This window comes from Canis lupus, chromosome 3, assembly GCF_048164855.1.
Source record: "Canis lupus baileyi chromosome 3, mCanLup2.hap1, whole genome shotgun sequence".
Lineage (NCBI taxonomy): Eukaryota > Metazoa > Chordata > Mammalia > Carnivora > Canidae > Canis > Canis lupus.
The window spans coordinates 52108162-52678993 of NC_132840.1; the positions used below are offsets into that span (position 1 = coordinate 52108162).

The following is a 570832-nucleotide window of genomic DNA, read 5'->3' on the forward strand; positions in this document are numbered from 1 at the left end:
GGCTGCTTTCCAGCGGCCTCACGCGGGGGGAGCGGGGATGCACCTGCGGGCGCCGGCTGCCTTACCTGTAGACATGCTCTCCCCGGGGGCCATGCCGTCCAGCACCGGGTGCTCCGCGGACTGCGGGCTGGGGGCGGGCAGGCCGACGGTGGGGGGCTGCGGGGGCGGCAGGGTGGGTCTCTGTCGGGGCTTGGGGGTGGGCCGAGATTTGGCGGCGGCGCCCGCGAAGCCGGCGGGGGAGGCGAGGGGAGGCGCGGCGGCGGGGGACAGCTGGCCCGAGGCCAGGGCGTACCCCTGCGGGTAGCTCAGTCCGTAGGGCGACGGGGTGCTCGGTGGGGTGGGGGACAGGCTGAGCGGGGACGGCTGGCCGGCCGACTGGTCCGTCCCTGCCCCCGGCTGGCCGAAGGGGGCCTTGGGTGGAATCGGCGCCAGCTTCTTGGAAACTGGAAGAGAAAACACGGGGAGCACAGGGGCGTCGGCTGCGCCGGCTGTCCCCGGGCCCTGGCCCTGGCCGCACCTCCCACCCGCGCCCCCTCACCGCCCGCCAGCAGCCCAGGCTGTTTTCAAAAATTTCACCTACGACTGCGAGTTTTCATGTCTTCCCATCTGTTCACCAATCCCTCCTCCTCCCCTGGGCCCCCGCCACGGTCTGCACACGCTCCCCGGCACCGGCGGTGGCCGGCTGCCCAGTGTCCTCGCTTCACTGCACGGTGGCAAAAGGCATCAGAGGCACAGGCCCAGCAGGGGTGGAGGGTGGGGGTCAGTGGCTCGGAGGCTCAGGGAGCTCACCTGGCCACACCAGAGCGGGGGCCGTGGTGGGGAGCACGCCAGCACAGGGAACTCTGACTTTTGGCTGAACCTGCCCTCCTCGCTGGCTCCTGGATCCCTGAGAGCCACACATGACCAAGTCCCGCCTCGACTTCTCTCTCCTGCCCCGTCCTTTCCTCTGAATCCTGTGTACTTGCACCCTGCATGTTTTTCCTTCCAGACCCATACACCCCCCCAGTGTAGACTCTGCAGATGTACTGTGTGTTACTTTGCCCATCACTGCCCCGAGCCCCCCTGGCCCTGCCTTCATTCCCCTCCTTTTATTCACTTGGTCCTGCTGCAGGATGACACATACTCTACACCTTTAACTCAAAATGAGCTGGTAAGAATGACAAAATCGGATGCCCGGGAGATCCCACCGAGGCACAAACATTTTGAGAAAGCGGTCACGGGGCAGCCCGGGTGGCTCAGCGGTTTAGCACCACCTGCAGCCCAGGGCGTGATCCTGGAGACCCGGGATTGAGTCCCATGTTGGGCTCCCTGCATGGAGCCTGCTTCTCCCTCTGCCTGTGTCTCTGCCTCTCTCTCTGTGTCTCTCATGAATAAATAAATAAATCTTAAAAAAGAGAGAGAGAAAGCGGTCACTAACGTGTCAAAATTAAGTGAGGGCTGCTGTGGACAGCACTAAGGCCAGAAGAAAGTATCTGTTAGGTGTTCAAGAAGGCATCAGGGACTTGTCTCCCACCTCCCACAATAGGACAAAATCCATTCGAACAATGTTGCGTGAGCTCCCTGGGCTCCGTCAGTGTGCAGTGTGGACAAGGACATGGTCTCTCCAATGTGACCTCAGGTCCCCATCTCGCCTTAACCACTGGGTGCCCCAGCGGGTGATCTAAACCTCTTCTCTGCAGCAGGAAGGTAGGTCTCTTCTCCAAAGGGTTGTAGCAGTTAGCATCGTGCGTGGAAAGCACCACGGAATCATGACCCGCGATGAAAGCACTTCTCAACTCTACACCCCGAGGACTGGGCGGGCTTTCCCAGCTCCTGGAGCTCAGGACAGACAGTGGCTGATGCCGGGATCACTCACCGGGTGGGGGGAGGGGGGCAGCCAGCCAGCGGAGCCCCAAGCCACCAACACTCCAACATGTCTTCCCCAGCACAAGCCAGAGGAGGTGTGGGTGAGGGGGGCAGCACCACGTTAAAAACCTACAAAAAGTGAAGCGCCGGGCAGTGGTGGCAGCTGGAAAAGAGATGGTACCTCCCAAAGGAGGACTCGGAGCTGCTGCTGCACCTCTCGGAGGAGGAGGGACCTGGGTCATTCTCGGCTGTACTCCCTGCCTACGTCCACCGTGCCATGGAATGGCCTGGAACGGGAGGGTCAACCTCGTCGGACACCGTGGCTTGGGCATCACCTTGCCTCCCAGGGCTTGAGGGAGCCTTAAGGGCTTTGCACACAAAATGGCCAGAAAAGTGTGTCCGGGCCACAAAGGTGACCTGCTGGCTTTGGATGAGAGAACTGGAATGCTCAAGTTCCACTGCCACTGCTGTATCCCACCTCGTACGTCTGGAAGGGAGTCTCCGCGTCCCTGCCATGTTGTCCCGGGGCAGGGGGTGGCCCACAGCACCATCGTGTCCTGGTTCTACACCTCCTTCTCTGGAGAGGCTGCGCCCGTCGCTCTGTTATACTCTCGATGCCCAGCACAGGGCTCTGCACAGAGTAGGGCCTCAAAACTTATCTGTAGGCCATCCAAGGCATGACTGGGAATCAAGGGAGATATGAAAGGGCCTGGCACTGCCCCTGCAGCCCAGAGCCAGGGAGCCCAGCGGGGACCTGCTGCAGAGCACGTGGGGATAAGGCGAACCACTCTAATTCTGAAAATCCTGGGGCTGAAAGCTGGAAAGGCCTCAGCTGAGAACATACTCAACAACCTGCTCAGGATGCCTGGGTGGCTCAGCAGTTGAGTGCCTGCCTTTAGCTCAGGCCGTGACCCTGGAGTCCTGGGATCGAGTCCCATATTGGGTTCCCTGCAGGGAGCCTGCCTCTCTCTGTCTCTCATGAATAAATAAAATATTTAAAGAAAATAAAATCTCATAAAAAAAAAAAAACCCTGCTATTCCAAGTTCGAGACTTTGCTAAGAGATAATAGAACATGAAAACAAACAAGAAAGCCTAAGTACAGAGCCTAGACAGCTCCCCATTGATGAAATGTGCCCACAGAGCAGGTCTTTCACTTTTGGAGGGTCTCACTTCAGGGGGGATAAATAGGCCTCTTCGGGGGGGGGGGGGTGTTCCATGGCAGATTCGGGGTCGGGCGGCCCACGGGTCAGTGTCAAAATTCTCAGCCTTCCAAAACAGAAACATCGAAGGCAAGGACTCCTGTAGAAACAATCCCATTTCCCTCCTCTGTGTCACCCTTCTAGAAACGATCCCAGGAGGCAGCCACACCAGGCTGTGGCTCGGGGCAGGGGGCTCCCACACAGGACTCCACATAGCACCTTAAGTGGCAATGGTGAGGGCCTGGCGGGGTCCGTGGACGACACACATGTCATCCAGGGCAAGCACACTTGCACGGAGGTCTAGGGGTACGGGAGGCAGCGCCCCATGTACACCCCACCCCGACTGAGCCCGCTGTCCAAATGAGCGAGATGAGGAAGGAAGATGTGGTCCCTCTTGCAGCTGGCTAACTTCCTAAAGCTCTAACGCCCAGCCTAGGGATTTTTCACGAAGTCACACGGGCTCTCAATGTCCACGCTGATGGAGGGGAAGAAGCGTGCAGGCAGCGTGAAGAGCTCTCCCCCGGCCCAAGACCGGCGTGAGGGGCCACGGTGACGTACGCACCTTTCCGAAGAGTGTGAGGGCTCTGGTCTGGGGGCGGCTGGCTGGGGCTGGCGCCTGCTTGTGCCCCTGGCTGCGTCCCTGCACAGAGCGTCCCCTGGCTGGAGCCTGGACTCCCCTTCTGCCCAGATCCTGGAGAAAGCTCCTTGCTTTTAGCAGTGCTGGAACAGAAGCACACAAGACAAGAAAGCCCCTGAACTCAGGCAGGCACAGCACCAGCCCGTGGGTTGTTACCCCACGGGCTCCTCTGGGCCAGCTCTGGTCTGCCCCACGCCCATCAGAGATGCTCTGGGAGGTGACTGTCCCCTCGTGGGCCCCGGGGACCTGGGTTCTGCTCCCATCTCCATGCCCCTGGCACTCGCTCATGGCCAGCTCTCTCTGGCATACCAGAGCCAAGAGGACTTCCCAGGGTCACCGAGCTATGCGAGGGCTCACTGCCCGGTTTCGTGGCCGCAGCTCTCTGCTGACCTGTACCACAAGCAGGGGTGCACCTCTGGGACCCATCCTGGATGTCAGTCCCAGCAGGCAGGAGGATTAACCCAGTCCCCCATGGGGCTCCCAGATGTGACCCATTCAGGTCCCAGCCCTTCAGGCTTGGGGTGGGGGGAGGACATTGGTCAGGGCCAATGGCAAGGAGGGCCTCTGGTGTCCCTTGAATTGACAAAGGGACACCCTGGGTCACCGTGTCCCAAAGGGGATTCATCCTTCACTGCTGCCTCTCTGCCAGGAGTCCTAAGGACACGGTACATGTTAACAGACACCCTACCCCACTCCACAGAACAGGGACAGCAAATATACAGCCACGTCTTCACTCCCCAACATCCCTCCACAGCAGACATTGCTAATTGAGTCCCCCGGGCCCACCCCGAGCCCCCAGAAGTTGCTTGCTCTTCCTCCCACTTATGTTCTAGGCAGCCCCTGGCAAATTAGGATGAAAGCTACCTGCCGCCCCTGCTGGAAACCACCTGGATTCTGATGCCCTCTAGTAGGGCATGGGGGGGGGGGGGGTGGATAGGAACCTAAATCCTTTGCAATGGCTACTTCCTTCCCTATGAAAACATGCAGGGCCTATTTCTTCCCTAAATTTACCTAGAGGCCCCAGATATTAAAGAGCTAGAGATATGCCGCCCCTTCCCGGCAGGGTATGGGGTCTGGCAAAGGGGGGCGGGGGAGTAGGGACCAGGACTGGGGCAGCCAAAGCCAAAGTTCAATTAGTTTTCCCCTAAGTGAAGGAGTGAAGACAATGTCACGTTCAAGGCCGCAATAAACTCTCTCCTTAGGGTGAGCATCAAACCACACCTGGGCCACTGCCCCCTCTCTCCCCAAAAGCCATTTCATCCAGGGGGTCTGGAGAGCGACTCCTTTCTCTGTGCTGTTCATAAAAAGCAACCTGTAGGTCCAACACCTGTCTTTTATTCTTCCTTGGACCCAAAGTCACCAGGCACCCACATATTAAAGCTGAATATCTATCTACCCTTCCTTCCGCCTCTACCACCATTGAGAGGTAGTTAAAACAACAAAAAATACAAAACAGCCACCTGGGTGGCTCAGTGGCTGAGCATCACCTTTGGCTCAGGTCATGATCCTGGGGTCCTGGGATCGAGTCCCACATTGGGCTCCCCCACAGGGAGCCTGCTTCTCTCTCTGCCTCTCTGTGTCTCTCATGAATAAATACAATCTTAAAACACACACACACACACACACACACACGCCACAAAACAAGCAAACAGTAAAATTTGCTTCTTGTGGCCTACTAGATTCTTCTTCCTTCCTCAGGATTGACAAGACTAGGAACCAAGAGCTCATCCTTTTCCTGCCTACCTGATGCAAGCCCCCCACCAGAGAAACAAGTATTTCCTTATGGAGCCTTGCTGTCTCTCCAGCATCGGCACAGCTGACCCAGTGGGAGAGGTGGGGTATACAGGGCTTACCAAGGAGCACTCGATGGAGGAGGCTCAGGACATGCTTGAGGACAGGTCAGTTCTGGGGACGGGTGATTCAGTGAGCTGGGGTGCAAAGGGGCAGGAGGCAGAGTTCAGGGCAGAGTTAATGCCAAGCAGAGGAGTGGGATGCAGAGGTTGGGCTTGGCTGGAGAGGGCTGCCAGGCCTGGGTGAAGAATGGGGAGGCTGGAGCAAGCCAGAGGGAAGAGAGGACCTACCATTCTCGGGGGGCGGGGGGATGCATAACAGGCAGCCAGGAACTGGAAGAGACATCATCTGACTACAAATGTCCAGAAAACAGAAACAAAACCAAAAAAAAAAACCAATGGAACACCCATTTGTATTGGGAGGAAACCATATGGGCAGAGAAAAAGAGTGGTAGAGGAGAGACAAGAACGTGGCCACCCAAGGGAAAGCCTCAGAGCTGGTGAACCCAAGAAAAAGGGACAGTATGAGCAATGGGGATGACTCCTAATTACTCTGAGCTAGCAGGTGGTGCTCCCTGCCCATGAGCGACTCTCAAGGCCAACCACCCGGGAACACCTTTAGCAGCTGGGAAATCCATCTTTGAGGGCCATTTTCAGAAATAGCTTTTTTTTTTTTTTTTTTTTAACATCCAATCATGTTTAGCACCAAGTGTTGACTGTAAACCAGGACAAAGCCAGTAAGGGTGCAAAAGCAGAAGGGTCCCAGCAGGTCTCCTACTTGTTCACTTCCTCCTTGTCAGCCTCTCTGAGCCACAGAGATGATTCTCTGCTGAACTTGCTCTCCGAACCCTGCATCATCTCCCAAGTGGGAATGAAGCCTAGCGAACACCCAGCCAGGGCTGGCATCCTCTCGCCCTGAGCTGGAGCCATCAGCAATGACCCAAGCACATCCACTATCAGCTCCCACCTCCCGAACTCTGACTATCCATTTCCCTTTATCATTGACCCATTTCATGGGGAAAGTACCTTCTATTCATTAAAGGGGGAAAAAAACCCACAAATGCCCTACAATCCCTTCATTTAGGGAGTTGGTATTTGTGTGTGAGTGTGTACAAAGATTGGGCAAAGGGGCATCATTAAGTGTCTGAATCTTGGTTTTGGCTGAGATCGTGATTTCAGGGTCATGAGATGGAGCCCCATATTGGGCTCCACGCTCAGTGTTGAGTCGGCTGGAGATTCTCTCCCCCTCCCTCTGCCCCTCTCTCTTGAGCGCGTTCTCTCTCTCTAAAATAAATAAATCTTAAAAAAAATTAGATGAAAAGGTTCAGTTTCCCAAAGCCTCCAAAGTTTTTCCAGCAGGAGCCATGGTGGGGGGGGGGGGGCGCGGGGATGCGGTGTCGTCTAACAGAATGCACATCGGCATCTGATTTGAAGTAGCTTTTCCACTTCTCCAAACTGTTTTAGAGCAGATAGAAATACCCAGCAAAGTAGTGCCGGTCATCCCACGTCCAGGACGCCCGTTTGGAAGAAGGGCCAGACATGGCCCATGCGCCCTGTTATGTGTCAGCACGCATCTACACACTGGGACGGGCCCTCTGTCACACCTTTCATCTCTGGATGGACTCAGTCCTCCACAAACATTCACTGAACTAGTGACACCACGAGCTTAGCTTGCTAGCTTTCTTCTTCCCTGGAAAGAACGGAAACACAACCCCGGGGGCAGACTGCCCAGGTCCCCAGGCCACCCCATCCATGACCACATGACCACATGACCACCACTCCTTTCCTGATTTGCACCCATGCAAGCAGGGGAAACAGCTCCTATGAATCTAAAGGCAGAGCAGGGAAGGGGAGAAATTACGGCAATCCTGGGTTTTCCTGGATTTCAAAACGGGGAAGTCACTGCAGGCAGAGGAAGGGGCGCCGGGAGCTGGCAACTTCGCACACTCACGGCTTTAGCGAGTTTCCACCTTGCACGCGTGCTGGGGGATGCTATTCTGGGAAGCTGGGGCTCCATCTGACAATCGGGGGTGGGGTGGGGGCTGCAAGGGGAGGGGCTGGGAACCACTAGCTCCGTGCCAGCAGGATGCAGAAAGCCAAACACGACGCGTGGAAGGGGCGGGGGTGGTGACGGCATCCACGAGGCCCGGAGGGGGCGCAGCCAACCCCCCGGCCGGGCCCCGCTTACCTGGTGCGCTCGGCCCCGGGCTGGAGGCCCAGGCCCGACGGCGACAGCGAGGGCGCCGCGGGGCCGTCCAGGGGCTGCTCCGGGAGGGGCGATGGCAGAGGCGCGGCAAGCTCGGCGGGCGGCGGCGCGGGGGGCTGCATGGTGGGCGGGGCGCAGGACGCCTTCCTGCCGGCCGAGGAGCCTCTTCGAGCCACCCAGGACGTGTCCATGACCCTCACGCCCATGCTGGCGAGGGACACAAAGACATCCGCTTACCCACGCGTGACGAGGGGCAGGCGCCCTCCCCCGCGCAGCGGACACACTCAAGCACGGCCGCCGGGGAGCAGCAGCGCAGCCGCAGCCGCAGCCGCAGCCGCAGCCCCCTCCTGGGCCCCGGGAAGCGACGCTGCTCGGCCACCGCCGCGCACCAGCAGCCCCGGGCGTGCGCGGCTGGCGGCTCGCTTCCACCCTCTGCCCAAGCCAGCTGGCCTCGGGATCTGCGCGTGGAATCCAAGCTGTGCCCAGAGCAGGATGCAGCCCCTCTGGGAGCACTCCCTCCCTCCCCCAATGGGGGGTGGAGGAGGGCAGGACTGGGGGGGATGAGGAGGGGAGGGGGCCAGGGAGCAGCATCGCACTAGAACGAGGCACTGATCAGCGGGAGACAACTAAATATCCATCCTCTTTTTTTTTTTTTTTTTGGCACTTGGGGTCCAGAGCACAGGCCCCAGTCGGTCTCCTGGTCTCGCCCCAGGGCCCTGGCCAGAGCTACAGCCTCTGCAGGCCACACCCGCACATCTACCCGGCAGGTAGGGGGCTGACCAGCCCTAAGGTCACTCCGCGCTGCGATTGTTTTAACGATGGAGACACAGCTTCCGCTAAGTCGGCCAAGCAACCAAACACGGCACATTCACTCTCTGGCAGAGCTCACTAAGGCATGGCTTGCTTTGTTCTCAAGAGATTGAACATGGCCTCGTAGCTACCCGAGGATACTGTACCTTTGGATTTTCCTAAGGCTGCAGGGACAAGAAACATACAGATATTAGTGTCAAAAAAACTATGCCTTCCTTTGGACACACAGGTTTTCTCGTCAAGGTCAGGGTCTGGGCCTGGGGCTTTTCCTGGGCCATGAAATTGTTCCAGTGTAGCTGGCCTCTCTAGTTACAGGGACTTTTCTGTTGGGGCGAAGGGGGTGTCCTTTATTCCAAGGTGAATAAAGAGAGAAGCTGGAGCTTTGATATTGGGGTGTGTGGAGATGGGGGTTGAGGAGTAGAGGGTGTCATAGTGGACAATTGGTCGAAATAGCCACCTGCTGGCTTCCACGTTACATGATTTAGGAGGCTATTAAGTCTTTCCTCCGGCCTAGGAGATAATGGTACTGTGAAGTCAAGACCTTCACTAAGCCAAGACCTAACGTTTCCAGTCCTAGAGGTGACACAGAGAGTGAAACTTCTCAGCGTCGGCGTCTGTCGGGTAGAGGCACAGTGGGAGCGTGGGTATGAGGGCGATTGGGTGCTTACTTCGACCCACAACGGTCGGAGGCACAGAGCTAGACACTCTGAATTCTGTCCACCCTCACGGGCATTTATTTACCTTAGAGACAAGTGGCAAGATTCAACAAACAAAAAGCGTTCAAGTTTGGAGACTGGTTGGAGCAGCCAGGATTTGAGTCCTTTAAGGAAATAAGCAGTGGGATGCAGCCTGCAGCATGGTTCAGAGAGGTTTGCACTAAAAGCTCAGCATGCGCTAGGATGGGGACAGCCCAATGACACTCATGTCTAGTGTCATTGTCATTGCTATTTCTCACCTCCCTTGCATAGCTCGGAAGAGACACCTGGGGAGCTGGGGGGTTTCGAGGGCTGGGTCTCTCTTTCCAGGACCCACTAGCATTCAAGTCATCTTGCATCTGAGGACTCTCGGACCATAAATAAGCATCTTCTACAGTAGATCCAGAATCATTCTTGGAGGCCAGGCACAACTTGTGGACGAGATCCAGTTGCATCCCCTGACATTTGAAGGGACTATAAAACTATGGGCTTCAGAATTTATCAGGAGAAGAAGTGCAAGAAGCTTAATATTCCACGTGGGGTAGGGACCAGATAGGACTCAGGTGCAATGGTAGGCGAGGAAGACACGCATGCATAATGCCTGCCACAGCGTCCAACAGAAGGAGCCCTAGGGGAGGTGGGTATCACTCCATTTTCCTTACCCTATGCTCCTTCACTTAGACCTTTCCCATTTGGGGAGGGGGGTGCGGGGAGTGCGGGGCAGGCATGGGCTCCGGGATCAGGGCTCTTGGGGGATGGCATCTACTTCCAAGGGCATCTTCAAGCAGCAGCAACCTAAACACCAGGCTCCCCGGTGATCTGGTTTACCAAGCGAAGCGGCCAGCCAGGGCATGAGGCATGGACTGAGCAAGACCTGCTAAGTTATCAGTGGCCAGAATCAGCAGCCCAGAACTAAAAGCTGAGCATACACTTCAGCTTTCACAAAGAGACCGCTGTGCCCTGTGCAATCCCCACTCTCCCAGCTCGAATTCCTTTCTTAGGGGAGGCAGCACCTTGCGTTCACAGCACATGTGCATCAAACATTCGCTGATCTCTTCAAAAAGAAAATATAAACCTCTACACAGTGAATCAATCACAAAGGCAGGGCTCTTGGTGGAGCATTTTTGATTTAAGAAAAAAAATTGGTATAAATACATGGACGTGGCGATCCCTGGGTGGCTCAGCGGTTTAGCGCCTGCCTTCAGCCCAGGGCGTGATCCTGGAGTCCCGGGATCGAGACCTGCATGGGGCTCCCTCCACGGAGCCTGCTTCTCCCTCTGCCTGTGTCTCTGCCTCTCTCTCTGTGTCTCTCATGAATAAATAAATAAAATCTTTAAAATAAATAAATAAACAATGAGCACTGCCTTTATACTATATGTAGGCAAATCAAACTTCAATTTAAAAATATATTTAAAAAATACATGGACTATTTAAATGTTTGAACATCTCCATAAAACTCACCCAGAAGACAAAAGTTGTAAAACTGCTTGGCACCACTGCCAAAGAGGGGAAGCTCTCCGAAGATGGAATACAACCCAGAGGTTATATAAGTTTCTGCTGTTTTATCACATGAAGAAGCAACAACAGCCAGAATCAAGAAACTGTGCTTATCGAGAGAGGGCTGAAATGCAAGTGCAATTAATGAAGAACAATTCGCTCCATCGGAAGTCACTGCCCAGATACCTAGGGCCAGTTTGGATGTCAAAGATTTCCCGTGGCCCACTGCTTTCTAGAGAAAACTCAGAGGAATTGGTTTCAGACCCCTTTAGAGATGAATCCAGGGCACAGCAAGAAGCCAGAGGCCAGGATGCAGCTCTAAGGTGCGAAGGGTTTGGAAATTAAGAAGCAGGAGGCAGGAGCGTGTGCCAGAATCCTGGTGGGCACCTTGGGTGAGTCTCTCTTCTGGTTTCTTCTGGGTCCTGTGGGAGGTGGGAGCAAGGGGGCAGGAGAGGAGTGCCTGCATTTGGCCCTGAGATGCTTGTCTCCTACTCCTGTCTTTTAGGGTAAAGAGCCAAGAGGGCAGGGAATTCAGCCGCTCATCATTGGGATGCACACGGGGTAAACCCGGTGACAATTCTTCACCCTGGCAAGGTGGTCCTACTGAGGCATAATTTGCCCTGTTGAATTCCTTCTGGTCTACTGGGACCTTATCGTTGCATGGAACTTATCACAGGACATACTTTGTACCTTTCGTAACAGACTGTATCATAGGATAGGTTTTGGAATCATCCATGTCTCTAGAACCAGTTAAACCATTCATTGACTCAGTAGAGCTCTTCATCTACAGAAAGAGGCTAATACCTCCCAGTCCATTTCCAGCATTGCCATGAAGGTCATTTATCAGTGCCTGAGTGGTAAGACATGTATAGCACACTCTTGGACCTTTACTTGGGGGAGGAAGCTACGTGGCCACGTGATGGGCCATGGTGGTGTGTGAGGGATGGCAGACACAGGGTGTGCCCCCTAAGGACTCTGTCTAGCTATGCAAATGGCATTTATGGGTTGGCAAGCTGGGGACACAAAAGACATCTTCATGGAAGGAAGAAGATAAAAGCTTGGTAGGTGGATTGTGTGGAGTTGGAGTGGCAGCTGGGCAATGGGGTGACCCCACTCCCTGTCCAGCTCACCCCAAAGCTTCAGGGGAGTAGCACAGCCCAAGAGTACAGGCTTTGAAAGGAGGGATTTGAAGTCTGAATCCCAGATTTTCTCATTACTGTGTAATATGGATGAGTTCCTTAACATCTAGTTTCTTCTGATCATTTTCTATAAAATGGGAGTAATAGTGACCCCTTCTCCTTAGAGTTGTAGAAAACAAGCAGAACACTGTATACAATATACTGGGCACCTACTAAGAAGCCAACAAATGGTAGCCTTGACAACGATGATGCTCTGTCCTTGTAGGTGCCAGGTACAGATTTTTTTTTTTTTAATCCTCATGGAGAAAGAAATAGAGATAGCGAACCTAAGCCTAAAACAGGCTGACAAGAGGGGGACAGAAGCATAATGTGCCAGCGAATCAAGCCAGTAGGAGATGGAGATATTGGGAAGACCCCATCTGGGTCATGCTATCTGGATTTCCAGGGTTTGCCATAAGACTATCTTCCCTTCCCAACAAAACACCAAATATTGGGGGGAGGGTAGGTTCTCTGATAGAAGTATGGGGAATGAACAAGGAATAGAGTTCCTTCTTGGTAGGTTCCTGTGTCTTCCAGGAATTTGGTGAGATGGGCCAGCATGGGTTTCAGAGGAGGGGAAAGCCTACTTGGAAGACTCTAGGCTTAAGCATAGAAAAATAAAGAGGGGATCCTCTTCTTTCTTTAAGTCTTACTGCCCTTGCCCAGGTCACCTGGGTGAGAAAGAAGGGAAGAAACCAGAAAGGTAGTCTTGACTGGAAGGTTCTTTGGGAAATGAAACCTGCAACAGGGAGCAGGAGACTCAGGCAGAAAGGGTCACAACCCTTCACTCTCCAGACGGCCTTCTACATCACATTACAGGGAGTCTCCTGACACCTTCCAAGGTCCTCAGCCAGTCCATTTTGGCTTTTGTGTATTCTGTGTTTGCAGAATGAGCTCAATAACCCGTGGGTGGGTGGAGACAGACAGATATTCATGGTGTCTTTTAGTGGCACCATGGCAAAGAAAGGGACTGGTCGGTGTGCCTCATGGAGAAGTACACCCAGCCGTGTTGTGATCTGAAAAACGGACAGTGTCACTCAAAACCCTAGTCCATGTACTCAAAGCAGCTGATGTTTACCCCATGCGGGGCAATGTTCTAAACACTTCATAAGTAAAACTTTATTTACTGATCAAAACAACTCTCAAGTTGATGCTCACTCTTAGGTCTCTACTTTGCATAGAAAGAAATCGAGGCATTCAGAGGTTAAGTACCTTCCCAAGGTCACGTGGCCAGAATGTGAACTCGGAGAGCGCCTGACCCCAAAGTTCATACTCTGCAATGTTCATAGGGTTCTTTCGCATGAGGAGCTTCTTCTCCCACAGGGTACATAGAGAAGGGAGTAGAAAGGTCAGACCTATACTTGTCTCCTTGATGCAGAAAATGAAGTGATTTTCTTGTTTTAAAGTCTGTACTCTGGTAGGCCACACAGGGACACCATGAGATCCAGAACCTTAAAAGTTAAGAGAGACAAAGGGCTGCCCCAGTGGAAGGAGGGAGGGAAGAATAAAAGCCCAAAGCTGAAAGATGGAAGATCCAGCTGCAAGAAGAACAGGCATCTACAGAAAGAATGCATTTATCGTGGAGCAGAAGGCTGCCGTGAACCGTTCTAAGGAGTGGACCGCCAAGGGTTAGCAGGTGCTTTTTGCTTTTTCTCCCCCCTCTATAAGGGCAGACATCTGCCACGCCTGCTTTTGAATCCCGGTCAGGAACAATCTAGCCAGAGGTATTACCTAAGACATGGTTTTAAAGTACTCAAGTCTATGGAGATCTGGAAGGTTTTGATTTCTGTTCTGAAAAGCAGTTACATTTGGCAAAGGCCAGCCAAGAGAGAGGAGGCAAGAAATGCGTCTGCATCAGATGGCAGACCCTGGAGAATTTGGAAAGATCCCCAAGCATCTCCTGAAGACTTGTAAGTTCAGGGAATGTTTAGGATAAACTTAGGGGCCAGGCAGCAGTGGCAGGGGCTTGTGGGGTCACCAGATGGTGAGTGTCAGGAAACCTAAAAATCAAAAGGCTCATTTTTAGCCTTGCCTACACTCACCTGGGAAAGGCCAGAATCAGGTAATTTCCAGTTCTTCCAGGGATAGATAATTCCTTTCTTAAATATATAACAACAAAATTCCTTAACCTCCCCAGTACAAATAAAGGCTGGAGTCATCTGGCCGCATTCCGCAGACTCAGCATCCATAAATGCATAAATCTTGGCAACTTGGAAGCTGAGTGGGGGCCCGGGCCAAGAATATATCTCTAAAAAGGTCCACTTGGCCCAATGCAAACCCAAAATAGGAGTCAAATTTCCCACTGGTACCCAGGATGACTTTCTAGATAAGCTTGTCTCTGGACAGGTTCAGGTTCCACCTGAAATAAAATTATTGCACCAGCTACCTGAGACGACACGTCTTTTCGGGGTCACGGTCTCTGTGTGCTGCAAGATCTACAGAGCACCCTGCAGGATCTACATCCTCCCCTGCAGGATCTACAGAGCACCCTAGTATCTGCAATTACAGAAGTAAGGCCTTAAACCCCTAGTTCTGGCTGTCAGGTGGCCACAGGCTTTCTGATTTAATAAATTTGGGAAACGAAGCATGCCACGGCAACCTTATGAAGATCTGTGACACGTGACAATGTGTCATGGACTCCAAGAAATCATACACTCAATTACCTGATTTGGGTGCACTGAATCATGTGTTTTAGGAGCCGTTAGATCCCAGGTTTCTGTTCCCTCCCAACCCAATATGACCAGTTCCACTGGTATTCCATAGGGCACCATTCACATTGCTCCCAAGCCTTCCCAATTAAAGGCACCTATTCCAAATTACTGAACATCCAGATGAAGGTCCAGATGGGTGGGACAAGACCCATTACAGAGCTGGTGCCAAGCACTGGCGAAGGATGCATTGCACACCGAACTGAGCTCTAAGGGGGAACGCTGGCTCTGGTGTAAAGGTCCTCATGGATTTTTTGGGTGGCTGTCAACTGGCCCTAGTAGAGCACCTCTGAGGACCAGACCACTGTGGCACAAGGGAAATGGCGACAGGCAGGTCAGGTTTCAAGACTTGAGAGCTGTGTGTTGGTCTTCTGGGTATAAAGAGCCAAGGCCACTGGGATTTCTGTGGACAGACTGCCATCCTGCTGGGACTCAAGAGGGTAGGTCTGAGCAGGCATAGTGGGACTGATGTCAGCCAGTAGGGTAAGAATGGAGAGCAAGGGCCGGAGCCAGAAGGCAGCAAATGGGCAGCGTATGGAATGGTGGTGGCGGTACTGGTGAGGTCTCTGAAGTGTACAGCTGGCAGCAGGCAGGGAATAGAGGCAGAAAGGGGTTGAAAGGGGAAGACAATAGCCATTGGGTGGAGATGTGAATGAGGAATGAGACTCCATCACTGGCATAATTTCTTTTCTTGCCCTTGGGCTTGTCCACTGGCTTCTCAATCCCAACTGAGTTTGTTCACACTGCCAGGGACACAGCCAATGGAGGCATCAGACAAATGCTTAGGGCCCCTGGGTCCCTCCTGACCAACGGGCAAAAGAGTGTAGACATCTTGGCCAACTCTTTAGGAGGCAGTAGGGCTCACATAAAAAACTGTTGGATGGGACCAGGGATAACACTCTGCCATTGACAGAAAAGTAAAAAGGATCCGCAAGGTTATTTTCATGTATTATTTGGGACAAATGATCCATGAAACAGATACTGCTATTTTATAGAAAACAAAAAGCCAATACAAACAAAGCATTAAAAATACATAGTAACCTGTACCCTAAAATTTCTCAGCTGGAGCTTACACAGGGTACACTGGGTGACCTAATCAATACTTTGTGGCTTGGAGTGTTGGCAGTCAGGACAGCCCATATGTCACACCAACACTCAATGACTAGTGTAGGAAAGTTTTGAAAAATTTTTTAAAAATTATATCCCTGCCAAATTCCTTACTCAGAATGGCAAAATCTTTCTGCAATTCACTGCTTCTTGACCCGAGAAGAACCACTAGAACCAGCTAGGACACTTTTAAAAAGCACCAGTGCCTGAATCCCAGCCCAGAGCAATTAGAGCAGCCTCGGAGAACCGGGCTGGGGCCGCAGGACAGCAGCCTTCTTTCTTTAAAGCTTGTTCTCGCTTTTGTTGTGTAATGAGCCAGCCTGGAAACGAAGCAGCTTATTTATCTGGGTCGCAAATCCACACTTTTGGCAGAGTTGGCAGGCACAGCTCGTGTACTGTACCCAGCACTAGCTGAGGTGGTTCAGCTTGGCGAGAAGGATTCCAGGACCGTTCCCTCAGAAAGCTGGTAAGTGGGTGCTGGCTGTCAGCTCAGTGATCAGCTGGGGAGGAAGGCCAGGGGCTTTAACTTCTCTCTGAGCGGCTGCCTGGGCTCCCACATAGGGAGGAACTGGGTTCTAAGAGTGAGTATTCAAGAGACCCAGGCATAATCAACAAGGCATAATCTTTGTGATCCAGCACATTCCTTCTACCACATTCGGGTAGTTAAGTAAGTCACTGAGACCAACTCAGTCAAAGAGAGTGTGGTTAGATTTCAACCCTCAGTGTGGCAAGAACCAAGTACCTGCTGCCATATTCACCACGAAGCTTCTGGTGTGCGGCTGCGGTGGAGGGATGTATTAGGTCCCGGCAGCTGCTGTAACAAGTACTGCAAAATTGGTAAATGACAGAAATCCATTCCCTCGCCGTTCTGGAGGCTAGAAGGCCAAAGTCAGTAGCAATGGGCTACAATCAAGATGGCAGCTGGGTTGGGTGGTGGTGCGCCTGGGTGGCTCAGCTGGTGAAGCATCTGCCTTCGGCTCAGGTCTTGATCCTGGCGTCCTGGGATGGAGCCCAGCGTCCGGCTCCCTGCTCAGCTAGGACTCTGCTTCTCCCTCTTCCTCTGCCCCTCCCTCTACTCGTGCTCACTCTCTCTTGCTCTCTCTCTCAAATAAATAAATAAAATCTTAAAAAAAAAAAAAAAAAAAAAAAAAGAGGAAGGAGGGCTGTGCTCCCTCCAGAGGCTCCAGGAGAGAAGCTGGTCCTTGCCTCTTCCGGTCTCTGGTGGCTTATATTCCTTGGCATGCTGCCACATCTCTAAATCTCTCTCTGCTCCATCTTCACATTTTTCCTTCTCTGCATGCAAATGTCACATCTTCCTCTGCATTTTATGATACGTGTGTCTGTATTAGGGGCCACCCTGGTAATCCAGAGCGGTTCCCTGAGTTCACAGTCCTTATTTTAATATCTGCAAAGACGCTTTTCCCAAATAAGGTAATATTTACAGGTTCCAGGATTCGAGACCTGCTGCTATCTTTGTGTGTTGGGAGGTGGGGGGAGTCATTAATCTGCCTACCGCAGTAATGAGAAAGGTCGATGTGAGCTCCAAAATCTGCCTCCAAGTCTTGCTAAAGAAACTCCGTTTCCTGAGTCATCCTGAATCAAAGGCAGCAGTACCAAAGCCTGGAGCTGGGATGGGAGTGAACCATTTTGTACGATGAATGACGACGTAACAGCCATCAGCCAGGAAAATGTTGCTGGCACTGATGGGGAACCTACCATTTCTTCCAAATTTGAACCAGTTTTTCCTTTTTTTTCAGGTAAATCTATGGATATACAATTGTTTTGTTTTTTTAACTTGACCAAAGTGCTTTCAATAAGCGAGCTTTGTCAGTGTTTCAAGAGGGTAATTGGAAGACTTTAAAACGTGTCTCATAGATTTTAAAAGCTCAGAAATGGGATAAATGCAGAGAATTCCCCTACTGTTGCTAAAATAGCACAGGGACTTCAGCTGATGCAAATTGCTTTCTTCTCCCCACAGACACTTATAACTTCCGATTTCTGTTTCTGTGAAAGCTGGTTAGAAACTGATCATCATCCATCAGCTTACTGTACCTGAAAGCACCTGTGCCAGTAACCAGACAACTGAGCAAGGGTTACCCCACACCAGTAAGCCCTCCACATGTCTAATACAAATTTTAAAACACACAAACTATCCCCATTTAGTGTGCAAGAATAATTTATGTGGCACATCCCCTATACCCTTAAAGTAGATGGTGGCAGTTTCAGCTTTAAATCCAAACAGTATGCGGAATGAGCAAACCATTTACAAAGTTCTTGAATGACCCATCGTCATCAGAGAGAAGGCAGTTGCTTAAAATGTCATCATTCAAGAGGCATCTACTTTGGGGGCTCAGTCGGTTAATAAGCATCCAAGTCTTGATCTCAGCCCAGGTCTTAAACTCAGGATTCTGAGTTCAAGTCCCACACTGGGCTCCACACCCAGTATGGAGCCTACTTAAAAAAAAAAAAAATCATCTTTCAAGTTTTTGCATCTGCCTGTGTACTCTGCGGGCCGGTGAACTTTGCTCCAAGATTCCACAGCTGTAACATTCCCATAGATGGCATCTGGATCACTCTTCACAGGGTTCTGGGAATCCGATGGGGTCTGGCTGGAAGGACAGAGCAGCACACCTCAGATGCAGAAACACCAGGACCAACGGAGTTCTCCAGAACCCAGCCGGGACTGGAATTCATCCTCCAGGGTATCTCCTTGGCTAGACATACTTCTCAAAGGAACAGAGCTGCTTAAACGGAGATTAAAAACAAAATCCGAGGCACTTGCTAATATGTGTTCCTCTCTGTCTTTCTGTATTTCTCTCACAATGTAAAGATTGGATTCTAAGTATGCTCTTTTTAAAGATTTAAGGAGGGGCACCTGGGTGCCTCAGTTAGTTAAGCGGCCCACTCTTGATTTCAGCTCATGACCTCAGGGTCTTGGGATCAAGCCCAGCTTCAGGGTCTACACTCAGAGGGGAGTCTGCTTCAGGATTTTCTCTCCCAATGCCCTACCCTCCACTCACTCATTTTCAAATAATTTTTTTTTTTTTTTTTTAAGATTTAAGGAAATTTCCCCTTACTCTCCCTAACTTCTAGGAATTTCCGTTCTTCTTTCTGCATTAGTTAGGCAACAATAACCAACAGCTCAGAGCGGATAAACAACCCCTTGGGCTGCCTCACACAGCAAGTGTCTCCACTGGGTAAGGGGACAAGCAGGGATGCCAGCCCTTGTGAACATGCCTCCATTGTCCCAGGACATAGGTCCAGGTCCCCAGTGCCAGCTTCCACTCAGAAACCAAGAGCGGTGAACAAGTAAGACTCACGCACCTCTACAATTCTTCGTTTTCAACCTTCCCTCTGACCCTCTTCAGACCATAAACCTTTGGAGCAAGCAGATCTTTCTGGCTGCCTCGTGATGCTTCAGGGAGGCAGAAGGTGGTTGCCTGAATCTCCAAGATTTCCATTCAGTGCTTTCTGCTCCTGGCCCATTTTGAAAGACCAGCTGTTAAATTTTATGTTACAGCAACAATTTTTAATTATTTTTTTAAGCACTTTTTAATTTTTAACCAGAGTTTCCTCAACAAACTTGCTGGAGCACACAATGCAACCCATTCCTTTCGGAAGACACATTTGCTGATGCCTTCTGGTTGGGGGTGTTCACAATCCCTACACTGGTTGCCATGGCTGACGCTCACTGCGAATCAGCTGTGCTGTGTTTGTTATGAAACATGTTTATACCCATTTTATTTGTTTCAGGAATCACATCATGCAGTTACACGTTACGTAAACTGATTTGTATGGGAACTTCGAGAGGGTCGTTCTTGTGCAATATTAAGTTGAAGGCATTTATGAGTCCCCGGGGTGATCGCATACTAATAGGTGTAGGTGTCAATCAGAAAAGATGGGGGGAAAGTCTTAAAACCTTGGAAGGATTTTAAATTCAGATTGCTTCAAGTTTTAGGTTTGTTGTTTTAAAGAGACGAAACCTGGAGATGTTTGATTATGCATTCAAAGTGCTGCTTCTGCACAAATTTTGCTGAAGAATGCCAATGAGCAGAGCCATTGTCGGTGAAAAAACCCTTGGGGATTTGAGAACTGACATACATTTATAAATTTTGAGTGAAAATAGTGTTCACATATTTCTTTTAATTTCCCTTGCTGACCAACTTTTTTCTTCTTTTTTTGCTTTTGATGAAAAGTAATTAATATGGATCACAACCATTGGCTCAGTAGGCTGCACTTACCTCTGCCCCTAGAGCAAGGGAAGCAAGCCAAGGGACTCAATCAAAACAGCACAGAGGAAACAATTTAATTGCTACAAATCGCCTAAACCACTGCTAGAGAGTGCAATTTCCCTGGCAAATCCAGTTTGGTATTAACTCCCCACCCCTCCCTTCTTGACCCCCAATGCTGAGAAAGGGACAGTGGTTCATACCCATCCTTTTTGTAAAACTCCAGCATCATGTTATCCGTGGCGACACTGAGGGGCCGGCGGGCCTGCTCCGGCTGGCGCCGGTCAGCAGGGTCCATGTCTGGGGAGGGCATGGAGCTGTAGTTGGCGTTGTGGTTTACGTGCACGGGACTCCCGTAATTCCCTGTGATGTTGAACTCTATCTCTGCGGGGAAGAAAGAATGAGTGTATGTGATCTATTGGTCATGCCTTTCTTAGCCAGGAGAAAGCTGAGCAGACATGGCCTGTCCTCTCACTTCACCCCTAGAAAACTGTGTCTGGTGCTTCAACATTAGGTCACCTGTTGATACGAATTTATCTTAATATAATTCATCATGTTAGCAGATGAACACAAGTGCTCACCTATCACATTAATATGATGGGAATTAAATAAGGCATTTTCTATTTGTGATTAAAAAAACAACTTAAGGGATGCCTGGGTTGCTCAGCGGTTAAGCATCTGCTTTTAGGTCAGGTTGTGATCCTGGAGTCTCATGATCGAGTCCCACATCAGGCTCCCTTCATGGAGCCTGCTTCTCCCTCTGCCTATGCCTCTGCCTCTCTCTTGCTTTGTGTCTCTCATGAATAAATAAAACCTTAAAAAACAAACAAACAAACAGGAACAGATGGGTACTTTCTGAAAAAGACAAAATCATCTATCTTGAACCTCAAGGTTACAAGTGATAACACCAAAGCAGTCTTAATGAAGTCGGGGAAAGGGTCAATGCCCACACCCACGACTGTTATTTAACACTACTGGAGAAGCGCTGGCCAATGAAATAAGTCAAGAAAAGAAAATAGGAGGCAATATTATGATGATAGATGATGATGATATTTTTCTGGAAAACCAAAGAAAAAATTTAAAAGATTGGAAACTAGAGATTTCACTAAGGTCATTAGGGTTGTTGGCTATCAAGTGACACTCAGAAGTATCCCATCCTTTCCTAACCATAACCTGTCTATCTGCAATGAAAATGAAATCTGCTCATTCACAAACTTACAGATTGATGCCTTAAATTCCTATCTCATTTCTTTATTCTGATTTCACCCTCTCACCTGTCTCATCACAACTCTTAGGACATGAGCAGTTAAGAGCCTTCTTAGTCAAAACACATGAAATCAAGTAAAGACAATTAAATTTTTCGATGTTAGATCAGCACTCACAGATTACCTCTGATGGACAGGGCACAGAATTATTAATATTTTATCCTCCCATGAATGAAATGGTTTACTGTTGCACCGCCAAAAGCATATCCTTGATTTTTACTAAACATAAGGTAAGTACCATGTTTTTTTTTTTTAAAGCAAACATTGAATTTAGCATAACAACTACTGTCACCTGAAAGCTGTTACCTTTGAGAGTCATATCCTTATGCAATGATGCTCCCATGGCTAGAAACACTTACTAAGCACCATCTGAGGGAGCAGCCTTTACAGACTAATTTTGAACTGGATACAAAAAAGAATCTCATCACCTTTGAGCCCCACCTTTACATGCCAAGAGCAACTCAAAGGACACACAAAAGGAATAACAAAAGGATGGCACCCAAGGGATCCGTGAGCCCTGAATCAAAGTCCATCTAGGCCAATGCAGCATTTGTAAAAGCACGTGATCTTTCTTTTCTGTTCTAGCATTTCATGATTCATAGGCAGGAAGATACCACGGTGTGGATGTTAGACCAGTAAAATCCACTGACATGGTTAGTGCAGGCAGTGGACACCTATGGCCAGAATGTCACTCAGCCAGGGAATAGACAGTAAGAAACCACCATGACTCTATACCCTACCTGAATGGTGTGTGCATGTGTGAGAGTGTGTGTAGGAGGATTAATAACAAGCACCTTTGTTTTCAGAAGTTCTGAGCTCACCGTATCACTCTTATTCTTTCCCCAGCACCCCACTCCCACACCTCGAAGCCACCACGTACCCCCAGGGAAGAACCAATCTGCATGCTGGATGATGGGTTCGATGATCCCAACGATCTGCAGTGAAACTGTGGTCATCATCTCTGTGATATTCCTGTGAGCACAGAGCAAAGGGGGACAGGGCCAGGTTACCAGCCCAGGCAGCAGAGAGGCACACCTGACCCCACAGCCCCGAAAGGGTCCCTGGAGCAGACGCCTGCCAACCTAGGTCTGAGAGTAGGCTTTCTCTTTGGAAGGATACTTCACCTTTCTGAACCTCTCTTTCCCTTGTACAGAATCAGGTAACCATAGAAGCCCTCCTTATAGGAAGCATGTAAATGAGTAATATACATGAAATCACCAAGTATCGGACACCTTTCATTGTGAGGTGTGATTCTCACAACTCCCAGACTCATCTGCTTTCCATCTCTGTTCTTTCTTTTGAAACAGCCCTCCACCCCTGGATCCAGATGCTGGGACATATGCTCTTCACAGAGTGTCAGGAAAGCCAGGAGGAGCTCGCCTGACCACTGCTGACTTAAATTAGCTCAGAGAAGACCCTCGCTGCAGACTCATATCTGTGAGACCATCAATGAGAAAGATCTACAGAATTTTGGGTCTTCTCCTGAGCTTAAAAAATGAGGCCAAGAGAAATAGGACTTGACAAACAAAAGAGGCTGATGATTTATCTGGGACCCTGGCTGTCCTGCCCATGCGCTACCCATACACGCATTCCTCCCTCTACTCACCCTTCCGCTTGTGGCCACAGGAGGTTGGGTCCTAACACAATTGCCATGTTACTGGGAGTCATCTTGTTTACATCTTGATATTCTGATAACTTGGACAAAAATTTGATCAAGTATCTGAAAGGGAGTCAGAAGGGCCAGGTTTAACAAGGGCTCAACCCCAGCCATGTTCTCCTAGCACAGGGTAGAAGTTTCTCTCCTAGAGCCCATCTCACTGTCAAGATTCACGTACCCGGCATTATAAGGAAGATGCATCATGTGTTAAGCAATGAGAATGGTTTAAAAACAGACAGACTCAGATCTCACTTGGCTACCATCAACATCTGCTTCCATGAACTCTGGCCAGAGAAATTCCCCTTCTTTCCTTTTGACTCAGTATCTACTGATGGAAAGTTCCTCCTTCTTTTTAAATCCCAATCATTTGCCACTCTCCCTGTGTGCAGAGGTGAGAAGCAAAGTGTCCAGGTGTCATCAGCGGGGACCTCTACATGCTAGGTGTGGTATCCCCTGGGATTAACCTCAGTGGAGCTTTGAAAACTAATGGGAAAAAAAGTTAAACATAGATTCAGCACATGAGCCAAAAATTCACTCCTAGAGCCCTACCCAAGAGAAATATGCCCACACACAAACTTGTACACAGACGTTCACAGCAGTATTATGAAAGCCAGCCAGAAAGTGAAGACCACCCAAACGTCCACCAAGAAGGGAGGAACAGATAAATAAAATGTGGTCTGTCCATACAATGGAATAATATTCACTCAGAAAAGGAACGAAGTACAGACACTCGCTACACCATAGGGATGAAACTTGACATTATCCTAAGCGAAATGAGCCAGATACAAAAGATCACGTGTTGTAGGACTCTACCCAGGTGAGATGTCTAGCAGAGAAGGTAAATTAGTGTTTGCCAGGGGCCAGGCTGAGGGACTGGGGAGTGATTGTTGATGGGAACCGGGCTCCTTTAGAGGGTGATTAAAATGGTCTAAAGTTGGTGGTGATAGTTGTGCAACTCTACAAACGTACAAACAACCATGAAATTGCACACTTTGGAGGACACGATGGTATGTGAGTTATATCTCAAGGAACTAATGAGGAAACCATACATTAAATTGCTCTTGGGATTTTTTTTTCAGTTGTGCCAAATATACATGACTACTTTAACCTCTTAAGCATACAGTAGCATTCAAGTCAGCATCAAGCACTTTCCCATTGTAGAGCAGCCATGGCCACCATCCATCTCCAGCTCTTTGAGCTTCCAGAACAGAATCTCTCTATTCATTGGGGCACCTGGGTGGCTCAGTGGTGAAGCATCTACCTTTGGCATAGGGGGTGATCCCAGGGTCTTGGGATTGAGTCTCACATCGGGCTCCCTACGGGGAGCCTGCTTCTCCCTCTACCTCTGTGTGTCTCTCGTGAATAAGTAAATAAAATCTTTAAAAGATAAAAATAAAAAAGAATCTCTCTACTCATTAAACTCCCACCTCCCCTCTCATGCTCCCTTCCCCCAACCCCTGGCAACCACCTCTCTACTTCCTGTCTCTGTGAATGTGATGACTCTAGGGACCTCACACACGTGGAATCATACAGTATTCGTCCTTCTGTTTCTGGCTTCTCTCATTTAGCACAATGCCCTCCAGGTTCACCCATGTAGAAGCAGCATGTGTCAGAACCGCCTTCCTTTTAAAGGCTGAACATTGCATCATATGTATGTTTCGTTTATTTACCCAATTTTTGTTTATTACCCAACATTTGGGCTGTTTTTACCTCTTGGCTATTATGGATAATGCTGTCATGAACATTTGTGTTCACATATCAAGTCCCTGCTTTCACATCCTCTGGGTATATACATATTATATTTATATATTTATAAATTTGTATATTTGTATATACAAATATATACATAATATATTTGTATATACATATTATATATATTTGTATAATACATATATACCCAGAAGTGGCATTGCTGGATCATATGGTAATTCTATGTTTAATTTTTTAAGGGTCCGCCATACTGTCGGCTGTTAGAATTTTTAACAGGAAACCAGAAATACTCAGGCAGATGGCAACAGGAGCTGGAGCTGACAATCTGTATCTAGGGAAGCTCTGAGGAGAGGTGGCAGGGCCAGAAGCAGTGCTGGCAAGCGGAAAGGATGAGGAAGCAGAGAGTGTGAAGGAGCAGAAAAGATCTGTAGAGCAGCGGGAAGTAAAATCCCGGGTGGCAGCAAGGAGAGTGAGAGAGACAGACATGTGGAAAGGAGGTGGCGAACGGTAGAGCACTGGAGGATACTTTCCTGGCTCCTTCTCCCTGCAGACTAGCTCAAGGAGACCTCTGCCACCAGCTCCAAGTTTGGTCAGCTTCCCGGGTGCCCCTGAACACCTATCTTTACAATAAACCCACAATATTGAGGCATCAGAGTGGCTCAGTTGGTTGGCTCAGGCTGTGATCCTGGGGTCCTGAGATCAAGCCCCGTGTCACACAGGGCATCTGCTTCTCCCTCTCCCTCCGAGCCTCCCCCCTACTCGTGTTCTCGCTCTCTCTACTCTCTCAAATGAATAAAAAATCTTCAAAAAAAAATTAAACCCACAGTATCTTAAAAATAGCTTGCATTAATTTTTGCTTCTTGCAAATCCCAGAACTTTACTGAATTAGCCAGTGGCCTTCAAAATCATATAGAGCCTTTTGTTCTGTTTCTTCATTGGCAATGTAGTCATTAACAACCTCGCAGGGTCATCTGAGGTTGAAAGGAGACCATGCACATTAACCATGCTTGGCATGCCATAAAACACCATGCACACTAGTTACCATGACCTTTAGCCAGGAAACCGTGTGTCCGGGGCTTAAATAACCCTGACCCCATGTCTCCAGGATCCATCCACTTACCGGATGTTGTTGTGATTGGCCTTGGGCAATTTTTCACAAGCATTCCACAGAGCCTGAAGCCTCTTGTCTTGCTCCTGAATACTGGGGAATAAATAGGAAAGCCATTGGTTGAGGATGAATCAATGAGATCTCCCTGGCAATCACATTAACCAGCCATTGCATTTTGGAGAACGAGAAGCCAACTGTTGCAACTGACCGTACGAGTGTGCTATGATTATTATTCAAGTGCTGAGTTATTACTATTTCCCTGTTTTGTCCTGTAAACTTCCCCTGCACATGTTACATGTCTCAAGTGAACATAGGCCAGGGGAGCAGGTGGGGGCAGGAGGGCAGAAGCCAGACACCTGGTCTAGGGCAAGACAGGGCCGTGGTGCTGTCAGGGGGAGATTCTGGCACAGAAACCAGGATCCAACATACCAGTGGGAGTGCTCAATCCACTTTCACACCATGGGGCAGCCTACTGTCCAGTTCAACAGATGTTAAAGTTCCTTGGCTTCTGACACATAAGAGGTAGTCAGTAAATACCTTTCGAAAAGGCAAATAGGCATATGAGGAAATCTGACCTTCCAGATCTAATTTCGAGATGAATACTTTCCATGAACCAAAGATTCTCCACTCTACAAAATGTCTGCTCCAAGGGTTTTTATTTTTTAATAAAGCCCCTAAAAATTAAAAGAAGTTACTCAAAGGACTACATTTTATATATGCTTTTTATGAAAATCTATAAGGCATACATGGTTAGGAAGGCCTTTCTGCTCAAAGAATCTCTACCCCAGAAAAATTAATAGGGAATCATCAGTTGGATGAGGTCCCAGCTTTGATTCATTAACCTGGGGCCCAAGGCAAAGTGTGACCATCACCCACACTTCATTGCTGTGTACCCATAGGTCCTCCCACAGATCTTCACAAGGGGATAAAAATCTGTCTTTTCCCTCAATTCAGCCTTGAGGAAGAGGTAAGCATTCTCCAAAACACACTTTTACTAGGACTTTGTACAAACCAAATATGTCATTTAGAAATGGAAAGGTTAACAGATTTTATTTCCGAAGTGGCTGCAATTCGACCAAAGGTTGGACGGAAATGGTTTTGTGCAGGGAGGCCATGGAAGACCAGTTCCATCCTTCCCATGATCTCGTACCAACTACTGAATCTCTACGCAACCTCACTTCCCTCATCTGTAAAATGGGTTCATGGGAGTACTTCCTGCCTGGAGTCCGTGTGAGTGGTATAAAGGAGCAACAGTACAAACAGCTCAGTATTGGGGCCAGTTCATCTCAAGCTCTCAATCAGTGTCTTAGGGGAAAGGGCAGATGCTGCTAAGACCCAGCTAGATCCAGGATCCCTGGGTGGCGCAGCGGTTTGGCGCCTGCCTTTGGCCCAGGGCGCGATCCTGGAGACCCGGGATCGAATCCCACATCGGGCTCCTGGTGCATGGAGCCTGCTTCTCTCTCTGTCTGTGTCTCTGCCTCTCTCTCTCTCTCTCTCTCTCTGTGACTATCATAAATAAATAAATAATTAAAAAAAAAACTACTTAAAAAAAAAAAAAAAAAGACCCAGCTAGATCCTAAAGTCTGGGTTCCTATATCATCAAGATCACATATACAGTCCAGAGAGACAGTTTCTATCAGAGGATACGATCTCATTTATCTTCATCCCTAGGATCACAGGATGGCTCTAGAGAAGTATAAAGAGTTGTAGTTACACACATGGGTTCCTGAACCAGACCCCCTGGACTTGAATCCTCATTCTGTCATTTATTAGATGGCAGGTAACCTGCTGTCATGTCACACACCTGCTCTAGGACTCGACGTCCTCACCTGTAAGCTGGGAAAAACAGCACAGCCCATTTTCAAAGGTTTACTTACTGTGACAATTAAAAGAGTTAAAGGTGTATAATGAGATAAGAACAGTGACAAGCCTCTAATAGATAGGGCTCATGATATTGTGATGTCAATATCATCACAGAGGTCACACCCATGCTCCACAAGGAGATGTAAAGATGCCAGATAATCAGCCAGGCTTTTCCGATGCATAGTCTCTACTCCATCTTGGAAAAAAAAAAAAAAAAAAAAAAAAGCAACAACAACCCAGCACCATGTAACATGACTGGAGCTAGCTTTCTCTAACGCCACATGTAGAGCCTGGCTTCCCTAGTAGGTCAGCTGGGCTCTTCCAGGGTCCAAAGAAGCACATACATTTTCGAGCATTCCTTCCGACAGGTTAAGCTTGGCTGTGTTTTGAGACTAAGCCCACGACTAGAGATTTCTAGAAATCATGCCCCTCCTCCGGCACCCAGCTAAGGGCATCATGTTTTTATATTAGCTATTAATGAGTCATTATTAATATATTTGTAATGGTTACAAATAAGAGTCAAGACCCTATGATCACTATTCTATTCTTCTCTCTAAAAAGAATTACTACCTGCTTGTGTGAGCCTTTCCAGAACCTTCTATGCATTTATGCACACAGAGGCCCTCCTGAAATTGTATTGTGTTGTGCTTTTAAAAACAAAACAAAAAAATAGAATATCACATGTATCCTTTTTAACTTGCTTTATTTCACTGAAAAGTAAGGCTTTGTATCTTTTCGTGTTAGCAGGAATAGCTCGACTAGTGCTTTCAAGTGCTACAGAGCATGTCACAATATAGATACACCATGATTAATTTAATCACACACCACAACCCCCCCCCCCCCACCAATGAACCTTTAATAACCTCGAGGCTTTTGCTACTCAAAATAACACCATCATCAACATCTTCGGGTACACGCCTCTTGGGGTACACGTATGAGCAGAAATTTCTCTATGATATGTACCACGATGTGGAGTCATAAGATCATAGGTTCCACGCTTTCATAATTTCAATAAATACTTCCAAATAAACTCCGCCCAACAACGTGCTCCAAAACATGGTGTACTCACTTGGAAGCCTGAATCCACTCGTCATAGAGTTCAAAGGTCATAAGAGGTTCCGGCAACTCTCGGAGGTAAGATTTCAAAGCTCCTGGACATGAACACAATATTGGCCATGAGCCACCTTACGTTGGCACGGTCATGTTCTACCAGCCAGCATCACCCGTGGGGGTGCATCTGGGGATGGGTTCCTCAACCCGCACACCACAATCCAATGGTGGTGGTCTCCCACGTGAATGGATCAGAGGCTCTGGCATGGCAGTGGGACCCAGACGGCCGATCACATTGTTTTCTCTCGCTATTTCCCACCGTCACCTCCTCTTCTCTTGGTACATTGGGGAGATCTCCAAGGGGCCCTAGCAATCCAACTTGAAACTGAGCCTTGAGTGGACTCATCTGAAGTATGTTGGGAAGCCACTGGCTCAGGTGTCACGTGACCACACGCCCTTTGTGTGAGCCTCTACAGCACATGGTGGCACCTCGCTAAGGGGCCATGGGCACCCACCTGCAATTGCATGGGGATCTGCCGAGTATTCCTGCACATCAACCACGCAGCAGTCCAGGGCAGCTTTCAGCTTCTTCAACTTGGAAGCAGATGGTGCCACGCGGAAGAGTCCCTGCAACGGCACAGGGAGTCAGTGCCTGGCCCTGCAACTCAAAGGCACGAAAGCAGAACAAACACAAAGTCTCCCCACTCCCTCCCTCCGGTAACTCCTCGAGGCATGTTTCCCGATACTGTTTCCCAGGATCATAGCTGCCCGCTCTCTAAATGTCTCCACCTTTAGACGTAAGCAACTTTTGAGCAGGAACTGGGCCTCACCCACTGTTGCGTCCCAGAGCCTAGGATGGGATGACCTATCATTCTGTTTTGGTAAGTATCTGCTGAATAAATGAACCTTGGGCACTGCAACTTCTTGTGTATTTAAGATCTTTTTGCAGAAGAAGTTGGCCAACACCTGGTCAGACATGGGGTATCTACGAAGCTGGATCTGAAAAGGTCTAGAGGGTGAGCACATGTGTGTGTAATAGAAGACACAGGGCTCTACTTTCAGAGACAAAGTCTATGTCCTCAGAGGACAGGCAAGCTAGGGGTGGTCTGTAAGGGGGAGATGCCTCCTTCAGCCACTCCATGTTTCATTCTTTTTTTATTTTATTTATTCATGAGAGAGAGAGAGAGAGAGAGAGAGAGAGAGAGAGAGAGAAGGCAGAGACAGAGACAGAGGCAGAGGGAGAAGCAGGCTCCATGCAGGGAACCTGACGTGGGACTCGATCCCAGGTCTCCAGGATCACACCCTGGGCTGAAGGTGGCACTAAACTGTTGAGCCACCCAGGCTGCCCCCAGTGTTCCATTCTTAAGGCTCTCTCTGAATCACTGCCACCTCTTCTAAGCCAACCCCTGTACCTCATACAAAAGTGAGCTCTGAAGAGAAAGAGAAGAAGGAGACAGGGGTGTATTAAGGAGACGATTGCAGATACAAGTTAGAAGGGAACCCCCAAGTCACAGGTGAGTTAGACACAGTTGAAGAGCTACCGGCTGGTTTCATCTTCTTAGCTCCTGGTATTCTGTGCTGCAACCCACAGACTGAGAGACAGGCTCGCAGAACAGTCTTTGCTCTTTCAACCTGTTGTGGTTACCACTCGGATCTCCAAGTTTCTTCAGAAGAAAATGTTCCTGATCTGGAATACTGAGTGTCTGGCCTGCTAAGATCGCTCACTCCATTCTAAGTAGATAGATGTCCAAAGCTCTCTGGCACATATGTGAGGAAGTGCCATAAACACGTTTGGGCTAGTGTATAACTAAGGCTGCTATGACCAAGAGCAAGCTACAGCACATATCAAAGGAGTGGGCTGGATCCTCATAAAACCTTGTCACTGCCTTACAGGAAACCAAATGCAATGGCATTTGGTGATGGACAAGACCAAAGAGAAGAGAGTACACAAGTCATATAGAAACCTGTAGATTTTTTACTGTGTTACTGAGAAGGCTGTTTCACTGAGTGATGTATAAAAACCAAGAGGAGACAGAAAGGATTCGTATAACAGCTAGTGAGTCCAGTTTGGGGGTGTCCAAGGAACCTGTGCACATATTGAGGAAATGGTGGCACACGTGCGAGTGGAGACCAGAGGAAGGGGGAAGACCCCAGATACTCACTGAGGGCATGGATAGAGTGGTGGTGCTGATAATCCCAATGCCGCTGGCAGGGGCAAGAGGGGGATCAGGGAACCAAGGAAGGTGCTAGTTTCAAGAACAGCTATGCCACTAACTTCACAGGTGGTAGCATGGCCAAGACAGCTGCCCTGAGTCCTGGGATTTGGCAAGCTGGAGTCCCTGGGGACCGCAGAGACAGGTGTGGCCCAGGCGTGAGGGCAGAGCGGAGCTGCAGAAGAGTGAGAGGGGCTAAGGGTGCAGGGGAAGCACATGTGGAGGGTTCCTATAAGAAGCTGGATGACACCAAACACAAAATCAAAGGGCTAGGGAAGGAGTAGGAGGTTGTAGTTGGGTTGGAAAAAGATATATTTTTTTCCAGCCTAGGGACAACCTGTGTACTTGTTACTAAGAGGAAATGAGCTGGTGCAGAGTAGGGAAAAACAGGAAAAAGAGAGAAGAGAGAGACAGAGACAGAGAGAGGCCTAGCAAGAGGTGGAAAGAACCAGTTGACACTAATTAGATAGCTGAAGATATTAACAAATGACTTTTCCTTTTTGTATATAATGTTTTTATGTTCCATAGAGCATATAATTACAATTTATTCCCTATCTTTTAGAGAAACATACTGAAGTGATGCAGATGAAATGACACAATGTCTGGGACTGGCTTCCAATTATCCAAGGCAGGCGTCAGGGCGGGGGTGGGGAGGTGGGGACAGGAATGGAGGTAGAAGGGAAGCACAACTGTCCATAAGCTGGTTATTTTATCATTATTTTATCTTTTGTGTGCAGTTTTTCTGTAATTTTAAAGAGTGACATTGGGTGGATGGGTGGGGGTGTTGGTGAGGCCCAGTGCACTTCCGTCTACAAAGCTCTGACTCAGGGATTGTAAAGATCTCCTCATCTAGTCACTGACAACAGACACAAGAATGCCCGGCACTTAAAATGTGGTCCACAGGGACACCTGGCGAGCTCAGGGGTTGAGCATTTGCCTTCGGCTCAGATTGCTATCCCAGGGTCCTGGGATCGAGTCCTGCATTGGGCTCCCCGCATGGGGCCTGCTTCTCCCTCTGCCTGTGTCTCTGCCTCTCTCTCTCTCTCTGTTTCTCATGAATACATAAAATCTAAAAAAAATAAAAATGTGGTCCATAAAACCACATTTATCCCCACCCCTTGAGAACAGCCAGCACGTCAACATGCCTGGCATCAAAGCGGAAGCCAACATGCATCTGAACAATCCTGGCTTCCTTCTCAATTAGCTCTGCTTGTCGCACATGACCCAGGGCTCACTTAAAGACTTGTGGCTGTTTTGAATTAGTTGGGGACATTTGATAGATGCTAGACATGTATCCCCCCGCAAGTTCAGAAGCCACCATCTCCTCCATGAGTACTTGGCTCAGCGATACCGGTACATCCTAAGTAAATATCGACTGGCTGGCTGATCAGATCAAGGGAAGATGGAGCAGAGATTTTAAAATAGCTTAAAGAAGACAACAATCGCCAGGTCCACCTCCCAGGAAATGGTTTACACAGCAATAAAACCACAGTCGCCGACTTCCCAACAGACATCTTTACATATGGCTCTTAAAAAGGGCTTGCTAATGTCTCTATCAATCCTGTTTCCAGGATCTCTATAAAAGAGTTATGATCAAGAAGGTTAAAAGGTCTACTTGTCAAAGGAGGGGGCGTATCAAGCACAAAATGAAGAGGAGGAGGAAGGTGCAGAGGAAGAGGAGAAAGGGGATGAATGGCGATGGGAGCACCAGCAGCAGAATCAGCAGCAGCATGACCACATCTTGTTAAATAGGAAGACAGGCTGGCTGGAGGGTGTCTAGAAGCTCCTCAGGGCCAGTGGCATCAGCCTCCCACAATCCTTCCTCTTTCCCTTCCTGAAAAGTGAAGGCTCACAGAGAAAGCAGGACCGACATGTGTGCTATAGGATGGGGAGCTGTCCCACACCATGATGTGTCTGGGTCAGTGGGGAGCTGGGGACGGGAGGAGAATCTGGGGCCTGGAGCCAACATCTGCTGGGGACTGGGGTCAGCCGTCGCTGGACCTACCTCCTCCTGCATCCCACACTCGAGGAGCATCGTCACACAGGCCTCAATGGGGAAGGCGATCTCCCGGCCGCTGATCATGAGGTGCTCCTCCAGGGGCTTCCCGAAGGAAGGCTTCTCGACCCAGGCCTCTGAGTGGGGAAGCAAGAAAGGGGTCTGTCAGCGGTGAGAGAAGGGTGCTCGCTCGTGCTGGAGTATTTCTTTTCCTCTGGTCAGACCGATTTGCCTGACTATGGAAGACAGGGAGGCCCAGCTGAGTCTCCGTTCTTGTGGTTTGGGGATGAGGGAGGAGACTGGGTGGGGCAGAGGGCTGGCTAGCTGCATCCAGACCTGCTGGGCTTCGTGCTGCATATGCACCAACCACACACACCTGTGCCCACCCTCTGAACTCAGCCTCCCGAGGGGGACAGTGAGTGTGGGTGCGCTGTGCTGCCCTCCACCTGCATCAGGGGACCAGCCTGGGAAGTTCTAGAGGCTTGTTTACGTGGGGCCCTATTGGGAGAGTGTGAGGGTGGAGGAGATATAGGGAGCAGGGGTCTCATCCCAGCAGGCAAGCAGCTCACCCACTTCCCTACTCCAAGGAAGGTCTCTCACTTACCCTGCTGTGCTTTTATCTGAGGCAACACAGCCTGCAAGAGTGTCAGTGACTTCCTGTGGTACTCTGCTTGCACTTCTATGAGCTGAGGAGACACAAGGGTGAGCATTACCCTTTGCCAGAGGGTGGGGAGCCCGGCTCCTGTGCCCGGGGTGGGGGTGGGGGCTCTGCATGAAGGTGCTACCTGGCTCCTGGGGAAAGAGGGGGAGGCCCCTGCTCTCTCCCAGTCCACCGAAAATGATGCCTTGAGCATGCTTCCTCCTCAGCCTCTGGAGCAAAGCAGTCACCACAACTGGATGTTTGGGAGGCAGGAGAGCCACTAAGGATGAGGGGACCTCCCCTGGCTGGAGCCTGACACAGATGGCTTGCCTTCACTGCGAACCTACCTTGCCTCCCACCCCATCCTCAAAGCTATGCAGAGAAGTGCAACAGGAAAATATAAATGGGGAACACTCAGAAATCCGTTTGCCTAGGGGTACCTGGGTGGCTCAGTTGGTTAAGTGTCTAATTCTTGGTTTCAGCTTAGGTCATGATCTCAGGGCTGTGGGGTCGAGCCCCGTGATGGGCTCTGCACTTAGCGTGGAGTCTGCTTGGGATTCTCTCTCTTCCCCTCTCCGCCCAGCCCTGAGTGCACACATGTGCACTCTCTCTCTCAAGTAAATAAATAAATCTTAAAAAAGAAAAAAAACTGAGTTTGTCTAGAAGACAGAGCTAAATGCTAGGCTGTATATGATCTTCGTTTCTGCAAGTGTGTTGAATATATGTGATCAGAAAATGTGTGGCTTGATCCACAATCATCAAGTACTTTGGGAATTCAATTGTTCTGACTCTAGTGATGCAGCCTGAACACCCAATTCTCTCAATTAGTCTGTTTTGATCATCTCACTACTAAAATAGCTGCTGAGGGACGCCTGGGTGGCTCACTGGTTGAACGTCCGCCTTCAGCTCAGGGCATGACCCCGGGGTCCTGGGATCGTGTCCCACATCGGGCTCCCCACAGGGAGCTTGCTTCTCCCTCTGCCTGTGTCTCTGCCTCTCTGTGTCTCATGAGTAAATAAATAAAATCTTAAAAAAAAAAAAAAACAGCTGCTGAAATGTTAACAAGAGCAGATGAACCCCAGTAAGCAACAGGTCTGCCATTTCTGTTCAGAACCCCCCCCCCCCATAACTGGGTGCGTGTGAGGGAAAGGGGAGGAAATCGCTCTGTTTAAATGCTTGGCGTGGCTTGTTTACAGTTATATCTAAGTAAAATAACTAGAAACTATCAAGAATTAAACCAAAAAAAAAAAAAAATCGGAGCACTGAAATAAATGGTACATAAATGCCAAGCCGGCAGTCCAAGAGAAGACTTGGAATGTCAAAAATGTCATTAGTTCCAGAAATTCTAAAATATTATCTCTGTAAATATACCCAGTGGAATATACTTGAGAAAGTGCTATTATTTTAAAACAAACTTTCCGGGCTGGAAGGAATGCTTATCAGTTCTTTTTTAGGGTCAGAGGAACGTCTCTGAAGGTCTGGACCACTCACTGGTCACAGCACTGGGGGGACTATTACCAGGCCCAGGGCACTTCTGCCACAATTATAATTTTAAAAATTTTCAGGATTTCTCCTCCTTACTTTCCTTATCCCATCACTTCCCCAGTTCATGTAAGGTTTGAGTTTTGTCCCCAGCTTTAAAGGCAGGTGATCTTAACTGGATTTTTAATTTGTATTTTTTTCTCTCAAGTTATTTATTTATTAGTTTTTCAAATTATTGCTGGCTTGGTTTGGTTTGGTTTTTTACTTGCCTTGCACTTTCCCTGGTAAAGAGCCAGGGTCTTAATTATTTGGACCTGATTATTCAAGTATGGATGACTCAGATCCTGTTTCTCGACGGTCTAAATCTGCTCTCATCAAGGAGAGACAGGCATACAGGCTACATTAATCATCCTTTACTTACTTGTCCTTGTCTTTGGCCAAAATCGAAATGAGAGACAATTACGGACTGAGGGCGGGGTTGGCTTCTTCTCCCCAAGTTTCTTGTTTATGACAGACCCAGGTTTTTTAACCTCGGCCCAAATGACATTTGGGACTGAGTCATTCTTAGCTGTAGGGGACTGTTCTGTGAATTGTAGGATGGATACTTAACAGTGTCCCTGACCTATTCTCCCTAAATGCCCTTCCCCTAGTGGTGACAGCCCAAAGTGCCTGCAGACATGGCTGAAGATCCACTGGAAGAGAGGATAAAATCACCTCTGGTTGAGAACCACTGCCACAGACCACAGAGTGGCAATAATCCTCATGGATAGGTTGAGTTTTATTATTACGTTTGTAGAGAAATCCATACAAGGAGAAGTAGAAGACCAGATTTATTCAGACACAAAACAGTTAAAAACTGTACTCTATCCCATGGCGTGCTCCACCAAGGGCCATTCGGTTCCATGCCACATTCTTTCCCATCCACACCCTGGCTCTTGTGAACAGACAGTAAGTGCTCTTACCTTCCCGGACCCTTACCGTTTGAAAGTAGTTTGCATAGTCAATTTCTTTGGCCACAAAACTGTACATGTCTGCCGATAGCTGGTCCTGTGGAAGGTAAAATGCACAACCAAGGTAAAACACAGAACAATCGAGCCGCTAACACATGAGTCTAGACATCACAGAAGCAAGAGGCTTTGCTGCTGTTTAATCTCATTTTTAATAAGTCCCAACATGTCACAAGACTTTTCTCTTGGACATTCCCATGTTTCCCAACCATGACTCTGGGGAATGAGTAAGTGTGGAGAGAGCACCTATGCCAGCAGTTTCCCCTGGGGATTGTAACACATGAACCACGTCCAGAGTCAGGAAAGCTGGTGTGGGGGAGTGATGTGCAAATTACTTCCCTACGTCTCTGCATCCTATGCTACCACTCCTGAAATGGTCCACCATTTCCTCTCCTTGATGGCTGTACTGCTTTGCTGTCCTTCATCCCCAGTACTGAGTGGCCAATCACAACCATGTGGGAAATAGGTGGAAACACACCAATTTGGGGAAAATCAGATAAGAGATGGGCAGGTTCAAAGGAGGGCTGCTGATTCATAATTTGGGAAAACCAGGATTTAGTCAAGGTCATGGGCAAATTTCCTGGTGTTAACTGTCCTCCACCACCCAGCTCTCTCTGGGATCAGGGAGGCAATGACATAACATGGCATCTGAAACTATTCCTCCGAAAATAGTTTGGTTTCATGTCCATAGCGAGGTCCAATAAAAGTACATCCTGAGAAGGATGTAGACTCTGTCACTAACCATGTTTCTTGGCATGCCATGTCTTGGACCTTGTTGGCACAAGTTAGGTGATCCCTAAATGTCCTCCCTGTTTGGTAGCCTAGGGCAGGAGATCTTTATAAGGGATGCTTCGTTGAGAAGAATCTGTGATGTAAGAGTTGAGGAAGATGTGAGAACAGCACAAGAAAGCTGATCCAGATGTTGAATGAATTCAAGCAAGCAACTACACACTTCAGGAGGAGCCTGATTCACGGAACCCTCAAACATTCTGCACCAACCCCATAACCCTCAGCCCCTCCAGCTGCCAGTGTGAAGCTATTCTCAGAGCACTGCGATGTGAGCAGCAATCTGTTTACTTTTCTAGTATCCTTGACAGGTAAAGAGTGGGAAAGAGTTCTTGCACCCAAGGTATGGAGTTAAAAGGGAAATCTGTTCTCTGGAGAGCTTTAAGCACAGGTTAATCAATGCTACACTTGGTCCAGTTTCAAAGAGTGAAGAAAGAGGGGGGAAAATGAATTAACATTCGTTGGGAACAGTCTAGGTGCCAGGCACAATGTTACATGGAGTTCTCATCTAACTCTCTTAGCTTAAGTGCTGAATTCCCAATTAGCTACCAAGAGTTCGAGGATCTTATCAGGTCTGGCCTCCACCATCTTAAATGTGTTTCGCTGTTGTAAGAGATGAAGAAACACAGGCTCAGAAATGGTACCTTTCCCTAGGCATAAAATGTGTTCTAAGCCTCAACTCATCCTCACTAGAGCATCCCTGCAGTGAAAGCCTTTGTTGGGCTGCTAAATCTAGCAAAGGTTCTAGAGGAATCAACTTCGTCTGTCATCCCCACAGCCACTTCGGCCAGGAGATATCCATCACTAGCCATTGTGAGGGAGGTATGTCAAGTCAGGGAAAACACAAAGGGTCAGAATGGCTTGGTAGACGGAGAAAAGGGAGGGACTCCCCCCACCTCGAAAGACTAAATGTCACGCTAAATACACTGTCAATGACTCAGCATTTGAGCTTTGCCAAAAGATGATCTTAGAAAAGTCAGACAGATTGTCTTGTCTCTGAGTGCCCTCAGGAACACCAAAGGGTTTTTCAAAGGTATAATTAGATTACTGTCTTACTGAGTTAACAATATGGATCCCAAATAAGCTGCACTGCAAGTCAGAAATAAAAGTGGACACTAAATCCAATTTCCATGTCTCTAAATCATTAGTGAATTTTCTTTATAAAGAAAAAAAATGACATCAAGAATCACCAGAATTTAATGTTTCAAAAATCATCTGTTTTGTGATTTTGCAACTAACCTACACTCAGAAAAAGAGAGTAAATAATCAAGTTCACCTGCAACCCCATCACACAGAGATAAGCTGGAAACACCAGGATGTCTGTTCATTTTGTATCTATTTTAATCAGTCATATGTTTCATATGATTGCTTGGTTTACAAAAATCGAACCAGACTGTTTTGCAGCTCATTACCCCCCCAGATAAACACTCTTTCTAGTGGTCACATGATATTTAATATGTGGCTGGATCATGTGTCTATTGCTGGATATTGTGTTTCTAATTTTTCAGTATAACAACACTTGAAAAGCATTTGTTCACACAGGTGTGCATCCATCTCTTGATTATTTCCTTAGGACATATTCTGTAGTTTAAAATGAATTTTGGTCATGTATTTCCTTACAGTTAAATTTAAAAGTATTAGCAAGATAATAATGACTTGGGAAATTAGGGCTTCTGGTTAAAAAAGAAAAAAACATGACACCTGGGCATATCATATTCAAACTTCAGAAAATAAAAAATAAGGAATATTGAAAGAAGTCAGAGGTTAAAAACATTTACCAAGAGAAAAACAAAGATGAGAATTACATCTGACCTCACCTCAGAAACCATGTGAGCCAGAAGAGGGTGGAGTAAAATATTTAAAGTGTTGAGAAGAACAACAAAACAAGAACAAAACCCGCCAACCTAGAATTCTGTACCCTACAAAATTACCTTCTAAAGGGACTTGAAGAAACTTACAGAATTTGTTGTCCATAGAGCTGTCTGATGAGAAATGCTAAAAGAAAGTTCTTTAAGGTAGAATGCAAAAGATATAGGTCAGAAACTCTGACCCACACAAAGAGAGGCAGAGCATCAGAGAATGGGTAGTGAAACTAGGATAAAACTTTTTTCTTTTTTGTCTTTTAAAGATTTTATTTATTTACTCATGAGAGACACAGAGACAGAGGCAGAGCCACAGGCAGAGACAGAAACAGGCTCCCTGTGGGGAGCCCAATGTAGGACTTGATCCCAGGACCCCAGGATCATGACCTGAGCCAAAGGCAGATGCTCAACCACTGAGCCACCCAAGTGTCCCTAAAACTTTTATTTTTCTTATTCTTAATTGAAAAGATAAGTTTATTGAGAATGATAGCAATAATGTATTCACATATATGTCAATGTATCCATGTATTCAGATACACACACATGAATATATTGATACATTCATATAAACACACCTGTCCTTATGTCTGCTTATGTACAAGCCAGTGGAGGGAACCAGGGATATTTTGTTACTAAAAGATACTTGCACTATATATGAAATGGTATCTAGCTATTCCAAAGTCCACTTGGCTTAGTTGTAAATGTATACTACAAACTCTAAGGCAACCACTAAAACAAAACAAAACAACAACAACAAAAAAAAAGTATAAGTGATATGCTGAGAAAGAAAGAAAACCATATGAAATGCTAACATAAAACCTCAAAAGGTAGAAAACCTGAAGGCAGAAACAGTAAAGAATAAGGGCAACAAGTAGAAAACAGGAACAATTATGATAGATATTAATCCAACTACATTCAATAATTGTTTAAACAACAATAAAAATCCACCAATTAAAAGACTGAGATTGTCAGAGTGAATCAAATACCACAGCCTAACTATATAAGAGTGACAAGAAAACCACTTTCAGTGTAAAAATATGTACAGATTAAAAGTAAAAAGATGGAAAAAGAGGGACATTTGGGTGGCTCAGTGGTTGTGTGTCTTTGGTTCAGGTAGTGATCCCAAGGTCCTGGGATCGAGTCCTGCATCGGGCTCCCTACAGGGAGCCTGCTTCTCCCTCTGCCTATGTCTCTGCCTCTCTCTCTGTGTCTCTCATGCATAAATAAAATCTTTAAAAAAGATGGAAAAAGACAGTCTGTTAACACTAATGAAGAGAATGTGGGAGTGGCCTCTATGTCACAGCAACTGGAATACAGAGCAAGAGAAATTATCAGGAATAAAGAGGGACAACATCAATGCTAAAGGGATCATTCTACAAGATGTAATAATCCTTTGTGTGTATGCACCTGACAAGAGAGCATCAGAGTACATGGGGCAAAAGTGACAGAACTGGAAGGACGAATACAGGAATCCATTATCATCGTTGGAGACTTGAACACCATCCATCAGAAATGGACAGATCCAATAGACAGAACAGTGGTTGTGGACATAGCTGAACTCAACGGCGCCATCCATTACTAGACAGAGCTGACAACCACAGACTACGTCATCCAACAGCAGCAGAATACACGTTCTTCCCAAGCTCACGAGGAATGTCTACTAAGAGAGATCACATCATGGGCCATAAAACATATTTTAACAAATCTAAAAGAATCGAAATCATATGGTGTTGGCTCTCTGACCACCATACAATTGAGTCAGAAATAAAATCACAGAAATAGAGCTGGAAAACCCCCCAATACTTGGAGATTAAACACCCCAATGCTGAATAACAACCCACTTTAAAAGTGGGCAAAAGATCTGAACAGACATATCACCGAAGTATAAATACAGATGGCAAGTAACCATATGAAAAGATGTTCATCATCTTACAGCATAAGGGAAATACAAATTAGAATAATTTGCACCCCTGCTGGAACGTCCCATAGTCAAAACACAGACCACACCAAATGCTTTAACCTTAGTGGAAGATCCCTGGAACCATTTCCCATGCAAAGGAATACATGCATATAAACAAGTTTTTTAATGGCAGACATCAAAAAAGTGACAAATAGCAGACTCGAAAAAATGATCTGCAACACGAGAGACAGAAGAACGTGTAATACCCCAATGCAGAGAACTTATATAAATTGATATTTAAGAAAAACAGAAATGTCAGTCCAGTTACCAAGACAAATAGGCAATTTACCAACCTGGCAATGTCTATGCATATCTGAAGACTAGCCAATAAAGACACAAAGGTATACTCAGCACCACTAATATTCAGGGAAATTAAAATTACAGTAGCATAGAGATAAGATAGCTTTATCCCCTCCCCCCCAAAAAAGCAGACTGGCAAAAGCTGAAAACAGGTACAATATATGTCACAGAGAAAGATGTGGGGAAACGTGCAATTCTGTATATTGCTGGTGGGAATGTGAACTGGTACTTCCTTCTTAGGGAAGTGAACTGTCACTATCTATTAAACTTTAAAATGTAGAGTCTTTGATCTAAAAATATCACTTTGGAGCAGCTATCATATAAAAAAAATTACCAGTGCATAAGAATATAAAGATGTTGACTGTATTATATTACTTCTGGTGATGGCAAAAAACAAAACATACTAGTTTGAGTATCCATCAACAGGAAAAATGTTACACAAGTCGGGTGTATATATGTCCCCACGATGGAATAATATGGACTTTATTAAAAAGATTACATTAGATGTATAGCTACTAACCTGGAGAGATATCCAGGATGGATTGAGAAAAGCAACTGGTAAATTAATATGAACAAGAGAACTAACTATTCTATAAACACACATACAAACAAAACAAGTAACTGGGAAAACTCTCGACGAGTGTGTATGTTATGAAAAAAAGAGGTGGGAGTCTACAACTGGCCTCCTCATCTTTTATGGCCAATGGGCATGTAATAGAGTGGCACCATGAACAATAATTCTGAACCAATATTGGTGAGGAGGGGTATCTGGTCATCCTCTCTGGAAACAACCCCAGAGGGGTTGCTGGGCAGGAATGGGGGGCTATTACTGATATTTTTCTTGATATATTTTCATACTTTTTCACTGGTTATGGTGAAATGCATTACTTTTTTAATCTGTGAACATGTTTTTTGGTAAAGACAGCAGATGTAAAAAGCTGCAGAACAGTGTATTAAACTTCCGTTCTGACGCACTTGGAGAGTCATATCCCGTATCCCCTCTAGACCACTGTCTCTCGTCTGTTACAGCATAATTTTCTAAGAAATAGAATTCTTAACTAAAGAACACATGGGTAGACACCACATGGGTAGCATGGATAGACACCACACAGAGTAAAAGTGAAACTGGTGTGATTGTTACACTTGGTGAATGGCACCAGCTAGGTATTTGCCATTGACACCACAGCTCAAATGATAAATCAGCTGTACTCACGATGAATCTTGGATCTGATGAAGTGTTTCGAAGTCTTACTTTGCCTGATTCCCATAGTACCGTAGGCGGAGAGGTCATGAATTCTTTACCAACTTGTCAGTGTTTCTAATTCTGGAGAGCAATTCTATCAGCCCCTGAATGTCACCTGAATGCAAGGCTGAAGCCACTCATGCAGAGATAAGCCAGTGGGCAAGCTGACAAGATCAGAAAAAGCCACAAAGAACAGAGATGTGTGCACGCAAAGTGGCTCTGCTCTTTTAAAACCATATGAGATTAAGACAACAGGTGGGTACCCAGCCGACTTCCAGAAACAGGAATTGGATCTCCTCATTCCTTGGATCTAAACAGCAACAGACATATGGATGCACGTACACACGGGGTATCATGAATGCTATCTTGCTAGTTTTGCTCCATGCAACATCTGTGGCCAAGATGGAAAACATCTGAACAGGTGCAACAAAGGGCATCTGACATTCCTGAGTTCAGAGCCATGGATTTCTTAGAATGAGGCAGTTCTCTCTTGACAAGTGGGAACTCCTCTTTTCCCTATCTCCCTGGTCAGCATTTCAAGTTCACAGCTGAGGACGTCCCCAGAGGCAAGAGATTGGTTAAGGGACTCAGGGAATATTACGAGGTGAACAAAAAGATAAAACCATTTACCATCTACAGAGAGTCAAGGCTGGTCTACTGTCTAAATTCTCGACTGTTCTGACTCCATTCTGTGGGACTCAGATGCCTTACAAAAGCTTCACAGAGACACTGAGGCCATTTCTTCTGTGCCTGCCATGCAGGAACCCTGGTGCTAACCCACTGCTGCACTCCCTACTCATTGAGGCCGCCTCCAAGCCCCAATTCTTAAGGCTCATCCCAGCCTCTGGAGATGCTAGTGAGCAAGCTTGGTGACATTCAGCTCATCCAGAGCTCACGCTTAGGGTTTTAGTCCAACACCAGTGAAGAAAGAAGGACTCTTTCAGTGCCACCCCTCCCCATTTGTCCCGGTAAAGAGAAGCAAAGAGGTGGGGGGTACCCTGCAAATCTCCACTCTGTTGGCAGCCTCTTCCATTTCTTCCCTGAGGGCATCGGCTTTGGCACCCGCAGGTTGTAAGCCACTGGACAAACCTGAAGATTTGGAAGTCTGCTGCCACCTGATGGAAAACAGGAGGAAAAGAAGAGAGGCGTGAGACAGGTAGAGAGCCCCCGGAGCACCGTGGGAACAGGAACGGGGGTTACAAACATTGTCCAGGGGGAAGGAGGGCAGCTGTGGCTGGACGCAGGGGCTCAGCTGTCCCTTGGGATGGAGCAGGCATCCCCCCAGCTTGCCATCAACATTCCCTGACCGTCCCGTGGGCTCTGAGTCTAGAGACGCTCGCCAATCTGGCTGAATCCAACCATGGGTACCAGCTGAGAGGAGCAGAAGAGAATGTAAATTAATCTGAAAACTCCAAAAATAATCTCCACTGGCCAGCACAAAAAGCCTCCTATCAACATTCAGATACTGCATTTATCTTATTTCCTTCAACTCTGCATGGAGAACACCGGTCATTGGAAGATGCTGCTCTGGAAAGTTCCATGGAGAAGTACAAATGCAGGGATCCACAATAGGTTCTGGTTACATGGAGTCTGTAAATTCGACGGCTCATGGGGGCCGTGGAGTAAGAGCACTGAGTCAAATGGGTCATTATCTTAAAAACTAGTCTACCCAGGGTCCCTGGGTGGCTCAGTGGTTGAGCATCTGCCTTTGGCTCAGGTCATGATTCCCCCTAGGATCGAGTCCTACATTGGGCTCCCCACAGGGAGCCTGCTTCTCCCTCTGCCTGTGTCTCTGCCTCTCTCTGTGTCTCTCATGAATAAATAAATAAAATCTTTAAAAAAAAAACTAGTCAATCCTTTATTTCTTACTTGTAACTGGGATATGAGATGCACAAACACTTCATGGCCCTAAGAAAAACAATAGTGTCACCAGGGTGACAAAGGGCAGCTAAAGCTAACACCTGATTCCTGACTGCAGGCTCTGGAAGTCAGGAGGGACACTGAAGGGAAGTGGAAGGGGACCCTGGTGCAGGTGCTGCCCTACCTCAATTGATAAAAGAAGCTGCGAACTGTCATGTGAACCCTCCTGATGAGGGTTTGCTATTAGCAAAAAAAGAACAAAATAAAGGATTCTGTGTTACTTAAAAAATATATGTTCACAGTGGCAGAGGGTGGGCACCTGGGTGGTTCAGTCGGGTACACTTCAGACTCTTGATTTCGGCTCAGGTCATGATCTCGGGGTCATGAGACTGAACCCCCCAACCCCCTCGCCCCACCCACAGGATCAAGCTTTGCACTCAGCAGGAGTCTGCTTGAGATTCTCTCTTTCCCTCTGCTTCTACTTATACTCACTTTCTCAAAAAAATAAAATATTTTTAAAAAATGCATTCACAGGAAAATTGCTTAAAAAGGCTTTGGGATGTCATGCTGGCTTGAAGGTCCAGAGATGGACACACAAGTTTTGGGAACTATTCCTCATCCGAGAGAAGAATTCAGGGCAAATTAGCAAGGAACTATTCTATTCAAAGATGCTGGACACTCTAAACTCACAGATATGGATTAGCAAAAATTCCTGGGTAGTTCTTTCTCATAATGGTTTGCCAGTCAAAAATGATATACTTAATAAACCTCGCAGGTTTAGCCATTTGAAACAAAGTATTAAAGTGTTGTGAAGACTTTGTGTGTGTGTGTGTGTGTGTGTGTGTGTGTCAAATAAAACAGAAGATGCCATGGCTGTAATTTAGATTGCTGATAATGAACATGGTAGATTATGAGATTAAGCTCAGGGGCGCCTAGCTGGCTCAATTCATAGAGCATGGGGCTCTTGATCTCAGGGTCACGAGTTTAGGCCCCACGTTGGGCATGGAACCTACTTAAAAACAAATAACAAATTAAAAAAAAACATTTAAAGCTATAACCACCATGTAGCTCATACTACCTGAAGAAAAAACAAGGAACCAACATATATGTGAAAAAAATAAAGTGACCACAGATGCTGATTTTTATGGCTTCGAAGATCTGGGCTTGATTTAAAACAAAACAAAACAAAACAAAAAAAACCACGGATATACTTAAAATGTGTCTATTAAGACATCTTCCCAAGTTATTCTTTTCTTTCCTATTTCCCTCTATTTCCCCCCACCCCCTGAATTCTACTCCTTAGATAATACCTTGGTAGTTTAAAAACAGGTTTTTCCTCTCCCTTTAAAGGGAACTTTTTTTTGCAATAGAGAAGTAACCTACTTTGAGATTACAAAATAGTGATGAGATGCAAAATGAGATCATGGAAATCAAACAGTAAAATAGCAAGGAAAATATGGAAAAATGTGTATGGATAGTAATCTGCTGAGAAAAGAGACCTCCTTAATCATGAATTTCAAGGTATGGTGGCCTTGTCAGACATCTATTCTACAAATAAATGCAAGGATTTTCCTGTTCCGTCAAGAGAAGAAAGAGGGATTCCTCACTAAGATGTCTGAGCTTTAAAATTTGCAGAACAGAAACTTCTGGGCATGAAGGAGGGCATGGAATGTAAGGAGCACTGGGTACTTTGTGCAACTGATGAATAACTAAACTCTATCTTTGAAATTTGTAAATAGTCTATGTTAATTAATTGAATTCACATAAAACAAAATAGTACAATAAAATAAAACGAAGAAGAAAGTTCAGCTCTGATGTGACATCATCATTTGCAGGGAAAGTTGCCATTGCTACAGGACCTGGGGGACGTGGAGATGGAATACCACCTTTAATAAAGGAGAGAAAAGGGCCAGAAGTAAGGGTATGGAATTTTAGGGATCAGGAAAAGGGTCAAGAGGGCAAATGCAAGAGGAGTTCAGGGCAACAGGAAGTCGAAAAGAAGAATTTTTGGAAGGCAAACAGGAAGGTTCCTTTAGAGGGACATTTATTATTTCATCTGTCCAGTCTCCTTCCCTTTGTCATTGGCATCCTCTGATCTGTGAGGCCTTGCCCTACTCATACTCGGATGTGTGGGCAAAAGGGAGCTGCTCGGTTGGGTTTTTGTTGTTGTTGTCATCGTCATCATTGTTTAAGATTTATTTATTTGACAGAGACAGAGAGCAGAGTAAGGGCCAGAGGGAGGGAATATCTAAGCAGACTCCTGCTGAGTGCAGAGCCTGATGCGGGGGCTTGATCTCATGACCCATGAAAGATCAGGACCTGAGCTGAAAGCAAGAGTCAGACACTTCACCGACTGAGCCACCCAGGCGCCCTGGGAAGCTGACAGTTTTGCATAATCCTCACCTATGAGCAGATCAGGTGAGGGTCCCTGATGCAAACCAAGCCCATGCTCATCCTTCATCACCTTGACCAACGTACAGGCCAAGGAAGTGGCATGGAAGCAAAATCAAGGTACACGGACCCTCTCCTCTGTACTTTCAGAATCAGAACATAAGGAATAGGTGTTGTGCTGGGGAGCTATGAGCCCAAGGGACCATGAAGACACTGGATCTAAGATGTCTGTATGCAGAGAGGCAGGAGGTGGAGAACGGCTTGTGACCCAACAAGATTCTGCTGTCCGTCCCAGAGGTACTTAAATCTGCCACATTTCCAGAATTCACTCCTAATAAGCTACTTCTTTAATTCCACGAGCTGCCCAGTATCCATCCCCAAGTGCTCCCATTTTATTAAATCAGTTCACCTGCTTCCAAAGAAAGCAGGTGTCTTAATCTGCTCAGGCTGCCATCACAATATACCATAGACTGGGTGGCTTTAAGCAATAGAAATTCGTTTTCTCACAGTTCTGGAGGCTGGAAGCCCCAGATTGAGGTTCTGGCAGGGTTTGGGTCTGGTGGAGGCTCTCTTGCTGCCTCCTCACTTGTCCTCACATGGTCTTTCCTCCAAGCGACTATGCAAAGAGAAAGAAATCACTCTCTTCCTCTTATTCTAAGGCCACCAATCCAATTGGATCAAGGCCCTACCCTTATGACCTGACTTAACCTTGATTACTTCCTAAAGGCCCTACCTCCAAATATAGTCACATTAGGGGTGAGGGCTTCCACCTGTCAATTTGGGGAGAAAGGGCGAAATTTAGTTCACAGCTATTCAGCAGAAACGTGAAGTATCCTGGACCCAGAAGGGTTGATCTTGAGATATATGCTCAGAAAAAAAGAGAGGCAGACTTTGGGAAGGAAGGGGGCTCCTTCTGTAACCACTCCCAAACCAAACCTATCACAGAAAAGACATTTGTGCTATAACAGAAAGGAGGGAAACTGAGTGGAGGAAAAATTAGAGAGGAAGACAAACCATAAGAGACTCCTAACTCTGGGAAACAAAGGATTATGGAAGGGGGGAAGGTGAGGGGGTGGGGGTGGGTGATGGGCACTAAGGAGGGCACTTGATGGCATGAGCACTGGGTGTTATACTGTATGTTGGCAAATTGAATTTAAATAAAAAAATTTAAAAATAAAAGACTTTTGTGTATCATTCAGTTCAATTCAATTCAATTCACAATCTTTAATTCAGCATAAAGCTTGAGTTTTCCTTCAGCCTCCTTATCTATTATTTCTCAGCTTTTAAGCTTTGGTCTTGTCTGAGGATATTAAGGCTGGTATAATTGGCTTTTCAAGCAGGCAAGCCAGATTTACTCAAATAGAAGCAAATATTACACCTTGGATTCAGACCTAATTAAATATTGGATTAATGATCTGATTTGACAGCATCCACCCAAGTTGTAGTAGAATTCAAAGATCCAGTCATAATGATCAAAAGCATGTCTCCACCTGGGATACGCCATTTAGTTCTGGAGAGGGTGACTCGTGGAGGGCAAAAAAGGACGAAGGAAACATTTGGTGATCCCACAAAGAACACACACTAACGTGTGCTGACTGACCACAATGGGAAGTGGGGTGGCGGTGCTGGGTAGGGAGAGCTCAACTGTTCCAAAAGAGCAGCTGATGATCCTTGCTATTCAATAGCACAGCAGTTGGTCTTACAGTCTCTGCTGTATCTCGAGATACAGTCCTCATGTTAGCTGGAGGGGGAAGGGTTAGGGGAAAGGCAGGAAATTGGGGTGGGATGGCTTCTGAAAAGACAAAGGTTGTCAAGGGTCTCAGCTGAAGTTTAGGAGCATCAAAATCTGGGCAGAGATTTCCTTGCCAAATCCCAACATACAAGAGATGATAAGCTGAGAACGCAGAAGAATTCATTAAAATCATGGAAGACACGTTTGGAATGATGCTTCTCTATGGTTTGGAATCCATACGCCACTTAGTGTCACCATTAAAAATGCACCACATGACTAGATGGATCATGACTCCTGCCTACTTTCCCTCTCATAAGGAGACTGAACAGGGGCACCTGTGTGGCTCAGTGGTTGAGGTTCTGCCTTCAGCTCAAGTCGTGATCTCGGGGTCCTGGGATTGAGTCCCACATGGGGCTCTCCACAGGGAGCGTGCTTCTCCCTCTGCCTATGTCTCTGCCTCTCTGTGTCTCTCATGAACAAATAAATAAAATCTTTAAAAAAAAAAGGGGGGGGGGAGGAGACTGAACAAAAATAGGTACATAGAGGTGGCAACAACAAGCCCTGATGCTAGCATCTGGCCTTCTGACCAGAAGCTCTGTTGCTGGAAATTCAGGTTTCCCTTACAGAGGCAGAGCGATCTCAGAGCTAAGAACCAGGTCCCCATGGTGAAGGAAATCACTCTACAAACCCAAGAGCAAGGTGACCACCACCATCCTAACAGTGGGACAATCAGCAGGTCTTTACTCTTCATGTGACTCCGCAGATGTGGGCCTTGAATGCTGACATCATGGAAGGCAACTAGACGTGGTCCGAGGGTGCCACAGTCAGCGATACCAAATCCCCACGCCCCATGAAACCTGCTCTGTCTTCCTCCACAGGTGCTAAGGAGAGAGCTTCAGTCCTGAGTCAGAACTCTGACACGTTCCCTCCTCCTCTTCCTCCTTCACAGAAGGAGATGAGCTTCGGGATCACAGCCCTCCTTCCATAGGCAACAGGATGTAAAATCCATCCTGTTCACTTTGATGTGTACCTGGCATTTACAGCAAAGGGTAGTGCTTTTCACCTTAGAGTAGGGCTCTAAGATTCTTTAAATGGATTCATTTTGAGGAAGCGAATCAACTTTTTGTAAGAGGTGTGGGTTCAGATGTCCAAAAGTACTAGGGCAGATCGAATTTCCACAAAATTAACTAAAGAAATCTTTGTTTTTCTGTTGACCTAACCTGTTCTATTCCCGGTCTTGGGGGAAGTGCCCTATACTTCATATCAGTCCAGATGCAGAATTCCAGTTAGTTAAGGCCCAACTAGTTAAGGCAGCAGCTTCTTTTTGTAAAGCGCTTGGGAAGTACTGTGACGAATGTGATCTCAACTGACACTCAAGAAAACCTCCTCACGTCCACCCACCAATGGCGCTACTACTTGTGTGCAGGTGACTGAACTGAGACTCTCAGAGGTTGACTTGACAAAGCTCACAGGTCTAGGAAACAGGTGACCTGGATCTCACCACCTTTCCTTCTGACTCCCAGTTCAGGACTCTACCTTATATCTCTCAGCCCCAATACATCCCTATACTCTGACTTTATTACTTATCCTCAGGAAAATTAAAAAGCAGTAAGGAGAGGATTAAGATCGATGTGCAAAGAGCCTGTGGTAAAACCAAAATGTTCCTTCCATATTCTTATTCAGGAACCTGCATTCCTTCACTTTGCACACCCCGCTGCAGAATTTAGAAAGTTATATATGCACCATGAGGACATGTGGCGGTCAGAGTCAATGGCATCTCAGTGCCTCTGGCGACCCCCTTGCTGTAACAGGTACTTTCTGGAGGCTTCACAAAGAGAGCAGCATAGCTAGAATGCTGCTTCCCTCATAAAGGTCTCAGGCTCAGAGAGCGGCTACAGAAAGGGGAGAGATACATCACTGGCTTCAGGTAAAGGTGGGCAGACCCCAGAATCAGAAAATTGCCCCCTTCTTATAGACCCAACACCCCACCCACCATGTCTCTTTGATCTCAGCTCCTACCATGTCCCCTGTTGGTTCCTACCCTAGCCATGCTGCCTTGGTGCTGGACCCTGAATATAGCAGCCTGATCCCACCCCCGCCCCCCACACACACACACATGCCATGGGCCTTTGCATGTGCTGTTCCTGCTATCATGGAGAGTTCTGCACTTGAACTCTGCATGGCTGCCTCCTCGTCATTTAGGTCTCAGATCATGTGTCATCTCTAAGAAGCCTTCTCTGTTTTAACCTACCTAATATTGTTGCTTCCCTTTCTCCATGAATGTCTTCCAAAACTGCACCATGCTACCTTCTTTACAGGACTTACGGCTGCCTGAAATCGCCACGGGTTCACTTGGCCTAGGGTCTCCCATCTCCCGCACTGGGCTACATGTAGTCCCCTTGAGAACAGGGACCGCCCCCCCTCCCCCACCTCTGGCTCACGACTCTTACCTCCAGTGCCTGGTACTTTGGGGGTATTAAGAGAAACTTAGTGAATAAAAACACACTCAACAAATGCCCCTCCCCACGACCTGCATTTCCCCCCCCCCCCCCCACCAAATACGATCACTATTCCTTCCAAGAAGGCAAGAGGAAAGCAAAGAAACCCTTCTGTACCTTGTTCGTGAAGAATCCATGTCCAGCACCAACTTGGCTAAATGTTTCCTCTGCTTCTGAATGTTTGGGATTTCCACCTGTGGTTACAGGACAGAGTCAAATCCAGATAAATTCTTAAGGACTACTGACAGCCATCCAACAAGTATGCTGGAGGCTTCCGAGTCCTTATTTCCAGAGGAAACCCTCAAGTCTTTGGCCTGAACTAACCTCTGCTCTTTCTTCGCTGGATGCCTGCCAGGCCTCCCCCATCAGCCAGACCCTGTTTTGGGCTCTGCACTCCTCTGCTCCCTAATGCCTGGCCTCATTCTTGCTCCCACCTCAGCCAGCAAATACAAGCCCCATCCCAGCTCTGCCCACAACACTAGGGCCACAAGTGGGGAGAAAAGCAGAAAGGACTGACACACAGACCTAATTCAAAACATACAGCAGCGGGATGATGGGGCCTAGTCTCAGGAGACCTGAGACCCGATGGGGAATGCAATCAGGATGTATTTTTATCGAAATAAAGTAAGACTTTTTTTTCCAAAATAAATACCAAATAAACATTTCCATGGCTCTGCTCAGTTATGACAAGTTCTTCCACAGTGGCTGTATGTGGATGCTCTTTTTATATTTTTATTTCTAAAAATGACTTCCCTGAACATCCCAGTGTGGGATTTTTGTGTCCAGGCTCAGCCCAAGCAGGGCAGGAAGTGAGAACTTAAAAGGGAACACTGGCTGTATGCTAAAACCAAAATCATCTCAGGGCACGGCTTTTATATAGAAGGAAAAAGCATGAGGAAGATCTTCTGAGTGGGGGTGAATAATGTTGTAGAGGGTAACAATTTCTGACAAGGAAGAGAAAAAGTGGCTCCTCCAGTCATTGGAGAGCCCAGAAGCAAAGCTTGGAGGGTCACCCAGACATCTGGTTGGTAACCAGCAAGTCTCAGCACCCAAGTCAAACACATCCCTTGGGTTTGCGTCAGGCTTTGCCTGGGGCCCCAGACCACCTTTAGGAAGAGCAAAGGGGCTCTCATGCATGCTCTTGGCTGGGCAATGGCCAGGACGGCATCTGAGAAGTCTAGAACTGATCGCTGCCAAACCATCATAAATAGAATTTTCTCCTTGAACACCTTTAGGCACCTTGGTTAATTATTTGCCCATACATCTTATCATAGAAATTGCACCAGGGGATGTAGAAGTGCTGGGGGCAGTCTAGGAAGGAATCCAGACATGGTCTAGGGCCATGCTGTCCAATATGATAGCCTCTAGCTCCCTGTGGCTACCCCATTTTAAATTCGAATAAAAAACATTAAATAAAACTTAAAATTGGGTTCCTCAGTCACACTAACCACATTTCTAGAGCTTAACAACCACAGGTAGCTAGTGGCTAGCAAACTGTGCGGATGCTGAGCATCTTCATCACTGCAGGCTGTTCTACGGGACAGCACTGGAGAGGTCTTACATGATCGATTCAAGGCAACTGGCAGGAGGTCCAGGGTTCAAGGTAAATAAAATCCCCAAACCATTTCCATTCTTAACTTGACAAAATTTCACTTGGTTGAAGCTAGCCAGATCGTCACATCGACATCAAGGTGAATTTGTAATAACATAGTTTTATTCGGTATCCTTTAAGAATCAAAGGTGAGGGGGGATTAAGAGTACGCTTGTTGTGTCGTGTTGAGCACTGAGTAATGTACGGGGCTGCTGAATGACTATATTATACACATGAAACATAATGTGTTACACTGGATTCAACATAAAAAATTTTTTTAAATAAAAAAATAATACAGTAAAAAATAATAAAATTGAATTAAAATAAAGAGAAAGGATCCATGTACACATAAGCTGCAAGAGGCCCTACAGAGAGGCCCTTCTGAGGAGAGGCTACTGTTCATTTCACGGATGACCAGAAACAGGGGCAGGGCAGGGGTGGTATAGCATGCAGACCCTGGGGGAGAAGGAGGCACAGCAGCTTTGCATCGAACCGCCCCCCTTGCCAAGTGCCAACAGAAAAGAGTGTGGGTGACAGAAGGAGCTGGCAAGCAGTGAGGGGGGCTGCCCATCGGGGGATCCCAACCATGCACATCATTACTGCACATGGGCAGTAATGATTCCTAATGAGAAGCAGTGTCACAGGCCAGGGTTGTCTCATCCCTGCGGCTTACCTCAGCCAGCAAAAACAGGGGTTCAATCACGTCTCTCTCCACCTGCAACTCAAAGTGGATCAGCTCCTGGGCCAGCTTGTCCTCTGTCTCTCCGCAGAGCTTCAGCATCTTCCTGCAACAGGAGGGGAAAAGCCACGCTGAAAACCCCTCAGAGCAAGAGGTCACCGGCATCCACAGTCCCCGGCTGGGGAAGCTTTCAGGAGACAGTGTTCCTAAACTGGCCCATTGCCGTGGCATCCCATTACCCAACTTGTTTTGTTCATTCTGATTTCCGAAATTAAACATTTTTTAAATGATGTGAAGGACCTACTGGGAAGGGAATGTGTAAGGGATTATGAGAGGTGTGGGGAGAACAGACTCCTACTTGCTGAATCTACAAGCCCCTAAGACCCAATGCTTCGATTGCCTCCTGAGTGCTAGAAAATTAGCAATAACAGACACACAAACATCTCTCAACTCATCCCAAAAACTCAATCAGGAGGCTCTCACAGAAAAAAAGATAACTCCTCCTCCTGGGCCATGGCAACTTACCTTGTATAGAATGAACAATTATCCAGTGGAAAACTGGAGTGGAAAAACCATTACGAAAGTGTATTTGTAATAAGCAAATAACAGAAGACCTGAATGTGTAGAAAGCTCTGCCATATTCTGAGACGAGAGGATGCATCATTTCAAAGACGTTAAACCCCCAAGTGGGTACATGGGTATACAAGCAGCCCTCCTTTTGCATGGTACCAGGCTAACCGAAACTCATGTAAAAGGTTTTTACAAATCAATAAAAAGTAACTGTCACTGTAATTCCAAAGCCTTTCCTATTCTTGTGTGTACACTTTTACAATCTATATAAGTGTTCACATCCAACAGGTAATACCGATACTCAACGTTCACATCAGTGGATTTTCACTGAATCTATCCTACTGCTGGCTTTTTCCATGCATCATTATCTTTGGGGCTTATGCATCTCAATACACACAAGGTTAAACCATTTTGGTGTAGGGAAGTCCATTCCACCATTTATTAAGCCTTCTGCTCATCACCAAGGCCCTTACGTCCAGGGCCGTGGTCCATGTGTGTACGGTCTGTCTGCATGTGAGAATTTTTCTGTGCAAAGGAGATGAGATATGCATCCCCTGAACCTTACTACATACTTGTTCTCCAAAGCAAAACCCAGCTTTGCTCTCAGCAGCACAGACTAGAGTTTCTAATGCTCCATGCTCTTGCCAACCTCACTACTGGTAAGGTATTTAATTTCTGCCACACTGGCGGATGCAAAATATTACCTCATCCTGGATTTAATTTGCATGTCTTGGCTACTGGTGAGACTGAATGTCTTTTCGTGTTTCAGGCCATTTCACGATCCCTCCTCCATGATGTGCTTGGTCACATTTTTTTGACTCTTTTTGAACCAGGATCTCTCTATTTGAATTTACTTGTTGGGAGTTCTTTACATGTACTTAAAAATATGTGTGTACATGGAGACGGGATTCAAATTCTTTTTCCAATTTTCTACAAATGTCAACTTCCAGGTTGTGGGCTTATCTTTGTTCTTTTGAAATGGTGTCTTTTATCTGATTCATCTATTACTTACCTCCATGCTCCTGATGCTACTTGTTAATCTCTGCCTTTTTTTTTTAATTTTTAGCATTAGCTATTGACTACCAACTAAGGAAATAAGAATTTACCTATCTTTACACCTGCCCTCCCTGCATTTATTTATATCTTTAGTATTTGCACTACATTTTGACCCCATGTGCTATTCAGAGTTAGGCTGGTCAGATATTGTGATCACCTATCTTTCCCACACATTTGTCCTCTCTGGTTAATAACTGCCTTGCTTTGGTTAGCTTGTTTAATTATCTATAGACCTGACTGCACCCCAAATCCTCTGCCACTATTTTGTATTAAGGATACTGAACCACATTTGCTGTGAATGAATTCCATCCTGAATTCTTCTCTCCTGGATGCGTGTCGATCTGAACGACTTTTCCTTTGATCCCTTGGCACAGTCATCTTCCTGTACACTTCCTTCCCCATTTCCTGGGATTTTCTCTTCCTCTGTCCTATACTGGATAGATCTTATTTCCTATATCCTGTGTCTACCTCTTTCTTGGTCACTCCACTGTGAAGCACATCTTGCTTTAGCTGCCTGCATGATGCCAATTTTTGACACTCTGCATGTCATGACATTCCCCTCTACCCACACATTGATTGATAGCTAAGCAGGATATTTAATTCTACACTGATCACATTAGCCAGAGAAGGTGGGTCTTACTTTCCTATGGGGCGCAAGAGTGGAGGGGAGAGATGAAGAGTCTCAGCATCCAGTAGGCATTAGTCACGTTAATGCATGATACCCTTACACAGTGTCCAGAGTCTGGGGACGCTTTGCTTTATGCTCTCCAGAGAAAAAAAGCTCCAGACTTTTATGCTGGGTTGGGGTTGAGGGCATGAGGGTCTCCCAGAACTGGGAATAAGAGCTGGGTTTGAGGGGTGCCTGGGTGATGCAGTGGCTTAAATGTCTGCCTTCAGCTCACATCACAATCTCAGGGTCCTGAGATCAAGCCCCACATTGGGATCCCTGATCAGTGGAGAGCCTGCTTCTCTCTCTCCCTCTCCCTTTTTCTCTGTCAAATAAATAAATAAATAAATAAATAAATAAATAAATAAATAAATAAATAAATAAATAAAATCTTTAAAACAAAACAGAGCTGGATTTGAGCTATCCAAGTGGTTCTGGACTAGCTTGTGACACACATTCATAACTTCGATCACCTCACAGTCCCCAAAGACCCACTCGCTCTTCTAGAGATCCCTGATGCCACCAACCTTGGCCTGCAAGCATTTCCAGGATGTAAATGATGTTGGCTGTCTGCATATCCTACTTCTGGCTCCAGAGTCCCACTTTCTGAGACCAGCTATGTCAGTTACCTATCATAAGCTTCACAGCTCACAAAATTCTGCTTTCTCTCCTGTTTTCATGCCTTTCTGGGTTTACGTCTTTCAAGGGAAAAACATTCCCTTTATCATAGTGGATTTTGGAAGGGAACAAAATTATTTTTTTTAAGATTTTTATTTATTTGAGATAGAAACAGAGAAAGAGTACAAGCAGGAGGAGAGGAAGAGGGAGAAGCAGACTCCCCATGAGCAGGGAGCCCGTTGTGGGGCTTGATTCCATGATTCGGAGATTGTGATCTGAATGAAGGCAGATGCTCAACAGACTGAGCCACCCAGGTGCCCAGAAGGGAACAAAATTAGATACTTGTGCTCAGTCTGTCATCTTTACCTGGGTGTCCTTCATCCCTTCACCTTTAGCCTTCCTGTGTGTCACTATGTTTTAGGTGAGTCCCACAACCAGCGAGCATGTTTCTCTGCCCGTGATTATTTTATGAGCAGTCAAGTTTGCTCCATCCTTTACAACTGCAGACATAGAGCAGTAATTGTTCCTACCTTACACCTTCATTTTGTTTTCTCTTTGCTTGCTTTTTGCTCTTTCAGTCCCAAGGGTTTTTTTTTTTCCTATGTTATTTATTTCTCTTTTCATCCTTTTACTAGTTTCGAAGTGCTGCATTCTATCCCTTCTGTGGTTGCTCTTGCTTCTCTTCAACCCACACTTTTACACAAAAACACACCTTTATCTTTCTTTCCAAAAGCAAAGAACCTGAAACACCGATCCCCTTCCCAACACTATTATTTCCCAGTATTTGTTTTGCTTTGCTTTAAAGTCTTTCCAAATTCATGTTTTAATTCAATGCTTATTTATATTTCTTTACATCAATGGGTAGCAGACTATGCCATCCCCAAAGAGCCACTTTGGCATAAGGATTATTTTGAGCTGAAGGCAATCGAGAAGAAGCAGATACAGGAAGCAGATACTCCCCTCACCCTAAACGCAGGACCCAGGCTGTAAAGCTGGTCCTCGTGCCCTCTCTACCAGGAAGGACAGAAGTCAATCACCAGACAACCCTAGAGCCTCCTCCACCAGAGGGCATCACAGGAACCTACCTAATAAACTTGACGAATGAGCCTTCACTTCCATTTGCTCCCCCATATATCTACCTTCCCACAATCTGCCACCCTAGGAACTCGCATTTCTTCTCGTTTGCCTTGTCACTTCCCTCAAAATTATTGCTCTTTTGTACAAAGTGGTACATAAGCCCAAACTCCAAACAGCCTCTGAGTTACTCATCACCAAGTTCCATCTTGTGTATGCACTGCACCTGTTAATAAAATGTGTGTGCTTTCCTCTGTTGATCTGTTTTGTCAATTTAATTTGCAGGGCCCCACTCAAAGAACCTCAGATGGGTAGGGACAAAGAGAATTTTCACACCCAACACCGTGTTCACTTAACTTTTTTATGCTCCCTGGCTACTTGCATTTCATTCCTTCCTTCTGGACATAACCTGTTTCACACACCTTAACTAAAGTTCTTTCAGTGAGAATATGCAAGTAGTAACTTTACCTCTTTGCCTGCAATATCTTTATGTTTCCTTTATTCTTAAATCACGGCTTAGTTCATCGTAGAATCTAGGTTTCATATATTTTCACTCAATACTTAAAGAGATTGCTCCACTACTGCCTGCCATTGATTTTGGTTGATGAATGGTCTGCTCTCAATTGAACTGCTCTTTAAAAAAAATAAAAGAGTAAGATTTACTGGGATGCCTGGATGGTGCAGTGAGTTGAGTGTCTGACTCTTGGTTTGGGCTCAGGTCGTGATCTGGGGGTCATGAGATGGACCTACTGCCCCCCTCTGCTCCCCCCTGAAATAAACCATAAAAAAAATTAAAATAAACCTGAGAGTGGGAGCAAGAGGGACAGAGAGGGAGAGTCCTAAGCAGAGAGCCCAATGTGGGGCTCGATCTCATGACCCCGAGATCACAACCTGACCAGAAGTCATGAGCCAGATGCTCAACTCACTGCACCATCCAGCAGTCCCCCAAATTGCTCTTTTATATGTAATCTTTTCCTCTGCTTGATTTTAAATTTCTCTGTTTTTTTTTTTAAATAATCAATCTGTAGTCCTATTATTGTGTGTCCAGGCATAGATTTCTTTTTGCTCACCTCAATCAGCACTTTTTGTGCTTCTTCAATCTAAACGTTCATTTTTTTTTCAAGTCTCGACTGTAACTTCTCCTTTTCCTCATTCCCTTCTTTAGGAACAACCCCCGGGAATGATTTACATTCTATCATCCATGCTTCTCTGTCTCAGGATGCTACCTCCCTGTCTCTTACATGTCACTCTGCTCATCCTAGGTGGCAACATCATGTCTGTTTGCAAGCTCACAGATTCTTTATGCACAATTTCAATTTATCTGAAGTGTGTGTGTGTGTGTCTGTCTGTCTGTCTTTAATTTCCTATGCTGCATCTTCCATCGCCGTGACTTTTTTCCTAACTGAAAGCCTGGATGCCCCCTGCCCCTTCCTCTCCACCCCTCTGGCCACCATTAGTTTGTTCTCTGTATTCACAGATCTGTTTCTGCTTTTTTTGTTCATTTTTTTTTTTCAGAATCCACATATAAGTGAAATCATATGGTATTTGTCTTTCTCTGATTTGTTTCACTTAGCATAATACCCTGTGAGTCCATTTACTGTCCCAAGTGGCAAGATCTCATTCTTTTTATGGCTGAGTACTATTCCATTATATATAAAAACTCATATATACACAGACAGACACACATGTACCCCTTATCTTCTTTATCCATTCATTTATCAGTAAATGGACACTGAGGCTGTTTCCATAACTTTTGCTATAATAAATAATTTTTCAAGCATATATGCAGGAGTGCATATATGCTTTTGAATTAGTGTTTTCATTTTTTTTTGGGGGGGGGTAAATACCCAGTAATGCAATTGCTGGATCATATGGTAATTCTATTTTTAACTTTTTGAGGAACCTCTGTACTGTTTTCCACAGAGGCTGCACCTGCTTGCATTCCCACCAATGGTCCACGAGTATCCTTTTTCTCCACATTCTCACCAATTGCTTGTCTTATGGCTTTAAATTATAGTAAGTATGACTTGAATTTTAAAAAGTTCTATTTGGGGCAGCCCTGGTGGCTCAGTGGTTTAGTGCCGCCTTCAGCCTGGGGCGTGATCCTGGGGACTCGAGATCGAGTCCCACATCGGGCTCCCTGCATGGAGCCTGCTTCTGCCTCTGCCTGTGTCTCTGCCCCTCTCTCTCACCGTGTCTGTCATGAATAAATAAATAAAATCTTTAAAAAAAAAAAGTTCTATTTGGTTTTTCTTTGATTTCATTGTTTATTTTTTTCCCTATCATTTGATTCTTTTGTCAAGGATTATTTTGTTTTTACTCTTAAATTCAGGTCTGTAATTGACATATGACATTGTAGTAGTTTCAAGTGTACAACGTAATAATTCAAATTCATATATATTATGAAGTGAGCACCACGATATATGCCTAGTTAACATATGTCACCATATATAGTTACAACACGAATTTTTTTCCCTTAAAAATATGGAGTGTTGGGGCACCTGGGTGGCTCGGTGGTTGAGCATGCTCGGTGAGGGCGTGATCCCAAGGTCCTAGGATCGAGTCTTGCATCAGGCTCCCTGCAGAGAGCCTGCTTCTCCCTCTGCCTGTGTCTCTGGTTCCCTCTCTGTCTCTCTCATGAACAAATGAATAAAATCTTTAAAAAATATATATATATGGAGTGTTTCACACACTGGCCTGTCACCCACGTTCAGGGGCCAGGCTAATGCCTACTATTCCAATTTTAGCATATGTCCTGCTAAAGCCAGCACCGCTCTTACTTAATTTTTAAATTTCATTTAAGCATAGCTATTTCATACATATTGATATCTATTATTTCCTATTTTCTTTCATATTATGATATCATTTTTAGTTCCTAGGGTACTGCTTCTCCTGCTGATCCTGCCTGCTGATCCTCCCTCACGACGATTCTATTTTTAGTTTGTTTTTATTGTGAGCTAACGCTGGGCCAGGGTTGTTCTGGGAATCCTATAATTTTTGACATCTGACAGGAGAGGTTTCTCATTTGCTTCTGCTGGAGCCCTGGGGATTTCATTTGTCCTTGAACAGTTTATTGTGTTTATTATGCTAATTCTCCCCCCCCCCCCCCCCCCCCCCGCTGGGGGAGTTGCCTCCCTACACAGCCAGTAGGACTTTGGCACCTGGGGATTTTGATTTTTCTCACCAGCAAACCTTTTCTTCTTCCCACCCAAGCCCCAGCCAGACTTCAAATGTCCTTGGTGCATCCCTGAGAAGTTCTGGCCCCCTTCTCAGGGATGGGGGCTTACCTAGATTTGGCGCAAACCCACGCACGGTGTCACCTACCCAAGAAGTGTGTCATCTCCCAGGATAGCTGACCCCTCCATCAAACACTGAGCCAGTGTTGTCAAAGGCAACTTTTTCTGAAAAGGAAAAAAACAAAACAACATTGTCATGAAAACTATTTCGACAGCCACCTGCTACCCTAAAACAGCAAAAAAATCAAGTATCTGCCTAGATACTGTATTAGCTAAGACATAGACTGACCTTAAAGTATGTTCAAAACCTAAACATTCATAGCATACAAGGACAGATTAGACTCAAGAGAGGTCAAAATTCAGAAAATCCAAAACCAAATTATATGTGCCAATTTGGGAAATAAGGTTTACAGGCTGCATTTTAAAATAAAGTGGAATGGGGCATCTGGGCGGCTCAGTTGATTAAGCATCTGACTCTTAATCTCAGCTCAGGTCTGGATCTCGGGGTGGTAAGTTCAAGCCCCATGCAGGGCATGGAACCTACTTAAAAATAAAATAAAGTGGGACAGTAGCAAGGAAAAAATAAAAAAAGACAAGATTTCAAAATTACGTTAACAAAGAATTGAACAATGCTTTACTTTCCAAAAGTCAATCTTTCGGGAGAAATGCCTTAGCCTTATTTTTATAAACAATCCAGCTTATCATCGAGAGAGAAGAGATAGTGTTCACATACAATAACAATGCAAAGTAAGCATTAAAAAAAAAGGCATGCTCTAAAGGAAGATATAAAATGGCTGACAAGCACGGGAAAAGACACTTAACCTCATTAGTTATGATTTGGAAATCCAAGCCACAGTGAGATACCACCTCACACCCACTAGGATGGCAACAGGAATAATAATAATCAGAAAATAAGTATTGCCGAGTGCACGGACTATTGGTGGGCACGTGGAGAAACCAGGATCTTCATGTGGTGATGGTGGAAATGTTTAAAATAGGGCAGTGCTGTGTGCTACAGTTTGGCAGTATTTCAATAAATTAAACAAAATTACCATATGGCTCAGCAAGTCCACTCAATCCCACTCAAAATAATTGAAAACAGATGGCCAAACAAAAACATGTGCATGCACATGAACGGCAGCCAAAAGGTGCAAAGAGCTCAAGTGTCCATCACAACAGCCAAAACGTGCAAACAGCTCAAGTTTCCATCAACTGACGGAAATGGATCGATAACAAGAGGCATATGCATACAGTGGAATATTATTTGGCCATAAAAAGTAAGGGAGTGCTCACACAAACTACGACATGGATGAACCTTGAAAATACCATGTTAAGTGAAAGAAGCCAGGCACACAGGGCATGTACCATATGATTCTATTTATAGGAAATAACCAAAATAGGCAAATCCACAGTCTACATGTAGCAGGGCCCATTCCCTCCTTACTAAGTACTGACAAGCCTTCTCCCTACTGAGCCTAACTACAATACCATACACAGAGCTTTTCCACTGGACTACACATAGCCCAGAGCCTCCTGTGTTACCACACAAAGATCTTCTGCTACTCTCATGGGGCATATAGTCTACGTGCAGAGAAACAAATAATAAACAAGCAAATTATAATGGGGATCGTTTCAATTGGAAGTGGTATGGACAACAGAAAGCAGGACAATGGGGAGTAGGCTGCAGCAAGGTGTGGGGCCCCAGTGAGAGACTTCTAGAGGGGTAACATTTAGGATGCAACCCAAGTAGGAGAAAGAGTCAGCCATGGCTCAAAAAGATTTGAGAAAGAATAATCCAGGTAGAGGGAACTGCATGTGCAAAGGCCCTGAAGCAGAACTATCGTGGCTGGCCTAAGGTCCTCAAGGAGGTCAACGCAGCTGGAGCACAGTGACTGACAGGGAATGAGTGGAGCCTAAGGCAGAGGCCAGATGGTAGAAGGCCTTGTCTGCCAGAGGCAGGCACTAGGGTCTCATCCTCTGGGCATCTGGTGATCGCTGGAGGGCTTAGGATGAGCACGATCAGATGAAAATAACTCAGTCTGAGAAAGACACGACTAAATGGCCTGTCAACAGGATTAAAGGGGAAATCAAGTTTTTAGGGGCAAGGGGGAAAAAAAAAGACAAGATTTCAAGCTCATGTTAATCAAGATTTGAATAATGCTTTAATTTCCAAAAGTCAATCTTCCACTTCAAATTAGGAATCGGCTTTGAATACCTCCCAGAGATCTGCATGCTCTAAGGTATCTCCAGGGAAGACGTGGGAGGGAGGTTGGCCCCCAAGAGTGATTTGGAGGTTCCAGGAAGCTCATGTGGTTCCAGGGAAAGAGAGCCTGAGACACCTGTGGGGATAAGGCCCTTCACTGGGTCTAACATGTTTTCCCCTCCCTGCGCTTAGCCATGTCCCCTCCAGTGAAGTCAGATGCCTTTCCCTCAAGGGATCAACTCATTACTCATCACTTCAAATAAAGTGGGACAGTCTTCTTGGTAAAAACTACACCATGCAACTCAGTACTAATGCATCCAAATTTAAACGTCACGTTCTAGTTGTCCTACATAAGCCACCCTGTCCACATTTCTGGAGACTTCAAGGTGCAGTAGTAAACAGTATGTGATGAGAGTGGGTACTCCCACGTTGTCTTTTTTAAAAAGTTAAAAAGCTTTTTAAAGCACATTTTTTTTTAAAGTATCTAATGTGGTTAAAAAAGAAAAGAGTTTGGCAGGTATTAATGATATATGCTTGCAGAGGAACCATGCCTTAAGGTATGAGTTCTTAATCAGGAGTGATTCTGCCCTCTTGGGAACTTTGGCAATGTATGGAGGTATTTTTAACTTGTCACAACATGGGGAACATGACTGGTATCTAATGGAGAGAGGCCAGGGACACAGCTAAACATTCTGTTATGCACAGGACAGTCCTCTGAAATAATTACCAGTCCAAAACATCAAGAGTGCTGAGGTTGAGAGACCTGGTTTAAAGAGAAAGGTCTTCAATATGGAAACTTCTAAAATATCCCAATAATGAACTAGTGAAGATTCACTGCCTTAAATGTCAGATAGAACATGATACCATCACGGTATGGGTCAGCTCACACAAAGAGATCATTTTGGTTTGTGCTGGGCATCCCAAGTCCTGCGACTCCTGCCTTTAGGGCAGGGCCTCAGCTGTTCAGAATCCTTCTTTAAAATTTGACAAGGAAACAGAATTGGAAGGACCATACCTAGAACAGACTAAAGGGGACTTCCAATAGCCTAAGTTGACATCTTTTGGGTAAATATATCTACTGGTTGATGACTCGAGTTTTTCTAAATATGGTCAAAGATGAGCTCAAGTAGTCCTGTTAATAGGTGGAGCAGGGAAACTGTGCCTGTGGGTGGCTAAGGCCTGAGGGTCAAGATCAAGAGAACAAAAACAGCTGCTGAGGACTGCAAGGCTAGCCAGTGTTGGAGAAGGATGGTGGGGACAGCCAAATGTCTGTTCTGTAAACTTCACACTAGAAAAAGCAGCCCGAAGTGCAGGACTTTATTATTTTCCACTCATTATCTTCCACTCATCTAGTCACTTAACACTCTCACTAATGACTCTGAGATGCTTTCAGGTGGCAAAGAGGGTAACATTCAGTGGCAAAGTATCACAAAATGAGTTCTCCTGTTTCAATGCTCTTGTAAGTCTTATGATTTGAACACGGAGAATATCCTTTCTCTCACTTGTTCTGTGTCCTAGCTAGTTAGCTACCTGTTAGAGGACACCCTGAGAGCATGTGATCTTTAAGTGAGCTGGACTTAGGCAATCATTGGTTCCTTGCCCTCTTACCTTGTCCTTAGAACATTCATTCTACTTGCCTTGCCAAAGCTAGAAGCTGCCCTATGGACACCAGCCCTCGGAGAGTAAGGTGCTGGTGAGACCACCTGGACAGTATATGTGACCAAACCCAGTTAAGGACCCCCCAGTTTTTTTTTAAAGATTTTATTTATTTATTCATGAGATACAGAGAGAGAGAGAGAGAGAGAGAGAGAGAGAGAGGGGCAGAGACACAGGCAGAAGGAGAAGCAGGCTCCATGCAGGGAACCCGATGTGGGACTCAATCCTGGGTCTCCAGGATCATGCTCTGGGCTGAAGGCAGTGCTAAACTGCTGAGCCACCCAGGCTGCCCAGTTGAGGTCTCTTTATAAACTTCTAAGACTTGGCGAGTGGGTGTGATGACCTACCAATCTTGTGACCACCCAAGATGAACCTCATATATAAGCTCCTTTGCTTCTTAAACCTGCCACCTACCAAACCTGGAGTGGTCTGTCTCTTCTGGCGGTCTCTCCTTGCCCTGTGTACAAAGGCCAGTTTGGGAGACAACACTCTAATGGATTAATTTTTGACCAGGAAATACATGCATATGGCCCAAAACTCAAAAGTTACTAGAAAGTTTACAGCAACAAGTGTTCCTCCCACTCTTGACTTGTCTCTTGGATACCTAGACCAGACACCATGAGGGTGACTATCTTTTGTGTATCCTTCCATAAATACTCTAAGTGGATCCAATTATACATATGTGTACATCTGTTTTTAGTGGCTACTTTTCTCCCCACAAATGTTAGCATAGCACCACTCTGTGCCTTTCTTTCCTTTTTGTTTAGAGATACTGCTTTTATCATTTCCCATCATGACAGAGCTGTTCCATTCTTCTTTTTTTTTAATGGCTACATAGGTCACAGAACAAAGATGACAAAATTTATTTGAATAAGTCCTCAACTGATGGTGGAACTGTCACAACCCCGGGCCTGTGCTCGTAGCACAGGTGGCTCTCAAGAGGAAGAATCCCCTCTGGGACAGAGGCTGGGGGTGCATTTGTGTGCTGGGATTCCAAGGACAGGAGTGAAGGGGGTTAATTGGACAAAACCTTGGTGGAAATTAATGATTTGTTTTTATTTGTATAGATGCTTTTGAAATCAAAGAATGAGAAGGAAGTTGGCAAACAGAGGAAGGAAGAAATGAATCCAAAGTAGTATACCTTCATGTCAGAAAGGGAATAGTGACAGTCTGTAATCAAAGATGGCAGAAGAGGGGGCACCTGGGTGGCTCAGTGATTGAGCCTTTAACTCAGGTCATGATCCCAGCATCCTGGGATCGAGTCCACATTGGGCTCCCCGCAGGGAGCCTGCTTCTCCCTCTGCCTGTGTCTCTGCCTCTGCCTCTCATGAATAAATAAAATCGTTAGGAAAAAAAAAGATAGAAGTTAATGAACTGTAATCCTCAACAGACTACAAATTACTTCTATTTCTAAAGAGATTTCTCTGAGACTAAAGAAAAATTGAAGGCTCAGTAGATGGCAGGCACATGACTGCCTATACCCGAGGTGTTATCTGCTTTCTCCCCACCTTCATGGAAAAAGATATTGAGTCTCTTCATGTGAAGGATGTAAAGAAGGATTAAACTGCCCAAAGATCTACAAAAGGAGCTGAAATTGGTCTCCCTCCATGAACAAGGATCTAGGCTGAGAGCCACCCGATGTTTGGGGAGATAGTAATGCCTGGGTAAAAAGACCTAACTTAGCAAGCTTCAATCAGGCCAGCGATTTTTCAGATCAAAGAGAAGGTATTAAAAATAATCTTTCCCCTGATTCTAGAGTACTGAATTAAGGTTGGGGAAGACAGAATGTTCCAGGGTTTGGAAGTTGTCAATCTGACTTTTCTGAGATTGACTGTTCTCTCTAAAATATCTCGGGCACAAGTAACACAGTTTGTAGGATGACTCAGAGACAAAAAGTCTGATCCTAATATCCACTCTGTTTCCCCAACAGGCGCACACAGCTCCCATACCTTCTCATTCTGAAAACTGCTATCTACTCTCTTCTAATTCTGAACCCAGGCAAGTAGCTCTCTTGTGATTCACTCCCCAGAAGACACAGCCCAGACGTGCTGCTCAAGGCTCAGTAGTTCCCAATGGTCATCTCAGCTGAATGGTGGAGCCATAACAGGTTCTACTTCTTTAATATTTACTTACGTTAAGCAATGTGCTAGGCGTTTACATGGACTACCTCACCCAACTCTCAAACAACCTCACTGGGTAGGAATTCATTACTGTTATTACTGTTTCCCAAATGAAGACACAAGGGCCTACAGGACTAGCAGACTTGCCCAAGGTCAGGTATTATCAGGAAGCAGGGCAGCTGGGCTTCAATCTTAGGCAGTCAGCCTTCCAGAGCTTAAATGTGGAATCATCATGCTAAATTGCTTCTGTAGAGAACAGGAAAGATTCAAAGTGGCTTGCTGACACATTAGGCAGGTTCTGTGCCTAAAATACTCATGGGCCATCCATTCATGACACAAATGTATTTTTAGCACTGCCTACCCTGTGGCAGGCCCTGTTCTAGGCATTAAAAATACAGCCTTGATGGAGAGACAAGATCCCTGCTCCCATGGAACTCACTCAGCAGTGACGAGGAAAAGGTCACAATGATTTCAGTTCATGATACACACTCTGAAAAAATAAAAGGGAGTGATGTAATTGGGGGGAGGAATGGAACAGACACATTACATGGAAAAGGAAGCCATCTGGAGAAAAGGAAGCTGGTTATTGGAAGTGAAAAAGTTGCAGGCATGTCCATGTTCCGTGAGGTCAGTGCTTGGAGACAGTGATGACAGGGGGTGGGAGCAAGAGCTGAGCTCAGAGATGAAGGTGAAGGCACATTGTTAGGGTCTGAGGGTCAGAGTAAGGGGCTGAAATTTTACTCTACAATGGGAATCCTTTGGTGGGATTTAAGCAGGATGGTGGCAACATCTGATCTCTGGTGTAGAGAATGGATTATGAAAGGGACACGGTCATGGTAGAGTAGAAGACCTGCCAGGAATGGCCCTGTTTGGGCCAGAGATGATGCTTGTATAGACTAGGGTGAAATACTGAAGCCAATGGAAATTGGAGTAAGACATTCTCATTTGGGACATTCTCAAAGTCTGGGTGTGGAATAAAACAAATACAGGGTGATGTCTGGGAGTCAGAAGTAAGAAGGAAGTGGATTTCTGGTACGATCATGACTGTTCCATCTTCTTTGCTAGATCTTCCTCCCGCTTAAATGTTGCAGGTCGGGACGCCTGGGTGGCTCAGTGGTTGACTCTGCCTTTGGCTCAGGGTGTGATCCAGTGGTCCCCAGATCGAGTTCCACGTTCGGCTCCCTGCATGAAGCCTACTTCTCCCTCTGCCTCTCTCTGTATGTCTCTCATGAATAAATAAATGAAATTCTTAAAAAAAATAGATAAATAAAAAATAAAATAAAATGCTGTAGGTCCTGGGGTTCTTGATTCAAGGGCCATTTGTCTCCTTAGGTGATCTCATCAAATCTTATAGAGTCAAGATTCGTGCAACCCAGAGACCCTGAAAGCCCTCTCCACTCCTAAAACCCCCACATCCACTCAAGTCCAAGAGGCTCTACATCATGTATCTGCCGCTTCTGACGATTTCTCTCCATCTTCCCTGATCCCAGAACATCTTGCCTCTCACCTAGATCGCTTCCATATTTGTCTCTAATTTCCACCACAGCCTCTGCCCCCACTTATCCATTTTTCACACAATTGCCAATAAATCAGATCATGCCCCTCATGATTAAAACACTGGCTCCCATGGCTCTTAGGAATGAAGTCCAAATCTTTCCCATGCCCTTTAAGGTGTGATGAGGTCCCCACGCCGTCCATCTCCATCTTCAGCCCTCCTCATCACTGTCCATACTCCAGTCACTGGCCACCTTCGGGTTTCTCAAAGATGCCCCTGACTCCCTCCTGTCTCTGAAAATTCTGCCCATGTCACCCCATGTCCCAGAAACACCTGTTCACCCCTTCTGATGCCATTACTTCCTGCTGTCCTTAGAGGCCACTTCCTCACAGAAACCTTCTATTGTTTAATTCCCAGTGAGTGCTTCTTCTGAGTCCTGAAACCTTATCTGAGGAACTAATGACTCCATGGACCGGCTGCTTCCCTGTACGGACAACTGTGAGCTTCCAGAGGATGGGGATCCTTCTGGGTTTGTGGAGCACTTGGCAGGTACATGGGCTCACATGGCGGATATGGCACTTTCCAAGCATTTATCAAGGAGGTGGAGGAGGACTCCCGCTAACAGTGTATTTGCTGCATGTGACTCCCCAACAAGAAACGCCAAGGATGGTGAAACACCAAACATTTTCCTTATATGGACAGTCTTAAAACCGATGAATTAACCAGTGATTAGCCTGGACTACAGGAAGCAAAATGGAAACCTAGTTCATATCCTTTCTATTCTCCATCCCACGTAAGGAATCCAGTTTAACTCAGTGCTCACCAAATGATCCTGCTCTGGTCACTCAGGTAGTGGCAACAAAACTTAGAGTCTCTGTCGGCTCCCATGTGACAGTCAGCCCCAGCTTTTAGAGCCAAACTTTTAGAGGCATAGGATAAAAGCTTTGGTGTTGGAAACTGCACTAAACTGCTAATGAGCTTGTTTAAAAAGAAGTGACAAGGGGCACCTGGGTGGCTCAGTAAGTTAAGCATCTGCCTTCGGCTCAGGTCATGAGCTCAAGTCCCACACTAGGTTCCCTGCTCAGCGTGAAGCCTGCTTCTCCCTTGCCCTTTGCCCCTCCCCCTGCTTGTGCTCTCTTGCTCTCTCAAATAAATAAAATCTTTAAAACTACATAAATAATTTTTAAAAAAAGTGACAAATAGCAACAACCTGCCCTGCACTCCAATAAAATGCCGAACACTAGCTCTTAAATGTCTCTTCCCATTCTGAGACCCTAGGACTCCACTTGGTCACTTCAGTTGACCTCGCTCCCTTGGAGAATGACCATCTCTTCACCCTCTCTTGCTCGCTCTTTTTACTGAAGTACAGATGACACTCGATGTCACATTAGTTTCAGGTGTACAACACAGTGGTTTGACAACCCTGTGCATGAACGCTAGGCTTGCCATGAGGGTAGCTCCTATCTGTCACCATACAATGTCATTACAATACACCAACTATAGTCCCTGTGCTGTGCCTCTCATCCTCGAGACTTATTCAATCTGTAACTGGAAGCCTGGACCTCCCTACTCCCTTTCCCCAGCATTTCACCCATCCCCACATGCTCTGCCCTCTGGCCACCATCAGCTTACTCTCCATATTCACCCCTCAATCCTCTCTAAACACCCAACCACTCCTTTTAGTCTTTGTTCCTTACTTATCTCACTCCCACTTTTCTCATTCTATTTTTTTTTAAGTTTCTCATTTTTAATCTTTTTTTCTTTTCGCCTGTTCCTTGGATCTTGACACATCTCCATACCTAATAATCTCTAAGAACTGAGTACATATTTTAGGATTGAGGCAATTAGTAAGTGTCATGTCTCCTATTAAATCCCTTGATGTGTTACTTTAGAAAAAATGGAAAAATGTATTTGAGTTATGGCCTTAGAAACTTCCTCCTGCCGGTCTATGGCTGTTAAATATTTAAAAGAGCTCTCTGACTTTCTTTTTAGCCGGATCATATATTCAGTTCTATGAGGACACCAAAAGACTGATTGGCCCGAGAAATCATTGACCCCAACACTGAAGTCTGTGCAGTGAAATCACTGACCTTTACATACTTGAACACCTACATCCAGCACAGACTTCCTGCAGGTCAACCAGATGGGTGTCCAGTTTGCACTATGATCAATGGAGGAGTGTGGCTACAACCCTCAGGGCCTGACCACTGCCCCTGTGGTCTCCCTGTCAACAGAAGCCTGATCACATGTGTCCCAGCAGGTGCACCACAGCCAACCATGGCAAACCCTTTTCTCTTCGACACATATTCACCTCCTCAGCCTTCCTTGTAGTTAGGGAGACATAAGAGAAATGTTTCTGTGAAAGACTTCTTTTCTCCCTGATAAAAGCAACAACAACAAAAAAGCAGGCAAAGATAGTTCATCCTCTTACCACACTCATGCTTTCTGCCTCTGATGCAGTTATGTGAAGACGTGATGCCCGGAGCTGCAGCAGCCACATTACAACTACTGGGAGGAGCCAGAACACTGCAGAACTGCCGACCCAAAGCTGATGAATACACCTTGGGACCCGCTACTTCAGAATTTCAAGTGATATACTAAGTGCCCTTTTTGCTGAAGTCACAATTACTCCGTGCGTTCACGATGTCTTGGTATTCTGAGGCTTTGACATCTGGTGTCTTGCTGACCCAGGAAGGGATCGCCTCTGCCAGGGTTAGCCAATTCTTAGAGACAGTCAACAACTCACCCATGTGGGTGCCTTTCAAATGCAAACCAACCAATCCACAGCCTACACCTCAACTACCTCTTTTATGGGAGCTCTCATTCTCTGGGCCACCGTCCACCTGCCCTAACCACTTCAGGGCCAGGTACCAGACAACTAGAGATGGTCCTGTGTCCCAGGACCTACTGAGGTTGCTCAAAGCAAGCCAATCCTAAACCTCTCTACACTACCTCACCCACTCCTCCCAAGCGAAAGCACAATTGAGTCTCTTGCCCACATTTTCCTCCTTCTATCCTGAGTAATCCTGATGCTTCTCCATGTGGTCCTACACACAGTCTGCTCTGCCCTCCATCAAATTTATGTCAGTGATCATCTTATCTGTTGGCCTCACCATATCTTAAGTTTTCTATTAATATACTATATTTTAGAACATGTGCCTCCTAACTGATATAGCTTACAAGACCCTCAATTCAATTAAAACCCAACAAATCTAGGTGATTTTACCTCATCCCAGAAAAAACGATGCTAGTAGTAATCAACCTACCAACACCGAAGGCCAGTTTCAACCCTCTAGTGGTAACACTCAGTTGATACTGCTGATACTAAAATATTCTGTATTGTAGACCAGTCATTTTAAAAACATTACTTCTTAGAACAAATGAAAGGAAGTGGGTCACAGGCAGGCCTGGCAGCAGGCCCCTACCCAAATGTCTATCTCCTGGAGTCCCACCTTAGGTGTTTGTTTAATTAATGGGTTTCATGACTCTCCCTTTAGACTATTCAGGCTCCCCTGGCTGAAATTCCTGATACACACAGAATTACCTCCATAGATATTTTCCAAACCTGTGAATGTTTTATTTCTACCATACGAAAGAGATTCCTGCTGGGAATATTAATAAAGAAGAGACCAGGGCTGGGAAGAAGACAGGATGATTGACAGGGCAGGCAAAGCGGGTTCTTGTAGTGCAGCGTAAGACGGGGATGAAGTGTCAGGACACATCACGTGCCTGTCACTAGAAATAAGGCCACAGGAGCTGGGGGTGTCAGGCTCAGAGAGACCACTGGGAAGCAGAAGTCAACAGTAACTCCAGGTCAGAGACAATCAGACACCAAACATGTTGACTGTAAACTCAAGGAGGATTAAAACATCCTGAATGGCAGATCCCTTGTAATAAAGCCAAAGGAACATCTAAGACTATATTTTAATCTTTGGTGGAGCTGGGGGCAAAGGAGGAGGTCAGGAGGGAAGTGAGCCAGCAATGATTGTTTCCAGCCAGAACCATTCAACAGAATCACAATAAGCAACACCTGTTATTACTAATGTAGGTTACATAGAAGACGTTAGGATAACCTTCCTTCAGCAGGCTCCCTTTAACTGTTTTGTTACAGGGAAAATAATTTTCCAAGGGTCTTTACAGGTCACCTGTAACCTCCAAAACCATAGTATCATTTTTTCCATGAGATCTTAAGGTACTATGGAGGTACATGGAATTTATGAATGAGCTGGAGCAGAGAAGACAAAGGTTGAAGCTTCCCTAACAGTGGAGTCCAAGGAGAACAAAGAGAGGGACCATGTCCAGCCTGCTCAGGATGGGGGATGTTTCAGGCAGCATTAGAGGGCAGGACGAGGGAGGAAGGGGCTGCCACACCATGGAAACACACCACTTGTAAATTCTCAGACACAGAAATGGCTATGAGACACAGTTACACCAAACACAGCCCCAGGAGTGGGTCCCCTGTCCTCCGTAGGCAAGTTTGAAGCTGCCAGCGGGCATTGGGTAGGAAGGCACTTACAGAACGCTTGTCGGCCTCGGCCCCTTGCTGGCCCTGGAGACATGCAGTGAGCTTCTTGTGCGTGCTATGGGAAACTTGCTTCACCAGCTCCAGGCGCTTCTCCACCTGCAGACAGAGCAGTGGGTGGCATAAGCAGGTGAGGGCAAGGTCAGCAGAGGTGGGGCCATCGTCTGGATGACTGTGGGAAAACTGTCTGACCCACGCTCTACAGAGGCAAGCACTGCTGGGGGAGACAACACGCAATGCTGGAGAATAGGAGGAGGAGCGGTCGCTGACTGAGGGGCTCTCTGTTTTAACCCTGCAGTCAAATGACTGCCATGTCTCCCAAATACTCTTCCCTAAATCAGTATTTAAAAACCATAAAGGAGAAAAAGTTACGTCTACAGAGACTGCACAAGGAACAGTTTGAGCAGCCTGAACAGCATTGGGAACAGCATTGGGCTCAGTTTTAATGGGAAGACATATTTGGTTTCCATACACGAGTGGCCGGTGAAGACCTTACCTGAAGCAGGTCTTCACTCAGAACTTCAGTCTTTTCTGCCCTAAAGAGAAAAAGAGAGAAACGTATCAGAAAAAAAAAAAAAAAATTGGAACACAGTTTCATACTTATTCCCCACTTTCTCTATCCATGGCAAAACTAGAAAAACAGACATCAGTAGCAGAGATTTATATTAAAAGAAAATACAGACAATACTGGGATTTACTGGGAACCTTAATAACCTCTGGCAAACAAGATCTTCCAAAAAGCCTTCTGCTATACACTTGAACCTAGATGAAGGACAGCAAATATTTCTTTCTTTCCAGATATTCTTTAAGTAACAGGATGAAGCATGTTCCCCAACCTGAACCCCATGGCCTCTGCTAAACAAGCAAGTGAAAGTAACAGAAATCTGAGCAGGGATCAATAAACAGCAAAACAAGGGGGAAAACACTGAGTCCTGGTGACCAACGCAAATGTCACCATTGAGATGTGTCCCCACCAGAGAGTGGGGGGCTGGATTCTGAGATTAACACATTCAAAGGGTAGAACTTGGACGCTGGCTGAAATTGCCCCAACCCCTGTGTCACATCAGGGGAGAATGAGGATCTTCTTTGGGGCAAAGCATTCTCAATTTATTGTCTGGAGAATCTCAGAGATAGGGTTCAGTTAATGATTTCTCTCACATACCTGTGTTCTCTGTGTCTCTGAGAGTCTCTCTCTCTCTCTCTCCTTCTCATGCTCATACATACAAACTACAAATTCCCATGAAAACAAATTATCAAAACTAAAGATACAGAGAAGGGGTGCCTGGGTGGCTCAGTGGTTGAGCATCTGCCTTTGGCTCAGGTCATAATCCTGGGGTCCTGGGATCAACTCCCACACCCGGTTCCCCACAGGGACCCTGCTTCTCCCTCTGCCTGTGTCTCTGCTTCTTTCTCTTGTCTTTCATGAATAAAATCTTTAAAAAATAAATAAGTAAAAAATATAAAAATAAAGATACAGAGAAGAAGAAACAACTTATAGAGAGCCTGAAGGACTTCGATGACCAGAATCATCAAAGACTGACATATGTACAAAATGTTGAAGAACAAATGATACATTCAAACACTAGTATGAGGACCTGTGCTTCTGGGAGGACAGAGTGAATACATTTCACCTATTTCCCTCACTAAGTGAAAACAAAACCCTGGAACCTTCCATATAAAACAAAAAAGAAAACTCTTCAAGGTGGACAGAAGACAGACTGGCTAGCTACCACCAGGCCCGATGAATGGCATGGTGTGGTGGGGAGTTTTGCTTCATGTTATTCCACACATGGAGCTTTAGAAGTTATGAATCAAAACAGCAGTGAGAATAGACAAAACAAGCCCAACAAAAACCAGATCTCTGTAGCCAAAGAATCAGGAAAGAAGCAACCTGGCAAGATAGAAAATGTTCATAGACAGTAATTGCTCACTCTAGCCAAATGCTACAGAAAGTAACAAAAAAACAAAAAACACAACTGTTGTCCTACTCCATCCATATGAGCAAACACTGGGAAAGGAGCCTAGCCTTCCATACTTACCAGGCTGTATAACAAGGCACCAAATCCCACTCCCCCCCCCCCACCCCCATCTGCCTGGCTAGTGTAGCATCATAGGCATTTGGAGGTGGGACATTTATCACTGCTGGGCCATAACACTGGAAACCACATGAATGGTCCACACATCTATCCCTCACACTCCCTCAGGAAGTGATGTAGCAGGAGGCAGAAGAGAGAGTCAGGACTTTTGTCAACATCCAGTAATAACAAAACCATTCTCTGCCATGGCATCAATGCAAGTCACGTGGGGACCTATAATGAATCACTCTCACCCCTCTCAGCTGGGGAGGTATCAATGAAGGCCTAACAGGGAGCCAAAATTCCCACTCCCACCCAGCAGTAATGAGCAGCACCACCCTCTAGGGGGACTGGGAGCCAGTGAAGGCCAAGTGGCAAAACCTGGACTTCTATTTCCAGCTGGCAGAAACAAAGTAGAATTCTCCCTTCCCCTGCTGGAATGATAGGGGAAAAAAAATCAGCTAAAAGAGAAAGTTTCAATAAAACCTAGAATTTCGGGCAGCCCCTGTGGTGCAGCGGTTTAGCGCCGCCCGCAGCCTAGGGCGTGATCCTGGCGACCCTGGATCGAGTCCCACGTCAGGCTCTCTGTATGATGCCTGCTTCTCCCTCTGCCTGTGTCTCTGCCTCTCTGTCTCTATGAATAAATAAATAAAATTTATAAAAAAAAAACCCTAGAATTTCATAATATAAAACAATACTCAAATTTCAGGAAAAAATTGCTTATCATATCAAGAATCAGAAAGATCTCAAGTTGAATGAAGATCATCAATAAATGCCAACAGCAGAATAACAGAGATGTTTGAATTATCTGACAAAGACTTTAAAAGTATTTGCTGTGAAAATGCTTGGATGAGCATTTATGAACATGCTTGAAACAACAAACAAAAAAACCCAGTCTCAGAACAGAAGATGATTTTAAAAAGAACAAAATGAACATTTTAGAGTTGAAAAATGCAACGATAAATTTAAAAATCCCAGTGGACAGGTTCAACTCTAGAATGGAGGAAGCAGAGGAAAAATTGGTGAACTGGAAGAAAACACAAGAAAAATTTCCCAGTCTACACAACAGAGCAAAAGTAGACCAAACAAACAAACAAGAACAAGAGACCTGTGGAATTATAACAGAGGATTAAGTATTTATGGCATCAGAATCCCAGAAACAGGATAAGAAGGTAGGGCTGAAAAATAGTCAAAGAAATAATGGCTAAAAAGTTACCAAATTTGGCAAAAGATGTAATACTCAAGAAGCTGGGCAAACCCAAACGGGATAAACACAAAGAGGTCCTCACCAAGATTCATAGTCAAATTTCTGAAACTAAAGACAAAGATTTGACTGCAGAGAGACAAAAATGATACCTTACAAACAGAGAGGAAACAATTTGAATTACAGATTTCTGATGGGAAATTACAGAGGACAGCAGGAAGTGGCACACCATTTCTCAAGTACTGAAGGAAAAGAACTGCTAACCTACAATCCTACATTCAGTGAAAATATCCTTCAGGAATGAAAAAAGTCAAGATATTCTCAGATAAAGGAAGACTAACAAAATGTGCCATAAGCAGGCCTGCCTTAAAGAATAGCTAAAATTTCTAGACAAAAAACAATCAAAAAAGAAATGGTAAAAGAAATAACCTTGAAGTATCAGGAAGAAAAGAAAACACTATCATGAAAAATAGTAAATAGTTTTTTTTCTCCTCTGGAGTCTTCTAAGTTGATGGTTGAAGCAAAATTCATAACATTGGGTATGTGGCTCTAAATGTATACAGAGGAAATATTTAATACAATTATATTATAATTGGGAGAGGGTAAAGGGACATAAAGGGAAGTAAAGTTTCTAGATTTCACTCAAACTAGTAAAATAATGGTACCAGAAGACTGTGATAAACTTTGTATATGTAATACACCTTGATCCACCACTAAAACAGATACACAAGGAGATACACTCAAAAAAGCTTTAGAGAAGTCAAAATTTAACTCAGGAGAAAGAAAGAAAAGGAAAACAAAACAATGAAAAACAAAATAAAACAAAAAATGAAATGGTACACAAGTCTTAAGATAGATGGACTTATATTAAATATAAAAGGCCTAAATACACCAATTAAAAGACAGAGATTGGCAGAGTGGATTAAAAATACATTGTCTAGGAGCACCTCAGTGGCTCAGTCAGTTAAGCATCTGCCTTGGTCTCACGTCATGATCTCGGGGTCCTGGGATCGAGCCCCATGTCGAGCTCCCTGCTCAGTGGGGAGTCTGCTTCTCCCTCTCCCTCTGACCTTTTCCCCAATCATGCTTTTTCTCTCTTTCTTTCTCTCAGGTAAATTAATAAAATCTTTGAAAAATATATGTTGTCTAAAAGAATCTCACTTCAAATATAATTATATAAGTAGACTGAAAGTAAAATTGTAGAAAAATATACTATGTGAACATTAGTCAAAAACAAGCAGGAATGGCTATATTAACATATGAAGTAGATTTCAATATAGAGAAAATGACCAGAGACAGAAAGTAACCTAATGTGATGATAAAAAGTCAATCTACCATGAAGACACAGCAATCCTAAATGTAAATAAACTAAACAACAAAACTGCAAAATGTGAAGAACTTCTAAAATTAAAAGGAGACAAAGACAAATTCACATTTACAACTGGAGACTTCAATATCTCCTTTCTCAACAATTGACAGACCAATTAGATAAAAAAAAATTAGGGAGAATAAGAGCACAATAACTCCATTAATCAATACAATTGAATGACATTTATAGGAGACTCCATTTAACATCAGAATACACATTCTTTTCCAGCGCTCAAAGAACATATACCAAGACAGACAACATGTAGGGCCATAAGACAAACCTCGATTCATTTGAAATAACTGAAATAATATGTGATGTACTCTCTGACCACAGTAGATTCAAAATAGAAATCAGTAACAGAAAGATAAGACAGAAATACTTGTAAAATCCAAATACTTGGACACAAAATAAAAACACTTCAGGGCACCTGGGTGGCTCATCGGTTGAGCATCTGCTTTTGGCTCAGATTGTAATCTCAGGATCCTGGAATCAAGTCCCACAGCAGGCTCCCTACAGAGAGCCTGCTTCTCTCATTGCCTATGTCTCTGCCTCTCTATGTCTCTCATGAATAAACAAATAAAATCTTTTAAAAAATACTTCTAAATAATCCATGGGTCAAAGAGAAAGTCTCAAAAAAAATAAATAAAAAGTACTAGACTGAATAAAAATGAAAATACAATGTATCAAAATGTTGGATACAGCCAGAGCAGTGCTAAGAGGGAAACTGACAGCACCAAATCCATACATTTAGGAAAAGAAACATTCTCAAATTAAAATCTCAGTTTTTACTGGAACACCTATAAAAAGTTAACCAAAACATATCCAAAATAAGGTGAAAGAAGGATATCATAAGGGCAGAAATGAATTAATTTAAAACAAAAGATGCTAAAAGAGAAAAAATCAATGATAGAGTTGGTTCTTTGAAAAAAATAAGTAAAACTGAAAAACACTATAGCATGACTGAAGAGAAAGAGAAGACAAATTACCAATAATTGGAGTGAAACAGGACATATCACTACAGAACCCTATAAATTTCAAAATGTCTTCAAACAACCTTACATACATAAATTTGACAACTTATATGACATGGGCTAATTCTTCAAAAAACACAAACTATCATAATATACCCAAAAGGAATAGATGACTTGAATAGCCTTATAGCTAGTAGGAAACTGAACTTGTATTATTAAGTTCCCCCAAAAAAACCTTCAGATCCAAAAGGCTTCACAAAAGAATTCTACCAAATGTTTAAAGACATTAGTTTGACCTTGGGTTAAGCAATGAGTTCTCAGATATGATATCAAAAGCATGATCCATGAAAGAAAAAGAATTGGTGCATTAAATTTCATCAAAACTAACAGCTTTTGTTCTATGAAAGGCAGTGTTAAAAAATGGAAAGACAACCCACAGAAAGAGAAAATATTTGCAGACCAGATACATGAAAAGAATTACAGCCAGAATATATAAAGAACTTTCAAACTCAACAATAAGAAAAAAAATCCTATTAAAAAACAGGCAAAAATTGGAACAGAAACTTTATCAAGGAAGATACATGGATGGCAAATAAGCATAAGAAAAACCTCTCGACACAAAATGATAAAACCCCTATGGAAAACAGCTTGGTAGTTTCTTATGAATTTGAACATGCAGGGGGAGGAGCAAGATGGCGGAAGAGTAGGGTCTCCAAATCACCTGTCTCCACCAAACTACCTAGAAAACCTTCAAATTATCCTGAAAATCTATGAATTCGGCCTGAGATTTAAAGAGAGACCAGCTGGAATGCAACAGTGAGAAGAGTTCGCGCTTCTATCAAGGTAGGAAGACGGGGAAAAAGAAATAAAGGAACAAAGGCCTCCGAGGGGGAGGGGCCCCGCGAGGAGCCGGGCTGAGGCCGGGGCGAGTGTCCCCAGGACAGGAGAGCCCCGTCCCGGAGGAGCAGGAGCTGCACCGACCTTCCCGGGGGAAAGGGGCTCGTGGGGAGTTGGAGCAGGACCCAGGAGGGCGGGGGTGCCCTCGGGCTCCCCGGGACACTAACAGAGCAACTGCGCCCCGGGAGAGTGCGCCGAGCTCCCTAAGGGCTGCAGCGCGCACGGCGGGACCCGGCGGGACCCGGAGCAGCTCGGGGGGGCTCGGGGGCGGCTCCGCGGAGGGGGCTGCGCGGCCCCGGGAGCAGCTCGGAGGGGCTCGGGCAGAGGAAGAGGCTCCGTGCGGAGGGGGCTGCGCGGTTCCAGGAGCAGCTCGGAGGGGCTCGGGCGGCGGCTCCGCGGAGGGGGCTGCGGGGCGGGAGCGCGAATCCACCAGCGCAGGCTCCGGGGCACAGGGCGCCGGGACACAGCCCAGGATCCGGCCTCCCCCGGGACAGGCAGAGGCCGGGAGGGCCCAGGACAGCGAGGACGCTCCTGCCCCAGCTGAGCAGATCAGCGGCCCCGCCCCGGAGCCTCCAGGCCCTGCAGACGGAGTTCCTGCCGGAGCTGAATCCAGGTTTCCAGAGCTGCCCCGCCACTGGGGCTGTTCCTCCTGCGGCCTCACGGGGTAAACAACCCCCACCGAGCCCTGCACCAGGCAGGGGCACAGCAGCTCCCCCAACTGCTAACACCTGAAAATCAGCACAACAGGCCCCTCCCCCAGAACACCAGCTAGACGGACAACTTCCAGGAGAAGCCAAGGGACTTAAAGAACACAGAATCAGAAGATACTCCCCGGTGGTTCTTTTTTTGTTTGTTTGTTTTTGTTTTTGTTTTTGTTTTTGTTTTGTTTTGCTTTTTGATTGGTTTCCTTCCCCCACCCCCTTTTTTTTCTCCTTTCTTTTTCTTTCTCTTTTTCTTCTTTTTTTTTTTTTTTTCGTTTTTTTTTCTTTTTCTTCCCTTTTTTTTTCTCTTTCTCTTTTCTTTCCTTCTTTCTCTCCTCTCTTTTTCTCTTTTTCCCAATACAACTTGCTTTTGGCCACTCTGCACTGAGCAAAATGACTAGAAGGAAAACCTCACCTCAAAAGAAAGAATCAGAAACAGTCCTCTCTCCCACAGAGTTACAAAATCTGGATTACAATTCAATGTCAGAAAGCCAATTCAGAAGCACTATTATACAGCTACTGGTGGCTCTAGAAAAAAGTATAAAGGACTCAAGAGACTTCATGACTGCAGAATTTAGAGCTAATCAGGCAGAAATTAAAAATCAATTGAATGAGATGCAATCCAAACTAGAAGTCCTAACGACGAGGGTTAACGAGGTGGAAGAACGAGTGAGTGACCTAGAAGACAAGTTGATAGCAAAGAGGGAAACTGAGGAAAAAAGAGACAAACAATTAAAAGACCATGAAGATAGATTAAGGGAAATAAACGACAGCCTGAGGAAGAAAAACCTACGTTTAATTGGGGTTCCCGAGGGCGCCGAAAGGGACAGAGGGCCAGAATATGTATTTGAACAAATTCTAGCTGAAAACTTTCCTAATCTGGGAAGGGAAACAGGCATTCAGATCCAGGAAATAGAGAGATCCCCCCCTAAAATCAATAAAAACCGTTCAACACCTCGACATTTAATTGTGAAGCTTGCAAATTCCAAAGATAAGGAGAAGATCCTTAAAGCAGCAAGAGACAAGAAATCCCTGACTTTTATGGGGAGGAGTATTAGGGTAACAGCAGACCTCTCCACAGAGACCTGGCAGGCCAGAAAGGGCTGGCAGGATATATTCAGGGTCCTAAATGAGAAGAACATGCAACCAAGAATACTTTATCCAGCAAGGCTCTCATTCAAAATGGAAGGAGAGATAAAGAGCTTCCAAGACAGGCAGCAACTAAAAGAATATGTGACCTCCAAACCAGCTCTGCAAGAAATTTTAAGGGGGCCTCTTAAAATTCCCCTTTAAGAAGAAGTTCAGTGGAACAGTCCACAAAAACAAAGACTGAATAGATATCATGATGACACTAAACTCATATCTCTCAATAGTAACTCTGAATGTGAACGGGCTTAATGACCCCATCAAAAGGCGCAGGGTTTCAGACTGGATAAAAAAGCAGGACCCATCTATTTGCTGTCTACAAGAGACTCATTTTAGACAGAAGGACACCTACAGCCTGAAAATAAAAGGTTGGAGAACCATTTACCATTCGAATGGTCCTCAAAAGAAAGCAGGGGTAGCCATCCTTATATCAGATAAACTAAAATTTACCCCAAAGACTGTAGTGAGAGATGAAGAGGGACACTATATCATACTTAAAGGATCTATTCAACAAGAGGACTTAACAATCCTCAATATATATGCTCCGAATGTGGGAGCTGCCAAATATATAAATCAATTATTAACCAAAGTGAAGAAATACTTAGATAATAATACACTTATACTTGGTGACTTCAATCTAGCTCTTTCTATACTCGATAGGTCTTCTAAGCAAAACATCTCCAAAGAAACGAGAGCTTTAAATGATACACTGGACCAGATGGATTTCACAGATATCTACAGAACTTTACATCCAAACTCAACTGAATACACATTCTTCTCAAGCGCACATGGAACTTTCTCCAGAATAGACCACATATTGGGTCACAAATCGGGTCTGAACCGATACCAAAAGATTGGGATTGTCCCCTGCATATTCTCGGACCATAATGCCTTGAAATTAGAACTAAATCACAACAAGAAGTTTGGAAGGACCTCAAACACGTGGAGGTTAAGGACCATCCTGCTAAAAGATAAAAGGGTCAACCAGGAAATTAAGGAAGAATTAAAAAGATTCATGGAAACTAATGAGAATGAAGATACAACCGTTCAAAATCTTTGGGATGCAGCAAAAGCAGTCCTAAGGGGGAAATACATCGCAATACAAGCATCCATTCAAAAACTGGAAAGAACTCAAATACAAAAGCTAACCTTACACATAAAGGAGCTAGAGAAAAAACAGCAAATAGATCCTACACCCAAGAGAAGAAGGGAGTTAATAAAGATTCGAGCAGAACTCAACGAAATCGAGACCAGAAGAACTGTGGAACAGATCAACAGAACCAGGAGTTGGTTCTTTGAAAGAATTAATAAGATAGATAAACCATTAGCCAGCCTTATTAAAAAGAAGAGAGAGAAGACTCAAATTAATAAAATCATGAATGAGAAAGGAGAGATCACTACCAACACCAAGGAAATACAAACGATTTTGAATTTGAACATGCACTTGCCACACAACCTAGCAATGCTACCTCAGAGAAAATAAAATTTACATTCATACACACACTAATACAACATCTCATGAATGTTCACAGCAGCTTTATTTGCAATAACAAGAAGTTGGAAGCAACCCAAACCGTCAACAACTGAATGGATTAATAACAGAATACTACTCAACAATATAAACAGGATGGGAATACTGATGCATGCCACAAATGGACAGATCTCAGAAACATGCTCAGTGAAAACAGCACTCTCAGAAGGTTATACCCATACTGAATGACTCCATTTCACCTTTAGCTGGAAAGGTGAAATGATAGAGATGGAAAACAGTACTGAGTGACACCAAATGGGGTGGAGGAGGGTTTGCCTCCAAAGGGAATTTAAGGTAATGGACTGCTCCATATCCTGTTTGTGGGTGGTGGTTTAAACAAAATTGTATGTGTTAAAACTCCAAGAACTGTACTGAAAACATGAGGCTTACTTTGTGTAAGTTTTTAAAGTAAAAAGAAAAAATAATTTTCAAAGATTTTACTTATTTGAGATAGAGACAGCAAGAATGGGGTGAGGGGCGGCAAGGGAGAAGGAGAAGCAGACTCCTCCTTGAAAAGGGAGTTGGACACAGGGCTGGATCCCAGGACCCTGAGATCATGACCTGAGCTGAAGGCAGACAACTACCTGAGCCACTCAAGTACCCCTTAAAGTATATTTCTAAAATAACAGATAACAGACACTAGTCAAGTCAAGAAGGAAGTCTGACTGGAGTCAAGTATTCTAAGCTCCTAGTATTGATTGTTAGAGGTGGTAAAGTGATCATTTAGATTTTGTTAGGCTAAAAATTACATGATAGGGCAGCCCGGGTGGCTCAGCGGCTTAGCACTGCCTTCCGCCCAGGGCGTGATCCTGGAGTCCCAGGATCAAGTCCTACATCGGGCTCCCTGCAGGGAGCCTGCTTCTCCCTCTGCCTGTGTCTCTGCCTCTCTCTCTGTGTCTCTCATGAATAAATAAAATCTTTAAAAATAATAATAATAAAATAAAAATTACATGATAAACATTTGAAGGGCAGCACTAAAAGAGCAGAAATCAAGTATGTATCTTCCACACTAATAGAGGGGAAAATACCAAAACAGCATAACAATCCACAGTAAAAACTAGATGAATCAAAACAAGGGGAATAGACAGTAGCAGATGAAGCAGTATAGGAAAAAAAAAAAAAAAAGAAAAAGTAGCATGAAGTAAAATGGCAGCCACCAGTTCAAATATATTATTAATAAAAATGGATAAAATATGTCAGTTAAAAGCTAAAGATGTTCAGTTTAGAAATAATAATAAAATAATAAAAAATTTTAGCTCTATTCCAAATTCTGTTTAATTCCAAATTCTAGCTCTATGCTAATTCCAAAAAGTGAAACACAAAGAATTGGGAAGATTAAAAAAACAAACAAACAAACAAACATACCAGGCTATTTCCAATTAATATTACTGTTGGCCAAATAGACTTCAAAGCAAAAAACAAACCAAAAAACTACCCAAAACCAAAAACCAAAAGAAGATATTATAAAGGGAGAGGGGATCCCAATACAATGAAAAAGTCTACCTCATAAAGAGCCTGTAAGAATCTGAACTTGAATGTACCTGATTAGAATCACAAAATATATAAATCAAAACAGATAAAACTTGAAGGAAGCCCTACAAAAATATATCATAATAAAGTGTCATCATTCCTCTTTTAATTAATGAGAGGTAAACACAAAAAAGAAGTTAGTAAAGATAAAGAGGAAACATAAGTTCACAGATTTGACAGATATAAATGGAACCTTGAATCTAATCATTTCAGAATATAAATTCTTCTCATTAAGTGCACATTAAGTATTCATTTCCAAAACTTAACCACTTTATTAGTCTAAAAAGCACATCTTGGTAAACACCATACAATGTTCTCTTACCCCAATGCTATTTAGGTTGAAATAATTAACTAAAAAGTTAAAATTCAAAACAGCACACATACAAGATTTGGAAACCTTAAAACAATTCTAAATAGATTAAAAAGAAATGCTTAGAAATTTAAAATATTTAGAATTGAAAAACATTCAAAGTCTCAAACTTGCCAGCAAAGTGATACTTTCAAAAAAATACAAAAACTCAAATGCTTATTTTAGGAGAGGCTGAAAATATTGAGAAATATAAATACAATAAAATTAAAGAAATGAAAAGGAAGAAAATAACAAAGAGAAGACATTAGTAAAATAGAAAAAAACATAATAGAATCACAATAGTCAAAAGCTAATTCTTTGAAAAGGCTAACAAAATAGTAAATATTTATAGGATTTATCCAGAAAAAGACAAAAAAAAATGAGAAAAGGAATAGAAGAACAATAATAGGAAATAAAAGTGGAATATAATGAGTGATACTGCAGAGGTTAAAAAGATAAGTGAAAGTTATGAACAGCTTTATTTTGAAAACACACAAAATGGCCAAATAGCTAGAAAAATAAAGCAAGCCCAAACTGACTCAAGAATAAATAGGAAGGCCAAATACTCCTATAAACCTTTAAAACACACACACACACACACACACACACACATACATACACACACAGTAAAACAGTAATTAAATAACTTTCCACAAGGAAAAAAAGAAGACCAAGATATTTAATAGGAAAATTTTCAACAAATGTTTCTTTCTAAACTTGTACAAACTCTTCAAAAGAATAAAAAAGCAACACACACAGCTCATTCTAAGAGATAAGTATAACTTGTGACCAAAACTAGACAAGAATGCACAAAGAAAATTACAGATTGGTCCTACATTAGCAATCATAACAAATATTCTTAAAAAAATAATAAATTAGCACATTATGAACAAATTAGATTAATTGCTAGAACACAGAGTAGGTTTTTTTAAAGAGTTTTTTTAAAGACTTTATTTATTTATTCGTGAGAGACACACAGAGAGAGAAGCAGGCTCCAGGCAGAGAGCCTGATGCAGAACTCAGTCCCAGGACTCTAGGATCATGCTGTGAGCTGAAGACAGATGCTCAACCACTGAGCCACCCAGGCTTCCCAAAAAGATTTTAACTAATCTCTGCACCCAAAGTGGAACTCGAACTCAAATCCCTGAGACCAAGAATCACATGCTCCACCAACTGAGCTCCCAAGAGTAGTTTAACTTTATATATCTGCAAGTATAATCACATTGACTTCAAGGATAAACCATACTATCTCAAACAACACAGACAAAATATTTACTAAAGCACAATGCCTATTCATAAAAAAATCCTTACCTTTGTTTTTTTAAACATATCTATAAAACATTATTCTTAATGAGAACATGTTAAAAACATTCCCTTTAAGGTCAAGAATAAGACAACAATGCCTACTATCACTTTCCAGTCAGCTCAGTAAGACTTAAAAACTGAAGAGAAAGAACACAAACTGACATAATCTATAGAAGTTATTAAAAATAATGAAAGCTTAGAATGATAGCTGGATATAAAAGCAATATAACAAAATCAATATAACCAGGAAATACTTAGAAAATCTAATTTTAAAAATCATTTAACACAGAAAAAAGGTAGAATAAATTTGATAAAAGATGGGCAATATCTTACAGAGGAAAAAATTAGTAAAAGACATTTACAAAGACAAATTGAGAGATATACTGTAGTTATGGATAGAAAGAATTAACTTTATAAAGATAAAAGTTCTCTTTATATCAGTGCAACTTCAATAAAAAATCCAAATAAGGACTTTTAAAAACTAATTTAATGAGCTGAATCTAAAACTTATATGAAATTGCAAAGACATAAGAAAAAAAAATCATCCTTAGAAAGAATAGGCTAGAGGAGTTTCACTACCAGATACTGAAACTATTTAATAAAGTCAGAGCAATTAAGACAGTACTCTATCAGTGTTCACACTGAACATGAGAACTGAAGAGAGTGTCCAGAAATATACCTAAACACACAAAAAAATGATAGAGATATTATCCAAGGATTGCGGAAAAGGGGTGTGATTCAATATGTAGTGCTGGGTCAACTGCATATCAAAAAAAGGGAAGGGGAGGGGGAGGGAAAAGGGGAGGGAAAAGGGGAGGGAAAAGGGGAGGGAAAAGGGGAGGGAAAAGGGGAGGGAAAAGGGGAGGGAAAAGGGGAGGGAAAAGGGGAGGGAAAAGGGGAGGGAAAAGGGGAGGGAAAAGGGGAGGGAAAAGGGGAGGGAAAAGGGGAGGGAAAAGGGAAGGGAAAAGGGAAGGGAAAAGGGAAGGGAAAAGGGAAGGGAAGGGAAAAGGGAAGGGAAGGGAAGGGAAGGGAAGGGAAGGGAAGGGAAGGGAAGGGAAGGGAAGGGAAGGGAAGGGAAGGGAAGGGAAGGGAAGGGAAGAAAGAAAGAAAGAAAGAAAGAAAGAAAGAAAGAAAGAAAGAAAGAAAGAAAGAAAGAAAGAAAGAAAGAAAGAAAGAAAGAAAGAAAGAAAGAAAGAAAGAAAAGAAGAAAGAAAAGAAAAGAAAAGAAAAGAAAGAAAAAGGAAAAGAGAGTTTTACCCAAAACCATGCATAAAAACCAATCTCCAATGAATTAAAGACTTAAATTTAAATCATAAGACACTAAACTGGGAAAATACATATATAACGTCTTATATTTCTGACCATGGAATGAGACTTTGGAGAAACAAAAGATTAACTATAAAAGAAAGGAATAATAAATATATTTACATAAAAATTAACTTCTGTTACAATAGTTGAAAAAAAATATAAAGAATCAGGAAATGGAGGAAGACATATGTAAAAAAAAAAATGTTTAACTGCCAAAGGATTAACATCCATGTTGTATCAGAAACTTCCAAAAGTCAATGAAAAAAGAAAAAAAGGAATAACTCAATAGAAAAATAATCTGAAGACCAGCATTTCTTAAATGAGAAACTTCTAATCATTAACAAAAATATTAAAAAGTGGCCAACCTCATTAGTAACCAGGAATATACAAATTAAACCTGCACAGAGATACCATTCTCTACCAACCTGACAAAAATGTATGTCTGACAATTCCAAACAATGAAGATAGGGAGTAAGGGAAATCTCTACAAAGCACTACCACAAGTATAAATTGTTAAAAAGCACTGTGGATAACAATGTGTCATTATCTTGTACATCTGACACTGAAACTCAGTATCCAAACAAAACATCTTTTAACAGCACGGACGCAGAATATTTACTCTTATTATGTCTGATGTACTCTAACACTTCTATTACACTCACTAAATTGATTCCATTATCTCTAATGGGTTGGAACCTGTATTCAAAAAACACTATCCTAGAGAAACCCCCGCATATGTACCAGGAGACATTTACAAAACATTCCTACCAGGTTTTTTGTTTTTGTGAAGTTTTTTGTAAAATAAAGAAAAAAAATAGGGGAAAAAAGTCCTTCAAAAAGAGAATAAAGATGTACCAGAAATAATAAGATACTGAGGAATAAACCTAACAAAGAGGTCAAAGACCTGTTACTCTGAAAACTATAAAACAATGATGAAAGAAATTGAAGATAACAAAGAAATGGAAAACCATTCCAAGCTCGTGAAGCTCATGGATTGGAAGAACAAATGCTGTTCACATGTCTATAGTATGCAAAACAATCTACACATTTAATCCTATCAAAATACCAATAGCATTTTTCACAGAACTAGAACAATCCTAAAATTTGTATGGAACCACAACAGACCCCGAATAGCCAAAGCAATCCTGAAAAAGAAAAGGAAAGCTGGAGGCATCACAATTCCAGACTTCAAGTTATATTTCAAAGCTGTAGTCCTCAAAACAGTATGCTACTGGCACAAATACAAATACATGGATCAATGGAACAGAAAAGAATCCAGAAATAAACCCACAATTACATGGTCAATTAATTTTTGACAAAGCAGGAAGGAATACCCAACAGGAAAAAGTGTCTTGAACAAATCCGGTTGGGGAAACTGGACAGCTATATGCAAAAGAAGGAATACTCAACCACTTTCCAATACTATACACAAACATGAACTCAAAATGGATTAAAGACCTCAATGAGTGTGAGACCTGAAACGACAAAAATCCTAGAAGAGAAGACAGGTAGTAACTTGACATACCTTCTTTCAAGATACATCTCCTGAGGTAAGGGAAACAAAAGCAACAATAAACTATTGGGACTTCATCAAAATAAAAACCTCTGCCAAGTAAAGGAAAATAATAAAACTAAAAGGCAACCTATGGAATGGGAGAAGATATTTGCAAATGATAAAGGGTTAGCATCCAAAATATAGGAGGAATTTATAAAACTCAACATCCAAAAAACAAATAATCCAATTCAAAAATTGGCAGAACACATGAACAGACATTTCTCCAAAGACATACAGAGGGCCAAAAGACACATGAAAAGATGCTCATCATCACTTATTATCAGGGAAATGCAAATCAAAACTATAATGAGATATCACCTCACACCTGCTAGAATGGCTAAAATCAACAATACAAGAAACAACAGGTGTTGTGAGGATGTGGAGAAAAAGGAACCCTTGTGCACTGTTGGTGGGAATGCAAACTGGTGCAGCCACTGTAGAAACAGTGTGGAGGTTCCTCAGAATGTTAAAAATAGAATTATGTCATGATCCAGTAATCACAGGATTGGGTATTTACCCAAATACAAGAATACTAATTCAAAGGGATACATGTACCTCATGTTTATAGCAGCATTACTCGCAATAGCCATGACATGGAAGCAGCCCAAGTGTCCATCAACTGATGAATGGATAAAGAAGATGTAGTATATATACACAATAGAATATTAGTCAAAAAAAGAATGAAATCTCACCATTTGTAATGACATGGATGGAGCTACTGGGTATAAAGCTAAGTAAAACAAGTCAGTCAAATACCATGCGATTTCAGTCATAAGGAGAATTTAAGAAACAAAACAAATGAGCAAAGGGATAGAAAGTAGAGAAAGAGAAATCATATATAATATATATAAACATTTTTTTAAGATTTTATTTGAGAGAGAAAACGGGAGAGAGGGAGAAGTATACTCCCTGCTGAGCGAGGAGCCCAATGGTGATTCTTGAAAGCAGTGTCGAATAGGTGAAAAAATAACAGAAAGACTACTTAAATTATACCACTTCCATAAAATTCAAAGCTAAACAACATACTGTTAAGGGATAAAACAGATGTAGCAAAATGAAAAGAAAGCAAAATTACAATTGCAAAATTTCAAATAGTGGTTATCTCTGAAAAAAGATAGATTGGATTGGAGGGATATACAGGTGGCTTCCACATAATTGGTAGTGAGTTTGATTCTAAATTTGTATAGTAGGTTCATGGCATATAGGTAATCTGTGTATTAAACAATAGATAATATAACAAAATAACAAAAGTCAACCGTTAAGTATCTAGCATAAACTTTTATAAATGATTACCACAATCCCACAAAAACCAACCAAAAAATTACACCCATTGGATTCTCTATATTTTGGTTAAAAAAAAAACATACACACATATACCTCACATATACCTTATATATACACATAATGTATATATAATATAAACATATCATGTTATTAATTTTATATATAATTTTTAACACATACAAATTTTATATATGTAAACATCTTTAAAGTTTTTACTTTTTGCTTAAAAAAAAAAAAGAGTTGAGTTATAGGATCCAGACAGTTGTTAGCTACAGCAATTACAAACACATTAACTAGATGCAAACCAAAATAACCAATAAAAACATTGTAGCTACCCCCTGATAAGAAAACTACAAGTTCTGGTTCTCTGAAGGAAAGTCTCTTGTACTGGAGACAAATTCTGCTCAAGCTTGTTCTTAAAAATTTGGGGTCATAAACTTATTTGAAGAGCCAAAGGATTTAAGAAAGTTCAAGAACACCTTTTATTGAGGGAAAGACTCAACGATATTGAGTTGGGAGGAACAAGGAAGTCAACCCATTTTCCACTCCTCTGAGACGAATTCCTTCCATCACTCTTGAGGCATTTCAACAGAGCATGAGACTGACCAATGGACGGTTATCTTCAAGGAATAGAAGTGGGCTAACAGGTGACGCTATTTTTAGGAAGCCTAGTATTTTTGGCCTCATCTTTGTAAATGAAAGACAGAGCATCATCCATTATCAAGACAATGAACACTACCTACCATTTTCAGGGGATGAGTCATCATCCCATGAGATGACAAGCACTGGGTACATCTGGGTACAAGTCATGTCTTTTTTATTTTTCACATCAACAGACTAAAGCAAAACAGAACTCTAGCAAGCTGGTCTAAAAATTGTGCATTGTTCTACTTATGAGCTTCAGGAGAACAATCAACACCACCTACAAAAATCTTGATTGTCAGTAGCATTACCCATGAGCATGTTCAGTCATGGTGGCATTTCCCAAAATGTGTTCCGTGAAAAAAAGACACAGAAGAAAAAGGTCCTATGGACAACTAATTAAACACTGGATACTGTGTTCTCCATTAATGGAGTCTCATTAAAATGTTAGAGGTTCCAAGAAGTCCTACAGTAAATAAAATGTTTTAATGTGAGCTAGTCTATCATTCCCCGGCTGTATAAAAATAAGCAAATATATCTCTTATGACACCAAGTGCCAAATATACTCTAGGAATAATGTGAAGCAGAAGGAAATATTCACTACGCTACATCTTGATTCTGGAAATCTCCCCTGATATGCTACCTAGGAGTTATGGCCTCATCACAGAAGGACCTTTGGTGGGACCAAGAGCTAAAGCAATCAGGACTTTCCAGCTGCCATTACAGAAGTCACTGAGCAAGGCAGCGAGGCTGCTTTTCCAGCAGAGAGAGTCTCCTTACAAACCATTTCAGATATGAGGTCATCAACTTGCAACACCCAAAAAGTTGCCAAATCCCCTTATTTTCATATCACTAATATTTTTGCAGCCCCTGTGGGCTCTCTTTCTGTTTGGATGGTCCCAGGCTAGCCCAGTAAGGCTCAGCCATGAACTGCCATCAGATCCTCCCAGTTGAGGTCTGCATCTCCACCATCTTCACCCTCCCATTCATCATTCACACTGTCCTGAGACATCATGCAGAGGAAGCAACAGGACCAGACGGGGGGCAAGGAGGGTAAAGGCAAAATGTGGGTATCAGCCTCTACTGTGGCTTTCCCAGGAAGGAATGGGGGTCGCAAGCCACTGAGCAGGTTTAGGACTGGATCATTTGAGTAATTCTGGTGGGCTCTGGGCTATCACGAAGGTCTCTAGATGTCCAGGACCTGGCCCTGGGTGACTTAAGGCAGGGGACAGAGTCCAGACTGCAGAAGCCTGATGCAAGGTGGGTGCAGGTACGGATTTAGGATTGGTGGGTCTGTGTACCAAAGATGTGCTTGCAGGCCAGTTGTTTGCTATCTCTAGAAATTAGTTGGCCCTGGGAAGGGCAGTGTCTGCTGGGTCAGTGAGGTTGCAGATGCCAAAGAGCACCAACGATCCAGAAAATATAATTCAGTCACTCATTCCTTTAAAAACCTAGAAGGTATTATTCTACCCATTTAAAAAATGTTTTTTAATTTTTAAAAAGATTTATTTATTTGTTTGTTTGTTTGTTTGAGAGAGAGAGAGAGAAAGACTTGGGAGTGGGAGACGCAGAAGCAGATTCCCCACTGAGCAGGGAGCCCCATGCAGAGCTCAGTCCCAGGACCCGGGATTATGACCTGAGCCAAAGGCACATACTTAACTGACTGAGCACCCAGGTCCCCCTATACTCATTGTTTTGTTTTGTTTTTAATGAGAAAATGAGGTTACTGTGCATTATCACTGCCTCAGTACAACAGGCAAAGGGTAGTCCCTAGACTTACAGCATCAGCATCACTTCGAAATTTCTTAGAAACGAAATTCTCCAACACCAGCTCAGACCTACAGAGTCAGGAATTCTCTGGGAGTGAGGTCCAGCCATCTGCATTGTAAGTAGCCCTCCATTCTGAGTCTGAAGCACGCTAAGAAATACTGTTGTACGGAATAAAATCTAAAATCCCTGGTCTGGAAAATCCCATTCTGAGTCAACAGATTTAGCTCTTCAAAGTCCTCTATCCCCATCCTTCTACTCCCAGCCATCCTCCCACTGTTCATTCCATCTGGCCTGCCTGATAGACCCTACGCTCCAGGCACACCTAACTTTCACTGAACAAGGCCTACTGAGACTCAGTACCCCCTGTACTAACACAGTACTGAAACAAAGTGAGTGCAGGCTTTCCTTGTTATCCAAAACGACAGCATTCCTGAAGCCTCTCCTAAGATGAAATGAGGTAAAGGGAAGAAGCATGAATTTATACAGAGAGATGTTTGAGGCATTCCCAGACCGAAAACAACTTCTCTTAAATTTTTCTGATACCTTAGGACACATCTTGCCAACAGATGCACAAAACAATCAAGAGGAAGCACAGATGCCCATGGATGGGGTTCAAGGCTATAATAGCTTGATGCCAAAGTGCTTGCTAAGTGTAGTTTCTAGGAAGGAGGTGGCAGGGTCACACGCTGCTTGGGGCGTGCACTGCCTCTCTAATGGCTTGCTGCAAAACCAACGCTGAATGCTATTTTCTTTTTTCACCTTCTCCCATAAATGCAAAAATACTCTTTGGATTTCTTTCAGTTAGCAAAACAGGTACTAACGTAGGTCTCTTGTGAAAGCAAAGTGGAACAATGAGAACTTTCAAATGGTGGGGGATGCCCACATTCTGCACATGCCTATTAAAATGAACCTTGATACAAGTGGGCACAACGGTGTTTGCTCAGTCTTGCCCTGTCTTGCTTATTATGGCAGACTGTGCGACCTGGTTCACCCAAAGCCTCTATGCACCACTGTCTTCTTTGCTGCCTCCCATTATAGAAGGTAGAAGGCCAATACTGTTCCAGTGCCCCCTGAAATTAGGAGTACTCATTGGATATGGTCCCAGACCATGAAACAAAAGCAGAAGTGTGCTACAGGGTCATTGGGAAAAGCTCTGCTTTCCTACTAAAAACGAACAGGACACAGCTGTCCAGTATTATCACTTCTTCCTGTTTTGAATGCAGATATGATGGCAAGAGTGGTGGCAGCCATCCTGTAACCATGAAGGAGTGGCAAAGAGAAATGAAGAAGGGTGCCTGGGTGGCTCAGTTGGTTAGCTGTCTGCCTTCAGCTCAGGTCATGATCTCAGAGTCCTGGGATTGAGCCCTGCATGGGGCTCCCTGTTCAGCAGGGAGTCTGCTTGTCTCTCTGCTCCTCCCCCTGCTCATGCTCTCTCTCTAAATAAAATCTTTTTAAAAAGAGAGAGAGAAATGAAGAGATGATGGATCTGACTCAGTGATGTCAACCACTGACCCAACCACCATGTACACACGGATTTATTCCTCAGAGTAATAAACTCTATCCAATGCCATCCTCACTGAGAACATTGAGGGGGTAGCATTGGTAGGCACTGAGGGCTGGATACGATCTGCTGGGCAGAGACACAGCAGAAGGTCCAAAACGGTGGAGCAGCCACCACAAGCACTCCCTTAGTGCAACAAAAGACTATAAAAATAGAGTATTTGGTTAAAGAGAGGAAAATTTACTTTTGAGAATTCAGGGCCAAGAGAGAAGTGAGGAACAACAAGTGGCAAAGTCATTCTAAAGTTGGGACAAATCTCTATTTTCAAAGCAACACGATAGCTGCACTCTTTTGAGGCACAGAGAACGCTTACAGTAAGAATCTAAATAAATAATAAATATGAATATAAATAAATTAATTAAATATATATGTGTGTATACACACACACACAAATACATACATATTACTAAACTAGTTTCTTATGAGACTTTCAGGAAGAAAAAGATACCTATAAACCAAAAATAGGATGCTATGAAAAAGAACACTTAGAAGACAGGAAAAACTTGTTAAAGTAAATTATAATACAAGTCCTCAGGGGAAAAAGATAGAAAAAAAAAGGGGGGGGAATTTTTTTTTAAATTATATTTTTAAGTAATCTCTATAATCAGCATGGGTCTTGAATCCACAATCCCAAGATCAAGAGTCACATGCTCCAGTGACCAAGCCAGTCAGGCACACCCAAGAATGGGAAATTATTTTGAGACAGACAGAAATTTTCCTAGAACTGAAGAGGCACGCAAGTCCTCAAAGTGCAAGGATCTGAGCTGTCGGGCACAGACTGGAAATGAAGAAGAGATCCCAAAAGGCTGGAAGAGAGGAGGAGGGACCAAAGCTACAGCAATCAGATCAGAAGTAGAAATGATAAGAACTGATGCTAGAATAAAACAGAACAGTTCCAAAGTTCTCAGTGAGAACCTATTTGAATCTAAAAAAATTGTACTATGGTAACTTGTCAGTCAAGTAGAGAAGCAAAACAAGATGATTTGTAAAAAGAAGAGAAAAGAAAAGATCCTCTCCTTTTCTGAGAAATCTCTTCGAGGACACACTCCAGAAAAATCAGGGTAAAACTTGAACCCAGTAAGAAATGAGAGCACTAAGCAGGACGAAGCCCAGGATTCCAGCCCTGCAAGAGACTAAGAAAGCAGCAAATTCACATCAGATTTCAGTAACCTCTAAGGTGAAGAGCACAAACAAAATAATACATGGAATGAGTAAGTTGGAAGGTATGAAAGCACAGGATTCTCCCACTAGGAAAAAAGGAAAAAAGCGTAATTCATACAATTCCAGGGGGAAAATGCCCATAAAAGATAGGACTTGAATATGAATCGAAGTAAAGTGATTCATAACTGAAGAATTTGGTAGCCTGTAAGAAAAGAAAGTCCACGTAGACGTGGAACTATTCTCCTCTATGTGAACAGATCTTCAGAGCAAGAAATGTAATTGACATAGTCCTGGGCTCTGCAATCAACAACATTTAAATAGCCGTAGTAGAAGAAGCACTTGATTGACTTTTGCACTTTTAGAATCAACCTCAGGACGAAGCATGGGAGATATAATGATGATGATCCCACAAGAAAAGAAATATAAAAGAGAAAAAGAAGAAGGGATGAAGGTAAAGAAAAGAAAGGAAAGAGGGGTGCCTGGGTGGTTCAGTTGGTTGAAGCATCCAACTTTTTTTTTTTTAAGATTTTATTTATTCATTAGAGACACAGAGAGAGACAGGCAGAGACATAGGCAGAAGGAGAAGCAGGCTCCCTGCGGGGAACCCAATGCAGGACTCAATCTCAAGACCCCAGGATCACGCCCTGAGCCAAAGTCAGATGCTCAACCACTGAGCCACCCAGGCATCCCAAAGCATTTGACTCTTGACATTGGCTCTGATCACAATTTCAGCATCCTTGGTCAAGCCCTGCGTTGTCAGGTTCTGCACTCAGCAGGGAGCCTACTTGTCTCCCTCTCTCCCTCTGCCCTTCCTCTCCCCTGTTCTTTCTCTCCCTCTCTTAAATATTTTTTAAGGGGGGGGGGGTAAAAGGAAAGAAAGAAGAAGAGGAAAAGAAAACAGGTGAGAGAAGCCAAGATTGAAGAGGGAGAGGTGAATTAACACTCCTCACACACACCAGTCAAGAGAAACTGGACCGAGGCGCCTGGGTGGCTCAGTGGTTGAGTATCTGCCTTCGGCTCAGGGCCTGATCCCCGGGTCCTGGGATCAAGTCCCGCATCGGTCTCCCCGCAGGGAGCCTGCTTCTCCCTCTGCCTGTGTCTCTGCCTCTCTCTGTGCATCTCTCATGAATAAATAAAATATTTTTTTAAAAGAGAGAGAGAAACTGGACCATCTACAGCAGAGAGGCTTGAACATAATAATAAAATGGCATTACATTGACTTAAAAATTGGGTACGGAGGGGAATGTGGGTGCTAGAATCAAAGCCTCCTCTCCCCAACAGGAAGTCCATGGTGTGTAATGTGTGGATATGTGGGTATGAGCAAGAACTAGCAATATAAGCCTTTGTTTAGGGATGTGGGAGGCAAACCACCAGAGGTACTTAAAAGAGAAACCATTAAACACAATTGCCTCCAGAGAGCAGGGCTGGGAATGGCATCAGGGTGGGAGGGCTGATACCTTTTCATTCCAAGTCCTTCTCTACAACTTGATTTTTTAAAACCACATCCATCTATTATTATTTGTTTTTTAAGGAACAATACGCAGGATTACTGGAGATAGAAACCAGGCAGGCACATCCACAGCTGCTGGAGTCATTAAATGGGCAATTTGGCAACATGTATTAAAAGCCTAAAAATGTAGAAAACCTTCCTCTAAGTAACCAAAATGGAGGAACTCATCCTGGAGAAACAACTAAAGGTATAGACAGAGGATTAACTATAAGAAAAGGTCATGAGAGGGCCATTTATGGAGGTCTACATTTCTACGTAATCTTCAGTCCCCAGCTCTTTGCTATATGGACATATTGGGGGGGAAATCCAAAGATTTCCCCCAAAATCTAAAGGGGAATGTTTAAATAGACTTCCATGTGAATTTTAAAAATGAAGCATATATTGTCATGTAAAGTTATTGAAAATATACTAAGGGAGAGAGTGGGCTATAAGCCAAAATGCACAGTAAAAAGTTACATGTATGGATAGACAAGGGGAAAAAATACTTGTTAAGGTATGTATCAAAATGTTACTACTTATTTCTCTGTTTTTTCTTATTAAATCTTCTAATTCCTCTACAATGCACACAGTAAGTATTCTAAGTATCCCAAAGGTAGTTGCCAGGGGTAGAGAGAGGGGGTACGTTACTGTTTCATGGGGACAGTTTCAGTGTTTGCAAGATAAAGGGGTGGATGGATGGTGGTGAGGGTACCTTACCAATGTGTAGGAACTTAATGCTGCTGAGTTACATATTTAAAAATGGTTAAGATGTGGACACCTGGGTGGCTCAGGGGTTGAGTGTCTGCCTTTGGCTCAGGGAGTGTTCCTGAGGTCCCAGGATCGAGTCCCACATCGGGCTCCCTGAATGGAGCCTGCTTCTCCCTTTGCCTATATCTCTGCCTCTCTCTCTTTGTCTTTCATGAATAAATTAAAAATCTTTAAAAAAAAAAAAAAGGTTAAGATGGTAAATTTCATGCTGCATATAATTTACCACAATAAAAAAATTTGTAATATCTAAGGCAGTGAAAATACAGGACATTATAATGTTACATGATATTATATTGATGAATATGTATCATTACATATTTGTCCCAAACCATGGAATGTACAACACCAAGAGTGAGCTCTAAGGTAAACTGTGGATTTGGGGTGATTTTGACGTAGGTTCATCCTGGTTTAAAAAAAAAAAAAAAAGTGCCATTCTGGTAAGTCATGTTGAGAATCGGTTAGACTATGGGCAGCCCCGGTGGCTTAGCAGTTTAGCGCCGCCTTCAGCCCAGGGCGTGATCCTGGAGTCCTGGGATCGAGTTCCGTATCAGGCTCCCTGCGTGGAGCCTGCTTCTCCCTGCCTGTGTTATTGCCTCTCTCTCTCTCTCTCTCTCTCTCTCTCTCTCTCTTTCTGTGTGTGTGTGTGTCTAATAAATAAAATCTTTAGGAAAAAAAAAAGAGAATGGGTGAGACTATGCATGTGTGGGGGTAAGGGTACGGGAAATTCTATGCCTCTTTAGCTTTGTGGTAAGCTAAACTTGTCCAAAAAAAGGAAAAAAGAAAGAAAGAAAGAAAAAGCCTTTTAAAATTAACATAAATGTATTACAAAATAATGTAAACTGGATTATATGCCACATATGATAAATTTATGAACAAATTATGTTATAAAAATGTCTTAATATTGCTAAGGTTAACCAAATAAATACATTTGTTTTATTTGTAAGATTTTATTTATTTGAGAGAGCACAGGTAAGATGGGGGGGAGGCCAGAGACAAAGGGAGAAGCAGACTCCCCACTGAGCAGGGAGCCCAACATGGGGCTCAATCCCAGGACCCTGAGATCATGACCTGAGCCAAAGGCAGATGCCTAATTGACTGAGCCACCCAGGCACCTCCCCCAAATGAATACATTTGTAAGAGGAGTTTTAGAAGTACTGCATATATTTTACATTTTCTCCAAATTATATTTTCCCTAGTCCCAAAAAAAGGAATTTTTTTTCTGCTCCCAAAATATCCAGGCATTATTTTTTAATCTTGAATCCAAGCCCTACCAATTCTTCATTACTTCCTTTCAGTCCTTCCAAGAATATCAGTCCTTCCCAAGGGCATTTCTGAGTCCCAAGATTACTACTCTCTTCTAAAAAAAAAACAAGACTTTTAAACCTTGAATGCCTTAACATTCATTATAGTGAGATTTTAAATATTAATTTCTTATATCCCACAAATAATTTCATGCTCCATTAGGGTAAGAATATGTACACAATATATAATATTTATCTTATATTATTTGATAATGTTAACAATATCAAGTATTTATAAATACTTCTATTTTTATGCACATAAATGTGAGGTTTTTTAAAAGATTTATTTTATAGAGAGAAAGCATGAGCAGGATGAGCAGAGGGGGAGAGAGAGAATCTCAAGCAGACTCCATACTGAGTGAGGAGCCCGACACCGGGTTGATCTTACAACCTGAGATCGTGACCTGAGTTGAAACCAAGAGTCAGAGGCTCGCCTGAGTGCACTAGATGTGTTATTTTATTTGCTCTTAAGATTTATTTGAGAGAGAGTGAACAAACATGGGGAACATGAGCAGGGGGAGGGGTAAAGGGAGAGAGAGATGCAGACTCCCCACTAAGCAGGGAGCCAGACATGGGGCTCGATCTCAGGAACCCCAGGATCATGAGCTGAGCTGAAGGCAGACACTTAACTGACTAAACCACCCAGACACCCCTAAATGTATTATTTAAACTTTTTTTTTATTGATCTCTCACAATTCATCATACATGATGGACCAGTGTTGCACAGAATGGGTTCCCTCATGATTTCCAAAGTGGTTTTGGGATGTGGTCTTGATGCTATCTGATCTCTGAATTTCTAATGGGCTAAAATGTGCCCCCCACCCGCCAAATTCATATATTGAAGTCTACACCCCAGTACCTCCAGAATGTGGCAATATTTGGGGATGAGGTGATTCACTCAACATCATTAGTGGCCCTAATCCAACATGACTAGGGTCCTCCTAAGAAGAGTTTAGGACAAAGGCACAGAAAGAGGAAAGACCCCGTGAAGATAAAGGGAGAAGGTGGCCATCTGCAAACCATGGAGTGAGGCCTCAGAGGAAATCGGTCCTGCCCACACCTGTATCTTAGACTTCTAGTCTCCAGATTCATGAGGAAAGGAATGTCTAATTTTGAAGCTCCCCATCTGTGCTGCTTTGTTCTGACAACCCCAGCAGTCTATGCATCTTCCACCTGAAACCTCTCTTTGTCATTGTCAATTCCAAGAATTTGGGGACCTTTGTGGTTTTAAAGGTAGATCATAACATGATCTTGGAGATACAGAAGAGCGTAAAAAGTGTGGCATACACTAATCGCTTTACCCCTCTGTTTGTTAGAGACCACAGTGCTATTCTGGTCTGGTGACCGATGTGTAAATAGGAGAAGGGCTTCCTGAGGACAAATGGATTCCTTTAGAGCATTTTTCTTGATACCTGCCATTGCAGAGAGGTCCTCTGGGGTGGAGTTTAAGTGTGATTCTCCCTGAGGTTAAGGACAGACTCAATGTCTTGCCAAGGTCTTTTTCTGGTCTATGGTTCTGGGCACAGTTTTAAAAATAAACCCATAATCCAGTCCAACGGAAAGTGGCTTGCAAGTATAGGTCTCCAGCATCCAAGTCTGTGACACTGAAAATACCTCGTACACAGTTCCTGTGTGACATGCAGGTTTTACCCAGGTTTGGAGACAACACGCTACAGCCACAAATGTGGACTTACTCTTCACTAGCCTCCTGCCCTTGGCGTTTCTGCCAGACAGAAACGCTATGAGAAACGCTCATTTCATTGCTATGAGAGAGCAATGAAATATTATTTTGCTAAAAAGGGTGCTATTACCTGACTACCTCCATGAATAGGGAGAAGGACACCCCCCCATTAGGTAAAACATTGGTGTCCATGCTTGTAATGTCCTTTCTCATCCCTTAGAACCCCTTCCAGCAACTGCTCTGTTGTTCCTTCTTCTAACTGTTGCCTGGTCTTCTTTCCTAGTCGTGAGAGGTGCACATTCTAGATCTCCCACGTCCTATAATCCCACATTCTTCTCAAGTGTGACTCAATCTCCAAGCCACACTGGGAAGGCTCCTGGGTAGATGTGCAGTCAAACATGAAATTAGGCAGACCAGGATCTAGGCTGACGCTGTGGAGGGCAGAGCAAGGGTACGGATGACGCTCTCAAGGTGAGAGTTCACGGAGAAAACTTTTCCAGGCAAAGTAATCCAAACCTAAGTTTGTCTTGGGTCAAACATATCAAGGTAGACAATGAGTAGATCTGCAAGCTTTCTCCCTGACACAGGATAACTACCCAGGGAAGGAGAGGAGAACCCCAATTCAATTCATAAGGGAACTTCCTATCCCTAAAATCATAATTGAATCCATGTGTCTCTATTAACATATCAGAAGATATTTCACTTCCTCACTGCTCCCATGATCCATGAAAGGAATAATCTAGAAAATGTTTATTTTTCCAATCACCTTCTCCTACTCCCAAATCCCACTCCCTCATTCCTGAGTTTGGTTGAGACCTGACTTCAGGATACTGTTATGTTTTCCCTTTACAGTTTGTCTGTTTTGTTCCAAGAATCATGATTTAACATACACTATAGATTCCTGGTAAGAAATGATCTCATCTGTTTAGGCTCAACTATAAATTCATCACAAGATCCACTGCTCACCACTTGTCTGCACTCTTATCCTCTGGTTTTTGGAGATCTCCATCAGATTGGCTATTTTGTTGACGTTTTCCCCAGCTAAATGACATGGATAGTAAACTCTGAGGCTCCCATGCCCATGATAAGTAATGTAACATGAGTAATAAACACATAACACATGAGTATAAGCTCTAAGACTTCAATGTGCTAACCTTGTGAATAAGTGGTGATTGCATTTGATACAGAATTTCTCATCACAACCATTTTGTCCCAAAGTCACAGACATTGTCCTAACTCAATACCTGTAGCCTAACCTGGCATTGTTATTTTAAACAACTAGTTTGGGAGTGGTCTGTTAAACCACATTAGATAACCAGAATACCTACCATTTTGTTAACCAAGCTTTTCCAGACAAGAAACTAAGGACATGGGGATGCATGGGGGGCTCAGGCGATTAAGTGTCTGCCTTCAGCTCAGGCCATGGTCCTGGGGTCCTGGGATCGAGCCCCACATTGGGCTCCCTGCTCAGTGGGGAGTCTGCTTCTACCTCTCCCCCTGATTATGCTCTCTCTCTCAAATAAATAAATAAAATCTTAAAAAAAAAAAAATCAAGGACAGATACTCAGACCAACTCCTCCCCAGAACCCTCTAGAATTTAGACTTTGATGCAGAATTTTTGTAGTTCTTGAGGATTTGGCATTGTCTCCAGATCTCTGTTTGGTCTTAAGGATGGCTTTACAAAGACTCTAGAACCTCCATTCCTTTAGCACTACAATGACTGTCAGTGAGAGATAAAATGGGAGGAAACTAGGATAATACAATAACTTTATTTTATAAAAATATACTTAGCAAAAGAAGACATGCTAAATGTTATGTCAGTTCTCAGGTTGAGACTCAAATATCTGGAATTATCTCAGTGAATGACATTAGATTTTACAAATTTAGGGGAATTCATTTAACTAGGTCAAGGAATTATAGAAATGTGGTATAATGGGATTAGCGATCAGAAGTCCTTGTTTTCTCAGGGCTGTTTCAAAGCTGTTCATTCCCCCAGTGAAGCTTCTCAACTTTTCCGGCTCTCAGGTCTCTCATCATTTAAAAGTGAGGTACTTGGGCTCAATGACCTTTCAAAGAATCCTGCCAGCTCAGCCATTCTAGAGAAATGTAATGAACATTCATAACATAGATACCAAGAACGTACTTGTCCACCTAACCTCACCATTTCACAGGTGCAGGAATTAATGAGAACCTGAGATGTTAATAGGCAAGTGAGAGATTAGGATCCAGGGGATAGGAAGAAACAGAATTCTCACTCCTGAAACAACATGCTAACCATGAAACTCTGCTCATAGGGTATCAATCCAGATGTTCCCAATCTATAGCTGTACCTCATGTTCAGAAGAGCAATAGAAGAGGGACTCGCTCATGGTCCATTTTTGTGATCTTTGCTCCTCATCTCACAAGAGGAGATACATAATAACATCCCAAATCAATGACTAAAAATTCTCAATGGGCTTCAGTGGCCTTAAGGACACCATGAGGACATGGCCTGGCTCCTCTTACCATTCAGGTCTGCTCTGTTCAGCATGTGCTCCATTCTTTAGCAGCCTCTCCCCGCCCGGTTTCAAGACAGCTGACAGGGGCTCAGGTTTAAAGCCTATCTTCTCCCAAACGCCAATAGAAAAAGTTTGTCTTCCCAACAGACCCAGCAAATGTCGCAGAACTGAATCTCAGCCACTGTGGTAGGCGGATTCCTAACCCCCTAAAAATGTCCATAGCCTAATCCCCAGAACCTGTGAACATAGTCTCTTACATGGCAAACTTCTAGAACTTCACAGATGTATGAAGGATCTTGCAATGGGGAAATTATCCTGGATTATCCACGCGGCTTTAAAGTAAATCAAAGGTCCCTAAAAGTGGAGAAGGAGGCACAAGAGCAGGTCAGCAGAAGATGGGACTACAGGAGGGTCAGAGATGCAATGTGAGAAGATCCACTATTGCTGGCTTGGAGGTGGAGGAAGAAGCCACTTGCCACGGAACACAGGTGCACTCCAGAAGCCTGAACAGTCCAGGAAACTAACTCCTCCCCTACCCCAGAGCCTCCAGAGAGGAACAGTAACTGCCCTGGCTACACCTTGATTTTAGCCCAGTAAGACCTGTATTAGGGGTGCCTAGGTAGCACAGTCAGTTGAGCATCCGACTCTTGGTTTCAGGGTCATGTCAGGGCCATGAAATCAAGACCCACATTGGGTTCTGCACTCAGCATGGAGTCTGCCTGAGTCTCTCTCTGCCTCTCCCCGCTACTCCTCTATGTATTAAATAAATGAATAAATCTTTAAACACACCACACACACCTGTGTCAGACCTCTGACCTCCAGAACTGTAAGATGATAAATTTGTGCTGTTTTAAAGTCACCACATTTGTCATCATTTGTTATGATAACAACAGGAAACTAATAAACTAATATGCCTATGGACTGGTCCAATCTGGTTCCCCTGCTCTGCCTGAACCAATGATTTCAGCTGAACTGGAATCACATCTCACCTTAAATATGAGGGTGAGACCAACCCCACTGATAACACATGGACCCAGAGCAGGGAAGGAGGGTGTCCTGAAGAAAATCACGGCTTAGCACCAAAAGGACAGAGACAGAAAATAAACAGGAGGGGAAAAAGGGGGTGGTGGTGGTGGTAATCAGTCTATAAGAAGACATGGGACAGACAGAGGAAATCCTGAATGTATCTCTGAATGCTGGAAGTTCTACAAAGAAAACTGAGCCTCCTGGTGGCATTTCAACTTTGCTTTCCTGTCATAGCTTTCAAAGAAAGAAGAAACATAAATTAAACAACAGGATCCGTAAATGTCTGGTGTTAAATAACAAGGCTGGAGTTTTTGGACAGTCTTTTGACAAGAGACCGAGTATATCTTGCAAATGCTAGAGAGAATACATTTGTCAGGAGGCTTGTTAACTTATCAGGGATTCTTTAAAGTGTAAATTGGAGGGGGTGGAAAGAGCCATTAAAAAAAAAAACTGTATCACTGGATAATGCATTATGTTAACTACATTCTCTTTTTTTCTGTATTCTTGATGCTCTGACATTTGGGGTCTTGCAGACCATAACCACCATTCCCTGGGTTAACTAATTCCTAGAAATAACAAACCAGTCACCTACCAGCATGTCTTTAACAGGCAGATCAACCAATTTGGAGTCCATACTACCCTCCTCCTCTTTTTATTAGACTTCTGACTTCTGCAGTCAGGGACACTATACTTCAGCCCTGATCGCCCCAGGAGCAAGACCACCCCCATAACCCAGACCCCACCAACATTACCCAAACTATCCAGTCACATTTGTACTACTTGCTTACCTTTCTTGCCCATTTTTCCCCTCTTAAACTGAAATAAAGGCTCCTGCCCACAGTTCCCCTCTTTCTCTTTGCTCACCTTGCCTTGGTGCTTCCCTGTGTGGCCCTGAATGGTGTGCTAGGACTCCTGTCCCTAGGGAGCTCTGAATCTAACAAAATAACTTCTTCCTGCTTGACAATCATGTTCATATCTGCATGTTTTACTCCACCTGCTCAAAACAAGCTATGGCAGCACCAGATAGAACTCACAAGAACAAGTGGAACTCTCGGAAAGCATTAAGAAAGAATAATAGGAGTCGAGAGACAGTGTTTTGGTCCTGGGTGCTAACCCAAAATGTGGGCAGGAGAGCAATCTGGAAGTTTTAAGTGAGGATGGGAAGACAGTCCTCTAGGTCTGACCCAACCTGAGGAGGCAACAGGTTCATGCCAGGAGAAGAGGCAGATCCTCTTACTGGGACTTAGGACAAGATCCTGCATCATTTTCCTGGGACTTTCCCAACAAAGTATCACAAATGGGGTTGCCTCCAGAACAGCAAGGTATGGATTCCTGGTTCTGGAGGCTATAAATCTGAAGTTGAGGTGTTGGCAGGGTTGGTTCCTTCTGAGGACTGTGAATGAGACTCTCTCTTAGCTTCTGGTCACCTCAAGTGTTCCATGGCTGGTAGATGGCATTCTCCCCATGTCTGCGCACTATTTTCCCTCCACACATCCCGTGTGTGATTCTGTGTCCACATTTCCCACCTGTATGAGGACACATACACAAGGCTCACTGGATTAGGGCTCTCCCAAATGGCCTCATTTCAGCTTGAGCATGTGCAAAGACACTATTTCTAGGTAAGGTCACATGCTCAGGTACTAGGGTTAGAACTTCTTCTGAATGGGGACACACTATGACTCAACCTCTAGGAGTCCCTGTCTTTGGTGTTCTTTTTTTAGTTCCTCCCAATGCCCCCCTCTTTGCTTCTTCCAAAGTAAAACCCAACAGGCCAGGATCGGGGCCCTGGGAGGACTGTTTTAGTCTGATCTGACACCAGAGCCCTCGCACACCTGTAGGGTCCCAGCTAACATCATCACACACCTGGCCAGGAACTCCATTGGCTCTCCTAGTCTTCCCTCCTGGACACCTAAAGAATTGCTGAGTGGAAGACTCTGCTTGGGCATGGGGGATTCAGGAGTCCCATCACAACTAAAAGAGGAGGGCAGGAAAGGTAAAGGAAGGCAATGAGACATGGCAGCTGTACATACATTTCCTCTATACGGTTGACACGGGTGTTTTTAGAATAGCAGACTTGGTTGGAAGTTTCCATTCAGAAGATTCCTGTGCCCACACACTGTGGGCTAATACATAGCCAAAGGCTTACTACAGACTTGGCATAAGACTTACTCCCGTTCCTCCTTCCAAGCCGGAGTAAGTGCTGTCGTCTCAAAAATACATAGAAGGGAGAACCTGCAGGGTCCCACGCACACATAATAACAGCAATACAAGGACAGACAGGGTAAGTGGCAGAAAACCCCAACCTACTAGCAGTGGCTGGGTGCGTCGTGCTTATCAGTAACCCCAGTCCCAAGAGCAGATCCATCTGAAACTGGACACTGTCTTTGGCAACATCTGATGATATTTGCTGAATAAATGTGCAAGTCCCTTTTGGTGTAGGGCAGGATATAAACAAGTACGTAACATGAACAACCAATGCAAGTAAAGTTTAGCAGATAGGGCATCCTGTTATAGAAAAACACGGGGCACAAGTCATTTCCTAGAAAAGGCGGCTAGCTCCAAACTATTCTATCATTATAGAATATCCTCACCAGCACAGCTACATGAGAAAGTCATTTTTTTTTTTTTGTCCTCCACAGGAATATAAATCCACCCTTACTAATAGAGAAACCACTCGGAGAGCAGACACTCAATGGCAGGTCTCCATCCCCCCATCTATCTAAGTCCATTTGGGCCATCATAACCAAATACCAGAGCCTGGGCAGTTTATCAATTACAGAAATTCATTTCTCACAATTCTGGACGCTGGCAAGTCCAAGATCAAAGTGCCAGCAGATTTAGTGTTTGGTGAGGACCTGCTTTCTGGTTCACAGGCTGCCATCTTGGGGGGGGGGGTGCGTGGGAGCTCTGTGGGATCTCTTTTACTTAAGGGTACTAATCCCACTCATGAGGGCATTACCCTTATGTACTAATCACCTCCCAAAGGCTCCACCTCCAAATCCCATCACACTGGGGGGTTAGGATTGAACACATGAACTGGAGACACAGCATGGTACCATCTGTGTAAGAGGAGAGGGGACAACCTACTGTTTCTTATCTGGCCTTTGGCCAATTCCCACACCTCCTGGTCCCCAGTGTTCACAAGGAACTGTGGATTGAGCATTGGCCACACTTTGGCTGAATCACAGATGGCTGGGAGACTCCAGCGGCTAGAAGGAACACCAGGAGCTGGGGCCATTCACTCCATGGCATATATCTGGCTTTCTGACAAAATATTACTTTCCAACTCTCTAAGCTGAAATTCTAATAATAAATATCTAATCTGTCCTGAATTGTACATTTTCCAAATCTTTCCCTAACTCAGCAGTCAATGAACCCAAGTGGTCTATTTAGGGTCTCGCCAACGCAGGAACCAGAATAAGGATAAACTTTCCTTTTAGGATGGGGGCTGGATTTTCATTTAATTAAGCTCCTGAGTCCCATGTGAGGTGACTTTTGGTATTTCAAGGTAGTTCATTCCTGGCCTCTGCAAAATGCTGGGGACCAATGCCTAAAATACCACAATGAAATAGTCAATCCTTTGGTGGCTTAAGATGTTATCCTCTTAGACACTGTCAGCCACTCAGGGCTTGGCAGGAAGGATTTAACCAGGTCCTTGTAAGAACAAGCTTCCATGGGAAGTGGCAGGAAGTGGATTATTAGGGGCTTGGGAAAAAGAGGTCCGTTCTCAGATTCAGAAATGGCTTTGCTGCTAATTAGCAGCATGGCATTGAGGTTCAGAAAAGCAAGGTAACTTTTCTTTTTTATATAGAAAATCTGCCAAGAGGTGGGGAAAGGAGATTTTTCTTGAAAAAGGTATATTCATTATTCTGCTTCTAATGATATGTTATATTCAGAATACAATTACAGGAAGCAAATGTCAAAATCTGGGGAAAGCACAGGGATACACAGAAAATGCACAGGGAATGGATAATCATGGGCAGCGTCCTTACTCATTAAAAACCACCAAATGAAACCCTTATTAAGCCCTCATAAATACCCTGCGGTGTGCTAAGACTTGACCTTCATTTAACTTTCACAAAACCCCTGAGGTCAGGATTATTAATAACATCATTTTATTGATGGGGAAATTGAGGTTTAGTGAGTTTACATAACTCGCCCAAGTTCACAAAATTTAGAGAAGCAGATGATAACCCTACTCTGAGCTCAAAGCTCACAGGCAGAAGAACCTCTGCATCATCACAGCTTTTTAAGAAGTTTAGAAATCCTGGCAATCCCCGAAGTGGCTTCCAAAGAAACTTCTACTGTGGAAGACAGTGAGGGTGGAAATGCAAAAAATAAACCTCACCTACTTCACAATTGCTTAGGGCTAGCTTTTGGTATGTTTCTATATATAGCCTGGCTGCTTTTGAAAAAAAAAAAAAAAAAGGCAGAAAATCATAGCTCTCAGGAGACCTATAGGGAAGCAGAGAGGAAGGACCTTTATCTGCCATGCTAAATAGTCTTCTGGTCTCATCTGTCCTAAAATCTTGGGAAGCAGCCACCCCACAGACAATGTGACAACCTCATGCCTGCAGCCAGAATTGATGGGGGCGGTGATGGTGAAGATATCAGGACTAAGTCAATTTTCTTGGGATTTTTTTTTTAAAGATTTTATTTATTTATTCATGATAGACACAGAGAGAGAGAGGCAGAGACACAGGCAGAGGGAGAAGCAGGCTCCATGCACCGGGAGCCCGACGTGGGATTCGATCCCGGGTCTCCAGGATCGCGCCCTGGGTCAAAGGCAGGCGTCAAACCGCTGTGCCACCCAGGGATCCGTTTCTTGGGATTTTAAACAGGAGAGGACAGTTAGCTGGGGCTGGACCCATCAGGCCCGTGGCTCCAATGGCCCATCTGTAGAGAAACTTGCAGCAACAGAAATGGGGAGGGCAGAGAAAGGCAGGATAACATGGTGATGTAGCCTCTTGGCTCCCAATGGCAGCTTATCTCTTGCTGCCATAACATCTATCAAATCCCTAGGGGTCAGCATCACTGAGTGTGCCTGATGCTGGGAACTTAAACGAACTCCCCTTTCCTGAAGGTAATTTGGGGGCTTTTTTGGTCTTGCTTTGTTTTGCATTTTGCAATCTAGAGCTTTGCCCAGAGCATTCACAAAAGTAGGGCTTTCTTACCCACACACCTACCCCACGCATTTCAAAGTCTTATAGCCACACTTCCTTATATTTATTTATGGTTCTTTGCTATAGCTGCCTCTTCCATTTAGTGCCCAGACTACACTAGATAATTCATCACACAAGTATCTCTGCAGTCTTCAGCATCAATGGGCCCCTCTATCTGGCTTCTGTAGACACAAAGACCCCCAACTGTGGACAAATTTTAATAAGCCATCCAAATATTTTATCAAGAAAAAAAAAAGAAAACAACGTATATTCAAAGTAAGAAAGGCCTTCCCTGGCACGATTCCAAATTCAGAGATCCTACTGTGAGAAGGTTACATGATACAAATTTCTTAGAACTACTATAGGAAAAAAAGACATGACAATAAATGACAAATGACAGGCTCAAAGAAAACATTCACAATATACATAATAAAGGACTGATTCCTCTTTGCAAAGGTTGCCATGGCATTTATAAAGCACAGGGTGAAACACGAAAGATCTTTCTCCCCATCTACCATAGTCTGGACCTCTGCCCTGGAGGAACCCCTGAAACCTGCCCTTCCTGTTCTTTTTCTATGTATTATTATTTAAATTGCTTCCAGTGTTTCATATTATAAATGACATGCTCATAACAGCTTGTCCCTTCACTTTTGTGCATATGTCATAATACTGTCAAGTGGAGAAGAGGTTACATTATCTATATATGATATTACCCTAACTTGGTTTTAAAGACAACTACACACATAGATACAGAGAAAATCAATTAGAACAAATATGCCAAAATTATTACAAGGGGATACAACTTGGTAATTGAACCAAGTGACATGCTTCCTTTAGACTCCTGGGGTTTTTAATTTTTGCACAATGAACACTACAGATAAATCACCAGAAAAAAATAAGTTTTCATAGGAGTTAATAAATTCCAAATGGCAGCATAAAGGCATCATTCTTGGTTTGTAATAATGATTTCAATCAGACGCCTTTCCCACTTAACTTCTGGGTTCTCAGCTGTGTTCTTCTAGAGGGTAGATGTTACAGAAAGAACAATCTCTGGGTAAGAACAGATTCTTGTGTACATTTATGCATCTTGTAAGAGTTAAGAACCGAAGAGCTCTGATGGATCATCCAGTATTTAGTGCACCTGTTACCACAGGAAGTCAAACATAGGAAGAATGGCTGCTCTCTCAAGCAAGGATGAGGAGGCTGTGGTCTTTGGGCAAAGTAAAAGGTCAAAGCTGAGGATCCCCAAAGGACCAGAAGGGAGGTGCAAGCTTTAGCTTGCAATACCTGAAGAAGGTACCATAAGCCTTCTTGAAACTGGTCCCCTAGGAACGAACCACTGTCACTTACCCCAAAGGTGAGGGAAATGAGATTATCAGGAAGTAGTCCTATTAGGGCTGTGGAGGCCTTAAAGCTACTATGTTAATCATTTGGACACTATGTTCACTTCTGGGGTTGGTTTATTTGTTTAGTCAGAGTTTCCTTCCAACACCACTCTACTTCCGAACTCCTATCTTCCCCACCATCACTCCTGCTCCTCTAGAAATGTCTAGCCTCCTTGCCTCCTTGCTCCCTCCCAGGCTTTGTACATAACTGAGCATGCTCTCAGGCTGGGACAGCAGCAATGACAACATGTGATGATGCCCAGTCATCGTTTAACCTGTGGTCAACAAAGCAAGATGGCGGTCATGGCTTGGTAAAACACTGCTTAGCATCTGAATGACAGATTCAGGGCACGTGGCCTGCCAATGACAGTTTTCACAAAGGTCATTTTGCTGGAGACTAACGTGGCCAGAAAATGAAAGGCTGGGAAGCCCTACTTGGGGCATGCAGACAGGGCTTCCCCTGGACAAGGCAAAGACGACTCAGGAGCCTGAGATGCAAGGCTTACTGAACATTCCTCTGTGCATAATCCTGGGGGTGGGGGTTCCATTACCTTCAAATCCCTCTGCCGAAGCCTATCTCCCCTACTTCTAGATCATTAGCTCCTTGCCAGTCTCCCAGCCATTAGCTCCCTAAATTCCCATTCGGGGATGCCACACACAGTGGGGGAAGAGGACGCTGCAGGTCTGACCTCTGTAAACATATGCTGACTTTACCCCAGATCCCTGTCCAGGAGCAGCTAGCAGTGCTGTCTCCTTGCCTGCTGACACTGCACAAGCTGTTTAAAACCTCTGCCTCCTTCCTCCCCTTCCACTCTCCCTCTGGACTGAGGCCATCTGGTAAAGGCTCCTGCCTGCCTGCCCACCAGCACCATGGCACACTGCATTTGCTTCTAAATCTAGCCTCTTGCCCTTGCTGCACCCAGAGGACAGGGAAGGGGGTTGCCTCCTCTCTGCCCCACCCCTTGGTACGCCAGACCACGGGCAGCCTAAAGAGCAGCAAAGGATTGCATGGCCTGGGGAGACTGAGGCACGATTAGTACAGATCAGAGGGCATCAGCAGTGGTAAAAGAGGTCAGGGCTGGGGGATGGCATGAGTGGGGTCAGAACACAAAGGAAAATGGGAGATGAGGTGGATGAGAAGCCAGGCAGAGACAGAGGTCAAAGCCACCAGGAGAGGAGGGAGGCACGCAGGCAGGCAGCAGAATGTTGATCTCAGGAATCCGGAAATCTGGAGCGAGCAAAGGTGCCGAACACAGGAGATAGGCCTGCAGCCCTGTGATGAAGCTGCCTTGCTAACAGAGGACACAGAGGAAACTCTTTGCTCACCAGGGAGGAGTCTACATCCAGTGGATTTGGGTAATTAACACATGACGCTAGGGGTTGAAGGTGGAACGTAAAACAATTCCTGATGTGAAGTCCTTCTTTTGCCCTGCTGCCTTCAGCTCCAGGTTCCTCCCAGCCCTCCTCAACATTTGGACTTCTGTCCTGTTTCCTCCAAACTGTTCTCACAGATGGCTCACCTCTACTTTCTCAATGCTCATTCTGCTTCGTCTCCTCCAGTCTATATTTTATCCCTTCCTGCCCCCTTGTATAAGTGACAGGAGCCAGGCCCCAGGCAATTCATTATTCATTTTAGTTAGGCCCTCTAGCGCTTAATCCATGGCAACAAAGGCTCTCTTTCCTTTAAAAAACAGAACAAAACAAACTACCTGACCATTCAATCCTACCTATTTCTCTCTCAAAAACAAAACAAAAACAGCAGGATGAAATCAAGCAGAACAGAAAATAGAAATAAATATAAATGTATTACTTATGAATGGATATATAAACACATATAAATGTATTACTTATATTTATATAAACATAAAATAAAAAAAGAGAATATAAGCAATAAGAGAATTCACCAAAGCTAGCATGGGCTCTTAGAAAAAACATGAAATCAACAAGTCCCTGAGAAAACTATGAAAAACTGAGCAAGGGCACAAATGACAAGTATTATGAATGAAAAAAGAGTTTTTAAAACAAATTTCTAGAAACGGATAAATGACTCAAACAAAAGAAAATCTTCAAAAGCAAAGACTCAACAGTGAAATAAATTTAATCATAATTGAAAATTCATCCCCCTATATGATCACCACTCTGTAACACAAAACAAAACATTGCAGAAGCTTCAGATAGTCTTGCAGGCAAGCTGAACATCCAGTCAAGAAACAGGTAATTTCAATCTTACCTACTCAAACTACTCCAAAGAACAGGGGAAAGGGGGAGGGGACCCAACTCATTTCTACACGCTAGAAATCGCTAGAATCACATAAAGGATAGCATAGGAAATGGGATAGGACAAGCTCATTTCTAGAACCACTGATTTGTAGCAGGGCACACTGTCACCACGCTAAAAGATCATAGACCTCAACCTCCCTCAGACTTAGGTGTGGTCATGGTCCTTACATTAGGCCAAGGAGATGCAGACAAATGCATATACAACTTGATTTCTAGAAGTTTTCTCCAACAGACTTCATCTATTTAGTCATTCTCTTCTACTTAGAATTGTGAGAATGACCGTGTGGGTGGGGGAACAGTGAGGAGGAGAAGTCTGTAGTGAAATTTTAGGTTCTCAAGAGCAGGTGCAGCCTTCCTACCAGCCGGACTTCTCTGAACATGAAAAACAAGCTCCTGCCTTTGTCAAAGCCTCCATTTTGTTGAAAGCTCTACCATCTAGGATTTTTCTGTTATAGGCAACCCAAGCTAATTCCAATGGCTGGAGCTTGGGCCAACTGAGCAGGAAAGACCCAGAGAGAGATAAGAGTGAAGCTCCAGCCTTGCCCATGTGCAAAGAAGAGCCCTGCCAGGCAGGACCTGAGGAATTCAGGCTTGGCTACTCGTGGTGCTGATAAAGCTATTCAGAGTCACATTATGTAGATTCTTGAGCAAGACAGTGGAGAAGGACCCAGCAAGTCATCTCATCTAACCTTCTCAAATTCACTCATAAGCAGAGCAGAAATGACTCAAATTGATACATTGATATAATTCTGATTTCAATTCCAATGTATGGTTTTTCCCATAGCAAAAAGTACTTCTCCCCAACACCAGCTGAGGGTTTCAGAATTCACCTCAATTCTGGCCCTACCTGGAGAGAGAGTATCAGATCCCACAGATTAAGGGCTCAATCTTATAAGACTGCAGCCCTGCCCTGAACTTCAGACGCCAAGTGCAAGTCTATATTGTTACTTGTGCTTCCAACCAACATGCTATAGATCTAAGGTTCCCATGACTCCCTTCTCAAGTTCCATTAATTTGTTAGAGGGGCTCACAGAACTCAAACATTTTACTTACTAGATTACTGGTTCATTTTTTATTTTTTGAGAGACACAGAGAGAGAGGCAGACACACAGGCAGAGGGAGAAGCAGGCTCCATGCAGGGAGCCCAACGTGGGATTTGATCCCTGGACTCCAAGATCACACCCCGGGCGAAAGGCAGACGCTAAACCGCTGAGCCACCCAGGGATCCCCTAGATTACTGGCTTAAAGGATATAACTGAGGAATAGCCCCACAGAAGAGATGCATAGGGCAAGGTCTGGGGGGGGGTGGCGGGGAACTCAGAGCTTCCACAGTCTGAGTGGTATCTTCTCAGTCCCTCCAGAAGCTCTGTGAACCCAATCCTTTTGGGTTTTTATGGAGGCTTCAATACAGAAGCATGGCTGATTAAATCACTGGCTATTGGTGACTGATTCAACCTCCAACCCCTCCCCTTCCCAGAGGTCAAGGGAGTGAGATTGTCCAATCGCACAACTGGTTCCCCTGGCAACCAGCTCCCACCTTCTGGCACTTTCTAAATGTCACCTCATTAACATAGAGTCAGGTGTAACTGAAAGGGGTTTGTTATGAATATCAAGACACCTTTACTGCTCATCACTTGACAAATTCCAAGGATTTTAGGAGCTCTATGCCAAAAATGGGGATAAAAGCCAAATATAGATTTTTTATTACAAATCAAAATATTACAATTGTTTAAGGACTAGGTAGAAAACAAAATCCAGACCTTCTGATTTTCACCTAGGTTCCAGGCTGTCAGTTACATGCATGATTCTCAGTGGTTACAAGATGCTTCTACTTTGAGCCAAACATTCATTTATTAAATACTTACTGAGCACCTGCTATGTACCAGGAACTGACCTAGGCCCTAGGGACACAGTAGAGCCAGCTCTTTGGAGTCCTGGAACTCTGTAGTGACCCAGTTAGATGAAGTTCAGTGCTGATGTCCCTAGGCAGACACTAAGTGGCAGTAAGGCTGGGTATGCTGGGGAAGGAGGGTGAGACAATATGGAGCTCTTGAGCTCTCTTTCTCTACTTCTTCCCATTGGTAACATGCAAGCCAGCAGAGGGGTGAACTTCAGAGCACAAAAGGCCCCTAATGTTCTCCTGATCCTTGTCAATGGATGCACAGGTTCAGACAAAGACAGCCTGACCCTACTACATACAAGAAGGCAAAAGATCCTTTAGAGGTCAGTGAAACAGAGTAAGGCAACCATAATTTCTAAAAAAATTTTGCTCTAATCCATGTCCCTTTAGATTCCATTAATATGTAACATACACAGTGAAAAGCAACTAGCTACACACAATTGTGTCACTATGAAAGCCTGACTCAGTCCAGGCTCTTTATCAATCAGCTCTGGGTTGGGTCTTGGACAATTTACTTCATCTACCTTGGACTTTATGTCTTCAGCTGTAAAATGGAGCTGTTTGGAACATGCTCTTCTGAATTCTCGACTCTAAAATTTGATCCTTTTATATTTATATTTGATTTATCCCTCGACAAGTCTTTATATGTCAGTGACATTCAACTTTGACAATGCTTACCAACTTTTATCCTAGCAGGCAAAAGTGAATCTGGTGCCTTGAACTGAAGCATAAGGAAAATCTGAATGCTCTTTTATGGGCAATTTTTTTTCAGTCTTGGATAAAATGAACATTTCAATGACAGACAAACTGAATCATCACCAAATCAATCACTCAAACCAACACTTCCTGGACAGCCATATCATGCTCAGTCATGCACCATCAAATACTGCCTGAAAAAAGGCAAGCAAAATTATAAGTGAAAAAATGCTATATCTCTTTTATAATAAGCATCATACTATTTCTGGACCCGGCAGGGATTAATATTTGAGAAAGCCAATAACTAGCACATACTGTTGAGCTTTATCGTCAGAACCTTTTAGAGTCTACATTTGGGCAATGCTTACTGATTAGCAAAAGCAGGATTAATTGGGGTCAGACACATCCAAGGTGAGAACACTAGAGCCTAACAATAAAAAAGAACAAAAATCAGAAAGACTAGGTTACTTGACTAACGTCAGAAGAGATCAGGTTCCAGGCAGCAACCACAATTCAAACCAGAAACAGAACATCAGATTCAGGCTAATAATCCAAGCCAAGGTCACAAACATGTATAGAGAGTGTCAAGCACTGCAAGCCTCATGCACAGACTCACAGACTGGTATGGGGTCAGGCTGTAAAGGCAGCGATGAGCAAGAACAGAGAGAATGAAGGGCACAGGGGCAGATTCAACACTGGATTATATAGCCCTGTTCACTCAAATGCTTTCTTTCTTTCTTTTTTTCTTCCTTTTTAAAGATTTTATTTATTTACTCATGAGAGACACAAAGAGGCAGAGACATAGGCAGAGGGAGACGCAGGGTTCCCTGTGGGGAGCCCGATGTGGAACATGATTCCAGGACCCCGGGACCATGCCCTGAACCGAAGGCAGACACTCAACCACTAAGCCACCCAAGCATCCCTCACCCAAATGCTTTCAAACAGACTCTGAAAAGTACATTACACAGAATATGAGAAGTGTACACACACACACACACACACACACACACACACACACACACACAAATCTCAGGAAAGATCTCTGACATGTGGACCCTTGAAAGGATTCATTCTCAGACTTACATAAAAGATGCATTTTTAACGATCTCTGCACCTAAATTCCAAATATTCTTTTATGGGTTAGAATCCATATGCTAAGATCTAGTCGACATTTAATTTAATAAACAAACATGTGTCTTGTGTTCCTTTTAAGAACATATGATACTGACTAAAAGAAATGGTCTCTGCCCTCAAGGATCTTAGAAAGAATCTGCTAGAGATGGTGAAGTAAATCAGGGATTTCAGAGGCAAAGGAATGCCCCAGCACAGATTAATGAACATTTACACAGAACTTGGAAACCAGTGTCCAGAACTATTTTCTGACAGGATGGGGAAAAAAAGTGCTAGCTTTGGCATCAATTATAGGAAAAATGTATTAGCAGGAATACTTGAAGGATACTCATGTTTCATACCCAATCAACAAATTTAATAAAAAGTGAGAAATGAGTGGGCTGATACTGACAACGTGATCGAAGCAGCACACAGTGTTTCTATGCAGAAATAATAAATCACTTCAAAGGCTGGAAATCTACACCAAATATGGCAGGAAAGGAAGTCCAGGAGAGATGGCAAATTGAAGAGTGGCACTTCTACCCTTTGATTCATAGTTATTAATAATATCATGTTCAACAGAAAGGTATCTAGGCTACACGTCACAAAAGAACATGAAAAGAGTTTTCACATTTTCCATTCTATTCTTATATTCCACATATCCCATTTCACCCTATTCTTGTAAGTAGCAGATGACAAGAAACAGACTGAAAATTGTCTTTATTCGAGATCACATTTTAAGAGATACCTATATGGTTGTTTCATCCCTTCAACGTTATCCATAGCTATAGGACACAGATACTCCTGCTATCTGTGATATGTATTCTCCTGAAAACCAGTCCATATACAACATAGCACACTAAAAAGAAAAATATGGTTCTGGGTAAAACAGGGTTGGGCCAGCTTATGCTGTAACCAGAGCATTAACACAAGCAACAACAGCAACCTGAAAAAAGACACTAGCAGGATTGCAAAGTATTACTAAACCCAAACTATTCTTTTTCAAAAATATAGCCCAATTAGGTCTTTACCTTAAAAAAAAAAAAAAAAAAAAAGATGCCTGGGTGGCTCAGGAGTTGACTGTCTGCCTTCAGCTCAGGGTGCAATCCCAGAGTCCCAAGATGGAGTCCCACATCAGGCTCTCTGCATAGAGCCTGCTTCTCCCTCTGCCTATGTATCTGCCTCTCTCTCTCTGTCTCTCATTAATAAATAAAATCTTTAAAAAGAGAGAGAAAGATGAGGCGCATTGGGTAGCTCAGTTAGTTAACTGTCCAACTCCTGATTTTGGCGCAGGTCATAATCTCATGGTCATGAGATCAAGCCCCATGCTGGGCCCTATGCTTGGCAGGGATTCTGCTTGAAATTCTCTCTCCCTCTCCCTCTCCTCCTCCCCACTCTCCTGCATGCTCTCTAAGATAAATAAAATATTAAGAAATAATAACAACAACAACAACAAAAAAAACCAAGGTGAGGGAGCTTGAAGGAAGGGGTAGGTGATGACTTAGCTCACTAAGTTATGGAGAAAACAGTGAAATGCACAAAGATCAAGCAGGACATGCTCTCCTCTACAGTACTCCCACCCAAGCCCTTCCAAAAAGACAGTTTACTTGGTTCAGCTCAACCAAAAGAAAAGAATGGGCATCATGACTAATAGCTTATTCTTCCTAACCTAGGTATGTTCAGCTCCAGTTACTTGGTATAGGAAAATATTAACATGCTGGGGAAACCATCTTTGAAATAATGCCACTTACGCTTTGGACAGACATCTTCCTTCCATCTACCAATCACTTGTGATCCATTAGCATTTTTTTTTAGCATGTCCAAACAGACTTGGTAGCAAATCAGTTTGTAATGTTATCCCTAATTATTACATTATATAAAGATAAACAGATATAGAGATTAAGAAACTTATATATCAAATTAGGTCAAACTGTGCTGCATTAATGCCAAGCTAAAGACAGATTTTAAAAAACAAAATCAGAAAGGGCAGAGGCACCGTTAATAGTGTACCACTTCAACAACTTTGTCAGCACAGGTTGCCTGGTGGGTTAACCTGAAACAACCTAAAAATGCCATGAGAAACTCAACTCCACTCCAACACCATAAAGGTTTTCCCCTGAATGAGTGATCATTTAAAACTACTTTGTAGCACAAGTCAACATTATGACTGACATGCAGTCAAAAGGAATTTCAATTGCCTTGTTAAAGGAACAAAGGAAACAAGTAATAAAAGTGTTCCCCAGTTGAAATCACTGTAAGTACTCTATGATCTAGTCTTTTCATTAATTCCAATTTTGTCTCTTTTACTCATATATTCGACTCCAAAAGTGGCATTATGAGAGATGCCATGGATCTGAAGATGTCTCAGGTTGTCAAGGTAACCAGAAACACTGCAAAAATAATTTTCATTACTATTTCTTTGACAGATGTTTTTCTAGTCTCAAATCATTTTGTGTCAAAAGTATTCTTCTGTAGGGAAATGAATAAATGCATTGTTATATATCTGTATAATAAAATACTACACAATCAAAGAAGCACAACACTTCTATATGGGCTAATACATGTTAGTATGCATAAAGCTGTACAGCATGTATCCACATATTTTTCAAAAAGGAGGGTACACACGTGTACACACACACACACACACACACATATATGTAGAGCAAATGGAGTATCCTAGGTACTGTTAAGGGCGCTTGCCTCCAAGAAGGGGGACCTGGGAGTTACAGAGTTAGGGAAATGCTACATTTTTAATTTGCACTACTGTGAAGAGTTACCATGTTTGTGTGTTTGTTTCCCAATTTAAAAAGGTAATTAAGCAAAGCAAAGTTAATTAATTTCTAGGTAAGTAGATCTAAGTCTGCATTCTTCTGAGATTGATCTATTTACCAGCTAAACATTTTCCCTAGAAAACACTCTTCTAAAAAAAAAAAAAAAACAAAACACTCTTCTTCCTAGATCATATTCTTAAAAACAGAGTGAAAAAAGTAAGTTCAAAAGTTTTCACTACTCTATTTTTAAATATATTTTTATAAATAGATTTTTTAAAATCCAGGAACCTTGTCTTTGATTTGTTTTTGATGACCTCCTAAACCTTGGATTTTTCCCCCCAATATATAGGGATATAATAAGGACTAGCTCAATTACTTTTACAGAATAAGGATTCCATTGATATTTGCTGCATTGAAAGAGTTTCCATGAACTACTGAGTTAAGTTGTATGTGTGCTGCTGGGAGTAGGGAGCCTAAGTATCTGTAACTGCAGCTCTTAATAGTTACATTAGGAATTAAAATGTCACAAATGGAGGGATACTTAATCAATTCCAGCCTTTTCCAGGGATAGATAAATATCCTGCGACTCAGCAGGACGGTTCCATGAAGCATTAACAACTTAATAAACACTTATTGAGTCAACTGTATCTCAATAAACTGAAAAAAAAATTAATGAAAGCTTACTTTGTTTAGTGTTACAGAGCATAAAGTAAAGAACAAGACAATGTCCGTGTTTTCACAGGTTTCTATTCTAGCAAGGAAAGGCAGATTATAAAAAAAGCAAACAAATGCCCAAAAGAATGTCATAAAGTGATAAATGCTGTGAAGAAAAGAACACTTGGGTTAATAGGATAATCAGGAAAAGAGGGTGTCAAGGAGGACTTTATTTTTTTTAAGGTGGTAATCTTCAAAGCCCTCCAAGATTCAGAATTGAACAAAATCTCTCAATTCTGAGGACAGAGAAAAGTCGGAATGAACTGAATCTGAGCCCAGCTCTATGAAAAGGTGGCCATCAACTTCGTTTTATTCGATTCTTGGCAAATCTTATGAAAGTATATGTCAATTCTGCTTCTGGTAGACCCACCTTCCCACGGATAACTATAAGCTTTTGACAAAACAATCAATCAAAAGATGACCTGCAGGCACTGGAGAAGGAGTAAAAGCAAGCAGAAACAGAAAATTCAATACTTGAAAGAAGGAAATGGAACCAGATGAGTTTCTCATTTTATAGCTTTTTGCCTAAAGACAGGCCACAATCCACACCATGAAGAGGCAGCTAAAACTTGACAGAAATTGTCAGTGTTCCTGTCCTGAAGAACCACAGAACAGAGTTCAAAGCACCCCAGGAGCTGAAAAGAAAGGAGGGAAATGATAGAATCACAGCAGGGTATCCCCACTTCTGTATATAAACTATCCAAATTTCTGGCTGACTCCTGAACTATGTCAGGCCTACAGTAGACTCCAAAGAGCCCCACCCACTAAGACTAAACACTCTCAGTAGAAATTTCAACTACTACCCACTGAGGGAAGATAGAGTTTTGAGTTTGAATTCATTCACAAATGCCTAAAAAATAACTGACAATCAATGAGGCAATATTAATAGCATCCACAGTTGCTGGAATATGGCATTCACTATATCCAGGATAATAATCAAAATTACTAACAGAAGAAACAGGATGTAACTCAAAAGAAAAGTTAAATAACTGAGATTGACCAAGAGATTAACTCAATGCTAGAATAAGCAGATAAGAATTCTAAGGAACTCTTCTAGCCATGCCCAAAATATAAAAGAAAAAAATGTTCTACATGAATGAACAGAGAGCAAATCTCAACAGAAAACAAGAGCTATGGCAGATGCCCCAAGTCTGAAAAGAAAAATGGTGGGAAACTATGATACTGCAATTATAATACGAAATACATATTTAGTCTTCCTTCTAAAACCCTTCCTAGTCTCCTCCTCAGTGATGATACAGAGGAAGGTGTCTTTCGTCATATTAATCAGGTGGCTTGAGGACCCCATCTAAAAAAAGGAGGCTGGTTGCCAGGGGAACCAACTATGTGATTAGAGGATTGGAACTTTCAGTGTTGGGCTGGACCTCTGGGGAGAGCCAATGGCCAATGATTTAATGAGCCATGCCTATGTAATAAAGCCTCCATAAAAATCCAAAAGGATGGGGTTTGGAGACCTTCATGGTTGATGAAAACAAAAACATGGAAATTTGAGGAAGTGGTATACTCAGCACAGAAGCTCTGAGCCCTTTCCCACATATCCTCCCCTCTGCATCTCTCCCACCTGGCTGTTCCTGAGCTATTTCCCTTATATAATAAACTGGTAATCTAGTAGGTAAAATGTTTCTCTGAGTTCTGTGGGCTGCTCTAGCAAAGTGATGGAGCCTGAGGAGGGGGTCATGGGAATTTCCAATCTATAGCTCGTCTGAAGCACACGGGACAACCTGGACTTGTGACTGGTATCTGAAGTATGGGGGTGGGGTTGAGAGGGACAGGAGGCAGTCTTGTGGGGCTGAGCCCCTCACCTATGGGATCTGATGCACTCTTCAGGCAAACAGTGTCAGAATGCAGCTGAGTTGTAGGACACCCAGGTGGTGTCATACAAGTTGTGAATGTGACAGTAGTGTGAGTGTAAATGAGAAACATGCTGGAGAAGCCAAGGGAGCTCAATAAAGGCAGCAAGGAGTAGAAGGCAAGCCACCAGAAGACAGGAAGAAGGGTCAGAGTTAGGAAAAGCAGGAAATGTCAAGGCCAGCCAAGTCCCAACATACCATCCTGTACCCAACAGCCATGACTGGGCAGAGAGACATTCAGATGTTTTCTGCGACACACAGCATTTCTTCAAACAAACCTCTCACAATGGGCATTTGCTGAAAACAGGGCTGAGGTCAGAGAGGAGAGCTGTATGAATGGGATACATAGCAAATCCCCCCCTACCCCCTCATCCCACCTCCACATAGAACCACTGCTTTGGCAAAGTCTTGAAGTTGGAAGAAATTCTGCCTTTCTGCATCTAGGGGTGATGCAGTGATCAGATGCCTGGGTGGCCTGTAGCATGGTGTATGCTCCTCAGGGTGCTAAATCCACACACCACATCACCCTGTGCTGTCACACACTAAGGGTTTCATATACATTAATTCCTACCCACTGTTACATTTGTAACACTTATTTTTCTAAACTTGTTCTAAGGCCTTGCCGTGTCTTTGTTCTTAGGGATGGACATTTGGGGTTTGGTTGGTATCATGTGTGACCCACATCAGCTAGGCCAGTGGTTCTCCAAATGTGGTGCCAGCCCTCCTGCATCAGCAGCACCAGAACATGTCAGGAATGCAATTTTGGGGTTCTCTCCGTCTAGATCTACTGAATAGAAACTCTGGATATTGGAGTACCAATGAACACAGAACCAATCCATGGTCTCTCAACCTTGGCAGCATATTCAAATCACCTGGGGAAACTTTAAGAACTCCAGAAGACAGGCTGCACCTCCTATCAAGGACATCAGACACTGAGGGGTGAGATTTGGGCACTGGTACCAGCAGCTCCCCATATCCTTTTCATGTTCCATCAAAACTGAGCACCATGGCTGCACCACACCACCCTCTGTATCTCCTCACCCCAAGGTCCTTGCAAAATTATTTCTATCCCTCTGAAATCGTTAAGTGGTTTCAAACTTCCTTGGTTTGTTCGAACTATTCCCTTTACCTGGGATGCTCTTTCTCCAACATGTTCATGTAGCTGCATTTGGAAATTTGGCAGAACGAATTTTTAAACCTCATGTTTTTCAAGAAGCTTCCCAACCCCCTCCAAATCACATAAGTTTCACGCCTTTAAAAAAGTGAATCTGCCTCACTGGTCTTCATCTTAAAAATGAAAAGCTGCAGCTCAGAGAGGTTAAGCAGTATGCCCAGGATCACATGAGCTGGGTAGGAGACATGAGAAGAACCCAAGTGTGTTGCTGCAAAGACCACATTTTGAAGAAGAATCTAAAAGTCACTGGCAACCCCATTGCCTAGTTCTGGACCCTTACTCTCGAGGTCAATTTCTTGGTAATATGTTTGCACCAAGTTGTGCTTTCCTACGTACAAGCAAGACAGCAGTAGCTCAGGATATGCCTTTATGCAAAGTGGAAACGACACCCTTTCCCCCAAGTAATCTATTTTCAGGTTATTATAGAATAGCCTTGCACAGGGTGAAGAATTCTGCTGGGGCAGTGGGGAGAGGAGGGGGTGGGGAGGGAGGGAGGGACTTCCAGAATTCTGGTAATGACAAATGGAAGTGCCTTCTCTGACCTTGGCTCCCTAGGCCAACATCAAGAGGCCCTTCAAGAGGCCTGTGGGTCATTGGTCATGCAACGAATTTGCCACTCCTTTTACATTGAAGATGAGGGTAGAACCAAGACATGGGAAGGCCCATATGACAAAGCTAAGAACATAACCCTGGAGCCTTTGGGGCACAATAAACTGCTTACACAGCCTCACCGCATGCACACTTCTAGACTGAAACAGTGAGGGGCACCAACACTTGTGTTACGCAAAGCAACAGGTCATTAAAATAGAGATCATATTGGGATATAGAATAAAATATGTTTATTATTAAATTTTCTGAACACACACACACACAATCTTGATACCAAAAATCTAAATTATGAAAGAGTGATTAAGATACCACATTTTCAGGGATCCCTGGGTGGCTCAGCGGTTTAGTGCCTGCCTTCGGCCCAGGGCGTTATCCTGGAGTCCCGGGGTCAATTCCCACGTCAGGCTCCCTACACGGAGCCTGCTTCTCCCTCTGCCTGTGTCTCTGCCTCTCTCTCTCTCTCTGTGTCTCTCATGAATAAATAAATAAAATCTATTTAAAAAAATACCACATTTTCATTACTATACCTGCAACAAATGACAAGATAGGAAAATTCATGCTGGTGTTTCCATAAAAAACAGTGAACATGTTTTGCTAAAGTACAATGAAGAGCTGGAGTAGGGCAGATCTCAAATTTCTGCAATTGTTTGGGGAAAAAAATTTAAATAAAATAAAATTTTTGCAAGACAATAAATATGCAAGTGTAAATGGTGGTTAGGTCTTGCCCTTTGTAGGTGAGTTCTGATCTGGGTCACAGGATAAAGAAAATGATCATATTATTTACCTATACATGTGAGGGCTTGACCTATTTCATTTCTGGGTTAACATCTTAACTGTGTTTGGAAATGAACAGGACCTATGTGGAGATGAGGTCTAATCTGGAAACAGAAGAGGAGCCACAAAGAAAGCAAATAATAAAATCCTTTCCATATAAAGTACTAAATTCTAAATTCTTTAACAACAACAGCAACCAAAAGCTATTTTAAGCCTAAGGACATTGGTGAAATACCTCTACTCAATCTTTGCAGGTTTCTTCTGTTCACCTGGTTTGAAAGACTCAGAAGCAGAATATAACCCATCCAAGAATTCTACAAGTAATTCCCAGTACGGTCAGGCATGGCAAACAAAGATGTGTAATGGACTAAACCACTGTACCTCATTTTGTTAAGCAAACTGGATTCCACTGCTACTAATAAAGCTCACAGGATGTGGGAGAGAAAGACCCAGAAGGTAACTGAGGAGAAAACCAGTCCGGCTTAAAGAAACACCACTTGAGAGGGCCAGGAGCCACTTGAGGAGCACGTGACATAAAACAGCATGCCAACAGTCCTCAATTCTGAGATGGGAAGATTATCACCTTCATAAATGTAAGCCCCTGGGAAGGAATAAGGTGCTCTGGGCCAGATGGTAACAAATGGCCAATCTTTATCTAATGAGCTAGCTTGTAACTGCTGCATAGACAGCCAAGTAGTGGCCTTTCTGCAGCTGTCACTTCACTAGTAGAATTTTCATAGAACATGATTAAAGAAAGCTTGGTGGAGGAAACATAATAAGGAGCCTGGTACATAGTTTTAAAACTATGTAAAACTAGTTTTAAAAGTTGGAGCTGGGGACACCTGGGTGGCTCAGTGGTTGAGTAATCTGCCTTCGACTCAGGGTGTGATCCCAGGGTGCAGGATTGAGTCTTGCATCAGGCTCCTATGGGGAGCCTACTTCTCCCTCTGCCTATGTCTCTCATAAATAAATAATCTTTAAAAAAATAAAAGTTGGAGCTGGAACAAAATGGGAAGGGTTGGGGGGCTAAGTTTCCCAAATCCTTCCACATCTAAACCTCCAACTCAGAAGGAATCTTATTCATGAGACTAATCTACTTCCAATTCCTACACCCATGTGCCCATAAAAGGACTCATTCACTTTTATTTTTCTGATTTTGTCTGTCTTATTTTTCCCTTTTCCCCTATGATCTTGTTTTGTTTCTTAAATTCCACGAGTCAGATCATGATAATTATCTTTCTCTGATTGACTTCTTTCACTCAGTATAATACCCTCTAGTTTCATCCACATTGTTGCAAATGGCAAGATTTTAATTTTTGAGTAATATCCCATTTATATATATTATATATAATATATATATAATACACATACACACACATATATATATATATATATCTCACATCTTCTTTATCCATTCTTCTGTCGATGAACATGGCGGCTCTTTCCACAGTTTGGCTATTGTTGCAAATGGCAAGATTTTAATTTTTGAGTAATATTCCATTATATATATTATATATATATAATATATATATAATACACACACACACACACACACATATATATATATATATCTCACATCTTCTTTATCCATTCTTCTGTCGATGAACATGGCTGCTTTTTCCACAGTTTGGCTATTGTGGACATTCCTGCTATAAACACTGGGATGCAGGTGCCCCTTTGGATTACTACATTTGTATCTTTGGGGTAAATCCCTAGTAGTGTAATTGCTGGGTCATAAGGTAGCTCTGTTTTCAACTTTTTGAGGAACCTCCATACCGTTTTCCCGAGTGGCTGGAGCAGCTTGCATTCCCACCAATAATGTACAAGGGTTCCCCGTTATCCACAACTTTGCCAACACCTGTCATTTCCATCCAGCTAATTCACTTGAAAATAGAGACAGCTAGGGTACTTTCTAAAGTTGAAGACCACTGATCTCTGGTGCAGGAAGCACATGATAGTTAAAGATGAATCTATGCAAAAAAAAAAAAAAAAAAAAGTTGACACTTGGAAAACACAGGAAATAGTCAAAGGAAAAAACCAACATCTGAAAGAGTCACACTTTCTCTTAACTTCTGGAGGTATTTTCTTTCAGACTTTTGATACCTAACACATAGAATTTTGAAGACGACTATGAACATACCCACACCAACATAAATGTGTTTCCTACTTTTTCCTCTAACTTAATATTGTCTAGGGAAACATACCTCACCAGGTCTTGAGACAATTCTAGGCATTATTCTTAAATAAGATGTGCAAAAGGATGGTTTTCTTATAAAAATTTTCTAATACAATGTTTATTTTTTTTATAAAATGGTACTCAAAGTGTTTATTATGATGAGGGAATGAACAATAAAAAAAGAACTATCAAGCAGAGATGGAAAGACAGGAACAATGTGCCAAAAAGCAGGCAGCCGTAAGGTGACGGAGAAATGGGAAAATCTGTGATTAGGATGAGGATTCTGGAAGAGACAAAGGATGAGTTCTGAGTGGAACACATTAATCATCTTCAAATGAGATTATAAACCTGATTATTTACTCAAACCATCCATAAACAAGGCAGGGCCATAATAGCACCATACCCTGAACCACCCTACCCCTCACCTTCCAGAGAAGTCCTCCACATAAAATAAGGTATTTTTCCAGTTACCACCCATTCTAATGAGACCATCATCACATGCATCTCATACTGTCAACAGAGTCACGGTCAGCTCCTGTCAAAACCATCTACATTCATCAGCTCTACCATGTGCTCATGTCTATAGGCCTAGTGGCCTGATTTTTTTAAAAAAGAGATTAGCAACCCCTAACTTACGTTTACTCTTCACAGGCTAGCTCCTAATGACCACAGTTTCCTTTGCTAAATTTGTACAAGTCCACTCTTTCTTTCATTCATCTGAGTGTCTTGCTTGGGATTTGAGTTAGGCTTGTCAACCAACTACACATTTAAAAAAATCTACCCTCTTTTCTTTAGAAGGAAAAAAAAAAAAAAGCTAGCATGACTTTGTTCAAATCTGCTTCTTCGAGCATTTCTGTCCTTAACTACCAGTTCTTTATACCCCAGCATCTAGACCAGCACCTGGGGCACAATAAACATTTGCTCTATGGCTGGAAAAAAAAAAAAAAAAAACTGCCAGTCATTCTCGCTTCTGGGTATCTATCCAAAAGAATTTAAAACCAGGATCTCAAAGAGACTTCTGCACACCCATGTTCACAGCAGCATTGTGCATAACAGCCAAGAGGTGAAAGCAACCCAAATGTCCACCAACAGATGAACAGATACACAAAATAAACAATCAGCCTTTAAAAAAAAAAAGGAAATCCTGTCACATGCTCCAACATGGATGTACTTTGAGGGCATTATACTAAGTGAAACGCTAGGCCCAACACAGTAAGACAAATGTTGTTACTCAGAGCTATGCAGACAGTAAGTAAATGGTGGTTACCAAGGGTGGGCAGGAGCGGGAAATGAAAAGTTGTTTAATGGGAAGAGTTCCAGTTCTAAAGGATGAAAATATTCTACAGATCTCTTGCAGAAAAATGTCAGGATACTCAATATTCCTTAACAATAGACTTAAAAATGGTTAAATGGGGGCCCATGGCTGGCTCAGTCAGTACAGCATTCGACTCTTGATCTTAGGATCGTGAGTTCAAGCCCCACATTGGGTGTGAAGCCTACTTAAAAAAAAAAAAAAATTAAGATGGTCAATTACAGGTTTTACAATTCAAATTTTTAAAAATTATTTAAAGAAAAATTTCCCAGCCATTTTTTGGCAACTGGACCAGGCTAGTTGACAATGGTTAAAATGAGGTAAGTTTCTCTTTAAAAATCTGAGGCTTTCACTCCAAATCGCCAGAGCTCATTTTACCCCTTTAAGTCAGAATATCAGTCTTTTCAGGATAGAGTAGCAAAGAGTAATAGAGAAGTCTACTTGTCTCCTTTTTTTCTTTTTGAAGATTTTATTTTTATTTATTCATGAGAGACACACACAGAGAGAGAGAGAGAGAGAGAGAGAGAGAGAGAGAGAGAGAGGCAGAGACACAGGCAGAGGGAGAAGCAGGCTCCACACAGGGAGCCGGACATGGGACTCGATCCTAGGTCTCCAGGATCAGGCCCTAGGCTGGTGGTGGTGCTAAACTGATGAGCCACCCAGGCTGCCCTACTTGTCTCCTTTTTTATTCACCAACATATGTCATCATTCCCAACGAATTGGCCTAGCTTTTCTACTCTTCCTCATGAAGCTCAGAAACTGGTTATTTTTTCATCTTCCCCTTGAACACCACCAGAAAGATCCTACATGCAAACATATGCCTTTCTTATTCTTAAGGGCTTATGGGCTTTAAGTTTTCAACTACAATTCATACAGATTAACACCATTTGGTCATTTATTTACACACTAGGTGAAAATGTTTTCCCCTGGCTTGATAGGTCCTCTCTAAATCAAACTTGTCAAAAGACTAGATCCTAAAGCCACAAGGGTTACTTTGGAATGTTCTCCTTCCTCCACGTCACACTGAATCTTGATCTTATACACGATTATCTGGGAGGAGGGAAAATACATTTAGTTTTTCAGATCACTGATTAAAATCCATCCATACTACTTCACTTTGGTAAAAGTAAATAATTTGGAAATTTAAAAAAATCACTTGGAAATAATGGAAGACAGAATAACAAGAGGCAAGCAGGGAGCGAGGCTTGGGCTGCTGGGCTAGGTCACTGAGGAGCCGTAAAACTTCGAGATGTTATCCCAAATCTGTAAAAGGAGACACTACCCCCTAATTCACAAGAGGGGCTAAAGAATGAAAGGAAGTGAGAGAAAGCATGAATGTAGGATCGCATCTGGAATATAGTAAACAATAAATAATTCATAAGAAATCTAACAGGAATAAACCTCTAGGAGGGTTCACTGAAATAGGGCAGGTGAACAAAAAAAGAAAAAGCAGCAGCAGCAGCCAGGGGACTGTAACACATTTCAAGAAACAACTGCAAAGTTAGAAGATGTGTCTCCAAACAAAATCAGCTTGATCTGCACCTCTCTGCTCTGATATATGGGATAATATCCCTTTAAAATCACCTAACCAAACCACTTTCTGAAAGTGGGTAGTTGCTAAGTGTTGCCGAGGGATACAGGATAAAGCTTGTGCGTAAATTAATCACTGTGTGTAAATTAAGCAAAACACCAGATGAGAGCTGTCTGGAATAGCTCCCTATCAAAACAAAACAAAAAAAATTAACATATCTCCTAGATTTTTGTTTGCTTAGCTGAAGGAAAATAATTTACAGGGCACCTAATCTGACTCTCACATTTTACAGAGGCAAGTCTTAAACCTCCAGAGGTACAATGACTTGTGCAAGGTGTGACAAAGCAATGAGTGGCTAGACTAGACCCAGAAGCCAATCTGATCACATCTTCCTAATGCCTCATGGTAACCGCATAAAAGAAGACAACACAGGGGTGGGGAATACATGATGATGACACGGTGCATGAGGCATTAGATTGCAAGCAATCTGAAAAGTGAAGATTTTATAGTCTGAGAAATCAGTCCTCTCCCACTACCACCACTCTCCCCCAATGTATCTAAAAGGGACACAGTTGAGAGGCTGAGCCCAGACTTTCAGAGAACCAGGGATGAACACGCAGCAGCCCTCTTATCAATAGCACCAGACAGCATATAGGAGAATCTTATCAGCAAAACATCTAAAGACAAGAAATAAGTTCCTCAGCCTAAGAGACTTGCCAATCAGAGCAAAAAAGACTTACAGCTCTTTTAGCCAAAGAAGAAAAGCATTTGATTACATATTTAAGAAAAGACTTCACTCTCCTTGCAATCCCAAGCCCCCAGGGTTTCTATAGGCAGTATCTCTTTGCTTCCACACAGTGGTAAGAAGCCTAAATTGCAGGGCAAGTTCTTGAAAGCCGGTTTATTTATTCTGATATTGAGAGTCCCAACTATGTTACTAATTTTTTTCTAAAGATTTTTATTTAAGAGAAAAGGAGCAGGGGCAGAGGGAGAGGGAGAAGCAGATTCCCTGCTAAGCGGGGAGTCCCATGAGGGGCACAATTCCATGACCCCAAGATCATGATCTGAGCGGAAGGCAGATGCTTAACCAACTGAGCCACCCAGGTACCCGTATGTTATTCTCTTAGACACCAAGATACATCAATGAACAAAAGACTAAAATTTCTGTCTCTGAGGATCTTACATTACAGGGGTGGGGGGCAGAAAAAATAATATATATGTACAGTGAGTAGGTGGTAAGTGTCACAGGGGAAAATAAAGTAGGATATGTAGGGAGGATTGTGAATGCTGAGATAGAAACTGCAATTTTAAACAGGATGGTCAAGATAAGCTATACAAAGAAAGTAACATTTGAATAAAGATTTATCAAAGATAAGAAAATGTCTACAGATATGATGAAGAATATTCCATGGAGAGAAAAAAATAACAGTGCAAAAGCCTTAAGTAAGGTGAGAATACATTTGGTGTGATTATAACAATGAAAAGGCCAGTGTGACCAAAGATGAGTGATATAATCAAATGATCACCAACAATGAGAGCTTATAATAAACTCCAGGCATTATGTTTGAGGCTTAAAATCTAGGTTTGTGAGGAGTGGCCCATGGAGGGCTCCCCAACACTTAAATACACCTACACCTACATAAATATACAGTGTAGGTCATGCTAAGGATTAAAGAGTGAAACAGACAATAAATGCTATAGGAAGCCAAAAATAGGAGGGCTGCTAGAAGGGTGGTGATGTTCAAAGAGTGATTTGGGAAGTACTCTGGTCCTTGGAGGATGAGGGTGAGATAAATAAAGGAAAAGGGAGTCACTAGGTCAAGAAGAGCAAAAGATGCATTCTGAGACAGATACAGGAATGATGTGCCACCTTTATTAGAACATAGTTTAGACAGGTGGTTTGGACCTGTGAAAATGAATAAAGAAAACCTCATTTAAAGTGGATCAAGAAGCCCTGAAGGGAGAACTCTCACTATACCACTTGCTACCCTTTGCAGACCCCAGCAGGAGGAAGTGTTTCCTACACTGGAAGAAGCTTACCTTACCACCATGAAGGTGAAAGGAAAGTTCTTCCTCGCCCAGCAATAATTGAGCCATGAGAATAAACAGGACCAAGCCAATGAGAACCACTGCCACCCAGCCAATGAGACAATCGCCAGAGCCCCCAATTCCCCTTCTCCTCCAATGGACTTTTATTCCAACAGTCTCTCCTAACCTTCTTTCCTCTGTAAAAGAAGTCTCCTCTCCTTTGTTCTCTACACTTCGGGATGATTCTCCATAGTCTCTGCATGTCTCCAATTGTAATTCCTCTGCTATCACCAAATAAACTCATTTTGCTGGCATTATTTTTAAGGCTGACAGATTCCAAGACCCAATAGTTTTTAGGTGAGCTCCTCCCTTGAAGGAACAATTAATCCTTATCTTATACATATTGTTCCAGAAAATAGATATGAAAGATGCCAGACTCACTTGGTGAGACTACACTTTGCAAACTTGATTTCTATGCCACAAAAGGATTTTAAGAAAATATAGAGCTATCAACCAGTTTCCTTATGAATGTGATCTAAAAGCCCAAAATAAAATATGAACAAATCCAACTGCATATTTTGAAAATGTATCATTATCCCAGTAATGCCAGGATGATGCAACATAAAAATCATCTATCAATTTCATGGACTACATTTATATATAATAAAGGAGAAAAAGGATATGACTATCTCTATGGATACAGATAGACCATATGATATAATTCAACATCTATTTGAGATTTTTTTTAAATGAAAATATTTCACTGCAAACTAGGAAAAGGAACTTCTTAAACTTGATAAAGTACCCATGAACCAAAAACCTAGTACAAATATAGATAACAGAAAAGCTCTACAGTACTGATTAACAATGCTATTTGATATGGTCTAAAACCTCTAAAACATCTAGAGCAAGAACTATAAGGTATAAAACAAAAGGAAAAAATTACTATTATTTACAAATAATACAATCATTTTTTAATTTAAAAATAAAAATATTATCATTTTTAGACTGAACTCTTTGAAATTAGTTTTTGTAATGTTGTAGGCAGAAGTGGTCAAATATCAGTAATATCATACAGTTCAATGTAATATTAAGTAAAGTTCAGACACAGCCAACTACGAGAATGAGTAAGAGACTCCATTAAGGTTGCTGACATAGCATGACCTACATAGCATCAATCTCATTACTCTACAGCAGCAAAATCCAACTATAAAATATACCCTAATATTATGTCAATCACAAGAATGATATAAACCATGAAATATACAGAAATTAACCAATATATTAGAGCTCTACAGAGAGAAGTATTAAACTCTCTGTAGAGAGTTTAATTTAGTTTCATACTCTGTAGAATATTAAATTAACCAATATATTAGATCTCTACAGAGAGAAGTATTAAACTCAAATACAGAGAAAAATGCAAATAAAAGAAAAACAGCAATGAGAAGCACTGCAGAGCATGTTCACATGGTTAGATCTGAAAAGTGGTGAGATAGATAGATAGATAGATAGATAGATAGATAGATATTTCATGTAAATACCCAGAATATCCAAAATGACAATACACAGCTTATAAGGACATAGAGACTTTTTAGTTTTTACAATAATTCAAACTCTATGGAGAAAGAGCCAGAAGGGAATTAAATAATGATATATGCCATGATCTGAAAAGTTAGTTTAACTTAATCCTCTGCACTAAAGGTCCAATAAAGCAAATAAGGTTTGAATATCATCTGTAAGGAGGACCACCAAACTAGTTCCAAAGTAATGACTGAGTGTTGGGAGTTGGGGAGAAGAAACTGTACTCAAGCTAATACTTAGAAAGGTTCACCTGCCATTGCTGGCTACAGCAGACTGAAGCTGGGAGAGTAGAGTGGTAGTAACAACTAATAATAAATTTGTTGTTATGTGCACACCTATGAGGGCTTGTTGGAAGAAATGGAATAAAAGGATCAATTTTGAGGGACCAAATTTTCAAGAAAGAACCAAGAGAATCTTGTAATTCAATGCGAACAGTGGGGGTGGAAAAGTCAAGGATGACTCCAAGCATTCTTGTCTCAGTGTCTGGCACCAACGACAGAAATAGAAAACTCTGGAGATGAGGCCAGAGTAAGTTTGGTTTTAGAAACAGAAAATGCAGCATAATGTACTTCTGTAGCCAAAATGGCCAATAAAATTGAAGAGCATTGGGAAATAAAAATGCAATTATTTCCTCAAATAAAGTCATGGTCCAGTTACATGGGGACAAAGTTGGCTCTGGCTACTACACCCAAGAAAACAGGAAAAAGACACAAAGAGGAAGATCGGAGAAAAGCAAATCCAATGATAAAGTCAAATGGCTGATAAAGCTTCTTTAGGAGACTCCTTAAGAGAGTCTGTAAATAAACAAGCTAAGGAGGGTACCTGGGAGACTCAGTGGGTTAAGCATCCAACTCTTGATTTGGGCTCAAGCCAGGATCTCATGGGTTGTGTTGGATCAAGCCTCATGTCATGCTCAGCAGGGAGTCTGCTTGAGGATTCTCTCCCTCTGCATCTCCCCTCCCCCTGCACATACTCACTTGCTCGCTCTCAAATAAATAAATCTTTAAAAAAAAAAAGGGTTAAATGAATTATAAGGAAGCAAATTTGTCAAAAATCAGATATATTTCTTGTGTCAAAAAGTGTTTAGCAACAAAATATTTTAGAATTGGGCAGCCCGGGTTGCTCAGCGGTTTAGCGCTGCCTTCAGCCCAGGGCGTGATCCTGAAGACCTGGGATCAAGTCCCACGTCAGGCTCCCTGCATGGAACCTGCTTCTCCCTCTGCCTGTGTCTGTGCCTCTCTCTCTCTGTGTGTGTCTCTCACGAACAAATAAATAAAATCTTAAAAAATATATATTTTAGGATGAACCCAAAGAATGACTCTGAAAACCTGTGCATTCAAGTCACCAGTGTTGGCTGTAGGTAGAAAATCTAAAACTCCAACATTCTCAAATCCATACAATTAGTATTTACTGAGAGCCTTCTATTGATCATACAATGTTGAGCTAAGACAGACATAGTCCCTATAATGGTTAATTTTATGTGTCAATTGGCTAGGCTATGGTATTCAGTTTTGAGTCAAACATCAGTCAAGCTGTTGCTGTGAAGGTATTTTTTAGATGTGAATAACATTTAAATCAGTAGACTTTAAGTGAAGCAGATTACCATCTGTCTTGGTCCACATGGGCTGCTATAACAGAATACCATAGACGAGGTGGCCCTATAAACAAGAGAAATTTATTTCTCACAGTTCTGGAGACTAGAAGTCCAAGATCAAGGTGTCAGCAGATTCCATGTGTGGTGAGGGCCCACTTCCTGGTTCAAAACCGCTGTCTTTTCACTGTGTCCTTAAGTGCTAGAGAGGTGAGGAATCTTTCTGGGGTCTCTTTTATAAGAGCAATAATCCCATTCATGATGGGTCCACCCTCAAATCCAATCACTTCCCAATGGTTCCAACTCCAAATACCATCACACTGGGGAATAGGCTTCAACGCATGAATTCTGAGAGAACACAAACATTCTGCTGACACTACCCTCCATAATGTGGGTGGGCCTCCTCCAATCAGTTGAAGGTCCCTTAGAGAAAAGACTGAAGTCCATTGAGGAAGAATGAATTCTGCCTCCAGACTCAAGGCTGCAATATCAATTATTCCCTAGGTCTCCAGGCTACCAGCCTACCCTACAGACTTCAGACTTTCCAGATCCCACAATCACATGTGCCAACTTCTAAAATAATTTGCTGTCTTGTCTATATACATACACCCTATTGGTTGTTTCTTTGGAGAACTCTGATGAAAACAATCCTTCATATGATAAAAAGATAGTAATCAAATTACTCTATAAATGAGTATGTATTTGAGAACTAAGATATCTTATCTAGTCCACAAAAAGAAAGAAATCTGGTTCTATAAGAACAGATAATAGGAGAATCTGACCTAAACTGGGGTCAAGTGCTAAGGGCAATCTTCACCAAAAATGATACTTTAGGGGATCCCTGGGTGGCTCAGTGTTTTAGCGCCTGCCTTCGGCCCAGGGCATGATCCTGGGGTCCCGGGATCAAGTCCCACATCGGGCTCCCTGCATGGAGCCTGCTTCTCCCTCGGCCTGTGTCTCTGCCTCTCTCTCTCTCTCTCTCTGTGTCTCTCATGAATAAATAAATAAAACCTTTAAAAAAATGATACTTTAGCCAAGATTCTAGAACAATAGCAGATACATTGGCAATAGCCATCAGGGTGGCAGAAAGCAGTGCAAGCAGAAGGTAGAGTAGTACAGAAGCAAAAGGAGGGAGGTAGGAAAGGACGTTTCAGAGGTACATCAAAACCAGACTGTAAAGAATCTTATGGACATAAGGAAGAATGTAGTTTTAAAAAGCACTTAAAAAAAAAAAGTTAGCCTGGGGATGACACCAGATCTGCATTTTGAAGACTATTAAAGCTACTGTCTAAGAAACAGTGGAAGGAGACTAGAGTGCATGATGGTGAATTGGAAGGAAGAGGTAGTACAATGGTTTGAATGTCTATGTCCCTGCAAAATTCTTATGTTGAAATCTTAACTCTCAAAGAGGATTAGTGTTAGGAGGTGGAGCCTCTGGAAGGTGCTTTGGTCATGAAGGTAGAGCCTTCATGAATGAGATTAATCCTCTTTTAAAAAGGGGCTCCAAAGAGATCCGTAACCCCTTCCAGCAGATGTGGACATAGCAAGATGGTGCCGTCTATGAACCAGGAAGAGGGTTCTCACCAGAACCTAACCATGCTGGTACCTCGATCCTGGACTTACAGCCTCTAGAACTGTAAGAAACAAATTTCTGTGGTTTATACACCACTCAGTCAATGGCATTTTAATAGTAGCCCCAACTACTAAGACAGGTGGGGTCAAGGTATCAGACCAGTCCAACTCAACAGATGGTGATGGCAGACCCTGGAAAACCCAGGTAGAAGATAATGAAATATCTTCCACTGGAGATGTCTCCATGACTTCTTTTCTGGATATTAACCTTGTTAGAGGTTTCCCTGCTTCAACAACTGCCTATTGTTTATTCTGCACACAGCAAAAAAAAAAAAAAAAAAAAAGAGTGATCTTTTTAAAAAGACAGTTAAGTCCTACTACTTCTTTTCTCAAAAGTCAAATTCTTTTCCATGGTACAGAAAGTCCTGTGGATCTACTATTTGCAGCTCAAAGAGGACTAGGAGAAGTGTGAGTCATCTGCACAGAATGATCACTGAAGCCAAGGGCATGAAGGAAATTGCATAGGGAGAGATTATAGAACGATCCATGAGGAAATCCATTATTTCCTGCAATGGAGACAGATAAGGAATGGCCAGAAAAACAGGAAGAGCCCCAGCAGAATATGGTATCACTGAAGCCAAGGGGGATAAAAAAGCCTTTTGAGAAAGAGTGATCAACAATACCAAATGCTGCTGAAAAAATAATGAAGACTCAAAGATGTCCGTGAAATTTAGCAGTATGGAATATGCTGCCTTTTTTGTTATCTTATGGAGTTCAGCCAGAATGGTCCAGTATGTAAGGAATAAGGCCAGAAGCCAGATAAGGTGGGATACAGAGTGAATGTGATGCAAAGTAATGGAGACATTGAATACAAACAAGTCTTTCCAAAAAATCTGGAAAGGAGAGGTAAGGGGGTTGGAGAGTGTCAAGGGAGATTTGTTATTGATATGGAAGGGACCGAACACATTCAAATATAACAGAATCAACTACTTGAAAGAAGAGTTGAATATACAGGAGAGGGAAGGGATACTTGCTAGCATGAAAAGGTTCAGGAAAAGATATGACCCAGACAGAGATGGAAGGACAAGAAGACAAAAGAAAAAAGGATTCCTCCTCCATTAGGAAGAGAGAAATGCTTAGAAATTTAGGTGGTCTTTGACTTCAGAGTGGAAAATTAGATTATCCCATCCATCTAATAGAGCTTCAATTCCCTCTAGAAAGTAGATGAGGGTGGCCATGAGAGAAAGTACTGGAGGTGGAAGTTTGAGGAAATAGAAAAAAGAAAGAAATGCCACTGTTTTTAGAATGAGAGAATGAACGGATCTGGCAAATGGCAGGGTTCACAGGCACCAATGGGGGCCCATTTGAGTTGAGTGGTAAAGAACTCAGTGGTACCAACATGCCTTCCAGGACTTACCTCCTCAGGGTCAGGCAACCAAATCACAGGAAGTACTTCAAGAGCATCTGATGGTCAAGTTGATTAAAAGTATTAAGGGAACCTGGGACTGTGAAGATTCATTTCATCACAAAGATGATCATTGCCCTCCCAAGAAACAACCTGTTGGTGATTATCCATTGTCAAGAGCAATTGCCAGACAGAGCAGTGCTCTATGTTACAGAATCTACACCAAGTTGTAGATTTCACCAAGGCAGATTTCTGAGTCAAGAGATGGCGTGGATGAAAGAAGACAGAAAGCAAAATCTGTCTGTGTAGTGTAGCATATGTTGTTATGAATAAAGAGTGGTACGTTTGTTGCAGTTGATGAACCTACAATGACACATCATTAGCATTCAAAGTCCCCACAGTCCACGTTAAGATTCATTCTTGGTACCGTATATTCTGAGTTTGGACAAAGGCCCAACTCAATGACATGTATCCATCATTACAGTAACACACTGCATTCTTTTACTGTCCTAAAAATCCTCTGGGCTCTGTGTATTCATCCCTCCTCCTCCTCCAAATTCCTAGCAACCACTGATCTTTTTACTGCCTCCATAGTCTTGCCTTTTCCAGAACACCATATAGTTGCAATCATAATCTGTAGCCTTTCCAGACTGGCTTCTTTCACTTTTTGGCTATTCTAACAGGTATGTAGTGGTATCTCACTTGTTGTTTAATTTACATTTCCCTAATGACCTGCGATGAGAAGAATCTTCATATGCTTATTTGCCATCTATATATCTACTTTGGTGAAGTATATGTTAAGATCTTTGGTCCCATTATTTAGCTGGGTGGTTTGTTTTCTTTATTCTTGAATTTCACAAGTTCTTTCTGTATATTTTGGATAACAGTCCTTTATCGAATGTGTCTTTTGTAAATATTTTCTCCCAGCCTGCAGCTCATCTTCTTGTTCTCTTGACATTGTCAAGATAATAAAAATGGTAACTGGCATTTTGTCAAAATTAAATGCTTCTGTTCATCAAAAGGCTTTAAGAAGGTGGAAAAAGCAAACAACTGGCAGAATTCATTCTTAATAATGTAAACAAAGGACTTCTATCCAAAACATATAAAGAACACTTATAAATCAATAATGAGGAGACACAGAATCTAATTTAGGTATGCACAAAAGATTATACAGATATTTCACACTACCAAAAGAATTTCTGCACAGAAAACTTTAATTTTCATGAAGTCCATATTATCAATTATTTCTTTCATGGATCATGTCTTCAGTTTTATACCTACGTAGTCACAGGGTGCCTGGGTGGCTGTTGGTTAAGCATCTGACTCAATTTCAGCCCAGGTCATGATCTCAGGGTTGTGAGATCGAGCCTGGCATCAGGCTCTGTGCTCAGCACAGAATCTGCTTAAGAGTCTCTTTCTCCCTCTCCCTCTGCTCCTCCCCCCATTCACATGCATTTGTGCTTGCTCTCTCATAAATAAATATGTACATAAGTAAATGAAATATTTTTTAAATAAAAATAAAATAGCCATGCCACACCTAAGGCCATCTAGGTTTTCTGTTATCTTCTAGTAGTTTTATAGTTTTGCCACCTTACTCATTTTTGTGTTTTCATGATAGTGCCAGGCACACAGTATAGGATCAACAATAATTGAATAATCCATTCCCCGGGTCATAATGTGAAAGTAAGTCTTAAGGAAAGTCTCCACCTCCCATAACTAGTAACTTTCTTTTCTTTTTCTTAGTAAAAGTTTCTTAAATGTATTATGAAATACTGAGTAGTTACAAAAGAATTATTTAAAACATGTAAAAGATGGATAAAATACCACAGAAACACAGTCCAGAAACAGACCTGCATATACTGCCCTTGACCTGGGGCAGAGAGATTAGTGTAATACAATGGGGAAAGGATAGGCTGTTCAATAAATGGTGCTAGAGAAATTGGGCAGTCATCCGAAAAGAAGAGAAAATTGACCCTTTATGTTATAATACTCTTGGGTACTTGTTTAATGTAGATTATAGACCTAACTATGAAAGGTACAATAATTAGCCACGAGAAAATACCGAAGAATATTTTCTTCTATGGGATAGGCAATAATTTCTTCAACACAATACAAAAACTACTAATCATACAAGAAAAAAAAATGGTAACAAGTATTTTCTTAAAATCAAGAACTTCCATTCACCAAAAAACATTAAGGAAGTAGGAAAACCAAACAACTGGCAAAATGTTACTAATACAACCCACAAAAGATTTCTATCCAAAATATATAAAGAACACCTACAAATCAATAACAAAGAGACAAGGAATACAATTTAAGTATGGGCAAAAGATTATGCAGGCATTTCACAAAAGAAGGTATATGAATGCCCAATAGCTCATGAAAAAATTTTGACATTTTTTGTTAAGGAAATGCAAATCAAACCCAGAATGACATACCACTGCCCACCCAGTGACAAAAATCCAAAGGACTGGCAATACCAAGTATTGACATAGGTAGTAGAGCAACTGAATTCAGATATAACTAGTGGAGAAAAGGGATACAAACACTTTGGAAAAGTGTTTGACAGTTTTTTATAAAATTGACCAACATTTATACTTGTGGGTATGTATCCAAAGAAACAAAAGCTTATGTTCACAAAAAGACGTGTATAAGAATGTTCAGAGAGTATTTTTTCAGAAAAACCCCAAACTGGGAACAATCCAAATGTCCACCAGTAGGTGAATAATAAACAAATTATGGTTATATTTCAGCAACGGGAATACTAAAGAGGAAGATACATACAACACGGATGAATCTCAAAAATACATTGAGAGAAACCAGACACAAAAGAGGACACACTGCATAATTTATGTAAAGTCCAACTGTTCCAACACAATTTGCTAAAAAGACAATTATTTCTCCATCAAACTACCTCTGCATCTTTGCCCACAATTTACCAAATTTGTGAGTCTTTTTCTAGATTCTCTATTTTATTCAATTAATCTAAGTGTATGTATTCATCAATACCTCAGATGATGATTATAGTAGCTTTATAGTAATTATTAAAGTTGGTAGTATGATCCCTCCAATGATATTCTTCTTTTTCAAAATTATTTTCAATAGCTCCTTTGCCTTTCCATGAAAATTTTACATTTAGATTTTCTGTATCTACAAAAATATGTTGGTGAAATTTTTATTGAAATTGTATTAAACTTATAGATCGATACAGGAAGAACTGACATCATAACTAGATTGAGTCTTACAATCTCAAATACAATCTGTCCCCACCCCCATTTACTTAGATCTTTAATGTCATCATTGTTTTGTAGTTATACATATCCTGCACACATTTTATTATTTTGTTTGTTTTCTAAATTTCACTTCCAGTTGTTCACTGCAAGTATATAAAAATACAACCGACTTTTGTACGTTCATTTTGCAAATTGAGACTTTGATAAGTTTACTTACAAGTTCTAGAAGCTTTTTCATAGATTCCTCAGTATTTTATCCATAGGTAATTATGTCATCTACAAATGGGGCAGTTTTATTTATTCATTTCCAATCTATTTTTACCTTATTTATTTTTCTTATCACATTGACTAGGCTCACCAGTAGGAGACTGAAGTGAAAGAGAACATCCTGAAATAGTTCCAACCTTAAAGGAAAAGCATGCAGCCTTTCACAATTAAATATATTAATTGTAAGATATGTATGTGTATACATATATATATACACACACACATATATACACATACATCATATATACACATATACATATGTGATTTATGTATATCAGATTCAAGTTCCAATATTTCTAGTGTAAGAAGAATACTTAATCATTAATAGATTTTAAATTTTGTCTTTTTTTTTTTTTTTGGTCATATGCTTTTGTCTTACCAGTTGATATGAGTATTTGTTTTTTCTTCTTCAGCCACTCAATGTGGAAGGCTACGTTGATTTTTATTTTTAAAGATTTTATTTATTTATTCATGAGAGACACTGGGGTGGGGGGCAGTGGGAGAAGCAGGCTCCATGCAGGGACCCTGATATGGGATTCGATCCCAGGACTCCAGGATCACACCCTGGGCCGAAGGCAAGCCCTAAACCGCTGAGCTACCCAGGGATCCCAGTTACATTGATTTGTGAATGTTGGATCTATCATATATTCCTGACATAAACCCCACTTGGTCACAGTGTATTATTCTTTTTGGATATAATTCTTTTTAGATATTTCTACATTTGATTTACTGATATTTTGAGGATTTTTGCATCTACATTCATGAGGGCTGTGGTCTGTAGTTTTCTTGTAATGTCTATGTCTGTTTTTGTTATCAGGGTAATGCTGAATCCTTCACAAACTAGGTGGCAAGTGTTCTCTTCTATTTTCTGAACAAAATTGTGTAGAACTGATGTTATTTCTTTAAATGTTTTGTAGAATTCACCAGTGAAACCATCTGGACCTGCAGTTTTGTTTTTGGAAAGAATTCAATTTCTTTATACATGTAAGACTATTCCAGTTATCTGTCTCTTTGGTGAATTTTGGTGGCTTTCAAAGAACAAGTACAGTTTAAGTTGTCCAAATTATGTGCAGAGTTGTCTGTAGGATTGTTTAATCCTTTGACTTGTCGAGTCTATAGTGATATCTTCTTTTATCTGTGATAGTGGTCATCTCTGTCTTCTTTTTTTCCCTAGTCAGTTTTGTTAGATCAACTGTATTGATCTTTTCAGAACATCATCTTTTAGTTTCATTTATCCTTTCTACTGTTTTGCTATTTCATTGATTACCAATCATCTATTACTTCTTTCTGTTTAATTTGGTTTTATTTTGTACTTCTTTTTCTGTTTTCTTAAGGTAAAAGCTTAGATTACTGATTAGAGACTTTTTTTTTTTTTTCCTTTTTTGTATCCAAAATCTGTTTATTGGGATAGTTTCCCATTCATGTTGATTCATGGCACTGTTACTTCTACTTTCATCTGAAGGAGTAGCCTTCTGTAAGCCATGCTTTTCCTCCTAGGGGCTGGTAAAGGACAGTGGAGCAGCCAACACAAATCACCATTTGTGTGTGGCTAAAGATGGTGGTGACTTTGTAACATCCCAGGCACTTTACTTCCATGAAGTAGGAGTTGGGGCTCTTTCTCCACTAAGCATTTCTTGTGCTTCCTCTTCTCCTCCAGGATCAGATACAAGAGGTCCATGTTCTCATGGGGGAGGTCATCATTGCTGGAAAGTGACTGTTCTTTTCTAATGTAACCATGTAAGGCTATTAATGTCCCTCTAAGTTTAGCTACATCCCCAAAATTCTGATCTGTTGTATTTTCATATTCATTCAAAATATTTTTAAATTTCCCATGAAATCTCCTCTTTGGCTTACAGATTGTTTAGAAGTATATCGTTTAAAATCAGGATTTTCTAGTTATCTGTTACTGGTTTCTAGTTGAACTCAATTATGATGAAAGAACATATTTTGTATGATTTCAAATCTTTTAATCTAAGATTTACTTTATGACCCACATATGGTCAACTTTGGTGAGTGTTTCAGGGGCACTTGAAAAGAATATGCATTCTTGGAGCACCTGGGTGGCTCAGTTGGTTAACCAACTGACTCTTGATCTCAGCTCAGGTCTTAATCTCAGAGTGGTTAAGTTTAAGCCTTACATTGGGCTCCATGCTGGGCATGGAGCCTACCTTAAAATTAAAAAAAAAAAAAAAAAAGACTATACATTTCTCTGTCTCTCTCATGAATAAATAAATGAAACCTTAAAAAAAGATATATAAAAAAATACAGGCAGGATAACAATCTTAAAAATTAAAGAACCTACAGCAGAGTCCTTTATCCTCACTCTTCTGTAAAACTGGGAGATATGGAGTAAGGACAGGTGGGAGGGGTTTTTAACACTTATTGGGTGGAGTGTTCTACATATATCAATCAGTTCCAGTTCCTTTATAGTTGTTATTTGGTTCTTCTATATTCTTGTTAATTTCCTGTCTACTAATTCTATCAACAACTGAAAGAGTGTTGGAGTCCCCACGTAGAATTGTGGATTTGTCTACTTCTCTTTTCAACTCTCACTTCTTGCTACATGTATTTTGAACCTCTATTCTCAGGATGCATACACATTTAGGTTTATTAGGTCTTATTTGATGAATTGAACTTTTTATCATTATGTACTTTTTGTATCCCTGAAATTTTCCTTGATCTGAAGTCTACTACATCTAATATTAATATATTTACTCCTTTCTTTTGAATGGGGTGATCCTGATATAGTCTTATTATTATTTACTTTCAGGATTTGGGGGTTTTCTGCATAGACAATCATATCTGATAATAATTATACTTTAGAGCTTCTTTCAAATTTTCCTTGCTTATCATATTCAGGAACTTATTATGACTTATTTAGTCTCCTGAGAGTGACAGGGATAGATATGTGCCATTGCTACCCTAATACAATTTTTCATCACATTCTACTCAAGTTACAACTTGCTCCTCTTTTAGCCTAAATGCTTACACAGCAGTTTTAGCAAAGGGCTATAGGGTTACTTTTATACCTTATCAATTGGAGAAGGTTGTAGTCCTTGCTCAAATGCACAGCTTTGGGATAAATAAAAGAGATACGGTGACAAAGAAAACTATTACCTAGCTGCCCAAATAGGCCTAAAAATCCAGAGACTCAACCAGATTTGCGTTCCATTCTCTTTGTTGGCTCCTTCATTTTAGGCTGCCTCTTTTTAATCTACCCATACACAGCAGCTAACATGCTCTTCCCAAACATACCTATTAAGTTCACTCCTCCATTTTGAAGGCTGCAGTAACTCCTCATGGCATAAGGACCACATTCTCAGCCCCTGGGCTTCACTTCCATGGCTCCTTAACATCAGTCTCCCCCAGCACCTGACTTTCCACCAAGCTCCATCAGACACACTCCCTTCTACAAAGCCCTCCATTCCCACTCACTGTGCAAACAACATCTACTCCCATCTGCTATGCTTGGTCCCTTTCCTACGGACTGTCTGCTCCCCTGCCTATTTAACTCTGAACTACTCTCAAAGGTTTCCTTTCAAGTTCCACCTCCACGAAGCTTCTCAAGCAACAAAATGAAAGGAAAGAGAGTTTCAGAGCATTTGCTATGTTATTTGTATCTGGCCCATGGCCAGTTTGGGACTGGGCAGTGCCTGGATGAATTGGGTTCTAGTGTGCCAAACTTGGGGAAATCTCTTACCTTCTCTCGCCTGATTTGTGCTCCTATAAAATGGGAGTCGTGAGGGCTCAAAATGCACTGAGTTTACACATTTATCATTATGCTTGTAATCTTTCCACTCTCCTACTCGAAGTCTTTCTGACCATTTACTCAGCACCTCTTGGTTGCATACTACATTCTCTTGTTCACCCTTCTAGCCAATTCTACCCCACCAGGACTATTTCTGTATTCTTCTCAATATTGGACACAATAAACATTTTCTGAATAGAAGAGGAAACTGCTTATTTCTCTCACAGAATAGGTATGGGGTATGTTTGCAAGGAAATACAACAGGCATATTCTAAATGCCTCGGGGATAACCACAAAAGGACCACTGATTCTCCTCCCTCCTCTATTATATTCCACAGAATCCAAGGAGACTAGAGACAATCAAGACAGGCAGGACAGGGGCACCTGGGTGGCTCAGTGGTTAAGCATCTGCCTTTGGCTCAAGTCATGATCCCGGGGTCCTGGGATGGAATACCGCATCAGGCTCCCCGCAGGGAGCCGGCTTCTCCCTCAGCCTGTGTCTCTGCCTCTCTGTCTCTCTCATGAATAAATAAATGAAACCTTAAAAAAAAAAAGATATATAAAAAAATACAGGCAAGACAACAATCTTAAAAATTAAAGAACGACCCACAGCAGAGTCCTTTATCCTCGCTTTTCTGTAAAACCGGGAGATACGGAGTAAGTATCTCCGTAGGGGGAGGGGTTTTGCTGGAAACAGAACCAGATTTTCCCATGCAGTAGGGGTATGTGGGATGAGGAAGGAAATTGAATGGCTTTCTGACAACAATTTGACCCTATTGGTTAACCATGAGTTAGAATGTCTACCACTTTAAGATTTTAGAAAGTAAAGGAGGTCTTTAAAAAAAAAAAAAGGTAAAGAGAAAGAAGAAATCAAAAGTCAAAATAAGGAAAGAGTGGGACATAATAAAGGACTACAGAAAACAGGAGGGGTAACTAGCTGGAGGAGTGTACCAGATGAAAATGATTAATATGCACATGTCTATGCACATATTCATACTTATATATGAGCTTGTCTTTTACTCCAACCTCTGTATCTGTTCAAGGTACAGAAATGTTATTAAAAAAACCTTTTTATATGATTTTTAGACATTTTATATACCTTTTATCTATCATATTTTTATATGACTCAATCGGTTGAGTGTCTGACTTGTTCTCAGATTTTGATGTCAGGGTCATGAGTTCAAGCCCCATGCTGGGACACATTGTGGGCATGGAGCCTATTTAAAAAAAAAAAAAAAAAAGGCAAAATGCAATCAATCACTCTGATAGAGAAGAAAGTAACTGCTCTTCTGAATATTGTGGAGAAATCCCAGAACCTGACACCACAGAGCTGAGGTCTAGAGACTAGTGAGCCATGGGGAAGAGTGACATAAATGAGCAAGTCCCATCCCACACTGACAACCTCAGCTTACCTGTGCCAGGAGAAACGCCAGCTTTTCTGTGGCATTTTGGAACAAACTTGCCCACAGGAGGGTCCTGGTGGAGGAGGGCCCACCTTCCTGTGACCATGCTTTTGTGCACGTTAAACTATGAGTGATGGTCTCCATAGTGATGGCTTATAGCATGCAAAGCAAATCCATATCACAAGACACAGAGTGAGCAGAAAGGTGCACTGCAGCACAGAAACAGATGTGACCGCAGCATTGGTCAACAGCGAGAAACAAGGAAGCCTAATCATCCAGTGAGCCAAGGGCCCAGGTCTGTTTGCATGAAACTCTCCACTGTGTGATGAGTGGATTGAGAAAACCGATTCTCCAGATACACTGGGAATGTTCTAGAACACAGTCATGGCTGTGACTCTTGTCAAAGTCTGTGGCTTTTGTTAAAAAGAAATGAGGTATTTTAAAATGTAAAAGCAATGTCAATTAGAATAGTAACTTAAGTTGAGAAAGAGTTGAGACTGGCTCACACGTGCAGGGAGAAATGCAGTCTCCCTCTCTGTTCCCAAGAGGACTGCTGGGAAATTTTTAATATTCTTCTAGAGATGTTGTAGTATTTATGAGTATGGTATCTGGTTATATTTGGGAGCTTATTCATCTACCATACACTAAAAAATTAAGTTGAATACCACCCGCAGTGTTCTGTACCTCGTTCTTTGCCCTTGTCGGCGTATCATGGAGATGGTTGCATATTGGTGCATTTTAGATTTAATTCACAGTGTTCCATCTGTGCAAGTCTCTCAATCTAGTTAATGAGTTAATAATGTTGTGAAGAATACACTCTATATGTGCATCCAGATTAATATCTTAGATTTGCGTGTCCTCTTTGCTGCTGCGCACTTTACAACCTTCAAATTCATTTCTATTGTGAAATAGCTATACAGGCAGGACAACAATCCTCAGCTCCATCTGTCAGAATCTCATGCTTTCTTGCAGGGTCCAGCTTACATCACCTTGAATTCTGATTTATGACTAAAGCCATAGTGACTGTCCCATCATCCCAATCATTCTAACATTTATACAATCTTCAGGTATTCCTAACAACCAGCCTCGAGTATTTGCAATGTGTTCCTGTCTTACTTTCCCTACCAGAATATAGTAAGCCCCTTGAGGGCAAGATTATCTGGCTGACTTATCTCTATTGGCCTCAGGACTCCCACACCACTGTGCTTGGCAAAAAGCAGACAGGAAAAAAAAAATAGTGCTTGTAAGAGAAATGTGTGCTTCATGGATGTTATGGGTTGAATTGTGTCTGTCCCCTTCTTCCCTCAGAAGATATGATGAAGTCCTAACCACAGTAACTCCAGAAATGTGACCTTAGCTGGAAATAGGGCTGTTGCAGATATAGTTCCAATGAGTTTGTACTAGAGTAGGTGGACCTTAATCCCCTATGACTGGAGTCCTTACAAGTAAAGACAAGACATGCAGTGAGAAGGACATGTGGTGATAGAGGCAAAGACGGGAGGGACGTGACTATAAGCCCAAGAACACCAAAGATTGTTGGCAACACCAGAAGCTAAGAGAAAGTCCTGAGTCAATTCTCTGATACCAACTAGATGTCCTCCTGTTATTTCCATCCTGACACTTAACTACCCAGGGTTAGCCCAGACCCCGTGAGTTAAGGACAAAGTACTTCCCAACCTCAGATGCCAGCCACAAGTTTTGGGTGGCCTCAAACCATCCATGATCCTGCCCAGATGGCTGCAAATTCAGGGCTTCCCATAACCCTGTCAGGTCCCATAACTCATGAGAACGACTCACAGAATTCAAAAGCACTATATTTAGGAGTATAATTTGATGTACATGGATAAAGGTTACAGCTCAGAAACAACCAAATGAAAGATTTGATGCACAGGGCAAGGTCAAGGGTGGGCTGAGGAGATATGTCAAGCTTCCATGACCTCTCCTCGTAGAATCCAGGAGCCCTTCCAGCACCTCAGTGTGTTGCCCAACTAGGAAGCTCTACTAAGCTTCAACGCCCAGAGCTTGTATATATAGGGTCTCATGACGTAGGCATGATGGAGGAAGTCGCTGGCCGCCAGCACTGAACTTTGGCTCCCCCTGTCTCCCCCAGAGGCTGGGCTGGCCCAAAGTTCCAACCCTTTAATCATGTGGTTGGTGTTTCTGGGGACTAGTTCCCATCCCAAAGCTCTGTAGGGGCCCTGCCACAGAGTCACGTCATTAGCATAAAAAAGCACAACTATCACTCTAGAAATTCCAAGGATTTTTGAATCTTTGTGCCAGGACACAAAGATCTAAGGACAAAGAAGAGATAGTCTTTATTACATCACAGAAAAGAACAGGTTCTCCTGGAGAGTCTTCAGAGAGAGCAGCCCTGCCCCCACCTTGATTTTGGCCTTCTGGCCTCTAGAACAGTGAGAAGATCCTTTTGAGTTGTTTTAAGCCACTTGGTTTGTGCTGTTACTGAAACTATAGGAAACTAACACAGCAGGTGGAAAAAGTCTTTCCCTCTGGGTAACACTCTACCTTAAAATGGGAGCTACCAATGGACCATCTAGTATTTCCTCCACAACCACCACCACCCTTAATTCTTCAGCCCTGGGCTCTTCTCAGCACTCCCCCCATTCCCAAGCTTCAGTTCTGCCTACCCACTGACATCACATTCCCAGCTCCATCACCTCCCAGACCTCTCTCCCAAGCTCCAGCCCCTCATCCCATCCTTCTCAATGACTGGCATCCACATCTACATTGCCCAAACCCAAAGTTCAGCAGCTGCTTATCTCCTGCCACTCCCTCCAAGTCCTACTAAGGTCCCCTGACTCAAAGTCTTCGATATCTCTGGAACCTCTGCAGATCTGGCCTCCTCATGGCTACAGATCTGCTCCAGATACCCATCACCTCACGGGGACTACCAGCTAGTCTCCTAATCAACAGTATCATCTCCTGAATAGAGTCTGTGCACCAGGCTTGCCCCCTCGTTTGATTCTCCACTCTGCATCGCATTCCAAAACCCAAATCTGACCTTGCTAACTCCTCTGTTCAAAGTAACAACAGCAGTGTCTCACACCTTTGAGGATTCGCTCCTTCCCAGGAACTATTTTAAGGACTTTATTGTATTAGTTCATCTCAAACAATATCATAAGCCAGGAATGATTAAAATCCCAACTTCGCAAATAAGACAACTGAGGCTTCCCAAACCTAAGTGACTGGTCTACAGTTTTGCAACTCATATGTGATGGAGGCATGATATAAACCTATGGGAATCTGACATCAGGACCCAAGCTCATAATCCCAAAGACCATGGGGAAAGGTCACATGATCACTTAGCAATTTACCATTGGCCCTTGGATAAAATCCAAATCTACCGAATCATGTCTTAGAAGTAGGGTAACCATAAAGTTTGCTCAGATTTGTACCTGCTGCCCCAGCTCTACCAATTCTGTAAGGACTCTCAAAAGTATCCTTGTTTGGGAAAGACAGTCATTAAGCCTCATTCCTTTTCCCACTGACATGCTAAACAGAGAGAGAGAGCTCACTTCACCTCTTCCTTGAAGGAGCCACCCCATACATCCCTTGGCATTCGTACACATCATTTCTACTTTCCTTTTCCTAACAGCACCTCTCCCTTCAGATGTAAGCATGCAGGACTTCCTCCCAAACCCCACTCCAGCCAAACCTAGTTATAGTCTCCTGGTACTGCCAACAGCTCACCTCTGGTCCAAGCCACTGCTCCTTCTTGTAATGGCTTTACTTGCTCTCCTTCTCAAGCTCATGCTTCTAGTACAAGATCTGGCACATGGTTGGTACAACGGACACCAGGCTCCCCTTCAGGACTGAAGAACCAGTTCTCCAGTGGCAAGGGAAGCAGCCAGATGACCACCCTTGGCTGTCTACCCCTTTACACTGCTTTCAAGGGAAAGCCCAACTCCAATGACCAATCAATGCAGAAACAGAAGAGCTCTGTCTCTTCTCCCCAACTCAGGACAACTCTGAAGAGACACCCAAGCTCCAGCACCCCACATGGAACCAGCTGAGGCCTTTGTTGGGTCCATATCACTGCTTACCTTCTCCCTCTGCCCATTCCTTTCGTCTCTTTCATAAGTGCTGATGCTAATAGCACTTCCTAATAAACATTCCGCATGTTATTTTCAGTATCTGCTTCCCAAGGACCCAACCGGTGACAGTAGATGGTCAACAGGATTCCTGTTTCATGAATGCCACTTTTTCTTTTAAGATTTTATTTATTGGTTGATTGATGTGAGAAAGAGAAAAAGAAAGAGAAAAGGAGCAGGGGCAGAAGGAAAGGAAGCAGCAGACTCCCCACTGAGCAGGAAGCCTGACATGGGGCTCAATCCCAGGACCCTGGGATCATGACCTGAGCCAAAGACAGACATTTAATCGACTGAGCCACCCAGGTGCCCTGATGAATGCCTTCTTTACTCACTAGGTTGTCACGCCTTACACATTCCTCCTAGTATATGTCACTATGCAGGTATTGGGCACAGGTATAAAACCATTGGTCTTTGCTGCTCATATCTATGGCTAGAGAATCATACTTTCGAATTGAAGGCGATTTACACCAGGGACTAATCCTAAAGCCCAGTCCTATTTTTGCTAACATGATTCAATCTTAGGAGACCATCAAACCATCAAGGCATGATTACAAGCCCACAGCTAAACAATGAGCATGGGAAACATCAATTTTGTGGTGATAAAAAAAAAAAAATCCATTCTGACACCTGTTTGATTAGCACACACAGCCTCATTTCCATCACCCTGATGAGGACCAGCTCCTGCTATTTGCGAAGTATGGTGGACAACACAGGACACAGAAGAGTAAGCCCTGGCCCCTGTAAATACAGCTCCCAGTCCAGCGAGGAAAATGAAATCAACAACAACTAGAAGTCAAAGCAGGGTGAAAAAAGGATAAAAGAGGATAAGCACAGTGCCATGGAAGCACAGAAGAAGAACCAACAGTGGGAAGAGGCAAGACGGGCTGTCATCTAAGCCGAGCTATGAGCATGGATTTGACAGGCGATTCTTTTTTTTTTTTTTTAAGATTTATTTATTTATGATAGACAGAGAGAGAGGCAGAGACACAGGAGAAGGGAGAAACAGGCTCCATGCCGGAAGCCTGACGCAGGATCGATCCCGGGACTCCAGGATCCCAGGATCGCGTCCTGGGCCAAAGGCAGGCGCCAAACCGCTGAGCCACCCAGGGATCCCCTGACAGGCAATTCTTAAGTCCCTTCCATATTCCAGGCACTGTGCTGGGCATCTACAGGCTACCTGACTACAAGATTACAATACAAGGACTTATGCCAAACTGTAACTAGAATACAATGTACCAAGTTTTGTTTTGTTTTTATTTATTTGAGAAAGCGAGAGAGTGTGCATGAGCACACAGAGAGAGAGGGAGAAGCAGGCTCCCATTGATCAGGGAGCCCAACACAGGACTTGATCCCAGGACCCTGGAATCATGACCCATGCCAAAGGCAGACACTTCACTGACTGAGCCACTCAGGCACCCCCAATACACCAAGTTTTATAAAACAATATGAAGCAGTGCTGTGGAACACAAGAAAACAGTTCTGATAAACAGAAAGGACAGGCAACACTTGACCAAAGGTGAAGGAAGATGGTGCCTAGATAAGATTCAAACTTTATTGACTAAGATTCCCCGTAACATTCTACAAATTCCAGTTTAAGGACTGGATGTTCCACGCAAAACAGTTTTCATGCTCAAAATGTTGGGTGGAGTAAGCTACGGTGGACCCAGAATGCTTCGCTCCTCCCTTCTGAACAGAATCTGATTTTTTTTTTTTTAAAGATTTTGTTTATTTATTCATGAGAGACACAGAAAGAGAGGCAGAGACACAGGGAGAGGGAGAAGCAGGTTCCCTGCGGGGAGCCCAATGCGGGACTGGATCCCAGGACCCAGGATCACGATCTGAGTTGAAGGTAGACGCTCAAACACTGAGCCACCCAGGTGCCCCCAGAGTGAGATTTTTGTCCAGATATCAGTTCCATCCCCAGGAAGGTTTACTGACTTAAAAGAAGTTCCCCTCCCCACCCCAACTCTAAGAAGGTTCATAATGGCTCCAAGCCAGTCCTCATAATCCTACCTTCCCTGCCAGGGACTAGTTCAAAGACCCAGGCTGGAGGCCCAGCAGCATCCCTTCCCTCCCACCTGTGTTAATGGCCAATGGCAAACATGACAATGAATTGGCTTAGCTTGGAGGAAAGGACTCTTATCTTATCCCATGACTAGAACCTTGTGGATAACTCTTCTTGTCTCGATCCCTTTGAGCTGATCTAACAGAACATGGTGGACCAGATGGCTTATAAACAACAGGAATTTATTTCTCACATTTCTGGAGGCTGGAAGCCCAAGATCCAGATGCCAGCTGATCTGGTGAGGAGTTGTTTTTTGGATCTTCACAGTACCTTTGTGTTCTCATGGTGGAAGGGACAAAGGAGCTTTCCAGAGCCACTTGCATCAGGGCACTAATCCCATTCACAAGGCTCCACCTTCACGAGGTGGATACAAACATTCTAACATCAGCATCTCTCTTGCCTCCTGTTGGGTTTATAAGCATGGAAGCTCATGACGTCAGCTGCCACTAACAGCTGTATTCTGAGCAGGAAAAAAAAGCCAAGGCCACTACAAAGATAAAGGCAAAGCAAGGGAAAAAAGAACAGAAGACACCAGGTGCCCCAGCCACAAGGCAGCTGGACTCTCCCTACCTCTGGAAGCCCTGTCGTTTGAAATAAAGTTACCTTATATTTTAAACTGCTCTGAAATGACACCTGCTACTTTAATTCAAAGCATTCTAAGTGACACAAATGATGAAGAGTTTTCTTTTCTGTGGATCTTCTCAGAGCCTTAAACACAAATGCGGATTGTACAGTTCTAAGATGGATCAACAGTGTGTCACACTTCCCACAGTCCTAGCATTTCCCCTGTCCCCACCCCCACAGAGCAAAACCTGATGAAGAAGGAAAATGGCATTTGTCTGTCCATGGATTCAAAAATATAGCCTGGCCAGAGTTGCAGGAAGTCAGAGAGGAGAGATTCAAGGCAAGAACACAAATGAAGGGCACTGCAATAGTCAAGGGTGGAGACTATAATTAAGACTCAGAAATGAAAAAGAAGACATGGGTAAATATAATCTAGAGACAGATTCATAGTAACTGACCAGATATGTAAGGGTGGGAAATGACTTCTCTGAATACCAGGAGCCACATTCTCTAGATTACAGCTAAGTTTGGACATCTCTGGCAAACTGATGAAGTTAGGGTCTTCGAGTCATTGACTAGAGGATGGTCAACATCTTGGTGTGCTAGACAGCCACTCCCCTCTTTTCTTTTTTTGAGAAAAAGCCTTAGATTTTCCTTTTGGGGACAGCCTCTCCCCCACTGCTGTCTTTGGGGACAGGCAATCCAGAGAGCTGCCTACCCTACCATTGCCTGGAGGGCAAGGTCAGGTCACAGGCTCCAAACTAAACCAAGGGAACTCACTTCTGTGACTGAGATCACCTGAGTGATCCAATGACAAATAACAATGGGGAAGCAACCTTTCTGAAGGTGACCTCTGAAGAGCCTATCCTGTTGTCCTGCTCCAGGAACGCCACTTGGTCATTTCAATTCTGTGAACCACCCCCATCCTTTCCAATCTTCTCTTCTGGTTGGATTAGCCACAGTCCAGGGGCACCTGGGTGGCTCAGTGGTTGAGCGTCACCTTTGGCTCACGTCGTGATCCAAGGTCCGGGATGGAGTCCTGCATCGGGCTCCCTGAAGGGAGCCCGCTTCTCCCTCTGCCTGTGTCTCTGCGTCTGTCTTTCATGAATAAATAAATAAAATCTCAAAAAAAAAAAAAGAAATGAAATTAACCACAGTCCATTTCTGTGGCTGCAACCGAAGAACCCTGACCTGTCATGGGGAGCCACTGGTCCTCAGCCCCGGGTCAAGCAGGCAAAGTTTCAAAATGTTATGGGTCTTTAGAATTAGCAACCCTAAAAGGCTATAAGCATATCACTCCTAATGGCAGACTGTTTTATTCTATAAAATGAGATCTGACATCCTTTCCAGAGCATAAAGATAAGAAGTTTCCCATGTTTGAAAAACCAAGGCTCAAGAGAACTTCAAGCATATTTTTTTCAAGATTTTATTTATTCAGGAGAGACACAGAGACAGAGGCAGAGACAGAGGCAGAGGGAGAAGCAGACTCCCTATGGGGAGCTCGATGAGGGACTCGATCCCAGGACCCAGGGTCATGACCTGAGCCAAAGGCAAACACTCAATCCCTGAGCCACCCAGGCTCCCCAATCTTCAAGCATATTTACTTAGACCTTTCAGGGCCCTGAACTTAAAAAGAAATTCCAGCTACATTTTACTTTTGCCCCCTTTTGAGTCCCAGTAGGAATTTTTTTTTTAATAAGCATATAAAATACATGTTTAAAGAATCTGGAAATTTTTTTTAAACGTACAAGCAGCAAGAAATCAAACCACTCATAAGCCTGCCCAGAGATAAATACTGCATGCAAAGCCTTCCAGTCTTTCCAGATTTCCTTCCAGTCTTTTCTATGCAATTTTTTTTTAACACTGTGCAATCTCAACTCTGTATGCACTTCTGTATCCTGTTTTTTTCTCTCAAACATTTCTCTCAAGCCCTTAAACTTTTTAAGTGTTAGGAAAACACTGAGATTGTTACAAGTGTACAGATGTGCCACAGTTAATCATTCCACTAATACAAGATGTTTAAATTTTTCTTTCTCCCCTACTACAGTCATTAGAGCACAGTGCTAAAGAACATCGCCACTTGAGCTGGGGGGGTCTGGGAGCAAATGCCAACTTGCAATGGGGTAGACAGCAGCAACAATGCACATGCTTTGAGGCTGGGGCAGGAAGTAAAGAAATTTCACAACCTACTCAGTGAGTGTGTGAGGATTAAGCACCACCATCTATAAAGCACCCCATGAGTATCTGTCACAGGGCACACTCAGTAAAGAGCACTTAGGACAACGAGTGAGTATACACGTATGTCTGCCATCAGAGCAACATGCACCAGGAGACAGAGCTAACAGCCCTGTCTGCTTCACATATTCCTTATTTTTTAAGGTCTCTTTGCTTTACTATGTCATGCGGGAGGCTGTAAGGGCTTTGGCATTTACCCACAGTGCTTTCTTTCCACTGAGAGCACAGAGCTAAAATAATAATAATAATAATGATACTTTCAAAGGGCACTTCTCTTACCCTTTCTCTGAAACTGCAGTGAACACACAAAGTGAAGAATTTTCTATTGGCAGAAATTTCACTGCATGCTCTTTGTGGTTAAGGCTACATACAAGATACCCATTACCTTAAATGAATGTGACATTTTTATTTTTATTCAAGACAAGAGCAGTTAATTAGCATTTGCAAAACCACCTAAACTGAAGTAACTGGAGGGACCCCGAGGCTATCAAGATCCACTGTTAGGGAAAGCAGACCAGAGGAAGCTTCTGCCTGTGTATGACCTACTTAGGACCCTGCTGGAATCTGGCTCTGCCCCTTTCTTGGTCTGCCACTTCTAGCCTCCACTCCCTACCTATAAAATAAGGCTATAAATAGCACCCAATTCATACAGATGTTGCAATGAGTCCATAAAAATAATGCCTATGAAGTACCCAGCCCAATTCTTGGCTACAGGTGACATAACTGTGGCTTTTGTGGTTCTATTCTTTCCGGGTCCATGTGATTGTCTTTGCCTGCCCCTGTTTCAAGTGAGGTATGGCCAGGTGATCTACTTTGGCCAATGACATGTCACTTCCAGAAGAAAACACCAGGAGCCAATGCAAGACTGACCACATCTTCATTTACTGCCTCTGTCATCAGACAGGCAGGTGTGGAACAGAGCTATGGCAGCCTGGGTGCTGGGGAGACTACTTGCAGTCGCTGCCAGCGGGGACATACACTGCTATGACATGGAGGGCTTCTGTCATGGGGGCATAACCTAGACCACCCCAAGTAATACAATAACTATTAGTGAGTATCAAATGAATGGGGCCATGAGTATTATCTATACCTCCAGATTATTTCAAGTTTGTGACTAAACCCAGAAAAACTGGACTTGGTTTGGGAAAATAAGATAAATGGGTATGAATTTCAAGCTGTAATTTTCAGGTATTTAGGCCTAGAAATAAGATCAAAATGAATGCTTCATGTCAAAGAGACTTTCAGCACAGCAAGGAATAGTGAGAATACCTACCACTTATTGAGGGCTTATTATTTCTCAGGGACTATGCTAAGGATATTATATTTATTATCTTATTTAACCCTGGCAATAATCTCATAAAGTAGGTCATGTGACATTCCAGTACAGCAAGATGAGAGAGAATTTCTGTTCTCATTATTCTCCACACTGTAGGAAGCACTAAAAAAAAAAAAAAAAAAAAAAAAAAAACACTAATCGGTGTGCCTGGGTGGCTTAGTGGCTCAGCATTTGCCTTCAGCTCAGGTTGTGATCCCAGAGTCCTGGGATTGAGTCCTGCATCACGCTCTCTGCAGGGAGCCTGCTTCCCCCTTGGCCTCTCTACCTCTCCCTCTTTGTCTCTCATGAAGTGAAATAAATAAAATCTTTAAAAAAAAAAATAATCTTGGCATGAAAAATAGTGGACAACAGTAAGTTTGTTAGCCTAAAAATGTTCCTCTGAAGGATCTCACGGTTTCCTACAATGAATGATAAGAATCAACAACTGCAAACATCCATGGTGGAGAGAAACAATGACTGTCTCATAGGCACAAGTGTGGAGGGCAAAAGAAAGAAGAAAGAGAAAGAAATGCAAATTAGGAGCTACAACTCTATACTCAAAGAAGATTCTATTAAATTTTAAAATAATAATGAAATGAATGCCTTCCTACAAACTATGTTACTAAAAATGACTCAGGAAAAGACAGAAAATGTAAGTAGTCCAATGAATAAATTGGGAAAACTGTCAAAGAACTATGTCCAAAAAATGCCCTGGAAAAGTTGTTTCCAACCTTCAATGAACATGTTAATTCCTTAACTCACTGCACAGAAACAAAAGGAAGTGGGCAATTCATTTTACAAGGTTATCAAAATTTGGCAGGTTAGTAAAAGAAAAAAATTCAGATGCTCTCATTTATGAATACTGAATGCCAAAATCCTAAATAAAACAACCACAAATTAAATCTATGTGTATTTTTAAAAATTAACAAATCATAGTCATAAGATTCATTGCAGGAAGGCAAGGAGAGTTCAATATTAGAAATCTGTAGGAGGTCAAAGTCATAAAACATAAGTTTTATGGGTAGGAACTTTATCACTAGTGTATCTCCAATGAAAACAACATGCAAAATATAGTAAGTGCTCAATAAATATTTATAGTATAAATTACTCAGTGAATATATTAGTTAAAGAGAAAAGATATGATGAACTTTAAAGACCATGAGAATATAATTACATCAAATTTAACTCTGGCACCAAAGAAAAACCAAAGTAAAATAATAAAATTATATAATAGGTAACAAAATTTCTCAAGCCAATTATCATGCATTTCCATGGAGAGTAGTAAGAAAACATGGAAGCCTACCTATTGCCCCAATATCTTAACACTATTCTAGAAGTCCTAGACAATGCAATTAGACAAGAAAGTAAGTATAAATACTGGCAAGGAAGAAGCAAAATTATTATCTGCAGAAAATATGAAGGTCTACCTGGAAAAGTCAACAGCTTCAATTACTTTGTACAAAGTATTTAAAAGTAATGAGATTGTTTATGACAGTGGTTGTGAAGACAATTACACAAAAATCAGTAACTTTCTTACCACTTACTTATTCCACTAATAAAAAGTAATAAATAAATAAATAAATAAATAAATAAATAAATAAATAAATAAATAGTTTCCAATCACTAAGGCAAGAGTAGTGACAATGACAAATTACCTAAAAACAAAAGCAAAATTGTGTACGACTTAACCAGACAAACACTATCTTACAGGATCATAAACAAACTTGAATAAGTATGCCCTATTCCCACATGGGAAGAATTCTCAGCATACTCACTAGCATAAAATTGTCAATCTTCTCCATCTTAATACACTCACTTTTTAAAATGCTGAGGAAAAAATAAACACATAAGCAAAACCAAGGAAACACAAGCAATTCTAATTTATAAGGGAATAATTTGTAGATTAGCTGTGGTGAAGGCACAACAAGATCCTCAGGCAAAGCTGCTGAGTTCTAATTGCCAAGTCATGGAGTTGCCCTGGATGAAGCTGAGATTTGGGACTAGACCAACTCCACTGTTCCACCCACCCAAACCATGGGACATCAACCCACTGCTGCTCACCTGGGCAGGTGGGCCTAGCTCACATTCCTGCCAACTGACAGGTAAAGAGAATAAATTTGAAATCCTAGAAACAAGGGCACCTGAGTGGGTCAGTCAACCAGTTAAGTGTCTGCCTTCAGCTCAGATCATGATCCCTGGGTCCTGGGATCGATCCCCCCCATCTGGGGTCCCTGCTCCTCAAGGAGCCTGCTTCCCCTTCTCCCTGAAACTCTCTCTGCTTATGCTCTCTGTCTCTCATCAAGTAAACAAATAAAATCTTAAAAAAAAAAATCCTAGAAACAAATCCAAGTAGATGAATCTTTTAGTACATGATGATATTTCAATACAGTGGGATTGAACTCCATTATTCAATTTGATGGTAGAAAAAAAAAATTTGATAGTAGAGTAACTACTTGGGTTTTTTTAAAATTTTTATTTATTCATTTGGGGGGGAGGAGGAGGGACAGAAGGAGAGAGAGAATCCCAAGCAGACTCCCTGCTGAGCATAGAGCCCAATACGGGGCTCAATCTCACAACCCTGAGATCATGACCTGAGCCAAATCAAGAGTTGGACGCTCAATCAACTGAACCACCAAGGTACCTCTACTACTTTTTTGTTTTTAAAGAAAAGCTAAATGTGACACCCTAGTCATGCCATACATCAAAATTAATGACTGATGAATTTAAAATCAAATGGCAAAATTAAATGTATAAATGGTAATGAAAGCACATGAATATTTATGTAATTTCAGTCTGGGAAAAACATTTCTAAGCATAATATTTAAGCACAAACCATAAATTGATAGATTCAAGATCACAAATTTTAAAAGACATAAAACAAGACATATAGGCAAAAAAAAGTACAGGGAAATGGGTGGCATATGATAAAATACATATATGTTTAATATATTAAAAATTACCTAAAATCAATAGGCAAACAGTTATGACATGACTTTAGAAAAATGGGCAAGAAATATGCAGGCAATTCAGAAAAAGGTAAGAAATGTCCAGTCAACATAGAAAATGTTCTACCTCATTGGAAAATGAAAGAGAAGCACAGGGAGGTGTTTCATTTGTGCATTAACAAAGTTGTGATATCACTTCCTAAGAGGGTTCAGGGGAAGAATTTGGTAATTCTGCAGAGGATGTAAATATAATACGTGTGTATGTTTGTGTGTATAAAATATTCACTCACACGGTCTTAAAAACTCACAGGCTCTTTGGCTCTGAAATTCTACTTCTAAGGCTTCATGCTGGGAAAGCAAACCAACAAAAAGTATTTGCTACGTGATTAGCAAAAGGAAACTGGTTGATTGAAATGGAATACTATATACCCTTGAAAAATTATACTATAGGTACACAGTTGTTGTTATACAGTTGTTGACAGAGGTGAAATTCAAGATGTAGTACACAGAGGGGGAAAAGCAGATTGCAGAAGATTATATAGAATATGGTCTCTCTTTTTTAAGAATATATACCTATTAAAAACTTAGAAAATGATATCTATACTATTAAATGTGCTCCCCAGGTAGTGAGATTACTGGTCATGTTCTTCCTTCTTGCCCATCTATAAGTTTATAACTTCCCTATCATAAACAAATATCATTTATGTAACCAAAAAGAAAGTTAAAAAAAGTAAATTGAATTCTGTGGGAAAATAAACATTCACTCTAAAAATAAACTCTAAAGTTGGAAAATGAAAGCAAAAACATCTGCTTCCCGGACAGAAAGGATAGTTTTAAATTGCTAGATGGCCACACACTTCTCAGAGGCAGTGGGGTCCCAGGTGCCAAGCATACTCAGATGCCCAGCGCCCAATGGGAGAGCCCCTGGCTTGTCTGCCTCTCCCAGCGACCTTCTCTCTGGCCTACACCTGACTCGATGCAGAGCTGAAGCACAATTTTAGGACTTGCTGTCATTATCAACACAGCATTTGAAATCAATTTTTCATCATTATTAATAAGAGGGATGCCTACTAATCCCCTCGAAATGGGACAATCATAAATGACTGTTTGACTCACACGGCTACTGATTCACTTTCTGTGGAGATTAAAAAAAAAAAAAGTAGTCCTTATAACCTATTACGAAAAACATTAATGAATAGAGACATTTCTTTGAAAGAGGCTAAAGTGAGAGGGGATGTCGTTAATTGCTGGTGAAGCGAATGGGTCTCACAATGACTTGCAGGTCTGGGATAACAGATTTTCTGCAGGACGTCCAGGCAGTCAGCCTCACGCGGACTGCTGAGAGCAGCCCAGCAGACAGCTGAGAGCCGGCAGATCTGCATAGTAAGGAGCTCAGAAGACACAGGCAAAGAATATTCTTTCCAGATTTGCTAGCCTGCTCATCAATTGGTGAGTACATTCTGTTATCTCACAGATACGCACCCAGAGCAGGTGGCAAGACATTAGCTTTCATAAAACTCTAATGGAAAACTTCGCTCTGAAACCGAGTGAATGTGCACAGTGCTCCCTGGGGGATGAGTCTGGGTCTGCCCAGCCCTGCTTGGGCTGAAAGGAAGACGTGACATGGCCTGTGTTGGGCTGACAGGTCCAATTCACAAGGCATACATAATAGGTGGGGAATGAAGCAGTCTGAGGACTAATTTAGAACTGGTTCTGACTTTTTCCTGATGTCCTTATTGATTGGGTCACGGCTCTTAGGAGGTGGGCTGATGGGCAAAGCCGTGTCTCAGAGAAACCTTCAAGGAACGGATCCTCACTGGCTTGGCTGCTTTGACCTCGAGGCTCTGCACCTTCAGCCTCCAACTCCACACCACTGGCTGCTGCAGTTGCGTCCTGAGAGCTGCACAGCAGCAAAGATGCTCAGCCAAGCCATGCACCAGAAACCAAGCTCACTCGGGGCTGCATGCTTAGCAGTCTAGGAATGGAAAGTGGGGCTCTAGACAAAACTCTATCTTCTGCACCCAGCTCAGAGCCTCCAAAACCAACTAATCCAACCCAAATGCCCTGCTCTTGAATTTGCATGCTGCCCTCCCGAGCTTCCATTGCTCCTTGCCTACTCTCAGACACCGTGAACAGGACCCGTTGTCACACAGGGGCACAGGGCCCATTCATAGCCACCACTGGACAATGGCTGTCACAATCTAAGAAGCCTTTCGGAGATCAGGAGGACTGAGTGAGCAAGAGGAAGAGAGGGACTGTAAACTTCATCAACCATTTGCTTGGCATTTGATGTAAGCCAGCCTCCCTTCAACCTCATAATGGTCCTCTAACGTGGAGGCCAGTGGGACCCTCATTGTGCAGACTTGGTGGGGGGAAAAATAGCTTCCTCGCCAGATCAAGGTATCAGTCTTGCTTCTTGTCTCTTCCATGTAGCAGGTCTCTAAAATTCCATTCAGGGCTTTATTCCACTCAACACAAACCAATGCTACTTCGAAGAAAAACACTCAATGCCTTGCAGGATGCTTCTCACCCCAGACATTCTGGAAGGTACAAAATGGCATATAAATCATGTGTGAACTAATCCCCCCCCCCCCCATTAAATCTTGTCCTGTCTTTCCAAAGCCCAGCAGGGCAGCTGTGCCGACTTCTCTGGAAATCCATTCCATCACGACACTGAAAGGGGCATCGTGTCAGGACCTGCTTTGCCCGATTTCTATGATCCACAACACTTGGACCTTCTGCTCACTTGCTCATTCAGTTGTCAAAGAATTTCACAGAACCTACTCTATGCCAGGCATTAGGGCAGTTAGCTGTCCCTACCATCAGTGAACTTTAAGTCTAGAGGGCAAAACAAGTAAGATACAAATTGTAATATGGTGCAACTACAGCACATCTTTAGAATACAGATTCCAGGAGAAGAGGGATTTTTGTTTTACTCTGCGTTGTGATGGCTGTGATGTCTTCTGAAGCCCAGCAGTGCCTGGCACATGGCAGGCATTCAATAAATATTTACTGAATGAATAAAGAAACGGGTGAACATATGAATGCATGCCACAGCACACGTAACCTAGGATTGGTTATAATTTGTCCAAGGATGCCTACTGCAGCTACTCTTGGTTCAGCATTTCCTAGGGTGCAGCGCAGAATAAGGCACTTGGGGGTGGGGGGGTTGGCATGCTTCCCAGGGGATGGAGTGAAATGAAGACACTGAAAGTGGAAAATTCAAAGCAGTAGGAACCTGTGCAGGGATTGGAGAAGCACATCCAGAAGAAGAAGCTCTTCCCAGTTACGGGCAATGGGTTTTATAACCTCTCTTCCCAGCAGTGGATGCCCTTCTCTACTCAGATGCAAGCCCTTGGAGGGAAAAGGTTAGTGACTCTGGAGAGGACACTAAAGCACGGCAACAGCTACGTTGTTAAAGTGACTGGAGCCAGTCCCTAGCGGTTCTAGATTCAGAAGACTTCCAGGACCTAACAACTTATGGAAGGCGGGTGGGTAAAGAACCGTGGGGAGGAGCGATCCTCGTGCCCATTGCTTGTCACCCCTCAAAGACGGGAAAGAAAGTCATCACTTACCAGACACCCAAGGACAAGGATGCAGTGGCTTACCAAAGCAACTCCATAAAATGGTCTACCAATCCCAAACGTTCAATCCAAATGTTTCCATGGATTCAAGAAATTTAAAAGGACATTAGGACCCTGACTCACTGCAGTCTCAGTAAGTAAATACTACCCCTTTGATTTACCAGTGTGGGCCCTACAGTGAATGGTTTTAATCTCTTCAATAAGGGGCACCTGGGTGGCTCAGTGGTTGAGCATCTGCATTTGGCTCAGGGCGTGATCCTGGGATCCTGGGATCGAGTCCCACACCAGGTTCCCTACAGGGAGCCTGCTTCTCCCTCTGCTTGTGTCTCTGCCTCTCTCTCTCTGTGTCTCTCATGAATAAAACCTTTTAAAAAATCTCTTCAATAAGCATGAACTAAGCATCAGATGTCTATAAGGCATTGGGCTTCAAACATCGTACAGTGGTGATTAATACATTCTACTGGAGGCAGACAAGACAAGAGCCATGACTATTCCAGAGCGAGGGGCGCAGTGACAAACATGACCAGGACGAGGGGCTAGAAGGCAACTGGGGCAAGGCAGCCTCTCGAAGGCCTCTGAGCTAAAACCTGAATGATGAGGAAGAAGAATATGGGCAGTGCACAGCCCAAAAAGGAAAACAGCAAGAATAAAGCCCCCAGATGGAAATAAGCTTGGTGCATATGGGTCCAGGAAGGCCACTGAGGCCACATCACAGTGAATGAAGAGCAGGTGAAATAGAATGAGTACGGAGAGAGAAAGAGGAGTCAAGTGGGTAACATCCGATAGGCCACCGGAAAGATCTGGGATGCTAAGTGCAAGAATATGCCAATGGAAACCCTTAGGCAACAAAGTAACATGAACTGACTTTTGCTTTAAAAAGTTCCCACTATGGGATGCCTGGGTGGCTCAGCGGTTAAGCATCTGCCTTAGGCTCAGGGCATGATCCTGGAGTCTCGGGATCGAGTCCCACATCGGGCTCCCTGCATGGAGCCTGCTTCTCCTCCACCTGCTTCTCTTCTGCCTGTGTCTCTGCCTATCCCTCTGTGTCTCTCATGAATAAATACATAAAAATCTTAAAAAAAAAAAGTTCCTACTAAAGATCATCAAAATGGATACATGTCAGTGAGACGCAAGCAGGGGCCCCCAGGGAGGGGCCCCCACTTTCCCTGGCACATGACACAACAAATGCCACCTGACAAAGACAGCACTCATCACCAGAGTCCCAACAAACAAGTGGAAAGTACCTCTTGCTAACAAGTTGCTTGGACTTCCAAGAATGCGCTTTCAAATAAGTGCACTTACGGCACCTGGGTGACTCAGTCGGTTAAGTGTCTACCTTCAGCTCAGGTCATGATCCTGGGTCCTGGGATCAAGCCCCGCCTGAAGATGGATCCCCGCTTGGAGAGTCTGCTTCTCCCTCTCCCTCTCCCTCTGCCCCTGCTCATGCTGTCTCTCATCTCTCTCTCAAATAATAAAATCTTAACACACAAACACAAATAAGCACACATATTCTGAAACCCGATTTCCCCTCTTTGTCATTCCCTCTGTGGATGAGGGTTTAAAAAAAAAAAAAAAAAGGCTTTATGCCTAAGGCTCATAAATCTTCCCACCTTGAAACAAGTCCTGGAAAGAGAAAGAGTTGGTTGGTTTCAGGGGCGCCAGAGAGAAAGCCTGAACACCTTCCTCACATTTCCATTCGGGCACTGAACTGAACCCCAAAACCAAGCGAGAGGAGCAATCCAAGTGTATGGCCCTGATCGCTTAGTTGGTCTGCTGTGATGCCTGATGCCAGCCCAGAGAGTGGTGCAGAAATCAAGATCTTAAAGACAGGTCAGGTTGATGGTCATCTATCTGCTAAACGACCAATACAGGAAAACACTATTTTTCAGTGTCCAACATATCAAAAAGCAGCCCACGTGAGGCTATATCCGTGGCGACACCATGCCAGAAATCTGGGCTAATCTGACTCTGCTATTCATAAATTCTCCCTCATGTTAAAGCACATGTGTTTGGGAAAGGGAAATGAATCCAAGTCAATTTTAGATATTGTTACTTGGAAACCATCTGGAGTCCCCTGGAAGCGTAAGAAGCCACCGCATCCCCTGCCCTCAGATGCCCACTGTAATTAGGGCAGTATGCTTACCTGGGACCTCAGTGTCCCCTGTCTCCCAGGGATGTCCCCACCCCCACTCGACCAGAGGCCAGTTCGGGCTCCACTTGCCACCCAAGAAAGGTATTTGGTTTCCGCGTAAACCTAGCGGAGAGCCCTCCATGTGTGGAGCTCGCACTTGAACTGCACCCGAGGCTGGGCTCTCTGCTTTCCACTTTGCTTTAGCACCGCACACCTGAATTGCTCAGCCCCAGCAGCAAGGGAAATCCCTCCCCAGGAGCAGAAGTTTCGCGAAAAATCCCCTCTACCTAACAACAACCCTGAGTTCACGGCATGCCTAGCCTTGGAAGAGACCCACCAGAATCCTTATGTAACGTTAATAGATGTTGGCACCCTGCAGAGCGCGGCTCCCGGAGACACCAGCCCAGATGCAGCCCATTTTCACGGCGGCGATGACAGCAGGCTGGGTCCCGCAGCCTCCTAGGGCCCGGCTCTTCCTGGCCAGAGGGCCTCTCTGTTCCCCTCCCCTACCTGGCTGTGATCCTCTGCTTATCTCATCTTCCAGAGGAGTTGGACCTCCCTCTCTGCAGCCTCCCTCCCTCTACTGAAATCAGTCTCAGGACCAAAGCCGACAGCAGCGCCATTCCAGCAGCACCTTCCCTGCCCCCTCTCCCCCTCACCCCTTCCGATCCCCTCTCCGACACCTACGGCCTTAAGAAACCCGGCCAAGACAGGGGTCCGGCATCTCGTACAGTCACAGTCCCCGGAGAGCAAGCACGGCGGGAGGGGCAGGCTCCGCTCCGCCGAGCCGGCCAGGCCCAACACTTCCCTGCCCCCCCTCCCCACCCCACCGCACCCCACCCCGGACCCCCCAGCAGCCTGAACTCGGCGCAGGGGAGGGAATCGTCGGAGAGCGGCTGCGGGTCGGGAGCCTCTAGCACAATCGGAGCAAACACCTGTTTCCAGCAAGCCGGGCGGCCGCGGGGTGGGGGGCGGGTAGGGGGGCAAGGGGCAGTCCCGGGGAAAGGCAGGGAGGACGGGGCGGAGGGGCGGCCGGGGACGCAGGTGGAGGATGCGTCACACTTTGCGCTTGGCAGCCGGAGAAGGGCTCCCGGGGCGGGGAAGTTCGGGGAGGAGGGGGCGCGCCCGCGAGCGGCCCCGGAGGGGCGGGCTCCATCACCTGCGCGCCCCGGGGCACCTACCTGCCCACCGTCTGGTTGGCCAGCTGGCGCATGCGATTGAACTGCTTCTTCATCGTGGCCCCGCTGCCGCGCTGGCCCGGGAGCTGGGCGAGGACGGAGCAGCCCGGAGCCCGCCGCGGGTTACATGGCTCCCGCGCGGAGCCTCCCGGGCGACGGCGACGGCGGCGGCACTGCGGAGCCTCGGGGAGCCTCCGGGAGCCTCCGGGAGCCTCCGGGAGCCGTCTGGCCCGCGCGCGCGGCTCGCTCCCAGGGCACCGCCGCCTACTCCTCCGCCCGCCGCGGCGCCCGCTGCCGCATCCTCCTCACGCGCGCCGCCGCGCCTGCATGCCGACGCCCGCGGCCGCCCTCGGCGCCGGCCAGGTCCGCCCGGCCGCCCGCCCCCAGCCCCTCTCCGGCGCGGGGACCCGGGAGTCTCCGCAGGCTCCTGGCCGGCGGGCCGGGGTGGTCCCCGCTGCGCCTGTGCGGCGGGCGCCGTGCATTCTGGGACTCGTAGTCCCGCGCCCCCGCTGCCCACCTTTCCGCGTGCAAAGTTTGCGCGGACGGCGGCGTCGCCCGGGGGTGGGGGCGGGGGTGGGGGCGGGGGCGGGAGGGTGGCGGCCGGAGAGAGAGGGGCTTTGCGCTGTAGCACTCCGGGGAGGGAAAGGTTTCGCTGCCTTCGAAATAGCAAAGTGAAAGCAGGACTACGGCAGCGAGGAAGGAAAAGCGAGCATCTGTCTTTCATTGTATTTTAAGTGAATGTGAGGCACGCTGCTGCTTTGAATCCACAGGAAGGGAATGTATGCCTGCTGGATACGTGGCTCAAAAAATTGCACGAGGCCACCTGCTCGTTGTTGAGGGGACCAGTCAAGCTTGGGGCCCCGGGCTTGACCGCGCATGGCGTGCATCCCAGAAGTTTCACCCTTAATTTTTGCCAAACCCAGGAGGTAACCAGAAGACAAAATAGAAGAAGGGTGTACATAATAACAGTGGCATCGTGTCTACGGAACCAGGTTGACTGGGACAACTTTCGTGTATTAATTAGATTCCAGTCTCATAGCTGTTCCCATTTCCTTTCCACCTCCAGGGGATCGAGGGGCATCAGCTGCGGCAGGCCTGGAGCGTTCTACACAGCAGTTTCCCATTGGCATCAGTTGGCTCCTTGCAAAGGGGCCCTGACTTTCCTTGCGCAGCCTCTGTCCTTTGGAAGAGATAGGTGATTGCACTTAGGTTTCATCACCCCCTGTCAGGAACAGCATGGTGGGGTGGTAGGGGCTTTGGATCAGATAGGAGTTCGTATATTAGAATTCCAAATACCAATTATATAACCTTTGGAAAAAAATTACATAATCTCTCCGAGCCTGAGTTTCCCACCTCTAATAGAGAAATGATACTGCCCAGTAGGCAGCAAAGTTAGAGAACTATTGGCTAAATCACCACTAATTAAATAACATGCATTTATTCCTATGCAGTACATTGTCATATCCGTTTACTACAAATATGATTATGGTTAGCATAATAGAGCAAAATGCCATTCCTGCGACAGAATTACTAATCTGATAAATGAAAGAACTTTTTTTGAAATGGTATATTTTGCATATGTTGATTACAGTTGCAAGATGTCCTAAATATGGTTCTAAGTATCTTGCTGGCCAGCTGAACAAAAGATGGTTTGAGGCAAGTCTTGGCTGAATGAACATGAAATCTTTAATTAATTGTGAATTTAGCCTCTGCTTATTAGGTCAGGCAGCTCCAGCCAATTAATAAGTGAAGGCATGGTTTTCTCTTAACCAACTGTGCTATGCTTATAATGTCAATATAATCTTTAGACAAACTGAAATTATTTCCACTTTGAGATATTTTTAAAAACCAAGGCACAGCAGGGTTTTTAAATGTATAAATGAAAGAAAGATATCAGAAGTTGCTGTATGACTTGTAGCAACACTGTCTCTGCTAACATCTAGAGCTGCACTATACACTACAGTAGCCACAACTGCATGTGGCTATTGAAACTAAAATTAATTAAAATTAAATGAAATTAAAAGTTTAGTTTCTCCGTCATCCTAGCCACGTCATAAGTGCCTAATAGCTACACAGACTGTATTGGACAGTGCGGATATAGAACATTCCTATCCTCTCAGAACATTGTATTGGACAGCACTAGAACTAGAGAACTCTGGTAGACAATTCCAAAATCATGCCAGTCTCTGTCTTCAGTCTGGAGACATTTCAGTTCTTTTTCTTTTTTTTTTTCTTTTTCAGAGACATAGGTGGAGGGAGAAGCAGGCTCCCTGCGGGGAACCCGATGCGAGACTTGATCCCAGGACCCCAGGATCACACCCTGAGCCAAAGGCAGACGCTCAATCCCTGAGCCACCCTGATGCCCTGACATTTCAGTTCTAAAAGGGACCTACTTATCCACACACACAGCCAACCCTGCTAGAGTGTATGTTATTAATGGATGACTTCCTTATATATTTCCTGTTCTCCTCTAAGCTTTTTTCCTCTGTTCAGGAAGCAGCTCATATTTTTCTGCTTCCTTCCCAGGGACGGGATGACAGTGCAGAAAAAAAGAGAAAAGAGTGTCAGGTCTACTGATCCCATCTTTCAAGGCAGGCTTCAGAGACATCTGTGAGAATAGGCTCTTTAAAGAAAAGCGTTTTGGGTTTCAAGGATACAGGCTTTGGAACTTTAACAGTTTATACCAAAAATGGTTGAGTTTGAAAAATACACTATCCTGCCTTTTCTAGACAAAGAACTCCCAGGCTATGAGGTTTTGCAGATGATGATAGCAGAATGGAAGGGGAGAGAGGGAGAGGAAAAGTACATGATGCATGTACAGATTTGATTATTGTTTAAAATTTCACTACCTATACCTATGATAAGGATTATACTTCACCTTCCCAATGAGGTCAAGATTGAGCATGCGATTCTCTTTGGACATAGAATATGCACAGAGTGATTTGTGCTACTTCTGAACAGATGTTTAGGAGTCATTTGTAATTCCCCCCAACTCCTTCCTTTTCTTACTCTGCCTTATGGCTAGCAATGACCCAGTTAAGGGCTGCCATGGATCAGAGTCATAGCCATCCAGCTGGGGTGAAAAATAATACCTTTGTTGTTGTAAGTCAGAGGTTTGGGGATTGTTAGTTACAGCAGCATAATCAAGTCTGAGCTGACTACTACAGATCCTGTCTCCAGGGAAGATCACTTGCTCCTGGCTCCTTCCCATGGTCAAATAAATCTCCAGTTGGGTAGAGGTGTGCAGGTTGGAGGCAGCTCGACCACAGAACTGTAGCACAGGATCCGTGTACCAGTTCTTCTGTGAAGGCTAGCAGTGGCAAAGCTCACAGACATCCTGTGCCTTCTAAGGCACAGGGGTAGTAAAGAAGACTCCATGGAGGGACCAAAGTGCCTAAACCACAGTCCCTTGGTGGCTCCAGAGTTCCCTGCACCATGCCATGTGCAAGGGTTTGTATACCGTGAGGATCTACAAAATCACTTGAAGGAGCTGGGTGTTTTTGCTGCTGGAATAGAAGATGACAAGAGGGCAGAAATGGCCTGGGCCATGATGTGGAATAAAGAAGCCATGCATTACCTGAAATTAAATAAGAAGAGACTTCAAACTGAATGCATTTGAAGGAAAAGGAGGGGAGGTGTGGAGAAGGAAGATAGAAGAGGGGAAGGAGGAAGGAGGAGAGAAGAAGAGAGGGGAGGAGAAGGAAAAAGAATAAGATTTTATTATATACTCAACTTTGATCTATGGAAGGATTCCACTTCCAGCTCCATATTGGCCTTAAGTTTGGCCATGTGACATGCTTTCCCCAACCAAATATAGGCTTTTTATGTCGGATTCCTTTGGACAGCTTTGCTCTGTAGAGCAGAATTCAGAACACAGGATCCAGCAGAACAGAGAAAAGTAATAGCAAGTGACGAGCTCATTATAATCACGGCCAGTTAATTTATTTGATCTCTCCAGGCTACTCTCCTCACCTACTGCGTGGGAGGTGATAGTACAGAACCTCTAAGGCATAAATTTGGGGGAATCGATGAATTGACCAAACTCTTTGTTCAATAAATTACTTGTGACCTCAGTATGCCTAAGCCTTCCAGCCTTTACTACACCCAAAATAACATTCAGGGGCCCCTGGGGGGCTCAGTTGGTTAAGCATCTGCCTTCAGCTCAGGTCAGATTCTGGGGTCCTGGGATGGAGCCCCACATCTGGCTCTCTGCTCAGCGGGGAGCCTGCTTCTCCCTCTCCTCCTGCCTGCTTGTGTTCTCTTTCTCTCTCTGTTAAACAAACAAACAAAATCTTTAAAAAAAAAAATAACATCAATGCTACACTATAAATAAAAGATATTGTTTATCCTTGTCAAATCCCAATCATCTTTATACCTATGGGTATAAAATTTAGACCATTTAATGTATCTGCTAGTCTAAAGATTCTTTGAAACATGGTGATCAATGTTCTGATCTTTGGGCAGTATCAGCTCCAATTTTTCAGCTCTTCTTGGATCTGTAGCTTTATCAGAACCTTATCACGGCCAGAGCGTATTTCCCTACCTCGTAACGTCAGACTTTGACTATGACTGATTTGGCCAATGGCATGGGGGTGGAAGTGACATGTGCCACCTCCACTCTATGCATTAAAGAGGCTTTGTACCTTTTCCTCTTCTTCACTCTTTCCACCAATGTAAGAACTTTGCTCAGGTGTGTGCTGTCTCTCATGTCAGCTCCCTAACGAATACTTGTGGAGCAGGCTTTGTCCAGTGCCCCCCTGAAATTAAGGAAATAATTGATACATTCACTTTAGAAGAGGTTATTTGAAGAGATGGATAAAGTGAATGAATAGATCTAAAGAAAGAGAAAGAGAAGCAAAACAGACCCGTGACCTTAGGAACGAGAAAAAAGATTTAGTCACAGGTGCAGAAAATAAAAAAATACTAAAATTACGAGAGAATTTTCCTTTTTATGTTGACAGGTTTTAATACAAGCTCTGTTTTCACTAGAGAAATAGAAATCACTACAGGTGTTTCAAAAGTGAGTGGCAAGAATGAGTAGACCAGGAAAGCTGAAGAAATTGGAAACATCGTCACAGAATAACACTCCCCAAAGTAATCAGGCCCAGATAGTTTTATGGGGAGCTGTTTAAAAGATTCAAGGGACAGATTAATTCCTCTGCTATTTAAAGTGTTCCAGAACACAGAAATAGAATGAAAGCAACCCAATTCATTTTGTGAAATTGGCTTAACCCTGTTACCAAGCCTAATGAACCAAACACAAAAACAACATACCAGCATCACTAACAAAATAAAAATTGTGAATAAAACTAATTCACTAATAAAGTGTTAATGAATAAAATCAAACACTATATGTGTGTATAAGTGCGTTTTAATGGTATTTATTGAAGAATAAATGATTCAGATAAATTCAAAAATGAAAACCATAAAAAAAGAGAAAACCATGCATATTGTCGCTAACCAAGCTAACATTATGAATTTATAAATATATTTCAAAAATGGAATCACACTTGTTAGGTCAATATGTTCTTTCCTGTCTTCTGTTATTCTAAATATCTCTCTGATTAACACATTGGTGGATAAAACTGCACACATACTCATTTCCTTAAGATCAAAATTGAAGCATTAGTATTTTCTGTCCTGTGTTTTTCAAGCTTCTTATTGTATTGCCAAATTATTCCTCTAGATAAAAAATGTAAACATTTTGCAGGCCCACTTCTTGTGCATAAATTTTCGATTTTCCCCACACCCTGACCTACACTATTACACTTTATTTTTTTATTTTTTAATTTTTTATTTATGATAGGCACACAGTGAGAGAGAGAGAGGCAGAGACACAGGCAGAGGGAGAAGCAGGCTCCATGCACCGGGAGCCCGACGTGGGATTTGATCTCAGATCTCCAGGATCGCGCCCTGGGCCAAAGGCAGGCGTTAAACCGCTGCGCCACCCAGGGATCCCCACTATTACACTTTTAATAATCTTGCCAGATGAGTACATGAGACATAGCATGATAGTGCTGTTTTAATTTCCATTTAAAAAAAAATCACATTAAAACATTTTGCCCACATGTTTCATGGCTATTTGGTGTTTCTTCTTCAGTTAACTTCTGACTTATTCATGTCCTCAGCTCATTTTCCTGTGATGGGGTTCCATATTTTCTTATTGATTTTTTAAGGCTTATGAGTTACATTAATGATATGATTACTGTTGTGTCTTATGGTAAAGGCTTTCTCCAGTTTGGCCTCTCCTTTTTTTAAGGTTTCTGATGTTGTTTTTTGTCTTCCAGAAATTTCATATTTTTAATGTGATCAAATCCATCAATCTCTTCCTTTATGTATTAGGCCTTTGGTTTGATGCTTAGCAAGCCTGCCTTATTCCCAAACGATATAAATATTCAACTGTATTTTCACCAATACCTTTCATGTGTTAATTCTCTTTACTTAGACTAAATTTTAAATTCAACATTCGGGACCAAAATGTTAACTAAAGCCAATAGCTTTCGACTCCTTTCTCCCTCCAGTGTCATTTTGAAATAACTCATCACAGATAATAGAGAAATTATTTGTCACTCATAGAAATTAGAGAAAATTTCCACTCACAGTCTTGGCAGAGAATGGTATGGGTGATCTTTAAGGAGCACAGTACAAGCTGAATTTACTATTCTATGGTGGGAAATTAAATGAAGGCCTACCCCATCTCTGATAGACCACCTCCCCCACCAACCCAGCCACCAAAATCTGGACTAAGCAGACGCCTCTATGTGAGAAGGAACAAAGAGAAACAAAGACTCAGTAGTTGAATATTATAGTAAAGATGAGGATGGTGGAAATAAACCATACCCCTAAGTACTAGTCTAAGTACACTTACCCTTTGAACAACTTAAGGGATGAGCACCAACCACCTACGCAATCAAAAATGCAGGTGTAACTTTTGACTCTCCCCAAACTTAACTTCTAATAACCTGCTATTGACCAGAAGCCTTACCGATAACATAGTTGATTAGGACATATTTTGTATGTTATATATAGTATACACCATATTCTCACAATAATACCTAACTTTTTCTTTCTTTTTGATATTTCAAGGCTACACTGTTTTGCGAGTTTTTTCAAATTATCATAAATCCCCAAAAACTTTTCCAACATATTTACTGAAAAATAGTCACGTACAAGTGGATCTGCACAGTTCAAACCCATGTTGCTCAACATATATGATCTCATTTAATCCTTGAAAGAAATCTGGAATGAGGGTTTTATGATACCCATCAAGTCAAAACTCAAGAAGATTTAGGTGAATTCAAGTATCACAACTGTGATTCAAACCCAGGTTTGTCTAGTTCAAATGCCTGTGCTTTTACCGTGTGGGCTACTATTACCTCTTTGAAACAGAGAGGTTAATCTGAGAATTCAGAGAAATGTCCCCCAGTGAAAAAGTTAAGTGGGAAGTAGGGGAAATATAGTTTTAAAGTCTAATTTACATGCTTGATGAAAACTGAGAAAACGTTGCTTTGATATAACAAGAGCTGGCTGCCATGAAAAAAGAATCATATTAAACAAGAAAGAGTACTTGGATCCAGAAACACATGATTCCCAAATTCATAAAATGCAGTAGAGGCAGGAAATAGCAGACATGGTACTGCCCAATATGGAATGGATGCATTAGATGATGGGCTGGAAGAATGTTCCCAAAATCCAGAGGAAAAAGTAGGTAATTTAATAAAATGAAGGGGAAAAGGAAAAGAGACATGGAATCTTTTTCAGAACATTCAAAAAATATGTAATAGAATTTCCAGAGCAGATGATGAAGAAATAAATAAGCATAAAAAGGTAAAAAAAAAATTGCAGAGCTGAAGAAAGGCTCAAGTCAAAATTAAAATAATTCACCAGTTCCAAAATATATTACTACGAGGAGGGAAGGGAAGAATACACCTATCTTTGTAAAACTTCTGAATTTCAAAGATACATCCTGTGTTGTATATTTGAAAGTTGCTAGAGTAAATCTTAAAAGTTCTCATCACAAGAAAAAAATTATAACTACACATGGAATGAGTATAATCAGACTTACTGTGGTGATCATTTTCCAATATATAGGTATAGCAACTCATTATGTTGCACACCTGAAACTAACATAAGGTCATATGTCCATTACATGTCAATTTTTAAAAACAAAACCAGCAACAAAAAAGAAAGATACAAATGTATATAGGTACTACTCAGAGAACAGAAGTTCGTCCTGAAGAAAAGAGAAGCTGATTCTCTTGGTACCTGCAACACTCAACAGCAATAAAATTTGGAGCCACATTTCCAGAGCTCCAACAGAAATAGATTGTGGCTCAAGTGCAACTCAAAAAGTCTGTATCTGGTCCAACATTCACAAATACAGGCAAAAGAAAGTTATTTTTAAACCTGTAATGACTGGAAAGGTTTATTGGCCACTCATTCTCTAAACTGTATTACTAAAAAAATCATTCTTTCCAAAAGAAGTAAAAAAAAAAAAAAAATCAAAATAAAGAGCAAGACAGAACGTTTTCTACATGACCTCGAAGGAGACAATGATTCTTGAATATTACCCTAAAAACTCGCACCTTAAAGGAAATATTGGTAAGTGGGACTATTTCACAAATAAGGACTTTGGTTTATCAGATGATACCATTAGGAGAATGAAAATTTAAAAATCATCCTCGGAGTGCGAGAAGTTATTTGTAACATACAAAACAGTCAAAGGACTCAACTCCAGAATTTATAAAGGATCTTACAGTCCAATAGGAAAAAGGCAGAAAACCTAAAAGAAAAAATGGAGAAGACTTGAACAGCCGCTTTACTGCAAAGACAAATCCCAAATGGCTAAAGAATATATGAAAAGTTGCTCGGTGTCATTAGTCATCCAGGATATGCCAACTAATATTACAATGAAACACCACAACATGAATAGCTATGATTGAAAAATACTTGTAGAATGACATATGGTTGAGGATGCAGAGCAATTGGAATTCATATATTTTGGGCAGAGGAAAATTAGTACAAGCACTTCCGAAACCATTTTGCATTATCCATTAAGACTTAGCAGTATGCACACCCCCCACATCCCAATAACTTCACATGCTCTACAGAAATGGGTACATATTGGCAACAAAAGGCATGCTCTAGAATATCTGTATCAGCAAAATTTCTAATAGTCAAAAATTGGAAACAATTAAAATGTCCATCACCAATACAGCAGATGGGGCACCTGGCTGGCTCAGCAGTGTGTGGCTCTTGATCTTAGGGTGGTGAGGTCGAGCCCCACTTTGGGTACAGTGATTACTTAAATAAATAAACTTTAAAAAACAAAACAAAAAGGATGCCTGGATGGCTCAGTCCGTTAAACACCTGTCTTTGGGCTCAGGTCATAATCCCAGGTCTCCCTCTCCCTTTGCCCCTCCCACCTGCTCATGCTCTCTAGTAGATAAATAAAATCTTTAAAAACTAATATATTAAACAGCAAAACAGAAAGAACCAGTAAAGCAGATAAATAAAAGGTGGGGGATCCCTGGGTGGCGCAGCGGTTTAGCGCCTGCCTTTGGCCCAGGGCGCGATCCTGGAGACCCGGGATCGAATCCCACGTCGGGCTCCCGGTGCATGGAGCCTGCTTCTCCCTCTGCCTGTGTCTCTGCCTCTCTCTCTCTCTTTCTGTGTGTGTGTGTGTGTGTATGTGACTATCATAAATAAATTTAAAAAATAATAAAAGGTGATACATTCATACATTCATACAGTGGAATACTTTATGACTATGACAAGGAAAAAGGATACATTCACCCAACAGTGTGCAAAAACAGGCATGAACCTCACCCAAAAGGCTGAGCAGAAAAAGGCAGCTTCAGAAGAGTACTTTTTATTTGATTCCACTTTCAAAAACAGGCAAAAACAAATTGACGGTAATAGAAGTCAGGATAGTAGGTACCTCTGCAGGGGGAAAAAGTTATGCTAGAAAGATGTGAGACTGGCAGCCTGGTCCCTGCATCCTGTCAGGTGAACAATTGGGGATAAGTGAAAGTGAATGGGGGTTCTAGGTCTTTCAGGTGGCTAGGTTTAAGGTGACCATAGTCTTGATTTGCCGGGGACAATCTTCGATATGCCTGTTGTCTTGGCCTTCATTTGGATAGAGCACTTGTCCTGAACAGAAGTGTTCTGATCTAGATGATAAATTCCATGGTCACCCCCATGGGACCCTGTCTGCATGAGCTCTCAGCAATTTGACATGGAACAGAAACACAGAGGATTCAAATCCTGCCCTGGGCTTGGAAGAATCACAAGAATGCGGGATTTCAGCATGCCAACCTAGAGGGTCTTGTTACTCAAAGAACACCAGTTCTCCACCCTGGTGAAGACCAAGCCGGCTGTGGCCTGGAGGGCCCTTGGCTGAGCATGATAGCAAGAAAGTGAGACCACACTTTCTGAAGAGTCCCTCAGGCTGATAGCAGTATTAAGTGGAAAGTCCCTAGACTTCCCTCTCAGCAGCTGTGGCTCCAGTTCCTTGACCTGGAGGCTGGGAAGTGCATAGGCCCATCTCAAAACAACCCATCTTAGTTGATATAGGATCCTCCGGTCTCATAGAATATAGGTTTGTATTCCATTTTACAACAAATTCAGGAACGGTAGGTGCTTCTTTCCGTTATTGCATCAAGGGCATTTCTTGACTTTTGGAGGTGATATGGGCTTTAGAATGATGAAGCCCTATAATCTATGCATGTGGGGAATCAAGATTTCCACTTTCAGCCAGAACGGAAGATGATTATTCATCTCCCCTTAATGATAAATGTGGATATTCATTTATGATGCTGGTGATGACGACAACAATGTGATTTTATTATTATTAGTAGTATTTGGGATGGTTACTCTAATGTGCCAGTTTGGCTGGATGAAGGGATGCCCACATAGCTGGTGAAACATTATTTCTGGGTGTGTCTATGAGAGCGTGTCTGGAAAAGATTGCCTTTGAATCAGTAGACTGAGTAAAGGAGAGCCATATTCACCAATATGGTTGGGTGTCATCCAATTTGTTGAGGGCACAAACAGAACAAAAACGGGAGGAAAGGAAGGACATATTCTCTCTCTCTTCTTGAGCTGGGACATCCATCTTCTCGAGCCTTGGACTCTGGGATTTATACCACTGGCTACCCGGGTTCTCAGGCTTTCAGACCTAGTCTGAATTACATTATTGGCTTTCCAGACAGCAAATCATGGTATATCTCAACCTTCAAAATTGTGTGATTCCCAAAATAAATCTAGATAGATGCCATACATTTGTGTATGAATATCTATATAGGTTTCTATATAGAATATTTATAGATGTGTCTTTATAGTTTTATCTGTATTTTTATGGAGATACACATATCTAAAGATCTTTTAAAAAGTATTTTTTTTATTTAAATTCAGTTTGCCAACATATAGTAATACCCGGTGCTCATCACCTCATGTACCCCCCCTTAATGCCCATCACCCAGTTACCCCATCCCATCACCCACCTTCCCTTCTGCAACCCTTTGTTTCCCAGAGTTAGGAATCTCTTATGGTTTGTCTTCCTCTCTAATTTTTCTCCACTCACTCAGTTCCCCCCACTTCCCTTACAGTCCCTTTATTCCTCTATCTCTATCTCTATCTATCTCTATCTGCACGTATCCTATCAGTTCTCTTTCTCTGGAAAATCATGACTAATGCAGTATTGAAGCAATATTGTATTAGTCAACATCAATGGCCTGGGTCCACTTGTAGTTTCTGACCCACCTCTTTCTGCCTCTAATCTGTCAACCATACAGCTCACCATTTTACCTCTGTTTTAATCATACCCTCAATTACTCAGTTCTGTTTTCTTTCTTCCACGTCTATTCCTGCAGCATCCTTAACTTGGCTCAAGGCACCTCTCTGCCTTCTCTGCTTCTGCTGCTGGGCTGCCGATGTTGTTAATGGAAAGTCCCACCATTGTGCAGAGAAGGATCTCTGGCCTCTGGCTAAGTTTTCCAATTGTGCCCTACCCATCCTTCTAGATATCCTGATCACTTCTTGCTCTTTCTGCTGCTCTTACATCAGCTTCCTCCATTTTTATTAAAACTTGTACCCCACTTTTCTTCTCCCCAATCAATGCACGCTGTCTCTTCCTCTTGTTTTAAGTATGAAATAGAAGCCACCATATGACAACTCCCTTGGTGTCTTACCACCACACCTGTCAACACACCCACATCTCCACCCACCCTCTTTTTTCTTTCCTGCCACGATAGACATTTCTCCCCTCTTCAAAAGGCAACTCAACCTCAATACCATTCTCTACCACCTTCTCTCTTGGGTATACTACATATTTCATAATAGCTTTTAAGTTAGCTCAAAATCTCTCCTCTTGAAAATCAGTCCTTTAGGGATGCCTGGGTGGCTTAGTTGGTTAGATAGCTGCCTTTGGCTCAGGTCATGATCTCAGGGTCCTAGGATCGAGCCCTCTGTTGGGCTCTCCACTCAGTGGGGAGTCTCCCTCCCCCTCTCCCTCTGCCATTCTTCCTGCCTGTACTCTCTTGCTTTCTCTCAAATAACTAAATAAAATCTTTTTAAAAAATCAGTCCTTTGACTGATTTTGACTCTGCTATGGCCATCTTCTTCCCCACATCACCATACTTCTTGAAAGGCATGCCTGGATTCCTTGTGTCTACTTTCTTACCTCTATTTAATTCTTCAGTCTATGCCACCTCTCTTCACCACAGCCCCCAAGATGCTCTCAACTTGATTAACAATCACCTCCTTATCACTTTATCATGCAACAGCCTTCTACCCTTATCTACAGAACATGGCAGCATTCGATATGATTAAAGATTCCTTCTTCCTTGAAATTTTCTCCCACCTCAGTGTCTGGGGTATTGTCAGCTCCTGGTTTTTCTCCTGGTTTTATAGCAACTCTCTTTCCTCTTTCCTTTGCCAATATCTTACACATTGGGCTTCCTTGGCACTGCTTTTTTCTTCTCACTGCACACATTGTGTAGGTCAGAGCCATTCCCATGACTTCCACCATCTCCTGAATATGGGCTACTCCCATATCTAAATTTCAATGGAATGGCACTCTGAGGTCCAGACCTCTCTAGTGAAGACTTTTGACATGCGCATGTGCCCCAGACACTAGAAACTCAGAAATCAAATGCACAATTTTTCCTATCAAGTAGCTATTCCTCGCGCTGGCCTTTTGTCTATGTGAATGGAATTAATATACACTCAACATCCAACATCCAACTATCCCTCCCATTCCAAATCCTCTTCACTATCCACATCTGATGATCCATCCCATACTTCCATTTCATTAACAAGTTTCAAACAACCTTCATGTCTCTATTCTCACTACCATTTTCTGAGTAGAGTTACTATCTACCTGTTGGCTAGTTTATCACAACAGATTCTTTTTTTTTTTTTTTTTTCACAACAGATTCTTAAGTTGCCACTTTCACTCATACCCCACCCTCACCCCATCATTATTCTAAATCCAATATATTGGGTTACTCATCATTTCACTTTAAGTTCTCAGGGCACCAATGATTTATCAGACTTAATTCACACGATGACTGGGCTGCCTTTCCCTTATCCTACCATTCCAATTCATTTCCATGCTGTAGAATTCTCTTTCTAAAGTGTGTAAGGATTATTATAGCAATTCCTTGCTTAAAACTATTCATTGAGGCCCTATGGGTTTAAAATTCATTCATTCATTCATTTATTTATTTTAAATATTTTCATTGATTTATTTGAGAGAGAGTACGAGTGGGGGGAGGGGGAGGGACAGAGGGAGAGAGAGAAGCAGACTCGATCCCAGGACTTCATGACCTGAGGCAAAGGCAACCACTTCACAGACTGAGGCAACCAGACTTCCCTAAAGTTCATACTTTTAAAGCTTGTAAGTTCATGTTCTTCAACATTTGTTATCAGGCCCTTCATGGTTTGGCCCCTGTTGAATTGCACCAATCCCCTCTCCAAACTCATATGTTGAAGTCCTAATCCCTGCTACCTCAGAATGTGACCTTATCTGAAGAGAGGGTCTTTACAGAGGTGATCAAGTTAAAAATGAGGTCTTTAGGGTGGGGCCTAATCCAACATGACCAATGTCCTTATAAAAAGGGGAAATTTGCTTACAGAGACGCAGTATAACAGAAAGGAAAACAATGTGAAGATTCAGGGAGAATGCGATGTGAACACAAAGACAGCCATCTGTAAGCCAAGGTGGGAGGCATATAATGAATCCTTCCTTTGCAGCTCTCAGAAGAAACCAACCCTGCCAACACTTTGACTTTGGACTTCTAGTTTGAGATGATAAATTTTTGCCACTCAATTTGTGGCATTTTGTTTTGCAGTCCCAGCAAACGAATAGAGCTCCTCCCACATCTCCACCCTGAAACCTGCCTTCCCCACCTTCTTGCTTCAATAGCTAGCCAATCTGAACTTCTTATAGCCCCTGAATATGGTAAATTCTCATTTATTTTCAAGCCTTTGTATAGCCTGTTCCCTCTGCCTGGAATGCATGTAATGCTTTTGCTATGTCATTAGTGGTCTCCTCTGGAGAGTCCTCGACCATCCTGTCTACCTAAGATTTTACGAAATGCCTATAACACATTCTATATGGGAGTAGTATGCACTTACTCCCATGTAAGCACTTACCAAACTATGTTGTCATTCTTTATCACCTCCGCCAGATAACAAAATTCTTGAAGGTAGGGATTGTGTGTTGGAAATCTACAGTTTGTGCCTCTTCAGCACCTGTTCCTCCTTTTGCTAATAGCAACTCAATTTTCCCTTAGAAAAATCTCACTTTCTCTACTGCCAGCCCATGAGATTCAAATGATCCCACCCTACAGCTCAGGGATGAGTGGGAGATCCAGACCCTGTGAGTGAATGTGTACCTCATTCTCAGGGCTACAGAGATGGATTCCAGGATGGGCCCACTGAGAGAGAGCTGTGAGATTTCTGCTGTGACTCTTAGGAAAGAGAGAATCTTTTTACTAGAATTGCTAATCTGAAGGATGGACATCTAGGACTTCTGACAATCTGTGTGTCCTTCTTGCTTCTACATGGGGAGAACCCACCAGAAAGTAAGAGCAGAAAAAAAAGTAAGAGCGGAGCAGGGAAGCATGATCAAAGCATGGCATGAAGCAAGATCAAATACTCTAAATTAGGGCTTAGTATCCCCATTCCAGGGCTCTTTTCACAATATATCAGTTCCTGCACACAGTTTACATATTCACTGATGGGAAAAAAAAAAAAAAACAGGAATAAATTGAGGAAGGTAAATCAAATAAAAACTGAGCCTTACTTGGGGAGGGGGGTGGTCTATGTGTATCTTTGATGCCCCATTCATTATGCATTTGCTACACTGATGAAAACATCGAGTTGGCTAAGTTGTGTGTGCTCATGTATTTTTACAGCATGTTTGTGACAGGAGAGTCTCCTCCTTTCCACGAAAGTCTTCATCGTATTAGTGTCAGTAGTAAATACAAGTGAGACGTGTACTGTTTGAGATCAGGGGTTTTGGAGAGAAAAACATTTGGCTGCTGGCTCTATATTTCAAGTATAGAACCTTAAACAATTGGCTGAGCCACTCAGAGCCTCAGTTTCTTCATAGGTAAAATGGAAATAATAGTAGTTTCATGGTGCCATTGCACACACACACGATATAGGACCCGTGAAGGGTGTGGCATAGTGCCTGGTGTATCATACAGTCAGGGGGAGAAAAAAAAAATCTCATGTCTTTTTTCAAAATAAACATTTTATTTAAAAATATATTTATATATTTTTTAAAAGAACACATGCCAACTTTGATATCTTAGCCGTTGCTTCTTTTCCTGGCAATCCACATTTCTTTCTGGTATTGTATAGTTCGGTAAAGGAGACCAATGTGAGCACAATACAGAGGTCCCCACAGAGAATAAATGCTGGCTTTTTTTTTTTTTTTCTTTTCTTTGCAAAGCACCTCTTTGGGTTTCTCCAAGGGAGAGTTTCAAGCACCCTTTTTCCTCACTGCAGGACCACTGGAGGGGAACTCTAGGAGGCAGTGTGGGTTCCCTTCCTTTGGAAAACGCTAGAATAACATCCAGGATCCCCATCATTATACTTTCCTCTTCCGTAAACACTCTGGAGATGTTAAACCATTTATAAAGGAAACTCATGTGATCAGTGTCCATGATGGGAGGTGATGAAAGAAGCTCAAGAGATGTTCAGGAGTTTGTTGGTCCTAATCCATTGGGGGGAAATCACCAAATCCTAGAATCAGAAGGAAGCTTACTTGTATGTTATCAGCTCTAGTGATCTTATTCCAATTTCCCTGGTAAACAGAGGAGAGCGAAATTCCTCCCAGATCTCTCCCTATCTTGAAATCATCTTCTAGTGCCTAGTCTCAGCCTAGCCAGGGGTCCTCTGAAAATGTGGATTCTAGAATCAAAGCCAGCTCCTTAACACAACCGGAGCAGCTCTTGGAACCATAGGACCATCTTGTTCCAGAACCATCTAAGAAAGAACTAGAATTTCAGCAGCTGAACCACCCTGCTGGTTTAGACTGGATTTATAGGAAAACAAAGACCCCAGACTCTTTTCACTTTGAGTTCTCTCATCCCTGACAGCAAACTGGGTGCCAGCCCTTGTGGGCTTCCCCAGTGGCAAATGAAGGCCTGGGTGGGGGGCAGGGCAGCAAGTGCTTTCCTCCTAATGGCTCATGTGGGAACTCTTTCCCCCCCAAATGTCCCTTTTGCATAGAGACCTAGTTATAAAAGTCAAAGACAGGGGCTGGGAGCAATAATAATAATAATAATAATAATAATAATAATAATAATAATAAAAGCTTCCTTCATCTTTCCCTGATTTTCAAGGTGTTTCTGTATCTGGCAATGAGAACAAACCCTAAAGCTCTCACAGATGGTTTAAGTGGTGGGGGAAATGGAGAGAACTCCCAAGTGCTATGCTGCTGTTTGACCTCAGAGACAAGCAAAAAAAAAAAAAAAAAAAAAAAAGTTACTGTGGGTGATAACTTGTGGCAGAAAAAGGGCCTTCTACTCTCACTTCTGGAAAAATGAAGGATTTCACACACACACACACACACACACACACACCCTTTTGTTTTGTTTTGTTTTGTTTTGTTTTGTTTTAATTAGAGCTAAAGGTTTCTGGTTTGAGGACTGGGAGATTCCCAGTGTTCTTGCTTGTAGGAAGCACAGCTCCCCCATCACTGAATTTGAACCATGTGTATTTTGTCAGGTTAGTAGTGGATGTCTGGTGTGCCTGGCACAGGTCAGACATCAGGTTAGTTGTCCATTGGATGAGGAAACTGGATGCCGGAGCTTTCAGTGGGCCAGCATTTGTTTCTGGAAGAGCTAATGGAGTTTAAATATATTTTGAAAAGGACTGTCTTGAATGCTTGGGATAAGTTTTTTGAGTGTTTTTCCAGATTAGAAATAAATGTCTTTTAATCGTGAAAGCCACCAGTGCACAGACCCTTGACTATTCAGGTGGAAAGTCTCTTGGCTTCCCTCTCTTTCTTTCCTCCTTCCCTCCCTCTCTCCATCCCTTCCTTCTTTCCTTTCTCCCCTCCTTCCTTCCCTTCTTCCATCCTTCGCTTCCTTCCTTCCTCCTTCTCTCCCTCTCCTCATAACAGAATGAGTGTTGTCTTAATAATATTGTTAGAAGCAGGGCTACTGCTAATGAGCACCAGCTTAATGAGAGCATTTACACAAAGGCATTTTCTGACTCTGTTGGGTAAGTTTGAACCCATGGGGCTGCAGCCACATTGGGATTGGTACAAACTCTGTGTAGGTCTGCTTCACCACGGTGTGTGTGTGTGTGTGTGTGTGTGTGCACACACGCATGTGCACTAGGAGCCTAGAGAAAACAATGTGTGGTTATCTCCAGGCTCTGAGAGCATTAAGAAACTCGAACGTGGCCATCTTCAGAAGTCTCTGTGCATCTCCCAGTCATGCCCAAATGATCTCCAGAAAAGAGGATGCACTTAAGAGTTTAAAAGTACTTAAAATAAAAACGCCCAATAGGAGACAGATGAATTAGCATGGTCTAGCTGGTCCACTGGGTGCAGCCAACTTCTTCAATTTTCTCCCAGGTATCCCTGGTTTGATACAGTAAATCTCCCATCTGATCTATGGAGAGACAGAGTGAATATCATACGTGGAGCCTGTGGGTGGGTGGGGGCTGAGACCAAGAATCCAGGGGTCCGCTCTGTGCTAAGTGTGTCAGATGGCAGTAGCAATATCCTTTGTTGGCTGTGATGTGTGTGTGTCGGTGCTGGTAATTCCTACAAAGGTCTTAATGAAAATGCACAGTCTTAAAGTACAGCATCCTCCCTACCAAGTCTAGTCCTTCTGCTAGAAATACCTCAGGTAGGGACACTACAAGTTTGTTTTCCGAAGGCAGCAAGGTGAGGGGCGGGGGGAAGAGCATAAAAATTGCACAATGTGGCACATGAAAAATGTACTGACCAGCAAGCTTCATCAAGATCCAAGTAAAGCTTCAACATCAGAGGGACAAATGTGAGGAAAGCGTTAATAAGATTTTCTTCCCCGTAGCCTCACCTCCATGGAAAAGACTGGTAATTCTTCCCTCTTGATTTTTGGTTCTGATGAATGACATAAAGGCAAAATGAAAAATGTACCATGTGAATGTCTGAAAGCACAACGCAGGTCAAGGAGTGTAAAACCGGGTTTCGTGTCTCTTTGATGCTTTTCTACGAGAGACTGTATTTACCATTCCCAGCAACTCATGGTGAAGCTGTTCAGTCATTCCACATCCATATCCCTTGTCAAGATGAGCGTGTTCATGGGAAGCAAGTGGCTGTGAGTCATCAGGCTAGAGTCGTTAGTCATACACAGAGAGGCAACATGCAGTCTGTTGATGAATCAGGAACTCATAGTGAGAAAGGCCGAGTATCATTTCACAGCAAATTGGGGCTTGAGGGCTTTTGGTATAGAACTCTCCATAACACTGCATTTCAAGACACGTACAAATATACACACGTGTGCAGACCTACACATATGCACATATATATGCACACATATATACACACATACATATGCATATGTATATCTCTATACACACACGCATACCTGCCCCCACAAAAGACTGGGCAGCTTTCAGAGCAGCAGTCCCCCCCCCAAACACTCTGTGTTCACACATGTTTACAAGCTAACAACGGAATGACTTCTGAATCTTTGGTTTATCAAAAAGAGAACTTCTAAAATCACAACATTTTTGGTTATCTTCTCCATAAGTGCACAGTGAATATTATTATTATTTTTTTTTACAAAAGAAGAAAACAGTGCCTTAGTGATTTAAATTAAAAAAAACCAACAACAACAACAAACCAACCAACCAGCAATAGCTACTTTCTACAGCATGCAACACTATGAGACGGTGAGTTGGAGCCACAGTGAGCTTGAGAGAGACCGTCCTGCCATTTGAGTTTTTCAACTCCCAGCAAAAGCACGAGGTAATGAGGAATGCACACAAGACCATCGTCTTCCTTCTTTCCTTCGTGTTCCATGCGCAACCGTGTTTTCTTTTACTGACTCAGACCTGAAACACTCTCTCCTTGTAAATATAATTCAGATCTATCTTTACAATGTAATGGTTTCCAATTTCCCCAAAACCACCCAAATCAATGATTGCTATGAATCAAAATGGGAGCAGAATGAGCTTTGAGACTGATGGGCCACGTCACCAGTTTTTTTCCCCCAAGGACATTCTTTCGGCCTTTTTCTTTCTTTCTTTCTTTTTTTTTTTTTTCCAGCAAATGATGCATACGGAGAATGAGTTCTCTGGGAGAACCTGGTGTTTTAGCCTTTTAAAATATGGCTTTATTAGGGGTATGGCAGCTTGTTAGATCTGAGGAGTCCCTCTTGATATTGGGGCAGAAAGAGTTTCAAAAGAAGAGCAAGAAGAGATTGGTATCTTGAAAGAAAAGTGGGAGAAAGATAAACTGAAGTAGACCACCAACCCCCTCCCCCCCAAAAAAAAGTTGGATCTCCCTAAATAGTTATCCTGTTGTACTAATCAATGGTACTTATTCTCATGACACATGAAACAGTGATTTTTAGGCCTGTCTGAACGATTCCTGGTATGGCTTCCTGAAGCTAGAGATAGTCTTCTCTTCTGCTTATGGGGTCACTTCCAGTCTTTGAAACTAAAGGGGGTTGTGTTGGGGAACCTTCAATGGCAGGAGGCTTTGAGTTTTGTTGGAGTTTTGGTTCTTGACTGTTTCATGGTACTTATCACCACAGAGACAGTTGGAAGTGATCTAGCTACTGGCTGGCAAAGAAGGGAAATTCTGGGTAGGGTTCTTTGGACCAGATATAGGTTAGTTGTTATCTGGGATCACACAGAGTCCTGGGTTAAGGCCTGGAACCACCCCAAGGGGGCAGCTTTGCGGCCAGGGGACACTGAGTTGACTTCCTTTCCCTGGGAACGGACTGGTTCTGTCTCTCTACTTTACCTCAAAAACCTAACTGAAGTTGAGCCTGACTTCTGTTTTGAGAGACAAGGAGGGAAGTGATAGGAAGCAGCCTCCACCCCACCACGAGTATATCTTCCAGAAACAGTGATGGTCATGCTATAACCCCTAGACATCTTTCCATAGTATGTCTCATAAATTCACGAGAGAGGCTTACCATGTGAGATCTTGCCCGAACCATGCCCGCGAAAAATTATGGGCCACGAGAATATTGGTGTTTGAAAAGGCAGTGAAAGAATTTCTTTTTGGGGGTGGGGTGGGGGTGGGGGCATTCTTGATCTGAGAAAGCACATTCTGGAATGCATTGCTGAAATCATTAGCAGTCACTGACTGTTGGTGAATATTACATTATATATATAAAGACTCCTATTTGTTCTCGCTGATGGTCACAGAAGTCTCCACGGTTTCTTTGCAATTCCCTTGTCCTCTTCCTCTCCTCCTCCTGCTTTTGGATGGTATGAGTGTCTTTGGTTGTGTGCTGTCCCCCGCGGGACTCCCAGCGGTCTTCCTCAGCGCCCCGGCCTCGGGCGCCCTACCATTGCTGTAAGTGCAGGTCCATGGGGGAATTCAGGTTGAGATCCGTGACATCCAGGAAATCAATGTTAAAGATGCTGGGGCCGCCCGTGCCGAGGGAGCTAAAGCTCGGGGTGGAGCTGGGCGGAGTGAGGTCCAGCCACTCCATGGTCTCCCACGGGGATTCGGTAAAGCTGAGCTGCAGCCCGCTGCTGTCCACAGACGAGGGCGAGAATTGAGTCTGCATTGGGGACAGGGGGCCCGGCAAGATCTCGTGTGCGCTGAACAGCTCCTCTGCAGCCTTCCCGGACAATCCATCCACGATCCCATCGAAAGGAGGCTCCTCGCTCCCAATTTTGAGAAGGGCGACATCGCTCACCTTTCCTAAGGGGCTCTGGGAATTTAATAAGACTTCAAGGTGCTCGTCGCTGTCGGCGCCGTAGGGGTCGAAGGAGAGCTGGGCCCCCGAAGACGAGGGCTTGGCGAGGGCAGCAGTGGGGCTCCGGGAGGACCCGGCTATCTTGGGGACTTTCTGAAGACACGAATGATCCTCTCTAGCGTCGGCTGGCATTTCTGGTGGCAAAACACAACGGGAACTGTTAAATGGCTTCAAGTGGAACAGGCTACATAGGATGGATCTTGGTTGTGTGTGTGTGTGTGTTTTAAGATTGTATGTATTTATTCATGAGAGACCCAGAGAGAGAGGCAGAGACACAGGCAGAGGGAGAAGCAGGGTCCGTGCAGGGAGCCCAATGTGAGACTTGATCCCAGGACCCCAGGATCACACCCTGAGCCAAAGGCAGACGCTTAACCACTGAGCCACCCAGGCGTCCCTACATAGGATGGATCTTTGGAACAAAGGAGTCACATTTAGACATGAGAGATGGCCTTTCTGGTCACTGCTTCTTCACCCAGTCTCATCCTCGAAAGTGCTCCTTCTGTGCCCAGTTCTTCTCTCCCGTCCCTCCCCAAACACTTTCTATGTGGCAGTTCCGCTCTCATCAGCCACCTCTCCAAGAAGGTCCCTTGACCTGCTCCTTCACTGACACCTGGCTGTCCCCAAGGACACTGCATCCTCCTTACAGTCTCAGTGGGGGAGCCAGAGGTGAGTCATCAGGCGCCACACCACTGCCACCTTCTGATTGTCACCCTCGGCATCCTCCTGCCAGCTCCTCGGTGGTTTCGGTGGTTTTGAGGGTTGCGCCGCCATCCCCGCTGGTCATCTCCGGGTCCCCCTCCCACAGGCACTGAAAACCCCATTCCCCAGTTCACTGCCCTTCCCACTTCAGCTCTTGTCCTTCTCTGTGACTTCGGCATCCTGGGAAGGGGCTGAGTGTCCAGTGGCCTCCCAGTGCCTTGACACCCTACCGCCTCCACTCCAGTGCTCCCTCCATCCCCACTCTGTTGGACACCCTAGAGCCCCAAATACTGCATCCCCTGGAAGCTCAATCTCAAGCAAAATCTCCCCTCTCCACCCATCCCCTCCCATTCCTCTAGTTCATTTATTAAGCACCCTGTGATGACAGTTTCTCAGCCACTTGGGGTCACTGCAGTCTAGACTCTAGTACTTTCTCCATCCAGCAACCCCCTTGGCTCTCGCTTCTTTTCCTGCCTAGCCAGAATGCTCTGCTCCACCATCATAGCTCCATCTTATAAATATTCTCAATCCCTTTGCTCCTTTCTCCTTGCATCATATTCCTGTGGCAAAACCCCACACCTAGGGGCACCCGGGTGGCTCAGTCGGTTAAGCGTCTGCCTTCAGCTCAGGTCATGATCTCCGGGTCCTGGAATCAAGCCCTGCATGGGGCTCCCCACTCCATGGGGAGTCTGCCTCTTCTTCTCCACCTCTCCACCGCGCTCATGCTTGCTCAAATAAATAAAATCTTTAAAAAAAAAAAAAAAGCCACACCTGGATGAATCTTGGTTGCAAGAGAAAAATGACACAATGGAGCTGACTGGTCTCACTTTAGATTCATGATCACAATCCTATCAGTGGCACTTAATACAGCCTAGAACTCTACTGTGCTTCCCCAGAGAATTCATTCATGAGGGATTTATAACTGTCCTTGAATGGTTCTTCGGTCCTCCAATCTCCCATGCTCTCCTCCTGCACCCTTACCTTTGCTGATCTGGCCATAGATTTTATTAAAAATATAGGGTGTCTGACATCACCCTCTCCTCTGTCTGCTACAAAAACTTACAAAGATACACACACCCATGCCCATCTTTTTCTTCTTCCTCTTGTTACGATGTAGGAATTACCTGTTCACTTGCCTGTTGTCCATCTGCCTTCCCAGACTGCAAGCTCCACAAAGGTGGGGACTTGGTCTGGTGCGGCCCTGAACCTAGTACCATGTCTGGCCACTCCTTCCCCAAACCTTAAAGTTCTTATCGAAAGGCTTGGCCCTGCGGTGTGTTTGTTTGGTTTTTCCTATCTACATGTTCTCCTTATATGATTTTAATGCATCTGTGTGGTTTCAAATTCTGGGCATATGCCATGTAATTCTTTTAAAAATAAAGGAATGACCAAAAAGGAGGCAAAATGAACATGCTGATCTATCTTTCTTTCTTTCTTTCTTTCTTTCTTTCTTTCTTTCTTTCTTTCTTTCAAGCCTGGAATGACATCTGAGCATGAATGGACCATCCAGCAGGAGATTACTAATTGAATTTCATTTTGGGTAGGTAGCACAAAACTTGCTTTGTCTGCTCTCTTCTTCTTCTTAACAGGTTAGGGAGATTGGGATTGGAAAGGCAGAGAGAAATGGGAAGAACAAGAGGAAGCGCTCAGGGAAATAGTGATTGGGTTGGGAATGCAAACTGGCACAATGATTGGTGAGCAAGCTCCTAGAACAGAGGGACAAAAGTCGCTGAGGGAGTCAGCCGCTGTGCCTGAACGGCGAGCTCATGTGAAGTGACACTGTACCTGTTCACGGCTTTTGGCTCTGACCTCCAGTGCGCACCTGACCTTGGTCCCAAGGGTTTATGTGCCCCCAGAGCACATGCAGGTGCAAAGGATCCCAGGGGGCAACACATAGGCAGTCTTACCTCCACTTTCAATGAGGACATCGAGGAGCTCATCCATCTGCTGACTCCGAGTCATTTGCTGTTGCAAAGTAAGCAGAGGAGAACAGAGAAGTGAGAAGGTGGCCTACCTCTTCCGTGGGAGATCTTGAAGCAGGGCTACAGAATTTCGAACTAGGTTTGGTTAAGGAGGGTTTTCTTCTTAATTGTGGTAAAATACACACAGCATTAACATTTATCATCACAATCATTTTTAAGCATCCAGACATTCACATTATCCTGTGACCATCCCCATCATCTGTCTTCCAGAACTTTATCATCTTCCCAAGCTGGAACTCTGTCCCCATCAAACATGAACTCCCCATCCTCCTCCCGCCAACCCCCGACGACTACCATTCTGCTTCCTGTTCCCACGAATCTGACAAATCTGATACCTCCTAGAAGTGGATTCATACAGTGTATTTCCTTTGATTACTGGTTTGCTTCACTCAGTATAATATCCTCCAGCTTCCTCCATGTTGAGACATGTGTTAGAATCTCTTTTCTTGTTAAGACTGACTAGCATTGGGACACCTCAGTGGCTCAGTTGTTGAGTGGTGGCTCAGTGGTTAAGCATCTACCTTTGGCTCAGGGTGTGACCCCGGGGTCCTGGGATCGAGTCCCACATCGGGCTCTCCGCAGGGATCCTGCTTCTCCCTCTGCCTGTGTCTCTGCCTCTCTCTCTCTGTGTCTCTCATGGATAAATAAATAAAATCTCAAAAAAAAAAAAAAAGACTGACAGACTGACTAGTATTAATTCTGTATTTTTTTTTAAAGAATTTATTTATTTATTTGACACACACACACAGAGCAAGCACAAGTAGAGGAAGCCGCAGGCAGAGGGAGAGGGAGAAGCAGATTCCCCACTGAGCAGGGTCCCCCCAATTCGGGGGTCCATCCCAGGACCTTGAGATCATGACCTGAGCCAAAGGCAGACGCTTAACCGACGGAGCCACCAGGCACCCCTTAAATCTATGTATTCACCCCATTTTGGTTAATCATTCATCCATCGATGGCCACTTGGGTTGCTTCTCCCCGTTTGTGAATGATGCTGCTGTGAACATGACGATAATTGGCTGATCACACGAATAAAGCTCAGTGTTCATTTCAGACAGGAAAGCTCCTGAAACAACCTATAGCAAGAGAAGGGGAGAAGGACGCAGAGTGCTCCCCACAAGAGTCCTTCAGAGTGAGTTCGGCTGAGAGGCTTCTATCCCAGGAGCAGGGCTTCTTAATACACAGAGAGTATAGACGTCTTTCTCACTTTGAAGTGACAGATCTGCTTCCTGTTGGGGGGCTGTGACTCATGCTTTCCTGGTTCCTCGCTGCAAGGGCCTATGGAACCTGTAGACACTTGTAAGGTATATGCTCCTTCCCTCTGGCTCATCTGAGTTGTATGGTAGAGTCTTATTTATGGAAGTCCACTTTGCTTGATCTTTTCCTTTTCTTTTGAAACCATAAAGGATCTGTGGATGCTTCACAGATACCAGAGGCAGAAAATGGGGAGAAGAGGGGCACATACCGATCTCTTGCCCCTGAGAGCCCACTCCCGGTACACAAAGGCAACAATAATCGATACCACGGGAGCGCTGCTCAGAGAACGAGTCACCTGCCAGTCCAGAAGGCATTAGATGTCTACAGGGTCTGGCAGGTAATGGAAATGAGCCAAATATAGAACAGGATAGAGGGATAGAATGCACAACCAGTGCTGTGGTTCAAGGAGGCAGTGGATACTTTGTCCTCCCATAGAAATGTGGCTCTGCTGTTGCTAGATCCTCTCATTTTTTTCAGAAATGAGAAAGCCTACTTTTCGCCTAAAATCTCCTGACATTTAAAAATACTCTTTAAGCCAAGTGAAACCTAACTGCAAGCTGAATTTGATCTGTGGGACACCAGCATGCAGCAGCTGACGTAATCCTTCCTTGCGAGGTCAGGAGCATACAAAGGGCCATCTGATTTTTTTTTTCCAAGCCCAGACCATTTGAAACAGAAGATCATTAACTGCTTTCCTTTTTTTTTTTTTTTTTTTTTTTTACCTTTTATTTGGAAAATTTCCCAACATAAATGACAGTAGAGTCATGATGATGACGGTCATCAATACTTTGCCAGGATCACAGAATTCTGAAACTAAGAACGAACCTAACAAAAGTATCACACTGACACAACTGCTCCCCTCTACCTGAGTACCTACTTCCTGCCTGGACAATGGGGTAAAAGTGCTACACTCTCTAGAATCCTTACAAAGTAGATAGGGACCCTATTTTATATCACAGAAGTTGAGGACTTGTCCAACCTTATTGACAGTGGCAGCTGGTACAGCTGACGCCGAGTCCAGGGGCCTGGATGCCCAGCGGGACCTCTTCTCGGCCTGCCTTGCACACCTTCTGTGCACTGTGCACCCGCAACATCTTCCTGCAATTAGCCTTCCAGGCCCTTTGCCCATTTTCATCGAGGGATTCCTGACTCACTCAATGTCACCATCTACAAACTGCATGAAGCTCAATGATGAAAAACAATGTCTATTTAGGCCACCTGCTTCTCGACAGAGGACACATCTTGCAAAGTTACCTGCTTTACGGCATCTTCATAGGATGGAGGCTGGGTTATCTCTGGAACTGCTGAAGTTGACTTGGAAAAAGTTGGGGATGGAATTGAAAACTTTGGCCCTGTCTTATCGGAAGAAGAGTGTAAACCAGCCATCTGTGGGGGTACAAGGCAGAGAGAGAGTCAACTCATGTGTTGGAAATGGCACGGCTTCTGTTTTTATAAACTCCAGGCTCGATTTTTGGAAAAATTGATATGAGGGGAAAACAAAAGAGTTAGGGGTTAGAAAACAGCCCTGATATATTGACAGTAGTTCACATCATGGGCATATCATAGGTGGATCATAGTCCATATCTGAGGGCACGTTAGGATGGCAGATTCATTTCTCCCTCTAGGATGAACCCTCTTTGCCTAGGAGAAAAGGATATAAAGTAAGAGTCCAGTTCAACGCGAAGAAGCCCATAACCCCAGGAATTCCCAGAGTACTTTACTGCCTAGGGCATTTCATTCCTAACGGGGTGCATGCATCTGCAGAGAGGGGGAGGCATTGCTGGGGTATCTCTTTAGGAACCAGCCTTGTGTATTATGAGTGTTCTACGGTGTGCCTGGGGCATCTCAGGGTCTCTGTTCCCAAAGGACGCCTTGTGGCAGGTAGCGCTTCTGCATCATGGCCATCTTGCTTGTCTTCTTCTTATCACCTCCGCATTAGTCTGTGGAACTCCCATACCCTGGTTCTCTCCCATCCCTAATTTTCACCTGCTGGTATGTATCACCTTGTCTTTTTCCCCACTGAGACACAGCACTGTGACTCAAACTCTCTGCACTGTTCTAGACCTTTCCACAGATCCACATACCTTCTGCTTTCTCAGGCATTATTTTCCCATGTGCCGCTATCCCAATCTTCAACACCACAGAAACTGGTTGGTTTGCCGTGTTCTTTCACAAACAAACCACGCTAATTTTAGTGCTCGTGATTTCTAGGACAACCCCGGGAGATGGCTCCTTGGAACACCCTATCTGTACATCCATGTCAGCCTGTTCAAGTAGATTTGTTTTTTATCTAACATGTACTTGTTTCTGCTTTTGAACCTCCTCATTTGGAGGACAAAGCCGCAGAAGAGGGAAGAGGCAACATTTACATCTTTTCCCAGGTGCCTACCTTTGGCTGGACACCTGGGCTTTTGGGACGAGAGCTGCCACCAGCACCATGACTGCTGTCTGCCTGGGCTCCAGAGAAAGGCGGGTGGAGGCTGGAAGGCTGGGGAGAGAAGCTTGCAGGATGGCTCTCATGTGCCCCTGAGTTCTGAAAGGAAGAAACAACCAATGAAGTGGCCTCCAGCTGCATATTTGAGGGCTTTTGCTGAGAATCCTGTCCCTACCCTGGGTCTTATCTTTGCAAATCTCCCTAAATCTCATTATCAAAGTCTCAAATCTGGCTTTATACACACCCACCTATTGCTCAAAAACCTTCCATGGCTCTAGTCAGCCACAGCATTGGGTCTCCCCCTGTAACCACTGTTCAACATGCTTCAGGTCAGGTCCCACTCCCTTCAAAAGCTTATGTTCTACTAATTCCTCCCCAAACTTCCCTCAGCATGCCTTGCACATCATACTTCCCTGTCTTTCCCCACACAGAATGCTCTTTTACCAGGACACCTGGGTGGCTCAGTGCTTGAGTGTCTTTTTTCAACTTAGGGTATGATCCTGGGGTCCTGGGATCGAGTCCCACATCGGGCTCCCTGCATGGAGCCTGCTTCTCCCTCTGCCTGTGTCTCTGCCTCTCTCTGTGTGTCTCTCATGGATAAATAAATAAAGTTTAAAAAAAAGCTCTTTTCCCTACTCTTCCTTTCTTTCTTTTTTCTTTCTTTCTTTTTTTATTTTTTAGCTCTACCCTTCTCATTGAGTCCAACCCTTTTGTAAAACCTTCCTGAACAAACAAAAACCAAAAAACCAAAAAAAAAAAAATATCAAAACCCTCCTGGACCTTTCTAGTCCTTCATGACCAATCCACTTCCCCCACCCTCCCCAACACTTCATGCAGCGTTTGATGCCAGAAGCACACATCAGGCATGTTCTTCTGTATTGCTCTTTATCTTTTTACCATGTAACTTGTCCACGTTCTCAGAGAGTGCTTTGTAAACTATGAATCACTGCACAAATGTTAGTTCTTCTTGAGAGCATCCATAGCGTTAGAATGGTCTTAGGGTCCGGAGCTGTGTTTCCAGAACTATTTTTACCTTTGTTGCCTAGGACACTGTGCTCTCCGTAAACGTTGTCAACAGTGATGCTAATCCAGGCGAGGTCCCCACCCCTCCCAGAGTGCCCACTCAGGAGTGGACATAGTTTGCTTGAATGTGTTCCTCTGGCCAGTGCATAAAAGCATATTCCCATTATCTATGGCCACACCCCATATTACCAGAGTCCATAACATCCAGTGTGTGAAAGGCATGTCCTTTAGAATCAGCTAACCCTGGGTCCCTGTGATCCTGGACACCTGGTTTAACCTCCTTGAGCCTCATCTTCCTCAGTGGCAAATAAAGAATAAGGAATTGGAGCTCAGAAAGCTGTGACAATTAACGGGATCACTCAGAGGCATACCTCTTAACACTGGTCATGTGGCAGGATCCAGTGATGGGGGGTATGTTCCTATTTCCTTTCCCATAATGTAGATTTCAGAATTTCTGATGATATCACTTTTTAAAAAAGATTTATTTATTCATGAGAGACACACAGAGAGAGACACAGGCAGAGGGAGAAGCAGGCTCCCTGCGGGGAGCCCAACACGGGACACGATCCCAGGACCCCAGGATCACGACCTGAGCTGAAGGTAGATGCTCAACCGCTGAGTCACCCAGGCGTCCCTGATGATCTCATTTTCTTTCTCAGAGAGGCTTAAGTAGACTTTCCTAATGACTCCTGAGCTACGTGGATAAGGAAAGTGTCTCATGATCGCCTTGGTTGAGTCTTTGAACTAGTTACTCCCGTAAGCCGTCTCTACAACTGCCTCCCATTCTGCTCCAGCCACATAGGCCTTCCTTCTTCTTCTTTTCTTCTTCTTCTTCTTCTTCTTCTTCTTCTTCTTCTTCTTCAAGATTTTATGTATTTATTCATGAGACAGAGACAGAGAGAGAGAGAGAGAGAGAGAGGCAGAGACACAGGCAGAGGGAGAAGCAGGCTCCATGCAGGGATCCCAATGCAGGACTCGATCCCGGGTCTCCAGGATCACGCCCTGGGCCAAAGGCAGTGCTAAACCGCTGAGCCACCTGGGCTGCCCGGACCTTCCTTCTGATCTCTGAATATTCCACACACAACTCCCACCCTGGGGCCCCTGTGCTTAGGATTCTTCCTTTACCCCAAATATTCACCAGGCTCTCTCCCTTACCTCCTCAAATGGCCCTGGATTTAAAGTTTTTGATTTAAAGTTGCAAATCTGAAAATGTCCTGCCACCAGCCCTCTCTGCTTTCTCTCCATAAGATCTATCATCTCCTAATACATCATATATTTCACCTGTTTATTTTATTTGCTGTCTGTCTTCCCATGAGAATAGGGATTTCTGTTTGGCTAGTACAGCACTCATCCCCAGAGACGAGAGCAGGGCCTGGCACACAGGAGGTGCTCAGTAACTCTCTGCACTGTGCAGACCAATAGATGGAGAGAACAGGAGGGGCTGGTAACTTCCCCTTTGGCTCTCTTGAGGAACTGGTTTGGCCTGTGGTAAGGCTTTATACCAACGAGTCCTGAAAAGGGGGGTTGGCAATCCGGCCCACCACCTGTTTGGATAAATGAAGTTTTACTGGAGCACAGCCATTTGCATTCCTTTACAAGTTGTGCACATCTCTGTTCATGACACAAGAGTCCTGCTGAGTGGTTGTGACACAGGCCCACACGGCCCACGAAGGCACAATAGTCATCATGAGCCCTTTACAAGACAGTCTTGCCAACCTCAACCTCAGAGAGGGGAGTCTGGTCTACCACCAAGACCGGAAGTTGCTTTTGGGCTTCTGGTAAACCCTTTCCGTTAAAACTTCCAGTGTGGGCTCTGGAGGCCTCAGCAAGCCACGCCCCACATCCAGAAAGCAGGGGTGCATGGGGGGCATGGGCAGGAGTTCCTACCTGTGCAGTACACACCTGGCCGCTGACAGGTGAGGAGATCCTGTGCCCTTCTCCTTGGGCGCCTGAAGAGGAGGGCAGGAAGTAATGGTTGTTGGGTGATGGGGGCAAACTGATGTGCTGCGGGCTTTTGACAGCCCCCAGGGGCGAGTGCTGAGGGGAGCACTGGGGGCTGAGAAACGTGGAAGGCAGCGCGTCGCTGGGCCCCGAGGAGGCCTCGGCGCAGGGAGCAGGCCCCAGGGGCCGGCGCCCAGCCGCTTCGCAGGCCTGCGCTTGGCCCTCTGAGCCGTGGCCTTGTCTCTTCCCAGATCTCTGCTGGGGCGCGAAGGGACAGCTGGAGACGGCGTCCTCCTGCTTGATGGGGACGGCCAGGAAGGGCGGCGGTGGCGGCTTCTCGGGGCAGTGGCTCCTTTTCTGCTTCTGCAGCTGCAACCTCAGCTCCTCCACGTGGCGCTGCTCCTGCTGCAGCTTCCAGGTGAGCTCGTTGATCACCTTCTGCTTCTCCACGAGCATCTTGTCCTTCTCCGAGTCCAGCCCGTCCAGCTCGGGGGCGAGGGGGCCCCCGTTCAGGCTGCTCAGGAGGCTTTCCTCGGTGCACGCGTGGACCGGGGACGGGTGCAGGCAGAGGGACGGGGACGCGTCGTTGAAGGTGTCGGGCAGGGACCCGGCCCCCGACAGGTCGGACGAGGCGGGCGAGATCGGGGGGCTGGAGCTGGTGCTGCCAAAGTGGTAGAAGCCGTTGGATAAGGCGCTGGTGGTCGGGGAGGACTGGTAGCCGGGCAGCGAGCTGCTGGGCGTCACGGGGAAAGTGACCGTGGTTATGTCACCGAAGTTGGCCACGGGGTTCCCAGAACAGTCCTGGAAAGGCCGCAGCCGGTCCATGAGGGCCGTCTTGGTGCCGGACACCGGCAGCCCCCGGATTCGAAGCTGCTGTCTTAACTCAGAGACCTGCAGAAACCGGGAGTGGTGAGTGCACCGTTTTTAAGGACTGTCTTTAAAAACACAAAAAGTATTACATCAGCTTTAAAACATCACAGTGGGCTTTTACAACATCCGCTTTCCTATTACTTGGTGACCCCCATCCCTGCCCTGCCCTTGATAGCAATAGGTTTTGCACCGTGCTTTTTTTTTTTTTCCCCCACGATCCCAGAATCCTAGAAATGTATAGCCCACGTGAACCACAGAGGTCACCTACTCTACTACTTTCCCACCCCCATCCTGGTCCTCGCCCCATCTTACGGCTGGGAAGACTGATCTCTGCTTGGGTTTAGCCATCAGCAGGTCAGGCTGAGACTCCAGGTCTTCTGCTCCTAGGTCACCCCTTTCCCTGGCAGGTTCTTTCTGTCCTGAGTTCTCCAACTTGAACAGGTGAGGGAACCTCAAGCCCCCAAAATATAGCACAGACAACCCAGCCCAGCCCTGAATTTCTGCTTCAGTGGGGCTGGGGTGGAGACTGAGAGTGTACATTTTTAATGGGTTCCCAAGGGATCCTGATGCCACTGGTCCTAGGATCAGTTTTTGAGAACTATGGTTCTCCATTAACACCTATATCTTGTTTTTTTTTTTTCTTTTTTAAGATTTTACTTATTTATTCACGAGGGACAGAGAGAGAGAGAGAGAGAGAGAGAGAGAGAGGCAGAGACACAGGCAGAGGGAGAAGCAGGCTCCCTGCAGGGAGCCTTGCAGGACTCGGTCCCGGGACTCTGGGATCATGACCTGAGCCAAAGGGAGATGCTCAACCACGGAGCCACCCAGGAGGCCCTGTTTTTGTTTTTTAAGGATTTATTTATTTATCTTGAGCGAGAGAGCCTGATGCAGGGCTTGATCCCACCACCCGAGATCATGACCTGAGCTGAAATCAAGAGTTGGAGGTTCAACCAACTAATTCATCCAGACACCCCACTTATGTCCTAATTTTTTCCCTTTTTAAAAATTTAAATTCAATTTGCCAACAGGTAGTATGACACTCAGCTTACATCCATATTTTAATAACTGGTTAGATAATAGTCACATACTGAGAGAGAGCATGCCAGGATAAGACCATCGGTTCAAATCCTGACCTTGCCTCTTACTAGCTCAGTGATCACTGTGTGTCCATTTCCCTTCTGCAAAACAGAGACAATCATATTGACCTTATATGTTTTTGTGAGGATTAAAATGGCTTAACAATTGTAAAGTGCTCGGAATAGAGTCTCACAAATGGTTAGTGTGGTATAAGCGTTTGCCATGATTATGTTGATTCACATGGAATAATTTCATCCCTGCATTTTTTATAATTTTCATCAATGATAAGCTACAGATATCTAAAAGTATGGGAACTAAATTAATCATACCGTCTATGAATGATGGAATACTTAAATCCATTAAAACTGATGCTAAATACATTTATATATTTATTTATTTGTTGACATACCATAATGAATAACTGTTTATGGTATATTTTTAAGTGAAAAGTAGTTTGAATGGTTGATTCTATTTTTCTAAGAATTATATAAATTTGTGTGTATGTATATAGGTATTTAAACCTATGCTTGCAGATGAAAATATGTGGATAAACATAGGCTAAAGTGTTAACAATGCTTCTCTCTATCTCTGCATCCTAAACATTTCACATATTACTTTTGTAATTAAAACAGGAAACATTAAATATCTAAGAGTCAGTAATTCCATAAAACACCTAGAAGAGCATATAGGGAAATATTCTTCTGATATTCTGCAGGGAAAGTTCTTTTGAGCCTAAAAGCAAAGAAGGTGATCCTAAAAATACTGACGACAAAAATCAAAAACCCCTATAAGTCAAAAACACCAAAGGAAAATGCAAATGCTGATAGCAGCCTCAGACAAAAATAATTGCAGGACAAATAATAAAGTGTTAGTAAGCTCGATGTACCAAGTGTGCCTAACAAACCCCTGAAATAAATCAACACAAATGGGAAATGGGCGTGGTCACAGATGAAAGATACATTTTTTTTAAAACGGCCAATAATGTACATGTACCAGCAGTAGTAATCCAAATAAATAAGTATAGACATATTTCTGCACTCATCAGATTGACAAAGGAATTAATTACACTTTGCATTATTGAAACAGCAGCAAAAATGAGCAAATAAAAATTTGTTTTTTAAAAAAGTTTCTTAATACCTTGTTATTCCAGTGTGGTCCTTAGACCACCAGCTCTGACGGCATCTGAAGACGTGTTAGAAATGCTGACACTCAGGCCTCCTCCCCACATCTACTGAATCAGAACCTATATTTTACCCGGAGCCCCAGGTGGTTTAGTGTGTACATTCATGCTTGAAAAATGTTGCCTCAGCACTGTTTCTGGCGGTAGATTGGCACAAACATTCAGGACAGAAATTTTTACAATATGTAACTCTTTGGCAAGAATTTTAGTATTTTGGGGGGACATCTGGGTGGCTCAGCGGTTGAGCGTCTGCCTTTGGGCTCAGGGCGTGATCCCCGGTCCTGGGACCGAGTCCCTCGTCGGGCTCCCTGCACAGAGCCTGCTTCTCCCTCTGCCTGTGTCTCTGCCTCTCTCTCTGTGTCTCTCATGAATAAATATATAAAATCTTTAAAAAAATTAAAAAATTAAGTTTACAAGGAAATATATTCTGCAATGCTATCTGTGGGTCAATTATCTTTTAAAATACTCTTTGTTTCTCCCTATACTATCATGTTTCAATAGTAAATAATTACTTTATAATCACTTAGAAGTTATTTTAAAAGGATTATAACAACTCACTCTGCCGCAAGCGTAAGCATACCACCACCCCCTTCGTCTTTCTGGTATTGTTTTGTCATTTTCTCTCAGATTTGCTGGGTTGAAAAAGTGAAGAATGGCAACTCATTATTGTTTTAACTTTGAATTACTTAAAATTAATGAGTTCTATGTTTATTTTTAGAATATGTTCTGACACTGAATATTTTAAACTACATCATTAAATAATGAAGCTCATATTCCAAAATAACCTGAATAATTGTTGAATTTAGTTTACCTTACATTTCAGAGTATTATGCTGTGTGGGCTTGCTTGGGACAAAGGTTTGTGTACACTCACTGATGTTTTTTAATTGCCAATCACTCTTTCAACTGCATATTATGGAAAATGTCGAACATATATAAAAGTCGATAAAAAAGTATAACAAACCCACGTACCCATCAACCAGCTTCAACAACAATCCATCCATGCCCAGCCTTGATTCATTTAGACCTCAAACCACTTCCACTCCATTTCCTGAATTATTTTGAAGTACATCACACAATTTGATCTGTAAATATTTTGATATCTTTCCTTAAAAAATAAGTGCATTAAAAAAGCATGGATCAAAGGCCATTATCATAACTAAAAACCCACATGAACAATTATTTCTTAATATCCATCATATTTTTCCCAGTTTTTACATTTCCCATTATTTTCTTGTTTCTCCCTCATGCTATCATGCTCTCTGGCTCTCCAGTTTCTTAGATACATGAAAAAAAAAAAAAAAAAACCAACCACATACTACATTAGTAAAAAAGTACATATACTATGATGTTACCACGTATACATAAAAAAAAAAAAAAAGATTTATTTATTTATTTATTTGAGAGAGAGTGAGCAAGAGTTGGGGTCGGGGCAGAGGGAGAGGGAGAATCTTAAGCAGGCTCCCTGCTGAGTGCGGAGGCTCCATCTCATGATCCCAAGATCATGACCCTGAGCCAAAACCAAGAGTTGGATGCTAGGGACACCTGGGTGGCTCAGTGGTTGAGCGCCTGCCTTCAGCTCAGGGCATGACCCTGGGGTCCCGGGATCGAGTTCCACATTGGGCTCCCCACAGGGAGCCTGCTACTCCCTCTGCCTGTGTCTCTGCCTCTCTTTGTGTGTCTTTCATGAATAAATAAATAAAATCTTAAAAAAAAAAAAAGAGTCAGACGCTTAACTGCTCCACCCAGGTGCCCCCCACGTATAACTTTTAATGAGAAATCAAACTCTTTTTCTCAGTGCTTTTCCCCTTTTACTCTTTTTAAGTAAAACATAAGCATCTGGGGAGAACAACCACCTTTGATACCTTATCTTTCCGATTGCCTGTTGTAAGGGTCACCTTCATTAATTCCTCCTATTTCTTCCTTTTCCAAGGAAGGAGGTGGTTATATCACCTGCTTCCTTTATTCCCCTTCTCTCCTTCCACCCTTTCCACTCTTTCCAATTGCTCTCCTTCCATCTCTTTCAGTCTTGTGGCTTCAACGAACCACCCTACTTTCCAGACGATTCCAAAATTTCTGTGCCTAGCCTGACAACACAGTTGAGCTGACCTAGGTTGGTATGTTTCTAACTGCTTGGAAACTGGATAGACTTTCCCTCTTGGTTGTCCTGATGGTACTTATGACTCAATTTCCCCAAACTGAATGCACTTGCCAATACCCCTTCAGATCACTTCCCCATTCTATCCTCCTGTTTCCTGCCCCTGGTATCCCAATCCTGAGTGATACCTCTCCTCATTCACCCAGTGGCCAAGTCCAATTAAGGTTTCTCCATCTGTCCATCCCCTTTTCCATCCTCATCTTGAGTGACAAAAGAAAACCTTTGAGATCACTCAATTAAAAATGGAACTTGTCTCCAATCCAGTAATCATACGACCGGATATTTACTAAAAAAAAACAAAAACAAAAACAGGAATTTAAAGGCATACTTGGATCTCTATATTTAGAGCAACATTATTTAAAATAGCCAAATTATGGAAGAAGCCCAGTGTCCATTGATAGATGAATGGATACAGAAGATGTGGTATATGTATACCGTGGAATATTACTCAGTCATAAAAAATAAAAAATCTTGCCATTTGCTATAACATGGATGGAGTGAGAGAGTATAATGCTAAGTGAAATAGGTCAGTCAGAGAAAGACAAAATACCATGTGATTTCGCTCATATGTGAAATTTTAGAAACAGAGCAAAGGAAAAAAGAGAGAGAGAGAAAGAAATCAAGAACACGCTCTTAATTATAGAGAGCTAATGGTCACCAGAGGGGAAGTTTGTGGCAGGATGGGTGAAATACGTGATGAGGATCAAGGAACACACTTGTTGTGATGAGCTTTGGGTGTTGTACAGAATTGTCAAATCGCTATATTGTGTACCTGAAACTAATACAACCCTGTATTAGTTAACTCTACTGGAATTTAAAATTAAATAAAATAATTAAATTAAATTAAATTAAAACAAAACAAAACAAAATCACTCACTTAAGTTTAAACCCCAGCTTTGTCATCTATAACCTGGTTAATTTGCATAACCTCTTTCTGGCGGGGCGGGGGTGGGGGTAGGGGTAAGCAAGACATTTATACAGTTACCATATGACCTCAGTGAAACTTGTGCCTACAGTATAAATGGTAAACTCACAACTGATCACTAAAACTTTACAACATGCAACACATGTAGGGATGTTAAGTTGATATGATAAATGTCATATGTCTCCCAAATATAACTCCAGACTTCCTACTTTAATTTCTTAAAATACACAAATCAGTGTTACCAGAGAAACTAAAACTAAATCCTATGAATTTACCAAACTTATTCATAATTTAAAGGTTCTTAGGCTTCTACAGGATGAGATCTAAGTCTATTTTCAGATGTTAGCATCCTGGATTGACTTGTGGGTTCTGGAAACAAGACAAAGTTGTCAAATGATCAGATCAAGGTGAGATGGCTTCTACAGGTCTGAGGAGAAAATGTAGAGATAAAAGAATCTCTTTTACATGTTAACCTGTGTCCTCATAGAACTAACATATTTCCCTCACTTCTCTTACCTGTGCCATTAGGGTTGATGTTAGATTTATTAACAATATTTTTCTCCTAGGGGTACCTGGGCGGCTCAGTTGGTGAAGTGTCTGACTTTGGCTCAGGTTGTGATCTCAGGGTCCTGGGATCAAGCCCCGCATCGGGCTCTGTGCTCAGCCGGGAATTTCCGTCTCCCTCTGCTCCTCCCTCCACACATGCTTGCTCTCTCTCTCTCTCAAATAAATAAATCTTTAAAAACAATAAAACCTTTAAAAACAATTAAAAAATCTTTAAAAAAACAGTATCTTTGTTCTATATAGAAAATCATTTTATAGCATTCATGATAAAAGTAAGTATCAAAAATATTTGATATGGTTTATGCCTTACTCATTTGATAATGAGTTAGACCTTATTCATTTAGCCTCTTCGAGGTCCTGATTTTTATGTTCATATTTAAAACCTATTCTGCAGGGTGAAAATGGAAGCAAATCTATACAGCATGGTCAACTGATAGTTTACACTAAAAAAATGTCAGTTGCTGCTATCATCATTTCCCAGAACCTATGCTAATTCTAACTCTAGCCAGCCAATTGTTCTGAGCATGTGCCATCAAGGAAATCATCTTTGGTGGCTCTGCCAGATGGCACATCACCCATGACTATGGGTGGGACTATGTTGTCTGGGGTCAAGGAAGCTTCAGATGGACATGAACTGGGCTCCCATCCTAAGGTAGGCTGATTTTTTCAAAATCTTAAAAAAAACAAAAACTTTTTGAAAAAGATTTCTCACAATCCTGAGATCAAGACCTGAGCTAAAATCAAGAGTCAGATGCTTAATCAACTGAGCCACCCAGGAGCATCTAAAAAATCTTTTTTATTGTGGTTAAAGATGTACGGGCATCAAATACACTATTAGCACTTCTAAGTATGCAGTTCAGTGGAATTACTACACTCACACTGTTGTGCAAACATCACTATTATCTATCCCCAGAACATTTCCCACATTACAAGCAGAAACTGTGTACCCATTACACACCCACTTCTCTTTCCTCCTCTCCCCAACCCTGGCAGTCACCATTCTACTTTTTGTCTCTTTGAATTTCTCTAGGTATCTTATAGAAGTAGACTCATATGATAGTTGTCCTGTTGTGTCTGGCTTACTTCATTTAGCATATTGTTTTCTAGATGAGAGGACCTAATTTAATACCTCCATGGATTTATGACCTGGGGAGTGAAGGTGGGTGACTTGCTCTGGAGGGCATTATCACAGGCCTATGAGATCCTCTTCAGGTCTGTGGATGCTAAATTGGAACGAGCTCAATGAAAACCTAAGCATTTTTATTCCAAGTGGAAGGAACAGAGGAGCTTTTGATATCATAACCCAAGATACATTTTATTGACTGCAGTTGGCCATTGGCAGCCATAGAATTAATCTTCTTTCATTTGAAATAATCCCAATCTCACCATTCCCCCAAGGCAGACAATGACCAAAGACGGGGAATGGGAATAGAGAGTGACCAATAAAGGCTTGAGAAAGCCTGGCACGGTGAAGACCATGGGGATCTGTAGGAATTTGGCTTTTCAGGGACAAATGATAAGGTCCTTTGGGGAGGAGAGTAATAGGTGGGTGGAAACCAGATAAACAGTTGGAGTCAAAGACAATGGGGAGGCATTCAGGGGAGCAGGTGTGCTCACACATTAGAGAAGTCAAAGGCACCGCCACTGCCTCCTTCAGTTCTTTTGTAAATAGCGGATGGATGAACATGCCAATCATGAGCCCAGCTCTGGAATGTGTGAGGCTCAGCTCAAAGCCCAGGGTCATTTCAATGAACGGAAGTCCCTGAAGTCCGTGATTCATCCTAACTGCTCCCAGACGCAGGTAGCACTCGACACATTGTTGTCACATGTCAAGGCCGAAGTTCTCAGACTTGGGGATTTCACAGGACAGTATGTTGTTTCAAATTATGCAGCGGTCACAGGGTTACCAACATTTCATCTTGTTACACAAGACTAACATCCTTATTTAATGATAGCCCTACTTAATACGAAGAAAAAACTTAACTCTACCAGAAACATTCAACTTCCACCCACGACTATCATTGTTTCTACAGGATCTTTCTTTAGATTCAAAACATCGGGAGGAAATAAATACTTTAAATGAAGTGCAGTCAGGTATGCTGAACACACTTAGATTTATGAAAAGCCCTTTACGTGGTTCTTGTTTTTCACCAGAGATTGGTAAAAAGTTCATCACGGAACTGACTGCTGGTTTAGAGCATTCTGGAAGTCCACATCAATCTTATAGCACCCTCTATGCTAAGCTCTACCATGTATATGCCATTCCACTGGGTTCTCACAAAATATCACGTATGCAAATAAGCAATCTAAGATGCAGAAAAATTAAGAAACTAACCCAAGGTGGCACAACCAGTGAAAGAGCTGAGCTAGAAGCCCAGGGTCTTCTGCTGTATGGGAAGGGGCGGGGGCTAAAAATGTTAAAAATCTACTTACGTATTTGTTGGGGCACCTGGCTGGTTTAGTCAGTGGAGCATGCAACTTTTGATCATGCAATTGTGAGTTCGAGCCCCATGTTGGGTGTAGAGATTACTTAAAAGTAAAACCTTAAAAAAAACTACTGATGTATTTGTTGAAAGATGGGAAGGAAGGAAGGAAGGAAGGAAGGAAGGAAGGAAGGAAGGAAGGAAAGAAGGAAGGAAGGAAGGAAAGAAGGAAGGAAGGAAGGAAAGGAGGAAGGAAGGAAAGGGAAGAGAATCACACCAAATCCTATACCTTCAGGTCATCTAGGTTTGATGGCAGTGGGCCTGGTTTGAGAGAAGAGACACCAGTTTGTCCAGAAAAGTTGTTTTTGACAGGAGACAAAGGGGTATTGCTCAGTGGTGTTGAAGCAGAGTTTGGATTTCTGACCATCTGTTCATTCGGCTCCCTGAAAAACAAACAAAAAGGAGGCACTTAAAATATGGGCCATATATATATATGGGGGTGTAGTACTGTGATCTACGAGGAACTACATATTGGGTCCTTGTCCCTCTTGTTGGCACAGAACTCCTAAAATCCTTAGAATCTCCTTCAGTGATGAGAGCCACCGAGGTGTCACCTGTTATGTCAGTGAGGCGACTTTGTGAAAGCCCCTAGGTCACCTAAGGATGGGGGCTGATTGCCTGAGAACCAACCCTGTGGTTTGAGATTGGGGTTGTCAGCCCCACCCTCTGACCTCTGGGGAACCGGGCTGGAGGCTGAGTCATTCCTCAATGGCCACTGATTTAATCACTCTTGCCTGTAATGCAGCCTCCACAGCACCTAAAAGAATGGCGTTCAGTGAGCTTCCAGGTGGGTGAACACGTGGAGAACGAGGGGAGTGACCTGCTTGGAAGGGGCGTGGAAGCTCCTCACTTTCCCCCCTTACCTTGCCCTGTGCATCTCTTCCATCTGGCTGTTTCTGAGTTATATCCTTTTATAATAAACCAGTGATCTAGTAAGCAAAGTGTTTCTCTGATTTCTGCGAGCCACTCTAGCAAATTAATCAAACCCAAGGTGGAAATCGTGGGAACCTCTACTCTATAGCTGGGCTCAACCGAAAGCCCAGGTTACAACTTCTATGTAGGGCACCCAGCACCAGAGAATTGCTTGGTGCTGTGGGGAAAGGCCCCTACCCCCCACACATTAGATTTGGGTGGCCAGAACCCTTCATGGGTAGCTTGTGTTTAGATCAGGTCACAAGCTAATGGCCTGCAGGGATCAGGCAAGAAATAAATCAGCAGAAGAGGCAGGGTGAAGAAAACAACGGTGCGTGCTCAGTGGTAAGTGACAAGTGACACTCCAGCTGAGACCTGGGAGGACAGAGGGGAGCCATAGAGCCTTTGGCATAGGGGAGAGGGCATGGCCAGCTATGGCTGAGCAGATGCGCTGTCCTGTGGGCACACGAGCTCGCCTGGTTAAGCCCGTCTACACTCTGCACTCAACATCATTGCCAACCCGACCTGAGGCTGAACGGGGACAGGTAGCAGAACCCACATCCCAACTTTAGAGTTGAAGCGGATACCTAGTTAAAAGGTGACCCACAGTGAGGTCACATGCCTGGGTCCCGGAGTCAATTTTCGGGGCTGGTACCCAGTCACCCAGCTTTGTTGCTTCCTAAAGCATAGGGGCTGAGCAGATCCAAGAAATGGAATCATTCTTAGATGGGTTTTCTTTTCTGCTTCTACAATTCAATCTGAGAGTGCTAATCCTTTCTCTTTTCCCAAAGATACCTCTTACGAGGACATCGATTTATTTGCTACCCCCCAACCCTGGGCTTTCTGTTCCTGGAAAGGTGGGCATGGTTTCTAAATCCAGTCCCATTTGAAACCTATCAGATGAGGATGTGGTGCAATCGGGGACTCACTGGGCACCCAGGCGCTGGCCCCCTGAGCCTCAGACACAGAGGAGGCCTCCCCAACTGGTCTCTGCTCACCACTACCGCTGCCCTGGGCTCTCCCGACTTACTTGAGCTGAGCTTGGTGAATCCCGGGGTAGCTGAGCCGGTGCTGCTGTTGCTGCTGGCTGAGGATCTGGAGCTGCAGGAAGAGCTGCTGCTGCTGGAGCAGCCGGGCATAGGCCGAGTCCATGGGCGGAGGGGACTTCTCTGCCTTCTGGTCCGGGGGGATGTACTGGTGATATTTGAGCTTCTTCACCTTGGGCTTGGGGTCCTTGGGCTTTTTGTGGCGGTTCTTACTGTCGCTCAAAGATTTGGACTGCAAAGGGGATGAAGAAACAGCAGGTGCTTTAGGGGTGGGTAGGCATGGATGGATGTCATGGCTACATCACGAGGAGGTTCTGTTTAATGAGCTTTCTTGAATCCCAGAAATACAATTCAGCAAAGGCACAATGCACAAAGAGGTCCTGGGGCACTGAGGTATCTGTTGAACAGATCTATTGCAAGTGCCTCACCCTAGAAAGGGGGTTCATGAATCTTAGAAGTGGCTCCAGGAGCATTTCCTTCCCAGTGCAGAGTAAGATGTAAGCCTGCATTTCGCCTAGAATTCTTTCCTAAGCTAAAACCAACAGATGGCCTGATAAAGGACATGATCTGGTCTTGATATGGAGTCATAAGAAAGTTCCTTTCTATGGATACATGAAATCACCTTTGGTGATGCACTTAGAACAATGACTTATTAATGACATCATCTTGGATGAAATTAAGCTTGTCTTTAATGTGGCTTTTTGCTGCTTTGAGTGGAAAAGTAAGATAGCCCCCCCTCCCACCAATACCGCCAATACTGGTATAACCCCAGGAACTGACACCCTCTGAGATAATGATATTTGACTCACTATGAGAAGGGTCAGCCACCCACTGAGGTCCTTCTAGAAGCTTCCCATTGCAGAGCGTGACTTGGACACATTGAAAAAAGTCAAAGCTATAGGCCAGGAAGTTAAGACAAATTTCTGAACACGGTACAAATACTTTGCTACATCTCATCTGAAAATTGAGGAAAATATTCTTACTTTTTATCTCAGTGACCAATACAACGATGCTGAAAGATACCAGACAGATCTCACAGGACACTGTGGTTATACCTATGACCTGCTCCTGAAATCAAAAGGCCTCCATATTTTAGGAAACAGTAGTACGTACTGTCATCAGTTGAAAAAAATTAATTTTCAAGCCCTGACTTTAATTAGAGAAGCCTGAAATGAAGAACATGGATGTCATGACAAGTGTGTTGAGGATTTGCGGCAACCCTGCAAGGGGGGACGTGTGGTACCAGCAGTGTCCAGAAGAGGGGGCCCCTGAATAGCTGGTTGGCAGGGTCCCACTGGGCAGCTTCCCCATTTTAACCACAAAACACATCTGAAAGTGACCCATCCAAGCATACAACTTCCATTTCTCTGCCTCTGCACATCCCACCACTGGAGCCTCTTTTGTGTTTTCTCAAGGAGGCTTCTTCTCAGAAAGTAATAAATGATGAACACAAGAATTCCCTGTGTGCTTGGTGGATGGATTTCTCCTTGTTCCTTCATCGATTAGTGTTTGAGTTAATTAATCAGTCTTCTGCACTCATAAGAGCATTTCTGCAGGGCTCCTGCCATCAGCCTGGCCCTGCTTTGCTCCACCTCAGCTTCTGTTCCTGCCTCATCCTAGGACTTGCCTCCTCATCTGGGGGAGCTGCAGGCCCGGATTTAGCAGGTCAGTCGGGGTTGGGGAACTTTGCCTTCATGTTGCCTTGGTGCAGGGACTCTGAGCATTCCAGAAGTTACTCAAATTGGACTGTTTTCTCTGGAGAGTGGAAGGCAAAGGCTATTGAACCTGTGGAATTCTGATTCCACAGGACTGTAAAGTTTCAGACTCATTTTGAAACCAGGGGATACAAGGTTGTAAGTTTGTTTTTTTGCTTTTGTTTCTATTTCTGCCTAGAACTGCATGGCCCATGGGAGGGGAACACATTCGGCTCTCTAAAGCAGAGGTGGATACAACATCCAGTGGTTTAAGACCCAGGCGTGAATGTGTAAAGCAGGTTAGTATAATGCAAGAGGGCACGGCGCGGTCTGTGGGTCCATGATTGTTTTGCAAGAAGACATTCTATTCAAACCTGCTCACACCGTGGGCCTGCCCTGCAATGCACCACCCCAGCAGCCTACAATCAGTTTGCCTGTCCTGCCCTGCAAGACAAAATCCAAACCCCCTCTGCCAAACAAGACAGTTCACCCACCTGCATGACTCCCCCACCCCCACCCCCACCCAACAGCTTACCCCTCCAACCTCTTTTCTTTGTAATTTCCTGCTGTCTGCAACTCCTTCTGCACCTGTTACCCAACTTGGGCTCATCCTCTGAGTCCAGCTCACACTCCAGATCCCCTGGGAAGCCTTTCTCCACTCACAGCAAGAGGCCTCTCATCTGCAGGTCTCATATGGCATTTTGAGGCTGTCTGACAATGGTCACACCACTGCATACCCCGCTCAGGGGGTCGGGGAGACTGAAGTCCAGCCCCTGTTCTGCTTCCTACGCTACTGGCCTTGATGAAGGTGGTGCCCATCCCCTTCAGAAAGGGGACCCTCTTTCTTATTGTGGTAAAACACAAATAACAGAAAAATCACCCTGGTAACTATTTTATTTTATTTTAATTTTTTTTTAATTTTTTTAATTTTTTATTTATTTATGATAGTCAGAGAGAGAGAGAGAGAGAGAGGGAGAGGCAGAGACACAGGCAGAGGGAAAAGCAGGCTCCATGCACCGGGAGCCCGATGTGGGATTCGATCCCGGGTCTCCAGGATTGCGCCCTGGGCCAAAGGCAGGCGCTAAACTGCTGCGCCACCCAGGGTTCCCTGGTAACTATTTTAAAGTATACAATTCACAATGTTGTGCAAGCGTTATCACTATGTAGTTCCAGAATATTTTCACCAACCCAAAAGGAAACCCCATACCCATGAAGTAGTCCCTTCCCCTTCTCCATCTTGTGATTCCAAGAAAATACTCATCTGCTCTTCATCTCCATGGACTTACCTATTCAGGATATTTCATACAAATGGAGTCATACACTATGTGGCCTTTTGTGTCTGGCTTCCTTCAAGGCTCATTTCTGTGTCAGGCCTTCATTCCTCTTTATAACTGAATCATATTCCATTGTGTGGATATACCACATGCTTGCCCATCCCTCAGCTGATAGACATCTGAGTTAGTTCCAACTTTTGACTATTGTGAATAGTACTGTCATGAATATTCATGTCCAAGATCTTGTTAGAACACCTCATATGTACCTTACAAAGTCAATCGGGCAGAGATGTTTCCCTCGAGCTAGATTGCTTCCGTCTTTGAGAAGCCCTGTAGTATCCTCTTAATTTAGAGATGATGAATATCAAACAACTGAGAATTCATAGACATTGATCAGCAAGTATTTTCAATTCTTTGGTGGCATATACCTCAGGGGAGGAATTTCTGGGTCATATGGTAATTCTGTGTTTAATATTTTGAGGAACCACCAACCTGGTGTCTGTAGCAGATGTACCATGTGTGAGGGCTCTGAGCTCCAATCTCCACACCAATACTTGTGATTTTTCCATTATAGCCATTCTAGTAGGTGTGAAGTGGTATTTTGTTGTGATTTTTGAGTTTAATTTCTCTGAGGGCTAATGACACGGAATGCCTTTTCATGTGCTCATTGGCAATTTCTTTGGCAAAATGTCTATTCAGGTCCTTTGTCGCACATTTTTCTTACCTGGTCACAGCACTGTGTGGGTTAGTGGTAGCTGTGATACTTAATTAGACTATAGGCTCATTAGTGCAGGAGTCATATTTAAATTTTTTTTCTTTATTTTGAGAGAGAGAGAGAACACAAGTGAGGGGGAATGGTAAAGGGAGAAGAAGAAGTAGGCTCTCCACTGAGCAAGGAGCCCAATGGACGCGTGGCTCAATCCCAGGACCCCAGGATCATGCCTGAGTCAAAGGCAGATGCTCAACCGACTGAGCCTCCCAGATGCCCCAGGAATCATGTTTTATTCAGATATGATAATTTATCTTCTAGGAGCCTTCACTGAGAACAATTTTCCCTTCGTAGGATTTTATAGTTTTCAGGGTATTTATTCTTGTGCATTCTCTCAGTGGCCTCATATGTACCTTACAAAACCAATAGTGCAAAGATGTTTTCCCCAAGCTAGGTTGCTCCCTTCTTTGAGAAGCCCTATCATATCCTCTTAGCATAGAGATGATGAATATCAAACAACTGAGAATTCATAGACATTGACCGATCAACAGGGATGCTGGCTCTTCCACAAACAACCAGTCCTTCTGGATCAGCTGTGTGTCAACCTGCTCTTCATTGAAATTGACCTTCCTTTCCTCTGAGCAACTATCACATTTCCTTAGTGCAGTGAGGCTGAAGGCAGTGCTAATTTGACTTAAGCAAAATTTAAACACATTGGTAGAAATATTAACAAAATAAAATTTCTCTTGGTATACAATAGAAATAATATGAGCCATCTCCTTCCTCCACCTGCAGTGAACAAAGTTCATCAACAGTCATGTAATTCCAAAGCTGTTGAGCTGAGTAAATTGTAAAGCAAGGTTTAAGCTACTTAGGGAGTGAATTTTAAATGAGGTTTAGGGAGATTTACAGGGAGACTGAAATTTCTGCCATCCACTTAGAACTGCTTTTGTGTATATGCATGCAGTGGAAGGGACTCTGGGGCTGTTGCTTTAATACTGATGCTTAACTTATGATCTTTTGTTTCATTCATTCATTCATTCATTCATTCATGACAGACACACAGAGAGAGAGAGAGAGAGGCAGAGACACAGGCAGAGGGAGAAGCAGGCTCCATGCAGGGAGTCCAACGTGGGACTCGATCCCAGGTCTCCAGGATCACACCCCAGGCTGAAGATGGTGCTAAGCTGCTGGGCCACTGGCGCTGCCTCATTAACTTACGATCTTTTGAAAGATGTTTTATAAGAGATATCTCAGCTTTCATTAAGTGGTTGACCCTAGAGCTGAGATAACTTGCTCCCAAACTGATGAAAAGTTATTTGGGATAGGGGAACCTGGGTGGCTCAGTTGTTAAGTGTCCTACCCTTGATTTTGGCTCAGGTCAAGACCTCAGGGTTGTGAGATTGAGCCCCTCTTTGGGCTCCATGCTGAGTGTGGAGCCTGGTTAAGATTCTCTCTCTCCCTGTCCCTCTGCTCCTCCCCCGCCAAACAAAACAAAACAAGTCATTTGGGATAAAATAGTATGAAGAAGACCAAATGATTATTAGTAAGAGGCAGTTAATTGGTAAGAGGAGAGAGCCCTCTGTGAACTATTAAGTATAATGCAGAGAAAAGTTAACCAAGAATCTGCTATAATGCTTGTACTCAACTGGGAAGGCAACCCGTCCCTTTATCTCCAAAGGGAGACAGGCTTGAATGTTTGAGGTTTTATATTATGCAAGGCCTCGATCTGCTTCCTCTGCATAAAACCCAACTCCTCTCTACCTGTTTGTTGGTATTACCATCAGCTGTGCCTGTCTCTAGGCTGACCTTATGAAGTCTTTTAAGTCAGGAACATGCTGGCTGAGTTGTGATTGCAAAGAAATGCAAGCACATGGGTTTCTCCTCCATGGGGAAGATCCCTGCTGTGCCTACACAGATAACAGACTTGATCCGCACACACGGATGGCACCTTAATCCCCTCCTGACTTGCAATGCTCCCGGTGGATTGAGCCTACACATGGATCCATGTGACTCTCCTCATGTTGCCACACCTAACTCAGAGAGCTCTGCTCCCAGCTGGCTCTATGAGAAAGCACGCAGGCAGGTACTGGGAGGCTGGCCCGTCCCTACCTTTACGGCGGTGTGTACAGCGATCGGGTTGCCAAGAGGACCGAGCCCCTGCTTCCCTGTGTCTGACTGGTTGCTGGGCTGTGAGGCTGAGTCTTTTCTGTCATTTTCTGAGCCAGAAGAATGATCCTGAAAGCCAAATTTCAGCAGATTAGGATGCAGGAGGAAAAACTGTATGACAGAACCAAAGTAGAGGCCCTCCTCCTCTACCACATACATGGCTCTGCTTTTTCAATCTTAACTTCACATCCAAGTTCATATCACATTACCTCCCCAGGGAAAGGAGTCACATATGTAAGTTGTCAACCAACTGAGGTTACATTTGAGAGATAAAGGGGTCATCATTAATAATTATTCCAGAAGATAGGAATAGAAATGGCCTGTTGTAGGCCAACCCAGACAGCTGGTTACTCTGTATGAGGGTTCCACCTGTGACAATGTCTACTTGTTGGACTTGATAATGAGATTGATGAAAAAAGGAAGAGGGAGGAGTAGGTGTAGGAATTTAGTGGAACATAGGATCAAAAGACCTGATAAAAATGGTGTTAGCAGATAGAGGGAAAGTGCATGTATGTGTGTGTTTCTGGATATATATGTTTGTATGTATGCATATGTGTATATGTGCATGTACACATTTGCATGTGTGTGCATGTGTGTGAGTCTGCACATATGTGAATGTGTCTGTACATATGTGTGTATGTGCATACATGTATAGGTATGTACATGTGTGTATGTCCAGATATATGTGTGAATGTATATATGTGATGTTTGTGTGTATATGCATGTGTTTATGTATATTCATATGTGTATATGTGTACATATGTGGTGTGTGTCTGTGTACATATGTATATGTATGTGTGGTATGTGTATTTATGTATATTTACGTGTGTGTATATGTGTGCATATGTGGTGTGTGTCTGTTTATGTATATTTATGTGTACATGTGTATATATGTATGTGTCTGTGGTGTGTTTATGTACATTTACTTGTGTGTGTATATATGTAGGTGTACACGTGTGTATATGTAGGGGTGTGCATGGAGTGTCACAAACAACCTTTATGAGATACATGTTTCTTATGTGAAAGAAGTGGAAAAACAAGTAATTATCTTGTCCCTCTCCTGCAATCTGATGCTGTGACAAAAAGGGACAAGGTCTCCTCCTGGAGCATCTCAGCCCTTTCCTGAGCCTTGGCATCTGTAAAGGTCTGTAGAGCCCTTTCCTCTTGAGATTCAGTCTCCTTATCTCACTGGAGCTGCTAGGTGCAGGGACAAAATGATGCACTCAGCCTGGCATCATCCTGCGCTCGTTCCCTTCCACCCCTTCTTCTGGGTTAAGCAGACGAGAATTTGTCTTCTCCTGAAACCATTCTTAAATCAGAAGCCAAGGAACTTGCCATCAGAATCACAGATACAAAGGATCCAAAATTTCGTTTGCTGTTATCAGAGAAGCTCGGCTGTGACGACCAGCTGCGGCACACAGGGGAAGTGAACACGCTTTGATTCTAAAACCATGCACGATACACGTTTGGATGTTTCAGCTCTGCTTTAACAAGAGCTCTCATTTTCCTCCCATTCTACATTTTCTCCTTGCCAGTCCCAGCTTTGCTCACCTCGTGGTGTGAAGAAGGGCACGACAACGACAGGTAAGTAGCGGGGTTTCCGGAACAGGGCTCTGGATGATAATTAGCAAAGCTGTCCCTGATACCCATATGGCAATTTCCAGTGTAAACATGGTTTCAAATATAACATAATACCAAATTTCAACCCATCACATAATTCCCCTGAGGCCAGCAGGACCAAACTCTTCCTAAAAGGGAGGTTCTCTGCAAAGTCTGTGGGTGGAAGGCCCACGTCTTGCTGCCACACTGATGCATCTCTTTCCTTGTGTATGAATGTGTGCGTGTGCCCACACGCATCTTGGCCTAGGGGCTGCATGAATACCCTCGTGCTAGGCTGAAGGAAGCCCCCAGCAAGCCTCTGTGTGGTTTCTAGAGGTGGAAGCTCCAGGGGGTGGGGAACCTGCAGCGTCTGGAGACCATGCAGCTGCTCAGCCTCACAGAGCCTGGGTTCCTCCTCCATCAGAAGGGACACAAATGCTGCCTGCCTGGAGGGCACTGTGGCACCTCAAAGAAAAATGCTTGGAAAGTGCCTCGCACGGTTTCTGGGAGGGACTGAGCACTTAATGCATGCAGCAGCTATTGCTAATTATTTTTCTTACCAATGTGCTTTTGACAGTATTTGCAATGTATGTTCCTTACATTTCAGGAATTTGAGGATTTGTCCAGAAAGGGGTGAGTGCTGTTCTTGGGTTGGGCTGGATATGGACCTTGCAGGGGTTTGGCAGGGAGAAATCTGTAAGGATAGAACCATCTTGGGGCTCCCTGCTGTGTAGACAATCAGCACCTCTGCTCTGCACTCCCCCAGGGCCCTGTAGAGATTCCTCAGGGAGTGGGAAGTCTGTGGGCTTTGAAATTGGTCCTGTTCTGGCCCATTCTATCTGGGAGATCATTGGTGAGTCATCTGGTCTCAGGGAGTCTCTTTTCTATCTTGTCCATAAATTTGGCAGATAAAAGATACCCACTTGGAAGAGTAGATGCTTAAAGAGTAAGTCAAAGGGTATAGTCCTGAGGATTCTCTTTCTGGAGGTTTTGGCCACCACACACTGATCCCTGAACTGGATAGGGGGTGAAGAGACACGAGGTTGAAGTGCCATCAAGAGATATTTCCAGGGTCTCTAAGCAAAGGTGGCAATGTGCTTTTGAGCCCATGAAGACACGACAGACTGAGGTGTGATTTGTTTACCTGGACTGCCCCCAGAGGACCTGCCAAAGGGGTCTCTGAAGCTTTAGCGTCTGCAGGGGATCCCGCTGAGCCCTGGGGGTCTTCGCTTCGAGTCTGGTCTGGAGAAAGCCCATCACTGCTGCTGTCCTCTTCAAAGGCAAATGCATCTGCAGATTTGGAGAAACTCACCTGGTTACCTGATGGGGTAAAATCCAAGAACTGGATCAGTGGCTTGGGCACACCAAAGCACTTTCTGGAAATGCTTCACTGTGTTATCCCTATCAGGAGCACACATCTATCTCCTTCAATCTGTTTCTGGTGCCAGGTACAAGTGAAGACAGGTTTTAACTTACGGGGCGCCTCTTCTATTTACTCTAAATGGGAACTCATCTTTATAAAAATGGTACATCTGGCAGGGAAGAATGCAGGACCTAGTAATGGTCTCTCTTGGCTTGTAAAAGTCTACCTTCAGGTTTGTCTATTCCTGCACATTTTCTTTTTTTTAATATTATTTATTTATTCATTTATTCATGAGAGACACACAGAGAGAGGCAGAGACACAGGCAGAGGGAGAAGCAGGCTCCATGCAGGTAGCCTGATGTGGGACTCAATCCTGGAACCCCAGGATCACGCCCTGAGCAGAAGGCAGATGTTCAACCACTGAACCACGCAGGCATCCCTCCTGCACATTTTCTATGTGAGACTTGCATCTTTTTGAAACAAATCAGGGAAGATGAAGAAAAGAAAGAGGCCACTGGATACAGAATTAGGCCAAAGGAGAGCACAGATGGAGAATGCCCGTCTCCCTCAGGTTTTATGATGCGACACAGAACCGAGATGACAATTGCCCTTTGCATCGTACTCAAATAAAAAGCAGGGCACACAGCACAAAATGTTTAGGAAACTTTGCAAATCAGGCGAAGCCAGAGTGCTACTGAGTCTAAATTCCTAAAGGTCAGAATTAGCTAATGTCACCAGTATCACAAAAAGCCCCTTTCAACTAATGCACAGCTGTTTATAAAAGCCATAAATATGTTCCAAAAACTGCAGCGTGATCTTTTTTTTTTAAAATTATTATTACTTGGATTTTCTTTGTATTCCTCGTATCTCTGTGTCTATTTTGGAAACCTTCAACAGCTGGAAAAGCAAAAATTCTTCCTCGGCAGCCTGCATGGCCTTTGGAAGGGACCAGTTCATCAGCTTGGCGGGGAGGGACTAGCAAATAGGTGGCATGACAATGATATCCTTCCATGTCCTTTATGGATTTTGTTGTTGTTGTTGTTGTTGTTTTTCTTTTACAGTGCTGAATTGTATCTGGCTTATTATCCGGCTGCACGGTATAAAATGTGCTCAGGCCACATAGGCCCTCCTGACCCGATCCCAGGCTCGGCTCTTCTAAAGGCATTTAGGTATTATCAGGAAGTTTCCCAGCCCGGTATTCTGCAATCACACAGACAAGAACTTTTGACTCCTGCTTCGTGCAGATAAGAGAGGGGGAGCTTTCACGGTGGAGATTGGAAAAGCAGCAAGGAGCTGCAAGAAATGGAACGAGTATGGTTTGGGGCTTGTCATCACCACCACTGCTGGCATCTGTCACGGACCCTCACTCAGACATCCAAGTGTCAAATCAGGAAAGAGCCGGACAAAGACAGGGCAGGTGGAAATTCCAGCTGCCGCCGCCCTCCTCCTCCCGGGGCACCCCACTAACCTAGAAGGACTTAGGGACCAGCATGGCTGCTCCAGCGCTTCGAGGACTGTTTATAAACCTTTATAATATTAATCTATAATTTATCCCTAGGATTTTCTATCCTTAGGTCTAATTATTTCTTTAGAGGCAACCTCATGATGCCTTTTCTGACTGTAAATGTAAGAGTTACTTGCCAGAAACATTCATATCATGTGAAGAGGCCTAACCTATACATTCATCCCATTTTCTGTTCACGATTTTGTGTCTCTTCTAATTTTTTTTGTTTTTTGGTGCCTCTTCTAGATTTAGTTCTGTGCATATGACAAAACACACACACAGGCACAAAGTATTTCATTTGGATGGGACTGGTGAAATACATCTTCTGAAACTTGCTTTATTCACCCTACAATGTTACTTAGAGTCCTTTCCTTGGGAGCACGCAGAGATAGTATTCAATTAAAAACATTTTTTTTTTTTTTTTTTTGGCAATAGCTACACAGTACTCCATTGTATTACTGGAAACTTTTATTTTTCAACTTCTATTTGCAGAGGTGTCCTTTTTTTTTTTTTTAAACCAGAAAGAATTTGAAATAAAAAACACCTGTTTGGTTTTTTTAATGTAAAATAACACCTGTTTACCTATCACCGGAAATAAATAAGTTCTAGCCTTTTGGGATATTTATGTCAGCAACCCATTTGTTTTCTAAGAGAGAGGTTTTACTGGGGATTTGACAACTGCTGACTTATTTCTTTGCAATCTGGGGTGGCTCTTCCCCCTTCGGTGCTCTATTGTAAGAGTCCAGGGTTACACCCTTCCTTTCTCTTACAGGGAACCCTGAACTCTTCGAATAGACCTTTATTTGTCATTGAAATTTCAAGTCCTGCTTCTGTTGGTGGAATTGAAGGCACTGTCCCTGTTCGAAGGCTTACCTTCTGTGTTATTAAGGGCCAGGCAGATGTGGGAGGGTTGTGGGGAATGACAAGCCTTCCCCACCCAGGAAATCACAGCATTTTGTTGGATTTGCTCGACACATGCCCTGAGCCAACACCACTTCCATCCTCAGAGAGTCCTGCATGTGAGTGCATTAGGTCCTTGGGGTACCCAGTCTTGTCTGCCGGACAGGACCGTCCACCTGAAAGCTTTATGATATCCCCTCCCGAATGCCCTCAGTCTAACTGGGTATAGAGCTTTTCCACAAGATCTGATTCTCTACAGGGCAGAGACACCTGCACCCCACGGGCCCCCCACCATCTCACCCACACCCACACCCATGCTGAGTTTCACACCCCAAGTGCGCACACATCAGAGGAAGTTCATCACATCACAACGGTGTCTGAATAGTCTAACATGTGAGTAGAAATGTTACAAGAGGCAGACAGAGAAAAAGAGAGAGGATGGTTCCTTTTCTCATCTGCAACATCCCACTTGCTTTCAAATGGAGTGACAGCAAACGATAAAAAGTTTGTATCAGGAGTTTATGTAGTAGTAGCAGCAGTAAGAAAAAGCATCCACCTTTGTTGGGTCTCATAATGGTCCAGTAAGTCAGAGCAGGGGCACATTTTCTGGTTGCTGTTTTGTGTCTGAGGACATGCAAGCTCCGACACCCCGTCGCATAGGGACTGAGCCAAGACGGCAGTGTGACTTCAGGGCCACCAGCAGACGGGTGGGCAATGAACATCCATTACTCTCCCTGGAAGCCACCAGCTGGCGGCATGTCCTTTAGGGAACACCCACTGGGTAATGGAAGAGGACATAGTAGAGCAAGCACCTCTCCTTTTTCTACACATGTGCTTTAAGGCTCTCTCCATATTCCACAGCACCTTGTACTTGAGTTTTTGAGGTTTAGGGGACTGGTGATGACACTGCGATCATGAGGACGGAGAAGGCGGGACATTATGGGGAGGGCGGTTGTGATGAATTGCATGGGGGACTCATCTCAGAAAAGGGGATGGAAGGATTCCAGAAGCCTCGCTGTTGTCACCAGTTATTCAGCATGCCTTTCCTGCATTGACACCTGGCATTTGGTGACCTAGGAGCAGGGCAGGAGATGATGGGGAAAAGCCTCAAAGTAGAGTGTCTGGAATAAAGGAGTCAGAATCAGGGCCACTTTCCCCAGAGCTGGATAGGGTACTCTCTGGTTATGGTGTCCCCAGCCAGCCTGCACCCTTCAGGAGAAGTTAGAGACGCAGAAGGAAAATCAGATACAACTCGAGGAAGAGCTCATTTCCCTGGGACACAGTTGGAGACATTGGGCAAGGACTAGACTGCCTGGCGAGTGTGGAGATGGGCCAGGATACCGGGAGGAGGCAAGACTGGGTTGAGCCTGAAATGACCGCCAGCTGTGGACAAGACAGACAGACAGACAGGGCGCACCTGACATTCCCGGGGGTGGGGGGGGTAGCAAAAGGGAAGCTAACGGAGTGGCCAACAGCAGAATGGCTGTGGGAAGGGGAGGAAGAGCTTTCCCCCGGCCGGGGGACGGGACTATTTTGGAGCCAGTCCCTGGAGAGACACAGCTGCCAGGAGTCTACTGGATCAAGGGACGAGCAATCATTTAAAGAGGTTTGTCGGTCTAAGTCAATGAAGAAGCCATGTGCGTTCGCGCAGCCAGGTTCGGAGTGGTCTTTTACACCTGGAGGAGCCAACGGGGTGAGGGCGAAGGCCCCAAATAGGACTCCTATTTGTCTGATCTCTAAAAGGCACCATGTGCCAGGTCAGAACGTGCTATTGAGGCCACACAGTTACATAGAGACCCTGCTCTGGGTCGGGGAGGAGGGCTGCCCATCGCCACCGCCTCAGGGCTGCAGGTGGCTTGGCTCGGTGACCAAGTGGCCCCCACATGGCTGCACACTCAGTTCAGCCCCTGTCGGCAGGAGAAGCTAAACAGAGAGGCACTGGGAGCAAAAGGCAGTGGCTTCCTTTTGGGGATGATGGATGATGTGTTTGTTTAGCGCGGCCAGTAAGGGCTTAAAGTCTGGACTCGGGCGGTTTTGGTTTTGCTTCTTGGTCCTTTTACCACTTCAGCGCTAGTTCTTGTTGGCAAGTTACTGAACCACCCAGAGCCTCAGTGTCCCTGTCCCGAAAATGAAAGTAACAGTCCTCATCACCTCTCCAGGCTTTGAGGATTAAGACAGCGTCACCCGTGCCCAGCGCCCAGCCCAGTCCCTGAAGGGCAAGCGCTCAATCATTTCTAGCCCTGAGGATTGTCGTTGCTTTCGTTAGGAGTATCTGCTTGTGGCAAGTCTGCCTTTCTCAAAAAAAAAAAAAGAAAAAAAAAAAAAGACCACCCAAGAGGCAGTGGGTCCTGCAGTCAGTTTTGCAAAGATCAGCACAATTCCAGAGTCTTTTGCTTTGTTTTGTTTTGTTTTTTAAAAATGGTTTGTCCTGAGGGGGTCGTCCTAGGAAAGCCAGACAGACAGACCTTCCCCCAGGGCCAGTGAGTCACGGGAAAGGCTGCTTGTCACTGCCTCTCCCTCCTGGCTCAAGCCAGGCTCATGTGGAAAGGCACAAAGGTCATCTTATCGGCCTGCCTCTGGAACAACCAAGTCTGTGGGCTTTGTGCTGTGACCCTGGGCCTCCTCTCCAATCTCCCCCCATCCCCCGCACGGGGCGCCCTGGATGCTGCTGGAGTGCGGTGCGCTGGCTATTGTCCCTGTACACACGTCAGGTGGTGCGGTGACAAGGACCCGCTTTGGGAAGCCCTGACATCATCCCCCCCCAACCCCGCTATGCCCACGGGGCTGGCTCTGGGCACCGGCCCCTGGGGGATGTGGGCCTGGCGGCTCTGAGCTTTCCCTGTCCCTCTTGGAAGCAATTAGATGAATGAGTCAGTTGTACTTTCTTTGCATAAACATTTAAAAATCCAAGATTAAGTGAGATAGCTGGAGCCCTAGGTACCTTTCCGCTAGGACCCGCCCCAGGGGCAGGAGACCATGAAGTGGGACCGTAGGAGAGCTATTTTAATTCACAGACAGACCATCTCTTCTTAATGCCCTCTTGGAAGAGACTGAAGTAAAATCCATTTCCAAAGGGATGTGATCCCTGGGGAAGTAACTCTGGTTTAAATGTGGCTCTCGCCTAAAGATATTTTAATACACGGAAGATGCCACCGTCTGTAGAGGATGGACGGCATCTTCCAACAAAGGCAGAACCTGCTGCTCTTGAAAGGGATTAGATAGATGCCTTTTTTATGGAATTGGATGTCAGTGGATGTTTAGAGGAGCGACCACTCCTTTTCTTCAGATTCCTGGCAGTTTAGAAATTTGCCTTAAGTCTAAGGCATAACGCTGGTGCTAGGACCACATGAGTGGAGAACGACAGTTCACAGGACTCAACCTGTGTCAGAGCTTGAGGTTAATTCTCAAGGGACGAAGGAGACCAGAAAGTGTGTGAAGATACTTGAGCCTCGTTTCTTGCTTCCCTTCTACCGGCTGCCCCATCAGAGCTCTCTCAGGGGAGCAGCACCTGTCTCCAGCTACAGGCACTTCGTGATGCCAGTGACCGCTTCATGGGGCAGCAAAGGCCCCCAGCACAGAAAACTATTTTTCACATATGCCTCAAGCCCCCCTGCCCCCTTTCCTCAGGATCGGGTGCATTTTTGAAATTATTTCTCATTATGGAATGATAAATTCTGTCCACGAGAAAGTTTTGCCAAAACAAACCTATTCTTTCCTCCTCCTCCTCCTCCTCCTCCTCCTCCTCCTCCTCCTCCTCCTCCTCCTCCTCCTTCTTCTTCTTCTTCTTCTTCTTCTTCTTCTTCTTCTTCTTCTTCTTCTTCTTTCTCCTTCTCCTTCTCCTTCTTTCTTCTCCTTCTCCTTCTTCTTCTTCTTCCAAAGCAAACGACTCTACCATCTGGCTCAGGGCCATGATTATTGTCTATTTGCCTTGAAATAAATGATCAGAGCGTCAGGACTTCCAGACACTGAAGAATGACCGGATTGTTAGTAAATAGGAATTGTTTTCTTTGGTTATGAAGTCTGCAGCTTGGGGATGTGAGTGAGCAAAGACTAGCATCAGATCTTTTAGAAATGGAAGTGACAGCTGTAAATGGATGTCTTCCAGACCAGCCCTGGTGGACTAGAAATACTGCTCCTTATGTTAAAGGGTTATAGTGATGCAAAGAGCTAATTTATCTTTGACAACGGAGTCGCAGGTTCAAGTCTTTTTTTTTTTTTTTTAAAGTAGCTGAGTAGCTGACTTGGGCATTCAGGTGGCCACCTGGGCCAGACCAAGGGAAAGGTGAGGACACTTTAGGAGGAGGAGTTCGTCTGTTAGAACTGAAAACCAGCATCCTCCCACTGTTTGAAAAAAACCAGGAAAGGCAGCAGGGGTTCTGTTTCACTTAAGCAGAAGCCAGGCCTCTGGACAAGAAGCAGCTTCCTTGGAAGCTGAGGGATGTTTCTCCTGTCAAGTAAAGACTCAGATGGCCAGATAGAGAATTAACAATCTAGGAGTAGGCTCCCAGGGGTCTCAAAATGAAGGATCTTTAAGTAATAATGACCCACTAATCAGCTCAAGGAGGCCATGCTAAACTCCAGTATATAATTTCTGTTCTCATAAATCCTCACTCCCCTGTAACATCATATTTGGTGTTTTGTTTCAGGGTTCTGTCCTGAGAGACTCTGCCTGTTTGCATTTGTGATATGGTGATTTATAGTAAGAAATGTATACTTGGACTTCGACCCCCTTTCTGGCACAGAGCTCTGAAAAATCCTTGGAATCTTCTAAGTGATGAGAGCCACAAAAGTGTCATTTGTTATGTTAATGAGGTGGTTTCTGGACCTCACCTAAGGATGGGGGCTGGTGGCTAGGAGAACCAACCATGTGATCAGAAGGCCTGGAAATTTCAGTTCCAACCCCTGATACCCAGGGAGAGGAGAGGGGCTGGAGATTGAGTTCAGTCACCAGTAGTCGATGATCTAATCAATTGTGACTGTAATGAAACCTCCATTAAAAGCCCAAAGGGATAGGGTTTGGAGAGATTCTGGATTGATGACCATGTGGAGATTTGGGAAGAGTGGTATACCTGAAGAGCATGGAAGGCCCTCACCCTTTCCCTATACCTGACTCAGACTTTGCATCTCTTCTATTACTGGGCTATACCCTTTCATAGTAAACTGGTAATCCAGTAAGTAAATGGGTTTCCTGAGTTCTGTGAACTGCTTTAGCAAACTAACTGAACTCAAGGGGGGCAGTGTGGGAAACTCGGAGCTGTAGTTAGTTGATCAGAAGCATAGGTGACAGTGTTTGTGACTGGTGTCTGAAGAGGAGGGTGACCTTGCAGGACTGAACTCTTTACCTGTGAGATCTGATGCTATACCAGGTAGGTAGTGTCAGAATTGAGTTGAATTATAGGATGCCCAGATGGTGTTCTGCACATTGCTTGTTGGTATGGAGAATCCCTTCCCCCCATATGTTGGAAGTGGGTGCTCAGACCCCTTTAGTGACTTTCTAGGAAGAGGAAACAGGGAATCAGGTGCATACTCCTCTGAAATGTGGCCATGAGGAGGCCTAAGCTTCCTCCTGTGGAAGTCAAATCAGAAAGTCAAAGCAATCTTGAAAAAGAAGACAAAACTAGAGGTATCACAATCTCCAATTTCAAGATATACTACAAAGATGAGGTAATCAAAATGGTACTGATACAGTATGGTACTGATACAAAATAGACACATAGATCAATGGAGCTGAATAGAAATCGCAGAAATAAACCCACACTTATATGGTTCATTGATCTTCAACAAAGGAGGCAAGAATATGCAATGGGAAACAGATGGTCTCTACAACAAATGGAATTGGGACAATTGGACAGCTACATGCAAAGGAATGAAACTGGACCACTTTCTAACACCATACACAAAAATGAACTCAAAATGGATTAAAGGACCTAAATGAGAAATCTGAAATCAAAAGTCCCAGAAGAGAGCTCAACCAGTAATTTCTCTGACATTGGCCATTACAACATTTTTCTAGTTATGTCTCTCCTGAGACATAACTAGACAAAAATAAACTATTGGGATTTTATCAAAATAAAATGTAAGAAACAATCAACAAAAGTAAAAGATAACCTATTGAATGAGAGGAGACATTTGCAAATGACATATCTGATAAAGGTTAGTATCCAAAATATATAAATAACTTATATAACTCAACAACCAACCAAATAATCTAATAAAAAATGGCAGAAGACATGATAAACATTTCTCCAAAGAAGACATCTAGATAGCCAAGAGACACATGAAAAGATGCTCAATGTTACTCATCATCAGGGAAATACAAATCAAAACCGCAGTAAGATACCACCTCACACCTGTCAGAATGGCTAAAATCAACAACACAAGAAACAACAGGTGTTGGTAAGGATGCAGAGAAAGGGGAATCCTCATGCGCTATTGGTGGGAATGCGAACTGGTGCAGCCACTGTGGAAAACAGTATGGAGGGTCCTCAAAAACTTAAAACAGAATTACCATATGATCCAGTAATTCCGCTACTGAGTATTTACCCAAAGAATATGAAAACATTAACTCACGAAGATATATGCACCCCTATGTTCATAGCAGTAGTATTTACAATAGGCAAATTTCGGAAGCAATCCAAGTGTCCATCAATAGATGAATGCATAAAGATGTAGTGTATAAACAATGGAATATTACTTAGCCATAGAAAGAATGGAATCTTGCCACTTGCAACAACATGGATGGATCCAGAGGGTATAATACTAAGTGAAATAAGTCAGAACAAGATAAATACCATATGGCTTCACTCATATGTAGAATTTAAGAAATAAATAAATTAAGGGGAAAAAAAGAGACAAACCAAGAAACAGACTTTTACTATTGAGAATAAACTGATGGTTACCAGAGGGGAGGTGGGTGGGAAATGAGTGAAATAGATGAAGAAGATTAGGGGTACACTTATGATGAGCACTGAGTCATGTACAAATTGTTAAATCACTATATTGCACACTTGAAACTAACATAATACTGTATATTAACTCTGCTAGACTCAAAATTAAAAAGTAAAAATTTTTTAAAAATTAAAAAAAAATATTTTTCTGTGTTGGGAGAAGTTCTAGATTAGTCGGGGGTTAGAGAGTACTTGGTCTTTACTAAAACCGGGAGGAAGACAATGACCAAGTGTTCCACCCAGAGCTTGGTGGAAACATAGAAACCCAGCTGTAGACAGTGCTGGAGAATCTAAGTACATCTGGAAAACCACTGGAGACTGGGAGAAATACACAGACACCAGAAAACAACCCACAATGAACCATCGCCAAGTCACCATTTCACCATGGGGAGATGATCTGATCACAAGAAGTGATGGGCAGAAGAGGGGGCTGGGTGATCACCACCACTAGATGGGCCACTCCAAGTGCTAGATCTACAGCTGGTCTTTGAGTAACTCTTAGGTCTTTATGACATTTCGTATGATGCCATCAAAACTCTTAAGCACATCGAAAGATTATTGCTACAAGGCTAATGCTGGGATCAGTCTCCATTACTGGTGCTGGATTTTCCTTGGTTTGGTCAACCATATGCTCCATCTCTTTCTGTGGCCATTTGTCCCCTTCATTTTCATAGCCTCCCTACCTCTGTCTTAAAGATCACTGCCTGGGAGCCTCCTAGACCTCTTCCCCTTTTATACATTCTCCATTCCTCCCAACTACCCTCTAGCGGGCACCCTTGATTCCTTCAACCCTATACTACCTTCACTTTTACATCATTTATACCCTTTAATTATGATATATAATTATTCATTACCTGTTTGTATACTACCCACCTCTCCCGACTGCACTAGAAGCTCTGTTGAAGCAGAAATGTTCTATTCACTAACATACCTCAAGCATTTAGAATCATGTCTGACATAGAACATACTCCATAGATAGAAAGTGAAGAAATAGATGCATGAAAAGCCAACCTTATCTAGTCCATTAATTTATATACTCAAGTCTCCCAAATCTGTAATTCTAGGTCAATATTCTCCTGCATTCTAGTTCAATAGAGCACATTACTTAGTCCCTTGCCCTTGGGTTTTCTGTGGGCCCCTCAAATTCCACAGGTGAAACAAGAATCCATCATCTCACCCCAAATCTGCTCTTCTACTCATGGGCTCCATCTTGATAAATGGCTGCCATTTACCCAGTTACCTTAAAGAGAAACCTAAGTGTTATCTCTTGCCTTCCCTTTGTCTCAATTGATATATATATATTTTTTGCTAGCCCTCATGTTTATCCATTTCTGCTGACCATACTCCTGCTCATGCTCTCTGACTCCTCACCTAAATAGAGGCATGTTGTTTAACATTCCCTCTGCCTCCACCTGTCCCTACTGCACCCAAAACTGATGAATAGTCTTGACCCTCAGCTCTCCTCATGGAGGTTCTCCTTCTTGATGACCTTGATGCAAAGCAAAATTAAATGAATCCAAGTAAGAGACCAGAAACCAAAACCCACAAAACAAATTCACAAACTGCTTCCTTGTGATAATAACCGACTAAATAGAAAGACTTTTAGCAAGTGCGATGAAGGAGGGAAGAAGGGAGTAAATAAACGATTTAACAACACTGCATTGAAAAATACAACAGAACCCCTGGTTGAGAGCAGCTTAGAACAATTCTAAGCCAAGACTTTATACAACTTTAGGCTGATAACTTTGTAAGTCAGTGGAATAATGAGAATTTTTTGAAAAATGCAAATTTTAAGGGCACCTGGGTGGTTCAGTCGACTGAGAATCTGACTCTTTGATTTCGGCTTAGGTCATGGTCCTGGGATGATGAGATTGAGCCCCTCATTGGGCTCCTCATTGGGTATGAAGCCCACTTAGGATTCTCTCTCTCCCTCTCCCTCTGCCCCTTCCCCTTCTGTTTCTCCCCCTTCTGCAGTTGTACAAGTCTTCTTAAGGAGAAAATTTGAATACATGAGTAACTATGGACAAAACTAAAGGACAGCTATCACAGGACTACTGCTAAGGGAAGTACCAGAGCCTCCGCAAATTTAATAGGCAATCTTTTCAAACAGCTGATCATTGGGGTCATATTTAAACATTTTCCAAACATGGAAAAATATGGAAAGATAATTATAACTTATTTGTGAAGCATGTATAATCTTGACACTTTAAACCTGACAAGCATAAAACAACAACAAAGACGGTTATTTTTTGTGAACACTGTAGCAGAGAAGACTAGCTATCCATCAAAATTTATGTTCCACCTTTCATGGTAGAGAGACATTGCCAGAAAATCACTGTTCAGCCAGAAAACAAAAGGTTCCCCAGCCCTACCCACTATTTTCGCAGTGGAATAGGAGCAGAAGTGATGTGCTTATTTCTAGGTAGAGGCCTTTAAAATAGGTGAGTGGGTGTTTCCATTCCTTTTTTCCTCTCACTGGCTAGGTACAGAGGATGTGAGGGCTGTCGGGTACAGGTTGACAAATTATGGCCCGTGGGCCTGCTTTTGTAAATAAAGTTTTATTGGAACACACCCATGCCAACTTGTTGACTTATTGCTTAGGACTCTTTGCACTGCAGCAGCAGAGCTGAGTAGTTGTGACAGCTTAAATCGCTTCCTTACTGTCCAGCCCTTTAAGAAAAAGTTTGCTGTCCTGCTCTAGGGAACAGTGGAACAGCCAGGCTGAAGGGGCCTGGGTGCCTGAAAGATCTGCCATTATGGAAAATCCTCCCTGGACTGTTTATGAACAAGATATAAACTTCTATTGTTAAACTGCTGAAATGTTGTGGTTTGTTTAGCAGCAACTCTTACCCTAATAAAATAGATGCAAATCTCAAATAAAATATCAGATATTTCTAGAAAAAACATTCTACATAGGATTTTTCCAGAAATGCAAGGTGATTAGGAAAGAGGGCAATGCATATTCCTAGGTCAAAAAGAAAAGCCATGTGATCATCTTTCTGTGCATGTTGAAATTATTTAAGAATTCAGCATCTGTCTTATACCCTAGTCTTAATAGGATAGGATAGAGAAATGCTTCCTGGGATCCCTGGGTGGCTCAGCGGTTTGGCACCTGCCTTTGGCCCAGGGCGCGATCCTGGAGACCCAGGATCGAATCCCACGTCAGGCTCCCGGTGCATGGAGCCTGCTTCTCCCTCTGCCTGTGTCTCTGCCTCTCTCTCTCTCTCTCTGTGACTATCATAAATAAATGAAAAAAAAAATTAAAAAAAAAAAAAAGAAATGCTTCCTTAGCATACCTAAAAGCTAACATCATATACAGAGGTACGTGAATAAAGAAATCACCATTTATGATAGAAACAAAAAAATTGTTATCAACAAAACAAAACATAACATATATAAAATAATATAATACTGATTGAAGCACTGGCAATGTACAAATAATGATGATTTTCTACTATGTAATATATTTATAATTATTAAATTGCATTTTTCATTATAGAATATGAAATAACATAATGTGCTTTATATAATTCATATCTATAATTTTATATGATACATAACAACATATAGATATCTTATATGTAATAAAATATATATTAAGTTGATCTAATATAGTATATTGTACACTTTATATAAAATTCATATAATTCACAAATATGTAATGTAAACAAAACATGAAAATTCTATATAATTTATACTATGAATATACTATAATTTTTTAGATGATGCTAATTATATCATATACTAATAAAACCTTGATGTTGCTTTTCAAGTATCAGCCAGTGCACCAAGGCAGAAAAAAAATGAGGTGGGAGACAAATTTTCATTATTTGTAGGAGATACGATTATGTACCCAGGCAGTCTAAGATAAATTGAGAAACTCTTGGCCCTATTAAGAAATTCTTCAAAGTTACAAATCAATGTGCAAAATTAATAGATTTCCTATGTCAACCATAATTAACATGACTTTAAAAAAGCATGAAAGATCATTTGAATACGTGGAAAGAGAAACTCTATTCCTGTCTCCAAAGAATTAAAATATTTTAAACATATAAATTACCCATCAACTAATCTATAAATTCACTGCAACCCCAAACAAACAGGTGAAAGGATGAAGAGTGTCGCCCTCACTCCCAGGACCTCTGGGGATGGAGACTCTGGGACAGCGACACCCCACCACCAGGACTCCTGTGCAGTTAGAGGCCCCACCCCCAGGACCCCCAGAGGCCCCGCCCCCAGGGCCCTCAGCCTGTCAGAGCCTTGGCTGCCCTCAGATCCCAAAGCACAGAGGGAAGCCTACCATGGCTTCTAACTACCTTTTATGGCCTCCTTCACAGCAGAATCCACAGGGAGTATATTCTTCTCCACCAGCTCCAGGGGCCCTGGCCGGAGAGCGATCTTTTCATTAAGATCATCTGCGAGTCGGGCTCTTTTCAGCTTCATCTGAGCAGTTGGGATGGACCTCTCTGCAGTGGAGGCTAAGAGGTCGAAACAAGAAGAATCGGTTCTAGAGTTCTGACATCATTTTTGGCTTCGGTGCTGTTTTTTGCTTTTGTAAGCGAACCATTGTGTCGCACCCTAATGATTTTTCAGTGCGATCATGGTCATTTCACATGGATTAGCAGCAAAGACTAGACACTTCCAAATAAAGGCAAATCAAGACGCACGGAAGAGTTAGAGAAACGTGCTTTGCGCCGATTCCTGGGGAAAAAAAATGTGCATTTTGGCAATTCTGTGAGCAGGAAGTCCATGGGGCCTACATTGCTTGTTGACCCTAAACTACAGCATTTGGATGCACATCCTGCCTGTAGGTTGCTTGGCAAGGGCTGGGACTGCCGCAAATCCATCTATTATTATAATTATTTGCAGTATCACTTTCTTAAGGGGTTTAGGTTTGGTGACGTTGTGACACTAAATTATGCCAAAGTCAAGATCCGTTGTAAAAGAAAAAAAAAAATCCCTTTGAGACAATTACGTATTCAACAGGGGAAATTTAAAATTCAATTCATCCAAAGGGCAGTTTCTCATCATTTGGAGGGTGATAAAGGTTGCTAACAAGCCCCGAATCACCCGTGTATTCCTCTTTCTATTACTCCCAGAATCTGTGTAAGAAATTGGAGGAGAGTCTAGTCAACCAGTTGTTGCTCTAATCAGAGCCGTTAGGATTTCGTAAAACTTTGTAGCTTTAGGCTCAACGCTGTAGGTTTAAAAGGGGAGATATTCACACACCAGCCTCCCAGCCCTGTCATTCTATTATTAGCAACCCACTAACCCAGACCTGGTGTCTGGTGGCTGATCTAGAAATCTCCATACAGGAGCAGTCCAGCGATGTCGTATGGTTGCAACAGGTCAGATCTTATTGAGACAAAACATGCGTACTCTGAACCAAAGAACAGGTTCGAATCTCAGTTCTCCCTTGAACTTTCCCTAACGTCCCCTCAGGTCATGCCAAGGGCTTTCTGCTGGGTCCCCTGCCTCAGGGATCTTTTGGATTCATCCTGCACACCAACACAGAATTAATCTTCAAAAAATACTCCTCCCTCAAAACCCCCTGCATGATGCCACTCTGGCTGCACCATGAACGGAGATTCCATCCCCAAACAATCACTCCAGGGGCCCTGGTCCTTCCTTTTCTGTCTCTCATGTCCTACCAAGTTCACCTTTGTAGCTTTGCTTAGTTTCCCCACCCTCGTGTGCTTCCTATCTTCTCCCCACTACCAGCCCAGCAGCCTATTCTTCAGGTCCCAGCACGAAGTCTATCTTAACGTGCCCCTTTTGCTTGTCTGTCTCTAGTACAGAGAGCCATGTTCTCCCATCTTATACTGCTGCTTCCAAAACTAGACCATGAACCTTTGCAAAGAGGGGTCATTTAGTATCTGACAGATCTGTGGTGTCCTACGGTGCTAATTCCCAATATCTGTTGGGGAGAAGAGAGGATCCCACGGGAACCACCAGAGACATGCAACTGAACTGGGGGTTGTGGCAGTTCACAGCCTATTTCAATACAAGACTGTGATGATGTAACAAATAACATTTCTCATGCTTTTTTTTTTTTTTTTTTTTTTTTTTAAGTAGGCGCCATGCTTAGTGTAGAACCCACATGGGGCTCGAACTCATGACCCTGAGATCAAGACCTGAGCGGAGATCAAGAGTCAGATGCTTAAGTGACTAAGCCACCCAGGCGCCCCTTTCATGCATTTTTAATTGTGGTATTACTACATATTTGTCCATCCTAAGCATGGAAAATGCTAAAAAAGTATACAAAACATGAAAGAGTCAAGAAACTCCTCACTTTGAGTCAACTGTTTTTAATAGGTGGATGTCTTTCTTAACTATTTATATTTATTGTTAGGGTTAGGTTTTTGATTGATTGATTGATGCATTTATTTGTTTCAAGATTTGTTTTTAAGTAATCTCTATACCCAACATGGGGCCCGAACCCACAACCTGAGATCAAGAGTCGCACTCTCCAACTGGGCTGCTGAGGCACCCCTGGACTATGTTTATTTTTTTCTTTTCTTTTCTTTTTTTTTTTAAATCACAGAATTGGACTACAAATACTATTTATGTATATGTTTGTCCATCCCCGAATCAGACCATGAATATAGCTTTGTTTTCTGTTTTTTTTTTTCACTCAACGTCATCTTGCAAGCCTTTTCTCATTATATCTTTTTTGTTTTAAAGTCTCATTTGGAGACGCCTGGGTGGCTCAGTGGTTGAGTGTCTGCCTTTGGCTCAGGGTGTGATCTTGGAGTCCTGGGATCGAGTCCCACATCGGGCTCCCTGCATGGAGCCTGCTTCTCCCTCTGCCTGTGTTTCTGCCTCTCTCTGTGTCTCTAATGAATAAATAAAATCTTAAAATAAAATAAAGCAAAAATAAAGTCTCATTTGTAGTGGCTGCAAGGTATTCAATCATCCAGATGATGGATAATTAATTCAGCCAATCCTCTAGTGTTGAACATTTCACTGTTTTCAATGTTTCAACATCAAAAATAACTCCTCAATCAACACCGCTGTATATACATTTTTTGTATGTATGTATATACACTTTTGTATATACGTATATATATTTTTTGTATAAAAAATAAAATATTTTCTTCAGTTAACATACTAGAGGTTCATTACTGGCTAAAGGGTGGACACACTTCAGAGGCATCTGATACATGGCAGGGAGAGAGGCGTGCTCAGGGAGGTTCAGGAAGTAGCACAGCTGAGACTGGAGCCCAGCTCATATCTTCCTGATTTGACTGTCTCTAAGGCCCTAGAACAACTCAAATGACCACTCTGGAATGGCAGGGGACACTTTTTAACAGGACACACAGAGGGAAGAACTCTGGCATGTGGCCCAGTCTTCTGGCTTATGCCTGGGTGCAGACTCACCTTGGAGTATGTGCATATTAACCACGTCGGCGCGGTCGGGCCTGTTTCTGACCTTGTGCTTCAGACCGTCTTCAGCCTGCAAGCACAAACACAGGACATATTCCGCTGGTGACCTCACACAGTTGACCTGCCTCATTTTACCTTTTTAAAAGAGCCTCGGTTTCTCTCAAAGGGGAAAACAGTCCTTCTTTTGGCAAATAGGACCTGCGCGTTATCCCCGGCCTCCTACATTTTGATGCAGGAACACTTAACCAAAGCTTCTCTGGTAATTTTGGGATGGAAACATTCAGTAAAGAGGTAAGAACCCCTGCACCCTAAAAGGCCAGGCAGGTGCATGTTAGTAAAATATTAATAAACCTCCAATGATGCCACACTGTTTGTGTTGTAGTCTGTTCTAGTTCACGGACTCTTAAAACAGCCACGAAACTGACTATGGTTAGAGACAAAATGTACCCCAAGTCCATCTGGTAAAACATGACAATGTACGCTCCCTTCCAAATATTCACCTGCCTTCTCTCTTAGGACCTATGAAGATGTAAATTCAGGAGTATTGTGAACAAAAAGGGCACAGGGAGATTGTTGACCGAATCCCACTGTCCTCTCAACGGTGGAGCTGTCTGTGGGGACGATGTGGGCTCCAGCAGAGCCACATCTAGACCTTGGGCCCCAATTTCCAGGTCTGGGTTTTTAATCCCACTATACTGGATCTCCTATTTGACCCCTGAGAGGGGTCTGGAGATCCCTCCCATTCACTTGAAAGACAATTATTATCCAGGCAGCAGGGACCACAGCCTCACAGGGGCAACTTTGAAGAGGTACCGAGCTCTGCTCCTTTCTCCACCTGCTAAGTAGTTGCAAGGCCATATCTCATAGGCAGAGAGATCCCAGGAGAAAGGCATCCCCTTTGCATTTCCTTCTCATAGTTTTTATGAGTTTTTATTTATCCTCTAAATAGTTTTTATGATATTATTGGTCAGTCAGTTTGTGGAGATCTGCTAAGAAGGTAGAGAGTATATGCCAATCCCCCCTCTAACCTAAAATGCTAAACAAACAAACAGAGAGAGAGAGAGAGAAATAAACCCGCCTTTTGCCTTTAAGTAACTTCCAATCAGCTCTGCTTTCACAGACTCCTACCTTACTATTAAATTGGGTTTTTAAAAACCTGATTATAAGAAAGGGCTGTAAGGCTTTTCAAAGTCTCTCAGACTTCTGCGGCACCCTTGCAATGATCTTCCCAACATCACAAAGATTGGGGATGTGTTTTTCTTAAAAGCTAAAAAGTAGATTTAAAGCTAAATGTGTTCAAATGCATTTTCTAAAGTTTTTGGTTCATAGGAGAAAGATTCCCTATGGTGTGGGTGGGGTTGGCGGGTCGGGGGGTGGTGGTGAAGGGGGCATGTATCAAGTTTGTGGTAGAAATTTCACCTGCTTTAGCCAAAGCTGAGCACTCAGAGATCTATACCCTGGGGTCCAAGGTAAGAAAGGGGGCAGTTTGAAAAACAAAAATTACCTTGTCACTATCCAAATGTTTTCTTTGCTCATGGAATTCAGTTGGACTTTTCAGTGCTGCAAGGAAAAGACAGGGAGGTGAGCAGAGGCAGGCTCAGGGCATCGAGCAGCGAGATGGGATTTGCTGGTGCGCTTGCTGAGCGGTGCGCAGACAGGATGGACGTGAGCGCCTTTATTAGGCCACAAGCAATTGAAGACGAGAGGCCTGGAGGACACCAGCTTCCCTGAAGCCAGAGGGTCCAGAGGAAGGTGGAATCAAGGGTGAGCACAGGAGGAGAAGCAGAGGCAGACGTGCGACAGGGGGAGAGGTGGTGGAGACAGGGCATTCCGAGATCCTGAGAAGGCACGGGGACCCGTGGCAGACCGGATGCTGACCCAGAGTGAGGGACAGGGGCGGATGGGGTAGCTAACGCCCTCTTCCACTTTGCTCTGCCCCTGGGTGCAGAAATCCGGGAGGACGCTGCAGACCATGGGGGATGCGTCCCAACTGCAGGGAAGGGACTCGAGCTTTGGATGAGGTCCGTGACTGCTTGGACAGGAAGGCGCAAACTGAGGGTGCTGGGGTGAGAAGACAGAACCAGACTTCGAGGGCCAGAAGGGGCCCTGGAGATGGTGAAATGAGCTCCCGCCCTGGGGAAACTGAGTCCACAGCAATTGGCTGAACTTGCCCAGGGTCACAGTTTGGGCTCAGGGCCTAGGTCCTTTGACAACTTTGCTTCTTCCGGTGTGATGTTCAAAACATCAACACCCGGGAGACACAGGCATTGGTCAGCCAAAGCACACGCAGCCTGAACCGCCAGGACCTAGGGCCTCCTCCATCCTTCTCTCTTCCTCCTACTCTCCAGTGGGGAAACCTTTGACTCAGCAAAGCAGCAGAACGGTGCTGGGCAACATTCTGCATCTCTTATGAGCTTTCCTGAGCCCCCCTGAAACCATCAGTCAGGAGCTACAATCACTTCGCATCCTAAGCGATGAGGTCGGTCAGAGGGCACAGACCTGCACTGAATGCCTTTCTAAGCCTGGGCAAGCCCATGACCAACATGATCTGGGGTCCAAGTGTCACTCCAGGAGTTGTCCACTCTTAAGTGGCAGGCAATGAGATATTCTTCCAAGGTTTGGCCAGCTTAAAAATTGGGTTTCTGACCAGATGGGCCCTTGGAGGTGTGTGTATATGTGTATGTGAATGTGTGAGTCTCGTTCCGTCTTTATGGTAAATTCTAAATTCGAGCACAGATTTTCAGGAGGGCTTGTTAGACATCCAACAAATGGCATTGTAGTCCTGGCAGTTGGTCGACCACCTTATCATCCTCTAAGGCACGCTCCTTCCTCCTCAGCCTCCTTGCCCCCCTGGGATGGTCCCAGCGGGCTGCCTTGTGCCAAGTATGCTGGGCGAGTACCTGCCTCCTCACCCTGAGCAGACATTAAGGGGCTTCCTTTCTTATGGGAAGAATAATGGAATGTGTAGCTTGAATATTACATTTCCCATCAATCCAACATGTCTCTCTTTGTTGATTTCGCTCCTAAAAGGGGCTTCTGGGGAGCCTGGGTGGCTCTGTGGTTGAGCATCTGCCTTCCGCTCAGGGTGTGATCCTGGGGTCGTGGGATCGAGTCCTGCATCGGGCCTGCTTCTCTCTGCCTGTGTCTCTGTATCTCTCTGTGTGTCCCCCATAAATAAATAAAGTCTTTAAAAATGGGGGGTTCTTTGCAAAATCTTCCATTTCCAATGTTCCCCCTATACAACATCCCCCTACACACACACACACACACACACACACACACTTGTCCCCACTCAGTAGCTCTGGGAAATCATATGGAGAAATGTGCCATGCTTCTGCATTGCTTGTGCATTTTCTCTGATTTGGATCTGGTCGCCATTCCTTGTAAGGAGGCTTGTGTTTTCCTGTATTTGATCACAGCTGCAGTCTATACTGATGGAGCTCTGAAAGCAACTCCTGATCCCAAGGCAACCAGATCCTACAAGTCTGCTTGAAGTCCAGGGGAGCCCTGGTCAATCTGTACAATCTGACCCAATAGGTCTTCCCCTCCATCCCTTAGTCTGGTGGCCATCTAGTTCGGGATTACATATTGGTGTTGGCCAAATCACTTACATACTCTGGAAATGATCTTTGTGTGGCTGTCTTAAGTGGTTAAAAAGAATTAACACATCCTTTTCCTTAAGCAGCAGCCCTAAGGGAGCAGTATGAATCTCTCCTGATGTATCACTTAGATTCCAAACTCAATTGTTTTTTTTTTTTTAATTGTGCTTAGGAATTAGGAGGAATTTATCTAGTTCTCTTGCCCCTGAGACTCTTCAATTCCTATTAGCAGAGTTTATTAATTGTTCTAAGAAACAATGCATTCCCTGTATCTTAGCTTTGGAGAGCCATAATTCATCACTTCTTGGTGTTAATAACTTGTGAAATGATTTGTGCAGTCCAGGTCTCTGATGCCAGGAGCACAAAGGTTCTGGAACCTTCTATCACAGAGACAGAGTGGGAGACACTATGTCCATTTGGCAAGGACTTGGGAAGAAAGCCAAAGAGGTCCACACACTGTGTTTTACCACACGCTGTTCTCCTCAGGGCTTTAGGGATGTTATAAGGGGTATTGGCTTGGGGTCACACCACGGAAAACTATCCTGCCATGGCCCTGTGATTGACATTTGCTTTTTCCATGACTCCAGAGAATGTGGGGTTTTAGCCAGCTCCCCTGAGGGCCAGCGAAAGCCATTAATGCACCCCCCCAAGTTGACTTTTTGGAAAATACACAAAGGGCCTCTTGCCACCAGCCCTGGGAGTATCAGATGACAAAATTTTGTGTTTTTGGGGACGCTGACATTTAAGATTGAAAAGGAATTTGGATTTCTAATTTAAAAAAATAATAAGTCAACGGGATTTCAAATTAAAACATGGTTGTAAATTCAGTCAGCCACACATCTGACTTGCTCCCCCTGGAGGAAGATTAATCACTTCTCACAAGGGAATTCATGTTTTCACCTCAGAGTTTAGCTACGGCCTATTCCTATTTCGGTCCCGCAGCTCCAGCTAATTTGGGTCAGCTGTGTGTATAAACATTTGCTTACTAAAGCTCAGGAAAGAGCCCCAGGAAAGAACAGGCCTCCTGCGGTCTCCAGCTCTGGACTCTAACCTCATGTCTCCAATGGGAGCCCAGGGAAAAAAAGAATATAGGCCCTAGGGCCACTGAGACATCAGTGAAGGGGACAGGCTGACTCCTCAGTGCAGGGTGGAGGGAGCCTGTTGTTGGCAGCAGCTCTCACGGGGTCGCTCCCTCCAAGGCTTGTTGGACAGAACCCAGTTCCCTCGACATCACAGATAAGGAGGGTGATGCAGAATCATAGGGCTGGTGTCCCAGGGCGGCAACCAGGACAGTGGTTCTCAACCTCCTGGACTGGCATCTTCGGGATGCTAGCTTGTCAGAAATGCCAATTCACAGGCTCTACCACGGGACCCTTGGGGGGTGGGCCCTGGGGATCTGTGGTGGAAACACAGCCGTCCTTGCTGATCCTGATGCCCCAGTTTGCAACTCGCTGCTCTGGAGTTCACTAGGCCACTAGGTCCCACTCTAGGGTCCTCAGGAACCCAGGAGTTCCAAATAAGAGAAGTGAATTTCTAGGATTTTCAGCATTTCAAAGAACAAATGAAAAAGGGAATGTGTGCCTGGAGAAAGGCTGATTAGCCTAAGGGAATGGTCACTTTTCATTGTTGCTGCCTAGGATCCTAACGGAGTGCTTGGGGATGGCTGTTCTCACCAAAAAGCACAGGCTGGTCAGTTTTCAATGCCAATTAATTAATCAAAAACAGATATATGGATCCTTAATTCATCAATGTGGGCTTCTTTGGGTGGGTGGGGGGAGGACAAAACAATTTCAAACATAGTGTGGAGTATAATTAAAATCGTCTTCAGGCGCCTGGGCGGCTCAATGGTTGAGTGTCTGACTTTGGTCCTGGGATCGAGTCCCGCATCGAGATCCCTGCAGGGAACCTGCTTCTCCCTCTGCCTGTGTCTCTGCCTCTCTGTGTCACTCATAAATGAAAAAAAAAAAAAAAATATATATATATATATTTTTAAATCTTTAAAAAGAAATCTTGGGTGACTGAAAATTTGGGAACCACCCGTCTTGGCTCTTTGTCTCCTCAAACACATGTGAGTCTCCCACCTATAAAATGCTGGTCTATCTGTTCGCCTCACTTTTAAAGACCAACCAGATTGTGAATGGCTCTCTTCTGAGCAGGTGAGGTACATGCTCTGTGTAACTGTGAACGCTTTGGAAATCACATTCCTTCTTAGGTTGGCAATGAACTGTTTATTTGGCACCCAAAGAAGAATCCCAGGTATCCAAAAAGGTAGCTTTGTTATACTTAAGACCTGGCTGCATACTTGGGAGAGTTTAATGCAACATACGTGATACGTTGGCAGTTCTCGGAAGAAGAGTTCAAAGCATGCATGTCATCACTGGCTTACTAGTTTCTAAGGAAGAAGGAACCAGAAGGTAGAAGGAGGGAGAAGACAACATTTAGGATTCTAGACCCCCATATTGGCTCGGCATGGAAATTCAGAGTGCCTTTGCCTGTCCTGGAACTTGATATGTTAGAAAGGAAGGGGGTGCCTGGGTGGCTCAGTTGGGTAAGCCTCTGCCTTTGGTTTGAGTGATCTCAGGGTCCTGGGATTGAGCCCCACATCAGGCTCCCTGCTCAGCGGGGAGCCCTCTCCCTTTCCCTCTATGCTCTCTCTCTAATAATAAAATCTTTTTTAAGAAAAGAAAAGAAAGGGAGGAGGCAGACAGATTAAAACCCTCGCGCCGTGTGCTGCTCAAACAGCCAACAGTGTGTGTGCTAGGGTGCTGGAGGGAGAAGCCAAGTCAGATGGGTGCATGGAGAAGAGGAGGAAAGACTTTGCAGAGTCGACTTCTCAAAACTATCATGAAGCTGCATGTGGTGTGGGAACAGGAGTGTGCCCAGTCATTCTTGCTGCTATTCAGGAGAGGGACCACAGAGAATTCGGGGATTTACCAAGGCTTTGCTGTGGCTGGGATTAGTCTGCAAAACAAATAAGGTGGCACCGTTCATAGACAGCTCATCGTATTTTTCAATTCATTTACTCTGATCAGATCAAGGACCCAAGCTGCCCGGCACTACGTTCTGGCCAGAGGCAGCTTTCTGGAAGTTTCTGTGGAGACGCCGCAGGCTCTCTGGGGCTCCAGTCTACTGCAGTTGTCTTGTTCTCCGTATTTGAGGACAATAAGCTACCTGTTCCCTCCTCTCTCCCCTGGGTTCCAACATCACTATTTGGAACAACAGAGCAGGGGTGATCTGGGGCCCCTTCCAGACCATCTGTTTCAGATGAAACAGAACCCATGCCTGACCACTCTGTGTTCCCCAGGGTCCTCCTCACAGCAGTTGGTCAAAACACTACTGAATTGCTGTGATCATTCGTTGCACCTGCTCCATAGAGCTGATCATCCTTTCCAAGTGGTTGCAATAAAGTGGTGGTGTTTTAGTTTCCACCCAGGAGAATGATGCCCGAGGAAAAGAATTATAGTGGAGAAAATCCGCATGAGAAATGGTGAACAGATCCAAGCCCCACAGGTCAACAGGGGAGGCTCTGTCCTCAAGCCACGAGAAAACAGAGAATGGAGATGTCTTTTGTGGCCTTGACCCCAATAGGGAGGGGCAGTGATATGCTCCCTTTGAATACTGGCTGGTGGTGGCAAAGGAGGCAACTTGAAATCTTCATTTAGAGATTCAGAGGTGGGATTTTTGGAGACAAGTCCAAGTAATACATTCCTAAAGTAATATTTCTGAGCTAATTTCGAGAGGGTATTTCACTGAGATTTCATGGCTATTTTGACAATGTGAATTCTACAAATTCTACAACGGTATTATAAATGTGAAAGCAATCTTAGAATCTGGTTAGGCCCCAAGCTCCTGGTCTGAGAACCTCTCCCCACTATTGAAAGTTGTTCTAGGGGTTCCCTGCTGGCCTCAGCACTCTGCCCTTCTTGACTAAATTCAAGGAACAATGACTTTACATTCATTCAAAGCACCTGGTGGGGGAGAACCCCAGATCCATAATGGACAAAAGTGAGAAATGAGTAAATTCTTAAGAGAAGTGATTGAGGGGGATTATGAAAGAGAATTTGTGCCTGGTTGCTGTGGCCTTTTTGTTACTCATCAGGAACTTCAAAACCTGCAGGATACATGCCCAAGAAGAAGGAAGGAGTTAAATTCAATCCACTTGGACTAGTTTCATTAGTCAACTGAAATTACACATGGCTCGGTTCATTGGAGTCAGTAGGGAGAGAAACTTTCATGATCAATTTGATGTGCAAGTGAAGTAAGATCTGCATGGCTAATGCAGTGGAACTTTTTCTTCACTCTTGGTCATGGTGAGGTATAGATGATGGTGGAAAACCTGACACCATCTTGTTAAAGCCATTGGGTTCTCCTTGGCATTTCCACATACGTATATTTTTGACTTCCCTAAATTCCAACTGAATTTTTTGGCCACAAAAGGCTTGAGAGGAACTCAAGGAAGTGCTTTCAAAGTCCAAGCGATTCCTTTGGAAATTTTGAGGGAAGAACTCTACACAGGGACCAATCCCAACATAGGTTCTAGCCTCAGCTCTGCCACAAGAGGGGTGGCAATGCCTTTGAGGTTTAATCTGATGTAAAACCCACGAGGAATTCTGCCAAAGGATAGCAGGTGTTTTTGTGGACCTGTTAGGAATAGTGATGCTATGCAGTAATATCGGGACAATTAATAGTTCGCTTGGCGATTAGCTTTCAAAATAGCCATTTTATGACAGGCTTTAAAACCTGGTGGGGTGGGGGGAGGATTGCAGTTATTTCAAACTTTATGGGTAAAGTGAGATTGTATTAATAATTATGTAACAAATTCCACCTTGAATTTTACTACTGTGGGTTTCCTACCACCTCTTCCTCTAAAATCCTGAATCTGCTCAAGGAACATTCCTGCTCATTGTCCCTACAGGGCCGAGCACACACCCTGCATACAGTCTGGCTCATAACAAAATTTGGAATTTGACTGAATCGATAGGACCCCTGAGACTGCCTGTTCTCATTTCCTTCTCCTGATGGGTTGCCTTTACACACATCCCTAGCGGTACCCAAGCAAACACATGCTGCTCGGCACTGCATTGAGATGGCATGTTTAATCTCTAGTTGGGCTGATGAGGCTCATCATCTTCACCTCTCTTCCCCCCCCCCCCCCCAATCTCTCAGCATGTGAAAGATTTGTCCTGGATCTAACTTTCTGAGAAGAACTAAGTAGTCGAGGTCTGTCCAGGCTGGGCTTGCTGTGTGCACCTGCTGTGGCTTTGACATTTTTCCACAGCAGAATCTATACCCTCTGGAAGCCTAGCTAAGAGGTGCTGGCTGAAGACTAGGGAAAATGGATGACACTTAATTAATCTTTATCATTTTGCTGAATTAGAAAGGAAAAAAAAAATCATTTCGCTCTCATAGGACTTTTTTTTCCCCCCGGTAATTAATGTTCGACGGACTAAGGATGCAAAATTTCTGTCAAGCAGGACTTCGTTAATAGGTATGCTATTTGATTCTGGAAATCCTGGAGAACAAAATGTCATAGCCCCACTGGACCCCACTCTACAAATGGACATTGAATTGACAAAACGTACATAGAGGCGTTATTTTCAAGTGTTTTATAGGGTTCATTCCTATCTTCCCTAGGTGTTCTTATGGATTCTCAGAGATTTAACCTCATAAGCCTCAGAAAAGAAAGGGAAAAAAAGTTTATTTTCAACCAAATGCTGGCTGCAAGACCCCAGTTTAGCGTACTTAAGCACACAAGTCGAGTTTTAGATCAGCTGTGAACAGCTTGAGTGAATTGAGAGGGCCTGGGTCTCTACTCCATGTGCCCTTCCAGAATCAAAGAAAAGAAACATCAGTGGGGCAATAGATTATTTTAATACTACCCAACTAGATGTGCTCCTCATATATTTGAGGGCATGGGCACAGATTGTGGCCCACAGGAAGGATCCTGGTGGAACTACACACTTCCACTTAGTGAATAATTCTTCTAGATGATGCTTAACCAGGTCAGCTTCTACACATGTGTAACAGGATTCTGAAAAAGGCTGGTCTGGTCAGCTGTGAGTGAAAATGTACCTATCTGACCAGAAGTCTGTAGACCTTTCTTCTCACCTGTGTTTTTAGCACCTCCACTAGTGGGCTGAGATGAAACAGGCCATTCAGATGTGATCCTATGGTTTCTCATCACCTCTGTACAAATTGTGCAAGCAGCTTGTAAATTATGGGGTGAGCTGTTTCTTTTGTGCTTATTAGCAAACCTCTAAAAATGTTGCTCTACTATAAGGTCACCTGCTGTTTACTGTATGGAGGGCTTAGCCATTAACAAAGAGCTATTTTTGAATTATAATGGAAAAGGCTTTGAAACATTCTCAGTCCTGTTCTGGCTCTGGAGCATGGACTATATACTTAAAATTTTAGACCTTGGGTCATGGGGCTCTAATATTACTAACCGCAGGACATTATATCCAGGCCAAACTGCTTATTGCATGCTAAACTCCAAAGTAATAGGACAGATCTGGATTTCTGCAAGAATCATGGATTTTGACTTTTACATTTTATTGGGGAAGAAAATTTAAAAATATGACCTAAAGGAGCTTGAACTGTGACTTCATTCATTCGGGGCACCCCTTCTGTGTGTTTCTATAGGCAAGCAAGAGTTAGCTTTAATTACTAACTTGGTAGGAAATTTGAAATCTCTCTACTAAAAGATACAATCCTTCTTCTTTGACCCAAATTATGGCCAGTAACTCAACATTATACCATTTATACTAGAAAGCCATTGCTTCTCTGTTCCAGGAAGGAAGCACTTGGCAACATTAAATTAATTGTGGACTCAAGTACCCCAAACAGAATTGAAACCGAGGTGGTAAGAGGATGCATACGTGATTGATGCTTCTGGAAAGAACAGTGACAACATCCTAAAAGTAACAGAAGGGTGAGGGGTGCCCACAGTGAATTACGTTTACTCTAAAAACAAACCCACCAATTGGAATTTTAGCTACCACCTCTATCATTAAAGGGAAGCCCCTGCAGCTGAGTAGCATCTGGGGCAAAGCATTCATATGTGGAGTTTCTGTCGACATGGAGTCTATGAGGCTCTTGGGAGACTCATCCCCAGGCTTAGGCTCAATGACCCCTGAGGTACTTTTCATCTCCCACATCACATGGTCCCGAACAAGAGATACGGCTACTCACGTGGTGTTATGCCTTGGTTAGCCAGCTGTTCTTGGGTCCTTCTCTGTTGAAGTCGTAACTGCAAAACTTCGAAAAGAAAGTGTTAGTTTGTAAGTTGGGCTGCATGTGATTATAGTCATTTACATTTACATCAGAATTTTCACCCAGCTCTTCTCATTTTAATCTTATTTTTTAAAAGATCTTATTTATTTATTCAGAGAGACTGAGTGCTTGTGCAAGGGGAGGAGGGGCAGAATGAGAAGGAGAAAAAAATCTCAGGTAGGCTCCACACTCAACGTGGAGCCCGACATGGGGCTTGATCTCAAGACCCACGAGATCATGACCTGAACCCAAATCAAGAGTTGGACGCTTAAAGGATGGAGTCACCCAGAAGCTCCTCATTTTATTTTTAGAACAGTCTTGAACATTTGTGTGAGGTACATTTGTATTTCTGTTGCAGATGTGTAGAAAGAAAAGAGACCCTGAGGGGGTTGCAGGGATTTTCAGGAAATCTGTGACAAGTTGTAACTGTAACACTCCTCTCCTCTTTTAGAGTGAATGTTGTCCTCACAGCACTATGCTCCCTGTCTCACTATCATCCACTTTGGAGATAAACACCAGCCGATTCTGCTGGGAATTTGCCTGCATTTTCAAAAGGGCAAATGAAGAAAGCAATAAATAGACTTTGGAGTGGGTGGGTTAAAATCTTATCTCTAGCCTCTTCAAAAGATGGGAGTTGCTTAACCTTAACCTTTCTGATTCCTGATTCCCTCACCTGTAAATGGGAACAATGCCTACCTTGAGGTGTTGCTATGAAGTTTGATAAACAGTATATGCAAGTTGCTTAGCAGAGTGGCACAAAATAATTCATCAATAAGCAGGGGCATTCTGAGCATTTGGGATTCCTTTGGAATTTCAAAGATGGACTACTCCAGTCATGCTTTGCTTAGAAAAGTTTGAACTTTATAAAACTTTGTTGCTATCCATAGCACAAATATATTATATGTATCATATATATATATATACATATAAATAGTTCTAAAAACTATATTTAAAATTATGAGTGTAGCATTTGTGATTTTCTCCTACTCCCTCTCTACTTTCCCCCTAAAAATTCTATCTTTGGGCATTTAGCCTCTCCCTTATGGATATTCCATTTTCTCAGGGAGATTCTTCTTCTCCTTCTCCTTCTAAAGATTTACTTATTTATTTGAGAGAGAGAGAGAGAGAGAGCACACATGCACCCATGTGAACTAGGGGAGGGGCAGGGGGAGAAGGAAAGAATCTCAGGCAGATACCCCACAGAGCATGGAGCCTTACGTGGGGCTCTATCTCACAACCCTGAGACCATAACCTGGGCCAAAATCAAGAGTTGGATGCTTAACTGACTGAGCCACCCAGGAGCCCCGCTTAGTAAGATTCTAAGTTTACCCTCTTGGCCCTGGCATTTAAATTGCTCAGAATAAGGATAGAAAGAGCAGAAGTTTGCAAAAAGAGGGATTGGTCTAATCAACTTATAATGAAAAGAGAGAACAAGAGAACTGTTTTTAGGAAGAGAAAATTAGAATGGAGAGAAGAAGGGCAAAAATAGGAAGGTATGTGGGCTGACTTTCAAGTTTATTTAGTATCTTGGAGTAAAGCATCAGAGCAAATGCAGTCACGATACTGAAAGAGTAACAGGGAAAGATAATTTTTTAAAGTTCTGCTATGGTTTTGAAATGGATCCCCATCCATCTTCTTTGAGAGAGATCAATGCTGCTGAATTGCTTTTAATGACTTTTGGTTGCTAGACTGTGCTTCGCCATAGCCTCATTTCACTCTAAGGTAGGATTAGACAATAAAGACCAAAAAAGAGAAAATGATATGAGAGTTTGTTTTTTAAGACCTCCTTCAGAAAAAACCTCCCACTAAATAAAATCTGTAAACTCTGAACAAAATATGAGAAATAACAACCCAAGGATTCTGAACAGGAAACAAAGTCAGGTAGATTGCAGAGAGGAGTTGAAGCTTGGAGAAGTAACTTGCATGGGGTGAGTTTCCCATTTGGGGGAAAACTGAGGGTGACCTGCAGTCATGAAGTGGCAGGTCACAGGCAACTAAGTCTCTAATAGAAAATGTGCTCATCTTTCTGGCCAGAGGAATCAGAGAAAGGTACCTGGACAACCATGGCTGATGACCATACACTAATGAGGAGGACATCACATAGGGGAGAGAATTAGAGAGGGAAGGGATCCCCTAACTATGTGTAGAACCCTTGCAAGTTTCAGGTTGATCCCTTAATGATGTTTCCATGGGGCAGACTCAAAGCAGCAGGGCAAAGGTTTAAAATTAAACTGAAATGTGAACCTCTGTGCACATAGGCAAAAAAGGACCTACTGTTTGAATCTACCTGGGTTAATTGTGTGCTGAAACAAAATGAAACAAAACAAAGCAAAACAAAACCAGCATTCTCCAGAGGATTACAAAAGAACTAAAAATTTATGTAACACAAGGCAGAATGTCCAGGACACAATCCAAAATTACTCTACACACAAAGAACCAGGAAGAACCAGGAAAATATGATCCATTTTAAACAGAAAAGACAATTAACTGATGCTAGCCTTGAGATGATCTAGATGTTGGAATTATCACACTAAAGCCTTAAAGTAGTCCTCCTCCTCCTCCTCCTCCTTCTTCTTTCTTCTTCTTCTTCTTCTTCTTCTTCTTCTTCTTCTTCTTCTTCTTCTTCTTCTTCTTCTTCTTTTCTTCTTTCTTCTTTCTTCTTCTTCTTCTTCTTCTTCTTCATCTTTTTCTTCTTCTTCAAGATTGAGAGAGAGAGAGAGAGAAGGGATGGGCAGAGGGAGAGGGAGAATCCTACTATGCTAGGCACGGAGCCTGACTTGGGGCTTGATCTCACAACCCGGAAATCATGACTTGAGCTGAAATCAAGAGTCTCAGCTATCCAGGTGCCCCTAAAGTAGTTATTTTCAACTATGTTCAATGAAGTAAAAGAAAACAGGCTTGAAATAAGTGATAGGAAATCTCAGCAGCAAAATAGACACATAAGAAGAAACCATAAAAAATCAAAACTTAATGTTAGAGTATCTGTAATAATCCATGAATGAGCTGAATAAAAGAATAAACATCAAGGGCACTTGGGTAGCTCAGTTCATTGAGGGTCTGACTCTTGATGTTAGTTCAGGTCTTGATCTCACAGTTGTGAGTCTGAGCACCATGTTGGGCTCCACACTGGGCACGGAGCTTGCTTTTAAAAAATAGAATAAATATCAGAGGGAATGAATCAGTAAACTTGAAGATAGATCAAAATAGAGAGGAAATTAATGGGAAAAAATGGACACACGAATAGCCTCATGGACCTGTACCACAATATCAAAAACTCTAAAATCAGCTAATTAGAGTCCCAGAAAGAGGGCAGGGAGAAAAATAATAGCCCCAAACTCCCCAAATTCCATCAAAGACATGAATTCACAGATTCCAAAAGGTCGATAAAACCCAAACCAGACATATTCACAGACAACCACACTTAGGTACATCATAATCGAATGGCTGCACCAAAGACAAAGAGTAAATCCTAAAAGTATCCAGGGAAAAACAACACATTATATAAAGGGAAACACTGATTCTTATCCAGAAAGCATGGAAGCCAGATGGTAAAACAAAAACAAAATGCAAAACACAAAACACGAAACAAATGTCAACACCGAATAGGAAATGTCCTCTAGAAACGAAGATAAAGATGCGAAAAGGGAAAGTAAGATAATTTGTTGCCAGCAAATTTTACTACAAGAAATGCTTAAGGAAATCTTCAGGCTGAATTGAAATTAAAGCAGAAAGAAATCTGGATATTGAGGAATAACTAAAGAGTATCAGAAATAATAACTCTTTTGGTAAATATTAAATTTTTTCTTTTTCTTCTTAAGTTTTAACAGAATGTATGTAACTGTTTAAAGAAAAGTTATAATATTGTCTCGTGATGTTCCTAAGGCATGTAGACATACTACAGATTACAACAATAACATAGAAGGTCCTTTTTGACTGCAAGATTTCTACATTTTACATATTATGGTATAATATTAACCATAGGTAGCCTGCAAAAGATTAAGGAAGAACAACTAATGCAAATACAAAGAGGAGGTGAGCCTGGGTGGCTCAGTCAGTTAAGCACCTGACTCTTGATCTCAGGGTCATGAGTTCAAGCCCTGTGTTGGACATGGAGACTACTTAAAAAAAAAAAATACAAAGAATAGCTTAAGAAAAACCCAATAAATTAAATGAAATGCTAAAAAAATATTCAAACAATCCAAAAGAATGCAAAAAGTAGGGAATATAGAAACAAAAAACAGTGGATGAACAGAAGATAAATATGAAAATGGCAGAGATCCAAAAACATTAATAATTACACTAAATTTCAATGGTCTAAACCCTCAAATTGAAAGGCAAAGGTGAGCAGAATGAATAAAAATTCAATATGCAATAGTGTGCTGTCTACAAGAAACACACTTTGTATATAACAATTCAGATTGGTTGCAAGTAAATAGATGGGGGGAAATATACCTATAAACAAGAAGCATAAGTAAGCTAGACTAGTTATCCAATATAAGATAAAAGAGATTTCAAGCCAAAGGGTATTATTGGAGAGAAAGAAGGTCCATAGCACTTGCCAGATTCCCAAAGAGGTCCAAAGCCTCCAAAATTTAAATCCCACTAATCCAGAAATTTGAAATCCAGGGTTTTGAGAGCATGCACTAGAGTCAAGTTATAATGAGGTTGACAAAGAAGTCTCAGGAAAAAAGGATTAGTTTAATTTTAAACAATCTGAATTTTAGGAGTCCCAGTAAATTATAATATTTCTGATATGCAATTTGAGAAATAGGGCTGGAGAAAGGCTTAGGGGTCAGAGCTGATTTGGGATATTGTCTCCAAATAAGTGGCCACGAAAACTTTTAATCAGAATTCCTAAAAAAGACAGGTATGCGATCAGAGGAAAGATAAAATGAAAATAGGAATAAAAATTATCTGACAAATCAAGAAAGTATAACATTAAAAGGAGCTGGTAAAGGGCATAATTAGTGTTGGGTGTGTAATGTGGAGAAATTATTGCACTATTTGACATCAGTCATTCCATACTCATCACTTTTTAGCTAAGCATTTGCAGATTTTCATGTTCAAAAGATCAAAAGCATGATTCGTTATATTCCTTCAACCTTTCAGTAAGTATCTGATCGTTGGCTCTGTGAGAGACATGCTTGTTACCAGCCTAACTGCTGAATAGGATGGGCAGTTACCATTCTCAGTGTTTACTTCCCGGCTGGTGAGATCAACACAATTTTTCCTGAACACATAGTTTTTTTATTCCTTTTTGGTTTTTTTCCTATTTTATTTTGCCTTTTCTGGAATAATTTCTTTCCCCAAAGAAAGAAGAAGCTGGTCTTCAGGAGCTTTTTTTCATTCCCTGAACCTGTATACAATGTACATGCACATGCATATTTTTGTGGATTGGCCTGTGACTTCTGTCAGATTTTAAGAAGTCTCTGGGACCTCCAGAAGTTAAGTGCCCTCAATTCTGACCTAGACTAGATCATCTCACATCTATTCCAGGAGGCCCTCTCCTTATAGTGCACCTTACACGTGTAACCAAACTAATTTCCCTGAAACTCTATTTTCGGATGATTCCTTTGTGTAGTATCCTCGAGTGGCTCCTGATTCTGGGGTTTGAGGTCTTCTCCACAAGCACAATTCCCACACAAACTCTCTCCTCCAGTTTAGTTTGTTTCTACCTGAGTCCAACATCTACCAAATGTTTACACACCTTGCCTTGGATTATGATATACCCACCAGTGGAATCTGGTGTATGGTTTGAGGCTAGGCCATAATTTTAATTTATTCCAAAGACTTTGTGAACTATATATACCTGCCATTTATTTAAAAATTTCCCTTTGTCTACTGATTGGTAATGTCACCTCTGTCATTTACTAACGTGCTGATGTGAACTGCGAGCTAATTTATACTAACTTATACTTTTGGTCCTTCCCTCTTTTTGAGCAGCAAAAGTAGGAAATGGTTCCTGAGTCCTATAAATAACAGAAATGAGAGCTGTAAAAATCTATACTTGCCCTGAAAAGACAAAGGGGATTCTTCAGTGGATCGAAACTGCGAGTGATCTTTGGGAGATAAACAGAATATGGCATTGGATTGGAAAAGTACATCATAAGACATAGGCAAGTGAGTAATAGAAAGCCTTGCCAAGTGTCCACCTTGCCCAGAAGCACAAGTGAGTGTAAAGCTCCCTCTAACAGGGCTGTTAGATAGGGTCCCCAAGGAAAAGATCAGTCTCCACCATGTCCTGAATCCCTCTCCACATTGGACCAGGCATTGGTAATGGGAAGGGGCTGTCAGTGTCTAGGAATGAGCAGCAAATATGGTATCTGGGAGGCACAGGAGTGGACTCCAGATTGTTGGCAATACCCAAGAGGTTCAATAACCCTTTGTTGCCTGAAACTAGCTACTGAGCATCCTGTGCCTCTCTCCTAGTCCCTGAAATCAAATCAAAGCACACGTGTCAGCAATGTATCTTTTTCCCCCAGGCTGTGCTCACCTGTGCATCAGGTAGTCTAACAGGTTTCCAAAAAGACACAGTATGAGGGTGCAATTAGAATCACTTACCCTGGAAGGAATGTTGGTACCACAAAGGGAAGACCCTAAACATACAAAAAAAGAACATATACTCAAGGTGACAGTGTGAACAAATGAAAACATACTTTTCTCAGAGATAGACAAGAGAATGTTCATTAGTTAATAATAAACTGGGGAAGAGGCAGAAAAATAGAATAATCATCTCCTCACACCCATTAGGATAGCTACAATAAGAAGAAAGAAAGGAAGAAGGAAAGAAGAAAAGAAAAGAAAAAAGAAAAGAAAAGAAAAGAAAAGAACAATAGTTGACAAGGCTGTAGAGAACCTGGAACCCTTGTCTGCTGCTGGTAGGAATGTAAAATGATGCAACCATATGGAAAACAATATGGCGGCTCCTCAAAAACTCAAAGCTAGAATGACCATATGATCCAGCAATCCTGCTTCTGAGTACATATCCAAAAGAAGTAAAAGCAGAAACCTGAAGAGATACTTGTACCCTCATGTTCATAACAGCATGATTCATTATAACCAAAAGATGGAAGTAACCCAAGGGTCCATCAACAAATGAATGGACAAGCAACATGTTGTATACACTAGAGTCTTAGCCTTCAACAGGGAGGAACTTCTGGCACATGCTACAGCATGGATGAAACTTTGGGACATTACTCAGAATGAAATAAGCCAGTCACCCAAGGACAAATATGAGGTATGAGGTTCCTCAGGGTTGTCAAATCCACAAAGGCAGAAAACAGAATGGTGATTTCCAGGTGATGGGTTGGGGGAGGAAGACATTGGAAATTACTGTTTAATAGGTATGGAGTTTTAGTGTTGCAAGGTAAAAAGAGTTCTGGAGACAGATGGTGGTGATGGTTGTGTGATGATGTTAATGTGCCTAACGCCACTGAACTGCACACTTAAAAATGTTTGAGATGGTAAATTTTATGAGCGTTTTATAAGTAAAAATTAAATTATGGAAATAAAGCAAACATTGAGTAACGATTAAGATAAACTCAACGAGTGGCTGAGTATTGGAACGAATATTGGAACGAATGTATTTAAACATGAATTGCTAAGCAAGGAGATGAACTGAATGGTTCTCTTAGAACATAAGACAAAGGGCTAAAAGACTGGAAAGCATAATTGGTATGTACTCAATGTAGACACATTGCTAAATAGAGAGAAGCTTCCAGAAAAAAAAAAATCTTATTCCTGAACTAGAGCTAACTATTATTCATGTCTGATTCCTGTCCTTGAAGTCCCTTTTTCCTAGATATTTATGTGGGGTCACATTATACATTTTTCCTTCCTTAGCTGATTTTTATTAGTAACACATCACAGATATATTTCCAGATCATTTCATACCCTTCAAAAGACATTTTGGCAGCTGCATATTTAATTTTTTGGTTATTCTGTAGGTCATTGAACCGAATGCCTACTGTTAATTCTTTACTTTGTTTCTAGTATTTTTACTACAGTGGGCACTCTTTGTGGTTGATTTAGGGCCACACCCTCAATATGGTTTTAGGATATACTCCTAGAGGTGCAACTGTTTGGGTACAGAATGTGTCAAATTGAAAGCCAGAGGGCCAAGGCCAGGAGGATCCTGGGACTGCAACTCATCCCTGGGTGGCTTTTTGTCCGGGTCTGGCAGATTTCTGATGCTGGAGGTGGGAGCTGAGTGACCACCTCTATTTTTGTGGCTGTTTTCCTGCTGCATGTGGGGGAGTCCTGATGGGTTGGGCAGAAACCTTGCGATTTGGTGAAGCAGGCTTTCCCTGTGGGCACAGCTGCCCTTGGCCAGCACTGGCCTCTTTCCTGAACTGCCTCTGCGTGCTTCCCTGGGCAGTCCCTCCCTTCCTCCCCCTGCTTTCAGCTGGCTGGGGCCTTTCATGTCCCCAGAGCTCTTGGCAAACATCCATTGATCCACCGTAGCTAAAAATACTCTAAGCAGAGGGTTGCTTTTTGGCCCAAGCCTCCCCCCACCCCCAACGCCTACTTTGAACCACCTACAAGTTACAGGTATTCATAAAGTGCTCTCTCTTCACCTCCTTTGAGGCCACATGGTCATCTTTGACGGGTGAAGGAAGGGATGTTCTTAGTCTCTGTCACCTCAGTATGTTCTCTTACGGTTCTGGCATTTGGGTGTCAATCTTCCGTAGCTTTCACAACCAAAGCATTTGTTTTATTTTATTTTTTGCATTCTTTTGGCCCTTGTCAGAATTGGGAGTCATTTGTTTGCACTCAAATTGCTTCTTTCCTCAGAGGTCCTGAGCTCTCAAGTCTGATTTCCTCATCTGTCTGGCTATTCTTGTCCACAGTACCACACTATTTAAGTTATTGTAGACTTTCCATAGACTTTCATCTAATACAAAGAATCTTCTATTGTCCTTTTGAAACAAGTATTTTGTGACCATCCTAACCTGTCTTTTCCCCCTAAATAAACTTCAGGACCAGGGCAGCAAGTTCCACTCCCCCCACCCACCACATCCTCCCACCAAAGACTACCTCCCTCCAAAAAGAATATGTTCCTTTATTATTTTATAAAGTGTGAACACCATCCAGTCAGAGAAACAGCCCCCTGTTTAATGACGATTAAGGAATACATAGAAACTTCTGGATGAAGTATAGGTCAGGACTGGGAATAGTTGCCTTTATGCAGCTGGGACTGGATACTCGATTCAAGAATGGGAGCTAGAATATCTTTACACACCATGAAGCTGCAACCAGACCACGTCACTTGCCTGGGCCCAGGAGAGGAAGCAGTGCCACCCAAGAGACAAAGGACTAGATACAACTGCGAGGGTCTCTTGAGAGTTTCAGGTTGAAGAGGCAGGAGATACCAGAATGGATGGACATTATGACATTTTTCTTATCACCCAGGCAGCCACCTCTGCCACATGCCTAGCGCAGGAGGGCAGGCCCTTCTGGATGCAGAGGGAGGCAGCATGATGGAGTGAGGGGGTTGGGAATGGAAAATAGAAGACTCAACTTTGACTCCACCATGCTGTGTGACCTTAGATAAGACACTGTGTCCATGAGTCCTAGCCTTCTCACCTGTATACACAGCAATAGTCCTATGACTAATAAATCATAATAACCGGGGATCCCTGGGTGGCGCAGCGGTTTGGCGCCTGCCTTTGGCCCAGGGCACAATCCTGGAGACCCGGGATCGAATCCCACATCGGGCTCCCGGTGCATGGAGCCTGCTTCTCCCTCTGCCTATGTCTCTGCCTCTCTCTCTCTCTCTCTGTGACTATCATAAATAAATAAATAAATAAATAAATAAATAAATAAATATCATAATAACCAATTGCACAGCATTGTCGGGATGGAGGTAATGAGTTAACTACTTCCTAAACTAGACAAGGCTGTCAAATGTCTTTCTGTGTTAAATTGATAAGGGCAGCTTCAGGAGGAAGCCCACCTGTTTGGTTCTCGTTACAGACTCTGGATGAGAAAAGGGAATCATTTGCAGTGGGAATAATAATGTAGAACTTTAAAAAGTCATGCTGCCTTAAACACTGGCCAGGCCAAGGCTCCAGGCCCTGCAGTGAGAGGCAGTGCAAATCGGGAAGGAGGAATCTGAAGGAATCTTCTACAGAATCTACCGAAGAGACAAGGATTCCACCATTTGTTGAGTGAGGTGGGGGTGGCAGGAGTAGGACAGAAGAAACTGAGTTATTAACTCATCACAGAAGCTTTTATAGACATCATCTCATCAGAACCACCTTCTAAGCCTGTGGGACTAGAAATTATCATCCCATGTTGTAGCTCGTAAGACTCAGAGGGCACAAATAACTCCTCCAAAGCCATGAAGTTATGAAATGAGGGAAGCACATTTCAAACTGATGGTTTCAGACTCATGGGTACAAATTCCAACTGGATCCATGTTCTACCTTATGTTTTAATGAATTTCAAATGAAGGAGCAGGAACCACTCATAACATGAGGAATACATCTCACACTACCTGCCACCTATGTAACTCAACATAAGGACCCTCGGCTCAACAGCACTGCCTACAGTGTCTCCATAGCAACAGTCATGTAGGGTACCATTATCTTTCTGGAGCCAATAGGCAGTGGGGTGGCTCTTCTAACCAACACAGGTGATGGGCCCAGTTAAGTCTCTGATTAGGATGAGGCTCCTGAATGAGCCCGTGCTCTGACGGCATCACACAGAGTTGTTGCCATGGTTTTGGTGAGAAGTATTGCTTTTCTGAGGATTGCAAAACACTTCATGTTCCAACCCCATGCTCGTTCATTCCTGACAGAGTGGAAAATGTGTCTCCTTGGCTGAAATGTTCCTCTTGAGTCCAGCCCAAAGATGACATTTTTAGGAAAGTTTGAGAAGAATCCTGTGGCTGTTACTGAGTCACGATAGAGTGGAAATGGATCTTTTCTATTTAAAGAGTTTTGTGCTACTGTTTGAAAATGTCATATTGCTAGGGAACGGTGGAAATAGAAAACTTTCCACTTGCCATCAACAAAGAAATATCGTTACTGAATGAGAAACAATGGAGTGAGTTGAGGAGATGTTTTCTTACCTGTCTGACTGAAGTAATAGGTTGCTGGGAGTTTAATTTAAGAACATGAGTCTAAATAAGCTTGGTGTTCTAGAAAGGGATCATTCATCTGAAATCCAACACATGTGATTCTAGACCACATTCTGCTACTACACAGTCATTACTTCAAACAGGTCTCAGAAGCTTTCTGGATCTCAAGGTCAATATAAATCAAAAGAAAAGATCAGATTAGATTCCAATTTCCCCAATTTACCTGATCTTAAGAGTCATCTAGGGACTGAAAAAAACAACAACAACCACTTCTTTGGTCCCTTTCCTAAAGTTCAGCCGGTTCTGGGATCTATTGGAAATATATTTTAACAAACCTGCCTGGAAATTCTGAGGAAAAAGTAGGTTTGAGAAATAGAACTATGCAAATACAAAGTGCAAAACTATGTTTTTATGGGCCTTTGTACCTTGCTTTTTCACTGGAAATAGTAGGGTTACTTTTCATGTGGGTGTGTATGTATAGACTCTCATTTTTTAATGGCTATATAGTATATCGCCATGTTTCAATATCTGTTTACTCCCTTTTTATTGTCCATTTGTTGTTCTTTTCTTCAGAAATGATATACTACTTTGGATTCTTACTAGGACTATTGGAGGGCCCCCATCTCACTACCCCTTGTGAAAGAAAACTCCAAAGTGCAGCAAGCACTGCTAAGAGAGTCTTTTAGAACAGGATGAGGAAGACATTGAAGAAGGTGGCTTGTGTGCATCTTCTGTCTCAATTTTTGGAACACCCTGGACTTTTGACTCCTGTCAATTGCGACTTGTCACTCGCACCTCCACCATGTCCCGGAACACATCCTTCTACTTTAGACTGGAACAGAGATAATGTAGCATCTGGTCGCTGAATAGCCAATCATGCAGGAGATAGTTTAACTCTGTCAGCACCAATCATAATTCCTTCAAAACAAGTTATGTAACCTCGTGGTTTCTGCCTTTATAAGCTTACTCTCTGCTTACAATTCGGAGTACACTTTTGAGTTTGGTTCCTTGCAATCCCTAAGATCCCAAATAAGCACTTCCGGTTGCTTTATGGCCTCTTCTCCTTGGTCAACACCATTTATTAACAATGGATGCTATTATTTAGGAGGAAAGAAGCTTTGCTAATTTGATAAGTAATAATGGTATCCCATTACATTTCTTAATTAGTCGAACATGCATTCATAGATTTGTTGACTATTCATATCTTTTCTTATGTGAATTGCCTGGTAACATTCTTTGCACATGTTTTCTTTTTCTTTTTTTCTCTTATAGATTTGGGAGAGCTATTTATACCCCCTAAAGCACATTAAATATAGTCGTTTATGTTGTAAACCTCCCCTGGCTTTCGTTTGCCATTCAATCTTGTTTGTGATGATTTTGGCATTTAACATTTCTATATGCAATCTTTCTAAAAAACTCTTAAGAATTCTATCTTTGGTATACACTTAGAAAGATCTCCATATCCAGATTATATATTTGCTTAAATGTTCTTAACATTTTTATGGTTTTAGTTTTGCATTTGACTTTGCAATGCATCACATTTTAGTATACGGTATTAGAAAAGTCTCTAGTTATTTTTTTCAAACTGTTAACTAGTTTTTCTAACATAATTTCTTAATCAAAGAGATTTTAGATACTGTGATTGTCATACTATAGACTTGCATAACCTTGAATCTGTTTCTACTCGTTGTTTTCTGACCTCAATACTTTGTTTTGTTTGGTGGCAGGCTGGGTTTATCTGACTTATTAAATATCCACTTCATAGGGTATAGGAGTCTAATTTGGGGTAATTTGAATCCCCCAGTTACACAATCCTAATTTAGATCTTTCAAAACAAGACTTCAGAATGCAAACTTTTAAGGGACCAAGAAGTGGAAAGTAGTTTCTACCCACATCAGCAGCAGAGGCAACTTAACACAATAAGATAGTAGAGCTAGGTATTTATTTATTTATTTATTTATTTATTTATTTATTTATTGCTAGGTATTCATGTAAGTGTTTAACATGCAACAGGTAGGAGTTTAATCCAATGAAATTGGCATAGGAATCAATTCTGAATGCCCTGAGGTTTTTCGGGACAAAGAGAAGCAGACAAAAGGAGAGAAAACAAGAATGGAAGAATGGTATAGAAAGAGGTAGTAAAAAAGAAATGATGGTAGAAAACAGGTTTAATTTTTTTTTTTTACTTTGAGAGTATTTGTGTATAAATATCTATTCCAGTGAAGACTATTAATTCATGTGTATTTAATAGAAAATGAGAGAGGTGTTAAATCATCACACCAGGTTCTGCCCCAAGTGCGAAGTAAGAGGCCAACTATGCTGGCAGGACCCTGGGTATATAAAGCTATGCTTTTGGCCTTTTCATGGGATGTCTCCCTAGCTAGGCTCAACACAGAGGTGATTCTAAGGAAGGGAGAAAGAGGAAAGTAAAGGATAAAAAGCAAAGAAACAAAACCAATTTTAACATGAAAGATATGCTGTAAGAATTTCAAAATGATTCTATTTGCTCAACTGTTTAGATAATTTGGAAGCAGGAAACTAGGGGCCGGAGTGATGGAGCTATGCATCTTCCTCTAATAAACAGAGTTACCACCCATCCATGCTTCAGTTTGGCCTGCCCTGGCAAAGCTGGCAGGTCCACTGAAACCCAGAAATCTCTCTTGCTTTCATGCAATGTGCAAAACGGCTGTTCTTTCAACTCCATTGGGTAGAGGAGACTTTCCAGTGCTTCACTAGGTATATCTTGGTGTTTCTCAACTCTTTGGCAATTGTTACATCTTGTTTATATTACCTTCCATCTAGAAAACTCCGTGGGCCTAAGAAATTGTATCATCCAAAGAATCACAAAGGAGTTCCTGGGACCTGTGTGTTAACCTTGTATTTGGTCCATGTCAAGAAGCCATCATTGCTAAGAGCATCATCCTTACCCATTACTTGCCATAGATATGCTGCCTCCTTAAGACCATCATATTATTCATATTTGATTGAGTTTCTGTCCTACATGCCCTCCACTTAACTGTTCATTTCTCCCTACAAAACCCTCATTTTTTAAAGCCAATTCCCCATGGTCTCACTTGGCCCGTGGTCTCTGTGCACTCTACTCTCTAACCCCTTTGCAAGCCTCTGAGCACGGTCGTATTTTGTAAAGGAACAGAATGTGTAGTCTAACAAGATTCTTTTTCTGAATCATAAATTAATTTGTACTTAAATTTTACCAAAGTCATAAAATAACTTACGTTTACTCTATAGTTAGTAAGTCAAGTACTTTGGAGGGGAGAAATAATTCTAAAATTACCCCCAAAATGGCGCATGATAAATGAAAGATGTGTACTTACTGTACCAACCACATATTCATCATTCACAGAATCATCATCCTCTGTTTCTTCCAATGTGCCACGATCTTTAGTCCCTCTAGGAATGGCTCTGCCTTGACTATGCAGGAAGGTGAGAATAATGTTCCAAATTCTGAGTGAACCTAAGGACTACTTCCAACACTACTACAAAGTAATAACACAAAGGAACCCCTTTGGATTCCAGCCTCCTTACCCTGAAGAAAAGGATGGACTAGGGCCTCTCAAACTTAAAAACAACAACAACAACAACAAAACACTGGAAACATTTTTAAAACGGAATCTTACATGGAAGGAAAAAAATAGCCCAGGGGCAAATGATAAAAGCAGAACCTCACAAAATGTCACGGCTCCATGGAGCAGAGTTTGAAAAATCATTGGATTGGCTCATCCCTAAGTCCTTTCTAAATTAAATGTTATTTTTTTGTGATTTCTATCTAAAAAAGTCTCAAATCACCTAAGAGATGCTGCTTAGGAATAGATGGGAGTGATTCTATTTAGGAGGAAGAAGTGAGGGGTGGGTTATGGTGCCAACGCACGGAGGGAACCCTGTTCCCCCAAAACATCTTGGTCCTTTGAGCCTTCCCTGCAGGATGGTGAAGGCTCGCAGCACAGGAAGGCTCCCGATTCCAGACGAGGATCAATCCCAGATCCCTTAGCAACAGCACCAGAGCAAAGCTTTCTTTTACACCAGCAGGTGGTGGTGGGCCCTCGCGGCTTGGCAGCACCTTCTTACAACGGACTCCTGGTGACTATTAGAATCTTTTTTGACCCTGCCTGGCAACCAGCACCCCTTGGTAACATAGGAGCCTTCATTCCATCAGACTCTACGATTGCTTCTTGTCTCATCGTTCTATACCTTTTCCACATCCTGTATATATAATATGCTCTGCATCTAAATTCAAATCCTTTAAATATTTTGTATATTGGAGGACAGATGCCAAAGTCCAGAAATTTACAGAAAAGCAAAATGGATTATATTTCAAAAATAACCTGCCTCTGTATTTGACTTCTGCTGTGCATACAAGATACCTGTGGGTAGTGATTAGAAGGTCATCCAAAGCTCTGTCTGCTGCAATAAATCAATGTGATGTCCCCTGTAAGTCACACAAGAGTTCAGGAGACCAGGTCTTATTCTTCCCACTATATAACTATGTGACCTTGGTCTAGACACTTCACCCTCAAGCCGTAGTTTCTCTTCCTTCATAAAGCAAGAAAGATGAGCTGATGATCACAGAGGCTCCTCGGGGTGCTAACATTTCATGACCCTTGGCTTCATTTTTGACCAGGGACTTTGCATGTCTCCAAGGTCAAACCTCTGGGATTTTTACTTAATCCCTAGAGTTTCCCCTATGAGATCACAATATTCCTTGTGATAGTTCTTAGCATTGTGTTCAGAGTGCAGGGAAGGGCTGACAAAGACCACAAGGCAGTACGGGTTCTAAGAAGTCAGAAACACAGGGTCCCCACGTGACCCTTGTGGTCGGAAATGGGAACAAGAACAGCTAGAGAAATCTTCAGGATCACCAGGCCAGTCTGGTGATCATGCATCCATGCATCTAGCTGCCAATTTGGTCTCTCAAAAAGTATTTAACAGTTCCTTGCTATTTGCTGAAGCATTTGTAGAAGCGGGGGGGGGTGTAGGATACAAAGTAATAATAGGAATAATCTAGCGGGGGGAAGACAAGACACACACACTTACTTGAGTTAGATAAATAAAGCGTTAGCCACAGGTGACTGGAGAATAAATCTTCACAGGAGGCTACCAAGGGTAGAAGGGGACCTTTCCATTTGCAAGGGAGAATCCTGTGGGGATGATGGTTGACACAGGGCATTCTTGACCAAGGGAAGAACACATGTACAAACTTGAACATGGGATAAACATGGTGTGTCTTGACTGGGGCTTGCTCTGGGAGCATATGACCTGTGCAGCCAGAGTCCCAGGTTCAGCAGGACCCCGTGCTTGGCTCAACACAACGCTGTTGCCAGCTGACATTCTCACCATTTTTGAGTGAAGGGCGCCGTGCTATTTTGCATGGAGCTCCACAATTTATGTAGTGTCCCCTTGAATACTGGCTTGCTCCATCCTATCATGGACTGGTAGGAGATGAAACTGGAAGAGGAGGTGGGGATTCACACACTGAGGGCCTTACATGCTGTGATCAAGTGTTTGGATTCCATCCTGTTCAAGGAGGCAGTATGGGCATATGGGCATGCTTTGAGCAGTGGAGCAACACGGTAACATTGAGATTTCGGGATGACTAATTTCATGCTAACACAGAGAGGGGAGACAGGACTGGTTTGAAGACCCTTCCAGACCCATGGGTAAGGCAAGAAATTCCACTTCCATGTAGGGGGGATGGGGAAGAGAGGGAAGATTTGAGAAACAAGTGAATCACAAGGAAGAATTACTCTGTCTTGTTAATGAAATTAGGGAAAGATGGAGAGAGAGAAAGGAAGGAATCGGGGTATTAGTGCTACTAGGATTATTGGGACCAGATTGGTAGAGTCACCGGGAGCCTTTGGGGTCACACTTGCATCTGGGAACTTGGCAGTCAGGTGAACACTTTAACATCATTCATTCATGCACTTCATTTGTTCAACATTTATCGATCACCTACTACTATGTCCAGGCACTGTTCAGACACTAAAGATCCAGCTGGAAATAAAGCTGTCACGAGCTCTGCCTAGATAAACTTTGCAGTCTAGGGGAGGAGAAAGACAAAGAGGCTAAGCAAATGTTACAACTATGGGCATGCCATGAAAGGGAAGCTCTATGTTGTCTGGGAATCAGAGGAGGCTTTTCTGGTTCTTTCTCCCGAGAAATTTAAACAAACAAATAAATGAAACTGTTAAGCACAAAACCCTTAATTTGTTTCATGTGTGTGTTGGGGTTGTGGCGGTCATTCTCATTTCCTGAAGACTAGGCGTGCCTCCTGAGAGAGGGAGATATGGATAGCCAAGTTACGGGCTGTGTGAGGAATAAGAGAACAATCCAGAAGCCTCGCGATACCTTCCCTTTTGAATGGCTCTTCTGAATGGCTTTCCACGGGATTCTTACAAAGAAATGCCTTTTTGAAATCTGCTATGGAAGTGGCTTTTAATGCAGCTAAGATGTTCCCACTGAGCTGCCTCGCCCCCGGATCACAGCTTTTGTTTAAAGAACAGGTATCGACCCAGTCACACTGCACTTGTCCCTGGGAATTCTGGATATCGGACTGAGAGGGAGCAAACTCAGGAGCTTTTGGGGGGTGGCTGTTGTCAACCATGTGAACTGAGAAAATGGTGCAGGTGGCTGATGGAGAGGGCAAGATGCCGTATGGGCAGGAGCCAGGGTCAGTGGCCTGCAGGTGCCCCAGTCCCCAATTCTAGCTCTTTTTCCTCCAAGTATCAAACATATCCCTGTGGCTGAATTTCATGAGACACCCAGGCATCTTTCTAGTAAGTGCTTCTTTTTGCTCAAGCTTGTTCAAGATACTATTATCTGATTCTCTATTGTTTGCAAACAAGGAGGTTTCCCACTGATGACTGTTGGGGAAGAGCATCCAGGGGTGGGGATGCTATGAGCCCAACCAAAGAAAATGTTGAGATCTGTTTTTAAATCATGTTTTACCAGCCCAGACTCCTAGGTGTATGGACTCAGAGCTTGGAAGGTAGACTCAGAGCTTGGAAGGTGGCCAAAATATGCCAAGGTCATGCCCAGGAACCTGGGTGACACAGGTTACTCAAAGCATCTTGGGTGGCTATAATGCTGCAGTGTCCCCTCTGTACAGTGCCAGGTAAAGACCACAAGCCCTGGACACAGGAGAGCAGCAGCCAGCTGAAGGTCCTTCCCTCAGAAAGGGCAACAGTCTACGCCCATAACTTAACACTTGAGTTTAGCCAGATTGATCTTCATATATGACCCATGCCTTTGACATTTTTGTCTTTAGGGCCACTGTCAGGCAAAGGACATTGGGAGGCTGTTGGCCACTGTTGGCCACTGCTGGCCAAGCAAGACTACTCCAGGAAGTTCTGGATTGCGACCAAAGCAGGAAGTCGATACTGTGGGACACATTGTAGATACAACCTCTCCTTTTGCCCAGTGGGTGGCCCACCCACAAAATTCTTTCTTCCACCTGGCATTACCCAACTCTGGGACAAAGCTACCCTTCACATGCGCAGGTGAGTCACTTGCGGGTCTGACATGTTCTTCCTTGGGGGTACGTGCAGGCAATCGACCTGCCTGGGTCAAGAGGAGACTGTGGATCCACTGTGGATGGACAGCTGGGAGAACATGGCCTGATGTGCAGGTTGCCTATGCTGTTCCTGTCCGGGTCCTGGCCATGTTTCCCAAATAAGGCGCAGAGCCAGGACTTATTTTTGTGTGTAGTTCTGATGCCTGAGCACACTCTGCTCCTTGCCTTCTGACTCCAGGTACCAATAATAACTATTCCCTGGCCAAACACTGCCCTGCGTCCTGATGCATGGCCAAGTGACCCCAGTGACCAAGAATGACAAAGGCCCCATAGTCTACCCATTCACTGCTGGGAGCATCCAGAGAAGAGAAGGTATAAATGATGACCTGGTTTGTGGTCTGGGGCAGGGGGACAAGGCGAGCCTGGGGAGGGGGGTATTGGACTGGCCTCAGTGGCCCTCACAGACAAGCAGGCATGCATGCAAGAGTCTGGGACCAGGCACACACTGTTCTTTCTTAATCCTACGAGATATTCTGACTCCAGGTTCCTTTAAGGAGACCGAGAGACATTAATTCAGACCGGTTTCAAGCACAGGGCATTTGGAGGGTAAAAACCAAGAGGCTATTCAAACCCAGAGAGCCAAACTCGGCCTTGCCATACTGTTGTTTCAATGATCAAGCCTCATGGCTGGGTGTAAAGTGGTTTTAGAAAGAGGTCTGTTCACACAAACACCGTGAAGCTATTCTTTCCCAAGCACCACACTCAGTTTGTCAAAACATTTGAAGAAGACTAATTCATGCCTCAAAAGGAATTCTCGCTCACTCACCAAACTGCCAGGTCCATGAGCTGAAGGCTTTTTGTGTGTGTTACAACAGCTCAAGACACCACAAGGACTGGACCCTGGACCTAATGCCTTGGGTTTTTACCATGTCACTAAGAGGCAGAATCACGGTCTGCGCGGTCTCTGGGAGGATGGGTGAGAAGTCAGGTGGCTGAAGCCAGTCCTGGCCAGTGCTGTGTGGATGAGACGCAGAACAGGGGAGGAGTGAGCACATGGGCTCCGAAGGCTGGGGTGCAAGTGTTCAAGTCCCACCTGGTCTGTTTGGACCAGGAAACTTAAGAAATGGAAACTTATGAAATGGAAACTTAAATTTCCTTCAAGATGCTTGCATCTCTTCATGTGTGAGTTTGGAAGTAGGGAGGGGTGACACCTCCCAACTGGTTGTTGCGAGGATGAAAATTAGCATGTGTTCCATGCCTAGAGGAGCATCCAGCACCCAGTGAGCACCAGGTAATCCTGGGGGCACATGGAGTCTCCCCAAAGCCCACCTGTGTCAGGAGGACAGGTGAACAGCTCCCCACACCGTCCCCAGAGTCGTCCCTCAAGGGTCCCTGCTCAACGGCAGGGAATACTCTCCACCCCCCCATCACAAACAGGTCCCAGAAGCACAGAACAGAAACGCGGCGATTGACATAAACAATTTCAAACAATAATTTCAGAAGACAGATTGTTCCATTTGGGCATCCAGATTCCTCTCGGAGGCTTTCCCCACTTGTTTATGTATTCCGTGGCACAGAGCCATGAGTGAATTAAGCAGACAGCCTGCACGCTCCCGGGCCCAGGAGCGGTCTGCGGGGGGAAGCAGCTTGCGGTTTGACCTGCTTTCCTTGAAAGCGATTGCTGAGGGAGCTCCTGGTGTCCACCCACTGGCCGGAGCGGTCACCAGGTCCCAGGCCCGGGGTGGGGGTGGGGTTCCCGGTTTGAGCTCTGCTATTTCTCTACCTGCATGAATTAGAACAGGTGATCAACCCTTGATCTAACCCCTACAAGGAAGATACTATTATTCCCGCTTTATGTACCCAGAAGGAAGGCATCCTTGTACCCAAAGTATAGGGAATTGCAAGGATCCAACCCCGACTCCATGAGCAGTGGTAAATTACCACAGGGATATGAACAAGGTCAAGGGAGCTGTCCAGTGGCTTCCTGGAGGAGAACTGGTTAACCAGGGGGAAGTAGAGCCTGGAACAAAGGGGGTGTTTTAGGAGGCCGAGGTAAAGGACTGCTTCCCAGATTAAGAGAAAAAATTTCATTCCACGTTTGCTAGATTCTCTGAAGGTCTATTTTAGTTCTTTTGAGATCCCGAGTGATGCCAGTGGTGTACTATACTTAGAGCATGAACGACCTTTCTGGTCATAAAACAAAGGCATATTCATTAGGGAAAACTTGGAAAATGTACAAAAGTTCCAGGATGGAACACAAAATTAATGGTCATTCACGTCTTTAACACTTGCTGTGATACACCTGTCGATGTTTGGCCTTCTTTCTTCCAATTCATATGTATACGCATAGATACATTATTTCTATTCTACAGTTCTACCCATATTCTAAAATACCTATTCATATTCTAAAATATCTATATTCTAAAATATCTATTCATTTTCTAAAATATCTATTTTCTAAAATATCTATTCTACAGTTTCTCAGGAATTGGGATCACAGGATGTGTAGGACACTGAAACCTCTTTCTTGCCTTGTAGACAGCTTTCCTCCTCATTAGGTATACTTTGAAAACACCATATTTAATGGGCATGCTACAATCCCATTTTCAGTGTATTCAAACATTCTCCTTTGGTTGAACATTTCAGGCTTTTCTTTCAATTTTTCTGCAGCAGATAGAAGACTACAAATACAAAATCTCTGTCTTTCATATGATATGTATAGTGTACACATACATATGCAATAGACAGTATAAGACTATTCCTTACACATGCATGCTATTATGTTTATAAAGTGCTACATATTAAGATATATATGTAGGTATATATATGACTCTACATGAGTATATACATGTTATATATACCTTAGGCCTTTCATTAATATACTTGTACTGGTACCTATCAAGTTTGGAAAAATAGTAAATGTAGATATATTAACATTTAAAAAAATGTTAGAAAGTAATCTCAGCCCTGCCATTAGGCACAAGATTTTGAAGCAACCAGACATAACATTTAGAACATTTTCTGTGTCTGGGACATTCCATGGTGTCAGGCTCTAATCTATGTGTTAAGACCAGAACCCGTTGCAGAGGCTGGCATTCCACTGAGTCAGAGGTTCCTCTGCAAACCCTAAGACTCATCCTGTTCTCGACTCCCAGCCAATAGAGCATTTGGCGTGCTGAATCTTCCCGTCTCCTGATCTCCAGCCCTTCCATTCTGAGGCCAGTACAGATGGCTACTATATGTGAAGAAAGCTTTAAACAGGGGGATCATTTTGTTGAAAGAGCCACTGGTTTCCACACCAGGTACCTGCCTATCTGAACACTGTTTGTACTTCCCCTGCCAGCACATTCCTCTGTGGGATCACATGGTGAACTTGATGCTGGAGGCCCAGAGATGAAAGTTCTGGTTCTAAATCTACTGGGTGACCTTGGACACATTTCTTAAGGTCTTAATGTCTCCTCATCTGTACAACCAGCTTTGTGATCTCACAGAGTTGGTATGAAAATAAAAGCATATGGACTAATAGGATTTTTTTTGGGGGGTAGTTAATGGACCATAAAATACTATATGTATATAATACTGCATATATATATGAATATACATAATACTGCATATATATCATATATGTGAGTAATATATACAGTGTTCCACATACATAACATTGCATATATATGTAATATATAATACATATATTATATACACATATACATTATATATTATATAATTTTACATTATATGTAAATATATGTATTATGACATATAATGTATATTAATATATTATATGTAATACATATATAAATACATATAAATGTATGTATAAATCATATACATATGCATATATATACATATATAATATATACATATATTATAATATATAATGTAATATACACTATATATGGTATATAAAGCTGACTGTTCCACTAGCTCTGTGAGCCTCAAATTTTGCTCCCTGTGGAGAGTGCTTTTCTTCTTGGTTTTATTTTTAGACAGAACAGTATTTTTGATTCTAAGAGCATAGGATTTGGGTTCTCAGTACTGCCTGAAAAACAGCCATGAGCCTTTGCTAATCCTCATAGCCAGTGGTAACATTGTGGTCCCAGACAAGGCCTCGGGCTCTCTTGAGATAACACCAAAGGACCTAAGCTGGATACCAGCCACCCCTCTCTGGGAAGTGAATGTGACAAGAAAGCCTTCTATAAGAATTTTCTTGCAAGGGAGACAATAGGTGACACCGCGTATACAGAGCACTTTATAGAATACAGTGTACATTCTATAGTAATGATAATTATTGTCATCATTCTTAAACACAGCTTGGGGTATAAAAAAAAGAAATGAGAGAAGCTAGTGGCACACCTTAAGAGATGTTCACAAGCAGCTGGTGGTTGCGAATTTAGAAACAACATGTTTTATAATGCCATTTAAGGGGTTTTAAAGTATTGTAAATTAATACACCATATCTAATATATACATGTTAATCTAACAATAATATAGAATTGATACCCATCTGTGAATAAAACTGCTACAATTTATTGAATATGTGAGCACATCCCTGAACTATGTCAAACACTTCTTATATGGCTTTTCACTGAAGCCTCACAGAATCTCCAGGGGGAAGGCCTCTCTATTTGTAGATATGGCAACAAAGATAAGTGGAGATCTGAGAACTTAAAAGTACAGGCTTAACTTCCTATAACCATGAAGAGTGGAGCTAGGATTTGAACCCACACCAGCCAGGCCGTGGAGCCCATGCCTCAATACATCCATTTACAATTTCTGATGGGGTCAGGGGGTTTTTGGTCTTCACAGACGAGCAAAATTTTTAGGTTACTTTTTTTTTTTTTGTTTTGATTTTATTTCTTTGAGAGTGAGAGAGAGAACATGAGTAGAGGGAGCGGGAGAAGCAGACTCCCCACTGAGCAGGGAGCCCAACACCAGGCTCCATCCCAGAGATCATGACCTGAGCTGAAATCAAGAGTCAGACACTTAATAGAGCCACCCAGGCACCCCTAGGTTATAGTTTCAACATGAGCATGCTTTAGGACAGGTGGAGAATTTATTAAGAACTTGCCCCTGCTGGGTGCTCAGCCACTTCCAGATTTAGTTCCTCAGATAAGATCTCTGTAATCCCTGCTACTCCATAAACAAACAATGCTCACTGCTAGTTGATTTATTACCAAACTCATTCCTGATTATTGTAGAAGCTCAAGGAGATACTGAATAATCAAAATAAAGAATATGGGAGTATAAGAAAGAATATAGGGAAAATTAATCATTACTCCCAATCTTACCACCCAGAGGTAATCACTTCCTAGGCTTTTTTCTATGCATATGCTTCAACGCTTTTGGTAGGTTTGTGGTCTGTTTTGATTCCTAACTCATGGAGCTTAAAATATTTCAGCTTTTAAAAGTATTTTCTTTTAGGGACGCCTGGGTGGCTCAGCGGTTGAACATCTGCCTATGGCTCAAGTCGTGACCCCGGGGTCCTGGGATCCAGTCCCACATTGGCCTCCCTGCAGGGAGCCTGCTTCTCCCTCTGCCTCTCTCTGTGTCTCTCATGAATAAATAAATAAAATCTTTTAAAAAAGTAAATAAAAGTATTTTCTTTCAAAATTGCCTATGGTCAAGAAATGAGCTTGATATTTTAAATTTATTGACATTTCAGCATGTGTTGTGTTGGGGGTGGGCACTGAATTTAAAATAGTCTTCTAATATTCTAGGTCATGTCAGAGGTTTAAAATATATAGTCAACTTACCTTCAGTGCTCATATCCTACAAATGCCGATTTGAATTTTTGTCTATTCAATTAGGCTTACAGAAATGTGTTGTTTTCCACTTCTATCATGATGTTGCCAATTTCTCTTTATACATTGTCACATTTAAAATTTTCATAGAAAAAAAAAATAAATAAAATTTTCATAGATACCATTCTTGTTCTAAAAGATTCTAATGATATATATATGTATATCATTAGAATATATATCATATATATATATATATATATATGTATCTCTATCCCATTTTTATATATACACATATATATGATAACATTTGTCCTCCTCTTACCCCTGGGTATCACCGTGAACAGTTTGAACTTCTATTCTTAAGACTTTTTTCTATGTATTTATACCAATTTTTAAAAAACAAAACTGCAAATATACTGCCTGGTTGTTTCATAATGTGCTTTAAAAAAAATCTAAGTGTATGTCTTGGAGATCTTTCCATGTCAGTTCATACAGAATTTTATCTCCTTTTCCTTTGCATTTTATTGTCTTTCGTGAGTGTAGCGTAACTTAATTAACCTTGCCCTCTCTAATGGATGTTTACGTTCTTTCCACTCTTTTTGGCATTGTAGTTTATAATGTCCCATTATAAATTATAATGCCCTGAAAATCCCTGTACATACAAGTGTTTCTTTCAATTAAGATGCCTTAATGTATCTTGGTTGATGGTGAGCTCATTTAAAATGCAATAGAAATTGTCCAACTGTATCCCTTAAGCCTTTCAGATGTGCTCACTAAAGAGATTAGATGCCTATTTCTCCATGCTTGCTAATATTGATGTTATCAATATTTTACATTTTTGCAAATCTGATGTTTGAAAAAATAATGCTGTCTTTCAATCTGCATGTTCTTGAATGTTAGTGGGTTGAATACATTTCATCCCGGCTTATTGAAATTCCCTTGAATTATCTTGCTCTTTAGGTTGTGGGCTTTTAATCCCATTGTTTACACAAGTCCTTTTAATAACTTTGTCTGAATACACATTTCAAGTGTTTTCTTTCAATCTACTATTTGATTTTTAAATTTCTTTTTGCTGATTCCCACCCCCCCCTCCATGTAGCCTTTTAAACTTTTTAAGTGGCCAAATACATCAATTTTTATTTCTTCTCTGGCTTCGGTATTATGCATGGGAAGACAGTTCTTACTCCAAGATTATAAAACTGTTCTTCTTTCTTCTAATATTTTATAGATTTTCTTAGCTCTTTAATCCATATGAAATTTTTATTTTTAAAAAATTATTTATTTATTTATTCATGAGAAACACAGACGCAGAGACACAGGCAGAGGGAGAAGCAGACTCCCTGCGGGGAGCCTGATGTTGGACTCGATCCTAGGACCCCAGGATCACAATCTGAGCCAAAGGCAGGCGCTCAACCACTGAGCCACCCGGGTGCCCACATAAGGAGTTTTTAAGATGTTTTATAAAATAGCTGAATTAATTTACTTCCAAAAGGATGTCAATTTTCCCAACACTCTTTCATCACATATTTTATTGCTAATTTGAGTAGACACCGTTATTATTGGAATTTAATAGAGAGTAAATTCATACATACATGTATACGTTACACACACACACAACTGTGATCCACTGATAGTATGTTTTACTCCTAATACTAATTACTACATGGGTATGCGTTGCTTTTTTCTCCTTCATTTTATTGAGGTATAATCGATAAAATTATAAGAGTGCACAACATGATGGTTTGCTATTAGACGTTGTGGAAGGAAACCCACCACTGAATTAATTAACAGGGCTTTTATCTCAGATATTTACATTTGTTTGTTTCTTTGGTGACAACACTTAAGTTCTAGGCTCTTAGCAAATTTCAGTTATACATACAATGTTATCAACTGCAGTCACCATATTATACATTAGATCCATAGACTTTATTCATCTTATAACTGAAAGTTATAAGCCTCCCTATGTCTCCCACCCTCCAGCCCCTGGCAACCAACATACTCTCTGGTACTGGATATTTCTTTTTTAAGCTATATTTAGTGTCTTAGGGCAAGCCTATTCTTGTTACTATTGGTTTTCAAAAATTTCTTGAACTTTTATTCTCAAACTGAGATTTAAATAGCTTTCATCGAAAGTCCTAAAATTCCAGGAGAATGATGTGTATAATTTATAGATTAATTCATACTAGAAACAGGTCTCTTGATAAATCACTGTTTAGGAAATCAAGGATAAGAATGGTAATTGGGTATATGTCTGGTGTTGTCATCCAGAATGAAGTATTTTTTTTTAATTTTTATTTATTTATGATAGTCACACAGAGAGAGAGAGAGAGAGGCAGAGACACAGGCAGAGGGAGAAGCAGGCTCCATGCACCGGGAGCCCGACGTGGGACTCGATCCCGGGTCTCCAGGATCGCGCCCTGGGCTAAAGGCAGGCGATAAACCGCTGCACCACCCAGGGATCCCCAGAATGAAGTATTTTAAATCCACTTGGCCAGTGGACATATATGTTGGAGTCGGGGGTGGGGGGTTGGAGTAGAAGGAGGGAGCTTTTAGGTCGTAATAGCTATGGTCATCCTGGCACCAACCTGATCAGATGTAGCCTCAACAGCTTATTGGTTACAGTACTCTGAACCAGTTGCTTAACATCTTTGAGCCTCCACTTCTCCATCTATAGGTGTCTGACAACATTCCCTAAGGATTAAATGAGATCATAAAAGTGCTCCATTAACCCCTAGCCCTCTGTGCTTCTCCCTGATGAAACATCAGTCCTATCTGGTAACAGGTGATCCCCAAAGAGCAGGTCACACAGACATTTCCAAAGGTATCAGGTAACTGTGGCTCCTTATCCTTTTTATTCTTGACTGAAAAGGTATGAAAAGCTTCCAGAACATCAGTCGCCAAGCTGACTCTGAGCCAGTTCTATTACAGGGGCAAGCATTCACTGGCATATGGCAATTAGACTAGGGTTAAGCTTGGTACATCGTGGGTGCTCCAGAAATATTAGCTACCAAAGTGGATCTTAGAGATTCATAACCATTATTCCCACACTTGGATATTTACTCTAAACAATGAGTATCCTAGAAAACAATCCTGGGGAATAAAAGACTATGTGCATTAAGATTTTTATAATGTTGTTTGTAATATAAAAATAATGAGGCTTCATTTTCCAACCGAAAAGGAAAAGGTTTAGCAGATTACTATGTACTCACTTGATAGACTTTGATACAGTCTTCTAAATAAGAATGTGCTACGAGCACAGCAGCTCAGAAAACGATTTAGGATAATAGGCTCATGGGCAAAAACACTATCAACCTATGTATACACCCTGTAACTTTATAAAAATCTTTACACATCTGGACAAGGACAGGAAGGAAACCCAAAATAGTAAAAACTTTTAAAGTATTGACATGATCGTTCAATTAATGTTGAGTAACATTTTCTGGATCTGGCCTGGTTTGGAGCCTTCCTGCCCCTTCTGGAGCTTGAGTACCAATAAAGTCCCATGTGGAACCTCGGACAGAGGAACCAGCCCAGCCAGTCCTGAGGAGAACAAACCCGAATGACTTCCAGAAGGAAGAGTGTTCCCAGACACAGGGAGGGCAGAAAGCTATGGGAGATATTCCAGTCATTTCTCTGCATCTGGGACTATTTGACTTTGTTTCTCAAGAAAGAATTGATGACTTTGTACCACTTAAGGGGCTGAGAAGAAAGAGATGTAGACTGAGGACAGAAATCTCACTTAGATGGTAGATCAATTGGGCAACCAGACCAGGGGCGCTAGGCAAGATGTCCTAAGTATCTGAAAGGTTGTAGATCTCCTCTTTATTGCTACACATATGGAGTGATGGCTAAGTTTCCACACAGGAGGGAAGCCATTATATACATTTTACAATGTCACAGTAGCGCAAATCAGTATTTCTACTGCTAGCATTCTACTGCTTCTTTAATCTCAGGGGGCTCATCTAAGATGGCTGAATACAACAATTGTCAATTAGGGTGACTGACATGATTAAACTACATGCTTCAATAGCATCTATGGGGAAATGAAAAAATTTATCTTCCCTTGACTAAGAGGAGAAAAGAAAGAAATTATTCTGTTTTCAGTGGCTCCAGAGGGCATTGACCTAGGCCCAGTAAAATAGATAAATAAAGCCAGGCACCTGGGTGGCTCAGTGGTTGAGCATCTGCCTTCAGGTCAGGTCATGATCCTGGGGTCCTGGGATCGAGTCCTGCATCGGGCTTCCTGCAGGGATCCTGCTTCTCTCTCTGCCTGTGTCTCTGCCTCTCTCTCTCTCTGTGTCTCTCATGAGTAAATGAATAAAATTTAAAATAAATACAGTCAGGAATTGCCTTATCTATTCTAGATTTCTGGGAATAAAGGGCACATTTTAAAAAGATTTTTAAAAAGGATTTTATGTATTTATTCATGAGAGAGAGAGAGAGAGAGAGATCGAGAGGCAGAGACACAGGCAGAGGGAAAAGCAGGCTTCATGCAGGGAGCCCAACGTGGGACTCGATCCCGGGACTCCAGGATCATGCCCTGGGCTGAATGCAGGTGCTCAACTGCTGAGCCACCCAGGCATCCCCCTAAAAGGCACATTTTAACAGCACTTGGAGATCCTCAGTTTATCTAGGAATAAAATCTAAAACTGGGTAAGTTTGACTTACTACTTATTCTAGGTGACATCAGAATATAAATTAGTGCACATTACTCATTAAAAACAAATGCTACCTAATGATAAAGTTGAAAATCTAAGTCCTAGAACAGCACTGCTGTAAAACTATTACTTGGCTAATTGCTTTTGTTGTTTTTTAAGTCCTATTTATGTCCATCAAAGGCTTTGAACTACTCCATGTTTCTCTCTTGTGCAATTCGCACGCCACTGCGTCAAGCTGTCCCTTCCCATATGGGGATGGGGACTTCTTTCCATAAAAAGAAACCGTCAATGATTCTACAAAGGTCTTTCCCTTACAAATGGCATGAATCATTTTATCAGGATGGAAACAAAAGCCAAGTGAGCAGGGCTGACTTTCCCAAGGTCATCGGCGGGAATGTGACGGGCTCCGCCCATGGCCCTGCCCATGGGAGAGCATGAGTGAGCCCAGGAAGGCAGACCCCTGTGAAATGCACCTGCTGGCTCCTCCTTCCGGATCTGGGCAGAGATGCATGATAGTGGGTCACCATCTGCTAGATGGCCAGTGAGTTCTTGCTAATAACATGGAAAAAAGGCGATGAGAGACCACTTTGTGCTCTAGCATCTTCTATTCATGTCTGGCTTTTCTGAAGTATATAAAAGTCGAACCCTGAAGCTGAGCACCTCTAGGTCTGGCCTGTCCATCTGTTACTCTCCGACTGGATTCAACTAGATTAGAATCCATTCAATCTGGTTCAATCCAACCTGACAAAGTCTTCCTGATTGTGCCTGACACATACTATAGCAGAGAAAAGATGAACGCTACTCTTTCTGGTCTTGAAAAACTTAATTTCTTTAAAGCCCTCCAGGCACACGAAACTGGACTCATTATAATCCTCGATTCATGTTGCATTGCCACATATCATTGAGCCCTGAGTGAACACTGTTCAATTAATTTGCTTAATAAACACGCAGACACCCACTGCCTAACCTGATTAAAAACACCAGCAATGGTTTCCCTAGCCTAGGCTACACCCTTACCTACCTCCTTACCTACCTCCTTCCCTAGCCTAGGCTACATCCTACCTCCTGACCTCCTTAACTACTGTTTCCTTGCTCCAGAGGAACTACTTTTCTGAATTTTGTATTTATAGTCTTTTCTACCCTTGCTGTTCTAGTTTTAATACACAACATCTATGCCTAAAAATACATAAAACCAGATTATTGGGGCACCTAGGCGGCTCAGTCAGATAAGCATCTGCCTTTGACTCAGGTCATGATCCTGGGGTCTTGGGACTGAGGCCCAGATTGGGCTCCCTGCTCATCAGCGAGGAGTCTGCTTCTCCCTCTGCCCTTCCCCTTGATTGTGCTCTCCCTTTCTCTCTTAAATAAATAAAATCTTCTTAAAAAACCCACACAGATTGTTTACTTTTATTGCTTCTGAGTAGTCTTCAGGGAAAGAATAAAATATGTTTGCAACACATATTTAATGGTGTCTTTTTTATGCCAATTATGATTTGACATGCTAGGGAATAAAGCAGGGAAAACAAACTAATCAACAAAAATCCTGGCCTGCGTGAAGGACAAAAAACAAACAAGTAACTAAGTCAAATGTTTAATATAACTGATCACTGATAAGAGCTATGGATAAAAAGAAGGCAGGTGGGTGGTAGGGGGCTCTTGCCCCAGTAATGAAGATGGTAAGGGAAGGGCATCTGGGACAGGAGTAAACCCCACACACCTAGACAGGAGGGAACAATGATGGTCTCAAGCAGGTGGCCTGAGCCAGACCCTGAATGTTCCTTTTGCTTTGAAAAAAAAAGAAAAAAGAAAAAAGATTTTAAATTCCCATTTAGGAATGAAAATGCATTCGCCCTTTAAGGTCCAGCTAATTGTGTTCTCATGTGGACTTCAGAAGGCACAGTTTTGCTGGAACCATGCACAGAACATTAGCAGGTCTGCTCTAAGGTTCCATGTGAGGATGGGGAAGGTTTCTTTCTTACTCCCCAACTGTATACTCAGCCCCCTAGCTTCTCGTAACATCTACTGCAAGGGAAACCTGTTTGGACATAGCTGTCGAATGAATGAATGAATGAATGAATGAATGAATATGTAACTCACATACAGTATTTTCCAGGTCAGCTTCTTGAGGACAGGGTTCCAATCCTACAGAGATTATCCCTGGGGTGGGGAGCACTCATGCCTGATACCAATTAACAACACGGACGCCTGGGTGGCTCAGCAGTTAAGCGTCTGCCTTCCGCTCAGGGCGTGATCCCCGGGTCCTGGGATTGAGTCCTGCATCGGGCTCCTTGCAGGGAGCCTGCTTCTCCCTCTGCCGGTGTCTCTGCCCCTCTCTCTGTGTCTCTCATGAGTAAATAAATAAAATATGAAAACAAAAACAAAACAGATTGAAAGAGTGAAAGGGTGAGCTGGCACCTAAGCAAGCAGCCAGGAAGGAGAACCATCAAAGTAAGTGCTTACCTGGGGTGGGGAAGGGTCTGCCAGGAACCTACATACAGAAATTCACCCCATTAAAGCATTCACAGTTGGAAACTGTGAGCTTCTCTGTCCAGAGCAGAATTTTCCATAACACATTTATCCAGCTAAACCTGCCCCATGAGATGCTGTGTGAATAAAGGTGAAACATATTGGAGAATCACTACTTTTTAAAAGTCCACAACCTACATCAGAACTAGTAAAGTGTTCCAGAAATCCTGAGGCTAAAGATCTGGTGTGGCTTTTCAGCATCCTCCGCCTCACTGTTAAAAATGTCCTGCCATGTAAACGTCGATGTCGTGTAGCATCAGTCTTCTGTGGACCATCGTGGTGGTGGTGGTTGGGGGGCATTAGGATTATGGCCATGTAATCCAGATTAAGGGAAAAATTCTGCAGAACAAAGTCTGCACAACAGAGGGATTGTGGGGTTAAGGAGGTGGGAATAACATATTAGAACGCCCCCGCCCCCCAAGATGTCCATGTCCTCATCTCTGGGAACTATGAGAAGGTTACCTCCCATGGTCTTATAGACTGAATTGTGTCCTGCTCCTCCCTTTCCAAATCCATATGTTGAAGCCCTAAACCCCAATGCCATGGTATTTCCTTTGGGAAATATTAGGTTTATATGAGGTCATGAGGGTGGGCCTCCCCTAAAGGGATGAGCACCCTTGTGAACAAGAGAACCAGAGAGTTCACCCTCCCTATGTCTCCCCTCTTTCTTTTCCTCTCTGTGCCATGTGAGGACACAGAGAGGAGGTGGTCATCTGCAAGCTGGGAGGAGAGCAACTCGGACTTCCAGCTTCCAGAACTGTGAGGAAATAAATTCCTGTTGCCTCGGCCCCCTAGTCTAGGATATGTTGTAGCAGGCCATTCGGACTAGTAAGACACATGACACTGGGGATATAATTCGGGTTGCTAATCAGCTGACCTTAAAATAAGGAGGTTATCCTAAATGAGCCTAATGGAATCACAAGATTCCTTACATGTGCAAGTTAGAGATTTGAAGATGCTCCACCGTTGTCTCTTGAAGGGATCATGAACCAAGGAATGCCAGTGCCTCTAGCATCTAAAAACCAAGATAACTGATTCTTTTGTAGGGTCTGCAAAAGGAACACAGGCCTGATACCACCAGGATTTTAGCCCAGGGAGACCCTTCTCAGACTTCTGACCTCCATAACCACAAGACAATAAAGGTGCATCGCTTCAGGCCGCTAACTTTGTGGTAATTTGCTACAGCAGCCACAGGAGGTGGATGCCACTGCTGCTGAGTAAGGAATTAGTGGCAAAGAAAGAATTAGTTCAGCTAGGAGAAGTTTTCACAGACACCCAGAGTGAGAATTAGCCCTTAGCTTCCTTTCATTCCGCTTCAACCAGTAGAAATTCCTGAAAGTTCCCGATAGGATAAGTTTTCCCCAAATTTTAAAAATAAACCAACTGGTCATTTCAATAGCAAGGTGGAATCGAGGAATGGGTAAGATATTTGTGCTCCAGTAGGCTTCATCTGGAAAAGTGGCCTTGAGTGAAATACTGAGGCAGCATGTGAGCACATGAACAATTATCTTAGAACATCGTGTTAATTATGAAGATGACAGGTGCGGATTATTCATTTATCCATTCGAGAAATACGTATTGAACACCTACTGTATGCCCAGATCCCTGAGAATGCAACAGTCTGAAAATATCGTGGTAATGATTTCACGAAGCTAACAGTCTTCAACTTTTCGGCCATTCATTTTGGGGGAAAAACCAACACCTCAAGTCTTAGAGATGGAAACGATTGCAGATTCAACCAAACAGAGTCAGCCACTACTTCTCTAGCACCTGCTTTGCATGTGCCTTGGCTTCTTTCAGCTGCAGCCCCCAGTCTGGGAGCCCCTGCACCTGAGCACCAGCCAGCTGGTCTGCTGAGCTTCTCGCCCTCTGCCTCCCCAGAAAGCCCAAAGAGATGCTCCCATGTTTTTCCTCAACCTACATGCTGGCTCTACCCCAGGTGACGCAGCATTCATACTCCTGACACCTCTCATTTCATTTCAAGTCTCCTCTTTCATGCCTAAAATGCAAGTTTTGCATTTTGAGGAGCCTTTGGGCACCCAGAGTCTCGAGAGCTTGATGGGATATTGGAGGGGGTGGCAGAGAGTGCTGGTCAAGGTGGCTTGGGTTGAAGGCAGGGTTTGCCGGAAAAAACACAGAAGGACTAGTTCGGTTTGGATTTCAGGTAACAGTATGCCCCTAATTTTGCAATAGGTTAAAAAATTAATCCTTGTTTACCTGAAATTCAAATTTAACTGGGCATCCTGTTTTTTTTTTTTTTTTTTTTTTTTTTTTTACTTATTAAATCTGATGGCCCTAAATTTGTGCAGGGGAAGGAGGCAGGATCACGGTGGATACCAGAGTCTGCCTTTGCGTGGAGTGTTTGAATCAGAAGAGGAGACAAAAAGCAAAAGAAATAAGCAGTTCTTTTGAAGGGAAATCTATGAATGGCCCTCGCCCTCTCCTTTTGATCCTTGGTGCATGGTGTGTGTTTGCATGTGTGTCTATATCCATATATTAGAGTCGGAGTTTTGTTGCCACGAGGATTATGGTATTGAGGGAAACCACTGACAGTGATACTGGTTAGAGATCTTGACAAAACAAGCGAGAATTTTTTAAGAAGGTAAAAATATGATCAGTCTCAAAGGAATATTACTTATTGCACTTGTATGAAAAGTCTACCACCATTTATGTCCAACAGCTACATAGCCCCATCACAATTTTGTTTGTTCCCAGTCTTTGTGTGCTTTCATAAAACCACAAAATGTTATGAAAGGGTCTGCGAGATCACCTAGTCCAAACCTGACACAATGTTAAGGAACCAAGACTCAGAGGGAGGAAGTGACCCCCCTAGGGTCACACTGTCAGAACAATATTTTTCGAGGGCTTACCAAGTACCAGGCATTTTTAAAATGCCCTGCTTGTGGTATCACAGTCAACCGTCACAACAACCCTATCACCGTTATTTGGGTGAAGTAAACCACGGCAGAGGGAATTATGAAATCTATCCAAGGTCAAGTTTATACAGCTCGAAAGTAGAGGCACCTGCAAAAAAAAAAAAAAAAAAAATCCAATCCTGAGCTTGGCTCAGGATTCACACACTCAACCATGAAACTCCACAACAGCCTCTCAAATAAGAGGAGTTTATAACGTTAAATATATTAACACATGTAAAATTTCCCACTTTGCTGCTCCTGTAGCAGGATTTTATCCTTAATACCAAGGTCACTCGAGCACGGTTTACAGAAAGCCGGTTGGACGTCGCTGCCATACACACCAATTTCAGAATCAAAATGGTCATCTGCTCACTTTTAAAAAGGCCCTACAGTATGGGGTGCCTTGCTGAGATCAGAGAACAACTTACTTGCATTTATTTTTGAAATAATTTGCCTTGCTGTGGCTTAGTCCCATTTATTTTTTGAAATAATTTTAATTAAATAAGTAACACCAGGGTTTATCATCAAAGCAAACACTGGCAGGAGAGTTTAGTGAATTTACATTATGAGTAGCTCACGAAAGAAAAGAAAAAAGCCAGGAACACAAATCAAAACAGAAGAGGCTTCCCTGCCCACGGTTAGCCACAAAATAAATGGAGTTTGCTTGGGAAGAGGCAGGCCCTCTTGCTAGCAAGCAGGCCGTCTAGCCAAGGTCTGAGGTGGTGCAGCTAGACTTGCAATTATATCCAGGAAGAATCATCGAGGTCTGCAACACTGCATTACTTAGCCGCACATGCTGCTCGCTTTTCTGCTTGTGCAGATTATCAACCCCTTGCATCTCCAATGACCAAAGCACTTTGTCCACCTCCAGACCCCAGTTTGGCCGATTATCAAAAGGTGGAGGGTTAAGCATGTTCCTATCTGCATGGATATCTCATGTTTTCCTGAAGCTACTCTTCCTGTGACACAAAAGCCTGTCCAAGCTCAGGAAAAAAAAAAAAAGAAAAAGAAAAAAGAGAAAGCAAGTTGGCAACTGGACTTCTCTGAAGCTCCAGGGTGTCTACCTAGGAGACACCAGGACTCCACTGACCCACAGACAGGAATTAGGAACAGGGAAAACACGGTCTTCCTTTTCCTCTGCACTTTCCCCCCCAAGGCAGGATGCCTTGATTAGTTCCAGAAGTCGGTTTTGCGATTTTACTATCAAGTACTTCAAATCCTTTTAGAGGCAAACCAGCCCCTCCCCTACCCAAGAAAACTGCCAAGGGTGCAACTGAAATGAGCAGTGGCTTTCCGCAAAACAAATCCGTATCCTCTCTTCCTCAGAAAGGTGGCAGTGTTGCCTTGCGGTTTTGACCAAATTACAAAGCGGCAGAGTCTCTAGCTCATTAAGAGATGACCAACCAGCCACAGAAGCTCCAGAAGGGTCATCTCCCTGCAACAGCGTAGAGCCTTAGGAAACCTCCAGTGGACCCCACGGACATCTAAAAGCCAGAAGCGCCCAAGGAGGTCGCAGACCACCCTCACTCTCCACACCCATGCTTCTCATTTTTGAAACATGAATCTCAGGTGAAAGTAACACCGAGTGGTCCCATTTACAAGAGCTTTGAGAACATCCTAAACGAGGCCCGCATCCTGCTAACACCTGTTACAGGGAGTGTTCGGGTAGGAATGTAATCCACCTTCTGGGTAGAAATTTTGCCATTTATTGAGTGGTTTGTCACCACTTTTATAAAACCAGTATTACACACTGTGCTACTGAGATCAAGAGCTTAAGGCGGCGAGTGTCTCCCTGTCTAAATGGGGAGACCCACACGCTGGTACCTTCTGTGGGCGCCTAAACCAACCCTTGGTGGGGAGCCGCTGCACTTCCCGGCTGTCCCTTCCACTCACCTTCACCCGGCGACCTCTCTGAGAAGTTTCTCTGTGCGCCACTAACACAGAAATTTGGGGGGAAATTCTCCATTTATAAATATCAGATGGTTTGGGAAAAAATATTTGTGGCACTGGACTTTTTTTTTTTCTACAGTGATGTCATCCTAAATACTTGGTGTGCTCCAAATTTGCTATTTTTACTTCCCCCAAGTGACTTTTTTGGGAAATACATTTGTTTGGATTAGCTACATTTTAAGTGACCCTGTATCTATTAATACACAGCATCAGGTTCATCTTCTCAGCGGTTACAACTGATATTATGTAGCTCTCAAACTCGAAATCCCTTATTTGTTCATTTTCAAAGTTGGCCCTTTCAGAGGTACCCTTCCAAAATTTCTATTCACAGATATGGGGTGCGGGTGGGGGATGAAATAAAAGAATTTGCCTTTTCACAAATCAACCAAACAACAACAACAACAACAAATCGCATCCGGCAACTCAAAGCATCGACCACGGAAGACATCAAAGTCCCCCACCCCCTCCTCCTCCCAACCCCAAAGTCAAATAAAAGTCTTCACTTTCGAAAATGTGCTCTGGGAGGACCAAGTGGCAGGAGCCAAGCGCCGGCTCCGAGACGCTGGTTGGAAAGCAGTCCAGGGTGGCGAGGTGCGGAGGAGGAAAGTCAGCAAGGATTTGCTAAGTGCCTTAGCCCTACCTGATCTGAATTTGCTCCTAATCAGCAAAGAGTGCTGAGACCCCAGGAGTGTCATGTTGAGGCTCAGCGAGCCGCTGGTCCCTTGGCCAGACGCCCCCTGTCTTCCACCGGGATCGGGCTCCCGGGAGCCCCGCTGAGCGCAGCTAACGACCCAGAACTCATCCAGCTCTCCGGGAGCGCCCGGGGCAGGAGGACCGAGGACCCCGCGTCCCCGCAGAGCCGGCGGCTCCCCCCTCGCTGCGCGGGGCTAACTGACTCCCAGCGGGCGGGACCCTCCTCCTGCTCCGAGGCCGCCCGGCCGCGGCGGCATCCCAGGCGTGCCCGGCTGATGTCATAGGCTGCCAGCGAGCGCCGAGGATCGCCACCGCGCCTTTATGAAGGGCCCAAGTTTGCCATCTGATACTTTTTTACTACTGACAGCAGCTCAGCCAATCAGGGGCGGCGAGCGGGGCCCGGGCCGCCGGGGGAGCGGCGGGAGCGGGGTCCCCGCGGGTGGGCGGCGCGGGGGGGGGGCGCGGGGTGGGTGCGAGGCCCCCCACCGCATCCCGGCGGGCAGGACGGGAGCGCGCGGGGGAGCGCGAGGGGCGCGGGGGGCGCGCGGGGTGGGTGAGAGCCCCGCATCCCGGCGGGCAGGACGGACGCGAGCGCGGGGAGCGAGGGGTGCGCGGGGAGGGAGGCGGGTGGATGCCAGGCCCCCCACCCTATGCCGGCGGGCAGGAAGGGAGGGCGCGGGGGAAGCGCGGGGGGCGCAGGGGGCGCCGGGGGTGCGCGGGATGGGTGAGAGCCCCCCACCCCATCCCGGCGGGCAGGACGGGCGCGCGCGGGGAGCGTGGGGGGCGCGGGGGGTGGGTGCGAGGCCCCCCCATCCCGGCGGGCAGGACGGGCGCGCGCGCGCCTCGGGGCGCGTGGAAGCGAGCGGGGCTCCGGGCGCGGCGCGCTCCCAACTTCTCCCCGCGTTCCCGGGCCTCGGGGCGCAGGCAGAGGCCAGCGGGCCGCGGAGCCGCTGAGAAGCCAGCCTTGCGTTTTCCCGGGATGCGCACTTTCCGGGATGAACCCGACTCTGTGGACGCGCAGATCCAGCCCGCGACGCGAGGCCCTCCCTCTTGGGTGGTGGGAAAGACACATTAGGGAACGGACGCCCTGTGCCCCCCACCATCCCGTAGGGTCTTGGGAGCAGGGGATGTCAGGGCTGGGGTCGGGCTGTGCTTGCAAAGGCTCTAGGCTTTTCCTACGCATGAATCCCTCCTTGGAGGGGGTGGGATGGGGTGAGGTGGGGGTAATCGGAACCCCAACTGAATTATTGGACATCTAGGATGTGCCAGCGGTTATAAGCTTTGCCTGCTCTGAAGGGGCTCCAAATTAGCAAAGAAGGCTCCTGGGGAGTTAAAATGAAGACTCTAGTTTCAAGAAGCTTGCTCAGTAGGTGGTAGCAGCAAAAACAAAACCCAAACTGTGTACCTACGTGATGTTGGGTTGAATTTACTTGCAACCTTCTATGCGCCTGGGCCCCAGGTCTCCTGGATCACATACATGACTGCTTAGGTCTCAGGAGAACGCAACCCTTGAAAGGTCAGTGGGTGACAGGTGAAGACCCGATAGGACAATAGCTCCTAGGACAGATTCCAGCACCCTGAGTTCAGACCTCTGCCAGAATTCTCTGAGCCTCGCCCTCACGCTTTGGATCTGACCAGTGATTTGTGTACAGAAGGCTTTCTGAGTTAGGCCATTCAGTTCCTGCCTCAGAAGGGAGGCAGAGCTGGCCGCCTGGGGGGCTCAGTGGTTGAGCATCTGCCTTTGGCTCAGGGCATGACCCCGGGGTCCTGGGATCGAGTCTCACATCAGGCTCCCTGCAGGGAGTCTGCTTCTCCCTCTGTCTGTGTCTCTGCCTCTCCGAGTCTCTCATGAGTAAATAAAATCTTAAAAAAAAAAAAAAGAGGGGGGAAGGAGAGCAATCCCACTCATGCTCCCATTGAGAACTGGGTCCTGGAGGCAGAGGGGGTGGCTTACAGGATGGGGGGAGACACAGGAGCACCTGGGTGACTGGTACTTCCATACACACAGTGTGTTATTTTCCTAGTCCTGCGGTAACAAGTGACAGCTTTAGTGGATTAAAAGGACACCAATTTATTACCTTGCCGCTCTGGAGGTCAGAAGTCTGAAATGGGTTCTCGTGGGCTAAGATCAAGGTGCTGTCGGGGCTATGTTTCCTTCTGGAGGCTCTAGGGGAGAACGGTTCCCTACCCCGTTCCAACTTCTAGAGGCCATGCATGTTCTTTCGTTGGCAGTCTCCTTCTCCCATCTTCAGAGCCAGCAGTGGTGGGGACAGGCTCTCGTCCTGTCGGAGTAGCTCCGATCCCCACTTTAAGGATGCTTGTGATGAAATTGGGCCCACTTAGGGAAACCGTGGTGCAAGGTCAGCTGATTGCCAACCTTAATTCCACCTGTTACCTTAATTCCTCTTTGCTGAGGAGTGTAACAGACTCCTGGGACTGAGACGTGAACAGTGGGGAGGGGAGATGTTATTTGGCATGACATAGAGTGAGCCCTCCTTCTGCCAGCAGGTTCTTATCCCCAGTTGAGCCCTGGGGCTCCTGGTCTTCAATGGACAGAAGCCAAGGGGGTGGGGTGGGGACCCCAGGAGCCTGGAAAGATTCCAGTGCCTTGGAGCTGCCCATGGCACAGAGGTGCTCCGTAGGGAAGGGACCAGTGCCACGGCGAATATTGCAAGATGAACTGAGTAGAGAGAGAGAGAGAGAGAGAGAGAGAGAGAGAGAGAAAAACTGTTCTGGGCAACATTTAAAAACAAAACAAAACAAAACAAAAACCCCAAAACAAAACAGATTTTTATCCTGAGCGCCGCAGGGCCGAGAAGAGGTCCACGCAACCTGGCAGAGAATTCTTTTTCAGCGAAAGTTGTGAGGGAAAGAGCTGAAGCCAGCATTGAAAGTAAGGGTCTGTGTGACCTAGGGAGTTGGACAGGAATACATTGTTTTTCCCTCCGCGGGTCTGAGTGTGTGTGTGTGTGTGCGTGTGTGTGTAGGGGAGCTTGGTTTCTTTTTTGAGTGAGTTTGGGAAATGCTGGTAACCCAAACGTCAATTTTCCCATCACAGCGCAGAGCTGCTGACGTCTGCCCTCTGAGACTTATGCGCCACCCCCCCTCCCCCCGTGTGGAATATCTCTGGATATAAATATGCTCATATAGAAGCTCATCCTTCCCTGTCTCTATGCAAGCTTTCTTTTGGGAAAAAAAAGGGACAATTTGGAGAGGATGTTCCCAAGGGGAAAAGATCTCCGAAGCGGCTAGGAGAGCAGCAGGCCAAAGCTGCGATGGCATGCCACCAAGCTCTGTCCTGCAACTTAACCACCATGGTGGCACTTGTCCCACATTGTGCGACCCTGTGACTTCTCTCCCGAGCCTGTGCTGTAAGGTGGTTAGGCTGCCTGCATCAGGGAGGCCTTCATCTGACTCGTAGCTCCCTCTGTGACCTGGAGTGAGTTTTCAATGTCTTTCTGTAACATGGTGTTGCACATATTTACTTCCAGAAGGGCTGGGAAGTTTAACTGAGATAGGACACGGGGAGCACCCAGAACAATTCTCCTTGGTGTGTTTTAGGTCCCTCTCTTTACCATCCCCTGACCTCCAATCATTCTTGATGATTCCAGGCAACCCTGGAAGCTTTTGTTACAGCTTTCCTTTACTTCACCCTGAGTTATCTATGAGTGTGTAACAAGTCACCGCAAGTGGAGCAGCTTAAAACAGCACACACGTGCTTATTCTCTCATGGTTCCTGTGGGTTGGGATTCTGGGTGTGCCTTGGCTCAGGATTTCCCAGGGCTGCAGTCAGGGTAGCTGGCTGGGGTCGCGACCCCGTCAAACGCCAAGCATCCTCTTCCAAGCTCACTGGCTGAGTAGAATCCAGCTCCTTGCAGCTCTAGAACCCATCACAGCTTGCTCTGCCAAGGCCAGCAGGAGAATCTCTCTTTCACAAGAGACCCTTAAGAAGGACTTCCCTGATTAGGCCAGACCCACCCAGGATCACCTCCCTTTTGGTGAACTCAAAGTCACACCATTAAGGAACCTTCATGGTATCTGCAAAACCCCTTTACATTTGCCCAATCACATAACCTAACCATGGCCATGTCATTTGTCCCATTTCACCGGCCCCTCCCAGGCTGAAGGGAGATGGCTCTACAAGAGTAAAACTCACTGAGTCTTATGCTCTTCACAACTGTGGTCCCAGGCCTTCAGCCAGGTGGGAGTGGTTGTGTCTGGAGACGTGAGTCCACTGCACAGCTCAGGGTGGTCAGCTTGAACCTGCCTTGTGTGGACCTCCTCGTGATGCAGGGAGGGAGCAAAGGAACAGCTCTCTTACGTGACCTCAGGACCTCCAGTTCTCTTCTTAGCACAATCCGCTCGCTCACCAAAGGGCATCACTGTCTTTTTGGATCTCATCATGTCCTTGTCCCCAATGCCTTTTCCCAGTATCATCTGGTATCTGTTTTCTCTTTTTTTTCTTCCACGTGTCTGATGAGCATTTGTTCCTCTTTTATCCAGTCATTGAAAGTGCAAGTAGGGATCTGTGCAAGCCATTTTGGCGAGTGCCCTCCTGGTAGACATCCAGCATGCACACGGGTTTGCAAACTCACATGATTCGAGCAAGGATAGGAGAGCGTGTGGGGGGCGGGGGTGTCTGTGGCCGACCGGACACACAGGCCCTGTCCAGATGGGGCAGCTATGACCTAAAGCTCTGGTTGATTCTGCCCAAACAGAAACTGATTGCTGTACCCTCCAGATCAAACAAACAGAGAACCCAGGGTAAAATGTGACATGTATTGGTTTCTGAAAATGTGAATGAGTATTAGTAACTTCAAAAAACAAAGACAAACAAACAACAAAACCAACTCTTAAAACACCGTATGAGTCAACCACGGGCAGATTCAGGATGTGGGACCTGAGCCTTATACAATATGAGGTGGGGGTGGGGCTTTAAAAAAATGAGTGCAAAATCAGAAATGTGATGGTTTGCGAAAGTGTGACTTTTGGCCAAAGTTGAGAAGTTGAATGGCAACTAAGGAAGGCATGGAAGATTCGGATCCTTCGATCAACTGACCAGAAATGGCAACGCGGAAATGCTTCCTAACTGCATCCTGGCTTCCCTTCCAATCTAGAACTCTTTAGAATTTCCAGCCACTCCCAGCACCCACAGGGCCCATGTAAGTGGGTGGAGGGAGACCTGAAGCTGAGGCATCATTAACTTCATGGCAAATCTGTCTCTGGAGCCAATCAAACACATGTGCAAGCCAAACGAGGCTCACATACCTCTGGTCCCTAAAAGGCTCCATGGCCCCAGGAAGTAAACTCTGTGCTGCCAGTTTGAGGAATTACCTGTGTGAGGACCACAGCCTCAGCCTACTGCTTTGTTTCAATTCCAGAAGTATTTATTAAGTACAGACTGTGTTCTAGCACTGCAGGGGTCATAATGCAGCGGTGATCCTGGGCCTCTAGAGGCTAAGGTCACAGCGGCAAGGCAGCCCCAAGCTCCCCATCCAATGACATTATTAGGCTATAGTGGGATGAAATCTCAGATGGAACTCATGTGAGCCACCCTATTAATGTGACCTGTTTTCCTTCATCAAAGTGAATGTAGAAGGACTGTTGCCTCAGTTGAACATTCTTTAAAATGTAAAGGAAGTGGATTCGGTTGCAAGTAGGTGTCACAGCTCGTGTGTGTGTGTGCGTGTGTGCGTGTGTGTGTGTGGGGGGGGGGTTGGGGGCACTGCCTACCAGCAATGCTTCCCACCCTGTCCCCCTCTCTTTGCACGTCTCCATCCTAGCTTGTGGCCAGGGAAAGGCAATGTGATTTGATCATTCTGGGTTAAAGCCACTGGGTCGGGCCGCATTCACTAGAGGGCAGGGTCACTGCGCTAAAAAGTCATGCATCCATGTGCTGCCTCTTCTTGGGCCTCCTTGTTGCTATGACTGTTGAGAGGGCGGGGAGGAGCATAGACCAGAAATAAAGAATGTGCATTCCGACACTGTGAGTATTCCTTCAGCTAGTTGGCCTCGAATGTGTGCAGTGACTGTTTCCTTGGGGTCCCGGGTACCTCCAACGGGCCTGTTGCACAGCTGGGACTCGCTTGCCCTCAAGAATACGGGAGCTGGAAGTGCGTGTTGCACAGAGTGGCACCCATGGTTGTCCTTCACTGTTGGATACATGGAATTTGCTTGATGCCAATTCTTGGGGCCACTTCCATTTGTTTTCTCTATATGTGGAGGGCACAGGATGTGAATAATCTTTGTCCAATAGCACCTTTTTAAAAAAGATTTTATTTATTTATTCATGAAAGACACACACAGAGAGAGGCAGAGAAACAGGCAGAGGGAGGAGCAGGCTCGCTGTGGGGAGTCCAATGCGGGACTCGATCCCAGGACCCCGGGATCAAACCCTGGACCGAAGGCAGATGCTCAGCTGCTGAGCCACCCAGGGCCCCTGTCCCAACGGCACTTATTAGTGTTTGTGCTTCTAGATTCTCTTGAGGGCCAGGCATTCTCAATCCTTTCCTTTCTCTCAAAACTCCTTCCACCTCTGTATTTTTTTCTGAAATTGCTCCCTAACACTCTAGACCCATAGAACCAAGTGCTTTCTCTGCTGTACTTTCCCAAAAGAGCCCTGATGTCCATTGCAAGTTGAATGGATAAAAAAGATGTGGTGCATACACACAATGCAAGATTCCTCCGCCACCAAAAAAAAAAAAAATTGAGATCTTAACATTTGCAACGACGTGTATGGAGCTGATTTATGATGCTAAGCAAAGTAAGTTTTGTCACCGAAGTGATGTTTCTGAATCACAAGCAGGATCACTTTGCTTCCTACCTAAATCCTGCCGTGGCTCCCAACTGCCACACTCCTGAGGGTGCCATAGAAAGCTCCATATTGTTCGACCCCAACAAAGTCTACCTTAGTTCCTGCCCCTCCCATTTTATTGCCTGTCTACTAGCAATGATAAATAGTGTTATGAACACAGAGGCTTTTCTCTGTTTTTCTTTTCCTAAGATGTTTCATTTTTTCCCCGAGAATGCCTTCTTTTCTCCTATGTCGAAGCATCCTTCTTATATTTCACAGCCCAACTCAGATGACCTTATTCAGGAAATCTTCCTTGACAGCTCAGGCCGGGAGGCTCTGGCCCTCCTCGCTTTGCTACTTTCCTATCTCCTATGCACTCCTGTTATTGTATTTGTCAGGGAGGATTATCGATACTTTTTAACACAAAAATCCTTCCAGGGCTTTATGGGCCCCTGGGGGACAGAGACGTTGTTTTCATTCATGTCCATAACCCACTATCTATTTTCCCTTTTGATTTTATGTTGCTAGTTCCCTGCATGACTCATCTTGTAATAAACTGTCCTTCGGCCTAATTTCTGATTGAATTATTATATATAGACGGGTGTTTCTCGTCTTTCTCTTTATCTTCTCTTCTACAAAGAGCTTCTAAACTTCTTGAAGGCTGTGGCTACATCGTATTATTCTTTATATTCACCAAGGTGTCTTATAACAGGGCTCTCAAAGAGTAGTTGGAACAGGGGGTGGTGAGATGATGCCTGGGGTGTGGGGACTGTTTTGTTCTGATTCACTCCATTCACGCTTTCCAGAGATGACGAAACTGCTTTTGGTTCATGTGGTCTGATCTGGGAGTTTGCTTTTCCAAACCAATTTTTTTTTTTTTTTTTTTTTTTTTTTGCTTGGCAACTGGTCACATTCTGTTTTCCTGACTCCTTACTTTGCTCAGCATCCCTGCTGTCTCCTCCGCTCCCCAGAAAACAGAATGGAAACCCATAAATCCCCGACCTGCTTCAGATGCCCTCACAAATCCTGCATGCCTGGCCTCCTTAACCTGGGCCGCCTATTATGGCTAAGGAATAGTGAAGCACTACCCAGTGTGGGGTGGGAGTATGAGGGTTTGCAGGCAGCCGTACGACTCAGTGAGCCGCAATCACTCGAGAGCATTCCAAACTGCTTCTTTACTTCATCCCACGTCTCCAGAGCTGTGAATGAGGCAGGAGAGTTCTGGGGGACACCATGTGTGGGAAGTATTTCCCTCCCTCTGAAAACAACAGGGCCCACTCAGGGAGTTAGAACATGCTAAATAAAGCTGACATCTCACTATTGAAGTCAGTCCATTCCAAGTAAGAATGCCTGAAAAGGGCAAAATCCAAGTGCGATTAAAACCAGTTAATGATAGCAGGAAAGAAAATTCAGGGTGGGGCCGTGTTAGCCAACAACACCCTCACTCATCTCAGGAACCTGGTGTCCAGTAAAAAGAAACTTAAAAAAAATTCATTCATGGGGCACCTGGGTGGCTCTGTTGGTAAAGCACCTGCCTTCACGTCAGTCACGATCCCAGGACATGATCCCTGCATCAGGCTCCCTGCTCAGTGGAGAGCCTGCTTCTCCCTTTCCCTCTGCTGCTCCTCCTGCTTGTGATCTCTCTCTCCCTCTCAAATAAATAAAATCTTTTAAAAAAATCATTTATTTCAGCCAAAGGCCAAGGGATATTTGAATCCACTGGATGTTTCTGTAGCAAAATTCCTTTTTATGAACATACGTTGAATGGATGTGTCAGTTTTATAGAAATTGACCCGGGCATCTCTCAGACTTAAATGCACAGGGTGTTAAGACGGGGGTTACAACCCTTAGCATGACTCTTCTTGTAAGTTTTTTCTTTTTTCTAAATCAAGACTATCTTTTTTAGCACAGTTCTGGATGCGCAGCGAAACTGAAAGGAAGGCACAGGGATTTCCCATACACCATCTGCCACCGCATGCCCAAGCCTCCCCTAGCCAAATGGTCTGTTATAACTGATGGACCTATGGTGATATATCAGAATCACCCATATTCCAGAGTCTCCATTATTGCTCACTTCTGGTGGTGTATGCTCTACGGGTTTGGATGAAGGGCTAATGACATGGATCCACCTTATAAAATAGTTTCACTGCCCTAAAAATCTTCTGTGTTCCATCTCATTCACCACCCTCCCAGAAGACTTTTCCGTTTTACAATTGTACTATTTTCCCCAAGCTTCAATTCAAATGCACCTTTACCTTGTCGAAGCCCTTCTGAGTATTTCCCTTTGTGATCCTCATAGCCATCCTGTGAGGTATTGAAGACACTTAAAAAATATTTTATTTATTTATTCATGAGAGACACAGAGAGGGAGGCAGAGACACAGGCAGAGGGAGAAGCAGGCTCCCTGAGGGGAGCCCAGGATTACGCCCTGAGCCGAAGGCAGACACCCAAGTGCCCCTGAGGATACTTTTTGATGGCTGGAGTAGCTGCCTTAGAAAAGAGGGGCACTGAGCCACCAGAGGTTGTCCCTCCAGGTAGAGGTGGAGCTAAGACCAGGTCTTGGGGCTCCCCGCTTCTGTGGGACTGCTCTTTGTAGGAGCTTTTGCAGCCTCTGCTTTAACAGTTGACTCAGAAGCCTGCTTGTTTCCCTCTCTGGGTATCCACATGCCCTGCCTTTGACAGGTGGGTTTTTTTTTTTTTTAATTCCTCTGGGTGGTCAGTATTGAAGTCAGGGAAACTTTAAACATCTCAATGCAACTTCCTGGCTCATGCAGTATTTTCTTACAGTATGTTGCCAATTCCTGTTTTTCTTCTGGAAAATCCTTTATTGTGAACTGACCTTGGTGCTGACCCATTCCATTAAAACACACACACACACACACACACACAATGAAAAACCTCACACACACTCCCAGGCACACACAAACCAGGATTTTGTTACATTATCATGCAAAGCTGAAGAATAGTAACTGTGTGTCCAAGGCTTTCCAGTATCTTCCAGTCTTGACAGAAAATGTGTTAAAAGTGACCAAAGGAGGATCCTGGAAGATTCAATAAAATTTATGTGTCTGCTGATGGGTTGAGTTTGGAATGAAGTTTATTGAAACCTGGAACTGTTAGCAGTATAATTCTTCCCCTTGTGTACAGGGGCAGTAGTAACACAGGGACTACTTATGGCGAAGGATGTGGGTTCCAGAGCCAGATGCCCAAGAGTAATTTCAAGGCTCTACCTTTTATTACCTGTGTGACCTCAGGCAAATTAGTTCTCTGTTCCTTGTGTCTCAGTTTCCTTGTCTGCAAGATGAAGATGTCTAGGTCATAAAGTCATGGAGAGGATTCAACAGATAAATATGTATAAAGCTCTTAAGACAAAGCTGGGCATGTGGGAAACTCCCCCCAAAAAGGAGAGCCATGATGATGACCATAATGGTGGTGGTGATTTATGCATCAACCAACCCATTTGCAGGCAAAGCGATATATATATATAAAGCTACATATTAGGATCTGTGAATAGTGACCCCTTGGGAAAGAATTATTTTCTGTGGTAGAAAGAGTCAGAGCAATTCCACATGGGTGGCAAGGTCAGCATTCTTGAAACAGCTTTCAGTAACATGAAACCAGACCGTCCTTGCAAGAAATCAGTGCCTCCCCCTGGCCAGGTGGTGGTATTGCAGGTAGAGGAGCATTGGCTGGCATCTGAGTTTTTTCTAAAGATTCCACAGGAGAAATACAAATGTGGAATGATCCTTGCTTAAGTTAATTATAATAATGGAAACAGTGATATTCGGTTTTAAGTTTTATTTTTGTACTACGTTTTCTTTTTTAAAGATTCATTTATTTATTTGAGAGAGAGAGAGAAAGAAGGAGCAGAGGAAGAGAATCCCAAGCAGACTCTCTGCTGAGTGTGGAGCCCAATGTGAGGCTCGATCCAGGACCCTGAGGTCATGACCTGAGCAGAAACCAGGAGTTGGATACTTAACTGACTAAGCCATCCAGGCGCCCCTGGTTTTTGCCCTACTTGAAAAGGAAAACCAAAACCCTTAAGACTAATACCTACTTGGTAGAAGTTTGAGAACTTAGAACTAATGTGTCTAAAAAGTTTTGTGTCCTTTTTTTCTTTGCTGTTGTTACTGTATTTGGGTTTGCTGATTGGCAGTTTTGTAGGCCAACACACTATTGTACCTGCCAGAAAATAAAGCCATATGTTAAATGCTGATAGACATGACCTATCATCAAAAAGTTTTTTGAATCTGGGCTACAAAATACTTATTTAAATGTATGTATTTAATGTATGTATGTATGTACAAGAACACAACAGCATTAGCTAACATCAAGTAAATTCTAGGGATATGAATGGTTTTGTTATTTCATTTAATACACCCAGTAGCCTTGGGAAGTAGTACCAGTTTTATTCCCATTTTACACACAGGGAAACTGAGATTCAGAAAGACTGTTATTCTTAGACAAGGGGTCCTACCCCAGGTGCCATATCTTAGGGAACCCCCTTGCTTTGGAGTGCCTCCCTTGAAATTTTCTTTTCTTAAAAGATTTTATTTATTTATTCATGAGAGACACACAGAGAAGGAGAGGCAGAGATACGGCAGAGGGAGAAGCAGTCTCCATCCCGATGCAGAACTCGATCCCAGTACTCCAGGATCACGCCCTGGGCTGAAGGGGGCACTAAACCTCTAAGCCACTGGGGCTGCCCGAAATCTTTTAAGTCTTATGGCCAGCAGTACTACCCTGGCTAAGAGCTGTGAGCCCAAATCAGACCAGCTGGGCCCACTCCCTCTCTCTTTCTCCCCTCTGGGGTGTTCTCTAACCCTCTAGCCCATGTGTATGGAGTGAGGTTGACCAGATGTCCACATAAGCTCTAGCACCGGAACTTAATGAGAGGTCTGTGTTCCCTTGACCAGCCCTGAGTCTAGGAGGACAGCCTGGTGAGCTGATCACTTCCTCTGACTTGTGTGTTATTAGGCTGCTAGGAATCATGCTGACATGCTGATTTTGAGTGACTCAGATGAATTATTTGGATGGGAGCCCTACTAAAAAAAAAATTCTCCAAAGCTCCTGTACTTCCTAGGGGTGGGTAGCCTTGCTTAGAGAAGTAAAGCAGTTTGAACAAAATCATCCAGCTGGGTAAGTGGTAGGGCTGTTATTCGACCTTAGGCATGTCAGAGGCACTTGCATATTCATTCTTTATTTTTAAAGTACTAGGAGTTGTGATTTGTATGTGTAAATTTTGCAAAAATGATCAATTCCTTCAGCAATATTAATATGTGAAGAATAATCAAACAACCTTTCCACAATTCTCTTTGGTCTCTGACCACCTTCCATTCTAGTTCTACCTTACATACAAATATGAATTTAATAGTGCCCTCAGGTTTATTTATGGGGCTTTCCAGGAGTGAATTAATGGTTTAGGGTTGGTATTATGACACCAGCCTTTAAGCTGCTTGTCACTGGTGTGGCCTGATCCTTGAAGAGACATAGATGGATTCCTAGGATTGGCCTTCAGATCTTTAGTTGGAAATGATACCACCTCTGGGAACACAGAAAGGCATTTCCGATGTCCAACAAAAGTGTCACCAAAGAGAGAGAAAAAAAAATACAACAATTCCGTAAACATTCATGACAGCGGAATTAAAAATTTCTGACATTTGTTTATTAAAGATTATAACTCACTTCAACATCACACAGGATGAAACCCCTTTAACCAGATAATAAGCACAGCACGTTCTTTATGATCATGCCAACAATAAAACTGGAATACTTTACTATTTGTTATTTATTGGGTCAACTAGACAAATCATTTTTCTACATGCCAGGCTTAGGATATTCCTTATTTTCTCTCTCCTTCTTATAAATAAAAACAGCATAGAGTGGGTATTAATGCATTTAATGCACTTTGCACATTAAGAGCCACATTTGTTGGTGTTGGTGCTGAAGTTCCAGAGTTTGTAGCAGTGACAATATATGTGCATTTTTATTTCCCATTAGACTTGTAGAAGGGTCACCTTTAGCTCTTGCCAATGGTGGAAACTGTTTTTTTTTTTTAATGTTTTTTCCAATGTCTATCCATTTATTTTGCTTTATCTTCAGCCACCATGCCAGACCACGCCAATATGCATTTCCTACTTAGATGGTGTTAATGACCTCCTAAATACTCTCCCCAAAATCCATTCTTGCACCTCTGAAGTCACTCTCTACACAGAAGTCAGAACGATCTTCCTCTATCCCAGCTTTCACTCTGGAGGATACAGGCAAGTGAGCAGAAATCTTGTCTCTCTTACACCCCAATGGAACCTCAGTGCCTAGAACTGTGCCTTGCACATGGTAGATGGTCAGTAAATGGTTGCTAAGTGTTTGTTGAATGAGGAAGCTGAGATCCCTAGAAATAGACCTTGTCTGGGTCTTGAACATGAGGCCTTGAATCAGGGTTTCTGTGACCTAGGGCTGTCCTTCTTGTTTTTTGAATTCCTGTTTTATTTGTATCCTGTCTTTTCTGTAGAAAGGGACCTCTCCTCTTTACGTTAAATTTGCTGGATTTATCTGTTTTTAATGCAATGAGTAATTTCTTGTAGAGCATGGATTTTCTACTGTGCATTTCCCCAATCTTTCTTTATTCTCTCTCTATATTCTTTGACATGTCCTATATCCTTGTAGCTAGGAAGCACTGAGAGCTGATGGTTAGATACTGATGTGGGGAAAACCATATTCATGTGGCAGAGCAACTGGAGAAATCAAGACCTGGGAGATCTTTTTTTTTTTTTTTTTTTGACCTGGGAGATCTTTGAGGAAGTTGGGCCATTTGTGCACAAATAGTAATAATCACAGATATCACTACTTAATCGATGAGTATGCGCTCTGGACCAAACATAGTATGAGGTACTTTACACATAATTCATAAATGTACACATAAATTCTTACCTATTCCTCATAGCAATCCTAAGACCTATATACCTTCCTCTTTCTTTTTCTTTCTTTCTTTCTTCTTTCTTTCTTTCTTTCTTTCTTTCTTTCTTTCTTTCTTTCTCTTTTATTTATTTATTTATTTATTTATTTATTTATTTATTTATTTTTTATTGGTGTTCAATTTACTAACATACAGAATAACACCCAGTGCCCGTCTTTTTCTTTCTTTCTTTCTTTCTTTCTTTCTTTCTTTCTTTCTTTCTTTCTTTCTTTCTTTCTTTCTTTCTTCTTTCTTTCTTTCTTTCTTTCTTTCTTTCTTTCTTTCTTTCTTTCTTCTTTCTTTCTTTCTTTCTTTCTTTCTTTCTTTCTTTCTTTCTTTTCTTTTAAAAGATTTTATTTTTATTTATTCATGAGAGATACAGAGAGAGAGGCAGAGACACGGGCAGAGGGAGAAGTAGGCTTGATTGCAGGACCCTGGGATCATGACCTGAGCCAAACGCAGATGCTCAACCACTGAGCCACCCAGGTGCCCCCACTTTCCTCTTTCTTTAGGGAGGAAGCTGACATTCAAGGAGGTTAGAAGGCTTTCAAGAAAGTGGCATAGATTCTGACATAAGTCTGGTAAGTCAGGAGAGGGATCTGTAGGTTACTCAGCCTCCAAAGTGAGGAGTGAGACAACTAACACCCTGATTGGGAGTTTAGCCTGAGCTTAAGAAATCAGAGATGGGTGAAGAAGTGAAGCTCAAGGAACAGAGAGTTCAAAAGAGCTAATCTAAAACTCAGAGACAGAAATTAGATCTTAATCATCACAAGGCAGACACAAGGAGGCAAAGCTCATCAGAAAGATGGTGCTTTCTGGCCCCTTGATGTCCAGGCACCTTTCCTGTAATTTTAAGAGTATTCTTTGGAAATGACAAGGATTTAAAAAAACCCAAACACCTGATATTCAAGGAGGGTCTTTCTTTCTGAGTCAATGATGAGAGGCATTTACTGGCTGGACCCTCTCTAGGGCAGAGATAAGTTGCCCCTGAGACACGGTGACTAGTTTTGGAAGCCTAATAAAGCAGCAACATAGGACAGAGTGAGAGAGAAACATTTGGAAGATTTGAAGGGAGCATCTGGCATGAAGGGAATAGGCCAAGCTGAGGCTATGTGGCCTTTAATTGCCCAACAGATGACTTTAGACTGCCACGTGTCAACGCTTACACCCAAGGTTAAGTATGAAATGTATTTTCTTGATCAGAGTCACCTGCAAATGCCCATTCTGTGCCCCAGAAGGTTTATATTTCCAGCTAAGAAAAGGGATGAATGGCCAGAAAGTAGGGTCAGGATGCTCCATCAAAGGGGGACCAAAGGCAAGGTAGGAGCAACGACTAGCCATGAAATATTAATCTCCATGCTTCAAACTTCTCAAGGAAATTTCTCAATGTATTGCCATGCAGGGGCTGTTGTGCAATTGACCCTAACAAAAAATACTTCCACGCTTTACTAAAGTCTACTTTTGAGCTGCCCAATGTTTTCATCATAATATTTACTTCTGGGTAAATAGGCTAAATTCTCTAATTCTGATACAAAACAGAAAGATCAGAGATTGAAAATAAATAGATGACATGGCTGTTTAAAGATAATGTAAAATGTTTTCTAGCAGCATAAATATTTGATTGTAAAACTTTCAATATGTTGTGTCTATTAACTAGTAATGTACAATATTTAAATAATTTGGCCAGCCGACATGGGCCAGGGTCACGGGGGAGGATGTGGTGAAGGCCCAACCTGGCAAGACACCAACTTGAAGTCATAACACAACCCCAAAGCCTGGCCCCAGGCACTATCTGCTCCATCTGGAGCTTCTTGGTTAGGACCAAGGCATGGACAAGAGCAGAGGGTTAAACGGAACATGGGGGCATCTGAAATTTCTCTGTTGTCTTCCATTGCTAATGTGGTTTGTACAGAGCTTCTGTGTGGCATTTATATTTGAACCTTTAGATGTTCAGTTCAGTTGGTACTCTTTGATACAATTCATTGATTTTTGTGTTTGGTGGCAGGGGAGAGGGGTGATGTTTCTGGAATATTATCAGGACTTACATGGAATTTTTTTTAAAAAGATTTTACTTATTTATTCATGAGAGACACACACAGAGAGGCAGAGACACAGGCAGAGAGAGAAGCAGGCTCCCTGCGGGGATCTCGATGCAGAACTCGATCCCGGGACTCCGGGATCACAACCTGAGCCAAAGGCAGAAGCTCAACCACTGAGCCACCCAGGTGCCCCAGGATTTACATGGAATTATCTGGAAATCCATCCACCTCTCTGGTATCCCTGACTCTCTACATGTATAATCCTGGCAAAGAGCATTAGAATTGCAGTCAAGAGGCTGTAATTTGGGAATTGCAATTTAGGAAACCTTTTTAGCCACTTGAATTTGGGCAGTTGTATAAATCTCTCTGGGTGGTGCTTTCATCAGTATAAAATGGAACTAATAAGAGGTACCCTGGCTAATACACTGGGTGGTGATGAGGATCCAAAAGGAAAGTCAGACTGAACAGCTAAAAGTATAAAAGCCCTCTAGTGGACTGTGTGCATTTGGGGGAGCGCTGCATTCATTCAGAGTGTACCCTTCTTTGTACGTGATCCACTAACACTGAGCCCAGCACATTGTAAATCTCTTTATATGTTTGTAGATTGATCAAATGAGCATTGTTGGCAGCTCAGTGGCCTTCTCCCCGCTCAGTTCTCCAAGGAGTGTGACTAAAAAGTAGGAACTTCCCAGAGTGAGGGGCCCCAGCTGATCAAAACCCACAATGGGTATTTTTAAGGGACATATCCTGTGATCTCTGGAATCCTCAGATTTCTGAATAATGTTGAAAAGGGGAAGGCAAGTCTGCAATGAAATTCTGGAATTCTGGGTGGAAGTCTGCAGTGATCACTCCTGGCCTGGTGGCTTTTGGCTGCAGATCTATCTCCAGGGTGATGTAGTTTCCAGAAAAATGCAAATTGATAGACATCATGGGTTCTAGGGGTGCTCATATGAGGTAAAACACAGACATCTTGAATCAACAAATGACAAGGATCTACTGATATGTTATTCAAAATAACTGGGTGGGCACCTGGTTGGCTCAGTTGGTTAAGTGTCTGACTCCTGGTTTCAACTCAGGTCATGATCTCAGAGTAGTGAGATCCAACCTGTTATGGGCTCTGCACTGGGCATGGATCCTGCTTAAGATTCCCTCTCTCCCTCTCCCTCCCTCGCCTCCCTCACCCCCTAACTCAGGCATCCACATACGCGATTTCTCTCTCTCTCTCTCTCTAAAAAAAAAAAAAAAAAAAAAAAAAAAAAAAAAAAGCTACATAGACAAAATAATCGTCAAGTCAGTAGTTTCATAAAGCAGTGCAAATAATGCATAATAATCCTCTGTGTTCGTTTGCTTAGCCCGGAGAGTATTTGAGACAGACTCCAGTCTCATCTACATAACAGCCTTAGTAAGTCCATCCTACACTTTTCAAATTGTACCCCCACCCCTCCTTTGTAAACTAGTGTAAAGGCATTCACACTGAGAGGTCTATAACTAGTTCTTAACAGATCACATATTCTCATGTCTGAATTTAGAACTGAGCTGACTGCATTCAGTGCAACTTCTTTTCAGCCGTTACCTCACTTGCTAAATACTAAATGCCTACTATGTGCAAAATAGGAAAGGTACTACCTACTGTGGGAAGTAAAGTATAAGACATTGATCTCTACCTTTGAGGACGTTACCATCCTTTTTGGGGAGCAGGGGTGATAAAAGGCATGTGCAAGAATATAAATGTGAATGTAGGCATCTTGTTGGTATTATTTGTAGATAATATCTGTGTAATACTGAGCATACGGTAGGCAATAAGAAAATATTGATTGAATGAATGGATGGATGGATGAATGAAATAACCATCATATTTTATTGAACCTAAGATGCACATTTTCCCATTTTTCACTATCACCAAAGAAGTAATGGCTCTTAAAAATTAATGGAATGTCATACTGTCATTGACAGGGTTTTTTTCTTTCTTGAACATACAATTATGATTTCTCTTACAACCACGAGTCTTAAATTTGATGAAATAAGGTAAGAATGGTAGTAGGGAGGATTTATTTAGGTGTTGGAATACAGGACCTAATTCCTTGGTCATTGGAAGGGGAAAGTTTCTTTGTGGAATAGGCTAAACTCTGTTTTCATTAAGACTGGTACTGGGGTTGGCAGCAGAGAGGGTCAGCATGGAGATGGGTGGAAGGAGCTTTCAAGTTTGAAGGAAAAAAGACACAGAGACAAATGATTAAAATATTTTTGGGGGGCTATTGAAAAGGTGGATGTTCCTGGAGAGTTCATATTGAAAATATATAACATAAGCCTGTAAATAAAGGTAGGATCATGGAATATTGTAGAGAGTTTGAATAATAGGCTGGAAAGTTTGGATTTCTTCTTGTATATAACTTTTGAGCCAAAGAGTGACATACTAAAAATAGTGTTCTAAGAGGATTAATCTGTGCAGGACAGATTGAAATGTGTGGGATTGGAGACAGGGAGACCAGTTAGGGGATTATTTCTGTAATCCAGTAGAAATATAAGGAGAGACTATAGTACAGTTGTAGAGATGAGGTTGGAGAGCAAAGGAGAGATATGAAAGAAATTTTGAAGGAACTGGTCAATGATGTCTCTTATGTTCTCTATCATCATTTATTTAACTCTTTCTACGTGCCAGGCAGCATTGTGCTAAGTACTTTCAAGCAACATCTCACTTAGTATTCATATAGGACTCATTATATTCTCCATTACTTTCTTACTATCTCTAATTTTCTGCATTTTATACTAAGGAAAGAACAACAGAAAGGTACACAATCTTGTGTCATTAAATGCTTCTTGCCTTGAATTCTTTAATGTTCGTATAACTATCCCTGTATTTTGTTTTCTTCTGCAAGTTACCCCTTTGTGCATCTTTTTATTTTAACCTTTTCAAGGCATGTTGTCTTAGGTACTTATCTAATAAAAATATACAATCTGGATTCTCAGTATGATTCAACTTCAGAGTCTTTGTTAATGAGGAAGGTTTAACCTATTAATATTTATTGTGATACATTGTTTGTAAACATGACTTCTTTCACCTTGTTTTATGTTTTCTGCTTTTCTATGATTCCATAGTAGTTAATTTTCTCCTTAATATTTTTTCCTATAGTGACTTTCAAGTTTTCAAAAAATTTCTTTTAAAGGTTGTTTATTTATTTATTTGAGAGAGATGAGCAAGGGGGAGGGGGCAGAGGCAGAGGGAGAAGCAGACTCCCCGCTGAGCAGAGAGCCCAACACAGGGCTCAATCCCAGGACCTTGAGATCATGACCTGAGCCAAAGTCAGATGCTTAATTGACTGATTTACCCAGGCGCCCCTGATTTTCAAATTCTAGATCTTATTCCTATCCTTTTATTACTATCTGATCTATTTAAAAAATAGTCAAACATATATTTCCCTATTTACACCCTAGGCTTCCATTTACATGTTCCCTCTGTTAAAAGTAATCTCCTTTTTATCACCTAGACATTCTGTAAGAACTTGGGTAAATGGTGCTCCCTCTGGGAACCCCTCACTCATTCTTCAAATTAGAGTATACATTAACCTCTACTACTCTCCCTCTTCTAGTTTTTGCTAAAATAATCAAGAATATTAAATCCTGAATAATCAGGCTTAATTTATTTTTCCATTATACAGTTTTGTTTTGTTTTATTTTGGCAAGAATTGTTCTTATATTTGCATTCAGTTTCAGAATCATTCTAACAAAAACTATGAAACCGTAGTCTATATATTACTGTTACTACTCACCACCACTTATTTGTATTTTGCCTTCTTCAATCATGCATTGTCTCTTGATTTTATTTATTTGTTTTTGTGAAATCGTCTTCTCTGGTCTATTTTACAAGGATGGTTATACTGGTACAATTTTAAAGTCTGAATGTTGAAGAACATTTCTCCTCCTCCAAGATTGGGGAATCTTTTGAACTTGTACTATAATTATATTTATTCATTTTTTATACAGAATCCATTTGCTATATACTGCATTTTAAAATGTCTCTGTCATTTTAAAATGGCTAATAAGTATTTTCTAATGTCAGATTGCTTTCTTTTCAGGAGCAGCTTCAGAAATGTAAAATCCTCCTGAAAAGTACTGAAAATACATCCTTAGAGATTAGGTTGCCTATGATTATTGCAGTAACTGTTACTGAAATGGAGGGGCATCTCCTTTGATTTATCAGATGGGTTCCCTTTTCAGAGATGGTAAAACATTTTCATACATCTACTGCATTCCCCCCATGGTCATTCTTAGAAATGGTTTGTCCAGTACTGAGAGTTGAGATAGGTTCTAGTGAGGATTTTGTGTATCAGTACTAAAATATTTCAGGTTCAGATGAAGCAAAACAGGAAATTTTTACATGTATAGATCTTCAAATTTCCAGATTAGAAAACCAGTAGCTTATAGAGAGTAGGGATGGACTTCAAGCCAGAGACAACTATGGCAAGAAGGAATCGGGCCAGGACGACACAATCACTTCACTTTCCATTTTTACAAGTGTGTTGGAGCCTACTCACACTGGCTGGTGAGATCTTGATTGTTTTAATCTCTTCCCAGCCCTGTGTTCAGTGACATAACAGTGTTAACTTGAAATATCTGGTGTTGGGAATATTTACACCACAGAAATTGACAAACACTACAAATCATGGCTTCCCCTTTGCCCAAAGGATGGTTGTTATGTTTACTAGCATACAATGCTCTTAGAAAATGTATTCATTTTTCATTTTCCCAGGTCCAATGTCTAAATATGCCTGGAAAAATTTGGTGATTGGGGCACCTGGGTGGCTCTGTGGTTGAGCTTTTGCAAAGCCTGAGGTTGTGATCCCAGAGTCCTGGGATCGAGTCCCGCATTGGGCTCCCCATAGGGAGCCTGCTTCTCTCTCTGCCTGTGTCTCTGCCTCTCTGTGTGTGTGTCTCTCATGAATAAATAAAAATCTTTAAAAAAATTGGTGATGAAGATGAAGCTTGATTGTGGTGTATGTAAACATCACCTGATAATGGGCTGAACTCTATCCTCCCAAGATTCATATGTCAAAGCTTTAACTCTCAGTACTTCAGAATGTGATTGCCTTTGGAGACAGGGCCTTTAAAGAAGTGATTAAGTTAAATGAGACTGATGTAGTGGGCCCTAATCCAACTGGCTGGAGTCTTTATAAGAAGAGGAGATTAGGACATGCAGAGAGATACCCGTGGCATATATGCCACAAGACAAAACCAAGTGAAGACACGGGAAAGCCGGCCACCTGCAAACCAAGGGGAGGGGCCTCAGATGAAACCAATCCTGTGGCCACCTTGATCTTAGACTTCCAGTATCCAGACTATGAGAAAAATAAATGTCTCTTGTTTAAGTCCCGTACCCTGTGGTATTTGGTTATGACAGCCCAAGCAAACTCAGACATCCCCTCTGGTAATGCTATACCATCTCATATTCCACCTTGCCCTTTTCCTCACTAAAATGTCAGCTCTAAATCCTAACAGAATAGCATAGAATCATGGAATGTGGCTGCTTCCTACTTATCAGCTTACATGCTGAATTGGTGGTGTTAGATTTCAGGCTCAAGGGTCAGGTCAGTGCTCTTTTATAGTGCAAAACTACTGACATCTCCCCTCCCCTTGTCTTCCTACACTTGGCTTTAGAGTTTTTGTCTGCATGGACTATCTGGCAAGGGATTGAATGGAGCTGTGGAAAGCATCACATGTAGGCAAGAATGCAAACCAAAGGCAAGGGGCAATGGATTCAAAGATGATGGACAGAGTTATCTTGAAATAAGAAACAAATGGCTTCCTTCCTTCCTTCCTTCCTTCCTTCCTTCCTTCCTTCCTTCCTTCCTTCCTTTTCTTTTGTTGAAAGGAACGTCCTTTTTCCAAAATACACTATTGTAGAGGACTATGAAAATGGTGGATCCGAGATGAAATTCCAAAGTTGGCATTGTTAATCACAAACACATGCCCAGCTTCTCATCTTATGGCCACCTAAGCTCATCAGATTTATGTTGTTGGGTGATGCGCTTTCCATTTCTTATAAGAAATTATAATTCAGACCTCTTGATTATATTTCAAAGTTGGGCAAACAATAACTTCTTAAATGATTGATGAACTATGATTAGTTAACATTTGTGGGACACCTGGGTGGCTCAGCTGTTGAGTGTCTGCCTTCAGCTCAGGGCATGATTCTGGGGTCCTGGGATTGAGTCCCGCATCAGGCTCCCTGCAAGGAGCCTGCTTCTCCCTCTGCCTATGTCTCTGTCTCTGTCTTTCTCTCTCTTATGTCTCTAAGGAATGAATAAATAAAATCTTTTAAAAAACAACGTTTATACTAAACCTCTTTAATATGGCTAAAGATCTGTTGTACTAGCTTATACTTGGCTGTTTCTGGACACAGATTTTCTGAAGTCATGCTGTTGGGATGACAAGTCATGGGGATTTGTAATAGTAGATTCTCAAATACATGCATAGTAGCGTAATATATAGGAAATTCATTCCTTCAGCAAATGCTTACCAAAGAAGCCCTATTGTCTGCTAAGCACTGAGGTCACAAGATAAATGAGATACAGATTGTCCTAAAGCAGTAATGAGGTGTGTGAATTGTCCCTTACAATCCACAACAGGTTCTAATAGCCGCTCTATCATTACTTGCCCTATTTTCTTGGAGAAATTATTTAACTTGAGTCTCAATTTGCTTATCTGTAGAATGAAATTACTGAATTCATGCTGACTGTTCCTGGGTTATTCCTGAGGATCAGCTAAGATCAAGTAAGTGACAGTTAAGACTATGTTGATGGGAAACTCCTGCCTCTCTTAGATCCCATCGTAGAGGCAGAAATATGGTGCCCATTGGTTTGGCTCTTCTAGCTAGGATGGTTCTCCTGTTTGTGCTGTATGATTTTGGTCAACCTTGGTCTACTGGAGCTGGTGAATTCCCAAAAGGATGGCCTAGGGCTGCTTCACTTCCTCCTTCCTCCTTTCCCCACATCCCTCATCCAGCTGTGTTGCAACTTCTGCCATCAGCATCTAACTGTGGAACAGAAGAGCATGGGATTTGAGTCTGAGGGGCAGGAAGGATATATCTTATTTCTTTCTGTGTGACTGTTTATTAATTCTCTTTCATCTGTTGCAGATATTTGGAAGAAAGAAAATTGATCCACCAGTAAGTCACTAAATTTAACCAATAAATCACTTAACAGAAGCCAGATGCATCCATTAGGACCAGAGGAAGAGGGTTCCTTCACCCTCAGCAAGACCACTTGTCTTCATTAATTGAATACTTCCATATGTCAAGTTCTCCTGGGAGTTCTCTTGGTAATTGAAATTTGCCATTGAGGGAAAGCCAGGAGAGATTAAGTCATGTTCCCCAAATCTCAAGGGTCTGGCTAACTCCAAGTTTCAGCGCTGTCCACACTACTCACACCACCTCACTGTTGTCTCCAAGTTGCTCATTACTCTTCAGAAATAAGGTATTCAAGGAAGCCTAGAACAGAGAGTATTGCAAAGCCGTCATTGCCTGCTTCTCATATTTTTGGGCCATACTTTGAATCATATGCAGGCATCTCTTTATCTCAATTCCTGGCCATTCCTGACTCTGGGGAAGTCCCACATTAGCATCAGGGAGGCGGGTTAGTATTGAAAAGTTAAGGGCTCCACATTCCAAGTTCCAATTCTGTACGAGCTTGCCTTGCGACCTTGGCTAAGACACTTCACAACCAGATCTTAGTTTCCTAAGCAATGTTGTCTGTGAAAGGAGAAAGGTTGAGTTGAGTTTCCTGTTCAAGAGTGGCAGGGACTCAGCCAGAGCCCAGATGTCCTTCCTCCACCAGTGTCCTTTCGCTGACAGCTGTGTGGACTGTCCACACAGTCCTACTGGTGGGCAGGAGGAAGGTCGGCTGGCACACTTCTCAGTTCCCTTTTGCCCATGAGTTGGCAACTCCTCAGAGAATAAAAACGCCTTTTCGTGTAACTCTAATCAAAACACGCTTTGAGAGGGGTGTCTGTTGCCAAAAAATTTATATTTATCCCAAGAAAAATTAGAAACTATTTTTGGATTATCTGCACATGACCAGCCTGCCTTACTGCAGATAAACAGGAATTACTTGCATGCAAACCACCATGCTGCTCAGAACATGAATCGCCCTCCTCCCAAATTCTGCCCTTGGAAATGGAGGCTCGGCGCCACTGCCCCTCCCTGGCAGCTCCAAGTTGGGATATGATTAGGGGTGAGGGCTCCATGCAGATCTAGGTCTGCAATCTGGCTCTGCCTCCTCCCAGCTCTGTAGCTTTGGGCAAGTTATTTAGCCTCTCTGAGCCTCAGTGTGCTCTTATGTAAAATGGGGATAAGCAATAACTCATTTCAAGGTGGTTGTCAGGATTAATAGAAAAAAAAGCATTGTTTTATGGTCTGCACTCAAAAACAGCTCTCTCCTTTGACTTCCCAGATCTGTTTTTGGCTCAGAAAGAGGAGTGCTTACCTTACATTTAGGGACATGACTGAGAAATTGAGGGAAATTTACCTTAATCTTCCAGGTGTTTTGGCCAGAGTCATCTAACTCCAGAAAGGGAAGCAGCTATGGACTGGCCGCTGCAGAGCAGGAGATGAAGTCAGATGGCCTTGGAAGCCAGGCATCTGTCCTAGCTGTAGAGAACAAGAACCGATGGCAAATAGGGCTCCGTTGGGGGCTGTATATGCTGGCCACAGGCATTTAAAGTTCAAACCTCACAACATCCTGCCAACCCAGTAAACATGTGGGGAGGCTGAATGTGGCCCTTGGGGCTCCAGATTGTAGCTCCAATGCCAGAGGAACATGTTGCTGTGTTCCTTCCAAAGCTATGTCAGAACAGCAGCTGGGTGGCTCAGTCAGTTGAGCATCTGACTCTTGATTTCAGCTCAGATCATGATCTTAGGGTCATGAGATCAAGCCCTGTGTCCCTCTCTGTACTGAGCATGGAGCCTACTTAGGATTCTCCCTCTGCACTTTCCCCTTCCCTCTCTTAAAAAAAAAAAAAAAAAAAAAAAAAAGCTGTGTCAGAAAAAAATTTCATTCCCCGCCCCCCCCCCCATGGAAATGGGGGCTTCTGGACTTTTCTAACAGTGCCATTCCTTTGCAAGCATTTACTGAGCACCTATTTTGCACAAATACTGTAGAAGAGACAAATGAAAAAATACATGGGAGAAGGTGCAGTTATCCAAATTTGAAGCAAAGCTCCTAGAAATGGGAAGGCACGTCAATATGCTTTTATACATACGCTGTTGTATATGCTAATATGCTATGGTAATAGGATTGCAATAGGCTGTGGAAATAGAAATGGCTTTTGTCTGGGAGGGGAAGAGGGGCTGGTGCAGGAGAGCGGGACACTTAACGGTGGAGGTGTCACAGGTGCCCTGAAGGGTTTTGACAGGCAGAGTGCAGGGACATGGGTACATCCTATCGTAAGTCTGTAGTCATGGGTTTTGCTTGTCTCATGTCTATGTTTATTCTCTCTCCCCTACTGGAATGTTGGAAGCTCCTTGAGAGAGGGGACTGTATCCTCTGTTTGGTTTTCCCAATTTCCCTGACATTCCATAACACCTATCTCAGTTTCTTGCTATTTAGGAATCTCATTCTGGTCATTGAGAAAACGAGACGCCAGATTCCCCTATCAGTGAGAAGCAAACAGTCTGAGGCATTTGGGGAACTGAGATAAAGTCAGCAGGACTGGTGCTGGGTCTGAATGAGCCCGTGGATTCCTGAGACCAGCTGACAGATGCTGTCTCGCCCCTGATAGTGGCGCATGGGGACTTCCTCCTCAGCCAGAAAGGAGGATGGCAGGCACGCCTAGTCTCTAATTGTCCCTAATCACAGATGTTTAGAAATGGCTAAGAAGCAAGACCCCACACGTTAGGATCTCACCAGGAAGCACTGGGTCGGATTATCAGCAGCCAGAAGGATAAAGCTTGTTGATTTAGCTGTAGGATGATGCGCCCAGGCAGCTCTGGCAAAACCAGTGCAACAGTGTCATCTCTTCACTCAAAGTTTCCAGCCTTGTTGTGCCAGGTCACGGTGCTTGTCACTTCCTCCTGGGAGGGGTAGTTCTGTTTCCCCAAACACCTGTTATTTGCCAGACATGAAACGGGATTCTTTACCTGGATTAGCTCATTTACTCCTCAAAGTGCTCCAGGATTAAAGGAATGAGAGGCATTATTTTTCTCATTTTGCATTGGGGTAAAACAGCTGCAGAGGCTGCACGCCTTGCTGAGGATCACACTTTCAGTAAATCGTGGGGCTGAGCTTCAAACTCAGCTTTGCCCACCCTCTAGTTTTCTGTGCTACCAAGTTGACTCCCTGTCCTCAGTGAAGGTTCTCTAGGAAACTGCTGGGGATGTCGTTATATGTGGATGTAGGAGGCTTACTGGGCATGGCTTAGGAAAAGTTCTGAAAGGAGAGCAGAAAGTGGGCAGGACCATGCAAGGGGGAGTTACAGTGACCTGGGACTGCAGTGGAAGCTTCCAGCAGATCCCAGCTGGGACCAGGGGGCATGAAGCCTTGCCTTGGGGTAATACCTAAGGGGTGCCAGAAAACTCAGCAGCTAAGATGCATAATATTTTAATGCAGCATTTAAATAATTTTAAGTGGGGCACTTGGGTGGCTCAGTCGGTTAAGTGTCTGCCTTCGGCTCAGGTCGTGATCCTGGGATCCAGTCCCACATTGGGCTCACTGGTTGGTGAGGAGTCTGCTCCTCCCTCTCCTTCTACCCATCCTCCCACTCATGCTTGTGCTCTTCAAATTAAATAAACTTTTTAATATAAATAAATAATTTTAAGCTGACATTAAAAAAAATCCATGATGAACAAAATTTTAAATTTCACCCTGCACCTGTAAGGACTTATTTCAATCTCCTTATCCTAATCCTGGCCTGGTTGAGGTTAGTATATATTTGAAATTTTGATATTTACCATTGATTTTTTTTGGGGGGGGGGCTTTAAGAAACATGCGCATTAAAATTGTACCCATCGTGATCACTGAGATCTTTGGTGCCTCACGTTGTACCTGAGATGAGTCAGTGCCTCCTCCACTCACGCAGGTCCTAGTCCTGGACCCCAGCCAGCTCTGGAACTGGGATGGTCCTTTGGAGTTGTCCTGCCTTCAGTGGATAAGACCAGGCTTTTTCATCCCCCATCCTTGAGTAGCAGGCAGTGGATACACGTGCCCTGCAGAGGATGAAATTGTGGGTAATTCTGTTTGGCTGAAAGCATATGCCTAAGCAAGATTCAGGTGAGATCCACCAGTGCCCAACACTCCCAGGAAGTTACATTACTATATTCACTATGCAGCTCAACACAACTTAACTCAAACTCAGGGCTTTCCCAACTGTGTCTTCTGAACTAGAGGCAAAGCTTGTGATTATACAAGAACTTTTAGGAAACAGAAGTTGTTACTTAGAGGGTATGGTCTACAAAACAACATTTTCCAATATAGCATGGTCTTATCAAGGTAGATGTTCAGTGTTGGAAACTTTTCTACATCAAGTCAACAAATCATCACGTGCTGTTCCCTTCTACTGAGGTCCTACCACTGAGGCTAGAACGTACACCCTGCAGAGTTCACTGGCTTTGCCGAAACTTCTTGTTTTCAACAGTGATGAGATCAGAAGTATCTGAGTCCATTCGGCATCAGCATCCAATCCCACTATGCACATCCCCATGGAGAACCAACTCTTGCTTCTCTCAGCATCTGTTTTTGTTGAACCCCTAAGTGCTGAGTTATGTTCGTCTCACCTTATCCTGCCAGGGACTCCATCAGCTTAAGACAAGAAGGTAGGCACCAATTGGTCAAGCAATGGGCCAGGTGTGCTGTCAGCAGGAGGTATGGCTAAGGCAATGGAGAGCTCTCCAACATGCCCATTGGAGATGGGTACCAGGCCCCTAGAGGGCAGGACACAAGGTCACATAGGTCAGGAGATTAAGGTGGGGTCATCCCCAGATGAGAGGTGATGGGCTGAACTGGGCATTCAGTAATAGTGGATCAAAAGTCCATGGTGTGTGCAAAGGGTGGGCAGCTGGACTGGTGGGATTTGGAATGGGTGCTCCAGGGGCTCTCAACCTAGGCAGGGTGGTGGGGGATTAAATACAACAGAGATTTATTTCTCACAGTTCCGGAGGTCAGAAGCCCAAGATCAAGATGCTGGAAGATTCAGGACCTGGTGCTGGCCTGCTTTCCGGTTCACAGATAACCGTCTTCTTGGTGCGTCCCGAAATGGCGGAAGGGGCCGCCTTTATAAGACACTTTATAAGAAGGTGGAGCGGCACTCCCGCTCCACCTTCATGACCTCATCACCCAAAGGCCCCGCCTCCTAATTAGCATCACCTTTGGAGTCAGGTGTCAACTCGTGAATCCAGAAGGTATAACAATAGTTGAATAGTGGGTCTGCAGCTCCGGGTGGGAGCACTCAGCCTTCCGGAACCTTCTATCACACCTGTCCACACACCTGCATCACTGTGGACTCCTGAGTCTGGCTGCTTGGGTTCACATCCCAGCTCCTCTCCCAGCTAGCTGGGTTGATTTTGGGCACGTCACTTCACCTCTCTGTGCTTCACTCCTTCACAGAGCATAATAACCACACAGGCCTTGTGGATTGTTAGAACGATCAAAACAACCACGAGACATTAGATTTTGAACAGTGCCTGGCACAAAGTAAGTGCTGGTCATTTCTCCAGATGCTGTTCTCTCTCCTCGATTTACTCCCTTCTCTCTCTCTCTCTCTCTCTCTCTCTCTCTTTCTCTCTCTCTTTTTGAGATTTTGCTTATTCATTCATGAAAGACACAGAGAGGCAGAGACACAGGCAGAAGGAGAAGCAGGCTCCCTGTGGGGAGTCCAATGTGGGACTCGATCCCAGGACCCCAGGATCACAACCTGAGCTGAAGGCAGATGCTCAACCACTGAGCCACCCAGGTCCCCCTCCCTTCTCCTCTATTTTTCCCCCTTCTTTGTCTTTATCTTAGTTGATTCTCATTTGGAGCTGCCCTCTATGTTTTTATTTATTATTTAAACCATGGTGTCCTTCGTGCTTAATACAAGATCAGGTGAGGGACAGCTCCCATATTTTTCTGTTTCAATGGTTTCTGTTGGTAGTTTACAGTCTGCAAATGAGATTTTCCCATGGCTGTGTGGCTCCAAATAGAAAACCTGCTTCCCACCCTTGACCTCTGTTCTCATTACCTCGTCATTAAGCCTCTATTAACTTTTTCTGGACCCTAAAGCCTCCTAGATTAGGCTGCATGTGGGGTGGCCAAGTACACGAGGACCCTTCGAGCCATAACAAAACAGGTTCTTCTCTTCATGAGAAATCTTGCATCCATTTTGAGATGACTTCAGGAGGGTACAGATTGGTTCTTTTTTTAAAAAGTTATTTTTGCCTGTGGAACACACCATTTCCACAAATAATGAGCTTCATCCAAAACGCTGCTCCAGGCAGGCAGACTTGGGGCTGGCGAGACAGTAACTCTTGCCTCTCCCTGTGCTTCGGTCTTTTGTGGCTGATGGGCATGGAAGAGAAAATCCACCAGCTCCTGGGCATAAGCTTGGAGCTAGGCACATCTAAGACATGCCACTCGGCACTGCAAAGTTAAAACTTAGTCAAAACCCCAGGAAGCGACCAATGGACCGTTATAAAATCCAGTTACTGTCAAGAGCTGGGCCTGATGATAGAGAGCCGTGTAAAGTTGCCAAGACAGAAACAACTTGCGAGACATGGTGCTAGATTCGGGTCAGACAGAGTCCAGAAGTTCTTTTCCTTCTGCAAAAGGGCAGAGGCATGAGGCAGCCCCCCACCCTACCCCCCGCTCAATAAGAAGACATGACCTGTTACTTAGGAACCGAACGAGGCCTGTTTAGAGAATACAGCTGTGGCTCTAGAACTTGTCCAGAGAAAACCAAAATGGATGGAGCAAAATTCTGTTCATCAACATTGTTTGTTTCAAAGCCTAAACATTCGGCGATTTCAGGCATTGCCATTAGCATGGCAGTTGAGGAAAGGACTAATCTGATAGGGACCAGAGGTGGATCGGTGGATAAAGCAAAATCAGCAATGAGAAGAGAGGGTCCATCCATCCTTCCATCCATCCATCCATCCATCCATCCGTCTACCCACTCACCCTCCGGGAACTCACTGGAACATGCCAGTTGTGGTACTAGGTGAGAAATACTCGGAACGTCTATCACGTTATTGCCTTGTTATCACAGGCAAGCAAACAGCTACAACACAATACGATGAACCAGGGCGCAAGCAGCAAAACTCCTATCTGCTTGGAGGAGTCGGTTCTACAGAGAAGACAGATTTTGTGCTGGAGTATTGAGGCCCAGCAGGAGAATGCTAGGTTCACGGTGCTTCTCTCTACCCGGAATGCCCCGGCAGATGTGGGGGCATGAGGTAACCTTGTGTGTATGGCCGGGGGGTGGGGTGGTGGTGTCTGCATTGCTGGAGTATAAAATACCAGGGCAGCAGTTCTAAGGACCACAGATCTTGTAGAGAATCTGATGAGCGCCCTCACTGCAAATACACAAATACACATAACCTGGCGTGCGGTTTCCAGAGGTTCATGAACCTACTTATGCACATTAGATTCTGTGCCTCTGGGCATAAGGGTGAGGGGGACGAGGAAGAAAACCCAGGATGGACACACTTTCCTGTTCATTCCATCCAGGATCTGCCTACTGGAGGGGGTGTCGGATACTCGGAATCTCAAAACAAACCTCCAAAAAGTTGAACTCAGAAATGGTAAAAAAAAAAAAAAAAAAATAATAATAATAATAAAGGGGGACTGGGGATGGGGGAAATCTCTGGAGGTTGGTAAAAGGAAATAGACTTGCAGTTAGAAGGTGAATATGATATAAGAACTGAATGTATACCATGGTGACTATATTGATAACACGATATTGCATCATTGAAATTTGCTAAGAGAGAAGTACTTATGTATTCTCCCCAATAAATCCTACCTAAGTAAATGAGGGGACATGTTTCTTAACTCCACAGGGTACATCCTTTATGCGTATATCACGTTATCGCCTTGTATACTTTAAACATCTTACAGTTTTATTTGTCAATTATACCTCCAGAAAGCTGGAATTTTTTTTTTTTTTAAACACCACCAGGGCCATAAAGAAAAACTGAAAGCTGAAAACCCCACTTAGCATTTTCACCAGGGATCTCGTGGAATCCCGGGAAGCAGGCCCCATATGGAATGATGTCTGAATACAGTCCGATTGTTGCTGGCACCCGCTCTGTACACATCGGTTGTGTGGAAATATCGAGAAAGCTTCCAACTCAGGACCACCTCGCCTCATGTGGCTAAATTGCCTCATCACAGGAATGGGATTAGGCCAGAAATTGACAGATTTTGAGCATATCCCGGACATCATGCTTGCTCCGGAAATACCCTTTTGAGTCGAGTTTACCTCCTATGTTGCCCTTCTCACCAGACTGATGCCTCTGCAACTATTCTGAATAGAGTTAGATCTTGGGATCTCTGGGTATGAATGCTGCAAGCACTGGGGAGCCATTCTCTGGAAGCTAATGGTTTTTACAGGTTCCTTTATTTGTTTATTTTTAAAGATTTTATTTATTTATTCCTGAGAGACATACAGAGAAAGAGAGGCAGAGACACAGGCAGAGGGAGAAGCAGGCCCATGCAGGGAGCCCACCGTGGGACTCGATCCAGGGTCTCCAGGATCAGGCCCTTGGCTAAAGGTGGCACTAAACTGCTGAGCCACCTGCAGTTTCCTTTAAAGGTCACTTTGGGATGCCCCGCTGGCTCAGTCAGTGGAGCATCTGACTTTCAATCTCGACGTTGTCCAGTTCGAGCCTTATGTTGGGTGTAGGGAGATTATTAAGGTAAAATCAAATCAAATCTTTTTTTTTTTTAAGTCACTTTAAGACACCACATGATTATGAGACTACACCATGGGCTTTCTTTGCTCATTCAAAGCATAAGAGAAACTCTTACCCGCATTTTCAAGACTAAACATTTACCATTTTTTTGTAGGGCATGAATTAATGGCATTCTTTTCAGACATCCAGATTATTCCTTGTGTCCAAAGATGAACAAACACTCATCAAGTCTTTCGTGGTGTAACATGCTGAGTGGAGGCCAGCTGGTGCTTCTGGAAGAGAAGAAAAGGCTCACTGCAGGCTCTATATGTGAAAGAGATGGCTGAGCACTGTGCTAGAAGAGCAATTCTCAGCCTCTGCACTGTGGCTAAGGATTGCCGCGTGACCACACTCTGGCCAATGAGGTATAATGGAAATGCTGTGTGGGATTCCTGGGACATCCCCTGAAAGAGAGGGACCGCACTTCCCCCTCCACCTTCCTCTCTCTCTCCTCCTTGGAATGCAGTTCTGATGGATGGCAGGCTGGCAGCTCTATAGGACCACGAGGTAAATCTGGAACATGGAAACCACATGCTCAAGGTGGCAGTGGAAAACAGTCAAGATCTGGGTCCCTGATGATGCTGTGGTGCTGCCACACTATGAGAGGGTTTTTTTTTGTTCTTGTTTTGTTTTGTTTTGTTTTGTTTTTTAGTTTTAGCAACACAACCAATTCTCACTGATACACCATTCATGTTGCTCTGCCAGCAGAGATCTGTCTCCATGCCTAGGGAAACAATCACCACTTTGGCTCTACGTTTTTGTCGAAGTAGTCATCCGTGGTTTATCTTCCTGATTGGCAGCTGTCCAAGCATATTTAGGGCATTTCACCAGGCTACGGCACCAGGAGGTCACAGGTCATCAGCCTGATGGAAAGTTCCAGTTGGCATGGTTCAAGTATGGCTGTGACGCTGCTCCTCCAAGATCTAAGAGAATCTCCGAAGCCCTGCCTTTGATCTACCATTTGCCAAAATCTTCCCTTTCTACCTGGCCTACTGAATAATGGATCTCGACAGGCTTGACTCCTCCTTCTTCTGTGAAGATTCTGGACTTGAGAAGTACAACCCATTTTTCTTTCAATTATTATCTGACTCTTATGGCTATTTGACTTTTCTGTGTCAAAAAGCAAACGTAGAAAAAAACATGAGGTCTGCAAAAAAAAAAAAAAATTTTTTTTTCCCTCTTACCCTGAATGTTTTTCTAGTGACTCCTTTTGGAATGTTATTTTGAACTTACAAAGGTTCTTTAAAAAAAAAAAAAAAAAAAAAAAGCCAACAAAACCTAGTGTATTTCTTTTAAACATCCCCTGAGAAAGTCAAATTTAAACTTAGCCAACGCGTTGGCTTTTTAAAAGCACTTTCTTAAAATAGTCAATGTAGATCTTGGTGGGAAATCTTTAGGTGCCCCAAATGGACAGAAATAGAAATGTTAATGGAAATGCCATTTGAGAAGACACTGTGACGGCCCCATTCAGATGGGCCCAATCAGAAAAGACGGGAATTTACAAGCTATTCCAGTGTGAGTCTGACTTTAGGAGCTCTAAAGAGGGGAGAAAAATAGGAAGCCAGTGGAAGCAAGTAAGAGAGCAGATGCTTATAAAATTGTTTGGTCAGGAATGACTCCTAGGTACGTATGCTGACACGTTACTGAGCCACGGTTATTTGCTGACACTTCTATGGTGCAACATCATTTTTCAGAGATTACAAATATTATTAATGAATCACCCTGGTGGGTCTGCAGGGCTTGGCATGATGTCCACTGTTTTGCTGTAGGTCAACAGGCCAGTGAAATCTCAGTGGGCTGAGCTGGATGGAATCCCACGGGCAAAGGCATCTGTGCTGGCTTTTCGGGTGAAGACCTGAAGTTCGGATGTGTGTAAATCCTGGCAGTGCCAGTGTGGTGTGTGACTTGGGGATGGTGCTGTGGGGGGCCTGGTGCAGCAGGGAGATTTAGCTCCCCCCACATTCTATTCCAGACACCCTCAAGCCACTGCAAACAAAAGGAAAAAAATCATATAATTTGACATGGACAGTTGAGACTTTTTGTAGGTTTTTTTTTTTTAAGATTTTATTTATTTATTCATGAGAGATGCAGAGAGAGAGGCAGAGACACAGGCAGAGGGAGAAGCAGGCTCCATGCAGGGAGTCCAATGTGGGACTCCATCCCAGGACCCCAGGATCATGCCTTGAGCTGAAGGCAGATGCTCAACCGCTGAGCCACCCAGACGTGGTCTTCTTTTAAGGATGTTTAAAAGTATCTAGGGAAATGCAGTTTGAAGTATGTCTCCTCCCACTCTCGTCTCCTCAGTACTTTATCTCTGCTCTTCAGACCTGAGGAGTCCCCTTGAATCATAACCACCTCCCCTCCGTATTCTCTATCACCGGAATTCCCAGCCCAAGAGTCTTTATATGACAACACACTGCTATATTTATTGTTAAATTCATTGAAGACTCTTGGTCTTTAGTAGCACCAGGCAGACTTTTAGGCCATTAATAAACACTATGCTTCAGAATCATGGACCCCACTATAAGTCTGGGATTTTTGTTAATGGCACAGTCTAATTAGAATACCATAGATCCCTCCCTGCTCTGATGCACCACATTATGACCGTCTCCTTTCATTTGTAAGAGTGTCCTAGTTTGTGTGATAAGTTTTCTGAGCACCCTACCACAGAGGATAGAAGAGCCACCTGGCTTTGCGGTCCTGACTCAGCTCAGAGGTTGGAATGGGGTGTGAGTGCACCTGCTCCAGGTCAGCTGACATTGGGCGTGGGTGCTGGCAATGCTGGCAACAGTGTGCTGTTATTGGAAGGGTGGCAGGGAGTCACCAATTTCAAGCTCCCTCCAGTGGAGACTCCCCTTGACGATGCCACTGATGCAGTCCCTCAGGCTCATTCAGGGACCCTGCCTGGGGAGGCAGCCCATTCTATATGTAGCTCTGATGGTTCTGATGGTCTTCTCTAGACTCAGCTGTAATCATTTCCTGGAGGGGCTCTGGAAGTCTGCTCTCACTCCTCCTGACAACAGTGAGATGTAATTACAGGAATTGAGAGGATGGACTGGAGAGTCAGGAGAAATCATTTGCTTCCCTGTTTTCTCTGGATTCTCCCCTGAGGGCAGAGAGGAGGCGAGGGTATGAGTTTCCTCCAGCACCACAGTGCTTGTCTGGGTGATGAGAGTCGCGTGCTCACCCTTAGCACCAGATGGTCAATGAGGACACAGGGCTGAGTCCAGTGCCTGATTTGTCTTACCTCCCAAACCTCAGGTGGACATATCTGCTGATTAGAGTGCCTTAAACCTCTGAGGGCAGGTGCTACTGCACCCCCAGTCTCTTGTGTCCCCAGATATAAAAATTGAGAACCATCTAATGGACTTCAAAGCAACTTTCTCTGCTGCTTGGAACTTCCTTCTCCAGCTGACTCCAGAAACATGTTCAGGGTCGCATTTTCTAAAATCTCATGTTCCCCCCGCTGAGGCACACTGTTTCTTTCTCTACATTTCTTTTGTTCCAGAGTCTGGGCAGTGACCCCCTACAGGACATGGTCCCTTCAGTGTTCAACAAATATTCTGAGGTTTTATGTGAGGTTTTGGGGCTACCTAGTGGATGAGACAGGGGCACTCACAGTCACAAGCCTTTATTTTAGGGGAGGAAGTGGAGTCAAGCCTGAGCAAACCATCTGTGGACTTATTCTCATCAAAGCCAACAGAGCCAGAGAACCTGGACAGGACAGGACTCTAAATGAAAAGCTGCAAGCTTTTTTTGTTTTGCAACTCCCCCTCCCCAACTTTATTGAGATATAACAATGTGTAAGTTTAAGGTGTACTATGTATTGATTTGGTACACTTATAGATTGCAAAATGATTTCTGCTGTAGCCTGAGCCAACATCTTCATGATGTCACATTAAAGACTGTTGCTTTTTTTTGCTTTTTTTTTTTTTTTTGAGAACTTAAGATTTACTCTCTTGGGGTGCTGGGGGGCTCAGTTGGTTAAGTATCCGACTCTTGATATTGGCTCAAGTGGTGATCTCAGGGTCTCAGGGTCATGAGATCGAGTCCTGCGTTGGGCTTTGTGCTGAGCATGGAGCCTATTTGAGATTCTCTCTCTCTTTCCCTCTGCCCCATCCCACCCATTCATGTTTTTTCTCTCAAAAAAAAAATTAAAAAATTAAAAAGATCTACTCTCTTAGCAACTGCTTAATATATAATATAGAATTGTTAACTGTAATCCCCATGCTGTACGCGAGCTCTCCAGAGCTGATTCTTCTAACTGGAAGTTTGTACCTTTTGTCCAGCATCTTGTCTCCCCCACCCATGCTAGCTCCTAGCATCCACTACTTTACTTTCTGTTTCTATGAGTTTGGCTTTTTTAGATTCTACGGGTAAGTAAAATGGTACAGCATTTGTCTTTCTCAGTCTGACTTATTTCACTTAGCACAGTGCCCTCAAATTCTGTCCAGGTTGTCACAAATGGCAGGATTTCCTTCATTTCTATGGCTGAATAATATTTCATGGTAGATATATACTGCACTAAAAAAAAAGCTCCATTCATCTGTCAGCGGACACGTGAGATATTTCCATGTCTAGGCTACTGTGAATAATGCTACAGTGAACACGAGAGTGCAGATATCACTTGGAGACAATGATTTCATCCCTTTTGGATATTTGCCCAGAGCAGTGACTGCTGGATCATGTGATATTGATGTTTTTAATTTTTTTGAGGACCCTCCATCCTGCCTTCCACAGTGGCTGCACCAGTGTGCATTCCCATCAACAGCTCCCACTTTTTCTCCACATCCTTGCCAACACGTGTTCTTTCTTGTCTTCTTGGTACTAGCCATTCTAACAAGTGCGAGGTGACGTGTCATCGTGCTTCCAATTGGCAATTTCCTGAGGATTAATGATATTGGGCATCTTTTCATTGTGTTACAACATCTAACTGATACTAATTACTGAAGACAACTGTCATGAAAGAAAAGGCCTGTCACCTAATCACCCTAACAAAATCCGTATTTTGTTATCTTTAACCTTTCAATCTTTCTAATTCCCTTCCATAATATTGCACACACATTTCAGTATTTTGCTTTCTGCTTGAGGGATATGGAAGTGTGAGTGTGGGAAGAATTTATCCCTTGATTTCTCTTCTAAGCTCAGGGAGTTCAGGGCTCACTTGAGAGATCTTCCAGCTTTTCATTGTTTGGTTCCCCCCTAGACTCTTTGTCCCTGGTGGAGATTATTCAGCTGCTGACACACCTCGGTCTAACTTGCCTAAGAAAGAGCAAAGATAAGGAAGGCTTTAATCCATTTGCTCAGATTCTCTGAGTGGGCTCTGGATAGGGCTGTTTGGAAACCTACTTCTGATATCGTTGTCAAAGGTGTCAGCTGTCCAGAAAACTGCCAAGAGGAAAATAACACAGAGATTAGCTACGTACAGATGGCCACCATGAATCCTCAAGGACAGAGGTGAGGTGAGGGCAAGCAGTGCCTCGGTGCCAGGCCTGACCCAGAAATTTTGCTCTTGTCATTTCTCTTTAGTGGCTTCTCACCACAGAGGCAGGGGGGAGACGACTGGCTCCATCCTGAGACCAGACTCAGAGCTTTAAATGCCTTTGACTTCTTTCTCATAATCGAGATAAATCTCATGTTTTGTTCTAATGAATGAATGGAAATGGGAAGCAATGCATATTTTGGGAGCTTTGCACTCTAAGCACGAAAGAGATATTGCACCACGTGGCATCCTTAGAACAAGCAGAGAGACTCCCCAAGGTCAAGACTTTGAAGGTGATACATGAGTTTTGATATTTACGATCCCATTTCCGGGACCTTGCAGTTTGTATTTCTGTTTTCCTGGAATGTTGTTCTCTCACATCTTGGCAGCCTCCCTCTCTCATTCCATTCGTGTCTCTGCTGAAGTGTCACTCCACACAAGATCTTCCTGATTTCTGTATCTAAAACAGCCTCCTGCTGCCCTGAAACTCCTCGTTCTTTGCTACCCGAGGTAGCAGCACGGCCTCAGGGGACAAGTGCCAATCAATTTTTAATTGCTTATAACTTCAAAATTGAAGGAATATAACAGATTTTCCTGTTAGTTAACTGTGCTGCTCGATGGGACTATAAATTGGACGTTAGCTGTTCAAAATTTAGCATCTGAACTGATGTATACCCTAAGTGTAACATACATTTGACTTTCAAACAACCCTTAATGACTTTTGAAGGTTTAGTATGAAAAAAAGAGTAATGTAAGAAATCTCACATATTTGAGATATATAATAAAGACAAATGCCATGTGATTTCACTTAATATGTGGAATCTAAAACAAACAAAACAAACAAACAAACAAACAAACAAAAACAACAATGTTGTGCCCAAGATTGCGAATCCAAGAAACCACCAAGGAGCTGACACCGATTCAAGCGCACGAGGGTTTATTTGCAAGCTCGAGCTTGGGTCCAAGTGTACCTGACACAGCGGAGCAGGGACTTGGACCCTGAAGTGGGTTACAGCTGGGTTTTTTTATAGGCTGGTCTAGGGGATTTTCAGAAGGGATGGAGGAATTTCTCAAGTTCTGTTTACATTTTGATATGGGGCTTTCAAGGGCATTGAGCTCTGTTCTCATTCTAATACGGGACTTTCTACCACGGGTGTGGGCTCTGTTGTCTTTCTGATATGGGATTACCTGCCGAGGACATTGAGGACATTCTGCAGTTTTCCCCATAAAGTTCAGCTTTTATTCACAGGGGCCTAAGATGGCTGTAGTTGTGCTAATGCTAAACTTGAGGTGGAATGGCCTTGATTTTTCTTGGCCTCCACAAACAACCCACAAATTAACAAGCAAAACAAAACAGAAACACTCATAAATACAGAGAGCAAACTGATGATGGCCAGAAGGGAGGCCGTGGGTGGGGGGGGATACGGATGACATAGGTGATGGGGAGGAGGATGTATAAATTTTCAGTTAGAAAAGCAGTAAGTAAAAAAAAAAAAAAGAAAAAAAAAGAAAAGCAGTAAGTTACAGAGATGCACAGCATTGAGAATAGAACCGATGAAATTCTAAAGATTTTATCGATTTATTTGAGAGAGGTGTGGGGGAGGGGCAGAGGGAAAGGAAGAGAGAGAAAATCCCCAGAAGACTCCCCAGTGAGCATGGAGCCCGACTCTGGGCTAATCTCATGACTCCAATATGACTTGAGCCAAAATCGAGAGTTGGAGGCTAAACAGACTGAACCACGTAGGTGCCCCTGGCCAATTATATTTTAATAACCATGTACAAAGACTCTGGTAATGTAATGTATATAACATATATAAATGTATATAATGTATATAAAGGTCCAATCACCATATTCTATACCTGACACTAATATCATACTGTATAGCAATTATGTTCCAATAAAAAAAAACAGTAAACATAAAACATGGGGAAACAATTACTTTAAGAAGTATTCTGAAGGCCATTTTGAATTTTCAGGCTAACCTGAATAATTAGAAAATGAAAAAAAAAAACACCCCCAAACTCCGTTTATATTCATTACATGTTGATCATATCTTGGATATATTTGGTTTTATAAAATATATTATTACAATTAATTTCACTGCTTTATTTTTACTTTTTTAAAAAAAGATTTTATTTATTCATGAGAGACACAGAGAGAGAGGCAGAAAGACAGGCAGAGGGAAAAGCAGGCTCCCTGGGAGGCCTATGAAGGACTTGGTCCCGGGACCCCAGGATCATGACCTGAGCCGAAGGCAGATGTTCAACCACTGGGCCACCCAAGTACCCCTCTTTTTACTTGATAATCATGACTGCTAGGAATGAAAAGCGTCTACTGGACAGCATTGCTTTAAACCTTTGCCTTGTTACTACCTGACATTACAAATTTTAATGAATTCTGTATCAGACAACATCAATATTTTGTATCATTTGTTTATTATCTGCTTCCTTTTATAGAAGGCTTACTAGAGTGTTATATTTTCTTAAGTACTAATATTGGAATGCCTTCTTGAGACTGACCTAGAAAACCTATTATACCTTCTTGGATCTCCAATGGAGGAAAATACACTGGATTTGGACCCAAGTAGTAAGCAAATAGTGATGGTAGCTAAGCCTAAGTGTGGGTGGAGTGATAAGCAATAGAAAGTTCAGAATGAATCAGAAGGTTCCTTGAATGTTTTGTCCAAATCTTTCATTTTATGTTTGGAGATCTGAGGTTGAGTGCTTTTTTTAGGACCCAACCCATGCAAAGATGCTCCCTTCTGAAATATAGAAGCATAATGAGATTATTTGGTAGACTGTCAACTAAGAGGAGTTTCTCCTAAAGAAACAAAACAAAACAAAAGAAAAAAACAATAGCAGGGGCTCACAGTAACCCAAAGTCAAGGACAGCCAAGGGTACACACTTGCCCATACATTTCATAGAAAGAGAATGTTCTGGCCTTGTTTTACCTATTGTGTCATACATACCATGTAAAAATATATTTGGAATAACTCAGCTAAAAGTGAAAAAGAAGATATGATAAATAATGGAGACCATTCTGAAGAGTGGCTGGAGAGAGGCTACTGTATGGTGATTCACTTGCTCAGTGTTCACCATGATCCACTGCACAGCAGGAAATGCCACAGTGTCTTTGGTATGAGCTGAGAGTTAGGGATTTAGAACATTCCATACCATGATTTCATCCCATCCATTTATTCTGTAGTTATAATTTTGAGTGCCTTCCATGGGCAAGGCATTGTTCTATCGGCTGAGACTATTGCAGAGAAAAAGCAGGGTCCCTGCTTTTGCAGAAAGCATGTAAAGTGACCACTTCTGCGGGGCACAAGCCAAGGTGAACATAGGAGGCAAGAGGAGAGAAGGTGACAAGTGTCTTTTCAGCACTGGGGCCCTGGGTTCTGCTCCTTCCAGAAACAGGCTCCACCCAGCCTTCCCTACACTTGCTTCTGTGAGCCTCTGAGGCTCAGAGCTGGGGGTTTGTCACTTGCCCATAAAAGAGTGTACTTCATACACGAGGAAGCTACCACCTGTTTTGTACGTTTACTGAGAGGGTTAAATAAAATAATGAATGCGAAGTAACAGGCATAAAATAGCATACGACAGGCTCTCAGGAAATGGTAGTGAAGACGAGCCTGAGAACTCAAAAAAATCTGGGGGTTTTCCCAATCCTTCTCAAGCTGAAGACCCAAACGACACAAGGCTCTGAGCAGAAAACCTGGCCAGTGCTAAGCATTTCAGAAGAACCTGTGCTGATCTGGGTGGCAAGAGAGCCTCGTTTCTCCAACCAAACATGCTGAGTAAGTGTGAATCTTTCACCTGAAGTCAGTCAGGTTCATGAGGAACAGGTGCCACATGCATAGGCCTCCTGTGCCCTCCTCGTAAAACGTGTCTCAGAAGTGTGGCTTGTGCAATTTTTTTCCCTGAGAAGAGAATATTTCTTTTTTACCCTTGCAAGATCGTTTGCCAAACCCATACTATGGAGTGGATGAAAGAGGCATTGCTCTTTGCTGCCGGGGCAGCCTCCTAGCTTACCCTGGCCCCAGATCTCTGGGGAGATCTCCCTGGAGCTCTGAGACCACTCAGAAAATATTTGGAACACACTGTTGTAGGAGATGAAGGAGAAAAAGAAGGGTACAGAGGCTTTAGCTTGAATTAACTGTTGAATTAATGTCGGAGGGCCTGAGTGCAAGGTGAGGCATTGGGGAAACCTGCAGTGATAGAGCAGCACATTGGCCCTTGAACCTGACCTGTTATGAACTCTCGGACACTGAGCCAGGGCACGGGGGGTCAGAGCCTCCTGGGAGGCCTGAAGCAGGTTTATTAATGGGATAAACAGGAGTGCAGGTTAGAAACTGAGCCTTATTACACCTAAATGGCAAAAGGTAGTCTGTTATACATGTCTCTTGCTTTTCTCTTTTTACTTCCAAAAACGACATGCAAGTTTCAGTATTACCTTACAATTTATAAAGCCCACACTCGTGCACTATCTTTTGCATTGGCCGATTTGTATATACTAACTTTCCGTGGCACTGGATCATTTATACTTCACATGAAATTTAATTCATTCTACTTCTAAATAATTATATTTCCCTTAAATAATACACTACATGATTTTTAATGCCTGAAGAAAAGCCAAACTTGTGTTTCTGCTATGCTATTTTCTCTCTCTCTTTAAGAAATAAAACCTTTGGGTTATGGGAAATTTCAAATATATACAAAAGTTGAGAGAATGGTATGATGAATACTCATATACCTGTCATGCATTTCCAACAATTTACTCATGGCCAACTTATTTCATTTCTATTCCCACTTCCAGTCCTCTAGATTATTTTGGAGCAAATACATACATACATAATACACACATACATATATATGAACATATGTTCATATATGTGTATATATCAGTTCATCCCTGTTTACAGATGATTCTTGTTATTTGTGGTAGTTATGCTCCTTAAAGTCTTGTGAACATTGAAATAACAAATCCTGAATTGTTGCTTTTGAGCAAATACAGGGTTATGTTCCTGTGAGCCTCTGGTCACAAGATTTTTGTCAATCGATTAATACATAACCCCCTCCCCACCTTTTTAAATGTGTGTGTCTGTTTAAGGACACCTTATTTAATAAATAGTCGATTCATTAACATTGGGCTTATGGCCAATAACAGCATAATTCATGCCTGGATGGAGCTTCGATCTAATGCTTATTTTTCCCATAAGGCACATCATAGCTTAGGAACACCATGCCAGCACTTCAGTCCCATGCTTGGGGGCCATTTTAAACAATAAAGTCACCAGCAAAAGGCACAAAAATGCTAAAAACACAGAACTATGCAGTGAAAAGGATATTGGTTTACATAATGAGAGCTGAAACAAGAAGACAGAGTGTCACTTGTTGAATCCCGGTGGGCCATGCATTTTTGGGTGATTCCAACTTCACCACTCTCCTGTCCTCAGATGTCTGCGGAAGCCCCTTGAGTAATGATTTGGAGGATACCAATAGCTTTTAGCTAGTAGGCAAATTCCCAAAGCTGGAATCCATGAATAATGAGGATCAAATGGATAGAAAACAGGAACACTTTCAAAAAGCATCACCAAAGTCCATGTCTCATTATTATATCTAAAAAAAAAAAAAAAAACCACACACACACACACACAACAACTAACAGTCCTTACTTGCAATCATTAAATATCCAATATGCATGCACATTTCCCTGTCACATAATTTGTTTTTCACATAGAATTATTTGAATCTCCTTTCAAAGATTTTGTCAATGCTGGAATGCCTGGGTGGCTCAGTCGATTAAGCATGTCTGACTTCAGCCCAGGTCATGAGCTCAGAGTCCTGGGACGGCGCCCTGGGTCGGGCTCCACACTTAGTGGGGAGTCTGTTTCTCCTGTTTCTCCCTCTGCCCCTCCCTTGCTCCTGCTCTCTCTCCCTTCCTCTCAAATAAATATATAAACTCTTAAAAAAAAAAAAAAAAGGTTGTGTCAATGCCGTCAGCTGGCCTCAACTTTCCCATTTGTTCCAGCAACATTCAGACACTCCCTTAGAGATTGGTCCATGGAAGCTTTGAGCCAGGGAACTTGACAGGGGCTCATCTCAAGGGTGTTTTCCATTAACCGCTCAGGTGGGGGCTGCATGGCATTTGTTAAATTGTGGGCAAGCTCTATCTAATGTCTCCTGGTCTGCACTACATTTAACAGAAATTTCTCAGAATTGTCTGCATGTGGATCCTGCCCTTCCCAATTTCTCAGAGCCAATGCAGACTTTTTGCTAATTTTTCTTTATGGGAGAATGACAATTCTATGGACATTTGGAAAGAAAAGGGGATTGAAAACATATGCTTAACCAGTCATCCTAAACTGAAAAGACTTAGCTTTAAAAGATTTCTGGTACCCTTTGTTTTACAACCGGTAAAATAGGCTTATATATTTAAAACACACAAAAGAACCACCCACCATTTCGAGGACTATGCAGTTCCTTGATTTTGAGATGCAACCGAGAATACATTCATTTAAATTTTTTTTTCCTATGAAGATTCCTTGAGCATCTATCAAGGACTTTTCTACTGGGCTCCTTATTAGGTGCCAGAAGTATAAAAAGTGAATAGGCAAAGGCCTGCCCTCATGCTTCTCACTGCCTACGTAGCAGGAGAGTTACACAGATGGTTTATGAGGCACAGTGGGATCCATGCTGAGCCAACAATGGGCACAGAGCATCCAGGCACAGAGGATTCTGGGAGCAGAGGAAAGTGATTCTTTCTACCTGTTTGGAAAGCTTCGTGAAGAAGGTAAATGAATGGAAGGAACAAGATGTGCTTGGCAACTACTGGGCAATCTGGTGCTTCTGGGTCATAAAGACATGAGCCTGAATTAAGGGCTGATGTGGCCATCATGAACATCCATCATATGAAGACTTTGGTCTTTATCCCTCATGTGGTGGAATTCCAGGGATATTCTTTTTTTAAGATTTTATTTATTTATTCACAAGAGACACAGAGAGAAGCAGAGACACAGGCAGAGGGAGAAGCAGCGTCCGTGCAGGGAGCCCGATGTGGGACTCGATCCCAGGACTCCAGGGTCACGCCCTGACCTAAAGGCAGACACTCAACCATTGAGCCACCCAGGCATCCCCCAGGGATACTCTTAAATAGTATTGTGGCATGATTAGGAGTTTGGTGAAATAAGGAACAGCAATCAAGTGAGTCATTCTGGAATGACAGAGTATGGAAAAAACGAGATTCAAATGATTTCCAAACTGAAACCAAAATTGAAAGTGTTTCAGATATGAGGCTAACAGTACATACAATGGAAGAAATCTCATTTGGTTTTTTTTGTTGTTGTTGTTCTTTTTTTGGATCAAGATTAAAAAGAGAGCACAAATGATTTTCATTCAACTTTGATCTTAAGTGTAACTTATCTGGTGCTTTCAGACAGAAAAGGAAACAAGTCTCCCAGATTCCTAGTTTGATTCCCAGGGGCCTCCTGGCTATATAGGTAGTGGGATCACAAATCCTCTCAATGGTGTGGATCTTTTCCTTATGGTTCAAGATCTGCATTTTCTTCCGGGTCAGTGAAAGCAAGCGATTCCATCATCCCCTCACCACTGCCTACTTTTTTCTCTTGGCTTCTGGAACATCCAGCATGTAGGAAAGAGACCATGTTACCTCTCCCTACTTTGTTCTCAATAAGGTGTCATATCTAAATGTTTAGATTTCTGATATTCATTGCAGGAAGAAGGATGTTTTTCTCTTTAAATTTAGATGTGCTGCTCAATCCCCAAAGTGATGGGCACAACAGACTTCATTATTGTTATTATTACTATTATCAAGAATTTTGGACATACTGGCAATGCTTTTCAGACACCCGGCTTTCCCCTAATAATCTAGAATCAGCCTAGGACCAGTTTAGAATCTCTGGGTCTTTATGAGTAATGGAGAAAGATCACTGCTAGGAACAGAACACTTGTCAGAGGCCTAGAAAGTTCTCCATTGAAGACATCTCCTGGGCACACCTTCACCTGTCTATAACCACACGTTCCTTGGTCACACCTGTCTTCATCAGCCTCCCCAACAAACCAGTGTACACACCTAAGGCTGACTGGTTTGTACTTAATAACTGTGGCTCTCTTGAGGGCATCAGAGGACTTTCCTGTCTACTTCCATTTGTAGGCTCACTAACTGTTGACATTTTCCGAGGCATCAGAACCACATCTATCAGAGTTGGGAAGGGATCTTTGAGACTGTCTGGTCTGTAAGTGCTAACATTTTATTGTAGCACCAAAATCTTTCCTTCCAAAGTATCAAAATCTTAAGACAGCTCATTACTTGATGAAAAATGATGAAAGTGGAACTCTATTTGAGCAGTGGTAGGAAATCTTGACCTACCCCTTTTCCCCCAAGACTCCATAAGGCAACTCCACTAAAATCCTTAGCCTCTGCAGAGCCTAGCTAGAAAACCAATGGCTAATTGAACTCTCTCCTTTCATAACAAATGAAACTAAGGGTCAGACACATAAAGTCATTTACCCAAGGTTACACTTTGAAAAAAGTCAGTATTCTAATTCTGGTCTGATTTATCCCATTTCCCTAGATCCTCCCATGAGGCCAAGCATGCTGCCCACCTTCCACAATAAGAACCTTGTCTCCAGTGGCTTCTAGTAAGGCAGAAGCATGGATGTTCATGTTGATGGTCTATTTGCTTGGTAATAAGTCTCTTTGTATTATTTTTTTCCTTTTCTTAAGAAATACAACTCACTCATAAGGTACAAGTTTGTTCTTTGCAGCATCTTTTCACCCAAAGCAATGAAGTCTGGCCCAGGAGCACATATTCGTCAGCATGATGTTAGCTTTCTACTTGTATGTCTTTTGGTGAATTTCCTCCTCAAACCCTAACTAGTGTTGATGAGTTTTATGAATGTTTCGCTCCCTGTGACATGGTTGACTCATTCACTGAATCATACTCTACAGCGTGTGTTTACATAGTTTATTTTCCAAGCCAGGACATTTTTTAGAGTCAAGGGGAACAATTACTTCCTATTAATTAATTACTAACCTGGGACAGCAAATGGAAGCTGAAACTGCCCTGAACAAACCAGGGTGGGCAGGGTACACAAGCTCTGGGATGAAGCTGAAGAGGCTTCTGTTGGATAGAGCAATATGATTTCCATTGGAAACCACAGGAAAGCTTATGGAGAAGTGAGACCACCAGGACTAATTAAAGACAAGGAGTTGATGAACTGCAACCAGAATGATGATCCTGGAGGCTGGCTGATTGGAACCTGGAGCCCATGGGAACAGGTCAGGGTGGCACTGAGAGTGAGAAGAAAGGGAAAAGCACAGGGTGTAGAGCAGAAGTGGCTGTAAGAAGAAAATCTGGTTACTGAGTTCTCTCTAACTGTCTATGCAGATTAGTTCGTGGCAGACTTTCCAGCAGGATGAGCACAAAATTCCCAGGACAATGGTGAGACAAGCCTTATGCTAATCTTAGGGGACATATTCGTACTTTCCTGACAAGGATGAGCCCTGGGGTGTTTGATGGAAGAAAAAGATGTTGGTCTTGCCTCAGCATATGACACCAGTTCTAGAAAGGACAACTGCTCACATTCCTGGCTGGACTTAATTTCAAGTCCTCTCTCTTTTTTAGTGATATAACCTCCATATAACCTCCAAGTAGGTGATGTCAGGACCCAGAAAGACAATTCGGGATTATGGTTCTTATCGAACACAAATTCACCCTGAATTCTGTAGATTTTTATAATATTGGTAATGGAGGCTAATATCTAATATTCATTGACTCTTCTCTATGTGCTTTACAGGCTTCTCATGGTTGGCCCTTGGGAGTTGAGAATGGCCAATGACCCTATTGCCTGGAACTCTTCTGGTTTTAGTAGTAAAAGTTCCACTTCTGGAAAACTCCTCAATCTTGGGCAAACCAGAACTAGAATTTTCACTCTAGTTAGAATATTCCAATGAAGCTGTCTCATTGGGCGTTTTACAGATGACCTAACTGAAGCTCAGAGAAATTCAGTCATTTCTGCAATACCACAAGTCTGGTGACATGAGCAGGAAAGATTGGAGTCCATCTCTGTGTGACCTCAAAGCCAGTGCCCCAATCACCACACTCTCGGTCCTGTTGTCATGAGTATGAGACCAAGAGCATTTATACTAATGATGAGCCTCGTACCCGGGACCTTCCTAATTATTGGCGACAGCTTAAATGATGTTTCAATATGATGTGCAGCAGATGGAACCCTGGAGCTGAAAGGACCCCTGTGGGCATTTAGTCAATTCTATTCATTTCACACCTGAGCTTCAGAGGCGAGGAAGGCATTACTCAAAGTCACGCGACAGGTGAATGATAGAGCTAGGACTTCAAGTCTTCTGAATCCCAGGCAGGTTCTCTCTTCCACGAAGTAATGCAATGCAATGTCATGCTTTTCAACTAAGCAGACTTGAAATTAGATGTTTAGCATGGACGGTTTGCCAGTAACTGGGGGAGTTGTGAGTAAATTCAGCATTGCATAATATGGTGCTTTATAATGGTGACATAGCAAAGTGGCTTTATAATGGTGACATATAAATTGCTTCTCTTCTCTTCTCTTCTCTTCTCTTCTCTTCTCTTCTCTTCTCTTCTCTTCTCTTCTCTTCTTTCTCCTCTCCTCTCCTCCCCTCTCCTCTCCTCTCCTCTCCTCTCCTCTCCTCTCCTCCTCTTCTCTTCTCTTCTCTTCTCTTCTCTTCTCTTCTCTTCTCTTCTCTTCTCTTCTCTTCTCTTCTCTTCTCTTCTCTTCTCCTCTCCTCTCCTCTCCTCTCCTCTCCTCTCCTCTTCTCCTCTCTTCTCTCTTTCTTTTCTTTTAAGTTGCTACTTATCTGTAAAGGCTCACTCATCGTGTGCAGGCAGCCTAGAATTGAACCCATGCCGAATGCATCTGTGGCTGACAGTTTTCTCCTGCAGTGCTAGGTGGAAAAGGCAACACAATTTTTCTCCATCCGGAGGATGTTATAGGAAAACTCAACTTGCAAAAGTGTGATGTGAACCAACAGCATCAGTGTCACCTGGAAGTATAAAATCACACACCCCATCTCAGATCTTCTGAATCAGAATCTGTATTTTTACCAATATCTTCCGGACTATCTGTGTGCACTCTGTAGTTGAGAAGCACTGCTCAAAGGGCGGCCAAAGAAGAATCGGTCTACTATTAATAGGCTTTTGACAAATAGCTTTGCCCTCCCCGTAATGGGTTTGTAGGAACGGGATGCGCAATCTCTGTACATTCAGTCAAATCTTCTGGCTGTTTTGGGGCAGCTTGGCTCTGTGGGAGCATGACAAGAAAATAAAGACAGATGAATGCTGGATGGGGACATGTCCATCTCTGTAGAGTATGTTTCCTGGAATTTTGATTTCTACTTGTGGATTTCTTCTCCCTACAGACTGGAAAAAATTTTTGCTAGCCCCAGTTGATATCTCCTTTGGGCTGAAACTGTGTTGAACAAGAATGAAACAATAAAAGGACATGCGGTGGCCCCCTGGGATGCTGTAGAATCAAATTTGACCAGAGTTGGGAGACATCACTTCAAATGTCTTCTCCCATTAGAGTCCCATTCCTCTTTCGGTGTCATCATCCTTTCATGAGGACACGGTTGGGTGACGATGGATTTCCGCATTGCTTCCAGACTGGATTTTACAACTCGCTTAAGGATTGTTGACTTCTTGGCCAAAGCTCCTTATTTCCCTTCCTTTCTGCCAAGAGACCAAAGCTTTCTGCTTTCCTATAATCTCCTACATATGAATTTTTTGTTCTTGATGGAGTTACTAAGCTGAATAAACTGCCATTTAAGTCAAATATCAACATAAATGATTATTTCATGTTATAAGTATTCTTTTTAAAAAAGCAAGACAATCTTATTCCAGGTTCCCAGAAGGATTTGAATATATGTTTACTTATCTCATGTTGCCCAAATGTTTCTGGGCCTCACCAGCCTGGGGCCGGTAAGAGGGTTACATTTATATCCGTGCCCAAATGATAATACTTTGAGCTCAAGCAAGAGTAAATCCCCCTCTCCCGTTCATCCGTTACTTTCAGGTGGTCCCAAAGGGGTTCCTCCCGGGTGTACACAAACCAGGTAGCCAGCTGTGGCTTCCATGTAGCCTCTTCTGTCTCAGCTTGTCCTGTTGCAACGCTAATTCCTAAACCCATCTTCCCTTCTAACTAAACAAAAGCATTCCGGCATATTCATGAAATAAAAAAAAAATCTGGGGAATGTGTAATAACTAGACTATCTGAACTTCAATGCACATAATGCCAAATGCAAAGTACCACCCTCAGCTACACTTTGGTCAACCCTTGATTATGTTGATGATAAAGGGGAAGGGGCAGTGGCTTTGCTTTTATTCTTTTCAAATCTACACGTATTCTTGAAGCAACTTTAGCTATGCATTTGGCAAGAACTTAGGCTTGCTCTTCCGTGCTGCCCATAGAATTACAATTCTAGGGGGCCTGCAATAGATCAAACACCTGGATTGTTCTGAAAAGGGGGGAACACGATGGCTTTTAGTGGCCCACAGAAGCTTAGCACAATATATGACATAGCGTGCGTACTAATATTTGCTGGATGAATAATGAAATCCATGCACGCAGTATCTCTATATCCAGGCCACTCCTAGGACTCCAGGAATTAGACAGGGGAAGCCTGTTGTGCCTGGAACTAATGGGTATGCAGAAGAAGGGAAGGGAAAATGGTGGCACCATTTTTCTTATTTTGATGCTACATTCCCGTAACAATTTAGAGGTTGGAATTACAAACATAATACTTATTTTTATTCCTCTTATGCTGCTTCCCTATTTTGTACGTTATTCTTTTCATTCTTATCAATGCCTATAGTTTAAGAGTGGGCTAGAAATTGCGATGCATCTAAAAATTCGTGTTTTCATATCTCTGATTCCCTATGGAAAGCCTCCGCTTGGACACCTCCACTCAGTCCCTCAAGCTCAAAGCCAACACAGGCAACCTTATCCTTGCCTTTGCCATCTTCATTAGGAGCAGCCAACCAATCTTCAGAAACCACTGGCTGTTTTCTAAATCTCTCTCAAACCTATTTGCTTCTTTCCAATCCCTTTAACCTGCGCTCTGTCATCAGGGCTCCCTATGGGTGTGCCTTTGCAAAGCGTGTATGAAACAACCTGTGTGCACATTATTTGAATGAGCACCTATTTAGAAGATGCCCCTCATGTCTGTGCTGAGCTTGGCATGTACAGGTCTCCCCAGCAGCTGTGATCATCACCGATCCCTTCTGTCCATCAGCCAGAGCAATGCTCCAGGAAGAGAAATCTTACCATCCTCCTCCTGCTGCTCAAAACACAATGTAGTGTGAGTCTGCTTGAGTAACAGAACAAAGGACCGCAGACTGAGTGGCTTTCTCTGACCATTCTGGGGGGCTGGAAGCCCCGAGATCAAGGTTCCGCAGTGTTGGTTTCTTCGGGGACTCGCTCCTCAGCTAGAAGATGCCATCTTCGCTCGGGGTCTTCATGTGGTCTTCCGGCTGTGTGTCCTCATCTGCTCTCACAGGGACACCAGTCCTGTTGCATCAGGGCCCTCCCTAGTGTCTTTTTCACTTAATTACTTCTCTAAGTACCTTATCTCCAAATATAGTTACAGGCAATTGGAACTTCAGCATACGGATTTTGGGAGGAGAGGACCACAATTCACCCACTGAGATGACTGAGATAAAGTCCAACCTCCTTAATATGACTTTCAAGGCCCTTCATGATTTTAAGGCCTTGAATATCTGCTCTTTCCCCACAGCTCTCACTCCTCCCAGTGAGAATGCTTTCTGCACTATTTTATAATTATCAATTGACTTGTCGGTAACTCTCAGCAGGCATAAGGCACTGTGTTTGTGAGGAAGGTTCTGGAAAACCATCAAATCTCTCAGGCTCACAAAAATGAATTCTGAAATATGACAGGAGAGTGGGAGCCCTGGGAGTGGGGTTGTGGTGGTGGAGGAGGTGACGTAGGCAGATTTGTCTCCAGGGCTTCTGAAGCCACTTTTGCCTGCTACTGTTTAATCTCCATGAATTTAAAAGTTACTGGGAAGTCGATTATAATGTGGTATTTACATTCTTAGAAACCCAAATTCCAGCTTGGAAAGCATCCAGCGAATTCATTTCTGGGTAAGACAAGCCCACGAAAAGATTGCAGTATGTGGGCACATGTCCAAAATATTACAATAAGTATCAGTTGTATGTGCATTCAAATGGTAAGCTCTTTATTCCAAATATGGAAGTGCTGTGATTATGGGATGAACGTAATATAGGCAAAATGGTTGTTTATATTTTGTCTTCCGTTTTCCAACGGCAGCGCTGAAGTTGAACGATTTTGTATTTTTTTTCTTGTCAGCTGGCTGTCGTTTTCTCTGAAAATTGTATTTTAAATAACCAGCCCTGTGGAAAGTATTTCATGGCGTGAAACTGTTCTCTCTCTCTCCCTCTTTTTTATCTATATGGAGACTCTCATCTTTATCCTTCTGTCTTGAATGGTCTGAACTGAACAGAGACAAGATATGCTGGATCATAATAAGTGTAAAGGAATAAATATTTACTTGAATTTATTGCTAGAAGAAAGGGACAAAGGTTCTGTGGCCTCAAGGTATCAAGGAGCAGGCACATGGCTGGGAAACCTCTGATTCCAACTTGTAAGACTGGAGATTTGAGAATTGCAGCTTCCCATGCCCACCTTCAGGGATGTTTTTAAACCATAATTACTTTTCTCTTACAGGTAACATGTATTTGTTCTTATTATTCAAATAGGAAGCAAACAAATCACGGACTTTTAAAACATTTTAAATAGAAGCATGCCATATTTTCATTTGTTTTTTCCTATTATTACTCTATGTTCACAAATATACTCCTATAATATTCTGTTTTTAAGTCAGCTCATCCTTCATTGCATTCATATGCAATGGGTGCCTCAGTCAGTTGGGAATCTGATGCTTGATCTTGGCTTAGGTCTTGACCTCAGAGTCGTGAGTTCAAGCCCTGTGTTGGGCTCCACACTGGGCGTGGAGCCTATTAAAAAATGATTAAAATGTCCTGATATTTTTAATACATTTTATATTTTGGAATAATTTTGGAATTTCATAAAAGCTGCAAAGATCATATGGGGCCTTGCCATATGCCCCTCACCCAGCTTTCCTCATTGTTTGCACCTTACAATATGATGCAGAATGACATTGACATTAAAACAATCATAAAATGGGAGTATAGTATATTTATATTAAAATTCTATACCTTACTATGTTTAGCATGTGAACACACATACATGGAAAAATATTAGTGAGTGGTGAAGAACAACTGGCCCCTCAGGCCAGTATTCCTCGGAAGTGTCACAGTCATAAGAAACTAGGAATGACTGAGGAGAATTCTGGGGAGATGTGAACATTAAATGCAACCTATCCTGGATTGGATCCTGGATCAGAAACAAGACATTAATGGGAAACTGATAAAATCCTGAATAGTCTATAGAGTTTAGTTAAGAACAACATATCAGTATTGGTTTCTTGGTTTTGACAAATGTACCACAATTTTGAGGAACATTCCTTTTTGAAGAAACAACTCCACAGTATCCCACTGTGGAAACTCAATCTTAATTATTAACCAGCCTCAGATGGCAGATGTCTCCTTAATTTTCTACATTGAGATTCCCACATCCACTCAATGGACACCCTTGGTATAAGTCTCCAGGCATGGTGATGATCATTTTTTAAGGATAAATATTGGAGGCTGTCAAAGACTTTTCATTAAAAAAAAAAAAAAATTACCCACATGGCCCATGAGCTCTCCAAGAAGTTTTTGTATGTTTGCAACCTGCAACTGCCTATGGCCTGACCAATGCTTCCTCTGACATGGACACAGAGTATGGCTGCTCTTCATCTTTGACAACTTGATGGATCACAAGTAGCTGCTTACACGAAAGACTGTGTAAGTAGCTTTGCTTTATGTTCTATTTGCCATATGTCTTTCTTGTTTTTAAAATGTCCTTTTAGGGCACCTGAGTGGCTCAGTGGTTGAGCATCTGTCTTTGGCCCAGGGTGTGATCCCGGGGTCCTGGGATCAAGTCCCACATCGGGCTCCCCACAGGGAGCCTGCTTCTCCCTCTGCCTGTGTCTCTGCCTCTCTCTGTGTGTCTCTCATGAATAAATAAAATCTTTTTTTTTAATGTCTTGTTTATGGCCATTACCATATAATGGTAGGGGAAAGAAATGGGGACAGGTCATCTTTTTCCTAATTTATTTATAAGAGCTTTCTCTGTATTGAGGATAATAACCCTTTCTTTCGCCTGATGAGCTATTTCTCTTAAGTTACTACTCTCCTTATTTTGTCTATGGTATTTGTTTTAATATAAAAGGACATTTACAATTGTTTATGCAATCACCAATTGCGTTTCCTATTATAATTTCGGCTCTAGGTATCATTGGAATCTTTTCCCGTAATCTAGTTCTGCTGTTATTCACCTGTATTTTCTTCGGAGGCTTGCACGTCTCCGTGTTTCTTTAAATATTTAACCCCTTTGTGGTTTATTTTGGTTTGAGATAGGGTTCTCACTTTGTTTTTCCAAATGGTTAGCCAGCTGTCTCAATACCATTTAATGAACAACCCAGCTTTTTTCCCCACTGATTTGAAAGCCTCTTCTAACAGCCCATATTAAGATATTGCAAGTGGACCACCTGTTAAGAGTCCAGGAGAGGTTTTCAATCAGAGAAATAGGAGGAGAGGATAGCTGAAAATGCTTCCAGTTCTGTTTCCATGACCACTTCCAGTTACATCGTCAGTTTCTGCTGAAAGACATAGTCCATGCCAAACTCAAACATACTATCTCTATTCCTGTCTGACCCCCAGACCTTATCCTCCCTCATTCTATGCCTTCTCCCCAGGACTACAGGTGCCTGAGCTGCATGTCCTAGGGAGCAGCTCTGGACTTTAGGCAGCAACTGTTTGCAAAGCCGCACCCATCCTTTGGAATGTGTATTTAAAAGTTTTGCCAAGTTTTATGGCAAACTCCCTACTTTTTGCCTTTTCTGCAATAAAGAATCTATTCCCAAAACTAAGAAATCCACCACGAGGCACTAATATATCACAACTTTTAAGCTTAGTTGCAAATTCACTGACTCACTTAAAGAATGAAAACCTACCTCTGATAATAACTATCTTGAGACCAGGCATTGGCCTACACTTTTTCAATTTCACCCAATTCTAAGGAGCAGTTGCAATTACTGTCTCCTATTTTACGGATGAGAAACGGAGGCACAGAGAGGTTAAGTAGCTTGATGAATGTCACAGAGCTATGGGTGGTGCATCAGAGCTGGAGCTGACATGCATCGCTTACATCTCAACCCATAGGGAGGTTGTTGATACAATCTGATGGTACCCATATAGGGTCCCTTGTGTAGCCTCTGATCTCTGGGCTGAAAGATTTCCAGTAACTACCAGTGACCACTTCCTGAGCATTGTGATTCATTTCACCCTCGAGGTGTATTATTCTTTCTAGTTTGTGAAATGAGATCAACAAGGACTCCAAGGCATGAGCTGGAGTGCGGGCTCAGCCTTGTTGCTAGGCCATTTCTCCGATTGTACAAAAATTGTACAAAAATAATGTCGCTAGAGTATCTTTGGGTTCTCAGGGTTTATGGCTGCTGCATTTCCCCTGTGGATTGTACCATCTATCATGAATGATGGCAGTTGACACAGAGCCAAAGCCTCCCCACATCTCTGTTCCTCCCGTTCTCTCTGTGTTCCTTCCTGTCGGCTCACAGTGAGAGGGTCAGTGTGATTCATTACCTTTGTGGTTATTAATTTTCAGAAGATATCAATTATAATAGGATACAGTCATCTCATGCTCCAAGTGCTTAAGCAGTCTCATCTGCACACCCCTGATCTTATAGATTAGGAAACTCAAGTTGGTCAATGTTAATGATGTGTCCAAGGGCACACAGCTGCTTAGCAGAAGAGTGTGATGGAACCTTCAGATCTTCTGACCACCCCCACACCCGCCCAGCCTTTGCTCTCTGTTCGACAGCTTGCTGCCTTCAGTTGTATGACCAATCCTCCTTTTTGATGATTTTTTTGCAGTTGCTGGATGGCTGACTCAGACTCAGATTTCATGTAAGCAAACACAGCTTGAAAGCACTCTTGCCTGCCGCATATAACGAAGTGCCTGTAAAAGAGTTTATGGTAGAGATACATGCACCCAACATCAACCTTCTCATCTTTTCTCAGTGTAGAGACATGTAATTTATAATGTCTCACCCCTGCAATGCAGGGATCGGAGCCCGAATAGTTTGTAAGTACATCCCCTAACTCCTTTTAATGGTCAGATGTCACAAACGCTTTTTACAAGGCCTTGCAAAACATACTTCTTGCATATTTTGGATGTCACTACATTCGATTGATTACACTCTACAAAATATGCTTTTAATTTTCTATATAAAAATACTATGCAAGAATCACAGTGGGCTCACTTGGCATCTATTCGTAGCCCCTTCTTTCATGCATCATCTGTGATGTCTGGAAAACTGCCTACTTATTCCTCAGCTTCCCGTTGGTCGGCCGGGCGAGATGTAAGCAAGTCTGTTGAAGGGGTTTTCTGGAAAATAGTACTGATGAGATGGAGGTGATGATGCAGGAAGTGGGTTCTCTTCCTCCCTCTACCCACGTGGAGTGTTGATGTGATGCCTGAAGGCACACCAGCCTTCTTGTAACAATGAAGTAACAAGCATGAAAATGAAAATCAACAAGCTAAGGGGCAGAATGAAAACCTACAAATGGCCTGTCTCAGATGACAACATCAAGCAGTCAAAGTCATCCCCAAGACCCAGAAATCCCCTAATATACAATTAGTGTTTGATCTTAAATATCAAAGTGTGCTTTTTAAAAATGTATTTTGAAAATAGGAAAATACAACGGTAAAAATACAAAGTAATCATAATTCCAATATCTAATTTTCAGTACTGATACTATTTTTTCTAATACGATATTTCTCTGACCATTTTAACCTATTAAAATAGCATTGGTGTCTAAACTGCTTTGTAATTTGCCTTTTGTTTTGTACTTAAGGACGAATTACGAGCTTTTCCCCATGGAATTAAATATCCCTGCATGACACGGTTTATCAGAGCCCCGTGGTATTCTATTCTCTGGATAGGCCAATATTTATTGAACCAATTCTTCATTGTTAGGATCCTTAGTTATTTAGCACTTTTTAGCATTACTTGTATTTTATGCAAATTATCTCTTTGGGCCTTTCTCTATTTACTTATAGTACTTGGATTTCTCTTAATTTATAGGAATTATTCATATTTTAAAGACAGCTATCATTTATGGAGAGAATGTCTCAAATTTATTCCTATCCTGATTACACAATGCACTTATGTATATTCTGCTCTATATTTTTATTTTTAAAACTAACTATATAATTAATCTATCTAGAATTTATTTTGGAGTATTATATATGTGGAGATCTAATTCTGCCTTCTCGGAGGTTAGCCAGGAATTCCTCAACATTTGTTGAGGATTCTTACTGATTTTTTAAAGTTTTTTTTTTTTTTTTCTATTTCACCTTTCTGTCCATTCATTTTACAAAATTGAATACTTTCACATTTTACACTTTTAAATTATTAAAGCGTGGACATCCACTTCCAGGAAGACCGAGTAGACATACATTTTTCTATTCTTCCTTCTAAGTACAACTAAAAATTTTGGCTATTCTATACAAAAGAAGCATAAGAAGACTCTCAAAGGTGGTGAGCAGATGAATTGGCTAGGTTCCTGATCCAAGGAACAACGTGGTGCTGAATCCTCTGGGTTCTCTTTTTTCCTCATATACTTCAGACTAGGAACTGAAAAGACCTGTACCCAGAAACACCAATAGGCACAGACAAGAAAAGACCCTAACAAAAGCCTGTTCTCTCCAACCAAGGATCAGGAAAGGTACAATCCTGCAAGATAGGAAACTTTCAGACCATAATGGCTTACTCCAGCCCAAACACCACAGACAAAGTAGTGGTTATTCCTGCCACCCTCCAGCAAAGACCAAGTGGGGAGGCCAGACTATAATTGCCAGTCTATAATGAGATGTCCTAATAACCCTGCCAGATGGTGTCAGAAGAGGCCTAGTGGAGAGTCCGAATGCTTATACTCACTCAGTAGTAACAAGACATCACTCTCCCCACTATGATGTCGGTAGAGACCACATGGGAAGCAGTAATGGCATTCTACCCCCTTTTTGCTGAGATAAAGAAAATGTAATGGGAGCACCTGGGTAGTTCAGTTAGTTAAGCCACCAACTCTTGATTTTGACTCAAGTCATAATCTCAGGGTCGTGAGATTAAACTCTGCATTGGGCTCCATGCTGGGCAGGAAGCCTGCTTAAGATTCTCTTGCCTTCTCCTTCTGCTCCCCCTACCCTCTTCATGCATGTGTGCTGTCTTCCTCTCTTAAAAACAAAACAAAACAAAACAAAATGTGGCATTTATTGTGATTTGTTTATCACCCTCAATTTAAAAAAAGAACACTTAATGGGAACCTCAACCCCAACCTCAACCCAGCGATGACAAGGAAATTTTCCCTCCAACCCCCACATGTCAGTAGAAGCCTAGTAGAGAATCTAGGCCTTCCAAGCTTACTTGTCTGGCAGAAATGAGGTGGTACCCCCCCTTCATTCACCAGAGTAGAATCAGAGAAGGATTTAATTGTATAGCATGATATGCCAAATGTCTGGTTTCAATAAAGACTTACTCATCATATCAAGAACATAGAAAATTTCATCAAAATGACAGAACACTACAGAAAATAAATATAAGATATAAGAAAGAACCAAATGGAAATTTCAACTAAAATAAACAATAACCCAAAAGGAACAATGAACAGATGGGCTCAATGGCAAAACTGGAAAGAGAGAAGAAGGAGTCAGAGAACTTGAAGACAGAACGAGAGAAATTATCCTGACTGAATGACCAGAGAGAAAACAAACTTACAAATATCAAAAGAATACAGCCTCAGAGACATGTGGTTCTAGAACAAAAGATGTAAGTAAACCTCAGAAGACACGGAGAAAGGAGGCGGGGCTGAAAAAGGATTTGAAATAATAATGGCTGAAAAATATCCAAATTGGTAAAAAAAAAAAAAAAAAAAAAAGAATAAATGTGTAGATGCAAGAAATCCACTGCAAGACATATCATCAAACTTATAAAAACTAAAGACAAAAAATTCTTAAATGCAGACAGAGAAAATGACATATTAGCTATAGGGGAAAAGTAATTTGGATGACAGTTGATTTCATATCAGAAGCCAGAGAGGTTAAAAAGACATGGCACAATATTTCTCAAGTATTGAAAAAAAAAAAAAAAAAGGAAAAAACCTGTCTGTATCCAGAGAAACTATTCTTCAGGAATAAAGAGAAAACTGAGACATTATAGATAAAGAAGAACTAAGAGAATTTGTCACCAGCAGATTTACCCTAAATTAATGGCTCAAGGAAGTCATCTAAACAGAAAATAAAAGGATGCTGAGCACATCAGAAAGAGAGAAAGACTACAGGAGAAAAAAGTATAAGTAAATACAATACATTTTCCTTCTTCTCATAAGTTTTCTAAATTATATTTGATAGTTGAAGCCAAAAGCTATAACATTGTCTTGTGTGGGTTTCCTTGTGTGTACAGGGGATATTCAAAAAACAATTATATTATAAATAAGGGAGAGTAAAGAAATGTAAAGAGAGGTCAAGTTTCTACACTTTGCTAGAATTGGTAAAGGATGATGCATTAAGCTGTGTAAGTTGTGCATAACTAATGTAACACCTAAAGAAATCATGATAAAAGCTGTATAAAAATATACATTTAAAAATATCATAGGTAATTCTAAATGGAATTCTAAAAAAATGTTCAAGTACTTCATAGGGAGGCAGAGAAAAGAAAACAGAAAAATGAAGAAATATGGATAAACAGAAAACATAAAAATGAGACAGCAGACTTAAGCCTTAGCATATCAATAGTTAAAATTATGTTAAATGTAAATGATCTAAGCACACAATTAAAGACAGTGAAGATGAAAACAAGAATAAACAAGCAAAACAACAAAAAGAACTACAAAAGGCCCAACTCTGGTGTGTAAAAGAAACTCATTTCAACTCTCTGTGCTGTGTGAGAAATTGACATGTTATCTCCTCCATCTGGTCACTACACAGGGACAAGTCCAGACGCCTGTGTCTGGATGAGCTCTCTACTCCTTGTTGGTTTTGGCTTGGAGGCATAAACACCATTGACTTTTTTTTTTTTTAAGATTTTATTTATTTATTCATGAGACACACACAGAGAGAGGCAGAGACATGGGCAGAGGGAGAAAGGAGCCTGTTGCAAGATTCGATCCAGGACCCTGGGATCAGGACCTGAGCCAAAGGCAGATGCTCAACCACTGAGTGACCAGGTGTCCCAACACCATGGACTCCGATTTCAGCTCTTTTCCAATCTCACAGTGATGGGCACTTTCCACCTGTGTCCTACCTGACTTTGTGGCACTATTTGCCTCTGCTGACCACTCATTCTCTCCTTGAAACACCTCCTTCCCTTGTTTCTGAACTCACACTCCTGTGACTTGCCTTTTATCTTCATGGCTCCTTTTCTTAGTTATCATCTGACAGCTCTCTTCTTGCCACCCAGTACATGTTGTCTTCCCCAAGAATCTATCTTAAGTGTCTCTCATATTTACACCTTCTCTTAGGGCAACCAGCTGTTAGTCTGTCCAGGCCACAAGACATTCCTATCACACAGAACAGTGCTAAAATTGAGAAAATCCCAAAGTAGGATAAGTTACTTACCCTACTCTGAAAATCTTTTTGTTCCATTGGCTTCAAGTGTTAGCTAGATGTTAAATGCGTTTCTGGATGTTTCCTCTCACTCAACATATGCTTCTGTGGTCACTAACTTGGAATACCTCACCAACATCTATCCAGCTGCCCTATCCCTCACAGGGAAATGAGCCCTCTCCCTCAAACCCCCACACCAACTGATTGATAAATTTTAGTAATTCTAATTTTATTTTATTTTACGATTTTATTTATTTATTTAAGAGAGAGAGAGAAAACAAAAGTGGGGGAGAGAGAGGGACAAGCATACTCTTAGATGAGCAGGGATCCCGACATGGGGCTTGATCCCAGGACCCTGAGATCATGACCTGAGCCAAAATCAAGAGTGGTTATGCTTAACAACCTAGCCATCCAGGTGCCCCAGTAATTCTAATTTTAAAATCTCCTCTTAACTGTTCATGTGTCACTTGCTACCTAGAATACTGTTGCATCTTTCTCATTGGTGTGATAGTCTGTAAGATGTTTGCAACGATCTTATTCTACTTCCTCTAGGCGAATGGTAGGATTGGACCTCTCGGCCCCTTGGCATGAAGTATGTATGCGCTCTGGCCAATTAAATGTCAGCAGAAATCATATGGTGTGTTCTGTTGTGGGAAGAGCCGGAGAGTGATTTGCCCTGTTTCCTTCTCCCTACCATGGCAAATAAAGCTCCATGGTGGAAATTTTGTCAGTCTGCATTCTTGAGTGAGGGCGATGTTGAGCAGAATGCTGGGGCAGTCCATAAAAGATGTGCAGGCCGCAGCATATTTATTTTTTAAGCCACTGAGATGTGGGGTTGTTTGTTACTATAAGACAACTTAGCCTGTACTGACAAACACACTTGGTGTCCTCAACTTTCATTTTTGGCTGCTTCAAACAATTTTCCACACAATAACCAGAACAATCTTTTAAAACACATAAAATGCATTAGTCAATCGCCTTTTGATGATTCCCTATGGACTTGAGGAAATCACAAAATCCTTACCATGGGTCACTGTTCCCTGTCTACTTCTCCAGCTTCTCTCCCTCTCTCTCTCTCTCTCTCTCTCTCTCTCTCTGGTTTTCTCTGTTTCAGACACACTCCATTTCTTTTGGATGCTCAAATGCAACATGTTTGTTCCTTCAGTACCTTCACAGATGCCTTGACCATTCCCCCTCACACACCTAAAGAGCCATTAATTTTCTTTCAAGTTATCTCCCAAAATATACTTTCTCTAGGAAGGTTTTTTTTTTTTTTTTGACCCCAAATTAAATTAGGAATCATATGCTCTGTAGCAGACTGACATTTTTTATAGCAAAACCAGTATTTATGATTAGTTTTTCAAAACCTCCCCCTCTGCCTTAAGCTCCACGAGGTGAAGGGCTCTGCCCAATGAGATCCTGTCCCTTGCACCTGACATAGTACTTGGCACATAAAAGTTTAGATTAAGTATCTGTTAAGTGAACCGAATGAACGAATAATAAAAAGTCCCTTTTACAGTGTTTGTTGACTCAAGTGTCTGCAATAGCGATGCATAATAGCTTTCTCCGAGGTTGTGTTACTTGGTGTTTCTCTATTTTATGATCTGCTCACACCTGCTGCTGCCCCGCCACCTAGAACACTATTCGTGTTCCCTCACCCCCTTGCACAACCCGGTTTCTATCTGCCGCTCACTGCCTGGCTCTTTACTTGGTTAGTTCCTATGTATCCTTTGGGTCTCAGCTTACATATCAGTTCTTGGAGAATACTGCTCTCACTCTGCAGTCCACATGAGCCCCGGCTTTTAGACTCTCAGGACATCAATCCATTCCGTGGCTACCCTTCTGAGTCACTTGGTTTTGGGTGGTCACTCTGTTAAAACCAAGGTCACCTCCACTTGTACTGTTCCCTGCTGACGGCTGGTCTGTGCACCATGTACCAGGCACTTTTCAAAGTCATAGTTTACATGGATTATCTGCTTACAGCCTCAAAATAATCCTCTGAGGGGGAAATGTGGCTTTAAAAGGGAATGGATTAATTTACCTAAGCTAGGCAATTGATGGATTCTTGATTTGGAAATCACATGTGCATTTTTACTTCAGAGCCTGTATTTTTTTTTTTTTTTAAGATTTTATTTATTTACTCATGAGAGACACAGAAAGAAAGGCAGAGGGAGAAGCAGGCTCCCTGCGGGGAGTCCAATACAGGACTCGATCCCAGGACCCCGGGATTATGCCCTGAGCCAAAGGCAGATGCTCAACCACTGACCCACCCAGGCACCCCAGAGTCTGTATATTTCAACTACTATGTTTTATTGGGTTTATGTTTTTGACTCAATCTGGGATTTTTTTCCCCCTTCTAATAAATGATTTAATTTCATTCACGTGTATTGTCATGCTTGGTTTATTTCTGTGATTCTATTTTTTTATTCTATTTTTAATTACATTTTCTATTTTAATTTGTACATTAAAAATATTTATTGAGCATTTACTATATTCCAAGTACAATTTTAGATGCTGAAATTAGAGCAGTGAACAAGATGGGATTCCTGCCCTCACGGAACTAATTTCTACTTAGGAGCAGCAGATAATAACCAGGGTAACAGTAACAACAGCAGGTGCACATGTAATTGGTCGTGATAAGTGTCGGGCAAACAACAGAGTAACAGGGAGTCAGGAGCCCGGTAATGGGTAGAAGCGGTGCTATTTATTCTGGGGATAGCAGGGAAATCTTGGTGAGAAAAGGTCACTGTCTGGGTGACGGGCACTGAGAGGAGGGCACTTGATGGGATGAGCACTGGGTGTTATACTATATGTTGGCAAATCGAACTTCAATAAAATATATATATAAATATATTTATATATATAAAAGATGTCACCTTATAAATACTTCCTTCCTCCCCCTTACTTTGCAATATCTGTTTATTTTGTTGTGTACATTTCCCATTTGACAGCGAGGAATGTTTATACGGTCACTTAACTACATACATAAGTCTGTTTCTTTATCACCTGCAGGCTGGAGCTATCAATTCCATGAAAGGTGAGAAAATCAAAGAGACGGCTCCTAAGCTTCTCTCCTGCTCACCTCTAGCTGATTTTGTCATTTACAGAGTTTTGCCACAAGATGTTTCCACGTGGCTTACAGGAAGGCTGATACACAAGACATCCTGCCGTGAGGCATCTTCTCGCGTCCACATCTTCACTGAGGGCCACCCTGCAGACAACCTCTCCAATTGACACAGGCTATATAATAAATCCTCCTCTTCCTACATCCACAATCTGCTGGTTCACAGTAGTGATAATCCCTGCATTATTTGCATTGCTTTCATTGGTTTCCTTTATCATTTCTTCTTTTGTAAATTAAAGACTCAAAAAATAATTTTAAAAAATAAAGACTCAGTTACTCCAGCGTTAAGCAGATACATTTTACTTGTTACTGAATGGAGTGCCCACTGGCATCTATTGCAACTAGACCTTTGTTTTTATTTTGCTAATTCACCTTACAAAAGAGTACCCTCCAAGTAGAACATTTTATTAGGCTTTCTACTTTTTCAACATTACTGAAAATTTTGCTCCCCCACCCCGGGGGTAATTTGCCAAGTTTTTGTTTAGGTTGATTTAATGAACACTTTCTCGTGTTTTTATCACATTTCTCCCATTCATCTCTTGCAAATCTCATCTCGGTTTTATCAAATACTTGTTTTTTTCCAGAAGGGTTTACGGAGCCTATGTTTATTTTAGTTTTGCATATTTGAACATGTCTGTCGTGGTATAAAAAACATTTGGTCTCATTTCTTATCTGAGGGGATGCAGACATATGTTGCTTAAGACAATTTTGAACTCAGTTTGAATTTTTTCAAAATTCTTAAAATTTGTGTTTTATTATTTAGTTTTTTATGAGGGAGGGTGACAGGGAGATACCAAGAGCTAGGTGTTGCAGGAGTATAATCTGTAGTTGTTAAAGACCAGCAAATTTAATGTGTATATTATGGTTGATTATTCTATGCCAATTTTTTGTGGGACACAGTGGGCTCTTTCGAAAGACATACCCCCACCCTTGTTTTATAAAATGTTTCTCCTCTTGTATATTTGAATACTTTTTATCTACTTCATTTGCTTAGTCTCCTCTTGAGGATTCACCAATGACATGCATGTTTATCCACTGTCTCATTTTCTCTGTAGCTTTTGCTCCTTTTCCCATATTTTGCTCATTTTTTCCCCTGGGTCTGTCCTCCATGTCTCTCTCTCTCAACAATATTTATTTTAATTTTTGTTCATTCCAGTGTGGTTGAGGTTTTTAAATGATTTTTCCCTCTCTTCTGTTTTTTCCCTGGAGCTCTTTCAGCTTCTATTATTTCTTCCTATTGTCTTACCATGTCTTGTTCCATCCCTGTATTTCTTCTTTGAGCTCTGTGTTGCACCGACACCATTAAAAAGTTCTTTGCCTCTGTGGATAGATGTTTATTTTTACTGTTGTTCAGCTTTGCAAAGTAATTCTTCTGATGTATATTCTCTGTTGTTTGGGTTTGGTAGGTTTTATCCTTCTATGTTTATTTCTGATTATTATGTGTCTCTAAATGGGGGCAGTTTTTTTCTGGGCCAAGCATTTGCTAAAGAATTGGATGAGGAATACAGGACATGATACAGGGGGCATGAGTGCTTTTCCCCAAGCTCTAGAGTGGGTCTCTGTTTCAAAATCATTTTCCCCCCTTCCCACCAAGAATGACCTCATATTTCACCTGTTGTGTGTGTGATAAATTTGGGAAGAGATTTAAAGTGCATTTCATTTCACTTAATGGTGATTGCTAGCTCTCTCATCTGGCCATCCAGGCCACTGGCTTTCCTCCAAACTAATGGGTCTGTGCAATATATGTCTCAGTCCCAGCTCCCCTGCCATAGTCTAGCATGGAATGAGACTTCAGGCTGTTCCCAGTGCCCAAAAAATGCCCTGCACTCACATGCTCCAGCACCATATTTTTGACTCCTGCCTTCTTTCATTCAAAAAATATTGAGTTCCTACTTGGGGCCAGAGCGCTGGCCAATATTTTGCAATTCTTGTACACATAACGCATACAGCCCAGAGGAGACAAACATCAAATGACTGATTAAAAAATTCTTTGCAGATTAACATAAAATTAGAAATTAGAGGTGATCTAGATTAAGTATCCTCATTGGAAACATCTGTGATGATGGACGTATGCTCTACCTGAACTGTTTATATAATAGTCACCCCTGGCTATATGTGGTCTCTGAATACTTTATTTTTTTTTTTTTATTTTTTTATTGGTGTTCAAAAGGTGGGTAATGTGCTGATGGGCTGAATTTTACATTTTATTTAAATCTAATTCATTTAAATGTAAATACCCACTTGCAGCTAGTGGCTGCTTATTGGACAGCACAAATCTAGAGGGAAAAACACAAGTCAGGATGGTTGCAAGACAGGCATTATATTTTCTTAAGATCTAGAAGATAAGAAAAACATATCCAGGCAAAGAGTGGGGAATAAAAGAACCTAAAACCGAGGGGAAAAGAATTGTATAGGCCTTGAAAGAAGAAAATGCGTTGAATTCATACTGCCAAAAAATATTCTGTTGATGATAGTCTACAGATGTAAAATAGATGACTTTGAAAATAACGGTATTTCTCCCGCATTATGCAGTGCACTGCTAGCAAAACGAAAACAAAACAAAACCTGTATGTTCTAACTGCACAGTAGAAAGCAAAAACTTTATTAAGAGAGCAAGAGAGAATGGGAGGAGCTCACGAATCACCATTAACTTCAGAAGGAAAGAGATTTGGAGCCAGGTCTTCTCTTTTCGATTTTTACATTCTACCCAACGATATTGGTGCTCACTTTGCCAAATCAGAATAAAACAATTTTTTAAAAGTGATCTGTGCTTCATCTATTCGTCCACAGAGAGGATTTTTAGCTTAGTGAAACTACTCCGTATGATACTATAACCATGGATACATGTCATCAGACATGTGTCCAAATCCATTAATTCTATACCACCAAGAGCAAACTCTAAGGTAAACCATGATCTTTGGAAGATAATGATGTGTCAATGTAGATCAATCGTTGTAACAAATGTACTACTCTGGGGGAATATTGATCACGGGGGAGGCTGTGCCTATGTGGGGATAGATGGTGTATGAGAAAGCTCTGTATCTTCTCCATTTTTCTTGCTCTCAAAAATAAAATCTCTTAAAAAAAAAAAGACAAGTAAAAACTTGATGGCTGATATGTTCATTATCCTCATTATGATGTTGTTTTACATTGTATACACATGTCAAAACTTACTCAATTGGACACTTGAAATATTGACAGTTTATTATATTTCAATTATACCTCAAAGCTGTTTTATTAAGTGATCTGTCATCACAACACATGTATACATGTGTTCATTTATGAGATTTTCATAAACAGATCGTTGGATGTCAGCTATCTTGGAAATACCACAAAATGCATCCCTAACAACAGGCATATGTATCTTACCTAGCACCACATTCTGGGACCTTAACGATTGTGAATTATATGTAAACCAGAATCTCTGTGCATTCTTTTTTTTTTTTTTCCTTCTTCCATAATAAAATAATTATCAGATTCTGTTGAAGGGTCTCTGGTTTCAGTAGCATTTTTCCACCAGGAAAAACAGAGGAATGCCTCTGACCCATAAATTTTGGTATAGAAACACACAAAAGAAAACAGGAGTAAGCCAAGAGAAAGTGAAATGATCCTTTATAGAGTCTGGTATGACTTAGAGCTATGATTTTTTTTTTTTAATTTACAGGATTAGTTAATTCCCACTTGTCTCTCTGTTAGGCATCAGTTGCCTTAACTAGACACAGAAGCCCTGCCTCTCCAGCTGGTGGCTGGTCAGCACGGAAGGACTGATAAAGGCTAGTGAAGGTGTTGTCCTTTTCAAAACGTCTATGCGCTCCTGGGACTTGAGTTCTAAAGAGACGAGGACAGGAGAAAGGACTACAGCCACGAGCCTGTCTAGCCAGCAGTCATGCAGCAGAGAAGACCAAACTGGGTCCTGGATATAGGGTCCTGAGGGGCCAGGCAGACAGGGCCCTGGGGACTGGAGAGCCTTGGGAAAACAGGGCTTCCATTCATTGGTGGAACAACTGGGTGATATGGCTCACTTCTTCTTGGCTGAAAGCCTGAGCTTGAAACCCTACTTCTGGCTCTTTCTGCTCACTCTTTCTCCAGTTAACGCATTGCTTTTTAAACCAAACCAGGTGCTTGGGCAGCCATTTCTGCTCCACTACTAGAAAATTTCTCTCTCTGTCTTTTGAAAAAAGATTTTATTTATTTGAGACAGAGAGAGAGAGAACATGAGCAGGAGAGAAGGGCAGAGGGAGAGGAAGCAGACTCCCCGCTGAGCCGGGAGCCCAACGTGAGGCTTGATTCCAGGACCCTGGGATCATGATCTGAGCCAAAGGCAGACTCTTAACTGATGGAGCCACCCAGGTGCCCCTACTAGAGAATCTCTTTGCAGGGATGCAGCTTGCTTGCCTCCCGTATTCTCTGGAGAGACCAGTTCCCATCGTAGCATGGATATGAATTCATCAGAGACCAGAGGGTGGACGGGGTGGTTGCATCTTGGATTCCTAGAGCCTGAGAAGTCCCATTATCAGAACGGTTCTCCAACTATGGTACATCCATTCCTAGGTGTGTAAGCAGCCATTGTTAACATTGAAGAAGGCTTGAGTATCGTGACAGAGACAAGGTTCTTGGGTTCCTCTGACTTTGGCTTGGAGGTGCCTCTATGCATCTGTTCTTAGCGCATCTAATTTATAGGGATCTATGGCAGATTCACATCATAAAAAGGGGTGCAGAGAGTTCTAAGGAAGGAGGAAAGGCCAGAAAAGGATTCACTGCAGGGCTCAGAGAAGAGGGGGCGGGGCAAAGGGGGGGGAAGGGAGGGCAGCCCAGGTGGCTCAGTGGTTTAGCACTGCCTTCAGCCCAGGGTGTGATCCTGGAGACCCGGGATCGAGTCCCACGTTGGGCTCCCCGCAGGGAGCCTGCTTCTCCCTCTGCCTGTGTCTCTGCCTCTTTCTCATGAATAAATAAATAAAATCTTAAAAAAATAAAAGGGGAGAAAGGGAGAGAGCCAGGGACACAAGGTAAGGAGATAGGTGGCATCACAGGCAAGAAGGGGAAGAGCCATTTGGGGCAGAGGTGAGGATGGAGGGGCCATAGAGGAAGAAGCAGGAGAGGACAGGGCCAGGAACCCTGCGTGGCCCTGAGGTGAATCTTGCTCTCTGGAGTAAGCAGCTCTCCTGCATAGACGGTGAGGCAGCAAAGTCGGTTTTGCTCCTGGTTCTTAGGACAGCCATTACCTCGGCCCATTTCAAACATGCCCATCCTGCTTTGAGCAACGGCGACTGTGCTTTTGTTTTCCAACCTTGGAATATAAATTTTGAGGTACAGATTTATTTTCTCAAGGAAGTTCGAAGGTTTGTACATTACAGAAAGAACAGAGAGTTTTCTCGGGATCTCGGCGCTGGCAGTTATTATACAAACTATGGTCAAAAAATCCCCTTGACACTCAAGAGCCGTCAGGGTGTCTTCTATTTATTCTTTGAGAGAGGAGGTCTGACTCATTCCATCACATCAGTAGGCTACCTTCATAATTCAGCATTTTATTTTGGGTATTCAGGCCCTTTAGATACAGACTAAATCCCAAATTGGGGAACCAATTAGATCTTAATTGCATGAGTACGGTGGTGGTGGAAAGCACGGTGAGAAGGTTTTGGGGCACAAACCTGTTGACTACTCCTGCTCTTGACCCTCAGAGGCCCCCTCTGGGTGGTACAAGGTCTGCAAGGAGTCTGGCTGGGGTTGGTCATTTTCACAGTGAACTGTCAAGCTAGCATTCCATGAGCATGCACCGAATTATCACTCAGAAATAAAAAAACAAAAACAAAAACAAAAACAAACCCCACAAAAACCTAGCATTAGAAAGGATTTTTTTTTTCGTCTGTGAGAAATTAGGATGCCAAAGTGGGAAAACATTGACATTGGAAAACATGATTTGTTTCTTTCCAGGCTGCAGGGCATCTGGGTATAAGGGACAGAAATAAAAATGGCAGCAAGCACTCTCTGCTAATTCTTTCCAATTTCTGGAAGCCTCCTGAGAACCATGACATTTATCAGTTGCAGAGGTGGTTTTGGTTTTAGGAACCAGTGCTCAGTTTTAATGAAATCTGTCCTTCCTGGGTAAGCAATGACATAATTGCCACAAATAACATCATATTTCTTTTCAAATGCAATTGGTTGGTTGGTGTTTGTTTTTTTTTTTTTTTCTTGTTCAAAAGGAGTCTGCCCATTTTTAAAAATAAAACAAATGAGTACTTGGCATCTGTCGCCCAGTCTCTGTACTGCACAACTGATAACGCTAATGTAGTTCAGATAATACTTATCATTTATTGTTTCAATATGTGCTGTTTAAACATAACTATATTCATGAGCTGGAAGGAAACATGGAAACAAATAATCTGCAGGAGCCTGATATCAAGTTGAAAAGACAAGATAACACAGTAATTAATTGGTTAATTAAGTAATCAATTATTCATTTATTCACCAAATGTTTACTGTCAGATACTTTGTGAAGTAATGAGGACAGTAGGATAAGCAAAAATAGACTTTGTCTTTGACCTTGTAAGCCTTCAGTCTAATTCAAGACAGAGAGACAGGAATCAAACACCGACCGAAACATAGAAAATTAAACAATGAGAAGTCCTTTGACGTTTGTTACCAAGAGTCAATTTGCAATCACTGCCTCATATTTGCATGAGGGGTTGTCAAGCGTTTGGCACCAGGGCAGTGTTTCAGCAGTTTCCGATGTGTCTAACAAGTGGTGAGTTAATTCCTTCAAGAAATAAACATTTATTATTTTAAAAAATACATATGAGATTAGAAGTCTGAGAGGTCCTCAGAAAAGCTCGAGTCTGCATTTGGAACAAAAGTTGGGAAGTGAGAGGGATCAGCATGTAGCCAAGGGTCAGGCTGCAGGACCAGAGGACCAGAGCAGGAGAAGTGTTAGGCAGGAGAGAGGAAGGAATTTGAGCCAGAGGGCGTCGGACTGCATGAGGCCTTGAATGCCAGGCTCAAATCTTTGTACATGAAGTCTAAAGGTTAGGGTTCCCCAATCTTGATGATCTCAATTCACCCAGATAATTTAAAAAATATATACAGACATCCGGATTTTAGGTTAACCCAGTCATTCTCCATCTGGGACAGTTTTGCAGCAGGAGTCACTTGGCAAATGGCTTGAAAATAAAGTGCATTAATAGAAAATATGCGGTATGGTAAGGCCAACAGGTCAGGCAACAACTGCCGTAGAAAAGACAGTTTATTACTCTCAGGTCCCAAGGGAAGGGGGCATGTCACACCCGGAGGGCCACATGGGGAATTACTAGATAGAGGGAACCCGAGACCTGAGCTTCTGTTGTGGTTTTCATGGGGTAAAACCAGCCAGCAACTTAGGATTGGCTAGTTGAATGATTTCAGTGGGCTCTGGGGCACAGGGCTGTCCCTAGTTGTCTGGCACCTGGCCCTGGAGAGATTAGAGCAGTTGGGAGCTAGCCTGGAGTGTGGGAGCTCCACAGAGGAGGTGGTTGGGGTGCAGGCTCTGGTTTGGTTGGTTCGTACTTGAAAAGCACACTTGTGGGCAAGTTGTTTATTATCTCTAGGGAATGGTCAACCCTTGGGAGGACCAGTCCCTCCAGGGGCAGTAAGGCCCCAGATGTCAGAGCATCAGAACTACAGAAAATAAAAGACAGGGTTACTATGGCAATACCCAGAGACATCTTTGACTGTTACCGCTGAGGCGGGGGTGGGTGCCATTGGCATCTAGTGGGGAGAGGCCAGGGATGCCACTAAATGTTCTACAACACACAGGACAGCCCCACAGCAAGGAACTGTGCTGCCCCAAGCGACAACAGAGCCAAGGTCGAGAATCCTTGGAACATTGTAAAGTCCCCAAGGACAAGCTGGAATCTTTTTATATAATTTGGAAATTCTCAAGGGGATTCCAGAAGACTAATGTGATTTGAGAAGCCATTGGAACATTGGGGTTCCCGCTGGGGAGCTGCTGAAGAGTTGTGAGCAAGTAGGAGGCTTCGGGGAAAAGTTTTAGGAAAAAAAATCAGGTGTATGATTCAGGAAATATATAGGAATGTTGATGGCAAAGACCACATTAGCTTCAGTTGATGGTTCTGAGCTCAGAGGAAAGGGAAATGGGATCAATAGGGGGACACAGGTGGCTTCAACTGGATCTTTAAAATTTTACCCCTTAATTAAAGAGTTCTTTAAGGTAGGGGCGTCTGGGGGGCTCAGTCAGTTAAGTGTCTGCCTTCAGCTCAGGTCATGATCTCAGGGGTCCTAGGATCGAGCCCCATGTCAGGCTCCCTGCTCAGCGGGGAGTCTGTTTCTTCCTCTGCCTCTCCTCCTGCTCCTGTTCTCTGTCTCTCTCAAAATATAATCTTTTAAAAAATTAAAAAAAAAAAAGAGTTTCAAGGTAGATTTGCAAAAATGTTAACATTTAATAAAATTAGATATTAGGTACATGGATAAGTACTATATTTTGCAGTACCTCTCTGCATCTTGGGGAACTCCTAGCGTAAAAAAAAAAATTAAAGAGTCATACATATAGGGCATCTTGAATTGACAGGTGAGATGAGATAAAGAAGTTGGAGGAACAGCTCACAGAACCCACGGGAGAACATTGTTCCTCTTGAGGAAATTCATTCCATCTTTACACAGCTCTGACTGGGGGGACAAAGATGCTGCAGTTTCCCTGCATTCCAATATTTGGAGAGGGTTATGACTGCCCCCAACATGATGTCCAATTCCTGAGTCCTCTGTTGTCCATGCTTCTTCGTGCCTCTCCTACAGCTGGCAGTTCCTTGAGGTAGGAATCATGCCTTATTTTCATTGCACTTGGAGTGCTTAGCTCAGTACTTAGCACAAAGAAGACACACATGTTATTAAATACCTAGTGACTCCATGGGGTTTTATTCCTCTTTGATGTACAGCCTGGAACCTTACATTTTTTACCTAAGGAATGGAATGTCCTGTTGATTTTCCTCCTGGAAATATTGAATCACATCAGAGAACAACATTTATTTGTCTTCCAGTCTGAGAGATTCCAGTGTGGGCCATCTGGGACGCTTCATGCAGAAAATTTTGGTTATAAAGGAATTAACCATTTACCCTTTAATCGTATGCTACTGTTGTACACCTATGAGGCCACCATCTTGTCCTCATTGTACATCAGGTATGGAGAGGGCTTTGACAACATTTATATGAATCCAAGGTGGTAGTTGTGATTATACTTTTACAACAAACCTCCAAACACTTGCTGTGGTTGTAGTGTGTACATGTCATTTGAGTGTTGATTTGATTCACGTGTGCCTGCTAGAATGCAAGCCTCTGAGGTCAGGCTAGATGCACCTGTGCTCACAACAGCGTCCCAGCACTTATCATAGTGCCTGACTCACTGGAGAGAAAGCAATGAACAAATAAGGAAAAAGCAAAGGGCATACAAAAACTAGAAAGTACGAAACAAGATGTCGAGAAATATGCCCCAAATAAGACATTTGACAATAAAAGCAATTAGGCTCTTTACTGTCTTAAGTACAATCTTAAATTATAATTTTGTTTAAAAAATTTAAAGCATGCTGTTTACTATTACTATTTCTTAGTACTTAATAAGCATTTTCTATGTGTCAAATACTACAGGGATCATTTTCATTGTATTATCTCATTTAATCCTTAAAACACCTGTACAAAGTAAGTATTCTTAGTCTGTTTCTTTGTTTGTTTCTTTAAAGACAATACATCTGAAATAACTCATAAAGTTAAAAGTAAAATTGATAAAGATTTACCCACAAACAGATAATCAAAGAAAGATGAGTGAAAATATTTCTGTTGAAGTAAAGATGAAAGACACAATAATTTACACAGAAAAAACAATGGTCAATATTATGTCACACTAGATCTCAAAAGGTGTCCACCATAAAAATATAAAGACTAATTAATATTATATCAAATTCCATAAAAGACTACCAACTACAAATACAGGGAGAAGTGAACAGAACCACAATACTTTAATAAATCATTCTGTTCTTTAATAAATGCAAGAAGTCATAAATATTTAAGATAATAATGCATTTATGCATAAAAGCTAATGAGAATAATACACATATACCAAATTTGAACCCTTAAAAAATGGAATTCGCTTTACTTTAAAATGCCATCACATGTTAATATAAACTGGCCATTTATTTACCTACAAATAAACCTTAGGATATATATTGCCCAAAGCAGAAATTTTATAACAGCATGATTTAAACATACTATAAAGGAAACAACAAAAATCTATAAACTACTAATGCCAGTTTATTTATTTCTATTTAAAAACATTTTTTATTGGGGCACCTGGGTGGCTTAGTGGGTTAAACATCTGCATCTAAGTCCTCTGGTTGTGATCTTAGAGTCTGGTCATTGAGCGCTACATTGGGCTCTTTGCTCTGTGGGGAGTCTCCTTCTACCTCTGTCCTTCACATCACTCATTCTCTCTCTCTCTCTCAAATAAATAAAATCTTAAAAATTTTTTATTAAGTAATCTTTATGCCTGATGTGGGGCTTGAACTCATGACTCTGAGATCAAGAGTCACACATTACACTGGCTCAGCCAGCCAGGCACCCCAACTAATGCCAGTTTAAATAAAACAAACCCAAACTCATAAAATTAAGACAAAATGCTATATAAATAACGTCTGTAGTTATAAAGGGGAAATCTAATTCTGCCCCATTTACACTCAGGGCAACTGCAGAGTCTTAAATATTTGCATTGTTATCAAAAAAGAGATGAGTATAAGATAATTAAGCACTCAACTAAGATATGTGAAAAGAATAGCAAAATGTGCTTTAAGGAAAGCAGAAAGGAAAAAAATAATAAAGAAGCAAACATTCATTAGGAAAGAGAAGAAAATGAAAACATTTATTTCAAAAAGTCTGATATTTGAATCTTATTAGAATCATAACTGAATCAAAAATATAAACAAACTAATTACAAATAAAAGAAAACACAAATGTACAAAATTGGTTACAAAGTTGGTTACAAGGGAATGATGCTGTAGTTAAGAGAGAGTTTAAAAGCATTATAAGAGAATATCATGTGCTGCTCTAGGCTAATAAATGTGAAAATCTCAATGAAATGGGTAATTTTTTGGGAAAATATAAATGAGCAAAATTGACTCAGGATGAAGCAGAGAGGCTGAATAGAAAACATAACTAGGGAAGAAGAAATTGAAAGTGTTGTCAAAGACTTACCTCCAAAAAAGGCACTGGCTCAAATGTTTTCATGAACAATTTTTTTCCAACTTTGAAGAACAGATAATTCTTCTACTCTGTAAACTGTTTGAAAGGATAGAAGAACATCCAAAGCTTCCTAATTAGTTTTATAAAGCTATCATAACCCTGGTTTTAAAACTTAACAACCACAGCACAAGAGAAAAAAAAAAAAACTGCTTTCCCATTGTCCAACCAGAGAGAAAATATTAGGAATTTGAATATGATATGATGTCAACAAATCATGCTCCATGGCTAAGTTGCATTGTTTTCCAAAGAATGAAGGAATGTGTTGATATTAGGAAATGAAAATCTATTCCATGAACAGCCAGGAGGACAAAAATCATGTAAGCATCATCATAAAAAATGTATTAGATAAAATCAAATATCACTATTAGCAAACTGAAGAAAAAAGGTGATTCTTTTTTTTTTTAATTATTTATTTATTTGACAGAGAAAGAGTGAGACTGAGCACAAGCAGGGCGAACAGCAGGCAGAAGGAGAGAGAGAAGCAGACTCCCCACTGAACAGGGAGCTCGATGCAGGACTCAATCCCAGGACCCTCGGATCATGACCTGAGATGAAGGCAGATACTTAATTGACTGAGCCACTCAGGTGCCGCAAAAAAAGGGGGTCCTTAACATGAGAAGAAAGAACACATTTTAACCCAGTGAAGATTCCATACAATTGTGTAATGAGAGAATTTTCACCGGGCTTGGGTATTCACCTGTCATCACCACAGTTATACTATATTTTGAAGTTCTATCCAAAGCAATAAAAAAAAAAAAACCTGAAAAAAGAGGGATAATTAATAGCAATAAGACAAAGTTGTCATTTTGTCATTTTCAGGTGGTGGATGATTTTTTTCTTCGGAAAACCAAGAGATGCCACTAAAAATCCATTCAAACTCATAAATTACACAGAACACTGGCTAAAACAAAATAAACAAGCACCAACTACCACTACCACAAAAGCCTTAGTGATTCCTTCAAAAAGCCAAACAGCACATTCTTTTTAAAGAAGAAATTTATCAAGTGAAGAAAAAATATACAAAATAGCTAGGAATACCTTGAAACAGAAACATTCAGGGTCTTTGCAAAAATAAATAAATAAATAAATAAATAAATAAATAAATAAATAAATAAATACTGCACAATTTTATCAAGATATATTAGAGAAAGGAACTTCATTCCTGGAAGGAGACATTATTTTCTAAATGTAATTCCCCCCCAAAAATAAATAAATAATGAATAAATAAATAAATACATAAATAAATAAATGTAATTCCTCCCCACATAACAGGTAAGTTTGGAGTATATCCAGTAAATTTCACAATGATACTAATTTGTAACATGAAAAAGTGATTCTGGAGATTACTTGAAAACATAACAGGAAAAAGGATGGACAACTTTATTTAAAAAGGGCAATGTGGAGACTTGATAAAATGCTTATAAAATTCCGATAATCAAAGCAATGTGGTGGTGTCACAAGATGGAGCAATGGAAGAGAACAGATAGCAACCACAGTATATATGATAGAAGTAACCTTCAAATAATTGGAGAAATGATGCACTCATTAGTAAATATTACTGGAAAACTTGGCTGTTATAAAAATCAGTTATATCACGAACAGCAAAATAGCACCAAGAAGATAAATACCAAATAGATCAAATACTTGAGAGAAAAAAAAATTGTAACGGCAAAAAGAAAGTAACATCTAAGACCAAAGTAATTCTTAAGTAAAAATATTCGAGGCAAAGAACAATGAAAAAAATTAGTTTGGGTATATATGAAAGACATCAAAACCACTATAAAAGTACATGGCAATGTCCAATGTTGGAAATAATAGAATATTTATGATAGGTAAAGGGTTAATACCGTCAACATAGAAAATATATTCACTCATAATGCTAAGGAGCCAAAAACAACTTAAATTTCCTTTTTTTTTTTTTAAGATTTTATTTATTCATTCATGAGAGACCCAGAGAGAGAGGCAGAGACACAGGCAGAGGGAGAAGCAGGCTCCATGGAGGGAGCCCAATGTGGGACTCGATCCCAGAACCCCAGGTTCACGACCTGAGCTGAAAGCAGATGCTCAACCACTGAGCCACTGAGGTGTCCCACAATTTACATTTCCAATGGTTAGGGATCAGTGTGATAAATTACGACCCATCCAAAAGTTGATAATAGGCAGACACTGGAATTATGTACTCAGAGAATAGTTAAGGACATGAGGTAATGCTTGCAATAAAATAATCTGAAAAGGCTAGGCACAAAATTATACATGGAGTATAATAAGGGCTTTGTTTTCTAAATATATATATACACATTAAGTATAATATATAGTAAATACATATATATTATAATTAAGTATACTTTATATAATTAAGTATACATTATACTTAAGTATACTATATACTTTATAATTAAGTATACATTAGGTATGATATATATTTATATATTAATATATACATTCAGTGTGTGTGTATATATATACATATCAGATATACTATGAATCTAGAATGAAACATTAATTGTGGTTATCTCTGGGCTGTGAGGTTATAGATGAAAAGGTTCTTAATATTTTTCTGTCTTGTTTACTCTCTTCTCTATTGTTTTCAATTTTTCAAATGCACATCAATTATTTTCATAATCTGGGGACAGATGTCGCAGCAGGAACGCTGCCGCATTGTCATGGAATCACTAATTGGCTATGAGACCTCTGCTCTGACGATGCGCCGGCCAGGTTTTGCTATTTCTCAGTTTCTCTTCTACCCAGATGCCCTCGCCCCTCCTGCACGCTGCAATTCCTGCGGGTTCTCTGCAAGCTTCTCAGCCACCTGCCTCAGCAGCTGCTCTGCTAGAAATGCCACCTAAGTATCACTGCATCATTCTGCCCAATTCAACATACTGTTCACGGAGCCTCTGCCCCACTGGCGGGTGTGGGGCCTGTGGAGGTCCGACCCCTGCCTCCAGGAGCAGCAAAGTAGGCACGCCCTGCCCAGATCCTATTACACAGGTCGCCCAGCATCATCCCCTTTGTAACCAATAACCTCAATTTCTGCAGCACCGGGGTTGCCAAAGATAGCAAATAAAAATATTGGGGGGTGGGGTGAGGTGGACAGATACTGCATGGGCATGCTTTCTAAATCATTCAAACATATTTGAAATTCAAGTTGAACCAGGCATCCTGTATTTATTTATTTATTTTTTTTTGGCAATGGTAGACAGGAATCATCCCCTTCCTTCTCCACACATTTCACAGAGGAGGAAGCTGAGACTCTGCAAGCTTTGTGGACTTGCTCTGTTCTCCTAACACTTCAGTGGGGCCTCAACAGGGACCTAATCTGCTGTTTGTCTGGCTGCACGCAGAACCTGCCTCATTTGGGGTCTCGTTTGCTTCTGCATTTGTGGGTATCTGAGTATTTTAACAAGTTTGTGCACTTGAGTTTTTGTTTTGCTTTTAGAGTGGTGTCAGGCGGCACCTCTGGGTAACGGTCCTCGGAGAAAGTGATAAGCAGCCCCAGGGGGACCCCAGAGCACTCAGCAAACTCCTCTGGGGCCCCTGTGGATGACCATAGACCTTTCTGCTTCTGTTAGGAGGGTTCTTCACCCCGACGGCATTGCTGTGAGCCTCACACGGAGAGCCATGCTTTATGTGTGAGTCAGCTGTGCGCGTCTAACCACTGGGGTGCAGGGATGGACAAGATGCTCAGGGCTCTGGAGCAGCACCTCCCACCCACACTAGCTGCTCCAGAGCCCAGCGGAGTCCCTGGCCCTGAACAGGTGCTCCATTCACAAATGCTGAATGAATGAGTGAACGAATGAATGAATGAATGCCTCCCATTGAGCCAGGCGGCTGGTTCCTGCAGTGGCCTTGGCCCTCCAGCTTGAGCTTGGGCAGACAGGAGGAGAATCATACACCATTAGATGCAACTGGTCCCTCAGTAGCTTGCACATGGGCAGAAATGATCCCCTCCCTCCGAGATGCTCAGGAAGCGTGAAGTTCCTCACGTGTCCAATGAACTCAGGATTCAGAAAGGTCTAGAGATTGTGCAGGAGCAGCCACACCACCAAAACCGTTTCGACTTTGTGCCTAGAACATTCGACACGCCAGGCACTCGCTGGGGTGGCAGGAGTGATTTCCTTACTCCTGGAACATTTATCATCTATGTTTTGTACTGGGAATGTGCCAGACAGGAGCCCCTCATGTCTCATCTCCGGTTTAGCAGAGCGGATGGGCTCAGGTGCTCAGGTGGACGGATGCCTCTGATCCAGGTGGAAACCAGAAGGCGCTGGTTGTACCTGTCAGGTCCTCTGTCCATGACAGCCTTGGCCGATTGCCCTAGTGGGTAAGTGGCATTTTGGGGTCCCTGGGACGGAAGGGGTGGAGTGTGGGGGTTACAGCCATGTGTGACCTGGTGTGTCTACTCAGAGGTCCTCTCGGGGCTTCAGCACCTGATTCTCTGGCTTCCCTTTCTTGCCCACTCCTCCTTGCAGTGGAGGGAGGGAGTGGTTAAATGTCTGCAGGCCCCATGGACCTCAGCTGCTCAGGACCCAGGTCCTATCAGGCAGGGACTGTGGCCTTTGAGAGGCATTTGCTGTTTCCATCACAGGGTTTACGGGCATCCAGTCCAGAATACCTCTGCTGCTGGCATACACAGCAAGAGAGGAGGCCGCTCTGTCTGTATGTCTGTCCAACGTCTGAGTTGGTAAGCAGCAAGCTGAGGTGAGTGTCCAGGCTGAGACTGGGGTGGATGGGGGGGTCTCGCTGAAATTTCATAAGATGAGCTTTGAGGGGTTCAGAAAAACAGCCGAACAAAACCCCTGAACCTATGGGAGCTTTGTGTTCATTTAAAAAGAGCTGCTCTCAGTCCTATAAAAACAAACAGCTGCTCTGGGCTAGGGTTCTCCTTTGTGTTATTGTTAAGTGCCAGGATGCTGCAACTTTTTGAGAAAAGAGTTATTTTAGGCTCAGCCTGAGGAGGCGTGGTGGACTTTGGTTGCAAACATAGGTTTTTAAATGATAGGGTCCTTTGAGGGTTTGTTTATTTATTTATTTATTTTTTATTTATTTATGTAGCTCAAGGAGTGGGTGCATTGGATTAGTAATATGGTCAGATGTACGCTGTATGTACCTCCACACCAAGCTCACAGATCTGACCCAGGCTCCTACTAAACACACAGTAACACTTTTCATTCCTGAGGCTCAAATAAAAAGAAAAAAGTTTCCCTTCTAGAGGTTAGCACACACTGCCCACACTGTCTCACACGCTGTCATTCATGCAGTGACTTCAGGAGCACCTTGCGTGGGCCAGATGAGGCAACAGGGTTACGAAGTTAAGTAAGCCAGGGTGTCAATCCCAGGGAAGCATGTGAAGGGAGCCAGACTCTCATAGAAATACCAGGAGCAAAGTATCAAAGGGAAACAGTGAAGCTGCTTCTAGGGGTATAGTGGCACTTCTGGTGACTTCATGGCCCAAAGAGATATGAAGGCCATTCCTTTACTAGAAGCAACAGAAATGCTGCCTACACTATTTTTTTGACATTTAATGCATGGGAGAGCTGATAAAAAACAAGAAAATAAAGGAAATCTCTAGGTGCCAACAAACAAGCAAAAATATTTTAAACCGAAGTGATTAGAGTAACCAGAAACCCCAGGTCCATATGCAGATTATAGGGACCTGGGATTCTAACACCCAGGTGAGAGGAGGAACCCCTCTTTGCACTGAGTAGGCAGGAGAGGAAGGAGTAGGACCCTGGATAAAGTGTTGAGGCTCTAGGAAGTTCCTGTTAGGAAAGCTTGTGCTTGCTGACCCATAGAGGTGGAGAGAAGGCTCAATTTCAATGTGATGCCTTGGACGGAAAAAAAAAAAGAAAAAAGAAAAAAAAAAGATTCTCCAATAATTCGATTGCCTTGTCTGACAGGTTATTAAATGTGCAAAGCCCAAATTTACACAACCCGTGCAGACAACGAAAAGATAAAAACCTACAACCTGAGAGATGAACATAGAACCTGAATCATCACCCACAAATGATTTAGGACCTACTTGCCTAATGGGGAATTGAGTGGCAAGAGGCGTTCAGCGATAGGATTTGATTTACTGGTTAGGGAGATACCTCTGAGGGTAAGGAGATGGAGGGAGCACGGAAGGATGGTGAGAGCAATTGAGCAAACCATCTGGAATTCTCAGAAAGTGCAGGCAACAGCTCAGCCACACATTGGAAAGGTCCGGCAAGGCCTCCGGCTCTGGGTCCCTTCCTCTCTTGAACATCAGCTCTTATCTTACTTCCATTCTTGTCTCTTCCCTTGGGCACAAGGAAGGGGAGAGTGCTGCCTGCCCTGATACCCTGGCCCATCCATCTCATGGAAACTGAGACCCTCCTACCTCTCACAAAACTTTTTGTCCTTTTTTCAAGGCAATCAAAATATTTGTGACACACGTGAAGAATGATTGATGGCAAATAAAAGCAATAATGACATTTCTCCATTATTTTCATTTTTCCTTCTGTTCTGAGGCATTTATGGAATTTCTCTTGGGAACATAAACCTAGTTCAGTATTTAAAAATCAATTAATGCACTCAGCCAAAAGAGCAGGCTAAAAGAGGACAAATATCTTGTGATCATATCAAGTGATGCAAGAAAACCATGTGACAAAGCCTAACACCTGTTCATGACATAAACTTTCTACAAACCATGAGTCGAAGGGAACTTTCTTATCCGGATAAAAAGCCATCTAAATGATGAAAGCCCTACAATAACATAATTAATGGCAAAACACTTAATGGTTTTTCTTAGAAGATCTGGAGCAAAATAATTGCTATCCTTGGCACCGCTGTTGAACAGCACACAGTATGTCCTACCCAGAGCAATAGATCATAGGAAATAAAAAAACACAAAAGCTTTACATCTTGTGTGACATATAGACATGTAGTAAAAATAACTGGCCAGTGGAGGAAATTCTTCTGAATGGAATGGAAAAGCAATGAGAATATATATATATGTGTGTGTATATATATATATATGTATGTGTGTGTGTGTGTGTGTGTATATATATATATATATATATATGTCAAATATCTATGGGAAGATGGAAATAAAGGAGATATATTCTTTTCTGAGACTTCCAGAAACTAACTCTCTAAGTTTCCATGCAATGTAACAAAGTCAAAAGAGCAAAAGGATGAAAAGTGCCATCAATGAGAAAGTGTATTAAAGAAGTATGAAGTCCAGGAGGAAAGGGTTAAGATTTTCTGTTGTTAAGATTAGTGGAAAAGGTGCTGACTTGTATCTAGGAACTTATATTTGTATATTTTGCTCTAAATCTTTAAAAATGTAATGCCATGGTAACAGTCGTGTTATGCTTTGCTGTTTAAATAAACTTAAACGTTCTATTTTTGACAGAAAAAACAATAATTGAGTGCAAAATCATGCTTATCTGTTTCTCACTTAAATACTCTTCGGGGATGTTCAGCCTTTGGCACCAAAGCTGTTGAACATGGTGGTTAAGATCTTGTTCTTTTTTTTTTTTTTTTGGTGGGACTTCTGGCCCCAGTTATGGCTATGTGACCATGGACAAGCTACCTCTTTCTGTTCCAGTTTCCGAGGCTGGGAAGTGCAGGAAATAACATTAAGACCTACTTCCCAGGTTGTTAGAAGAACTAACTAGATAACACTCGGTGGTTAGAATAGCGTTTCTAGAACAGACACGGAGGAAGGATCCAGGTTCGCTATCATTAATTATCAACTACTGCCCACTACTGCCTGGTGAGAAATGATCTGAAATGAAGACATAGTCCCCGAGGACAAACAATAACAAAACCCAAAATCATGCCTTGAAAACTCATACTTTTAGTGACAGTAAATACACCACAGGCAAGATTTTTGGCTTCTAGGAACTATGCCTGAGTACTGAGCAGGAGATGGAAATAGGGAGAACACAGGATGAGAATACAGGTTTTCAGGGGGAATCGGGCATTGGCTGCTAGTTGAAGACAGAGTTTTATTTGTCTCATATTTATTACCTCCCAATACTGTTACTCTCCTAGAATGGGATACTAGGTGAATAATTCAGAAGCCGGGATACCGATGGGTCACCTTTATTGGGAACTAAAAGTTCAGGATTTTTATGAACTTGCTTTCTCTGCCTTCTTCCACATATGGTCTTTTATTTTCCCATGGGGACTCCTACTTGCCATGACTGCCTGTTGTAAGTGGCTTAGACTAGTTAAGAAACTAAGTTTTGGGGACAAGTATTGGTGCTCTATAACAGAGACTGGCTAGGTGTTCACCATTCTCTTGCTTTCCTGGGCATGCTGCTAAGTGACTCTCTTATAATTAAGGATTGCCCTGTGGTTGGGTTCCTGGATGTGCATCCAAGTGACCTGTACTATTCTCAAAAAAAAAAAAAAGTTCCATGTATCTCTTCTCTTTCCATCAAGAGGAGGCCTCAAGAGCCCTACTAGGTCCCAGAGAGACTACGTGGAGTAGAGCTCCCCTCCTCCCAAACTTATTTCATACTGCAACATGAGAAATAAATCTGAATTGTGTTTAGCCGCTAGGATATCTGTTATAGAGTTACTCTCTCCAAACTAATTGACACTTACTCTCTGTATTTCTGGGTGATTTCACTTTGGTACTATAGAATGTAACAATAGTATAAGTTCTGCGACCCAGGACTGTGCTTTGAGGGTGAGGGAATGATAGCTGGGGGGTAGGTAAAGTCTTCTGCATTGTCCAGCCCAATTTCTGGGAGCTTTATATTAATATATGGGTCTAGAGACCCAGCTAAAAATAGTTACTTCATTTTTCCTTGACAATGATACCTACACATACATTTCCCTTAAGAGATGCACCTGGGCCACTTAGCTATTTCAAGGCCTCATAGATAAGGTGCCATATTTATATACCCTCACAGGTATCTTTTATTATTATTATTATTATTATCAATCTATTACTATTATCTATCCATTATTTATCTATTATCATCTTTAATCTATTATAACCTACCATTATGGTTATTTTTTAAAACAAATTAAGGATTTTATTTATTTGAGAGAGAGAGTGAGAGCGAGAGTGAGAACATGAGTGGGGGGATCCCTGGGTGGCACAGTGGTTTAGCGCCTGCCTTTGGCCCAGGGCGCGATCCTGGAGACCTGGGATCGAATCCCACGTCGGGCTCCCGGTGCATGGAGCCTGCTTCTCCCTCTGCCTATGTCTCTGCCTCTCTCTCTCTCTCTGTGTGTGTGCGACTATCATAAATAAATAAAAATTTAAAAAAAAAAAAAAAAGAACATGAGTGGGGATAGGGAGAGGGAAAAGCAGATTCCCCATTGAGCATGGAGCCTGATGTGGGGTTCAATCCCAGGACCCTGGGATCATGGCCCAAGCTGAAGGCAGATGCTTAAGCGATGAGCCACTTAGGCGCCCTATTATTGTTATTATTAATCTAACAATGAGCATGTAGAGAAGATGAGGAAGAGTCAAATGATTAGACAGGTATGCTCAAACTAAAGGACTTTGATTTAAGACAGCTTGTAATGAATTGGATATACTTGGTTCATGAATCTTCTCACTCATGCATTAGTAAGAAATTCCTGTGCTAGACACTGAAGTAAATACAATGAATTTTGTGCTTTAGCTTCTCCTCCCTCAGTGTTAGTTGCAGGAATTGGGAAGGGATGAGAAAATTATTAACAGAAAACAAAATAATTGAATCATATGCTGCTGATTGTAAGGAGTCTGAGAAACATTAAGGCGTCTCATCAAACAGAGACGTCTAAGAACATCTCTGGGTGTCTATGAACAATGGACGAATAGTAGTTTGAATAGTTAAAAGGGGCACAAGTCTGTATGTGAGAGTGTTGGACAAAGAGATTTTTTCCCCACTGTCCCTGTAATGCCGTGACCCCACGATTCTTTCCTTCTTTGGGGTTCCCCAGCCAGAATGTGGTGATTAGCACCTCGTGGACTCTTTCTTGTTTCTCATCCCAAGGGAATGATGGAAATGAATCATGGGTTAGATTTATAGCCATTGAATTTATTGAGCGAGATCCAAGTGCTCATTCTAAGTTAAGTCCCTTTCCCACCTAAATAAGTGTAAAATTGAAATAATGGCCTCGGGCTTCAAGCTGGGAATGGTTTGGACTTCGTTACAAGCCTACCAGTTCTGCAAACATTGAAACCATCTCCATATCAGACCATGATCGAGGCAACTAGATTTAATTATGCTACAGAATTTACAAATCTTGCTGGATGCTTCCCCTGACATTATCTTCAGGCAGTATTTCCCATCACGTGATTCCATTTTTGATAGCCATGTTGTTTTTAAACTATGTAGGACATCTTTATATTCTCCAAAAGATACTTTACACATTTTAAAAATCAGAATGTTAAAGGTCAGTTAACTTTTCTTTTATTTAAAGACAGAGTTTTTTTAAAAATTTGTTTTGGCTTTAAACATTACACACAGCTCTGTGGAAGTAATTTGAGGACCAATAGGGGAGTTTGGTGGGGAGAGAGGAAGATCCCCATCCGACCATGGATCAAAACAGTCCTGTTTTTATCTGTTTATATAATGGCCTCTATGTAAGACCCAGCTGGGAACCAGAGTTTAGATGATTGTTTTTAAAAGTATTTGAGCCATAGATTTACACACATTATTTAGATAATTATTACCACAACCCTTACTAGTAACAGTCTATTTTATGGATAAAGAAACTGAGGCACAGATATTAAATATTGGAAAGTTGGACTGTTCTTTCAAATAGAGCTAGAATAAGAATCCAGGATTTATATACTCTTGAATCCAAAACCATTCTTTTTTTTTTCTTTTTAAAATTGTTTATTTATTTTAGAAAGAGAGAGGGCATGAGCAGGGAGAGCAGGAGAAGGAGAGAGAATCTCAAGGAGACTCCCTGCTGAGTGCAGAGTCAGATGCAGGGCTCGATTCATGACCCTGAGATTACAACCTGAGCTGAAATCAAGAGTCAGATGCTTAATCAACTGTGCCACCCAGGATTCCCAAATCTAAAACCATTCTTAAGGATTAAGTTTATTAATGCTTTTATATAGGTTTAGTAAGGACAAATGTGTTTGTTAAAGTAAAAAAAGAATTTCTCCTGATGACAATGGTGATGATGTTAATGATGATGAAAGTAGAATAAATAATAAACTCTTTATTGAGCTATTAGTATTGCCACGGCCTTGTTCCCCAAATTTCCTTGGAAATAAGAATGCAGATGCCCGGGTGGCTCAGTTAAGTGTCCGACTCTTAATTTTGTTTGAGAGCTTGCATGATCTCAGGTCTTGGGCTCCAAGGAAGCCCACATTGGGCTCCATGCTCAGTGAGGAATCTGCCTGAAAATCTCTCTCTCTCTCTTTCCCTCTGCCACTCCCCCTGCTTGTACTCATTCTCTCTCTAAAAATAAATAACTAAATCTTTAAAAAAAATCTGCTTTGCTCTAGGCCAACTTCCAGATATAAAAAAAAAATCCTGTGCATGATAAATATGCAGATTCCCAGGCTCCAACCTGGAGTGTACTCTATAAAAATTCTCAGGTAGTAAATGTGGGAAGTTGGGGGACCACTGTGCTAACCAATGTGCTGAGTACTGTTCATCCATTATCATATTTGATTCCAGCACCAATGTCATGATGCAAATTCTATCACATAGCCCATCATACAGATGCGACGCATAAGGCAGAGAGAAGTGAAGTGAATTACTTAGGCTGCTAGAATTGCTTAGGCTGCTAGAACAGGGTTGTCTTTAGGCAGTTACTTGAATTCTAGGTCTGATGTCATACTCCAAATAGAAGGAGTTAGCTGACTGCCAGGGAAGTTTCAATGAAGTTCTCCTCAACTTGGTGTTCCTGTGGAGGGCAGACCATTCCAGCTTGGCCCTTTGCCCTATCCTTCTTGGCTCCTGGGGGATTCACTCCCAAGTTTTGCCTTCCTCTCTAGCACCTCAAATTCCTTCTTTCTACTGACCTCTCTCTACCTTGAGTCACAAGAGCAAGATTTCAAAGAGCTTGCACTTCCAGATGGGAAGACATGACTTGCAAATATGGCTGACTGTAATGAGTGCCATGTGAAGAGGAGCAAGACAAAAAGTGTCACAATACTTTGGAAGAGGAATGGAAGTCCTGCTTGGCATTGGCCAATTCGCATGGGCCAGTTGTGGGATATTGATAGTTTTCCACTGGTAGAAGTGGCGTGAAGTCACCCAGGAAATATTTTGCTCCTTTCTTCTACTTTGCAAATTGAATCTCCATAACAGAGACCAAGTGGGGGAAGATAAATCTTAGGCCCAGTGATGGTTTAGCCTAAATCATTGGTTTCAAAATAGGACAAAATTCCAACCAGCTGGTAGTGATTTTTAAATCCTGACCTCTGCAGAAAGGGGTGAAAAATTCATAAGAAAGTCCATTTCTTGTCCAGGGTATTGGGCTGCTCTTCCCTCAGTGGGTGACATGAATGTTGTGGGGATTTTTGCTTTATTTTTAATTTCATTAGTAACCACAAGCCACACTGTTCCGGTATTTTGAATACAGCGTTTATAAGTTGAAAATAGAAGGAGGGTACAGAATGTGCAACATTTTCTAGTTCATTGTTCCGTGTCCATAAAAAAAAAAAGTGAAAACCACTTTAAAAAGCAAAATTCTGCATTCTTCAAGGTAGCAGCTCTAATAATACTGTAACTTATACTGAGGGTAAAAATAAAGCTCTTGGTCACCTTGTCTGTCTTACTCATCTCTGCTACAACATGGGGCATCCTTGATAGTCCTTATCACTTCTAATATTTCACGTTTGTTGGATAAGAATGGACAACCATGTGCTGTTTACCACCTGTTATGGGCTGACCTGTGTCCTCTGCAAAAAAGATGTATTGAACTCTGAACTCCTAGTATCTGTGAATGTGGCCTTATTTGGAGATGGGGTCTTTGCAGATGTGATCAAGTTATGATGAGGTTGTCAGGGTGAGACCTAATCCAACGAGAAGTTGCCCATGTGAAGACACAGAGACACAGGGAAAATGTCATGTGAAAACAGAAATCGGTGTTATCTGTCTACAAGCCAAAGAATGCCAAGGATGGCTGACCATCACCAGAAGCTAGGTGAAAGGCATGAGTCAGACTCTCCTTCAGAACCCCCAGAAGGGATCAAGGCTGCCAACCCTCTGATTTTGGACTTCTGGCCTCCAGAACTAGGAGAGAATACATTTCTATTGTCTTAAGCCGCCCAGTTTGTGGTACTTTGTTAAGGCAGACCTAGGAAACATCATCTCTATGAAGACTGCCCACAAAAGAATTCTGTGTAATATTACAAAACCGCTCAATCTGTCAACTGTTACAAACATGAAAAAGATGATCACATGACAGACAGTGTGAAATCTTATAGAGTGGGTAGCTAGCCTACTTTGATGGAGAAAGAAGTTTGGTTCACCTGCAGAAGGAAGATAAGACATGGTCTGATCCAGGAGTGGGCAAACTATGACCCACAGGCCCAAATTAGCCCATGGTCTAATGCTGTACAGTCCTGGAGTGAAGAATGGTTTTTACATTAATTAATTAATTAACTAATTAATTTAGAGAAAGCATAAACAGGAGGAGGGGCAGAGGGAGAGAGATAGAGAAAGCATAAACAGGAGGAAGGGCAGAGGGAGAGGGAGAGAGAGAATCCCAAGCAGACTCTATGCTCACCATATAGAGCCTGATGCAGGGCTCTGTCTCAGGACTGTGAGATCATGTCCTGAGCCAAAATCAAGAGTTAGATGCTCAACCAACTGAGCCACCCAGGTGCCCTGGTTTTTTACATTTTAAAGAGCTCTTGACTGTGGGCCCATCTCTTTCCCTTCCATCTAGTGGAGGTCTCCAGATGGAAGGAGAAGCACTAGGTGGAAAGATTCTTGCTCCCTAGAAGACTTGTGTAGACCCTCTCATGCTCCATTCACATTTTTCTGTGATGTGAGAAATAAGTCTTAATTGTGTGCAACCACTAAGATGTTCCTTATCCACAGGTGAGAGCTCTGTGTCATGGCTGTTATCCCAGCCTAACAAATACTCCTATGCTCTAAGCCTGACCCTACCGTAATTTAAAATATCACACAACAGAGACCACATGTGGCCCACAAAGCCCAAGATACTATCTGGCCTCTTACAGAGAAAGAGTATGCCAACCCTAGGTCTAGTAAGTGATTTATATTATTACTGCTAATTTTTTAGCATGGAACATTTATTTTTTAAAAAGTAGATAAAACTGAAAAGCAAAGATGCTGCAGATGAAGCAGGCCCCACTGTCTGGAATTCCACCTCCCTCTGACCTTCCAGAGTTCCCAGGTTCCAGCAAAAACTCACCACAGTGATACTGGTGACCATAGATCAAATACTTACAATGTTTCAGCAGTACTGGGCCGAACACTCCACATAAACTCTTGAATTTAATCTTCAAAATAATCATGAGAAGTGTGCTATTATTATCTTCATTTTTATACATGAGGAAAGTGGAGCTTAGGGAGATTAAATAAGTTAATTGCCCTATATTTACATCTAGTTAACGGCAAAGACAGTTCATGCTGATGTCTCTCTGGCTCCAAAACCCACATTCTTAACTATGCTATGTTGCTCTTCCCAAACAAAGCTGCTTTTATGTGCCTACACCTTTTCATGGAGGTGAAGGGCATGTCCAAGGCCACAGGCTAGTTGGTCATATGATTGGGTCTTGAGTCCAGGCCTCTCAACTCCTGACTGGACACTCTTTCCACTGTCCCTGCAGGCTCCTTCTTCCTGACTTTGCGTGGGCTCATAGGGACATTGAGCAACGGCTCTGGGGTAGGAAAGAGAGCAAGTGTGAAGGTCAAAGTCCCCACATTCTTGTTCTCCAGCTCATCTATTTGATGGGCTGGAGGATGAGATTTATGTAGCCTGGGGATTGGTGGACCACTGACTCTCCCTCGTTTCCCCCTCTTGTCTCTGCTCACAGAACCAGCACTTCCTTTAGCAAAAACCCACTCAGGACTCACTTCTCGGGAGAGGCCCAGGGCATGTTCTGTTCTCCAGTGGCTGCCAGCAGTGGTGAACCAGGTATGCTCCTCACACTGACTTAGCCAGGCTTTTTCTACCTTCATTCCTCATCCTTCCCTTTGCTCTCTTTCTTATCCTCTGGATTAGAAGCACGGACCTGTCCTCCAGTGCCAACTCTTGTGCTCCTCACGAATCTGCCTCTCCATGCCAAGTACTTCAGAACCGCCTCGGTTGAGGTCAGCTGATTCCTTCTGCACCCAGCCCTGAGGACCATTTCTATCCAGATCTCACCTAGAAGGCTGAATTTCCAGGAAATTTGGCCCAGCCTCCCACCTGGGAGTATAGCTCCTTTCCCTGCAAAATGCTAGATGTAGTCTCACCTTCTCTGCACGTGACCTACTGTGTGTGTCAACGGCATTGACAAAATCATGGTCACCAATGGCTTTAAGAAACAGAACCTTGGGCAGCCTGGGTGGCTCAGTGGTTTAGTGCTGCCTTCAGCCCAGGGCCTGATCCTGGAGACCTGGGATCGAGTTCCACGTCAGGCTCCCTGCATGGAGCCTACTTCTCCCTCTACCTGTGTCTCTGCCTCTCTCTCTATCTGTGTGTCTCTCATGAATAAATAAATAAAATCTTAAAAAAAAAAAAAGAAACAGAACCTTGTAGTAGTGGTAATAATAATAGCATAATTAATTCACCAAGCACTTTACATCCATAGGACCTTGTATGGAGGTGCTATTATAATCTCCATGTTGTAGATATAGGGAAACTGAGGCACAGAATGGTTAGGTGACTTGTCCAAGGACACAGAGTCAGGAAAGCATGCAGCCAGATGTTGGACTTTTGCAGCCTGGCTATCAAGACTGATTTTTTTTTTTTAAGATTTATATATTTATTTGAGGTGGGAGGGGGAAGAGGCAGAGCAGAGAGAGTCTTAAGCAGACTCTGTGCTGAGCGTGGAGCCTGATGCAGGGCTTGCTTTCACTACCCTGAGATCATGAACTGAGTCAAAAGTAAAAGTCGGATGCTTAACCAACTGAGCCACCCAGTTGTCCCAAGCCTATATTCTTAATTGCTTCTCTAAACTACTTTGCAGAAAGCTAGCAGTCTCCTGTGTTGACCGCCTGCTGTATGCCAATCCCTCTGGGTGCTTTACTGCAGCAAATTACTGGGAGATATTTGTCTATGTTTTCCCTCATGATTCCCATGTTTTCTCCCCATTAAGCAGCATGACCATCTGTTTGTCTTTAGAGCTTCAAGGAAGCAAAACCAGCAAAATGCAGGTAACAGAGGAGTCATATTTTTAGCTTTTGAGTTCTAAATCCCAGGCTCCAGGCATAAACCAAAGACTTGGGAGATCAGATGAAACTCTGGGAAACTCTCGTTGTCTCCAGAAAGCTGATACGATTGTGGGGTCCCCAGGAGGGCAACCTGAGCACTTCTCTCCTGTCCTACAGCCCAGCAGCCCCAAAGTGGGGGCAACCATGGAGCAGCCAGATAGAGCCGAAGATGGAAAATCTTCCATCCTCCGTCCTCTGTCCTCCCTTGCATTTGAATGAGGACATCCTGAATTGACCAAGGTTAACACGCCAAGTCAGGGCTCAAAATTGTAATTAAGTAGATTTATAGAAGAACAAAGAAGACTGCATTTTGTACACAGCTGAACGCAGGTCCATGTGTACCCACATTTTTCTATAACCTGCTGCAGTGACCCTCCAGATTCATTTTTTATTACCCCCATATTATATATAGCATTTGAATGCAGAGTGGGAAAAGTACTTGCCCAGGGGACACAGCCAAAGAGTAGAGGAAGGAAAGTGGAAATTAAACAATTGAAGGGTCTGCATGCGGATGCACTGAGTTACAACCGTCCCCGTACAGAACATTTCTCTTTATCCTCCAGGAAGAGTGAGCATTTTGTCAGGATATACTTACATTTTATCCAGCGGACTAGTCATTCCTTTTTCCCCCCTGGAGCTCTACTTTGGGGCCGGACACCGGGAAAATGTAGCCAGCCTCCACAAAGGAGTTAATTCAACTGTGTGGTGGCCGCAAAAACATTGCATGTGGATCAGAGTTCTATCATGGACGTTATGCTTCGTGACAAATATGTTATGAATGGCTGCTCACAAAACCATGCCAACATGTATGCTATCAGCGCATGCAATTATTTTAACCTGCCATGAACTCGCCTGTGATAAATCATGGGAAAACTAAAGAGATCTATCTTTAGTCACTGCACTGTGTCACTCGCTCAAGTCTTTCTCGGCTCTAAAAATACAATTTATATCATCGGATTCCTGAAATTCTTTCAGTGCTTACATTCTGATTTAAGTGGCGTTAAAGCTGGGGTAATTAAGCTGAGAAGTCCAAGGCTATCACCCAACGGCCCCTGGGTATCAGCTATCAGATTGAGTATGCTGTTTAGCAGACTTGCAGCAAGGGTGCAGTTGGAAGGTAGCCTCTGGTTTGGGGGAAAGGCTTGGGATTCTCGGCCTTAAGGTGGCTCTTTCCAAGAAAGCGTGGACAAGACTTTTGGTGGGACTAATCCAAAGGAAGGTGATCAGAACGTTTAATGTCCGATTTGGAATGTTTTTTGCAAGTGATGCGGGGACCGTTAATATTTGTGCTGGACTCAGGCATAAACCTGGGCTGTTTTGCTCATACAGACATGGATTCTCATCATAGACAAATACTAGAGTAAACGTTTGCCCCTCTTTCATGTTTAAAGGCAGCTTCCTGACTCCCTTCTTTATAAACCATCTGGAGAAATGAGTGGGTCTTTGTACTACTTTCTCCCGTGGTCCTGATTCTGAGGTCTCAGCGTCTCCTTCAGAGTCCTGGAGGGGGACACGTGAGCTGCTGCTGCTCTAACAAGTTATAGCACATCTGTCTGTGTGCGGGGAAGGAGAGGAGCAGGAGAGGTTTGACTGTGTTGCTTTTATAAATGAAGGGTTACAAAATTTGGGATATGAAGTAGCGTCACAGTGAGAGAAGCCCTTGCTGGAAGAAAGGACCATCACCTGTTCTGATTCCATTTCCTCTACCAGTAGAACGAGGTGGCTGGATTCCATCTGTGGTTCTCAGGCCAGACTATATATTAGAATCACCAGGAGAGTTATAAAAGCATACCACTGTCCTAGCCCACCCCGAGAGATTTTATTTATAGGGATTCTGAGGTTCAGCTTGGGCTGAAAGCACTATGTGACTGGCACACTTCTGAGTCTCCAATGACTTTTTCCAGCAGACTCCCTGATGCTCTCAGCTTTGGGGAGCAGAGAATGGATGGAGCAAGAGTAACCCATTGCCATTGGCATTGGCTGGCTACAATTCATATTGTTCTGCTAGAATGTTTCCTAGGATGCTTTGTGCAAGTTTTCTATCCTCATCCTATGCCTGGGGACAAAATGGTAGTAAAATACATGATTTTTGACTCCTTCCTTCCTAGGAGGACAAAGCAGATGGCTCAGGATAAGGAAAAGGGGCTTAGTAAGTCTTTGCACTTGTCTGCACAGCTGATGCCCCCAACATTATGATATGATTTAAAATAAACACATAGGGGTGTCTGGGTGGCTCAGTCGGTTAAGTGTCTGCTTCAGCTCAGCTCATGCATCATCTCGGGGTCCTAGGATTGAGCCCCACAGTGGGCTCTCTGCTCAGTGGCGAGTCTGCTTCTTCCTCTCCCTCTGTGCCTCTCCCCTACTTGTGCTCTCTCTCTCTCACTCTCAAATAAATAAAAAAATCTTAAGAAAATAAAAATAAATAATAATATATAAAGCTCTTCCCAAGGTCCCAGTTTGAAGCCATGAATTGGCCATGGTCAGATTTTGAAACCGATCGGCCTTTCAGGTCAAACACACACTCCACTATTGATACACATCTCACATAAGGCTTTGGGATACTGCCTGTGACATAAGTGACTTGAGAAACAATTATGGATGTAAAAACACTATTAATGAGAAAAATCCTTCTCACCAGTCATGTTCCAGGGATTTCTGGATTTGATTACCAAGCTTTTCGATGCTTGACGATTCGACTGGTATTTAATGCTTTCTTATTTTTCCTGATAGGGACCGCTAAGCACGTTATGTTCTCTCTCCCATTTGGCATCTCAACAAAGGCCACCAATAAAAACCTCCACTTGTGTAATAAACTGTTGTACAATCTACTGCTTATGAACAAGGTCCCTGAAAATGTGCAACCTTTCTGCACGTTAAACACAAAACAGATGGAGGGTTGAAAATAACTTTCTTCTTCAGGGGTGGGGAGAGTCCAAGAAGAGAGAGGGAGACTCATAGTCAGAGTCCTAAAGTTACTAAGCCAGAGGCTGAACTTTCTGTTCCAGGCTGTCAGGGGCAGTCTCATTCTTTCAAGGGTGCTACATGCCTCAGAGACCCATGAAATGGGGGAATGAGGCACCCATGCTGTGGGGAAACAGTGTGTCAGAGTCAAGCAGGCTGACCTGGCCACTTGCTAGCCACATAAATTTGGCAAAGCTATGGGGCCTATTGAGCCTGCTGTGTAAACCTCAGGTTTAAAATGGTGATAAGTTTGGGGCACCTGGGTGGCTCAGTGGTTAAGTGTCTGCCTTCGGCTCAGGATATGATCCCAGGGTCCTGGGATTGAGTCCCTCATCGGGCTCCCCACAGGGAGCCTGCTTCTCCCTCTGCTTGGGTCTCTGCCTCTCTCTCTGTGTCTCTCATGAATAAATAAGTAAAATCTTTAAAATGAAATAAAATGGTGATAACTTTGAGCCCTATTCCTCAAACACACCAAAAAATGGAGTGGCTGGAAATATAGATCTACTTGGATTTTTTGTTATTGTAGTTTTTTCTTTTTTTTTTATTGTTATTGTAGTTTTTAATGTGCTTTTGTTTCTTTGTTGGTTCTGTGAGTGTGTGTATTTATATGTAACATATATACAAGTGATGAGACAAAAGAAACTATAGAGCCAAGAATTTATAAATGACATAGGTGCACATGTATGTGTGTATTAATCTATGCCTATTCATTTTCTTATATGCTGCCACGTTTTGGGGGGGAGGAAATAGTGCCAGTTTATAACACAGTGCTTGATAGTACATGATTCTATTTGTGAGAATGACTGAGGTTCTGTTATTAAATGAGACCGAAACTTTATTTCAGAGCAGAAGAGCCACCTTTCGTTTGTACCCTGGCCCCCAAAAGCAGCAGACGTGCCCACCCCGTGGTAACGTATGGGGTCTGCATTGTGGGCACCGAGTCTTTCATGAAACAGGATGAAATCCACAGGAGGTTTCCCCAAGCATACAGAGTCCTGGGGCGCTCTGAACAAGGCATCTGCTAAAGGAGTAAGATCTAGGAGGAAGAGGGGACTTCTAACTGGTTTTATAGGTCAGGATCCAGTCGGGAAAACAAGCCACACTAGGAACTTCAGACAGATGGGATTGAGCAGGGAAGCTGATTACTCAGGCTGGGAGACGCCTGGGGAGACAGCTGCCACCCTGGAGCCCATGCAACAGAAGAAAAAGATGCAAGTTGCCCAGGAAAAGGTGCTCAGACCTCTGAGGATGGGGCACAGCCACTGCTGATGGTCCCTGAAGAGGCAAAGAAGATTCTGGAAGTGCTCTGCCAGAGCAACCCTGAGGAGGGCAGCCAGAAGCTCCCCTCTTCCTGAGTCCATCCTCTCTCCAGCACCACCTGTTGGCAGAACTCAACCAGACGTCAGCTAAGGAGAGCAAGGTGCAGGACAGGCTGGCAGTGCAGAGATAGCAGGCGCACAGCCAGATGGCAGATGGGTGGGCAAAACCCCCAAGAAATGACTGGATCAGGAGGAAAAAAAAAAAAAAAAGAATTAAGCCCTGTGGCCGGGTTCCCCCAGCAGTAAGAAAAGGGCAGGCAAGAAGCCAGACGGAATGTTCCAGAAAAACAGAGCATGTCAATGCCCCAAGAGACCTTGCCCTAGTCTAACTGATTCTTTAACAGGAGCCCAGTAAGTGGGAGAGAAATAGCAAAGATCACAGCCTACAATTTGCATCATCCCCCCGCCCCCAGCAGTATCCCGATGCCCTTCTCTGCTGTGATTAGCTGCCTCCAGTCAGACGACTGGAGACAACAACTGTACTTTATATAAGTACTTAACATGTGCTTTCTTTGCCTCAAAGTTTATGGATTTGTTTAATCATCCTGTAACACAGTGGGGGTAGGCCAGACCATTTTTCTTCATCTCAACTTAAGGGAATGACAAAGTCACCTCCTAATTAACTGCAAAGCCAGAAGTTGCATGCTGGTCTCCCGACTTCTAGCCGGTTGCTCTTGCTACCATGCCAGGAAAACCTAGGAGCTTCTTGGTTTTAACCTTGACTCTGACAACATTTTCAAACATGAGAAAAACAGGCCCTGTACCATATTCCGAAGTGTCTTTAACTGAAGGGACTCTCTTGCAAAGTCCCTGGGCAGTGTCTAGATACTATCCTGATTCTCCTTTGATTTGCGAATGCTGTTTTCTCGAATATGGAATGTTCCTCTCCTCTCTATCCAGCAAATGCCGGAGTTGTATTTTGAGTGAGCTGTAAAGTATAAATCCAGTAAGTAACGAAAAATCCCAGATAGACAAAATTGCCTTGGAAAATGTCTTCAACCTCTTGTAAAATAGTGATACACTCTTAAGACTACCAATGCCAAAGTTACAACAATCTCAGTTGTTTTTGTTGGGTCCCTACAATCATGGAACAGGTTGGATCAAATACTGGCATTTTAAAATTCTGGAATCATTCTCAAGACATGCCCACAGTGATACTTGGTGGACATTCTCTAGCTGCTGTGGCAGCCAATTCGCTTACATATTTACCTTGTCTCTCTCCTCTTTCCTTGTGGCACCATTTCCCTGATTCTCTCCACTGGGGTCTACCTGGTGGGACTCATGTAGATCAAGTACCTCCCCACCATCCTCAAAATGAATTTTACTCACTGATCAAGACATGGTGGCCTACCAAAAAGGATTAACAGAAACATGGGGTTGAAGACACACCGGGAAAGCACTTGATGCAAACAAATAATTAATTTAACATTAGATTATAATGTCAAATAAAATAAATATCCATGAGTTCATACTGATATAAAAAAGGAAGTAAGGGAGGGGAAAGGAAGGGAACTACAAAGATATGCTGTGTTCATGGGAGGCTCAATCCTGTCACACAGAAGTTCTCCCATATATGATCTATAAATTCAAGTAGTTTTTTTTTGTAGTAATTGAGAAGATATTTCTCAAATGTATATGGACATGCCAAGTAACCCAAAACAACTATAGAAAAGAAAAAACAAAACAGTGTTGGAGAACTTACTCTACCTGACTTCAAGATTCACTCTCAAGTGACTAGAATCAAGACTATGTCATAGCAAACGGATAGACAAACAGATCATTGGACTGGAACAGATCGACTTATGTAAAGTTAAATAAGTCTTTACAAAAATGTCAAAGCAACTCAAGGGGAAAAGGAAAGCCACATCAACAAATAATGTTGGAACAACTGGATTTTTATATGGTTAAAAAGAATTTCAATGTCCATCTCACAATGTATCACAAATTAATTTGAGATGGATCACAGATCTAAAGGTAAAAACTGTAACCATAAAGCTTCTAGATGAAAACCTAAAGGGGGAAAAATCTTTCCGACCTAGAGATAAAAAGATTTCTTAGAGAGAACACAGAACACGCTAACCATTAAAAAATGATAAATTGGACTTCATAGAAAATTTAAAACTTCGACTCATCAAAGAAACCATTAAGAAAATTAATGGGGAAGCCACGGATTGGAAGAACATATTCCCAACACATATTTCATTAAGGGCCTGTATCCACAATATATAAAAACTTTTACAACTCAATAATAAAACACAAATAACCTAATAAAAATAAGCAAATGATTTGAGCAGATACTGAACAAAAGACGATATAAGAATGAACAAAAGTGCATGAAAAAGCTCTCGTTACTGTCAGGGATTTGAAGAACACTAAGTGAAACCACAAGATTGAGCTACATCCCCCAGAACAGCTAAAATGAAAATGACTGATCACACCAAACACTGGGGAAGATGTGGGATTACTGGAAATCCTATACTTTGCTTGTGAGAGAGTAAACTTGAAAAATCCCTTTGAAAATTGTTTGAAAGTTTTTTTTGTGATGCCTGGGTGGTGCAGTCAGTTAAGTGTCCGACTCTTGGATTAGGCTCCAGTTGTGATCCTAGGGTCCTGGGATCTAGCCCCATGCACAGTGCAGTGAGTCTCCTTGAGACAGTCTCTCACTGCACAGTGCAGTGAGTCTCCTTGAAACAGTCTCTCCCTCTGACCCTCCTCACCCTCTAAAATAAAATAAACAAGTATTTTGAAAAAAAAAAAAAGAAAATTATTTGGAAGTTTAAAAAATCTCTCTCAAAAAAATAAAAATAAATAAATACCTCTATCTGTGATCCAGAAATCCCATTTGTAGGTACAGATGTCCTTGACTTATGATGGTTTGAATTACTGATGTTTTGACTTCCATCATAAGTTGAGGAAGAAAGATCTATATTTACTGAAAGAAATGAAAATGTATGTCCACAAAAAGCCTTCTGCAAGGCTACTCAGAGTAACTTTATTTATAATAGCCCCAGACTGAAAATATCTCACCCTCATCAGTTGAAAATGAACGCATCATACAATGGAATATCACTACTGATGTATGTGGCAATCAGTATGAAACTAGAAGACATTGTACTGAGTGAAAAGCCAGAGAAGTGGTTGCTTCTGGGGATGAATGACTGGAAAGGGGCACAAGGGATTTTCTGCATAAAATAAATATACATCTTGATAGGAAATAGGGTCATCCAGGTGTATACCTTTGTCAGAAGAGATTGAAAATACATGCATTTTTTTACACCTCATCAGGAAAAAAATGGACACAAATTACAAGAATGCTCTAAGAATGTAAAAAGAAAAAAATTCAATGATATGTTAAAGATGATATGGTAAAAAAGAGTAAGAGGGAAAAATGAATCTCAGGGGATAAATTAAGTGTCAAATTGCACAAATACAGAATTCATAAATGTAATGGAAATAACTCAGATTGAAATATTTGAACACCGATTACTAATTCAAAAGAGAGGACTGAGACAATGACAATGAAAACAGAGAGGAAAGGCAAAGAAAATAAAGCATTTAGAAAGGTGATGATCAATATAAGCTCATATACCACAGCTGTCCACAACCCTGACTTGGGGGTCACCCATAACTATAGGCCCTCCCTACTGTCACTTCTTGCATCCCACTCTCACTTGTCTACTCATGGCATCTAGTACTCTGACCTCCATCATTTTCCCACCCTACCAGGACCTCCACACATCAGGAAGACCTCCAGTCACACTTCTCACCCCTTTAATGTCCTACTTCCTTCTTGTACCTACTTAGAGTACTTTATTCAAGTTCTTTGCTCACCACAAAGCATGACGTGAGCCTGACCTCATACAGAAATAACCACTGCAAACATGGCTAGAATCGGGTGAGGATCAATGGAAAATGGCACGAGGCCCCAGAGGCATCAGCTTCATTCCCAAAACTTTTCTTGAGGCTGTTTACTTCTTTTAACTACTTTTTCCACCACTCTATTTAGATAAAAGACACATGAAAGTAATAATAGGATACTATTTACAATTTTATACCAATATGTTTTGAAAACTTAGAAGAAATTGACAATTTTCAAAACATATTATCAAAATTGTCTCAAGAAACAGTTAAAAAAAAACTGAAAAAGGCCAAAAATCACAGGCAGAAAATAATTATATGTATAAAGAGTAAAAAAGAAAATCTATGTTTTAGATAGGTATCAGGCTTAGGTATCTTATAGGTATGTTTTATAAATCTTTAAGGAATAGACAATTACAGTGTTACATAAACAATTCATGAACAAAATAAATGGTGAAACTTTCTATTTTACAAAGCTAATATAATCCCAAGACTAAAATCAGATACAAAAACTACAAAGAAAACATGGGCTAAATTCTCTTATGAACTTAGTTGTAAAACTCTGAAAGAAATGATGGCAAATCAATTCCAACAGAATATTGAAAAAATAATGTTGCATGTCCAAGTAATGTTTATTCCAGGGATGCAAAAATGAATGTTCTTACAAAGAAATCTACAGATATAATTTGGAGTATTAGCAGATAAAAGGAGAAAAATAATTTCATTAGCTCAAAAGCTACTAAAAAAGAATTTGATAAAATGACACCAATTTGTGATTGTATAAAAAGCTATTCAAAAAATAAAAGCAAAATAAAATGTTCTTAATTAGATTCTGAGTATCTCCTCAAAATCCACAGCTGACATATTCTTTATGGTACAAAATTAAAGCAACACCAAAACCTAAAGCTTACAGTTGTTGCTATTATTCAGCACTTTATTGATGACCCTAGCCAACGCAATATGAAAAGAAAAAGAAATAGGGATGATAAATAGTGGGATAAAAGACACAAGAAGTTTTATTTTTATTATTTTTAAAGACCTTATTTGTTTACGAGAGAGAGAGAGAGAGAGAGAGAGAGAATGGCAGAGACACAGGCAGAGGAAGAAGCAGGCTCCATGCAGGGAGCCTGACATGGGATTGGATCCCGGGTCTCCAGGATCAGGCTCTGAGCTGAAGGCGGCGCTAAACCGCTGAGCCACCCAGGCTGCCCCACACAAGCAGTTTTAAATATAGATCACTTTCCCAAAAAAGTCATAATTTCAGAACTAATAAAAGGCTCTAGCAAGTTTGCAAGATGCAAGATCAGCATAGAAAAATCAGTTTCCCAAACTCTAGGATTAACTCACTAGAATGTAATGAAAAGTAAATAACAAGTGAAAACCATACATAAAAAAGCTCTACGTTTATGAATTAAGCTGCATGTGAGGGTTTTATCTAGTCATTCTGCTCAAAGTTCAGTTCAAATTCTTTTGCACAAAAGCAGGACAGCTAGACTAGTGAACTGTGTGGAGACCTTGGAAAAATAAAAAAATAAATAAATAAAAAAAAGCCAAACCAGTTTCCAATAGGCTATATCACAAATCCAACATCTGATGTCAGATAATTCATTTATTTTCACTTTGTATTTCTGCATTTTAAAATACTAATGCATTTTTCTTCATTTTTCTTAGAGTAATGCTTATAGTCAAAAACTTTATGGTAAAAGAATTGAGTTTTCTTGTGGAAAAAAATGATTCAGGGGGATTTAGGATTGAAGTGGTTCTCTGAAAACTCATATAGGTATTTTTATAATGATAAACGAAGCAAATATTTAAAATAAAAGAATCAATGGCATTTCACAGATTTAAAGTTCAATTGTAAATTGAACATAACTCATCCTTTGCTTCAGATTTAAAAAATACTTCCACTCACACAATTTTAAAAAGAGCTTATGAATTATTTTTCTCCTTTTGTTTCAGCTAATAGACATATTAAGAGGCATTTTATTTTTTATTTATAAAGCTCTATCTAAATGTTTAGTATCTTTGTGGATTATTTTTTTTATTTTTTTAAATTTTATTTAAGATGTTATTTTTAAAGTAATCTCTACAGCCAATGTGGGGCTTGAACTCACAACCCAAGACCAAGAGTCACATCCTCTACTGACTGAGCCAGCCAGGTGCCCCACAGTCTTTGTGGTTTTATGATTTGGTAATGATCCCCTCCTTATTCTGAATCCTACTTTTGTACCATAGCAAAAAAAGAAAAATCAAGATTTTTTATTTATTTATCTGAGAGAGAGAGAGAGAGCACAAGTGAGATGGAGAGAGAGGCAGAAAGAGGAGGAGAAGCAGACTCCCCACTGAGCACGGAGCCTGACACAGGGCTCCAACCCAAGACCCTGGGATTATGACCTGAGCTGAAGGCAGATGCTTAACCAACTGAACCACCCAGGCACCCCCCGCCCAAAGCAAAAATTTTAGGCAATCTTTACATAAGCACCTCAGCATGCCAGAGCTGAGTAAGTAGCTTTCAAAAAGTTCCTTCTCCTGCCATGTTCCACTTCCAGCTCCACATCTAGGCTACACAGACTTAGATTTATTAGGATACTTTTATCCTGAATAGTTTTAGCACATGATAAACCATTTGCAGCTTTGTGGATAAATGAGCAAATGTTTAAATGATTTGATTCTGAAATTACTGATGCTGACACATGTAACAGACACATATGGTTGTATGGCTGTGTGTTTGGTTTCAGTAATCCTATTTATTTTTCTCTACTTCCCCTCTCTCATGGCTACAAGTGCATTTTAACTTTGCTATCTGCTTTACCTCCCCTCTCTGTTCCCTGAAATTTTCCTTTCTCTTATATTGTCCTCAACAGATGTGATCCAACATCCATGTATCCATGAGCCAAAAGTGAGAGAGTTGAAGACTGAAAGGGTGAAAGCAAGAGTTCAGAGAAAGGTGTGATCAGTAAGGATGGAGTTCTAGGGGCAATGTCAAAGGTGGAGATGAGTCTTGGAAAAGAAGTAGAATTTCTAAGGCTGAGAGAAAGTACCATTTCAGGAAGAAGAAATAACTTGAACCAAGGCAGTAAGAATCAAGCAACAAAAAGTAAACAAGATGTAGTAGAGACGTTGATTTTGTGAATAGACTCATTTGGCTGGAACAGGCACCATAACCCGGTGAACAGTGAAATTTATAAAATGGAAAAGCATTAGTACCCACAACGACCACCACCACCACTATAGCATCATAATCATCATCATCATCATCACCATCATCATCCTTCCTAATCACTACTGCAACTGATTAAATGTATCAGTTTAATCAGTATATTATAATATATCAGGTACTATGCTCAAATTGATTTCTGGATAGCTAGAGATAGTCTCTCAATCTCTCTCTCTCTCTCTCTCTCTCCTCCCCTCATTTAATCCCTACAATTACCCTGTGAGGTAGGTAATATTATACTCTCATTTTACACATGAGGAAATTGAAAATCAGATTAATTGACTATCTCAAAGTCACATAGGAAATAAGTGGGAGAGCTGGGGTGAAGTAGTGGCAGATGAGGTACTGAGAGAAGAATGGAAATTCAGTTGTGTATGGGCTTCCGTGTCTACTTTTCTCCTGGGTGGAGTGAACCGATGTCAGAAATTTTCAAGCAGGAGATGGTAACATAATTAACTTTTATTATTTTAGAAAGGTAATTAATGGAACTACTGAGGGTGGTTGAAGATGGAAGAGACAGGAGATATATCTGCCAGCTGGGAGGTTCTAATAATAAGAAGGAAATGTCAAACTAAGAAATTATTGTGGGCAGCCCGGGTGGCTCAGCGGTTTAGCGCTGCCTTCAGTCCAGGGAATCGAGTCCTATGTCAGGCTCCCTGCGTGGAGCCTGCTTCTCCCTCTGCCTGTGCCTCTGCCTCTTTCTCTCTCTGTGTGTCTCTCATAAGTAAATAAATAAAATCTTAAAAAAAAAAGAAATTGTTGTGCATACATGCGTTTTGTGTATCTGTTTTATTATCACCACATACACTCCACCTAGAAAATGGGTCAAGATCATTGCACTTCTGGCCAGACACAGAATGCATTTGTAGTCACAATATGCAATTATAAAAACCTAGTGTGAGATGTACTCTGGGTTAGAAATTACATGTTTATATTATCACATAACCTAGATTTTACTCTAAAAGGAAAAGCTTCATCCACCTTGAAAACCTTTTGACTGGCTGGAAGTGAGTTTCTTCCTTGTCTTTTTTACTATTTTCTTTTCATCTGACAATCACTTTTCAAGTAACAAAACATTTTTCTTGGCTATATATATATATATATATATATATATATATATATATATAAAATAGATTTTATTTATCATGAGGACACACACACACAGAGAGAGAGAGAGAGAGAGGCAGAGACACAGGCAGAGGGAGAAGCAGGCTCCAGTCAGGGAGCCTGATGTGTGACTCGATCCAGGGACTCCAGGACCATGTCCTGGGCGGAAGGCAGGCGCTAAACTGCTGAGCCACCCAGGGAGCCCCATATACATTTGTATATCAAGCTTCTGAGGCCTTATGTTACACAGAACTTTTCTTCAGAGTGTCAAGGAAAACATTCTCTTACTGCAGAGAGAAGCAAAACTTCATCACTCTGTGCTGAGCCAACAGAGGGTTTTTGATTGAGGCAGCTAGACTTCCAGCCTCTGAATACAAGTAATTTCTGTATTTGAAATGGTCTTTGTCTTTATATGAATCCAACATTTGATACGTGCATTAGTGTTCCTGTTAATGTTCTTTGATGATGACAGAGTTTTCATCTTATACAATACATCCAATTCCTTTCATAAGTCAAATATACCAGAAGACCTCCATGGTCTTAGAGAGAATGCTAATCTCCAGTTTCTAATTTTATACTTTTGGGGAAAAAAATCCCTGGGAATATATTGCCATCATTAAATATTATTATGGGATTCAGGTAATGTCTTTTCTACAAGAGGTAGTTTTCATGTAGGGGAGAAAAATCGGTCTTGGTTTTAGAAAACTTACATTCACCTCTGGCTCTTCCACTTATTAGCTGGTAAATTTGGTGCTATTGACCTCCTCATTCCCACCCATTCTCAACCCCCACAAATTCATATGTTGAACTAATGCCACGTGTGATGGTATTAGGAGGTTTGGCCTTTGGTAGGTCATTACATCCTGAAGGTGGAGCGCTCATGAATGAAATTAATGTTCTTATTTAAAAAAAAAAAAAAGGCTCAGGAGAGCTTCCTAGCCCCTTCTGTCATATGAGGATCACATAAGAAGTCTGCAACCTGGAAGCGGGCCCCCACCCAAGCACACTGGCACCCTGACCTCAGACTTCTAGCTCCCAGAACTGTGAAAAACTGCTGTTTATAAGTCACTCAGTCTATGGTGTTTTGTTATAGCAGCCTGAATGGACTAAGATACTTGGACAAGCCATATAATCTCTCATTTTCAGTAGAAGAATGCTTGCTTACACATCTCACGGGATTATGAGTATCAGCGGAGATAATGTGTGTAAACACACATTAAAACTAGTAGAAGTTCTACTCAAGTACAATTCAACAAATTCCACAGCCAGTTTACCTTGGTGAATAAACACTTTCATTTTACCCCGATAAAATTTCCTAGTGAAACACTTGAATCTTACAAATGCTTAAGGAGGGATAGGTTATAAAATAATGTATTAACCCAAGTGGAAAACCAGTATGTAGCATTCCTCTACTTGTGCCATATCATACTGATATGGTGGAGGCAGAGTTAATTTCTCAGTTTGCACTTCCTTATCAATCTCCTTTACCAGTGCATTTATTTGTTTTCTATTGCTGCATAACCAAATTACCATGAACTCAGCAGCTTAAAACAACATACAATAATTACATGGTTTTTGTGGGGCAGGAATCAGGGCACTCTAGCTGGACACTTTGTTCAAGATTACAAGGTTGTAATTGAGGTGATTGACTGTGTTCTCAACTAGGCTCAACTAGGGAAGACTCTGCTTTCAGGCTCTCTCCTGATGTTGGCACATTTTATTTCCTGTAATTGTATGATAGAGCTACAGCTTTTTTGGTGGCTGTTGGCTAGAGGCCGCTCTTAGGTTTTAGAAGCTGAATGCAGTTTCTAGAGCCCAGCCACAATTTCTTGCCAGTTAGGCTTCTCCAAGGTGGCTACTTGCAAAGGCTAGTTACTTTACTAAGTCTTCAAGGAGAGGTTTTAGTTTCAATATGCGAAGATGAAGTTCTGCATATCCACTGTTAAAGGTATGATGGTCCAAGGCTATGCAGTAAAATAGCACTGTAGTGAGAATTTTCAAGATGAAGAGAGTAGAAAATACAACATCTGTATCTAAAACAATTTATCAATTTAAAATCCAATATAACAAATGAATAGTTACTCCTGAGAAGCTGCATTAATGGCCTGGAAGATCAGGTTTAAAAATATATCCTGCAAAAAACACCAAAATACAAAACAAAACAAAACCCAAAGCCAAAAAACCACACACAACAAAAAAAACACAACTGAAAAGATAACCTTGAAAGATAGATACAACATACTAAAATGTAAATAATAAAAATTCTGGGAGCATAAAATAGATCAGATATAATAAAAGTAATGATTAATGATATAGTAGAAAATTCAACCTTGGGCACTAGCTTGATTAGATGCATCAAGGGACACTCCCCCTCTCACTCACACACACATACATAGTACACACATTTCACACACACAAAAATAACATAAATAGAAACAACTTTTTCAGGTATTGGTTATATCACAATAGGTAAGGGAGCCATAAAAAAAGACTAAATTAGTTCCCAAATGCTAGAAAGCTAGGACTAAAGAAGCATTGAATATCTGGAAGACTGATTGCTTGTTTGCAGTTGCTCAAAGTAGCACTGCCATTGGTATTCTATATCATTAATCAACAGCAAGGCAGTCCCATTCATGGACAAAGATTCTGAGGAGCTAAAGCTGACCAAAATGATTTAAATCTGGCTACCAGAAGAAGTAGAAGTGAACTTTCTGAATAAGAGCTACCCCAGTTGAGGCCCCTCAAACTCCAGAAATTAAAATTAAGCAATAAACTCACAATCAAGATGATGATCATGAAAACACTCCAAGCCAAGAACAATGCATGACATTCAGCAGAAACAACTGATTTAGATCCTCAAGTACTACAAATATTGGAAATGTCAAATAAATACATAAAAAACAAATACTTGAAGTGTTAAAAAATTAAAGATGCTATGATGAAAAGGAAAAAGATGCAACAAGAGACCACTGGGAACAGTGACATATGCTTTTAAACAGTGCACAATTATAAACCACACATAGAAAAGAAGATATTAAGAAAAGAAAATAATTTTAAAATTAAAAAAAATTTTTAAGTCTTTTTTTAAGTAAGCTCTATGCCCAACATGGGGCTCAAGCTCATGACCCCAAGATCAAGGGTCATATGCCCTACTGACTGAGCCAGCCAGGAACACCCAAAATAGGAATTGTTAGAAATGAAAAAAAAAGTTAAAGTAAATAATTCACTTTTTTTTTAATAATTTACTTTTTTAAAAAGGATTTATTTATTTATTTATTTATTTATTTATTTATTTATTTATTTATTTTAGAGAGAGCAAGAAAGGGACAGAGAGGGAGGAGAGAGAGAGAATCTCAAGCAGATTCCTCACTGGCATGGAGCCTGACATGGGGCTCGATCTCAGGACCCTAAGATCATGATCTAGGCTGAAACCAAGAGTTAGATGCTTAACCGACTAAGCCACCCAGGTGCCCCAAAATAAATAATCCAAAATTGGATTACATAACAGATAAGAAATAACTGAAACAGGAAAGCATGAGGGGAAAATTATTATTTCTAAAGAAACTGCATGGGTTGCAACATAGAGAAACAGAGAAATGGAAAATATGCAATAGATGTTCAAGAATATGAATGACAGAATAAGAAAAACTAGCATACTTCTTATTGGATACACAAAGGAAATGTTTAGAAAGTCAGGGACAGGCACTGTTTTAAGAGAGAATAGCTATGACTTTTTTAGAACTGATGAAAAAAATAAACCCAGAAATCCAGCAAACACAAAATAGTTCCCACTAATGGACAGACTAAAAGAAGAGAATTTCTATATAGACCAGGGTGAAACAAAACCAGCAACAACAAAAACAGATAAAAGTCAGAAAGAAAGCTTACTTGCACATAAGGAAATGGCAGTAAGATTGACAACCACCTTCTCAACAGTAGTTATGAAAGCTAGAAGACAATGGGATGACATTTTTTAAAGGATGAAAAACAAAAAAAACAAAGACTATGAACCTAGAATTAGTTGAAAAATTACCTTCAAGAATGAGGGTGGATATAAAAATCTATATGGAGAAAACCGGAATTTATAACAGAACTTACAACAAGGAAGTTAGAGAGAATCTACTTCAAGAGATGGAAAATGATGGCAGAAATACATTCCAAAATGCACCAAGAAATGATAAGCAGATAAGACAAAAAATACTAATCCAAGTACTTATGTTTCAAGAATAAATATTATAAATAATATTTATAATATATATAAGGACTTTTTAAAAAGAATTTATTCATGAGAGGCACACACACACACACAGAGAAAGAGAGAGAGAGAGAGAGAGAGAGAGAGAGAGAAAGAGGCAGAGACACAGGCAAAGGGAGAAGCAAGCTCCATGCAGGGAGCCTGATGTGGGATTTGATCCCTGGTCTCCAGGATCAGGCCCCGGGCTGAAGGTGGTGCTAAACCACTGAGCCGCTTGGGCTGCCCTATAAGGACTTTTATAAAGAAGAGAAACTATGAAACAAAAAATAGCACACATATTGGGAAGGGATGATCAAATTAAAATTATTTTATTCCTTGTGTTTTCAGGAGAAGATTATGATATTGTTTAATTTTAGACTCTGTTAAGCTAAATGTATATAATAAAATTTCAAGGGTCATGAGTAAAGGAAAATTTTAAAATATGTAAAATTATAAACCAGTAGAGTGAAAATTGAATACAAATCTAAAGAAAAAAAAATCCAAATCATTTTTTTAAGTAAGAAAGTAGGAACAAATAGCACACAAAAAGTAAGACAATTCTCATCAGTCTTTAGACCGAGAAGAACTAGAAAATATGAACAAAATAAAGAAAATCTGCTTGAAGTTTTCAGAGTTAAGGAACAGGAAATAATTATAAGGAAAATAACTGGGATAAGAAGTGACTACTTCTGAGAAGTCACTATATTTTCCATTTAGAAGTCGTGTAACCATTGAGAAGTAGTGGATGTGAAACTGAGGGTCTTAGCATTATTTTTGGTAGCTTTTTGGAACTAGAAAGATAAAAATGGGAGCCCATGGTTCAGTGAAGTCCATGGGGAGGAGTTTGGAAAACCAAAACAACAACAAACTGAACAATCAAGACAGATATACAGAGATGAAGCTAATGAAGCAATTGGATATTAGATTTTAACACAGTTATCCTTAATCTGACAAAGGAAATAAAATATGAAATTGAGAATTTCATCAGAGAACAAAAACACTAGAAAAATAAATGGAAATTGTTGAAATGAAAAATATAGTAATCAAAATTAAGAACTTGTAGATGAGTTTAATGATAAATTCAATTCAACTAAAATCAGTGAACAGGAAGTTAGGGAAAAAATAGCCAGAATGAAACAAGAAAAAAAAAGAAAAGAAAATACAGAATATATCATAGGGAATAGAGTAAAATAAAATTTCAACAGTGTGTTGGCGGTGGAAGGGAGAAAAGATAGGGAAAGAGGTAGAAACAATATTTAAAGAGAGAGTGGGTGAGATTTTTGTCAAATTGATTAGATGAGTCAGATGTTCAAAAAGTCATCTATGCCCCACAAGGATAAAATTTAAAAGAAACTCAATTGCAGATACATCATACTGAAACTGTTGAAAGTATAAAACCGGGTGACTGGGTGACGGGCACTGAGGGGGGCACTTGATGGGATGAGCACTGGGTGATATGCTATATGTTGGCAAGTTGAACTCCAATAAAAAAAAATAGAAAATATAAAACCAAGAGAAAATATTGAAAACAGTCAAAGAAAAATATGATCTTTAGAGGAGGAATAATTACACAGACAGACTGATTTATCAACCTATATAATAGAAGTCAAAAGTTAATGGAATTTTATTTCACAGTTGAAAAAGAATATAACTGCCTTTCTAGAGTGTTCTATAAATGAAAACCATTTTTAATGATGGACTATGTATTTATGTACTCAAATAAGCCAAAAGTGGAAAAAAATTATCACCAATAGGCCCACAGTGAAGGAAAAACAAATATTCCTCTCAAACATAAGTTTATGATTCCAGACAGAAACTCAATGATGTAGGAGACAATGAAGAACAATGAACAAGGGATATATATGAGTAAAACTGAATTAATATGGAATGTGTAAAACAGAAGTAATATTTTGTGACATGTAAATTTTGCAGAATTAAATACATGGCAAAGTTGGCAAATCAATTTGAGTAGTTAATGGAGTTAAGAGTTCTAAAGTCATTATAAAAGAAGAGGGTATTATATAAAAAGAGTAAAATTAGCTACTTATTTTAGACTTTAACAGGTCAAGAATGTAGTTGTAATCTCTAGGGCAGAGGGAATATACAGTTAGTACACTAATAGAAGCAAATATGGAATAGTAACAAAACAATCAAACTTGGGGCATGTAGATGGCTTAGTTGGTTAAGCATCTGGCTCTTGATTTTGGCTCAGGTCATGATCGTACAGTAGTGAGACTGAGAGCAATGTGAGGCTCAGCGCTGAACATGGAGACTGCTTGAGATTCTCTCTCTCCCACTCCCTCTCCCACTGCCCCTCCTCCTTGCTCACACACATGCATGAACACACTCTCTAAAAAATTTGTTTAAAAAATCAAATTAAAACAAGTCAAAGAAGTTGAGACATTAATGTGTTGAGTGATGTAAGTAATGGAAGAATAGTAAGAAGACAGGCCCCAACCTGAATGTACTAGTGATAACATTAAACATAAGTAGACTAAATGTACCTTAAAAGACAGACTGTCTGGTTGGATTAAAACACACACACACACACATGCACACAATCTGTATGCTTAAGAAAGATTAAAGTTAAAAAGGTGGATAAAAATTATTAAACTATTAAACTATCAAACTATTAAACAGAAGAAAGCTGGTATAGCTATATTTTAACAGAAAAAAAATTGTTAAGCAATTTAAGAATACCTAAATAAGTGGAAGGACACACAATCTTTATGGATTTTATGACTCAATTTTGTATAAATGTAAAACTCCCACTATGTAGTCCCAATTAAAAAAAAAAACCAACAGATTCTGTATTTAAGTGTGGAGTATAAAAAAAATGACTCTAGAATTTACATGGAGATGCCAAGATCTAAATAGTCAAGATACTCTTAAAGGATAAGAATGAATTCAAAAGGCTTGTGTTACCAAATACCAAGGCTTATTATAAAACTTCAAAAATTAAGTGTGGTATTATTGCAAATATAGCTAAATAGAGCAGTGAAAAATATAACAGAGTCCAGAAACAGATCTGCACGGTCATAAGACCATGGAATAATGGAGAAAAGATGGTCTTTTCACTAAGTAGTGCTAGGTTAATTGGATATATATATAAGGAAAAAAATGAAATGACCCCTCTCTCACATGATACAACAAATAAATTCCAGATGGTTTTACATCTAAATATGAAAAACAAAACAACTCAGCTTCTAGAAGATAATATAAAAGAATTTATTCATGGCCATGTAATAGAAAACATTTTCATAAACAGGACATGAAATAGTCTTAAAATAATGGAACATCTGGGGAAACTATTTCTTTAAAAATTAAGAATGTCTCTATCAGAATTTGTCTTCGAAAGGCAGAATTCTAAAAACCCCCAAGATTTAGTGTCTCAATTTCTGGAGCCTGTGAATGTGATGAATATCACTGCCCTGGTTGTGCTATTATACATGGCATAGTTGGTTTTTTAAAAGGGAGATTGCCCAGATGAGTCTCATGTAATCATATGAGCCCATAAAAGCAGAGAAATTTCTACAGCTGATGGCAGAAGAGGAGGGCAGAAGTCAGAGGGAATTAAGGCATGAGAAGGTCTCCCTGTACTATTGCTGCCTTTGAACTTGGAGGTAACTATCTGAGAAGGAATTTGGGTGAGTTTTAGAAACAGAGAGTAGACACTAGCTGATAGGCACTAAGGAAAAGGGGACCTCAGATCCACAGCCTCAAAAAGCTGAACTCTACCAACAATCTGAATGAGGTTGGAAGCAGATTCTTCCACCCAAACTTTGGATACAGTCCAACCTGTTCAACACCTGGATTTCAGCATGTGAGACCTTGAGTAGAGAGTCCTACCAAGCCCTCCCAGACTTCTGACCTACAGAATGGTAAGATAGTAAATGAGTGGGTTTTTTTTTAAGATTTTATTTATTTATTCACGATAGACATATATATAGAGAGAGGCAGAGACCCAGGCAGAGGGAGAAGCAGGCTCCATGCAGGGAGCCTGACGCGGGACTCCATCCCGGGACTTCAGGATCTCGCCCTGGGCCAAAGGCAGGTGCTAAACTGCTGAGCCACCCAGAGATCCCCCAGTGAGTGCTGTTTTAAGATGCCATGCAGCATATTGTTATACAATAGGCCAAACTAATCAATATTATGGTTAGAAGTAAGAATAGTAGTGACTTCATGGAGAAGATAGGAACCAATGGTTGATAAGCATGACCGAGATTTCTGGAGTTTTCTTTTCTTTTCCTTTTCCTTGATTTTTGTGCCAATTCTACAAGTGTTTACTTTGAGATTAAATCACTAAGCTATAGATTTTGTTTTGTGTTGTGCAATCTTTGTATGTGAACATTTCACAGTAAAAATTAAAATAAAGAAAAATGTAGTAAAAAATAAGGGACAGTAGGAATTAAAAAGAAATATGACAGAAACTAGTTGAAATATATCAATAATCACAAAAACCATGGGTGGACTAAACTCACCTAAAACACAGAGATTGGGAGGTTAATGAAGAAAAAACATCAAACTCCATGCTACTTGGAAGAGCCACAAACAAAACATAAGAACACAGAAAGGTATAGAGTAATAAAAGTCATAAATAGCCACATATTTCTCACAATTATTGACAAATCAATAAAATATTTTAAATTTGAACAACACGAATTGCATGTTTGAACTAATGGACATAAAGAGAACTCCGCATCCAACAACAAGAAAATGTACATTCTCCACAAGTACCCATGATTTATTTTCAGAAACAGACCATGTACTACTCCATAAGTCAATTTTGAAAAAATTTCAAAGACTCAGATTAAGAAAGCCTACATTCTCTGACCACAAATGCAATTAACTTAATATTTCTGCTCATGGTTATGTGTACAGTAGAGGCTCTTATGGTTCAGGAGATGTGAGTAAGAATGTCTTAGCAGTACAAACAAAATGAGCATAACCCAGAAGTCTATCAATAGGCAAACGATTAAAAATATTATAAATTATTGTCGTTAAGGAATATTAATTGGCAGTGAAGGTGCATAAACTAGAGGTGCACACAACATGAATGAATCCTAGCAATAAAAAGTCATGTTGAGTGAAAAAAGCAAGATGCCAAAGATGACATATAATTATATATGTACATATAACTTTTTAAAAAACAGATGGTAGACAAAAAATAAACAAAGATATAGTAGATTTGAAAAATAATCGCCCAGCTTGATAGTATAGCATTTTGTTATGTACAAATGGAGAATGATACATGGTTTTCTTATGCCCATAACACATTTTAATCATGTACTTGATTTCAAACAAACCTTTATCATATTCCAAAGTGTGAAGTTTTATAAGTCAAAACCCATAAAACAAGAAAACTTTAAGTAAGTATAAAAAGATGACTTTATTAACCCATCAAAAAGAACATGGATATTAACAATTGCAATTCTAAATAATGCCCATATTAGAGGGAAAAAAGTAAGGTCAACAACATACAAAATCAATAAAAATAAAACACTTTTATTTCTACCTAGGATTTATAGCTAAATTTTTTTTTGGAAAAAAATTCAGAGTCTTCCTCTGTGAGATTTCTGTTCATGTCTTTTGCCCATTTCATAATTGGATTGTTTGTTTCTTTGCTGTTGAGTTTAAGAAGTTCTTTATAGATCTTGGAAACTAGCCCTTTATCTGATATGTCATTTGCAAATATCTTCTCCCATTCTGTAGGTTGTCTTTTAGTTTTGTTGACTGTTTCTTTTGCTGTGCAAAAGCTTCTTATCTTGATGAAGTCCCAATAGTTCATTTTTGCTTTTGTTTCTTTTGCCTTCGTGGATGTATCTTGCAAGAAGTTACTGTGGCCAAGTTCAAAAAGGGTGTTGCCTGTGTTCTTCTCTAGGATTTTGATGGAATCTTGTCTCACATTTAGATCTTTCATCCATTTTGAGTTTATCTTTGTGTATGGTGAAAGAGAGTGGTCTAGTTTCATTCTTCTGCATGTGGCTGTCCAATTTTCTCAGCACCATTTATTGAAGCGACTGCCTTTCTTCCAGTGGATAGTCTTTCCTCTTTTATCGAATATTAGTTGACCATAAAGTTGAGGGTCCACTTCTGGGTTCTCTATTCTGTTCCATTGATCTATGTGTCTGTTTTTGTGCCAGTACCACACTGTGGTTTATGTATACAATGGAATATTACTCAGCCATTAGAAACGACAAATACCCACCATTTGCTTCAACGTGGATGGAACTGGAGGGTATTATACTGAGTGAAATAAGTCAATCGGAGAAGGACAAACATTATATGGTCTCATTCATTTGGGGAATATAAATAATAGTGAAAGGGAATAGAGGGGAAGGGAGAAGAAATGGGTAGGAAATATCAGAAAGGGAGACAGAACATGAAGACTCCTAACTCTGGGAAACGAACTAGGGGTGGTGGAAGGGGAGGAGGGCGGGGGGGTTGGGGTGACTGGGTGGCGGGCACTGAGGGGGGCACTTGACAGGATGACCACTGGGTATTATTCTGTGTGTTGGCAAATTGAACACCAATAAAAAATAAATTTATTATTTAAAAAAATTCAGAGTCTTATCAAGTTTCTGTTATTTATAAATTGAAATTAAATTAACTAGTATAATACTGTAAGGAAAAATCAAAAGAAAAATCAATGGATTGAAATTGGAAGGAATCCTGAATAGTCAAAATAAATTTGAAAAAAAACCAACAACCTCAGAGAGCTTATACATTTGGACTTCAAATTTACTACAAAGCTACAGTCATCAAATAGTGTGGAGCTGACATAAGGAAAGACATATAGGGGCACTTGGGTGGCTCAGTGGTTGAGCATCTGCTTTTGGCTCAGGTCGTGATCCCAGGGTCCTGGGATCGTGTCTTGCAGGCTCCTGGTAGGGAGCCTGTTTCTCCCTCTGCCTACCTCTGTGTGTCTCTCATGAATAAATACATGAAATCTTAAAAAAAGAAAAAAAGACTTATAGACTAGGAGACAGAATTGAATGCCCAGAAATAAACCCATATATCTACTGTCAACTGATATCCCACAAGGCTGCCAAGACCATTGAGTGAGAAAAGAACAGTCTCCTCAAGAAACACTTCTGTGGCACCTGAATGTTACATGTGAAAGAATGAATTTGTACCCTTACACTGTATACAACAACTAACTCAAAATGATTCAAAGACCTACATGTAAGAGTTAAAATTATAAAACTCCTGGAGGAAAACAGAGGTAAGTTTTCATGATCTTGGATTTGGTAACAGATTCTTAGAATGTCAAAAGCATGAAAAACAAAAGAAAACATGGATATACCAAATCTCACCAACATTAAACAAATCTGTTCATCAAAGACCATTTTATCAAGGAAGTGAAAAGATGACCCACAGAATGAGAGAGAATACTCTCAATTTATATATCTGATAAAGAATTTGCATCTAGACTATATAAAGAATTCTTACAAATGTGTAATAAGACAAATAATCCAATTTTAAATGGACAAGAGAATGGAATACACATTTAAAAAAAAGATTTATAGATAGTCAACAAGCACATGAAAAGATCATTAGTCATCATGGAAATGCAGACTAAAACAATGGGATATATTCCACTTTCATTAAGATAGCTGGTTTCAGAAAGTTATACGACAGTAAGTGTTGGAGAGACTGTGGAGAAATCTCAATCTTAATGGTGGTGGATGGGATTGTAAATGGTTTAGCCACGTTGGAAGACAGTCTGGCAGTTTCTCAAATGGTTCAATATATGACCTACAAATTCTACTTCTTGGATTTGGCCCCAGAGGACTGACAGCATATGTCCACGTGAAAACTTGTACAAGAAAGTTATTAGCAGCCTTAATCATAATAGCCAAAAGAGAACCACAATCCAAATGTTCATTAACTGATGAATGGATAAATAAATACTGTATATTCGTTGTTCACAAAGAGACAACAGGCCCCAAGTAGAGTCACTTGTGCTAAGCCCACATCACTAAACAAGACTTAATATCTAGCCTAATGGCAGTTTCTGCCTCTCCCAGCAACGTAATCCTAATCAGCCAGTCTGGAACTTCATGGTCCCACTAGTGAAGTCAGCTCCTGATAGAGCCCTGCTGTCTCCTAAAAGAAGATGGCCTTAATTGAAGCAATCTACTCTTTGTTAGTAACTTCCTTGTTCTGGCACCTTCTGCCTACAGAACTCTTTCATTTCTTGGTCCTACAGAGCTCCTTTTTGTTTGCTAGATAGGATGCTGCCAGCTCATGAATTGCTGAAGAAAGCCAGTAGGATCTTAAAAAAACAAAACAAAAATAGAATTCAACTGGGTAAACTGTAAACACCACACAACAGGATATCATTTGGCCATATAAAGCAACTAAGTATTGATACATGCTATAACATAAACAGACCTTGAAAACGTTTTGCAAAGTGAAAGAAATCAGTTCACAAAAGACCACATATTAGGATTCCATCCGTATTAAATGTACAGAATGGGCAAATCCATAGAGATGGGAAGTAGACTGATGATTCTTTAAGAGTAGTGGGACATGGGGGTTTGGAAATTATAACTAAAGTGTGCGGGGTATCTTTTTTTAAAGATTTTATTTATTTATTTAAGAAAGAGAATGAGAGACAGAGCAGACAAGCTAGGGGGAGGGGCAGAGGGAAAGAGAGAAGCAGATTCCCTGTTGAGCAGGGAGCCTGAAGCAGGACTCAATCCCAGGACTCTGGGATCATAACTTGAACTGAAGGCAGGTGCTTAACTGACTGACTGAGCTGCCCAGGAGCTTGTATGTGAGATATCTTTGTAAGGGGATGAAGATGTTCTAAATCGGACTATGACGATGGTTGCACATCGTCAATATAGTGTGAATATACTATAAACCAGTGAATTATACACATCAAATGGATGAATTATATAGTTTGTGAATTATACCTCAATAAATCTGTTACCAAAAAAAAAAAAGAAAATCAAAATAACTTAAAGAAACTTGGAGAGGAAAATTAATAAAGACAAAACGAGTAACATATGGAAAAAGTCACATGACATTAAAAGTAAAACCAAAAGCCGGTTTTGCAGAGCCAACAATGTTAATAATTCTTGTCAGGTCTCATTCCTAATAAAGCTGCTAAGGAAAGTAGTAATAGAAAGCTCTTCAAGTTGATAATGAGTATTGACCTAAGGCCAGCATTATATATATAATATAAAATCATTATGTATAAAACCGTTCCAAGGAAAATCAGAAATAAGCAATGGCTACAGGAGGTTTTAGAGTTTCTATTTAATGGATTAGGTTAGGAGAGCCATGAGGACAGAGTACATATGGAAAATGAAAAGGCAGAGTCATCATTATTCACAAATGACCTAATTATATATGTTGAAGACACAAGACTGAGTTCGGAAGTCATAAGGGAATTTGGTAAGGTGGCTGGGGCTGGAGGTGAATCAGCAATGGGAGGGCTGAGAATGGGTTTGGAGAATGATAATCAGCCTTTTCATTGTGCATCTCTGTGAAGTCTGGTTTATCATAGTAAACACACATTGCATTTGTAGTTTGAAGGGAAAGCAGAAGACAGTTTTAAAAAAATAAGATAAAATGCCTCAATGCAGCAAAAACACTTCCAAGAAAATTAAGCATATTTGAATTTCACAAGGACTGGGGAATCAGATTGGCAGGAAATTGGAAGTAATTTCCAAACTGCCTAGCAGTTAATTCCAAATCATCTACTTCCAGCAGGTTCCTCTACTGTCAGGCTTATGTGGCTGGATTTGTACAGAGTTGATACGAGAATGGTAATTTTCCAACAAGAAAGGTTTTCCTGGGTCACTCTACCTTCTTGCCTCATCTACATAAAGGTGTCTCTTTCCTGGAAAGAGTGGCTCTGGAGTTAGGCCAAGAAATTCAGGCAGCGTAACTTTAAAAACCCCAAGGATATGAGCTACTCCATGAACTTGTCTTTCTGAATCTAAATGACTATGGACTGTGGTCTAGGCATGGCAACATTGTTTTGGCAAGCAAAAATTGGCTAAATGAAACAAGACAATCTACTGGATATTGAGGGATGATGTTTTAATTTAATTATTATTACAACATGTTTAATAATAATGACCATAATAGATACCATTTATTGATTAATCTGTATGTTTTCTTCTTTATGCATTTCTTATTATTACCCACCCACCCTGCCCCCATTTTGAATTTGAGGAAACTAAGCCTTAAAAAATGCATATAAGATACGCCTGGATGGCTCAGCGGTTGAGCGTCTGTCTTCGGCTCAGGTAATGACCCCAGGGTCCTGGGATTAAGTCCCACATTGGGTTCCCCCTCTGCTTCTCCCTCTGCCTATGTCTCTGCCTCTCTGTGCCTCTCATGAATAGATAAATAAAATCTTTTTTTAAAATGCAAATAATTGGCCTACAATCAGACAAGGTGGTGAAGCTGGCATTTCTACCAAGTGATAAACCACCTCCCATCTTTTGGGGGCCCACTGTGTTCCAACATATGAAGTGTTCAATAAAAATGGGGCTAAATGATGGAACACATGTTCTGCCTTCTCATCAAGATTCCAGTCTGGCCTGGGTCTGAAGGAGAGAATTAAGCTACTTTATTTCTTTCTCAACTCCCCTTCCACCTCTATGCATAATATGGAGAGCTAGAAAATGAAGAGAGGACCGGTATGAAGACCCTGGGAAACGAATCGAGTGCAGGGAAGTGTTAAAGGAGAAGAAATATTTGCAGAAGCCATCACAGGAAGGATCAGAAACCCAAGTAGCACATATAATGATTTGGGTGGTAAGTAACACTAACATTTATATTGCATTTGCCTTGCAGTACTTCTTCCCATATTTAGCACTTCTTTTCATTTTGTTTTTATTTAATTATTTGAGCATCTTCCAGTGTCTTAGATATGAATTTAATTCCACTGGGAGATCCTGGCTACTGGTAAGGATGTCCTGCACTGGATGAAGACCATGAAGAATGATGAGTCTGTTTCCCAGAGACATGTGGACAAAGGCCCAACCCCCAGTGTTTTTGTCATTTCCAGGAATCCCCAGGGTGCGGGGGGAGGGGGGAGGAAGTGGGGGAGGGCCTCTCCCTGCAGGGTCTCAGAGCTGGCTGTTCAAAGGATTGTACCGAATTCCAGCACTGGAAAGGAAACCACAAATATCATTACTGTACTCCTCAGTTAGATGCCCCTCAATCACCTTTTGATCCTGGGATCCTGACACTCTCTCTGCCTGCAGTCTGGCCAGAGCCCCAGCGTCTGGCCTTAGGAATATGCTACTCCTCCCCCAAGCCTTTGAATGACAACATTTCTGTTACAGTACTTTAGCACTCTAATAAATTCCTCAGTTGTGGTTAGCACACCAGACTATTTAGACATAGTCCACAAACTGTTTGGACTGCAGCACGCAGGCTTTGGCATTTGCATTTTCAGACTGGTTCAGATCGTTTTAGATGGCTGACAACATAATACATCTTCTGGAAGGTTTGCCAGGGGGGGCTCTCTAATTAAAATATCACCCCCAAAACAACCTGCACAGCCACGGATGATGTTCGTTCATTCGGTGGCCTTCAAGAAAGATTTTGTCACCGGAGGGGGAAGGGAAATGACTCACGGGCTATCTGGCAGCAAAGGCAAATTATTAGGAATTGCAGGCAATTGTAGTGTGCTCTGCTGATCCCAGGCCCTGGGAAGATACCACTAGTTGCAGGTTTGTTCTATTTGCCTTGGCAAGGAGGGTTAAGAGGATTTTAGAAGATGCTCCAAAAACTATCTGGGTCTGTCCTATGGTTACTGAGTACCTGAAATGAGACTAGTTAGGAATGAGGAATTTAATTTATCTTATATAAGGTTAATTAACTTAAATATAAAAAAATTACTTAATTCACTTCTTGGGAAGCTTTTAAATATACTTGAAATAACGGGTATGTGAATCTACTTTTTCAGCTGAAAATGGTAGCAAACATAAACAAAATACTTCTGATGAAATTTAGCCCTCAAATTGAGATATGTGGTAAACATCGTATACACCAGACTTGGAAGACTGAGTATTAAAGAAACAAAATATTTTGTCAAAAATTTTCTATATTAACTTCATGTTGAAATGACAATATTTTGGGTAAGTTGAGCTTTTTATTTTATTTATTTATTTACTTTAGTACATAATTAAAATGGATTTAATTTTTTTTAACTTTTAAATGTGGCTAATGGAAAAATTTAAGTAATATATGAGGCTCACATTACATTTCTGTGGAACTACACTGACCTGAACCAGGCTGCTCCTCCCACTGGCTTAAAAGGACAGTCACTGTTTTATAGCATCATTTCCGGAATCAGTTACCTATAGACGTCTTTAGATCCTATGAGCTACGTGCTCTAATACTCTCAACAACTTCAAGCCTGTTGTCTAAGTGATAAAAAGGAGTCCACATCAGACCAAACTATACTTAAGTTAGTTTAGTCATTCTACAAGTTCAGCTCTGAATTAGGTGCTTTTAGGAACTAGAGTAATTCCTGAGAGTCTGCATCTGCAGTCTTGCAAAGCAAAACATGACACACAACAGTGAGCAATGGAAAGTAGTGCAATGCAACACCAAAATCAGCTCTAGTGGGGTTACCTGATAAAAGCACAGGGAGCCCACTGAAATTAGAATTTCAGATAAACAACAAATAATTTCTTCAAATGATTATGTTCCATGCAAAAAAAAGGTGTCCGGTGTTCTTATTTGCTAACTCTGACAATCCTAAGCAGCAGAGGTCATAGACAATCAGAGAAATCCCTTCTATTGGAAGAACCCAGCCCAGTTCTACAAGGGTGCATGTGATAGAATGATCTACTTTTCATGGCCAACAAGCACATGAGAAAATGCTCCGCATCACTTGCCATCAGGGAAATACAAATCAAAACCACAATGAGATACCACCTCACACCAGTGAGAATGGGGGAAAATAACAAAGCAGGAAACCACAAATGTTGGAGAGGACGTGGAGAAAGGGTAACCCTTCTGCACTGTTGGTGGGAATGTGAACTGGTGCAGCCACTCTGGAAAACTGTGTGGAGGTTCCTCAAAGAGATAAAAATAGATCTGCCCTATGACCCAGCAATTGCACTGCTGGGGCTCTACCCCAAAGATACAGATGCAATGAAACGCCGGGACACCTGCACCCCGATGTTTATAGCAGCAATGTCCACAATAGCCAAACTGTGGAAGGAGCCTTGGTGTCCATTGAAAGATGAATGGATAAAGAAGATGTGGTCTATGTATACAATGGAATATTACTCAGCCATTAGAAACGACAAATACCCACCATTTGCTTCGATGTGGATGGAACTAGAGGGTATTATGCTGAGTGAAATAAGTGAATTGGAGAAGGACAAACATTATATGGTCTCATTCATTTGGGGAATATAAATAATAGTGAAAGGGAATAAAGGGGAAAGGAGAAAAAATGAGTGGGAAATATCAGAAAGGGAGACAGAACATGAAAGACCCCTAACTCTGGGAAACTAACTAGGGGGGGTGGAAGGGGAGGTGGGCGGGGGGTGGGGGTGACTGGGTGACAGGCACTGAGGTGGGCACTTCACGGGATGAGCACTGGGTGTTATTCTATATGTTGGCAAATTGAAAACCAGTAAAAAATAAATTTATATTAAAAAAAAAAGAATGGTCTACTTTCTTGAGTAAATAAACAGTGCACTTCTGGACATTACCTGAGCTCTGCTCAATCCCTGAGCAATTCAGAGATGAAAGGTAACAAGGGTAGCAGGACAGTTCACGTCTTTGCACTTATGACTTTTCTGTTAGTTCATAGGCCATCATGTGTAAAAGACAGGTTCCTTTCTATAGGAATGAGTTTTTGATAGCAGTCAGACTGTAGGATTTGGTGGGTCAACCCACAGGTACTCTTAAACCGCTACAAAACCTATTCCTTTTTTTTTTTTTAAGAATTTTTTATTTATTCATGAGAGACACAGAGACTGAGACAGAGACACAGGCAGAGGGAGAAGTGGGCTTCCTGTGGGGACCCTGATGTGGGACTCGATCCCAGGACGCCGGGATCATGCCATGAGCCGAAGACAGAAGTTCAACCACTGAGCCACCCAGGCGTCCTGCCACAGAACCTATTTTAAAACAAAAATTGCCATACTAGGTGAAAGTGAGATGATATTTAAACAAATCACATTAAATTAACAACTCCTGGAAAGTACCATGGCCTGCTCCTCATGATGGCCAATAGCTCTAGGAATAGACAAAGGATTCTCTGTGGTGAAAATATCATGTTGGACAAGATATCATGTCCTACAAACTCACTTGGATTCTTCATGCCCCAACATCTTTCCCCATTTTAAGGTTGAACAAAGAAGGTGGGGAGAACATCTATGTCAAGTCAGAGTGGAGGTGGAGAAGCAACCTGCTCCATATTGATGGACACATTGAGTTCAAGAACCCTCACACAGCTCTCCAAGTGCCAACGGAAAGAGTAGATCCCAGGTACCCCCACTTATTGACATTTATCTAGTAGGGAACTTCATCCCTGGGCTCCCACTTAGGTTACTGGGACACATCAGCTCACACAATTTGCCTAAGGTCAGAAATGCTGCCTTGCCCTCACAGATGGGCCACCTTCCACCCTTTGAATTTGTCATATTCAAGATGCATCCATGCATTTCAAAGAAATGCCACAGAATCTTAAACTAAAATGATTTTAATTTAGACATTTATTAGGATATATTAAATGGTGGAGAGTAGGATCATGTTAAAACAAAAATCAAACAATTCCAGATAAAGCCACCCTATGTGCTTGATTTTCTGAGTCCTTCTAATTACTACTTTGGTGGCCCATTTTCACACCACGTGTCAGAGGAGGCTTTTGAATTTTTGCTCAGGAAATACCTATAATGACTATGCTGCAAGTCCAAAGGGATTCTGATACATTGTTAAAGATTTCAAAGCCAAAAAAAAAAAAAAAAAATTCAAGGCCATACTTTTCTTCACCCATTTACTCACATAAAAAAACATAAAATGGCATCTGTAGATATTTTAATATAATATGGAACAATTTTAAAAGATAAAATGTCTATAAATACGTAGGTAAATTTATATGAATATCGACCCTATAGTCAATAACAACATCTTGGTGAGTTTTAAAATATACAAAGAAAATGGAATGGAACCAATAGTGGGAGAAGCTACAATGGTATGTAAGTCAGATGATAAGTGTAGTTAAAGGGTTCTAGGATTTTTCCCTTGTCCAGGAAGAAGGTGAAAATACTCTTTAATATTAGATATTGATATATTACAAATAGGTAGAGTAGTCTCTAAGATAAGCACTACCTCTTATCTTTAAGGTAAGAGAAGAATTAAAATGGAATAATAAAAAGTAATCTGAAAAAAGGCAAGAAGAGAGAAAAATAGAACAGAGAACAAATAGAAAACATGTAGCAGCATGGTAGCTTAATTAAAATTTTTTTAATAGAAATATATTTGATATGTAGCATCATGTAAGTTTAAGGTATACCACATGTTGATTTGACTCGTTTCTATACTGCAGTATGATTGCCCTTGTAGTGTTGCCTAGCACCTCTACAGCATCACATAATCAACATTTCTTTCTTGTCATGTAAATAATTAAGATCTGGTCTCTCAGCAAGTCTGATACAATATTGTTGTCTGTAATCACTACACTGTGTGTTAGATCTCCAGAACTTCTTTATCTACTAGTTGCATGTTTGTACCCTTAAATAACATCTCTCATATTTCCCTACCCCCCTAACCCCTGGTAATCACTGGTTTACTGTTTTTAAGAGTTTGGCTATTTCAGATTCTACGTATAAGTGATATCATACAGTATTTTTTTTCTATCTGACTTATCTCATTTAGCATAATGTTTTATTTTTTGTATATTTTTTATTGGAGTATGATTTGCCAACATATAGTGTAACACCCAGTGCTCATCCCGTCAAGTGCCCCCCTCAGTGCCTGTCACCCAGTCACCCATCCCCTCACCTACCTCCCCTTCTACTACCCCTTGTTCCTTTCCCAGAGTTAGGAGTCTCTCATGTTCTGTCACCCTCTCTGATTTTTCCCACTCGTTTTCTCTCCTTTCCCCTTTATTCCCTTTCACTATTTCCATTCATCTTTCGATGGACACCAAGGCTCCTTCCACAGTTTGGCTATTGTGGACATTGCTGCTATAAACATCGGGGTGCAGGTGTCCCAGCGTTTCATTGCATCTGTATCTTTGGGGTAAATCCCCAGCAGTGCAATTGCTGGGTCGTAGGGCAGATCTATTTTTAACTCTTTGAGGAACATCCACACAGTTTTCCAGAGTGGCTGCACCAGTTCATATTCCCACCAACAGTGCAAGAGGGTTCCTCTTTCTCCACATCCTCTCCAACATTTGTTGTTTCCTGTCTTGTTAATTTTCCCCATTCTCACTGGTGTGAGGTAGGATCTCATTGTGGTTTTGATTTGTATTTCCCTGATGGCACGTGATGCGGGGCATTTTCTCATGTGCTTGTTGGCCATGTCTATGTCTTCCTCTGTGAGATTTCTGTTCATGTCTTTTGCCCATTTCATGATTGGATTGTTGTTTCTTTGCTGTTGAGTTTAAGAAGTTCTTTATAGATCTTGGATACTAGCCCTCTATCTGATACGTCATTTGCAAATATCTTCTCCCATTCTGTAGGTTGTCTTAGTTTTGTTGACTGTTTCTTTTGCTGTGCAGAAACTTTTTATCTTGATGAAGTCCCAATAGTTCATTTTTGCTTTTGTTTCCCTTGCCTTCTTAGATGTATCTTGCAAAAAGTTGCTGTGGCCAACTTCAAAAAGGGTGTTGCCTGTGTTCTCCTCTAGGACTTTGATGGATTCTTGTCTCGCATTTACATCTTTCATCCATTTTGAGCTTATCTTTGTGTATGGTGTAAGAGAATGGTCTAGTTTTATTCTTCTGCACGTGGCTGTCCAATTTTCCCAGCACCATTTATTGAAGAGATTGTCCTTTTTCCAGTGGATAGTCTTTCCTGCTTTGTTGAATATTAGTCCAATAGGATCCAATAGTACATTAAGAAAATTATTCACAATGACCAAGTGGGATTTATCCCTGGGATGCAAGGTTGGTTCAACATTCGTAAAACAATCAATGTGATAGATCATATCAACAAGAGAAAAAACAAGAACTATGTGATCCTCTAAATAGATGCAGAGAAAGCATTTGACAAAATACAGAACCCATTCCTGATCAAAACTCTTCAGAGTGTAGGGATAGAGGGAATATTCCTTGGCATCTTAAAAGCCATCTATGAAAAGCCCACAGCAAATTATCATTCTCACTGGGGAAACACTAAGAGCCTTTCCCATAAGATCAGGAACACAACAGGGATGTCCACTCTCACCACTGGTATTCAACATAGTACTAGAAGTTCTAGCCTCAGCAATCAGACAACAAAAAGAAATAAAAGGCATTCAAATTGGCAAAGAAGAAGTCAAACTCTCCCTCTTTGCAGAGGACATGATACTGTACATAGAAAACCCAAAAGACTCCACCCCAAGATTGCTAGAACTCATACAGAAATTCGGCAGTGTGGCAGGATACAAAATCAATGCCCAGAAATCAGTAGCATTTCCATACACTAACAATGAGACTGAAGAAAGAGAAATTAAGGAATCACTCCCATTTACAATTGCACCCAAACATAAGATACCTAGGAATAAACCTACCCAAAGAAGTAAAGGATCTATACCCTAAAAACTACAGAGCACTTCTGAAAGAAATTGAGGAAGACACAAAGAGATGGGAAAATATTTCATGCTAATCGATTGGAAGAATTAATACTGTGAAAATGTCAATGCTGGGCAGCCCCGGTGGCTCAGCGGTTTAGCGCCGCCTTCAGCCCAGGACGTGATCCTGGAGACCCAGGATCGAGTCCCACGTCGGGCTCCCTGCATGGAGCCTGCCTCTCCCTCTGCTTGTGCCTCTCTGTATCCCTCTCTATGTGTCTTTCATGATTAAATAAATAAAATCTTAAAAAAAAAAAAAAGGAAAATGTCAATGCTACCCAGGGCAATTTGCACATTCAATGCAATCCCTATCAAAATACTACGGACTTCAGAGAGTTGGAACAAATAATCTTAAGATTTGTGTGGAGTCAGAAAAGACCCCGAATAGCCAGGGGAATATTGAAAAAGAGAACCAGAGCCAGGGGTTTTCGGATTTCAAGTTGTACTACAAAGCTGTGATCATCAAGACGGTGTGGTAGTGGCACAAAAACAGACACATAGATCAATGGAACAGAAAAGAAAACCCAGAAATGGGCCCTCAACTCTATGGTCAGCATAATGTCTTCAGAATATATTCATGTTGGGAATCCTGGGGGGCTCAGTAGTTGAGCATCTGCCTTCTGCTCAGGGCGTGATCCTGGGGTCCTGGGATCAAGTCCCACATCGGGCTCCCTGCAAGGAGTCTGCTCCTCCCTCTGCCTGTGTCTCTGCCTCTCTCTGTGTTTCTCATGAATGAATAAATAAAATCTTTTTAAAAATGTATTCATGTTGTCATAAATGGCAGAATTTCTTTCCTTCTCACAGTTGATTCCACTGTGTGTATATATACCATGTATTCTTTATCCATTCATCTGCTGATAGGCATTTAAGTTGTTAAGGACAGGTACCTGGCTGTAATGAATAATGCTCCAATAAACAGAGGAGCGCATATATCTCTTCAATATCCTATTTTTATTTCCTTGAATATATACCTGGAAGTAGAACTGCTAGATCATGTGGTAGTTCTATTTTTAATTTTTTAAGGAACCTCCATACTGTTTTCAAGAGTACCTGATCCAATTTATATTTCCCCAACAGCACACAAAGGTTCCCTTTTCTCCACATCCTTTCCAACACTTGTTATCTTTTGTCTTCTTGATGATGGCAATTCTCAAGATATGAAATGGTATCTCCTTTTGGTTTTGATTTGCATTCCATGGGAATCAGTGATATTGAGCAGCAAGACGGAAGCTTCAAATTCCAATATACCAGTAGTCACATTAAATGTAAATGGACTAAATATTCAACTGAAAGTCAAAGATTGTCATACTAGGTTAAAGTGAGATGATAGTTAAACAAGTCACATTTGATGGGACTATGGAAAGAGTTAAAGTATGAGAATGGGAAAAGATGTGTCGTGCAACACATTAACCAAAAGAAAGCTGATGTAGGTATATTGATATCAGACATTTAAGGCAAAAAACTACTATTAGAGATAAAGGTACATAATCCATAATGATAAATATCTCAATTTACCATAATTATACAATTCTAAATGTCTATACATCTAATACAATAACCAAAACAAAAAAAATAAACATTGGCAAGAATGCAAGGAATAGGCCAATTCACAATCCCGTGGGAAAATAAACACACTTGTCTCACTGAGATAGAACAAGCAAGTCAAAAGTTAATAAGGATGTGAATGACATTCCCAGCAAACCCGACCTAAAGGACACTTTCATCCATTGACCAAATAGACACGTTTCATTTAAATGTTACTTCTCAGTTGTCCTATTTCTTACATAACTCTTATTAGATATGTTAGAGTTTTCCAATCAAGTTTCAATTTTTAAACTATTTTCTTTGTTTTTAAATGATTATGATACTGTAATCTAGAAGATTCTTTAGTATTCTAATTCAGTATTCAGTTGTGTCAAGTCTAGGATTTAACTTTGTCTATTGAATTTTAAACTTTGAAGTTTCTTTTCTTTTCTTTTCTTTTCTTTTTTTAATTTCTAGAACTTCCAGAAGAGACTTGGGGGAAAGAATACATCCACGCTAAAAAGCCACATCATAAAAATTTATGTGGACCAGAAACTGAACAGCACCAAGTAGTCAAATGTAGCCTCTCTGGCATCACCAACCTCCCTGAGAAAGTAGAGTGGGGACAGATGGCAATGTGGGATGCAAAGTGCAGAGAGCATCTGTAATAGCTTTCCAGAGCTTTCAGCGGACCCAGAGGAGAATGGGAAGGCACTGAAATTCACTGAATAAAAGGTGGTGGATATAAAGGAGTCTTATCACCAGGAGGAAGACAGGCTGTAGCAGAAAGAGGATGGGATAGACTGTGTAGCCGGAGGATGAGTGAAATCATAGGAACCTCATTAGACACACATGTGGAGAGATAGTCACTGATGAGGAAAAGACAGCATAGGGAATCCCAATGGATGCCATGCTTAGGACAGATGAAGGAGGTGGACTGAATGCTTCTCCACTCTACCCCCACATGGTGCTCTAGGTACAGTTCTCAACTTCAATAGTATCTAGGGAGGACAAGGGTGTGAAATCCCAGAGCTGAGTGATTTATCCTGAAATAGGTCTTCTGAGAATTGACTGAATTCTGTGTTTTTGTTTTTGTCAGCAGGATAGATGGGGCATTGTGATAGAAACTAAGCTAAATTGAAGGGGGAAGAATAAAGTTGTCTATTTGGTACATATCCAGTTGAGTTTCATGGATATACAATTTTATCTTAGATTCAGAAGCACTTCAGGATGGAAGGGACTTCACCTGTCACCAGGTTCCACTCCAGCATCCCACAGAAAAGGAATCTAAGGAATCTGAGACTCAGTGAGATGAAGCATAAAGAGACTAGACCAAGATCATCTGGCTGTGTTGGAGCAGGATAGGAACCCAGAAATCGAGTTCTTGATGAGTAGCTTTACAGTCTGCTATTTTTTAAAAAGATTTTATTCATTCATTCATTCATTCATTCATTCATAAGAGACACACACAGAGAGGCAGAAACACAGGCAGAGGGAGAAGCAGGCTCTCTGCAGGGAGCCCGATGCGGGACTTAATACTAGGACCCCAGGATCACACCTTCAGCTGAAGGCAGACGCTCAGTCACGAGCCACCCGGATGTCCCTCCGTCTGCTCTTCTATCCTCTTCATTCTGTCATCTAGACTATCTTCACTCTCTTAATCTCCAATGTGTCATAAGAACAGTACAATTAACAATTTCTATGTATAGAGAGCGACCCGGGACCACACTTGGAGAACGACTGCCCCAGACTATCTTTCTTGAAGACCCATTCCTTTCCCTAACACCACTGTTATCTTTGCTCTGATTTCTACTCAGGAAATCTTTCAGGTTTCCTCAGATGTTCTTCATTCTCAGTGTGCCTTTCTAATTACTTCTTCATTTCAGAAATTTCTTGGCTATTTTCAAATTTTCTTCCCAAAGAAGAAACTTATGTTCCCTCTGAATAATGTTCTTATTTTTTGGTGGGGGGAGGAAATTGCATTAAATTTGTAGGTTATTGAGGAGAGAACTGGAATTGCCTATTAGATCCTACTATTCCCCAAACAGAATGTACTTCTCCATGAATTTCAACCTCCTTCTCAGCTCTTCAGTAAACTTTTATGGTCTTTCTTCATCTTACTTTATTTTGAAGTTTATTCCCAGGCAGTTTATATTTGTGGATTGTTTTAGTGATTAGGATCTTTTTCCACCGTATTTTCTAAATGCTTCTTGGAGGTAAATAGGGAAAGCTATTGCCTTTTTTTTTTCTGTTTATTTTATTTCTATGTTTTGAAACTTGAGATTTGATTTGTGGCTTGAATCCATAACACTTAAAAAAAAGTTCCCTGTTCCCTGGAAAAGGGCATACTCACTGAAGGATATACAGCTCAAAATGTACCTTTTAGATAAAATTTATTCATTAATAATATTTTTTCTAAACCGTTGCTTACTCTTTAAATACTTAGAGATAAGTATGTTTCAATGCATTCCTCCTTTTATTTTTAAGAATATTAGCTTTACATATATTTTAGCCACTGATTTTGGCACATAAAGGTTGATTGGTGCCCCACCATTTTTTGGTTTTTACAATATAAAATGGTGACCTTTGCCTCATGGTCTCATGTAAGGCTCTCAATCTTAACTTCTATATAGTCTGCTATTAATATTATAACTCATTTTTCCTTTTGCTTGCATTTGCCTAATAGACATTTTTATAGGGATTAGCTTTAGGTATGTCTTTAGTCAACAGAAGATAACTGGACTTGGTTTTATTACATACCAATTTGAGGACCTCTTTCTGAATAAGCAAGTTTATCTCATTTACAGTTACTCTTATAAGTATTAATACGTGGTCTACGTTTTCTTTCCTTTTTCTCTGTTTCTACTTCTTGAGATCTTCTTTCACTCTCTTTTTCTCATAATCAGACCAGCTTGGTTTTGGGGGGTTTACTTTTGCTTTTCTCTGCATTTTTCAAATATTTTATTTAGCCAAAGTTAGGAAATTATTAGAGTTAAGAAACTTTTGTCTTTTCAGTCACTCTCAACTAAGCAAAATGTTTAGCACATTTTTACACTTTATCTTCCCCATTCACATTGTGGTCTTTGCTAAAGTAATGTGATTTTATAGATGTAGATTATTCATACCACTTTGCATTAAAATATTTTATCTTTTTTTTGTGGGAACAATTTTCACTCATGACAATTTTACGACAGGTTTACACTTATTTGGATCTCTCTTAACTTTGTTTCAGTGCACATTGCCAATACTTTTATGATGATTTTTCCAGCTTCAAACACTTAATTTTGATTTTCTGTTGGTTGTAATACTTCTTCAAGAAACTTTTTTCCCAAAAAAGAAGAAAAGAAACTTTTTTCCATGCAGCTTACATGTCCAATATTTTCTGGGCACTTTTATTTGATGGATCGTTTTTGTTGATTTCACATATAAAAGACTGGCATACAGGGTATAAAATTCTTGGATCACAATATTTTCCTCTCAAAATTGCTTTGAGGTCTCCTCTTGTCCTTTAGGGTTGCACTAAAGAAGCTTGTCACCAGCCTAATTCCTATTTATTCTTGGGTTAGTTTTTTCTTATTATTTCCTTATATAGAAGTTTGATAAATATTCTTTATATATGTAGTTCAAGAGTTTCCTAGACTTTTTCTCAGTGTAAATATGAGTGAGACATGAGTGAGCTTTATTCTGTATTGACAATTTTTTCTTAGGCTCAAGAAAAGTCCTTCTATTATTGCTTTTTTTTTTAAATTTATTCATGAGAGACACACAGAGAGAGGCAGAGATATAGGCAGAGGGAGAAGCAGGCTCCTTGTAGGGAGCCCGATGTAGGACTCAATCCCAGGACCCTGGGGTCATAACCTGAGCCAAAGGCAAGAGTCTGCTCAACCACTAAGCCACCCAGGGGCCTCTTCTGTGATAGATTTTATACCATTATAACTTTTATATCATTAAAAAACACTGTCTTTTAGGTACAGAATATATAAGGACAAACAAAAAAGGCAAACTCTTTGTTTTCATGAAGCTAAGTGTTAGTTTAGTGAGCAAGGCAGTCATTAGAAGAATAAACCTCTACTTCATCATTACTGCTCTTATTAACATCTACCACGTATTGAACATTTACCATGCACCAGGTTTAGGTTAAGCTCTTTATATTTTACTCTCTCACTTCATTTCCATGACAACAGAGTGAAGAAGATTTTGTTATTAGTTGGATTTACAGATGAAGACACTGAATACCCAAGAAGTCAATCAAATAAATTGCCTGAGGTGGGATTTGAACCCACACAAGTGAAAAGTAGTACTTTCTAGTAAGAAGGAATTTTTGATTGAAAGAAGCAAAAGAGGTTGGTGAATTTGAGGAAAGAAACACCTGTGACGGGGGATCCCTGGGTGGCTCAGCGGTTTAGTGCCTGCCTCTGGCCCAGGGTGTGATCTTGGAGTCCCGGGATCGAGTCCCACATCGGGCTCCCTACAGGGAGCCTGTTTCTCTCTCTGCCTGTGTCTCTGCCTCTCTCTCTGTTTCTCTCATGAATAAATAAGTAAAATCTCTTTAAAAAAAAAAAGAAACACCTGTGACTGAAGAGCAGCCTGATAGAGGTGAATGCTAAAAAGTAGAGCTGTAGAAGTAAGATCAAAGCTGAGAAATTTGCAAATTTGGCTACCATGACATTGTTTTATTTCGCTCTTAACTGCCTTCGAGGCTAATTTTAATCTTACTACTATGTCTTTAATTTCTTGCAGACCTTCTATATTCCAGCTTCCACATCTTGCAAACAATCCCATCTTCTTCTCTTTCTTGAATTTCATTGCCCAAACTCAAGTCCCCTTTTATCTCAGCCTATATTCTCTTTATGATGCACTGTAGAGATTATGGCATCATTAACCAAGTTGAAAAAGCTAAACGGTTGTCTGAATTTTTCACATGGATTCTACATTAGATAATCCTCACTCTGCTTTCCCTTACTTGTTTGAATGCTATCCTTGTGTATCGCCTTAAGAGTATCTTTTTGATGCATCTCATTGTCAAACTCTTGGAGAAGGTGTTCTCTCCACATCTTTGAGCAAGAGACAACCTGTCCAGATTCAAGTCTCATCTGAAGATTAGATGAGTGCACGTATCTGGGTCCTGTCATCTTTACACTGGGTGGTGGTAAATCCACATCCAAGTTCTGGAGCTTGGAGAGTATTTCAATGCTCCAGTTTCATTCCTGGTCCTGGTGGAGGGTGTGGGTTCACGCATGTTTTTCTGTTCTTCAGTGGGGGCATCTTTTTCCATTCCTGTTGTGTTTTTGAACTGATGTAAAACTTGCAAAAAGACAAACTCAAATGCATAGTCTTTGATATTCTTCTTGGTTTCATCTCCACTTTGATCACCTTATAATTAAAGGTGGTACCCCTGGTAATAGATGGACACTCCCAGGCCTCCCTCTGCAGCCCAGTTGTTCTCCTGGATTTTTAAAAAATATATTTACAAGGACATGGAATCGTGGGGTTGAAATGGGGAAGAATAATTTTCTCACCCCCTAGAACACACTTAAAGATGTCAGAGGGATACTTGTTCTGTTTCCACATTTGGTTGGCCATAGGTCCTTGAGACAAAGGCAGATGGTGGGAGGGGCTAAGAAAATCAAAGCATCTTCTTACTTTTTTTGGTAAAGATAACGCTGTATTTCGTGAGTTTAGGTTTGCCATAAGCTGAAGGTGAGGTAGGGTTTTACTCAGTCTGGCTGCATTTGCTTAATTATTAGGTCAAGTGATACCAGACTGTGGTGTGTTTTCATTCTATTGGTTTTCATTTCAGGTGTTACGGTGAATTATTACCCTAATCCAGGTATTCACAGGAGCTTGCTAGCCTTCCACTGTTTTCTATTTGCGACACAGTTTTGTAAAAATTTGAATTTGATAGAAGCACAAAGAAAGCTTTTTGGGGACTCATATCTAACTTCCAATTCTTTGCATTATTTATTAAAAGAAAACACACACACACACACACACACACAAACACACACCCTTTAGAGTTCCAGGTATAAGCAGAGACTCAATCCATGCAATCTGGATTGACAGCACCTTCATGTTAATCTGATCAAAGGCAATATCAGAAGAGTAATTTTTCCAGCCTCAATTTATCAGTTGGTTGAGAAAACATAAATATAATTTCCAAATTTTTGCAAGTGTGATTTATTCCTCCATTCTTTATTGCTACCTTTCAGACTCAAATACTCAGTTTGGGGTGACACACCTAACTAATTCCTTCCAGCTTGTGATGAGGTCTCATGAGTGATCTGGATGGGAGGGAAACTCTTATTTAACATGTAACAGTTTTCTGCTCTAAGTTTTCTTTTTTAACAACACCATTTTGTCTCCCTGGTTTTGATCCTGAACACCCATTTTGCACATCCTGACTTTCTCCAAGACTTTTCGGTTGAGATCTGAAGGAAATAAGCAAGTGAGTCAGAAATCACTTCTTGTCAAACACAGGGCCAGAAAGTGAGCCATTGTGTGCTCAGTGGGAAGGCATTTACCCTTTCTTCACTTTCTTGCGACTTGAAAGAAAATCTATCTCCTTCTCTTGGAATTTAATTCCCCAATCTCTATCCGAAAATAGAAAAAAAAAATCAGGAAGAACATATGAGTGTCAGACATCCAGCCTCAGCAACATATCTTATTTATCACCTTTAATGTCCCCTTAATGTCTTCGTGTCTTGTCTTTCTAATTTAGCTATGACTCTGCTAGTAAAAATTATGACTCATGTCCAATTCCACATTTAGCAAATTTTCTAAGGCTCTGTTAGTGTGTAAGGCAATGAATATGAAATGAGGTCTACATTCTTTATTTGGATTAGGTTTAAAGCTTTTCAAATAACACCATCTGAAAATGTCATAGCATGACAAAGCAGCCATCCCTATGGGAGGGAACCTACCCCTTGGGGTGCAGGACGTTGCTGGGGGGCGGGGGAGGGAATACACTGTTTATCTTACTATAGTCTAACTCTCTTCTACTCACTGCACACATGAGTGACTCCGGCATTTTCATATATAAATGAAATAAGGCTAAAAATGAACACCAACGGAAAGTTTCAGATGGAAATAATCTAGAGAAGACCAAAAGGTAGTGATCAATAGAAGACAGTGTGGGTCAGCCATCAATAACCTCTGGGTCAAGGGTCAAACCTGACCTAGTTTTGAAAATAAAGTTTTACTGAAACATAGCTACTCCCATTCATTTATATATGGCTGCTTTCCTGCTACGATAAAAAAATTGAGTCAGGTGTGACAGAGATCATATGGCCCACAAACCCTAAAGTATTTATTATTTGTCCCTTTAGGAATAAGTTTACCAACACCTGGTGTAGGCAATTATTGGTTTCTACCCAGAACCCATTCCTCTCTTTTTCTTTCTTACCAGGATCTTCATTTGCCTATGTTCTCTCATGTTCCCATCCTTCCCCCATGCAGCCCAGGTGTTCCTAGGGATGCTCACTCTCCTCTATCTCTGATCTCTGACTGTCCAAACGTGGTCCCATCAAGCTTGCCAGAACAATTAGAACAGGACCCCAAGTCTAAGCCAACCAGTACATGGAAATCCCCCAACTACAAGGGAATGTTTCAAAAATGGGTATGGAAACCAACTAGAATCATATGAGGAGAAGATTGTTCCCATTTTTTTGGAAATAAATTTCTCTGCTTTTAATTGAGACTCTCTTCTTCTGGATAGTGTTGGGTGCAGTACTGTAGCCATTTTGCCACCAGGAGGAAAACCAGGAATCTATGTAGCCAGCACAGAGAAGGGTGCAGCTAGGAGAAATGCAGAGAAATGTACAGAATCCACAGATTCAGCTAACTTTGGAAACCGCCTTATTTCTGGAACTTCCAGTTACTTAAGCCAATTAATTTACTTATTTTTAAGCCAGTTTGCATACTGGGTTTTCTGTTATCTTCAACATAGAGATCTCTACCCAAGAGAAATATTCCCATTCCATGCAGCTTATGAAAGTGTCACAGGATTTTGTGTTAATCTTATTTGTTTGTAGTCCTAAAAACTTCTTGACATTTGGACAGAACCTCCTCTCTCTTCTTCCTATTAGTGTCTCTTGGTAGCTGCCTCTTTGGGTCACTGCCTAGCAATCTGTTTAAAAAGGGAGACCCTGTCCCAACCCTTCAGAACTCAGGACCCAAGGCAGTCACCACTCTTCATGATACTCCTAGGTGTTTTTACCCTATCCTAGTTCTTGTCACTACCATTTTTTGCATGTGGCATCAGGCATCTGTGTGTGACATCCCAGGCTTGCAGCTCTTCGTTGATTGCCTTCAGAAAAATCCAAGATTAATATGGTTGACAAGACTCTCTGTGTTCCGTTCTGTGTCCAACTCCCCAGGCTCATCCTGAACCATCCTCCCCTTCCCACTCTCCTTTCTAGTCACACTGTTTTTCTACTATCTCTTCTGAGGACCCATACACTTGTGTTTCCAAACTTTCTTCTGCCTGGAATCCTCTCGTTTCCAAGGTGTACCTACAGTGCTCTTGTTCCCCCTTCAGGTCTCAGCCCCATGGTTGCTGCTTCAAAGATGACTTACTTGACTACCCCCCGCCATAAGACCAGTTTAGCTCCTGTATTACAAGCTGCCACACACCACATCCTTCCCTTTTCATAGCACTTCTCTTACTTGCAGCAACTGTGTCTAGATTCGTAAGCACACTGGAAGCTCCATGAAGGCTAAGACCAGGTGTTTTGCTCAGTCCCCAGTGCAGTGTCTGGCATAGAGCTTGTTCTTGATATATCTGGCTCATGACTACATTAATATTTTTGGCTATTTTTTAAATTGAAGCTATTGGAAGCTATTGACACTACCCAGATATAAATGCAGAGTACATCTCTAATGACTCATGTCTAGTGACTTGCAGAGAATGTTGGGTAAAACACTAATAAATTCTTATTCTCTGACTCTCCATTTTCTGGGCAACATGCAGAGCATCAGCTTTATATGACATCCATTTATATCTTAAATATATCAGACTTTCAACCAGGCCCTCAACATATTGCCTTTCCAACTTCTGAAGTTCTTCAAAGGTCATTTTATTAATCTCACTCTGCTGATGAGAAAGCTGAGGCAAAGAAAAGTAACTTCACTTGCTCATTGTGTGGGAATCTAGTGCCACCATTGCAGACCATCATGTTCATTTTCAGACCTGAACAACAATTTCTCCTGAGTCTACATGAGTGAAGAATCTGTGTTACTCAGGTTACCATGACTCCAGGTGTATGTGTGTGCAAGTGCATGTATGTGGATATGCACTGCTATGGACTGAATTGTGTTCACCTCGAGTTCCTATTTGGAAGCACCAATCCTCAGTGTGATGGTATTTGGAGATGGGGCCTTTGGGATGGGGTATTTGGGGCCCCAGATGAAGTCATAAGGAAGAGAATCAGAGAGAGCACTATCTCTCTCTCTGTCTCTCTCTGCCATGTGAGGACACAGTGAGAAAGTGGTCATCTGCAAGCAAGGAAGAGAGCTCTTACCAGAACCTGACCATGCTGGTACACTGATCTTGCATTTCTAGCTTCCAGAACTACGAGAAGAGAAATTATTTGTATCTGTTTTTCAAGATTCCAGTTATGGAAGCTAAGCTAAGTAAGACATTTGCTTACAAGAAGTCTACTTCACATCTCCATCCAACTGATATCATCAACCCCATGCCTTAAAACTATTTCAAAGACTTCCCATCACTCTTAGGGGAAAAAAAAATCTTAAGATTTCTCCCAATAAAATTATCAAATATCTGGACTAACATTCTGGAATAAATTTTAATATTCAAACTATTAAAAATGGTGAAAATGGCTAAACACATTCAGAAAATAAAACATCACTCACTTTTGTGTCAATATAATTTCATAACATGTTTGAGTGGAAAACTTATGTTTAAAATTTCATTGATCAGAGGGATAGTGACTGTCTCATTTTTTTGTAGCCTCAGCTGTACAGACTCCCAGAGTTCATGTGTGTCAGAGTTCTATCACAGGTTAACCAGATGTCAATTTGCCTGAGGAAAACCCTGTGAGTGAGGGTTTATTCTAAGGAGAAAAGAAATCAGGGAAATAGGCTCCTTTGAGTGATTTTCTGTAAATGTTTGAGTCATGATAGCAGCAGGGCCATTCTGAATTTAGTAGAACCTCTGCAATTGAGCCAAGCCAAGTATGCCAATAGTCTCGTGTGTGAGTCCTTTGTTGAAGAGCGAACAATACATGAAAATGGAATGAGCCAGTTCAGTAAAACATTTTAAGAGAAGGAGGCATGAATAGTATTAGATCAAGTCCCTTCCAAGAGAGTATAATACATGGAAGGGACAGACCTTCCATCCACTTCCTTACATACCCTGGGCAGTGAGGGCCCCAGAAAGCAGAGCTTGGCAGCAGATGCCTATGCATGGTAGCACCATAGCACGGTAGCTAGTTACTGCAGTTGTGCCTAACAGAACTAGTGGCATTCAGTAGATGATGGGCAGAAGACAGTGCCCATCTTCCTAGAAGTGCCTGGTCTCAAGGTCAGGCATAGAGATGGTGCCAGAAAGGAGAATAGATATGGAGGAAAGGCAAGCTTCATGTGGGACTTAATGAGACAGTTAACTTATTTATGAAGACATGTGAGAGACACTACCATGAGAGAGCGTACGTAGGGTAGATTTTCTGGGTTCTGAAGTCTATGTGAGTAAAAAAGATGGCAGGAAGGAAGGGTTGAAGATGAGTTAAAGAACCTTCTCTACTTCTAGTTAGGTGACTGGAGGAGAAGAATGTTTAACGATGTGAAGATCATGGGAAAAAATCCAAAAGCATAGACATGGAGCTCTGGAAAATTTCCCCCTTTCCTTTAAAAATTAAGTTCTTCCTTAGAATTTAATGAATTTAAAAATTAATTTAATTCATTTTTATTCCCTAATTTAAAAATTAAATAATTTAATTAATTGTAAAAATAAAATAGCCGGTAATGGAATCCAGGGAACTGGGACTCATAACTGAAAGGAAGTGGGGAAATGAGAATGATGGACTTGAGGGGATTCTTATATAACCTGAGGGAAGTAAAGAGGATCTGAGTTTCCAGGTAGAAGCATGGAAAGATGCCCCCTAAAATGGAACTACAAGGTAGATTATGCCTAAATATTAACCAGAGAACAGTGGCAACCAATATGGAACAAACGTGCCTTCCTGTAGATGTTTTTGCAAGAAAGGAGTTCTGCAGCGATGTCCATTATAATTAATTTGGTTGTCTGAATATTCTATGGAGTATTAGTAATGTTGAAGTCCGTCCAACATTCCTGGAGAATTTTCATTCACATAATAAAAATTCAAGCTGGGACATGGGCAATGTGACAACCCAGGAAAGCCCACAGGATCCGACAGCCTAGACTTCATTTGCGCAGAGGATAATCTTTGAAAAATTAGTCGGGGTTTGGTGATGTACAAATTCAACTGAAGTGACAGATTTATGTGGCTTATAATGATTCTGGTTTTGAAACACAACATGAAATGCCAGACAGTGAGTGTTTGGAGACCACCAGCATTGGAGAGGCCTCTCCACGAGGCTGCCACATTATTTATATTAAGTCCTTTTCTGCACACTGAGCAGTTTCATTTTCAAAGGGAAGATCAGGGTCCTTGATTTCTAAACTACAATACTACGCTGACCTCAGAGACATTCGCTTTCCCAACACACCAGGCCTTCACTGATTCTAGGGTTGAATTTGGGCAGAAGACACACCACACACTGTTTGATTGCAGTTGTTTGACTTTGTTTTATTTACAAATCATAAGCACAGTTGGGCCGCTGAGCACATCTCTCACTAAGGCTCTTGCCAGCCCAGAGCAGATGGAGACATAAATCAGGTCCGAAGGCTCTTCCTCTGCACACAGTCACATCAGACGGTTTTGTGTCTTGGGTCCCTTTGTTTCCTGTAATTAGCTTCTCTTTCTCTCCCCCTATGTGCATGCATGGGACCTCAGAGAGACCAACATTCTCCAATTTGGGGATAAAAGCAGGGCCAATCAGTTGGTCATGGATGAATTCATGCCCCATAGGGTTTCAGCTTCTTGGTTTCTCCTGGAATTTTGGGCCATTCGAATGTAATATATTTTATTTTCTGGTCATTTCCAATTGGGCCATGCAAAATTTGTACTTCTTTTCTTGGGAGGTTTCAAGTATTTTTCTCTTAGTAAATAGGACTGGACTTTGCGTTGTTCTAATTACCTCATCTGAAATAGAAAATCTTGTATGGTGGTTGGTTTTGTTTTGTTTTGTTTTTTATCTACTTCACGTTTTTCTTTCTAAGTCAATTCTTTGATGGTATTGTTTACATACAATAAAATGTATCCATTTTTAGTGTTATAGTTTGATGAGTTTTGACAAGTGTATATACCCATGAAACTACCACCTTAATCAATATGCAGCTTTTCCATCACCCTCAGAAAGTTCCCTCTATCTCTTTGCAGGCAACCATTGGTCTCTGTTGTCATGAGGGGGTATCTCTCCCTCTCTCTCTTCTAGAGTTTCCTGTAAAGGGACTCACACAGGGTATAAACTCTGAATCTGGCTTCTTACACTGAATGTAAGTGTTTTGAGATTTATCTTTCTTTAAAAAAACAAAACAAAACAAACCTTCTCAGTAGTTCCTTTCTATTGGCAAGTACTATTCCTTTGCAGGAATATAGCATAATTTGCTTATTCTTTCACCTATGGATGGATGTTTGGGTTGTTTCCAGTTTGGGGCTATTATGAATAAAGCTATTAATAATATTTGTGTACGAGTTGTTTTGTTTTTTCACAATTTACAGGGCACTTTATTTATGTATTGAGGTATACTTAACAATGTTGTATTAGTTTCAGGTGTATAATATAATGATTCAGAAATTCCATACCCTTCCCAGTACTCATCAAGACAAGTGTATTCTTTTTTAAAACTTATTTTATTTAAATTCGATTAGTTAACACACAGTATATCATTAGTTTCAGATGTAGAGTTCAGTAATTCATCAGTTGCATATAATACCCAGTGCTCATTACATCATGTGCCTTCCTTAATGCCCATCACCCAGTTACCCCCTCTCCCCACCCAAGACAAGTGTATTCTTAATCCCCTTTATCAGTTTTGCCCTTCCCCAACTCTCTCCCCGGGGAACCACCAATTTGTTCTTTATATTTGAAAGTCTGTTTTTTGGTCTGTCTCTTCTTCCTCTGTTCCTTTGTTTCTCAAATTCCACATATGAGTGAAATCATATGGTATTTGTCTTTCTCTGATTGACTTCTTTCACTTAGCATAATGTCTCTGGGGCTGAGTTGTTTTTTTTAATGAACTTTTTCATTTCCCTTGGGTAAATGCCTGGGAGTGGAATTGCCGGGTCATATGGTGACTGTATATTTAACTTTTTATAGGGAACTGTCAAACAGAGCTCCAAAATGCTTGCACCAAAATGCTTGCATTTTGCACTCCCTTCAGCCACAGACATGTTTTAGATGCTCCACATGCTCATCAACCACACCTATTAAATAAGTGTGGAGCAAGATATTTCGAAATGTCAAAGCCTGGATGTAAATAAATGCCTCCTCTTCCATGTTTAATTGCTATCAATTTCTACCTCTAAGTTTACACTTAATAAATATGTGTGCAAGCACAGGAGGAGAGGAGCAGAGAGAAGGAGAGAGGGACAAGCAGACTCTGCACCTAGCATGGGTTCCAACATGGGGCTTGGTCTCATGACCCTTAGATCACGACCTGAGTCAAAACCAAGAATCAAATGTTTAAGTGACTGTACCACCCAGGTGCCCCCATTCTGAGGTTTACTAAGAAAAGAATGCATTTTTGTTTATTAAGATGACTTTTAGGGCGTTCAGTAGAGTATGAAAGTTTCCTTTGTATTGATCATTTATGTCAAATGGATTCCTGCTCTTTCTAGATAGATATTTTTTCCATTCTGTTTCCCACATGGTTATTTATGGGGAATACTATTGGTTTTTTAATGTTAACTTAAAAACTCATCATCATCATAATTTTCTAACTTTTTTGATATTTAGTAATTTTTCAGTTGATTCTCTTGGGCTTCCAAGGCTAAAATTGCCCTTTATAAAAAAACACATAATTTTGCCTCCTTTCTTTCTAAATTGTACTATTTCTATTTCTTCCTTTCATCTCCATGCACTGCCTAATGCAGCCGGAATGATGACGACTAACGAGGAGAGTGAAGTCCTTGTTTCATTCCTGGCTTCATTTCTGCTTCTAATTTCTTACCTGTCAGCATGATGCTGATAAGGTTCTCAGATATCAATTTATTTTGCATTTAAGGAAATACCCATCTATTCTTGATTTAACAAGAGTGAATGTCAAAATTTATTGGAGACTTTGTTGGCAATTTTTTCTTTGTCCTAACAATGGATGTCTTGCTATTTACATCTTTAATTGAGTTTCTAATACTCAGCCCTCTCAGTTCAAGAATGAGTATCAGCTGATTCATTGGCTCGAATCTAATTTCTACTTGAAAAGAACCCAGATGTCCATCAACAGATGAAGAGATGAAGATGTGGTATACACACACACACACACACACACACACACATACATGGAATACCACTCAGCCATCAAAAAGTGTGAAATCTTGCCATTTGCAATGATGTGGATGGAACTAGAGGCTAATATGTTGTTTAATTTTAGATTTTTATGCTAATATTAATTTATGATTACTTATCTCTTTTTGAGTTATATTTTTCAGGTTTTAGAATTAATGTACTTATGGATTTCAAAATAAATCCTTATTAAGTATTTATCTAATAAATACTCCCTCCCGTACATATGCTTTGAAAGACACAATTAATTTTATCCAGTCCTTAAAGATTTAATAGTACACATCTATGATGTTGTCTGGCTGGTGTTTTTTAATACTAACAATTGGTCTATTAAATTTCCTTTGTCTTCTGAGTTAGGTTTATTCATATATTCTAGAAAATTATCTGTTAAACCCAGGTATTCACATTAATTTACAGAGAACCAATAAAATATTACCTTATACATATTTTGGTTTTTTTTCCCAATAAATGTGTCATTTCTACAATATTTTATTTTCTTAAAAAACATAGTTATTTGATTAACTTTTTGAATTTACCAATGTTCTATATTCTAATTTATTAGCTGCATTTTCTCCTTACCAATTCACTGTTCTATATGGATATCCAGTTGTTCCAGTACAATTTTTGAAAATATTTTTCTTTCCTAATTTAATAGCTTTGGTTCCTTTGTCAAAACTAATTGACTTAGTTCAAGGTAGTACCACTTGTTTATTTTTGTTTTAGTTGCCTTGCTATTTGGTGTCAAACACAAAAAATTATCACCAAGACTGATGTCAAAGAGATTACTCCTTATGTTTTCTTTTTTTTTAAAGATTTTTATTTATTTATTCATGATAGACACAGAGAGAGAGAGGCAGAGACACAGGCAGAGGGAGAAGCAGGCTACACACCTGGCACTCCAGGATCGCATCCCGGGCCAAAGGCAGGTGCCGACCGCTGAGCCACTCAGGGATCCCCTCTCCTTATGTTTTCTTTAGGAGTTTGTTTCAGTTCTTAAATCCAAGTCTTTAATCCATTTTGAGTTGACTGTTGTGTATGGTGTCAAATAAGCATCCAGTTTCATTCTTTTGCACAGAGCTCTCCAACACCATTTATTTATTTTTTATTTTTTTAAAGATTTTATTTATTTATTCATGAAAGACAGAGAGAGAGAGAAAGAGAGAGGGAGAGAGAGGCAGAGACACAGGCAGAGGGAGAAGCAGGCTCCATGCAGGGAGCCCGACATGGGACTGGATTCCAGGTCTCCAGGATCACCTGGACTTAGGGTGGCGTTAAACTGCTGAGCCACCCAGGCTGCCCCCAACACCATTTATTGAATAGACTATCTTTTCTCTGTTGTATATTCCTGGCTCCTCTGTCATAATTCAAACTAAAAAGTTTTTGCACAGCAAACAAAACCATCACAAGATGAACAACAACCTATGGAATGGGAGAAGATACCTGCAAACCAAATATCCTATAAGAGGTTAATATCCAAAATATAAAAAAACTCATACAATTTGGTAACAACAACAAAAACCAAAAAAACCAATTTTAAAAAATTAGCAAAAGACTTAAATAGACGCTGTTTCAAAGACGATATATAAATGGCCAACAGGCACACAAAAAAAGCATATTATCACTAAGTATTTGAGAAATGCAATCAAAATCACAAGGAGATATGATCTTATATTTGTTAGGTTGGCCATTATAAAAAAAATCTAAGAGATAACAAATGCTGGTCAGGATTGGAGAAAAAAGAATTCTTGTACTCTGTTGGTGGGAAAGTAAACTGGTATATTCACTATGGAAAATAAATTATGGAGTTTCCCTTAAAAATTAAAAAAAATGAGGGGGGCGGATCCCTGGGTGGCTCAGCGGTTTGGCGCCTGCCTTTGGCCCAGGGAGCGATCCTGGAGTCTCGGGATCGAGTCCCACGTCGGGCTCCCTGCATGGAGCCTGCTTCTCCCTCCTCCTGTGTCTCTGCCTTTCTCTCTCTCTCTCTCTCTCTCTCTCTATCACGAATAAATAAATATATAAATCTTTAAAAAAAATGTACCATATGATCCAAGAATCCTGCTTCTGTGTATACATTAAAAGGAAATGAAATCAGTATCTCAAAGATATATCTGTACACTCCTATTTCTTACATAATTTTTCACAATAACCAAGATATAGAAACTACCCATGGGTCTACTGATGGTTATATTATGAATAAGTTCTGAGCATCTAAAGTATAACATGATGACATAGTTGATATCACTGAACTGTATAATTAAAATTGGCTAAAAGAGTAGAACTTAAGTGTTCTCACCAAAAAAAAGGTAAGTATGTGAGGTTATGAATATGTTGATTAACTAGATGGGAGGAATCCTTCCACAGTGTATACATATATCAAACCATCACATTGCACAGTTTAAAGATCTTAAAATTCTGTTTGTTAATTATACTTCAATGATTTTGAAAAAAATCAGGTGACTGTATAAGTGTTTCTGATGCTGTACTCTATCTTGTTCCATCCATTGATTTTCTATGCCAATGTGAATACCACTGTACCTTGACTACTATAGCTTTATACTAAGTTTTCACATTAGATAGGATAAGTCTTCTAACACTATTCTTCTTCAATATTGTTTTTGGCTGTATAAAGTCCTTTGCGTTTTAAAAACAGCTTATCGGGGGATCCCTAGATGGCTCAGCAGTTTAGTGCCTGCCTTCGGCCCAGGGCATGGTCCTGGAGTCCCGGGATCGAGTCCCGCGTCGGGCTCCCTGCGTGGAGTCTGCTTCTCCCTCTGTGTCTCTCATGAATGAATAAATAAAAAATCTTTAAAAAAATAATAAAATCAGCTTATCAATTTCTATTAAAGAAAAAAAGAGTTTACATGTGAGACCAGTAACCACAAAAATCCCAGAAGAGAGCACAGACAGTAATTTCTATGACACTGGCCACAGCAACATAAGAAAAGATGCTCAACATCACTCATCATCAGGGAAATACAAATCAAAACTATAATGAGAGAGAACACACTGATGGTCACCAGAGGGGAGGTAGGTGGGGAATGGGTGAAATAAGTGATGAGGATTAAGGAGAGTACTTGTTGTGATGAGCACTAGGTGATGTATGGAAGTGTTAAATCTCTATATTGTACACCAGAATCTAATATTACACTTTGTGTTAACTAACTGCAATTAAAATAAAAACTTAAAACAAAACAGTGAATATCATTCTCAATGGGGAAAAACTGAGAGCTTTTCTGCTAAGGTCAAGAACACAATAGGGATGCCCACTCTCATCACTGTTGTTCAACATAGTACTAGAAGTCCTACCCTCAGAAATAAGACAACAAAAAGAAATGAAAGGCATTCAAACTGGCAAAGAAGTCAAACTCCCTCTTTACTGTATGTGGAAAACCCAAAAGGCTCCACCCCCAAATTGCTAGAACTCCTACAGCAATTCAGCAATGTGGCAGGATACAAAATCAATGCACAGAAATCAGTGACTTTTCTATACACTAACAATGGGACTGAAGGAAGAGAAATTAAGGAATTGACCCTATTTACAATTGCACTAAAACCCATTAAAATACCTAGGAATAAACCTAGCTAAAGATGTAAAGGATTTGTACTCTAAAAACTACAGAACTCTCATGAAAGAAATTGAGGAAGACAAAGAGATGGAAAAATATTCCATGCTCATGGATTGGAAGAATAAATATTGTGAAAACGTTTATTGTACCCAGAGCAATCTACACATTCAGTGCAATCCCTATCAAAATACCATTGACATTTTTCACAGAGCTGGACAAATAATCCTAAGATTTGCATGGAACCAGAAAATACCCCAAATAGCCAGAATAATGTTGAAAAAGAAAACCAAAGCTGGGGACATCACAATGCCTCGTTTCAAGCTATGCTACAAGCTGTGATCATCAAGACAGTGTGGTACTGAAAACAGAAAACAGAAACTAGGTCAATGGAATAGAATAGAGAACCCAGAAATGGACCCTCAACTCTATGGTCAACTAATCTTCGACAAAGCAGGAAAGAATATACAATGGAGAAAAGACAGTCTCTTTAATAAACAGTGCTGAGAAAATTGAACAGCCGCATGCAGAAGAATGAAACTAGACCATTCTCTTACACCAGACACAAAGATAAACTCAACACAGATGAAAGACCTAAATATGAGACAGGAATCCATCAAAATCCTAGAAGAGAACATAGGCAGCAACATTTTGTCCCTGGCTGCAGCAACTTCGTGTACCACACGTTTCTTAAGGCAAGGGAAACAAAAGCAAAAATAAACTATTGGGACTTCATCAAGATAAACAGCTTCTGCCCAGCAAAAGAAACAGTCGGCAAAACAAAACGGCAACCTAGGAATGGGAGAAGATATATGCAAACAATGTATCAGATAAAGGGCAAGTATTCAAGATCTATAAAGAACTTATTGGGATGCCTGGGCGGCTGCCTTCGGCTCAGATCCTCATCCCGGGATCCGGGATCAAGTTTTAGATTGGGCTCCTGCGAAGAGCCTGCTTCTCCCTCTGCCTATGTCTCTGCCTCTCTCTCTCTCTCTCTTTGTGTCTCTCATGAATAAATAGATAGAAAGAAAGAAAGAAAGAAAGAAAGGAAGGAAGGAGGGAAGAAAGAAACTTAAAAAAAATTATCCTACTCAACAGCCAAAAAACAAATAATCCAAGTCAAGAAATGGGCAGAAGACATGAACAGACATTTCTCCAAAGACATACAAATGGCCAACAGACACATGAATTAATGCTCCACATCACTTTTCATTAGGGAAATACAAATCAAAACAACAATGAGATACCACTTTACATGGTGAGAATGGCTAAAAGTAACAAGATAGGAAACAACAACTGTTGGCGAGGATGTGGAGAAAGGGGAACCCTCTTACCTCTTACACTGTTGGTGGGAATGCAAGCTGTGCAGCCACTCTGGAAAACAGTATGGAGGGTCCTCAAGAAGTAAAATATAGAGCTACCCTATGACCCAGCAATTGCACTACTGGGTATTTACCCCAAAGATACAGAGGTAGTGAAACGAAGGGGCACCTGCACCCCAATGTTTATAGCAGCAATGTCCACAGTAGCCAAACTGTGGAAGGAACTGAGATGTCCTTCAACAGATGAATGGATCAAAAAGATGTGGTATATATATGTGATGGAATGTTACTCAGCCATTAGAAAGGATGAATACTGACCATTGCATCAATGTGGATGGAACTGAAGGGTATTATGCTGAGTGAAATAAGTCAATCAGAGAAAGGCAATTATCATATGGTTTCACTCATATATGGAATATAAGAAATAGTGCAAAAGACCATAAGGGAAGGAAGGGAAAACTGAGAGGGGAAAAAAATCAGAAAGGGAGACAAACCATGAGAGACTCTTAATCATAGGAAATAAACTGAAGGTTGCTGAAGCAGAGGTGTGTGTGTGGGGGGATGGGATAACTAGGTGTTGGTCATTAAGAAGGGCACATGATGTACTGAACACTGGGTGTTATACACAACTGATGAATTGTTGAAAACTATATCTGAAACTAATGATGTGCTGTAAGTTGATTAATTGAAGTTAAATTAAAAAAAATAAAGACAAAACAAAACAAAAAACTACAATGAGATATCACCTCACACCTGTCAGAATGGCTAAAGTAAAAAACACAAGAAACAACAAGTGTAGGTGAGAATGTGAATAGAAAGGAACCCTTGAGCACTGTTGGTGGAAATGCAAACAGTGCAACTCTCAGGAAAACAGTATAGAGGTTCCTAAAAATATTAAAAATAGAATTATCATATGATCTAGTAATTCCACTACTAGGTATTCATCTAAAGACTATGAAAACACAAAGTCAAAAAGATATATCCACCCCTATGTTTGTTGCAGCATTATTTACAATAGCCAAATTATGGGAGTGATCCAAGTTTGTCCATCAATAGATGAATAGATAAAGAAGATGTGGTATATATACAGTGGAATAGTATTTGGGTCATAGAAAAGAATGAAATCTTGCCATTTGCAACAACATGGATGGATCTAGAGGGGATACTGCTAAGTGAAATAAGTCAGTCAGCGAAAGATAAATACCACATGATTTCACTCATATGTGGAATTTAAGAAATAAAACAAATGAAAGAAGGAAGGAAAAAGAGACAAACCAAAAAGCAGACTTTAAACTATAGAGAACAGATGGTGACCAGAGGAGAGGTGGGCCGGGAGGGTGGGTGGGTGATGAAAGTGAAGGGTATTAAGAATACACTTAACATGATGAACACCGAGTAAGGTATGGAAGTGCTGAATGACTATACTATGCACCTGAAACTAATATAACACTGTATGTTAACTACACTGGAATTAAAAAAAAAAAAACTGCTAGGATATTAATTGGGATGGTAACTGGATTCCTAGATCAAGTTGGGAATAATTGACATTATAATAATAATAAGTTTTCCAAACCATGAACATGGCAAACATCTAAACATCTCCAAAATATTAGGTCATATTTTCAAAGATGTTTTGTAGTTTTCAGTATATATATGAAAAGCATGCAAAATATACATATATATTTTGCATACTTTTCATTAAACTTATCACCACGTAAGTTTTTGATGCAATTGTGAATGGTATTTGTTTTTAAATTTCATTTACTATTTGTTCATTGTTAGTTTACAGACAATTGATTTTTATATGCTGACCATGTATCCTGCAAACTTGTTATTTAATTGCTCTTTTTTTTTTTTTTTGCAGATTCCTTTGGATTTTCTCTCCATACAATTATGCTATCTGAAAATTAAGAGATTTTCACAATCTTCTTTTCCAATATTTATGTCTTTCCATGCTTGTCATATATAATTGCACTAATGTTGAACAGAAGTGGATAACCTCCTTGTGCTCCAATATCAAAGGAAAAGCATCAGTATTTCACCCTTAAATACAACTTTACAGTGAGGTATTCTTTTTCTCTTGATTAGTCTTGTCAAGGATCACCAATTTAATTAATCTTCATGGTCTTTGTTGATTTTTTCAATTTCTCATTTCTTTTTGTTTTCTGTTTTTGTTCTTTTGGGTTTATGATTTTCTTCCTTCTATTTGTTTGGGGCTTAATTTGATTTTTCTCTTCAGGTTCTTCAAGGTGAAAGCCTAGATCACTGGTTTTAAATCTTCCTTCTTTTCTAATGCAATTATTTAAAGCCAATTTAAATTCTTCATGTACTAACTTAAAGGAATCCCACAAATATATTGTGCTATTCATATCGTTCACTCAAAATATTTTCTGATTTCTCTTGTGATTTTCCTGTGGACTATTTAGAAATGCTTATTTAATTCCCAGATCTTTTCAGATATCTTTCCTTTACTGATGTCTAAATTAACTCCACTGTGGTCAGAGAGTACACTCTGAGTGGCTTCAATCTTTCTCAATGTACGAGTACTTGCATTATAGCCCAGCAGATGGTCTACCTAGGGAAGCGTTCCATCATATACGTAAAAGAATATATATTTTGTTATTTTGTGGGCAGAGTTCCACAGATGTCAAGTTTATTTGGTTGACAGACTTTCTCCAATCTTCTACATTCTTCTTGATATTTATTGTGTATTCTTTTTCTAATAATTACTGAGACAAGAATATTAAAATCTCAAACTATACTTGTTGGGTTTTCTATTGTCTCTTTTAGTTTTGTCAAGTTTTGCATCTTTTTTAAAGTAAGGTCTTTGGGTGCATAAACATCTAGAATTCTCATATCCTCATAAAGTGGTGTAACTGTTTTTAGAAATAAGAAAAATGAGACTCAAAGAAGGTAAGTGAATTTTCATTACCTTGGAGTGAACTGAGGAAATCTAATTTCACCAAAAGGATGAGTGGTCATCCAAAAGGATGGAAAGATGATATATTTTACATGTGGATTGCCTTCTGACTTTTTCCTCACAACCCACTGTTATTGACTGGTTAAAAACCAGAAGGTAAGAACTAATCTATTATATCACCAATTACAAGATCTAACTTGTATGATAGTTTTTTCTTCACTCTTACGGTACAGGAATAATAGTACTTACAAAGGGTGATGTAATATATTTTGGCATTTGGGTCATATCTTATCAGACATCTTAATTCTCAAGCTCTCATGTTCATTCAGTGGTGCCAAATAAAGAACTGTTTTGTGTTTCAGCATGAAAAGAAACCATGAATGAGTATCAACCCACTTTAAAACTTCAGATGATAGCAGATAATGAGCACAGACATCATTTAGTCTTATCAAAATCTTCCAGGTTGATTGTGCTCTGCTTGTGTTTCCAAGGCCTCTGCTCAAAAAAAGGCCTTATTTTCTTTCCAGGTATCTGTATTTGTATTTACATAAACACAAGAACATATGAGGATATGGATGTATGAAGTGCACTGTAAACTAAGTTGGAAGTGAGATATACAACAGCCCGAAAACACCAAAGTTCTTTCAGGTGGGGGAGTACAGGAGTATGAAGAGTTTTAATATAAAACTTTTTAAGAACCAATAGAAATTTCATTGCTGCAGCCAGGAAAGGCCTGTAATAATAATTATTTTTTAAAAAGATTTTATTTATTTATTCATGAGAGACACAGAGAGAGAGAGAGAGAGAGAGGGAGAGACACAGGCAGAGGGAGAAGCAGGCTTCCTGCAGGGAGCCCAACTGGGACTCGATCCCGGGACTCCAGGATCAAGCCCTGGGCCAAAGGCAGGCACTAAACCGCTGCACCACCCAGGGATCCCCATGTCATGATAATTATGATAAGTAGGGTAGGAAACAGTCTCATTTGTAAAACATCCCGGTGTCTGTGCTTTTCTGTCTCCTCTCTTTGAGAGCACGTTTGCAAACCATTTGTTAGCCTGTGCCACATTTGTAGTTCTGATCAAGAAGGGGTAATATCAAGAAAGAAATCAAAAGGGGTTGTTAAAAATATTTAACCATTGTCCAACCCAGATGAAGAAGTAGAGAAGGATAATATTTGAACAGATTTGAGGAGAAGATGTATGAAAACAGTCTGGAAAGAACCAAGCAAAGAATGCTATTGGCGTTATCAGGAAATATGGCCAAGTGAGAAAGAAGGAGATAGAGAGGGAGAGACGCTAAAGAGAATTCTAACGATATATTAAGACCATTCCTGAACCTACTCCTCCACCATAGCCAAGTCCCCAGGAATGACAGAAATCATATTCACAAACAGTTCATTAAAGGAAAAGACAAAAGTCTAATGGTCAAAAACTTTCAGAAATCCTTGGAAGATGAATTGGGGACTGAAGAGGGAACTCAAAGGCAAATATAAATAGGAGAGGGCAGCTACCAAGCGACAGAGCAGCTCCTCATCTTAGGGATGATAAGTGCTTGGAGCAGGAGGGGCTCTAGGGCAAAAGGGTATGTTGGGTTGGATTACAGTTTTCAGGGCAATGAGTAATTTGGCTGTTCTACCCATCATCACCAACTGCTCACCATATGGAAGAAGAAAATATGGTAACATGGGTTAAAAAGCAGTGGGAGGAGCCTTGTATTCCTGTGATACTTAAGGGGAAATAGAGTCCTCTCTCTTGGGAGACTTGCCACTGGCTCACTGCCCCCCTGCAGTTCGTCACCCTTGTTTCTGAGGACATGCTGCAATGTGCCCACCTGGCAGTAATGTTTCCTTCTGGGCAAACTCGCAAGGTTAGCTGTGGGTAACAGACAACAATAGCCACAAAGAGGCTAACAGGAAATCATAAACATGCAGATAAGCACAGAGCCAGGAATCACCAGCTCTGGTGAAAAGGCGCCACCAAATCCAGCAAATGGATGAGGAAAGAGCTAGTAAGTCAAGCACAACAGGACTTGAAAATGAGTATCTCTAATATCATTGGTGAGAGGCAAAGAGACATTTCATTTGTTTAAAATGGACACAGCTGAAAATGGGCAGGAAGAATAAGCCAAGAAATTCTTCCAAATGTAGCACAAGAGAAAGAGAGATTGAAGAATGAAGGGAAAGAAGAGGCAGATGTAGAGAATAATGGAGATGAGTGGTCTAAAGCCTGAGTCTCACTGTCCAGGTGGGATCCCAGTCATGTGGGATCTTGGGCAATCTGTTGAATCTCTCAAACCTCAGTCTGCTCATCTAGAAAGTGGTGACAATAATGTCCACCCAATAAGGTTGCTGTGGAAGTTAAAGGAGTTAATACATGTAAGTCACACAAAACAAGGGCTGGTACATAGTGGTGTTTGTTGGAAAGAGAAAATGAAGGGAGGGAGAATACAGTGTGAAATAAAAAGCAAAAAGGAGAGAAAATATTCCAATAACTAAAGGAAAATACAAGGCTCTGGCTTGAAGCTCCTACGGAGTCCCAAGCAAGTAAATAAAAACAGACTTATACCTGAACATAATAGTAAAATTTCAGTATAATGAAGTGAAAGATCTTAGAATTTTTGAGAAAAATAAGTTATTTATAAAAGCATGAAAATCAGATCAAGATTAGACTTCTTATTAAAATCCACGAATGAGGGGCACCTGGGTGGCTCAGTTGGTTAAGCGTCCACCTTTGGTTCAGGTCATGATCCTGGGGTTCTGGGATAGAGTCCCACACTGGGCTCCCTATTCCACAGGGAACCTGCTTCTCCCTCTGCCCCCCCTTCCCTGCTAGTCCTCTTTCTCTCTCTCAAATAAATAAATGAAATCTTTTTAAAAAACAATCTATGAATGCAAGAATAAAATATTTAACACTCTGATGGAAAACAGTTTTGAAGTTCAAGTTGTATAGCAAGCTGCACTATTATATGAAATGTGAAGACAAATTCAAGACTTTTTTAGGTCTATAAAACCTCATATCACTCATAAGTCAGAAGGTATCACTGGTTGATTCTAGTAAGAAGAGAACAAAATAGAAGAGGAAGATGTTCATTCAGAAAAAAACAAAACAAAATAAAATTCTGAAATAGTCAAAAAACCAATACAACTTATTGATAAGTTTATATGCGTTAATTGCTTTAAATTTAATAGCTTCTTAGAAGAAAACCAAAGCATAGAGTAGGGAACAATGAAAAACAAAATTGTTTTGGCACCATTTAGGGGAAAATTTAACTACAGTTAAAACTTACTGAATGTTTTCTATGCACCAGGCATCATTCTTACCCCTTCACATGTATTGACTCATTTATTCTTCATATTAACCTTTAAGAGAGGTTTTATATTTTTCTCCATCTTACATATGTGGAAACTGAGGAACAGAAATATTGAGTAACATGCTCAAAGTCACACGGTCAGTGTGTGACACACATAACCCAGTGTGTCTGGTTCTGGAGTTTATGCTCTAGTGCAGCGCTCTACTAATCTCAAGGACCCAGGTGCCGATCAACTCTAGAGTGTTAGAAGATATTAATTTTTAACATGTCATACTGATAAGGCTCACACTAAGAAGTAAACTGAACAACTAAAGGGCAACTAAAAACAGAGAAAATTCATTCAATCCTTCAAAAGCAGAAAAAAAAAAAGAAATGTAGGATAAAACAGAATTAAATTTGAAAAGAAACCCAGGCATATCAATAATCACAATAAATGTGACTGTGAAGTCTCCTATTAAAAAATTTGAGGGATGCCTAGGTGGCTCAGCGGTTGAGCGTCTGAGGCCTTCGGCTCAGGGTGTGATCCTGGGATGCCGGGTTCAAGTCCCGTATCGGGCTCCTTGCATGGAGCCTGGTTCTCCTGTCTCTGCCTCTCTCTCTCTGCCAGTCTCTGTGTCTCTTATGAATAAGTAAATAAAATCTTTTTAAAAAAATTTAAAAAATAAAATATTTGAAAATTGAGCTATATATAAAAACATATAAATAAGATATATAAAATGTAATTTACATATTTGCTTAAAGAAAAGCATACTAGGGCACCTGGATGGCTCAGTTGTTTGTCAGACTCTTGGTTTCAGCTCAGGTCAGGTCATGGTCTCAGGGTCGTGAGATTAAGCCGGGTGTTGAGCTCTGTGCCCAACAGGTGTTGAGAGAGATTCTTTCCCTCTCCCTCCCCCTCTGCCCCTCCCTCTGTTCACACACTTGCTCTATCTCTCTCTCTCTCTAAAATAAATAAATGAATCTTAAAAAAAAAACCCTCAAAGACAAAGAGATAAATATGCTGAAAAATAAAGATAAAAAAGAAGTAGTTTTTCTATTTCCAATCATATGTGTATGAGAAATATGATCTGATAATTCACAGAAGAGTGGACACTAAAGAAATGAAAACAAAATCTTCAACTCCACTATTTGTACAATGCTAGTTAAAACAAAAAGGAGAGACCATCTGACATCCTTCAGATTTATAAAAATTCAGAAGTCAAATAATATCAAGTGTCAGCAAGGATGAGAAGAAATTGGCTCTGCCACACATTGCTGGTATGAATATAAATGGATATAACCACTTTGAGAGCAGTAAGTACTATCCCATAAAATTGAAACTATGTATATACTGAAACCCAGAAATTCCACTTTAAAAATTACTCCCCACAGTAATTCTTTTACATGTGTCTAAAGATGTCCACCAGAGCATAGTTTGTAATACTAAAAAAAAAAAAAAAAAAAAAAAAACCCTGCAAAAAACCATACGTCCATCAACAAAATAGGTAAATAAATTGTGTGAAATCTATACAATTGACTAACACAGAGTACTTAAACCTAATGAACTACATTTACAGGTAATGATAAACTTGAATGATAAAATTATGCTTCAAAATGAGATGATCAGCATAGTGCCATTTATTTAAAAACACATGAAAAAGAAAAATTTGTTTAAAAACTACACTACCAACAACTTGGTGGTGTAGTCAGCCGCAAATGCTCATTTCCCTGCAGGAGAACTGAAAAATAAGCAGTAACTGTCAGAAGCAACTTTGTAAAATGCGATAAAATAGTCGGAGTTTGACAGTGACCAAGTGAATGCAGAATAAAAAAAAAGTTAACTTTATGATAGTAGAGACGTTTGGTGGAAATTTTATTTTTACTAGCTCTTGCCATATACTCCACCCATGTCAGCAGCCAACTTGAAGACAGCAGCCCATGCTGCCAGTATGGGACCCTGGTCCCTGGTTATGGGAGCAGCGAAACAAATCTTTTCCAAAAATTATTGTATAGGTATGTTCTAACCTGTCTGAAGGCTACCCAAAGTACTGACACCCTGGGTGCTTATTTCTATGTTGCCTAATTTGGAGTTCATCCACGCTGGAAAAGTGGTAGGCATCGCTTATAAATATCTTAAGGTGGACAACCAGCAGATTGCACCTGATGCAAATGACTATAACTGAGACACAGGGGCACCTGGGTGGTTCAGTGTTTGAGTGTCTGTCTGCCTTCAGCTCAGGCCATGATCCAGAGGTCCTGGGACTGAGTCCCGAATCGGGTTCCTCACAGGGAGCTTTTTTCTCTCTCTGCCTGTGTCTCTGCTTCTCTATCTGTGTCTCTCATGAATGAATACATTTTTTTAAAATCTTAAAAAAAATTGACATAAAATAGACCCCCAAAGGCCTGGGATGAAGAGCTAGGGAGAGAATTTCCTTGGGTAATTAGGACAATCAAAAGCACTCATGTTTGGGGGGAATGTAGAAAGCCATGCACACGTTAAGAAGCATGCTCAGAAAAGACTCTAGAAGATCTTAAGCCTTCACCCTGGGCTTCAACAACCCTTCATGATAGAAACACTCAGAATTAGAAATAAGAAAAAACTTCCTCAACATGATAAAGGCATTCATGAAAAATCCATAGGTAATGTAACACTCACTGTGAAATACCCAAAGCTTTTCCTTTGTGTGTCAACTATCATCACTGCTGTTCATTGTACTGAAAGGGAAGTTATGCAAGAAAAAGAAATAAAAGGCATCCACACTGCAAAGGAATTCATTAAACTATTTCTATTCAGAGAGGAACAATCCTATATATAGAAAGTCCCAAAGAATTCACATGTTTAAAAACCCTATTAGAGGTACTAACTAACTACTAAACAAATTCAGCAAAGTTACAAGGTACATGATCAACACACAAAAATCAGCTGGATTTCTGCAGAGAAGCAATGAACAATCCCAAAAGGAAATTATAAAATCAACTTCATTTAATGTAACATCCAAAAGAAACATACCTGGGAATAAATTTCACCAAGGTGGTAAAAAAAATTTGTAGACGGAAAACTATTAAACATTGCTGAAAGAAATCAAAGAAGATCTAAATAAATGGTAAGATATCTCATGTTCATGGACTGGAAGACTTACTATTGCTAAAAGTATGATGCTACCCAAAGAGACCTACAGATTCAATATAGTCACTAGCAAAATGCAAATGACCTTTTTTTCCCCCCTTAGAATGGAAGAGCTAATCCTCAAATTTCTATGGAGTTGCCACGGGCCTTGAAGCACCAAATCAATCTTGAAAAAGAATAAGAAAGTAGGAGTATTGATACTTCTTAATGTCAAAACTCATTACAAAGCTACTGCAATGAAAACAGTAGTTCTGGCATAAGGAGAGACATATGGACCAATAAAATAGAACTGAAGTCCAGAAATAAACCTATACATCTATTGCCAGTGATATTCTACAAGGATGGGATTTGATGAGGAAATAAAGAGTCTCTTCAACAGTTGGTGCTGCTTGTGGATATATCCACAGGCAAAAGAATGAAGTTGGACCTATACCTCATATCATACATAAAAATTAACTCAAAATGGGTCATGAGCTAATATAAGAACTAAAACCACAAAACTCTTGGAAGAAAACATAGGATAAATCTTTATAACCTTGATTTTGGGAATGGATTCATACATAGGACACCAAAACCAGGAGCTACAATATGAAACAGATAAACTGAACTTCACCAAAATTACAAACTTTTGTTTCTCAAAGGACATTACCAAGAAAGTGAAAAGATAACCTATAGAATGGGAGAAAGTATTTGCAAATCATGTGTCTGATACGGGTCCAGTATCTAGAATACATAAAGTATTACATTTCAACAACAAAAATACAAACAACCCAATGGGCAAAGGACTTGAATTGACATTTCTCCAAAAATATACAAATGGCCAAGAAGCACATGAAAAGATGCTCAACATAATGAGTCATAAGAGAAACTCAAATCAAAACCTCAATGAGATACTGTGTCACAGATACAAGGATGGCAATAATTACAGTAATTGGTAAGATGTGGGGAAATTGGAACACTTGTGCATCACTGGGGGGAATATAAAATGGTGCAGCCATTCTGGCCAAGAGCTTAGCCGTTCCTCAAAAAGTTAAACACTGAATTATCATATGACCCAGCAATCCCAATTCAGGTGTATATTCAATAGAATTGCAAAAAGGTACATTAAATTGCTCTTTTTGAACTAGATGTGTCATCAAATAGATGACCTATATTAACACATTTTCGCTTGAAGGTGGTTGAAGTTAAGCAGATACTATAATTTAAATAAAATGATATCTTCCTTAATGATGACTGAGCAACAAGAAACATTCTTTTTTTAAAGTTTTTTTTTAAAAATTAAGTAATCTCTACAACCAACATGGGGCTCAAACTCATGACTCCAAGACCAAGAGTGGCATGCTCTTCTGACTAAGCCAGGCACCCCAACAGCAAGAAACATTCTATATGTAACTATGGTGATATGACCAAATGGAGCTTGTCACCAGGATTCACGTAGTCTAAGATTTAGCTCAACATTTCCCCTTGAGCTACATTATTTCCAAAACTCAGCCAAAGAGAATAGTCTGGAACCTTCACTGAAGTTCCCAGTTACATGACCTGGTCTTTTTCAGATATTTAAAGTACAGAAGTGAAAAGCTCACTCATTATTTGTTATCCACTCAGTTTTACCAATATACATTGCATCTACTTTAAAAAGACTGGTGGAGTTTGTTGAGGAAGCCTTAATAGTTTGTGATAGAGAGCCAAAAGATTAAATATTTATCTTCCAAAAGGTTCCGACTTCAGGTATTGGCTAAACAATGAGATTCCTGAACTGGAATGCTATGACAAGGTCTTACATTATGGAAAATCCATTCACTCCCACCTGGTAAAATCTGCCAGGCCAGTGGTGGCATCCAAGTGAGTAGGTCCAGAGACCAGTTTCCAATAAACAGGGACTCTGTACAATAGAACACGAGGCAAACACCCATCAGAACAGGGCTTTAGGAGAGAACCCAGAGCCAGGCCTTCCCACCATTGGCATAAGGAAACTTTCACATAAATTCTGTGTATTAAGTATTAGGGGGATATTTATTGAAAGGAAGCCACACGTTGCCACCCACATGGGAAATGTGGAAAATGTGGTTAATATTTCATAATTTCTTAAGCTTTCCAGTGAAATGTGAATAAAACTGTGAGTTAATCAGCCTTGTTTGTCAAATCTGAAAATGCTGTGAAATCAAATTCGTGAATTTATTACGGTGCTTTATCTCTAATCATGGGATTATAAAAAGAGCAAGGTAATTTCAAGTTCCCTGACACAGAATCATAGATTTACTTATAATGAAGTGACTACAGAAACAATTCTCACGCTGTAGGCACAGTAGGAAGGAGCACCCAGGGGAGTCTGAATCCTCATAGACAAAGGCATAAAAGTGCTTTGCTTCAAAATGAAATTTTTTTCCTAAGCATTTATTGCATGCTGTACAAGAATGTAACCTCAATAGAGACAATTTAACTGCCTAAGCCTAGCTGATATGATTGGGGACAGCTTTAAATGGAATACATGTGCAATAGTTTTAGAAATGCACTTTGCTTTGTTGTATTCTCATTTTCCTTCCACAGTATCTTTTCTCCATTGTTTTTCATGGGATCACCCAAGGGTACCATTGCTGGATTGTAGAGTAAGTGCATGTTAGATTTTTGGAAATGCCAAACTGTTTTCCAAGAGTCGCTGTACCATATTACATTCCTACTGGCAATGTGTTAATGCCTGCCCTAGAATCGTCAATGTCCAATGTGATATATATCCTTATTCCATTATACCATTTCCAAATAGCACAGCTGAACGTAGCCTGCTTATCAGTCTGGGTTTTTTTTTTTTTCCTTTTTTTTCCTTTTTTTTTTTTTTTTTTTTTTTGTGAGAGGTAGGTATTTTCCAAAGGTTGAATCCACAGATATGTCAAAGAACCTTTTTAACTCCCGTCTTTCTCTGTTCATTAGGCAGTGCAGTGCCTTGAAGATGGCCCCAGGGAAAGCGCCATCCCCTAGAGAGTAGGGCCATTCAATGGCAGCTGGAAAGACTGCCAGGCTGTCTCAGCTGGCTCCACCCTAGTCTTGTCTCACAAGCACTGCTTACTTTTGGATACTGAATACACTTTCCAACACTTAGATCTGTTGTCAAGTAGGCATGACGTACCTATCCTGTGTTCCATTCCACGCTACGTTTTTGCAAATTCCCACACGCCCCTGCTGGAATTCCTAGTGCCAACCTTTGTTGCTGGTGCTGCCTTTAGGGACAACTGAATAACTGAATTATTATAGACTTAATGATAGCCTGGTTGCAAGTTTTATTATCACTCTGGTGATACCTTTACGATACATTTTTTAAAATTTATTTGGTTTTAAATATTTATTTATTTATTTTAGAGGGTTGGGAGTGAGACCAGGACAGGGGCAGAGGGAGAAGGAGAGAGAGAACCCCAAGCAGACTCCATGCCAAGTATGAAGCCTGACACAGGGCCCTATCTCATAGCCCTGAGATCACCACCTGAGCCAAGTCGGACGCTTAACCGACTAAGCCACCCAGGTGCCCTGTTTTTTAAAATGTATTAAGTCATTATAGAACCATAAGAAATTGCTGAACTATTACAGAAAGTTCACCCAGCTTCCCTCAACGGTGACATCCTGGAGGACTGTGACATATACTGAAACCAGAAAACTGACATTGCCATGATACTGTTAGCTAGGATCATAGATCTCATTCTGTTATCACCAATTCTTACATGCACTCACTTGTGTGTGTGTGTGTGTGTGTGTGTGTGTGTGTGTGTGTGATTTCTATGCAATGTGTTCCCATGTGTATGATGCCAGCAAGCCAGGTCCAAGGACCCAGAGAAGGACCCACAGGACCAACCAAGAGGGTCCCTGGCTGTGCACAGGACAGAAACCAAACACAGGACAACAGGAGGTGAAAGTAGAGTTCACTGAAGGCATAGAGAGAGAGAGAGACAGAAAATGCAGGTACAGACAGTGCCTGGGCAATTCAGAAAGGAAAGGAGAGAGCTCGTCTTTGCTTGGGGTCTTGGGGGTTTTATTGAAAATCTGTTCCAGTGTACATGTCCTCTCAGGAATCCCAGAACTAGTCAGAACAAAGGTGGGAGCCCAGGTGTTATTTCTGGGAGCCACAGGGTCTTGGCATTAAGACGTCTCAGCCGGTGGCCTGGAATTCACATATGATAACTTGGTCCCATCATTCTCATCAGGTCTTTCCTTAGATGTTACGTATTCCAAAGAAATCACTAACTCTGTGTCCCTTACCAGGACGTGCACTGTCTGCATTCTGAGGCATGTGTACAGTGGGGGTGCAGGTCCTGGCAAGAACAGAAGCAGGGAAGGGAGCAAAAAACAGATTTGTATGGAGACCTTCCGTTTCCCTGTCCCCTGTACATCTGTGCAATCACTACCATAATCAGGACTTGGAACTGCTGGGTCACCCCAAAGGCACTGTGTCATGCTGTGTCACCCTGTCTCTTAGAAACCATACACGTCCTCCACCTTTATAGTTTTGCCCTTTAGAGGATGTTATGCAAATGGAATCACAGGCTATGTAACCTTTTGAGACTGGCCTTTTTGTTACGCATGATGCCCTTGGGACACATTTAAATTCTTATGTATTTCAACAGTCCGTTTCGTTGCTGGGTAGTATTCCACTGCATGAATGGACCGGAGTTTATTTAACCATTCACTAGCTAATCGGTATTGGTGTTGTTCCCACTTCGGGGATTTTATGAATGAAGCTGCTGTGAACATTCGTGCATCAGTTCCCGAGTGAACATAAGCTTTAATTCACCTGTGGATGAATGTCCAGGATTATGACTGCTGGGTTGGATATGGTAAGCGCATGTGAACCCTGATAAGAAACTGTCAAACTATTTCCCGTAGCAGCTGTATCATTGTGCATTCCCACCAGCAGTGTGTGAGAGACGCAGCCTCTCCACATTCTTGCTTGTGTTCGGTGTCATCACTACTTTTTCTTTTAGCTGTTGAAGTAGGTGGGCGGTGATCATTCGTCATGAGTTTAATCTGTGTTTCCCTAATGCCTAGTGATGCTGAACACCTATCCTTGTGTGCCACCTGTACATGATCTTTGGTGAAGTGTCTATTCGTGTTGGTATCACAAGATACCACAAATTATTATTATTATTATTATTATTATCATTTTACAGGATTCTGGAAACTAGATGTCTGAGATCAAGGCATCAGCAGGTTTGGCTTCTCCTGAGGCCTCCCTCCATGGCTTGGAGAAGGCTGTCTTCTCGTCCTTGCATGGTCTTCCCTCTGTGTGTACACATGTCTGATGTCCAAATTTCCTCTTCCTATAAGGACATCAGTCAAACTGAAACAGATCCACCATAATGGCCTCATTTTAACTTAATCACCTCTTTAAAGAGCTTCCAAATACAGTCACAATCAGAGGTGCGGGGGTGGGGAGAGGTCAGGATTTCAACATTTGAATTTTGAGTGAACACAGTTCAACCCATAACAACATCTTCATCCTCTTTTTAAGTTCAATTGTGTGTTTGTTTTACTGTTGAGTTTAAGAGTCCTTTATACAGGTGGGATACAAGTTCTTTCTTAGATATATTGTTTGCAGATATTTTTTCCTGGACTGTAGCTCATCCATCCTCTTGGCAGAGTCTTTCTCTGAGTGAAAGTTGTGAATTTGGATAGAATTTACCAAACTTTTCTTTTATGAATGGTGCTGGGTCATATCTGAGAACTCTTTGCCTTAGGGGACACCTGGGTGGCTCAGTGGTTGAGGAGGGTCTACCTTTGGCTCAGGTCATGATCCCAGGGTCCTGGGATCGAGTCCTGCATCCGGCTCCCCAGAGGGAGCCTGCTTCTCCTTCTGCCTCTGTCTCTGCTTTTCTCATGAATAAATAAATAAAATCTTTTTTTTTTTAAGTATCTTTAGAACTCTTTGCCTTAGGTTTGGCTTTATTATTATATCCTTTATTATTTCAAAAATCACTATAAGAAATATATGATATATTCAGTGATTTACTGCATTTGTTGAAAAAAAATATATCCTGTAAATATATTTTCTGTATGAAATCCCAGGTGAAGGATGCCTTTTAGGACAGTGTTTCTCGAATTCTAGATGATTCTAGATGTACATCTACAGATGTACATGTTAATCACCTGGGATGTTGTTAAAATGCAGATTCTATTCCAGTAGGTCTGAAATCAGCTTGATATTTTTTTTCATTTCTAACAAGCTTCCCATTGATGCTGATGCTGCTGATCCAAGGACATTCTGAGCAACAAAATTTTAGAATTTCAGTGTTCCTTTGAGATCTGATGATAGCAACTAGGTAACAAATTGTGTCTTCTTTTTCACCAGGGAAAAGAAGAGGGAAATTCTAAGTGTAACTACAACACATGGTTGGTTTCTATTTGGCATTTGTCTGTTCCTATTTCCACCATTCCAATTTGCTAATTTACTTACTAGTTTTCATTTCAATAAGTGCATTCTTGTCATTTTTTTTCAAAAACCTCTCTAGAACCAGGTGAACTATAAACAGAAATAAATGATTAAATGTTAGAGACTTTCTTTGCCCTGAGAGCCCAGAGATGAATCTTGTCCATTTTCCCCCTCAATGCTTGAAATCAATACTCCCTAAAATACATTGGAAATTAAGAAATATGTCATTTTGTACAAAATTAGGAATTTAGGGCTACAGATGGTATCTGTTTTCCTAACTATGACTTTCATATTGGTCATTACTTTTTCCCTGTTAAGAATTGGTTTTTGGTATGCCAAGCTATGCTTCAGACAGAACCTTACACAAAGTATCGCTTAGTAAATATTTGTAAATTGAATTTTCATGAATTTCATATCCTTATTGTCAACAACTTAATTTAAATATGTATTAGGTTGGAACCTTTATGCTCTGTTCTGTTCATGGAAACGTAAGATGGAACAGCTGCTATGGAAAACACTCTAGTGGTTCAACAAAAGAAAAACATATTTATCATATAATCCACAAATGCTATTTCTAGGAATACACGTGAAAGAACCGAAAGCAGGATCTATACTGGTATATCCATGTTCTTTTTTTTTAAGATTTTTTTTTTTTTTTTGAGAGAGAGAGGTAGTGGGAGTGGAGGGAGAGAATCTCAAGCAGACTCCCTGCTGAGTGTGGAGCCCAACACGGGGCTTGATCTCATGACCCTGAGATCGTGACCTGAGCAAAAATCAAGAGTCAGATGCTTAACCAACTGAGACACCCAGGTGCTCCACACCATATTCTCAGCAGCATTATTTACAATAGCCAAAGGTGGAAACAACCCCAGTGTCTGTTGATGGATGAACAGATAAGCAAAATGTGGTCTATTAGTACAATGGAATATTCAGCCTTCGAAAGGAAAGAAATTCTGACACACGCTACAACACAGATGAATCTTGAGGACATTACACTGAGTGAAATAAGCCAGTCACAAAAAGACAAATACTGTCTCATTTCACTGATATAATGTACTCACACTAGTCAAATTCATACACAGAAAGTAGAATGGTGGTTGCCAGGTGCTCAGGGAGGATAGAATTGGAAGTTATTGTTTAAGGGGGACAGAAGTGCCGTTTGACAAGATGAAGAGTTCTGGAGATGGATGATGGTGATGGTTGCACAATGATATGAATGTATTTAATATCACTCAACTGTATACTTAAAAATAGTAAATTTTGTGTTACATATATTTGTTATATGTGTCATATATATGTGTATGTATCCACAATTCAAAAATGGGAAAAATGTATTAGGTATTCAGCTTTATGACTAAATGGGATGGGCATCAGTTGCATAGAGAGCTTCCTCCATTGTATTGATTTTGACAAACTGTGTCTGCATGGCCTTAGCGTGGCCTCACAGTTTGCAGTGTATGTCCACAATGATTTTACTTCTTTCTTTATTCTTTGGCTATATGACTTTCTAATATAACACTCTACTTGCATGGACCTCTTCCATTTGATTTTGAATTGTTTAGAGATAAGAACCACTGTTTTTTTAATATGTCAATCCCCAGCCTTTGCCATAGTGAGTGGAGCTTGGCTGTTACTTCATAGTTGTTGTTTTTTTTTTTTTTCATTTTTCAAAAAGATTTTTATTTATTCATAGAGACACAGAGAGAGGCAGAGATACAGACAGAGAGAGAAGCAGGCTCCTTGTGGGGAGCCCAATACGGGACTCGATCCCAGGACCCCGGGATCACGACATGAAGCAAAGACAGACGCTCAACCACTGAGACACCCAGGCATCCCACTTCATAGTTTTTTAAAACAAGCAACTGAATGAGCATGCTTTTAAAAACCAAAAAATGCAAACTATTTTGCCCTTCTGTTTGATCTGATTCTTCTAAAAGACATTATACTGCTAAATGAAATGAGTCTCATCAAGTATTTGAAGATGGCTTTCAGACAGCAAATATGTGTCTGTGATATATTTCTGAATTTGCTGGAATAGAATGCCTTTTCCCACACTGCATCGGAATATCCAGATCTGAGGCCAGAGATACTATCCCCAACTGATTCCCATATTGTTTTTTGTTTTTTATATAAATTTATTTTTTATTGGTGTTCAATTTGCCAACATATAGAATAACACCCAGTGCTCTTCTCATCAAGTTCCCCCCTCAGTGCCTGTCACCCAGTCACCCCCACCCCCCGCCCACCTCCCCTTCCACCCCCCAGTTCGTTTCTCAGAGTTACGAGTCTCTCATGTTCTGTCTCCCTTTCTGATATTTCCCACTCATTTTTTCTCCTTTCCCCTTTATTCCCTTTCACTATTTTTTATATTCTCCAAATGAATGAGACCATATAATGTTTGTCCTTCTCCGATTGATTTACTTCACTCAGCATAATACCCTCCAGTTCCATCCACGTCGAAGCAAATGGTGGGTATTTGTCGTTTCTAATGGCTGAGTAATATTCCATTGTATACATAAACCACATCTTCTTTATCCATTCATCTTTCGATGGACACCGAGGCTCCTTCCACAGTTTGGCTATTGTGGACATTGCTGCTAGAAACATCGGGGTGCAGGTGTCCCAGCGTTTCACTGCATCTGTATCTTTGGGGTAAATCCCCAGCAGTGCAATTGCTGGGTCATAGGGCAGATCTATTTTTAACTCTTTGAGGAACCTCCACACAGTTTTTCAGAGTGGCTGTTGGAAAGGATGTGGAGAAAGGGGAACCTTCTTGCACTGTTGGTGGGAATGTGATTCCCATATTGTATTCTCATGCAACGTACTGAATACAATCTTTGCATTACAGTCACCCTAAGAAACTCACTCTGAATTTTTATCCAAGTGTTTCTTTTTATTTTTTTGTACAGAAAGCCCAATCTTGAGTGATTTTGTCCATCTTAGAAAAATGCCTTGTGAATAGGCCTTTACAAATCACTAGGATTGCTGGCAGAGATTCTTCATCCTGTTAATAACATCACCTCGCATCTTTAGGAAATATATTAAAGTTATTTAGTGGCAGTTTACTTCTGTAGGTTGGAAATAGCACAGAGGAGCTTCCATTTTTCTACCTGGAAGGTCATTGTAGCAAGAAATGCCTTCCAGATTCCTTTGAGACGTGGCATTTATCGGTTCACATCTGCTTCTGAGGCTGCAGCTGAGGAACTGGTGAATCTTGGTGATCTTCCATCACTTCTTGCTGACTGAGAAATACAGACCCTTTCTTGTCCTGCCCAGATGGTTTATACACAGCTCTCTCTCAGAAGAGAGCTCCTGATCCATCACTGTTCCTCCCCTGGGCACTGGGCAAGTCTCCTCCCTTCTGTACGGGATCCACAGAACATGCAATGAGAGGACCCTCATACATCCCAGACCTGCAGAGCATGGGGAAAGGTCCCTGTGGCCTGTGTAGCTTCAAAGATATGGAATTCCACTTAGAGTGGCTCAAGCCAACTCTTTTATTCCAAGCCCTCTCACTTTCATACCAAGTAAGTGGAATCTAACCAATGAAGCTTCAATGATATGGTGAATGTGCACATTCCCCATAGTAGCCGTCACATTTCCTCAGAAAGTGTGTCTCTACATGGGCAACAGATTGTTTAGTTTTCCCTTCTGATAGCTGTAAGTTGAGAAAACTGAGCTCCCTTGGCAGTAAAGGACATCAAAAGTCTCATCAATGACCAAGGATGTCTGATTTTGCTCTGGCAGGAGCCTTCATTGGAACCAGCCATCAAGACAATGACATCGGCAATGACGTGGATTATACAAAATAAATAAAAAGAGGCCATAACCTTGGGAACTCGCACTTGGAAAAACTACCTCAACTTGTATAGGGCTATAAGCCAGCAAACCATCATTCAAAAGGGGACCATGACCCATCAAATTATGCAGAATCAGTTTCCAGTACAGTTGTGGGATAAAAAGGAACTATAGAACAGAGCGGTCAGAATGTTCCAATATTCTCTCTGCTTCTCATTTGGAAACAGAAGTTATTCCTTTGGACTGAGTTTCTCGGACAATGTAAATGTGCAGCTAGAGGCTTCACGGGGGATTCTCATGAATAGATGTGAATTTTCAAGATAAAGGTGCAATTGTACTTCTGGATCAAGCTGATGAATTAATCACAGAGGTAACAATTCATACAGAAAATGTTATACTGATACAACTTTTAAACAATGTTTTGTACGAACATTAATGATAAGTAACCATCAATACACTAAAACTCTGCAGTGGTTTACAGTTCCGGATTAGTTTCAACATGAGGAACTCAGCCAGAATAGTCCAAGGTCATGACACCATGAAGGTCAAAGCCAAAGCAGACTCAGAAGATAACTGTAGATGAATTTCAATTATCCACACTTACCTTTAAGTCTGTGAGGAAAAGGTTGCTTATAGAAATAAAATTATATTAAGGTGGTAACTCAAATTGGTGCACCTGTGTATGGTGAGGGGCACAGTGAAATTGTCCTGGGGGGTTTCTTCCAAGTGACACACATATTTTGGAATGTTTGGGTATAGCTCTCAGGTGGCTGACTCTTTCAGTTGTAGGTAACAGGAATCCTACTCAAACTAACTTCAGGAATTAAAAGTTAAGTGTTAGATAAGAAGAGACAGAGATGAAGATGTAGATGATACAAGTAGAGATACAGATAATCTCGAGTACCTGGGAAGGATTTTGTTGTGACTCATAGAATTAAAGGAAGAAAGGCTGAGGGAACCAAGAATGAGATATTGCAATCCCAGACTCTCAACACCCAGAGAAGGGAGAGATACTGGTCAAAGGTATAGATCCTGGAGCCAGAGTACGTGGTCAGTTCCAGGTCCCATTACTTATTAACCATGTGACCTCGGGCACTTACTTAACCTGTCTGTACCCTGTTTCTTCATTTTTAAATGGGGTACCAAGAGCAGTTACCCCAAGGATTATTCAGAGAATTAAATGTAGGCTAACATGGAATTACAATATTAATTCCCAAAGAGAAAGAGCTTCTCTCACTCACAGTTTGCGTGGAGGTCGAGGGAAAGAAGTCAGATTGTTCTGTTTGAGTCACATGCTTACCTCTTGAGCCAAACATGGTTGCCAGAAGGATGGGATGCTGGTCGAGGTCCTATAGCAAAGGTGGAGATTGGCTGCTGAAGAAAAGAGTGAGCTTTCTGGATGTGCAAAGCAATAGCCACAGGTGCTCCAAGGTCCCTGCAGGGAGACGTGCCTTTTCTCCCAGGCAGAAACCACTGAAGATTCACTGCTGTTGCTGAGAACTATATTCACCTATGTGGTTTTTTTTAAGATTTTATTTATTTATTCATGAGAGACACAGAGAGAGAGGCAGAGACATACACAGAGGGAGAAGCAAGCTCCCTGCGGGGAGCCCAATCTGGGACTCAGTCCCAGGATCCCTGGGATCACACCCTGAGCCGAAGGCAGATGCTCAACCACTGAGCCACCCAGGTGCCCTATATTTACCTATGTTATTGCGTGTTTATCTAACATGATGCGTTGCACTCTTATTTCGTACCTACAACATCACGAGGCAGGAAATACTATTATTCACATTTAACCCATGCAAAAGCACGAAGAGGCAAAAGCACGAAGAGGCAAAAGCATGAAGAGTCTCTTTTTTTTTAATTTTATTTATTTATATATTTGAGAGAGAAAGAGAGAGCACACAAGCAGAGGGAGGAGCAGAAGGAGAGGGAGAAGCAGACTCCCTGCTGAGCAGGAAGCCCCACTCGGGGCCTGATCCCAGGACCCCAGGATCATGACCTGAGCTGAAGAAAGATGCTTAACTGACTGAGCCACCCAGGGGCCCCATCACGGAGAGTTTAAAAACGTTATGCGCTTTTTAAATTGCATCTGTCCTACAGAATGTAAGATCTACAAGAGGAGAGACTTTATTTTGCAAACCTTCGTATCCACAGTGGCTAGAACAGAGACTCATTCAAGGGCCATGCTCAAAAATTCTTGGTGGAGTGATCAAGAAATGAAGCTGCCTAGGACCCCACAGCTGGTAAGTGGTGGAAAGGCCCATCAAACCTGCTTGACCAGGTCCCTGGCCAGGCTCGTCACCACTATTCATCTAGAGGTCAGCATGCTGTATTGTTCAGGGGAATTGCAATAAAAATAAAAGTGTTTCATTTGTTTTCTAGAGAAAGCCACAGGTAAGATGTACTACTGTGCATAACACGTAACTGTCACACCCACCCGGGAGGGTAACACATAGAATATATAAACTATTGTCACATCACACGTGTCTTTTAAGGAAGATCACTGATATGAAGGGATGGGACCTGAGACAGGGAAGCTGAAATGGGGAGAGGGGGGAGGTGTGGCAGGGAGGGAAGGGTTCTGTTAAGAGACTGGCAAGGTCTCCCACGTAGAGAGGAGTCTGTGGAGAGGTGGGAAAGGGCTCAGGAAAAGAATAGACCCTGAAGGCCCGGAGGAGAGGTGAAGGGGAGGCTGGGGAACAGGGCAGAAGGGAGGAGCAGGTGACTCTGGCCTCTGAACTTGCCTCCCCCAGGGTTCTCTAACCCAGAACGAGTCCCTGGGAGTCAGCACTCGTTCCCCACAAGGGCCGAGCCCCACACTTCCCTTTGGGTCTGAAATAGTGATGAGAGAACGTGATGATCTTGTTTGGCAGCACGTCTTGAGCACGGTTGAGCTGGAAGGAGGCATCTGTTTTATGCCAAGTAGCACATTCTCTTGGCTTAGAGGGAGTCATTAGCACAATGGTGCTTGAGGCAGGGGCAAGCGGGGCCTGCACGTCCTCCCAGTAAACTTTCTGCTGTGGATTAAGGTATTGTAAGGGAAATGGGGAACAGCAGGCAGTTTATAAGTTATAAAATAAGCAGGTCAACTGTGTCTAAGATAACCACCCCAACTTTTCTTTACACCACTCACGCAAGGAATATGAGCCCTGAGTTCGCAACCAAAATTGCGATTAAATCAAACTGCTATTAAAACCTCACTCAGAGGCGCCTGGCTGGCTCAGTCAGAAGAGCATGCGACTCTTGATCTCAGGGTTGCAAGTTCAGGCTTCATGTAGAGTGTAGAGATTACTTAAAAATAAAATCTTGAAAAAAAAATAAAAGGCAAAAAACCTCACTCAGAGGAAAAAGTACAGACATTCTCATTATATACAATGGGAATATATATATATTCTTATTATATATATATGTGTATATAAATCCATATTATCTCTGTATGTTCGCCTTCTCTATATATTTTTTTCTATTTACATACACATGAGTACATATAGACTATATGTAAACATAGGAGAATGTGTATATGTATTCCCATTATATAAATATACATTTCCCCTGAATGAGATTTTAAATAATAATACATTCATAATTTATAAATGACATATTTATATTACACAATAGCATAATGTATATAAATTTTAATATTATTCTTTATTAAATAGTAACTGTATACATGCATTTGTTCCTTTTATAGAAACATTAAATATAAAAAAGAAACATTATATGTAGGACACACACACACACATACACATTCTATTACCTGGTGAGATACCTATGTTTCTTTCCCTGCACATTTCATAAATGCACTCCCTTCAAATGGGGCTCTCAGTTTCCAGGAAAAGGTGGGAAGAGTGAGAAGGAAGCGGAGAGAATGAGGGGAGAATGAAGGGGGAAGAATGAGGAAGGAAGAGAAAAAGTGGAGCGAAGCGATGGGGCTGATGACAGGGAGAAGAAGACGGACAGGTACTACAATACGTTTGGAGAGTCAACGTTGACCTCAGCAGATGCATTTTAAGATAAAAGTGACGCCGCAATTTGCCTAGAAAAAATCTGTGAAGAAACTACTTCGTATGTTCTTAAATTATCATCCTGACAGCTTTAATATATTCGAACTTTCGGAGACAGAAAAGTGGTTGGCATTTCTGAGAAGCCTAGGGACCATAGTTGTATACAAAAGGAGGCTAAAAAGCCAAATGAAAATGTGACTCTTTTCCACCCCCTAAACTATATGCTTCTGTTTCTTTAGAAGTCACCTTCCACGTGAATGAAACGCTTGTCAAGGCTAGGATACAGAGCTGAAGGTAAAGGTGGAGACTCCTACACGGTGATGCAGTGCACTGCCTTGTAAACTGTGCAGAGCCTTGAGGAAGGAAGCAGAGCAGGACAGAGCCAGCTGCTTGAGATAGCTATGATGATGCTCTTGTATCCTGAAAAAAGAAGTTGAATCTCAGGTACAAGAACAAGGGGAACACAGGTGCCTCCCAAACCTCTTGCACATATTACAATTAATTGAAAAGAGCACGAGGTGGAGAGGAGCAGGGGAAACTCAAGCTGCAGTCGCCATCCTGCCCTCCCCCCCACCCCACCAGTGTCTTTCTCCTGGAGTCTTCATAGCTGTCGTCTTGCATGTTCATCTTCATGCCTGCCATCTTAAAAAAGTAATCTGAGAAAAAAAACCCAAACCCACCCTCACTGCCCTGCTCCTGCTCCTGATCCACATCTGCTCAAGTTGTTTCTTGAGTTTCACATACAGAATCTATCTGCATGGTCTCACCTCCCATTCCCTTAAATTCTCTTCTACCTGTGACTCTGCTTCCACCCTGACCTCTTGCATTCAATTTCTTTCTTTCTTTCTTTCTTTCTTTCTTTCTTTCTTTCTTTCTTTCTTTCTTTCTTTCTTTCTTTCTTTCTTTCTTTCTTTCTTTCTCTTTCTTTCTTTCTTTCTTTCTTTCTTTCTTTCTTTCTTTCTTTCTTTCTTTCTTTCTTTCTGATTTTATTTGTTTGAGAGAGAGAGGAGAGGGAGCACAAGCAGCAAGAGGAGCAGAGGGAGAAGGAGAAGCAGTCTCCCCGCTGAGCAGGGAGCCTGACTTGGGATTCAATCCCAAGACCCTGGGATCATGACCTGAGCTGAAGGCAGATTCTTAACCGATTGAGCCACCCAGGTGCCCCTCCTGCAGTCAATTTTCAATGGCAGTCAAAATCCATCTTTTAAAACATGTATCTAATAATGTCACTCTTGCTCAAAATTGTCAACTGGCTTCCCATAACACTCAGAATAAGATCCAGAATCTCCATCATGGCCTTTGGGACCCCCATGTGATCTGCTCCTTGCCCAATGTCATCTCTGAATTATCTCCATGTCATTCCCAGGACTTTCTGCTGTTCCTCAAACACTTTGAATGTGTTCGTACCTCGGTCTTGTAATGTAGCCCCGTCTACCTGGAATCCTTTTTTCTGAGGTCCACCCACGATTTCCCCCCTAAATTGCTGCTGATATCCACTCTCACCTCAGAGAGGATTCCTTTATTGCTCCATCCAAAAAAAGATGTTTAATTTTCTTTAGAACACCTGTCACTACCTGACATCTTATTACTGAATTTCACTAGATCTAAAATATCATCACATATCCCGACATGGTTAATTTTACATACCACCAATAAATAAAATTTCAAAAACCCAATGCCAGTGAAATAAAGGTGTATGTCTTAATGGGAATCATGAAGGATGTAAAAATCTTACATAGCCTCATATTACTTGGAAATTTTTCATCAACATTAGAGGACTGAGTGCCTTGTTTGACTTCTTATTGTCGTTTGGCACCTTGTGTGGATATGTTCTTAAGTCCCATAAAGCCTGACTGTTGTTCTACAAGAAAAGTTGGAATCACAACCATTCTTCCAAGAAGGAATATTTGTTTCTCTACTGACCAAATGTATGTATGCCCTACTGCTGGGCCTTTGGGTCTACACAATAACTTTGTTTGAAAGCCAAATCGCAATGTAATCTCTTTGAAGATGTTTGCAAGGTGATTGAATTCAATCTATGTAGCATCTGCAAACAAAAACTTAACTGAACTGATGATAGTGTAACAGCTTCCAAGTTTGCACATGTGTAGGCAGTAAAAAGCTGCATCGTGAGCACCGTCCATGTGACATTAGTAATAGGTTAAATTCATCTCAATTTCAGAGATGTCTGGATGTGAAACTTAGAATGAACCAATACAGCCTGTGCCTATTTGCTGTCTCTTTCTTCCATCAGCATGTAAGCTCTGTGAGGACAAGGACCTGCTTTCTGCCTCCAAGGCACCTCTGCATCCTGAGCATGTAAAACCGAGGCTGGCACACAGTAGGTGCTCCATAGAAGCTTGTCGAGCAAATGAATGAATGAATCAATGATGACTCTGTAAACAAGCACCTGGAAACGAAGGAAATTTCTGGATGCCCCTGGAAACTTTGAGGAGTGGTGATGAGGAGGTTGATGAATCTCTATTGAAAGAAAAGCCAATCTGACGTATAAACTCCCACTGCTTTTATGAAATGCAAAGCCAGACCGTAGCAGAACTCCTGGGGGTTTCGTAACTCAGAGGCAAAGGGGAGCTGGGGGACAGCCAAGGGGCACATCTGGGATCTATCGCCGATTCCTCAGCACTGGAGGTGACCCTGCATGGGAAGCTCATAATGCTGCTTATCTCTCCTTCCCCTTAACCCTGGTCGACATGCCAGACACACGCACGCGAGAGGATCGGCGCACTGTCAGGCTCCCAACGAGAAAGACCATGGTGCTCGCGGAGATCAGGGTCTCCCTTCCAGGTAACTGCTAACCCCCAGGGCCATCACAGCAAAGCAATTTTGGGGAAAAGGGTTAAGTTTCCTGGGAAGCTTCCTTGGGCTTTGGCAACCTTCATTTTTACCCCCCAGGTTTCTGGATTTCTCCATTTATTTGTAAGGGCGACACTAACATAAACGTGAACCCCCAGTGTCATAGATCTAAACCTTTCTTTTCTTCTTCCGTCTGGACCAGAACTACGGGACCAGAATTCACAATAGTCTGTGAAAGAATCCATTTTTTAAAAAAGATTTTACTTATTGATTCATGAGGGATACAAAGAGGGGCAGAGATCACAGGCAGAGGGAGAAGCAGGCTCCCTCTGGGGAGCCCAACGTGAGACTCGATCCCAGGACCCCGGAATCATGACCTGAGCTGAAGGCAGATGCTTAACCACTGAGCCCCCCAGGCACCCCTGAAAGAATTCATTTTAAAGTCTAATGTGGGATAAGCTCATGTTCCCTCCGGGCTCCCATTCTTTTATCAGTTTGACAAGAAAGGAAGCCACCAGATACACGAAAAGGATACCGGAGTTCAAGCAAGAAAACTAATCTGGGTAATGAGAACAGATGCCTTCCTCTGAAACTGTCAGTGCCAGACACAGGACATGGTTATAGAGGATGTCTAGGCATGTTCCAACTGAGACCTAAAAGTTCACTGAAGCTTCTGTTTTCAAAGGTTATCGACCTAACACCCTCTTGTGTAGCATTTCTCAACTTCTTGCTGAAGTTGCAACAAGACCCAAGGAAAATCTGCACAGTAGTGTTGATGAATAAAACGAATAGAGAACTTAACACCAAGATATGGGAGAACAGGGTTTACTGTACAACAGATGGAGCTAGGCTGAGAAAAAGCTGTGCAGGTCTCATGTTATGATGTAGCTTAGCTTTGCTTCATGAAACTGACCCCACTTCAGAAAAGGGTAACAGGTTTTTTGAGGTCCCACCAAGTGTGGCTTCTGACAGAGATGGAAGGAGCTCAATCAACTAGACAGGGGGCCACCAGACAGACCAGCTGGACAAGAGGTCCACTGGACAGAGGACCCACTGGACAGGAGACCCACTGGGCAGGGGACCCACTGGGCATGGGACCCACCGGACATGGCAGATCTGGATTATCTCAGGGTCAGAACCCACATAATTTTTGGATCCTTTTTAGGTAAAAGAATGCGATATTAGATATGAGATTTCACTTCGAATGAGAAAATAAATTACAACGAGTAACAAATTTTAAAAACTGAGGAATAGAGCAAACATAATAGATTCCAAAATTCTGCATTGTATTTTTCATATGTAATAATAATTTATTAAAATATTATTTTTAAATATTTTATTAATATTTTAATAGTCAACTTCCTAACATGATTCCATGCTTTTATGTCTGTCCACTCTTTGATCACCTTTTCAAATAATGACAATTGAGGGCTGCCTGGGTGGCTCAGTGGTTGAGTGTCTGTCTCCAGCTCAGGGCGTGATCCCAGGGTCTTGGGAGCCTGCTTCTCCCTCTGCCTGTGTCTCTGCCTGTCTCTGTGTCTCTCATGAATAAATAAATAAAATCTTTAAAAATTAAAATAAATAATGACAATTGAAAATTTCTTTTAGCTTTCCAAGAACATTGTTAGAATGATGGTAAATTTGGAATACCTATATCTATCTATCTATCTATCATCTATATTTCCACATTGTAAGATTTAGAACTTTCCACAGACTAACTTTGGTTCCTTACATTTATTTATTTATTTATTTATTTATTTATTTATTTATTTATTTATATTTTTTATTGGAGTTCGATTTGCCAACATATAGCATAACACCCAGTGCTCATCCCATCATGTGCCCCCCCTCAGTGCCCATCACCCAGTCTCCCCATCCCCTCACCCACCTCCCTTTCCACTACCCCTTGTTCGTTTCCCAGAGTTGCATTGTTGGTGGGAATGTGAACTGGTGCAGCCACTCTGGAAAACTGTGTGGAGGTTCCTCAAAGAGTTAAAAATAGAACTACCCTACGACCCCGCAATTGCACTGCTGGGGATTTTCCCCAAAGATACAAATGCAGTGAAACGCTGGGACACCTGCACCCCAATGTTTATAGCAGCCATGTCCACAATAGCCAAACTGTGGAAGGAGCCTCGGTGTCCATTGAAAGATGAATGGATAAAGAAGATGTGGTCTATGTGTACAATGGAATATTCCTCAGCCATTAGAAATGATGAATACCCCCCATTTGCTTCGACGTGGATAGAACTGGAGGGTATTATGCTGAATGAAGTAAGTCAATTGGAGAACATGAGAGACTCCTAACTCTGGTTCCTTACATTTAAATCTTCAGGTTCTGGGTGACAGGTGGCTCAGTCATGCCATGGTAGGAGATAAGCTATGACCTTGAACCCTGTTGTCTCCACTGAGGATAACTTAGCACAGCAGGCAATAGGAGTTTCCTCAGAAGCCCGTCCTACACTCAAACAGCCAGCAGCAAATCAACTCATGGAATGGACTACAAAATACACATAAATAGAAGCCATTGAACCAAATGGCTAGAGCTCCAAACCTCTGCAGCCATACTATTGCCACTCTATGGGAGGGGATTTAGGAGAGACAAAAGGGCTAGGGCAAGTGAGGGCCTTGAGGCTTTAGATAGTGGGTTGAAATGAACATATAGAAAATATAAAAAGAAGAGATAAAAAATGGTATGTGTAAGCTAAAGAGGGACTGGTATAAAACAGAGAGAAGAAAAGAACAAAATCAAGAAGACAGAATCAATCTATTCCTCCAACTGACATCTTCTTCTTTTTAGCTGAGGCTCTCTGCAGGGTGATCAGCATCCAAGGTGATTTAATTATGATCACATTGCCTGCAGGTCTCAAGGAAGCTGGCACGTCAAAGTACTGTGTCTCATTTATATGAGGTCCAAACATCACCAGGAGTAAAAATCTACATGTCCCATTGCAACGATTCTCCCAATATCTTCAAGTCTTCCTATGTTCTCAATTGTCACTCTGGCTTTTATCAATATCAAGATGTCATGGAGTAGGTGTGTTACCCACGAGCTTCTTTCTCGGTCATTACTGGCACTATCTAGTATAAACAATGGGTCACTATCCTTAATATATAAATAGTTCTTACAAATCAATATGAAAATACAACACCTCAAAACAAAAAAGACATAAGCAGGTAGTTCTTAAAACAAGAAAAACAAATAGCTAATTAATATTTCAAAAAAAAGTTCAGCTTCATCCATCATCAAAAAAATACGATCAAGGGCACCTAGGTAGTTTAGTTAGTTAAGTATCTGTCCTACTCTTAATCTCAGCTCAGGTCTTTATCTCAAGGTCATGAGTTCAAGCCCCAAATTGGGCTCCATGCTGGACATGGAGTTTACGTTAAAATAAATACAGATCAAATCAATTAGATAATTTTTCAAAATGGCAATTTAAAAAACTGATAGTGTAGTGTTTGTCAATGGTGAAGAAAAACAGATACAATCCTGTTGCCTATGAGACAAACTAATATAATCTTTCTGGATAACAATATGCAGATATGTATTTTTTATAAGTAATAATATTTATACGTTTTTGACTCAGTAATTATTTTTTTGTTTTATTTATTTATTCATGAGAGACACACAGAAAGAGGCAGAGACATACACAAAGGGAGAAGCAGACTCCTGCAGGGAGCCTGACACAGGACTCGATCCCAGGACCCTGGGATCACACCCTGAGCAGAAGGCAGATGCTCAACCACTAAGCACCCTAGGCATCCACAACTCAGTAATTTTAATTCTAGGGATTTTTACCAAGAAATTCACCAGAGACATACAGATGTATTTGTCACAAAAACAAAATTTATGAGATTGATTAAACTGTGGGACAGCTATAAAATGAAATAGATGTTTTCTATAACCTTGAAAGGTGTGGGGGAAATGCTGGGTGATAAAAACAGATGGGGTAACAATGTGATTCTATGATCTTCAAAATAATGTGTGCAAAGTAACCAAGAACCAGAGGTACGTTAATAAGTCTCTTCGTGTCTGGTCAAGTATGGTATTTTTAAATTTTGTCACATTTTTCTATTTTGTAAAATTTTTTCTTGCATGTCTACCCCTCTCATTTTTTTATTACTACTGTAACAAATTACCACAAATTTAGCGACTTACCTTAAACTTATTATTTTATGAGTCTCTAGGACAGAGTTAGGTAAAATCAAGGTGTTGGCAAGGGGGCATTCCTTTCTGGAGGCTCCAGGGGAGAATCTCTTTTCTTAACTTTTCCAGCTTCTACAAGTCACCCACATTCCTTGGCTCATGGACCCCTCCTCCACTTTCTTTTTTTTTTTTTTTTAATATTTTATCTATTTATTCATGATAGACAGAGAGAGAGAGAGGCAGAGACACAGGCAGAGGGAGAAGCAGGCTCCATGCCAGGAGCCCGACGCGGGACTCGATCCCAGGACTCCAGGATTGTGCCCTGGGCCAAAGGCAGGTGCTAAACTGCTGAGCCACCCAGGGATCCCCCTTCCTCCACTTTCAAAGCCAACAACACTGGATTGAATCCTCCTAACATCACATCACCCTGAACTCTAACTTCTGTCTCTCTCCTCCACTTTTAAGGACCTTTTTTTTAAAAAAAAAAAAAAAAAAAAAAAAGATTTTATTTAAATTAGAGAGAGGGAGAGTGTGTGCACACATGCACAAGTAGGGGGTAAGGGCAGAGGGAGAGGAAGAAACAGACTCCCCGTTGAGCTGGGAGCCTGACACCAGGCTCAATCCAAGGACCCTGAGACCATGACCTGAGCCAAAGGCAGACATTCAACCAACTGAGCCACCCAGACGTTCCCCTTAAAGACCTTTGTGACCAGATGATGGAGGATAATCTCCCTATTTGAAGGTCAGCTGATTAGCAACCTTAATGTCATCTGCAACTTTAATTCCCCTCGGCTGTGTAATATAACATATTTAAAGATCCCAGGCATTAGGATCTGGACATCTTGGGGGGGGGGGGCATTATTCTGACTACCAAAAATGGTAAAAAGCAATAAAGATTATTTCTATGTTAGTAGAACTTCCATGGAGATGTATTTTATAAGCATTCACGAAGAGAGTTTACCAAATCAAAAGTGGCATCTTGTGCTGAAAAAAAGAAAAAAATCAACAATCCAGTGGAAATTACCACCAGCATGTAGCTAATCTCGTTTTAGCCCAGAGCAGCTTCATGGGAACTTTTGTAAGTAGTGCTTGGGGCCCACTCTGTGTTAAGGAAATGACTCTCAAGGAAATGACTGACAGCACACTATGGAGTCATTCTTAAAGGTTTCTATTCCTTTAAACCTTGCTATAGATTGTCTCTGTTACCTGATTCATAATGCTATTTCATTAAACACTGTCTTTGAATATAAAAATCATAATTGATTTTATATCATGCACTGATTCATTCACTACACGCCTTTTTAGTTCACCGAGAACATAAGCATTAAGTGTCTCAGGCACCTGAAAGCATGTAACAACATTTCAGTTGCTGTGCCTGTAAAAGATGTCTCAGTCTTCAGGGTGAGGCTTAGAAATGAAAGGCTGCTAAGAATTGGCAAATATTGCAAGATTTTCATACAATTATCACAGAAGATGGGAATCCTGGGTGGCTCAGTGGTTGAGCATCTGCCTTCGGCTCAGGGCATATCCCGGGGTCCTGGGATGGAGTCCCGCATTGGGCTCTCTGCATAGAACCTGCTTCTCCCTCTGCCTGTGTCTCTTCCTCTCTTTCTCTCTGTGTCTCTCATGAATAAATAAAATAAAATCCTTAAAAAAAAATCACAGAAGACAGAATCAGACTCTGAGTTTGGAAGTCTTATCAGTCTCAGACTGTCCAAGTGGATTTTATTGTTCCAACCCAGAGGCCAGGCTTGATCTAGGAGCCATGGTGCTTCACTTGGTGCTTCTCAATCCCCATTCACTGGTTGGTGGCTGGCAGTCAAGATCCCTGGGGCAAGACGGTGGGGGGCAGGGGGTGTGCCTGGGCAGAGGGTATGGGGAGATGGCCTGAGAGAAGAAATCTCACCTCCCACATTCACACCTCACCTTCCTGACTTGGAAGACACCTCCAGTTAATGAGCAAATCTGGCATCTGTCAGCTTTTTGTAAGCAAGCATTTCACAAGGTTTACAGAGAAGTAAAGTAAACAGAGTTCTGAGTAACAAAAGAGTGGCGTTTATGCATTCTTTGATTCACTTTAAAGGATGGTATAAACTGACTTTTTAACCAAGCATTAGGCAAGATCTGGGCCCAAGCCATTCTATAATAAACAGTGACATGGCTATATTAAAATATTTACTTTGTGTGCTAGAGTGACTTATAGGAAGAGTGGCTACTACATAGAAGTCCTAAGTATTAAGGCGTCAGGTGCCACGGGCGGCATAAATATTCCATGTGCACTTGTTTATAGGAAAACCCCATCTGGATTTGGCTAAAACAGCAGGCACCCTGGTGACCCCAGTTTTGCTATTGGAAAATATAACACAAGTGTTCACTCATCTAGAATAACTACAGTGCTAAGTGCCAAATGACAGATGGGAGGGGAATTGGCTTTTCTCAATAAAATCCAGGCACTCCATTGTGAAGGGTTTCATTGTAAGGGCTCCTCGGCATTTATAGGCTCACAGAGTAGATGTGCAGCTAGATGAGGCAAGGTGCTGGGTCAGGCTGACCACGGGGTGCCTGTTCAGGAGAGCTTTGCCTACATACACCCGTGCAAGCTGGGCAAGATGTGAAAGATCTGGCCTGGGATAGTCCATGGACAATGTCATCAAGCCTCACTCCCACACTCCCTCTCCCCACAGCTTAGTTATGCCGAGTCACGGTCAGGCAGATGGGCTGGGGACCAAGCCTGGTGTGATCAAAAGAGCAAAGTATTCTGAGACAGAAAGGCTGAATTTGATGCACTGCTCCTCTACTTACTTGACTTAACCTTAGGGATAGAGAGAAGGCAGTGCCTATTGATAGGCATTGTACTGGAAGCTTCTCCTACATCCTCTCACTAATATCCTCACATCAGTACTAGGGTGCACGTAGTACTTGCCCATTTCACAGATTCACATCTAGCTGAGAATGATTCCAGGGAACGAAAGTTCTTCCCAGGCCAGGTCATCCCTTCTGATGAACACATCGACCTTCTCTAAGGGTTGAGCCAAATGTCGGGAAAGCAATGAAAATAAAAGCAGAAAAAAAAATCACATTAACATCAAAACCCATCCACCCACCCCCCAAAAATAAAAGTAGAGCAGTTCTCTGGGACTGATCATTCAACTGGGGAGAAAATGCCTCTGTAGGACAGCATGATTACCTGACAGTATACATCTCAAAAAGATAAAATCTCTCTCTCTTTTTAAAAGATTTTATTTATTTATTCTTGAGAGACATAGAGACATAGAGACACAGGCAGAAGGACAAGCAGGCTCCCTTCATCGGAGCCCAATGCAGGACTCAAACTCAGGACCCCAGGATCATGCCCTGAGCCAAAGGCAGATGCTCAACCACTGAGCCAGGCAACCCAAAAAGATAAAATCTCAAACTGAAACTAAGCCATTAACTGCAAACTAAAATCTCTGTGTGATCGGATAAAGCAGTTCCCTCTGCATCCCATTCCACCTGAACGCAAGCTTCCCCCAAATAAACTTAATCAATAGATTTCTTTTCACTCATCTGCTCACTCAACAAAGATGTCGTGAGTAACTACCATGCATTGAGCCCTTTCTAGATAGACCATGAGAGTATGGCAATAAGCAAAGTCCCTGCCTCCATGGAGCTGACCTCCTAGTGGTGGCGGGGGGCAGATAAATGTATGATTACATAAATACATAACAGGATTTCAGGTAGTTACAAGGATACGGGAGTAAGAAATGTCTAGGAAAGGCATCTTAGGTAGGCTGGTACGGTAAACCAAAGCTATTAGCTGAAAAGCAGGGGAATTGTATGCATCACAGCCCAGCATGAAGGGAATAATACTGAGCTAGTCTAAGCTTTAAAATGAACTTATCATGTAGTCCTGAGAACGCTGTATCATTTCACAGTGGGGAAATAGATCCTGAAGTGCCATATGACCTACTCAGGGAAGCAGAACTAATGTGAGAACCTGAGGTTCCTTTCTTTCTATTTTATATTTCTAGAATTGTGCTATCCAAGGTAGAAGCCACTAGCCACACGCATTTACATTTAAACTGATGACTTTTTAAAAAATTCAGGTTTGGTTGCTTAGTCACACTGGCTACATTTTGTTTTTTAATTTATTTTATTTATTCATGAGAGACACAGAGAGGCGGAGACACGGGCAGAGGGAGAAGCAGGCTCCCTGCGGGGACCCAATGTGGGACTCGATCCCAGGACCCCGGGATCATGACTTGAGCCAAAGGCAGATGCTGAGCCAGCTGAGCCACCCAGGCGCCCCACACAGGCTACATTTTAAGTGCTCAGTAGCCACCAGTCACACAGACATAGAACATTTCTACCACTGCAGAGAGTTCTATTGAAGAACCCTGTCCTGCTGTCCTGTGGATTCTGGTAGTTTTTGAGAAGAAGAACCAACTGTTCATTTATACATTTTCTATTTCTACCAGATGATTTGCCATCTCAGAGACAAATCATTTTTGGTGGTTTAAACCCCAGAATTTTACAACCAGTCCAGTTTTCTTTTATGAGTGAAAATAACAGAATGCTGAAGAAATCATACCATCCATAAAACTTTCTTTAAAAAAAATGAAGATGTACTCTGAGTGATAGAGAAAATTAAACTGCCCAAATTGTAAAATCAGAGGACCAGGGATTGGATGATATGCACAACAATAGTTATGTAGAAAGATCCATCCAAATAAACATGATAGCATTTTAAAAACAACTTTCTAGGGGCACCTGGGGGCTCAGTGGTTGAGCGTCTGCCTTCAGCTCAGGTTGTGAATCCCGGGGTGCTGGGATCGAGTCCCGCATCGGGATCCCCGCAGGGAGCCTGCTTCTCCCTCTGCCTGTGTCTCTGCCTCTCTCTGTGTGTCTCTCATGAATAAATAAACAAAATCTTTTTTTTAAAATACAACCTCCTCTAGAACTCAAAGTATATAAAATGTAAAGATGATTTAAATATATAGGCTGGATTTTAAAATAAGAAAAATCAATAAAGTTGCATAATAATAGTCAAGGCTGAACTTGGCAGTGAAGCAGCCTCAATAACAGTCATCATGAGAGCACAAACAAGTGCAACTCTTTGATATATATTACACTTAAGATGGTTAAACACCTCCCACCTTGTTATCCCACTTATAGGAAACAATCCCAATAACATAAATAATAGTACCACCAAGGAGTGATTGATATAAGATCCCCATTACAGCATAATGTACAGAACTCAGAGAAATTGAATACATTACATATTGAACGTATTCTTACGTTCAATAAAAGAAGAATCGTTTGATTCTAGTATATCTATAAAATGCAATCTCATGTAGCTACTAAAAATCTAAAAATTTTTTCGGGGGGCACTTGGGTGCCTCAGTGGTTGAGCATCAGCCTTGGGCTCAGGGTGTGATCCCAGGGTCCTGGGATCCAGTCCTGTATCTGGCTCCGCAGAGGGAGCCTGCTTCTCCCTCTGCCTATGTGTCTGCCTCTCCCTCCGTATCTCTCATGAATAAATAAAATATTTTTAAAAAAATTAAAAAAATTGTTTGATAATATGGGAAAGTGTTTGTGATAGGACATTAAGGGCAAACAGCAAAAGGACAATAATAGGTAATATTTATTCAGTATTCAGTAAGTGCCAGCCACTTACCCAGAGGGTTTTCAGTCTGTTGTATCAGTTACCAATCAAGAAACCTCTAAGTCGTCCGTACCAATATTGCCTCCAATATGTTACTGAGGAAACAGAGTCTGACAGCTGTTTTGCCCCACGTCCCACATATCAGTAAGTGACAGCCAGCTCTTGAATATGGGCCCATCTGATGTAAAGCTGTGTTCCCAACTGCCTCCCTCTCACCCACCTCAGGAGACTCTCTGAGCTACATTCTCTCAGCCATGTAAAAAAAAGAAGAAGAAAGAAAGAAAGAAAGAAAGAAAGAAAGAAAGAAAGAAAGAAAGACAGAAGAAAGAAAGAAAGAAAGAAAGAAAGAAAGAAAGAAAGAAAGAAAGAAAGAAAGAAAGAAAGAAAAAAGAAAAGAAAAAAAAGTATGTTCGCACTTAGAAAAAATCCTGGCTAAAAATACACCCAACACTTCATAGTGATTGTCTCTGAATGCTGGGGCTACAGATCACTTTCTTCAAATAGGCCTGTAATTTTAAATCATTCTGCCAATGAACGTTATTCAATAGTGAAGGAAAAAAAAATTTTAATGATAAAGGGAGGCCAGCTCTGTAACAGATTTGTACACCACAGCGGGGGTGGGGGGGAGGATAATAATTCAAAAGGCAGCGCTAAAAATGGAATTCCAAAGTGTTGCCTGGAAATTAGTGGGAGTTCAAAGGAGTTAAATAAAAGATGGAAAATGGGAGACATGCCATTGCTGGATCTTTAGGCTCTTCCAAAAGGTTTCTGTTTGTGGTTGTTGGTGTGTCTCTCTTTCTCTCTCTCTCTCTCTCTCTCTCTCTCTCTTGCTCGGCCCTCAACTTAACTTAGGAGCACTTACAGAATTACCAAGAAGTCAGAAGCCACTCAGAGGCTCCAAGCGCAAGTGTCTGCTGTGTTGTTGTTGATATTTTGTTTTAAGGACTTCACTGGCCTCACAGACGAAGGAGTTTAGCATCCGCAGGCCTCTCTCCTCCTCGTCAATTTTATTATTATTGTTAAATCAGGCAACACTTTGCGGAACAAACCTGACCCTGAAGAATGCTTGTTGGCGCACTGTCCGAGACGTCTAGCAGAAGTTTGTATGATTATCTTTATGAGTGAGTACAGTTTAGTCTGGTCCCTTCTGTGTTGAATAACACCACCACACCGAGTCCCTCCGGGGAAATAGGACCATAGGGTCTCACCTCCGACCGGGTGTTCATTGGCCCTTGTGGTCCACAGAGGTCCCAGAACATAGCTTCGCACACAGCAGCAGAACCACCGTGAGGTCATGGACAAATTCGTCATCCTTGTTATCACATTTCATTTTGCCAGTAGTGTCTCTGCAACATCTGGAGAAACGTTCCAGGGCTGTCATCTGCATTCATTCGGCATTCTGTTCCAGGGAGGCAAATTCGAACCCCTGAGGGTCAGAATTGAAATAATGCTCCAGAGCACGGTATGTTAATTATTTAAATGGGGAAGAATTATTTTCTCTGGATGGGAGGGCCTCCTTGAGGACCTCAATTTCCATTTTGGTCTCCACTTTTTAGAATAAAAAACAAAAAAAAAAAAGGCCTGGAGAAGGAGGAGGAATGGGATCAGCCAAAAGAAGCTCAAGGCATTAGAGTCGCCCAGACTTGACTTTGGATCCTGCTTGATCATTCACTGGACAAGATCTTTTTTTTTTTTCTTTTTTTTTTTTTTTATTGGACCAGATCTTTGATAAGTGTTTAACTGCTTTGAGATGCATCTTCCAAGGGATCCAAATGTTGGTATTAAGGTTCAAAGCTAATGTGTCAACAGAAAGCCTGGTATGGTGCCTGGCACATAGTACGTGCTTAAGAAATATGCTCTCTCTTCCCATCTCGTTACTCAGAAGCACACCCACCAAATGCTGAGCTCCTCGGGATCTGAAGCACAGTATGTAGTTTCAGGCCATGGCTCTTTGTTCCTACTCATCAGGCCTGAGGGGGCTTCTTTGGGATGAAAAGCATTCCATTTCTAAAGATGAAAGAAAGCAGAACTTCCACTAATCCTTCCTCTTGCCCTCTGTGGAGTTCCATGCTGTGTCACGCCCTCAAGAATTAGGCTGTAAGCCCCCATTGGTGATGAGCATGGTCTATACACTGAGATGACCTCACCTGTCAGGACCACCATCCAGAGGCAGTGCCTCAGATGAGCCCAGACCCACTCTTCCCTTCTGCTCCTTGGCCATGTCCGTACAGGATCTGCTGTGGACTATCCATCCTTGTTGTCTATAACCAGCATGAGCCCAGTGTCACTCCCTCATCTCACAGTCTACAATATGCTTTAATGAACTTATCACAACTTTCTGATACTTTGTAACAGACTGGATATGCTAGGTGATGTTGAGGAAACAAGTAATCCTGAAATTCTCAGTGGTTTAAAGTAGCAGAGATTTGTTTCTTACTCATGCTATGTATTCATTGCAGATGGGCTAGGGGCTCTGTTCCAATATCTTTCTCACTCTGGGCCCCCTGATGATGCAGTGTCCACTCTATGGAACATTGCCCATATCTGTGAGAAAAGAAAATGAGACATTCATATTGGCCCTACATCTTACACTAGGAAAAGCACATATCATAGTTCCAATGACTAAAATAAGGCATGTAATCATGTTAGAATCTGGGGGGATGCAAACACACACCACCATCACATGTCTCAGAGAAGGGAAAAAAACCCCATACTTTCATACCACACCAATCACACACCTGTAAGATATGCATATCAGGTAATACCAGCCTCACTGTATAAAATGAATATAAGTCCATGAAAGAAAGAATTGGCAAACTGGACTTCATTAAAATTAAAAATTTCTTCTCTGCAAAAGATACTGTCAAAAGAACAAGAAGACAAGCCACAGACTAGGAGAAAATATTTGCAAAAGACATAACTGGAAAACTACTACTATCCTAAATATGCAAAGAAATGTTAAAACTCAACACTAAGAAAATAAATAGCATGATCTCTAAAATGGGCCAAGAGCGGCTCGTTGGCACAGTCAATTAAGCATTCGAATCTTGGTTTTGGCTCAGATCATGATCTCAAGGTCATAAGATTGAGCCCTATGTCATGCTCCATGGTCAACACAGGGTCTGCTTGAGATTCTCACTCTTCCTCTGCCCCTCCCGTTCCTGTGCTCTCTCTCTCTCTCTCTGAAACAAATAAATCTTAAAAAAACAAATGCACTAGAGACCTTAATAGACACCCCGCCAAAGAAGATCTGTGCAGATGGAAAATAAGCATATAAAAAGGTGTTGAACATCATAAGTCGCTAGGAAACTGCAAATTAAAACAACAGTGAGATGCCACTGCACCTATTAGGATGGCCAAAATTTAAAACACTGACAACATCAAATGCTGACAAGGACGTGCAGCAGCAGGAACTCTCACTCACTGCTAGTACGAATGCAAAATGGAACACAGGTTTGCAGTTTCATATAAAAGTAAATGTACTCGTATCAGACAATCCCACATTCACTTTTCTTGGTGCTTACCCAAATGAGCTAAAAACTGATGTCAACACAAAAACTCGCACATGGATGTTTACAGAGGCTTTATTCAGACCTTCCAAAACTGATGTCCTTCCGTTGGTGAAGGGATAAACTAACTGTGGTCCATCCAGACAATAGAATATTATTCCGCATTCAGGGTTAAAAGGAAATGAGCTATCAAGCCATGAAAAAGACACAGAGGAAACTTCAAGGCATATGACTAAGTGAAAGAAGCCAGTCTGAAAAGGTTCATGTTGTGTGATTTCCAACTATATGACGTTCTCGGAAAGGCAAAATTATGGAGACAGGAAAATGATCAGCTCTTGCCAGGGAGAGAGAAGGATGATTAGGGCAGTGAATCTACTCTGTATGATATTATAATCATTAATACACTCCATTATAAATGTTTCCAATCCCATAGAACATACATCACCCAGAGTGAACCCTAAAGTAAACTGTGGACTTCGGATGATAATGATGTGCCAACACAGGTTCATCAGCTGTAACAGATATACTACTCTGGTGGGCAAGCTGGCAGTGTGGGAGGCTGTGCATGTGTGGGGGCAGGAGATCCATGGAAAATCTCTGTACCTTCCACTCCATTTTGCTGTGAAACTAAATCTGCTCCAAAAAAACAGCAAATCTATTTTTAAAAATGAATACATGTCTTGGAAGGTTAAGTGGCTTGGTTAAGGTCATGCAAAAGAGGACCTTGCACAGAGTTGATAATAAATATTTGTTGAATAAATGAGTGAGGGCACGTGTGAATTAGTAAAAAAACAGAATCAAAAATGGTTTGCAGGTACAGGTGGCCTGATTCTTGATATGAGGTTCTTTCTGTTTACATCACTGTACCACCCTGCTACTAGCAAGTATCTTCTACCCCCGGGGGAGGTTTCTGGGCTTTATTCCTCTGTGTTCGTTAAATAACTTGGATTCCTGGATTCTAGAACGGCGAATAGTAAGCAATTGCCCTTGTAATGAAACATAAGCAGGTGCACACACGCCCACAGATATAAAAAAATGATCAGCTTATCATTAGAGCAGCAACACCACAGGGCACTTAAAGGGAATAATAATCCCCACGGATTATTACTTATTATCAGAAAAGAAGCTGCAACAGTGATGTTGAAGTCCACAGAGAACATTTCACTGACAATGCCTCTAGTACCAGGCAGAGCCAAAAGAATGAAAAATTCTCCATCTGTGAGAAGCAAAAACTGCACATAAGCCAAATACATCTGCTGAATGTTGAAAGTGACAATATGCAGCTCGGAGAGAGAATGCATTGAATCATTAAAAAAAATTCCTAAGAAACTTAACAAGTACATCTAGACACTGCTCAAGTATGTGCTCTGATGGCTCATGGAAACATCCTGGGGAAGTGATTCAAATGGCTCGGAAAGTGTGGCCTCCATGCTTGAATGATTCACCAGTTGAGGCCACGGTAAGAAGTCAAGGTAACGCTAATTGGGTGTTTCTTGGGATCAGATGAAATCCTATCAGTTGTGGCTCCGTGAAGGCATCACAGCATCCGTGTAATGGTGCGCAGAAACAAAAATGGACGATTTCCTTTCAAAATGCTTATTTTCTTTCAGTGGGTAATAATGCAGTGATGAGTACAAAGTTTTGAAAGACCAATGAGATAACCGGAACTCAAGTTGCTATCATGCAAGTACAGAGAAGGGGAAAAACAAAAAAGAAGGAATTTCAGTAACTGTTGGACCCACACCTTTGAGGGGTGGGGCATGTTTTAAGGATAAGAACTGTAAAGAAATCTGGATGTTACCTGGGCTGTTTGCTGTTTGGTGATGGTACAAGGGTAGTTCTTATGATGCTATTTCGAGTGTACAGTAGAATAGTAAAAAATAAATGTATATAGTTGGGAATCTAGGGTTGTCTTATGAGAGAAGGGAAGTAAAAATAGGAGAAATGTTGTTGGATTAAAATGATGTTAAGGACAGAATGTTTTTTGTCCCCCTCACACGTGCGCACATTCATGTGTTAAAAGCCTAACCCCCAATGTGTTGGTATTTGAAGATTAGGCTTTCAGGAGCTAATTGAATTTAGATGAGGTGGTGAGGGTGGGCCCTTGAGATGGGATGAGTGTCTTTACAGGAAGAGGAAGAAAGAACAGAGCTTGCTCCTTCTCCACCATGTAAAGACACAGTGAGAAGACAGCCATCTGCAGCCCAGGATGAGGGTCCTCTTGATGTTACTGAATTGGCTGATACCTTGATCTTGGGTTTCTAACCCCCAGAACTCTGAGAAATAAATGTCTGTGGTATTTAGCCAGCAGTCTGTGGTATTTTTTGTTATGGCAGCCTGAGAAGACAAGGACAAATGAGGAGTATTTTTTTTTTTATTTTTAATTTATGAGAAACACAGAGAGAGAGAGAGAGAGAGAGAGGCAGAGACACAGGCAAAGGGAGAAGCAGGCTCCATGCAGGGAGCCCGACGTGGGACTCCATCCTGGGTCTCTAGGATCAGGCCCTGGGCTGAAGGTGGCGCTAAACCGCGGAGCCACCGGAGCTGCCAGAGGAGTATTAATATGAACTAGCTTTATCGTTGAAAAAGGTCTAGAATTGTAACCACCCTACAAGCAATGAGCACACCGTGTGATTGCCCAGATCTTGGTTTCTGAATTCTATTCCCCACTGAAAGGACTCAGGGAATCTTGGGGAAATGGTTCTTTCTAGGTCAAAGACAATGAAAGTACAAAATGGTGCTGGAACATTTTATCATTGTGTTGGAAAGCAAGGAAATGCTGACATGTTGTGTCAAATGCTGACACAGGAGCCAACTTGAAGGGGCTTCCAATGGTCACATTTGGAGTCATTATAGCATCAAAAAGTAGTGATAATGGCTGCTAATATACTGAATTTCTTTTTAAAGATTTTAATTATTTATTCATGAGAGACACACACAGAGAGAAGCAGAGACATTGGCAGAGGGAGAAGCAGGCTCCCTGAGGCCACTCGATCCTAGGACCCCAGGATCATGACCTGAGCCAAAGGCAGATGCTCAACCACTGAGCCACCCAGGCGCCCCTATACTGAATTTTAAAAATTGATTTATGTATAATACAGTCAAAAAAAAGGGAAGGTGAGACTTCTCTCAGAAGAACATTAGGTAATAAGATTAGGACTCGTGGATTTTGAAAATGATGATTTTTGTCACCTCCAATGTAACTAACTGATTCAGGCCAGAATCAACAGAGACTACAGCCAGTCAAGTATAAAAGCTGGAGTAAATCTAAGACTTTATAATTCAAATAAATAAACTTTGATAAGACCTCAGGAAGTAGTAATCAGACTCCACTGAGTGAAATGTTGTGAGCGTATTCACATGGTCCCAAATTAACACACCCCAATGTTGTATGAGCTTGCTAGGACCACCATAACGCAGTATCACAGACTGGGAGGCTTGAATAACAGATTTTTATTTTCTCACTTTGGAGGTTACAAGTCCAAGATCAAGATGCTGGCAGAGTTGGTTTCTCCCGAAGCTTCTTTCCTTGGCTTGCAGATGGCCACCTTCTTGCTTCTTTTCACATAGCCTTCTCTCTATGTGTGCCTGTCCCTGGTGTCTCTATCTGTGTTCTATTCTCCTCTTCTTATAAGGATACTTCTTATACATCAAATTGGAGTACAGCCTATCCATATGACTTCATTTCACTTAATCACGTTTTTTACAACCCTACGGCAAATGCACTTACATCTTGATGTATTGGGGGTTAGAGCTTCAACATATGAATTTTGGGGGGACACATTTCAACCCAAAACAGATGTGTTCTTAAATACAATGGACAAGGGAATTACAATGGCCAAGTCTGGCAGCCATATCTTACCTAAATGAGCAACCTCTGCATCACTGAGAGCACCTCTGTAGTATTCTTGACAAAATGTTTCACCTGAGTCTACTTATGAGGACATAGAAAAATCCAGATTATGAAAATTTCTACAAGACAACTGGCTGGTATTCTTCAAAAATAACATTATCATAAAACAGCAGGTGGACTTACCTAGACACACAGAAGCTAAAGAGACATGACAACCAAATTCTAAACCCTCGATCTTCCCAAAAAGAGGTATGAACAAGAATTTTGTGGTAACAGTATATTAGAGGATACTGTTGTTTCAATGCTAAATTTCTTGGGTGGGTAATGATGTGGCTTTGTATTTAGGGACAAATATCATGATGTCTACAATTTATTTTCAAACAGTTCCACAGTTGGGGGGGTCTATAATTAACAGTGAGTCTTTGTGAAAATTATATGATCTATTTACTTTAAAATTCTTAGAACCTTTCTGTGTATTGGAAGTTTTTCAAAATGTGAATTTAGGGCAGCCTGGGTGGCTCAGTGGTTTAGTGCCGCCTTCGGCCCAGGGCCTGATCCTGGAGACCCGCGGTTGAGTCCCACGTTGGGCTCCCTGCGTGGAGCTGATTCTCCCTCTGCCTCTCTCTCTCTCTCTCTCTCTCTCTCTCTGTTTCTTATTAATAAATAAATAAAATCTTTTTAAAAAATGTGAATTTAGAGGTGATGGACAGATAGATACATAGTATCTACATCTTTTGGAGATAATTCTCTAGCATATAAAAATATACTGGTTCTGTTTCACACATGCATAATTTTCCATTGTGCATACATTATTTAACCTGTACTCCATTACTGAATATTCAGTTGAACATTTTTTTCACTATAAAAATGATGCAAAAATAATCCTGTTTATACAACTTTTTGGACATGTGCAAGTGTATCTTTAGGATAATACCTAGAAGAGGTATTGCTATGTTAAAGTTCTCTCTGGATGACTCTACATGGGCACTGAATTTCTAAGCAAAAGTTATTTTTTTTCAGTTCACTGGTCTTCTAAATCAACATAAAACAAGCTAATTAAAAAAGCAAGCGTTCTTAATTGATTTCTTTACCTTAATGGTTTAATTCAAGATTTGAATTATTCAACTTTAAATGCAAAACATCTAACATGGTGTGTTGTACAAAATAGATATAAGCATTCATCAAATGTGTTTGAGTGAATGAGTGAATGAATGAGTGGAAGCTTCTAGACACTAGAAGCATTAACTGTGGAATTATAAAATAAACACATCCTCCCTCCCCACATTCCAAAGAGGCTGTGAGAATCTTAATGGCATCTCACTATAACACACAAATTAGATGTCAAGACACATCTTCCATGGACCTCATCCAACTCACCAAAATGACTTCCTTAAAATGGACTCCCAAGACAGAATTATAGTGTAGCAGTTGGGAATTTAAAGTTTATAAAACTCTGTGAATTCTCTAGCTCCTTGCCTACTCCCTGCGGCTGCTTCTCCTCCGCCTCCCCACCCTGCTGATTTCTGATCCTCTGTCACTCTGCTCCATATCAGAGATATTCAGAGAGAATGGCAAATTTAGATCTTACTACAGCCTGAGCCCAGTGAAGATAGAAGATTAATAAACTTTGAGCCAAGTCACTTTATCCCTCAAAGGTTCTATTTTATCATCTGTAAATAAATAAATGAATAAATAAATAAATAAATAAATAAATAAATAGGTTGAAGCACTAAGATTTCATCTCACATTCTGTAGCTCCTTGGAAAAATTATGTTAACAATCACATTATGAATAGGAACAATAAAAACCATGTAGGAAAAGGGAACAAAACTTGCAACAAAATTTCAACAAACACTATGTAGTCATGCAAATAAAATGAGACTAGATGCAGATCTTATACTTTTCACAAAAAAAAAATTAAAAATGGATACATACCTAATTAGAAAATTATAAAACTCCTAGAAGATGACATGGAACAAAAATCTAGAAGATCTTGGGGTCGGCGATGACTTTTCAGATACAACACCAACAATGTACAATCTGCAAAAGAAAAAATTAAGTAGCTAGATTTCCTTAAAATTAAAATTTCTGCTCTGTGAAAGACATTGGTAAGAGAATGAGAAGGCAAACCATAGACTGGGAGAAAATATTTGCAAAAGGCATATCTGAAAAAGGAGTGTTATCCAAAATATACAAAGAACTGTTAAAACTCAACAATAAGAAAATAAACATCATGATTAAAATGTGAGTCAAAAAACTTAACAAACACCTTATCAAAAAAAAAAAAGATATAGATGGAAAATAAGCATATGAAAAGGTACTCAACATCTTATATAATCAGGAAATTGCAAAGTAAAACAACAATGAGATATTAGGCACATCTATTTGAATGACCACAATCTGGGTCACTTACAACACCTACTGCTGCGAAGACATGAAGAAACAGGAAGTTTCATTCATTGCTGGTGGGAATGCAGAATGGTACAGTCACTTTGGAAACATGTCAGCAGTTTCTCACAAAACTAAATAGACTCTTACCATTCGATCCAGCAATCACATTCCTTGATATTTACCCAAATGAGCTGAAAACTTATGTCAACACAAAAACCTGCATGTAGATGCTTTTAGCAACTTTATTAATAATTTCCCAAACTTGGAAGCAACCAAGATCTTCTTCAGTAGGGGAATGGATAAATTACTTATGGTACATCCAGACAATGGAATACTACTCAAAATGAAAAAAGAAATGAGCTCTCAAATCATAAAAGGCAATAGAAGAAACCTCAATGTGTATAAGCAGGTGAAAAAGCCAGTCAGAAAAATACTATACGAGGGATGCCTGGGTGGCTCAGTGGTTGAGCATCTGCCTTTGGCTCAGGTCATGATCCCAGGATCCTGGGATCAAGTACCATATCGGGCTCCCTGCAGGGAGCCTACTTCTCCCTCTGCCTGTGTCTCTGCCTCTCTGTCTGTGTCTCTCATGAATAAATAAATAAATAAATCCAAAGAAAGAAAAATCCTATACGATACTGTATGGGTTACTGGAAAAACTCTGGAGAAAGTAAAAACATCAGGGTTCAGGGGAATGGGAGGGATGAATCAACAAGAGTACAAAGGATTTTTAGGGCAGTGAAACTATGTGTATGGTACTATAATGATAGCTACAAGGCATTAAACATTTGTTAAAACCCACAGAATGTGTATAATACCAAGAGTGAATCCTAATGTAAACTGTAGGCTTTGGGTGGTAATGATGTGTCCATGTAGGTTTATCAATAGTAACAAAGATACCTCTCGGGTAGAAGATGTTGGTGGTGGGGAAGACTGTGTATATGTGTGGCCAGGGATTATGTGAGAAGGCTCTGTACTTTCCACTCAATTTTGCCTTGAACTTAAAAAGTTCTTAAAAATAGCCTATTATTTAAAAGAAATCTCATAGGACAAATGTTAATGAAAATAATGGCAAGTTGAGCATTTAGCTTTCTTCCACAATTTTATGAAGGTAAAGTATAGCTCTATAGTGTATTGCTGCTTCCTCAAACTCTTCTTGAGGCTGGATCTGGGAGTTAGACCTAAACTACTTCAACACTTTTGAGTCACTCAGATTATTTGAAGTTTGTCCTGGTGAGCCATCACTTTGATGACAAGGCCACCACCACACAGACACTGATGACACAGAATCAAGATGGCAGGTTACCAAGAGAATGTAGCCAAGGGGCTCAGTAACAGTTCCAGCAAAAACTAATGTCTTACTGTTTTTATCTTATATAAAATGTATAGATTCAATAGATGTTAAATGGGATTATTTTAAAATGGTATTCTTTTGTTGGGTTTTAGAATTAAATGTTGAGTCTCTGATTAATTAAATCTAAGTAATTAATCAAATTTCATAATACTGAAATGTAGTGGGAGGTGAGGAGTAGGGAATTCTGAAATAATTTTTAAGCAAAAAAAAAAAAAAAAGACTTAAAGTACCATGCTACAATAGACTTGGAACAATCTTTTTTTTTTTTTCTTAAGATTTTATTTATTCATTCATGAGAGACACAGAGAGAGAGGCAGAGACATAGGCAGAGGGAGAAGCAGGCTCTCTGCAGGGAGCCGGATGCAGGACTCAATCCCAGGACCCTGGGATCTCGACCTGAGCCAATGGCAGATGCTCAACCACGAGTCACCCAGGCACTCCAACTTGGAACAATCTTGATGAAATTTAGAAATTCAAGGTTGTAATACTGAATTTTATACATTACAAAATAGTCTTTCAGAGTTAAGCCAACAATGAAATCTCACAGAAGCGAAAAATAGAAATGGCAGTCTTAAAATTCTACTGAACATAGGAAACACTGGTCCCCAAAGTTTGGCTTCCTCTTGACTTAACTGTCAATTGGTTAAAAAGCAATCAGATACCCACAGAAGTTTTGTTCTTCCACTTAATTACATTTCCTTGGTCGTGAAAATGTGCGGTCATCATAAGCTCTTGACTCATGTGAAGCTTCCTAATTTCCTCCCTGCCAGGGCTCTGAGTCATGGCAAACCACTTGAGCTAGCGTTTCCAGTGATTCGCTATTCATGTTCATTAAATGCTCAGACAACGTCACAAGAATCTGTGGACATTGAATTGTATTAAATAAAAGAAGAAAAGCTTTTATATCCTTTGGTAAGAATTCTAAAGTTTTCTTCATCTCGGCCATACACATTTCCTTTTAGGTTTAGTTTTAATAACAGCGATAGCTAACAGTTACATACTGTTCTCAGCACTTTGCATGTATTAACTCATTTAATTTCATAGTTTTTGCACACAGGAAGCACTTCAAAAACATTAGTGCTATTATCATTTTTATTAACACTCGTGTATCTCCTCAACAGCTATCACATGCCTTTGATTTGGATATATTCAAATTATCTACTTTTAAGAGGTGTCATGTTGATTGATTCTCTTGGGTTTTCTGGGTGTCCAATATTCAAAGAGCAATTTTGCTAAGTGTCTCCTCATCATTTTGTTTTTGTGTCTAATTGTATTTTCCTTCAGCCTCTGGAGCAATGTTAAACTAAAGGGAGCAAGATGAAAGATTTCATTTCTGTTCCTGACCTTAATCCCCATGAAAAAGGGTATTCTTCTATAATTTCTCCTTTAGGCATTTGGCTGGATTTGAACAGGGGATGGGGGTGGATATAAAATAGTAAGAAAGTATCCCTCTACTACTCTCTTACCAAGGATCCTTCATTAAAAATGTACAGTCCTCTTATCAAATATATTTTAGCCATTAATCATTCTGATAATATGCTTTCCCCCTCTGACCAGTTAAAATGCTAATTCAATGGCAATAAATTCTCTAGAATGGATCCCATCCTCATTTTCCCAGAATGAAATGGAATTAACAGGGGATTCTATGACATTATTGGTAAATTATATTTGTTAATAACATGCTATGAAAAGTTCTGCCCGAATGTAATTGATACTGTTCCCAGAGTTGTCATTTATTGTGCATGTGTGTGTGTGTTTACCATGTTACAATGGCTTTGAGAAATATTTGAAAACTATTTTTTTCCCTGTTCTCTACACTCTGAAATGATAACAGTATTGGATCTTTCTACTCATTGAAAGGTACAGAGAATTTCCTTGTGAAACTATCTGGATTTGATCCTTCTTGTGAACATAGATCTTGAAAACCTTTTTCAATTTTGTCCATGATTATTGGTTCTATTTGGATTTTCTCTCTTCCAGGGTCAATTTTGGTTGTTTCTATATTCTCTCGGGGCAGAGAATCATTATTTATATCAGGTTTTCAAACGTTGCCTGGAGTTTAAAAATGCATCCTCTTAGGTTTCATTAACAACACATTTATATTTGTTTCACTTGTCTCATTTCTAAATTTGCATATTTGTCCTTGCTCCTTTTTAACTTAATTAGTATAGATTTATCTGTTTAATTGTTTAACTGCCTATCACATACTGGTTTTATTTACTAGACCCAATTTTTTTTTCCCACTCCATGATTTGAATGCCAAATTCTCATTTTACTTTTTATGATGTATTTAAGACTGTGAATGTCCCCTTTATCCATAATAGTATTTTCTTCCCTGGTTTTTCATGGTTATTTAAGAAAATTTGCAATTTTGCTTTGAATTTTCTCATTGATCCAAAAGTATCTTAAGACTTTTTCTTTTCTTTTTTTCTCTTTTACCACTAAGTACTTGGGATTTTTGTTTGCTTGACTCTATTTTGCAATTTTATGCTTTATTACAATGTAGATGAGAGAATGAGGTCTGTATTATTTCTACTTATTCGAATTTATTGTGTTTTTTTAAATGTCCTAGTATATCATCATGGCACTTTGAAAAAATGCCTATTTTCTGTTTCATCAGGATCTGGAGTTTGTTCTACATTTATTAGATTATCCTTGTTACATTAGTTAGATTCACTATATGCTTACTCCTTTCTGTTTATAGCTATGTCATGTGTTGAAAGGCATGAGGGAAAGTTGCATGTCACCCTGTGTGTTTCTGCCTAATGTTCCCTCTCTTTATTCAGGGGTTGCTTTATGTGTATCGATCCTATGGACTGAATTTGTGACAGTTACCATTATAAAGTACCATTCTCTTGGTTTTTTTTTTGTTTTTTTTTTTGTTTTTAAGCTTTCTTACTTTACTTTCTATTTTGCTTTTAACTCACCATTGGCTTTTTTTTTTTTTTTTAAATATCTTTTGCTTTCTGGTCTCTGTTTCTTCTCTAAAAACAACAACAACAACAACAACAACAGATTCTTTCTTTCGGATAAATTTTAAGGTTTATACTCTTTTTTTCCCCCTAGTTCCTATAGGGGTTATAACTTTAGATAGTAAACATAAGTTTCAGTGTATTTCCCTTAAATTACCGTATTAGACATGCTCCTCGAAGAGAGAAAGATCAAGAATCATTTAAATACTGAAGATCACTCTACCTACTTTCTATTCAATGATCATATGCCCCAGGAGCATGTCGTGGGAGGGCACAGTCTGCTGACCCCATCATGCTAGATTGGCAGCTAGTATTTTTGGATATTCATTCCTTATGTACATGGGTCCAAAAAACAGGCAAACCAGGGTTTGTTTCTGGGGCCTAAGAAAGAAAAAGCCATATTTTAAGGCAGGTAAGAAAGTTTGCTGAGGTGAACTTGCAGGAAGACAACAGATTGTCAACGAGGCATCTTCTGTACAGATTTCCAAGCTAATCTTGATTATGGCACTTACGTTGGACATGTGTATGCTTCTTCCAAGTCTGTTTGCCATTCTCTTGGTAATAGCCTTAGATTTCATTATGAACCCACTCCTCACCAGCACAGCCCAGGTATAGGGAGAGTTGTCTCCAGTTCCAGGAGGAGGGCCTGTGACTCACACCTAAATCAACCAACTTTACATTCACCATGAGAAATGGCACATATGACCCAATTTATGCCAATGAGATACAAGGGGTGGGGGTGGGTGGGTTCTGAGAGCTTCTAGGAAAAAAACAAACAAACAAAAATAGTTCTTCACTTTTTTGAAAGACCTGAAGGCAATGACGTTCTCTCTAGATCCTTGGCTGAGAAAGCATATTATCTCAGATGTTGTTGACAGACATTTTGCAGCCATGCCTGGCAGTCTCCTACCCAGCACAGAGCTGATGTCAAGGAATAAAAGGCAAAGGAAGCAAAAATACCAATCCCTGAGCATATAGTTGAGCCCCTGAGTCAACCAGTCACAACTATGCTCACAAAGTGTCACCCTGTAGTTGTGTGAGTCAACACGTCTCATTTATTGGTGAAGTCAGATTGAAACGGTCTTGATGTTCTGTATCCAAATGCACCCTCAGGCAATGGCTTAGACTTTTCCTGACCTGGGAGCCCAAGCCAGTCACAAGCTATGACTCCCCTCTGAGGCTCACTCTTCAATCATCAACTTTAATAGAGCAGCATCTAATAGCTGCTTGCTGTGCAAGTTAAGAAAATTAGTTCACTTGTTATCTCCACAGCTCATTCCTCCTCCTCCAAATTTATGTCAGAATACCTGAGACTTTTAACATATTACATATACATACACATTTACATATGCATATTGACAGTGTATTCAAGGTGAATGGTATTTATATTTTTTTCTGAAATCATAATTCCGACTTTTTACCCCCTTGGATCTATACTTTAAAATAGAATGGACGTTCATATAGTGCTTTCAGAGTCCAAAAGTTTACAAGTTTTCCTTTTTTTCCCCATCGACTTAGCACTTAAGTGGCTAAATTTCCTCATAAAATAGATGGTTCAAAATTATTTGTATTGAGGTTGCCAGACTTAGCCAACAAAATTACAAAGCTCCAAGAGGAATATGGATTTTAGATAAACAATGAATAATTCTTTTCATGTAAGCATATAGTATGCAATATGTGAGACACACTTATCTTAAAATATTATTCATTGTTTATCTGAAATTCACATTTTACTGGGAATCCTATATTTTATCTAAAAACCTCCTCTCATGTGAATTATATTCTCTGAGTCCTTGATTATGTGAACATGCCAGACTGTTGCCTTTTATATCTGAATGACAATTTAGCCGAGCTTAAGAATAGGAATGGATTTTTTATATCAACCTTTTGCATGCTGCATTTCTTATGTGGGTATAAGGGGTGGGGACACTCACAGTATTTGTACATGGCTGCCACTGTGGCTTCTGTTCATGCTATTCATCTTTATGGTAGGAAGCTCTGTGTAGACTTTCTATAATGTGGAAATGTCCTTTATCATTCCTTAGTTGGTGGTGGAGAGAAGAGAAGCAGAGGGAGGATTATCTGGTGCCATCAACATTTATAATAGGTAAATTTTGTCTCCATTACTTTGTATTATAAAGTTGTAAAAAAAAGAAAAAAAAGTCCTGTGCTAATATTTCCCCCATCTAGCTTTGGAAATATCCCGTGTCTTTGCCCTTATGTCTGGGAATTTTGTCCTAACTTAGAAATTGCCATCATGTGTTCATTTCTGCTGGAGTCCATTGTAGACATATCCTCTCCCAGGTCACTGCCTCTTCTCTAAACCAAAGCCACTTCCACTTCCCTACCAGCCAGGTGGTATGTCCAGTGGTGATAGGTACCATTAATGAGCACTTCAACACAGAGGAGACTGTGGGTCTCACCCGTGCATACTTGCTTTATTTGCTTTATTCCTCATTCTTTCATCTTTCAATTCTGATGCATGTCAGTTTATTGTTAGAGATAATTAGCTCTGTAGGATGTGCCTGCTTTTTTCCCATCTAGGTGAAAACAACTCAGCAAATTCTAGCAGTTTTCTCTGAGTGAGTTTTTTTTTCCAGTCTCTCTTAACTTGGAAGTTAAGCAATGCTGGTTGGGGAGAACCTCCATTCCAAAGTGACCACTATGTTTGTTGTTTCATGTTAGTTCACTGGTTTAATTTTTTCACCTAGATTGCCTCTTCCTTCTCCTTAAGTCACTTCCCACGGTGTTGGACAGAATTGTGAGATTTTTTAAATCATCTTTCTTCTACCATCTTCTCTCCATATAGTTTTTGGTGTGGATAAGGTATTGATACTAATGTGTTGATTCCTTCTGTGGTCCATTCCTCTGGTTTCTAGATGATGCTCTAAGATTATGGGTGTTAGACTGTATTCACTCTTTAAGTACTACTAGCGTACCCTTCCTTTCTTTCTTTCCTTCCTTCCTTCCTCCTTCCCTTTCTTTCTGCCTACTTTCAAAAACTTCTATTTTGTTCCTTCAGTTGGATTGGTGGAGGAAAGTTTGTAAACATTGTTCTTAAGCAACCGTCTCTTCCTAGTGGTTGCTAGAATTCATTTAAAGGAAGCCACTCAAGGAACTCCGACCTATTTAGATCACTTCCTGTAAATAGAGAAATTCTTAGGAACTAATTAAGTCAGAGTAAATATGTAATGAATATATATTAAGTCACTGAAGGGTGAAGAAATCATTCCACGGGGGAGGGAAGTATGTGAAAAATCAAGGACACTTTGCGGAAGCTACTAGAGAAGATGACCAAGAACGTTACCATCAGTGAATTGCTGATGGGAAAGAATAGTAGTAAATGAAGCAAGCTTTGCTGGCCTCCAAGATGAGATTCAAATTAAGGCTGCAAGTATTTCAGTGCTGTGTGACCTTGGGAAAGTCCCTTAGCGTCTCTAAGTGGGAATTCTAACAAATGCCCCCATAATAGCCTTTTTAGGGTCAAATGAGATAATACAGGCCTGGACCCTCAAGTTCCTGACACAGAGAGCCCAACAGATGTCAGAGAACTATTACTCCCATCATCATTTTGTCTTTGAAAAGACAAAAAGAAGAGACAAATGTTGCAGATTGTGTTATCTCTGTTCTTCTATTCTGAAATATTTGTTCACGTTCTCCACACTTGTCCAGTGTGTAAACTGTGTCAGCCAGATTTTAACCTTGCATCTTCATCCTCTATCCTGCCCACCACAGGGCCCTGTGCTTACATGTAAAGGATACTCTTTGATTTCACCTATGGAGTCAATCAACTAATGGATTTAGGATTATAAGGAACAAAAGAGGAGGCATTTTATCCAGGCCTTAATGGATAAAATTGAACTGAGGTTGCATAGTTGCATTAGGTGCATTACTTCTGCATAGAAGTAGTTGCATTACTTCTGCAACCAGGGAGAAATGACCATTGGCATGGATTGTAAGTGCAGAGAGAATCACGGCACTTGAAATAGCTGGACAGTTTAGATGGGAACTACAGCCACAATGTCAGACCTCCCTCAGGGCATTTAGACTGGGGATGATCAACATGCAAAAGTTTACAAACAATTCCCACAAAACAAGGAGTCCTGGTCTAATATCCAGAGCTGGGCAGGGCAAGGGAGTGCAAGAATCAAAAGTTAACATAATTCTTGGAAAACAGAGCAAGGAAAGGGGAGGGTATGTTAAAGCAACCAGCACAACCAAAGCAGAAACTGATGTTAATGCTATCGACAACAATAATAACAGAAATAATAGTAGCAAGCATTTCCGGAGCACTTACTATATATCAGATATTATTCTGAGATACAGACCGATGACAGATTCATTTAATCCTTATAAAAATCCCACAAAGAAGGTGAAATTAGACAGAGATAAGGAAAAGTAAGACACAAGAAGAAGCTATGTGCCCAAGTCACACATCTAATGGCCAAATAATATTGGGATCATGTTAGTCCTCTTTGGAAGGTGGATTAGTAATAAAGTCTTACACCTTCACACAGGGAAAGGTGACTGGCAGCTGGTGGTCCAAGCTGACTCTGGGTGAAAGAAATTTTTTTTAAAATTTTTAAAAAGATTTTATTTATTCACTTGAAAGAGAGAGACCATGAGACAGGGGAGAGACAAGCATACTCCCTGCTGGGCAAGGAGCCCAATGTGGGTCTCAATCCCAGGACTCCAGGATCATGACCTGAGCAGATGCTTAACTGACTAAGCCACCCAGGTGCCCCAGAGAAAAAATTTTCTAGTGCGGGTTTTAACTGTACTCTTGGCTTTAGAGTATGCTATGTCTCTTGCATCTTCCCACAATATACTTAGGAAAAGATGTATCATATTGCACTGGTCGAGAGCCACTGAAAAGAAAATCACAGGTCCAACATGGAGTTCCTTATGTTAAAGGCCTTGTATCAGCAAACCAAAACTTAATACCTAACCTAAACTGCAGTCCCAGCCTCCCCAGGGAATGCAATCTTTAACCAGTCAACATAGAATTCCCTGGTCAACACTAGGAAATTCACTGATAGACCCCTTCGGTTCCCCTTACGAGGGCAAGTTTGCCTAAAACAAGGTAATAACTTCCTTTTTCTTCTGCTCCCCATCTGCTTTTAAAAACATTTCCTTTTGTGCTGCTCCATGGAGCTCCTTTCTCTTTGCTAGATGGGATGTGGCCCGATTCGTGATTCATTCAAAAAAGCCAATTCAATCTTTTACATCACTCAGTTGAATTTTTGTTACTGAACAAAGCCTAACCCCTCAAAGCTAGAATGCCCAGTTTGGATTCTGCTTCTTCCTCTGACTAGTGGTGTGACTGGCCCCTCTTCAGTTACTTAATATTAAGGAGTGTTTCTTCCATCCACCCTCCAGTGTAAAGCCAGGAAGCTGGAGATCTCCACTGGCAATGCCTGGCTTGCACACCCCATTTCCATCCCTTGGCACTATCTCTATTGACACTGCCCTGGTCCAAGCACTGCACCTGAGGGTTGACCTTGGGAAAGCTAGTCTCTCTATGCCTCTGTGTCTTCACCTGCAAAATGGGTATAATGCCTACCTCCTAGGGCTATGTGAGGATTTAACATGTTCATGCTGCAAAGAATGTGGAACAGTACCTGGCACACGGTAAGAGTCAAAAAAATATTAGCCTCAAGGACCTTCCAAAGGTTTCCCTCCTTTCACTCTGCTTTCTGCTCTTATCTATTTTCTGCACTGAAATCAGGATGATCCCTTGTAATAGCAGTTTTGACTGCATGCCTGCTTTACTTAAAACCTTTGCTCAACTTCTCTATTCGCTCAGGGGATAAAAATCCCTGCCCAGTGAAGCCCTGCTCTCTCTCCAGGTCATCCTCCACTATGCTCCACCTTGTTCCCAACTCATTGCCCACTCTGACCTCCTGTCAGTTCTTGGAATGCCCACGTTTCTTCCCAGCACATCCTTTGCATACAGTGGTCCCTCCATCTGTAATATTTTCCCACTCCCTCTCCCACTTCTCTGCCCCAGGGCTAACCCGCCCATCCTCCTGATTCCTGTTCACTTCTTGGAGAGGCTCCCTCTGATGCCTACCCTCCCCACTCCAGGCTAGGTCAATCTCTTTTGTCCACACACAATCTTAGGACCTCATTCTGCACTTACCTCATTAATTAGGGGATTAATGTTTAAATACTGGTCTCTTCCATTAGACTGGAGCCATCACATGGGGGGGAAACACACATGTATGTTTAATATGAGTTTTCTTATAACCCAAGTGAGGAGCTCCACAAAGCTCCACTTCTTCCCCTTGCTACGCAACCCTCAGGTCAACCTTTCTCTGAAAAACAACTCCTTATTCTAATCCCCACTGTGAGACCTTCTAGAAATACCACCCCATGTCCACCCTGGTTTGGTGGTACCCCAAAAGTCATGGCCTGTTCTTCAATGGTACATTTCTCCAAGTCTGAGTTACGTAAGCTCAAAAGTGCTCCGAGGGGGTGAGAACAGGAAATTCCACATCCATGTCCCACAGAATAGTCTGTCTCTGTGTGGGGGAGGGGAATAGGCAGGGTTGAAGGGAACTTAGAAGGAACATTTTGAGATGGAGGGAGAACTCCAGGCTTTTTATCTTATAGACTTTAACCCTCCTAATCTTCCAGAAGATAACTGCTTAATCTCTCTCTCTCTCTCTCTCTCTCTCAAAACACACACACACACACACACACACACACATGCCCCATCACCAACACCATCACCATCACCAGGACCCTCAGATACAGTCTTCTAAACCAGAAATCACACACTGGAAGCCCCAGACAGGGCCAAATCCAAGCATAGAGTTTGGCATACAAAAATTATAAAATTTTACATAAAGACCCATATTTTGAGCATATGTGGGAAAAAAAGAAGTAAGATTTCCATTGGCTGGAGCTGAATAATGGTGGTCCCTTTGGATGAGTCAGGCTCTCCCTGGCCTGCTAGTGAGTATGATCTGCAAGCAGCTCACAGCACTCACTCCCTTTACTTGCCTGACCCTTAGTAGTGGCTGATATTTCCAGCACTAGTCAACTCTAAAGGTGGGAGAGATGTAATTTCCTATCTGTTTCTCAGTTTTCAAGGCTGTATCCAATCTTTCCATTTTGCAATGTCTTTTATCCATCCTCTTCCTCACTCCCTCTCACACTGTATCCCTGAGAACTTGCAGGGAATAAGAAATGGTCCATTCCTGAGTCATCCATCTCTTAATAGCAGCCCCCTTAGCTTTAGAAAATGTGGCTGGAACTTTAAAATTTACTGATTACAAGGGCCAAACTAAATTCTAAAATTAGGTCCACCCTCTTCCCTGAGATGATTCTGGTTACACAACAGAGCACAGACTGGTGGGGAATTATGGGCAGCTGGAAGAGGAAGAATTAGTGAGGCTGATGTTATCAGGCAAGTAGGGAGCTGAGGGTCTGAACTCCACCAGTGACCACAGAAAGAGGAGGAGGTACAGATGCTATGGATTCACCATCAAAATATCCAGCATGCCGTCATTTCTCTAGGAAGATGACACACTGATTTACTATCATTGCACTCTGTAATTACATTGTCCAACCCCTCCCCGCCCAGAAGATTCCAATGATTGTCTCTTCTCTCATTTCTTGGACTCAAACAAATGTTTATAAAATCTGTGTGTCTATAATATAATAAAAACATTTACAGACTCCAATTAAAATTATGCACAGGATCTAGCTATTAGGAGGAAAAATAAATCCTACCAAAATGTCTGACAGTAATTTTGATTTTGGTCCCATTCTCCTTGATGGAACACACTCAGTATGTATGTAAGGCCACTTGCAAAACACCACCATGGACATTATTTTGTCCTGCAAATGAAATAGGCATGGTGTGGATGTAGTGAGCACTTAATATTTGTTGAGGGAAAGAAAGAAAGGGAGGGAGGGAGAGAGGGGGGAAGGATAGGAAGGAGGGAGGAAGGGAGGAAGAGAGGGAAGGAAGGGAAGGGAGGAAAGGGAGGGAAGGAAGGAAGAAAGGAGGGAGGGAGGAAAGAAAGGGAGGAAGGAAGGAAAGAAGGAAGGAAGGAAGGAAGGAAGGAAGGAAGGAAGGAAGGAAGGAAGGGAAGGGAGGAAAGGGAGGGAAGGAAGGAAGAAAGGAGGGAGGGAGGAAAGAAAGGGAGGAAGGAAGGAATGAAGGAAGGAAGGAAGGAAGGGAAGGGAGGGAAGGGAGGGAAGGAAGGAAGAAAGGGAAGGAAGGAAGAAAGGAGGAGAGAATTAACACATAGAAGTCCTGCAGTTCTAAGTCTTCCTACAGAAGTGATAATTTTGAAAGCCAGTCTTGGTTGAGAAATAGAGATTACCAACTGCCAAAGTTCCTCTGACCTATTAAGAGCAGAGTTCAAATATCAAGTTTTATTGTAGTTTCCAAGCAGATAAAACCCAATACCCCAAACAAGTGGCCCATGAATGACTCAGGAGGAAGTGAAGAATGAATCTGGGTACAGGAGGAAGAGCTATGAAGGGAAGAAGAAGAGTAGAAGGAATAAGAATTCAGGGGCATGAGCCCGATTACTACCTTGAGTTCAAAATCCTTTGAGAACATCAATAGGTTAAAAAAAAGGTCAAGGTTATCCCATTCCATGGCAGCTTGTTCCTCACTTCTCTGGCCACACACTGGGACCATTTTAAGCACTCTTTCAAATGCCTCAGGTTTGACTGGGTGCCATATCAATGTGGAGCCTATGAGCTAAGGTAGGCATCTACACAAATGGGTTGCAGGTCGACTCTGAGTTGTCCATACTTGATATACTGGTGTGGAGAGCATTAGAGGTCCTATAAGTCCCAATGGTAGGTACAGAGAGGCTGAAAGTTTCAAGAGATCAGCAGAGGGGTCAGAATAGAAGTCAGAAACTATATGACCAAAGGGCAGCACCAGGATATCAGCAATACCCTAAGGGGCCAGATGGGATTGGACCTATGTGAGTGGCCCAGTGGGTGCCCAGGGAGCAGACACGTGGGTACCCAGGGAGCAGACCACATCATCAACCCAAGGCAGAGACCACTGTGAACCCAGACACAGTTATAGAACCAAAGCCTCTTGAAGCACTGCCATGAGGATGTATAAACTTCCCATTATACTTACAGATAAACTTGAGCAGAGAAGAGAAATGAGGATTGTAAGGAATCAGGCAGAGAAGCCCTGAAAGACTGGCATGTCCCAAGAAAGCCTCAACTTTAAGCTGAAAGAAGCTTCTCAAATGACCCAAACAACAGGAACTCCAGAAGCAGCCATGGGTACACCTAGACAACATGAGTTTGACCATATGCAATATAGATTATAAATGTTTGACCTCGCTATGAAAATATGAGTGGAATGATGATGAAATCAGTCCAGAAACAGAAAAAACGAAAAATTAATAAAGCACTATTTCCTTTTACCACCAATAAATGATCGGAAGGAATATGCAAAAAAAAAAAAAGCTTGAAAGATAGAAAGAAATGACCTTTTCTGTTCCTGTTCTTACCAATATGAGCTTAGCTCATTTATCCTCTTCACAGTCAATATAGTATTACGAAATGCGAATTACAATGGGGACACAGAAGCTCTTGGCCAGGAGCTTAAGGCTAAGGGGCAAGTCTGCCTATCACCCAGGGTCCCTATAGAAAACAGATGGATCCATAGGGAGTTTGAGTGGAAGACTGTGACCTCTTACCTTGGCCAAAAAGGGACAATGGGAAGGAACTGTGTGGAAGAGCCTACAGAGAGCTGGAGGCAAGGAGGAGGAGCTCCTATGGGGAACAGCACCTGCCCTCTCAATCCTCCTGCCCTCCAATCTCCTGCTGCTGCCTCCTATTGGCCAAATCCAGCTGATGTCAGAGGAGAGGGCAGCCCAGGTAACAATCCACTGGTATCAGTTTCCTGGGCACCAAGCAAAGCAGAGAAGTATGGAGAATGAATCGAGGCAGGGTGGGCAAATGGAAAGTAACCCTCACAGTCTGATATATGGAATTATAAGACATGGCTCACATCTTCAGCAGGGTTTCCGTATTTCCATGTGATTGTCCAAAACCAGAAAAGAACTGCAGCCCAAGAGCAGCACTTGGGTGGCCAGTCGAACACCTGAAAAGAATTTGCTTTTTTTTCAATTTTCCATAGAAATTAAGAAATTTCCATCATCTTCCCCAAGGCTGTGATGTCAGACTGTTTTAGTCTCAACTAAACTACTTCAAACATTGTCACGTATTTCTATAAACTTGAGCTATGGGAGTTCTGCTTTCATGGTTTCAATATACAATCTAGAGGCAAAGACTGTGTCTATATGTCAACGATGTTCTGGTCACAAGACTCACCACCACATGGCACAGAAGGCCCTGCCAGACGAAGCTGACCTCAGTTTGCAACGCCGGCTTTGGGGGACTTTATTTTAAAACCTGAATATTTATACAGTTTGCATTCTTTAGGAGGTGATAGATTCTATTAGCCTTCAAGAGCTCTCCTTTGCTTTATCTTTTTGCTAAGAGAAGTCAGGCTGCCTGGCCGAGAGGACCTGGCTGACTTGGCTTAGTTGAGCCATACCTGTTGTTATTAAACACAGAGCAGAATTATTTTAAGTTCAATTTTTACATTAAACATAATAATTTTACTATGTTTGGATTCCTGAGGGCTCTTTGGACACTATAATTTATTTCACTCTTCTGATGCTGCTCCTCCCCCCACCTCCTTGAATTCCACGCTCCATGCTAAGGCACTGCCAGGAAGGGGTGAGTGAGGGGCAGCTGTGGCAGGGAAGAGGTTGGTAAGAAAATGTGAGAACAGCCACCATAACTCCTGGTCCTCCATGGAAGGGTTTGGGGGAAATGCACCTGATTAATTTTAGTTGAACCAGTAGAGTAGAATTTAGGGAAGTAAGAGGTTATTTCTCCTTCCATTTTGTTTCCACGATAATTCATTGGAAATCCAGCAACTTTGGCCTAATTAGAGCTGACCCTTGAACACTGTGAGGGAGAGGAGTGCTGATCCCTGCCCCAGGGAAGTTGGAAATCCACGTATAACCTTTGACCCTTCCTAAAACTTAACCACTAATAACCTGCTGTTGATCGGAAAGACTTGCCAACAACACAAACACATTAATACATACTTTGTAAGTTGTGTGTACTCTACACTGTGTTCTCACAAGAAAGGAAGCTAGAGAAAAGAGTGTTAAGGAAATTGTATGGAAGAGAACTATTTATAGTACTGTATTGTATTTATTGAAAACAATCCATGTATAGATGGAAACACAGAGTTCAAAGCCATGTTGTTCAAGGGTACTTTTCATAGCCTTTTTCATGGTTTCTGTATGTAGAGCAGAGGTGCTAGAGTTATCCTGACCTGAACTGGACTTGCAGATCTTACTGGCTGCATGAGCCAAGGTGGGTTGCTTCCTTTCTCTGATGATCAGGTACCTCTCGCTGCTCAAAAAAGTGTGCTTCATGTAACTGTACCTCTTGATAAGGTAAGTACAAAAATGGAGTGTTTAACAACATTTTTTAGCAACATGGCTCTTGCTGTAATGTCCATGTGCATGATCCTTGGACTCATCTCACTGAACAAGGTATGGACCAAAAATACAGGTCTGTGACAACATGTAGAAAGAAAATGGAAAGATTTCTAAAGTCTCCCAAAACCCAACAAGCCCTGGTCTTTCCCCAAAGAAAGTTTGAGAAGCACGGGTGAGGATGACGAGATCTCTGGCTCTCAGATAATGGACTGGAAGCATCACAGCGCTGACTGGCATGTGGTAGGAGCTCCCTTCCTCTGTCTCAGAGAAGACCCTCAGGACCTTAAAGTGAATACTTGAGACCTGTCAACCCTGACCTTGCTCCAACAGAACCTACAAGGATGCATCTTGCCAGAATGCTGCATTGGAAAGCCTTGGGAAGAAAGACGTGCTTAAGAATCCTTGCACCCAAACTTATCATGAACACAGTAGGGCCCAAATAAGAAACTCCACCCTCTCTCCAACTGGAAGGAGACTGCCCCATGAGATCTACAAATATTATTAGTGTAAAATCAAGCTTCAATTTGACTTGACACTAGTAATAATAATAGGGGTACCTGGGTGGCCCAGTTGGTTAAGCGTCCCACTTTTGGTTTTGGCTCAGGTCGTGATCTCAGGGTTGTGAGGTCGAGCCTCACTGTGAGCTCTGTGCTCAGTGGGGAGTCTGCTTTAGATTCTCTCTCCCCGTCTCCCTCTGCCCCTTCCTCCGCTCATGTTCTCTCCCTCTAAAATAAACAAATCTTAAAAAAAAAAAATCATAATAATATGGCCATTTTCAAGGAACTGAGAATTTCCCCTAGTCAATTCCTGGATTTTTAGTAGAGGCAGTTCATTCATTTGCATCGAATAATCCCCTGTAGGCCTCTTTTTAAAAAAGAAGCTGAGTAACTAAGGAAACAAGGGCTCAGACTGGGCCTACAACACAACAGTGCCCCATATATTCTTTTACCACAACAACAGACTCTGGTGTATTCTTTAAAAAAAAAAGATTTTTCTGTTTGTTTGGTTTTTTAGAGAAATTTTAGGTCTATAGCAAAATTAAGCAAAAAGTCCAGAGATTTCCTGAGGGCTCCTCTGCCCTCACACATGTATAGTACTCCTAGAACTGTGGTATATTCTTCCTTCAGACTTGGACACAGCTCAATTATGAGAGGTCAAAGCTGCAGATGAATTGCCTACCCAATGCAGCATAAAGTATCCCCCGGACCATGTCTAATCCCGTGCAGAAAATAAAATGTTCAGATCCTATGACAAGTCCACTGGTGGAAGAGAAGCTCCTCTTGAACTGGGTTGGTTCTCCGGCTAGCTTGGTGCTGCCTCAGAAGTAGCACACAGCAGCCGTGAAGGCTGAAAGGACTTGGAAAATTCTGGAAAGGTGTAAAGTTCAGCAGGGCTCTGGCCAGTGTATTTGTTAAACCTGCTTTCCAATGACTGCTTGTGTACACCACTTCAGAGGGAAATAATGAGCATGAAATTCAATTATACAGGCCTCGCTTAGCCATCTCAACCAGAATTGTGTACCTAATCTTTTATTTTGAAGATAAAGTGAAAATCTAAAGCTACTCTCCTTATGATGGCATTTTATTCCCTTTGTGACTCAGCCAAGAGAATTCCCTTCAACCTAAGGCTCTAAGCTTCAAAGCCAGCTCTCTTCTTAGCTGCTGCCCTGCTTTTGAACCTTAATTTACGTTTTCTGTATACTACCGAAGTAGGCCAAAGCTTACCCACCAAGAGGGCCTCAGGAGCATTGCCCTGGGGAAAGATGAGCAACAAACACTGAGCTGTCTGCTGGAGAGAGGACACCTCCTGCCCTACCTGCGCAGCAACGGAGTCCTGAGGAGCTCTGAAAGGCCCTGGCCCCGGCCTTGATATGTGCCAGGTTAAAACTGAGCCTGTGGTCTAGAGCATCCTGGAAGGGTGCCACTCAGAGAACTCTCTTCGGCCTTCCAAGTCGTCTTGTCACACCTCTGCATTGTGCCACTCTATACATGTAAGTCCCACACATGAGATTCACATTTTACTTCACCTGCCTCGCTGTGGGACCATGCCTCCTTCACCTTAGCAGGTGAACCAGCACCAAGCACAATGTCTGGCCCCTGGGTGATTCCATTAAATAAGTGCTGAATGAATGCACAGCTAAACTTTCAGAATAGGGCCTATGCCCTGAGGATTCGGATTATGAAGCTTAGAGACAAGTGTCAAGAGCAATGGTGCTCCCCAAAGCCCCTTTGTTCTGCTTCTCCTACTACTTCCCACTCAAGTGAGAACCTAAAAAGTTTGCTTAACAGAAGGCCAGAGAGCTCTAAATCCATGGATGTAGAGCACAAGTCTGCTCTCTGCCCCCAACCACCAGTATTACTTCTTTCTTTCTTTCTTTCTTTCTTTCTTTCTTTCTTTCTTTCTTTCTTTTTTTTTTTTTTTTAGAGAGAGGGGGGTTGGGGAGGGGCAGAGGGAGAGAGAGAGAGAGAGAGACAGAGAGAGAGAATCTCAAGCTGACTCCACGCCTAGCACAGAGCCCAACATGGGGCTTGATCCCACAACCCTGAGATCATGACCTGAGCTGAAATCAAGAGTTGGACACTTAACTGACTGAGCCACTGAGGCATCTCCTTATCCACTTTTTAAATTAAAAGAGGACATCAGAAATAGGAGTATTGCTGTTTTTCAGTTGCATGGTCTTTTTCCCAATGTAAAGGATGACAAATAGAGTTATGGTGTTGCCATTAATGGATGATGAGTAGAGTTTGTGGTGTTGCTATTAAAAGGCAGATAAAGGGGAGCTGAAATTGGTGAAGGAAGAAGTTTGGCTTTGAAGTCGTCATCGAGAAGAACTTCCTGATGGCCAGAGTTCAGATATTCTAGAGTAAGACCATCTTCTCTTCAGAGAACCTTCTAAGTTTGTGTGTTTAAAAAACAAAAACAAAAACAAAAAAACAAAAAAACTGAAAACCTGAATGTGGTCTTTCCAGAGCCAAAGAGATGGATTACTTTCCTTCCTCACCTCATATGTCTGTCAAAATCCTTCCCATCCTACAAGGCCCCTCTCAGGTACCCAGAGCATGGTAGTCTCTCCACCTCTACCACCCCTTGTGTGTACTCTGTGTGCCTCTGTCATACCCGGGCTTCATCAACACTTCTTTGTTGACGCCTGCCATGGCTGGGTACTGTCCCAGTTTTCTGGGGACACAGAAATAGTCCTGAAAGACTAGGTCCCTGCTGTCATAGAGGCCACATTGTCAGGAGTATGAAGATGATCAACATGGAAACGAATACACAAACTACTTCTCACTAGTTTTCAGTGTTACCGAAAAACCTATCAGGTTAAGTATGAGAATGGCTGAGGGTTCCCCTAAAGAGAATTTCTCACAGGAAGATGGGAGCCTCTGTGAAGAGGTGACCATGAACTGAGGGCTGAGATGGCCAGTATGTTTTTGAGGCAGGCAAGGTGATTCCAGAGGAGGGAAGAGCAGGTGAACTTGGAGTGTTCAAGCAACAGACACAAGGACGTGAGTGCAGGTGCTCACTGAGTGCAGGTGAGAGAGAAGAGTAGGCTGTTGCCAACTCCCCTTCCCAGGGTGCTGTGTGGTCTATTTTGTAAGGGTCTTGAGGTACCATAACCTCCTCCACAGAGCCATGTTGTAGATGGAATGTGCTCTGAACATCACATATGAAGCCCTAGCCCCTCATATGAAAAAATTCAGAGATGGCTCTTTGGGAGGGAAATTGGGTTAGGTGAGGTCATGGAGATGGGCCCCCAGTCTGATGACATCATTGCCTTCATAAGAGACACCAGAAAGCTTGCACACTCTCCCACCCCCTTCAGGCACATAAGAAGTGAGACGGCAGCTGCTCACACGCCAGGAGGAGGTCTCAGAATGAAATCTGCCTCACTGCCTCCTGGATCATGGACTTCCCAGCTTCTAAGGGTGTGAGAGAGAAATTTCTGTTGTTGAAGCCACCCAACCATGGAAATGTGTCATGGCAGCCCAAGCTGACCAACACAGGTCTACTGGTATGCCTGGAACTCAATAGAGAGTCTGTAAATATCTCTTCAATCAATGAGTAATGGAGTCAGAGGATTGTAACCCACACCCACTCAGTCCTCCATGACTTATGCCTCATCCTGTGTAAGAGGGACCTATAATCCCTCACTCAAAGCTTAACCAGATATTTTCAAGAGATCCTGAGGGAGAATCAGGGCAATCCAAAAGAATGTCATCATATATTCTTTCACTCCAGGCTCCCTTCCTTACCAAGTAGCTTTCAAATCTGTGCCACACCACTATCCTGGCAGCTAAGACACTAAGGTTCATGCTGAGGGTGACAGGCACCCTCTGTTCCCAAAGCTATGAAACACTCAGTGCCAACATGAGCTGTGCTTCCCATAGCCTCCACTGATTCATGGGATAAAGCTGGGGGAAAACACATGCTCTCTTACCTGCCCATCTCACCTGGTGCGTTAAGTTCTATTTGTGCCATCATGCTCACTGAGTCTTCCAGAGAAACTTGGTCCTTCAGCTCCTGCCTGGAGCCTTGTTTGTCTCCACTGAGCTCAGACCCCAGTCTACATCTACTATATCCACTGGCCCATGAGATGTGCCTCAGGTGAGCAAACATCTGGGGGAAGCCAGTCACCCGCACCAACTTGTCCCCGGTCAAGCTGCATGTTGAATAAAAGATGGAGCGTCCCTGGATTCTCAGTCTCTGTTCATGTCTAGCTTTGAAATTCAGGGGGCTTTCTGGTATATGGAAAAGAGTCGGCTGAAAGTGAAGGGCAGAGTGACTCTTTCCCCTGTGAGGAAGGATGTGTGTGTCTGTGTGTGTCTGCATGTGTGCTGTGGTCTCTGGGACTAGGATCAAGATATATGTCCTCATTGTGCTGTTGCCAGTAGACGTTTGACTAGCACCCCTATGCATGACGTTTGTTTGTTCAAATGTCACACAATTCATGGTCCATGTGGGAGCACAGGGGTGCTGTGACACTTAGCAGCTGAGGACTCCCGAGCTTGGCAGCCTCCCGGGCGTGCTGCACTGTGGCAGGCAGCCAGCGCGTCACAGAGTGTGGATCTATGGATACCCACATATGCACTACACACATGCACACACACGCACGTGTGCACGCACACACACACAAGGGCAGGTGAGAGGCACTTTGTCTTCAGTAGATACTTCATTTCTTTTATGTAATTTATACTCGCAAACCATGCTATGCACAATCAAGTCCTGGGGACTTGATTCTCTTTCATGTGGTTCTTTGTGCTAACGAGATTAAATCAGTTCCAATAGGTACTGGTTTAATGGAGATGATAAACTTTTATTGAACTTGAGCACATTAAAATGAAATGTAAGCAATAGGTGATTTTGGCATTCTCCCGGGGTCTCTTCCAATTTGAATAAAGCCAGCATGCCTTCTCTGGAAAATAACAGCTCCTAGCCCAGCTCACTTTATGTGCTTAATTAAAATCTATTTTTGTGGTATAAAAAGGAGCTAAACAATGTAATGTTTCTTCTCTTCCATAGAAGTCCAAAGAAACTATGTTTTCAACTAGGAGAGCAGAGATGGACGAGTCCTTTCTTAAAAACAGATCTTTACATTTCACACAAAGAGCAGGTAATGTGCTGTTTTACAGCGAACTGTCTGCTAATCTGTGATCTGTTTTGTCTGTGAATGGGATTATCATGGTGGTTTATTGAAAAAGAGCCAAAAACGATGTAAAGTAAACTGTTTACACAAAGCCACCAGGCTGAAAAATCCAAACTCGGACTCGTTTCACGTTTTAACGAAAATAAACTTTATTATACTTTCGACTGGACAGTTAAACCTTTCAGGGTCTGCTCAACTTGCTGACTGTGTAGGACCCAGGACCAGGGCTCTCGGCAGAAATCACGAAACCGTAAATGTCGGGGTTAACCTCTGAAGGTTGCCTCTCTCTGCAGCACTCCGATTGCATTTTACTCCCGGCCAGGATGTCGGCCAGGCTCCTCGGCCAGGCTCCTGTCACTGTGTTTGCCAGTCCCGTAAGTCAAGAGGGGGAGGTTTGGCTCTCCAGCATGGCAGGGGGTAGCCGAGGAGCCATCAGTAACCCTTAGCCTTACTCCTCGGGGAAGACATCTTTATGTTTCTGGGGGGCTGGCAGGGTACATATGGCCTCCTTTGACCCTCTGTGGTGGGCCCCTAGTCCAAAAGGGTCAAAATGATTTTCTTAAAATTAATGTCCACTCTTGATCTTTGTGCATCTTAAATTCTAGTCCGGGGCCAAAACATTTCATAAGACGTGCTTTGATCTGCTTGAAAACAGACAAAAGACCAAAAGAATAGAAACATCCACCAAGGAAGTCCGACTTCGACACATTGTTTTGTCTCTTTGCAAGTTCTGCAGCAGGAAGCCAGACAGAGAGTTCTCGCCCGCGTTCACCATATCCGCAGAAGTCACTTCAGAGATTGCTTTTCTAGTGTGCAGATCAGAGGCTCACGGGAATGGTCCCGGACCATTTTCTTTTTCCCTGAGCCTACCTAATTTTTCCCAGAATTGTCTTCTGGAGCTCTTTGGACTACAAAGAGCCTATGTCCTTTTTACCTGACACCAATCACCTCTTAGCCTCGTTCATTCATTCACTCATTCATTCAATGGAAGGATCCAGTGTGTGCCAGGTACCGCATTAGACATGAGGGATACAAAATAAGACGGTGCTCCTGACCTCAAGCACTCTCTAGCTAGTTGAGTGACAGGTAATTATAATATAGAATGATACATGGTTAAAGAAAGGAACTAAGTATTAGAGGAAGACAGGTGCTCCTTGGTCTCCATCTAAGCTCTTCCTTTTCCCTGACCCTTTGGTGCCGAAGACCCTTTGGATTCTGCACTGGGTCCTCTTTTCTCCTCTATCGACACTCCTTTGCTAGTCTTCTTCCCTCTACACTCCTCTACTTATCCACAGCTCAGTCCCAGAGCTTTGAGCAATTACATGTTGATAACTATTTCTCTGTCTTCAGCCCTGACCTCTCCCTGAAGCTCCACATTCTTATGGCTCTCTGCCTATCTGACCAGCTCCACCTGAATGACTAGAGGCATCTCAAGTCTATGCACAGTCACTCTTAACCTCTGCCTTCCCACAATGCCCTCCTCCCATGCCACCTGCCCACTTTCACCATCTGCCCAGCTGGTCTAGAAAAAGCTGGGAAGCAACCTTGACTCTTCCTTTTCTTCCCCATTCCACACCCAAGCCCTGTGGATTCCATCTCCAAAGGCATCTGGATTGTGTCCTCTGTCTCTGTGTTCCCTGCAAAAATCTACCTTCAATAGCTATCATACCTTGTCTGCATTCCTACAATAGTCTACACATTCTCCCACTTCCAATCTGTTTCCATGCTGTAGTCTGTAGGACCTTTTTAAACCTCAACTGGTAAAATATTGCTCCTTTACTTAAAACCCTTCAAAGGGATGGGCACTGAGGGGAGCATTTGATGGGATGAGCACTGGGTGTTATACTATATGTTGGCAAATTGAACTCCAATAAAAAAAATATACAAAAAAAAAAAGATTTTGAAAATAAAGCTACCTTACAACCCCCCCCAAGATATATAAATAAAAAATAATAAAAACTGGACAAAATGAAGCCAAAAAACAAACAAACAAAACAAAACAAAACAAAAACAAAGGGATGGGCCTTCCATTTCTGACAGAGATAGAATAACAGGCACTAGATTTATGCTCCCATATGAAATAACTAAGGAATGATGCAAAATATGTGCAACAATTATTTTCAAAACATCAGGCATGAGGCGATGAAGGAGAGTGACAGCTGAGAGACAAGAAACAAGGCATAGCTGCATGATTGCCCCTGTTTAATGTTTAAAGAGAATTTTCAGGCTGTGGCACAGGGACAGGGAAGCAGAAAGTTTAGTGGTCTTGCTGAATTGAGGAGACAGTACTAGGTGTCCAAGAGGCCCAGGAAGCCAGAACTCATGGGGGAGTACTGGAGAGAAGAGAGTTCCAGAGAGGGAGCTCCAGAGATTAGAAGAGAGTCCTCCCTACGTGCTGCTCAGTGCATACCCGTAAGAAAACACAGGTATGAGGCAGGGGGTAAAAATACTTGAAAGGGTTAGAGAGAATAATTCCTCAGAGGTCACACAAGACAAAATAATTTCTCTTTTATCCATAGCATAAAAAAAAATGTCTGAAGATGGGTCTTATACTCTGTAGCTTCCCCCTTGAAAACAAACAAAACCCCCGCAAAAAAATCAAAAGTAAAAAAAAAAAACCTACTCAAAGTTAAATTCAAAATAATAAAGAAACAATAAAGATAAGAATGAAAATCAGCAAATACAATGGAGAATACAAATGAGATCAAAAGCTGAAGATCAATCCATCTGATAAACCTCTAGCCTGACTCATGGGGTGTGGGGGAGGGTAGGTAGAGAAGTGCACATTAGCAACATCAGGAATGAGAGGTGTGCCATCACTGTAGATTCTACAGATATGACAAGCATTATTTCTTACAAACAACTTTATGTAATAAATTTGAAACTCACGGGCAGCCCGGGTGGCTCAGCGGTTTAACGCCACCTTCGGTCCAGGATGTGATCCTGGAGACCTGGGATCCAGTCCCACCTCGGGCTCCCTGCATTGGAGCCTTCTTCTCCCTCTGCCTGTGTCTCTGCCTCCCTCTCTCTCTGTATGTCTATCATGAATAAATAAATATAATCTTTAAAAAATTTGAAACTCAGAAGAAATGGAAAAATTCCTTAAAAGGCATAAGACCAACACCTGCTCAAGAAGAAACAGGTAACAGGGATGTCTGGGTGGCTCAGTGGTTGAGCATCTGACTTTGGCTCAGGGTGTGAACGGATATCAGGATGGAGTCCCTTATCAGGTTCCCCGCAGGGAGCCTGCTTCTCCCTCTGCCTGTGTCTCTGCCTTTCTCTCTGTGTTTCTCATGAATAAATAAATAAATAATTTTTTAAAATAAGAAATAGGTAATCTGGCCAAATAACTGTATATTTTTAAAAATTGAACTTATAGTTGAAAATCTTCTCATGAAGGAAACTTCACATACAGGCAACCTCACTAGTGAATTCTCCCAAGCATCAGGAACAAAGAATACCCATCTGAACAAATTCTTGAAGAAAACTGAAGAGAGGGAATGCTTCTCAACCATTCTACTAGGCCAGCATTACTCTGATACTAAATCCAGAAAAAGATGTTACAAGAGAACTATGTAGGTACGAATTTTCTAAACAAAATCTTAGCAAATTTAATCCAACAATATATAAAAATGATAATAAATCATAATCAAGTAGGGATTATTCCAGGAATGTAATTTTGGCTTAGCTTTCAAAGCAATCAATTAATGGACACAAAAAATAAAAAACAAATGATCATTTTAAAAGATGGAGAGGAAACATTTGACAAAACACAGCACCCATTCCTGATAAAAAAAAATCTCAGTAAAATAAGACTAGAAGGCAATTTTCTTAACCTGATAAAAGATATTTATGAAAAACCTATGGAACACACACACACATACAGAAGTATGTACTGTAGAGATGTAAGTCATTAATCTTATTTACATAAAATGTTAGAGAATGCAAACTAATCAATAGTAACAGAAAGGAAATTGGTGGCTGCAATGAGGGAAGGTTCTGAGTGGGGGATTATAAAGGCCCATACAAAACTCTGGGGGATAAGCATGCTCAGTATCTCAAGCGTGGTGATAATTTCCTGGGTGTTTACATATGTCAAACTTTATCAGATCGTATACTTCATACACATTCAGCTTACTGCATGTTAATTATACTTCCTTAAAGCCATTTTAAGAATCCTTCAAAGGGGGGTCCCTGGGTGGTGCAGCGGTTTGGCGCCTACCTTTGGCCCATGGCGCGATCCTGGAGACCTGGGATCGAATCCCACGTTGGGCTCCCGCTGCATGGAGCCTGCTTCTCCCTCTGCCTATGTCTCTCTCTCTCTCTCTCTCTCTCTCTCTGTGACTATCATAAATTTTAAAAAAGAATCCTTCAAAGGTTTTACATTGCTTTGAGAATAAAATCCGAAGTGGTCTTGTGGACCATTTATGGCACATTTATCCGAGTGTCTGGAATATAGAAGCAGCTCAGCGAATTAAGTTCCCTTCCCCATCCTCAGTTCCAGCCACAGGGAAGGGAACTGCACGGGGAAAAACATGTTCTGAGAAAACGGCATGGAGAGTTGGGAAGATGATGACAAAATGGAAAATTTTAGGAGCATAATGGGGAGAAATGGAAGTTAAACCCGGAAATGCACTTTGTCAAGGAACTGAGTGCTCTGCTTCTGGATTTCCAGCTGTGAATAATAGGAAGCTATAAAGGAGTTGGGGTGGGCTAAGGGAGGATTAGGCTGGAGAGATCTACAATTGACAAGAGTTCCTCTAGTAACTACATGAAGAGAGAAATAAAAGTTGGTGAAGAGTGGGGAAGATTGGAAGCAGAGAGAAGACTTGGGTTTTTTTTTTTTTAATTGTTTAGATTCCAGCGATGAAGACGAAGCACCCATGACTCTCACCTCTAACTGTGCTCTGCTTTAGCCACTACCACCTACCTCTTAGGAGACCCTCAAAATAACCCTCAGCATCAAAGCTGAGTCTGTGAATTATAACAGAGCTCTTTACCATTGGTTGAAGACAAAATCAAAATAGCAGATCAGGAAAACATTTGAATGGTCATGAACTTTTGGTATAATTTTTCATACCCAGAGGTTATAGATGAGAATCATGGAGAACTTCAATTCTCTGATTAAGGAGAAAGAGAAAGGGGTGAAATGTTTAAAATCCCCAAGGCTACCAAGACACAAAACAAGAGAATTGGCAGCAGAGATCCAAGTAGTCAAGGCTCGTGAAGAACAAGTGGATAAACTGGTTAATAAGGGACTTAGCACTGGAACATAAAAACCGTGGGGTTGAAGGTTATGACTCAGGCTTTCCTAGCAACTCCACTAAACAGGGACATTCCATGACAACGGATTCAAATTCAACAAGGAGCTAACTGATAAACCTGGGGGTGGCTCATTCTTCCAGAGCAGGGGGCACGAATGAAAGAGAAGTCCTAGTGACAAATAAATAAAAATATGACTTTGCTGGAATGTACGCCCAAAGAAACTGCAAGAGAGACTAAGTTTTAGAAGATTTGCCCCTCAGAGACTGTCTCCTTCCGTCAAGGTGGCACTGGTACTCCTGACCAAGAGACCTGTGAACCTAGTGGTGCAAGAGAATCATTAAGTGGGGCTTGATAAAAACACGCATGGCCTAGAGACTCTGATTTAGTAGGTCTGGTCTAGATCCTGACATATGAATTCTTAATAAGTCCCTCGGGTCGTATTGATGTGCTGCTAGGCTTGAGGATCACTAACCTCCATCAAGGCCTTGTCCAAACAGAGCGACTTTGCACGGGCATGGTAACTAAATGTTATAAAGGATAGTATGACTTTGCTTTGCATTACGTTTGTCAGGAGAAATGTAATACCTACCAACCTTGCGTATGTGATTTTAAGTATATATATATATAGTGACACATGTTAAAGAAAGATCATTAAAAACATAGGTATATTTAGATATCGCTTAAGAACTCTTCTCCTATTTCTTTCACTCTTAAAAATAGATTATGTGATGTGAGAAAGTTTGGATTGGAGGAACGGAGAGTGTGAAGGCAAGTTCAAGGGAGAACATTTCTAAGCTCTGTGTCAAAGAGCAGGAAAGAGACTTTTGGGAAAGAGCCCCCTGCCTCTGAGTTGAGTCCCACTGCCCACCAATGGGACAGGTGGGGGGAAGTGCCTTCCTCTAATCCCAGGCCCAGCAAAAGGCTGAAAAAAGGCCACTTGGAGCATCGAGATGTGTTTCCCACAACACAGAAGAACGACATGGAAAGGTAAAGCAGCCTGCAAGTCTAAGTGCCTGTGCTCATCTCCAGTGGAAGGGAATCAGATGTAGGTCCTAAATGGGAATGCCGTCCTAGGGCCAACTCAAATCCTATTTGAGGGGACTGCTTGAAAGTGCAATGGAATACAAAAGGGAAAGTTCTGTGGGCAGTGGACAACCAGAAATCTTGGGGCTGACTGGGGAGTATCAACCAAAAGAGAAGCCCAGGATTTGAAGTCAGAGGGAGCCAAGGAGCAGCAGAGTCTCTGGAGGGATCAGGAAAGCACTCTCTGGAGGAAGAGCCAGCTTTCATCCCTGTCAGGTATAAAGAGAGCAAAATCATCCTGTGATGTCTCCGTCAAATCAGACATGTGAATATTCATTTTCTCTTCTTCTCTTCCTGTGTCCCAGCCTTTTATTTATTTATTTATTCATGAGAGACACAGAGAGAGAGAGGCAGAGACATAGGCAAAGGGAGAAGCAGGCTCCATCCAGGGAGCCCGATGCAGGACTTGATCCCAGGATCCCAGGATCACGACCTGAGCTAAAGACAGATGCTCAACCACTGAGCCACACAGGTGCCCCCCTGTGTCCCAGCCTTGGAAGCTCCATAAGCTGACCATAGTAAGATGATGGTTGAGGTGAACCAGAAATAAAGAAAAAGCTGACTACATTTCCTTCCTCGGCAGCAGTTAGCTAGTCCCAGTAGGGAGAGTGAAAAGATTCAATGCCAAGTCAAGTCTGGAGTCTTGGTTACCACGTGGGCATTTGAATATCTGAACTCAGACTGGCATAGGAGCTAAAGCACCCAGCCTTAGGTCCTGCCAGTTTCTTCCAAAGGCAAAGGCAATTTTAAAGGGGTGGTGGGAGATAAAATAAAGATGATCTCTATTTCATCTCACAGATTAATCATGTTCAATGTACAAGTTTATCCTAACCCTCGTCTTCCCTAAACCCTTCCTCCCTACTCCCTTTAAGAAAAAGAAAGACAAAGGATGCTTGGGTGGCTCAGTCAGTTAAGCATCTGACTCTTGATTTTTGGCTCAGGTCATGATCTCAGGGTCATGAGACTGAGCTACGGGTTGGGCTCCACACTGGGTGTGGAGCCTGCTGAAGATTCTCTCCCTCTCCCTCTGCCTCTCCCTCCTCTCCACTCTTAAAAAAAAAAAAAAGAAAGAAAGAAAAAGAAAAGAAAAACAAAGACAAAACCATTTTTAGTTTGCTATCTACCCCTGGCACAGTCAGAAATCTTAGCTTGTAGGTACGACCCTGATTCCAGAATTTCTATAAGCAAAGCAAAGTCGAACAATGCAAAAAGACAAAGCAGGAGTCAGAAGAGCTGAGAGCTATCCAAAGGCAAAGGAGGGGTCACTTTCCAAAAAGAGAACATTATGTTTTAAGGGTGCCTGAGATTTGCTTTAATTAGTTAGGGTGAGACACAGACACGGAAATAACTCTCACGAAGGAAGAAGTTTTTACAGGCACAGATCCCTAGAAACAGGACGTATGGCACGCAGGGCCACACTCAGTCAGGAGACAAAGAGAATGAGGGAAAGCATGAGTAAGAGCCGGTATTGTGGTTTCTGCGGGAAGGAACGTGCAAAGCAGAGTGATCTGGCTGAGGATGGCGAGTCTGAATCATTTCAGCTGGCTCTGGGACACACAAGATGGCCATAGTCATCTGGTACCCGGTCCTGGGTGATTAGTACAAGGGAAGAGTGGTCTTGAAGGCAGGAGCCCACCCCATAGAAGGGGTGGCTGGGGGTTTGCATTGGAAAGGCATACTTGAGGGCCAGTTGTTTACTCTCTAAGAATTGGCGAGTCCTGAAAGGGGAGTCTCTCTGGGGTCAGCAGAGCCCCCAGATGTCAAAGCATCAAAAAGAGAAAAGGACAGAGTTAATACAACTGAAAACAACATACGGCAGGATCACATGCTGCAAAGAGGTCAAGGAAGTTGGATCCTACAAAACAGGTATTGGATTTTCCAGCTGAGTGGTCACCGGGAGTACTTCTAGGAAGCAAGGTGAGCACGGTGGTCAGGGCCAAAGGGATAAAGAAGAAAGTTGTTGGGTAAGAAACAGGATCAGAGATGGTCAGAGTACCCTGCGTATATGTACAACATGAAAAAAAGAGTAAGAAAAGCAGTAAGATGGTAGGATACGAGGAAAAGTATTTTGTTTTGCTAGACTTGTTTTTGTCTTAGCAGACAAGAGATATAAATTTGCTTGTAGACAGAAAAGACGAAACCAGGGTAGGAAGAGAGGACTGTAAGAGGTTGGCAGGGACTCCTGGGGGGCTTCACCCAGCTTTGATTCCTAAGTGTGCAAGTGGACATCAGGGCTCACAGCAAGAAGATGCATTTCTCCAACCTCAGACTGCAGGCAACCAGGTGAGTGGAGACTGGAATAAGCTGGCCCGTCCGCAGGGCAGTGACACTGCACAGGGCACAGCACGACGCCCCGGGGCTGTTATCAGGGGACTGTCCTTCCTGTTGGAGCCGGGTTTCCTACAATCTTGGGCACAGAAGCCTCAACAGATTAGATGGAAGAGCTTAATTTGGAGAAGGATACATCAGTGTCTTTGTCTTTTTTTTTTTTTTTTTCTGTGCTGAGAATATGTTTATAGAAGTCAAGCTCTTAGTAGCCACATCCAGGAAAAAAAAAAAATCAATCAATTTGTTTACAGCAATAAAACCATGCTGGTTTAATGAAGGGAGCCCCCTACCAGGACACCAACTCCAACAGATGGCCTTCTCAGTTGACAGAATGTTATATATTTGTCCTTGAAGCCAATTTTCGATAGATGAATATGCCCTCCCACTCTACCAGAATATTCATACTCCATTAGGGCCCAACACGAAAGTATAAAACCCCTCCTCGATAGACGCATTCAATCATCAATTAATTGCAGGTAAGAAACACATCTTGTTTGTTCAATCAACTGTCCGATAAAGATTCACTGTCTTCATTTCATCAGGAAACCACACCAAGCCTGAGGGGAAAGACAGTAAGAAATTTCCTTTTGAGGAAGCTCCTACAATTTATCCTAAGCAGTTGCCAATGTCGCTTCATTTAAATCCCTGTGAGCATGCTCGTTAATACCATGGTCTCCATTTGACAGAGGAGAAACCTGGAATTTGAAGAGTTTGCATGATTTGCTAGAAGGCTCGGAGCTGGGGCACAGGAGCTGGGATCCAGATGTGAACCGAGGGAAGTGGATGGGGGGGCCATGCCAGAGACACCCTTCCTCAGCTGTTTTACTGTGAGAAGAGCCGGCCTGGGGAGAAATGGCAAATGGGCTGGTGAGCCTGACTTCTCATGCTCAGTGCTGAGTGCTCTGCTACAACAGCCATGATCCTGGAGCCAGCGGACATGAAGCGGAAGAGGGAGATGGAGCCTGAAAGACCCCAGGGCAGCCGGGGCTGGGTGTATATTTGCTCTGTTTGCCACTAATAACTAGTGCTAGCATGGCTTAATTTCCAACTAACCCCCAATCTGTTAGGTGTGCGCGTGATGAGGATACAGAGAGAGAGGCTATCCCACTCTGAGCTTACTATTCCAGCTGCCTAGGAGAAGAAAGTAACAGGGACACACACACACATTCACACACACAGGCATACTGACACACATGTGCACACACTCGCATGTACACACATATGCAGTTGTGTGCACATGTAAATGCATGTGTATGCACAAACATGTGTATGCATATCTGCATACACACACGTACAGTTGTGTGCATATTTGTGCATGCATACACAAACACGTGCATGCACGCATAAACCTATATGCACACACCTACACAGATGTGCACACACGTGTGCATATACACATATACATGAATATCTACACACACAAACATGCAACACACATGCATATGCACATGCTCTCACCTGCAAACTGGACACTTTAACACATGGCCCACTCATCGAAATGGCCCCTAATACCTGCAACTTGACGTAGCTAGATTAGATCGTCCTCTGGGAGATGCTAGAAAGAATAAAGAAGAAGCATTTCCCTCCTTCACTCATTAAACCAGGACAATAAACCAGGTCCTGTGACTCAGCTACTGGGCTTTTTCAACATGGAAGACAAAAAGAAGTGTCACACGAGGCCTCTGCCATCAAGAAATTAGCAATCAAGACAGGAAACAAACCCCCAAAAGGGAGCCCAACCAAGGGGGTCCAAAGTCAGTTAATGCCAACATGCAGTTTAGAGAAAAGAGAGCTCACTTTGGCCATGGCTGGTCTGGAAGGCCTTCTGGAAGGGGTGGGGACGGTTTATACCGGTATGTCCGTCTCAAGCCAACAGATGCACTTTTCATTCACCCTGTCAGGACCCCACCTTCACCGAGAAGGGGAGCGGCCACCGTGGCTGGTTTCCCACTCTGCATCGGGGCCTGCAGGAGCTCTGTGAGGGAATGCTCCCTTCTCAGGGAGCTGGACTTCTAACAGCAAGAAAATTTTAAGTTGGAAGGAACTTTCCTCTTGGAGAAAACTAACCGTGACAGAGTTTGGCACAAAGCTGGGCTGAAGCTCAGACATCCAGAGCCCTAATCATCTGCAGACGTTTTAGGAACCGGTCCTGTGCATTGGATGGTTCTCGGGAAATAAACAGGGAGAGACTCTCTCCTCCCCAGAGCCCCTTTGCCCTGTTCAAATTTGCCCTGACTAATCGTCTTAGTAGGTGTTGGGTCAGAGTCAGCGAGGGGTCTGACTAAGGTCACTTACTTGCTTTGTTTACACTGCTAATTTTATCATTGCTTGGAAGGCTAATGGTATTATTTATACTTTAACTATGATAAATGTCTAGTTAAAGCAGGGCTGGGGCAAGTTAAAGACCAATACAACAAATCCAGAACTTTTTTTACACAGGAAATATTAATATTTTTGAACCCCCCAATCTTTCTAGAATCCTGGGCTTGACAAGGATAAGCGGTCCTTCTAGCCTCCTGCTTCTCCTGTTCTAGTCTCAGGACAGACAAACAGCAACAGAATGCCTGGGAGTGCTGGAGGACAGGCCGAGGAGCCCGCACGCCAATCCCTGCATCTGCCTTCTGGAGTGTGAGAGCTTTGGATGCACCAGCTCTGTGGACAATGCAGGGAGCTGCTGGAGAAAGGGGGTTCGAGGCAATGGCTGGAAACCCAGTTGTCAGCTACATTTGAGACCCATCTGTTCCCGTTTAAGGCTTTGAGGGAGGCTTGGGCTTTTAACAATGTGCGTAACAGAACGGTGCTTGTCAAGGTTTAACATGCGCACGAGTCACCTGGGATCCTGTGAAAATACAGATCCTGTTCCAAGCTGGCTAGGGTGGGGCCTGAGACTGCCTTTTCACTAGGCGATGCTGTGCTACTACTGCTCCACGGGCCACACTTTGAGCAGCAAGTCAAAGAGGATACTGGAAGGTCAGGATATGATTCAACAGGATTCACGGTTGGCTTGGTGAATCTCCCCAGCTGGACACTCAAGGTGTGCCTTTCCACAGCTTCCCTACTCACAGCTCACTCCCTCCAACAGCATTGGCTTCTCGATGCTTCCTAGGGAGCTGCATGATTTCCCTTCAGCAAGAGAATGCTCACATCATTCTCCCTTCCTAGACTAGTTTCCTCCTGGCCAATGTGAATCCTGGAACTTCTGCCCAAACATCCAGATCTATCTCAAATTTGCCTTGCCAAGGAATGAACCCGCTCCCACCTTGGGTGAAGTTTTTTTTTCCCCCTTTAAAAAAATATTTATAAATACAAGTTTGCACCTTTTGACTGCTTTCATCCAACCCTATCCCCCACCTTCACCTCCGGTAACCACAAATCTAATCTCTTTTTCTATGCACTTATGCACTTCTTTTTTCTTTTTTTTTTAATTTTTATTTATTTATGATAGTCACAGAGAGAGAGAGAGAGAGAGAGAGGCAGAGGCACAGGCAGAGGGAGAAGCAGGCTCCATGCACCAGGAGCCCGACGTGGGATTCGATCCCAGGTCTCCAGGATCGCGCCCTGGGCCAAAGGCAGGCGCTAAACCGCTGCGCCACCCAGGGATCCCTATTTTTTCTTTTATATTCCACATATAAGTGAGGATATGTCTTTAGAGGATTTGTTTTTCTCAGTCTTATTTCCCTTATAATATAAGTATAATGCCCTCAAGGTCTGTCCATATTGTTGTATATGGCAAGATTTCCTCATTTTTAATGGCTGAATAATATTCCATTGCATATATACCATGACTTCTTTACCCCATCAAGGGACACCTCAGTTGTCTGCATATCTTAGCTATTGCATCTCTTGTGTTTTTGATAATAATCATTCTGACAGGCTGAGGTAATAGCTTACTGTGGTTTTGATTTGCATTTGCCTAATGATTAGTGGTGTTAACTGAGGCGAGATTTGATAACTAACCCCCCTCATCTTCTTGTTTAGGATAACTGTCAAGTGGCAGAGCCAGAGTCCTAGCTCCAGCCTATTTATTGGATAATTATGACTTAAAAATAATTTCAAGGTAAAGCAAGATGAGCTGCTGGCCAAGTGAATTGTGTAGACCATGGATGCGTAAGGTATTCTGGGTGGTGAGGATGGTCAATGGGGGCTAGTGAGAGAGAGCTGAAGAGGGGCAAACAGAGGTGCTGACGTTTGGCATCAGGTGTGGGTGCCCACAGCCTAAGCCTAATGGGAAATGGTGTGCTGCTTTATTAGCGGCTGGGCAAATACCCCAGACCCCGCCTCATGCTCGACCAAAGTCGAGCTCTCTGCGGGTGAATGACGCTCCTGAATTTATGCTGGTCAGGTGCCCAGGGTAAGCCCATTTGATGTCATTGTAAGCCCATATTATGTCATCTTAAGCCCATGTTTTATGATCCTATCTCTGGAGAGAGAAGAGACACTCTCAGGAAGTCTTATCCCATCTGCAGCCCTCATGATGAAGGAGAATGGAAATGAAGCAGAGCTCCGAGGTGGGGGCTCTGAAATGCTGGTGGGGAGTTTGCTGAGATGTGAAGGCCTCAGCCCGTGGCTTTTCTCCCGCTTCTCTTGTGACCACGTGATTCAGCACAGAGCCCCCGGCCCCTCTGGCAAGGCTGCCCTCCTTCACCTTGGGCCCTCAACTCCTCTTCCAGCCTCTCCACCCAGGATCTGCCATGGGAGCCTGGCCATCTTAAATTCACAGAGAGGAAGCCATATTCCCGCAGAGTTCTGCTTTGGGGTATGTCTGCGGTAGGTGAGGGTGTGGGAGGGGTTGAGGTTTGGGGTATTTTCCTGGCCTCTAATAAAGCAGGACTCCAGCCCCCATTCCCCTAGGATGTAGGTGTCCAAGCGAGCCACCAAACCCGGACCCTCCATCCATCCCTTCCCCACCTCACTCCCATTAATCCTCAACCTTCCAAACATCATCATCACTTAGCCCTTGGCTGATACTGCTTTACCTGGATGTTGTTTTCAAATCAGGTTACACAACAAAAACTGCAAACCTCTCAGTTAACAGAAACTACCTTGGACTTTTTCTGTACCTTTGGCTCCCAGGCCCATTTCCTGAACACAGGTGGCACTCGGTCAGTGTCTTTTGATGGTGATGAAGCAAGCATCATCAGAGGTTCTGGAAACAACACACAGCACTACATTCACCAACGTGGGTATCACACAAATGCGAAAAAATTGTCTCTGGAAGGTGAGAAAGGGCTCACGATGGGACTATTAGGACACATACAAGTGGTGGATGTGTGTGTGAAATTCATTTTAGCCTGTTCTGAAGAATCTGCCCATCCTTTGTGCTCGCATTCCCGTGGATTGGCATGCTACTGTTCTGGCCTGCGGGGAGTTGTAGTTAAACTCCCCAGATCTCTATTGAACCCCGTTGCTAGACCAGATTCTGGGGTAGAAGAGTGTTCCCAACTCCTGCCAGATGATAAAGTAGCAGCCATGGGGGACTCCAGGGAAACAGCTGTAGTCCAGTAATCACTTATGTCATGGATCTTTTTTGGAAATACAGATCCCTGGGAATTGACATTCGCCCTGGGCTTTCAGAGAGATGTGTTATGTCTAATTGCATGTTCTCCTCTCGCTGCCCCAAATGCCAGACCAGTGGTGGAGATGGTTGTTTGCTCTGGCCTCTTGGGAGGTCCCTCATGCCTCCTTGGTGACTTAATCATGAGAACCCTTGTGTATTTCACTTATATGAGTCACCATTTGGGCAAAAGAAGAGATCTCTTCAGAATATAGAAGCAAACCCACTAATAATACAAATTAAACACAGAAAATCTATTTGTTCATCAGTGTTCAGTAGAAAACTAAATGTAAGCTAAAGAATTGTATGACAGTAGATACTCTGCTTTGTTGAAAGTCATGGAAAATAATCTGGCCAGGACTTTCATAAAAATCATTCAAAATGCAAAATAAATTCCACAGTGAAATTATAAATTCAGCATCGGACTGACCACATACGTCATATTTTCCACAATCAAATCGTGTCAACCCTACTGTAATCCTAAATCTGTATCTCTTGTATTCAAATATTCTTTCTGACCCTTAGCAAACTAGTGTGACTTGTACTATTCTTGTTGCAGGGTTTTTTTTTTTGGGGGGGGGGTTACTTATGTAAATGGGACCTTTTCCCTGTGACGTTTTCCAAATGTGATTGTTTAGATTATCATGGTATTGAGATTTTATAATTCACCACATTCCTATAGTTTCTTATCAAGTCTAGAATTTTTTTAAGTGTATCTTGTGATTCCTTACATTTTGGTAGTCAGGTATATTTATTATTATTACTTTATTAGTTAAAACTGAGGTTCAGAGAGATTGAGTGTTTTTCCAATATGCAATTAGAAAGTGATAGAATGTAGAGCAGTTTTTACATTATGGGGATTATCTGTCCCTTGAAAGTTGGAAAGAATTTGCCTATAAAACTGTCTAGAATTGGGCAGCCCGGGTGGCTCAGCGCTTTAGCGCTGCCTTCAGCCCATGGTGTTATCCTGGAGACCTAGGATCGAGTTCCGCGTCAAGCTCCCTGCATGGAGCCTGTTTCTCCCTCTGCCTGTCTCTGCCTCTCTCTCTGGGTCTCTCATGAATAAATAAATAAAATCTTTATCTAAAAAAAACTGTCTAGAATTAACACATTTATTCCTGGTAATATCTTGACTTTTTTCAATTTCTCTCTTGACTAAATATTTATTTGAGATTTTCTACATTAGTAAATATTTCTAATTTATATTTTCCTAAAGTTTGCAAACTTATTAGCTTTGGGCTTTATAAATATTTCCACAGTATTTTATCTATTTGCTAGCTACAATTATACATATTTTCTAATGCCTAAAGTTATGTTTTTAAGTGATCTCTATTTTTTATTAGACAAGGTGAACTTTTACTATTTATTTTTTATAAATTCCAATTCATTAATTTCTGTTCTTATGTTATTTATATACATTTCATTTATCTTATTTTTCCTATATTCCCTGCTCCATTTTTTAAAATTTTCTTTTATTTTTCTTTGTCCAATTTCTTGAGTCAGCAATCATTTTCTTCATTTTGCTTTGTCTAGGAATGAAGGCATTTATGATTATGAATTTTTTGAACAATGCTGTTAGTCACTTCCCATAAGTTTTAATTTGTACTATTCACATGATCATTGCTTTCTAAATATAGTTTAATTGAAGGATTAATGTTTCCTTTCTTCCAAGAACTACTGAGGACAGTACATTAACATCTCCAGATGATCAGGATTATTTTATTATTACATTTTGGTTATTTATTTCTAGTTTTACAGATTCATAATAAGAATGCGTGATTCATGTAATTTCTAACAGCAGTATGTTATCATATTATAGCATAGCGTAGCATATTAAATCCACTTTATTAGTAGTATTTAAATTCTTTCCTTATCCTTTCCCCCCTTGTTGCTTTTATTTGAACAATGACTAAAAGAGATATGCTAATGCCTCAAAAGTAGCTGTTTGTGGCAACTGTTTATGCAACTTGAAACAGTTTTTGATTTATCTATTTTAATCATGTTTAGGAGGCCCTAAATATCCATGATTTTATATTTTTCTGGTGGGCTATAAGCTTCAATAAAGAAAATATTTGTCTGATATATTTTTGTCTTGAATTCTACTTTTGTATTGACATCACAGTGTTTTTACTTGGCTTCTATTTGCATAATTTGCTTTAACACTGCCTTTATGTTTAGAGTTTTTTATTTTAAACAAAATATTCTATTCCAATAATTTTAAAAGTCAAATAGTGCTAAAAGGCTTTTTTTTTTAAAACTTAACCTTTCAAGTCCCAGGAAGCAACTCCTTCAAAGAGTTCCAACCTTAATTGTCATTGCTACTTAATCTCAAATTTCTAAATACTAGAAATTCTTCTATTAACTTCAGACATTAACTATTAGTTCCCTATTATAGTCACTTTTACCCTCTTTTCCCTTTCATTCTCCCAATAGAATTATATTTCAACTTTTTGTTAAATCCATATGTAGTGTTTTCCATATTATAACTGTATAAATACTGTTCACCATTAAGCAGATCTTGTACAACTATTTGTTTTTTCTGAAGTTAATAATTGCTTCCATTTTTTGTTTCTGCCAAGCATTCAGGGTATCTGCCAGTCTAGGAACACTAAATAAAATTCACAACTTGAGTTTTTTGAACCACCAAGTGATGTGAATTTGAATAGTAAATCAATGGGAGTCATTGCTCCTGCTGAGAGCAAGGTGACTTCCCTTATAGTCCCTCGGGGTGAAGCTGGTCATAGGTTCCCTATGAGGAACCTTCCCTGTGAGGATGTGACTCTATATTGAAAGGATTCCTATTAGCTTTTCTACCTTAAATAAGTCCTAGGTTTTAAATCTGTCCTGCCCAACCCCTTCCTTCCTACCCCATAGATAACAGATTTATCCTACCATCCTCTTTGCCATTGAAGTTATTTGTCCTTTGTTCTGCTTTCCACCTTCATTAGTGCAGTTATACATATTATACATGTCACATAGCTTTACCAAATTCTACCAAATTAGTAATTTTGTTTCCCTTCTTAATCTTATTTTTTGAAGGCTAAGAGGAAAAGAATACAAAAATATCTTTATGTTGCAATCTTAAAATAGGAATTCCCAGTCTTATCATTAAAAATGTAATATTTTTAAAAATTATAAAAAGGAATAAATATTCATTCCATTTTAAAAAGATAAAAATAAAAAATTCAATTAATGCTTCAGAATATTATATACTGGGCAGCCCCGGTGGCGCAGAGGTTTAGCACCGCCTGTGGCCCAGGGCATGATCCTGGAGTCTCAGGATCGAGTCCCACATCGGGCTCCCTGCATGGAGCCTGCTTCTCCCTCTGCCTGTGTCTCTGCCTCTCTCTCTCTCTCTGCATCTCTATGAATAAATAAATAAAATCTTTAAAAAATAAAATAAAACTTAAAAAAAAGAATATTATATACTGTTTAAAGGCACACAAAACTACAAATATATACATATACACATTTATATGTGCATATATATACACTTATATACACATATTACATACATATAGTGTGTTGTGTGTAGGTAAATATAGAATTGTGGACTGGATATGCACCAAATTCCTAGTAATATTTGCCTCTGGGGAAGAAGGAAGAATAAGAATAGCTATTTTAGTAATTCAGGCATGACTAGGACCACTAATTAGTATCAGCAGGAACAAAGAAGATGTGAATATAAGGACTATTTAGAAGAACTGACTTATAGGACATGATGGTACTTTACACAAAAATGAAGAAAGTAGCTTAGAGACTGAGAGAGATAACCATGACGCCTTTTGTTGATACTAAAAATTTGGGAATGGGACCAGATTTTAGGAAAACAAGAATTTAGAGACATTTACATTTGAATTATACTACTCAGTCAAATCTTTTTTTTAAACAGTATTATATTAGTTTCATGTGTAAAACAGTGATTTGTCATTTATATACATTGTGAAATGATCACCATAAGTCTAATTACCATCTGTCATCATACAAAATTATTGCAATATTAGTGGCTACATTCCCTATGCTGTACTTTACATCCTTGTGACTTATTTCTTTTATAACTGAAGTTTGTGACTTTTAATCCCCTTCCCCTATTTCATCCATCCCCCTACATGTAGCTCTCTGCTCTGGCAACCACGAGTTTGTTCTCTGTATTTATGAATCTGTTTCTGTTTTGGTTTGTTTGTTCATTTGTTTTGGGTTTTTTTTAGATTCCACATATAAATAAAATCATATGGTATTTGCCATTCTATTCACTTACCATAATACCCTCTAGGGCCATCCGTGTTGTCACAAATGGTAAGATTTCGTTCTTTTTTTAATGGCTGACTAATATCCCATTGTATATATACAGCACAACTTTTATTATGCATTTATCTATCTATAGGCACTTGGATTGCTTCCATATCTTGGCTATTGCAGATAATGCTGCAATAAACATAGAGGTGCATATGTCTTTTTAAATTGCTTTTGTTTTTTTCAAATAAATACCCAGAAGTGAAACTGCTGGATTGTATGGCAGTTCTATTTTAACTTTTTGAGGAACATCAAGTTTTTATGAAGAGATAAAGAGCTTTGCAAACAAAACTTAAAGTTTGTCACCACTAAGCTGGTCATAAAAGAAATGTTAAAGGGATTGCTTTCAGTAGAAAAGGCCCTAAGTAGAAGTAAGAAAATTGTGAAAATTATGAAAGACATTAGCATAGGCAGTAAACTCTTAGACACTGAACTTAGCAATACTTTTTGGGAGGGATTTGCCTCTTCAGACAAGGGCAAAAAAAGGCAAAATAAACAAAATAGACTATATCAAACTTAAAAGCTTTTGCACAGTGAAGGAAACCATTAACAAAATGTTTTCAAAACTTCAGTCCTGAATGATAACATTGTGGGATAGAGTCATCTTGGTTGTAGTTTGCCTGTTTGTTTTCTCAATTCAGCACTGTGCATATATCATGCTGCTCTCTTCTAGCCTCAAAGTTTCTACTGAAAAATCAGCTGGCTCTCTCATTGGAGTCTGTTTGTATGTAACTAGTTGGTCTTCTCTTGCTGCTTTTAAGAGTCTCTCTCTAATTTTTGACATTTTAATTACAATGTGTCTTGGAGTGGATCTCTTTGGGTTCATTTTGTTTGGGGCTCCGTGATTCGTGGACCTGGTTGCCTGTTCCTTTCCCCAGATAAGAAAAGTTTTCAGCTATTATTTCTTAAGTAGGTATTCTGCCCCTTTCTCTCTCTTCTTCTTCTGGGACCCCTAGAATGCAAATGTTAGTATGGTTGATGTCCCAAAGGCCCCTTAAGCTATCCTCTTTTTTTTTTTTACATTCATCTTTTTTTTTTTTTTTTTAAGATTTTATCTATTTATTCATGAGAGACACACAGAAAGAGACGAGACACAGGCAGAGGGAGAAGCAGGCTCCCTGTGGGGAGCCTGATGTGGGACTCGATCCCAGGACCCTGGGGTCACGCCCTGGGCTGAAGGCAGATGCTCAACCACTGAGCCACCCAGGTGTCCCTACCTTTGTCTTTCTTTTTGCTCTTCAGCTTGGGTAATTTCCACTACCCTATCTTCCAGATTACTGATCCATTCTTCTGTATTCTCTAATATACTGTTAATTCTCACTAGTGTTGTTTTTCATTTCAGTTATTTTATTCTTCAATTCTGATTCATATGTTCTTTTATCTTCCATCTCTTTGTTGCAGTTCTCATTGTGTACATCCATTCTCCCCCTGAGTTCAGTGAGCCTCTTTGTGACCATGACTTTGAACTCCTTTATCAGGTAGACTGCTTATTGCTATTTCTTTTTATTTTTTAAAGATTTTATTTATTTATTCATGGGAGACACACACACACAGAGAAAGAGAGAGAGAGAGAGAGAGAGGCAGAGACACAGGCAGAAGGAGAAGCAGGCTCCATGCAGGGAGCCCGATGTAGGACTTGATCCCGGGTCTCCAGGATCACACCCTGGACAAAGGCGATGCTAAATCGCTGAGCCACTGAGGCTGCCTGCTTATTGCTATTTCATTTAGTTCTTTCTCTGAGGTTTTGTCTTATTCTTCCATTTGGAACATACTCTTCTTTCTCCCCATTTTGCCTGTTTCTTTTTATGTATTACACAGACCAGCTACATCTCCCAGTCTTAAAGGATTGGCCTTATGCAGAAAGTGCCTTGTGGTATCCAGAAGAATAACCCCACCCCCACCTCCCATCACTAAAACCAGGGGTTTCAGGCTTGTCCCATGTGTGGGCTGTATGTGCCCTTCTGGTGGCTAGGCTGCAACTGCTGCAGGAGTACTGGGAGGTGGGGCAGTTCCCCAGCCCAGCTGGCTGTGTTACCTAGACATCACTGCTACAGATGAAATGGTTGGTGGGGCTGGACCCAGTGTGGCCAGCTCTGAGACCTGACTGTGACCCCAGTAGGCACACTGGTAGATGGAGCTGGCCCCTGGGGCATCAGCCACTTTGTGAGGGAATACCAGTCCAGGCCAAGGCTGCCCACCAGTTGTGGTGGGACAGGAGCTTCTTTGGTGAGGAGCCTGCTAGTGCAGGTAAATTTGGCAGAGCAGGTCCACAGGGCAATACCAGGGCAGGGTGAGTGGTGCTAGTAGATGGAGTGTCAGAAATGGCACCCACCAGTGTCAGGCCAGATAGGTAGGGAGTATAAAAAAAAATGATGCCCACCAGTGTCTCCATTCCTGGAGAAAGTTCCTACAGATCCTTACCCCTATAGCATATGACCTAAAGTTAGTCAATAAGTGCCCTTCACATAATGGCCCAGATACTTTTCAAATTGTTGCTTCTATGTTAAGTCTCAGATCAAGTGAGTTTGTGCCATGAGACCTTTAGAAAAAAGATCTGTTTCTTAGTCTTCCAACCTTCCCAGAGTGAATACCTGGTGGTTCTCAAAGACACACATTATGGGAGCTTATCCTCCTGGTGCAGGTCCCCATGATAGGGGTGCTCTGTGTGGAGCATGAACCCTTTGCTCTTCAAGGAAGGCCTCTGTGTTTATGCTATCCTACCTGCTTGTGGGTTACCATGCAAGGGGTGGGAGTTCTGACTAGACTGTCTCTACCTTTCCTACTTCTCTTGGTATAGCTTTTACTTTATATATTTAGTGTGGAAGAGCTGTTCTGCTAGTCGACAGGTCACTTTCAGAGAGTTGTTCCATATGTAGGTGTAGTTTTGGGTGTCCATGGGAGGTAAGCTCAGTGCCTGCCTACTCTGCAACTTGTTCCCAAGCCCAGTGAATCTTTCCTGAACACCAATGTATACTCAGGGCCTAGCACACTGCCAGGCACACAGCAACTTTTCAGTAATTATCAATGGAATGGTAAGGGTATAAGGTACTACGCGGATGGCTGGGCATACAGAAATGACCCAGGCAGGCTTCGGCTATACTCATGAACTCTGGAGCCTAGAGGATAAGAACAGATAAGGATACATACTGGTGTGCTGGCTCTCAAGATTCCTACAGACCCAATAACGGGTAGGTGGCCTGATGTGGAGAGGCTCAAGAAAGGCTTCGGTACAGAAGGTGGCTTTAAACAGAAGTTGAAGGACACACAGTCTTCCCTACCTGGTCAGAGGCTCTATGGAAAAGACTGAAGCCTTGAGCTAAGTGAAGCAGGTGGGATGAATGGCCACCAGATAAAGGGAACCCCTGCATGAACACCCTGAGGCCAAAGACAGAAGGCAGGTTCCTAGACCCAAGAAGTGATAGGTAGGGCTGCAATGGGGAAGAGACAGAGGACAGGGACAGTGTGAGCTTCTCTGGCACCCTGACTCAGCTCTTCCTGGTACACAACAGACTTGGGTTGGGTAGAGGGTCCCTGCCAAATATAGCGGCACTCAAATGTCTGTCTGGATGATGATTTATAGAACAACACTCAGCCCTCCTGAGGTCGGAGTCCCTGTGAATAACAAAACGTTTTGTCCCACTGTGTGAACACTCCACTGGACGTGTGCTGAAGCTGTCAGTGCCTTGTCAAAGCGATGGGAGAGGAAAAGAGCAGAGGAGGAGAAACAGCTGGAGTCAGTTACAGTTAAGACATATATAGTTTGGAAATAAATCATCTGTCAAAGCATGTTTGGTTTCTTGCTTATTCCAACATGTTTGAAGATGTTTGAATTGTTTGGTTGAGGCCAGAATTCTCTAAGGATCGGGCTTTCCCTTTACTGCATGTGTCTGTTAATACTTAACGGCCCTGGTCTGCTTGGCCTCCTGTGATCTGAATCAAATAAAGTAAGTGACTAACCTAAGCTATGATTGGATGAAGTCCGAGATCACCAAAATAAACTGCAGCAAAACTGTCCCAGATCCAGCAGCAAATACGGGTCACCCTACCTGCAGAGATAATACAGAATCCTACAATGTCACATCACCTTCCTGCTACTCCTGGGGTCCAGGACACCATTAACTCTCACTCATATTTTACGTGTCTTCATAAATGGTCTCCCTGCTTCTGCCCTTGGGTCCTCTATGGTCTAAGTTCAGTACAGCAACCAGAGATTTATTTAAAAGGTTAATCAGATCCTATCCCTTCTCTGCTTATCACACTCCTTCAGGTTCTTCAGAGAAATAAGACTAATAGGATGTGTACATAGAGAGACACTTATTTTAAGGGTTTGGCTCATATGATTGTAGAAGCTGACAAGGTCAAAATCTGCAGGGTGAGCCAGCAGGTTAGAGACTCAGGGAGAGCCAGTGTTGCAAGTCCAAAAGTTGTCTGCTGGCAAAATAATCTTTTGCTCTATTCAGGCCTTCAGTTGATTGGATGAGGCCTACCCACATTATGAAGGGCAATCTGCTTTACTCAATGCCCAACAATTTAAATGTAAACCTCATCCAAAAACACCCTTATGAAAACAACCAGAATGATGGTTGACAACCTATCTGGGCATTGTGGCTCAACCAAGTTGACGGACACACTTAACCATCACTTCTCCTAACAATGGCCTACAGGCTCCTCATGGCTGGTTCTCAGCCCTGGCTGCACATTAGCATCACCTGGAGGGCTTTAAAAATCACTGACCACTGGGTCACAACCTCAGAGGATCTGGAGAACAGTCTAAACATTGGGATTTGAAAAAGCTTTGCAGGTAGCTTTAATGTACAGAAAAGTTTGAGAACAATTGTCCTCCATAACTGGTGCCCTTCAATATTATGACCTCCCACTCTCCTCCTCATTGGTTTACCTGCAGCCACACTGGCCTAGTCTTTGAACACTAACCACACACACACACACACACACACACATACACACACCCTCCTTCAGAGCTCTTCTCAAATGTCATCTTAACTGTAAAACCTTTCCTTTCTTGACCACAGTAGCCCCACTTCCTATCCTGGTTTATTTTTCTCCACTACACTATCTCTACCTGAAATACTATTATGTTTACTTATTTATTGTCCTTATGTCTGTCTCTCTTCTGCTAGAATATAAGTTTTAGGAGGACAGAGACTATGCTTGTCCTACTCACTGCTGGGTCCCTACAGCTTAGAAAAATGCTTGGTATCTAGCAGGGGCTTAATAAATATTTGTTGAATGAACAAATGAGTGATGAATGATGTGCAGATTTTTCCCCCTAACAATTCAATTTTCATATATCCTAGAACATCTCACTATTATGCATTTGAGCCCATTTTTTTGCAATTCCCAGCTGAGAGTTTCTCTTATAGGGGCAGGTCCAAACATGTAGGTGCTTTGAAGAAGTCAATTACCTGGTTCTAGTCAAGCAATAAGATGCCATGCCTTCATAAGGAGTAGAATGGGGGTTACCAGTGACAGGATGAGGGGGAGGAGGAATGAGATGTTGGTCAAAAGATATAAAGCTATATTAATGCAAGACAAATATGTTCTGGAGATCTAATGTACAGCATGATAACTACAGATAACAGTATTGCACTGCATACTTGGAATTTGCTAAGAAGGTAGATCTTAGGTGTTCTCACCAGAAAAAAAGCAGAAAGTAAATGGTAACTCTGTGGGTTGGGTTGATGGTTATAGTAATTAGCTTCATTGTGGGAATCATTTCACAGTGTGTATATATATCAAATCATATTATACACTTTAAATGGATGGATCACAGAGAAGCGGCTTTTTTTTTTTTTTTCTGTTCTAGAGAGCTGTCTTCATTAGCCCCAAAGGTATACATTTCCATTGTGTAAAATATCATGGTGGAGACCTAAAATAACTAGCAACCCTATTTTAATTTTACTCTAGTGTTGGTTTCCACCCTTACTGAATGGGTGTGGTTGCTGTGTTGACTCAGAATCCAGCTTGCTATAGCTGAGACTCTCCCCAACACAGGATCCTCCACTTCTGCAACTTCATCTCCCAGTAAAAGGCTCTCACTGGGCATTTGTTAAAATTTTAAGTTATATTATTTAATTGCTTCAAAAGTTTTCAGGGAAGGAGAGGAAAGTTTTTGAAGGAACTAACCTAAGGCCACCACTAGTTAGGACCAGAATTAGAGCCTGAACAAAAGGCTCCTGACTGTCAGTTTCTTTCCCTTCCTCTTCACAACACAGAGGAAACGTCTAGGCTCAGGGAATTCCAGAGTCCCTGCCTCCACCTCCCTTTTCAGTTTATCCTGGGAGCATATTCTTAATTAAAGACTTGCACAGACAGAGTCTTGACTCAGGTCCTCCAGGGAACCAAACCTAAGACATCTAGCACCAAATACAACGGTTGCTCAGACTATTTTTTCTGTGTGAATGAATAAATACACAAATGATTTGTTTTCTTTAAAATGCAATCTCAGTGTCACTTGGTATTAAATTACTAAATTAGAATAGCTGGCATAAGTGATAATACACATATAATTGAAGAAGAAGATACTTTTTCAGAGGCTACACACAATTAGATGCACCTTTCTTAGAACTTAGATTCTTGGAACTTAAATTTCTCTCTGTTCTTTGGAGTATTGGTCAGGTACTGCAAGGTCATTTATTTGCATGAAAGGATTATCCATTCTGAACTCATAAGACATAATACCTTTTGGAAAGTTGGATTCATGTGAAGCTTTAGAATAATGTGCACTGAACATGCCTGCTTTCAAACTCTTGCTCCATACCTCCTGCTTCTCTGATCTCCTTTGGTTCTCAGACTTAAGGGAACCATACTGTACCTCTTTCCCACTCTCAATTCTTAACGTCTTTAGCAGTGGCACTTTGGCTCATCAAGTCAGATAAACCTGTGGAGGATCCAGAGTCAATCTCTGTATGACTACATGTAGATGATGTGAAGATATTAATAATACATGGAGAAAGATGGCTGAAATCCCAGATTCAATGTGGTAAAATACAAGGGAAAGGAAAAAAGTGAGTTCTAGGCTGGAGCCTTAAAGGAGATGATATGGATAAATACAAAAAGGAGAGGGAGATCATTTTTAAAACTAGAAACCAGGTAAGCAAAGATTTAGGATGCATAAGAGTGACAGAAAGTTGGGCTAGAAGATGAAATAGCTAGAAGTATCCCATAGGTTCATTTATGCCCTAGCATGTCACTCCTCCTCACCCTACATCCTTGTCAACTACTCAGTTTTATTCTCATGTCTTATCTCCCCACTCCAATTAAAGTAATATGGGTTAAGGATGATCCTGGACATATATTTAAACACATAGCCTTCCAAAACTGAATCAGGAATAAATAGAAAATTTGAACAGATTATTAGCAATAAAATGGAATCAGGAAAAAAAAAACTGCTTACAAACAAAAGTCCAGGACCAGATGATTTCATAGATGAATTCTGCAAAACATTTGAAGAAGAGTTAATACATCTTCTTCTCAAACTATTGCAAAAAAAACAGAAGATGAAGGAAAACTTCCAAATTCATTCAATAAGCCCAGCACTACCCTATACAGAAACCAGATAAAGACACTACAAAAAAAAAAAAAAAAAAGCAATAGGCCAATATCGCTGATGAACATAGATGCAAAAAATCCTCATCAAGATAACAACAAATTGAATCAAGCGATACGTTTAAAAAGTCATTCACCATGATCAAGTGGGATTTATTCCAGGGATCCAAAGGTAGTTTGATATTCACAAATCAACCAAGGCAATACATCAAATTAACAAGAGAAAGAACAAAAACCATATGATTAAAATAAATAAAATAAAAACCATACGATAATCTCAATAAATGCAGCAAAAGCATTTGACAAAGTATGATATCCATTCATGATAAAAATTCTCAGCAAAGCAGGTTTAAAGGGAAGATACCTCGACATAATAAAGCGTATGTTAAAAACCAATAACTAATATAATACTCAATGGTGAAAAACTGAAAGCTTTTCTTCTAAGGTCAGGATGTTTGCTCTTAACACTTTTATTTAACATAATATTGGAAGTCCTAGCCATAGCAATCAGACAAGAGAAAGAAATAAAAGGTATCTAAATTGGTAAAGAAGAAGTAAAATCTTGGCTATTTGCACATGATATGATACAACATATATAAAACCTTAAAGACTCTACCAAAAAAACTACCAGAATTGATAAATTCAGTAAAGTCATTGGATCCAAAATTGATATACATAAATCTGTGGCATCTCTATACATTAATAATGTAGTAGTGTAGTAGCAGAGAGATTAAGAAAACAATCCTTTTTACAATTGCTCCAAAAATAATAAAATACCTAGAAATAAACTTAACCAAGGGGGTGAAAGATCTGACAACTATAAATTACTGATGAAGAAAACTAAAGATGACACAAATAAATGGAAAGATATTACATGCTCACATGGATCAGAAGAACAAATCTTGTTAAAATGTACATTCTACCCAAAGCCATCTACAGATTTAATGCAATCCTTATCAAAGTGCCAATGACACTTTTCACAGAACTAGAAAAAATAATCCTAAAATTTGTACAGAACCACAAAAGACTCCAAACAGCCAAAGCAGTCTTGATAAAGAAGAACAAAGCTAGAGATATCACAATCCCACATTTCAAGATGTGTTACAAGGCTGTAGTAATCCAAACAGTATAGTACAAGCACAAAAACAGAAAACAAAGATCAACAGAACAGAATATAGGGCCCAAAAATAAACCCATGATTATATGGTCAATTAATATTGGACAAAAGAAGAATATACAATGGGAAAAAAGACTTTTCAACAAATGGTATTGGGAAAACTGGACAGCTACGTGCAAAAGAATGAAACTGGGTCATTTTCTTACACCACAGACAAAAATAAATTCAAAATGGATTAACCTAAGTGTGCGACCTGAAACCAGAAAATCCTTACAAGAAAATATAGGTAGGAATTTCTTTGACAGTGGCCATAGAAACATTTTTCTAGATATGTCTCCTCTGGCAAGAGAAACAAAAGCAAAATTAAACTATTGAGACTACACCAAAGTAAAAAGCTTCTGCACAGCAAAGTAAACCATAAACAAAATAAAAAGACAGCTTACTAAATGGCAGAAGGCATTTACAAACGATATATCCAATAAGTGGTAATATCTAAAATATATAAAGAGCTTATACAACTCAACACACACAAAAAACAAATACCCCAGTTCAAAATGGGCAGAGGACCTGATAGACATTCTTCCAAAGAAGACATACAGAAGGACAGCAAACACATGAAAAGATGTTCAACATTACTAATCATCATGGAAATGCAAATGAAAACCACAATGAGATATCACTTTATACCTGTCATAACAGCTAAAATTAAAAAATGCTCCCATCAATTAATATTATCTTTTATTACTATTATCAATACCCACGATCTATATGTGGAGAAAAAGGAACCCTCATGCACTGTTGGTGGGAATGTAAATTTGGTGCAATCACTGTGGAAAACAGTATGAAGTTTCCTCAAGAAATTAAAAATAGAAATACTGTATGATATGTATAATGTAATTCCACTACTGGGTATTTACCCAAAGGAAACCAAAACACTAATTTGAAAAGATATATGCACTCCTATATTTATTGCAGCATTATTTACAAAAGCTCAGACATGGAAATAACACAGATGAATGGATAAAGAAGAGGTGCTATGTATATACAATGGAATACTACTCAGCCATAAAAAATGAAATCTTGCCATTTGCAACAATATGGATGGATCAAGAGGGTATAATGCTAAGTAAAATATGTCAGACACTGAAAGACAAATACCATATGATTTTACCCATATGTGGTATTTAAGAAACAAAAGAACAAAGAAAAAAAAAGAGACCAAAAAACCCAGATGCTTAAACAAAAAGAATAAACTGACGGTTGCCAGAGGGGAGGTGGATGAGGGGATGGGTATGATAAAGGGCACTAAGAGTACACTTATCATGATTAGCACTGTGAAATGTATAGAATTACTGAATCATTATATTATACATCTGAAACTAACATGACACTGTTAATTATAGATAGTGAATAAAAAATGAAAGAAAACACTGCCTTTGAATATTGCCATTTAGAAAACATTAAATTAATATTCTTTAAGATTTATTTATTTATTTTAGGGAGAGAGAGTGCACAGCAGGGGGAAGGGCAGAGGGAGAGGGAAAGAATTCTCAAGCAAACTCCTCACTGAGCACAGAGCCCAACACGGGGCTCAATCCCAGGACCCCAAGATCATAAAATGAGCCAAAACCAAGAGTCAGACACCCAACTGACTGAAGCACCCAGGTGCCCCCATCAAATACCTTTTATTACTATCATCAATACCCACCATCTATGTTGAAAATATAAATATTTTTTTAAATAAAATAAAAATCACATCCTTTGTACTGATGATGTACCCCAGATGACTCTGGCCCAATCCTCAGCACATGCCAGTGAGAAGACATTGAGTCAGGTCTGTGAGAGAGGGGAATGCCCAGTCAAATCCTTATATGAGGGGAGGTGATGTAGACCCATGAAAGAAAGAAGGGACCAGCTGGAAGGTTGAGTGCTATAAAACATTCATCAGAGATCCGAGAAAGTGAGGCAATAGAGAAAAGATTGGTACTTGAGAATCCAGAAAAGAAGACTTTGAAGTCATGCTGGAATAATGCTTTTGGGAAAATAAGAACTGACACGACTTCTAACGCAAATTTGCTTGGGAACAGAAAGATTAGGTGTTATTAAAAATGACAGAGAAGTATGGCTGCATATATTAGCTTTTCCAATGGCAGAAATGCTCTTAAGAAGAAAAAGTGACTGGAAGAAAAAAATGCAATCCATGGCAGGGAATGGTAGTACCTCTGAGTAGAGGGCATCAAAGGGCTGTACCTTGGTGTCCCAGTATCTACTGCTGCATAGCAAAGTAATCTAAAACTCAGTGGCAAAAACCTACAATCAGTCTATTTAGGTGCATGATTCTGCAATTAGAGCAGGGTTCAGTGTAGACAGTTTAATCCCCTAAAAGATATGTTAAACACCTAACCCCTAGCACTGATGAATTTGACTTAATTTGGAAAGTGGGTCTTTGCAGATGTAATAAAGTTAAAATGAGTTCATTATAGTGGACTCTAATCCAATGACTGTTTTGTTTTGTTTTGTTGTTTTGTTTTGTTTATCTAAAGAAAAAACTTTGCATACAGAGGAAGACAGCCATACAAAGATGGAGGCAGAGACTGGAATGAGGCTGCCACAAGTTGAGGAATACTTGAGGCTCTCAGAAGCTGCAAAAGGTAAACAAGGATCTTCCACTAGCTAGTGCCTTAGTGACAGTGTGGTCTTGCCAACTCCTGATATCAGACTTCCAACCTCCAGAACTCTGAAGGAATAAATTTCACCTAGTTTGTGGTTCTTTGTTTCAACCACCCCAAGGAATTAACATACAGTTCATCTGTGTTCCCTGTGACATCAGCTGAGGAGGCCTGAGTGGGACAAGATGGTCCTGTGGCCCCTCACTCCTATGGCTGAATAGTCAATCCTGGCTACCAGCCATGAAACAGCTGGACCTGATGGCTAGGGACCTCAGTTCTCCTCCACTTAACCTCTTAGCATGGCTGGTTTGGGCTTCTCATAGTATGAAAGTCCTAGGGTAATGGGACTTCTTACATGGTGAATGGCTTCCCCCACACAAAAACAGAGGCTTCTTAGCCTTCTGAAGACCAAGGTGAAGAACTAGATCAGCATCACTTTTGCCATATGCGGTTGGATAAAGCAGGTCACAGGGCAGCCCAGACTCAATGTCAGGAGATACAGTAGTATCAGGAGCATAGTTCACTGGGGACCACCAAAGTAATGTCCTACCATGCGTGGAACTCAAAATCTTAGAGAGATAAGTGGCAGAAACAGGAAATACTAAGACATCACTGAAGCAAGGGAGGAGGAAGTGGTCAACTGAGCAGATTTATAATAATAATTATTCTTCTATCTGCATAGCATTTTAACAGCTTATAAAGTAATTACCTTAGCGAATCCAAGCCCTCTCAAGTTCTTCTACCACACTTACACAAAAATACCCAATGATCATTTTTCAACTGACTTGACCCATCTTTGAAGGTGTTCACCTGTAACGTCCTCCTCATTCCTGTGCATTATCCTACTTTATATCTTACTCCCTCCGCTCCAGCTGGACTCCAGTTTTCTCTACCATGCCATGAACATGCCTGCCTGTGCCTTCCATGTACACGCTTCTTCACGGCTGGAATCTCTCTTAATAGTCCTGTCCTTCTTTCTCAAATCCCAAGAAATGCTCCCTGCCACAGTCATAGTTCACTTCTGAATTCCTCCTAAAATTGTGAGTATGTATAACAAATGCTAAACCCTAAGATGGCAGCAGCTTCATCTCTTTCTCTATACAGCCACAACATCTACACTTGCACATTGTAGGCCTTCCAAACGTATTTGATCAGTGAGGAGGAGCAGAATGTGAAGTGCTTCTCTTCAGCTAGGGGTTATGCTGTGGCCACACCTCTTGTTTGATTCAGTCCCTTCCAAATTGAAATTATAATAAAAACTCAAACACGAGGCACACAGTAGGTCTACTACAGATGTGCTCACTGACAAGGGTATACAGGCAGCCAGAAGACCTCACTGGCAGTCAGTGATGGCGACCAATGACTGACAACCTGCTTCACTTTATGCCCTTTCAGGGGTTCACTCCTCACAGGCACAGAGCTAACAGTTGGCAGTTCTGAGATTGGAACCTTGGTTTTGTCTGATTCTAAAGCTCATGTTTTCACCATCTGGATGCCTTTTACTATATCACTATGGCCACTGAATACCCACAACTCACCAAACATGATGATGTTTGCCTTTTGTCCAGTATTGCTGGTCCTCACCATACCCTGTGAGACAGTCTCCATATGAGAATTTCAAGTCCTTAAGATTAAAACAGATAAGCACATCCAGGATTTAAATCCAAATTGATGAATATTCTTCTCTTGGCTAAGCTTCTAGGAATGACAAAATTCAATCCCCTCCAACTTGATAATTAGTTACACTAGGTTTATGAAGTCTAGGTGAGAGCCCCCAAAAGCACTTCTAATTCAAAAGTACAGATGGTTGTTTGAATATCCATTAAATGCATCAGAGAAAACACTCTACTTGCATCCAGATGATGCACATGCAGATTCTCCCCCAGATTCTAAGTCTACATCACACTAACCAGTTCACAAAGAACAAATCATTTAACTACTCTGAACTTCACTTTTTTTTTTTTTTTTCTGTAAGTGAGGCCTACCTCACTAGTAAACAACTTAAAATCTTTGAAAATAGCTAGCACAACTTTTGGATTATAGTGGTATTCCCATAATGTTAGTTTATTCAGAGTCTGGAGATAGTAACATTTGCCCTGCCTTTCCCCAAACCATTGTAAGAAGAATAACATGGCCAAACAGGTATAAAAGTATTTGTACATGTATAAACATGTAACTATAAAAAAAAAACATGTAACTATCATGATTATTGTGTTGAAGGATGGTGCTGGATCAGGATGAAGTCTGTAGAAATGACAATAAGTTAGCTTCTTTTGTTTGTATTCTTCAAGTTCCAGTAACAAAGAAGGCCAACCAGAACTGGTTTAGACAATGAAATGAAAAGAAGTCATTCCACCATGGGCATTTTTGAACAGATGCCAAGTGACAGAGTTTGGACCAGGGATGAGAATCCATGAGAGGTATCCCAGATATTGGGGCCTGCATATCAGACCAAGAATTTGATTTTTTGGTATACTTTGGGTATCTATGGGAATTACCACAAATTATTCTTTGGGCTGAGGCAAAAGTTCTTCAACAAAGATCAAATATCTTCCCAACAGCTCCTTCCTGCCCCCCATGGTAAAGCTCCAGCAAGCACACATGGTCACATACACAGAGGTTTTTGCCTTCACTTCCTGTTCCCTGTCCCAATCAATATGGCTTCTGAATTCCTTTCATTTTCAAATGAGAATCATTCACTTTCTGAAATTTCTGAGATACTAAGGAAACATTTTATTTTATTATTTTTTTAAGATTTTATTTGTTTATTCATGAGAAACCCAGAAAGAGAAAGGCAGAGACAGAGGCAGAGGAAGAAGCAGGCTCCATGCAGGAGCCCGACGTGAGACTCAATCCCAGGAGCATGGGATCACGCCCTGAGCCAAAGACAGGTGCTCAACTGCTGAGCCACCCAGGCATCCCTAAAGGAAACCTTTTAAAGGGTTTAAGTCAATTAAATCCAAGGAACACTTAGGACCACCAACTTGGAGTCAGGCACTGGTAAATCATCCTTAGCCAAAATAAATACCTAAGTTGTGTCAGTGGTGGCACTCAACAGCTTCAGAAAACTCTGTAAAAATTTAGAATTTTCTGTATGAGGAGATTACCTTCTCCCACTAGCTCATAAAGGCCCAATTCACATATAATATGTTTGTGTTCTGCATGACTGACTACAAATAAATTTTTGGCAGAACTCACCACTAAGAAGAGGCCAGGCCAAACACTTCTGAGTGCCTTCCTTCTCTCTTTCCAGCTCAGCAGGATAGCCTTAGGTCCCAGAAAGGTCTGTTCTTTCAGCTTCTGACAGCTTAGTGCACTGTGTTCCTGAAGCATGGTACAAATGCAGGAGATGATTTCTTTTTTTTCAGAGGCACATGGACAAATATTCCCTATTTTGATAGTTGTGTACTTATTTTAATGTGTATCTAGAAATTAAATCAATTTTATCTTCAATATCACCACTTAGAATCAAGTTAAGAAAGTTCTATTTCTACAGACTCTACTTAAAAAAAAAGATTAAGTAAGTAATCATATAGATGGCATAGATGTAAAAAACCATGAAGGGGGGGGGCAACCTGGGTGGCTGAGTGAGTTAAGCATCTGACTCTTGATTTTGACTTAGGTCATGATCTCAGGGTCATGAGATGGAGCCCTGAGTTGGGCCCTGTGCTCAGCAGGGCACCTGTTTGAGACACTCTCTTGCTCTCTGTGCCCCTCCCCTGCTTGTGTGCTCTCTCTCTTGCTCACTCCCAAATAAATAGATAGATAGATGTATGTACAGATGGATGGACGGATGGATAAATAAATAAATAAATAAATAAATAAATAAATAATAAATCTTTTTAAAAAAATCATGAAGGTGGCAGATGAATGACCGAAGTTTAAGAACCACTTGATTTGGTCAAAAGTTGCAGTATTACACTGGTATTTTTCAAATAGTCTCTTTGGCTGACACAAAAATGGAAATATCTATATTTACAGTGATTATATAGGCCATGTTTTTTAAAAGTGTCTTGATTTTGAATATTCTGTGGGCTATCTCCATAAATTACTGAAGCATCCTGGAAATTTATACATTTCAGCATCTAAACTACAATTCTGAGACAGACGAAACAAAACATACATCCTTAAAAGACTGTGTGCTCCAGGTTTTGAAAATGTAGGCACATAAAGTCTTGAAACGTGTGCTGGTGAGGGCTAGAATGTAGACTCACTCTAGATCTGCATGTGGCAAAGCTTCACATACTTGTTCTGGGAGGTGAAAGGTGTCTTAATACATTCTTTTTCAAATTAAGATAAAATTGTCTACTTTATCTTACAAAAACAAACTACAGTCAGCATACCAGCAAAATATTGCAAAAATCTTTCCATGTCCTTAAATATGCCTCTATAGCAGACTGATGCCTCTTTCACATGGATATACATAATTTAAGCAATCTGTCCTGTTGATGTCATTTCAATTCTACATTATTATAAACAATGTATCATCAAAATCATTGCACCCTTATTTATTTCCTCTTGATAAATTGTGTTAACTGTAGAATTTCTGCATCAGAGGATTAAGAATCCTAAGAATCCTCTTAGGTTGAGTTCCCTAAGAAAGAGGCTGAGTATCATCTGAGTGTAGTCATATTGTCGGGATGCCCTCAAAGTCAACACTATTAGGTGCTGAGGAGAGAAGGAAATAGAGTTGGAGAAAGGGAGTTGTTCAGTTCGGATGCAGCAATGACAAAGGCCTCAGCACATCTCAAGGGGAGTTCTGGCCTTCAGAATTACCTCACCTTGAGGCAACGATGGTGAGCCCACATTAACCAATCAGTTGATGTAGGTTGTTCCCAACCAGGGTAGCTCTCTTTGCCTGAGGGTAATTCCCGAAGAACAGCTCAGCTGAGAGCCAGAGGTAGTAGTGTCCAGCTCCCAGCAGCTGGGGACAGTAGTGCCTGAGTCCTGCAGAGAGGTTTAGGCTTCTAGGGGATGGAGGGATGCAGATAGCTTTAAATTTTGTTATTACCTAATTGCTCACCCCGAAGGTTCTATCAATTCTCATTGCCATGAGTTCATGTAGGAGAATGTCCTTTTTCCTGCTCCCTTATAAAGTCTGAGGAGACACAGAATAGAAATATGCCCTGGGAGCACAGAGTTAGGGAATCCTAACCTACCAGCAGCATCGAACCCCCTCTTCTCTGTCATTCCTTAATGGTAGATTTGTGCTCTTGCCTTGCTAAAACAAGTTTATGGCCATGAACCTCAATGGACTCCTCCTTCTGTTTCCTAGCAGTCATACAGTATTTCACTAGTCCGTGCTCTTCCTCACACTCACAGATAAATATTTTATACCCATCTTCTCAACATTCAACGCCATAACCCTGGGTCCTTGCGCATGCAGAAAATTGACACAATTAGATGAAACTTTCAGAAAGTCCCATCCAAACATCTCCACATCTACAAGAATCATTTTTGTTAAAATGATGAACTATACTTGTTCTTATCTGAGGCTGAAGTGTCCCTGGGGATTTACACCCATTACTTCTTGACTGCAGTAGATAGGTTATCCATACGGCAATGCTCTCTCCTCCCAACTCCTCCTTTTCCTTCCCTAGTGGATCACTCCCAGCAGCAGACAAATTGCTATAATTTCTCACAATGAAAGAGAAAAGGCCCTCTCTTGACTTCACATTCTATCACTCTACTTGTCAATTCTTCTTTACAGCACAATGACTCAAAGAAGTCATTTCTATTCCTTGTCTCCAATTTCTTTCCTCCAATTCCCTCTCAAAATTGATCTCATCTGACTTCATCTCAAAGATAACTTTGTCTTGGCTTTCCTCCTTTTTCTCTGGCTACATTTTCTCTGTCGTCCTGTTGGCCTCCTCTTCTCCCATGACTTATAAATGCTGGAAGGCCCCAGAGCTCAGGCCCTGGAGTGCCTCACTTCTTCCTCTCCATCCCTCCACCAGTGACCTCATTTGGTTTCATGGCTTTGAAACAAAGCAGTATGCTGAAGATTCCCACAATTACATCTCCAAACAGGGCCTCACCCCTCAGCTCCAGGTGTAGGTCCAATGTCCTACTTGGCATTTCTTATTTTATGTCTAATATTCACTTTGAACTATAAATGTCAAAAAATGGACACCTGATCTTCCTCATCAAATCTCTGCCTTCTACTGCCATCCCCATGGCACCTGACAGCAACTCTATTATTCTAGTTTCTGATGCGTCCTGCACACATCTCCCACTCTCATATTCACATCCATTCTACCAGAAGGTCCTGTGGGTTCCACCATCAAAGCATATCTTTATCTGTCTACTTCTCACTATTTCCACTATTTATGCCATGGTCCCAGCCATCCTCACCATCCCTGTTATAGCTGATTCTCAACTCAACAGCCAGAATTATGTGTCTAAATATAAGTTATGTCCTGCCTTCGCTCAAACCTCTGATGATTCCCCTTCTTTCTCAAGGCAAAGCCAAAACCCCTTCCCATAATCCATAAGGACTATGTGATCTGGTCCCATGCTCCCCTCAACTTCATTTCTTACTGCTTTCCCATGCCCACTCCATTTCAGCCACCCAGGTAGGCCTCTTAAATGTTCCTTGACCGTGCCAGACACCCTTTCCCACTGGGGCCTCAGAACTGGTGCTACTTCAGCCTAGAATGCTCTTTTATCTAGATAGCCCTGGGCCTACCCTCAACCTCTTTCAAGTCTTCGTTTGAATCTCACTTACTTAGTGAGGGCTACAATGAAATAAATTTCAGCCCTGCAGTGGACACTTAGAGCACACCATGTCAATGCCTGTAGCCCACTTGCATTCAGCATACTTTGTTTTTTTTTTAATAATAAATTTATTTTTTATTGATGTTCAATTTGCCAACATACAGAATAACACCCAGTGCTCATCCCGTCAAGTGCCCCCCTCAGTGCCGGTCACCCATTCACCACCACCACCACCCGCCCTCCTCCCCTTGCACCACCCCTAGTTCGTTTCCCAGAGTTAGGAGTCTTCATGTTCTGTCTCCAAACAATCCAATCATGAAATGGGCAAAAGACATGAACAGAAATCTCACAGAGGAAGACATAGACATGGCCAACACGCACATGAGAAAATGCTCTGCATCACTTGCCATCAGGGAAATACAAATCAAAACCACAATGAGATACCACCTCACACCAGTGAGAATGGGGAAAATTAACAAGGCAGGAAACCACAAATGTTGGAGAGGATGCGAAGAAAAGGGGAACCCTCTTACACTGTTGGTGGGAATGTGAACTGGTGCAGCCACTCTGGAAAACTGTGTGGAGGTTCCTCAAAGAGTTAAAAATAGCCCTGCCCTACGACCCAGCAATTGCACTGTTGGGGATGCAGTGCAACGCCGGGACACCTGCACCCCGATGTTTCTAGCAGCAATGTTCACAATAGCCAAACTGTGGAAGCAGCATACTTTGGAAACACTTCTGTGTCCCACACCGAGTACAGTTACTGGTTACCTCACTGTGCTGCTACTTCAGAGCCACAGAAGACCTTTCCTTTTATGCAAGCACAGCCTGAAAGTTTAGAGAAGTTAAAATTCCCCCAAAGCACCCCTTAACAAATGAAGGATAAGAGCCCCAAGTTCCCCAGTTTGCCAGAGGACAGTTGTGGGTGTGTTCTACACAGTTCCTCAGAGGATTTCCAGGGATAGCTGAGCCCCACTTGGTGTAATGAGTTCTTTAAGGTGTCCTGTATTGGCCTGTCTTCCTACACTGGTCACTTTCCCCACTGCCTAATTTTGCTTGCTGGGATTACCTCCCAAATAAACTATACATGTCCAAGTTCTTGTTTCAGGCTTTGCTGGGGAGAACCCAAACTAAAATAAATCCTTCCACAACATTCCCAAACCGCATACTTAGCCCTGTCTTTTCCCCATTGCACTCATCGACTTCCTATCTAATAACTTAAGCATTTGTTGTTTATTGTCACTCCATTGCAATAGAATATAAATTCCACGAGGACAGAAAATTTTGTCTGTTTTGTTCATTGATCTATCCTCAGTATCTAGGCTTCTTCCTAGCATATAGTGAGCTCTCCATAAATATTCGTTGCATGGGAAACTATCTTGCTCATTCTTTTTTAAAAAGATTTTATTTATTTATTCATGAGAGACACAGAGAGAGAGGCAGAGACATGGGGAGAGGGAGAAACAGGCTCCCTGCAGGGAGGCCGATGTAGGACTTGATCCCAGGACCCTGGGATTACGACCCAAGCCCACAGCAAACGCTCAACCACTGAGCCACTGAGATGCCCTATCTTGCCCATTCTTTAAGAACAAGGACATCATCTTTTAACACAATGCTAGACAAACATTAATTTAAACCTTAGATCTACGACTTATTGCTGGGTGATCTTGAGCAAATTAATTTCTCTGAAACTTAGTTTCTTCATCGGTAAATGAGTACAATGATGTTTATACTTTTGCCATAAGTGCCTTCATCTGAAGAAAGTACCTAAAGAAGTTTGGGCCCAACAATGCAAGCTCCCTTTCCTCCTGCAACCTGCTCCCCTTGATCACTGAACCGTGGTTTAAAGGAGTTAAACCCATGACTCAGCATCTTCTCCCCCTGAATCTTGACTATGTGAAGATTCCTCTGAAGCATATCCTTAAGCCCAGTGGAGGTCAGGAAGCCAGGCTTCTTTCAATCCCCCAGTGAAATGCCAATTAGAAGGACATTACCAGCAGGAAGAGCTACTGGAGGAAACCACACACTTATTCCAAAACAAAGATCACTCCGCATGTCATAAAAGCTCAGAAATGTCTTCCAGATGTTGCATACTGGGCCTGCACAGATGTTTCCGATGTCAAACCATAAATGTTGGAAACATAAAACATTTGTGCCCCACAGATGTAGAGATGTAATTATACAGTGGATGTGATAAATCTTTGGGTAATAAAAGACCACAAACTGGCCACATTACATTTTTTTTTAATTTGATTTTTCCCCTACATTGGAGTTCCACTGGTATACTTCAAGGTTTTTGTTTTGTTTTAAAATTTGACTGGGAAAAATCACAGGGAAAGAGTTGGATTTACATGGAAAAATGTATTAACAACAGTTCTGAATCCTTCTGGTTTGATGTCTGCACAGTATTCGCCAGCTAGGAAGCAACATCATGACTGATGATGGATTGCTTCAAGGCTTCCCGGTTTGAATCAATGCTGCTCCATGGGAGTGCTGAGTTACGCACAGTGCCTGCCTAAATGAACTCTCTGGGTGCACGGGGGATGGATTCCACCATGAACTCACACTGCCATTCAGGATTCCATGTCAAAGCAACTGTGTTTCTGACATCTGGAAAATCAGACCTTTCATCACCTCCAAGTATATAAATATATGTATGTATCTATGAGAAAGAGACTAAATGTAAACAGTGGGCTTGTGTGCACTCATACATGCAACTCACACACACACACTCATGCACAGACACACACGCACACAGACACACATGCTCACACACAAGCACCCAAACACTTCACATGGAGGCAGGAGAGCTGAAGAACTGTACCCAACAAAGACAGGAGGACAAGGTAGGAAACAAAGACCAACATTATCACATGACCTACCATATTTTCTCAGTGTTTCAACATATTCTCTTCTCCCTATGGCTAAAACACTGTGTTTATTCTTACATGCTTTTGTTCAAAATTTATTACATAGTAGCAGAAAAGGATACCAAAACCTGTAAGACCCATTTCTGCCCCTCCAAAATGGTCAGACCATAAAAGGAAGCATGTACTGAAGAGCAGTACAAAAATAATTGTATATCAGGAAATGTGTAGAAGCTTGATCTCCACCCCTAAATTTTTTAAACTTTTATTAGGTCAAAAAAATGATTACTTATGCACAGTTTTTTTTTCGTTTTACTGAGATATCACTGACAAATATAAGATATTTCAAGTGTACATCTTGATGATTTGTTATATACCATCAAGGGAAGGATTCCTCCCCCACTGAGTTAATGCACATATTCATCACCTCACATACTTACCTGATTTTTTTGTTTTTGTTTTTGGTGAGCACACTTAAGTTCTCCTCTCCTAGCAAATTTCGTTTGTGCCTTCAGTGTTATCCACTATAGTCCCCTTCATCAGATGAAGAAGATGCAGTATATTGATACAATAGAGTATTATTCAACCATGAGACAGAAGGAAATTCTGCCATTTGCAATAAAATGGGTGGACCTCAAGGGCACTATGCTGAGTGAGATAAACCAGACAGAGAAAGACAAATATTGCATGATAACACATGTAGAAGGAAGGAAGGAAGGAAGGAAGGAAGGAAGGAAGGAAGGAAGGAAGGAAGGGAGGAAGGAAGGAAAAAAGAAGAAAGAAAGAAGAAAGAAAGAAGAAAGAAGAAAAGAAAGAAAGAAAGAAAGAAAGAAGAAAGAGAAGAAAGAAAGAAAGAAGAAAGAGAAGAAAAAGAGGAAAAAAAGCGAGAGAAAGAAAACAAAGGAAAAAATCAAACATACTTTAAAATAAAAAACAGGATGCATAGCTCTTCAGTAAATATTCTTAAAACTCTGATAATAATTCCTTTCGTCATTATAGTCAGTTTGGAAGAGGAGAAAGAGAGATGGAAGGTATAAGCTAAGACATAATAGCAGTAATATCGAACATGGGTTGTACTGGGCTTTAAAAGGTCTTCTCATTACAATAATTATTCTATCCAAAAACAACTCGAATGTCCATCAAAGAGCAGTTAAGTGAATTATGGAGCATTCACACAACTGAATTTCATACCGCACTGAAAATGAATGAACGAAGGAAGGCATGGAAAGAGTGAAATGGAACTATGGGTGAATTTCACAAGCAAATACTGAGCAAGAGAAGCTGGACAGGAAAGAATCCACACTGCAGAATGTTTATGTAGGGCTCAAAAACAGACAAAACTAAACTGAGCTCTTGTAAGTCGGGACAGAGGTTATCTTTCAGAAGAAGGTTCAGGATGGTAACTGGAAGTGCTTGTGGGGGGGCTCCTCAGGTGCCGGCAATATTCTATCTCTTGATATGGGTGGGTGGCATTGAGATGGATATTTTTATTTTGTGAGAAGTCATTAGGCAGTACACTGAGGATCTGTAGGCTTTTCCGAATGTACGTACACTACAATAAAAATGTTTATCAAAAAAGAACCGTGACATCAGATCTACCCTGTTCTATATTACTCCCACATAAACGGGCACTTTTTCAGACCAGATTTCCTGCCTGTTTATACCTCCTGGTGAATCAGTGATGGCTGGCCATCAACCAAACCAGTATTCCCCTTCTGTGGTACAGACAGCGCTAAGTACCTGCCAGGTACAGACTATGTTTTTCCAGCTTCCCTTGCAGCTCTTACTGACAATGGCTGGTTTTTACCAATAACCAAAGGGATATATGCCTCTTCTGGGCCAAGGCTTTGAACAAGAAGGTATGACTCCACTACATAGAATTGCCTTTTTGGCAGCTGGATATAGATAATTATGACATCCTTGAGGACGCCAAGCCATAAGGCGTCCATAAGCCTGGATCACTACGTGGAGGAGAGTTATTCACTAACCAGGAACAGCCAGTGAGAGTGGTTGTCTGAGCCAAACAACAACAACAACAAAAACAAAAAAACCTTACACTGTGCTTAAGCCACTGAATTTTGGACATCTTAGTGAATCTTGGACATTCCCTGTAGCGTATCCTACCCAAACTAACTTTTCTGGCATTTCTCTGGGGAAGAAATTAGAATTATTTTCACTTTTCCTTTTTCTTATTTCCTTCCTTTCCTCTCTTCCTCTTCTCCACCCGCACCAGCCCCTTCATTTCTCTCCTGTTGGTTTGATAGTTATCACTACACTGCACGGTTCTAAGATCTGAATTACAACCCAATTCACAGACTCTTCAATCCCATCTAACCTGCTAGTACACTCACTGATGTAATGTCTAATCTCAATCATTTTACTTTTTAATTTCTGGAAGTTGTATTGAGTTCTTCCTTGAAACTTCTCAGTCAGGATTTTAGACTTTCTTATAACCAGAGAACAATTCTCATCTTGTTTTTTTTTTTCTTAGAACACAGTAGAGAGGATTTGTTTTACTACTTGTGCCTGCTAATTCCAGTATCTAAACAATTACAAGTCTATGCTGCCAGCTGTTTCTGCTGATTCCTGCTCGTGATGTGTTATTTTCTTGTGTGCTTAGCATTAGAAAATGCTCATTTTCCTTAGGAAATTATTTGTGGAACTTCTCTGAGGCAGGGATGAAGAGAGAATTTACTCCTGTCTCTCTCAGGCACCTGAGGACACTACTGGTTCTGGACAATTTGAAACCAAACTAACAGATCACGTTATTTTTGACCATCAGGGATACTGGATGTGGCTGAAGTACGAGAAGAAAAGTCACTTTTTTCCTACTACCCTCCAGAGTTCTCCAGCTCTGGCCCTCTAAACTGGGCTGATGAAAGACAGATTAACTAAAGGAAAACCAACAGAAGTTGATCAGCATGTGCCTCACAACTCATCTGGAGACAAAATTGCTTTCAAGCTAGGAGCCTGTGAAACCAAAAACATTATGTGCTTCCAAAATATGATGGTGGGACAAGCACAGGACAGTCGTGCTTATTCCACAAGGGAGAAATATGAAGAGAGAAAGGTGACAGGTACCCAGCAAGTCCCAAATCAGCTCCCTGAGGTCTTAAAGCTCAAGAATAAACAACTTTGGCTTGGTATTCTGTCTTTGAGACCAACTAGGGTGGTCACCCAGACAGCTTGGGGGTGCTCCCCCACCCAGCTCTCTGCAGCAGCCCCACCCAGGCTGAATCCTAGTGTCGTCTCCATCAGGGTGAGAGTTCTGTCCCCAGGGCTCCCCCAGGTGGCCCCACCCCAGGGCTCATCAGGGCATTGGCCACACCCTTCAAAATTGAGGTGGTGGACTCAGCTCTGTCCTGGGATCCATGCACTCTGGGCCTGTGGTGGTAGTAGCAGCCCATGGATCTCTGAATTGCCTTTGGGGTCCTTCTTCCCTCACCTTGAAGAACAGCACGCATTCACACTAAATAGTTCTTGGTCCTGTAGGATCTAAGAATTCAGTAGTCTTCCTTGCTCTTCCATTTTTTTCTGTTTCCTATAGCCCCCGCTGCTCCTGTTTCTCCTGGTATAATCCCATCTCTATTGTTGGCTTTTGTGGGGGGCAGGGTGGGGGTGGATGATTAAGTCAATGGGTCACATGTACACTCATCTCTTTATCAAGTGATCATTCTGCTACACCCTTAGTGTTCTCTTCCAAACACACTTTCTCATTTTTTGTAATATGGACAGGCTGAGAATTTCCCAAATCTTAAAGTTTTGTTTAACAATTCTGTCTTCAAGGCATTTATTTTTCTCGTGTTTTACTACACACAGTCAGGAGGAGCCAAGATGCACCTTCAACACGGAAGTTAGAAATCTCTTCAGCTGGTCTCATCAATAAATGGTGTTGGAAGAACCAGACAGCAACATGCAAAAGAATGAAATCGGACCACTTTCAGGGTGCCTGGGTGGCTCAGTTGGCTGAGCATCTGCCTTAGGCTCAGGTCATGATCCTGGGGTCCTCAGATTGAGCCCCATGTTGGGCTCCTTGTTTAGCAAGGAGTTTGCTTCTCCCTCTCCCCTTGATCCTTCTTCTCTGCTCACACACTTGTGCTCTCTCTCTCTCTCAAATAAATAAAAATCTTTTAAAAAGAAAGAGAGAAAGAAATTGGACCACTTTCTTACCACATACAAAAATAAATTCAAAATAGATTAAAGACCTAAATGTGAAATGTGAAACCATAAAAATCCTAGAAGGGAACACAAGCAGTAATTTCTCTGACATCAGCTGTAGCAACTTTTTTTCTATCTATGTCTCCTGAGGCAAAGGAAATAAAAGCAAAAATAAACTACTGGGACTATATCAAAATAAAAAGCTCTGCACAGCAAAGGAAACCATCAACAAAACTAAAAGACTACCTACAGAACAGAAGAAGATATTTGCAAATGACATATCCAATGAAGTGTTAGTATCCAAAATATAAAAAGAACTTATAATTTTCAACACCCAAAAAGCAAATAATCCAATTAAAAAATATAAGATTTGAACATTTTTTTCAAAGAAGACATTCTGGTGGCCAACAGACACATGAAAAGATACTCAACACGACTCATCATCAGGGAAATGCAAATCAAAATCACAAAGAGATTTCACCTCACACCTGTCAGAATGGCTAAAATCAACAACACAAGAAAGACCAGGTGTTGGCAAGGATGTAGAGGTAAAGGAAACTTCTTGCATTGTTGGTGGAAAAGCAAATGGGTCAGCCACTGTGGAAACAGAATGGAGATTCCTAAAAATGCTAAAAGCAGAACTGCTCTATGGTCCAGCAACCACACTACTGGGTATTTACTCAAAGAATACAAAAATACTAATTCAAAAACATACATGCACTCCTATGTTTATAGCAGCATTATTTACAATAGGCAAATTATGGAAGCAGCCCAAGTGTCCATCAGTAGATGAATGGATAAGGAAGATGTGGTACGTGTAAATACAGTAGAATATTACTCAGACATAAGAAAGAATGAAATCTTGCCATGTACAACAACATGGATGGACCTAGAAAGTATTATGCTCAATGAAATAAGTCACAGAAAGACAAAATACATATGATTTCACTCATATGTGGAATTTAAGAAACAAAACAAATGAGCAAAGGGGGAAAAAAGAGAAAAACAAACCAAGAAACTGACTTTCTACAGAGAACCACAGATGCTTACCAGAGGGGAGGTGGATAGGGGGATGGGAGAAAAAGGGGATGGGGATTAAGGAGTGCACTTGTCCTGAGGAGAACTGGGTGATGCATAGAATTGTTGAATCACTGTACTGTACACCTGAAACTAATACAACACTGTATGTTAGCTAACTGGAATTAAAATAAAAACTCAAAAAAAAAAAAAAGAAATTTATAAAGGCTTTCAGGAATGAAAACAAGAAATCTCTTTAGCTAAATATCCAATGTCATGCTCAAAGATTCTATCTTCCACAAAACACCGGAACTTGAACATGGGTCAGCCAAGTTCTCTGCCACTTTACCAAAAAGGATTGCCTTTTCTCCACTATCCACTCACATGTTCTTCATTTCTGTCTGAGACCTCGTCAGAAGTGGTCTTTATCATCCGTATTTCTGCCAACATTCTGTTTGGTATTTATATTTATATTATTTATTATTATATTTATATTCTCTAGGAAGAGCAACACTCTCCCTCCAGCTCTCTTCTCTTTCTGAGCTGGTACTTGAATTACCATCAATGGTCCATTGGTTGCAGGATAGGCTTTTCCTAGTATGACCTTCAAACTCTTCCAGCCCATACCAATCACCCCATTCCAAAGCTACTTCCACACCTGTGGCACCCCATGCCTCAGACCCAATTTCTGTCTCAGTTCAGCTGCTGTTACAAAGGACCACACAGACCGGGTGGTTTGGAGGACATTTATTTCTGACAATTCTGGAAGCTGGTGAGTCCAACATCAAGGCACCAGCACCAGGCATCAGCATATTTGGTATCGGTTGAGAACCTACTTCCTGACTGATACTTGGCCAATTTCTCATTTTATCCCCATACATGGTAAAAGGAAAGCAACACAACTCTCTCTAGGGTCCATTTCATAAGGGCACTCCATCCCATTCATGAAGCCTCCATCCTCATGACCTAATCACCTCCCTAAAGCCCCACCTCCAATTACCATCACATTGGAGGAGGATCTCAACACACGAAATTTAGGGGATCACATTCAGTCCACTGCACATCTTCATAGAAAAAACTGGGAATTTCTTATCTCCATATACAGTGAAAAATATATGTTTGATTATGACAGTCAAAAATGAAAATCACTAACACGATCAAAAAAAATACAGAACTTTTAAATTGATAAGAGAAAAAAAGAATCAATGGTAAATAAAATCAGCTGAAACGTCAAAATAAACAAAGGTGAATCAAAGTAAAATGAACAGTGAACAAAAAGATGAGTATAATAAAACTAAGTATCATATGTTAAACTGAATGTGAACAGGACAGATTATCCCAGTGAATGAGACTGTCACACTGAGCTAAAACATAGAACCCAGATATATATTGTTTATAAGGAGCACTCTTAAAAATGGAAAGGAAATGTTGAAAAGAAGGAGATGAACAAAGGATGTCAAGCAAATGCAAATTTAAAAAAACCAGGAATGCCAATGTTAATACCAGACAAGGTGGGTCCCAAGGTGGGACCCAGGGTTAAGTCCCAGTTTCAGGGACTTACTGAACAGAGTAAGTTGGAACACTGAGTAATAAGGAAAGGGCAACTTATGATAAAGAAACAATGATCGTAAACCTGAATGTTCCCTAAAAATACAGCACCTAAGTACATAATATTAATTATTAGAGATTCAAAGGATCTTTGATTTAAAAAAAAAAAAAATCCCGGAAATTTTACATGTTTCTTTTCCAAAATCAGTTCCAGGAGTCAAAAAAATAAGGGTTTTTTTGACCCAAAATAATTTTTATAGTTTTCTTAAAATATTTTATTTATTTATTCATGAGAGACACATAGAGAGAGATAGAGACACAGGCAGAGGGAGAAGCAGACTCCCTGTACGGAGCCCGATGTGGAACTCGATCCCAGGACCCCAGGATCACACACTGGGCCCAAGGCAGACACTCAACCACTGAGCCACCCAGGTGTCCCTGACACAAAATAATTAAATAATACCTAAAGGTCTGTATTACTTTCCCCACACCCATGGACCTTTCATAGAAACCAATCACACACACAAAGAGAGCTTCACAATTTCAAAGAGGCAGAGGGTGTTCAGGTGATTTTTTTCTGAGCATAATCCAGTAGAAGTATAAATAAAATAATATGTCTGAAAAACACCTTCACGAATTGGAAATGAGAAAACACTTTTCTAAATAACTCTGGGATCAAAGAGATAGGAAATCAAAACTGAAATTACTAGCTAGTTAGATAAGAAAGGGAAAAAACTCATCACACCAAAACATGTGCAGCAGCGGGAGCTTTCCTCAAAGAAAAGCAAATAGCCCCCAAATGCTTTTATTACTGCAGATAAAAATTAGAATTTATTTATTTAAAAACAGAAATAGAGAAGTAATAAATAAATCAACAGGTTTCATCTTGGGAGAATAGAAACAATAGAAGAGGCCAACTTCTGACAACACTAATCAGGAAAAAGGCGTTAAGAGTGACAAAAGTAAAACTGGGATCGAGAAATGGAACACAGCAATAAATACCAAGTATAAGCAATAATGAAATGTCTAAAACTGATGAAATTTACAACAATATAGAAAAAGTAAAATTACTAAGGGGATTCCCCCACCCTGGCCCCTGCAAAAAAAAAACACCTGAGAACCTGATTAGGCTGAAAGGAATTGAAAATGTTTTCAGAGAGCTTATCATCTAACAAGGCCCAGGAGTAAAAATGTATGGGGTAAGAAAAGTCAATGTATAAGGACCAAAAACTCACAAGAATGCATCAATTCTTCAGTGCCTCAGTCCATTGTCTGAATTGAAAAACCAAAAAACTGTAGCAATCAAGAGAAATGAAAGGCCAACATAATGAATAAGGCAAAACAAAACAAAATGAAAAGCAAGAAAAAAATCTTCCAACAGAATACTCAGAAAACGAATTCCTTAGAATATTAAAAGAATACCCTTCTTTAAGATTTAGCTAAAGGATGCAAAATGATTTAATTAGAAGAAATCTAATTAAATGCACCACACACTTTTTTTCAGCAGTGGTAAGGCTGTTGTTAAAATTAACGTTTGTCACTATAATAATAGGGAGAAAAATTGAAAAATAAAAGGTCTCTCCTTAATATGACAAGTTGCAAAACATTGCATAAGGATTACTACCCTCACACTACTTAGTAAAATTTTCTGCCTTTGTGGTGGGTACCCCATAAAGCATTTACTCAGGTGAACCAAATGCTTAATGGCGAGTGAATGAATGATCCAGAGAGTGACCAGCATCGGGTTTCAGAGAGGGAGGCTCAGCAAAGGCCCAGGAGTCAGATTTTAGATATTTACAAGGAAAAGAGGAGTGTCTTCCCCAGAGGGGAAAGCCAGGAGCACAGAACACAGAGCAGCAGGATGAAGGGGCAGTTCTGAAACCATTTCTTCTCTCGTGGGCACAGTGAGCCCCTGGGGTTTTGTTGGGGTGTGAGATGTCTGGTCCTGAGCATATTCCCCTGAGGGGAGTAAGGAATCAAAACGCAAACCCTGCAGCAAGAAGAGCGGTGAATTGTCTATACTCATGGTTTAGGTTGAGATCTGCCATCTGAAGGAGTGGGAAGAAGAGGGGAAGGGCAGGCAGGGGGTAAGGGGAGGAAGAGTGGGTTCGGCTCTGGGTAAAGGCCACAGTACTCATTCCCGGACTCATCCCTGCAGCTGATCCAGCTCCGAGGCCTCCCGATTTCACACTCTACCTGTCTCCCCAGTCCCAATCCCCTCCTCCCTGGTGCCCTCATTTGCACCCTCTCCTGCCTAGACTTTCTCAACCGCACGACCTGGAGGACTTTTCAAGTGTTTTTCACATCTACTCCAGCCCCTAAGATTTGTTCTTCAAAACAAAGCTTGGACAGTTGTTTAGCTGAAAATATAACATTCTCTCTGACTCAAGGTTTCTGTGTCTCACTCTTCTGTCTCTGTCTTTTACACTATCTCTGTCTCACTCTTTGTCTCTCTCTGCCTGTCTCTGTCTCGGTTTCTGTATCTCTCTCACACACACATATACACACTCAATGAATATTTGCTGAGTTCTAGACATTGGAAATAGCAATTTTGACTTTCCTTCCCTCACAGAGGTTCTATCTAATAGAGGAGGCAGTAAATAGACACAAAAGGTAGGACATGTCAGCTCGGCATCGCTATCCTGAGCAGCGACCCTGCAGGGTAGGAGGAGAGGCAGCATGAGGGCCAGGGCAGTGGCAAGAGGAGGTGACCTTGACCAACAGGTGCACGTTGCATTCTCAGGCTGGAGGCAGAAATGGCAAGGAGGGGGCAGCTGAGCCTACAGTCTTAAGGACACCCACCTTCACATTCTGAGAACTTGTGGGTTCACACGGGCTTTACTGGCTTGGGGCAAGATTTCTAAACCTGCCGCTTGACTTCAACCCCCCAACTCCCATTTTTGCTCTGAGCACTGAGAAGATAATAAAATTCTTCTTGGGATCAAGTGATCAGGTTTGCCTTGCTAATTTTAGAACGTTAAAAAATGTTGGACCACAAGAATAGAAACTATATTGGAAACTACATTCTCAAATAGACTCTTTTTTAGGTAAATAAAAGTCACTTGGCTCTTAGGGACTGTATTACACATAGTTTCCTCAGATTTTTCTAGTACTGAACCCTTTGGAAATATATATATAACTGGCTTAGAAAAATAAAATGTGGCTCTCTTTCCATCTATCCCTTTGTTGTTGTTGGTTTTTCCACTACTAGGAGCTTTTATAAACAATTCTCAGGACAATTTAAGTTAGGTAGAAAGAGCTTTCAGCCTCTGGACTGATCTCAGCTTTAATTCTAGAAAACTTGCCACAGTCCAGATCAGAGCACTAACCTGCAGGGGATTCCTTGTTCCCCATTAAAACCAACTTTTGCCTACAGGTAAGTAAATGAGATATAAATTGGAACATTTACTGTGTGTATGTCTCAGGAGCTTTAAAAAAACTTCCTATCTTACAAAAAAGGAAGGGGGTGCTTTTCCGGAGAGTTGGCATTCTGAAATATAGACAACTTTGCAATAAAACTCGGTATCTTGTTTTTATAGGCTGTCCCCAAAAAAAGATCCTTTGTGAAGGTTTTTCAAGTTCCAAGAGAGGAGCCATAGTACGATGTAGGGTTTAGGGTAAAATAAAAAAAAAAATGTAATGGTTGGTATGAGAACTCAGTAATGTCATTAAATATAAGGAAATTTGGAGGTTGCCATAATCCCATTATAGATGGGAAATAATTGAAAATACCAGGAGTTTGAATAAACCACCACAGATCACAAAAAAGACGTGTTACCAGTAGAAATGCAAATGTGAGCAACAGGAAAGGTCCCGGAGAGTATTTTTTACAGATATGCAACATTTCATAGAACAAATGTTACTTAAAGAGCATGTGTGTTTCTCCATGATGTGTAGAGAGGAGTGGTCATTTTTTTCCATTTTAGAAACAGGTCATTTTCTTGATTTAAATTTAGATTTTTCTATTAATGTTTTATCAGTGAAAGAAGCTATTCCAAAAATAATTTGAATGACCATTGTAGAAGACTCCAGAGCCAGCCCACAAAGGCTGCTTTGGGGTGGGTTTTTTTTTTTTTTTTTTTTAACACATCAAACAAGTCTGAATTTGTGGGGATGAACATGTTCTAAAGTTGATTGTGGTGATGACCACACAGTTCTGGAAACATCCTCAAAGCCATTACATTATATACTTTGTGTAAGTGAATTATATGGAATGTGACTTGTGTATCACTTAAGCGTCCCACCTTCTGTGATCAGAAGCAAATGCTGGGCTGTGAGAGCATCAGGGAACTGGGAAGCTTGTAGGGGTGGATTTTTAGCAAGGCTTTGTGCCAAGCAAACATTAGGACAGGTCAAGCGGGGTGTAGGCACTGATTTCACTCACTGACTTTCAGCGTATCTTGTCTGCTTCTCTTCCCTGGATGCCTGCTTGCTGCCTCAAAAACCCCCTTCCACAAACTTCTCCTGATTGTCCTGATTGATCTTGTCTCTCTTGTTCATAATATTGAGCCAGATTGTGGATGTACTGCTGCCTATTATACTTCTTTTTTAGAAAAGAAAAAAGATTCCCCTACTCCCCTCCTTAAAAGTAAAGAGTTCTTGATTCCCTAGCTGAACTTAAAAGTTCTTTATCATGTTTTCATTTTTTTATTTTGTTTTGATGAAAAACTGCATTGCCTTTTTTTTTCCTTACTGGGCAACAGTGGAGTGAGTGGTGCGGGGGGGGGGGGGGGGGTGAGGGGGATGGGTGTGAGTGGGTATGTGTTTCAGGAAAGCCTCACTCAAGAACTACGCTATAGTGGGGATCCCTGGGTGGCACAGAGGTTTGGCGCCTGCCTTTGACCCAGGTTGTGATCCTGGAGACCCGGGATCGAGTCCCACGTCGGGCTCCCTGCATGGAGCCAGCTTCTCCCTCTGCCTGTGTCTCTGCCTCTCTCTCTCTCTCTCTGTGACTATCATAAGTAAATAAAAATTTTAAAAAAAACTATGCTATAGTAAACCTCTCAGAGTTTGGGTTGGTTTTGTTTTTTTTAATTTTTAAAGATTTTATTTATTTATTCATGAGAGACACAGAGACAGAGGCAGAGACACAGGCAGAGGGAGAAGCAGGCTCCCTGCAGGGAGCCCGATGCAGGACTTGATCCCAGGACCCCGGGATCACGCCCTGAGCCAAAGGCAGATGCTCAACCATGGAGCCACCCAGGTGTTCCAAGGGTCTTTTATTGTTGTTGTTGTTGTTGTTTTTAATCTACAGGCAGGTTATTCAGTTGTAGGGTTTGGTCAGGGAAACTGAAACAGGCTATTGTCTTGATTTAAAACATGTCAGAATTATTTGTGGGCCTCGGATACTTGCAAGAGACTGTGAATATTTGAGCTTGGGCCACATGAAACTCACTTCACATCATCCTCTGACTTCTTAGACACGATTCCTCCTTAAATAGGACCATTCTTTCAAAATCCAGAGTTCAAACTTAGAAAACAGTCTCAACCAAAGGGAGAATACTTGCAAGGTCAAAGAGACTCAATGTCATAGACATCTATGGTAGTGAGCTGGTTTCATAAATCTTTGCCATGTAAATGAAGTCACTGAGCTTACTGGAAAAATGTGGCTAAAACCCCCTATTTTGTAAGATTATGGTAGATTTGTTGGAAAGGGAATGTGAGGCTCTCCTCCTTTCCTCCCTCCCTCCCTCATCCAGAACAAACTGGCTCCAGGAGAAGCTCTGCCCAAAGGTCCATCATTTCATTAAGTATCCCCCCATTTTTTTTTCAGGCATGAGCTCATTGCTTTCAGTTAACTAGTAATAAATGATTTGTAAGGAGCAACTTACATCAGTGCCTTATAAATAACCACCAACTGCTACATTTGACTTCCTCGAAATGTTGACTCAGACACTGGATGCGCGCAAAAGTACCAGCCCTGCAACCTCTCAATCCCTTGATGCCAGACAAGTGAGAGTAAGTGCACAGAGCCTGTCAAAGGGACGGGTGGCACAGCATTCCGCAGACACAGAACTGCTTTGCAAGGTGTCACTATGCCCTGAAGCAGGGGAGACAAAAGCAGAGTGGCCCACGCTTCTGGGGTGGTGCGGTCCCCAGGGATTTTCCCTACTGATTCTTCAGTAAGCAGACACAGGCTTCCTCTCCCACAATCATCAGAGCCCTTCACACGTGGGGTCCCTCATGGGCTGCTCTCAAGAGCCCCCAGATATAAAGGGCTGAGTTTGCCATGTCCATTGCTCAGGTGACAGCGGCCAGTGTCCCGCACTGGAGAGTAACAGGGCCCCTCCTCTCTGCCACCTGCACGTGAGGAAGAGTAACTGGATCTATTTGCAAAGCAGAGCTAGAACTGGAGGGTTTACAAGGACAGAATATGGCTTTTTGGCTTAATCCAATCATCTGATGACACACACACACCCCACCACCACCCGGCAAATTGTATCAAAAAGAATTATTTTTTTAGTTAGAATGCAAAGAATGGAGGCGGAACATCAAAAGATCTGAGCTTGAGGTCTCTCTGCTCTTTCCTAACCAAGGCTCTCGGGGGGCTCACTCCAACATGGTTTCTGCAACAGTCAGCTCAGATTGCCTGAAATGCCTCTCCTTACCCCACTCACAGGCTTGTAGCAGGGATGAAATGAGAGTGCAAGTGTGCTCTCAACACAATGAAGTGCTGTGCAAACATTAGGTATGGAGACCACACACCCACCTAGGAGCCCAAAGCCATTCCCAACACATCCATATAGAATTCTTAGCCCTGGAATCCTGTCTTTTACCCTGTAGTAGATGGAATCATCAGCTAAGGATCCCACATTCTACTTCTTTTGGAGAGACTAGTTAAGTCCTGCTTTGGTGGCACAGACTTCTCAGCAATTCCTTACTGTATGCAAAGAATATGGCAATTTGGCAATTACTTGCTTTATAGAATGGAAGGATGAATGTATGCATGGGGAAGTGAAAACATCAGGTGGTATGATATATTCCCCTCAAAGGATTATCTGGATATCAGAAATCGACATGTCAAAGAAATAAGCTTGTGATTTTAAAGAAGTGGGGGGTTCCTGGGTGGCTCAGTCAGTTGAGCATCTGACTCTTGATTTCAGCTCAGGTCACAATCTCAGGTCATGGACCCAGCCCCATGTTAGGCTCCACCCCCAGCAGGGAGTCTGCTTGAGGATTCTCTCCCCCCTTCGCTTTCTGCCCCCCCTCACCTGTGCACTCTCTCTCAAATAAATTAATAAATTTTGTTTTAAAAAAAGTAAAAAAGGAAATAAAAGATGAGGGACACATGCCTGGTATCCCTACTCCATATCCCTCTACAAAGGCCTAAGAAATATAAAATATGGGAAATTCTTCATGACTGCCAGAAGCTCTAAATAGAAAGAGATGTCCTTAAAATGTTCATTCTCTTGGATTTTCAAAAAAAAAAATCCCTTTGTCCTCCTGCAATGTATGGAAATTTCTAAAACTTTTGCTTCACCTTTCTTACATAATATTATTGTGGTGCCAATTTTAGCTTTCCTAAAAAGCAAATTCTTGTAAGTCCTCTGATACACAACAAGCAAACAATACAATTAATGAGTATGAGTATGTAATTATTAAAATCATGCCTCGAATGTATATGAAATAACTTGTTGAGACATTCATGACGTATCTTGGAGAAAAAGTAGTATAAAACAATCTGTTCACATTTGGGGGAACGATCTGTGTGTGCTTACATAGGCACAGACAAGTGACAATTATATGTAGCTTTCACCTGGAGCTATAAACCTATGTCATATTTCTACCCTTCTTTTCACATAACCTGATTTTTAAATTTTTTCCCAAGAATTGTGTATTTATTGTACTGGGGGAAAAATGGAAGAAAACCAAATCATTTTAAAGAGTTAAAGTTTTATCTTTCGCTCTACTCTTCCCCAAGACTCCCAGAGGCAGGGAACCCTCCCGCTCACCTGCCAGTTGTGCCAGGCCAGGCCTCTTTCTTGAGCTCCATTTTCCTCAGTGTCCTTTCAGTGGTTCCACAGCCAGACAGGGCTCTGAGCTTAGGCTTCCTCTTGCTCCTAGATGGGACTGGAAACCTCCAGAAATTGCTAGAAGGCTTCTCTTATGGGAGAGGAAGTACTGTGGTCAAGGGGCAGGTGGGGATTTCCCGGAATGGGTGGAACATCCATTCGAGGAATGGAGAATTATTGTCAAAAAATCCAAGTAGGATTTTTGTCTTTCATGGGGTGTGTGTGTGTGTGTGTGTGTGTAGGATTAATTCAATGTCACAGAAAATTGTTAACATTGGCTTTGTTTCTGGGTTATTGGAGCCTTAACAAAGGAAAAAAAATCTGTAAAGGCTCAGCTTAATTGTGTAGAGAAACACAAGTAACAGGCACTTATGCGATCTGGTCACCATTCATTCGTAAAGGCTTTCCAGCACAATAACAATTATCCATATTGTTAAATATGTGGATATCACCAGATTAATTCTGCTGTAAGTTTTAATTAGTTGCAACACAAAACTGCTGGCATGTGCTCAGTCATCACAGTTGGCTGTCCCTGAGGCATTATCATTTGCTCCCAACTTTGAGAAACTTCAGAGAACATTGGTCATGATGGCAAGACAGGTCCAAATGCACTTCATCGCTTTCTGCGCGATTATCACTACAGTACTGGTCTGGTATATTTCCCCAAATCCTAAATATCAAAGCTGTATTAATTCTTAAAAAGCTAAAATACATTTCTTATTGTTTCTGACAAGTCTCCCAATTCCTTATTGTTCATTTCGCACCAATATACCAACCAGATGGCTTATATTCATCTTATTTACACTATTTTTTCAAGCCAAACAGTATTAATCCAATAGTATAAACTGATCCATGTAAACTTCTCACTGCCCAAGACCTACAGCAGCCTGTTCTCTTCTTTCTTGCCCCTGGTTGGGTCACCTTGTGGTCCTCCGTCCATCTGTCCAGACTTCATCCCTAGTTCTGTTTCATCCTTCTCCAGGGTCTTCTTCCCATTCCACCGAAGCCTCAGTGGGTGGTCCTCAGAGTCCAGGCTTGGCACCCTCTCTTTTTCAGAACATTTCCTTGTCCTGATGCGGCTGTTAAAAAACTATTTACTGAAATAGAATCACCCACATGTGGAGATGTCCTGACCCAGCAGACAGATGATTCTGGAACTTAAAATGTCTATTGGTCCTTCTCTGCATTTATTGCCCCCATTGTTATGTAACTCCATCAATCAATCAATGTATATTTACCGAAGGGCTGAGAGGTACCTAGTATTCTAGGGAATACTAAACAGCCTAAGATCTGCACTCGAGCATGTATCATATGCTATTTGGAAAGGGAGGAGTTGACATGGGGCGATTAACCCAAGAAACAAACATATAGAAAATCACACACAAAACACACAGCCTCAGCTGGGTCTGCTGTGCATACAGTAAGGTGCAGTGAAGTCAGATGGAATGATGGGAGGCAAGCAGGTCGAAAGAAGATGGATCTGACCAGACTCTGAAAGACAGATGGATTAAGGCTCAGGTGTGAGGCTGAGACAAGTCTGATCATGTTGAAGGCAACAAAACCACTGCAGAATGTCTGGGAGTGGGGTGTTACATGACATGCTGAGAGTTTCATCTCAGAAAGATTTCTCCCATGGTTCTTTACACCTATTCAAACCCTGCCACTGCCTAAGCCTGATGGAAATGGGACTTGTTTTGATGGTGGGGATTAAAGCAACTTGATTGGAGTTTTTACAAAATACCACAGAACAGAGAGCTTTGGCATTAAAAAAGATAAAATGGACAGGGAATCCTGGTTCATTCAGTGGGTAGAGCATGTGACTCCTAATCTCAGGGTTGTGAGTTCAAGCCTCATGCTGGGTATGAAGCCTACTTAAAATTAAGAGAGAGAAGAGAAAGAAGAGAAGAGAGAGAAAGAAGAAGAGAAGAGAAGAAGAGAAGAGAAGAGAAGAGAAGAGAAGAGAAGAGAAGAGAAGAGAAGAGAAGAGAAGAGAATGGCCAACTAACTTAATCTTCTCATTTTACAGGTGAAAACAGAGGTGTGCAAAGAACTTAAAAAGCATGCCCAAAGTCTTGAGGCCAGGAGTGGGTGGGCAGTACTCTGCATCCTTAATATAATATTCCCAAAGCTAACATGTGAATGAACCTCACGTTCAGAAGGGGAATCCTTTGGTAGGGAGATTCCTTATATGAACTGTCCTTGTATGAATTCTTATTATGACTTTTCCTCCTTGAAAAACCAAGTCAAGAGTTCCCCCAGCAAAAGATAACAGGGATTTCAGGGATACCCTTTCAGTGAATATGGATAAATATACATAAAACTAAATCCAAGCATTACTTCCTGACATGAAGAGTAGATATTAGGAGAAATAATTTCAAAAATATATACCACCAATGAAAATATAAGCAAAATATACATAGAAACACACACACAATATGGGGACACCTTGGGGAACTGGATAAAACACTGATCAAGACAATGATGCCCTGTGGACATCTCACTGAGAAAAAGTGCCAGGATGTAGAATTTTTCTCCTCTTAACTGTTCCTCCCGAAGCCAAGGAACCCCTAAAATTGTTAAGAATTCCAGACACCCGGACAAGCAGCTCTTCTTCCTAACAAGGATCCTCCTTCATCTGGCTCCTTCTCACCTGTCTGCCTGGATCTCCCCCAAGCCCCTAGCCCCACCTGACTCCATCCTCCAACCAACCAGCTTTGTCACATGGCCCTACCCGTGCTCTGTTTTTATCTCCCAGACCTGGCTCCCCTCTTCCAAAACACCTACTCTCTCTCCTCTGCCCATCTACAGCCATCCAGCAGAAGTCCAACCTTCTCAGGAAGTCATCCCTGCCTGCCCGCCCCAGCATCCTGCCTTGTGCACTGGTCCAGAGGCCATGCCGACCCATCTTTCCAGCTCAGCATGTAAGCTCTTGCAAGGCAGGAAGAGTGGATATCACATTTTTCCAAATATCCCCTTCCTGTGGAGCTCAGTATTTGTCTTCATTTCAGTACCAGTGCCATGCATAAACCACCTAATAGATCTTCTGCAAAGAGACAGAAATCAAACCTGAACAGTCTCGCATTTGCTCCTGTTTGCAAATCTTGCACACAGTTTATTGCTAGACAAGAGACTGAACCAGGTCCTTTGTTAAACCTGCTTCCAATCTACTACAGTGCATGCATCTTGTCTCGTTTTGGATTTACAGAGAAGTAAGCAAATTCTGTCCTCTCTTCGCCCTGGAAGGAAAGCAACAATCAGATGGCTGAAGACTGTGGAGGACTGTGGTAGACACCCTCTTCCTAAATGTATATGTATTTTGGATGGCAAGGAGGCAAGCAGGAAGGAGAACATTACAACCCAAAGAAAACAGGGCTGCGTGCTAATGGCGGTGGCTTACAGGGAGCACTGCAGGATGCTAAGACATGGAGCATGACTAGACCACTCGAAGGTCAACCAGCCAACACCAGGAAATGGAGCAGACGCAGAGCAGAATTTGCCCAGCCTATGAGCAAGGGCCTGGAAAGAGAGAGGCCTGATAAAGGCAGCCCAGTCAAGAGAGAGAAGCATTATGTCAATATTTAGACTACCCCAGAGAGACAGATGAAACCTGGAAGGGGGGGAGATTTGTGGTCCAGAAAGAGCTTAGTACTCGGGGTCCAGCCTGAAAGGAGGGGAGAGAGTTGGTCCATGCTGGTGCCTCAAGCCACCCTAAATGAGGTCAAGCAATAACTCTGTGTGGTGAGCCTGTACCTCTTGGCCTCTGTCAGACTGTAATACAGTGTCTTTTGGCCTCATAACTAGCAAACTTGACTCTCCTTGCAGAAGATCCTTGGCTGACAGGACCTAGGATATTGCAATTTGGGGTTTCCCTGGAGCCATTTCTTCCCGCAAGTATCTGGGGAGAGTGCATCTCTTGACACTGGTATTAATGCCGCAAATACTCTTCTGGCCTGTTCCATGGGGGCACTAGTACCACAGAGGACTCTGGGCAGCACGTGCCGGGGCGTCCTCAGACAGGCTGGCTGCTGGCTGCAGAGGGCCCAGGCCTGAGAGCAAGCCACACAGGCTTTGGCAGCCCGGGCTGGCCACCCGGGGCAGAGTTCTGTAGGAATGAGCCCGTGATGAAACCACTATAAATCTTTGTTTAAAAATCCTTGTTAAGTTTTTTGTTTTGTTTTGTTTTGTTTAAATGTTGTTTAAACATCTTCGGTTCTGGAAGAGAGGCGAGCCCTGCGTTGCTCAGTTCTGAGGAACTTCTTGACTACAGCTGAGTGTGTCTGATGAAGTATGAGCATCTTGATAAAGAAAACATTAAACAGAAACTAAGTGTTTAATGTAAAAACCTGGCAGCTGTGAGTTCATTTTACTTAATATCTACCTGTCGAGAGACAGAGGTTTTCCCTTTGTTTTGGTTGGAAATTCTTGTCTTCTGATTGGAAAAACACTGTCAGTGAGGTTCATTTTTTTTTCCAGGATACAGATACATCTCTCTAAATGTTATGTGTCCTATTCGTGCGCCTCAGAGAAAATGCACAGCCATCTCAGGGAACACGGGAGCGCAATTAAGGGACAATTAATATCTGCTCTAACCTTTATCGGTCTAATGGGGAAAAACAAACCCATGGTTAAGAGAGAAAAAAGACAAACCATATACAGGCAGCTTGAAGGATAAAGTCAAAACCAGGGTGAAATCTTCTGATGCCAGCATGACCTTAAAGGTTCAAATCAGCCCATGCCAGGAACACTGTCCAGGACGCAGCAGCCAAATGAAGGAGAGGGTGAAGCCTGAGAATAAGAGAAGTGATGTTAGACAGCAGTGAGGACCTGCACTAGGAGGAGTGTAGGAAAGAGACTGGAAACATGTGGGGTTTTTAAGAGAACTGTATGTGCACCCACACATACAGAAATGCCTCCCAAAGGTTTTCGTGTCAAGGCAGACACTACTACTGACACCACATGGGGTTGGAGGGGCTGGTGCATGCGACAGCAACCAGCCCGGGAGCTGCAGCCACATGGGGCCCTTCCCCTCCTGACAGGTCCCTGTCACCTCTCTCGGGACCCCATATGCCACAGAACACTAAGACACAGTGGGTTTTCACTCCTCTGCTTCTGACTTTCGTAGTGGATCCTTTTTAAGGAAATGAGTTCCAATATCTAGGTGCCTGAGGCCTCATCACCATGCAATAGGGGATTCTCATTCACTGCAGGAAAAATCTCTTGGGGCAAAGAAATGATTGGGAGAACCAAATCTAAAGACGTACCTGCCCCAGAATTATTCCGGTAACATCCCCACCACCGTCCCAGCCATCCAGCTGGTTGAACATTACAGTTTTACCAAGCGGAACGTAAGGCTGCCTCCACTTGGGGCTTTCTATTTCAGTCTGGGTTGTTGGGTTGGGGGCTCAGGCCATCACCGCTTTGTGCCCAAATAAGTATCAGTTGTGACAAAGATGTTCACCGGGCACCAGCCTCCTCTTCCTCTGGCCTCCAGCTTGGCCTTATTTCCCTAAAGCTCTCTTGCAATGAATGTGGCCCCCTGGCTGGGTTCTCAGTGCTACAAAGTGAGGGCTGCTCATGTGCCCACATCTGCGACCAAATAATAATAATAATAGTAATAATAATAATAATCATTAAGAGATATGCCTCCTCTCTGCTCTCTTTCTCTGCAGCGTGGGCTATGCTGAGATGCCAAGATGGAATGATCCTGGTGCCTCCACCATGTAGAAGGGAGCTTCCCACCAACTAGGAACCACCACCCTGAACGGTCATGGGAGTGACGATAAACGTCTACTGTGTTTGAACCACTGGACAATTTGGGGTCTGTTGCTTACAGCAGCTGGCGTTTCGCTAACCAATGCAACTCCCCTCGCTCATAGGTCTGGAGAGCCCCACTCTCTGAGCCGCTTGCAGTAATTTGTTGCTCCCTGGGCCTCTCACATTACAGCATGTCGTCCACTCCACGGTGTGTCCTAGTGATCGGACCGATGGCCGGCCGAGGGTGACTGCCGCACCATCCCTCAGTTACCTGGGCCAGAACAGGACTCCCAATCTCCTGGCTCCACCAACTGACAGCTTTATCCCAGGCCCATTCAAAGGAGTGGAATCTCCCATCTGCTTTATTGGCTGACACCATAAAACGTCCTGACCTCAAATGAATTTTATGTATTTCTACAAACATAACATTTCTTGCCATTGTTTAATTTGAGATGTCTTGGGGATTTATTAATAGTTTCATAAAGATATTTTCTGTTTTATCTGACTGAAGTATTTGCCTAGGATAAAAAATATTCTTTTTTCCATGCATTTTTTATTCTCTATTTGCTCTTGGCATGCAGGAGGCATTAACCCCACGCTTGACTCAAAGCCCAGGTAGGACTCATTCCCAGGAACACAGAGCAAGCAGGTCAGACCCCAGAAGAAAGGAAATGAACACAAAAAGATGATTGTTTTTCATGGGATCATGGTAAAAACAAAAACCAGTTAGAAGCAAGCTGAAAAAGAGAGAGCAGAATTGTCTAAGCCATCCCTACGCAAAGTGGACCAGCCTCACGGGGGAGCGTTTTAGAAATGCACACTCTCCGGCCTCACCACAGACCTCCTGACTCAGAATCTGCCTTTTAGCAAACCCCCCATGTGATCTGTGTGTAACGTTCAAGTGTCGGAAGAACTGGTCCAAGAGTCACAAAGATCTGGTGGTATAATTCTGACCTTCAAATCATCTCCTGCCAGGCGTCTTTAATCTGAACAAGAAAAAAAAAAAATCAAGACCAACTCTCTACATAGCTTCACTGATTCCACCAAGGCTTAACACTCCTCTGGATGCGCACAACTAATGTGCATCCCCATAGGTAACTTAGATTCTGCATCTGCATGTTGAAATTTTTTCCACTTAAAAATGCAAAATGACAATGCTGGAGGAGTCATTGATGCTCAGTCTCTCTGTTGTCCATATGAACCTGAAAGAATGTGGATCTGAGCTGGGGGAGGGAGGACAGGAACTAACATTTGAGGGCAAAAGAAAGGAGGGAAGAGGGGCCCCTGGGTGGGTCAGGGTTAAGCATCTGCCTTCAGCTCAGGTCATGATCCTGGGAGTCCTGGGGTCAAGCCCTGCTTCCAGCTTCCAGCCCCCTGCTCAGTGGGGACTCTGCTTCTCCCTCTCCCTCTCCTTGTGTGTGCTCTCTCTCAAATAAATAAAAATCTTTAAAAAAAAATACATACACACACACACAACATAATACATTTTTAAATGGCTGTATAGTATTCCATCCCGTAGATTTTTTTCCTATAATTTTTTAATCTGCATCTGAATGCTGGAGTCAATTGGTGTTTTTCTGTTCTAAAAAAAAAAAATGCTCCATGGATCATACATGTAGATAAATTTCAGCCCACATCTTGGATTGCTCCTTTGAGATAAATCCTTAGAACTCTTTATACTGAAACTTTAAGGCCATGTGAAATTGACCATGTTTTGAGAAATGAAATAGTAATCATATTATTTTTTAGTAATTGCTCCATCACTATAGATAACCTGTAAAGTTTTATGAGATAATCACACACGAAGCTCCTAATCCTAACTGACCTGCTGCTACTTCCTCTTACTTGTACTTATGCAATATATTTTCATTTCTCTTAGTGCATTTTTGTTCGTTCTTTTTATTATTTTTTTAGCATAAATAAAGGTTTTATTGGTCAGTTTGGGTGAGTCACATACTGACATACCCCCAACTCACTGTTCCATACACCCAAGACCCTGAGGTGGCAGGAGAAGCTAAGCCCACTGACAGTGAGCGAAGGGTGGAAAGAATCTGAAGGCCTCTGAGGGTTAACAAGGCTACCGGGACCGGAACCAATGTCTTAGAAATAAATCCAGGATGGAATAGGCATCATCCAGGGCTGGAGGTGTTGGTGATTCTGGATCATCTCTAGGACTGCCATCTGCTTCTTGATGGGTTACTGTGGTCTCTGTCCAGCCCTCACTATCCACAACAGTCCGGCGCTCCTCTACTGTCCCATCTGGCTTAGAGATCTTAGTCACCGTGATGCTCTTGAAATAGGATTTGGGCTGGGGCTGCAGAACTGGGCCGAGGCCTTCCTGGGAAACCTGCGAATCAAGATCATTGTCTTCTCTGGCTCTAGAACGGGGGGTCACAAGCCACATATCATCAAACAGACCAAAAGGTCTCTGGGAGCCCCAGTCTGGTGCTGGTTTGGAGGATTCACTTCTTGTATCACTCTCCAAGACCCCCCCAAAGATCCTGGGCTTGTGACTATCTGGATACTTAACCATTGAGTCCCAAAGTGTCTGTCCCTCCCGTTGTCTCTCACCAGGTGTCTCTGATTCAGGACCAGGACCTGGAAGTTCAGAAGGGTGGGAAGGCAAGGTCCAGGCCTCCATCTCGCTGAAGATATTATTAAAATCACGAATCAGGTCATCAAAGCCAAAGTTATCATGGAAACGCATCCCTCCTGGAGTGAAGGTGAAGCCAAAGCCAAATTCCTCCGGGGCCTGGGGACCTCAGACCTCGAGCTCCCATGGCTTCACGGGGCTGCTTCTTCCTCCTCTTCCTCATCGTCCTCATCTTCATCTGGAGTCATCCCTCCAAAAAGGGATCTCTGTGGCTCTGAGGTCCAGAAAGGCTAAAAAAAGCCCTGAAAGAGATCAAAGAAGCTCATCCCCGTTTTGGGACTCGAACCTGCAGACCCTACCGAGGCCCATTCGCACCTGGCCGCAGCTGCACTCCGCCGCTGGAAGTTGAGCCACTCTTTTTATTTTGAAATATTCTTGGCTATTTTGTCAACCCCTTAAAATATATTAGATTTCCAAGAATTACATTAAGCATAGCAATTAAGGTAGACCAGCAATATCATATCTTCTCATCCAGAAATATAATCTCTCTCAGAGGAGTGAAATCTTTCATGTCACTTAATAACATGTGGTCATATTTTTTGTGTATCCTGGACATTTCTTCCTTAAATTTAATTCTAGAATTTTTTTATTTTTTTGCTATTGAGAATGAGATTATTTAAGGTTTATTGCTGACCTAAACAAAAGCTACTCATTTTTTGTACAATTATTTTGTAACTGGCCACTCTACTGGACCCTTTTCATAAATGAAACAACTTTCCATTATCGGCTTGGGTTTCCTGTAAATTACCTACAAAACAATGACAATTCTGACTCCTCCCAATATTTAAGCCTCTTTCTTTCTTTCTTTCTTTCTTTCTTTCTTTCTTTCTTTCTTTCTTTCTTTCTTTCTTTCTTTCTTTTTTTTTTCTTTCTTATTTTGTCTATTACTTTTTCACCATACTTATTTATTTTGGTTTAAAAAACAGGATTTACAGATGGGATAGAGTGTTGGTTAATGATATGCTTGTTTTTCAAGTTTTCCTACTGGGATTTTGGTATTATTGGGAATATCCATTTTTAAGCTTTGGAATCACTGCATTCATGTGGACATTTTTTACTCAACAATACTTGAAGGAACTTGTCCAAATGAGATTTTGGTTGAGACTTTTGGCCACATGTAAAATGTCAGAAATGTCCTTAGTCCAGTTATCTCCAATCCCAACTTGAGCTGGTAGAGGTAGAGTCTAATTTTTGAATCTGGACAACCTAGATTTTTTTAAAAATGTTTTTAACATCAGCATAATATGTTTCAGTTTCTTCCACCTGTAGCTTATCCCCCTTTATCATAATACTGTGAATGCAATCTTTTCTCTCCTTTCTTCTTCTCTGACTGATGTTCCTTCCCATGCTGCTTCTCTACCTATTTTGTTTTTTTTCCTAACTGACCATACATTTCTTACACTGATCAGAGTACTATTTTTCCTGTTTAAAATAGATTCTGGTCACTAATTCCTGTGTATGTGTGTTTAGGGGGTCCCCACATCACCAGGCAATTCTCTGACACCAGCCAGGTGCCCTACAACTCCACTCAGCTCTGACACTGTCCACCCAGAGATAGATCCCACAGGTTACTGGTTCAGTTCTACAAGACTGTTTCCCAACCCCCACTTCAGATGCCAATCACAAGTCTGAGTTATCACCTGTGCTTCTAAACAACCGGCTATAAATTGGAAGTTCCAATTATTTCTCCCAACCCTTCTCCTTGAGTTTGACGAATTTTCAAGAATGGCTAACAGAACTCTGAGAAGTATTTTACTTACTAGCTTACCGATTTAGTATAAAAGGATAAAATTCAGGAACAGCCAGATGGAAGAGATATAGACGGCAGGTGTGGGGGAAAGGGTGTGGATCTTCCATGCTGTCTGGGTCTATCACTCTTTGAAACTTCCACATGTGGACCCAGAAGCTCTTGGAACCCTTCTTTTAGGTTTTCATAGTCTTCATTACATAAACATATTGGTTAGATCACTGGCCATTAGCAATTATTCGACCTCCAGACGCTTTTCCCCTCCCTGGAGGTCAGGAGTCTGGAACCTGAAAATCCAATCCTTTAATAATGTGGTTGGTTCCTCTGGCAACAACTCCCTTCCTTAGGTGCTTTCCAAAAGATACCTTACTAACATAACTAAAATAACAAAGGACACCTTAATAGCTCTCAACAATTAAGAAATTCCAATTGTTTAAGGAGCTCTGTGCCAGAAACAGGGACAAGACCAAATACATATATCTTTTATTATAAATCACAGTATCACACTGCTCATAGTTTTTAAATGGAATAAATGGACTGTTTATTATTATTTTTCTTAAATTTATATACACATGTGTATGCACATTTATTTTATCATATATATTGAATACATATTCTCTTTCATTTTTATAAAGCAGGGAAATCCTATTAGAGAAGTTCAGACACCGAGAGAAGGCAAGAAATCTTGAGCTGGTTAGAAGTTGAAGGAGAGAGCAGGAGGAAGGGGTGAGTCTGTTGTTGTTGTTTCAATAAGACAAGGGGTGACTAGAGCCTGACTTTATGTCGTGGTTAAGGAGCCAGGGCAGATGGTGGAAGATACAGGTGAGAGATGATCTCAGTGGTGTCCGTTTCCTGTGTGAACTGAGGCAAGTCACATTTCTCTGAGATAGGGGCCCTATCTTATCTTCCAGTACTGTTGTGAGGATCAAATGGCATATTTTATGAGCACTTGCATTTATGAATGATAAAGTGTGACATCATCACTAACTATGGGTCTCACTTGGGTTGGGTAAGACCCTCTTGATGGATCAAACTAAGAATCCAACTATATAAATTATTGCACCCTGAGCGACTTGCCTACATTCAGTTCCCAAATTGCAATTCTGTTATTCCCAAATAAACTTATTTTTGCCATTAAAATTTAAAAATTAATTAACACACACTGGATCAAAACACATACTTTGCAGAGTCAAGAGTTTTGCCTGGTCTCCCAAAGCACAGTTCTCACAACCTGACTGAGCGCTAAACTGAGCACAAAATAAAGGTACTGGTAGGAACATCTGACAGTCCTTACCCCAATCTTTTATGCTTAAAAGGGTGTCCTGACTCAGGGACTCAACCTACCCAGATTTGGGGACAAGAATTTACCTCTTGCAAGGATGGAAACATTATGACCATTTTATCTTGCTTTCATTAACATCTCAAGTAACTGCCCACACCCAAAGAAACCACTGTATACAATGTGGCTTCCCCTGAAATCCTGCGTCCAAAGAAAGCAGATGCAAACCATGTCAATTTGAGACTTTCTGATCCACATCACAATAATCACCTGCTATGACCTGCTATCACTGCTCACTGTTGTATGTGCCAGAAATAGAGAACAGAGCCACCATGTAACACAACTCCAGAGGCAACATTTATAACACAGTCTAGGTAAAAATGGTGCCCTTTGGAACACAACTGTAATGGCAGGAGCTGCTAACAATCAATGTTCATTTTTTTTTCTTGGCCCACAGCTTGGATACATTTCCAAGCCTTCTGTGAAATTAGGCATGAATTCTAAGTAATGCACTGAGGGTGCAAGTGATGTGCCCACTTTCAGATTTCACTCATACAAACCCCCCTGCACATGCTCCTTCATCTTTTTTCCCTTTCTTCCTGGCTGAAGGATGACAAGTTTCACAAAGACTTTGAAAACTGTGTCTGAAATGAGAAGGATCATTGTCGTCCTGAATCTCTGAATGACTCCACAGACCAGTGTTTCCACTGACTTCTTTGCCTGTTAAATGAGCAAAAGAAAAGTATCTTTTATTGTGTTTGAGACATTATACCTTGGTTTGGTGTAGTCTCTACAGATGAAACAGTGTCTTGAGCCATCAAGCTGAGACAGAAACAATGAGAAGGAGCCAACTGTGCCAAGATTTCTGGGCAGGAGGGGGAGTGGGGAAGCATATCAGGCAGAAGCAGCTGCAGTGAGGATGATCTTGGTGTGCAGTCTCTCCCTGAAATCCACAGGTGTCATTCTAGTTTTATCTACCAATCTCAGAAAGTTCTACTAAAGTGAATCAGCACCTAGGAAAGGTCATTTAATATATACTGACAAAATTAGGATCCTGAGGCCAGATTCTAGACTACAGTGTGTTACTCAGATAAATTTAACTTTATAAGGCCATTTACTGGACTGCCAACATCTCACTGTGTCCTATATCTAATCTTTAATTGCAATGTTATTGCACTAAAACTGCTAGGGTCAGGAACATAGACATGTTCCATGCTGCATGGATGCCTGTGAACTCCTCCAGGTCTTGTCTTTTTCTTTTTAAAGGTTTTTAAGGGGCATCTGGGTGGCTTAGTGGTTGAGCACCTGCCTTCGGCTCAGGGCGTGACCTCCTGGGATCAAGTCCCCCGTTGGGCAACCTGTAGGGACCCTTCTTCTCCCTCTGCCTGTGTCTCTGCCTCTCTCTCTCCCTCTGTGTCTCTTATGAATAAATAAATAAAATCTTAAAAAGAAAAGATCTAAAAAATTTTTTTTTAAATTTATTCATTTGAGAAAGAGTGAGAGAGAGATAGCAAGTGAGTGAGAGATAGCGAGCAAGAGCACCAGTGGGATGGAGGGGAAGAGGGAGAGGGAGAGGGAGAATCAGACTCCCTGCTGAGCAGGGAGCCTAATGACAGGGAGCTCAATCCCAGGACCCCAGGATCAGGACCTGAGCCGAAGGCAGATGCTTGACTGACTGAACCACTTAGGTGCCCTCCTCTGGGTCTCCTGATCACTCCCCAAATGGCACTTGCAGAGTCACATCTCTTTTTGTTTTCCTCATCCAAATTTTGCTGAGTCACTAGCCCTTATCCAGGCCACTGCAAAACCATGATTGGTCTTATATTTTAAATGGTCCAACGATCTCAGAGCCAAGGCTGTTAATCCAAAATGCAAAGCAACAGGAGAGGAGCAATGCACAGACACAAATTCTTCCATGTGGCTGTGATCAGCCTGGTCTACTGAACAAGAGAGTCCATGGCATTCATACAGGCCCAGGCAAAGCCAAGATTTTTGCATATAATCTCCCTGGAGATCTCAGCAGGCTTTCATTTGAAGGAATTCAGAGAGAATTTTCCCAGTTTTCTATTCTATCTCCCTAGCCCCTGCCTCTTTGCAAAGATAAATCTGATGGAAAGCACACCCAGACCACAAGGCTGAACTCCCAGGAATGACAGCACAGAGCCAACCACACTTAAGGCCTCAGGCAAGTTGTTCAAGCCAATGCTCTCTAGAGGCCAGGGTAGTGGGCGGACGGCCAAGTCCAGAGGGTGGCCTCAGCCACAGTTAGGAGCTTCCTATCACACTTTCTCCTCTTTTAAGTTTTTACTGTGAAATATTGGCAGGCACGTACAGACCACTAGCCTTATGGTCTCTTAGGGTCCTGCCATCCAACAAAGCTAAATTCAAATGTTATTTCCTCCATAAAGACTTCCTGAATTCTACTGGTGTGATTGTACGTCTTCCTCACCTGTTACTCTCTGCCTATTATTTAGCTTTACAGCATTTAATATTTTTATATATATCATCAGTGCTTGTTATTTTGTGGACTGGCAGTTTCTCAAGGATAGGAACTATATTCTGTGGCTCTTGAGCCTGATATAATAGGCTTTCAAAAAAAAAGTTCAATTAGGGGCAACTGGGTGGTTCAGTTGGTTAAGCATTTGCCTTCAGCTCAGGTCATGATCTCAGGGTCCTGGGCTCAAGCCCTGCTCCTTGCTCCTTGGGGAGTGTGCTACTCCCTCTCCCTTTGCCCCTCCCCAGCTCATGTTTTCTCTCTCTTACTCGTTAATAAAAATCTTTCTTAAAAGTTCAATTAAATTATCTAAAAATTTGGCCCTAGAGAACTATTTAATCCATTAAAAGATAACATTTCATAACCAATTTGAATACCAATACAAAATCACTTCCTAAATACTAGGCAAAATCTCTTATAATTTGGATATTTTTTGTTCTAAATATTTTGCTTTTGTATACAATGCTGCAAAGAACAGCCATGTAGTTTTATCTTTGTGAATAACAACCTTAATGATTTCTATAATTGAAATATCTGGATTAAAGGATATTCAAAATACTCAGGCTTTAAATTTATATTGCCTAATTGCCCCCAGGAAAGTTCTAGAAATATACAATACCATTAAGAATTACTAAGAAAATATGTTTTTTGGTAATGACACCGAGTTATTTGCTCAAGACTTTGTCAATTACAAATGCAAGAACAGAGTATATTATGGTTTCATTCGCACATCTTGAATAAAAATGAAGTTAAATTGGGGTGCCTGGCTGGCTCAGCAGTTAAGCATCTGCCTTTGGCTCAGGATGTGATCTCAGGGCACAGGGACAGAGTCCCACATTGGCCTTCCTGTCTGGGGCCTGCTTCTCCCTCTGCCTGTGTCTCTGCCTCTCTCTCTGTGTCTCTTCATGAATAAATAAATAAAATCTTTTTTTAAAAATGAAGTTAAATTTTTTTCTTGTGTGCTAGTGGTACTTTATCAGTTTTTTTGTGAGTTGTCTGACTGTGTCATTTGCCTGTTATCTCCACTGGCATATGATGGGGAGAAAGGCTATCTGAGGAGGTTACTATGAGAATCTAAAGACTTTCAATTTATCTAGATATTGTGCTTTCATTGTATCCTAAAATGTCCAGCTATAAAGAAGGGAGATCTATCAGTTACAATTCTTTTGGTGGCAAAAGTGAGAAATCTAATTCAAACTAGTCAAAACAAAAAGAACAAAAAAATAATAATAATTTACTGTTTTCTGTGATTTAAAAGAAATATATACCAGGTCATTCGCATGACAAAAATATATTTCTCAGATATATCTGGTCTTCATCCATAGTTCCTGAAAGCATTTCAAAGGTGAAGTGGGTGTCTTGTGATTAATGAAGCTTTTTGGACCCCACCTATGAGTAGGAGTTGGTTGCCAGGAATACCAACCACCCTCAACCTCTCGTTAAATCACTTAATGACCAATGACTTAGTCAATCAGGACTATGTAATAAAGCCTCCATAAAAGCCGAAAAGGACATAGTTTTCGTCCTTTTGTGGGAGCATTTCCACATGTGAGGAGCCACAATACTTCTCTAGGTGCCACCAAGCCAGTCAGGCCCCAAGCTCCAGGAAGACAGAAACACCTTTGTTCTGGACTTCACCCTATGTATCTTTTCATCTGGCTATTGATTCCTATCATTTAATAACCTGGTAAATGTACGTAATTGTTTCCCTGAGTTCTATGAGCCATTCTGGCAAATTAATCACACCTAAGGAGGAGGTCATTGGGAACCCCATTACTTAGCCAGAAGCACAGGTAACAGCCCATGGCTTGTGAATGGCATGGGTGGGGGGCTATCTTGTAGGTCTAAACCCTGAACTTGTAAAACCTCAAGGTGTCTCCAGGTAGGTAGTATTAGAACTTAGTTGAATTGAACTAAATTCTTAGACACCCTGCTGGTGCCCAAGAAGGACTTGGCATTGAGGGAGGGGATGAACAGCCCCTTCCATACTGAAATTGGGTCTAGAACACTAAGAGTCTTATAATAAAAATGTCCTGGAACTCTCCTAGCTTTGGGTGTGGGTTGATCAAGAGTCTCATGCAGTGCTGTAAGACCCAGTATCTTTCTCCCCCTTGGCTCTACCTTCTGCAGATCCCACATGAGGAGAGTCTTGATGGCCTCCATTCCAAAAGCTTGTGACTCTCTCCCAACAGGCCCAGCACCTTTCTCACTGCATCTCATTGTCTCTGGTTGATTGGTACCCATCCCTAGACCAACCATTGCAGCCAGGGGGCTGAGATTCTGTGTCATTATGTTTGAATGTAATGTCCACCTCTAGAGCCAAAATGGAGTCAACTCCACTGCAACAGTACATTGGTCTGAGAGTTGTCCAAACAAAAGTACACTGAATGAGTGCTGGGGCATCAAAACCCAATGAATGTCCATCATAGAGGCTGTGACAAAGTGAGCTGTACAGGCTTAAGATCAGGGATTAGTAAAGAAGGAATAAAATAACAGTAACAAGGGAAAGAGATTCAGTGCACCCAGAGGAAGAGCATTGTACTTTGGCTAACCATGGTAAGAAAGAATGTCAATCCAGAGAGGGTGTCTGACTTAGGGGACCAGGTAAGACTAGGGGAGGACGGTAAACATTACTATGAGAAGAAACAGCAGGCTCAGTGGGCTTCAACAGGGAGGGTGGGCGAGGGGAGAGGAAGAGGTTGTGGTGATAAGAAAAGGCATGCTGAGTGCTTACATTTTTATCAGGGAAGCACTTTGAGTAATGGTACAATTGAAAGTATGGCTTCCAGAGAGGACACAGAAAGTGGGAAACGAAGAAGCTGAGGAATGGCTAGCCCAGAGACCTGGAACGATAACCAATGTATTCTTAGAAGTTACCAAGAAAGCACAGAAGAAGGTGAAGCCAGGGCATGAACTCATTAAGAAAAGTGATTCTGACTTCAGAGGACCATCACCACCAAGGATACTAGAAGAGTCATTTGAACAGATGAGGGACTTCCAAAGAGGCCAGAACTTTGACGAGCTTTGGTTTAGCATTGTTTTTTAAATGTCAGGAGCCAAATTTAAGAAGACAGTTTTCTTCTGCCCCAAGAAGGGAACAAATTGAATGGGATAGAAGAATGAAATGGGATAAGTAGCAGAAATTTATAGGGAAGAAAATGAAGTCAATCAGAAATTGTAAATAAAGTTAATATAACTAGCTTCTATAAATACATTCTTGCTCTCCCTTTTTTCTCTCTTATTTAAAAAGATAGAATTTTATACAGTAACAATCATAATGATGTACTGTTCGGCTGGTAACATGGACACAATAGGTAGAACAATAACACTAAAAAGAAAGAGGAGAAAATAGAGTTGTATGGCAGTAAAGTTTCTCTATCTTATTGAAATTCAGTGTCAATCTGAAGTCAATTCTGGTAAGATGTATATTGTGAGCCCCAGGGCAATCATTAAATAACTCACAATATATGGTTTAAAAAGCATAAAAGGAATTCAAGTGTTACACTAGAAAATAGGAACTCTGAGAGAGCCAGTGTCCCTATCCTACTATCAAACAAAACAGACTTCAAAACAAACAACAAAAATGTTACCAGAGATAAGAGAATATTTTATAATGATGAGAGGGTTAATCCATCAAGAGGACACAATTAGAAGCACATATGCACCTCACAACTGAACCCCCCAAAATACAAGAAGCAAAAACTGACAGAATTATGGGGATAAATGCACAACTCAACAATAATAGCTGGAGACTCCAGAGCCTCCCTTGTAATAACAGATGGAACAACTAGACAAAAGATCAACAACGACATTGACAAACTCAACACTATAAAACATCTAGACCTAAAAGAGACCTATAGATGACTCCACTCATCAGTAGTGATATATGTAACATTCTCAAGAGCCCATGGAACATTCTCCAGGACAGACCATATGATAACCCATAAAACAAACCTCAACAAATTTAATAGGATTAACATCGATCAAGTATGTTCTTTGCCCATAGGGGAATAGGATTCAAATGGAACGCCACTCAATTCAGGGTTTCTGTAAGGAAGATTGTATGGGGAGTGGTATATGTCACAGAGAAAAAGCAATTCAGTTAAGGCTAGCGGAGGGAAGGAACAAAGTGGAAAAAGGACAGCATATGTCTAGCAGGGTCTCCCAAGCTGTGACCCACGTGTAGGCTTCAAGAATATCAACCTACTAACATTGCATACAGACCTACAGAGGATCCACAATTTTATGAGATTTTTCAGAAGGTTACCCATTACCCAAAAAAGGTTAAAAATCTCCAATATGCTTCCACAGGTCATGATAAAAGCAGAGAACAGAAGGGCCCCTTGTGAGGGAGGGGAGTGGAATACTAGGCTGGATAAGGAATCAGAGTCGAGATGGGGAGCAGAGGGAGTCTGTGCTGAATGGTGGGGTATAAATCACAGGACTGGAGGCAGTAGGGAAGGGAGGCTGCGGCACAGGAAGATTTTGAAGTAAAAAAAAATCCTGACACCAGTAAATTGTATGAGCGCTGAACAAAGATTCAGATGAGCCTTTTGCTGGTTGTTTTGGAAAACACTGTTGCCTACAGTGCCCAGTGCCCATCACTCAGTATCGTCAGTTGGTCGTCAGCCCCCAGTCGAGAGGCACCGCCCACAACCCAGCTATTATCTAAAATGTCCTTTTTTATCTTGACATATAGAAGGTGAAGAAAGGTTTAGAATATTTATAAAATGTCAGTAGTAATATCTGAAGCGCACAAATGAGGACATGGAAATTATTTCCAGCCCTTTCATCTTTGAGCCAAATTTATTTTTTAAACATTCAAATATATAAAACTTGGAAGTCAGTTAACGTCTTGGAGTCATGAAATCTGTAGGACTGTGCAGGCCCTCCATGTAAACATGTGTCCAACAAATCACATAGCCCAATTTTCCAACCCTTCGATCCAAGAAAAGGCTTATGGCAGCTTGCGGCCAGTGGTTCTCTGGAGGGTGCTGGGCTTTGGGGAGAGAGGCATTGCCAAGGCATCTCCCAAAACTATGTTATGACATTTTAATGTTAGGTATGATGTTTTAGATCTAGAGAAGCTCTTCTTTGGCCTTATAGTTTCTACCTTTGCAAACAGGCAGGGCCAGCTACTTAATTTGCAAGACCCACTGCAAAATGAAAATGCAGCACCTCTGTGCGACAATTACTAAGAATTTCGAGATGGAGGCAGCAGAGCATGAAATCAAGTATGGAGCCTATATGACTGCCTAGATCATATGCCCACCAAAGCTGGCCCTGCGTAAAGGACAGGAAGGCAGTTCCACAACCTCTACATTAGATTCTCTTACATTTTTACTTCTATCTTTTGTGATTTCATTTTACATTAAGACTTTCATCAGTGTAGAATTGGTTTGGTATGTGGTTTGAGGTATAGATGATAGTTGATCATTGAACAATATGGGGTCAGGGCCACCACAACCATTGGAACATTGGTCAGAATGGTCAAACATTTGACCACATGGTCAAAAAACCATGTATAACTTTTGACTCCTCAAAACCTTACCTACTACTAGCTTACTGTTGACTGGAAGCCTGACTGACAACATAAAGTCAATCAATGAACATATATTCTGTAGGTTATACTTATTATATACTACATTCTTACCATAAAATAAGTTTAAGAAAGTCAAAAGGAAGAGAAAATACATTTACAGTACTATACTTACCTAAAACAAAATCCACGTGTAAGTAGACGCACACAGTTCAAACCTGCGTTGTTCCAGGGTCAACTGTACTTTGTCTTTTCTGAAGCATCTAGACAAGTGTCCTGACCTCTCTTCCTACAGATTTACTATATTCTAAATTTTGGTTTCACTATTCTTTTCCTCTGGTCTGTCCATTCTTTTTATCAGTTCCACTCTTGTTTTATCATATCCTCATAAATCATTTTAAAGTTTGGCAATGTATGGGGTGCCTGGGTGGCTTAGTCAGTTAAGTATCTGCCTTCGGCCCAGGTCATGATCCCAGGGTCCTGGGATGGAGCCCTGCAGTGGGCTCCCTGCTCAGTGGAGAGTCTGCTTCTCCCTCTCCTTGTGTCCTTCCCCTCTGTGCTCTCTCTCTCTCTCTTTCAAATAAATAAATAAATAAATAAATAAATAAATAAATAAATAAATCCTTTTTAAAAAATTAAATAAAAATAAATAGATAAATAAAAATAAATAAAGTTTGGCAATATATGTATGGCCCTGTCATTCACTGGCTCCTGAATTATCTGGTCTTTCACTTGTCCCTGATAAACTTCAAAATCACTTTGTCAGGACGCCTGGGTGGCTCAGTGGCTGAGCATCTGCCTTTGGCTCGGGGTGTGATCCCAGAGTCCTGGGATGGAGTCCCACTTCGGGCTTCCTGCATGGAGCCTGCTTCTCCCTCTGCTTGTGTCTCTGCCTCTCTCTGTGTCTCCCATGAATACATAAATAAAATATTTTTTAAAAATCACTGTCAGGTTAAAAAAGAAAAGTCCTTCCTGTTTTAACAGGAATTGCATTAACTTTACCAATTAACCTAAGAATCGTCATCATCTTTACAACTGCCTCAAGTTCATGTGTTTTCAAAGAATAGCAACTCTTTCAAACAGCTTCCAGCAATAGTCTATTAGCCTAAGTATAAAAATAGAAATAAAGAGATAAAAAATTTCTCAGGAACCCAGACAGCTCATTAACGGCAGACCTCTGGGAGAGTGAAAGACGATCTGAGCATTGGAAGGGGCTTCTAGACCCAGAGAGATTTAGTGATTTGTTATACATCCTTTCTGTCCTGTCATCGAGGTGGCTCCCTTCCTATGGAATTATCCTCCTACCACACCTGGGGCTATACACCAACTGCCTCATCATATACTCTCAATTCGCTTTGGTTTCCACTCCCTCATGGCTCTGATTCCCCAATTTCTGCTCAGTTTCTGCTTCTGCTTACTCATGACTACTTACTGGCCTTTGCTACTCTGTGGCTCAGAATCTAATGACATCGTTTCATACCACTACTTTTTTTAAGGGCAGCCTTCTATTTATGGCAAGTGACACTCATCTTCCATTATGGCAGTGAATTTCGGTTTCCTTTGAAATCCACGCATTTAGTTGAAAAAATGATGGATCTCGTGAAAAGACTTTTTTTTTTTTAAGAAACTGTGCAAGGCAGATATCCTTATTATCACTCTAGAGCCGAGAAAATAAACAAGGATAATGCAGTAATCATAACAGCTGGCAATTTGCTGGCAAGTCTGTCATGCCTCACAACCGTAATCTTTCCCACATACTCTACTACTCTAGAGAAATCTTGAGTATTTCTCCAGAAATACCAAGTTGTGGTTTTTGACATTGTGATGATGAGCAGGACATGTAATGCTGCTTAATATTGTGACCAGGGCTGCCACCAGCACTGTGACTGGTGGTCCTTCCTCCCTCTCTTCATGCTGCTCTGCATAACACCCAGGGATCAAGGGGTGGAGAAGCAACAAAGAAGTGGTCAGCTCGATTCTGCAATCCTGATTGTTCTGAGGGGAGACAGCCATCACTAACTGTACCCAATTCTATAAATTTTTCTCTAGAATGTTGCACGTATCTTGATGAAGGCATCGGCAAGCCAAAGCATGAGTATCACACAGACATAGGAAAAAGAAAAAAGAAGAAAGAAAGAAAGAAAGAAAGAAAGAAAGAAAGAAAGAAAGAAAGAAAGAAAGAAAGAAAGAAAGAAAAAAGAAAGAAAGGAAAGAAAGAAAGAAAGAAAGAAAGAAAGAAAGAAAGAAAGAAAGAAAGAAAGAAAGAAAGAAAGATTTACACAAAGTAAAAAAAAAAAAAATAAATGACTAAAGTCTGGAAATCACTGGCTGGTCTAGAAGAAATCCATGCAAGAAAAATTACAAAATGTTGAGACCCTTCCCTGACATTACCATCAACAAGCTACACAATTCCACACAAATCATGTAAGCTTTGCTGTGGCCTTTTCTCCTCACTGTCTGTCAAACTTG

The 570832-nt window shown here is 42.2% G+C and overlaps 2 protein-coding genes, 3 long non-coding RNA genes and 1 pseudogene across 29 annotated transcripts in view; 3 read left to right on the forward strand and 3 right to left on the reverse strand.

Moving 5' to 3' along the window:
- ARHGAP44 (Rho GTPase activating protein 44) overlaps window positions 1-165846 on the reverse strand; it is a 171369-nt gene extending 5523 nt beyond the window's left edge. The window contains exons 1-20 of one of the 4 annotated variants that reach the window (XM_072821073.1): window positions 165554-165846; window positions 72509-72548; window positions 72007-72111; window positions 60105-60181; window positions 52790-52901; window positions 50643-50719; window positions 43042-43159; window positions 35865-35933; window positions 33369-33450; window positions 32774-32901; window positions 29071-29182; window positions 28575-28656; window positions 25655-25735; window positions 22774-22887; window positions 22048-22139; window positions 20106-20286; window positions 8635-8652; window positions 7661-7885; window positions 3608-3765; window positions 66-443 (exon numbers count right to left, since the gene is read on the reverse strand). In XM_072821073.1, the coding sequence (XP_072677174.1) occupies window positions 66-443; window positions 3608-3765; window positions 7661-7885; window positions 8635-8652; window positions 20106-20286; window positions 22048-22139; window positions 22774-22887; window positions 25655-25735; window positions 28575-28656; window positions 29071-29182; window positions 32774-32901; window positions 33369-33450; window positions 35865-35933; window positions 43042-43159; window positions 50643-50719; window positions 52790-52901; window positions 60105-60181; window positions 72007-72111; window positions 72509-72548; window positions 165554-165606 (2302 nt within the window). In that variant the 5' untranslated portion in view covers window positions 165607-165846. Of the gene's footprint in view, window positions 1-65; window positions 444-3607; window positions 3766-7660; window positions 7886-8634; window positions 8653-20105; window positions 20287-22047; window positions 22140-22773; window positions 22888-25654; window positions 25736-28574; window positions 28657-29070; window positions 29183-32773; window positions 32902-33368; window positions 33451-35864; window positions 35934-43041; window positions 43160-50642; window positions 50720-52789; window positions 52902-60067; window positions 60182-72006; window positions 72112-72508; window positions 72549-99740; window positions 99826-165553 lie in introns of those variants that run through there. The other 3 variants (XM_072821070.1, XM_072821071.1, XM_072821072.1) reach the window with 3 other exon arrangements.
- LOC140624957 (uncharacterized) lies at window positions 66384-67274 on the forward strand. Its single transcript, XR_012024377.1, has 2 exons — window positions 66384-66622; window positions 67087-67274. It is a non-coding gene; the product is annotated as an uncharacterized lncRNA (long non-coding RNA).
- Window positions 165847-181295: 15449 nt separating the features above from the next.
- On the reverse strand, window positions 181296-487367 carry MYOCD (myocardin). Of its 20 annotated transcripts, none has more exons than XM_072821087.1 (16): window positions 487233-487367; window positions 472759-472863; window positions 307883-308043; window positions 243888-243953; window positions 234602-234657; window positions 233092-233167; window positions 230028-230189; window positions 216142-216317; window positions 213342-213467; window positions 207537-207784; window positions 205824-205977; window positions 196285-197229; window positions 193330-193473; window positions 192195-192326; window positions 189612-189669; window positions 181296-187139 (listed from the first exon to the last, which is right to left on the reverse strand). In XM_072821087.1, the coding sequence occupies exons 6-16, from the start codon at window positions 233105-233107 to the stop codon at window positions 186586-186588; spliced, it is 2715 nt and encodes a 904-aa protein (XP_072677188.1). In that variant the 5' UTR covers window positions 233108-233167; window positions 234602-234657; window positions 243888-243953; window positions 307883-308043; window positions 472759-472863; window positions 487233-487367; the 3' UTR covers window positions 181296-186585. The 20 variants fall into 20 exon arrangements, with proteins under 20 accessions (XP_072677188.1, XP_072677185.1, XP_072677192.1 ...); XM_072821084.1 differs by lacking the exons at window positions 472759-472863; window positions 487233-487367 and adding exons at window positions 312862-312992; window positions 324704-324923; XM_072821091.1 differs by lacking the exons at window positions 307883-308043; window positions 472759-472863; window positions 487233-487367 and adding exons at window positions 239631-239657; window positions 278375-278528; window positions 281010-281383.
- LOC140630600 (uncharacterized) lies at window positions 324949-330086 on the forward strand. Of its 3 annotated transcripts, XR_012028355.1 has the most exons (4): window positions 324949-325035; window positions 326837-326948; window positions 328062-328596; window positions 329121-330086. It is a non-coding gene; the product is annotated as an uncharacterized lncRNA (long non-coding RNA). The 3 variants fall into 3 exon arrangements; XR_012028354.1 differs by lacking the exon at window positions 328062-328596; XR_012028356.1 differs by lacking the exons at window positions 324949-325035; window positions 328062-328596 and adding an exon at window positions 325234-326347.
- An 18151-nt stretch (window positions 487368-505518) lies between the features above and the next one.
- LOC140624958 (uncharacterized) lies at window positions 505519-510028 on the forward strand. The gene is made up of 3 exons (XR_012024378.1): window positions 505519-506386; window positions 507358-508135; window positions 508453-510028. It is a non-coding gene; the product is annotated as an uncharacterized lncRNA (long non-coding RNA).
- A 46505-nt stretch (window positions 510029-556533) lies between these two features.
- On the reverse strand, window positions 556534-557585 carry LOC140630602 (HCLS1-associated protein X-1 pseudogene; annotated as a pseudogene).
- Window positions 557586-570832: the final 13247 nt, after the last annotated feature.

Coding starts and splice junctions, on each gene's coding strand:
- MYOCD (XM_072821077.1), bottom strand. CDS start 281,064: ATGACACTCCTGGGGTCTCAGCACTCTTTGCTGATTAGGAGCAAATTC. Junction 234,658..243,887: donor TAACCAAGGCATAACACCAC/GTGAGTAGCCGT, acceptor TTTTCCTTGCAG/CACTGAAAAGTCCAACTGAA. Junction 189,670..192,194: donor ATGAAGATGCCGTAAAGCAG/GTAACTTTGCAA, acceptor ACTTTGCAACAG/CAAATGACTCGGAGTCAGCA.